Source organism: Eumetopias jubatus, unplaced genomic scaffold (genome assembly GCF_037043125.1).
Source record: "Eumetopias jubatus isolate StellerSeaLion01/CBP00866 unplaced genomic scaffold, mEumJub1_p1.0 scaffold_7, whole genome shotgun sequence".
Classification (NCBI taxonomy): Eukaryota; Metazoa; Chordata; class Mammalia; order Carnivora; family Otariidae; genus Eumetopias; species Eumetopias jubatus.
Window position 1 is genome coordinate 93,161,201 of NW_028274813.1, and position 564,387 is coordinate 93,725,587.

Sequence of the window (564,387 nt, forward strand, 5' to 3'; positions counted from 1 at the left end):
GTCAGTTGAGTGTTTGACTCTTGGTTTTGGCTCAGGTCATGATCTTGAGATCGTAAGATCAAGCCCCAAGTCAGGCTCTGCAATCAGCACAGAGTCTGCTTGGGGTTCTCTCTCCCTCTCCATCTGTCCTCCCCCTACCCCACCACTGCTTGCTCGCTTGCTCTCTCTCTAACAAATCTTTTTTTTTTTTTTTTTTTTTTTAAGTGAAGGGTTGAAAAATCATTTATCAAGCAAATGGAAGTGAAAAGAAAGCTGGGGTAGGAATACTTACATCAGACAAATAGATTTTATTTATTTTTTTAAAGATTTTATTTATTTATTTGAGAGAGAGATTGAGAGAGAGAGAGCACATGAGAGGGGATAGGGTCAGAGGGAGAAGCAGACTCCCTGCCGAGCAGGGAGCCCAATGCGGGACTCGATCCCGGGACTCCAGGATCATGACCTGAGCCGAAGGCAGTCGCTTAACCAACTGAGCCACCCAGGCACCCAGACAAATAGATTTTAAAACAAAGACTGTAACAAGAGACAAAGAAGGACATTACAAAATCATAAAGGGAATAATCCAACAAGACAAAACAATTGTAAATATGTATGCACCCAACATGGAAGCACCCAAATACATAAACCAGCTATTAACAAACATAAAGGAAGTAATTAAAAGTAGCACAATAATAGTAGGGCACTTTAACATCCCATTTACATCAATGGTTAGATCATCTAAACAGAAAAATAACAAGAAAATAGCTTTTCATGACACAAGGAGCAGATGGATCTAACATATATTCAGAACATTCCATCCTAAAACAGCAGAATACACATGCTTTTCGAGTGCACATAAAACATTCACCAGAGTACATCACATGTTAGGCCACAAAACAAGTCTCAACAAATTCAAAAAGATGAAGTCGTATCATTCATCTTTTCCAAGCACAGTGGTATTTAACTAGAAATCAACCACCGGAAAAAAATCTAGAAAGAACACAAATATATGGAAGTTAGATAACATGCTACTAAAGAATGAATGGGTCAACAAAGAAATTGAATAAAAAAATATATGGAGACAAATGAAAATAAAAACGATAACCCAAAGGGTGCCTGGGTAGCTCAGTTGTTAAGCGTCTGCCTTCGGCTCAGGTCATGATCGCAGGGTCCTGGGCTCAAGTCCCACACCGGGCTCCCTGTTCAGCGGGAAGCCTGCTTCTCCCTCTCCCACTCCCCCTGCTTGTGTTCCTGCTCTTGCTATCTCCCTCTCTTTCAAATTAAATAAAATCTTAAAAAAAAAAAAAACCCAAAATCTTTTGGATGCAGCAAAAGCTATTCTAAGAGGGAAGTTTATAGCAATACAGGCCTACTTCAAGAAGAAAATTCTCAAATCAACAACCTAACCTTACCAAAAGTAGAAAAAGAACAAACAAAACCCCAAACCAGTAGAAGAATAAAGATTAGAGCAGAAATAAATGAAATAGAAACTTAAAAAAAAAAAAAAATCAATGAAACCAGGAGCTGGTTCTCTGAGAAGATTAACAAAAAGCCAGACTCTTTAGGGGAGAGAGGGGGGAGGGGTAATGAGCGCACAGTCAAAATCAGAAATTAAAGAGGAGAAATAACACCACAGAATATGAGATAAGAGAATATTATGAGAAATTATATGCCAACACATTGGACTACCTAGAAGAAATGGACAAATTCCTAGAAACATATAAACTCCCAAAATTGCATTAGGAAGAATTAGAAAATTTAAGTAGACAGATTACTAGTGATGAAACTGAATCACAAATCAAAGAACTGTCAATAAACAGAAGTCCAGGACCAGATGGGTTCACAGGTGAATTCTAACAAACATTTAAAGAAGAAGTTAATACCTATTCTTCTCAAACTATTCCAAAAGATAGAAAGGAAGGAAAATTTCCAAATTCATTCTACAAGGCCACTATCACCCAGACACCAAAACCAGATAAAGACACTACAAAAGAAGAGAACCACAGGCCAATATCTCTAATATACATGCAAAAATCCTCAACAAAATATTAGCAAACCGAATCCAATACATTAAAAAAAATCATTCACCACAATCAAGTGGGATTTATTCCTGGGATGCAAGGGTGGTTCAATATCTGCAAATCAATCAATGTGATACTTCACAACAAGAATAAAAACCATATGATCACTTCAAGGGATGCAGGAAAAGCATTTGACCAAGTACAACATCCATCTATGATAAAACCCTCAACAAAATAGGTTTAGGAGAACATAATAAAGGTCATATATGAAAAACCCACAGCTAACAGCACACTCAATGGTGAAAAACTGAGAGCTTTACCTCTAAGCTCAGGAACAAGACAAGGATGTTCACTCTCACCACTTTTATTCAATGTAACTGAAAGTCCTAGCCACAGCAATCAGACAAGAGATAAAAGGCCTCCAAATTGGTAAAGAAGGAGTATAACTCTGACTATTTGCAGATGACATGATACTATATATAGAAAATCCTAAAGACTCCACCAAAAAACCACTAGAACTAATAAATGAATTCAGTAAAGTTGCAGGATACAAAATCGATACACAGAAATGTATTGCATTTCTACTGGTTAATAATGAAGTAGTAGAAAGAAAAATTAAGACAACAGTCCATTTACAATTGCACCAAAAATACCTAGAAATAAACTAAGGAGGTAAAGGACCTATACTCTGAAAACTATAAAACACTGATGAAAGAAACTGAAGATGACACAAACACATGGAAAGATATTCCATGCTCATGGATTGGAAGAATAAATATTACAAAAATGCCCATACTACCTAAAGAAATCTACAGATTTAATGTAATCCCTATCCAAACACCAACAGCATTTTCCACAAAAATATAACAATTCTAAAATTTGTGTGGAACCATGAAGATAGGCAAAGCAATCTTGAGAAAGAACAAAATTGGAGCTATCACAATCTCAGATTTCAAAATATACTATAAAGCTTAGTAACCAAAACAGTATGGTACTGGCACAAAAAACAGACACATAGACCAACAGAACAGAATAAAGAGCCCAGAAATAAACCCATGACTATATGGTCAATTAATTTATGACAAAGGAGTTAGGAATATGCAATGGGAAAAAGACAGGCTCTTCAATAAATTGTGTTGGAAAAACTGGACAGCTGCATGCAAAGAATGAAACTGGACTACTTTCTTATAAACAAAAATAAACTCAAAATGGACTGAAGACCTAAGTGTGAGACCTCAAACCATAAAAATCCTAGAAGAGGGGCACCTGGGTGGCTCAGCTGGTTAAGTGTCCAACTCTTGGTTTTGGCTCAGGTCATGATCTCAGGGTCATGAGATGGAACCCCTTATTGGGCACTGTGCTCAGCGGGGAGTCTGCTTGGGATTCTCCTTTTCTCTCTCCCTTTGCGCCTCCCCCCCATGCACATGCACACTCTCTAAAATAAATAAATCTTAAAAAAAAAAATCCTAAAGGAGAGCACAGGCAGGCAGAGCACAGCCTCTGACACTGGCTGTACCAACTTTTTCTAGATATTTCTCCTGAGGCAAAGGAAACAAAACAAAAACTGTTGGGACTACATCAAAATAAAAAGCTTCTGCACCACAAAGGAAACAAAACAAAGACAACCTACTGAATGGGAGAAGATATTTGCAAATGATATATCCAATAATGGTTTAGTATCCAAAATATTAAAGAACTTATGCAACTCAACACCAAAAAAACCAAATAAGCCAATTTAAAAAATAGGCAGAAGACACGGACATTTCTCCAAAGAAATCCAGATGGCCAACAGACTTGTGAAAAGATGCTCAGCATCCCTAATCATCAAGGAAATGCAAATGTAAACCACAGTGAGCTATCACCTCACACCTGTCAGGATGGTTAAAATAAAAAAACAAGAGGGGTGCCTCGGTGGTGCAGCTGGTTGAGTGTCTGACTCTTGGTTTCAGCTCAGGTCATGATCTCAGGGTTATGAGATCGAGCCCTGCGTTGGGGATCCTGTGCTCAGCATGGAGTCCGCTTAAGACTCTCCCTCTCCCTCTGCCCCTCCCCCCATCCATGCACCTGCAAGTGCACTCTCTCTCTCTCTCAGATAAATCTTAAAAACGAAAACAAGAAACAACAGTGTTGGTGAGGATCTGGAGAAAAAGGATCCCTCTTGCAATGTTGGTGGGAACGCAAACTGGTTCAGCCACTGTGGAAGGTAGTATGGAGGTTCCCGAAAAAATTAAAAACAGAACTACCATATGATCTAATAATTCTACTATTGGGTACTTACCCAAAGAATACAAAAACAGTAATTTGAAAGATACATGCACCCCTATATCCATTTGCAATACTCAAGATATGGAAGCCACCCAAGTGTTCATCAATATATACCACATCTTTATTCATTATCATATACCCACATGTACATACACACAATTAGCCATAAAAAAGAATTAAAATTTGCCATTTGCAATGACATGGATGGATCTAGAAAGTACAATGTTAAATGCAATAAGTCAGTCAGAGAAAGATACCATATGATTTCACTCACAGGTAATTTAAAAAACACAACAGATGAACAAAGAAAAAAAGACAAAAGACAGACTCTTTAATACAGACTCTTAAATACAGAGAACAATCTGATGTTATCAGAAGGGACGTGAGTGGGGAGTGGGTGAAATAGGTGATGGGGTGTATTAAGAATACACTTATCATGATGAGCACTGAGTAATGTATACAGCTGTTGAATCCCTATGTTGTACATCTGAAACTAACACTGTATGTTAATTATGCTGGAATTAATAAAATAATTCAAAAAAACCTAAAACTCAAAAAAGAAAAAAAAATACAAAGAATACATTCTGGAAGTAATAGATGTGTGGGTTGGGAAAACCAGGCAGGAAGATGATGAGGGTGAATAGGGTCCTAAAAGACTTCAAGTTTACAGGGAAGGTACAATTGGAATAAAACTGAGTTTGAAGCAAACATTTACCCATAAGTGCCCACCTAGATTCTAAAAATGCGGGGAAACCTGAGAGAAGATACTAACGAACATATTACTCTTCCAAGTAGACAACTGATCAGGCAAAAATTTGAGGGAACCACTGTTTTACAGGCTGATTGGTAATATTCTCACTTGGAAATGCACTTCAACCCAGCATCCCAAGAATGCCCTGAATGGTCCCATTCATCAGTAGCACATCATGCTAATCATCTTCCTCTTAGGAGTCCAGACTACTTAGTTTATGGAACAACCATCCACATGCTAAAAACAATGAGAAGACTATTTCTTTGTCTTGTGGCTAGATCTTATAGTCACAAACACTCCCTCAAACTGAAATCCCTCATCACTCAGGACTGTCAGTGCTGCTCACCTTTAGGATATTTCTTCTTACCACAGATGATTAACACATGTGTCTAATCCTTCATTTACTCACCTTAGGTTAAATTATGGTTTGAGCAATGGCTGCACAACTCCAGCCTCCTAAAATGCTAGTGGAAAAAAGTGCTGGAAGAAAAGAAGGCTGTCTACTGAAATCAAGGGAATTTTCCAGTACATGGAAAACAACTATCATACCCATTCACTAACCTATACAATTAGCCAAGAAAAGAAAGAGATCAATATTAGGAAAGAAACATTAGTTAGAACTAGTGAGTGTTCAAGATAGCCAGAATTTATAATCTACATTAAATTTCTCTTCAGGATAGCCGTAACCAAATAATAAATATAACAGGGAAAACTGATCCTTTGACTCAGGAATGAATTGAGTTGCACTGGTAACATAAGTCAGTTTAAGCAGAAAAGGGAATGTATGGAGTCCCAAGTAGTTTTAGGCACAGTCACATTGTGAGACATCAGCAATGTCACCAGAACTGTTTCTGCGTGTTCTATCCTAACCCAAATCTCTTGACCTCTGTCCTTCTGTGAGGTCTTCTCTTCCAGTCAGGCTCTCTCCATGCACTGGACACCTCAGCTGAGAAAGAGTCTCCTCAGATAGTATCTGCAGAAATCCTGAAATTAAGTCCGGCTAACTTCACTGAGGAATGGACTCTGTTAGGCCAGGTCTGGGTCATTTTCCCGAACTTGAGGCAGGGTCAAATGGGGAGGAGTCAATCCCACCAGAACCACATGGCCTAAGAACAAAGGAGGGGTAGTCCACCCGCTAAGAAAACTGCGGGTGTCAGGAGAAATGGGGGAGACAAATTATCCTCTCTAGATTCCATTCCCAATAGCAGTAGAACTCAAAGTGTTGGAATACATCTAAGAACATAGGATCTATACGAAGGAAATCATGAGACTTAAAAAACATGAAAGAGTTCACGTTCTTAGACAAGTTCTTCACAATAATGTAAAGATACTGATTTCCAAATTGATCTATGATTTAATCCCATTCTAACAAAAATCCTAAGCAATGTCTTAATGGATTCCTTATAAACGATTTTTCGGAATTTACGTTAAATAATTCACAAAAATAGCCAAGGATTTGTTTTTTTCTTTTCAAAGAACAGCATTGGGGAAACTAGATTTAGACCACTAGGTATTCAGGCATACATTAACATATAGTACTTCAGACAGAGTGCTATTAGCAGGGGAAAAGGCAAGTCAACAAAATAGAGAATACTTTCAAATCAGTAGAGGGAAAAATGGACTATCTGCAATGCTGAAATATCTATCCCAACTCTTAGAAGAAGTAAATCCTATTTTATACTAAAAGAATTACAGACTGGATCAGTGACCCAGAACACAGAAGATTTCCTTTATAATCTTCAGACAAGGGTGACCTTCCTAAAAAAGACTCAAACTCTAAAAGCCAAAAAGGTAAAATTTTAGGATGATTTAATACTGGCAAGAGTGTGAAGAGCTAAGCATTCCCTACCCTGGTGTAAGTTTGGATTGGTAGACTCTATTTTGAATGATAATTTGGTAGTAGCCAAGTTTTAATACACATAAACTGATTCAGAATCTCTTTCTAGGATTCTCTCCTACAGACATAGTCATGCATGGTTATGCACACACAAAAAATTGTGAGATGTTGTTTCTCATAGCCCTTAAGAAACATGCTAACATACAGAGCAATGAAAAGCTACATCAGCTTGATCCCACGACCCTGAGACCATGACCCCAGCCGAAATCAAGAGTCAGATGCCTAACTGAGTGAGCCACCCAGATGTCCCTTGACTAGTCTTATGAACCCTTTCTCTTCAGAACATATAGCTCTGCCTTGCCGTTCCATCCTAGTGCATTCTGCATTATTGCAGAAGTTGATGTAACCTTTCATTGTGCTGGGTGTAGAGGCTGCTTGGGATTCTCTCTCTCCCTCTGGCCCACACCCCTGCCCCCCCACTGCTCACACTCTCTCCCTCCCCTTTCCCTCCCCCTCTTCCCATCGCCCTCTCAAAAAAAAAAAAAAAAAAAAAAAAAAGACATCAAAAGAGCAGGTCCAGTTTTTATAAAGGCCTGAAAGGCCTGGAGGGATACCATACTATTTTTTGAAACCAAGTATTAGTATTTTCATTAAAAGGGTGCAAATACCGTTTCTAGCAAGTGCCAAATGGAAGACCAAGCCCTGGAGTTCAAAAAGGAAACAATCTTCTGAACAAGGAGCACCAAGGCAGTCTTCTACTCCAGCCACACTACCCATGGCCATGACGATGCCAGAGAGCCAGTGTCAGATTACTGAGCGTTTACCACATGAGCAATGTGCACAATGTTCTAGACAGTTTCGGTTGCTAGAATAAGTGCACTGACTGAAATCAACAAAGGCTGGACACCTGTTCTTCCAAAATAATTGGAAATTATTATTATTATTAATTCAGACATTAATGCCTATAGTTTTTCTCCTTGGGCATGTCAGTTTCTTGCTTCTGTTACTGCAGAAATGGGATTCAGGCCAGCAGTTTCAGCTAGTGTGCACAGAAGGACTTCCATTACATCTGCATTAGAACACAGTGGAATTCCAGACCACTCAATGTTCATGAATATTCAGTTAACCATAGAGCCAACTTTAGTTCTGGAGCACCACCTCCCACAAGAAGAGCTCTTGCTTCACTCAACCACAAGTAACACACAGGGCATCATGAATGGAGCACTCTGCTTCTTCAATCACCAATTTATTAGAACCATGCACAACTGTAACTTTTTTCCAGTCCTCTTGAGCAGTTTGCCAGAACCACTTAAATTGACCCGCTCAGCTAGCTCAGCCAAATCCAGCATGTCACCAGTGAATTGGTCAACATGAGCAACTGGCTTGGTTCCAGTTGTCTTACAGAGGACTTCAGTGTCTTCTCTTCCAATATCCCTAGCCACCATAATCTTCATTTTGTTCAGGGAATTTTAATGCAAGATCTCTAAGAGCAGCTCTTAAGAATAGACTTCTGTATGAGAACATTATATCTGGTTTAAAAAATTTGCCTCCCTAAATTTAGGATATAGGCTTCTTCCTTAGCACTGGGTCCATCTGGGCATATCGGAAACTACTATGTGATTATCCCTATCTGTTCTGGAAGCAGATAAGGAAAACCCCGTAAGCCCCATCTTAGCCTTTTCGACTCTGGTTAGATCATCTTATGGGTGAGAACCAGCCCTTCTACCAACTTGTAGTCATCATTTGTCCCACCCAGTTTTGTTATATATATATATATATACACACACACATATATATAAGCTATATATAGTTTATATATAAACTATACATACATACATCATAATTATAAACATTTATTTAAACTAGAACAAAACAGGGGAGGCTGGCTGACTCAGAGCATGAGACTCTTGATCTCGGGGTCATGAGTTCGAGCCCCACATTGTGGGTAGAGATTACTTACATAAACTTGGGGTGCCTAGGTGACTCTGTTGGTTTCAGCTCAGCTCATTTTAGGATGAGATCGAGCCCCCATTTGGGCTCCACGCTCAGCAGGGAGTCTGCTCAGTGGGGAATCTGCTTGAGATTCTCCCTCTGCCCCCTCCCATCCCCTCTCTCCCACATAAATCTTTAAAAAAAAATAAACTTAAAAAGTAAAAATAAACTAGAACAAAAGTTCGCCCATTCCCTGACCCTGGCAACTAACAATATGGCATCAGTGAGGTTGGTTTTTTAAATTTTTTGATTTAATTTTATTTACTCTTTCTAGATTCTACCTGGGAGAGAGATCATCAGTATTTGTGTTTCTCCATCTGATTTACTTCACTTGGCATAATGCCCCTGAGGTTTCTTAACTACTTTGGTATCTCGAAGATCTACACCAGTAGCTGTGGCACAATCACTTCCCTCACTGCATTTCCATTTACTGGAGAAAGCAGACTTTGAACACGAAGAAAACTCTGAGTTCAATGAAGCGCTTCCATTATCGAACAGTTTCTTGGTCACTCAGTTCCACAGGTCAAGAGGAGTTAAGATTTCAATACCCTTTTCCAAATCCTTCTGGAAGGACAATGGAAATGATGGCTGGATGAATCTCTTTCTGAAAAAGCTGCAGACAGGAATCTAAGAGAACAAGCAGCGATGATCATCAATGTGGTACCACCTCCTGCTTCTTCATCTGGGGTCTTGGACAGCTCCACCTGCATTCTGGCTGCTGGATGGAACACTTGCATTTGTTTCAAAATAGTGGCACCATGGTTTGTAATGGCCACATCCTTTCCCATCTTCACTTATTTTTATCCTTTTGGTCCCAGGCTTGTTCTAATAGCACCAGCAAGAGTTGGCCCATGGAGAGACTGCTGAGCAGATTTGGGCTGGCATGCTGGGGTCCTCATGGCGCCTTTCCAGTGGCTGCTGGCAGCGCTGTGGAGCACCCGCTCCAGAGCACCAGTGCTTGGACATGGCAAGCCTGGAGGGTCTGGGTGGGCTCAGAAAGGACAGATGGATGTGGAGTCCAGCTGGCTGCAGAATAATGGCATGCACCATTCACCACTGAAGTGGATTAGAACAGGTCACTCCAAAATATGAAACTTTGGCATATTATTTTGAGCTTAAGGCAACTGAGAAATAGCACACACAGGAAGGGCTCTCTGCCCTCTACTTTTCTGCCTAAGAGCAGGACATAAATTTCCTATGAGAAAGGTTCTTTTTTGTTTGTTTTTTTAAAGAGTGAGCATGTGTGAGCACACGTGGGTTGGGGAGGGGCAGAAGGAAAGGGAGAGAGAGAATCTTAAGCAGGCTCCACACCCAGTGCAGAGCCCGACGCAGGGCTTGATCTCACCAGCCCGAGATCACGACCTGAGCCAAAACCAAGAGTCGGGTGCTTAACTGACTGAGTCACCCAGGCAAACCCCCCCCCCCTTTTTTTTTAGTTTCAGAGGTAGAATTTAGTGATTCATCAGTTGCATATAACACCCAGGGCTCATTACACCAAGTGTCCTCCTTAATGTCCCCACCCACCTCCCCTCCAGCGGCCCTCAGTTCATTTCCTCACCTTTTGATCTGCCCCCCCCCTTTTAAGTCTCTTATGGTTTGCCTCCCTTTCAATCTTCATTTTATTTTTCCTTCCCCTAGGTTCATCTACTTTGTTTCTTGAATTCCACATTTAAGTGAAGTCAACTGTATTTGTCTTTCCCTGACTTACTTCACTTAGCATAATACCCTCTTTTCCATCCACATTGTTGCAAATGGCAAAATTTCATGCTTTTTGATGGCTGAGTAGTATTCCATCGTGTATATATACCACATCTTCTTTATCCATTCATCTGTTGATAGACATCTGGGCTCTTTCCTTATTTTGGCTATTATGGATATTGTTGTTATAAGCATCCCTCCTCTTTAAAGAATTTTTAAAAGTAATCTCTATCCCTAGCATGGGGCTCAAACTCACAACTCCGAGATTAAGAGTCACACGTTCCACCAACTGAGCCAGCCAGATGCATCGAGAAAGGTGCCCATTTATACCAGGAAGGAGAGAACACTCATCACTGGAGATGGAAATCAACACCAAGAAGACTGTACAGACTGGATTAAAATAACCCTCATCTTCCATTAGTTTCCCCCATCTATTTCCTAGTCCTTTCCCCAGAATATACTACCCCTACCAGTCTAATCCCTTTCCTTTGTCTACTCCACGATGTATCCCTTGTTGTTAAAGTATATAAACCCCGAATCTACACATTTCCTTGAAGTTTTCACTCTTCTATAAAGTCTCCTGTAAAAACATCAAGATCCATGTTTTTCACCTGTTAATCTGTCTGCTAAATTCACAGGCATCAGGTAGAGAGCCTAAGAGCTTAGAGTTAAAGTTTTCCTCCCTATCACCTTGCAGGTGATGGGTTGACTGCAAAACGGAAGGTGGAAGTGAAGGACTTTTTATGAGTTTGTGTATTGATTAAATGTTTAAAATAAAGAATTGTATGTATTGTATTTAAAGAAATAAAAAAGGAAATTTTCTTCAATTCAAGTTACTCCTAAGAATAGTCTTATTGGGTGCCTGGGTGGCTCAGTTGTTAAGCGACTGCCTTCAGCTCAGGTCATGATCCTGGAGTCCCGGGATCGAGTCCCACATCGGGCTCCCTGCTCAGTGGGGAGTCTGCTTCTCCCTCTGACCCTCTTCCCTCTTGTGCTGTCTCTCATTCTCTCTCTCTCAAATAAATAAATAAAATCTTAAAAAAAAGAATAAAGTCTTATTAAATCCCAAGGAAAACCAACAATTTTTTAAAAAGATACATACGTTTATTAAAAATTCAAAGATATTTAACAATTTATTGAAGTCAAAAATATAAATTCTTTATAAAATCTAGAAAGGTAGAATTAGGAATTCGATTTCAAAGGATTTAGAATTCCTTATAAAAGTTTTTAATATTACATTCCTTGTCAAACTGGGACTTGGAGGGCTTTTGGCATTCCACCACTGACTGACTGCCTTGAGAAATGAGTCAGCAGTAGCACATGAAACTGGATAGATGAGAGATGCATATTCACTCTTATCCAAAGGTAGCAAAAAGCACCATGTTTCCCACTTAACTAGAATGTAGCTTCTACTGCAATTCTTTAGAGAAGTGAACCTTTAGAATCCATTTTCCCCAATCAAAGAAGAGCCATTTGTGCCTTTGTCCTAATACCTCTGAGTACTTGCCAGGAGTTAAAACTCTGGCTGAACCATCACCACAGGACTCCTTAGATGAAGGCAGGTAAAAATGTCTCAGAAGGTGGTTTACTCTGTTCTATTCTTTCACATCTCAAATTCAGTTGGCTGGTCACAGTTAGGCAGGTAGAAATGCGTTAAAAATTTCAGAACTCACAATAACCTTTTCCAGAAGTAGATTAAGATCACTGCTGTAAAGCATGACAGAAGAGCCTGGACCAGCATTCTTTTCCAAGATGGCAGCATGGGTGTGAAGAAGAGACAAAAGCCATCCTATAAGGGGGAGGGAGAAGGGAATTAGACCGTTTCAGAATGCCCCACGCCTGGACTCAATGAAACACACTGGCACTTCTGGATTAAACAGCAAGGTAACTCCTGGATTTAAAGAATAGAAAAAGTAAATACTGACCAAGAGGCAACCTGTACTTAGGAAGCTGAGTTAGGATTTGTAACGAATCCAACACAGGGGAAAAGGAGAACATAGGAGACAACTTTGTCACAGCAAGAATACTCACTTTTTGATCTGCCCCCCCCTGCCTTTTTAAGAGGACACCAAGCCCCACTACACACCAAATAATCTGATTAAAAATGGGGAGAGGACCTGAATGGACCTTTCTCCAAAGAAGACCTACAAATGGCCAACAGACACATGAAAAGATGCTCAGCATCACTCATCAGGGAAATGCAAATCAAAACCACAATGAGAGGTCACCTCACACCAGTCAGAATGTCTAGTATCAAAGAAACAAGAAATAAGAGTAGGCGAAGATGTGGAAAAAAGGGAACTGTTGGTGGGAATATAAATTGGTGCAGCCACTATAGAGAACAGTATGGCAGTTCCTCAAAAAAATTCAAAATAGAAATGTCATACGACCCAGTAATTCCATTTCTGGGTATTTACCTGAAGAAAACGAAAACATTAATTTGAAAAGATATATGCACCCCTGTGCTCATTACTGCAGTATTTACAATAGCCAAACTATGGAACAACTCAAGCATCCATCGATAAATGAATGGATAAAGATGTGGTATATTTATACAATAGAAAATTACTTAGCCATAAAGATGAATGAGATCTTGCCATTTGCAACATCATGGATGGACCTAGAGGACATTATGCTAAGTGAAATAAGTCAGAAAGACACAAAAAACATGATTTCAGGAGCACCTGGGTGGCTCAGTCATTAAGTGCCAGCCTTCGGCTCACGTCATGGTCCCAGGGTCCTGTGATCAAGCCCCGCATCGGGCTCCCTGCTCAGCGGAGAGCCTGCTTCTCCCTTTCCCACTCCCCCTGCTTGTGTTCCTGCTCTCGCTCTCTCTGTCAAATAAACAAATAAAATCTTAAAAAAAGAAAACATGATTTCATTTATATGCAGACTCTAAAAAAAAGCTGAACAAACAAAACAGAAACAGGCTTATAAATACAGAAAACTAGAGGGGAGGTGGGTGGGGAGATAGGCAAAATAAAAAACATGAAGCATTTCAGATTTATTTTTATTTATTTGAGAGAGAGCGGGGTGGGGGGGGGAGAGAAGGGGAGCGGGAGAAGAAGCAGACTACTCCCATGCTGAGCAAGGAGCCTGAGGCAGGGCTCTATCCCAGGACCCCAGGATCCTGGGATCATGACCAGAGACTAAGGCAGACGCTTAACCAAGTGAGCCACCCACTATATTGTACACCTGAAATTAGTAACACTGCCAATTATATCAAATTTTAAGTTAATAAAAATTTAAAACTTGCAAAGAAAAAAGAAACCTAAGAGGAACGTAGACTACTTTATCACATTCTTTCCTGAGCCAAGGGCAGATGCCATTTGGGAAACTGGCAAATCACTAGGTTGAAAACAATCATCTAAGACAATAAAGCAAGCAGCTCCATTCAGATAAACGGAGAAGAAAGGAATGGAAGTACAGATAGGGGCTTTTTTTTTTTTTTTTTTTAAAGAGTTGGGGAGAGAGAGGAGTGTAGAGGGGGAGAAAGAATCTTCAGCAGGCTCCCACTGAGCCCGAGGGGCTAGATCTCACAATCCTGAGATCAGGACCTGAGCCAAAAATCAAGAGTCTGAGACACTTAACTGACTGGGCCCCCCAGGCACCCTGAGGTAGTGGCATTTTAACTGTAGCTAGGAAGAGGTGCGGGCATGTCCCCTTTACGTAATTGGGGGAATCTGGGCCTCTTGATGTTAAAAGATTATTCCTTAGTCAATGTTAATTAGCCAAAATAACAAAAACAATGACCTCCTCCCAATTAATTTCCTCTTTAACTGCAAAGGACCCTCAGGGGCCAAATGCCTTCTTAAGACAGGGCTCAGGTCCGGTTCTTAGAGTTCACAGGCCTGAAGAACAGCACACAGACCAAGAAGAATACGGGTTAATGCTAACACCTCGAACTCTTCATATAAGGTCAGGGTTCCGATTCAGGTACTACCTCTCCTCCATAAATGGGGCCGATTTCGTCACCACAGGTGATGCCAACCGCCAACAAGAGCTAAATTTCCTGCGGTGTCTTCCTTAGTTCCTTTTTTAACTTGAGGAAGAGAGGAAAGGAACAGGAAGGAGTCTAGCTCAGAAACCAAGAGGCATGCTCTCTTCTTACTGAAGAATGGTGGTGGGCTTTCCTTGATCATTAAACCGGTTTAAGAGCTGCAGGGCAATGGCCTGCCCCTCTAGCCTAGACCACAGAAATCAATGACCTACAGCTGAAAGCCATAGCAGCTGGTTATCACCCAAAGAAGGACTGGGTGCAGAGGATTAGAAGTAAGGAACTGTGAGTCAATACCACCAGTGGGTGCCTGCGCACACTCTCCAACACCTCTGGCCGCGGCTCTTCCCGAGGGGTGTTGGGGGCTGGGCAAGGGGATGCCTTTCCCACTTAACGTTTTAGGCTGGTGCTCTCCACCCTGCAGCGCAGTGGCCTCTGTCTCTCCAAAGGTTGCTTAATAAGCAGAGGAGAAAGAATCCACCTGGCCCAGGGCCGCCCCACTGCTGATTTCACCAGTCTATGAGCAAAGCATCCCGACCCTAACGTAGGCGCATCCTAAAACCCCTAAAACCGGCAAGGCTAAGGCCACAGTGGGCCAACCAGGTCGTGCGCATGGGCTTCAGAATGGGTTAGTAAGAGAGCCGTCTAGCAAGGGCGGTTTCTGCCAGTGTGACTCCGTCAGGAGAGGAGGAAACCAGACTTAACACCGAAAGTCCTCGTCTTGCTGAAAGGAACGCCTCACCAAGTTGAAACCGCTAGGGCCCTCCCGGTGGTGGCCGCGTGGGCGCGTCCCCGGCTGCCCGTCCCCCCGCTTCCCGAGTCCTCCCCGCGCTCACCCAGCCGTCGTGCGCCTCCAGCCAGGCGCGATGCTGTCCTGTGAGCCGATTGCAGAGGAAGTCCACCAGGCGCTCGCAGTCCTGGCGAACGGTGGCCTCCCAGTCCCCCAACTCCTGTTCCTGGTCGATCCCCGACGGCGATCCCTCCAGCAGTGTTCCCGCGAAGGTCAAGAGCGCCACCACGCGGCCCCAGCTTAGGGGCTGGGGGTGGGCGAGTATCTCCCGCTCCACCTGAGCCACCAGCTCGACGCGGTTGCCGCGGTAGCCGCGGTAATGAGACAAGAAGCGCTCGTGACGCTGCAGTATCTGGGCGGCCACCGAGCGCAACACCGCGGCCTCGGGCGTAGACGGCGCCCGCGCGGGGGTGCCGGGCTCCCGGGCGCAGTACTCTAGGTAGTCGGTTAGCAGCCGCGCGGTGCGCTCCTTCAGCGCGTCCGCCATGGCCTGACCTCTCCCCGCACGGCCCCGAGCCGACCCGACCCGGTTTTCTAGGCCTGGCTGCGCCTCCGCCCAGGGAGGGGCCGCCTCGCCCCGCCCCGGTTCCGCGCGCGTGGCAGTTGTTTTCCTAGGTCGGGAGAGGAGCCTTTCGTGGGAATCCCATTTGCACCTGTTCCGGCCCCAAAGGCCAGGCCCGGTGGTGTGCACGCGTTCACACAGCGATCAGAAACAGAATGAGACTTTTGGGGGGATTATTGTTCAGCTCTGGGCCTGGGGACTAAGAACCCAGAGGGGAGAGTCTGGGAAGTTGAGCTAGACTCTTGCCTCCTCTTAAGAAGAGGTTGACAGGGGCGCCTGGGTGGCTCAATCGTTAAGCGTCTGCCTTCGGCTCAGATCATGATCCCAGGGTCCTGGCATCAAGCCCCGCATTGGGGTCCCTGTTCGGCGGGAAGCCTGCTTCTCCCTCTCCCACTCCCCCTGCTTGTGTTCCCTCTCTCGCTCTTGATGTCTCCCTTTCAAATAAATAAATAAATAAAATATTAAAAAAAAGAAGAAGAGGTTGACAAAGGCTACCCGCAGCCCTCCACTGACGACTCCCTTGCAAGCATTATTAGCACCTCTCCGCTGGACAGAAGCAGCCAGGTGTGGGCTGGATCTGGCACATGTGGCAGGAAATAGGATCCTTCTCTTGCAGGCTGTGGGAGTGCCAATACTAGCTGTATTCATTCATTCGCTCATATTTATTCAGAGCCTGTTAGCACTGAAACGTAATGGAGAACAAGGCATGTGGCCCCTGCTCTCAAGAACCCTACAGTCTAGTGCTGAAACAAAGAAACAGCCCCCACAGTAGAGTTTAATTATCACTATAGTAGGAATAGGTGAGTACTCAGCTCCAGGATATGCTTCCGGTAGCTACCATTCCTATATTGCTTAGAATTCTCTTTACTTTTTACTGGCCAATTCCTTATTACTCCAAGCCTCTGTTATAGTTAATATTTCTTACATTAACCTTTCCTTTCTCTGTTCATGATACTCTATGGCTTCTTTCTCCTGATTGGACCTAGACTGACACAGAATTGGTATTAGCAGTGAAAATTCTGGGGCTGCAGTAGTCTGGATTATGTTGAAATATCACACTTCAGGGTGAAAGAGGAGTTGGTGCCCCTTGTATCACCTACAAGAAAAAAGAGGCAAGACATTTGGGAGGTCCTTTTGGATTTTGGAGGCAACATACACCACATATGAGTGTGTGAATTGGACCCATCTACAGGCTGGTAGATTGGGAGGAAGAAGAGAAGGTTCTGTAGCACATTTAGGCTATAGTATGAGCTGCTCTACCACCTAGGTCTTATGCTCCAACAGATCAAATGATATGTGTTGTGTCAAATAGGGATCCTGTATGGACACTCCAGTAAATACCAATAGGAGGATTATAGCACAGACCTCTAGGTTTTCAAAGAAAATCTGTGTCCTCTTCCGCAGATAGCTATTCTCCTTTCAAGAAGCATGTTCTGACTTGCTACTGGACCTTGGCAGAGCCTGAATGACTAACCATGCGATATCAGGTGACCATGTAGCTTGAGCTCTCAACACGTGGATGTTGTCTGACCTACCTAGGCATAAGGTTGGGCATGCACAGCAGCAATGTGTCATCAAGTGGAAGTACATAGATAGATAGATAGATGATAGATAGATTATATATAACTGAACTCAGGCAGATCCATTAGGTACAAGTAAATTGCATGAGTAGGTGGTTCAGGGTCCTGCAACACCAATTCTTACTGCTTTGCCTCCTCCCTCATTCCATACCTATGACCTCCAAGGGATTGCTTATGATCAGTTGACTGAGGGAGAAAAACTCAAGCCTGGATTACAGATGGGTCCGCAAGTGGACAGCTGGAGCGTTACAGCCCCACTCAGGGGTGACTGTGAGGACATTGGTAAAGGAAAATTCTCCCAGTGGGCAGGGATTCAACCCAGGTATTTGACTGTCTGCTATGTCTGGAGGAAGAGATGGCCAGAGTACATATTTACACTGATTCTTGGGCAGTTGCTGATGGTTTGGCTGGATGGTCAGGGCCTTGAAAAGACTAGGATTGGAAGATTGGTGACAAGGAAATCTGGAAGGAGGTATGTGGCTGGATCCCTCTGATTGGGTACAGACTGCAGATATTCAGGTCCCATGTGAATATTAGGAGCAGACTCTTAATAATCAGATAGACAAACTTCTGTGCTTTGTGGAGTCAGAGAGCTTCTTTACCCAGCCAGCATGGTGCTTGTTCTGTGGGCCTGCAAACAAAGAGGTGATGGCAGCAGGGAGAGCATATGGCAACAGTGGAATTCTCCCTACAAAGGTTGAGTTGGCCACTGGTACTGGTGGGTGCCTGGTCTATCAACATCAGTGATTCGTTTATAGTGAGCCATATGAATTTCATCAGAAGGGAGTATAAATCTCTGTGTATTGAGCTCCCGCCTGAACTGTTTTTGACATCTTATGGGTTCCCTTGTGGAGGTCAATATTTTGAGATATGTTCATATTTTGTCAGAGAGTAATGTTTTCCTTTGTGAACACTACATTTTAGCAACAAGCACAGTTTTTTCTTAGATTTGGAGTAGTTTGGTGGTGAGTGGTAAATCCTCTGGCCCTGACATTGGCTAACTCCTCATAATTATCAGTTGAACCAAACAGCAAGTGAACAAATTAACCTCTACACAGAATTTCTGATCCACATGATGCAAGGAGGCGGTTTGCTGTCAGACTTGGTTAAAATCCTGGCTCTGCCACTTAGAAACTGTGCAACCACGAGCAAGTTGTTCAACTCTCCTAGCCTCAATTTCCCTACCTAAAAAATGGAGGTAATAAACTGCACCATCCCACTGTTACAAGGATTATGTTACTTGGTGTATGCAAGGTGCTTAGCACAGTGCTTGGCACATAGGAAAAGTTCTTTACAGAGAAATTTTTATTATAAGTATGACCTAACCAGGGTTACTATGCTCACTTGTGCCACTTTTAACCGAAAGTCAAAACATAGGGGCGCTTAGGTGGCTCAGATGGTTAAACGTCTGCCTTCGGCTCAAGTCATGATCTCCAGGTCCTGGGATCGAGCCCCGCTCCCAGCTCAGCAGGGAGTCTGCTTCTCCCTCTCCCTCTGCCTCTCCCCCTGCTATGCTCTCTCTATCTCTCTGTCTCAAATGGATAAATAAAATCTTAAAAAAAAAAAAAGAAAAGAAAAATGTAACATTTTGGTGAGCCTTACCTATCTGGTTTCTTTGTTTTGTTTTTTAAATACTGAAAATACCTATAGACTACCTACTATTTTTCCATGTATATATATTTAGCAGCTTTATTGTGATAAATAAATGTGCAGCGATCACCACTATCTAATTCCATGACCTCAAAGGAAATCCTATACCCATTGGCAGCCCCTCCCTGTTCATCCCACCCCGAGCCCCAAGTAACCACCAAACTCCTTTCTGTCTCTGTGGATTTGCCTGGTCTGAATATTTCATATAAACAGAATCATACACTGTGTAGTCCTTTGTGTCTGGCTTTTTTCACTCAGCACAATTTTTTCAAGGTTCATCCATGTTGTGGCATGAATCAGTACTTCCTTACTTCCTTTTTTTATTGCCAAGTGATATTGCATTGTATGGCTCTACCACAATTTGTTCATCTGTTCAGCAGGTGAACATTTGAGATGTTCCACTTTGGGCAGCTACGCACATTTGTGTTCAAGTTTCTGTGTGGGCATGTTTTCATTTTTCTTGGGTTACAGACTGAGGGGTGTGAAGCCACCTATTATTGGGGAGCACAGATAGGCTGACCTCTGCTTTATGGTTCCTGGTTTACAATAAGGACAAGTGTTCACCAGTGATGTATTGGTTAGATAACCTTAGGTTCAAAAGAGGCAATTCTGTTGTCACAATCTTTGTGTAAATGCTCATACCATACTTCCATTTAGCTATTTATGTGGTTCAATTAGCCAGAGCATCATTCCTGATCCCATTTCCTCACTAGAGGGTCAGCATCTTTTTTACAAGGACATAAGCATACTCATTTCATTTCTTTCACCAGAAATGGCCATGAGTCAGCCCACTGTGGAGATGGACCAGTCCTGAAGGCCAGCCTAGCTCCAGCCACCTCTCATCTAGAGAACGAGGGGTCTATGCTATGCCTTGAAGAGTGATGCGATTCTCTCCTATCACAGGTGAGAGGGTGAGTGGTTTAGCAAAGGATCCAGAGAGACAAAAAGATTCACTGAGCGCTTTCCCCCAACTTGCCTCCTCAGAATTCCTGACCCACCTCAGTCCGGCCCAGTCCAGATCTCCAGGAACTGTATCTGTATTTTTAGGACCTGTACTTTTTTTTTTTTTTGAAAGATTATTAGAGAGAGAGAGAACGAGCCGGGGGAGGGGCAGAGAGAGGGAGACAAGCAGACTCCCTGCTGAGCAGGAAGCCTGATGCAATGCCGGGAGCTCAATCCCAGGACCCTGAGATCACAACCTGAGCTGAAACCAAGCATCAGTCGCTTAACCAACTGAGCCACCCAGGTGCCCCCAGGGCCTGTATTTTTAACCTGCTGTTGACCTGAGTGGTTTTCTCAGCAGGCAAGTTTGGGAGATGCAGATCTACAAATCCCTGCTCAACCAGCTCTCCAGGGCTTGGGAGGAAGCTAGCTGGCAGCAATAGGGCCCCAACTCCAAGCCCAGTTAATCTAACCTATCTGCTGGGCTTAACCCCGGATCCCAAGTGCCTTCCTCTGAAAAGCTTTTCAGCAGTCCACAGGTCCCAGGTGGTCTCGAGCCTTTCCCAGTGCCTCTCTGTGCCTCCTTGGGACCTCCTCTGAGGGCCTCTCCTCCAGCCCCCCCTCCTCAGTGACCCTCATCCCCACCCCGCCTTTTTTCCAAGCTCCTGTAAGGGCCTTAATGCCCTCAGCGAGTTCTCACACAGTGGGCTCGAGAAGGGCTCATTAGCCCCTCAACTGTTTTCAAAGTAGAGTCCTTAGATCTTGGGAGTCCCCCAAGATCAAAACTATTTTAAATACATAATAATACTGACTCTTTCTTTGTATGTGTGTCTTTTAAGACTCTCATTCTCTGGGGAGTTATCCAGAGGCTCCTGATATGTGGGGAAAGCATTACCAACGGGATGTGTGCTTCTGTATTCTTGTGTTTTACAATTTTCCTCAGCTTTAATTTCTAATAAAAATATTGATAGATATAACCCACATAACCAAAAAGCTCAAGAATTTTTAAGAGCGTAGAGGGATCATTAAGACGGAACACCTTGAGAACCACTGGCCCAGATGAATTTCTAACTGATGACAATGACTAATTGGATACATGAGTGGGGGCTGCTCAAGGAGGGGGAGGCATTGGGAGGAGGGCTGCGGGGAAGAAGGAACAAGGGAAGGGGAACAGGGAGGATGGGAGAAGATGGGGGTAGGGATGGGAGAAAGAGGGAGAGAAGGAAGGAGGGAATCGGATGGGGAGGGATGGTGGACAGACAGAGGAAGCAGGGAGCTAACCCTTGCTGAAGATGAGCCAAAGGCTTCACGTATCTCAGTGCTGTCCCTCCACACGCGAGGGAGCGGAGGCTGAGAGTCAGGTATCACGCATGCTATAAGTGGCACAGCTGGGTCTGAACCTAGGTGCACGCTGTTTGTCACCATGCTGTCCCCCTCTAACTTACAGCCGCGTCCTGGTACTCAGTGGTGCCACCGGCTCGCTGGCTGGCCAAGAAGCCATGAGAGTCCGGGATACAAACACCTTTATGACCTTTCGCTGCCTTTAAGCTGTTTATAATCTAGGGATGTGTAGAGGAGGTCAAGGGGTGGAAAAGGGAAGTGGATAGGGAGTGCCTGCCTCTGGCTCATTCCAGAGTAGGGCTGGCAGCTGGGCCCCACTCCTGCGAGGCTGCCCACTCCAAAGCAGCTGCCTTGACTTCGGTTCACAGGTATTTTCCGTAAATGCCCATCACGGCAGCCCTCCTTACCTGACCCCCCTTCTCTTCTCGGACTATGCACACCTGAGGGTGCGTCCGTGTGGACCCTTCACCACAATTGGTTTGGTAGGTTTGCCCCCAAGGCCTCTAAGAAAAACTGATTACAAAACTCCACTCAGCGTTATTTTCAATATGCAAAATACAATTTATTACCTGGAGTTTACCCTTGGAGTCCCGACAGGGTGTAGCATATTCCAAACCAAGTGTTACATCGATAAATACTAAACAACACCCACTATGAAATCAAATACGTCGGGGGGGGGGGGTGCTTCCTGCCAGTGGGGATAAGTGAGTGTTCTAGGGAATACTTCCCGGGTTTTTGTTTTGATTGGAGAGTTATGGACCGTTTTTGCACATGTACTGAAGATGCTCTCTGCCTCTCCAGATATCTAACCTTGAATTTGCTTCCCTTCAGTCTAGGTGGCTTTTCCTTTGTCCTGTCTTCCTTCACTTCTGGGAGGTCCAGGTCAGAGGGCAGAGACACTAAAGGGTCTGTAGGAGAGAAGCAAGGGTACCATAAGGAGGAGACCAGGAGCAGCTCTGGCACATGCTGGGCGAGGAGCTGGGGAATCCCGTGAGATGCACTCAGGGGCCTGACTCCTTCAGCAGCTGTGCCCATTTCCCCGCGCCCCTGCCAGCCTGGAATCCCCTGGGCTCCTTGGAGTCCAGCAGGGGCCTTTTCCATTTCTCTCTCTACCCCCTACAGGGTGTGCTGTGTAGTAAAACCCTCAGTAAAATGTTTGCTTGGCAAATGACTGAATCTAACCACCATATTTACTTTAAAAGAATTGATGGAAAAGCTAGCCTGGCTTGTTTTGGATTGACTGGCCCATAAGGATACAAATCGTTCTGAGGGTGGGCCTGGCACACGTCCTGATGTTTGCAGGAGGCCAGTCACGTCTAGACCTGTCTGCTGGCCGTGCCCTGCTGCAGCTCTGGAGGGCCTCTCTGAGCAGCAGGGCCTGGGGCTGGGCCCAGAGGGCCAGAACCACGACTAGGAGAGGGGTCAGGCTGGAGCAGGGCCCAGAGAGGAGACGGGACAATCCAGGGCACTCGGGCACCATGGGACCCCCAGACCACTCACAGGGCAGGCCTCAACTGGGAATGATTTTTGGTGTGTGAGGTGACCTTCTATTTCTCTAAGTAATGCATGCCATCTTAATGAACAAGGAATTTTAAAAAACAAAGAATAAGCCTCAACACCTTAAAAACAAGGAAAAGAAGAGATCTTACAACAAAAACACTTGGTGTCTTCCAGAAGGAAATGCTGAATTTCAAAGACAAGTATTTTGTGTATTTTTTTCTCAATATAAGAGAGGCAAAGACATTATCACTTGGGACCTATCAACTAATTTGTGTATGTAATTACATTTTCAATGCAATAAATATGAATATACTTCATATGGATATGATCTCCTATGATACTTTTAGTATCCTGAGTGGATACTACTAGTAGGTTTTTAAGTAAGTTTACTGTCTTGTGTTCCCACACAGAAAGGTTTTGGTTGCTCTGAGAAGCCTTTGTGTCACAAACAGCATTCAGCTTTTCCCTCAAATGACAGGAAATACCCTGTCTGAGGGATCCATCACATCATCACAGAATTCATAAATCAAACATCCTGTCCACTTTATGCACATCTTTCTTCCATTGATGACAGTTCACACAGAGGGAAATGTTTGATCTGAAAAAAGACAATGCGAGACTGAAAAAGAAACTTTTACAATAAAAACATTTTTTTAAAAAAGGGATTTTGTCCAATTACGTTTGGAATTGGAATTTTCTTCTATCACAGACCAATCAACATGGCCGGCCTCGTGCAGCCCGCCGTTAAGTCAGCACTTCTAGAGGAAAGTTCCACAAGACACAGTGCACACTGAGAAGAATCAGATTTTAAAGTGCTCTGAAAACAAATTTGATTTAAGGAAGTACTAGGGGATTTATTAAATGCTGACTCCTATTGGTAATATATGTGGAGACGGTATAATTAGAATAATCTTAAAAATGGATACATTTTTAAAAAGTATTCAAAATGCAAAACACTGTACTTGAAGGTGTTCTAGGGCTGAAGGCCCACACTGGGGTCTTTCTAGGGGTGGTCATTTTAATAGTAATATCAGGGATGCTGAGTGAACTTGCAGCCGCGGAGTCACTCCTTTAAGCTACGTTGCAATAACCCTCAGATCCTCTAGACGAAAGATCTATTTACATATGACGGTTTCAAATTCTACCCTCAGGTGCCCATGTGTGCATCGTCAGGAGATGATTAAGCCCAGACCTGCAAAGCCACAAACAGATAATTGTTAGTCCCCGAGTAGTTAATGACTTGTGAAACTTGAGTTTAAAGAGATAAAAGCAGGTCAGTTACACACACACACCATCCAAAATGAAGCACGCACAGGTCTTGGATGGTAACACCTAACTCCTGGCAACTCAAAGGTGCTTCTTGAGACCTGTCTCTTCCCCTAGCTCTGCTCAATCATCTGTAGGGCATCTGTGGCCTTCTTACTAGGGGCTGGTAATGCTTAGGCTGAGTGCCATCTGTACCCACACACCCTCCTGGGTATATTAATGTGACTTTATTGATTTAGGAAACTCTTGCCCCAGAAGATGAACTCACAGATAACTTTGTTGTTTGTTTCAGGAACTTCCAAAAATCCTTGATTTATCCTAAGAGTAGACCACTCAACTACTCTCTTTAGAAAAGATACTTACTTCTCAGGCCTACACAGAGCATCACAAATGATGGTTACTTTTCAAGACTGTCTTCAAAATCCTCTCCCTCCCCCAACTATGTGTCCAGCAATCTTAAAACTATTGTGCCACAAATTTGTCTAATCCTAATTAAATCCCTCCATCTGGCCTTAAACCAGAACCCCCTCCCCACACCATATAAATATCTTTGTTCTCCCCTTCTGAGCTGCCACGAAGACCGTCAAGTTTGTGCTCCATCCCCACTGAGGTAAGAAATACACTTAGCTTTGCTTTATGAACAGGCTATTTTGGAGGTATTTCTGGTGAGCCAACATACAGCAAGGTCGTTGAGCTCTTTGAGAAACTAATGAAAGCCATGAGGACACTTTCCCCGGAAAAATGGACACATGAAATGTGACCTTTAATTTCAGGGGCTTCACGGGTTCCCTAAAACCTCTCTGTGGGTCTCACAAAGGCGTGTGAATGCCCCACTACTGGGAGGGGAGCCTGGCACCTGTGGTTTGCCAAAGGCTAGAATCAGAAGAACCCTACTTTCAGGATCAAAAGGGGCTGTGTGGATCACCTGGCTCCATTCTTCCCTCAATTACACGCTGATACACAGCTGTTTAAACTATGCTCCAACACCTGCATTGATGGGAGACTCACGACCTCTCCGGGGCAATGCATTCCTTCTGTGGCCATGGACAGAGCTGAAATTAGAGCTGTGTCTGGCGAACATCACCCAGGCTTATTCTGAGCCTCTGCTTTAAAGAGGGCCAACCACTCCTCTCACACACACAGTAAAATAAAAGAACTTCTCTCTTACTCTGAGGGTATGATCCCATGATCCTGAGCAAAAAGCAGTTCCATCAGGGGAAACTCGGAGAGTACTAACACGGTTTTCATGTCCAAACAGGATGGAGACTCGGGACCCCTTCAGAACATCCCAGACATTGATGGTATAATCATTGTATCCAGCGAAGAGCAGGCGCCCTCAAAACAGGAGGATATGATGGTTACTGAACCAGTTCCACCCTGTTTTTCTTTTCATGACTCACTCACACAGTCATGCAGTCGCTTGCTCATTCATTCATTCCACAGTGATTTAGGGCCACTATGTGCCAGGCACTGTGCTTTGCCCTGGGGGTTCAGAGAGCACCGTCGCTGCCCCTCGTGGAGGGTGCTGGTGGGCAGGCAGGCAGACACGTGAATGGACACATGGTAGCACATGGAATAAGGGTGTCCCTTTTCAGGGATGAAGGGGAGACTGGCAGGCTGAGGAGGAAATGCCTAATGAAGGGCACTGCAGATGGGAAGCCGCATGCATCGCTGTCTTGAAGAAGAGCGGCACAGCCTTCATTTCCCGTAAAAGGAAGGGGGTGGGGAGGCTGCTTCAGGTGGGGTGAAGTGGGGTGGGGCGTCGTGGAGGAAAACCGGGGCAAATGCAGACTGCTTAGCCCACTGGCTCACCCGAAGTTCAGCTGAGGGAAAGCTTGATCGAGAGCGGGGTTGCCTTTAGCTCCCGACTTACAGTCCCCAGAAAGTTTCTGAAAGAAAATCTTACCACTGAGGGAGAAGTCCACACTGGATGCTCCAAATATGATACTCTCTTTGGAATAGATGGCGACCTCCCTGTCTGCCCGGAGGTCGTAGAGGCGACACTGGCGTGACAAATGTGACAAAGAAGCACTTATTTCTGGCTCCGGGTGGGAAGAGAGGACCACAGGGCTATCAGCAGGCACTGCTGGCTTGTGTAGTTTGGGGGATGAGGGAAATACCTCTAGTTGTCTCCCCTAGCATTTTCTACCTTAATCCCAATTCCTATTAATCTGCAGGGATCAGTGGAGATTCAAGGAAACAGCAAATACAGAAGATTTGGGGGGAGGCGTACAAAAACAAAAATGAAACCCCTCTTTTTTTCTGATAAAGGATATTCATTGTAGAAAATACAGGAAAACTCCTAAAGAAGGAAACAAAAATCACCCCAAATCCTAGAGGTATTTACTAACATCTAGGCTACTTCCTTCATTCTTATTTCCGTTTTATGTGGGTCTTTAAATGGAGTGGATATTTCATGATGACTTCTATTAACATCAGGTTATGAGCATTTTTCTCGTATCATTAAATAATCATTAAAAACACATGACTAACATGGTTGTTGAATATTCCTTATGTGGATATATTAAATCTGTTTAGCCGTACCGTGTTGAGAGTTTTGATTGTGTCTAATTTTTCTCCTTTATAAATGAAATTTTGATGACCATTCTTACATAAAAATCCTTATACATATCTCTGATGTTTTCCTTAGAAGAGTTAAGGAACAGAATCCTCAGAATAAAATTGTTTCAAGAAATAGTATGACCAGATCAAAGGGGAGGGATATTTCAAAAGCTCTTGGCTTATATGGCAAGACTGTTTTCCAGAAGCGTGGAACCAACGGGCCTAAATCTAGGCTCTTTAACCATATTACGTCCACAATGTAGCATTTCATTGCTAATCCAAATGAGCTCTGATCACTTAAGCTTGCATTTATTGGATTACAGGTAGTCTGAAAATGTTTTTAGGTGTTTATTTGCCATTTTGGATTTCCTACTTTGTAAACAGTCTACATTTTATCAAACTCTTTAAAAATTGGGGTGTTTATCTTATTGATGATGCAACCCCATTCATATCTAAAGGATTTCAATTTGGTCTGTCATACAGATGGCAAGAACTTTTCATAGATGTATGCCCTTGTATTTTGTTATACATTTTTTGGCACACGGAAGTTTTACATTTTCATTTTCATTTTTTAAAAAGATCTTATTATTTGGTATTTGTCTTCCCTCTGGCAAACCCTGAACCAACCACTTTCCCCAGGCTGCCTGGGGAGGTATAGGAAAAGGAACATATAGGGCAGATGAGACATGGGAGAAATAATATGTACCAAAAATATTTACTTATAGTAGTATTTCTTAAAGGGAAAACAAAACCTTGAACCTAAATGTCCAAAAATTGACTAGTCAAGTACACAATGGCATGTCCATAACATGGAATACTATTCAATTACTAAGAAAATATAATGTAGATTGGCTCCACTGGCATGGGAAATGTTCACAATCTATTGCTAAGTGAAAAAAGCAAATTATAAAGCATTTTGTTTCAAAATAAAAAAGACAGAAAGGAATTCACCCAACTGTGACTTGGGTTGGGAGAATAAGATATTTTAACCCCCTTCCCAAGGTTTCTTCAATGAATTCACTTTACTACGGTAATCAGAAAAAAACACTAATTTTGAAAAATAAATCACTGTATCTCTCTTTCAAATAGGAAAAGCTCTCATAACTTAGAAACATACCGTAGCATCATCTGATCCTGAAGCAAAGGCATCTCCACTCGGGTAGTACCTGCAGAGAGAAAGTTTGGATAGAAAGCATTTATTCAGAGTGGTGATTCTCAATCCTGGATGCCCGTCAGAATCATCTGGAAATCACCTGAGAAAGTTGTCCCATCTGGGCCCATGGAATCGGAATCAGAATCTCCACTGCTGGGGACATAAGGACCGCTCTTTATAGAGGCCAGAAGGGGAGGCTCATCTGCGTGGCCCACTGGCCTCTAGTTTTTTTCCCTGTAAGTAGGGGACAGTAACAATGGCCTTGCAGAGTGTTGGTGAGGAGTAACTGAGATAACGTGTGTATTCGCACCAGGCACTGAACACAGAGCAGGCCGCCGGTAACCGTGGTTTCCATTGATCACACACCTCATTCCTGGGACTTGGCTCAGCTCCAGGGTAAGAAAGTGATTATCTGCAGACACTGGAATGGCACATACAAACCCTCGTGCAGATCTCCGCACTGACCATTGCCTCCCTGGGATACCTCTGGCAAGGGACTTTACCTTGCCCAGCCTCAGTTTCCTCATTTGAAAAGTGAGGATGATAATGTACTTTCCTGTTGTAAAGACTGAATACAGGCAAAGAACTTGGCATAGTGCCAAGTGAAAAGCATTCAATAAATGATGCTTATTACTGTTACGTCCATTCTCTTCTCGGTAATCAGGCTTCCTGGGGAGAGGGGAGTCTACACTGAGACCTAATGGATGTTAGAGGAAGAGGGGTCAGGGTAGGGGGAGCAGCACGGGTGAGAGAATGTGCATTTTAAAGATATATAGGGGTTTAATTTATCTTTGTGGCTTTATATTCTATCCTGCATCTTACCAACTTCACTATCTGTATTAATTTCCTTTGATTTTCTAGGTAATTACAGCACATTTGCCAAAAGCAATAGTCTCTTCCCTTTTTCTCTATCCTACAGTTGAGGGCAAGGACCTAGAAATTCTTACTAACACTTCTATTGCTAACGTAAATAAGCACTGTTATCTTGTTCTTCCTTTTAAGGGGAACAAGTCTAGTGTCTTTTCCATTAAGTATAATGAGGATTCTTAGAAGGAAGAGTCTTCACAGTGCCATCTTCCAAATTTACATGTCAAGTCCCTGCCTCTCGGGAACCAGTTCATAGATCCTGCTACCTACTCAACAGCTCCACTTGGGTGTATAATAGGCATCTCAAATGTAACTATCCCAAAACAGAGCTCCAGAATCCATGTGTGACGACTGCTTCCTACCCGTACTTCCTCCAGTCTTCCCTGTCTTAGTAAATAGATCACTGCTCATGCCCCTTATAAAAGGTTTGGGTTCCCAAGTTCAGGGTTCTTCTCCTGTAATGCAATCCCTGGCCTGTGCAGGTGTCTTGGGCCCTCTCCATTTCACCCTGTGGGACTGGGGCTCAGGTAACCAGCACAAAAATGCTGATACCCTGGCTAGTGCCATTGCTAGAAGTAATAAACTGTCCTTCATCTCAAACCCAGGAGTCTCGTGTCTTCTACCAGCATCCATGAAACTGTGGCAGCCTAGCTTGATATCGTGTAGCTAGGGTAAAATCTCAGAATCAGCACAACTCTGAACATTTCTGTCTCTACAATGTCTTCCTTAGTTCCAGCCACTGTCACCTCCTTCTTGAACTCACACAACTTTCTAATTGGCCATCACACTTCCATTCTTGCTTCCCTACAATCTCTTCTCCAAACAACAGCCAGAGTGACCTCTCAAAGGCAAAACAGAGACCATGTCAGCCACCCCCCAAACTGGCCTTTGGTTAGGTCCCTCCACATCTCGTCTTAACCCAGCTCTCTGCAAGCCTGGCTCTTTGAAACACTGCTTTCTCAGAGAGGCCTTCCCTGACCATCCTAAGCAATAACCCATCGCACTTATCACCATCTTAAATTAAATTGTACATTTACTCATTTGTGCTTTGTCTTATCTCCTGCAAGAAAGTAGAGACCTTGTCTATCTTGTTCACAAGTTCCTGGAACAATGTCTAGCATATAAGTCTCAATAAATATTTGCTGAATAAATGAATGAGAAATACTGACTCTATTTAGGGAGGATAATAACAATTACTCTGAGTGCCACTAAATTAAATATCTCCAAGAGATCTGGGGTGCTGTTCAGTGCCACCACAAATCAGCCTTTCTTGCTGGGGAGACCTCTTTCAGCCAAGTAAAATGAGCCTGGAGGTGGTTCCTGGCCTGAGCATTACCCCACGCCAGGGATCACCAGCAGAACAGAGAAGTTACATGAACATTCTACTCACTGACCGGACACTGTTGATGTCAGATTCGTGTGTTTCAAAGGCCTGCACGCACTGGCCGGAGCGCATGTCCCACACCATGGCTTTCTTGTCACATCCCTACAATTGCAAAGTTACCCAGAGTTATGGCCACTGCAAGGCCTGTCTACAGTCAGGCATGAGTTCTCATTATGTAACACAGCCGTTTACTTCCTATTGGTAAATGGCTGACAACATGCTTTTCTGAGACTAGCCTCACCTAAGGCTGCTTTCCTCAACCAGTAAGCCCTGAGGAGGTGAGACTATGTCTTGGGGTGTAGGGGAGCAAGGGAAGGCACCCAGCTTTCCCCTTCAGCATGTCTTCTTCTTTTGCACCTTTCCAAGTGTGGGTGCAAACCCTCCAGAGCCTCCTCGATTTCCCCCTGGGCATTTCTCTCTTTTCTGTCCTTCCCTTCCTCCCTCCTCTTCATCTCTGCCTCCCTAAGCCCGGGAGGGAAGGGCAGGCATAGAGTGGGTGCACGGTGAGCCCACCCCGCTTTGTCTCAGGTGTACAGGACAGCGTGAGCAAAGGGAGAGCACCGGGTGCCACTGGGCCATCTGCACCTCTGCAGCATGCCGGCTGGGAGTCATGACCTCGCCAGCACTTAGCTGCGGGTCTCTAGCAAGTCACCGTCCTGGGCTTCCGCCTCACTACCCATAAACCCTCTCTCTGGGTTGTGAACATGACCCAGAGTCATAAACATGAGGTTTTCACATTATGCTATCCTGGTTCTAGGGGCATTTGCCACATTTCTGCAGAGCAATGCTATTATCAAGCTTGGGTAGTATAATGTGGACTCTCAATAGTCAAATAGAAGACATAATGGCTTAAAATCGGTGTTCAAGTTGCTGGTTTGAACTTCAGGGAAAAGAGTGGGGTGAATACCATAACTGATATCTCAGAACTGTGGGGGTTCAGCATTTTGAGGAGGGACAAAGACAGTTATTCAAAGGCACAGAAATGAAACATACACAGACAGGGCCAAACACCCAAGAAGAAAATGGGGTTCCTGCCGATTACAGGCCACACAGCCCTTGCCTCATGCCCAGCACCAAGACGCAGGCAGCTCAGAGCAGAGGTCCCTTACGTCCTTCAGCTGCAGATGCCATGCGATGGTGTGTCCAGCACGTCCTCTCCCACCTCTCTCCTGACTAAAGCGAGACAGGACCTGAGCCAGGTCACCCTGCTTAGTTCCCCATTCTTATTCCTGGCTGTCCACAGAAATACTCACCCCTGACATCTGCATAACCCATTGTCAACTCTTCCACCTAATATATTCCACATCATATCCTGGGGGAGTGTTTGCATTATGCCCAATTTACAGACAAGGAAATTTAGTCAAATAGCAAAGCCGGGACCCCGGCATCTTAGCCGAGAGCTCCTCTGTGCCACCGTGGCCTTGTGTGCCTGACCCTGAGCCTTCAAATGCTCTGTTCCCTGTGCCCTAGGTTGGGAGGGTGATGGCGACTGGCAGGGGTGGGGCAGGAGAGTGCTCACAAGCCCCAAGCCCTGATCACACCACGCTGCCTCACCTCAGCAGCCATCTGACCAGCTTGGTACCTTATGGCTCATCTCCAGTGCTCTCAGATGCTAACTCTGCTGTTTATTTGAGGAATAACATTTTCAAATGCGGCAGATATGCACCTCAGGTCACAGCATTCACATGAGGAGAACATTCCAGACACCTCTGCAGACTGAATGTCAGCAGCAGAACAGAAGACCCTCGCGACCCACCACGCACTGCCACTGCTGTGGGAGCCGGGGGTGTGACAGTGAGCTGAGGACAATTCCTTCTTGAGAAATGTCTGATCTACTCCCTGAAAATGACAAGAATTGCCAACATAATTCTCCCACAGAGACGAAGGACCCCTAGGGATTTTGCTTGGGTCTTTACCCCAGATACGAAGGTGTTGCCCGTCTCCGAGGGGGCCAGGTCCAGGCAGAGCACATCAGCCCCGTGCCCGTGGAAGCTCTGCAGCAGCTGCCCGCTCTCCACGTCCCACAGGGCACATGTCCCGTCGCCGCTCGCTGTCAGGATCTGTCCACAGAGAAGGGCAGCAAAAGCATTGTCATTATGACCTCTGTTGGGGGAAAGTCACTCTGATGCTTAGAGCTGAACATGTGAGCTCTTGGAACACACACACACAGACTCGTGCCTCGCTATATCTGGATTCAAGCACAGGAGTATTTCCCCTGTGCTAAGAAGAAAAGTTCCTTTGCGACACCCTCACTGTCCTTGCGATGCGGGTTTATGTGCCTGTCCCCTCCGGAGCAGGAAATGGAACAGGAAATGGAGCAGGCCTCCGTGCTTTATCTGCAGAGCTCTGTGCTTGCCGGGCGTCCCAGAGGAAGTGCTCTGTGAACGTTTGTGGAACAGAACTTGCGTGGCCCCCACGAGCAGGCCAAACACTTCGAGTGCTTCTCAGATCTTAACATGCTCCCTAGCCACCGGGCTGCTTGCTAATATTGCATCTGGGGTAGGGGCCCGAGGCCCCAGCATTCTCATAAACCCTCAGCTGGTAGCAGCGCTGAGCAGTGCGCTCTGTCAGACACGTGTGCCCGTGGCTGCTTCCCCCCAGAGCGGGGCAGGGTGCTAGACGGTCCTAGGGCCCCTGAGAGGGCCACATGCAAGCCCTCACAGATTCAGCAAGCACGTGCTGGGTGCTGACGACATCCAGGTGCTCTGCTAATAGGCATTAATTAGGGTTCGAACAGAGATTGTGTCTCGGTCCTGCTCTCCCGGAGGGCCGTTGAACAGAACCGGCAGTAAGATCCGACACCAACCGAATTCCCTGCCCCTGTGTTAAACAATTCCGAGCCCAGGCACACTTTCCTGGAGCTCTGTGAGGCAATACCGAGACCAAGTGAAAACAATCTAACGGCCTGCTGCAGGACATACCTGCTCCTGCAAGGTAAGACTGTGAACCAACAAAACAACTTACTCACCAAAACTAACGGCTTGCTCACCCAGACTCACGGCAAGACCCTTACCTTGCGGGGCTCACCAATCCAAAGCTAGTAATGTCATAGCCAGTTTCCTGTCTTGAGAGACCCACCTTAAAATCACCCAGCTTGGCCCCCCCCCCAAGTCCTCCAAGTACCCTTCCCTGATTTTCTCATTTTGAGATGCTATGGAGAGTTTGCCGAGTTGGGGTTCTCCCTTGCCACAGGAGGTCTAAGAAAGTTGGCACTTCTGGAGAGCAAGTTTTTCCGAGGATCTCGGCAGACAAGACAGTGATGACTCACGATAAGAGTGAGAAGTGCTTAGATCCAAGCAGGCCCAAGGGACAGACAGCAAACCCATTCTGGCAACATCTGAGCTGCTCCAAGGATGAGTGAGAGCTGGCCAGGTGAAGGCCTACCTCTGCACAAAATGAGAGTGTGAGGACTTCAGCCTGTAGGCAAGACGGAGCTGTGGGAAGCTTCCAAGTGAGATGGTAAGATCAAAGGCAGATTTTAGGAAACTGTGTCTAAGGTCCTTGCAATCACCTCTCAAGCCGCTTCTGTAAACTTACAAGTACAAAGGCCACCCATACGGTGAGAGGAACACTGCGGTGCCTGGGTGGACTTAAGGGTCACAGCCCGAGCTGTGGGTGTGCGTGTGCGCACGCGTGCCCATGGCTTGGGCTCAGGCTAAACACAGCTTCGTGGGGCTGGGAGAAAGGCAGCGGAGATGCAGGGCTCATGGCCTCTGGGACCCAGCTGATAGCCTGTCCTGGGCAGCCATGGGCTGGGGGATCCACAAGGGCTAAGCCCTGGATGTCACAGCCTCCCTGCACCCCACCTTCCTGCCGCTCACAGGGCCTGGATGAGGTGATAAGACAGTGCAGGAAGTGGCTCTTGCAGCGTCACTGCCACACAGAAGGCCCTCGATGGGTGGAGCTTACTGAGAAAGGAAATGAGTGGCAGCATTAAGGACTGTTAGCCTCCCGTGCCCCACTGACCGCCCTGCACCTCCAAATTCCTCCTGCTGTGGGTTTTCTCTTCTCCTCTCCTTCTTTCCTGTTCTCTTCCCTTCTCTCTTACACGCTGGGCCTAGCACTCGCAAAGAATCTCCTTTTCTCTGCAGGAGAGATACACATTACAAGGAGGGGACTCTACTCCCACCCTGGCCTGGTGCCCGGCTGGCTGCCCCAACTTGGAGCGCGTTTCCTGCCAGGCAGTCTGGGGAGACCTAGACTCTCCTTGCAGCCAGGAGAAGCCGCTTTGGAGCTCCTCCCTGGAGCAAGAGCTGGGTGAGTTCCAGAGAGCTCAGGCTTCTTGGGCGTGGCCCCCAAGGCCCGCCTCAAAGCTCCCCCTCAGGGGCAGCTCTCAAATGTGGGGAATCTCCAAGACTGCAAAGCTTCTGCCTCTGTTTGTGGGACTCCCTGCATCCTTGGCCTCCTTCAAGTAGCCTGGTACACCCAACAAGATGACCTAGGCTGGTAAAAGTTAGCTTATGAATGCACAAGACTTGGACTGGGTCTTAATTTGGGTACTTATATTTTATAATATGCTGTAATTCTGTTCAATGTCTCCTGGCCCACATCCATTCCTGTCCTAACACTTGCAAAGGACCAATAATCTCCCATCTTTTTTGGGACACCCAATCTGCTTTAAACGATTACCTCAGTCTAGCTCTTTAATTTGCGAATTTTCCATACCATATTCTTCAACCAAAGAGATGAATAGTTTTTTAAAAGTTACAAGTAAATTCTTAATAGTAAAAAATATTTTAGAAAAATACTTTTAATAATTTTGTGATCTTCATTATAAGTAAAAATTGAATTTAAAAACCAAACACTCATCACGATAAATGCACGAAACAGAGCCTCTAACTCACTGTCAGTCATTTCTTTTGGAAGTAGGGAATTTGTAGGTTTAACACTAGTCGTCTGCCAGCCGGCCCAGGCCACAGCGCCCCCTACTGTACAGGTCTGTGAGAATCCTGGTCGCAAACGACAGGGGCAAACACTGCACTCCAAGTCTGAACACCCCTCTGCTCAGCAATTAAACAGTTATCCAGTCACCTGGTCTCCCTGCTGCCAGCCTCGCCTCCCCTTCTGACCCCAGTCAGCTGAAACCAGAGTGGGCCATGGAAAGCTTTAATCTGACCCAGATGCTCTCCTCCTTAAAAGAAACCCAAATCTGACGTGGCACTTGCACGGCTCCTTGCCCATCTGTGGCGTCAGGCCAGACTCAGGGGCCCTGTGATCTGGCCCTGCCCACCTCGCAGGCTGCCTGCTCCCTCTGGGCTGCCCTCACACTTGCCTGGCCACACCCTCGCCCACCAAGGCTGGCTCAGGCAGCCCTTTGCAGCAAGTTTGCGATCACCCCTCCCGTTCTGAGCTCTCAGCTTCCCCCGCTGTTCAGTCACAGATGGTTTCCATGAAGGTTCTGAGAACAGAGCCTGAGTGTGAGCGAGTCCACCCCATAACCGGTGGTATGTGGCAATGTGGGTGGTGGGCACCTATGAAGATTTGCTAAATAGATATGAATGAATAAACTGAGAATCCTTTTATGACTTGTTATAAGAAACTTAAGAGTGTTGAAGTTGTATTGTTTTCACCTTGTAGTTTATTCAAAGTAGGGAATAGATTTACTATTGAAAGCTTTTTCTTTTGGTATTTGTTAAAACACAAGTATAAAGTAGGTACAGTGAGGTGTATAAAATGCGCAACTCTGAAGCTCAGCAGCTCATTAAAGTTTTACACATGTAAACACATTGGAACCACCACTCAGACTGCCAGATAGGAATTTCCACCCCCTCAGAAGGTTCTCTGTTCCGCTCCCACGACCACCAAGTCAGTTAGGGGATGTTTAATATAGCTCTGTCATTAATTAATAGCCCCAACTTTCCCCATTTTTGATTTATTAAAAATAATAATGATAACCAATGAAAAACAACAGGTTCCTCTTTAGAGCCAGCTGCTAGAGCATACCTCTCCTGTTAAGACACCAGAATAGCAATAATTACATTGCACAAAAGACTTTAAGACAAAGACTATAACAAGAGACAAAGAAGGGCACTACATAATCGCAAAGGGAAAAATCCAACAAGAAGATAGAATGATTGTAAATATCTATGCACCTAACATAGGAGCACCTAAATACATAAAGCAACTATTAACAGACAAGGGAAGAAACTGTGTAGAAATATATAGAAATATAATAATAATATGGGACTTTAACACTCCACTTACATCAATGGATAGATCATCCAGACAGAAAATGAACAAGGAGACAGAGGTTTTGAATGATACATTGGACCAGATGAACCTAACATATATTTGGAATATTCCATCCAAAAACAGTGGAATACACATTGTTTTCAAGTGCACAAAGAACATTCTCCAGATAGATCACACGTTAGGCCACAAAACAAATCTCAATAAATTTAAAAAGACTGAAATATCATTCATCTTTTCTAAGCGCAACAGTTGAGCACAATAAATCACAAAAAATATCTGGAAAGAACACAACTACATGGAGGGTAAGTAACTTGCTAATAAATCATGGATGGGTCAACTAAGAAATTAAAGAGACAAATGAAAATAAAAACCCAACTGTCCAAAATCATTAGGATGCAGCAAAAGCTGTCTTAAGAGGGAAAATTATAGCAATATAGGTGTACCTCAAGAAGCAAGAAATATCTTGAATAAACAACCTAAACTTACACCTAAAGGAGCTAGAAGAAGAACAAAGGCCAAAGCCAGTAGAAGGAAGAAAATAATAAAGATCAGAGAAGAAATATATGACATAGAGACTATAAAAACAATAGAACACATTGATGAAACCAGGAGATGGTTCTTTGAAAAGGTCAATGAAATCGACAAACCTTTAGCCAGACTCATCAAAAAAGAAGAGAGAGAACTCAAATAAATAATATCAGAAAGGAAGGAGAAGGAGGAAAAAATAAAAGCTGACACTAGAGAAACACAAAGGATTATAAAAGGATATTATGAAAAATTATATGCCAACAAATTGGATAATCTAAAAGAAATGGATAAATTCCTAGAAACACATAAGCTCCCAAAACATAATCAAGTAGAAATAGAAAATTTGAACAGATGGATTACTAGCAATGAAATTAAATCAGTAATTAAAAAAAACAAAACAAAACAAAAAACTCCTGAAAAACAAAAGTCCAGGACCAGATGGCTTCACAGGTTTATTTTACCAAACATTTAAAGAAGAGCTAATACCTATTCAATCAAACTGTTCCAAAAAATAGAAGAGAAAGGAAAGCTCCCAAGCATTTACCCTAATACTAAAACCAGACAAAGACACTACAAAAAAAGAGTACTAAAGGCCAATATCTCTGATGAACATAGATGCAAAAATCCTCAACAAAATCTAAGCAAACTGAATCCAACAATACATTAAAAAATCATGATCAAATAGGATTTATTCCAGAGATACAGGGTGGTTCAATATTCACAAACCAATCAACATGATACATCACATTAACAAGAGAAAGCATAAAAACCATATGATCATCTCAGTAGATGCAGAAAAAGCATTTGACAAGATTCAACATCTATTCATGATAAAAACTCTCAATGAAGTAGGTTTAGAGAGAACATACCTCAACATAATAAAGGCCTTCAATGAAAACCCACAGCTAACATCATACTCAATGGGGACAAACTGAGAGCCTTCCCTCTAAGATCAGGAACAAGACAAAGATGTCTACTCCCACCACTTTTACGCAACATAATACTGGAAGTCCTAGCCACAGCAATCAGACAAGAAAAAGAAAGAAAAGGCATCCAAATTGGTAAGGAAGAAGTTAAATTGTTACTACTTACAGATAACATGAGAGTATATAGAAAACCCTAAAGATTCCAGCAAAGAAACTACTAGAACTGATAAATGAATTCTGTAAAGTTGCAGGATACAAAATTGATACACAGAAATATGTTGCATTTCTATACACTAATAATGAAGCAGCATAAAGAGAAATTAAGAAAATAATCCCATTTACAATTGTACCCAAGAGAACAAAATACCTAGGAATAAACTGAACCAAGGAGGTGAAAGACCTGTACTCTGAAAACTATAAAACATCAATGAAAGAAACTGAAGACAACACAAATGGGAAGATATTCCATGCTCTAAAACCAATATTGTTAAAATGTCCATACTACCCAAAGCACTCTACAGATTTAATACAAACCCTATTAAAATACCAACATTTTTCACAGAACTAGAACAATCCTAAAACTTGTATGGAACCACAAAAGACCCCAAATAGCCAAAGCAATCTTGAGAAAGAAGAACGAATATGAAGGTATCACAATCCCTGACTTGAAGATATACTACAAAGCTGTAGTAATCAAAGCATTATGGTACGAGTACAAAAAGAGACACACAGATAAATGGAACAGAATAGAGGGCTCAGAAATAAATCCAAGCTTTTATGGTCAATTAATAGATAGGAAAGGAGGCAAGAATATCTAATGGGAAGAAGACAGTGTCTACAACAAATGGTGTTGGAAAAACTGGACAGCTACATGGAAAAGAATGAAACTGGACCGCTTTCTTAGACCAGACACAAAAAGTAAACTCAAAATGGATTAAAGACCTATACATGAGAACTGAAACCATAAAATTCCTAGAAGAAAACATAGGCGGTCATTTCTTTAACATTGGCCATATAAACATTTTTCTAAATATATCTTTTCTGATAAGGGAAACAAAACCAAAATTAAACTGTTGGGATTATACCAAAATAAAAGACTTTTGCACAGTGAAGGAAACAATCAACAAAACAGAAAGATAACCTGCTGAATGGGAGAAGATATTTGCAAATGACATATCTGATAAGGGGTTAATATCCAAAATACAGAAAGAACTTATACAACTCAACACCAAAAAAAACCACATAATCCAAGTTAAAAATGGTAGAGGACTTGAATAGACATTTCTCCAAAGAAGACATACAGGTGGCCAAAAGACACATGAAAAGATGCTCAACCTTACTCATCATCAGGGAAATGCAAATGAAAACGACAATAGATATCACCTCACACCTGTGAGAATGGCTAGTATCAAAAACACAAGAAATAACAAGTGCTGGCCAGGATGTGAAGAAAAAGGACCCTCTTCTACTCTTGGTGGGAATGCGAATTGGTAAGGCTGCAAATTGGTGCAGCCACAGCAGAAAAAAGTGTGGAGGTTCCTCAAAAAGTTAAAAATAGAAATACCCTATGATCCAGTAATTCCACTGCTAGGTTATTTTACTCCACTAATTAAGAAAGATGCATGCCCCCCAATGTTTATTGCAACATTATTTATCACAGCCAAATTGTGGAAGCAGCCCAGGTGTCCGTCCATAGGTGAATGGATAAAGAAGAGGTGTTGTGTAGATACAGATTTAGATATAGATAAACACACACACACAGTGGACTATAACTCAGCCATAAAAAAGAAAGAGATCTTGCCATTTGCAAAAACATGCATGGAGCTAGAAATTATAAAGCTAAGTGAAATAAGTCCAAGAAAGACAAATACCATACGATTTCACTCACATGAGGAATTTAAGAAACAAAACAAAGGAAAAAAGAGACAAGCCAAAAGAGAGACTCTTAATACAGAGAACAAATTGGTGGTTGCCAGAGAGGAGGGATGGGTGAAATAAAGGGGATTAAGAGCACATTTATCATGATGAGCAGTGAGAAACGCACAGAATTATTTAATCATTATATTGTGCATCTGAAACTAATATAACACTGTATGTTAACTATACTTGAATAAGATGATAATAATAATAATAGAGGGGACACTGGAACGCTTCCTCTCCTTGCCACCCCTCCTTGGTCCTCTGTCACTTCCCGTGCTCCCCGACAGGCTGACCCACCACACAGCCACTTCCTCACCTGCATGTCTGAATTGGTGAAGCTGCAGGCCGACAGGTAGTTGGTGTGCATAGCAACAGACTTCTTTTTGGCAGCCATGTTTTCATTTTTGTCAAACGTCAGTGGATACACAGAACACTTATTATCCAAACCGCTAGCATGGAAAGAAAGAAGTGACAGATGCTAATATAAGGCAACAGAATACACCTATACATTCTCCTTCACGCAAACTTTTCAAAATGTTTTCCTTTGGCAGCATGATGTATTGTAAACTTTCCCCCCAACTTTGAAGATTTTCAAATGTACCATAAAACTGAAAGAAAAATAGTACAATGAGCACCCAGATCCCTTCACCTACATTCACTAACTTAGCCTTTTGTCATATTTGTGGGAGCAAATTCTGAACCCATTTGAAGGTAAATGCAGACATGACATGTTATATCTACACACTTCAATTTGCAAATTTTACATCTTCTAAAAAAAACAGAACAGTCTCCTAGGTAGCCACTAGATCATTATCACATCTGAGAAAACTAACACAAATTCCATAACACGGTGTAATCAGCCAACCATATTCAATCTTCCGCAGTTGTCCCCAGGATCCAGGGCCCAATCAAGGTTCACACATGGCATTCAGTTTTTATAGCTTTTTAAGACCATTCAATTTAGAACAGACCCTCCACCTCTGTTTTTGTTGTTCATGACAAGAGATCTTAGGCCAATGGTCTTGTAGAATGTCACATACTCTGGACTTGTCACATTGCTTCTTAATGGTCATATTCAAGTATAACATTTTTGGTAATACTAGTATACAGGTAATACTGTGTACCTCTTTCTCTTTCTCGCTGCTTCACTCCAGGAGATCTGTGAGGACTACTGTCTCAAGATTGGTGATGCCGACTTTGATCACTTGGTCAGAGTGGGGAGCACTAGATCACTGCATGGTAAATATGACTTGCTTTTAATTAGTAATTAGGGTTTGACACTTCGAGACCATGTGAATATCCTGCTTCCCAACAACCTTTCATGCAATGGCTTTAGCATGATTACCATTGTTTGAATCAAATATTATTTTAGGAGTACAAAATAGTGACCTTCTGATTTGATCATTCCTTCTGCATTTGTTAGCTGATATTTTTCTGTAAAGAAAAACTTCCCCCTCCCCTCAGTATCACTGTACACCCATGGTTTTTTTTTCTCTTCAAGTCTGTTATGAGCCATTACTATCACTATCCCATGTGATGCTCACATTGTCCCACATTTGGACAGTGGAGGGCCCCTTGAAGCAGCTCGTTTCTGTTGGATATGACCCCATTGGTCCTTGAATGTTTCCTTGCTTTCTGGAACAAGAAAATATCCTTTTCCGGCCCCAGACCGACGGTCAGCCTTACTCCGAGGAGCCCTGCTTCTTCTTCATGGGCAATGACATTTAGGAGGATGACACTCTTCTGATGCCCTGGGGATGCTAGGGACCCCCTTAGCCTTTCCAACTGCTCAAGGGGGCAGGTGTGGACTTGGGAAGTCTCTTACCAGTAATTCATAAGCTTGTGGGTGAGAATGATTGGCAGTTAGACTGTGACACTGAACCAGTATGCTGTGGACTATGGGCTTCCTTGGACCCTTGAGGTGGTAGGCGTTCTCCTGTGCTGAAGCTTCAGAGTAATTTCTGTAGCTCTCCTGGGATACCCATTACTTAGGGTTATTTACATCTGGTGTTGAATCTCAGCTTTAGTATCTAACTCATTTTGTGATCTTGGTTATGTTTTTTTAGGTTCTCTGAGCCTCAGTTTCCTCGACTATAAAATGGAGTGGATCCCACGATCACAGGGGGCTGTTGGGAAGATTCTATAAAGAGTTCAGAATGGCCCTTGACATACAATAGAGTCTCAGTAAGTGGTCATTATTGTCATTTTTATATTCCACTTGCTTGGAGGCAGGCACTATGTCCTATTCATCTTTAAATTCCCCAGGACACCTGGTCCATTGCCTTGTGAACTGTTGTTCATATCAAGTATACAATACCTGAGTGAAGTCTTCTTTCAGATATGGCTTTCAAATAAAAAAATACTTATATATAAATAAAGGCAATTAACACATTTTTTTGAGAAGGGGATTGTGTCAATACTGTTGGATTTCAGCTTTCAAGTTTGGAACCAACTAAGAAATAGACTCACTAGTCAGACAGATGGAGATAAATATATCCCTGTTCTCCCCTTAAAAAAAAATGGAGAGAATGTGGTGGAGGTGTGGATTTGTGTGATCACGGAGTTACAGGGCTGTCACAAAGCCATGGTTGAGAAACACCACATTAGATCATCACTAGATAACTAGGCAAGTTAATGGCAGTGGCTCTTGGCAGTTCTAGGGAAGGTCTGAGCAGGTGCTTTTGTCTAAGATGGGGATTCAGTTTTGCTCAGTTTAGATTTTAACGATTTTATTTGAGAGAAAGAGAGAGAGAGAGAGAGAGAGAGAGAGAGAGAACAAGTGGGGGAGGGGCAGAGCAGGAGGGAGAGGGAGAGAGACAATCTCTCAAGCAGACTCAGAGCCCGACGCTGGGCTCGATCCCATAACCCCGAGATCATGACTCCAGCCAAAACCAAGAGTCGGATGCTCAACTGACTGAGCCACCCAGGCGCCCCTGCTCAGTTTAGTTTCTGATGCTCTTTCCTCATCCACTGGACCCCATATTTTAAATATTTGTTAATATTACACCAATATTCACAGCTTGAACTCCCTCTGCTTGTGAGGCAGGCAGTGCAGGCACTGAGTATCTATCACAGGGCAGGGCCGGGAGACAGATATGATGGACAAGACACCAGCCATTCCTCCTGTCTGAGGAGGCTGTCACCACAAACCTGTCTACCTGGGCCTTGTAAAATTATTCCCTTTCCCGCTTGCCCCCCCTGCCTCATGGAAATTTTCCCACTGGGTTCAAATAAGAAATAGCTGACAGAACCATTTTCCAAACTACTGTTAAAGACATTGTTCATGGGGTGCCTGGGGCAGCTCAGTTGGTTAAGTGGCCGACTCTTGATTTTGGCTCAGGTCATGATCTCAGGGTCAGGAGATGGAGCCCTGCATTGGGTTCTGCGCTCAGCAGGGAGTCTGCTTGAGATTCTCTCCCTCTGCCCCTCCCCCCACTTGCCTGCTCTGTCTAAAAAAATACATTGTTCACTACGTTATTATATCCATTGCATACTGCAGAAGGATCTACCCAATATATTCTTTTTGTAACACAGAACCAGATAGCAGATATCTCAGTATAAAATATTGAGAAATGATGTAACTCCTTCAACTCTATGCATCTGCTAACATTAATGCCCAGTTAGAAACATATTACCCTGGAGTTTTTAAAAATGTAGACTATTTATTAGTCCTAATGAGTAAGAACTGGTCTTACATAATGAGAGGTCAGCTTTGGCCCTTGGCTGCTGGGAGGTCATCTTTGAGCCCCTGGAATGGGCCTAAGGGAGAACAGCTTTGGTTCACAGATAGTCTCACAGTATGATTTAGGGCACGCACTGTGAGTTCTGACCTCCTCACAGGAACCAGAAACTAAAGGCATTAGCCTAAACCTCGAGGACACACTGGAGACTGAGGGTCAGCCATATGGGCCGTATGTGATTGAGCCCCAGGAAAATCCGTGGACACCAAAGACTCAGGCGAGTTTCCCTGGTTGTTAATGTTCTATCTATCATCACGCATGGTGGCCAGGAGGCCAGCAGGAGGTAACGCCGTCCGTGATGCCACAGGGATGGGACAACTGGAAGCTACAGGTTTAGACCCCGCCTGGACTCTGCCCTGGGCACTTCTTCCTTTGGTTGGTTCTAATTTGTATCCTTTCACTGTGAGAAAACTGTGAGCTTAAGTATAGCACTTTCCTGAGTTCTGTGGTTGTTCCAGCAAATTATCAAACCTGAGGGTGGTTTGCGACTGATATCTGAAGTGACAGAAGTTTTGTGGGAACAGCGCTTTCTAACTATACAGCTGGCTGAACTCCTTTACGCTTATCTTAGTGTGTGTGTGTATGTATACACACATATGTAAATAAATGTATTATGTACATAGCATATACATAAATACATATATACCTATATACATCATGTGTATATGTGTGTCTTTTACTGTGCTTACCTCATATCCTTTCAAGAAGGAAATGGGATGAATTTTATATAAATAATACCATTCAGTAATAAAATGGAAATATAACCTACTTTTGAATTATTTAAAAAATTAGAAAATATGAAATACATGTGTGTGAACATGGGTTCCAAAGGCACACAGGGTCTTGGCAAGTGGAGAGTGAATGGAAAGATGCCCCCAAACAGCCACTCAAAGGGAGGGATGTTGAGGACAACCATTGGTGTGACTGTGGCTGGAGAAGGCTCCAAACTTTTTGCTTGGAGGCCAAGTGTTTTCATTTTTGAATTAAAACTCCTTTCTCCTGATTATAAAACAAGATACGCTTATTTTTAAAAACGGAAAATTATTAAAAAAGAGAAAATTATAAAAAAGAGAAAACCCCATAGTCCCATCATCCACAAGGAACTACTATTGGATTTTTTGGTATAGTTCATCACAGACTTAATGCCTTTTTGCTAAACATGGCTGGGATCCTATGGTAGAGATATTTTCCAGAATTGTTTAACACAGGGACAGGGAATTATGTTGGTTGCAGTTCTCACTGCCAACTCTGTTAAACTGAGCTCCAGGAGAATAGGAAATAAAACACCATCTTCCTAGCAACCTGGATGTTCTTTTCATTTACTGTAATTAAGAAGTTTCCTTTTTAATGGTTGTATAAAATAGTCCCTTCAACTCATGTCCCACAATTCACTTAATAATTTCCTTTGATGGACATATGATTCCTCCCTACCCTGCCTTTTTTTGCTTTATTTTAAATAATGCTACAATAAATATTATTGCTCATATGGCTTTTCTATATTTTGGATCATTCCTTTCAAACAAGTTCTTAGATATGGAATCTCTAGATCAAAGGTTATAAATTTTTCAAGGCTTCTGTTCTGATACACATTACTAACATGTTTTCCAAAACGTTTGCACCAATTTATAGTCCCCACCAACAGCATTTGAGAGTAGAGGAGGCAGGTTTGAAACTTAAGCTACTGTCAGTCTATAATGAAAATAAGTATGAAAGAGATTTGTGTAGTTTCTTTTTTGATGAAGTTCAGGGAGGAACTGAACACCTCACTTAACCGGCCAACAACAAACAACAACAAAAACAGTAAGTTCGAGTTCGTTTGCTTGTTTTTGCCCATCAAATGGTATTTTGTGGCTAATCAAAGATCTGAAAAGCTGCTTGGCCCCTACTTACCCACATGCAATGGCGCATCCCGACGGGGCATACGCACAGGCCATCACCCACGTGCAGGGCATGGTGACTGCATGCTCCTGAAACACAGTACGCAAGCTTCATAGAAGGAACGAGCAGCACTTCTACACAAATGTATTAATGTTTAGTTTTTGCAAAATCAAATGACTGGAGTTCCTGCTAAATCCCATTACCATTTCAAAGGGCAGTGGTGTGGGGTGAAGATCAGCTTGAGACTGACAGGAGACTCAGCTCCCCCAGAATCAACAAAAGCGAATGTCGTATATTCCAAATGCTAAAAATCTCAGCCAACAAAACAATATCCTTACCGTTTTACCTCTCTCTCTTTTTTAAAGATTTATTTGAGAGAGAGAGAGAGCACACAAGCAGGGGAAGGGGCAGAGAGAGAGAATCCTCACGCAGACTCCCTGCTGAGTGTGGAGCCCAACGTGGGGCTCAATCTCACGACTCATGAGATCATGACCTGAGCCGAAACCAAGAGTCAGATGCTCAACTGATAGAGCCACCCAGGTGCCTCTACTTATTTCTTAATGTTATACTCCCCTTGTTCTTCTGAATGAATATTGGGGCTCATTTTCTTTGAAAGGTCTGTCTGAATTTCACTTCAGTTACATGCTATACTTTATTTACTCAGATTCCCCCTTAAAAATCTATTCTTAAATGATTCTACATGTATGTTGTGTTTGCTGCCCTGTGAATATACAAGAGACTCTGTCCCCTGTGGGTCCTGAAACCATTCTTGGGAAGGTCTGAGTGGAGGCGGGGGAGGGCAGGGTGATCTTGAGTTTTGCTCACAGACGACAGAGACCCCATAACATGGAAGCAATGAGAACTACGCGTAGCAGTTTCTGCTCCTGGCTGGTGGTCGGGGCACCCACATTCTCCTGCATGCCAATAGGCAACAAAGCCACAGCTCAAAACCTTCTGCATCTGTGGTCTTACTTCCATGAGAGACATGGGCCCTGGTTCCTAGTTCCAACACCAGCAAGATGTGCAGCCCCATGCAGGCCATTGGTGAAGGGAAAGGATGGGATTAGATGATTCTAGGCTGGTTCTTTCCTACTATGATTCATGTTATGCTCATGGAAATTCTGTCACTCACAATCTACAGCCTTTCAGATGCCTAGAATAACCCACTGCAGCAAATGGCCACTCTCAGCACAAGGCGCCCCAGGCTCCCTTCCTTACAAGAAAAAACTATGTTCCCTGCCAGGGCCACAGTGGCAACACCACGGCTCCCCAGAAATCAGGCAGTGTGTGCTCTAGGACATGCTAAGGCTTAAACAGAAGCAAAAAAACCCCACATGCTCCTGAAGATGCTAAGGTGCGCTGGGAGAAGCAGAGGCTCCCATGGGCAGAGGTCCTGGAGGGGAAAGACCCTTGTAAACCGTTAAGTTGCCATTTTTACTATTCCCCAGGGGCCTGACCATTAGGCACTCTGCTCCAAAAGATGGTTCTGTCCCCCCTCCCCCGATCAGGTTGTGTAGCACCTGCCTACCACAACACTTACTAAACACATTCAAATAATGCAGAATATGGATGCTGTTCAGTTTGAGGCAGATATAGGTCTCTTTGTCTTATATAGTGAAGAAGAGAAGACCTTCTTTATATAAATAACAGAACCAGGACTGAATATACAATAGTGGTTACCATAAATGGCACACAATGCAGGCTTGTAAGCACACCTCCACAGAGACTGGCTTTTCTCTTTAGTTAAGAGTCTAAATGTAGGTTAAATTTGGAGCCGAGCTCGCCCAGGCCCGACCTGCAGGATATCACTGGATAGTCAGTTCAACCCCCAGCAACCTCAGCTTCTCCCCCGCTGTCTGCTCATGTCCATGGTGCTACAGAGTCCGGTCAAAGACACAGACACAGAGGGCAGAGAAAGCGGGGGCTTCAGGAACCTCTCACCACCCCTCAAAGAAAAATAATACGTGCGTGCGTGCGTGAGTGTGACGAGTTTTCTAGGCCAGGCCCTTTCCGGTTTTAAGTGTTAGCACCCTCTCTGCTGGCTCTGCATGCTCCTGCTGGGAGGAGCGGTTTCAGCTCTCGAGGGGAACAGACCTGCCACGGGCTGCCGAGCTGTCTGAACACAGATGGGCTTTCCTGGGGTTTCCATCCCCAGGCAGGCACCCGGGAAGCCCGATGACCATGAGACTGGGGGTGTCTGGAAGCGAAGAGGACAGGGCCGGGGTTCTGGGGTGCTGCTCCATGCACCAGGGACAACTTCTTACCTTGTTGGTAGTGAAGGAATCCCACACGATCACCTTCCCGTCCTGGAGAGAAAAGAGTAAACAGCTTAAGGAGCCGTCAGTCAGCGCTCACAGGCGACTGCGAGAACGCTCCAAAGAGCTGTGTCCAGCTGGGCAGCACGCAAGAGGCACCAGAGTAAGTACCTGGGTGGTCAAGGACCTCCAACCTACCTTTGAACAAGGGGGAGAGAACAGGGGGCTGAACTGTTCTGCCTGATTAAAGGCTCAGTTCTCAACATGATACTCCTTGTAGAGCTACAGAGCGGTGCTCAGAGACTTCTTCCAACCATTCAGAAACCAAGCACTCACTGTTGGTGCCCTGTCGTCGCCCCCCACGCCCTGTCAAGAAGCTATACAGGGATGAGACAAACCTGAAATTACCTCGAGGTACTTTCCAGGTAACTAATGGTCTCTTTCGTTCTCCCTGGCCACCCCCACCAGCCCTCCTGGCTACTGTGCCCCACGCACACTGCGTCAGAGCCCCCCTCCCCATTCCTGGCCCACTTCTCTGGGCTCCGCGGGCCTGACAGCAGTGTAACTTGCCCACCCAGACAGTTCACACCTAAGCTGGGAACAACGTGAGACTCCTGTCTGTCACCTGTCTGTCACGGTGGGGATGCCATAGGGGGCTGGGCTCGGGGCTGGCAATGCCACCTTCTCTGTACCCGCTGCTGCAGCCCGCACGGGGGCTATGGGGAGTCACCACGACGTCGTGGGTGTGTAATACAAACCCACACGAGCCCTGGTCCCTACAGTGCAGCCACCTGCCCGGTACGCGGTGTGCGGGTCCTCTGGGCCCCCAGGCTCTGCTTGAGAGGAAGAAGATGGCTGAGTCGGCAGCCTCCGTGGCAGGCTTGGTTTTTGTAATCACAGAAGCCATTTGGAACCAAACCTGAACGACAAGGTGAGGGTGGGGGAAGAGGTGCCACTGAGGGGCACAAGCAAGGTCTGATTATCCAAAGTGACATGGTTGCTTTCTTTGCATGATCCACTGGACGATTTCCTATTCCCACTACGTGTGGCTGAAGGGCCCAGGAACAAAGTCAAAGTGGGCAATCTGGGGCCTTTCAAAACTCCTAAGCACACTGGTTCTTCTAGTCCAATTTCTCTGACTAAACACCCAAACACAACAGAGGGGGTAGATTAGGTAACAGGGCCGAGAAGAGGGAAGGAGCTCCAGGCCTGTACCTTGGGGCCCTCCACACCTGGAGCCCGGCTCGCTGTGCCGGGGAACGGACTCGTGCCTTGCCCGAGCTGGCGTTCCCTCTGGCAGCTTCTTCCACCACGCCGCCTGCCTGCCTGTCCCCACTGCCCACCCACTCTGTGCTCTGGACAGAAGAAGGCACCCAAGACGCTAAAATCAGCCATAAAACCAAATGTGGGCCTCTCTACCAGCACAGATTTATACGCCAGGGCGTCATGTTCCTGGAGAGACCGCCTCCACCCCAAACCCTACCCCACATAGTGAGGCTGATTCATCACCTGCCTTCAAGGGCGGAGGACTGCTCTGAGTCACCCCGTCTGCTCCAGAGTGTTCCTGCTGTTGCCAGCTCCCTCCCACACCCACCCCACTTCTAGTTTTCTCTGCGTTAGAGGGAGATGGATGGGGTGTTCCTCCTCTCTAATAAGAACAGTGTATACGTGACAGAAAATCCAACATACATTGTACTCTTAAAGACAAAAAAAAGTCAAAAAGTCTAGGTAGCAACATGTATATCTTGATAACCACTTTGTAAAAAAAAAAAAGTCTGTTAAGGAATGCTCTAAAATAGTAATAATGGTTGGGACAGGGTGGTGGGAGTAAAAACATTTCTTTGTTCTCTTTTTCAGTGTCTCTTTAATGTGGTAAAATACCTGAGAGAAATGTTTTATGTTCTGTGGTAAAATACCTGAGAGAAATGTTTTATGAACATAAAAGAAAGCAAATTAACAACGTGACATATTAGATCTATAGGTAATTTAGGAGACTAAGACCACCTGTTCTTATCAAACACAATCTGACATGGATGTTAGAGTGTGTGGATTATTTAGATTATGTACAGTTTTTATATTTAAAAGGAATTTTGTCTTTTGGATATTGTCTTTTGGAAAAGCGGGGCTGAAGGTACGGATGGTTGTGGGGGGAGCCCAAACTGGCCATAAAAATATAGGACTTCAGTTTATAATTTTATATTCAATGCATGTTACATCAAAATAGACATAAAAAGTACCGAGCAGTGATAACCAGCCTCCTGATAGTCACACTTTTGTAGAGGCCCCTCCCTCATAATGTCAGGGCTGGAATACAGCAGGAGAGATGGAATGTAACTTCTGATGGCATGGCTTCGGCTTCCATCTCCCTCTCTTGCTCTGGGGAAGGCCAGCTACTATCTTATAAGCAGCCCTATGGAAACGTCCACATGGTGAAGGACTAGGGCCTCCAGACAATGAGCCATTTTGGAAGCGAGTTTCTGCCCTACTCGAGCTATGTCATGACCCTGCGGTCATGGGGTTATAGTCAACATCTTGGCTATAACCCCATGAGAGACTCTGAGCCAGAACTACCCAGATAAGCCGCTCCAGAGTCCTGGCTCTCAGAAACCATGTGAAATAATAAATATTTGTTATTTTAAGTTGTTGAATTTGGAGGCAATTTGTTATGCAGCCACAGATAACAGTAATGTAAGATGTAAAATAAACTATGTTAATGAGATAAAATGAACGAAAAATTATACTTTATAAAATATGTGTCTTAAATTTGCTCTTTAAGGCGTAAAAAGAGTCCAGCAACTCTTAAACTGAAAGATGCCACAACCACTTATGTCCTCAATTTGAGGGGAGGGGGCCCCACTATCTAAAAAATGGTTTCATTCACAAATTCAGCCCTGAAGTATGCTCAGGAAGAAATAATTTTGAATGGCTTCTCAAATATAGTTCACGTTTCAGTTATTACCATAACTCCAAATCTACCCAAATTAGTGACGTTCTACAGTATGCAAGAGAATTCTTCACTATGCTAACTCATGTCCTGCGGAGAATAAGCAGAGTCATAAAGAGCAGGCAGGGTTTTTTGAAAAGGAAAGCTCTCTTTCTTCTTTAGCTATCAAGTCAGACACTTGCTCACCCTCACAGAGCAGATTTCACATACCTGGGATGAGCTCACGACCCTTCTCTTATCTTTGCACCAGTCCATGCAGAGAACCTTGTTCCCGTGGCCTTTGAGGGTCCTCCTGGTCTTCATGACAAACTGCCCCAGAGCTTCCACCCGCTCAGCCACCTGGTGCACTAGAAGGACAGGCTACAATCAGTTCCGTCACCAATGACCAGATTCTGAGCCATATGCTGGCAAAGGGATGACGCTGGTCTTTCTCTGATTCTCCTGTTTTTGTGTTTTCTGTTTTGTTTTGTTTTTTACTATTATGCCTTCATAATGCTCTCTCTTTTAAACTCAGAAGAGGGTAGAGACAACACTGTCATTCTGTCTTTGTGTTTAATACCCCACATCTTTCAAAGCATTTCCATCTCTGTGTGCTGAGGGATCAACAACGACGCTACCTCATATATATATGGCTGTCTTCCACCATACAGAATTCTCCCACTGAAGGGCTGCGGCTCTGCGAGATGGGCAGGGTGAGCAGCAGAGCGAGACTGAGGCTCACCCGGGTTCTTTGGCTAAAACAAGTTCATACAACCAACTGGGAGTGAAGCTGGGGCTTCCGGTTCTTCTACCTACCTTTCCAATCACAAGGAAAAGTGACTTTACAAAAACTGTCCCATGGTGGCAGAATGCGCACCCATGCTGCTTGAGAGCAGGCACTGTGACCCCTAGCTGATGCCCTGTACCTAGCACAGGCCTGGGACATGTCGGGGCTCCTTTCACGTGCTGCAGACAAGAACGGACGAGGGAGCCACCACATGGTACACCAGTGGATTTACTGAAAACTTCCGCTATCAGTGGAGATCAATATTCTAAAAGTCTAAACACATGACCTACGGGAGAAACCCACACCAGGGAGGAGCTCCAAAAAGGAATCTTGCAGGGGCTGGGCCCACGGCCTCTTTCCTGAGCCTGTCACTGAGGAGTCCCAGAAGGAGCCACGTTCCAGTGAAGGGACCGTCACGTCCCGGCCCCGCATCCAGAGGTGAGGAACTGAGGCTGGGGGACCCCACGGCTTCACCCCTTCGTGCAGTGCCACTGCCCTTCTAGTTAGAGGCTGTGCCAGAAGGAAAAACTGGGGCTCCTAACCGCCCCCCCTCCACTTCTTCTACCTCCAAACCTCCCAGCTGGGCCTTTCCCCCAGGCAGGTGAGAAAGAGGGAAAGGGGCATCCGAGGCAAAGGGCAGGCCCAGGGAAGGTTTGGTGTCTCGGCAGAGCAGCGCAGCATGGGAGGCGTGAGGCAAGGCAGCTGGCCCTCTTCCTTCCCAGGAGCCACTGCCCCTTGCTGGGGAGTGCCACCTCCCTCACGAAAATGGGGCAGGGAGGGCCGGACTGGACTGCGGCTCAAGCCCATGACAACAGCGCCCCTTCTCAGAAATCCTCCCTCCCTCCCTCCCCTCTGTCTCTCTAAACACTGCATTGTGTATCTCCTAAAAACAAGGAACTCTTACATAGCCACAGTATATTATCAAAGTCAGAAAATTAACACTGAAACAATGCCATGTCCAATCTACAGCCCTTATTGAGATACTCTCCATCGTCCCAATACCACCTTTATAGCAAAAGAAAACCCAAGACCACGTGGTGCCCTCAATTGTCATGTTTCTTTAGTTTCCAGATATTGAGTTTCCCAGTGTGGGCTTGTCTGCCGCTTCCTCAAGATCAGATGCAGGTGATGCGTGTTTGGCAGGAACGCCACAGACGGACGCTGAGTCCCCGCCAGGTCGCCCCGTCAGGAGGCACATGTCGTCTATTGGGCCCATCACTGGCACTGTGCACGCTGACCATTCAGTTGAGGTGGTGTCTGCCGGGTTTCTTCACTGGAGAGTTACCATTCTGCTTTTTGTAATGAAAAAGTATCCTGTGGGGATGTACTCTGAGACTCCACAAATACCCCGTCACTCATCAAACTCCAATACCCTCTTTTTAACATCTGTTCATGATTCTTGCCTGAATGGGTGATGATGATGGTTGGCAAGTGATTCTCCTAATTCCATCATTCCTTCTGCATTTTTAGGTGGCTTTTTTTTTTTTTGAGGAGTTCGTATCAAATTTTTTTTTATCATGTATTGGACAGGTCCTTTTTTAATTACAAAATATTTCAGACATACAAAAAATTACCAAGAACAATAAAAGTCACACACTCATCACGGTAATTATCAAACATTAGCATTTTGCCATATTTGATTCATATCTCTTGTTTTTTTAAATTTTTTATTGTTATGTTAATCACCATACATCATTAGTTTTTGATGTAGTGTTCCATGATTCATTGTTTGTGCATAACATCCAGTGCTCCACGCAGAACGTGCCCTCTTTAATACCCATCACCAGGCTAACCCATCCCCCCACCCCCTCCCCTCTAGAAACCTCAGTTTGTTTTTCAGAGTCCATCGTCTCTCATGGTTCATCTCCCCCTCTGACTTACTCCCCTTCATTCTTCCCCTCCTGCTATCTTCGTCTTCTTTTTTTTTTCTTAACATATAGTGCATTATTTGTTTCAGAAGTACTGATCTGTGATTCAACAGTCTTGCACAATTCACAGCGCTCACCGTAGTTTAGGTGGCTTTTTAATAGAAGGAGCTTCCCTTCTTCAGTGTATTTGTCCATTTATATTAGATGGACTCATGGATTCTTACCTTATTCAAGGGGTTATAATCCTTTAGTATTATTATTTATTTTTATGCTCAACTAGTCGCTGATTTGCTCAGTGGGAGCCCCGTCAAGCAAGCCCCCAGACCTTCTGATGTGACCCTATATCGTTCTCTAAGCATTTCTTATTCCAGGCTCATGTTCTTTCCCTGCTCTGGCCCTAGAATCAGCCACTTCTCCAAGAAGACTTGGTTTTGTTTAGTTGCCCCATCCCTTTGTGATAAAAGAACAAGAGTGTGAACAAGTTAAAAGTCTCTGTGAAAACCCAACTATAAAAAATCCTTGCTGAACTATAAAGTACTACGTGAGGGGCGCATGGCTGGCTCAGTCGGTGGAGTGTGCAACTCTAAAGCCCCATGTTGTGTGTAGAGATTACTTAAAAATAAAATCTTAAAAAGAAAAAAGTACTACATGAATGTGCAATTATTATGCTATCATTCTGCTAAAACATTGCATTCTTTATTGCCACAAATGGCACACTAGTTTTTTACAGATACATTCTTAAAAATATACTGAATATAGTTTAAAGATGGCAAATTTTCTAAATTCTTATAGGCTGTTTACACAAGTCTGTACCAGCTCAGAGCTGTGAGCGTATTTTGTTTAGTGTTTTGTTTTGAAACTTCACGTCAATATTATTGCAGCTTTCCCCAATTCAGCATTCGGACAACCATAGCTATTTTATGTCCCTCTCATGAAAATAAAAAAAAATTAATGAATTAAAAAGATGACTCACCCAACTGATATGGGGTCCTCCTTATATAATGTGAATCTGACCACATCCCAGCTACTAATTATTTTTTTCTCACTGCATTTTCCTTTCCCATATATAGGTTTACTCCCAACCCACTCCATCCCATTTCTATCTGGCCAATGTCACAACTGCTAAATTGAAGAGTTACAGCTTGAATGATATCTCTAGAACCCCAAGTATGTGCCAAGTACTGTGCCGGATGCTTGGGTACAGAAAAGGGTAAGACGGTCCCTGCTCTTCCTGAGCTCATGGTCTGCAGGGGGCAGACCGCAGCTGCAGTGCGGGGACAGAGGTAACCCGGCTGACTGCTGGCAGGTGTGCCATCAGGAGACGTCACAGGTACCTGGCTTTGAAGGATCCATTGGAACTGGAGTAAGGAAAGGGGAGGTTGAATCACCTTCCAAATTTTGCACCAATATACAGTCTTTGATGGCCACCATTTGGTAGAAGATCTAAGGAATGGAGGATGAAAAATTATCCAAAGCTAATTCTAAAAAATTCATTTTGCAACCTAAGTGTCCATTGATAGATGAATGGACAAAGAAGATGTGATACACACACACACACACACACACATATATATATATACACACACGCAACACATACAATGGCATACTTCTTATAAAAAAGAATGAGATCTTACTATTTGCAACAACATGGATAGACCCAGAGGGTACTATGCTAAGTGAAATAAGTCAGAAAGAGAAAGACAAATACCATATGATTTCACTTATATGTGGAATCTAAAAAACAAAACAAACAAAAAGCAGAAGCAGACCCATAAATACTGAGAACAGACTGATGGTTGCCAGAGGGGAGGGGGGGATGGGCAAAATGGGTGAAGAGGAGAGGGAGGTACCAGCTTCCAGTTGTGGAATGAATAAGTCACGGGGAGGGTGGGGCGATGGGGTAACTGGGTGATGGGCATTAAGGAGGGCACACGTGATGTGAGGAGCACTGGGTGTTATATGCAACTGATGAATTATTGAACACTACATTGGAAATTAATGATGTACTGTATGTTGGCTAATTGATTTAAATTATAAAAAAGAAAAAAAGTAAGTCACGGGGATAAAACAGGATAACAGCATAGGGAACACAGTCAATGATATTGTCTAGTGGTGTCTGACGACAGATGGTAGCTACATTTGTGGTGAGCAGAGCATAGAGTTATCGAATCACTGTTGTACACCTGAAACTAATGTAACTTTGTGTGTCAACTATACCTCAATTTTAAAAACTACAAATAAAAAAATTAAAAAAAATGGATCCTGTCTAATTCTACCTCTGGATTGAATGGAGTGGTTATAAACAAAACCCTCAAACACTTGGATGGAAGGAAAACATCTGCAATCACATTACCTCATTTGTGTTTGAGATTTTGGAATTGCTCCAAAACATACATTAGCTACACACACAGAAAACCTCCCCAGAATTCCCTAATTAAAAGCTGGATAGGCTAAGCAATGGTACAGTCTTTCAGATGGAGTACTATATGGCTCCATTACAACAATTTCAAAATATTGACATTAAAAAGAATGGCAAAATGACACAGGGAACTATTTAATTCATTGCATTAAATTGAAATTAGGCTCAAACTCTAAATCTAGTACAATCCCAAGTACGCTCACAAATAATATGCACAAACATAAAATCATAAACTATGAAATACATCAAAATATTAAAATTGGCTACCCCTGGGTGGTGGGGTTATGAATGGCTTGTTTTTGTCTAGATTTCTAAATTTGTTATAGGGGGGCCTTAGTTTATTATGATGGTACCCTAGATTCACTTGTGTGAGCTAGATTGTATGCAATTATGAATGCAGAGCCAAAGCAAGGGGAGAGGAGATGAAAGGCAGGTTTGCTCTCTGTTCCCTCTCATGACTGCAGGCAGCATGTGGGACAGCAGCAGGGAGAGGATTAGTTTGTAGGGAAACATGTCTAGCCTCAGGCCATGTGGCCTATTTCCTTAGAACGCAGAAAAAGTCAACATATTGGCTTCAGACTAATCCAGAAATTCGGTTTTCCTCGATTTCTCCATACACCATAAAATCAGAATAGTCCAAGGCTCCAGTCATAATACAGTCTTTGAGAATAAAACCTTTCACAAAGTTACATTTAGAACAGATAGAAAAGTGAATAGCATCTGATGATAGGTCCTGCGAACTTGCCTAAATTTCAGCTGGATTTGTACTTAGAGAAATTACATAAATCTTCTTTGAGTGGCTTTGTTCCTATACTAGATTAGAATCTGCCCCCAAAGAGGCTGGGAATCTGGAAGAAGCCCCCCATAGCCCCGCAAGGCTGCCATATGTGTTGGCTGAAATAAACACAGTGTGCCTCCTGACCTGCTTTCAGCCTGTTTTCTGGATCATTCTTCAGCATTCTTCAGTTTAATTTCAAGTTAAGGACTCTTTAAAGTTGAATTCTCTTCTTTGTTCTTGATCTTGACTCCCATTCCAGTACTCATTTCTTATTATAAAAGCAGGAAATGCACAGATGGGTATAAATCGAAAAGTACCTCCGCCTCCCCTCACTCCCCTGGGCCCTCTCTAGAGATAACAAGTTTCTCCCGTATCCTGTCACAAACTAAATGCATATTTGTTCAAGCTTGTTCACGCTAATGAGATCATGTTATATATACTGCTTGGGACTTTTTAAATTTAATGTTGAGACCTTTTCATATACACACATGGATTTTTTTTTTCCTTCTTAATGGAAATCTCAACCGCCTGAGAGATGGCCTAGCAGGGTGAGGAGAGCTAATACTAGGAGCCTGAACCCTGGTGTCTACTCCCCATTCTCCCTTAGAGTAGCTGCAGAACCTTAGGGCATTCCCTTTACCCTTCCCTGGATCTCAACAGTCTCCTCATCCATAAGGGTTATGCGGAGCAGAAGGAAAGCTTTTGTGCCTGAGGACTGAGGCTGAAGCAGGTGACCATTCTAGTTTTGAGAGTCTGTGATAGGACCTCCGAAGATGTCCATGCCCTAATCCTTGGAACCTGTGAATATGTTACCTTACATGGCAAAAGGGGCTTTGCGGATGTGATTACGTTAAGGATCTTGAGCTGGGATGATTACCCTGCTTTATACAGGTGGGTCCACTGTAATCACAAGGGTCCTTATGAGAGGGAGGCAGGGAGATCAGAGTCAAAGAAGGTGAGGTGATGACAGAAAGGTCAGACGATGTGGGGCCACAAGCCGAGGATTGCAGGCAGCTTCTAGAAGCTGGAAAAGGCAAGGAAGGGACTTTCCCCTAAAGCTTCCGGAAGGAATGAAGCCCTGCTGACCCACTATAGACTTCTGACGTCCAGAACTGTAAAAGAATAAATTTATGTTGCTTTAAGCTCCTATGTTTATGGAAATTTGTACAACAACAATAGGAAACTAATACAAGCTATAACCTCATGATTCTAAAATGTCCTACAATCAAGCAAGGGAACACTTACCTATGGTAGAAGGTAAGCAGAAGGCAATAAGGGGAAACATCTAGGGAGGAGGAAGCTCTGGAGGAGTAAGGCGAAAGGCAGGGGTATGGGGCCTGGGGCTATGGAGTTTGATGTAGGCTGCCTTCCCCTTGGGCCACCCATATAAGCCACTTCCTCTATTTAATGTTGGTCAAGGGTCTGACTTGGGGATGAGGGCCCAACGGTATGGATGTTGGTCTGAGGGTCAAAGGGATGGGAGCTGGAGACGTGAGGGTCTGGAGTTGGGTAAAGTGCTTTTCCTCCAAGTTCAGGCTATTTTGTTGTGTTTTAGGCAAGAATTTGGGCAAGTCAGAGCTAACAGAAGGCTGTTCAACCCAGTTTGCCCAGGACTAACGGGTTTTCCAGAATGCAGCACTTTCCATTTTAAAACTGAGAGTCCCAGGCAAACCGGATGCCTTGGTCATCTTAGCTTGTGGCCTGAAAATGTTCCCTAGCTAGGGTAGGGGGTTACAGGACCATCCATATAACAACACCAAAATGCAAAAATGCCAGGCTCAGTAAGAGGCTGAGAGACTGGTAGAGAGAAGAGTCCAGTGATCATGGATCATGGAGCTCTCTGGAGGAGAGGGTGTGGTCAGAAGAGAAAGAGCAGCGCTGAGAGCTAACGAGATCCAGGAGGCTGTGATGGAGCGAGAGGCCAGCGTGTTACGAGGGTCATATTTGTGAACCCTGAAGGCACCGGGGACGGGGCAGGGCTTAGGTCAAAAGGAAGGCTCACGTTAGGTGCCAAAGTCCGTAAGAAATGAGGCAGCCTGGCTGGGGAGGTCAGGAGCCAGCAGCACGGAGGAGGGGAAAACAGAAGGTCACCTGAACGACAGGAGCCTCAAAGGAGCAAAGGTATTACACGGGTGTAAAGGAAAAGTGCTGGGGGGAATACAGCTGCAGGGGAAATAAAGGGGAACATGGCCATATGACTTCTGGTCTCTTCAACTCCAAAATTCTGACTTCTATGCAGGTGGGGATAGATCTTTCCACTGTGGGTCCCTGGCTTCTGAGGAGCCTGCATCCTTGGCAGGACGGGGGCTCCCCGGTGAAAAGCTCTACCTTGACTATCTCTCTGCCTTAAGGCCATTTCCCAAGTCACAGAAAAGGCTGAGAGTTTCCCAGCGGGGGCCGTCTGCTCTGCTGATGAAGAGAGTTTCTGGAGAACCTCCTCTGCACAGAGCCCAAAGGGGTTGGGCACAGAGTTGAAGTGAGGCTGGGCTGGAATCCTGGTCCCACCACTCACTGGCTGCAGTCCTCTGGCAAGTCCTTTCACACCGAGGTGCCTCAGTTTCCTCATCTGTAACATGCAGAAGTCAGACGACCTACCTCAGAGGCACCCACACCACACTTACAGCATCATCCATAGCATCTGCACAATGTAGGAATTTGCAGAGTGAAATGAGACAGAATTTTTTGTCCGGTGCCTCCCAATTTCTGTTCCCTACCACTTGCTGATAACAGAAACCCAACTTTATTTGGGGATGATAATGTGTCCAGCTCACTTCTCCCTTTCCCAGCCTCCCTTGCAGTAGCTATGTGACCTACTTCTGGCCAATAAAGTACAAAATCTGTTGGGAGAAAGGAGGCTTTGGGGAAAACTTCTGCTTTCCTGATAAGAAGGAGAACCAGAAGCTGGTGCCCACATTCCCCCTTCTTCTTGCCCTGGATACAGAGGTTATGTTTGGAGCTGTGGTGGTCATATTATAATCATGGGGCTAATGCCAGTGGAGCCTGGGTCCCTAATGGCACACTGGGCAGCTGAGCCAAAGCTGGTGATCACCGACATTCTTCCTGTTATATAAGGAAAATCACTCCCAATTTGCTTAGCTACTTTATTTGGGGTTTATAGTTAATTGTAGCTGGACACATCCCTAAATGATATAGGGGTTTAGTGTGTCTCCGGAGGCCCCTAGGAAAGCACAGCGCACTCTAGATTCAGGTCATCTGCTTCTATCAAGTGATTTTCAAAGAAAGGCATCAGGTGCTAAATGACCTAGCATGAACCCCACGTTTTGTCTCCAAATAGATTTTAAAAGGGGTGGCACCAGATAGGAATGGTATAGGGGTGCCCGAGGGTACCATGAGGGAGGCTGTGCTCAGCAAAGGGGAGCTGCAACCCTCAGAGCAGGAAAATAAGCAGATAAAGCCATTTCCCCAAGCCTGGCCCTGAGCCCAAACTCTGCTGAAGACAAACCATCTGAAGGGTAAAGGGAAGCGGATCCCACCGAGAGTCATTTAAACTGGCTATTTAATTGCTCCCTCATAAAAATCACGGAGCCGTTTCTGAATTATGGTGGTGGTCAATAAGTAAGTTTATTTAAGATTGCTGTTGCTCTTTTATGCCAATCGCACCGCATCCATTCAAAGGCTTCTTAAACGGCCTTAAATGAACGAAATGATTGGATTTGGTAAGCTCCTCTGTTTTCCCCCCATCCGGTTCTCCACCCCAAGGACAGGGGGCAGACTGGAAAAATGAGGTTTTAACTCAGAGTCTGCTTCCTTGTAAAAGTAAAACTGAGAAAAGACACAACAGTGATGGAGAAAGCTAAATGATGTAAAAACAAAACAGTTTACCCTAGGCCGCGCCCACAAGGGCTCAACGCGCCGGCTACCGCCGACACCCCCCTCCACCCGGCTCGGGCAGAAATGCGATCAGTTCGCATCTTCCAAGCAGGTGATGGAGGGAACTGTCCCAAGATCCTTGGGAGGTGAAGTGGGAGTGGGGGTGGGGGTGGGGAAGAACAGAGGCCAGAGGCGGAACGGCCTCAGCTAGCGGGCTGGGGCTCTGCAAGGTGTCCGGCGCCTCCGAGGGCCGCCAGGCTCGGGCGCCACAGCCACGCAACCCGGGGCTCGGGGCCGCAACCCACGCCTCACCTGGCGCCCGGGAACCGGGGGCTCATTCTCCGCGCGGGCGCAGGCCTGGCTCCCGCCCCCCAACCGCGCTCCCTCGGGGGCCGGTCTGGTTTCCTCGGCCCGCCTCCCAGCGCGCAGCCCCCGCCCCGGCCCGCACTCACGCTCCACGTCGTGCAGCTTGGCCCGCTCTTCCTCCAGTTTGCCCTTGAGGCTCTCGGCCTCGCTCTTCAGCGACGCCAGCGTCTGGTTCTCGTGCAGCCCGTCGGTTGCCATCTTCGCGCCGGGACGCGGCGGAGAGGGAAGCGGAGAGCGGGGATGCGGGTGAGCGGGTGACAGAGGCCTGGCCGGCGAGCGGGCGGGAGCGGCCCGCGGCGCAGCTCCAGCCGCCTTCTCCCCGAGCGCGGCCCCGCCCTCCGGCGCTGACGCGGGCAGCTGCGAGCCGGGCCCACTCCCCCCCTCTCCGCCCGCCGCGCCCGCGGACACCCGCGCCCCCTCCGCCCCGGCACCTGCCGCGCGCGCCTGCCGCTGTGCCCAGGGCGATTCCCTCGGTGGCGCTGCTGCGCACCCCACCCCGGAGAAGCAGGGAGTGTCCTGCCCATTTTACCGGTGGGAAAACCGAGGCTCAGATGGTAACTTGACTTGCCGGAGGACGCTCACGTAGTGAAGCACCAAATTGGGATTCCAGCCCGGGACTGCCCGGCTTCTGGGAGTCGGTGAAGCCCCACTGACACGCCCTTACTACCCGCCCTTTCCCCCGGCACCGATCGCCCCTCTGTGGGACTTGATAGGCTGCCCAGTGGCGGCTACCGGCCGAGTAGATGAGCGAGGAGTGGGCAACGAGGCCCAGCCGGCACCACTGATACCGGTCTGGTCCTGGGTAGCTCTGGTGCTCCCCCCACAACGAACTTAAATATTCTTAAATATACAAAAATAAAACGAAACCTGGCTTCTGGGAAGCTGTCAAGGCTTCGCGGCATTAGGAAGCGCACTCCTGGGTTTGCTTTCCTTCTCTGCACACAGCGCGTTAAGTCCCTGGCCTGGGGTTAGCAAAGGAGGTGCTGACAGAGTTGGAATTAGTACCCCGGGGTGTTTGAGCCCACACGCAGTGATCCCAGATGTGTCACTTCTGAGGCAGCTTCCTCCACCTTAGAATGAAAGTTTGCTAGGGATCATCAAGGACGCAAATTTAGTAACTTCATGGCAGGCTTAAGCATCTCTTTTCCCCGGGTACCCTGCAGTGCCAGGCACTGTTCCAAGCACTTCACATTACTAAATCGCAACAGTCACCCTGAATGGATACCATTATCCCCATTTTACAAACGAGGACGCCGAGGCCCAGGTTAAATGATTTGCTTGAGTCACACTCCCAGAAAGAGGCAAAGGCAGGATTTGGACCTAGGCAGTGTGGCTTCATTTGGCTACATGCCTCTGGACTTCAGTGTGGAGGACCCAACATGTGGCTTCTCCCTTTCCCCCCATCCATGACCTGGAGTGTATGTGCGTGTGTGCAAAATGGGAAGGCGGATTAAGGTGACAAATTTCAGAGCAAACATTCCCAAGCAGGATTTTGGGGGCTGCTCTCACCCCCCACTCCCTGAGGAATCCAGCCTCTACTTGCTGTCCTGGGCAGCTCTTTATCAAAGAAAAGTTGGAAGTAATCTATATTCATCTAGACATGGTAGTCTAGGAGGTTAGATTCTGAGCTCCTCAGTTTCCTTATCTGGAAAATCTACTTCATAGGGCTGTGTTGCGAGAATTAAGTAAGATACTGTGAGCGAACCTCTTAGCAGACTTCTCCATCACAGCAGATGCGTATTAACTACCAGCTAGCTCCCCTTTCCCTTTCCATCAATATAGGTTTATTCATCATTTATCCTCAGAATTTAGCATAATAACTGGTATATGGTAGGTATTCAGTTAATGTTAGTTTATTAAGTGAATGTATAAAACAGAATATATAAAATATATAATTAAAATAAATATATAAAATATCAATATATAAATATAAATGCTTTAGATTCAGGCAACTATTTATGAAAGCGAAAATATGACATCTGCTTCAGAGTTCGTAGAGCAAAAGTTTAAGAGCACAGGTTCCATCTATGTCATACTGCCTGAGGATAAATCTTGGCTGTGTTGTGTGGCCTCTGGTAATTTACTTAATTTCTCTGTGTCTCGGGCTCTTTATCTGTAAATGGATAATGCCTCCTCAGAAAGGCCTCACCAGGGCTGACCACGCAGAGCATTCAGAGCTGAGCGTGACACAAACTATTTGCTCATTAAGGCTCCCTGATACACTCGAGTGATTCACATGAAGTAATTTAAATGAGACACTAGGTCATGGGAGACACTTCTCACCAGGGTCACCTCAGAAGGCCTAGCCAAACAGCATCCTCTCATCACTTCCTCAGTGATGCCTTGTGGCCCATCATGAGATATGTGCCTGCTCGAGGTCTGCCTGTGTGTGATCTGGGGTGAGTGGAGCTTCACCCTGGGGTGTGCCCTTCTCTGGACGTTCTCTCTGTAAACAAATCCCAAACGTCCTCCATTCTAGAGGCTCTACCATCTAGCGATAAGGCCATGTGACTTCTTAACAGGTGGGAAAGTTTCCAAAGTGCATTTCTGTACTTTGGGTTTAACTCCTTTTTCTAAGTGAGGAAGCCGGAGATCAGAAAAGTTGAGGTCTGCTACATTTCGGCGGGGGTGGAGTCACAGCGTTGCCCCTGTTCATGGAAAGGGTCCACGGGGGCGGGGGGGGGTGGGGGGAGGCTTACATAATCGCAAACACCCAGGTGAAAATTAGCTGTCAGTCATTTGGATGTCTCCTCAGCCACAGGAGGGTGTCTGAATATTTGGGAACCCCCAAGTGCTTGTGGAGATGGCCTGTGACAGTTTCCTGAAAAAACTCTCCAAGCAGAGCCTCTGCCCTGGGGGAGAATCTATGATGCTACAGGATGTGACCACAGGGACCCTGGGCTCCCAGTATCCACAGAAGAAGTTGTTTAAAAAATAGAAGAGCTAAGATTAATAAATAGCACTGCTGCAGGATGGTAGGGCCACTGGAAAGCAGGCTTATTTTAAGAACTGAATGTCGTCAGTTTGATGATGTGCAGAGCCATGTTTAGAACACAGTGCGCTGCAGGTAGAAGCCCATTACACTAAGCTTGAATCTTGTGACATCGGGATTATTGCGCTGTCCCAAAGCCTATGTGTCTCTCTGGGCTGTTTACTTGCAATTTGCTTTACGAGAATAATTTTTTAAATGTAATTACTGTCAGGGGTTACAGTGGAACCAAGAGGCTGAATACTGCCTTTTCCTCTTTAGTTGCATAAAATGTAAAAACCACCTTTCCTCTCTTTGGTAGATGGTTTTAAATGTGTTGATAATCGGGAGTTTCCAATTGGGATTTTGGAGGAGAGTACTTTACCACTTTTGAACAGGTGGGGGCTCTGCTGAGCCGTATTACTGAGCGTGGCTTTGCAAATCCTCTCAGGGCTTCCGCCATGCTATGGGCATTTTGCTACAAAGATCTGAAAAGACCTGTGCATAGCCACCTCTACTGAGGACTGATCTGTGTTCTTTGAAAAATGTAAGGATTTATACTCAGTCCCTAGCCCTCACTGAAATCTTAGGCCTAAGGAGCACGTTTCCTTGAACTTAATTTTGCTTACTACTGAGGCCCTGTAGGGTCCAGTCTTCAACAGAGCTGTTCCTAGGGAAAGCCAGACCACGGCCTTGGGAGAGGCACTTCCAGGCTGTTTGTTTGCCAGAGTCCCTTTCAGCTGGGTTGCTTGCCAAGCAGACAGAAAGCAGAAGAAAAAAACATTAGCCCTAAAAATGTAGTAATAGTTAAAACATGCATTGAGCACGGCCTGCGCTGGGTACTGTTTTAAATGCTTTATCAAATGAACTCATTGAATTCTCACAAAACCCTATGAGATAGATGCTATTATTCCCATTTTACATATGGGAAAACTGACCTCCTAAGTCGATTGAGATCTGTTGGCACCACCACCAAGGAACATAACTAGGATTTGAACCCAGGAGGTCGGAGAGTCCACACCATAAACCCCCATGCATACTGCCTCACTCAGTCCAAGTGTGCAGAAAATACCTGTGTGTGTAAAGTGATTCTATGGTAACTCATCTGTCACAGGTCCCTGACATTAGACATCATTTTAAAACAAGATAACCACTTTAATTTTTTTAAAGTGGCACTTACAATTTCTGCACACATTGAACAGTAGCTGAGCTGTTGAGATTTCTTGAAAACCGGTCTCAGAGCCCGTTGTTTGAAACATTTGTCACAGGAGCCAAATACATTAACGAGAAAGGTCTGATCACACATTTTTTATCCAAAATGAAGCTGAAAAAGAGAGAGAAAGGGAAGTTTGTGCATGAGAAAAGCCAACAGAAATAGCTTTTTAAAACTTCATCTTCCTTTGATCATGATGGTTTCTCAGACTTCTACATGTGGGATAAAGTATACGCAGTTAATTTATAACCTTTGATTTATTACAACATGCTGGGTCAACACCAGCTCGTTTATTTAATCAGTAAGAAAGCATCAGACAATAGGTTTTCTGGGGTTACCATTTAACTGGCTGTTTTGGCAGCTTACAGACATGGACACAATTGATCTTTGCAGCACAGTATTAATCCTGTGGGGCTCCACGGTGGAAAGCATCTTTGTAATGGATGCTATAATTTAAAACTTAAAAAAAAAATTCCCCCTCTAAGGGTAAACTTTTGGAGTAAAGACAAGAGTCAGAAAATGGTAGAGCCTGATCTCAACCAATACCGTAAGGCTGAGTAAACATAGTATTGATTCTCTGCAAGGGACACATCCCATTTCTTAAACATTTGACAGCCACAGACCCAGGGTCCCTGTCTGTCCATCCAGAAGTCAACAGAGAGGCCCAGGCCACTGAAGGGAGGGCAAACTTAGACAAGCAAAACCATCTGGTGGCTAAGGGTGCTGGCTCTGGCTGACCAGATCCTGGCCCCACTACTTAAGCAGGTTACTTGAGCTTCTCTGAATCTTTGCTAATCAATCACAATGCAGAGTACTAACCACTATACGATCACGGCCCTTTGCTAATCAATCAAATGGGGATCTTAACATCTACTGTCCCAGGATCATCAGGGGAATTATGAAAGACAGTGCATAAAGCCTGACTCAGGGATGGAATACAGTGAGTGCTCCACAGACAGCAGCAGCAGTGGGAAGGAGGGGGTGGGGGATGAGGCTGGAGATGTGGAAAAAGCAGAAGCGAGCCTATGGCCACACTTCAGGCAGAATGCGATGAAGGCCTCACATAAAGCAATGGTGTAGGATGGATTTGGACCATGCTCACGAAGAAGGAGCTAGACTTGGTGACATGTGGGGACAAGGAGGGAGAGAGGTCTGTAAGGCCGCCTGGGTTTCTGTTTGGGAGGCTAGGCATTGGGTGTCACTGTTGGAGATGAGGACAAGGAGGTTAAAGGGGGCAGGGGGCAGCCATCATAGCCGAGTGGGCCACATCAAGGTTCAAAGAAATGACCCCCTGAGTATGAAGAGATTTGGGGGCAGTGGTCTGAACATTTCAACAGAGCCAAATTTGAGAGGAACGTATTTGTAGGGCTGGTGGCGGGGGCGGGGGGAGCACCTCAAAGGGGGAATGTCTACCATGCAGAGGTCACCATGGGACCGGAGAACGAATGGGGAGAATGAATTGGATTGAACTCTTACAACATAGGAGCAGTTGATAGTAATTCTTGAGAGCTCTAAGTGACAGAGAAGTAGAGGACAGTCGCTTAAAGATGAGAGATCAGAAGGGAACCAGCTACTGACCACCACAGAGTGCTTGGCCCTGACTGCTCACAGCCATCCCAGAAAGGAAGCAGATATCGGTGTTACAGCTGAGGAGATACCTCAGGATTAAATAAGTTCAAGGTCAGCAGTGGAGCCCGAATTTGTATGTAGTGGGACTCCACAACCCTTCTGGTGAAGCTAGCACAATCAGGCTTCTCTGCCTTTTCATAAAACACGAGTTAAAGAAAGCAAAAGGGCCTACCCCTCGGAGCCTAGCCTTTGGCGAGGACCCGGTAATGTTGTCCCCCACTGCGCATGCCTGCCAGTCACACGGTCATGCCGAGGGCTCCAAGTAATAGCATTAGGAAGGCGAGCCATGGGTTTTTCAGCAAGGGAGCAACGTCATTCAAGTGGATTACTCCAGCATTTGCGCTTCTAGAAGTAGGTCAGAGAGAGAATGTACAGCAGGAAAATCAACTAGGGTAAGAGATTGTTATCATGTTCTGGGGAAGAGGAAACGAGCTCTGGACAGAGGGACAGCCGGGGGAATGGAAGGTGAAAGGAACCGCGGGGACCGAGTGGAGATACCAGGATGGCCAGGAGTTGCGGGAGAGAAAGGAAAAGGGAATATTCCAAAGGCCAATATTCTCTCCAAATCTGGAGAGAGACACTGTTCTTCCCAGACTGAATTTTAAACTTTTTCAAATGATAAGGCTGTACATGTTTATTATAACTGGAAACAGAAGGACATGAAGAAGGAAAATTAATCACCTACATGCCCTATAATAACAGTGATTGCTGTTAACATTTTATGTTTTCTTCTAGTGTTTTCATAAGCATATGTTTATACTTTTCCTAAAAAATCAGAATTGTAGGCAATATATAATTTTGAACTTTAGTTTTTTGCTTACTAGTGTTTTTGTCTACACGTGCCATTGCATATTCTTAGAAAACATCATTTTCTAATGGAGACCACAAGTTTTGAGACATAACAACCTTAAATTGCTTCACATGGCTAGTATTTTAGATCTCATTGGTTAAGCATGGGTAAGCTACAAACTAAACTGAAATTTTACAGTATTTAAAACTAGAAATATTATACATAGGCATTTTAGAGTCTGGAAAAATCAAAAAGGCATAAGGAAGAAAATAATCACCTATAACCCCACTGCCCAGAGAGACTCCTGGTCCACATTTTGGCATATGCAAGAGTAGATTTTATATTTTTTTATATACTGATGTTTTTCATTAAGCATTTATAACATGGCCAAATTTAATTGTAGTGCATTCTAATATCCTTATTGTCAATAATCCTTTTTATGATGAGGGAACTTTTAATAGCTAGGAAAAATGCTTCAGTGAGCATTTTGACAAGATAAAAATGTCCCATTTTAACAAGCCTCGACATGAAGTTTTCTGAGTAGTCCATAGAATTTCTCAGACCTTCCCCTACCCCAAGCCAAGCACAGAATTTCTTTGCAGTGTTTCACCTAAATATATAAATTAAAAATTACCAAAAAACCCACCACTCCATATTTATTTTTAAAAGTACAGACCAAAGATAAAAAGTCAAAAGTGTAAGTCCCTGCTACTTGCTCTGCATTCTCTCCTCATATTTAGATTTGATGCATATTCTTCCAGACTTTTCTGACACCATAGATGCTTGTGAGTTACACAAATAAGGCTGTTAGCTATTTGCTTTATTTCACCTAATTTGAATCTGTTAGTACTTACAGATCTGTTTTTTGGTAATAGTTTTAGTATCACTCTATACCATGCAGTATCATGATTTTATTAAACCAACCTCTTATTATTGGATATATAGGGTATCTCCAGTTTTTATTTTTAGAATAATGCTCCATTGACCCAATTGAAAATGGGCAAACAACCCCAAATGCTTTGCTGCTAGGAATGTAAAATGGTGCAGCTGATGTGGAAAACTGTTTGGCAGTTTCTTAAAAAGTTGAAGAGAGTTGTCACTGTATGACCCAGAAAATCCACTCCTAGGTATATATGCCCATGATAACTGAAAATACATGCTCACATGAAAATTAATACATGAATGTTTGTAGCAGCATTTAAGCCCAAAGTGGAAACAACTCAAATCCATCAACTGATAAATGGATAAACAAAATGCGGTATATCCATATAGTAGAATGTTATTTGGCGATAAAAAAGAATGAAATTCTGATCCATGCTACAACATGGATGAGCCTTGAACACATTATGCTAAGTGAAATAAGCTAGACACAAAAGGCCAGTAATTGTGACTCCATTTATATACAAATCCGTACAGACGGAAGGTAGATTAGAGGTTTGCCAGTAAGCAAGAGGAGGGGAGAATGGAGAGTGATTGCTTAATGTGTATGGGGTTTCTTGTCCGGGGTGATGGAAATGCTGTAGAATTAGATAATGCACATCATTGTGTATACACTAAACACCACTGAAATGTATGCTTTAAAATGCTGAGTTTTGGGGCAACCGGGTGGCTTAGTCAGTTAAGCATCTGACTCTTGATTTTAGCTCAGGTCATGATGTCAGGGTCATGGGATCGAGCCCCACATCAGCCTCCGTGCTCAGTGGGGAGTCTGTTGAGACTCTCTCTGTCCCTCTCCTTCTGACCTTCCCCACTGTGTGCTCTCTCTCTCTCTCTAAAATAAATAAATAAAATGCTGAGTTTTATGTTATGTGCATCTCATTAAAAATTATTTTTTAAATACAAGACTTTGAACAGACACTTCACAAATGCAGACATTCATATGCTCAATAAACATATAATGCTCAGTATCATTAGTCATCAAAGAAATGCAAATGAGAACCATGCTGCGATACCACTGCTTATCCACGGGAATACCTAAAATTTAAAAGACTGACAATTTGAAGTGTGGGCAAGGTGTGGAGAACTGGACCCCTTTCCTTGTTTGTGGGAGTATAAATTGGTATGACCACTTTGGAAAGCTGGTTGATAGGACCTACTAAAGCTAAACATATATATAACCTGTGAGCTGGTAGCTCTATTCTTGGATATATACTCATCAGAAACAAATACTTATATCCTCAAAAAAAGAAAAAAAAAAAGAATTTCATAGCAGCTTTATTCATAATAGCTCCAAACTGGAAAAATCCAAATGTTCATCAACAGACTAGATAACTTGTGATGTACAATAAAAAAGAATAAACTTTTGATACACACAACAATGTGGGTATATCTCACAGACTCATGACTATATAATGTTTATATCAAAACCTCTTCCTATTCCAGGAGCACCTGGGTGGCTCAGTCAGTTACTCAACCAACTCTTGATTTTGGCTTGGGACATGGTCTCAGGGTCCTGGGATCCAACCCCATGAAGGACTCCAAGCTCAGCATGGGGGACGTGGAGGGGTGGGTCTGCTTGGGATTCTCTCTCTCTCTTCTGTTCCACCCGCGCCCCTCCCCGTGGCTCATGTGCACAGGTGTGCTCTTTCTCTAAAATGAATAAATATTTTTAAAAGATTTTTTTAAAGATTTTATTTATTTATTTGACAGAAAGAGAGAGAGAGCACAAGCAGTGGGAGTGGTAGGCAGAGGGAGAGGGTGAGCAGAGAGCCCGATGCGGAACTTGATCCCAGGACCCCAAGATCATGACCCAAGCTAAAGGCAGACGCTTAACCAACTGAGCCACCCAGGAGCCCTAAAATGAATAAACCTCTAAAAAAAAACCCCTCTTCTTATTCCATAAGCTGCATTCTGAGGCTTATGTTGACATGTAAAGTGTTACCTGGATCAATTTTTTAAAACTGATTATATGACTTTACAGATGCCTAATTTTTTCCCCCTGATGCCAACACTAAATATATTTTTAAAACAAAACACCTTCCTATTATTTCAAAAGAAACACATGTGGGTTGTAGAACAGTTAGAGCGTGCAGCTTAACCACCACCACCTCCCTTCACCTGTGCTCCCTCCTCAAAGAATGCCCAGTTAACACCTTGGTGTGTGCACGTAGAACACTTACCTGAGCATGCAGGAAAACCTGAGTATGCTAATATACTGTTAGCACATACATACCTTCCAGAGAGTCAACACTTGGAGAGACCAGCTGAGAAGTCAGAGCTGCAGCTCCAAGGTGAAGGTGCGAAAGCAGAAGCTGCACCTCTAATCTCCTTATCTGGGCATCACGGCTCAGAGGCTTTGTCCCTTCCCACGGGCACTCACTGCTGACAGCGGCCTTTTGCCCATCCACAGCAGATGCCCTCGGAACTTCTGTTGACCTGTTTCTTGAGCTCATTTCTCTGTTCTCTGCAGGAGGCAGCCTTGGCAGGCTGAACCCTCATGAATCCATGCTCTGCTCCACTGAGCAAACCTGACGTTCACCCCTGTTATCAGCAACTTCAGCCTGCTCAGTCCTCGTCCCACCAGCATCTCTTCATTTTGGCCATTCTTCTCACCTTCAGCTTTGTGATTTTTTTTTTTTTTTGAGATTTTATTTATTTGACAGAGAGAGACATAGCGAGAGAGGGAACACAAGCGGGGGAGTGGGAGAGGGAGAAGCAGGCCTCCCGGCTGAGCAAGGAGCCTGATGCGGGGCTCCATCCCAGGACCCTGGGACCATGACCTGAGCCAAAGGCAGACGCTTAATGACTGAGCCACCCAGGCGCCCCTCACCTTCAGCTTTGTGGGATGGATCGAGATGTGGGAGGCGTGCTCCTCCCCCTTCTCCATGTATACATTTCTCAGCCTCTGCAGTCCCCCTTGTCTTGTTCCCAGACAAGATCTGCTCCTTCCCAAGGCTGACCAACCCCCACACCCCCAATCCTGCTGCCTCTAATAGGACCTTGCTCCTGCAGCTCTGTCCAATCTCGCCAACATCAAGATGAGCACGGGGATGAATGAGGACCTGCTCTCCAAGAGTTCACAGGGTGGCAAAGGAGATGGGTGATGTTACTAGCTGATAGCCCAGGGTGAGTGGTGTAAAACAGGCATGAACCCTGACATATGGGACCCAGAAAGGAAGGGTGATGGGAAACAAAGAAAGGGCACAGAGAAGGCCACGGATGCCGATCAGAAACCCAGCCAAGTCTCTGTCAGTGGCCCCTCATTCTCTCACCATCTAGGAGCCCATGGAGACACAGCCTGAGCCAGGACTTAGGGCATATTCACTTCCCCTCTAAAAATGTTTATATATATTTTAAGAGATATTATGGATCTATAAAGATTCCAGCATCTTTAAGTAGACAATCCTTAAAGAAAGGCATAAACCTTGTGCACTTAAGAAAAATGTAGTCTCCTAGCAATTAAAAGAACCTGACCCGGGGTGCCTGGGTGGCTCAGTCACTTAAATGTTCAACCCTTGATCTCAGCTCAGGTCTTGATCTCAGGGTTGTGAATTCAGACCACATGCTGGGTGTGGAGCCTACAAAAAGAAAGAAAGGAAGGAAAGAAAGGAAGAAAGAAAGAGAGGGAGGGAGGGAGGGGGAGAGAGAGAGAGAGAGAAAGGAAAGAAAGAAAGAAAAAGAAAGAAAAAGAAAGAAAGAAAGAAAGAAAGAAAGAAAGAAAGAAAAGAAAGAGAGAAAGAAAGAAAAAGAAAGAAAGAAAAAGAAAGAAAGAAAAGAAAAAAAGAAAGAAAGAAACTGACCCAATTCATTTGGTAATTTATTTTATTGATTAAAATATTTAAAAGTTCTACATTTCATTTTTTCCTATATAATGTATCTAAGTGAACTAAATCATTTATAATATGAAAAGACACCATTACATATTAGTAGGGTGACATTGCTTCATCCTCATGTATTATTTCCACTCCTAAGATGCATGTCTGTTTTACAGAGTCACAGCTACTGCCCGTGAGTCTGTCAGAAGCAGAGGGCCGGCCGGCTGGGATTCTGGGAATGGTGCAGAGAAGCCCTGGGGCCTCTGGCCATAGGCTAGCAGGGCTGGTCAAATGACACTGTGTGCTCTGAAAGGAAAGAAAGAGGTTTGGGGGAAGGGGGGTGGACAAGGGAGAGTCCATTTCCATAAAACTTGGGAAACACTGGTTTCTCAAAAGGAGGAACTGATATAATTCCCCAGGTATTTTTATGGGAAAATTTAAGAACGTATTTGAATGCTAAAAAGATAGAGAAAAAAATTTAAATTGCCTTTTAAACTTAGTTTTTAAAGACATTGTTGTATGAACAATGAAAAATATGGCAAGTGTGTTGGTTGATAAAATTTAAAGAAATGTTCTTTCAGAAGAGATGACAATTTGGCAATTTGGCATGGCAATTGATTTTAATAACATATTCGTTTTAGAATATATGTACATAAAATAGTTCATATAATTCATTTCAGATTGAAGATTCTCTTAAAAAGTAGAGGGGTCTGAAATTATAAATATTTTTTCATGCAGGAGCATTTTTAGTAAAAAGTCAGTGAACCCTAGCCCACCCACCTGGGGCAGGAGGCATGGGGTCAGAGGACTTTTGACACAACCTTGTGGCCAAACGGGATTATTTCCTGGAAGACTCAACCCTGAAACATACTGGTGGCTTCATAAATGTACCTGGGCTTCACAAACACGTTAGAAAACTTAGGAGACACTGTGTTCCCAGATCCTGCTCCCTCTGGGGGGAGCCCTGTCACAAGACAGATCTAGATAAGAGGCACCTGGAGGAAAATATGGGCCTTCCAGGAATCCCAGTAAAAGCTGGCTGTGATTCTGAAGGTAGACATGGCCCTTCCAATCCCAGCTAGTGTGTGTTAACTCTTACAAAATGACAGTGGCAACATGTGGCCCATCTTGGAGGATTCTTATGTTCTTCCTTACATCATGTCCCAAAGCATTTCCAGTTCCAATGAATAAAGAACATCCCTCGTATTTGATCTTCATTTAGCTTCTGAGGGAAAAGTACACTTACTCTTATTTTCTCCTGCTATAATCTATTGAGAAAGCCTAGCTTGAAACTGCTGGGGATCTGAATCATTTCCAGAGCATGTGGAGAGGGGGTAAAAGGGAAGGTAACTTGAAAGAGATATTTTGTATCCAACATCAGCTGTGATGAATCTTCCCGGCTATTTAGGAGAGCCTGAAATTAAAACCAGAGAAAAATGAATAAGGAAACCAGTGCATTCTGCTTTATGACTAACTAGAAGTCTAGAGTAAGGAAAACACAACTCCACCTTCACTGAAAAGCTCCTTTCAAAATCATGTAAGAGAATGCACAAAAGAGCCCTTTAACAACACAATCCCGTGGTGAAATGGTCTCTGCAGGATTTCCAATCAGCTCTCATGAATATTTACTTACATGCTCTGTTTCACCTCAGAAGTTAATTTCCCACAGGATGGACTGACTGTAAATGGATCTGTTTTCTATTCTTATCCATTCTTGTAGCATAATTCTAAGCCCAAATATGAGTGGATCTGAAGTATTAAATCTTTTTAGCTGTTCTCCTTTTTAGTTCAGTAGTTTGTTAACTTTTTTTCCTTAAGACCCCTTTATACTCTTTAAAAATTATTGAAGACCCCAAAGAGCTTTTGTGTTTGTGGGTATAACTACTGATATTTACCATATTAGTAATTAAAACAATAATTTAAAATATTAATTTATTAAAATAACAAGAACAAACCCAATGCATGTAAACATTTATTGAAAAATAACTATTTTTGAAAACAAAAAAATATTGGTAGGAAATGGTATTGTTTTATATTTTTGTAAATCTTTTTAATGTCTGACTTAGTATGACCAGTGGAATCTCATATCCACTTCTGCATTCAACCTATGGTGATATGTTATTTTGGTTGAAGTATAGGAAGAAAAGTCTGCTTCACACATACATATTTGGAAAAAGGAAGACTTTGCAGACCCCCTGAAAGGGTCTCAAGGACCCACAGGATCCTTGAACCAAACTTTGAGAATTGATGCCTTAGTTGATTGGGGAAGAAACTTTTGGGATTAAAATAAGAAAAATGGGTACACATTTTCCCATTCCGCCTCTGCTCCCTTGCACAATACTGATACGAAGACTGATAATAAGACATGCTGAAGGAACACAGCAGGTGAATCACAGTTTTGGTGTTTTCATTCCCTTCCCACCGAGGCTAAAATGGGTTCTGGGGGCCTCTGGGTGGTTCAGTTGGTTAAGCGTCTGCCTTCGGCTCAGGTCATGATCTCAGGGTCCTGGGACTGAGCCCTGCATCGGGTTCCCTGCTCAGTGGGGACTCTGCTTCTCCTTCTCCCTCTGCTGCCCCCCCCCCGCTTGTGCTCTCTGTTTCTCTCAAATAAATAAATAAAATCTTTTAAAATAAAATTTAAAAAATTAAAAAAATAAAATGGGTACTCGACAGGGAAAATTCCTGCTGCTTTTGCTAAGTGCCTTTCATTTGCATGTTTAGTAAATGTGCTTTAATCTTAGATTTCCTAACATTAATTCAATATTCAGTATTCAATCATTCAATTATTCAAGCATTTATTCATTCATTCATTCCAAGTAGGCTCCACGCCCAGTGTGGAACCCAACATGGGCTGAACTCATAACCCTGAGATCAAGAGTCTGATACTTAACTGACTGAGCCACTCAGGGGTCCCCACAATTCCTTATACTGAAAATTGAAAGGTACATCCTTAAGGATCTTACCTGTACTTTGCGAACGAAGGATGGAGTCACTCTTTTCTCAAAGTCATCTATAGGTGTGTATGAATTAAGGATCTTTATGATCTGCAAACAGCACATAAGATGGTGTTAGACCATGAAAAATGACAAGTCTGTCCATGAAATAACGAATCTGATGGTTTGGGAACTATTGGGAACCACATGTAGTTCTCTGATACTGTAATGGGGCTCTAGGAACCATGTGCTCTGGCCTCCTTCCTCACGACCTCCCCTCCCCCCATACATACACATCTGTGAGTTCAGTGGGCAGGGAATGTATCATACGCACTTTTGTGTTAAGTCCTAAGTTAGTATTAAATAAATGCTTATTAGCTAAGAGGGTGGTCCTTGGGAGATATGTGTGCACCCCAAAGAGCACACAGAGATTCAGATACACCCTATGGCTGACTAAGCCAGAAAGGGCGACACCAGTGACATGATCTGTTGGTGAAGATCAGGGACACACGCAGCAAGCCTTATCACCTGCACAGCAGACAGTGAAGTACAGCGTTCATAGATCTCCTTGGCATCACTGTCTGTGGTCTTCTTGACCTGAAGCAACCAGGCTGCCTGAGAGAGAGGTTCCAAAGTTTCCTTGGCCAAGCTGTTCTGCAAATTCTTATCTTTAAGCCATTCTTCTAAGTAGCTGATGTTGCACCTGGAGTAAAAGCCAAAGAAACAGAGAACAGTGGGTGATCCATTGAGAACACTTCAGGGGAGGGTGCTGAATCCCTCAGTGTGTCTGAGAGGGTACCCGAGTCCACTGAGAGCCTTAGGACCATGGTCCAGCAGTTTCTTCATTTGTAACATGAGTGGGTTGGACCAAATGATCAGCTCTCATGATCCAGGGTTCTAAGGATCTTGATGGTCTGGGGTGAGGGGCCATATCAGCTATAAACTTTGGGGAAAATCTGAGTAAAAAGCAGTGACTGCAATAATTTATAAAGTGACCTATTAAAATACCCTTAATAATGGATTTGAAAATCTACTAGAGGAAAAAATCATAGTGATATTTGAAGACCTTACATTGGTATAAAAAACTGGTATCTTTCCCTAAATTGACAGAAAATTTTCAATTGGTAGAAGGGTTTCATTCAGTCCACTGGGGTTTTTATTCTTGTTTCTGTCATTAATTATCATAACTTTATAACGTAAGAGGCATGGGTTGTAGTCCCACCAATCCATTGTGTGAGCTTGGAAAGTTACTCAACCTCTCTGGGTAAATGAGAGTGTTGAGAACTCTCATATATTGCTAGTGGGAATCTAAAATGGTAGAGCAGCTAAGGAAAACAGGTTGCTGGTTCCTCAAAGTGTTAAACATAGAACTGCCATATGACCCAGCAATTCCACTTTTAGATATATACTCAAGAGAACTTAAAACATGTCCACATAAAAAACTGTGCACGAGTGTTCACAGCATTACTCATAATAGCCAAAAAATGAAAACCCAAAATGTCCACCAACTAATGGATACACAAATTGTGATATGTCTATACAGTGGGATATTATTCAGCAACAAAAAGGAAGGAGGTACTGATACATGCTACCACATGGATGAATTGTGAAAACATGATGTTAAGTGAAAGAAGCCAGTCACAAAAGGCAACACATTTTATGATTCCATTTATAAAAGTATCCGGAACAGGCAAACCTATAGAGAAAGAAAATATATTTGTGGTTGCCTAGCCTAAGGAAGAGGGGACTATGAAGTTAGGATGTGGTAGCGGATAAGAATGCTGCTGCTGGGGCGCCTGGGTGGCTCAGTCGTTAAGCAGCTGCCTTCAGCTCAGGTCATGATCCCAGGGTCCTGGGATCAAGCCCCGCATCACGCTCCCTGCTCAGTAGGGAACCTGCTTCTCCCTCCCCCACTCCCCCTGTTTGTGTTCCCTCTCTTGCTGTGTCTCTCTCTGTCAAATAAATAAATAAAATCTTAAAAAAAAAAAGAATGCTGCTGCTAATGGGTATAAGATTTCTTTTCGGAGTGATGGAAATGTTTTAAAATTACATTATGGTGATGTTTGCACAACTCTACAACTATACCAAAACCCTTTGAACTATACGGATATAGTTTACAGAATGGATAAACTTTACAGCATGTAAATTATCTATCAATGAAGCTGTTTTTAAAAATTGAGTGTTGGGGGCACCTGGCTGGCTCAGTTGGAGAAGCATGCAACTCTTGATCTTGGGGTCATATAATCCAGCAATTCCACTACCAGGTTTTACCCAAAGACAATGAAAGCACTAATTCAAAAAGATATATGCACCCCTATGTTTATTGTAGCATTATTTGTAAGTCTCATAGTATAATATTAGAAGTGTCCAGGATACAATTCAAAATTACTTGGCATATGAAGAACCAGGAAAATCTCAATTTTTATCAAACAAGAAAATCAACAGATGTCAACTCTGAGATGACATAGAGACTTTAAAGAAACTATCATAAAAATGCTCCCCAAAAAGTAAAGACAAACTATCTTGAAATAAATGAAAAGATAGAAAGTTTCAGAAAAGAAAAAGACAATACAAAGAAAAACGAAACAAAAACTTTAGAACTGAAAAATATAATAACAAAAATAAAAGAATTATTTTAATGGGCTCAACAGCAGAATAGAGATGCCAGAGGAAACAGTCAGCCAAGAGAGATGATTCAATCTAAAGAATACAGAGGGGAAAATAAACTAAAATAAACAGAACTTTATGGACCCATGGAACCATAATGAAAGGTTTAGTATTTGTGTTACTGAAGTTCCAGAGGAAAGGAGAAATTATGATGCAGACAAAATATTTGTAGAAATCACTGAAAAGTTCCCAGATTTAGTGAGATGTACAAGCTTACAGATTCAAAAAGCTCAGGGAATCTCAAAGCGGTTAAACTCAAAGAAATCCACACCAAGACACATCCTAAATAAACTGTGGAAAATCAAAGGCAAAAATAAAATCTTGAATGCAATCTGAGAAAAACTATGCATTACTTGTGGGGAAACAATAATTCAAATAACCTTGCATTTCTTATTGAAAACCATGGAAAAATGTTTTACATTTTTAAAGTGATGAAAAAATGGAATGTCAACCCAAATTCTATATCCCACAAAAATATACTTCAGGAATGAAAGTGAAATGAAGACATTTTCAGGTGAAAGAAAACTAAGTATTTCCAGTAAACCTGCTGTACAAGGACTACTGAAAGCATTTCTTCAGGCAGAAAGGAAATGATATCAAAATGAGATTTGGGGGAAAAAAACAAGAGTTGGAACATTAGGAATGAAGGAGTAACAGAAATGGGGTAAATATGTGGGTAAATGTAATAGACGATTCTTCTACTGAGTTTCTTAAAATATGTTAGATGATTTAAAATGAAAATTATAACATTATCTGGCAGAGTTTTTGATGTCTGTAGATATCATACATAAGACAACTATAATGTAAAGGGGAAAGGGGCCTACATGATGGTAAGCTTCTTACATTCCACTTGACATGGTTAAGATAATGATTCTAAATAGACTAAAAGGGGCACCCAGGTGGCTCAGTCAGTTAAGTGTCCGACTCTTGATTTCAGCTCAGGTCTTGATCTCAGGGTGGTGAGTTCAAGCCCCATGTTGGGCATAGAGCCTACTTAAAAATAACTAACTAAATAGACTGAAAAGTTAAGTATATATTCTATAATCCCTAGAAAAACCACTAAAAAGATATATACAAAGATGAATAGTAAAAACACAGTAGATAAAAATTTTTAGGAGGGGAGGGGCAAAGGGAGAGGGAGAAAGAGATACTCTCCTTGCTCAGCACAGAGCCTGTCACAGGGCTCGATCTCACAACCCTGAGATCATGAGCTGAGCTGAAATCAAGAGCTGGACATTGACCTGACTGAGCCACCCAGGTGCCCTCACAGTAGATAAATTTAAAAGGGGTACCAAAAAATGTTCAAAGAACCCAAAAGAAGGCAGAGAAAGGAGATCAGAGAAATAAAAACCAGAAGGAACAAATAAAAAAGAGTGAAATGGTAGACTTAAATCTAAACATATCAATAATTATGTTAATTAAAATGGTCTAAACACCCCAATTAAGAAGCACAGATTGTCAGACTGGTTTAAAAAAACAAAAAACAAAAAACCAAAGCAAGACCAAAATTTCTGTTGCCTCTAAGAAAGGCACTTCATACATGACACAGGTAGGTTAAAAGTAAAAGGATGAAAAAAGATACACTATGAAAACATTAATCCAAAGAAAAAGTAGGCTTTCAGACAAAGTAGATTTCAGAGCAGAGAAGATTACCATTACAGGGATAAAGAAGGACCCCACATAATGTTAGGATGGTCAACTCACCAAGAAGACATAACAATTCTTCAGGTATACGCACCTAACAACAGAGCTTCAAAATACACAAAGCAAAAACTGACAGACTAAAAGAACATACAGGGTCTAATTGACATGGGACATTCCACCCAATGGCAGCAGAATATACATTTCAACTGCATGTGGAACATTCACAAGAACAGACCATATTCTGGGTCATAAAAGCAAATCTTTTTAAATTTAAAAAGAACTGAGATTATACAAAGTTTTTCTCAATGTAAAAATATTTAGAAGTTTTTATTTAACAAATAAACCTGGGGTAAAGTGGGATGGTTGGTGACTCTGGTGTCTTAATCTCAGGTAAAGTGGGATGGTTGGTGACTCTGGTGTCTTAATCTATGGTATATTAATCTATGATATTTTTCAACCTGCACCTTGAGATTGTTTTTTTATTATGATAAAAGACACATATAACATTTACCATCTTAACCTTTTTTAAGTGTACAGTACAAGAGATAACTGTACGCACCACGTTATGTAACAAATCCCTAGAACTCTTTCATCTTGAAGACCTGAAACTCTGTATCTGTTGAACAACACTTCCCCCTTCCCCTCTCTCCTCAGCCCTGGGCAACAACCATTCTATCTTCTGTTTCCAAGAGTGTGACTGAAAGAATACATTCTTTGATCAGATGGAATTAAACTAAAAGTCACGGAAAGGTAGCAAGAAAGTCTCTGAATACTTGGAAATGAAACCACATACTTCTTTTTTTTTTTTAAAGATTTTATTTATTTGAGAGAGAGAGAGTGCACGAATGGTGGGGACGAGCAAAGGGAGAAGGAGAAGCAGACTCCCTGCTGAGCAGGGAGCCCAACTCGGGGTTTGATCACAGGACCTCGGAGATAATGACCTGAGCTGAAGGCAGATGCTTAACCGACTGAGCCACCCACATGCCCCTGAAACAACATACTTCTAAATAATCCACGGGTCAAAGAGTAAGACTCCAAGGAAATTAGATACTATTTTCAATTCAACAAAAACGAAAATAAAACATCTCGAAATTTGTGGGATAAAGTTAGTGCTTGGAGAGAAGTTTATAGCATTAAATGCTTTAGGAAACAGAGGTCTGCTTCTCCCTCTGACCCTCTTCCCTCTCGTGCTATCTCTCATTCTCTCTCTCAAATAAATAAAATCTTTAAAAAAAAAGAAAACAGAGGTCTCAAAGTCAATAACCAATGCTTCTACCTTAAGAAACTAGAAAAAGAAGAGCAAAATAAATCCAAAGCAAGCAGAAGGAATAACATAATAAAGATAGAAACAATTACTAGTTACTAATCTTTAACCACCAAAGGAAGGCCCTGGATTGGGTGCCAAGCTAGCCTGGTGCACAATGATGGAGCAGGGCGGGGGGGGGGGGGGAGCGATCCAACCGTAGACATCCCCAAGTTTCCAAAGTCCTCTTGCACAACCCCCACCTGAGCAGTGCAGCTCATGCAGTGGGGGCAGCAGGGTGTGGCCCCAGACATTCCCAGCTGCCTCTGGGTGTAAGCGGAGGTTTATGGGTTTTACCTGATCTGCATCCCTTTTCTGCAGGAGCACATGTCTTTGCGCAGGAAGAGGCTGTTCAGGGTGACAGCCCCGATCAAGAAGAAGAGCTGCTTCACGACCTGCTTCACCAGCTCAGGGTCCAGGCCGTTCTGGCACATGGTGCTGTAGAAGTAGCTTAGCTGCTGCAGGACGGAGGTCATCGTGTAGGCATCCGTATCATCTATGCTAGATGACCGCTTCCGGAAGCCTGTGGGCTTCAGGCCAGAAATGCCTTGTAGGCTCTCGTACTCCAGCATGCCCGGCACTAGAGAGGAAAACACAAGCATTTCTTGCACACGCAGGGGGCGACAACCAGAGAACATTTTCCATTGCTCTCCTGGGTCTGTTCAAGGAAGTGGGATGTTTTCTGCAGGAGTTAGCAGTGGACACAGCTGTGATAGGGGAAGCGAGAGGATCGAGGATTGGGGAGCCCCAGATGGAGGGGGTGGACGGAGTGCATGGCTGTTTACAACAGCTTGGAGTCCCTCTTTCAACTTCACAGGAGAGGGAGCAGGTTACCGTGATAACTCATGGTCTGGAACCATTAAAAGCCTGAAGTATTTAAATTTCGGAAAATTGTAGAAACTATAGTGGGACTTTAAGATTTCAAAAACGCTTAGTTATGACCTAGGATTAGCTACGTAAGTAGTAGCAGGTCTCCCTAGGCTTTCCCTTCAGGGTGAATCACGCTTATGGGTAGGAAACTCTGAACCATGCACTTTTATATAGGTCATCATTTCAAGCAATTAAAAAGAATTAAAAAGTAGACATTTACACAATTAAACTTTTCTGGTTTTAAAATTATATTCTTTGTAATCACATGCCTTATACTGGATTTATTTTTTTAAGGTCTCAGGGTGACCATAAATATTTTTTGGTCATCAATTCTTTTCTTACCTATTATTGGTTGAATGTTATTTTCCATAACAACAATGAACTGATGGTATATTCGTATAGCCACATCACTAAGAATCTGTCTGTATTCTGAAAGGTCAAAATTGTTCAAGCAATTCTTATTCTGATGTGGACTATTGAGCTTCATGAATTCCTGAAAGTAATGTGAGCATATAAGTATTAGAATGATATAGACATGTAGGAAATTAAAACACTATCTCTATTAGGGACATTCCAATGAGCTCCTATACTTTAAAGCCTAGTGTCTGATTTGTATGAAATGAGCTCGCACATTTGTGGTACTGTTTATTCTCTATAACCAACTGTAGCCGTCCTGCCTCCTCACCCTCTAAATATGTGCCCCCAGCACCTACAGAATACAGTGCAAAACAACTCCCATGGAAGCTCACCGAAAAAGCCTACAAAGCACCAAAGGAAACAAACAGCTATAAGAGGTCAGTAGATGCAATACATGAGATTCATGACTTCATGATTATAGAGCATAGATCAATCTGAAATATTTAAAAATGTGTGCTATGGGCTAAATGTTTGTGATGCTCCCAAAGTCATATGTTGGAGCCCTCTCTCCTCCAGCGTGGCTGTATTGGTCTGTGATCAGGTAACTCAGATCAAATGAGGTCCTAGTGTGAGGTCCTAATTTGATAGGGTTAGTGTCCCTTTAATAAGAGACACTAGGAAGCTCAATCCGTCACCCTTGCACCAAGGAAAGGCTGTGGGTGGGCACAGCGAGAAGGCAGCCATCCGCAAGCCAGGAAGAGAGCTCTCAGCAGGAACCAGCCATGCTGGCACCCTGGTGTCAGACTTCGGGCCCCTAGAACTGCGAGAAAATACATTTCTGTGGTTTAAAAGCCTTCTAGTCTGCAGTATTTTGTGATTAGCCCAACCAGACTAATAAAATATATTCAATGTGTTCAAAGAGATAAAACAAAAAGAAAGCATTAAGGAGAGGATATAATAAGAGGCAGATGTGAAAAAGAACCATTGAAATAGAAGTGAAAATATAGTAATTAAAAAAACATGCAGACAGGGAAAAGAACGCTCTATACATGGCTGAGGGGTCAAAGAAAGGGTAAAAAAGTAAATGGTGTTGAATAATACCCTCTTCCATTAATGTCACACATATGCGAGTCTGACTCACATGGACTGGGCTGTACCCCCTGCTCCTTTTGGTATTCCTTTTAGTCAGAGGTTGGATTTTCTTTACTTATTTCTCTTTTTGTTCTATAGTACTAGTAGAGTTACTTTTATATTTTACTTTTCCCTCATTGGGACAATTGGCTATCCACATGGAAGAAGATATGAGATCATTATCTCACACATCATGGGATAAATAATTACACTAATTCTGGATAGATAAAAGCATAATTGTGAGCTCTAAATTTGAATTACAGAAGTTCAGAAGTAAGTAAGAGAATAAGTTCATGATCTCAGAGCAGGGAGAATTTCCTGAAGATACTAAAACATACATCATAAAAGAATAGGATTGATATACCAAAATTCAGAAATTGTGTTCAACAGACTCCATAAAGAAAATTACAAGACAAGCCATGGTTTATCCATGATACGTAAAGATCTCCTACAAATCAATAAGAAAAAAAAAATTGCCTCTAAAAAAAATGGAAAACTGATGTCAGTAGGTAATTGGAACAGAAACCCAAATAACCAGTAAGCATGTGGAGTGATTCCTTTTTTTTTTTTAAGACTTATTTTATTTATTTTAGAGGAAGAAAGAGAGAGAGAGAGAGAACACCAGAGCAGGGGGAAGGGCAGAGGGAGAGGGAGAGAGTGAGAATTTCCAACAGAATCCCCATTGAGCATAGAGCCCTACCTGGGCTCAATCTCTTGACCCTGAGATCATGACCTGAGTGGAAGCCACGAGTCAAACACTCAACAGACTGAGCCACCCAGGCACCCCTACATTGAGTGATTCCTCATCTCATTAGCGATCAAGCAATGCAATTTAAGTCAACAAGGTATCATTTTATACCAATGAGATTGGTAAATAATTAAAATGTCTGTCAATATCAAGTGTTGGTGAAGGTATGATACTGGAAACTTCATACACTGCTGGTGGGACCATTAACAGTACAAACATTTGAGAGAGCAGTGAAAACCCTAAAAACTGCTTTGTTATTTTAGGTCAATGACATTCTGCTCCGTGAGTACTTGAAGGTGATTTCCTTTATGATGTTAGCCCCTTGGGAGCAGAGCTGGAATGGCAAAGGACATAGATTGTGGAGGAATGATCAGAATCCTGCAGAGAGAAGAGTCATGTTGATCTAAAGGTTGGGTTTTAGAGTCATAATACTAAAAACTTCAGAATTTCACAACAGAAACAAACTTAAAAATCATCTAATCTACCTCACTGAGGTAGATTATTTTAAAATTATTTTATTATTATTATTTTTAAGATTTTATTTATTTGAGGGGGGGTGGAGGGGCAGAGGGAGAGGGAGAAGCAGACTCCCCGATGAGCAGGACTCATTCCCAGGACCACAGGATGATGACCCAAGCCGAAGGCAGACGCTTAACTAACTGAGCCACCCAGGCGCCCCAACCTCAATGATTTAAAACTCAAGGAAAACTGAGGCCTAGTATCATGCCCAAGGTCCCAGCCTCTTTCTAAGTCTTCTGACTATGACTTCTGTCCAACCAGTAATGTGAAGTTGGCCTCCTGGCTGAGAAGGAGACCAGGAAGCTGTTTGGAGCAGAGGCTGCTCCTGGAGCTGAGGATGTCCCCAATCCCTGTGGTGAGCGCTGGCTCACGAGGAAGTTATAGACCAGTAGTCCGCACAGAACACAGAACAGGCAAGTGTCCCTACCTCTTCTCCACTGTACTGCTTCAGGCAGTTGAGGAAATGACACGTATTCGAGAGCCAAAAAGACAGCATCTCAAAGTCGTCTACATGTTCCTTAAAACAAAACAAAAAACCAAGGAAGACAAAGTTGGATTTGGTGACTACTGTTGCCTCTGAGCCAAGAACAGATGTATCTTACCAGTTTGGTCAGCCGGTGGCTTTTGATCAGAATGAATTCTTCTTTTATTCACCAAAGACTTTATTAAACTTACACTGTAGCGATAAGCTCTTAGTTTATTTAGCAGGTTCTGGTTTGCAAAGTATTTCTGTCTAGGTTATGTGACTTATGATGAAACTTGAAGCAGGCACTGCAGGATGCCTGGTAAAGGTAAGTCTGGGTCCCTGCTTTCCAGAGTTCACATTCTGACCGGGAAGAATGTCACTTGTAACATAACATACATAGGACACAACCAAATGGGTGGCTGAGCTCTTGCACAATGCACATAGACTAGGCTGCAAACGCTCAGAGGATGGAAGGATGCTGGTGAAAGATGGCAGCTGAGAAAGTCTGCTGAAATGGGGGAGAACGCTGTCCTTGAAGGAAAGGGCTGGAGGGACAAGAGCTCAGAATTGAGGACTCTGCTGGGGAGAACAGCCCAGCTTGTGGGGCAGCAGGAAGGGGCACAGAGAAGGAAGAGAGGTACTGTGGTCAGAGGTAAGAGGAAAACTGGGGAAGTCTTGGGATGTGAAGGACAAAGTGGGAGTGTTTCCGAGAGGTGGGCCTAATGCTTCCGTCCATGAGAGGAGGATAAAAAATTAAGGGAAAACCATTGGATTTAGCAAGAGGAATCACTGGTCATCTTATTGTGGAGTGACAGGAGCAGAAGCCGGATTGCAGAAACTGGTGGAGGCTGCTAGTGTAAGCACCTTGGCAGTCGGCGGGGGCGGTGTGTGTGTGGAAGGAAAGGTGTAGAGACTATGGGGTATGTGGGCCAAGGAGGGCTGCTTTAATGTGCTGTGTGCTGGAGCGGGGAGGGCCAGGTCCTGGCCACCCACAAAGGCAGAGACGAGGGAGTCACCGGGGAAGCCGAAACGGGAAATGCTGGTGGGAAAGGATTTATACTTATCATGCCGTGCATCTTTCAGTTTCTAAACATTTAAACATTCCAGAGCAGCAAGATGAGGCAAATACTGTATGCCTATGGCCTGGGACACAATGCACATGTGCCCTAAGAAAACTCATCTTATGAAATTATGGACAGGGAAAACATCAATTTCTGGGGGCCCCTTCCAAGAGCACTCTGGTGGCTCTCGTGAATATAGGGACCAGAAAGCACTGAACACCAGACAAATGTTGATTCTCTACTCCTAACCTCTGATGAATAATGCATCCTCACAGCTGGGCATCTCACCCCCTGAGGGGGTAGAGGTGGTGGGGGTGGTGGCTACCAGGGTGTAGACTTGGAGGTAAGGCTTTGAGGTCTATTTGCAGATCGTTAGCCTTGGGGATCCCTGACCGAACTTGTCTTTTCCAAACAGCTTGGCTTTCTTTCCCTGAGTGGGCCTCAGACTAGTCTGAGGAATCCTGTGGTTCACCAAAGACCCGAGGTGAAGGATGGGCCAAGGCTGAATCCTTACGGTGTTCTTAAAGTAACCAAAATCCCAAGGGTCAATATCAAAGGCAGTTCCTACCTTAACCACCTGCTTAATGCCATTGATGGTGCTGCTCATGAGGGACTTGAGCCTGTTGGCATCATTTAGAGAGTCTGCATAGCGTACACACATGAACAGGATGTGAGCCGGCAGCCCTGGGATCATGTTCACCACCACGCCACGAGGCTTCAAGTCTGGAACAGAAAGAGCTGATGAGGACTACGCTAATAGTCAGCTTTCCCCATAAGGAGCCTCTGACTACAGGACAGGGGGTATTTGCTTTTCTGTACTTGATATAGTGCCTGAATGCATAGGGATAGCTTTTCTCTTTGAGGAATTCAGTCTGGCTCTTCCTGGCAAAAATATACAGGTCCCACCGGTTCCAGGTACTTCTCATTTGCAAAGTACTTTCTCTTTTTTAAAAGGCTGAAATCCAGGGGCACCTGGGTGGCTCAGTCCGTTAAGTGCCAGCCTCTGGCTCAGGTCATGATCCCAGGGTCCTGGGATCGAGCCCCGCGTCGGACTCCCTGCTCAGTGAGAAGCCTGCTTCTCCCTCTCCCTCTGCCTGCCGCTCCCCCTGCTTGTGCTCCTGCGCTGTGTCAAATAAATAAATAATAAATAAATAAATAATAAATAAATAAAATCTTAATAAAATTAAGGGCTGAAATTTAGACAGAATTTGTACTTCTTGGCATGGAGACCCTGGATTTCAGACCTCTGATGTAAGGGAGGAACCCCATGTCCATGCACCTAACTCCAGCTTCTTACGATGAGGACGGGATATGATCTCAGTGATCACATGCACCTGCCTTGAATAAGGAAAATAGACACACAATAGTTCTGCAGAGGAGGCCTCGCCAGCCTTGAGGAGAAGAGAAGCGGCGGCGGGGGGGGGGGGGGGGGGGAAGGTAAAGGGAAGAGAGAGACTTTATAGAACTAAGGTAAGCAAACAAAGACCTCCCCCATGGCTGCATTAAGACAGGGGAATGAAGAGACCCCACAGCTGTGCACCCATGAGGGTAGAAAGGAAAGGATACAGGTGCTCACATGTGGGGGTGGGGAGTCACTTAGAAGAAGAGGAAGTTAGGCTGCACATCAGTTTTCTGCTTTAAGATCTTGAGAGCAGCTTTTCTCCCTCCCACCGGAAAACCATGTGATTTTCATGGTGAAGACAGCCTAGTGAGATTGGTTCTAAGACCACCAAGCCTTGAGTGTGTATGCTGGAACATTCCTGTAACTGAGGTGTGGCTAGGAAGCCCCCATCACATTGCCTGCAAATAGAATTCTCAGCAGAAGTCAGATGGAACAAGGAGCCACAGTTACTTCCACGATAGCTCCTGTGCTAAGACGCAAAAATGAGAGGCTGTGTCTTCTATCTGGATCCTTGGATGATTAGACTTTGCAAGGGGTTAGGGCAGCACTTCTTAACTGAGGACAATTCTGGCTCCCTGGGGATGTTTTGCAATGTCTGCAGATGTTTTTATTGTCATGACTAGAGGCTGTTACTGGTTTCTAGAGGGCAGAAGTCAAAGATGCTACTTAATATCCTACAGTGCACAGCCCCCCACAACAACCAATTATCTGGTCTCCAATGGGGAGGTTGAGAAACTCTGGGCTAGGAGAAGCAGCAGTGGAGGAAGAGAAGCGAGGCCCCCACCCAGGACAGCAGCATTGAGTGACAGAGCAAACATTCAGAGTTCCACGTCTCACTACCAAGAATGAGGTTTTGGATGAGCTTATCCTCATCTTCTGTCTTGTATTCCAGCATTCCAAGGTACTCCTTGGGTCCTGAGGACGAGTGCGCATCATTGCCTGTAGGCAGAGGCAAATAATCAGCTAAATTCACAGAAGCAAATTCCACAGTCTTTATAACAAGACTGTTCTGTCTCTCTCCACCCCATTCTGGCTGGCTGGCACATGAACGCTTGTGGCTTTCAGATAAATGGAAACTTGATTAATCCTGAAGAACTCCTCTGGTAGTGATTCGTATCTGCGAGTCTATCAATGCGTATCGCTGCTGCTGAAAAGGTGGAGTTATCCTTGAAGGGATCCTCATGAGAGCCAGCATGAATCCAGCACCATGTGGATAAGAAAACAAACCAAGATATTGCTTCTGTCTTCAAGATGCTGATGCCACAGTCAGGAAAACAAGATTTGTGGAACAGTTGGTGAGCAAAGTACCAAACTGCATGATCCCAAGGGGGCTGTATTAGTTTCCTATGTGCTGTAACAACTTACCACAAATTTAGTGGCTTAAAACACCACAAATTTTCCCAGAAGACTGAAATGGACCTCACATGTAGGACTGAAATCAAAGTGTCAGCAGAGCTGAGTTCTGGAAGCTCTAGGGGAGAAGCCGTTTCTTGCCTTTTCCAGCTTCTGGAGGCTGCCCACACCCCCCGGCTTTGGCCACATCACTCTGACCTTGGCATCCGTCACCACGTCCCTCTCTCTCTCTCTCTCTCTCTCTCTCTCTGCTTCTGTTGCCACATCACCTTCTTTCACTCTGGCATTCCTCTGCTGCCTTCTTATAAGGTCTCTTGTGATTGTACTGGGTCCACCTAGATAACCCAGGGTAATCTCCCCATCGCAAGATCCTTAATTTAATCACATTGGCAAAATCCTCTTTGCCATGTAAGTAACATAGTCACAGGTTCTGGGGATTGGGATGTAGACATCTTTGGGTGGGCCAGAGTCTGCCCTCTGGTCACCAAAGATTCATGTCCATTCTGAGAGGAGACGTGATGACAGAAACAGAGGTTAGAGAGTCAGAAAGATTTTGAAGATACTATGCTATTGAATTTGAAGATGGAGGAAGAGACCCATAAGCTAAGAAATGTGGGTGGCCTCTAGAAGCTGGAAAGGCAGGGGAAAAGATTCTCCCCTAAAGCCTACAGAAGGAACATAGCCCTGCTGACATATTGATTTTAACTCTGTGAAAACCATTTTGGACTTCTGACCTCCAAAACCTTAAGATAATAAATTTGTGTTGTGTTAAGCCACTAATTTTATGCTGATTTGTTACAGCAGCTATAGGAAATTCATACAGAGGCCATAAGAATCCACATAGAAGTGGCTGGAACCCTTAACAAATGAAGGGGGCAGCACAGTAGTTGAGCCAAGAAGGGTGAGGAGGGTCTGGTGGGTGAAAAAGGTGGTGCAGGTAACAAGTTAACAGAACTTTCTTATTACTGTATGAGAATTTCTTCTGCTAATATACCAGCTCTGTTCCCTTGGAGACTAATAAAGGTAGAATGTCAACTCTGTTACTATGCACTACTGTTTATGGTAAAAATGGCGTCTGATTGGTGCCCTGCATCTGGACCTGGAAGAACAAGAAAGGAAGCAGAAATATCTGATAAGGACATTATACTTCGGGTATTCTTGAGTGTGGTGACTTGTATCTGGGCATGTTCCTTGCAGGGACTCTGGAAGCAAATGGCACCTAGGAGCGTTCAGAAGATGTTGACTTCCTGCCAAGAGTCATGTGGCCGAGCCCGGAAGCAGATTTTGCAGCCTGTTAAGCTCTCAGATGACTGAGTCCCTGCTGACGATGTGAAGGCCCTCAGAGCCAGAGCCCCATAGCTAAGTTGCTCCTGCATTCTTAACTCTCAGAAACTCTCTGTTGCTACATGTGCGTTGTTTAAAGTTGCTAAATTTGGGGATAGTTTGTTATATGACAATAGATAATATAGGAAGGGAAGCTGATGTACTCCACTTTAGCCATGTGGAGTTGGAGGAGGTAGTTAAAAGGCAAAGGAGGCAGTCTTGGAGGTGAAGAGGGGCCGGCCGGGACTCAGGAACAGAAGTGAGGAGTGGGAGGTGGATTTTGGAAATCCTTGTGTTGAGATGGTAGTTCATTCATTCTTTCCAACAGGGACACAATGGGGGCTTGGGAAGGGCAGACATGGTCCCTGCCCTCATGGGACAGACTAACACTTATCATTAATGATTGAAGGAGAAAAATCCTCATGTTGGTGGCAGGCACTTGGAGAGTGAGGTGAGAGTGGGATAAAGAACAAGAAAGGAGCTCTTCAAAGAAACGAATACAGAAAAAGGAACAGACAGTTGGAGATATAGCCTTAGTGATCCAGGTTGGGAGGGAAAGGAAGCAATACAGAACAAGAATCAAGAGCATAGAAGAGAGAAGTCAGAAAAGTTCAGCAACTCAGAAGCAGACGTGGCAAGGAAAGGCACAGGGTCCTTTTCACAGGAGCTCACGAGGGCATTCAAAGTGTGAAGTTCAGTCCATGTTCAGGACTCCTGTCTAGCTTCTTTGTTCTCTACTTCTTTCTTCTAACAGAAATGGAGATATTGATGCTATGTAACTGGGAGAGGAAGATAATTTCAAAGCAGTTACATTGGAAACTTGTTCACAGTTTCATTTTTACAAGGGGAGAGTCAATAGCAGAAGAGGTTAAAAGTATTCGTTACGGGCTGTCCCTTACAATTACATGAGTGCATCTGGAATTATCTGAGAGCTGATGAGCTATCATCTGGTCCAAGGGATCTTTCCATCAGCCCATCACTGAGCCCCAACCTGCTCCCCCACCCCCCACCCCAGTTGAGAATCATTCCTTTGAGTTTCAAAGACTCTGGATCACATCAGGAAATAAACAATACGTGTTGACCTTAGCTGACAGTTCAAAAGGTAGGAAAGGGAGTATTATTTTTCCTACCCTTTTCAATCGTCTTGGTTAGAGTCTTGACTTGATCTTGTAGCTTTTTAATCACTCTGTCCTTCATGTCTAACTCTTCTTCAAGATCCTACAGAAATCAAGAGAAACAAAGACATTAGCTTAGAGGCATCTTAATCTATGCTTTGGTAACAGCTTTATTAAGCTGTAATTCACATTCCACGCAATTCACTTCGAAGTACACATCCAGTGGTTTTCTAAAGTCAGCTATACAACCATCACCATCATCTAATTCTGGAACATTTTTGTCACACTAGAAAGAAACCTGTAACTTGTTCCCCATGTCCCTTCCAGTCCTTGGTAATCACTAATCTACTTTCTGATTCCTTATTATTTGCCTCTTCTGGACGGTAAACATAATTGGAATCCATACAATATGTGGCCTTTTGTGTCTGGCTTCTTTCACTTAGCATAATGTGTTCAAGGTTCATCAGTTTCAAGTATGTATCAGCACTTCATTCCTTTTTGTGGCTGAATAATATCCTATTGTATCGATATGCCGTATTTATCTTGATCTATTTTTCCCTTAATGAAATAACACCCATCATAGAGAACTGAAAAATACAAATGTGTGAAAACAGTTTCTCTGGATAGCAGAAGCTGGAGGCAGAGAAACTTCTGAGATTTGGGTCCTGGCTTTGCGTTTCCTTCCTGATAAGGGGAAGGAAGGATTTGGCTCAAGAACCAGCAGAGTCCTGGATACCTATAAATATTTCTTAGAAAAGGCAGAGTGTTTAGGTTCTTCCTGAATTCCGAGGGCTTTGACTCAAAAAGGATTCAGGCTTCTCAGATCCAGCAGTGCCCACCATGCTGTCACTATAGCCATGGGCCCTCTGGGGACTCTCGGCACCAAGGGAAACTGTGCTGTTTCTGTGCTGTGGTCACCTAGGTCTCCCCTGCTATGGTTCTGGGTCTCTGGCTAAACATGTTAGGAACTTTATCTGGCCTTACAAGTAGGAGTGTGGGTACAATTTCCTCCCTCCTGTCTCAGTCCATCCTAAGATACGTCTAATAATAACAGTCACCAGTCGATGGGAACCGGGAAGAAACCACTGTTCACATTTTGATTTATTTCATTCCTTTCTTTTTTCTAATATGGCACATACACATTTTATAGAATTGGGGTCATACTGCAGATAAAGTTTTAAATTCTGTATTTTTCTCTCATTATATTGAAGATGCTTTCCCATGACATTGATAACATATGTGAACCGTCATTTTAATACCTAAGTCATATGATACACAACAATTTATTCTACCCACTATTGCTGGACATGCATTTTTTTTTTGCTACAATTAGTTAACACTATGATGGACACTCTGAACAAAAATCTTTGTTCACATATCTAATTACCCAGGGTAGTAAGATATTAAAAGTTGCATGACTGAATAAAAAAGGTGGTGATTCCAAAGGTTCAGGATATTTGCCTCCAAATCACCCCTGAGAAAGTTGACGCCAATTTGACCTTTCTATTCCTGGAAACCATGTGTGACGGTCCCTACCGCAAGGTGTTTTCAGCAGCACCATAAGATCTCTATTACTTGAGGGGCAACAATAACATCTAGTTTTATTTATTTGAGAGAAAGAATGAGAGAGAGAGAGAGAGCACATGAGAGGGGGGAGAGTCAGAGGGAGAAGCAGGCTCCCCGCTGAGCAGGGAGCCTGACACGAGACTCGATCCTGGGAATCCAGGATCATGACCTGAGCTGAAGGCAGTCGCTTAACCAACTGAGCCACCCAGGTGTCCCAATAATATCTAGTTTTAATTCTGAATTTCTTTGATAAATAGTGAGATGATCACTAAAAGTTTCCCCCCCTCTTTTTAATAGGGATTTTTCTTTGACTCAAAAGTCATGTAGTGGGTCAAATAGTGTCTCCTCAAAAATTCATGTCTACTTAGAACCCCAGAATATGACCTTATTTAGAAACAAAGTCTTTACAGTTGACATTAAACTAAGGATCAATATGAGATCATACTGGATTAGGGTGGGTCCTAAATCCAGTGAGATTCTCCTTCTAATAGAAAAGGACACAGAGAGATACAGCCCATATGAAGACACAGGCAGAGGTCGGAGTTACGCTGCCACAAACCAAGGAATGCTGGGAGCCACCAGCAGCAGGAAGAAGCAAAGCAGGATTGTCTCCTAGAGATTTTGGAGGACTGTAGCCCTGCTGTCACCTTGAATTTGGACTTCTGGCCTTCACAACTGTGAGAGAACAAATTTTTGGTGTTTTAAGCCACCCAATTTGTGGTAATCTATTATGGTAGCTCTAGGAAACTAATACGGTGAAGTCTCATTTGTGGGCAAAATCCCCCCCCCAATATACAGAAATTATATTCTTTTGTTGTCTATTATTCCATTCATTTACAACACCAGGGTTACTCACTGGCTCGGGAATACACTGTTGGAGTGAACATGTAGCTATGAGTGTTGCCCGGCTTGGTGCACTGTGGGAGGAGCAGTGTGGCCTGGCCCCACCTGGGAACAGAGCCACACACACACAGAGGGGCCCCTGAGGAGGGGCACTGAGTGGGACTTCACCACACCCTCTTCTGATGCTGGAGCATCAGAAACAAACTCATACAAATCCCACACAACTCAGGGATTGACAAAACCTAGAGCTGCGTGCTCACAGTGAGGGAGTGAACGTTCACGTGGGGCAAGACGCGCAACATACACGACCCACCCGCTGCCCTCTTCTTTACCACAGGCTCCAGCTGAGGCCCCAGGGACGCACACACAGGCACCGGTGCGGAAGGCAGGACCACCTCTCACAAAAGCTCAGCAGTTGCTTATCTAGTGTGACCTAAGGAGGCTACTCTCTGAGAAAGTTTTATCCCCCTCAGATAAAGATGGTCATCATCTAGGTGCCCCTGACTGGAATTTGTTACTTTCTATCAAATGGTATGCTCTTTGGATTCCTTTGGATATAATTACTCATCAAAGTTAGATGCTGATCCTGCAAAATATGATTTTATCCTATCACGGTTTTCCTGTGAGATAAAAAATGGGGGGCCCTGACAACAGGGTGCAGGGCCTGTGGGCTTGTCCAGACTGCCGACTCCTGCCCTGGTGAGCCCTTCCCTGGTCATAGTCTTGGAGGCTGCCAGCCCAGGAAGGGGCCTGAGCATGTCTGACTCCAGGAAAGTGCCCCATCTGCCACTATGGTGCTTCCCAGTCCTGTGGGTTTCACACATTAGTCAAATTTTCCAAAGAACTGCTGGGGACTGACTTAGAGTTGCCTAAATTCATTTTGGCCGGGGCACTTACAATTTGATGAAGATTTAATAATTTAAAACATTTGCCATCTACCATCGTGATCATTTCATAGAGGAACATTTTGACCTAAAAAATTGTAGGAAGGGCATACCCCCAAAGTGCATGGTCCTTTAATGGGAAAAGGTTTGCTGTAGACCAGAACATCGTCATCTCAGATGGCTGCTATCCATGGGACAGCGCTCATCTCTCCTCTTGTTGTACTTTTACTTTATGGGACACTTCCCTGGTGTGGCCCGTGAAAGTCCCCAAGGCTCCCCGGCAGAAGGCTGCAACCTCAGAGACCACCTGTCTGCTGAGATAAGGACACAGATTGCTCTGACGGAAGTAGCTTTTGGTCTGGAGTCGTTCGTCATATGCTTTAGGTGGCATGTCCCCCCTTTTGATGACATCTGCACAGAGTCATTTATCAACAAGTTGGAAAACTTCTCACCCTGTTTTCCATAGTTAGGCGAGATGCTTCCTGCCGGAAAGTACTCTTAACTTCATTTTCAGTTTCAAATTGTTTCTTCAAGTGCTCACTGGCCTCCTGCATTTCTTGAATCTTACTGATCAGCTTCTCTTTCTCTTTGGTGTGTATTTCATTTTGGGCCTCTATGGTCCTGAGAAAAAAATTAAGGAAATTTTGGCATCAGTTTGACCATCTTGGAGAAGTCACTCATTGTCATAGCAAACAATGATTATTTCCAAAGACAGAAAAATACTTTGACCAACTTATGTGTAAAGTGAATAGTACCTCAAAAGCAATGTCCTTGAAATGGGGGTGGGGGTGAAGATCAGGCCTGGATGGGTATAAAATTGCCACAACTGCCCCAGTCTCCTTAGCCTGATAAGAGATTCTTGCTTCCACTCTGCCAAAGGATGTTGACTGCTTCTCCGGGACATTCACACCCACTCACACCCTTATGACCAAAAGCCCAATGATTATCTCCTTTGTGAACAGCCTGGGGACCAGACTCTCAAAAAGCCACAGATCTGAGAGAAGAGAAGTAGTAGCCCATCAAAAGAGATCCAAGACTGTGTCTCACCACTTTTCTACTATTTGGGGCCCTCATTTCATCCCCATCCTGCCTATAAAGTCACATGACTAAAAATGTTCTCTAGGACATAGGGTGTCCACGTATGGCTCTGAAAATTAAGTATGTCAACGTGCTGGCGGCAAAACATTTTCGTTGCAAAGCTCGGCCACAGCACCAGGCCCTCTGCTGGTCAAGATGCAAATCTGGGGGGATTATCAGCGAAGATTCTCTGTCACATGGATTTCAAGCCTTACCCGAAATGGTCTGCTCTGAGAAAATCTGTTCTGTCACATACACTCTTACTTCAGCAGTTTTTTGAATCCATGTTCTAAGGGTATAAAAGGTGAAAAATATGTCCCCTCCCTGGAACAAGCAATGTTTTGATTCTTGTATGTTCTCCCAGGGGTGTGTGTGTGTGTGTGTGTAGGTGTGTACATACATGTTTCTTTCCTTCACATGTGAATGGTAATATATCATATACCTTAATTAGCACCTTGCTTTTTTGGTTTAACATATCTTGGTATCTCCCACAATTTCAGAAAAGAAAAGCATTACATGAGCATGAACTTGAAGAACATACACATTAACACTTACTTTCTTTGTGTTCCTTCCTCTTCTTGATTGCGGTTGAACTGATTAGATAATTCTTCCAGTTTTCCTGTAGTGAAGAGAACTGTCTTTACTTTGGGGTCCATATCGCATTTTGATTTGCATTTGGTCATGTTTTGAAACAGTCCTAAACTGTTTCCTGCTTGAAATTAGGTTTTGTTTGGTCTGAACAATGTTTAAAAATTTTCAAAGCCATTATCCCAAAATTGTGATATTTCACATAAAAATCTGGATTTCTGGCTTTTCTTTAAAGATAGGAATATCAAGCAACACTGGGGTCAATATTCCCACTTGGCAACAACCAACGGAGCTTGGAGGCCACTGCACCTCTAAATGCCATGCACCTTACTGTCCCCTCCACTCAGCCCACTTATGTCACCTGGCTGGGCCCCTGGAGAACCAGAGTTCAAGATCCCTGGGTACAATGACTTCTCTGTTATTTCCTGGACATGGGAATCCATTTTCTAGAAGCAGTTTCATGACAGTTTCAGTTACCTTTCATGCTTTCCGTCTGTTCATTCAGGCGGATTTCCAGATCTTGCTTCTGCTTCTCCAGTTCTGAAATCTGCTGTTTAAAGTCTGGGATCATCTTTAGAGAAGAATTAGAAATATTTGAATACAAAACACTTTTGTCTGTGAACTTCAAAATCTCAGAGCTACTCAGAAGCAAACTAGACCATCCGAGTGTTTAACCCCAGGGAGCGTACGTCTGGTATAGCTGTGGAGGAGAGCCAGTCAAGGCATTAGACTGGTTTGGCATTATGGTTTTTTACCTCAAGATCGATAGAGTCACAAGCAATACCAGCACGTTTGGAGGGAGTGGCTCTCACACAGCTACAACCATGATATCACCAGGGTCTCCTGGGGGAGAAGGAAGTCACTGTCTGGGACGCCCTGTGGAAGCTCTGCTGAGGTGAGCCAGCCTCTTTGGCCCAGGCCCAGAGATGTCATCTCCTCATCTAGGTACACGAAAATCATCTCAAAGAGGTGCCCCGACGCCCTGTGAATTCCAGGCAGTGCACGGCTCTGTTAGTGGAGGTCTGGAATGATCCAGTATGTTTCACAGTCCTCTGTCCTTGTCTGTCTGCACCTTTCTTTCCCTTTCCCCTTTTCTTTCTTTTCTTTCTTTCTTTCTGTCTCTCTCTCTCTCTCTGTCTGTCTGCACCTTTCTTTCCCTTTCCTTTCTTTTCTTTCTTTCTCTCTCTCTCTCTCTCTCTCTCTCTCTCTCTCTGTCAGAGAGAGAGCACAAGCAGGAGGACTGGCAGACAGAGGGAGAAGCAGGCTCCCCACTGAGCAGGGAGCCCGATGCAGGACTCGATCCTAGGACCCCAGGATCATGACCTGAGCCAAAGGCAGCTACTTAACCAACTGAGCCACTCAGGCATCCTTGTCTGCATATTTCTTTAAATGTCCCTCACCTCCACCCTCAGGCAGGTAAATAGTTTTTCTCTCGTCCAAGTGTATAAAAACAATCTGTGCCTCTGAAGTGCACATGAAGGATACTTGTTTGTGCATTTGGATGCATGTTCTGCATTTTTCCTCAGTAAAGTTTTGTCCAAAGAATAAACAAAGACATGAAGGTCCTTAACCACTGCTCCACATGTCCGCTGTGCCCAGGGTCACATCTCCTCACCCGGGGCACAGCCCGGAGAGTTCCTAATACTCTCAGGTTAGGCAGAGGAGAGGAAATGGTAAGAAAGCTGAGAAGGCGTAGCCAGTGAGATGGGTTCTTAGGAAAGCATGGTATCCTGGAAGGCAGCAGAACAAATAGCAGGGAGGAAGAGGCAGTGATTAACGTCACCAAATGTGGCTGAGAGACAAGATGGGGGTGAAAAGGAGCACTCTGGGCTCAGCCGTGTGCAGGCAGCGCTGGTCAGTGGTTGGGGCTTATGAAAGAATGGCATGGCTGTGCGGGAATTGGGAGGTGAGTGCAGAAATCCGTTAGGTGGCCACTGAGAAGCCTGGCCAGCTACCCCAGAGAAATGGGGTGGTGGCTACAGGTGATTTGGGGTTAAGAAAGGGATGTTCTTTTTTTTTAAAAAAAAAAGATTGTATTTATTTATTTGACAGAGAGAGACACAGTGAGAGAGGGAACACAAGCAGGGGAGTGGGAGAGGAAGAAGCAGGCCCCCCTGCTGAGCAGGGAGCCCGATGCGGGGATCGATCCCAGAACCCTGGGATCATGACCTGAGCCAAAGGCAGACGCTTAATGACTGAGCCACCCAGGTGCCCCAGAAAGGGATGTTCTTTGAGTCAGGAGATTCCTCCAGCATTTCTCCAGGGCTGAGGCTTGAGTTAGAAGAAAGGATGAGAAAAACTCTGGGAGGAAGAACTGGCATCACAGAAGAGAGAAGTCCTTGAGAAAACGAGATGAGAAGCACAGAGGGACAGACCTGAACACATGCCCCACTCCAGAGTCATCCTTCTACCTTAGTGTTTTTGGTCACTTTCCAAGGGGTTAGAGCTGGACTTAAAATACACAGATTTAAAAATACACGTGCACATCACAGAATTTGGACCCATCCTATGGTGAATAAACCCACTCTCAAACCAAAGTGCTCTCCAGCCTAGGGTAATTTTATAGTTTATTTTCTGACCCAGTTATTTCACTCCAGAAAACATAATTCTGATCCATCGTTTACTGCCAAGAAACTGAATTTTATTCCACTAACAAAGTACATCTCTAGAATAATGGCCACCCCAGGGCCCCACGGCTAAGATCATACCACGTTCTCCGACGTTAGCCTGGTAACTTCATGACGGATACTTTCATTGATGTCAGTCTCTTCTCTAAATAATTTCTGCAGGTGGTTGATCTCTTGACTTAGATGCACCACTTTGAAGTTCAAAGCTTCGATCTCCTTTTCATAGCAGTCCTTCTGGGACTGGAAATGGCTCTCCAAAACGCTGTCAGAGGAGAGGCCAAGAAACGAGCCACATGGTCTTTGTTCCGCTGTGCTGACCATGAGCGTGCACATGCCCAGCAGTTACGAAAATTCACAATGAGAACCATGCTAAGGACACAAAGTTTACATATATACACAGGGTGACAGGCTACGGAATTTGGTAGGTGGAATTATAAAATCCTTCTAGCCAGTTAGGAAGCATTATGTGGCATTAATATGCAGTTAACAGTAAAAAATTTTAGGCATTATTAAAGTTACACATTAATGGTTTAAGAATATGTTCTGTATGCAACAAGCGTAAATATACATTCATTATGCATCTGTTAAACTCAGAGAATGTACAACACCAATAGTGAACCCTGAAGTCAACTACTGATTCTGGATGATAATGACAGATAAATGTAGGTTCATCAATTTTAACAAATGTACTACTACTCTGATGGGGAAAGCAATACTGGTTGTGTGGGGTGAGGGCAGGGAAATCTCTCAGAAATCTCTGTATTTTATGCTAAATTTTGCCGTGGACCTGAAATTGTTCTAAAAGATAAAGTTTTTAAGTAAAAGATTACAGCAAACTCCTTAAATCTAAACATAGCTATATCTCTATAGTAACACTGGCTAACTTATTTCATATAATCAGTTTTCCCTGTACAGATTACAGGTTTTATGACTCAGAAGTTTATCCTATAAAAAGATTGTTTTTCATTATTAAGCTCATTACTTAATTCTTGAAATATTTCCAGCAATTATTAGATCAACCCACTATAAGGAATTTCCTTTGTGTCAAATCTGTGGAAGATAAACTTTTGACTTTCCAATATTTATTATCTCTGAAAATCAAAAAGAACTCTGGGAAATTTCTCACTGTGTTGCTTTCTTTAGTCCTTCATAAGCAAACCAAAGTTCTCCATCCTCATTTAAATGTTCCAAATCTTCCAACGAGAGCCTGGAAAATAAGGGGAGTAAGAAAATCCATCATCTCACTCATGTGTTATATGTTTCTAAAGGTTTGGTAACACAAAAATGATTACCTGCTTCTAACATCTTCAATGTCATAGCTTTCAAGAAGTTGTTTGGTGATCTCAGACATCTTTTCTGAGGGGAAAATGCAGAGCTGGTATAAATGACATTTCTGCATGATTTCTCTTCTCGCATTCCCTTTTTTGGTCCCACCTTTCTAGATTTCACAGAGTGTCCAGCTAACCATACCATCAGCTAACTTACCAGCTATTCAACCAATCAGCTAACCAACCTACCAGCTATGAAGCCAACCAGCTATTCAACCTGCCACATGTCCAACCAACCAGCAAACTAACCGGGCTCATACCAAAGGATACATTTCCTTAGCAGTGACGCCCGTGATAAACTCAGTCTGCCCCCATGGGCTCAGTGACTCGTATTTTTCTTACCTCTCATTTCCCGTTTCTGTGACTGCACGTGTTTCTCCACGTCTATCTTCTGTGTCTGAAGAAGCTCTATCTCCTTTTCAAACTCAGAGATTGTCTGTATCACAGCAATGACCGTACCGGGTGAAGAAAAAGTAGCTATTACAGCTTATGCCAGACAAAGAGAATACTATTACAGTATTGTGAATCTACCCAAGAGTTCCTCACCCAGTTAGGATCTTGTTAAATCATCACTGCCCACACAGTGTGGCCCTGAAGCATGTTTAACTGCTCAAAATATTGTTAACTTATTCTCATAGTTGGTTGTAACAATAGAATTAGTTTCCTCACTACATAAAGGGAAAATAGCTCCTTACTACAAGGTTGGGCTGGACTGCAGAGGAAGGGGGCTCAAAAGAAGTAAAATCTAAGGGGCTAAATTCTCTTTCACTGTATGATGAACTCTTGGATGCAGGGATGTGAGCAAGCCACCACTATCATAACTGTGGGTTTGAGCTCCTGCCAGGTGTAAATGTGCCAGAGCAGCTGAGCCAGGGGTACCCAGGAGGCTGGGAGTTGGCTGTGGGGGTGCAACCAGGGTGCACTGAGAAGGGAGCACAGGTTGTGGGGAAGAGGCGGTATGCTGCCTTTATTACCTCGAGAGGGCAGCCTAAGTAAGGATCACGGGTGTGAGGTTTTATAGCTCTGGGAGATATGCAGCAGGAATAACCTCTCCATGATCTTTTCTCAGTTAGTCTAAGTGTTTAAGGGCTACAGCTCCAGTTTCTTCAGTGGGTGTAGAGGGAGATCCAACTGACATTTACCGATCACATTACATACACAACCTCATCCTTATAACAGGCCACACAGAGATGGAGTAATAATTTATAGATGAGAAAACTGGGGCTACAGAAGGTGAGATGGCATGCTCAGGGCCACACAGGAAGGCTGATGGGGCCCCAGGACTGTCCAATCCAAAAGCCCTGCTCTTGGTAATGTTTCAGCAAATGTTCCAAGTCACAGATGTATTTACTTACAGACTGTTTGTTTATTTTCTGTGAAAATCAGATGAATCTTAATATACCACATCAGAGGGTTTGGACCAAGTTTTAGTTAGCAAAGAGGAAGCGAGTGACAAATAGTGGGGCCTCACTCCAAGAGCAGCGATATGATGTCCCAAGATGCAGACTAGTCAGAGGACACGACTCCCATGGATTGATGTGAGCCTCGTGTGACTCTGAAGAGTGAAGCAGTCAGAGCAATACATGGTCCTCCCTGATCCCACAGTCCAAACTCCTCCTTTTCAACAATAGGAAACCGGGGCCCAGAGAATGTGGACAGCTCTCCTGTGAAGTCAAGAGGTGACCCAGAGGGGATTCCTAAAGTTCTTCTAGGCCATGCGTGGCTATTCCACGACCGTTACAGAGAACATTTGCATAATCTTAACAATATTCTACTAACATGCATTTCATTAGTGGAAGCTTAAAAGCTTTCCAAACTTACACTGAAATGTTTTGCATTGAAGAACATAGGGACACTCGGGTTTGTGTTTTCTGGTAGGGAAGGAATTCAGTTAAGCCTCGGTTGTCCAAGCATGGATCATTGCTTTTGTGGATTTTCTGATAACTATTTAAAATAAAAGATTCTGATAATAAGGTAATGTAATTTTAACACAGGTATTTATAGAACTATAACAACATGATGGAATGTATAAGAAGGGTTCAGATCAATTTGTCATTTAATTTGAAAATATTCTCTAGGTCAGCATATTTGAATAAATTTATATAATTTTGAAAGAGTTAGAAAGCTGACTTTTAAAAAATGAAAACCAGTTATTGGTGAGTCAAAGGCAACTTGGGGGTTCATCCTTAGAAAAACTGGAGAAATCAGGGTCCTTCTGACTTTGGCCCTTATGCAGATGCTCTCAGCTATCTGACCCCGTGGGAGTGTGAGACTGCCCCTCCATGCCGCTCAGATAACGTAGCCCAAGAGCTCATCTGCAAGCGAGAAGCGCCTTCTACCTTTGCCTGCTTTCTCAGCTGGGCCACCTCCCCCTTTAAGCTGTCAGAGCTGAGGCGTTCTTCCTCTAGTTGGTGCCGCAGGCGCATTTTCTCATCCCTGAGAGCTTGAAGGTCTTCTTTCAAAGAGCAGATCTGCTTCTCATAGTCTTGTGTTTTCAGTTCAAAGCTTTTTTCAAGAAGTCTAGACGCAAAAGAAATAATTAATTCAAGATTTCTCTAAAGTCTTTACCATGAATTAGAACAATACATCATTTTGAAAATAATAAGAAGAGACTCGGAAAGGAGACGAGTTAATTAGGATCCACTGTGACAGTTCCAATAGACAACGGCCTTATTTTTAGCTGCCAGTTTCCTGTCCCCTTAGGTTAGGGAAACTTCTTATACCTTCTGATCTGAGAAATGTGGCTCTGCTATGGTCACACAGAGGAAACACAGGGTAGGAAGGCTGAACTCAAAGACTCGGCGGTGGGGGCAATACTCCATTCCTGAAGCCACCCTAGTTCCGTGGGCTTCCCTGTGGTCTCTTGGAGGGGCCCCTTCCCTCTGAAAAGACCTTGGCACATTCTGCCAAGTTCCACGGATCCTAGAAGGGTTTGGCTAGGTCCTAAATAAGTTAATATAGCCATTTAACATGTCAGAGGGGCCAGCCCTTCAAACATTCTACGATAAACTGCAGCAAATCCAGGTGCCCCAAAGTCCATGGAAACCCAATTCCTTGTGAGACAGTTGCTCAATTAAATATGGGATGACTGACCAAGAAAATAACATGAGAGAGATACGACCTAGACCAGCCCACCCCGGAGGGACCAGTCAGAACAGAAGCAGTCCCAGGGGCTCCAGGACTTTATTAAATCATCGCTCTACTTGCTAGGCTCTCATCTCAGTTCATTTTATGACTGGCTTCCGTAGCACAAAGGGGGAAGGCCCAGGAAGAGAGTCACACTCCCAGTAGGTTTGTGTTTCATTTCCTTTTATAGATGTTAACAAACTTCTTTAACTTTGTTTTCAGGTGTTTCAAAAAACCACAGTGCTCCGAAGAGGGCAGTAAAACACCTTCAGAGAAGCAAACTGCAGCCAGCAGTCTATGCTGAAAGAATCGCAGACTTGTACCTATGCTGGTCAGGAGTCACCCACAGGCTGTGGGCATCTGGACACTCCTCAAGGGTTGTGACAGGGGCTAAAACGTCCCCAGTCAGCTGACCAGGGACCAGACCAAGCTACAGGTGAGTGCTGATGAGGACTGCAAAGAACTTAAAGGGTCCTGGCCTCAGCCTGCCTCTCCAAACCCCTTCTTGAAGTAATTGCTCCCAAGTGGCCCTAGTACACAGTGAGAGGCCAAGAACTGAGACCCTCTCCTAGAGTTGAGAGTTCATTGAAAAATAAAATTTTCTTTTTATTTTTTTTTTAATTTAAAAAAGATTTTATTTATTTGCTGATAGAGAGAGACACAGCGAGAGAGGGAACATAAGCTGGGGGTGGGTGGGAGAGGGAGAAGCAGGCTTCCTGCCGAGCAGGGAGCCCGATGCGGGACTCGATCCCAGGACCCTGGGATCATGACCTGAGACAAAGGCAGATGCTGAAAGACTGAGTCACCCAGGCACCCCGAAAAATAAAATTTTCAAGGTGAAGAACCCAATCTCCCTATTTTAAAACTCACATGGGGCTCCTGGGTGGCTCAGTCGTTAAGCATCTGCCTTTGACTCAGGTCATGATCTCAGGGTCCTGGGATTGAGCCCCACATCGGGCTCCCTGCTTAGTGGGGAGCCTTCTCCCTCTCCCTCTACTACTACCCCTGCTTGTGTTCTCTCACTCTCGCTCTCAAATAAATAAAATGGTTTTAAAAAATAATAAAAATAAAACTCACATAGGATCGTGAAACACGTATCTGTAACTCTTGGAGCTCTTCGGTGACATGCCCGCCACTAACGTTTTGGCATCCTGTTCCTTACTAAGACTCAGGCTCTTCTGCCAATGAGGTGGGGAAGTTGTATATCCTACCACCCCAGCTCTGAGCCTTCCAGCCCCCAACAGAAACATGCCAAGAATATTTTGTCTTTCCCCAACACCCTGCCACGCATCCCTCCTTTGAGATCTAAAACCTTTGAGTTGACTCTATAAGAGAAGGGAGTGTAGACTGCAGTCTTTACAGATTAGCAAAGCATTTGGTACTGAGACAGGAAAGGTGGGGCTGGTAGAGTACAAGATCATGGGGACCTGTCTTAACTATTGTGAGGTGGGTTCCATCCCTTATTGCCCCCTAGAGTCAAGTTAACAGACACAACAGACATGGGAGGGAGACAGGCTTATTTCCTAGGCAATAGTTTTACTTCTTGGACCTGAGGGAAGCTGAAAGGGATGGCAGTGTCTGAACTTCTGTCTTAGCAATGAAGGGAAAGTGAGAAATTCCTGGGGGCCTACTGCCAGGCCTGAAAGGTACACCCTGGGGGACTCGGCTCTCACATGCCTGAGTCTCTTGCTTCCTACAAATATATTCACCCCCCCCCCGCCGCCCCGCTTTCCTGTATCTGTGACCTGCTATCTGCAAGCTGAGAAGCAAAATATAAAACAGGAGAGAGAGAAGGAAGCCATAGCTTTAAGGCAAACTAGATTTCGTACATTCTCTGTTCTTCTTCTTTTTGCACATCATCAAAGAGCTGCTTGGTGAGGTTGTCCATTTTTTCTGTGAAGAGAGAATGCTCTTTGAAATATGTCTGCAAATCAATGCCTCGATGGTTTCATGTCACATGTAAAAAAGCGTAGGTCTGAGAACAATCATGAGTAAGACTTAAGATGGGAGGGTAACTGTCACTTTTATAATTTAGGAATTAGAAATACAGACAAGAAGGGGAAATAATAATTCTCACAAATTGGTCATGCTAGAAATGTGTGAATAGTTTCATTTATAGTACTTTTTTTTTGGTCTGAGTATTATTTGTTTAAAAAGGCATATTGGCTTTGAGATAATATATATTACTATTAAAAGTACACAGAGACCCTATGGGAAGAAAAACCGTCAGTTTATGATGGGGTTTGAAAGTTTTCAGGCACTTTTTAGGAGGAAATATAAAATTATGGACCCAAATATGTCAGTGCTGTCAAATATGTAATTGTAAGGACACACTTACAGGAATTTAAATGTTCTTGTGGGAAAAAACCCACTTAAAATTAGAAGAAAGAGCAAGTACACCCAGGAGCAGTATATTGTCATAAAAAAGGTAGAGGTGGGCAAGCCCTGCCTTAATTCAGGTCTGAGGTTTACTCTGACCTCATGAGCTCATCGGCGCCCACACCATCGGTCCTCAGAGACTGGGTGGAGGATGCGCCTTATCTGTAGCAGGAGGTCACTCCCGTGCTTGCCATCCTCTGAACAGCCTTTTCTGCTCTGCCGGCCAGCACTCGGGATGTTTATTTCCTCCTACTGACATGTCTTTCTCCCACACTCTGACCCGAACCCCCAGGGCTCCTCTGCTCCTCTGGATGCTGGCGTATCCACTCCCTGCTGGGCCTCCGGTGTGTGCTAGATCCCCAGGCCTGAACTCCCATGCCCTTGCTGCCCCATCAGAGCTTGTAGGAAAGAGCCCTGGACAGGACAGATGATCAGGTGTGGACATTTAAACCATCTGGTCAGGAACCGTCAGGTTCCCGTTCCTATTGGGACTGAGCAAGTGCTTGCAATTAGCACCTGCGTCGGACAGAGCTAGGCTAAGGGTGGCTGCTCACACCCCTGAATGAAAGTGGTACCACTGGATACAAGGGTCTGCATCTGACAGCCCGGGGGTGCTATGGCTCAAGGGCTCAGCAGGGCCTGCACTCAGAGCCAGGGCAGGAGGAGAGGAGGGGGTACCACTTACACCAAGTCATTTGGACAGATCTGAAATTTGACTACAGATCCTTGGCCAGCAGCAACATTACTCCAGCATTACCCTGCCTGTGCATCAGGATCACCACAAAGTTTTTTAAAAACACAGATGTCTGAACCACCCTGGCTGTACCATACACAGACACCATCTCCTGATGCAAGAGTTCCAGGCCAATGGCCCAAACATCTGTATTTAGCAAACGGCCCAGGCAATTCTGAGACAGGGATTGCTGTGCTGTCTAACAAAAGATGGAAATAAAACGGAAGAGTCTGCAGGGTAATGTTACCACAAGTTAAATACAGTTGTTCCCTGCCAGGCAAGAAACGTTCTCATCTCACTGGGAATACATCGCAGATTCTTGATTCTGCCTAAAACTCAGTTCACACTAGTTATTTCTCAAATGCCTGGACAGGTGAGCACATGAAAGCACGCCTTGGGCCACCTTGGGCTCTACCTTTCAGCTCTTCAGTCTTCTCTTGGAGCTGTAGTTCTATTTGCTCTTTTTGTATTTCCAGTTCTGAATTATGCTTCTGAAGCTTTGCCAATTTCTAGTGAGAGGAAGAAAAAAAAGCTTTTTAAAAACCTCACTTGAAGTTTTGTCAGTACAGCCTTTCTTGGTGAAAGGCTGCATTTTTATCCATCCATCCATCCATCCATCCATCCTTGCATCTATGCATCCACGCATCTATCTGTCTCAGCTCCTCTCCATGGCTAACAGCCAGCGCCAGCCCACTGCAAGATGCTGCATTCCACCTCATGCACAAGGGCTCCATGTGACTTCAAGCAGACACTAGTTCTCAACCTGGCCCGGCAATGGCCGAAGTCAAGGAGAAACAACTAAATCCAAGGTCTCCTCGTAGCCAAGGAAATGCCTCTGTCCTTTTCTGGAAGCTTCTCAATAGCCAAGGTATTTATATATTTAATATGATATAAATAATTTATGATATAAAGTGGATCCATCAGGAAGGATGTGATCAGGACAGAAGCTCTATTATTTTAGCTTCTCCTAGTAAAGTATCTGCTGAGCTGGCAGCTAGGGCCACTTGGTGCTGACAGTTGGTGACCGGCAGTACCTGCAACGCGGAGGGTGCCCTGAGGCTCCAGGCTGCCACAAACCTGGGCACTCCAGGACTTTGGAAAGTACAGAATAGAGGGTAATAAATACTACCTCTTCAGAAAACTGCAGCTCACACTTGTGCAGGGCTCTGTGGTAGGCACTTGGCTAAATGATTTCATCTGACAATTTTATTCTCACAATGACCCTGTCAGTCCTTTTTGTTATTCCCATTTTACATCAGAGAAGGGAAGGGACTTGCCAAGGTTGCCCAACCAGACGGCAGCAAAGATGAGATTTGAGCCAGGGGCATCTGATCTCTGCCTACTGCTCAGTTTACTACAACATGGAGATGAAAACCTGCCCCAAGCTTTGCACTGCTGTTCTGGGGAAGATGCTTCAGGGCACACACCAGAAGGACAAGTGACCGGGGACCAAGATCATCCTGGAAGAGAGGAAAGCATCCAGCCAGGGCTCCTTCTCTTTAAAAGGGCTTTCATCAGTTCATGATGGTTGAAAAAAGAGGAAACCTTATGCTGTATGTCTTGAAGCATGAGCCTCCTCCTCCTCCCCCAGATTCTAGGCCTCTGACCTCCCCTCCCCTGAAAGGTAGGCTTCCTTTTTTGATAGAAGCCAACAGCAAAAATTGATGTGTTCTGCAGAAATCTGCTTTGTGGGAAAATGCTGTGCCATGACCTCTTGCATGGATTTCCATAATCACAACCAGCACAGACCTCTTCCATGGCAGTCTTGTATTTCTTCCCCTTCTCCTCATAATTGTGCCTGTGGGCAGCTGCTCTGTCCAGCTCGGATTCCAGTTTCTGAATCTTCTCCATGTCACTGGCCTGAAGAGCCGCCAGGCTGGTCAGCTTCTCCACCAGCCCATGGTTCTCTTTGTTCTAGAGGAAAAAACAGCAGATGTTTAGGGGTTTATCCAAAATAAAGAAGCTGTTCCATTTGCTTCTCACAACCTTTGACATGGCATCTAAATCTATCAGAGCTTTATCTACAATGATCCCACTTATCATTACGATGGCATGTATGAGCATCTTCATCCCAGTGCAAATAGCAAGGCAGATCTGGTCAAACTTCCTGAGCTGATGGCACTTTTAGTGTGGGACCAGCCCAATCTCGGAGCTCTAAGACAACCCTAGTGCTATGGGATACACTGTGTCCCCTGCTGCCCCCCAAATTCACATGTTACAGTCCTAATGCTCAACACTTCAGAAAATGACTATATTTAGAGATAGGGTCTTTAAAGACAAAATTAAGGTAAAATGAGGTGATATTGGCAGGTCCTAATCCAGTATGACTGGTGCCCTTATAAGAAGAGATTAGGACACAGACACTGAGGGAAGATGGTGTGAAGAAATGGGGAGGAGACTGCCATCGGCAAGTCAAGAAGAGACAACTCAGTAGAAACCAGCTCTGCCAACACCTTGATCTTGGCCTTCTAGCCTCCAGAAGTGTGACAAAAGAAATGGCTGTTGTGTAGGCCACGTAGGCTGTGGCCGTTTGTTACAGCAGCCCTAACAAAGGAATATACCTCGCATGGAGCCCTGGCAGTATCAGGACTCCAAGGGCCCCGCTCCCAGCTGTCATGGCAGCTCTTTGGTGCTGATCTGCACAAGCCACATAACATGAGGTCTGCTGCACAAGAGCACAATGAGGAGAAGATGCATCAAAACCTCAAGGGTTTTTTTGCACATTCATCCCTTCACTAAGGACTCCTATGGCATCATTCATGGCTAAGTTTCAAGTTTACCCTAGGAGAAGCTCAGTGTTATTTGGGACAGGCCCAGGAGTGAGTTTTATAGATCTGGATACTGCGTATGTCACAGCCCTTCCCCACTGGCTAAGAGCATGGGAATTTTGTTTCCTACCAGTGGAAATGGTATGAGGAGTCTCCCCAAAATAGGCAGGGCTGCAGTAAGACCATATAGACTTCTGGGCAAATTAGAAAGGAGCAACTCCTCTGAGCCAACACAGTCCTGAGGGAGCACGGCTTGGCATGTTGACATCTTTGTGCTGGTGAGAAAAAGGCACCCCTGCCTCAAGGCAGCCCAGCTTTGTACCAAGACACAGAGGTTGGCAAAAGCAAAGCCAGCCTGGATTTCAGCCCCACTTGCACTCTTGGGCAGCTGTCCTTGTGCAGTGTACAACCTACACAACTGCACGGAGCAGCCTTTTACAGTGTACTTCTGTTTTCTAGATCAGGTGGTCCACATAAATTATTGGAACCTCCTAACACATGGGCATAAATCTTAACAGCATTAGCTAAGGAATTGGCCCAAGACAAAATAAATCGGTTAGGAAAAGTACATATGAAAGATACATTATGAACACCTACCTGATCTTCTAGCTTTTTCTGCAAACGCTGGACCCTGTAAGTAAGCTGAATGTTGAGCACGAATCGCCGGATACTCTGGAATCTGCGTCTGGCCAGCCACGCCCGTGCATATTTCTGAAGGATCACAGCCTTGTGTTCCTCCAGCATCTTTAAAACAAGATTTTATGAAATGCAGATTGGCTCTCTACTGTTTCTCCCATCAACTCCTCCAGCGTTGAGAGATGCAACTATCAAAATATTCTCGCAGTGTAAAATACAAATTTCTTGTAATCAACCTACAGAGTCCTATTACGCCTAGATCTTTGAAACGATGACCAAACCGACCTGTAGTGGACATGTATGAACAGACACTCAGATACCAGGACTCCCTGCTCTCTATGAAGGTCTTCATGCAGGAAAAAAAAAACATCTATGACTGGTGAAAAATAACCTGAGCCCCGGGGAACCCGTGTCCTAAGAAAGCACGGGGTCTCGGCCATACCTTTCGATACCTCCTCCTTGCCAGGAGCCCTCGGGTGTAGGCCTGGATGGTGATAGTGGCCACGCGAATCAGCTGGTACAAATTACGGACGAGATACCCACGACAGTACTTCTGAATGATGATGGCTGCCCATGCTTCTTTCAAGGCTGTTGCCGTAACAGCTTTCCTTGGTTAGAAAGAATGCAGAGTGAACCTGTTATCCACAGAGCACTGACTTCTATGGGACAGTGACAAGATGGCACAGCATTGTTTTTTTTTCCCCACTGAGGAATAGTCAAATGTTTTGCAAATCTACCCATTAAACTCTAGAACTCATTGACTCTAACACCCGCTGGAAGTCAGTCTCATCACCTCTCCTTTCACCCTGATCTGAATGTGGACCTGCTCCAGGCCAGGGGAATGACATGGCAACTTGCACACTCTTCATATTCAGGTCGATCAATCCACCGTCACTCACATATGTGAAAACAACTGGGCTCTGGCATTTCACCTGCTCATTCAGCCTCGTGGGAAACCATGCTAGAAGCTCTAGATCAGGGATTGGCAAACTACAGCCTGGGGACCAATTCTGCAGCCTTCCGCCTGTTATTGTCCAGTGTTATGGGAATGCGGCCACACCTATTATCTGTGTATTATCCGTGGCTAATAACAGCAAAGTTGAAAAGTTGTGAGAATCTGCATGGCCCCCAAAGCCCAAATAATTGGCTCTTACAGAAAAAGCTTGTCAACTCCTGTCTAAAGGACTGGAAGCAAAGACAAGGTTCTTTTTTTTTTCTTTAAATTTTTTTATTATTATGTTAATCACCATATATTACATCATTAGTTTTTGATGTAGTGTTCTAAAAGACAAGGTTCTTACCTTCAGAGTTTACAACCCCATGTAGCAGACAGATTTATAAATGGCCAGGTGGGATAAAAGGAAAACTAAAGTAACTACCAATAGATCTGTAAGAGAAATTCTGCCTGTGAGCCAGGCCTTGATGGAAACATAGGATTTCTGGAGAAAATGAAGGTTGGAAAAGGCATTTCAGGCTAAGGACCAGTGAACACACGGGCACCTAAGCAATGACCTGAAATATTCAGAAAAAGAATTTGTCTGGAACTGTCAGAATATAAGATACATGAAACAAATTAGTCAGTGAGGTTAGAAAAATAGAGACCATTTGTTATTTACAAAATACAGTTATTGAATATCCACGATGGTGTATGAAAGCAGGGTCCCGGATCTCCCAGAGCTTCCATTCTTGTGAATGCATCTAGGCCATGGGGGGCCTTGAAAGCCTTGTCATGACTGAGTGTAGGAAATAGGGGTCACTGGAGGCATTAAGGGCAAGAGGAGGGCAGTGGCTCCCACAGACCCTGCTTCAGGAAGACAGGCAGCAGGGGGAGGCTGTGCTGTGGGACCAGGAGGCAAGCGGCGGTGGAGGCCTCATGCCGGACAGGGGCATGGGAGTGGAATGAAGGGACAGACATGAGAGGTAAGCCGGGATAAAACTGTCAGGCCACGGCGATTCCCAAACAAAAAGGGGGCCTGAGTTGGGGAAGAAAATAACCCTGGCTTTTCCTGCCCTGGAGATGGTTGCTATCACCTGACCCAGGGGCACGGGAGGGCAAGCCCAGCTGTGTATATGTGTCAGACAGTCATCTGGGGTATATTTGCCAAACTGGCAAAGCCCAGTTTGGAGCACGCAGAGATGAAGGCTGTGGTGTGCCAGTCACGTCTAGAAGCCCAGATGCTGCTGGAGGTCAGGCCTCCAGCTCAGGAAGAGGTCGGGTTCTGTGACACAGCCTGACCCTTAAACAGCTGCCTTCTCAACTCTCCTCACAGCACGACAAGGACAGAGGCAGCGTGGACGCACACTAGCACACCCTGCTGTCCAGAAGGACGCCATCTCACTGGCCAGCCCAGCCCGGCTTCTGGGGAGCACTCAGTGAGGGGTAAGATTGGCGGAATTGCCCTCCACTCAGCCATCCCCTTGGTGGGCACTCTGTGTTTGCTGGCAGAGCCTTGCCATGGACCCCTCGGGTACGGTCGGCCCCCCACTATCTGCGGGTAGGCTGGTCAGTGGCTACTCACGGCATTTAGGCAGGGGCTGCCCCAGGACCCTGATTGCCTTTGGCATTTTCACTTCCACGGGAAAAGGGCCCAGTCCCTCCTCTACCTGGTCTCACTTCAAAACCCTGATCAGAGCTTCGGGGTCCTAGGGGTCACCTCTGCCATGGGAACGGTAGGCAGGGTCAGCACTACCTGCCCTGAGGACATGACCTTCTCATCTCCAGGCTCACAGCCAGCTGCAGGAGGGCACCCACACATATCTGCACCCCCCAGGAGAAAGGCCGTTCCTCCTTCACAGGCCCCTCCCCACAAGGTGAGCAGTCACCTGAGCCACACCACACCCCCCGCTTCCTTGGCTCCAGGATACCTCACAGTTTGCTGACCCCGGAAGTACTGCTGGATTGTCAGGGCAGCTTGTCTTTCTCGGAGGAACTTTTTTCTCTGGAGCCAGCCACGGATGTGCTTTTGTATCACAACACAACTCTGCCTGAGCTTATCCAGTCGGAGTTTCTCTAAATAGGCCACTTGTCCTGCTCTGAAGAAAATTTTGGTTTTACCAAACTGGTACTGATTAGAATCCTGGAAGAGAAAAATGATAGAATCAGAAATAAAATCTTTCAGAGTTTCTATAATATTTGGAAAAGATGTTTAGAGATTCAAAGATGCCAAACATTGTTATTTTGACACATATGTTCCTTGACATAAAGCAGAAAAATTCTGATCATGACCTCGAAATTTATTTTTTTGAGATGTCTGTTTAAAGCCACTGGGGGAAGAAATGGACTTGAGGTTCAGGGGTCCGTCGGTGGTGTAATAGGGGTGTGTGCATGCTTGGTGATTCTCAGTTGGGCCATCGGGAAGCTTCAGCTTCCTGTGTGTGGTTTCTACAGGAGAGCAGAGCCTGGAGAGGTCTGGTTTGTCTTCACCACCCCCTTTCCTGGCCATGGTACCTCTGTCCCTACTTCCTTCCCATCACAACTCACTGCTGCAGCAATGACCCAAATCCACACGGAGTGGCCTGTCTGGGGCCCTCCTGGGGTAGAGAGAGCTCAGTTGACCATGTGATATAAGCCAGGCCCATCGAAGCTCCTTAGATTGTGGGAGGACAACATAGGGTAGGAGGACTCTGAAGGGAGGCCAGGGTTCGAGTCTGAGTCCCTAATGGTGACTCCTGCCCTCAAGAGATGATGTTCCCGTGAGCGTGTCTGCTCTGACCCAGCACACAAATGCTCGGGGCATATTTTCTTCTTTGGCATTCATGACAATACAGTCCTGAGACAGGTGGGTAGGGACGGGGAGAGCTGGTCATTCCAGGAGCTGAGCAAGACTGACCTGGATGAGCCTATGTAAAACCACTTTGCACACCTCCTTTTTATCGCTGAAGGAAAGCTCCTGTTTGGTCATGAGCACACCGTAGCGACTGTAGAATTCGATGTATGTCCACCTGCAAAGTCAAAAGGGATCTAAGGAGGCATGGCAGAAGGAGGCATGGCATGTCCGGTGATCCCACTGCTGATGGGGTGGCGGTGGGGGGGTGGAGTCAGTTCTGGGATGATGGCACTGACCTTTGACCTCACGCTGAGCACACCTGCATGCCCCCCATACCGTATTTCTGCTAACACTCGGCCCCAACAATTGTGCTCTGCTCGCCCTTCGGCTCCCTCTCCCAGGAGCAGTGGGGAGGCAGCGGGCGGTTTCACTAGCCGTGGGAACGGGTGATGGGGTGGTGGCGGCCCGTCCCACACATCGCCTGTCAGTGGCCCTCCTCTGGTCTCCTCAAAGCACAGTGGGAAAAATCTTGGGGGCATCTTATGCAAGTATCTGACAAAAAGCCTGGAAGCTACTCCCTTGGTTCTCAGCAGACCTGAAGTTGGGCATTTTCCCCCCAAAACAAGGAGTAACAACGAACCTGGAAGGGTAGCTCTGCGCACTAATGCGAATTGTCTCTAAAACGCCGCAGGCTCGCAGCTGCTGAACAATCCTTTTGGAGTCAAACCTGAAAGAAGACGTGTGTTAGGAGATGGGTTTAGCCGTCGTGACCGACAAACATGCCCAAGAGCAGCGCGGCAGAGCCGCCTGGACGGTGCGCCCTGGGGAGCAGGGTCTGCCTCTGCGATCCCACACCAATCCCCATGCCAGGCACCCAGCAGCTACTCCACGGATCCCTGTCGGAGGGGAAATGAAAACAGCAGCTCCGCGAGACTTCTGGAAGCTGACTGAGGTCGCGGAGAAAGGGGCGAAGGATTCTGATGGGGGAAACAGGGAGAAGGCCTCCTAAGGAAAGGGCCTTTGGTTCAGTTTTGCATGACAACCGGAGTAGAGGAAACGTTCCCGCCCACCTCGTCCAGGTGCCCATGTGATGCTAGAATTCCCCTCACGGGTCACCCTCCGGCTGAGGTCTGAGCATCTGCGGGCCCACGGACACACTCGCCACCTCCACGGCTGGTCACGCCTCTCGGACACCTCTCAGCTCTAGTCAGCTCAAAGACACTCTGCAACGTCCGCTCCTGAGCCTGGGGGGGGTCCCCGGGGCACCAGAGAGCAACTCTCACGTCTCATGCTGTGTTTGAGGGCGAAACCTCTGTTCCTCTACCACCTTTCTTTCAAAAAACAAATTTTCATTTTTACTGAGGTATAAATGACAGGCAGCATCACAGGAGCTTGAGGTGTATAACATAGGGACTCCGTATTTGTATATATTGTGAAATGGTCACAGTAAGTCTAGATCACACCCATCTCCATACAGAGTTACAGCAGTTTCTTTCTGTGACGAGGACTTTTAAGATCTACTCTCTTTATTTTTTTTCAAAGATTTTATTTATCTGAGAGAGAGTTTGAGAGAGAGAGAGAGAGCGCGTGTGAGCACAAGCAGGGAGAGCGGCAGGCAGAGGGAGAGGGAGAAGCAGGCTTCCCGCAGAGCAGGGAGCCCGATGTGGGGCTCGATCCCAGGACCCTGGGATCATGACCTGAGCCGAAGGCAGACGCTTAACGACTGAGCCACCCAGGTGCCCTAAGATCTACTCTCTTGGCAACTTTCAAACACACAATATAGTATTATTAACTCTAGTCACCATGCTGTACACAAATTCTTCTTATAACCAAGGAAACGCTCTGGCTTTCTCAGTTGCATAAACTTTAGTTGTAGACTATTCTTTCAAAGCTAGCCCCTTAGCTTCATCCTGGAGGTAAGGTGGTTTACCCCTCCCTAGAGGGGTTGTGCTGGCTAACAGTATATGGAAAGGACAGAGTTGTTCTGAATCATTAAAAAAACCCAGAGACAGTAAAGTTCAAGAGAATTATAAGCAAATTCTCCAACATCGTGACAGACATGACCTCCTCAGTGTTTTCCCTCTGCCGCATAGGAACACTTACTCGAAGGGTAATTTTTCATCATTGGGCTTGATGCACCGGACATAGTGGGGTGTGGTCGCATTGAGGGTTTCCATGAGCAAGTGCAGAGAACTGCGGAACTAGGAAACAAGGTCAGAGAGTAAAGGTCACACTGAAATTTGATGCTTAAATCAAGGCCAAAAAAAAAAAAAAAAAAGGCCTAACCTTGGTAAATAAAGAAGGAGAAAAGTTAACTTCACGCATAAACATCTACTATGAAAGCTTTCAAACCATGACTGTGATTATTAGCATGTCCTATGTTCTGGACGGAATGCTACTCTATCCAATTCTCCCAAATAGCAGGGAACTTAATAAATCATGTTATTGTGTGAACACGTGGTTGGCTCAGGTGTGTGCAGCCTTGGAGGCTGAGGTATGATGATGATGAACTGTGGCTTTTCTTTGCACTTACATGTATACTAGATGTGAAGCAGCTCAGTGCCCGTGCCCAGGCCTGGAATGTGGGCCCTACCACTGCCTGGCTCCCTGTGGGGCCTGGCCCCCTCGCCCTCAGATATTTTCTGGGTACCTTGTTCCCCACTGTGGTCCGGAATTGCTTGTTGTTTGGCTTGATGACTGGCTTTGCAGATTTAACGGTGATCGCTGAACTGAAAGGGGAAGGAGGAACCGGATTTTCTTGAAAAAAGTTGGCACAGAGTTGAAACTGGAAGGAACAGAGAGGATTTCAATGTCCAAAGGTGTTCACTCTCAGTCGTCACCTGATACAAACCACATAAATGGTCACAACAAGCCTATGTAAAGTGAGGTTAGCAGTCTTGACTGATCTCTACAGCCAAATCTGAATCCCACAAGAGGACTGTCCTCTCTTGAGATGATGCATGGCTTCTTTCCAGGAATATGAGCAGAGAGGAAATCCGTGTGAATGTCTATGTGGGTATGTAGGTCTGTATGCTGTTTCTACACCTGGAATCTCCTCCCTCCTACCTCACATTCTCATCCCTGCACATCCAAACTCTAACCATTATTCAAGGTTCTGTTAAAATATTTTCTAGCTCTATCCCCTTCACTTGCTTAGATTAAGGTTAAAAAAGAAAGGTTAAAAAAATTTGTGCCCTAACTCAAATTAATTCCAATTTCTTCTAAATAAGGTCATCTTCTTCTAAGATACTTACTACTTTCCACCATGCTTCAATTACTTTTTCAAGTGTCTTTTCTTCTTAGAGTGAAACTCATTTTTTTTCTTTTAAATTAGACATTGACAACCTCCTTTGGAGGAGAATCCCTGCCTGACGAATCCTTATATGCCCCTGCTGTGAAAGCAGTGGGTCTGAACTCCCCACACCTCTGAGAGCCTTTGTGCCGAGCACAGAGACCCATCTGTGCTTTCACGTGATCTGCATACATCTTCTAGAATGGACCCCGGGGTACACTTGGGGGCAAGTAAGCAATTGGTGAATTAAATCAACTAATTTTTACACAAGATGCAGGCCATTTCCACACTGAATTCTCTAACATGAATCAGTTTCAATAACTGAAGTTGTCATGCCTGTGACTAATTTATGATGGTTAAGGGAAGGGCCCATGCTCATTTGGGAAATTGTCAAAATACCTGAATATCAACAAAGGATTGGGGATCTTTTAAAAGAAGAAAAATAGGGCGGGAGGACGGGTTAGCCTGGTGATGGGTATTAAAGAGGGCACGTTCTGCGTGGAGCACTGGGTGTTATGCAGAAACAATGAATCATGGAACACTACATCCAAAACTAATGATGTAATGTATGGTGATTAACGTAACAATAAACAATTAAAAAAATAAATATGATCTAACCAAATACTCACAAATGAAGGCTTGTGTATAGAATATTCTCATTCTCAAATGTTAATATGGAAATACTCGAAGAGGAAAAGAAAAATCCAGAAGTCATTCCTTTGGTGACACTACTCCTCATACGGAACTGTGGATTCGAGCAGCTTGCACATTGGAGCCAGCACCCCTTTCCCCAGGTCACCCTCTCTCTGTCTTGCCCTGGTTTCCTTTGGACACTTAGCACTACCTGCCATTGCTACTTATGTGGTTAGGGTATGTCTCTCCCTTTAGAATGTGAGCTCCACAAGGTCAGGAACCCTGACTGCCTAGGCCACTGCTGTATCTGGAATCTGGGACCAGTGCTTGGCACGTGGTAGGTGCTAAATAAATCTTTGTGAGTGAATGAGTCAAATGTAAACTGTGGTCCTTTAACTGGTTATATATTAGCTATCCTTCTTCTCTGGCATCTGCACATTTGATTTCTGATTTTGTATCTAGTGGATATTTATTTGGATGCTTTCAGAAGCTTGATACATATTTTAGTCCCAATTCCAAAACAGTTATTTTTTCTATGTTTGAGCTACAGTTTGCCACTGCCAGACAGTACACACACCCACATATTTCTTATTCTTTCCTGATACACATCTAGTCCATGTCAAGTTACATAACAAATAACATTAATTACCCTCTTAGGACCTTACAAACCTTGCCCGCTCTCATGATTTCAACCAGCATGTCATAGACAGTATCTCTGTTCTTCTCAAGGAAACCTTCACATTTATATTCTACCTATGCAGAGAAAGGATTTAATTATTTCCAAAGAAACAAAAGCAGACAGCATCTAAGTACCACAGAATTTGTCTCTTTTTCTTTTTTAACAATGATTAATGAAGGGGCTAAAAAGGCAATCTTCTAAAAAGAGATTCAGTTTCTGTTTATCACAGCAAGCCATTTAAATAAAACTTTGGAAGCTGGGAATATGTCATTTGATGGAAAGAACCAGGTTCTCCCACTGCCTGGATTTCTCACTAGTCACTGATCATGCTGTAGTCACCTGTCGGTTCCCTCTAGCTACAGGTGACCAGTCATTCCCTGCAATGTGTGCAGTTAATACACACAGAGGTCTAAAGAAGAACTGGCTTGAGGTTCACTCTACCTTTGAAGCCATCAGGAGGAGGAAAAAAGCTGTGTTGTCCTTTGGGTTCAAACAGAAATATTTTCCTAAAGCAGCATTAACATGGTAGAAAGGAAAGAAAAACTTAACCATTTGACCACAAAGTTTTCAAGGGCCACTGAAACCCTCAAAGTCAGGTTAGAGTGGGTACATGTCTGCATTGCTTCAGTTTGGCTTAGAGAAACTCCATGTGGCCCTTTCTGATCCAAAGGGTCTCTTTAATCCCTCAAACCCCAGGGTGGTTGCTTAAACATTCAAACCCCAATAGTTTATGCCTCTGGGTTACATAGTTTATTATGTGATATATATTTTTCACAAATTAGAAAATATGTTTAAAATAAAATTTAATAACTGTTCAGAAACAGGCTTTGGGGAATGCTGGAATCTGGGGGCAGAGAGGGTGTTCACGGGCCCCTGAGCAAGTACTGTGGTTTGTCCCCCTAAATGAGGAAGCATCCTTGCTGGGCAGAGTTTGGGTTAAGAACCAGGAACACCGACTATGTGCAAACACTCCCTTGTGAATGAAGACCTTGGGTTGCTGCATAAATTCTTCCAGGCTGGTAGTGTGAGCCACTGGCTTAAACGGACAAAGGTATAACAATGTAATAAGACCATCTGTGGGGACAGTGTCACAGCCTCTGTTGGGAGCTCTGGGGACCTTGGGAAGATGCGCTGGCTTGCTGCATCTAAGCACAGCCATCTCATTTTCCCAAAATGATTGTATTTCCCTGGCTAACTAAACTGAGAACCTAAGCTAACCTTACAACGTGTGTGGTTTCTTCCCAGCAACTTGCAATCCACCCAAAATGCTGCTTTTAAGAGGGACTTCTTGGAAGGGCCAGGGGTGAGAGGATTAAATGTGCAGAAACCAAGTGCGATGAAGAGGGTCTCGAAGTAAATCCCATATATCTGATACCTTTTTGCCCCCGCCTTTCCCCCATGGGATCCCAGCTGTGGAATTGCAAAAGACAACCACTAGAAAATATAACCTGAGACATTATCCTTCATTTCACACGCATCTCTTCAGGAATCAAAACTGCTAGCAGGTTTTTACAGTGCTCCTCTAGCCCACAAAGTCATTACGACTTTCCGGCTCATTATCCCTTGCCCTGCCCTCCCAGTCACAATGAGCACACTGTGACCCCCAGCACTAGCACTGGTCCCACGATCCCCAGGCATTGGCCAGGCCCTAGGAGTAACAGCCAACTGGCAAATGCTCTGAGGGCAAGAGTTTCCTTCGGGAAGGAAAACAAGATGAGAACATACGTTTATGGCAAGTTATGGTGATTTTTCTTTTTTTATCCTATTTTCTAAGCATTCTGTAATGTAATTTTTAAGTAACTTTTCCTTTTTATTAAAGTAATATGTTTCATAAAAAATAGATCTATAAAGAAGAAAATGAAGATCGTCTAGAAAATGCAACATCCTGAGCCAGCCTATGTTACCACTGTAATAAGTATATTACAACTTAATAAAAAAGAAAAACCTCAAAAAAAGATACAGCTTTCATTATAGAAAACAATTATACTGTCTTGATTATAACAATTTCATAGAGGCAATAAACTGATAAGAGATTAATGAATTCCCAGGAAATCCAAAATCAGAAATGAGATCCACTAGCCACATGTTTATCTTTAAAGCACTATAGCTGAAACTCGTATTTTGCGACAAGAAACAAATTAAAAATTGTTAAACACAATTTTGTGATGAAGGAGACAAGCACACGTCTCCTTCATCACAGCAATGCACCAAGTGTGACTTGAATCCGGCCAGCCCCCGGCCTGCCCGCTGCATCTAGGAAACCCCTCCGGCTCCAAAGCAGACAGCATCACCCGAGACTCTCATTGTACCTTGTCAGCAAAGTGCTGGATGATGAAGGATATATTTGACATTCTGGGTTTTTCAAACGAAGAGTTCTTGTTGACAAAATTATTATACAGCTTTTGAAGCCAGTTTTCATCAGTTCCATGTGGTAACTGCAAGGGAAAAGCAAACCAAATAGTAAGTAAGAAAACTAGAGCTGAGAGATGAATAGGGGCACAGAAAAGTACTAATTCTGACAAACCAAGGTGAGCGGACGTCTCAGAATGAGCTCCTTACATCTGTGGCTCCTTTTTATAAAGCAGCTCTAGGCACACATCTGTCCTTGATCCTAACAACCTTTACAGTGCCATTTATATGGACCAATAATGCACTTTTAGAAAAAAAAATGTTATAAACGAGAAGTAAAGGGACATAGCATATAACTCAAGAATGAAGAAATTTATTTTTGCAGAATTGGCAGTATTCCTATTATTTCTTCCCAAAGAAGTCTAAAGGTTCAGGAAAAAAATAGCCTAGATTTCATTACATGAATGTGACTTTTATTCTCGGTTGAATGGGAAAGACTGGCACCTAAATGTAATCCTCCCCACTTCATCCCCACCTCAGAAAAATAGCTTTTCTTTTCATTTTACAGCCTATTTAATAACCACTTCCTCAAACAAAACTAGTTGCAAAACTTGTTCTTGATACTGGTGATATAGAAGCGATCAGTGATATTCCGCCCAAACTCATCGAATTTAGTCTCCTCTTGTGTCCAAACGACTCCTGCATGCTTCTTTGTGACACTGGTTGTGTAGCAAATGTCTATGTAGAGTAGGTACAAATATTTCCTAGAGGCTGCCTTGGCCTGGGCACCCTGCCCTCTCTAGATCATTCCAGAATGCTTAGCCCTGCTGCCAGCCCTTTAATCTTGTATTACTGGAGGGGCTGAAACCCAGGTGGTACCAGAGAGGAGAATCTGTGAGAAAAAGCGTGGAATTGAGAATTCCAGGGAGAAAAGGCCAGTTAGTCTTCAACACTATATATATATTTTTTTTGAAATAAATCTCTGGAAACTAAATCTATGCTTAAACATCATAATACGATCTTTATTCTTTAATTAATTATTTTATTTTAAGCCACTAAGTTTTGGAATGATTTTCTTAATTTTTTTTAAATTTAAATTTTAGTTAGTAAACATACAGTGCAATATTGGTTTCTGGAGTAGAATTCAGTGATTCATCACTTACATACAACACCCCACAATATAATCTTTAAACCAAAAAACGAGTACTGTCCTGGGGATTATTTGTCCCTGTGGCCCCATGAGGGACACTGCTAGGTTGGCTCACTGTAAAGGTGCTCTTCCTAGAGGGAAATAATAACAAGAGAACTAGAGACCTCTTCTCTTGAATTGTATGATGTTGACTTTTCAGCTATACCCCCCCAATGGATGACTCACAAGAATGAGGAAATAAAAGAAAACTCAATTCTTATCATTAACAAGTGGTGTGAGGTCACCTGCTATTTTCACATCCATTCTAAATACACCTAGGGACAGCCTCAAAGGGCTCCTCCTTGCTGGACATGACCTGAGAGGTTGTGCATGGTACCCAATGGTGGGCTACGCATGATGAGGGTAGGAGGCTCAGCTGGCCCTCTGGCATTCCTGCTATGGACTGCCGTCCCAGCATCAACACCCAACCAATTGGGTAACACTTCAGGAATTTACATGTACACCAAAAAAAAAAATCCAGTTTGTAATACTCTTATCTGTTACTACACAGAAGTTGAACAAAAAAAAATTTTAAGTTACCAAGCATTCTTCATCCAGTAACTCCAAAATACCCATTTTTGCTTCAATCAGGTCAATAACTGGTTGGTTGTCATAAAAATCTATCAGAGTCCAAGGAATATCTTCCTTCATATATTCTTCTTGTTCAAGTTTAAAGACATGCTGAAAGTCCAGAAGTTAGTAGAGAAAATAAAACAGAAGATTAAAGTGTGCTTCCAAAGTCCAGGACGTAAGCACTTGACAAACGCAGATACCTGACTGGTTTGCAATGTTTAGGGAAGACCCTGAGGTGCAGGCAACCGTCCTTACCCATGATGGATGCTGCCGAGCTCCTAATGTGATCCTCCCACCTGGTCTGAGTGGGGTCCCACGTCCTGTTGCCTCCAACACCGAGCGTACTCAGGGGGGTCCTGCAACCCCTCCCTGCTCACAGCACCGCCGCTAGCCAAGACAGATGCAGCCTCTCTGGCTGGCGGGGAGCCAGCCTGCCTGAGAATGCTAGCCGTGGGGCCCATGTGAGAAGCCAACAACAGGGAGAGCTCCGTTCACTACTTGTTCAGGCCATAAGGGTATCAGGGAGGCTTCCCTGAGGACTGGCTCAGGCTCGTCCCGGCTGCAGGTGGGGGGAGGGGAGGGGCAGCGAGGAGAAAGCCTCCCACGGAAGAATCCCCATGCCGGCACGGAAGCCCAATAGGAGGTTGAGAAACATGGCTCTCATAGAGGCCAGAGAGAGCACAGTATTGATGGGTGCTGCAGGGGAATGCAAGGGACGGCAGGGTGACTTCAGGTGAGTGACGCAGCGTATCTACCGGGAATAAACTTTACTTGTAGTTATTAAATGCTGAACTTCCAAGGAATCTTTGAGAATGCTAACAAAACATACATTTGCAATGGGATGAAATTTAATGTTATACATGGATTAATTCCAAAGTGAGGAAAAAGAAAGAAAAGAAACATTTACTGAGTGTGATTCAGTGTTAGGTCTACTCCTCACAACAATATTAGGAAGGCAGTGACCCATTTTTTCCCAAAGAGGAAACTGAGACTCTGAACCTAAGGTCCCAGAGGAAGAAGGTGGGAGAGCAGAGTGTCAAACCCAGTTCACTTTGAGCAAAAGTCCATGCTCTGCATGATGTCACACTATTTTTTCTTCAGGACTTGTTTGGGAGAAGCTGAATTTCAAAAGACAAGCAAGAATTTGCCAGGTGAAGAAGAAGGGATGGGAAAGGACAGGAGCTGGTGGGTTACGGCACAGAGGCTTGCAAGGCCGTGGGGCCTTCAGGAAACTCAATCATTTGGTTTCATTCGGCTGCATAGAGGGTCTGTGACCAAGCAGGGCAGGTGATGGACTGTAGCCGAACAGCGGGCCAGGGGACTAGAATAGGATGAAATAGGCTGGGAAGGTGTGATTTCAAGATAGGGCCACAAAGTGGTGCCGTGAGCCAGCGTGGGGCCCCGCACTACGCCAGGATTTGAGGAGAGGCCTGTTGGCACACACACTGGACTGAGAACTAGCTTCCAGAAGGCAGAAAAGTCACCTACCAGGTTAAACTGCTGTTGCAGCTTCTCATTAGCGTAATTGATGCAAAACTGTTCAAAGCTGTTCACATCAAAGGTTTCAAAACTGAAATATGGTTTAAACAAGTTAAAACACACTTGTTTATAGATAAGCAATTTTTCAAACTTCACAGTTTAAAAGTTTGCTGTTTTCAGCAAGTTTTAAATATGCCCCCAAACCTTCTGGTTTTGATATCCCAGCAGTTGATAAGTCATCTTTTTCCAGGCTGCCTGGGGAAGGAATCTGGTGTGTACAAAACACCTACCCGGAGGTAGGCTGGTCTGGTTAAGCTGAATATCATTTGCTTCATATAACAGCACCCAGACTTGATTACCCTCTTTGTCGGTGAGGAAATAAGGCTCTGAGAGGTTAAGAAGTGTGCCTGAGGTCACACAGCTAGTGTCAGACTCAGCTGTGGGCCTGCCTGACTAGGACACCTATGCTCTGGGGGGCTGTTTCCTGTCCTTCCACTATGTGGGAGAGGCAGCACAGTTCTGCCTCCCCAAGGCCTGGTTTCCGAGTTCTTGGAGGACAAGGGCAAGGTCATTTAAGAGCCCGCAACCCAGCAGACCCCACCAGGTCTATTTTCAGACTTTGAACCCTTGTCTCCCTGGGAGGAAGTGGGCGGGGACAGAAACCGGCAGCGGGCTGGAGGCAACATTGCAGGGAGCCCTGCCCCCAAGACTCAGCTGCATCCAGGCCCGATGTGGTCAGCACACGGGTCTGAATGGGAGACCACCCGATTCGCAAGAGGAGCTGGAAATCTGGACTCGTATGTGAATTCTCTCACTCTAGAAGACATGGTGTGGGCTGAACAGAACACAGCACGCCTTCTGCCCCCCAGCCTGGCGAACGCTCCTGCCAGTGGGGAAGCTGAGCGCTGCAGGTCTTAGGGTGGACGTTCACGACCTCACTTAACCCTAACACCACCCTAGGTGCAGGACCAGCAGGACCACCACCCCCACCCCATCACACCTGAGGGCGGAGGCCAACAGCAAGTCGTGCCAGATGTGAAATTTGACGCCAGCTCTCGGGGCCTCCAATGCCTTGGCTCTTAAACGCTCTAATTCTGAGTGGTTCCCACCGGCTCCAACCACAGGTTCCCTGAGAGTTGCACTTGACTGAGCCAGGTTGGCTCAGGTTATAATTCCAGGGCAGGGTAAGGGCCTGGATTGTGCTCTAGATAGCTCCAGGGAGACTCAAAGCAGGAGCAGAACCCACACAGCTCAGGCCAGGGGAGAGTCCAAAGGGCCTCGCTGTGCTCCACAGCCCACAGGCAGAGCCAAAGGCGAGGTTCCCTAGAGCGGAGGTAGAATATCAAATATCAATGATTATCTTCCCATCGTTTTACACACTGCCTCTCCCAAAAATGGGCCCTCAGATCTAAAGTTCAAAACCCATAGAAAGACCTCAATCTATGACCTAAAATACCAGAAGCACATTAGCAACGACAGCACTTCCTACGTGAGTGATGCTTATGGTTCTCAAGATGCCTCCACAATTTCTTCCATTTGACCTTCCTAATAACCCTGAGAGAGAGGCCCCAGCTTACAGAGACAGAAACCGAAGTTTGGAGAGGTCTTGTGACTTTCTCAGGGCCACACCACTGGTGCCGCCGTGCTCCCTCCCAGGGTCCTGACCCCCAGCCCTGGGCCTTGCCCACTCCGGGTCCAGAGCACGTAGATGCCTGACTGGCTGGGGAACCACAAGTCTTCGGGGACCATGAATTCACGGATGGCAGCAAGCATGCTACTTTTATTATCTCTGTAGTGGATTTTAATGTTAAAATTTTAATTTAAGATATACTTTAACAAGTTCTTATATATTTACAGTTACTGTCTCAGGTTTGTTCACGTCACCAAAAGCTCAAATTCCGTATTGCGGTGGTCTGCAGGCCTCGTGCATCTGACTCCTGCCTGCCTACCATTCTCCTTGCTCCCTGCTGCTTGTACTCAACTGCCTCTTCTCTCCCCCAGCCCCCGCTAACCTCCAGCCCACCCATCCGCTTATTTGCTTATTCCCATCACACAATAAAAGAGATCACTGTTAAACAAGACTATTTCTTTTTAAAAGTCTACTGAGATTCTTACTGGCTGCTCAAATCCTCTTTTTAGCACAAGACAAGGTAAATCATTTACTAGACTATCCCCATAATGTATCAGTATTTTAGAACTGTTGACATTCGCCATTAATTGGGAGTCACATGCATTAACTCAGAATCTAAATTAAACAAAGTACCTCCCTTGAGGCACTGCCTCGCCTTATCCAGCTATGGGAAAGCTGATTCTCTGTACCTGGGTAAAAATTCAGCAGCAGCATCATGGCCCATCTGCTCCCTCTGTCCCCCCAGCAGGCCGGGGTGGGGGTGCCCAGAGCCGGCTCTCCCCTCTGTATGGGGAGGAGAGGTCGGGTTGCTGCTCGCGGGATGTGAGGGAACACTCCCCAAGCCAGGGGAGACACTCTGTGATGCCTTGAATGGAATGAGCTGCCCTCTCCCCCACTGAGAAACCAGGACCAGTCCTGGGAGGGGCCTAGTGTTGGGCATTTGAGGCCAGGTGTTGACAAGCAAAAGCCTGAGCACCAACAACCCTCATAGCCTGCCTCCACGTCAGCCTGGCCTCACTCACTCACACTCTGAGGAGTCTACAAGCACCTTGGGCACGCGTTTGGCCTTGGATTTAGAAAAGGAGGACCGGGCAAAGAGGTGGAGGAGCACCTCCAGTGTGCTGGGAACTTCACCCCCAATGGTATTAGAACAGCTGGAGAAGGGCAGGGATCCGAGAATGGAAGAAGATTCCAGGGTGTGCAAGGCTGGCTGCTCAGAGGCCTGGCTTTGAGTCTACCTCTGACCCTGTGAGCGTGGGCAAGGTGCAGGACCTCTGGGACTGTCATTTTGCCCCTTTGCAATGGGAAAGGTGTGTCGGGGCTCCAAACCTCACGGGGCCTCCGCAGGAAACAGCCATGGGCTCTCCCACCAGCAGAGCAACCACGGACACATTTCTACATGAAAACCTTGGTTGTCTCCCCTCTGTCTGAGAAGTTGGTGAGCAAGTGCGTGCAGACCAGCCAGCACGGTAGCCAGCATGTGGTGAGCTCTGGGTGCCGGCCACTATTAATTCAGCATTTATATAATATGCTCTAAATAAAACACACCATAGCCCAGGGGGCCGTACTTAACATCCACACATGCAAACATAGAGAACACCATCCTTCTGATCATGTGAAACACAAAAAAGAAACCAGAACAAAATGATCTAAAAATAATGGGCATTTGACATTTAAATGAGGAAAGACAGGCTCACAGAAGAGAATCTTACCCATAAATGTCCAAAACACCAATAAAAGTGTGCTGCTTGCCTGAAAACTGCAACGCTTGGTTAATTCTCTCCACAATGAAGTCGAACAGGTGAGCGTAGATCTTTTTGGCCAGTGCGTCCCTGGCGTTGACCGCCTGGGGCCTGGTCATGGGTTTCACCACTGTCTCGGAAGTTGTGACGATTTTGCGATTGCACAGCCACTGAGCAACTTTGCCCCTCTCCAGGCCCAGGAGCTCACAGAACACCTTCAGGTGCCTGTCGTCCTCCTTCAAACACAAGCACAAGCCCCATCAGGGCCGTCTGGCCATTGAAACCAGCACCAGCCCACCCAGCCGGGGCCCTGGGGCCTTCACCTGGGCCTGTGCCAGGGACAAGGATGTGCTGGCATGAGAACGCCCGGGCCTAACAAGACAGAGGCAGGCCTGCGAGGAAAGCAGGAGGGCCACAGCGGCACGGAGTCCGCATCAAGGCACTGCGATGATGCCAGGCAGTCCTGGGCCGAGTCCCACCCGGGTTTTCATTCTGGCCAAAGAATGTCCGCAGTGAATAAGGCCAGGGAAGCAATCCTCCCCTTCCGGTGCATGCAGACATGGCCTCAAAGCCCCTCCCTTCCATTTGCAACATGCCCAGACCACCTGTCCCCACCTGTGTGGTCAGTGTTTGCGTGGGGGGTCTAGGTCCGAGGTACCTAGATCTCATTGTCAGAGAACCTGACAATGGGGCTCCTTTAACAGAGCTGGCTTCCCAGCTGACAGGAGGAACGTGTGCAAGACTTTTCGTGGACACACAAAGTGAATCTTGCTTCTCTCGCAGCTGGGGCATGAGAGCTGCCCCACTGGTCAGAGACAAGGAAAGGTCTGTTCCCGTTGGTCTTCAGCCAGCATGGACAAGGAGTCCTTGACACCTGGCAAGGAGATGTGACCCTTGTGACTAAGCACTATCATTCCCCTTAGGCAAGGGAACATCTCCCCGTGCTAATCTGTAGAGGTCAACACAGCCAATGGGAATACCACGTGGCTGCACTTAAAAAGCGCAGATTACAGTGGAGCCAACAATCTAGGAAGTCCTGCCACGTCCTTGCTGTCCACCCACACTCCTTCTGACCAACATCTCAATAACACAAAGCTTGTATTCACCTGCCTGACCTCCCTGGAGAGCAGACTGGCAGAGCCATGGGCTTTCTTCCTTCTAAGAAGGAACTAAACCATCGGAGTCAAAAACATTCAGCTACAGATGCTGCTGCAGGTGGAAAGGAAAGGGGCAGGAATTCTTAAAAAGATGACTTCCTCCAGATTGGGTCTGCCCAACATTTCAAGTTTCTGATGCAAATGAATGGTATGTATGTTCCAAAGATAGGACTGCTAATTATAGAACTGGTAATTTGCTATGAAGATTCTACAACTTTTTCAGAGACTTTGTGTCCTCAGATTGATAGACAAAGGATTTTTGGTCTATCAATTTTAACTCCTCCTCCAAAATACTACCTTCATAACAAACTTCATGGGACAGAGATCAACACAAGGGCATTTGTTGGGTGGATATCACACTTTCAGTCTATGGGGTTTGAGAAGAAGAAGAGCAGAAGCCCATTTCTCAGAGGCAAACGAGAAAGCACAGAGAGAGAACCACCACCACATGCATACCAGGCTCCTACGCAGGCCTACCATCCCCTCTCCCAGAACCTGCCAGTCCCGTGCCGACTGACTAACTTGGTGAGGGCTGGACACAGGGGGAATGGGAGGGGTGCTTACTGTGAGAGGTCGAGGAGAGGGAGAATTACTTCCTGGTCATAGGACAACAGGACTGAAGCACTGAGCCAAAAATCACACATTCCCATCCACTGTTTGGCTCTCTCTCCCCTAAACGGCAGGTACCAGAGAGCTGAGAAATGACCAGTGTACCAAATTATCAACTGTTCCCATGAGTTTTTTGGGGGACAGGAAAATAGACATTGTTATATTATGAACTGAACACTTCCTTCCAAAATTTATATGTTGAAGCCCTAGCCTCCAATGTGATGCTATTTGGGGTGGGGCCTTTGGGAGGTGATTAGCTTTAGATGAGGTCATAAGGGTGGGGCCCTCACGATGGGATTAGTGCCCTTGTAAGAAGAGGAAGAGACCAGAGCTCTCTGGGTCCCTCTCTGCCTTGAGGACCCAGCAAGCAAGGGGCTGTCTGCAAGCCAGGAAGAGAGCCCTCACCAAGGGCTCAACCATGCTGCACCCTGACTTGGACTTCTGGCTGCCAGGACTGTGAGAAGACAAACTTCTGTTGTTGAAGTCACCCAGCCTATGGTATTTTGTTATGGCCGCGGGAGTTGACAAGACAGATATATGTACACAAAGCTTTAAAGGTCAGGCAACCTTGCAGTTCATAGAAGCATTTTTTACTATGTGTTATTTTCTTCTTTATGTGGATATTCATGAGAAGAACCAAACACACGACCCTACTAAGGATCACTTTTCATAAGTTTGTCAGAGAAATACACACATAAACTTACCCTGTGTTCGTTAAAAAAAGAAATCTGTCACAGAACTGACAACGGATTTCCACAGGGAAAGTCAGCACTACTGGGGCTTGATGTGGGCAAGTGTCAGGAGGTGGGAGATGTCCTTTCTGCTCCAAATATCCAGTGCACTGAGAGCCCTACACAACCTGCACCCTCTCCCCACTCCCCCCCATTTTCTGGCCTCATCTACCACCCCTTCTTTCACTCACTCCTCTTTGGATATACTTTTTTTTTTCATGATTTGTCAAATAACAGCTCCTGCCTGAGGGCCTCTGCACTTGCTGTCCACTCTACCTTGAATGTTCTTTCCCCCAATATAGGCAGAAGTCACTTTGTCATCTTCAGGCCTCTGCCCACTGCCACCGTACCAGCAAGGCTTTGTCTGAATGCTCTACACAAGAGGCACAGCCCCTCTGCACCCTGGACTCTGCTTCCTTTTCCTTGCTCATGGCCATCACCAGCCGCCAGAGCCTGTAATTGGGTTGTGTCTCCTCCACTTCCTACCCCCAGATCATAAGCCCCGCGAAGGGTGTCTTGTTTGGTATGGGCCACTGTTGTTTCTCCAGAGCCTGCAACAGGGCTTGGCACATAGCAGGTACTTAGTAAAAATTTACTGAATTAAAGAAAAATACATAGAGAAGGCATTTTCCCCTCCTCTACTGTTGTAAGGGGAAGAAGTTTTACTCTTTAAAAGCTATCCTTGGAAACCCTTGCTTCCTTGCTCTGACAACAGGTCTCTCCAGCAGGCCAAATGCACCTGGTGCTAAAATGCAGAAGCAGAGTAACCACGAGACGCTCTACTGGTGACCCTCTGAACACGGGAAGGGGAAACAAAGCAGCATCTTACACTGACTGAGGACTTCTCCTGGCCCAGCGCTGTAATCTGCACATTGCCCAGATGTAGGATGGCTGCTAGGATCTTAAAAACATCCATCTGAAAATCATCCATGAAACCTGAAAAAACAAATTTCCAAATTAGGATTATTGCATTTCTTCCTTGACTTAATCACTAGTAAGATAAGCACCTGAATTCTTTCAAGAGACTCTAGTACCATCATCAGTGCCAAGAGCTGGGACAGGAACGGGCAACGGCCCCCAGAGAGCACGTGGTTCGCCATTCTTGCTGGTCTGACATGCAAGGACACAAGATGTGAATGCGACAGCCCAACAGGTTTCCCCTTTTGCCATCACTGCTACGAGTGCAGCACAAAAATTCATATCCAAAGAACCATTTCGTGTTAGGTTCCCAAGCAAAGCAGCTCTCATTTATTCTATGTGATGTGCTTCCTTTATTTTTACTGTGGGTTTTTTCTTCTTTTTAAAGAATTTATTTATTTATTTATTTATTTATTTGAGAGACACAGCGAGAGAGGGAACACAAGCAGGGGGAGTGGGAGAGGGAGAAGCAGGCTTCCTGCCGAGCAGGAAGCCCGATGTGGGACTCGATCCCAGGACCCTGGGATCATGACCTGAGCTAAAGGCAGATGCTTAACCGACTGCGCCACCCAGGCACCCCAATATCCTTGAATTCTTCTTGTGGTGGGGTGCTGGGTGGATTCCATTTGCCCCTGCAGCTCTGTGGGCTGCTCTCTGCCCCAGGGGGCTGAACTATCCGCATCAAGGCCATGGGCTCTCGTGCCCTCTGGCCTTTGGTTGGGTGTGACCAGTAAGGACCCTGGCAGGAGATCAGAGATCGGGAGGGAAGAAGTACTGGAGGGGTCATCCCCGTTTCTGTCCCTGCAAAGTTGCCTCAGCTTGTCAGTGTTGCCAGTTGACGGGTCACTGCTCCTGGTCGGCTGCTGACTTTCCCCAGCCCTCCTTTCTGACTCCAGTGATACCCCTCCACCCAAACAGGAAAGAGCAGCAAACAGGTCTGCTGCTGACCCCAGCCCCCTACTGCCCCCTATCGCTCCCCCAGACCTGCCCCCATCTCTGTAGTTGGTCCCTTCATAGATTAACCCTCCTCCTTCTACCCTAACTTAAATGGGCCCTGTATTTCCCTTTGGGACCCTGACTGCTGGAGGTAGCATATAAATTATGAATATATAACATATTTAGCCACCATGGGGCATTGGCACATTTCCTGGAGCCAAAAATAAACTAAACCAGCTACGAGGAAGGACCCTGTGTCTGACACCAGCAAATCACAACGGAGAACCTGTGGGTCGTGAGCAGGGCATTGCCAGGTCAGGACCGCAGAGCGGCAGTGTGGTGGGTAGGGGTAGGCACTGACTGGCACCATGACGCTGCAGGGCATCGAGGAGCAGGGAGACACACCCGGAGGGTGGGCCAGGCTCATTTGTGCCGATGTCCACGCTCCCCGGTCTGCCTGGGAAGGGCAGCTGTCATGGACACCTATGATGCGCCCCTGTCCCCCCCCAAGCAAAGAGCAGCAGGCCCTAAATACTGAATAATAGCTACCGCAGCTGCCCTCTGCTTCTCACCTGGGGACACCTGGATTCTTCCAGTAGCAGCTAGGGTATGTTCTTAAATAATTTCAGAACCTAGAGAGTCTTCTCTCCTTCAAAGATTTAAACAAAATCAAAGTTGCAAAAGATTTCAAACCAAAAATATACTGAAGACTCCAGCTCAGCCGAGTCCAGGCATTTGCTGCCTTCCCCTTTGAAGCTAACACCTCCATTTGAAGGACAGATGCCTCTAACAGAAATCACCCCCCCCCTGCCTCCCCCGCTTTCCCAGGCCATCAGCATGATAACCAGCCGGTAAGTGAGGAGGAAAAGCAACCGAAAACATGCCATTTGGGAATCTTCAGCTCGGCATCATTCCTACTCACCGCGTGACCCTCCTAGAGCTAAATCACTTAACAACGCCATATGAAAGTGAAGTAATTCCAAAGCAATGACGTGAAAGAGACAACTTAAGATGTTAGTAGAGTAATTCTCTTTAGTGAGACAAGGTCGTGCAAAAGCACTGCTGGCCCGAGTTCGATTTCATTGAGAAGCACAATGGTCAAGTACCTTGAGCCTGAGGTGCAGGCTAGGTAAGACTTCTTCCAGGGTGTTCTTCCTGTGAGAGATTAAATGGCCAGGCAAGGATCAAAGGGCGAATTAAATGAGAGTCAGCGGAACAAAGGAAAGGAGCTTTTGGTCAAAATACATCCCCTTCTGCTTCCTAAGGGATAACTCTAGCTAAGGTGCCTCAGGAGCAGAACCGGAAGGGAAAGCAAATGGACCTCTGTGCCAGACCCTGTCCCTAGTACTCTCCATGTATCATCTCATCTAATGCTTATGACAACCATATGAAGTGCCATTATGGTTCCCTTTTTATGAAGGGAGAAACTAAGGCATAGAAGGGTTAGGTCATCCTGGACATGTCATATCTAAGCAGTTTAATACAATATGTGAAAAAAACCCGTGGAGTTCATGAAGTCATCCTAGCTTCACCCCACTGTGTGCAAACATGGAGGCCCCCTGAAAACCCCATGCCAAGCAAAGAAATTAGAGCAGACTCCAGAGGTCCATTTACTGGGGGTGTGGGGAAATGGATTTGCATACTGAGCTAGATGACCTTGCCACTAATTTCCCCATACTAGCTCCATAACAAACCACAGCAATGGGCAAATCAACCAAATACTTATTTGGCAATTACATTTTTAAAAAGGGTGGTCTGCCCTAATATGCTAGAAGCCTACATACAATTCAAGTTAGGTGGTTTCCCCTTGAGATCTCCATCTAAGAAGAGAACACTGAGGGGCGCCTGGGTGGCTTAGTCATTGGACATCTGCCTTTGGCTCAGGTCATGATCTCTGGGATCAAGCTCCACATCAGGCTCCCTGGGATCGAACCCAAGTTGGCCTCCCTGCTCATTGGGGAGTCTGTTCCCTCTCCTTCTGCCCTCCACCCCCGCCCCCGCTTGTGTGCTCTCTCTCTTAAATAAATAAAATCTTAAAAAAATAAGAAAAAGAGAGCACTGAGACACAAACAAGAGAACATGGCCAGAAGGACAAGCAGTATACCACATTCTCACACTGTTAGGAGAAACATGATTGTTTAGAACTTCCCGAGGCGATGGAAATGTTCTGTATTTGTGCTGTCCAACAGGGTGGCTATTTGCCATATGTGCTTATGAGCACTTGAAACATGCCTTATGCAACTGAGAAACTGAATTTAAAGCTTATTTCAAAATGAAATGCAAACAGTCACTTGTGGCTGGTGGCTACTGTGCTGGATGGACAAGTTTAAAGACCATGACATCACACATAGTATGAGGTCATTGGTTATGGGGGGGTCACAGGATGATGGCAATCTCAAAGTCACAGTGAGGTCACCCTGGTTCCTCTCCACAACAGTAAATGGACCTCTGCAGTCTGCTCAAATTTCTTTGCCTGGCATGCATCATTGGGGGACTTCCATGGGGAGACACACAGGGCCGAAGCTAAGATGGCTTCATGAAGTCCATCCATGAATCTTCACATATTGTAAGAAAATTCTAAGGAACCATCAGCTATGTTCACTCTATCATCTAAGACAAAGGGCAGCAAATGTTTTCTTGTTAGGCTTTGTAGGCTGTATAGTCTACATCACAATTACTCAACTCTGCCACTGCAGCATGAAAACAGCCATAGACCATACTTAAACAAATGAGTGTGTCTATGTTCCAATAAAACTTTATTTACAAAAAAAGGCAGCAATCTGCTGACCTCTGGTCTAGGACATTTTTTAGTGATTCATGCAGTGAAGTCATGCTTTCATTAAATATATACTGATTTCTCATATTGATATAGCATGCCATAGCTCATAAACTACTTTATTTTTTAAAGATTTATTTGAGGAGATAGCATGTGCACACATGAGCAGGGAGAGGGGCAGAAGGAGAGGGAGAGAGAATCCTCAAGCAGACTCCCTGCTGAGCACAGAGCCTGACACGGGGCTCAATCCTAGGACCCTGAGACCATGACCTGAACAGAAATCAAGAGTTGGCTGCTCAACGGACTGAGCCACCCAGGTGCCCCCATAAACTGCTTTAGACATTATCTTTTAATCCTCACCACATCCCTAATAGCTACGGAGCAGGGCTCCTCTCCAAAGATGGCCCCCAGTGCACCACCCTCCCAGGGTTCCTGCCCTGTGCAGTTCCCTTACCATGAGTTATGTATGAGTCTAAGCTTTTGACCATTAGCACATGGCAGTAGTGATACTGCCTTACTTCTGAGGCTGGTTCATAAAAAGTCTTACAGATTCCACTGAAGCCTACTGTAACTGGCTCTGGGAGAAGGTAGCCACCACATGGCCCAGTCCATTTACCCTGAGATCAGTGTGCTGTGAGGAAGTCCATGTGGAGAGAGAGATGCCTGCCCAGCCCCCAGTACTTCTAACCATACCACCCCTATGAGAAAGAAGCCTTCAGAGGATGGGGCCCCTACCACCATCACAGAATAGTCCCCCAGTGAGAAGTATCCAGCTGAGCCCAGTCACCCCAGAACCACCAAAAATAATAATAATTTGTCACTTTAAGCCATTAAGATTTGGGGAAACAGCAATAGATAATTGGAACAACTGAATATTTTCATTACTATCCCGGTAATCAAATGGGGAAACTGATGCCCAGAGAAAACCACTGACCTATGGAAGGCCACAGACCGATCTCATGACACATGGAAAAAAATTGGAGCAAATACATGACAATAGATAACTTACCACTAAATTGTGAGATCTAATGGCCAAGACAGAGGCAATCAGAAGAGAATTCACTGGGCTAGCATCTTTAAGTAACAGGCTTTGCAGAAAGTAAGCAGGGCAGATTCCTTCATATTCCTGGCATTCTCCCCACCAAGGAAAGGAGAGGGGAGGACGGCCCCAACCTCTTTCCACCCCACCCACTTCACACAGCACAGTGGGCAGCCAACATGATTAATAGCCACAAGAGGCAAAAGACTGTTTTACAGTACTTCCCCACAAAACTTTGGGGGACTTTGTCAAAACATCTAGGCCAGGGGTGCAAGGGTGGGCCAGGTGAGGCAAACCAGGTGCCAGGGGCTGACCCTGCATTTGCACCACCCTGAGAGTGAGCACCTGAATGCCTCCTTCAAGTTCATGCCCTAGTTGCCTCTCCCACCTCACCCTAGTCCTGGCCTGGCTGGTGTGGATATTTGTGCAAATAATCTAATTTGTGTGAGACCGTGAAAAAAATTGCTGCTGCTGATCTCTAAAGATTAAGAAAGGGTCCATGGAGAAGGGGATGGTTTTGCTCAAAGGATGGCTAGGGCTTGGACAATAGGGAATAGTGACTGAGGGCAGGCAGTCATACTGAGCAAGCACCTGCTATGTGCTCAGCCTGGTACCAGGGGCTTTCCCATACGTTTCCTTACCAGTTATTACGAGAGCCCTGTGGGTAAGGAATATGGCCATTCTATAGATCAGGAAACTGGGTCTCAGAAAGGGCAACCTCCTTAGAGTCCTGCCAATGAGGTTTTGAATGATGTTTATTTGACCTCAAAGCCTACTCTATTTCTCTTATATCATTTTGGTGTGGAGTGAAATATTATAGAGGTGGGAGGGAGTGTCGGAAGGGTAGAGGTGGGAAGGAGGACAGGGCATGTGGACCAAGGTCCCACCGGGGCCTGCCAGAGTGAGGCTGCCTGATCCCTCCTCATACACGGTATTCCTTCTCAGTAGAGCACATTATAAAAAGATACAATTATGACTTCAACTACTTTAAGAAAATATTAATCAGTACCAAAAGTGTTTATCTCTTTATTATAAACTATTTAAATTGCCTTCTCCTTAAAGTGGTTTGGAAGGGCAGGGGGCACCTGAGTAGCTCAGTCAGTTAAGCATCTGACTCTTGGTCTCGGCTCAGGTCTTGATCTTAGGGTCATGAGTTCAAGGCCCGCCTTGGGCTCCAGACCCAGCATGGAGCCTACTTAAAAAAAAAAAAGAAAGAAAGAAAGAAAGAAAAAAAAAAGCAATTTGGAAGGGAAGGGGCAGAATCAGATGGTAATTCTACTTAGAAAACCAACCAGATTTCATTCTCAATTATCCAAATGTTTCATTCTCGATTATTCAGAAGAGTAATCTTGCCTATTACTCTGATATATTTAACCTTGAATTCTTTGCCTTTTACATTTAAATATAGTCACCCAAACCACAACAATGAAAATAACTTGGTGAAACAATATTTTCTATAAGATGTAAAAACAGTCTGTGGTCTCACACTGATCAGAAGTTTTGACAATTACATGTTAACGTCTACACTAATACACTATGGGGAAGTAGATGATAATTTTTATCAGTGCCATTTGGTAAACACTTCCCAAACATGAGCTCCATGTGGGAAAAGCAAGGTGGAGAAAGACCAAACAATCCAAGGTTTTGTTTTCTGTATAAAAATGTGGTAAGAGGGGCGCCTCGTGCCTCAGTGTGTTAAGCATCTGACTCTTGATTTCAGCTCAGGTCATGATCTCAGGTCATGGGATTGAACCCCATGTTAGGCTCAGGGCTCGGTGGGCAGTCTGCTTGGGATTCTCTCCTTCTTCCTCTGCTCCTCTCTGCCCACCCGCGCCCCAACCACCCATTTGTGCTCTCTTGTGTTTTCCCCCACTCTCTCTCTCTCTCAAAAAAAAAAAAAAAAAGTGAGACTCCTCCATTCCCCTATCATAAAATGAGAGAAATACCAGTGTTTACCTCATAAAGTACTTGTATATTAAGCAAGCTAATACAGGTAATGAAGTGCTTAGAATGATGCCTGGTAGTTCCATGTAAGTGTCTGCTATTTTTATCAGGCCAGGTAGGGTCAACATGACCCTCCTGGTCTGATGCACCAGTCTTCTCCGAAATAAGCCCAGAGGAGGAGCTTGAGAGCACCCACAGGGCTTACAGCCCATGTTGCTCACTGCAAACCAGCGAGCCTGAAGGCAAAGGAGTTAACATCTAGATCTTTTAAGGGAAAAGCACAGTCTTGACCACTTGGCCATCAAATATACTGATTGGCTCATCCTAAGATTAGAATTTATTAGGAGTCTTTAGAATATGCACCTGCTGGGCATCCCTGCCTTTCATTTTTGTTTTTTGTTTTTTAAATAGAAAATGACCACACGTTGCATAGGATATTTCCACTTACCCAGCAGTGTGAAGGTCTTCCGAGTCTCCGCCATGTCTGCTCTGTCATTCACACCCTCAATGACAGTGCTGCCTCCCATTCTTGTGTAGTTAAATTCTTCTGCACTCCCTGAAACCAAAAGATTGCTGTCTGTGACACAGAAATTTGTACACACATGTTTACAAGATAGGAAGCTCACACATAATACACTAGAGTAAGCACTTGACACACATCACTCCATTTATTCCTTAGAATTCTATGTGACAGATGCAAAAGCTGAGGCCCAGAAAAGTGGTGCCACAGCCGACGTGGGACAAGAATTTGAACACGGGCCTGTTTGACTGCAAAGCTCCTGGGTTTTGTTCCCATATCTAACTATTTTAAACAGCTTTACTGAGGATTACCGACCACAGAATAAACTGTACATGGTTAAGATGTAGACTTTGATGAGTTTTGATATATGTATACCCTAATGCAATCATCATCACAATCAAGAGAATAACCATAGGCACACCTAATATTTGAATAGTAGGTGAGTCTTCAGAAAGCTCTTCCAAATTCACTATTCACATTCTGTTCGGCAGACAGGCATGGGTGTTATCTTTATATGAAATCTGATTTAATATAAAGGAAATTTAGATTCTTCACCAGTGCAAGCAACTTCTCCACGATTGGAGTGTGTGCATTCAACTCCAACACACTGGACAATTCTATCTACCAACACAGCACAAGCAACCAAGAGAGGAGAGCTGTGACAGCATGGGAATCAAGCTGTTTGCCCTAAAGGACAAAGAGTTCTGCTGTCCCTACAGTATGATTAGTTGGAACTATAAATAATAATGACCTTGAGTCATCAAGGAAGCTCAAATGATGATAGAGACACTCTGTCTCAGAAGACAGGGAAATATGTCATACATACTGGAAAACAGCCATATAAGGAAGTTCAGATAAAGAAAAGTTTAGGGATTTGACAGCACCAAGTCCCAGGGGCCAGGAGGCCTTATTCAGGTGGTTCTAGCTACATGACCATCATCACCCATGAGCTTTGAAAAAACCCCTGGAGTTGAAGGGTCTCCTCTCCTGGAGCCACCCTGCCCCTCAATCTATCCCCTTAGTTAGATGCATCAGTTCTACCCCCAAAACCCAAGGATCTGTCCTTGGACAGAATATTTTTTAAGTGATATTACTATAAGAAGAAATCAACCTAGGGGCACCTGGGTGGCTTAGTCGGTTAAGTGTCTGCCTTTGGCTCAGGTCTTGATCCCGGGTCCTGGGTTCAAGCCCCAAGTCAGGCTCCCTGCTCTGCAAGGAACCTGCTTCTCTTTCTCTCTCTGCTCTTCCCCACCCCCTCGCTCATGCTCTCTCTCTCTCTCTTTCGCTCTGCTCTCTCTTTCTCAAATAAATAAAATCTTAAAAAAAAAAAAAAGAAGAAGAAATCAACCTGGAATTTAAGCCCCTACATAAAAGAGAGACACTTCCATGCATTATCCACCACATACCCAATTTAAGATGTTTAAATTCCAACTGCTGGGCAGATGCACAAAGCTGATAAAAAATGTGGTAATTTCGTTCATTTTCTGACTGTAAAATAAAGAAAAGTCCTGAAATTATACCAGCCCTTTACAAGTAAAAATATGAGGTTTTTAATGGAGGAGTCTTAGATGGCTAACCTGGATTGACAATTCTGTTCTCATGGATACTGACACTTACCTGGGTTTTTTCTTCTGGTCAATAACACTGTGGCCCAACCTGTTGCCCCTCTGCTGGCTCAAGATCACTTTCCAGATAAGGACCCCAGAGAAAATGTTATTAAATGAAAACATTCTGTGACATGAGAATAATGTAATTTGTACCAGTGAAATTTTTTAAGAAACTCCCTGCAATATAAGGCTTACTGTTACTCTCTTGGGCCAAAACTATGAGAATTTTCTCCACTTTACTGACAGAAAAGCCTTTCTCTTAAACTCCCCCCACTAGCTGTAAGCCCAGTCCCTTCCTGGTAGGGAAGCCAGTCTAACAGCTTTGTCTGTTTCAAGCAGTTTTTGTGTTCTAGAAAGATAAACTTGATTGCTAAACCCTAAGGATCTTTTAAGTATCCAAAATTAAAAATCATAATTTTTCCCTTCAGTGGATTCATATCATTCCACTGATATTGCATCTGTCAATTTTTTGTTTTAAGAAACAAAAAAAAAAAAATAAGCCAAGATGCAAATGAAAGACAGGAAACTCTCTTCTTCAAGTCACAGAGCAATGTAGGTTGTCTAATGAGTATATAAGTGTAAACAGTACCTTAAAAGTTGGGAAAAAGGAAATTTAATTACTATTTTTATTCTTACTTGAAAGACGACTCTGGATTTCTCCAGCAGGTAAGTTCTCATGTTGGCTCCTATAATTTGATTTCTCTCATCAAAACTGATTTCTGTGTATTTCCCAAACCGACTACTGTTGTCGTTGCGGGTGGTCTTGGCATTTCCGACAGCCTACAACACAGGCCTCTCAATAATGTTAAAAAGATCTTTGCACAATACTAGTGGAGCAGTTTTAATAAAATCCAATCCTGTATGCTGGGGAAAGTTCTGACTAGCAGAGGGAGGTTGGCGGGGGGTGGGGGTGGGAAGGAAAGCAGTCCAAAGCTCGCAGGGAGCATGACACACCCTCAACCTGCCATTCAAAGCTCTCCTCCGTCTTGCTGGGAGACCCTGGGCAGGATTAGAAAGAGCACAGGTTCTGATGTTTCATGGCTCCAAGTTCCTTTTCTGCTATCTGTACAATACTAGAAAAGTTATTTTATCTTTCCAAGGCTCCATTTCTTTATCATAATATGGGAATAATATGCATCTTGCAGAGTTGGGAGGATGACCTAAGGTAATATAAAGTGCCTCAACATATCCATGCCCTGAATATTATAGATGCTCACTTAAAAGAACACATCTCTCATCCAAACTTTATTTCAATCCTTCTCTCTTACCACTTCCCTCCTCAGACCTTCCACTCAACCAAAAAACTGCCCTCTACCATCCTTTCCATGCTCTGGCATGATTTTTGCTTTTTTACTTCTACTCTTGAATTCTGTCTCTCCTCTACCCATCCCCCCGCCCCCTTCCTGAGAACTCTCCATCTGGAAGTACCCTTCTCATGCACACAAATTAATCTTCCTGCCTGGGTCATCATGCTTTCTGACGACACATATTTACTGAGTCCCAGCTATAGGCCACATGCTCGGGTGGCAAAGGTGAGCCACGTGGACATGGCCCTGTCTTTCTGGAGCTTACCATCTAGTGGGCGAGACCAACCCTAAACAAATAATCACATAAATTTATCCACTGGGCAGTGCCTCTGGACAACTTTTCTATTGCTATCTTAGATTGTGATCTATGTTTCCATTTAACTTTAAAGTATGTTTATGTTAGAGGAGTCTTAAGACTTGGGAACTGGGACTTACTCTTTTCCATCACTTCCTGTATTACCTGACATAGTGGCTTAAACAAAATAGGTGATCTGATACATATTCATTGATGATTTTGATTTGAGAAAACAGAGAGAGGAGGTCTAGGAATCTAATGGTCTTAATTTTTTGCTGTGCTTCCAAATAAATCTAAGTCAATCCTTCTCCCATTTTGCAAAGCAGCCAGAGTTGGCCTTTGGGCATCCCCTGAGCCTCTCAGATGCCCCTTCTCCCTTGAGGGCTGGCTCCTTACTCCTGAGTGCCATCACGGCTGGCCTTGTCCACACCTCTGACCTGGTTAGTGTTGTGCAGATGGATCAACTCTCAGGGAGGGGAGGAGGAAGAGTCTTGATACGTGGCCCTGGCCAATCTTTAAGGTGTAAATACTCCCACCATGACTGATGTCGAACTGCCAAAGGTTTAACAGTTGGCTTGCAAAAAAAATTCTGAATATTTACCAATCAGCTCGTGAAAGTTGGTGCACTTGCTGGAGAACACCACTGGTCTCAGCGCACCAGTGTTGTCTACGGTTGAGGACATTTCCTTTGGGATAGAAATGCAGACAGGGGACTCCTGAAATCCGATTTCTAGCCCAGCAGATTGAGGAGAGAGCCTTGGCAGCAGCAGTCTCTACCCCAAGCTCCTTCAAATCCCACCAGAGAACACACCTCCTGGCTCTTTCCTGCCCTCACTTCCACGGTCTTTAAAGGGAAAGGACTCAAGTTAGCCAAGACAACACATGCACACACAAACCCACTTCTCCATCATTCCACACTGTCGCCTGTGACCCTGCTCCCCACCCCCGCAGGCTGCATACCTCAGTTATGGGGTTCGACGCCAGAACTTTGTCCTCCACGTGGGTGTTACTGCTGGACTTGCTGACAGTGGCGAAGTACCTCATGGCGTAGCGGGCAGACACGGTCTTTCCAGCACCTGACTCCCCACTTACAATTATTGACTGATTTTTATTGTTTCTGAAGCAAATAAGAGTATTTTTAAAATGCTCATTTCTTCCTATTAAAAAGGCAATATATACTCAGTAAGAAAAATGCAGACAAGCGGAAAGAAAGCAAACTGTTTCATTACTCTAAGGTAACTGTTTTTTAACATTCCAGTGAATTTCCTTCTAGTCTCTTTTTTTCTATGTGATCAAGCTGAACACACAACTCTGCTTCCTGCTCTGTCCCCCATGTTGAGGTTCCCTCAGACCACTCCTAGGTCAGTGATCTGCCAGGAGGACCCACAACACTCAGCACATAGCCATACTCATGGCTAAGATTTATTATAGCAAAAGGATACAAAGTAAATCTGCAAAGGGGAAAAACACAGGGGGACAAATCCAGAGGAAGGCAGGCATAAACACTTCATTCCTCCAGCAATGAGTTATGACAACCCATGGGAAGTGCTGTCAACCAGAGAAGCTCTTCAGAGATTCAGGACCCAGGGTTTTCACCGGGGGCTGATCATGTAGGCATCCTCTGCCGAGCACATACCAAGATTCCAGATGCTCAGAAGGAAAGTAGGTGTTCAGCAAGAACTCCATCATTTACACAAACAATTTAGGTACAGTGCGTCACTCTCATCAATTAAGCACGGTGGGAAACTTCCTAAAATCCAAGTTCCCAAAGGCTAGCCCTGGGCCAACCCTGCAAGCAGGCCTCTGAAGATAGCTGTCTCAGGACCAGGTCAACTCCTCTCTGTGTATCCCCACATAAACATAAAACATCTTAAAGACATTATTTGGAGAGCAATTATTCAAAATATGCTTGGGAACATATGTGCTCAGTAAACCGACATGTTCTACATAATTTAGAGATCTTAAAAAAATGTATTCAACCATACTATAATGCTGTTCTAGGTATCCAGCATTGCTTATATACTAGGTACTCCATGAATACTTTATAAGGATTCTCATTTAAGCCTTGAAAAAAATCCTATGCCACATATACCCATTTTACAGAAGAATACAATAGTGACTCAAAAAGGTAAAGTGACTTGACCTAGTACACAGAGCATGTAGCCTCCCTGTGAACACTGGGAGGACCTCAGAGATAGAGCTCCTATCTAAAAAAGCAAGCCTGTGAGGAGGTGAGTGACAGACACCCCAGTATCCCTTGGCCAGGTAGAACAGAAAGGGGGTTTTAAAACCAGGCTCTTCTGACTCCCAGTTTAGCATCAGCAAGCCCAACATAAAGTTACCTTATGTTCAATACTGTTAGAATTAGACCTCAAGAGAAAACGGGCTCTTCGAGCTTGAACCTGCCTCAGCCCTACGGCTCCAATGAGCTTATATTGCTGACACCCAGGAGCAGACCTGGCCCAACAGGTTGTGAGCCATGAACTTCAATCACAGAGATGCCCACGAGACCGACAGGGAGCCAGGGCAAATCCCAGAACCATGGTTGTTTTATAATTGGAAAGAAACATGCTGTAGCAGAGACCAAAGTAATTGGTCATTAATTGGTAAATCTCTACCCAACATTTATCCTTTTCTTCCTTCTTAGAAACTATGTCCCAATTTTTAATGGGCACACTGCTGCCCATATGAAAGACTATATATCCCAGCCTAGGCCTGGCCATGGGATTAGGTCCTGGCCAATGAGCTGTGAGCAGAGGTGTTTTATGGGGCACACACTTCCCCTCTGACACTCTGTTGCCTAGAATATGGAGGAGATGGATAAGTATTAGCCTGCCCCCAGGAGGAGAGCCTCACTCCGGGGACAGAGGATCTAGAAGGCACTGGGTCCCTGACGACTGATAGAGGTGCCCTGCTAGTCCCAGACTGCCCATCAGCCCATCAGTCTTTTTTGCAGGAGAGAACCATACACAGCTACCTTGTTTATGCCACCATTCTTTTTTCCTGATTATAAGGAGTGAAACATGAATGGGTGCTCTCCGAGTGTCTGGCTCACAGATGAAGACACTAAAGCTGAGGAAGCTCAGATGCTGTGCCCGGGATTATGTGGTAAATGGTTAGCAGGTCCAGGCCCTGTGCCTCGGGTTTGCATTCATGAAATGAGGGCAATGATGGCAGCTCAACGGACTTCACAAGGGTGTCGCAAGACTTAAAGGAGACCACTGTCTGGAAAGTTCTTCTGCAAACCATAAAAGGGTCTACAAAGATAAGATGGTGTTTCTACTCTTCATACTTTACAGATGAGGACATTGAAGCTGAAAGAATATTTATGGGAAAAATAAATTACATGTGGAGTCAAAAACCCTGAGCCCACATCCCAGCTCTGTTTGCTGGGTGGCCTTGGGTGGGTGACCCCCAAATCTCAGCTTACTGCTCAGGCATCTCCATCACAGGCCAGTCTGAGAACACCCACGACAATGTACGGGAACATGTGCACAGTGCCTGGTCCACAGGAGACTTTTAATAAATGTTTGCTGGCAAAACAAGGACTCCACGGGGCCATACAAAACACAAGTGGCAAAATAAAACTCCAGATCTTCTACATCTAAAACCTGTGGTCATCTATCATAAAATTTTGCTGGCCCGGATGGGGGAAAAAGCTTAAGCAGCTCACAGTGGAGAATAAATCAATATTCCTCCAACCAAACACACCGCAAGAGAAGCATCTGCCATTCCCAGATTGGTAGGTTTGACTTTTGACTACCTAGAAGGAAGAAAAACCAGGAAACTTGGTCTAGACAGGTTACACAGGCAGTCATTTGCTACTACGTTATAGGTAGTCCAATCCACCGAAAGTCCCCTCTGGTCTCATGGTCACCTTTAATAAAACCAATGCCAGAGGTTTCCCCTCCACTGTGAGGGCCCAGCACACGCAGGGGTGGGGCGCTGGAAGAGAAAGATGAAGCCCCGCCCAGCAGGAGTCTACCTGGCCATCTGCTTGTATGCCTCTTCTGCCACCGCAAATATATGCGGGTCCATATCGCCCATGTTCTGCCCACTGTAGGCATGGATGATGGCATCTCCATAGATCGGCAACTGCTTGTACGGATTCATGGCCACCAAAATGATTCCTGGGGAAAGATGTCCAATGCAGTGCTGGGGTTCTTACTGTCACCTGTTTCTCCAGGTTCTTTGGAGCAAGCCCAGCTCTGCCAGTTATTAAACCTGCCGTGTGACTTTGGGCAGGTCACCTAATGCTCTGAATCTCAGTTCCCTGTGGATGCCACCCACGTTTCTGGACAACTGTCAGGGTTGGAGGAGATGACAGATGGGAATGCCCTAAAACTGAAAGGTTTTACAGTTCTCAATGTAAATATAATGATAACATCGTTGCCCAAAATAAGTGATAAATGTATCAAATCCAATGAGAAACTCAAACATAAGCTTTATCCAGATATATTTTTCTTGGGAGTCTGATCTTAATTCTTGCAAAAGATTTTCCCCACCTGCAGACACTTCTATTTACAACAGACTCTTGAAGATCAAATGTCTGTGCTTGTTAGACAGAAATCTGGGCAAATGTCTAGGTCTGAGTACACATTTTGGCAGAAGTCAACATTTCTAACATAAACATGATATAAAATGTACTCAGGACACCCCAGACAGCAAGCATGGTATTTCTGGGTCATTCCTGCTCTCTTAGAATCACTCTCCTTACCACTGTAGGTGTAAATGAGTTTGGATTCTGCAAAGCGGATTCTGAGATTGTGGAGCACCGCAGGCTCGTGGAGATAGCTGAGGGCTGTGAGGTCATTCTCACCCACGAGGATGTCAGGGTTCCGAAGCGGAGGCAGAGATTCTGGATCAATGGAATAATCCAGCTCCTGTGGACAAAGATGAAATTAAAGTTCTGTAAGTGAAAGACTCTTGGTGTTTCTGAACTCCCGTCGTCTGTCCTATCTGCCCTCCTTTTGGAGTGATCCCTGACACTCTAAAAACAAACTTACATAAAGCAAAGAGAAAACAATTTCCATGACTGACTCTTGGGAAATGGGAGCCAGGGGACCAGGGTATTAGCTGTGTGCCCTAGGGCAAGTCATTCACCCTTTCTGGGCCCTTCTCTCATCTGTGAAAAGACTGGGTGGAGCTACAGGACCTCAGTGAAGCCTCAAAGAGAGGTGACAGGGAAGCCACATGGGCAGGGACCTGGGCACGCCATCCCCAACCCTACCACAGGGGGTCCACTTGTCCCCCACTTGTATGTAGTTTAGATGCTGAGCGCCATGAATGTTTTGCTTGAAAACAGTGTTCTGCTGGGTGGTAAGGAGTGTCTGAAGGAGCCCGTGTGGGTGACAGTCTCTCTTTGAGAGGACCTGTGTGCTCCTGACTCCTGTCTTTAGCTGAGGGCTGCCTGTTCCCATCATCCTTGGCCCTGGGCTGAGTAACTTGTTGGGGATGGTCTCTCCTCTGCTGGATTTCACCCAGTATTCTGACAGTAGCTGCCTGAGCAGAATGAAGGAGAGGTTAGTAAGCCTTGTGGTGTCCATGCCACAGGTGACCAGGCTCCAAATGTCAGAATATCAGGGGACTTGATGACCACCTGTTCTTACTTTCTTCACTTTCATTTCACAGCCCGGGTAAGTGACTCAAGCCAGAACACCCAGCAAGCTTGTTTCCCTATCACTTTCCTAGGCTGCCCTCCTTTTGATCCCTGGTCCTGAAGTAGTTCTACATGGTGACCCGGCTGCCCCCTCGCAAGTGCCCAATGTGCAGACCCTCTTCCAAGTATTTGCTGCCCCTTAAAACTACCTTCCAAGGAGGGCATGACTACCCTAATTAACAGCTAAGGAGACAGCTTCAGAGAGGTTGAGGTCCTTGTCCAAGCTCACACAGTTTGTACGGATCTGGCTGGCTCTGAAGCCTGTGTCATGATGCCTCCTGTCACCACCGACAGGGTTTTGTTTGTCGGTGACTTGGTTGGTCTGTGTGGCTTAAGGAGAACGGCTCAGGGCAATCCAGGCCAACTGGATTGAATCATAGCTGTCTGCTCTGTTTTCAATGCAAATATATTCGTGGGTCGGCCCTAAGCAGAGTTATTATTTTTCCCTGTTTTACTGAGAAATAATTGACATAGATCACTGTGTAATTTTAAGGGGTACAACACGATGGTGTGATTTACATGTACTGTGAAATGATTAGCACAGTAGGTTCAGCTAAGATCCATCATTTCATATCAATGTAATAAAAAAAGGGGAGAAAAGAAAAAAGAAAAAAATTTTCTCCTTGTGATGAGAATTCTCAGGATTTAATTGAATTTTCCTAGCAATGTAGCCCCAGTCATCATGCCATGCATGACACACCTACGACTTATTAACTGGAGGTTTGTACCTTTTGATCACCTTCCTCCATTCCCCCCTCCCCGGCCCCTGAGTCTGGTAACCAGAAGTCTGATCTTTTTTTCTATGAGTTTTGTTTTTTTATTTATTTATTTATTTTTAGATTCCACATATAAGATCATATAGTGTTTGTCTTTCTCTGACTTATTTCACTTAGAATAATACCTTCTAGTTCCATCTGTGTTGTCACAAATGTTAGGGTTTGTTTCTTATGACTAATATTCCACTGTACGGATGCACATACACGACTTCTTTATCCGTTCATCTGTTGACAGACACTTAAGTGGTTTCCACATCTTGATTACTGTGAATAATGCTGCTATCAACATGGGGGTGCAGATACCTTTTCGAGTTAGTGTTTTTGTTTCCTTTGGATATATTTCTAGAGGAGGAACTGCTGGATCATATGGTAGTTCTATTTTAAAATTTTTGAGGGTTCTCCATTCTGTTTTCCATAGTGGCTGAGCAATTTATAACCCCACCAACAGGGCACAGGGTTCCCTCCCTTTTCTTCATATCCACCCAAGCATTTGTTACTTTTTGTCTTTTTGATGATGGCCATTCTAGTAGGCGTGAGGTGATATAGATGGTGTCTTTGATTTGCATTTCCCCAAAGACTAGTCATGTTGAGCACCTTTTCATGTGTCTGTTGCCATCTGTAGTCTTCTTCAGAAAAATGTCTGTTTAGGTCTTTTGCCCATTTTTTATTTTTTTTTTCTTTCTGAAATTGCGTTTTAAGAATTCTTTTTTTCAGCAGTTGATTTTTATTGATATTTTTTAAAACTTCAAAAAAATTTTTATATTAGTTTCAGAGGTACAATTTAGTGATTCATCAGTTGCATATAATACTCAGTGCTCATTACATCAAGTGCCCTCCTTAACGTCCATCACCCAGTTACCCCATCCCCTACCCACCTCCCCTCCAGCAACCCTCAGTTTGTTTCTTATAGTTAAGAGTCTCTTATGATTTGTCTCCCTCTCAATTTTCATCTTATTTGATTTTCCTTCCCTTCCCCTATGTTCATCTGTTTTGTTTCTTAAATTCCACATATAAGTATATTTTGGATAATACCCCTTATCAGATGTATGGTTTGCAAATACTTTTTCCCCTCCTGTGGGTTGTCTTTTCAGTTTGTAGATAGTTTGTTTTTGTTTTGCTGGGCAGAAGCTTTTTAGTTTGATGTAGTCATACCTGCTTATTTTTTATTTTGTCACTTGTGTTTTAGGTGTCAAATCCAAAAACATCACCAAGACTCATGTCAAGGAGCTTTATTCCTATGTTCTCTTCTAGGAATGTTGTGGTTTCAGGTCTTATATTTAAAACTTTAATTCATGTTGAGTTAATTTTTGTGACTGGTTTAAGATAGGGGTCAAGTTAAGCAGACTATTTTTAATCTACACATTTTCAAGAAAAATGTTGCTCACTTATGGTTTTTCTTTCCTTGAGTCTTTCTGTTATCTATTTTAAATCAATAACCTCCTTTTGGGGCACTGGGTGGCTCAGTTGGTTAAGCAACTGCCTTCGGCTCGGGTCATGATCCTGGAGTCCCAGGATCGAGTCCCACATCAGGCTCCCTGCTCAGCAGGGAGTCTGCTTCTCCCTCTGACCCTCTCCCCTCTCATTCTCTCTCAAATAATACAATCTTTTAAAAAAATTAAAAATAAATAAATCAAAAACCTCCTTTTCCAGTTCAGCCACTGCCTCTGTGTGTGTGTGTGTATGTGTGTGTATGAGAGATGCAGAGAGAGAAAAACAGGAGAGTCCTTGGGGGAAGGGCAGAAAATGTAAAGAATATTAGATGAACAGCTGGAGGCGCAAAACAGGCTTTGTCCTTCATGGAAGAGAAGAAGGGTTAAACTAAGGAGCAGTCTGGCTGTCTGCCCTCTTACCCACCTCTCCTGGGCTTGGGTTCAGAGCCAGGAATGTCGCTACCTGAAGCCCTGCCGATATGACTAAGGCAGCAAGTGGCCACGGCTGCTACAGCTGTGAGATTTTTCTTCCTGGAGCCACGCGCTCCCTAACAAGAACCTGGACCCTGTGCGGGATGTGCTCAACAAGGCTGTAAGGAGCCACTGGTGTGAAAGGGCAGGCTCCATACAAAGCATAGCATCCTCCCTCCGGGTCTCTCTTGAGTCTGCATGTGCGAGTGCGCACAAACACACGGATCATCTCATTTGATCTTCAGCAACCCTGTCACTGCCATGCTGTTATGAACTCCAATTTGCATATGAAGAAATTCAGGGGCTCACGGTTATAGACTTAGCAAGTGGCCACGGCAGGCTTTGAATCCATGGTATGACTCTTGAGGGAGTGCCCTTAACCGCTATGCTCATATGCTCATCTCCCTTCCCAGGATCTCAGGAGACGACTCCCAAATCCAGGACAGTCTGGGTGTAAATATTGTGTCCTGTCTCTACAGAGACCATGTGCATGACTCAAAAATTCCAGCATTTTAATATTCATATGATATTCCCTGCACCAACTCTAAGATCCAGATGAACACAAACCCTTTGTCCAGCTCTGCATCCAGACACTTAACGCTAAAAAGGTCACCCTCGCTATGGATTCAGTGGGATGTCATTACGGCTAAGAGGGCAAAAGACAACTCAATGATAGATACTTAAAGTAATGGTAAAATCTGCTGGAGCTGATAATCAAAAGACATATCTGGCCTTTGGGAGGACCTGCTCACGGGCGTTCTTGAGCACAGGAACCACCACTGATGTGATCCAGCCACACCAGCATGGACAGGCTTCTCACAATGTCACACAAAGCTGGGCATTCTGTTCCTGCCCACCACCCATCACTTCCCCAACCCTGCCACACACACCCTGAGGTCCCAATGCTTGCCTGTTTCTACCACCCATGGACGGACTTTCCCTCCATATGTACTCCTCCCACCCCTTCCTCTCCCTTCCAATTTTCTATTTCCCTCCTCTATTTCTCTTCCTCTTCCCATCTTGAGGTTTCTCTCAACCAGTTTATGCCTTGGGCTCAAACTACCTCCCTCCAAGTTTCTCATCTTTGCCCAGTCTCTATGCTGAGACCAATGAAACCAAAATGGCGGATCATTTCAGCATTTTCCCCACCATGCTGGATCCCTGGGGATGGAGCATAGGACACAGCCCTGTTTCCTGTGTCATGTTTGAGAGAGAGGCCCTGGTGATGCAGGGCACTTGATGCTTTCATTAGGTCAGTGTCAGGCGTGCAGCACAAACAGGAATGGATCTACAGCACCACCTGGCCACTCCCACGGGACCACATGCCACGCTCCACACATGGTGCAGTTATCCCTTTATATGTTGTGGCAGCCACGGCCAGCAAGGACCCTCACCATTCCATCCTCCAGCAAGAGTCGCAGGACTCTGTCACCAACTCTGTAGTCCTTTGCTATTTCAGCAGACTTCCAAACTTCTTCAGGATCAGGAATCCATACCCTGTTGTACTGACCAAAAGAATAAAACAGCCTTAATTTCAGCACTTTGAAAACAAAAACACAGATCATGAGATAATTAGACTCAGGGAGATTTCTTTCTGTCTGCTCAGTCAGTTCCTTCATCAGGAATACTTTTACCTAATTTTTGCTTATGAGGTAATCTTCAGTGTGTCTGTGATGCACCACATCTAGCTGCTTCATTTTATGGGCAATGGAATTTCCAAAAGGAAATCATGAGTCCCCTCATGGGAAGATCTGAGTGCTGTCTACGAGAGTTGGAGCAGAGGGATTTGGTTCACCACTGATGGGCTGTGGGGCTCTGGGCCAGACACTTAACTTCTTGTGCCTCGTTTTTCTCATCCACAAAATAGGTACAATATCTACTTCACAGGTTTGCTGGGAGGTGAAATTAGACTGTGTAGTTGAAAGCACTCTGCCAGATGCTATGGAAGTATTGCTAGAGCAGTGTTATTTCAGTCTTACCACACTGGTCAGTAGCCAAGGATTCCCACTGTGGGAGATGTGGAAGGCCAGATATGGCCGCTGAGCTCAATTCCCAACAGGCAATTGCAACACCTGCCTCAGCACTGGTTTGCAAGTCTTTAGGCAGAACCACATTGCTATGTACTGAATTGTGTCTCTACCAAATTCCTGTGTTGAAACCCTAATCTCCGATGTGACTGAATTTGGAGATAGGGTCTTTAAGCGGTAGTGAAGGTTAAATGAGGGCATAGGGCCCTGATCTGATGGCATTAGTGTCCCCGTATGAAGAGACTCCAGAGAGCTCACAGGCACACTCTCTCTCCCACCTGCATGCATCAAAAAAGGCCATGTGAATACACAGTGAGAAAGCAGCTGTCTGCGCGCTTGGACTTCTCAGCCTCCCTAACTGTGAGAACATAAGCATCTGTGGTTGAAGCACCCAGGCCAGGGACTACTGGTAAGGCAGCCCTAGCCGACTGACCCGCATGTCTAATACGCTCGCACACGGGGAGGGGGTGATCTCACTCCCCAGAACTCACCAGTGGCACCTGAACGCTGCTCAAGAGAGAGACAGGGTGGCTGCCATGTCTGTCATGGGGCCCATGATTAATTCCCCTCCTCCTGTCGGCAGCCCGCACGTACTACTCTTGCACCTCCTCCCAGACCCCACGTCTCACACTGTCCTGCAGGGCTGTCCATTGGTTTGTTCATCCATTCATCCATTCGGTCAGGTCATTCGACAGACACTGGCTAAGCACCTATTATGTGTATGTGCTGCCTCGCCAAGAAGGAAAGGCATTTGTTCTCAGTCATCATGGTCCTCCTGCTAACCCAGCCACCCTCTAACTGGGAGCCGCATGCATATGTGCATGTGCGCATGTGCGTATTCGCACCTCTTTGCTCCTCGGGCCCCTGGTCTACCAGTGCCTTCTGACCCTGAGGAAATACTCCTTTGTGCTGAAAGATTGTACCTTCAGGAGTCTTCAGTTACAAAAAGATTCCTAGCAATAAAATTTTAATTTTCCTTATTATAGTGCTATATATTTTCTACAGTTGCATATATTACTTTTATAATCAGAATAATCTTTAAAGGCAAATGTCAAAGTATACGTCCACAAAAAGACTTGTACATGAATCTTCATAGTAACTTTATTCATAATGGCCAAAAACTGGGAACAGACTAGATGTCCATTAATATGAGAATGAATTAAAAGATAAAACTGTGGTATATTCATATAATGGAATACTACCTACCAATAAAAAGAATCAACTACTGATACAAGCAAGAATGTGAACGAATCTCCAAAACATGAGGCTGAGCCAAAGAAGCATTCCACAAATGAGTACCTTCTGTACAAATCCCTTTAAAGTGCTAAGACAGGTAAAACTAATGTGGGGGGGGTGGGTAGAATCAGAACAATAGTTGCCTCTGCGGGTAGGTGGGGCTGGGGAGTGAGTGGGCAGGCTCTCACAGGAATGTTCGGGGGTAATGGCAACATTCTATACCCTGACGGGGTTTGGGTTACCCAGGTGGTAAGCACTTTTCAAACCTCACAGAACACAGACATAAGACTGGTGTTTCATTGTTTGAAAATTTTACACAAAGAGCTAAACAAATATGAAACTCTTAACAATAGGCATACTAATATATTTAGGAGGGCATGTGTGATGTATGCAGTTTACTCTAAAATGCTTCAAAAAATAAGATGGTCTGAGGGCTGGATAGAAGGATACAAAGATGGATAGACATATAACAAATATGGCAAAATGTTCATGGTAGCATCTAGGTGGTAGGACAGATATGCACTATAAAGTCCTTTCAACTTTACTGTATGCTTAAAATTTTCATATGATGTTGGAGGAAATAAAGAAAAGTATAAAACAAATTTCAGAGTGCCAGTACTAGACTGGGACAAAGTTGATTAAGGAGCACATCTGTTTATCTATTAGTTAATATAAATGGACTTGTTTAAGCAAAGAAATATATACATCTCACTGGCTGGGTATCAGTCATGAGTCCCTAATTTATTTGGGTTGCCTTAATTCTTGACAGCTAGCTGGGAGCGTAAGAGCTTGCTGAAATGAGCCACAGGATGGGTAAGACTTCAGACACAGAGTCAGAGAAAATGGAAGAATGACCTGGAGGGCAATGATACACACTTAGATACACATGTCCACGCAAACAGGTGGACAGAAGCCTCATAAACACATAGGCACACCCACCCTCCCTCCACACATACTTGTTGCCATGGACTACCATTTCCTACCTCAGGTCAGCTATCAAAAACATTGCTAACCTCATAAGTGAAATCATTAATGGAATATCCCAATGTATCTATCCCAACGAATAGAATTTTATTTCATTTCATTTTATTATTTTTTTAAGTAGGCTCCAAGTCAAGTGTGGAGCCCAGTGCAGGGCTCGAACTCACAACCCTGAGATCAAGACCTGAGCTGAGATCAAGAGTCAGACAATCAACCGACTGAGACACCCAGGCACCCCAGCCACTAGAGAATTTTAGAACTGGAAGGGTCCTGGGAGATCATCTACTTCAAGTTGTTTGTCAAAGTTTTTTTTAAAGCCCCAGAAGGCTTACTTCAAATGAAATGGGGGCAGCCTCCTATATGAGACAGGTAAAAATGGAGGGGTTCTGAGGAGGCTCTGAGCTGGGGACTGCAGCTGACATCCCTGGGGTCTTCCCAGGGAAGCCAGGAGTTCTGAGAAGTAATGTTAAAGTCACTGAGCCAATCCAAGCCTTTTGTTTTACTGACCCCAAAACGTAAGCCCAGGGAGGTCAGTAACTCACCAAACACCACACAAAGTCACCAAAGCCAGCACTCGATGGAGCCAGGGCCTGCAAGTCCTACTTTGAATTACTTGTTCATTAAATGAGTCTGCCTTTGAAAATAATCTTGAGGGGCGCCTGGGTGGCTCAGTCAGTTAAGCGGTTAAGCGTCTGCCTTTGGCTCAGGTCATGATCTCAAGGTCCTGGAATCGAGCCCCATGGCAGGCTCCACACTCAGTGGGGAGTCTGCTTCTCCTTCTCCCTCTGCCCTTCCCCCTGCTCATGCTCTCCCTGTCTCTCTCTCAAATAAATAAAGATCTTTAAAAAGAAAAGAATATGGAAGTCTCATCTGCAACTATCTACTTGAGAGTGCACAAGCTGATTTGTTTCACTGGCTTGTTTCAGACAAAAGCGGTATTAAATGGAAGGCAGTATTAGGACATATGGAACCCAAAGTCTGCGTCTCTTGTGGAGGAAACACAGATGGCCTTGGTGGCCCCTGACTCCCCAGGCCGCCCACACCTACCAGGCCTGGTGCCTCTGCCAAGCAATGCTACCAGTCATTGAGGGCCCCACGGCTGAAACCCAGCCTGGTAAGTAAACATGACAAAGTTTACCCAGTTCCATGTCAGTTACACCCATTCCGTCCCTCCCTCCTTCCTCACATTCTTTGACCCACAAAGCAACGCTTCAACTGGGAGGAAGAGCTCACTTTGCAGCGTTTAGACAAACAGCAGTCCGTGCAAACAATGTGACGAGCTCTCATGTGACCTCCCTGGTGTGACTCCTTCCTGAGGAGCAGGAGCCTCCAGACTCAGTCCACCTGCCAAGCCTGACAGGGACAGGCCTGCTGTGGGGCCAGTGGAGCAGAGATGCCTGTCTCCCATGCTTTGTCTGCAAATATTCTCCCATGGAGGGAAACCATGTGTCCCCCAATTTCCAAGGCAAGGGAGGCTTGACAATGAGGCAAACGCTTCAGGAGCATAACCCTTAGGAAGTGACATGTCCTCAGGAATATGCCGAATCCCCCACCCCACATGCTCAGCAGAGGAGAGGGCATCTTCTCTCGTTGCCTGCCTATTGGAAGGCATCTGCGGTTGTCAGCCACAAAAAGGGCTTGAAGACTTCCCATGGAATAGGGAACACCACAAGTTTCCTTCCTAGCAGCTCTCTGGTCCGGAAGGGAATCTCCACATTCTGGGTCCACCAGGCCAGAGCAGCGATACTATGCTCCCTGTCCTCCCCGTTCCTTGTCCCTCCAGGCCCTTCCCAGGCTCCCCAGCATCCCCTCTGTCTCCAGTGTCCTTCCCAGCCCCTCCTCTGACAGGCTTTCTCTAGAGTGTCCTCCATTCCCACAGCTTTGGCAACTGCCCTGGCACCTGTGTACCTGAGACCTCCAACCCAGATCTCTCAACAGGTCTAGACCATATTTCCAATGGTCTCCCAGACACCAGGCCCTAAATGTCCTCGGATGCTCACAAATTCCAAGCTCTAATGACCATTTTGTCCCCCCCAAACCCACTCCTCCTCCTCAGTTCTCTTGACCGTCTAGTCAGAAACTTGGGACTGTGCTGGGTCCCCTTCCCTCCCTCCACTTCCAACAATGAAATGGTCCTCAGGTGCTATAAAGCCTACATCTTAAAAAAGTCTCACCTGTCTGTCCATACCCCCACTGCCATGGCCATCTATCAGCTCCCCCCACCTGCCCCAACCAATCTTCTGACAAACACCATGGTCCACCAAGGGCTTCCTCAACCAGGTGGAGCACCAGGTTTCTGTGGATATTCACCCACACTGGAATCAGAATTTCCACGGGTGGGGTCCAGCAAGATGAAAGCTTTGAGAGCCCCCCTCCCTTATTGATTCTGATGAACAGCCAGGCCTGGGGAGCCATTGTCCTGGCCAGTCTTCCTACTCAGGCTTCCCTCCCTCTTCAGTCCACCCTCTGCCAGCGGCCACCCAATCCACTAGCAGTTTCTAGAACATTCCAAGCCCTTCCTTGGCTCTCTTCCTTCTACCCCCAGTGCCACCCCTTCTCTTGCTGCCAGTGAGCAAACCGCTCTGAGCAGTCAAGATTCAGCTCACAACTCTTCTCCTTGGTGGCACTTTCCCTGTCACCCTCTACCCCAAACAGGATTGACTGTTTCCTGTTTAGAGCTCTTTCTGCCCCTTCCCTAGGTTTCTGGGTAGCTTCCCATCTTCTCCACTGGCACTTGAGCTTCAAGAGTCTTATCTTTGTACCCTGGAACCCAACACAGTGACTTCCCCATAACTAGCACTCCATTAACATCTACTGAACAAAAATTCAAATTCCCAGTTTAGTTGTACCAACTAAAGACTAAGCTTTGGGGGTGCCTGGGTGGCTCAGTCCGTGAAACGTCTGCCTTCAGCTCAGGTCATGATCCCAGGGTCCTGGGATCGAGCCCCGCATCGGGCTCCCTGCTCCGGGGGGAGCCTGCTTCTCCCTCTGCCTGCCACTCCCCCTGCTTATGTGCACGCTCTGTCAAGTAAATAAATAAAATCTTAAAAAAAAAAAAAGACTAAGTTTGGTATTTTAGTCTTTATATCCTTTTTTTTTCTCTTTTGAAGTACCCATATATAGTACAATGGATAAATCTAATTTTCCAGAGTTGTTAATGATACATAAAAGTCAAAGTTTCTTAAAATAGCCTAATGGAAAGTCATTAAACTGAACTTTGGTCTCTTTTTCTCCCCGGCTGCTTGAAGCCTCGCCGCCATCATGAATGACACAGTAACTATCCGGACCAGGAAGTTCATGACTAACCGACTACTTCAGCGGAAACAGATGGTCATAGATGTTCTTCACCCTGGAAAGGCAACGGTACCTAAGACAGAAATTCGGGAAAAACTAGCCAAAATGTACAAGACCACATCAGATGTCATATTTGTGTTTGGATTCAGAACCCATTTTGGTGGTGGCAAGACAACCGGCTTTGGCATGATTTATGATTCTTTGGATTATGCAAAGAAAAATGAACCCAAACACAGACTTGCAAGACATGGCCTGTATGAGAAGAAAAAGACATCAAGAAAACAGCGAAAGGAACGTAAGAACAGAATGAAGAAAGTCAGGGGGACTGCAAAAGCCAACGTTGGTGCTGGCAAAAAGAAGTGAGCTGGAGATTGGACAACAGAAGGAGTAAAGATGCTGCAGTGGCTTTATCTGTGGTGGTTGTGCAGATTTTTCATGAGAGGATCAATAAACTAAGAATGTTAATAAAACAAAAAAACAAAAAAACAAAAAAAAACAACTGAACTTTGACCTTTTTTTAGGGACCTTGAACTGCCTCTCCTGACCTTACACATCTGAGTTCTAGCACAACTTCCCTGAAGATGTCTTGTGAGTTCCTCATACACAAAGAAATAGATGACTGAAGGACAATATAATCTGTGAATCTGTGGCTAAAGCCAGTTATAACCTGAGTCCCGATTAATGAGCCAGAACAATTTAAGAAAGATCTCTAGAGGCATGCCAGAGAGCTCTCTGCCTCACCACGCATTTACCACTCTCACCAATATCTTAGATGAAAAAAAAAAAAATCCACACACGCGTATATCACATACACAGCTATGAAGTGGATGGACTTCCCACGAGTCCTCTGTGTGAATGGGAAGAAGAGGAGGAAGATGGTAAACGTGGCTGAACCACAGTTGTGGTAGTGGAAGGTATTAAGAACACAGGTTTTTAATCCTGACTCCTTCCCCACTTCTATGTAACTTTAGGCAATTTGCTCAATCTGAGCCGTTTGTAAAATTGGGATAACAACATCTACACACAACATTGTTGATTCAGATAAAATGAAAGAAGGCACAGAAAGTTCTGAGGATGGCATCTGGCACGTAAGAAGTGCTCCATGACTGTAAGATAAAAGTAACCATCATCATCTTCTTCATGCCCACAGCTCTTTCTGAAAGCAGAAAAACTCATTCATGCATGCATGCACACATCAAATGTTTACTGAGCCCCCACCATTCCCTGTTCTCTAGAAGCTCTTGGTCAATGGAGGTGACAGAGAGTTAACAAGAGTGCTTACAAGTCAACGTGAAAGGTGCCCAGAGAGCAGAGCTGGTTGTAAAGATTTCTCAGACGAGGCACTCCTCCAAGGTATCTTACAGGTTTTGGTGCAATTGTAAATGGGATTGGCTCCTTAATTTCTCTTTCTTCTGTCTCATTGTTAGTGAATAGAAATGCAACTGATTTTTGTGCATTGATTTTATATCCTGCCTCTTTGCCGAATTCCTGTATGAGTTCTAGCAATTTTGGAGTGGAGTCTTTTGGGTTTTCCACATAGAGTATCATGTCATCTGCAGAGTGAAGTTTGACTTCTTCTTTGCCAATCTGGATGCCTTTTATTTCTCTTTGAATTCTTACCATTTGCAGTGACATGGATGCAACTAGAGGGTATTATGCTAAGCAAAATAAGTCAATCAGAGAAAGACAATTATATGATTTCACTCATAGGTAGAAGTTAAGAAACAAGACAGAGAATCATAGGGGAAGGGAAGGAAGAATAAAATAAGATGAAATCAGAGAGGGAGACAAACCATAAGAGACTCTTAACTATAGGAAACAAAAAACTGAGGGATGGAACTGGAGGTTCTTATGCTAAGTGAAGTAAGTCAAGCAGAGAAAGACAATTATCATATGGTTTCACTCATATGTGGAACTTAAGGAATAGCGTGGAGACCGTAGGGGAAGGGAGGGAAATCTGAATGGGAAGAAATCAGAGAGGGAGACAAACCACGGGAGACTCTGGACTCTGGGAAACAAACTGAGGATTACAGAAGGGGGGGGTGGGGATATGGGGTAATTGGGTGATGGGTATTAAGGAGGGCCCATGTGGTGATGGGCACTCAGGGTCATACGCAACTAATGAATTGTTGAACACTATATCAAAAACTAATGATGTATTATATGTCGGCTAATTGAACATAACAGAAAAAGGAAACAAACTGAGGTTGCTAGAGGGGAGGTGGGGGGATGGGGTAACTGGAGAATGGGCATTAAGGAAGTCACTTGAAGTAATGAGCACTGGATGTTGTATGCAACTGGTGAATCACTAAATTTTACCTCTGAAACTAAAAAAAAAAAAAAAAAAAAAAAAGGAGGCACTGCTCAAATTGAATTTGGAAGGTGAGGCGCTGCTGAGCAAAGCAGTTATTTCAAGCAGAGGGAGCCCTGCAAGCTAAGGCATAGAGTGTTGAACCGGCAGGAATGCACCAATGGCCGGCCAGAAGTTTGCAGAGCAGGAGCTGAGGGAGGAGGGAGCTGAGGGAGAGGTGGGCAGGGAGTGGGGAGATGCAGAGGCGGGACCTTGAGGCTGGTCAGCGAGTCTGAGAGTGACAGGGACTTCCAGAGTGAATGGCCAAACCGGTTTCTCTCAAAGAGATTTCAAATAGACGAGCTGCTGGGTCAAATGCTCTCAACATTTCTAAGGCATGTTGCCAATAGCTTTTGAAAGAGAAGGGTCATTTTACACTTCCTCCGGTAGTAATTGCTGCTCTTACCACACTTCCTCCCAGGAGTCCCCTCTTTCTCAGAACCTCTCTCCCTGGGGTCCCCATACCAGCTCTCCCCCCTCCTCCTTGTCAGGGCTCCATCCCGGGGCCCCTCTGAAGAGTTTTCTTCCCCGGTGAACTGTCTTGGCTCTCTTCCCTCCCTTGGCGAGGCTCTCACTGCCTGGGCTTCAACTTCTACCTTGGGGCAGAAGACTCTGGTGCAACCTCCCTACCAACCTCTAACCACCCTGAACCCAGGGCACTGGCTGGGGAAACCCCTTCACCCCCTCAACCCCTGCAGGGACAAAGTCGGCCTCCTGGCTTCCTAAGATCACCTCTCCCTGATGTGCCTCGGTGTGTCAGCCTCACCCCCTGCTCTCAATCATCCAGACCCTGAACTCCACATCATCCGTGGCTCTTCCTTGTCCCCAGTCCAATCCTATTGTCACCTACCTCCACACGCTCTCTGGATTCTGCCTCTGTCCACCCTGCCCAATACGGCAGCCCTAATTCTCTCCCTGACACTTAGGAAGACCTGAGAATTCAGCCACCTGAGTCCTAAGGGCAGGGCTGGCATACCCCACTTCCTAAAACACAGCCCCGGATCCTGTCTTCCCATGCCCAAAATCTGCACCAGATTATAAAGCTCCGACTTAACTCTTCAGCTGCCATGACCCTCCCTTCTCAGCTCTATCACCCAGCAGGCTCCTCCATCCCTCAGGGCTTCAGCAGAATGAATTATTCCACATTTCTCATTTCTCACTCATCAGAAAACTCCTTGAGAGGCAAGGCTATCGCTCAAAAAAAAAAAAAAAATCTTTCTAACCTCCCCCAAGCACAATGTTTTATATACAGAAAGTGCTAAATAAATGTGTTATGGGAGGTAATATACCTGTCTTCAAGGCATATGCAGGAAGGGAGATTCAACAGGGGGCAGGGCGCTGACAGCAGTGTGAAGTGAGTGAACGGGGTAGCCAGCAGACCATGGGTGGGTATGGCCGTCACCCACAGACAGCCCCCCCCCCCATCGCCCTGCTGCAGCGTCACTATTTGCCCCTGGGTACAGAAATGAGGTTCAGACTGCTTTAAAACGTTGTGTGGCTAAGACTGTGCAGAGAAGCAGCATTTCTGGGGCATAAAGGTGGCCAAGGGTCCCCAGACATGAGCGTTGACTTAGGCCAATGCTGTGTACTGTCCTTCGAGGACAAATGGCTAGATCTGTGGACTTGGCGAGCGCTGGGGGGAGTGCTGGGGAAGCAAGGGAGAGGGCTTAGATTTTGTTTCCGTTTAAGAAAACTCATTAACAAAGCAAGCTCTCTAAAACCTAAACAGGCAACTATACAAACTTCCCACCACTGGAATTGACCACATGGGGACTGACTGACCACCTGGAAAGGAAGAGACAGCCTTGGGACAAAGGTGCCTACTTGGACACAAAGTGGGTAGGGATGGCCATCAAAGCTCCTCCTGGCTCTGGGATTCTCAGATTGTCTGTCCATCCAAGCTCTTCTCTAGAAAACTCTTCCATTACAGTTTTCCTACATTATGCCTGCTACCTAGTTGGTATTTAAAAATATTTGCGGTGTAAGGCACTTGATGACACAGAAGCTTACACCTGTGTTTTTTCCACTTCTGAAAAAAATGTTACCTAAAATAGGTTAATCGTCAACAATTTTCTGTTCTCCAAAGTATCTTCCAAGCATTGCTTTCTGCCAAAATTTTCTTTTACCTCCAGTAAGTTGAAGACTTCAGAAGCCCTGCTGGATATCTGATGGCTCACATGCTCACTGGTAAACTATTCTGGAATAGTGGAGGTTCAACAGTGCCCATGTAGAACTCTAGTTAATGGAAATGTGTTAGAGGACAAATAATGTTTGGATAATTTGTACTTATATTACTAATTCAGCAAAGGAGAAGAAAAAAGTTTGCTTAAACCATTGAAACAATTATTTACAACTATCATTTATATCTACAGCAAAGTGTCTTTTTAAATATAAACCGAGGGCATGTGTCAGGGGGAAATGGATAGATTCTAGTCTCAGCCGTCTGAATATTAGCAACCATAGATTTTACTCCACTGGGGTGTGAGAGGATCCGACTTTATGGCTATTCAAATGAAGTTTTTTTTTCAAAAGGGCCAACATCTTCAAATCATTTTTTATCCACATAATTAGCCATGCTCATCTCAGGAGGTTCTGGGTGCCAGAATGCTGTCTTTCTATGTAAGGGTTGGAGCCCTGGCCCTGGGAAGAGATGGTTTCCAAGAAATGCTCTAGACTGACTCCCAGAATCAGGGTGTATATGAAAGGTGCTTTATAAATTGTAAAGCAATGTATAAGTGTGAGGTGAAGAGCCTGTGACCCCTGGATTCACAGAAGCCCTCAACTTCTACGGGTGAGGCTTGCCTCACAGCCCAGGCAGCTGCAACTTCGGACATCAGATGAACCTAAATGCATGTGCAGGCATTTCTGAAGACCCAGGAATTCTAGAAAGCATCCTGAATACTGTGGTGCTAGGCTTCTTGTTCAAGAGTCTCCGAGGAGGGTCAGCAGGATTATGGATACCATTATTCGCCCGTGTCTGAGATTGCCAGGTCCCCGTGGGCAACTCTGATTCCACCTGTGGCTCAAGAGGAGGGGGCCGAGAGGCGCGGGAGACAGACGCGCGATCCCTGGGCACCGGGAAGCTCGAGTCCGGTAAGGCAGCCCCTCGTACTCGGTCTTCCCATCCCGAGGGGACCCAGGCTCCCGGGGTGGGGGGCGCTTGCCCCGCGGCCAGGGACCAGAGCCCTCGGAGAGCGACTCTCTGGTGCCGCCGGTCCCCAGGCCCTCCGCGGCGCTTCCCTGCGGCGAGCGCGCCAGGTGCACAGGTGCGGCCTGAGCGCCAGGTACAGTCAGCATTAGCGCCGTGCCATCTTCCCTCCCGCGCGCCCGCCTTTAGGTACCTGCGTGTACAGCGCGGCCACCGCCATGGGCGACACAGGCCAGGGCAGCTCGAGGGCCGGGAAGGTGCGAGGCTCGGCGGCTGGGCGTGAGGCTCCGAGGCCCGGGACCAGTGACGGTCAGCGCGGCCGGCGCGTAAATCAGCGCTGGGTCATCTTGCGGGGGAAGTTTTTCAGCGGCCGACTACTCACCTTCCCCCCGGGGTAGCAGCCTCGGGAGGAGAGGAGCCGCGGATTGGTCCTTCCCGGCCAGCCTGGCGGATCCGCGCAGCGATTGGCTGGGGCGGGGGCTGCGGGCTTGGCGCGAGCCTCCTCCCGGCCAGAACTCCGCGGTCAACTGGGTCCACCTGGCGGGGGTGCGGAGCCGACCGCGCAGGCGGGATTCCCTGGCTCTCGGAGGCAGGAAACAGGTGTGTTCTGACACGCTCCCCGTCCAAGTTCTGGCTTCCTTAGTTTGCAGCGTGTTTACTGGAAAGAGCAGAGGATCTGACCATTGCCGTAGAAAGTCCAAGAGAATCAACAAATTATTAGAACTTGTAAGAGAGTTCAGCCAGGTGACCATATTCAAAATCAAATATAAAAATGAGTAATTTTCCTTCATGTGAGCAATAATCATTCAGAAATTACGATAGAATGTAAGATGGAAAATAAGACATTTACAACATCAATGAACATATAAAGTGCCCGGAGATTACGCTAACAAAAATGCACTTGGCCTTTGTGGAGAAAATGTTTAAATTTCTCTACAAGGATATAAAAGGAGGCCTGAATAAATGGGGGGAAATCTCATCTTCACGGATGGGAATATTTGATATTGTACAGGTATCAATTCAACCCGGATTAATAATATAATGTATAAGCCTAATATAATTGGAATAAAAATCCTAGCAGGACTTTTGGAAAATTGTACAATGATTTTATATTTTATATGGAATAAAATTTATGTATAACCAAGACAATCTTCAAAACAAAGACCAAAGAGGTGAGATTTGCCCTACCACATATTAAAAGATATCACAAAGCCATCATCACTAAAACAGTGCAATACTGGCATGGGAATGGATAAATGAACAGCAGGACAGAAGGGAGTCCACCAGCAGGGCCCCATATTATATGGTGGCCTTAAGGGTCAGAGTGGGAAACAAAAGATTATTTAATAAATGGGCGCATGGTGGGTGTGGTGGGGGAAGTAAGGCCATGGCAAACTCTATATCCAAAAATAAACTCCAGATAGCTTCATGATCAAAACTTAAAAGGTAGGGGCGCCTGGGGTGGCTCAGTCGTTAAGCGTCTGCCTTCCACTCAGGTCATGATCCTAGGGTCTTGGGATTGAGCCCCGAATTGGGCTCCCTGCTCAGCCGGAAGCCTGCTTCTCCCTCTCCCACTCCCCCTGCTTGTGTTCCCTCTCTCGCTGTGTCTGTCAAATAAATAAATAAAATCTTAAAAAAAACCCACCAAAACTTAAAGGTAAAACCATAATGTTCTTCTTTTTTAAGATTTTATTTATTGAGAGACAGAGAGTCCATTAGCTGATGGGGCGGGGGGAGGAGCAGAAGCAGAGGGAGAGGGAGAAGCAGACTCCTTGCTGAGCAGGGAGCCGATCATGGGGCTTGATCCCAGGACCCTGAGATCATGACCTGAGCCAAAGGCAAATGCTTAACCTACTGAGCCACCCAGGCACCCCTAAAACCATAATATTCTTTTTTTTTAAATCATTGGGCTTTTCTTTTTTTAAAAAAGATTTTATTTATTTGTCGGGGAGAGAGAGACAGCACAAGTAGGGGGAGCGGCAGGCAGAGGGAGAAGAGCAGGCTCCCTGCTGAGCAAGAAGCCTGATGCAGGACTCGATCCCAACACCCTGAGATCATGACCTGAGCCCAAGGCAGACACTTAACCGACTGAGCCACCCAAAGCATAAAATTCTTAAGAGAAAAAAATGAAATGAAATGAAAACAGCTTTTAAATGTTGGGTTAGGAAAGAATGTCTTAAGATACAAGGTAGCAAAATCATAGGAAGAAAAAATGATGAATTTGAGGTCATCACAAGGAAAGATTTTGGTTCAGTGAAAGACACCATTCTTTTAAGAAAGGCAACAGCCTGGGAAACACATTTGCAACTTAAACAACCAAGAAATGATTAATATCTATAATATTAATCTAAGATACATATGGAACCACTGTAAATTGGTTTTAAAAAAGACAGTAAGTCCAATTTTTTAAATTGACCAAGGAAATTAATAGGTAATTTGTACATGGTAACACTCAAATGACTGGTTAACACATAAAGAGATGTCACCCTTCCCTTATTAGTAACTAGAGAAATACAAATGAAAATAAGGAGATATCACTTTATACTCATCAGATTGGGGAAAATATTTGGGTTGAACAACATCAAATGCTGCTAGGATGTGAGAAAATAACTTTTTGCTCACACAACTGATGGGAACTATTGTGATATGCCATTCTAGACAGCAACTTGAGAATATTTATTGAAAATAGGTTTAGGCAGATAAATTATCACATAGTCACAAACAAGAGAGTTAAATAAATCTTCATCACAACACAGTTATCTATCAAAGGAGATATTCATCAATATCCATCAATAGGAGATGAGTTAATAGTATATACATATGGTATAATACTCTACAGCTGCCGGCAGGAATGGATGCTATCTACTTATATCAACTCAGAGAGATAGAAAAAGCAATGCTGAATGGATGTATAGCAAAAGTCTTTAAGATATTTTTAAACTAGCAAAAAACTGCAATGTTATATATTGTTCATGGGTAAAAGTGTATGTAAATAAAAGTGTGGGCGATAAATTACAAAGCCACCATTAATTATGCAAGAGTGAATATGTATGAGGTTGAGGGAAATGAGATTGACAATAAAGAAAAAGGAGGAACCAAAAAAATTTTAAAGGGCCTGGCACAGACCAACAGTGATAGGTGCCACAGAAAGAGGATTATGATGAATTCAATGTTGTGTACCTCTTGTTCAAAATAATAACATAAAGAAAAAGAAAAGGCATAAAGTTGGTGGGAGAGGGGCACCTGGGTGGCTCAGTCGATTAAGTGTCTGCCTTTGGCTCAGGTAATGATCCCAGGGTCCTAGGATGGAGCCCCGGCACTGGCTTCCCTGCTCAGCGGGGACTCTGTTTCTCCCTCTCCCTCTGCCCCTTCCCCGACCTGTGCCCTCTCTCTGAATCTCAAATAAATAAATAAATAAATAAATAAATAAATAAATAAATAAAATCTTTTAAAAAAATAAAGTGGGTAGGAGCAGTTGCCTGATTGCTCAGAGTTAAGGGTCTAGAGGTCTAGCTGCTTTTTTCTTTAAATAAAAATTTTTTAAAGATTTACTTTATTTTTTAAAGTAATCTCTACAATCCAACGTGGGGTTCAAATTTACAACCCCAAGATCAAGAGTCACATGCTCTACCCACTGAGCCATCTGATGCAATTTTTTAAAACTAGCAAGATCTAGGGGCACCTGGCTGGTTCAGCCGGTAGAGCATGTGACTCTTGATCTCGGGGTTGTGAGTTCGAGCCCCACATTGGGTTGTAGAGATTACTTAAAAATAAAATCTTAAAAAAAAATTAAAAAAATTGCATCAATTTACTTCTACAAGTATGAGTTTCAGGTCGCTTAATATCCTCATCAACACTTGATGTCAGTTTTTAAATTTTAGCCCCTCTGTATGTTGTAATATCCCTCACAATCTCTGCCTTCTGACAGAAGTGTTTAATCTGATAGAAGTGTTTAATGGATTACATTAAATCACATTTAATGTAATTGTTGATATGGTTGGAGTTTTGACTGTCATTTTGTTCTCTATATGGCTCATATCTTTTTTTGCTTCTCATGTTTTTCATGATGGTGGGTTTTTTATTGTTTTCGGTTTTGCTTTTTTGTGTGTGTGTGCACCATTTTAATTCCCACCTTTTAAAAGAAATATATTTCTTTAATTTTTCAGTGGTTCCTCTGGGGATGAAAATATGCGTCGTAATTCATCACAGATACTTGAGATTAATACTGTATTACTTTCCTACAGCTGCTGTAGCAAAGTACCACAGACTGGGTGGCTTAAAACAACAGAGAGGTATTCTCTCACGGTTCTGAGGTTACTAGTGTTACTGCTGGGTGAGGGGTTTTAGGGTTTAGGGTTTTAGTGTTTTAGTTTAGGGTTTTAGTTAGTTTAGGGTTTTAGGGTTTTACTGCTGGGTGAGGGCACTCCATTCCAAATCAAGGGAGCCCCTCCAAAGGCAAAGCTGCTTGTTTTCATAGCTTCTTGACTCTGGTAGAATTACCAGGCTATTTGAGCTGGGTGAGGGGAGCATGATGGGAGCAGCCCCAAGCAAGGTTGTCAGACAAATGCTGTTCTTACTCAGAGGTCAGTGGCTTGTCATGAATAAAAACTACTAATTTGTTGTATGACGTTGGTCAATTTATAGAGCCCTAAAATTGTTTTTGACATTTTTGTCCAGTGTTGTCCTTGCTCTTTTGAGGAGAGAATTTGTTGAGCTTCTCAGTCTGTCATACCAGAAGTCAAAAATTGACTTAAAAAAAAAAAGATTTATTGCGATATAATTCTTATAGCATACACTTCACCCATTTTAAGTATACAACTCAGTGATTATTAGTAGAGTCACAGATTAAACTATCACCACAGTTAATTTTAAAAGTTTCATCATCTCAAAAAGAAATTCCATGCCTCTCGGTTATTGCTCCATCCTGTCAATTCCCAGAACCCAACTCCTCCCAGCCCTAAGCAACCACTCATTTACTGTATGTCATCTCTCTTTTTTCATTAGTTAACCTGGCTAGAGGCTTATCAATTTTATTGCTCTTTTTAAAGAACCAGCTTTTGGTTTCATCGATTTTCTTACTGATTTTCTGTCCTCGATGTCTTTGATTTGATTTTTTTTTTAAGATTTTATTTATTTGACAGAGAGAGACACAGCGAGAGAGGGAACACAAGCAGGGGGAGTGGGAGAGGGAGAAGCAGGCTTCCCCCCGAGCAGGGAGCCCGATGCGGGGCTCGATCCCAGCACCCTGGGATCATGACCTGAGCCGAAGGCAGACGCTTAACGACTGAGCCACCCAGGTGCCCCGATTTCTGCTGATTTTTATTATTTCTTTTCTTCTGCTTACTTTGCATTTAATATTCTCTTCCTTTTTAAGTTTCCTAAAGTGGAAGCTTAGATGATTGATTATAGGTCTTTCTTCTTTTCTAATGCATGCATTCAATGCTATATGCAGTTTTCACTGCACCCAAAAAATTTTGATAAGTTATATTTTCATTTTCATTTACTTCAAATATTTTTAAAATTCTCTTGAGATTTCTTCTTTGATCCATGTGTTAGAAGTGTGTTGCTTAAGGGGTGCCTGGGTGGTTCAGTCAGTTAAGTGTCTGCCTTTGGCCCAGGTCATGATCCCAAGGTCCTGGGATGGAGCCCTGTGTCCAACTCCCTGCTCAGTGGGGAGTCTGCTTCTCCCTCTCCCTCTGCTCCTATGCCCCTCCCTGTCCCTCTCCTCCTACCCCCCCCTCATTCAAGCACGCACACTCGCTCTGTCCCTCTCTCAAATAAATGTAAAAAAAAAATCTTAAAAAGTGTGTTTTTAAGCTCCAAATTTGGGGATTTTCCAGCTATTTTTCTATCATTAATAACCTAGCTTAATTCTATTGTTATCTGAGAGCAGACACTGTCTGATTTCTGTCCTTTTAAATATTAAAGGTGTGTTTTACAGCCCAGAATGTATTCTATGTTGGTTTGTGTCCTGTGTTCCATGTGCTGTGAGTTTATTTATAAGACACTAACAAAAATCCTTCATTCCCATATCTTTATTTGAACAATTTCTGTAATAGCTAGGAGAATACAGCATTAATGACGCACATTTACTAAGGACAACATTAGACAACTACAAATTTAGAGTGTAAATGTCAGTCTGATATTGTTTTGGTTTTCATCTTAGCACTAGATGATAACTAGTGAAAACCCATGTTTCAAAGGCTTTTGTTGATATGATGTGAATTATTAACTTATTTTTTAAAATTCTACGTGAGATATGCTCGGATGGTTTCAGTTTAAAACCAGAGTTAGTTGATAATGCCTTTCACTTCTTAGTATTTCTGCTTCTTTCCTAATGGATGAATATTTTACCTAAGAACTTTTCAATGATTAACTGTGTCATGTTTTTCGATGTAGATCAAAACAGAATTTCTTTTCCAGATCCAACAAGGAAAAATATTTGAAAAACTGCAATGTTCAGTTTCATTGTAGTTAAACAGCATATCCATTTCACAGTAAATTAATAATTCAAATTAACAATTCAAATACAATATGTTAAATGTCATGATGAGCTCATTTCTGTGTAACATTGGTAGAGCAATTTAAATTTTCCAAGGACGCAAAAAATTACTCCAGGAGTCCACAAAAAATACATAACCAGCAATCATAAATTACAACATACATATCCACATTTAAAGGAAAAAGTCACCATTTGTTGGAAAATATTAAATGGCTCAAGTAATTTAGAGAGCCTGAAATGTAGGCTAAAGTTTTATAACATATGATAACAATAAGATATTTGAAACTATTGACTGCAAAATGCATGAAAATGTACTGACCTACCAAGCATTGAATTATACATACCAGTTTCCACTCGAAAAACATGTTTCTTCCAAATATCTCAAGCTGTATCATAATACTAAGGAAACGTTAGTCATTTTCAGTCATTTTAGGAAGCTAATGACACTCATGAAGTTAAGCTAATGAACATTTTCACTAGACCAAATTAGAAAATTAAAAAATGTACAAAAATGCATTTTGGCAGCTATTTTACAAAGTACCTTTCAATTCCTGATCTATTGAGAAATCTGCTGTATGTAACTCGAGGTTGATTTAATTTGGGGTAATGCAATGGATTAGAATTTACAGAACTCTTCTCTGTTTTCATTCAAACTTTTATATATAGTACAGGGTTCCTAAAAAATTTTTTTAAAGCATGTCTATGGAAGGTCTTACAGTTGTACCCTTTACCTGTATTAAGAAAAGATCAGGGGGAAACATGCCATTTAAGCATTACCAAGAAGCTAACTTCTTTCTTCCATATGTTCATTTGCTTCCTTGTGACACAATGCCCCCCCAAACTCAGGACCACTCTTTCCGCCCACATTCACCGGCTCTGAGACTGGTGCTGAGTTCTGATACCTGTTTGCAAATCACAGAAAAGAAAGGAAGGCGAAGTCCCAGGAGGGATAATCATGCAGGAAGGAGAGACAGGAATCCGTGGCTGCAGGCCACGCCCAACCAAAACCCTCTCAAAACCTTGAGAAACAAGGCAAGATACCCTCTCCCGGTAAGTCAGTCCCTTACAGAGGAGAAGTTCCCAGAGAACTTAAGGCAGCTCTCGGAGGGAAGGGAGCAGGGGTTAAGGCGGTCCACACAGCACAGCCTGAGAAGAAATCACACCGCACTTACCCATGAACAGTGGCCCCAGCAATCCCTGGAGCCTCTCTAACACGCATGCACGGAGCATGCCTCCCAGCTCCGGAGGCAACACTGGCAGCATGCACACACTGTAACATTCAGACACACTGACTTGTACGTGGCTGGCCCGGGGACAGGCCTCAGGAGGTACCAGGCGGCTTGGCTGCAGGCTGCTCAGCTCACCTGGCAGCTCTATGTGGCTCTGAGAGGAGTGGGCGTTGAGAGTGACCTACCTAACTTTGGGGAGGCTTGCACGCCTTCCAGCCAGGTTGAGACGCCTGCGTCTAATTAAAGACCTAAATGCAGAGTCTTGCACCCTCCAAGGGAGCTCTGACTCATCATAAAAATCAAACCTAGGTATAGCAGGGAACGGACAAGAAGAAAGCCACCAAGCTCTGGGCACTTCATCTTGTTAGCATGAAGAACCTGGGATGTGGCACTTGCTCAGTTCCTACATGCCAGTTGCCAATTCTGATAAAAGAGAGAGAAAAAAAAAGAATACCTCTTGCTGACCCAAGGCACCCCACAGCTGCCAGGAGAAACGGAAAAACAGAATGTCCCCTGCAGACTTTTCAGTCTCCTGCCTCCACCTGCCCACTGCACCGCCAGGGCAGCAGGCAGGAAAGGGACACCGCGGGAGGGCGGTGTGACCTCAGAGCGTCACTGACCTTCTCTTTCTCAAATTATCATCAGCGAGCTACCCTTTTGACCTTCCAGCGCTGTTGTGAGGATACAATGAGGTAACAGAGGACGTGTGCCTAAGAAAAGCATAGCCAGATGCAAGGTCCTGGTCTGCACTACTCTCAGCAGGAGATTTTAAGGGTCACACACTCGTTTTTGCTTTCTGTTTCATCCCCAACAGTTGAAGTTACCCAGGGGATCCTTGAGGATGCCGCCTGGGGAACTCTACATTCTGGTGACTGTGTGTGTGTGTGTGTGTGTGTGTGTGTGTGTGTGTGTGTGTGTGTGTGAGAGAGAGAGAGAGAGAGAGAGAGAGAGAGAAAGAGAGCTGGAGGGGCTCAGAGAAGGAGAAAAAGAGAAAGAGAGGGGAGGGCAGGTGGATATATGACTATTGTGTGAGGATTTCTCAGGATAGGACAGGTGCCCTTTTACCTAGGGTTAGCCGCCCTCACATGTTACTAAAAGATCTCATCTATATTCTATATGACACATAATTACCCAGAAAGAGCCAACTCAACTCTCAATTACCCACTGAAACAAAGGCAATAAAGCAAATCGTACAAACTGACCGGAATCCCCAAATATCCTTCCGGTAGGCTTTGGAATGTATCTTTTTGTACTTTTGCACTTGGTGATAGAAGTGTCAGATACATGGAGATTTTTCAAAACTTCCAAAGGAATCGCTTTCTGGATCTGACCTTCCCTCTTCTTTATAGTTACTCTCAGGTCAGGTAGACTAAAGCCTTAACCGAAGAAAAGCTACAAGGAAAACTGCTGTTTTCAGCCTTGCGTTCCCAGATGTGAGCGGAGTCTGTATGTAAGGTGAGTGGGGAGACTGTTGAGAAGGAGCTATTAAGACAGAACCCTGTTCTTTCAAGATCTTTTTTTGAATTCCCATTGTGTGTCACAGGGGAGATATGAAAAAGCAAATTAGTGACAATGTTAAGGAATGTACTGCCAAGAAGCGAGAACAACAATATCAAGCCTGAAGGGAGGCCAGGGAGCAACTGAGGACTGACTCCATTCGCTGCCTTGCACACAGTCAGAGTCAGTGAGCAGGCAGGTGATGTGATGCACGGTTGGGCTGTGGGAAGGGAAAGAGTGAAGGGTGGAATGGGCAGGTAGACGGCTGGGGAAGGTAGGTTTCCCAAGCTGGGTGAGAAAGTATGGTTGGAGAGAGGGTAAGCTGTCATCAGAGGGGCTAAAGAAAACCCCTAGTCAGCAGATTATTGTTGCAGCCTCAAGAAAGTAGCACACAGAGTCATTTACCAGGTATTGGGGGTCCCTGGTTGTAAGGTATTCTTGTTATGACTAAAGATCTTTGGGCTGCTAAGAGAAGTTAATTCAGATCCCCATCTGGGGTCCTGGGTAGGCCTCGGAGGAAGCTGGAGCCTGGAATAGTAGAATCTTTGTGTGACCATCACCGAACAGGAGAGATTCTGGCCCAGGTGTGGAATGGAGGCTCCAGCACTTTCCAGCACAAAGGCAGGAGACAAGAGAGAGACGTTTCAGGATACGAGCTGTCTGGGGTACGATAAAGGGCTGCAATGGCAGTAGAAGCTACAGTGTGCTCTTGAAGACCTGACAAGATTCAGGGTGTGCACAGGACATGTTACACAGGGACTAAGCTGGGGAAGGGACTGAGAGGATTTGCCAGTCCAAGGTGGACAGCCTACACCATGGTGGCATTTTTTTTTAGCATCTCCCCTATGCAATGAGTCAGTTCATTGAAAACCACATTGACAACTGGGGAAAAGTAAGAGAACCTGATTCAATCAGTAGTGTTTTGGCTGATTTTGCAAATAAATAAATGTATCTAACCTGAATGCAGCAGTACATGATTCAATAAAAATTACCCAAACTAATTCACGTTCAAAAAGCATGTAAATCATGTACACTTAAGAAGAGTTATAGCTACACCAACTTGTAATTTTACATTTAATTAATCCCCCAGGATTAAGAGGCACCAAACACTGATCTTTCCATTTGAGGGTGAACTTACTGAGTAACTGCATCTAGTTTCTCTATAATCAAAGTGCCAAGAGAAGAGAAATTTTAGATGTGGAAGGGTCCAACCCTCTTATTGTATAAACGAGGAATGTGAGGCCCAAATAAGTTAACAGTGTTTATCTTTTAATAACAATCTTTATCATGATTTGAAACTGACTTCCATTAATATTGCACGTTTTAATAAGATGTCATTTTTCATAGACCATCTAACAGTTAAGTTATATAAATCTATGTTTGTGATTCAGAACCAGAGTTTCTAATGAAAGTTAAGAATTTGCTCTTGCACAATCTGAAAGACCCACTGTCTAGGATTTCCAGGAAAAATTGAGAATATGTTTAATTAGGATTTCAGAATGAAACTTATAGGATCTGGGTCTTATTGAAGCATATCCTCTGTAAAATTTAGCAATCTTCTTATATTTCTTACATAAGTCTTAAAGTATTCCTAATACGATGCTCCTTAAAGTATCTAGTGGTACTGAGAACATTTACAGAAGTTGCAAAGCCTAAAAAAAAAAATGGAACCATAGTATTTATTATACACTTTCTTTTGCATAATTTATAGGATAATCAAGGTTTCAAGACCTGAATCTTCTTTAGACAGTGACTGAGATTAATTCTTAATAAATTAAGAAGAAGAAAGAAAACCTGTCAGGATTGAAAATATGCAGTGCAGGAATCTGGTCTGGGAACTAAAAATAAGTCACTTCACAGAACACTGTACCCTGATGTGATATCCACCCAGGGAAAATGAATGAGCACATCAATGTAATACATTCTGAATAAATAATGACATCAACAGCCACTTTGCCTAATCCTATCCCTAAATGTCAAACATTTTGTCATATTACTACATGACTTCCCAGTGTCTGCTACTTGTGCAGGTGAATCTGTATATATTTGCACATAATCCAGTTAAAACTGATCTGACTGAATTGTAAACAGAGTTGATAAGAGAAGCTTATTGTTGTAGTGCCTAATAGGAATATCATTTATATATTAAAGAACACAGTATGTAGCAGCAATTTAAAATGCTCAGTAAACTACAGTACAAATGGACTTCTATGCTATATGGCAAACCAACATTCTCGTAATATCTCTATATCATAGTGACACATATAAGGAATTTTCTTGACCAAGTACTTTACATACTGCCAGTTTATTTCTTTGATCCAGTTTGACAACATCAACATAACTGATTCCTAAACTGATATAATATGTACTCAATGGCAATTTTTCTTTCAATTCTTCTGGTCCGCGTAGAGGAGGCTCTTTGTAGGTACCTTCCTAACAACAGCTCATTCCTGGAATTTACATTTTTACCATACCATTTAGATGCAGTGCTAAGGATTTAAAATAAATGCGGGCAGCTGGAGACCTTTTTTTCCCTTTTCCTTCTGTAATTCACCTGCATGTACCTCGGGATACCTAACTGGTCCAGGGTGACTGTTGCTGGTAAGGTAACACAAAGAAGCCTATCGTTCTTTCCAAGACAATGAAAGTATTTAGGGAGATTTCCAGTTAATAACCTCTGATTTGAAAGATAATTAGTACTGTCTCTTTAAAAATGTCTTTTCAGTAGTTCACTGGAAATAATGGGTTCTTATTGTCACTGTTTGCCTTGACATCACATCACCTTCAGACCCGTGATATGAATCCCAGGCCCAGGCTGGCTGGAATCTGGATGGTTTCTAGTGCAAGGGAGGATGGGTTAAAAGGAAACGTGACAGGAAAGATGTGTTTCGCATCCATGAGCAGCTGAGGAGAGTCTTTCCTGTCTCGTAAACGCATCTGAGATTAAAAAAACAAAAAACAGAGCATCAGTTCTCCGAACCTATAAAGATTTTTTTCCCCCACCAAAAATCTACCAAAAAGTCCTCAACTAATAATGTTTATATTTGTTTTAAAATCACTTCCTTTTTCTAATAAGCTGTTATCAAAAAGTTAATGCACTGTTAAAATGAGATAATACAATAATAAAATACATTTTTTCTCAATAAACTGCAAAATTTTCATTCAAAAAACTGTGCTTGTGAATCAAAGAAAAAGAAAGCCTGGGAGATCTTACCTGTATAGTACGAATAAATGATACAGAGACTCTTTCTTCAAACTCATTAACTGGAGTATACAAATTCAACACTTTGACAATCTGTGAGAATGAAATGATCAAAGTTTTCAGCATATTATCAAACACACACTGGGTGCTTATAATCTGGAAAAGTAAAAGGATCTATGCAGATAGTTTGTAATTCTACTCAGGGCTGGGTTGGGATAAGGGGAGAGAGAGCTGGTCTAAAGGCATAGTTACCTTTACTATGTGAATTTTTAAAATAAGAATGTATTTATGTAACATTTATACATTTTAAAAAGTAATATAAATTTGGAAAAACAACAAACTACAAAAAGAACACTACATGAAAAGGAAAAGTGTCCCACTCGACCCTCTCAGTCTACCCTAGCGGCTACTGTTAATGATGTCCCTTGTTTCACCCAGCTGCTTTCTATACTTACCCTAGGTAAAATCTAGGTAAGATGTCTATACTACAAGACACATAAAGAACATTAAACAAGCCCAGGAGTCAGCACAGAAATAACTGGCAAAAGAAAAACAGGCCTTGCCTCATGCTGTTGCCACTGTCCTCAAATGCCCTTCCCCTCTTCTCACTTCCTTAAATTCAATGCCCAGCCTAATGGGACCTTCCTTGAACACAGTTATTGCCCCTCGGCACTTCCTTTAGACATCTTACTATAGAATTTGCTTCAACCTCATAGAGTAGAATCAGCTGGGTACATCTGCCTTGCCTACTACTGGAAAATTCCTTTTAGGGAAGGATTGTTTCTTATTTTTTGAAGTATCTCCCCAGCAACAGGTATGGTGCCTTGAGATAGGAGCCCCATGAGTCATTTACTGAAATGAACGAACAAGAATGATCTGTCTTAAAAATAGAGAAGTCTAATATCATTCAATTATCAAATAATATGGAAAATTACTTTTTGGAATACAGGCTGCACAGAATGCAGAGAATGTATACCCCATGAAAGCAAGGGCGTTGTTTTGTTCTTGGTTGTATCTCGGTGCCCACGGCATTATGCAGAACATGTAAACAATAAAGATTTATTGAATGTGGACTGCAGATGACTGTGACTCCCACCAAAACGTATTACTTTCAGGTAAAATCTCCTTTAAGATCTGCATAGATCTGTGTCTTCTCTGACACATGTGAAGACAAGAGCAATGGCCGGGGGGGACTCCTTACTTCCCTAAGCATCACCCTTGCTGAATGCTACAGGGTCTCTCAGCAGGGGGAGGCGCTTCACCTGGGCAGTAGTTAGAGCACTGCACATGGAACAGATAGCTTCTGCATCATCATCTGTCTTCTTTTTCACTTGTAAGAGCTGAGCAGCCTGAATGAGAGGTTCCAGGGTTTCCTTAGCCCCGCTAGTCATCAGATTCTTGTCACGCAGCCATTCTTCCAGTTGACTGACATTGTACCTGCCACAAAGAGAGAGAGAGGGAGAGAATGCAAATTTACTGAATGTCGTCATAGATGTCTTCATTTTTTAGGTATGGCTTTGTCAGGAATCTCAGTTAAAATGACAGGCAGTATTTTTGTTCAATTTTCTTAAATTTTACCAGCTGTGCTTAAAATTTTATTATAGCCATGAGGTTTATAATCATAATTATATAAGAGTAAATGACTGGATGATATAATTAACTTCAATGGAAGGTAGAAATAGAGCCATTACACCCAAAATTATGAAATAAAACCTGCTGAAAGACAAAACAGAATATCCAATATGGCCATGTCCTTATTAAACAGCTGACCAGAAAACGCTTCCCAGTTTGTCTTACAACATCAGAGGAGAGAATCGATAAACTTCAAGTACCCCTTCCTCCTTCAGTCAGACTCCACGGTAGTCACGAGAAACAAGATGCCCCCACACAGACCTTGTGCGGCAGCCCTGTTTAGGGAAGAGCCTGAGTGATGGAGTAGTGGCCTGAGGAAGCCCAGGGATGGAAGGAGAGAAGGTAAGTGGGGGAGGGGGAGCACTGGAAGAGACATGATCCCAAATGTGGAGAGAGATGTAGAAATTACAGATGCTGAGATTTCAAGAAGTGATCAACCAGGAGACAGTGGTTCCCATGCTAAAATGCTAAATGGACACAGGATGAGAACTTTGCAGTCAGGCAAGTAGGAGGCAGTTTGATATTATAACAGTGCTTCACATGTATAGAGAAATACATAAACAAACCTTAAAGAGATAAATTCCACTACCTGAATGAAAGGATTATCTTCTTAATTTAACTACAATGCATGTGTGTCAGAATGGAAAATTTGAAAAGAATGCCAAGGTTTCCTGAGATTAACTAAAGACTTATGTAAGAGAGATTCTTTTTTTCCTCTCTTGGTGAATATTCTGTTTTAAAATAAACGATTTGCTGGGGTGCCTGGGTGGCTCAGTTGGTTAAGCACCTGCCTTTGACTCAGGTCATGATCCCAGGGGGATTGAGCCCTGAGTTGGGCTCCCTGCTCAGTGGGGAATCTGCTTCTCCCTCTCTCCCCTGCTCGTGCTCTCTCTCTCGCTATTTCTCTCTTGCTCTCAAATAATAAATAAAATCTTTTAAAAAAAGAAAATAAATTATTTGCAAAAAAAATGCTGAGGAGTAACTGGGCATAAAAACTGAGTGCACATTTTTGTAAAAGATACAGGGGCATGTTTCCGGTTAGTAAGAGGTCTATTAGACATGTTCTTGTTGCCATGGTACAAAAAGGTGTTTTGTCAAAATAAATTTCTAAGAGAAAGCAAACATTAGAAATCTTCACGATAAAAGAATTCGGTATTTTGTTAGGTACAATTAAAAACACACGCAAAAGGTGAGGAAGCAGCTATCTCAACTCGAAGTATTTTTTATCATCTCTCCATTCCCTCCAACGAATCAGTGTTCCGGGGAAGCAGGGTTCCCAGCTAGTGGAGGGGAGAACCTGTTGAAAGGCACAGTCTGGAGCAGTACCGCATGAAAGTGGAGAGGTCCAGCCAGGCAAGAGAAGACAGCTCCATGCGGGGTCTTCCCCGGCTGGTTGGCTGGTGGCAGCAGACATCAGCTACCCTGACCGCAAACAAGCCATCGGCCCCTGCACCGCGGCCAGCAGTAGGGCCGGGAGCGGACAACAGCGCAGGTGCTCTCTGCTCACCTGATCTGCATGCCTTTACTCCAGGAGCACATGTCCTTGCGCAGGAGGAGGTTGTTCAGGGTGACGGCCCCAACGATGTAGAACATCTGCTTGACCACCTGCTTGATCAGTTCAGGGTCCATGCCGTGCTGACACAGGACCGAGTGGAAGGAGTTGAGCTGCCGAAGGATGGAGTCCAGTGTGTAGGTGCCCTCGTCTGCGATGCTGGACGTTCGCTTTCTGAGCCCTGTGGGCTTCACGCCAGACACACCCTGAATGGTTTCGTGCTCCAGCATGCCAGAGACTGCAGGAGGAGTTCAAGCGTTAGAAGATGCCTATTACACGTGCATACACACTTGCTCACACATGCACACGTGTATTCTCATGCATTCAACTTAGGAAAGTGATCTGAGTATCAAAAGAAAGGGGAAAAGAACTTTCCGGAAAAGGGCTTCCAGATTTTAAACTTTAATGAAGGAATAATTCTTTTTTTTTTAAAGATTTTATTTATTTGACAGAGAGAGACACAGCGAGAGAGGGAACACAAGCAGGAGTGGGAAAGGGAGAAGCAGGCTTCCCACTGAGCAGGGAGCCCAATGCGGGGCTCGGTCCCAGGGCCCTAGGATCATGACCTGAGCCGAAGGCAGACGCTTAACGACTGAGCCACCCAGGCGCCCCAGGAATAATTCTTAAATGCAAAAATTTCCCATGAAATTGAGAAATCTCAATGGTGCATTTTCTAAAATACAAAGCAGCCGCCTTGTACTAGCACAAGCTTGTGATATCTTGAGAGGGTTTTTGAGAAAGATGCACCAGTTAGGGAAAGGAGAAGAGATTCTCCAGGGACATCCGAGCCCCACAGGCAAACCAAGTGGCAAGAACAGCAGGAGACTGGGCAGTGGTCGTGGAGAAGCCTTGGGAGGGGATGGTTATGTGGGGCTGGAAAACCAGGCCCTTCCTTGCCCCGAGCTTCCCACAGTAGCAGGGAGGCCTTGGGTTAGTCTCAGCCTCCCGGAACTCAGTCTTCCCAAATCTGGGGCACTGCTCCCCGCCCCACCCCCCTGCCCACTGCGCCCTCACAGTGTTTGGCTTATGCCTCCTCTAGGATGGTTGTGGGATGACCAGCCCCTGGCCTGGCAGCCCCTTGAGAACAGGGGCCACTCCTGATTCATTTTTATATCTCTTAGTCATTTTATAGCTCACAGGGCTAACCAAAGCTTCCACAGAACCTCACATTGACACAAAACATTGGCGGTTTTATCAAATCACTGGGAGATGGGGGCAGTGATTTAAAGTGGGACATCTCAGCAGTAAGCTTCCTGTTTAGCCAATAAAAATAGGCAAAAGTAGAGGATATATTGGCTGAAGTTGATCTTCTCTGCAACTGTGTCACCTGTTACAAGCTGACCTACACTGCTTTGAATACACACCTGTTAGGGGACAACTGAAGAACTGACCCCTGAAGTCATCCCCTAAGAAAAATCACTGCTGTCTCCCATGGCTTCCTCAGCCTTTTATGTTTCTGGTTGACTAACTGTGGGTCTGCGACAGAAGACAAATACTAAGGGCAATGAAGAAGTTGTGGGAATGTGGAAAACACATGGGTGGGAAAAGAAAGGGTAGCTAGGAGTAGCCTTAAGAAGCTGCTGATAGGGGCGTCTGGGTGGCTCAGTCAGTTAAGCGTTGCCTTCAGCTCAGGTCATGATCCCAGGGTCCTGGGATCAAGCCCCATGTGGGGCTCCCTGCTCTGCGGGAAGCCTGCTTCTCCCTCTCATACTCTCCCTGCTTGTGTTCCCTCTCTCGCGATCTCTCTGTCAAATAAATAAATAAAATTTTTAAAAGAAAAAAAAGAAGCTGCTAATAATTTGCCTGAAGATAACAGTTTGATATCTTAAAACAAATTTAATTCAATCCATTCAAAATTAGCAGCCTGCAATTTGTATATGCCTCCTTCCTACTTCATACATGCTACATATGCCAAGGAATATAGGTAGTGCAGTACATAAATACACACCCAGAGTGAGTACGCGAATATAAAGAGAGGTACGAGACTCACACACCTAGTTGAACACACACATATAGAAACACACACATGCATACCCCAGTCAGTTATCCAATGAGAAACCACTCCTTGCCTTTGACAATTCCATGGGGGCCTTGAGATGTGTAACTCATCATGGAGTGGCCGAGACCTAGTCTTGTTGCCATGGTACCCCCCTCCCCAGCCCTTTGACTGTAACCTAATAGGCAAAGGGCAAACTCTCCCCAGCCTCCTTTGTTTTAGGTGGGCCCCGAGGAGGCCCTGTGTAGCAGTTTCCTAGACCAAAGTTTAAAGTGTTTTTGAAAACTGGACAAGGAATGAGGTATATTGCTGGGTATAAAGCAGAACCCAAATTCAAGGAAGAGGCATCACCCAGTGGGGAGATTCACTAGATACTGCCATTTCAATCATGTGAAAGCAGTGATTTTGATGTATCCCAATTAGTCATGGCTGGGGTTCTGGGATCCCTCAGCTAATTTCAGGACTGAGTCTTACTACTTTATGTTCTTTGTATCAAGACATGCCTCCAAACAAGTGTCGCTGCTGCACACGTGAGGCAGACAGAACTTGACGTCAGCCCAGCCCTCGCCTTACCGATCATTGGCTGCAGGATGTTCTCTAACACCCGCACGAGCTGCTGGTAGATCTGAATAGCCAAGTCACTTAGCACCTGCCGGTACTCAGCCAGGTCGAAATTGGTGAGGCAGTGTTCATTCTGGCGAGATGTGTTGTGTTTCATAAAGCCCTAGAACCAGAAAGCAAAGTTACTGACACCCATGAAATCAAATGTCTCTCCCAACTCCTTTGTTTGATCAGATTCCCCTGCTGTCTTTCCTCTGAAGAGTTTCCATCTGTTCCACTCTTGAATGCCAGACTGTCATTCTCAAACGCTCTGTTGTGTTTGTTTCCATCATAACCCCCTTCCACTTCTTATCAGCTTTTGAATAATATCTCAACTTGGCTAGCTAGCAGTTAAGCCCTTCCAATAGCTATGTCAGTGAAACAAGATGGGTGAACTTAATTTGGGGGGAAAAAAAAAAGGAATGAGCGTTTTCACTTATGACGTCGCACATTTACTGCCAGACACTAAATTATCTCAAGTACTAATCTCCTAACTTCAGTTCTATTAAATAGAGTCCTATTTATAAATACTGCACCTGAAGGGCATACATAATCTTTTTAAAATAGACCAATTTCTACCGAGATCAGTGAATAAATAAAAAATTTCCCTTTATTATATTTCATGGTGACCATACATGATTTTCAATCCAAGCTTAGAACGGAATTTTTTGGTGGTATTAGTTAAAATGGAAAATCACCTGTACAGGCAGGTACTTTTGTCAGACACTGCCTACTTGATGGATTCTACCCAAAGCCAAGCATCGGCCTCCCTACAAACTACCTGACAACATGGTCTAGAAGTGAGGACTGACAGGACAGCTAGTGGCCCCTCAGAGGAATTCTAGTCTGTCTGTCCCATCTTCGCAGGGACTGCACCTTACTCATTTTTATGCCTTCCAACATTTGCCAGGACCGTCCTCTGCCCTAGCCTCTAGGTGCCCAGAAAATGCTACTGGTCAGCTTCTCTGCCTGCCCTCCAGGCAAAAAATGGAAGGCATGGACAGCCGTGGGTAGGGGCACAGGCTGCAGAGGCGGCAGCCCCAGAACCCCAACTCTGCTCCTTCTGACTAAGAGGACCTGGGCAAATTGATGAACATCACCCAACTTCAGTTTTTCGTCTATAAAACTGGGTTGTAATTCCTACCTCACAGAGATGCTGTAAGAATTAAATAACAGAGTGTATAGGAAGTGCTGTCTGATACATACTGAGTAGATCTTAATAAAGAATAATTATTAATATATTACATAGTTTTGAAGTCTGTCAAACACCTGATGAGCTTATCACTGCAAATAAAAGCAGAATAGGTTTTGGGGCCAATCTAAAGAGATATGCCTCAGTTTGATCACCTTTTACGTATTATAGAAAGCCAAAATTGATGAATTTCTTTAAATAGTTCAATATTTCTTATTATCAGCCCCCTGAAAAGCCCACTTCCACCTACTGACAAGAGGTTTCATGGCTTGTAATAATTCACTAACTAATGCCTGTTTTATTTCCGCTATGCTTTCTCATAATACAAACTCTCAGAGGGAAGAAACTATGTTGCTCTCCAATTCACGGTTTCATAAACAATGAACATCAAACAAAGCTATGAGCTTCCAACCCACCTCTGAATTCAGGTTTCTAAATTAACAAATGGGGGCCGCCTGGGTGGCTCAGTCTGTTAACCGTCTGCCTTCGGCTCAGGTCATGATCCCAGGGTCCTGGGACTGAGCCCCACAACAGGCTCCCTGCTCCGCGGGAAGTCTGCTTCTCCCTCTCCCTCTGCCCCTCCCCCCGCTCATGCTCTCTCTCTCTCTCTCTCTCTCTCACTTGCTCTCTTTCTCTTTCTCTCAAATAAATAAAATCTTTAAATTAACAAATTGTTAAATGTTCCATCTTTTTAATCTTTTCCTTAAAGAGGACAGAGAAAGTACATCCTGCTGGTTTTGTGATCAAGGTTTCCTCACCTCCTCGCCACTGTACTGTTTCAAACAGTGCAAAAATCGGCATGTGTTAGAGAGCCAGAAGGACACGGTTTCAAAATCATCACCTCTTTTCTGAAAGAGAGAAAAAGGCTAAATTCACTTTTCCGTAGGGAAATAGCAACCTGAAAGTAACTGAAAGACACCAGAAGGCCCACTTCTTTCAGTTACATTATAATTACAAAAATAAATCACATTGCAATTGTAAAGTCTTACATCATTGCTAGAAAATTTCAACCCTGTGTCGGTTGGTTGGTTGTTACTTTGCCTGGCATCTATTTTCTTGCCATTAGAAAAGGATGCCCAGTCATTCAGGTGATGTGAGCTTAGCAGTGCCTTTTGGCAGAAAAAAATTCATCAAACCACAGCTTACCCCAACTCACTTCCCTCAGGATTACTCAGGGGATCAGAAAGGACTAAAAGCACAAAAGGGAATCACAGACTATGAAGCAATGAAACCCAGCTCAGATGACAAATCTGGTCGATGATAAGATACAACTCCTGGGCAGAGAATCAGAAATGGGATGGAGGGAGTCCTGTGCAGAAGAGGAGAGAGGGAAGCTGAATGGCTCTGCATCGGGACCGGGGCTCCTGTCAAACAACCGGCTGCTAAATCTGAAGAGGGACTCGAGGCAAATACACTTCAATTCAAAACTGGGACTGGAGACAAACTCACATCAATTCTGAATGGCATCAAAAAAAAAAAAATGGCATCAGTATGCTAGTACCCACTCCTTTTTACTTTTTAAACAATTTGGTATAATAATTAGTCAAATTAGATAAATGTCTTCATGCAATTAGGATGAGAGGGAGAAAACATGAGTTGGTTTTGCTGTCTTTGTAGGAGCTGACTTAAAAGTTAGTAAAGCTTGCAGGCTAAATGTACTATAGCATCAATACACCAAAAATGAAATGAGTTATATCAGAAGACATTCATCACTTTTTAAATGTTAAATTTTCAGAAACTCCATGCTTTAGGAACCCCTGTAAAGCTAACTCCATACAGTATCTGCCCCGTAGGGATGGAGAACCCACGTTTGTCAAAGGTTCACTACCAGGGGTTGCAGGGAGGGTGTGTTTCATGAGGACAGAGCTTCAGGTGGGGAAGATGGAAAAGTTCTGGAGGTGGGCAGCGATAATGGCTGCACAGCAATGCGAACGCACTTAATGCCACCGAACTACGCACTGAAAAATGGTTAAGTGGTAAATGTTATGTTTCGTATATTTTACAACAATTAAAACAAAAGAGTGCATGAAAGACACCTTAGATTTGAGAGCGTCCACTGTGCATGTTAACTATCCACTTATCTCTGTCCTAAATGTTCTCATCCAACTTCAGTTAGATAATCAGAAAGCAAAGTACTTGGAGCACATTCTCTTAGTACCTCACAGAAACACGTGAGTTAATGTTCATTGTTTTTCTAGAGAGGCAAGAGGAGGATTATGCAAGGTGAGTCAGTGATTACTGAGTTAGGCAGGGCTTTCTGCTCTATTACATAATTCTGCTGCCTTATCCAAGTCTTTCCTCTCTGCTTAGTATACGTGTGTTGCTTCTCACATGGAACCAGGCATTTCAGGTAACAAGGAAAATTATGTGGTGAGTTGGAGAATAACAGGAAGAAAAGGTGGAAGAAAAATTTTAATGTTTTATCAGACATCTTTACGAACAAGCCATGTTGTACTGAACTTCTTTAATACCTTTTTAGCTAGAGCGTCATATTCCCTATATATATGGACCACATTAAATATTTTTAATTTACTTGTAAGGTCTCAAAACAGACTATTTCTGTTTATGAAGAAACTTAATTTACTCTGCAATTTAATGCAATTATATCATATTAATTTTGATTACTGTTCAACCTGAGCCCCACTGTACAAGAAGGCATATAGACACGTTACAAGAAAGACTGTTTCCTACAGTGGGAGTTTTCAGTGAAGACTGGAAAGTGTTCATATCCGCAACTTAGCCCCGACCTAAGGAAGGAAAAGACCTTGGTGCAGATTCTGTCATCATTTATGTTCACTACGAGAATTTTGTTGAACATGAACTGACCTTTAATACTTTTTTGATGCTGTTAATTGTTGATGTTAGCAACGACCTTACTTTCTGGTCATCATTCAGGTAGTCAGCATGTCGAACACACATGAACAGGATATATGCTGGTAACCCTGGAATCAAATTGACTGCCACCCCACGTGGCTTCAGTTCTGAAAGGAAATGAGGAAAAATAATCTTATATAACATTGAAAATCTTCATGAGGAGTGCTTTGTGAGATAGAAAAGCACAGTTCTCGTAAAAGAATTCAATCATTCAGGGTTAAGAGGTCATATTTAAAAAGCATATTTTAATAGCTCATCAAGTGGAGAAATTAAGGGTGGGGACATGTGAATCTTAGAACTCCCAAATTTATATCTCTTGCCCTGACTTCTCACTTGAACTCCAGTTTCATGTATCAACTGTCTTCTTGACACCTCTGCTTAAGCACGTCAAACTGAGTCCATCCCGAATGAAACCAATGATTCTCTCCTTCCAGGAGTTGTTCCCATCGCAGTAAATAGGCTGTTCCAGACTTCTGGCTTCTCAGGTTATAAGCTTTGCCAATATCTTTGACTCATTTGTTTTCTCACACCACACGTCTAATCCAACAATAAATCCTGTTGGCTCTACCTATAAAACACATCCAGAAACTTACTTACTCTACTAGCTACCCTACAATAGGCCACCATCATCTTCTCTTGGACTGTGGTGATGGCTTCCAGACTAGTCTCCTGATTCATCCCCTGCTCCCCAGTAGTACCTTTTACACACAATGACCAGAGTTATTCTATACACAAATGCCACTCTTGTTCTGAATATCTTCCAAGTAGCTTCTCTTCTGTCATTTATAAAGTCAAAAATCTTCACTATGGTCTGTGTGATCTGGCCCTGTTCCCCTTCCCCAGCTCACTGTGCTTTAGTAACATTTCTCCCTCTCATCCTAACTGCAAGACAGTCATCTAATTTAACTCGACATGAGTCTCCTTGCTGTTGGCTGAACATGTCAGGCATGCTCCCACCCCAGGGCCTATGTACTTACTATTTTCTGCCTCAAATGTTCTTTTCTCAGATATCAGTATGATTTGCTTCCTTACTTCCTTTGATCTCTGTCCAAAGATCTATGAAAGAGAACCTTCCTGACAACCTTATGTAAACTAGTACACTTGTCTTTACTCTTTCTCCTTTGACCCCATTATATGTATATTTTTTCTCTACTCTCCCCAAGCCCCCCAATGTAAGATCTATGAGAACAGGGATCATGAATTACTTTATTCATTACCCCGTACCTAGAAAATGTTTAGCATTTGGTAGGAGCTCACTAAATGTTTATTGATGAATCTTTGTTAACTCTATGCTTAAAAACCACTGGCTTCTTAACATTTTTGCTAAATGAAGATCATGGTGAAACTTAAGTGCCTCTGCACCTATATATAGTACGTGGTTTAATGCCATGAACCCCAAGAACATTAAATCAGGTATAACTGCCAATCACATTGCTGTCAGCCCACACCTGCCAGGAGGAATGCTATGCAAAGGCTGAACAGAGAGGTTTTTCCCTTTTTTAGTTCACAACTTTCAGGATGTGTGTATTCCCAACTCATTTCCCACTCTCCCTAAAGAGCCTTCTTGCAGAACCAATGGGCTTATGCCCCATCTTGACCCTACGCTTCTCTAAAATGCTTCTTCCGTGTCCATTTCATTTGTCCAGTCCTCTCCTTCCACAGCTGGAATCTTTCCCTTAATTCTTTTGTTTTTTCCCTATTACCAAAGTGTTGTTCTTGACATATTTAGTTGTGAAAGGAAGCAAGGAAAAAAATGAAACTCGGGAGGTTAAATGGCCCAGAGCAGTAGTGTTCAACTGTGGATACACTTCAGAATCCTCTGAAAGATTGAAAAAAAATGTCTTCGACGTGGCCAGGCTCTTCCCTCTAGAGACTGTAATGTGATGAGTCTATGGTGGGGACCACACGTCAGTGCTTCTCCAGATGTTCTGGTCTGTAGCCAGAGTTAAGAAGGCCTGGTGGACCCTGGGCGAGTCTCCCTCAGCTCGGTTGATGAGGCAGGACTGGTCAGGACGCTACAGCAGGACAAGGAACGGCGTGCACTGACGACGCAATCAACCAGCGTTGAATAGTCGAAAACTTAGTGACCAGTCTTCCCCACCACTGACACATGTACCAGAAAGACCTTCTACCCCGTGCAGAGAATACTTGCCCAGAATCAGGTTCTTGACAAGCTTCTGTTCATCCTCCTTCTTGTAGTCCAGCATGCCTTGGAAATCCTTTTCCTTCCTGGGAATGTTGACTGGACGGATGGGTTCATCAACGATCTGTCCTGGGGATATGTTCTCCATCTGGCCCACTTCATAAGAAATAAAAAGAAGAAAATTATTTTCCAGGTAGAAAAGATACAAGGGTTCCACACGCCTAGTAATTTTAAATGAACTCTATAACAACGGAAACTTGCTGTATTTGCCACCTAATTATCTCCTCTTGAAATACTCTTTTCTGGGGCACTTGGATGGCTCTGTCGGTTAAATACTCCTTTCTGCTAAAATTACGTGGATAGATGGCAAAATTATATGCTAATGTCACTCCAACAGCCACTAATGCTTGGCTATTATCAACATCAATGAACCTTACTTGATTCAAGAACTTTTTTTTTTTTGGGTAATAAAGTTCACTTTGTAGTGAGATTAAATGTCCGCAAAGTAAGTGGTTTAACTTCTTGGTTAACTAATTGGTACCGTCATAATGGTTAAAGATATTTAGACTTTAAGTAACAGAAGAAAAAAAAAACAGTATTCTAAAAAGAGGCAGCAAGAGTATCAGAGATTTCCGCCTCACATTTAGCTCTATGAATCCAGTCATTAAAGAAAAAGAACATTTACTTTAATTAAATGTATCACTGCAATCAGTTCAAACCACATCAAGATAGCTGGTAGAATAGGATTTCTTACATTAATCACCATACATTCCATCATTAGTTTTGGATGTAGTGTTCCATGATTCATTGTTTGTGCATAACACCCAGTGCTCCACGCAGAACGTGCCCTCTTTAATACCCATCACCAGGCTAACCCATCCCCCCACCCCCTCCCCTCTAGAACCCTCAGTTTGTTTCTCAGAGTCCATCGTCTCTCATGGTTCGTCTCCCCCTCTGATTCCCCCCCTTCATTTTTCTCTTCCTACTATCTTCTTCTTTTTTATTCTTTTTAACATAAAATGTATTATTTGTTTCAGAGGTATTCATCAGAGGAATTCAGAGATTCATCAGTCTCACATGCTTCACAGCGCTCACCATAGCACATACCCTCCCCAATGTCTATCACCCAGCCACTCCATCCCTCCCACCCCCCACCACTAAGCAACCCTCAGTTTGTTTCCTGAGATTAAGAATTCCTCATATCAGTGAGGTCATATGATACATGTCTTTCTCTGATTGACTTATTTCACTCGGCATAATACCCTCTAGTTCCATCCACGTCGTTGCAAATGGCAAGATTTCATTTTTCTGATGGCTGCATAATATTCCATTGTATATACATAACATAATAAAATTAAATAAAAAAAAGAACCTCCAAAATCTGTCCACCATAATAAAAATGTTCTCATACTTATGATAGTGATAATTTTGCAAAACTCTATTAACATATTAAAAACAATTAAATAGTATATGTAGGGTGAACTATATGGAATGTGAATTATATCTCAGTAAAGCTGTCATTAAAAAATAAAGACACCCAGAAATATCAAAAAAAAAAAAGAATAGGATTTCTTTGCACTAGTCCAAATGAACTGTATCATTTTTCACAAAGGCCTCACAAGGCAAAGACCTAGCCTTCTTCTGCTACCCTTCATTCCCAAAGAAATCATGAGCAGATAAAACACTTCTATTTATTATGATTTCCTAGATATTTTCTTTCTTTTTTTTCTTTCTTGTTTGTTTTTAATCAAGTGCTAGAAGTCTTTTTTTTAAAGATTTTATTTATTTATTTGACAGAGAGAGTGAGAGAGGGAATACAAGCAGGGGGAGTGGGAGAGGGAGAAGCAGGCTTCCTGCGGAGCAGGGAGCCCGATGCGGGGCTCGATGCCAGGACCCTGGGATCATGACCTGAGCCAAAGGCACCCGCTTAACCGACTGAGCTACCCAGGCACCCCAAGAGCTAGAAGTCTTACCATGAGGTTGTAACCATTAAAGTACAACCACTGGTTAATGACCCTTTCAGATGTTAAAAACTGTCACTACTGTTAGTGGAAAGTGCTAGAGAAGGGTTATGCTAAGGATTAAAGGAAAGAGGTCTCCAATTTCATCACAAAATTGAGAAGTAAAGGGGAAATGCAAGGGGAGGAAGGGAACACAGAGTTATGATGGTGTTTGTGGAAATATATGCTAATAAGCAGGATTTTTTATTCTTTCATCTGCTGGAGGGGGCAGTTAAGAAATCTATTTGGGGATAGACTGAGTTGAATCTGTTGTCAAACAAACACAAGGCAGATCAAAATCATGAGAACCTTTAATGTTGCTGATTCTCCAACATATCAGTGGTACTTCTTGTCACTCTGGGCGATTTCCTGGGTTAGTTCTGGGAAGCTGGTTCCACAGGACAAGGTTATCAGGGAGAACACCAATACCTGCCAGTGTTCCTGCTTATGTGGCCGAGAGCCAGCCTAGTGACACCCAGTCCACTTCAGGCCTGCGGCATCAGACACTGGGCTTACCAGTGCGGAAAATCACCACCATCCATCAACACTATGGTATCAAAAGAGTGACCATACTGTGACTGGACAAGTCAGGGCTGTGGGCATCTAGTACTTTGCAGACATGGTAAAATGTACGTCTCTATACAGGAGACAGGAAATTTAGGCCATCTAGTTTTACATGGATTACTTTTGGAGTTGGTTTAAACACAACAGCCTGGGGGTCTCAGAATCAGCCCATGGTGGCGTCTGCAGCTTGTGAAGTACAAAAGAGTAAAATCCCCACCATCTGTGGTACTAGTGGCTCTGAGCCACAGAAACAATTCCAAGGGGAACTGGGAGGAAACAGATTCAACATATCATGTTTATCAATAAAGGTACATATTTGGACTCTATCCAACCGCAAGAGAATGTTTCAAGCCCACTGATTTCATCCACTGATGATGAGATCTACCATTATTTTACATAACACTGAAGAAGGAAAAACACTGCCAATTAAACTGCAACCAGTTCATCAACAGTTTTTGAAAGATGCAACCTAATTTGAGATGTTAAAATGTAAAAATTTGAGTACCTCAGAATTTATGAAATATGGCAAATATTTTTACTAGGAGATTTCACGTTTTCAAAGCAAGCTTCATTTCTTTTTGCAAAACCTCTAACCAAGGTATTTTTGGTTCTGTACAAAAATGTCAGAGACAAAATTTGCCATACTTTCATTAAAATTTTCTCCCTGCCTTTGAATTCCCTCAGAGATTTGACTCTTTACAAAAATTCATAGATAAAATATGGATGTCAGATCAATACGACCTTGATTTATGTAACAAGCCATCTACTAATTAAAATAAAATGTCAAGATGGAAAAAATCACCTCAAAAAAAAAGAACAAGAGGCAGTACCGACGACTGTCAGGGACCTAATCAATACAGACATTAGTAAGATGTCAGAACTAGAGTTCAGAATAACGATTTTAAATATACTAGCTGAGCTTGAAGAAAGCATGGAAGATATTAGAAAAACCCTTTCTGGAGAAATAAAAGAACTAAAATCTAACCATGTTGAAATCAAAAAGGCTATTCATGAGGTGCAATCAAAAATGGAGGCTCTAGGGCGCCTGGGTAGCTCAGTTGGTTAAGCGACTGCCTTCGGCTCAGGTCATGATCCTGGAGTCCCGGGATCGGGTCCCGCATTGGGCTCCCTGCTCGGCAGGGAGTCTAATTCTCCCTCTGACCCTCTCCCCTCTCATGCTCTCTCTATCTCATTCTCTCTCTCAAATAAATAAATAAAATCTTAAAAAAAAAAAATGGAGGCTCTAACTGCTAGGATAAATGAGGCAGAAGAGAGAATTAGTGATACAGAAGACCAAATGATGGAAAATAAAGAAGCTGAGAAAAAGAGAGATAAACTACTGGATCACGAGGGCAGAATTCGAGAGATAAGTTATACCATAAGACAAAACAATAGTAGAATAATTGGGATCCCAGAAGAAGAAGAAAGAGAGAGAGGGGCAGAAGGTATATTGGAGCGAATTATAGCAGAGGACTTCCCTAATTTGGGGAAGGAAACAGGCATCAAAATCCAGGAGGCACAGAGAATCCCCACAAAATCAATGAAAATAGGTCAACACCCCAACATCTAATAGTAAAACTTACGAGTCTCAGAGACAAAGAGAAAATCCTGAAAGCAGCTCGGGAAAAGAGATATGTAACCTACAATGCTAGAAACATTAGACTGGCAACAGACCTATCCACAGAGACCTGGCAGGCCAGAAAGGACTGGCATGATATATTCAGAGCACTAAATGAGAAAAATACACAGCCAAGAATATTATATCCAGCTAGGCTGTCATTGAAAATAGAAGGAGAGATACAAAGTTTCCAGGGCAAACAAATACTAAAGGAATTTGCAAACATGAAACCAGCCCTACAAGAAATACTGAAAGGGGTCCTCTAAGCAAAGAGAGAGCCTAAAAGTAACATAGCCCAGAAAGGAAGACAGACAATATACAGTCACAGTCACCTTACAGGCAGTACAATGGCACTAAATTCATATCTTTCAATAGCTACCCTGAATGTAAATGGGCTAAATGCCCCAATCAAAAGACACAGGGTATCAGATTGGATAAAAAAACAAGACCCATCGATATGCTGTCTGCAAAAGACTCATTTTAGACCCAAAGACACCCTCAGATTGAAAGTGAGGGGGTAGAAAACCATTTACCATGCTAATGGACACCAAAAGAAAGCTGGGGTGGCAATGGGGTGGCAATCCTTACATCAGACAAATTAGATTTTATTTTTATTGTTTTCTTAAAAGATCTTTTATTTATTTATTTGACAGAGAGAGACAGCGGGAGAGGGAACACAAGCAGGGGGAGTGGGAGAGGGAAAAGCAGGCTTCCCATGGCGCAGGAAGCCTGATGCAGGGCTCAATCGCAGGGCCCTGGGATCATGACCTGAGCCGAAGGCAGACGCTTAATGACTGAGCCACCCGGATGCCCCAACAAATTAGATTTTAAACCAAAGACTATAATAAGAGATGAAGAAGGACACTATATCATACTTAAAGGGTCTACCCAACAAGAAGATCTAACAATTGTAAATATCTATGCCCCTAACATGGGAGCAGCCAATTATATAAGCCAATTAATAACAAAAGCAAAGAAACACATCGACAACAATACAGTAATAGTGGGGGACTTTAACACCCCCCTCACTGAAATGGACATATCATCTAAGCAAAAGATCAACAAGGAAATAAAGACTTTAAATGACACACTGGAGGGGCGTCTGGGTGGCTCAGTCGGTTATGCGTCGGCCTTCGGCTCGGGTCATGATCCCAGGGTCCTGGGATCGAGCCCCGCATCGGGCTCCCTGCTCTGTGGGAGGCCTGCTTCTCCCTCTCCCACTCTCCCTGTTTGTGTTCCCTCTCTCGCTGTGTCTCTCTCTGTCAAATAAATAAATAAAATCTTAAAAAAAATAAATAAATGACACACTGGACCAAATGGACTTCACAGATATATTCAGAACATACCATCCCAAAGCAACAGAATACACATTCTTCTCTAGTGCACATGGAACATTCTCCAGAATAGATCACATCCTAGGTCACAAATCAGGTCTTAACTGGTACCAAAAGATTGGGATCATTCCCCGCATATTTTCAGACCACAATGCTTTGAAACTAGAACTCAATCACAAGAGAAAAGTCAGAAAGAACTCAAATACATGGAGGCTAAAGAGCATCCTACTAAAGAATGAATGGGTCAACCAGGAAATTAAAGAAGAATTTAAAAAATTCATGGAAACAAATGAAAATGAAAACACAACTGTTCAAAATCTTTGGGATGCAGCAAAGGCAGTTCTAAGAGGAAAGTATAGAGCAAAACAAGTCTTTTTCAAGAAACAAGAAAGGTCTCAAATACACAAGCGAACCCTACACCTAAAGGAGCTGGAGAAAGAACAGCAAATAAAGCCTAAACCCAGCAGGAGAAGAAAAATAATAAAGATCAGAGCAGAAATCAATGAAATAGAAACGAAAAGAACAGTAGAACAGATCAATGAAACTAGGAGCTGGTTCTCTGAAAGATTTAAAAGATTGATAAACCCCTGGCCAGATTTATCAAAAAGAAAAGAGAAATGACCCAAATTAATAAAATCATGAATCAAAGAGGAGAGATCACAACCAATACCAAAGAAATACAAGCAATTATAAGAACATATTATGAGCAACTATATGCCAACAAATTAGATAATCTGGAAGAAATGGATGCATTCCTAGAGATGTATCAACTACCAAAACGGAACCAGGAATAAACAGAAAACCTGAACAGACCTATACCCACTAAGGAAATTGAAGCCGTCATCAAAAATCTCCCAACAAACAAAAGCCCAGAGCCAGATATCTTCCCAGGGGAATTCTACCAAACATTTAAAGAAGAATTAATACCTATTCTTCTGAAACTGTTCCAAAAAATAGAAATGGAAGGAAAGTTTCCAAACTTGTTTTATGAGGCCACCATTACCTTGATCCCCAAACCAAAGATCCCATCAAAAAGGAGAATTACAGACCAATGTCCTTGATGAACATGGATGCAAAAATTCTCACCAAAATACTAGCCAGTAGGATCCAACAGTACATTAAAAGGATTATTCACCACGACCAAGTGCGATTTATCCCTGGGCTGCAGGGCTGGTTCAACATGTGCCAATCAATCAACGTGATACAATACATTAATAAAAGAAAGAACAAGAACCATATGATCTTCTCAATAGATGCAGAAAAAGCATTTGACAAAGTACAGCATCCTTTCTTGATCAAAACTCTTCAGAGTATAGGGATAGAGGGTACATATCTCGATATCATATAAGGCATCTATGAAAAACCCACAGCGAATATCATTCTCAATGGGGAAAAACTGAGAGTTTTCCCCCTAAGGTCAGGAACATGGCAGGGATGTCCACTATCACCACTGCTATTCAACATAGTATTAGAAGTCCTGGCCACAGCAATCAGACAACAAAAAGAAATAAAAGGCATCCAAATCGGCAAAGAAGAAGTCAAACTCTCACTCTTTGCAGATGATATGATACTGTATGTGGAAAACCCAAAAGACTCCACCCCAAAACTGCTACAACTCATACAGGAATTCAGTAAAGTGGCAGGATATAAAATCAATGCACAGAAATCAGTGGCATTCCTATACACCAACAACAAGACAGAAGAAAGAGAAATTAAGGAGTCGATCCCATTTACAACTGCACCCAAAACCGTAAGATACCTAGGAATAAATCTAACCAAAGAGGCAAAGAATCTGTACTCAGAGGACTATAAAACACTCATGAAAGAAACTGAGGAAGACACAAAGAAATGGAAAAACGTTCCATGCTCATGGATTGGAAGAACAAATATTGTGAAGATGTCAATGCTACCTAGAGCAATCTACACATTTAATGCAATCCCTATCAAAATACCATCCACTTTTTTCAAAGAAATGGAACAAATAATCCTAAAATTTGTATGGAACCAGAAAAGACCCTGAATAGCCGGAGGAATATTGAAAAAGAAAAGCAAAGCTAGTGGCATCACAATTCCAGACTTCCAGCTCTACCACAAAGCTGTCATCATCAAGACAGTATGGTACCAGCACAAAAACAGACACATAGATCAATGGAACAGAATAGAGAGCCCAGAAATGGACCCTCAACTCTATGGTCAACTCAACTTTGACAAAGCAGGAAAGAATGTCCAATGGCAAAAAGACAGTCTCTTCAACAAATGGTGTTGGGAAAATTGGACATCCACATGCAGAAGAATGAAACTGGACCATCTCCTTACACCACACACAAAAATAGACTCAAAATGGATGAAAGACCTAAATGTGAGACAGGAATCCATCAAAATCCTAAGGGAGAACACAGGCAGCAACCTCTTCGACCTCAGCCACAGCAACTTCTTCCTAGACACATCGCCAAAGGCAAGGGAAGCAAGGGCAAAAATGAACTGTTGGGACTTCATCAGGATAAAAAGCTTTTGCACAGCAAAGGAAACAGTCAACAAAACCAAAAGACAACCAACAGAATAGAAGATATTTGCAAAGGACATATCAGATAAAGGGCTAGTATCCAAAATCTATAAAGAACTTATCAAACTCAACACCCAAAGAACAAATGATCCAATCAAGAAATGGGCAGAAGACATGAACAGACATTTTTCCAAAGAAGACATCCAAATGGCCAACAGACACATGAAAAAGTGCTCAACATTGCTCGGCATCAGGGAAATCCAAATGAAAACCTCAATGAGATACCACCTCACACCAGTCAGAATGGTTAAAATTAACAAGTCAGGAAATGACAGATGTTGGCGGGGATGCGGAGAAAGGGGAACCCTCCTACACTGTTGGTGGGAATGCAAGCTGGTGTAGCCACTCTGGAAAACAGTATGGAGGTTCCTCAAAAAGTTGAAAATAGAGCTACCATACGACCCAGCAGTTGCACTACTGGGTATTTACCCCAAAGAAACAAATGTAGGGATCCAAAGGGGTATGAGCACCCCGATGTTTATAGCAGCAATGTACACAATAGCTGAAATATGGAAAGAGCCAAGATATCCATCAACACAGGAATGGATAAAGAAGATGTGGTATATATATACAATGGAATATTATGCAGCCATCAAAAGGAATGAAATCTTGCCATTTGCAACCCCATGGATGGAACTGGAGGGTTATTATGCTGAGCGAAATAAGTCAATCAGAGAAAGACATGTATCATATGATTTCACTGATATGAGGAATTCTTAATCTCAGGAAACAAACTGAGGGTTGCTGGAGTGGTGGGGGGGTGGGAGGGATGGGGTGGTTGGGTGATAGACATTGGGGAGGGTATGTGCTATGGTGAGCGCTGTGAATTGTGTGAGACTGATGAATCACACACCTGTACCTCTGAAACAAATAATACATTATATGTCAAAAAAAAAAAAAAAAGAATATAGCAGGAAGGGAATAATGAAGGGTGGGAAATCGGAGGGGGAGACAAACCATGAGAGATTATGGACTCTGAGAAACAAACTGAGGGTTTTAGAGGGGAGGGGCGTGGGGGGATGGGTTAGCCTGGTTATGGGTATTAAAGAGGTCACGTATACTGAAAGGAGCACTGGGTGTTATATGCAAATAATGAATCATGGAACACTACATCAAAAACTAATGGTGTAATGTATGGTGATTAACATAACATAATAAAATAAAATTTTTAAAAAAGAAATAAAAAAAAATAAAATAAAATAAATTGTCAGCATGAGGAAAATATAAGGCCTAAAAGAAAGAAGCCAGGACCACTTCTCAGTTTTCAAAGACTCGTAAGACCCTGGGGGTCATTTGGTCCAATATTCTGTCTAATACAGGCTTTCTTCTAGAAAAGCCTGAAGCAATCCCTATTTTCATTTTCTGCATTCTTTATACGTGAGGGGAAACTATTCCTGAACTTTTTTGTCCTGGAAAAGGAAAGGAAATTGGATAACTTTCTAAAAATTTATTTTTCCTCACTTTGGAACCAGAATGATCTTGACTCCAGGTTTAATATAGTCAAATAAATCCCTATAAGTCGAGAGTTTTCATCGGAAACTATGACAAAAAGGAGAGAAGTCAATGGTCCCTGAAGGCGTGTGCTCTGGTTCCAGTTTGGCTACTCCCTGGCTGAGGCCTGGGCAGTCACTGACGGTTCCTGGGCCTCCATTTTTTACTCCCATGAAATAATTAACTGATTTCTAGAATTCTTCTAGGTCTAAATTCCCTGACTCTGAAAGTCGAGATGCAACACCCACTCCTGGGTTAAAATATAGCACAAAGCGATCAAATTTGAAACACTCTCCATTTCGGCTTTATAATTTCTGCTAAAAATGATGTATGTTGGCGTTTTAAAAAAAGGCTTCACTGGCTCCTAAAAAAGTCTCCTTAATTAAGGGTAGCCCATAGGAGGAGGCAAGAATCTTGCTATTTTAAACCAGAAGAATGTAAGTATGTTATATTTAGAGAAAGATATAAGAAAACTTTTAGTTTTTAAAAGGTGCTTTGTTGTAGAAAGCTCCCTGTATTTTCTGTATAATGGAGGATACAGAAATAGGAAGAGAAAAGTGTTAGAAGAGCTTGTTACCTTTAGTCTCTAATCTGGGGGAGAAGGACTCAGCACGAGCCCAAGTCACATACATCTACCTCATTTTATTCCTTAGATATATATCATTTAACTTGAGATATAACTTTTCTTAAGAATACGATGTCTTTTTGTTTAATCTGTGAAGTGCCTTCTCAAATGCTATTTATGGGTTTGAGAACATAGCCGGCAAGATAGTTTGTTTAACTGATGAGACTGATTTCTGATTGATAATGGCTTAAAATCGCTGACATCTTGAAATATTGTAACCTCTCTCAATTAAAATATACATATTAAAGAAAGCTGAGTAAAAACTTATAAGTAGCTAATAAGCTAATAATAAGTAGCTTTGCTTTTCACCAAATTTTACTAATGTATTGCAAAGAAATCATTAAAGGTTAAAAAAAATCTACTAGTTAATATCCTTAAAATCAGTTCTTTTAGGCACTCTTGTCTAATTATCATCTCATGATATAATTAAAGCAGAGTTAAGTGCAGAGAAGTTCTCTGAATAAAGATTCTTTTAAAGTTTTGTTGATAGACATTATAGTCCATGTGTGTGACTTGGAGATTCAAAATTTTAGTGTAGTATATGAGTCGTGTAATGCTAAAGGTTTATAAATAATGACTGCAAAGTAACCTGTCTGATTTCTAAACAATATTTCAGCATTTGTACATCCAAGAGAGTACTATCCTCTTCAAAGTAAGCAACTTATGTTGCCATTCTAAGTATTTTTGGAACTTACTTATTCATTCAACAAACATTTATGATAGATCAGACACTATGCTAGGTGCTACTGGGTGCTGTGAAAACAAGGGGAAACAAGAGGTGGTCCCTATGCTCAGGAAGCTTATGTCCATTGAGGAAGCCAGTGATTCAAACAGAGAAATTGCTAAAAACATGACAGTGAAAACCACAAAAAATGTGAGCCATTGTGGTACCCAGAGGCCAGAGGCATCAAGCCTGCCTGGGTGATCAGGAGAGGCTACTCTTGAGAATGTGACACATGACTCTGGTCCCAAAGGATGAGCAGGACTTGACCAAGAGAAGTAGGAAGACCAAACAGAAAGGACAGTTATGACAGACCTGGCATGCTGGAAGAATGAAAACCACACAGAGTTAACATGGTAGACTCTTCTGAACATTCCAAACTACGCTGAGTGACATTGAAAGAATAGCTGGGTAGTCAGACTGCACAGTAACATTTTTGGTCAAAACTTCACAGGTTTGAAGGCAATTCCAAAGAGGTTCTCTAAATCTCTTGAACAATGAGAACATTGTTGGAATAAGCTTAAAACTTGGCTTTATCTCCATTCACTGCTACACGCCTGGTACCTAGGTAAATACTCAGTAAAGAAACAAACACACTAATCCAAAAGACAAGATTCATTTGCATATAATAACAATTGACATTTGATCATTTTTTTAAGGTGTTTTCCCCATCATCATATATAAATCATGAAATGTTAAAAAAAATCTTATTTCTTTATAATCATTCATATTTTTTTCCTCCATTAGATTCTTTGAGGACACAGACTTTGTCTTACTCATCATAGTATCCCTAGTACTAACTGTAATTATAATAATAGTTAAGTTGTATATAGCATCGACTATGTGTCAGGAAATACACTAAATACATTACACACATTAATTCATTTCATCCTTACAAACTGTCAGGTAGACACCTTTAACATTGATCACTCCCATCTAACAAGTGGGGAAACTGAGGCATAGAGAGGTTCAATAACTTGCCCAGTATCAGATGACTAATAGAAGAGCTGGGAGTTGAAGCCAAGAAGCTTGGCTCCAGAATCCATGTGCTTAACCTCTATGTTACACTGCCAAGCACAGTGTATAGCACACAGAAGATAGTGATTAGATGTTTGTTGAGCAAATTCTCTCTCTTCGCAAGGAACATTTTTCCCTACTTAGCAATGGAAACTTCCACTCCACAGAGGTCAGGTTTGCTGAAAGTCATTTTTGTTATCATTATAATAACCGCATGCAAACCTGTTAGAACACTGGTGTAGCAATACAAAAATCAGGATTCAGCAACTGTTATAAAAACATGTTGAAATACCTTCTAGTTCACCAATTTTTTTGGCAAATACTTTCAGTTGTTTTTTCAGTTTCCGAACAGTCTTATCTTGTTTTTCAAGTTGTTCCATCAAATCCTAAAGATTAAAATGAGAAATATAATAGAAAGATCAAAATGGGCCTTCTAAAATGCACAGAGAAAAAGCACACACAAAATCACAGGCGCGACACTGTTAGTTTTACATAAAAGCTCCAGAAAAGCTCGCTGGTGGAGCCACCACCTGGCGAAACTTGGCAGGCATGGAAACGCAGCTACAGTAAAAGCCAAATGTTAAAATACACACTGCAGTAAATCCTTTACAGCGTGATGGAGAGCAGGCTCACTGGGGAGTCTTTTCCAGCAGGACTCCATGTGGGTAAAACAATTAAATGCTCGTAAAACGTACTGCTTTTTCAGTGGAATGCTTTCTCTCAAGGGGGGAGAGGCAAAATAAATGTTGACAGATGCTCAAAAAGTTCTGTGGGGACACAATTTTAGGGATGGCTGAACTGAGCTCGGGGCTTCTGACTGACACCCGTGTGTGAGACCCACCCTTCGGAGATGCTAACTTCAGTCCTGTAACTTAAGAAGTTTGGGGAATCTTAAAACGTAACTTGAAAAACTAACCACAGAGAAAGGATAGTGATCTGCTGACCTACGTCCTAATGGCAGGTGGCATAACACACCCATAACATTTCACAGGCGATAAAATTTTGCTTATAGAGGAAAAAGGGGGCAATTCCAAATGCTATATACGCAAAAAAACAACAACAACAACAACAAAAAACCCAGTACATTGAAGGGGACAGGGTAAAAAAGTCTGTGATGACTGGCTATTTAATCAAGAATTCTGAAATCACAGGCAATGTTAAGAGATCAATAAGTAGGGGCGCCTGGATGGCTCAGTCGTTAGGCGTCTGCCTTCGGCTCAGGTCATGGTCCCCGGGTCCTGAGATCGAGCCCTTCATCAGGCTCCCTGCTCGGCAGGAGACCTGCTTCTCCCTCTCCCACTACCCCCGCTTGTGTTCCTGCTCTCACTGTCTCTCTCTCTCTCTCTGTAAAATAAATAAATAAAATCTTTAAAAAAAAAAGATCAATAAGTAAGAAGAAAGTGGGTAACAGCAGGCTCGAAGCTTAGGAGAGAAGTCAGTCAGTGCTATCTATGTGTGGTTTTATTCAGGTTGTGCTGAAGGAAACATATACAAACACAAATAGTCATTCACTTTCCAGTTCAGACAGCGCAGAGTTAGATACTAGGCCACTGATCCAAAGGGAACAAGTGCTAACATTTCCAAGTGTTCAGTTGTGCTTCTGGGATTTTACTTTATCTTTCCAATCACATTTCGCTTCCATCACACTGTAAGCCTAGCGTTAATAACAAACCCAACGTGACAAGGGACGCAGGACACTGAGAGAGATGACACCACTGGCTACAAGACAGCTGTGGGAAGAGATAGGTCTCGTGAAAGTTTCTGAACAGATTCCTGAGGAGGGGCGGGCAGCAGTGTGCTCTTCAGTAACAGAGGCTACAGGTAGCAAGGGAGACAACAGAAAAGCACTCTGAGTTTACATACAATCATCCGTTTGTAAAGTGAAATCCGATATGACTGATACTTCTTAGGGTCATCTGCATATAATTCCTCAAAATACTGAAAAAACAGGCACAACGGATATTTGTTTTTCTCTGTGTCTCTGAGGGGAATGTGACCTCTCAGCAAAATCAATTTAAAAATATTTTACAACACAAATAATAATAGTATATGTACTCAAAAGGCTGATTTGTCACCTGCCACTGCCTTCTAATCTTTCCAGGACAGAGGGTTCTAATTTTATATAGATACACACATACACATAAATGTTCACGTGCTCAGAGGCAACAGGCTGTGGCTCAGGCTCCATCATTCAGCAGGTTAAACAGAGCGGTGGCCCATATTCCTCTGGTATAGAGGTATTTCGCTCCTCAGACCTGCTCACAAGTTGCTGTACTTTTTTTTTTTTCTGCAGTTAGCCACAGTGACAAGGGTGAGAAAGGCAAATAAAATGGAAGTGAAAATCATGGCAATGTTGGCACTCTTGGTGGAAGAAGAAAGCCCATCTTCGTGTTTGTGTGGGGAAGTAGGTGGGTAAGTGGGTTATGCACGGTAGAGTTTCCAAGAACACTAAGCATGGGTCCGTTGGGCTTTACTATTCTGCTCAAGTGTTTCCTAAAGAAATGCACAATTAAGATTGAGAAACTATATAATGGTTTTGAAAAGTGCATTATTCCCTATACTTAAGTTTGAAACCATTCTCCAGATCTAGTAGTCGGTGAGGTACGGGAAGCAGCTGACCTGCAGAGGGTCTTCTAAAACTCAGAGAAACTCATTAACTAGACTCTACCCCATAGAATTTGAGAGCTTAATTTACTTTTGTATAGCTATGAAAAACTGCCAAGAAAATTAATACTGCAGACAAGGTTGCAAAAGAAATGATTAATCGACTTAGTGAAACAATTGGGAATTTGCCATCCAGAAGCATCTCAATTTCAGTTTCGCCTTGTATTTTAAAACAATCATTTATAAGTACAGAATTTATACACTGATCAATTGTTATAATTCAGTATATTTATCAATTCTTAGGCATTGAAGTACTGTTAGTTTAATTTAAGCAATAATATACTTGAGAGTAATAAAAAACATTTCAAAAATATTCCATGATTCAAAACATTTCCCCCCACAAATTAGTGATATTTCAGTCACTTTGGAAAGAGTCCAACACTTGCCCTCACATGCTTCTCCCATTCCCACAAAAGAGCCCCATGTAGCAAGATGCCTTCAGAGGGACAGAGAGTGAAAAAAAAACTTTTGGGTTTTGCATCTAATTAATACAAAAGGTGGTTGAATAGATGACACTAGAAAACTATTTGTAAGTGATCACTAATGGAGTTAATTATAATAATTCAGACTGTTAAATCTTCACAGAAAATCCAAACTATTTTATTAAAGGTCATTAAAACCCTGAATTAAAAAGAAAAAAGACAACTCACTACCAGTTCTAAATAGCTTTTCTCAAAACCAGGCTGACACTACAATATAGATTTTATATAGGTATGTGGAATTACAACTTTTTAATGACCTTTAATTTAATAAATATATTTAACAAACTTAAGTAGATTTACAAATCTGTCATAAAAGTTATTTTGCGACAGAAATATTTCAGAAAATATTTCCTGTAAAAGAAAGAAAGAAAGAAAGAAAGAAAGAAAGAAAAGAAATAGCTTGAACTCCGTGCCAGCATTCAGAATGTGGCAAGGGGAAAAAAATCTCCTCATTCATTGCGCTTTTGTTAGAACCAAAAATGTATAAACTTAACTCCTAATGTCCCTCCACCCTGACCTAGGACCTCTAGCCAATATCAAGCAAGAGCCCCCGTTTGGTTCTGCCAACTACCTTCCCTGAGCATAACTGCAACCCCTGCCTTTCTGCTAGAGATGGAGGCAGGACCAGCCCTGGTGGCCGCCTAGGGACCAAAGGTCAACAAAGCTTGTCCCGAGTCTCCATTGCGACAACCACAGAACAAACCTCCTTGAAATGGCAGAGAATCTGCAGCGAAAAGTGGAGGCAGCAGGTCACCTGAGTTCTCAAGCTTATCAAAAGCCCAGCACATGGTCAGGGGGACGTGCCAGAGCCTTCTGTCAGAAACACAACCTGGGCACGTGCCTTTTCGTTTCTACCCACATAGTCACATCTTCCTCACTCTGTCTCTGCTAGAGAAGAAGGTCAGTATCAAGTGTCGGGCAGGGAGTTTTTCCCAGCCCAAACAGATGTGTTTGATCCAAAAGAAACTAGGACGGTCCTGCAAGGCCAGGCACTGCCTGCAGAGGGATGTTGTGGACCCGGCAGCTCCCCTTACCAAGTTTTCGTTGGTCAGCCTGGTGATCTCATGCTGCAGGCTGGCCTCGATGCGGGCCTCCGGGGGCAGCTGCAGGTTCTGGGCTAGGAGCTGCTGCTGCCGGTTGTTCTCCTCCTTCAGGCTCTGGATCTCCCCACGAAGGGCTTCCGCCTCGTTCTCGTGGCTCCTCTTCTGTGACTGCAGCTGGGATTCCAGGAGCCTGAAGAGAAGCCACATGGGTGGGAAAGGGAGATGACCCCGCGTCGCTGCTTGCTGGCAGTGAGGCTTCAGGCTCACTCGCAAGGGCAGGAAAAGTGGGGAATTTCTAGTGTTTGTGTAACTTCGGACTTCGTTAAAAGTCAAGAAGCTCAAGCAAGGGCCAGCAATGGAAAGAAGTGAAGCGCTCTCACAATTGTCTTTCTGAATTGTGGACCATGCTACAAATATACCATTCTCGAAGGCCCTAAGAGATAGGAAAGTTTAGGCTCTTTTGAAAAGTTTATAAGAAATGATGACTAGGGGGTGTCTGGGTGGCTCAGTCGGTTAAGCGACTGCCTGCAGCTCAGGTCATGATCCTGGAGTCCCCTGATCGAGTCCCGCATCGGGCTCCCTGCTCAGCAGGGAGTCTGCTTCTCCCTCTGACCCTCCTCCCTCTCATGCTCCTGCTCTATCATTCTCTCTCACTCTCAATAAATAAATAAAAATCTTAAAAAAAAAAGAAATGATGACTAGAATAATCAATTAAAAGACATACCTTTAATCTGGCTTACAACGTTTACAAACTAGCATTTAAGTTGGCAAAGACAGTACCTGTGTCACAGAATAACTCTGCACTGTAGAGGGCAAGATTACAAGCTCCCAATCTAATTAAATATGCCTTTAAGAATTTCAGTGTTACTAATTTCAGGCAGAAGATATAACCAGGGTCCCATTTCTACTTTCTACTCTTATCTCTGGAGGACAGAAAGGCTGGAGTGGGACTCTGAAATATATACAGATTTACCCAAATCCAGACAGATCATTCTGAAATTTCACATACATGTACTTTAAATTTGTCATTTTCTCTCTCCCCCATAAACTTCCATATCAATAACAGAATCCTAACACAATGCAGTTTTAGAACATAGATGTTAATAGGACAAACAAAGTGGTTACGGCTTCTCTCAGCAAGCACACAAGTCAGCCGTGCCTGTAAGCAAACCAGGGCACCAGCCATGAGAGTACCAGGGAGAAACGGCATCCTCTCTTCACCATGGATCCCCACTTCTATATTCACCCCCTTTCCAAACACAAAGTTATGGTTAAGAATTAACTAACTTGAAGAAAGGAAAGACGTTCTTTCATCCTAATCCCCTTTGGTATCAACTGCTGGGCAAAAGTTACTGATGCCATTGCAAGCAGTTAACAGCAGACTAAAAATATTTTAGCGATTATAAAATTTCAGGAGTGTGAACCAGTAACGCCACAAAGTTAATGACAATGGCTTGTGATAACAAACAACGCAGAATAAGCAGGAGCTCCTTGAACAAACAGTTAAGTATTTTTAAAATTTAATCACTAACGTGGTATTTTTATGAGATTTTAAAGATACAAATATTCTGAGAGCAGATGAGCGTCTGTGTTAGAAAGCTGTTGCTCTTCCAATTTTATTTGCTTTCCCCTAAACACATTTAACGTGTTGAGTTGTGTAATTATTTTGAACTGCAGCAGTGCAGGAGACCCTCCTGACTTGTGGTTTCACACATTTGGATTTCACAATAATCACACAGAATGCCAAATCAGGCACTCAAGACTGCTGTTAGGCAGCATGGTACTGTATATAAGAATGGAGTCTCACTGCCACAGGTGTTCGTATCCTTCAGATTGGTCATTATTCCAAACAAGAAACCACTAAGTAATAGGTATTAATCTCTCCCACTGTAGTTTGAGCTCTAGTTGAAAGGTTTTTTTTTCCAACTCCTAGTGAGATATTCAGAAATTTTAGTGAGTGAAGGGAAGATCCTTCACTCATAGGCAGCAACTCTTATATTGACTATCAGTCCGTTTCAGCTTTAATTGCATCCCTTGGTGGAGAAAGTTTTTAAAGAAGGTGTTTGGCTGAATGTTCTAAGTTTTACTGAAATTCACCCAGGAAGATAATTAATGCATAAGAAACATAGAAGTTAAAGTCAGAAGGCCACTGTTAGTAAGAAAAACAAATTAATAACATTCCATTTTGAGGATACAAATATAACCTGTTGGCTTGTTTTAACCCTTCATAAACCAGCCACAGCTCTCCATCCTCATTCAACTCATGGCAATCCATAGCAGGTGATCTTCCATGCAAAAGGAACAACAATGCAAAACACAAAGGGACACAGGACGGTCATGAGATGATGATGGTCAAGAGCAGCACACGGTATTTCCAATATTTCATTAAGTCAAGACTGTTTTTATTAATTACAGATGGCTTTAAGATATTATCACAAAAATTACTTTTGTTTAATTTTTTTTAAAAATGGGTAACATGTAACATCACATGTCACTGGGTAGAAAGTAAAACAATTAATTAAGGAGCTAGAGCTACTTTTTCTGCAGAATAAGAAATGACTGAAAAGGTGAGAAAGAGGTTCTGTTTTTTAACATTTTATTCAACTAGCAGAGTGATCTTATGCATCACATATTATATGAGAGACCGATCCCAACCAAGACAGTCACACACATATAGAATGAAAACTTCAGCTATTGTCTTCACGTGGCAACCTTCACGATCCATGTCAAAGTTAAGTTTTAAGTCTTACGTGCTCACTTCGGCAGCACATATACTAAAGTTTTAAGTCTTATGAGTAGAAACTTGTTTTTGCTTAATAAAATCCACTTTCTTATTTTTAAAATTGTCTTAAGAAATTCTTATAGGAGTAACATAATTAAGAATATGTCCAAAGTTCTCAGCTTTTATGATACAACTGTTCAAAAGATTTTTTGCATCGAAAACTAATGTTAAGATCTGGGGAAACTGCTTTTATATATATTTTTTAAGATTATTTATTTATTTGAGAGGGAGAGAGATAGCATGCTAGAGAGAGAGAGCACGAGTGAGGGGGAGGGAGAAGAAGACTCCCCACTGAGCAGGGAGCCCGAAACAGGGCTCGATCCCAGGACCTTGGAATCATGACCTGAGCTGAAGGCAGATGCTTAACCAACTGAGCCACGCAGGCACCCCTGCTTTAATATTAAAGATGTGACACATTTTATTAAAAGTATGAATAGGAGCACCTGGGTGGCTCAGTCGGTTGAGTGCCTGACTCTTGATTTCAGCTCAGGTCATGATCTCAGCATCATGAGATCAAGCCCCGTGTCAGGCTCCATGCTCTGCACTGGGCATGGAGCCTGCTTAAGATTCTCTCTCTCCCTCTGCCCTTCCCCCTACCTGACTCGCTCTCACTCTCCCGTGCATGCTCTCTCTTAAAAAAAAAAAAAAAAAAAGTATGTATAAATAATAAATAATGACAAAGTTGATTACAGGGTTTTTTACCTGGGGTGTAAAAATATTTTTGAGTATCTGCCATCAGACACTGTTCTACAACCTTCCACATGTATTATTTCATTTAGTTCTAGTAACCTACTGTGTGTCATTTGCCACACTGCAGAGGAAGACACAGAGGCTTAGAAATAAGATACTTTAGAGGTTACACACTGGCAAGTAGGAGAGCTCAGGACTATCTGGCTCCAGAGCCCAGGTTTTTACTCTTCCTATTAGACTTTTGTTAATATGATGTGTACAGAAAGCACATTCCAGAGAATGTTCTATTTACCATCCCCCACGGAGAGTTGATCTATTTTTATCGTCTCAATTGTATTATTAAACACTGATGACTTCAAAATTTGTATCTCAGCCCACATTCCTCTCCTATTCCAAATCTAGTTGTTCAACGGCCTAATGGATTTCTCTCCTTGGATGTCTTCCTAGCTCCTCAAATTCATTATTTATAAATCTACCAGTCATCTCCACTCTGTGCTTCCCCACACTGCAGACCCAGGACCATGAAACGGCATCACCACATCCAACCAAGTAGTCAGACACATGAGAGCCACCCTCTATGATTCTCTATCCCCCACCCACACACCCAAGCCACCGGGCTTACTGGTCTCACCTTACGTATCTTATCTATCTTTCAAAGGGTCCCATTTCTCTCAATCTCAACTGCCACCAACCAAGTCAAGTCACTGTAATCATTCAATTACAGTAACAGCTTCCTAACTGCTCTTTATGCCTTCAACCTTGTTCTACTATAATCTATTCTCTAACACAAAAGCCAGGGCTAGCTTTCTAAAATTCCAATATCATATCATTCTCCTACTTAAAACATCTCAACAACTTTGACTGTCACTGGAGTGAAGTCCAAATTGTCTTGGTTGTCTCCCCAACAGTCTACAAATTCTGTGAAAGTAAAAACTGCATTTACCTTCCTTACTGCTATATTCCCAGTGTGTGACATAGGGCTGAGCATGAAAACAGGCATGCGATAGATATCTGGTGATTCATTCAGAGTGGATGGAAGGACCGGGTAATATAGCTCCTTCTACACTAACACACTCTTAGATAGAAGATACGCTTATAATTTATGTCATAAATCAAGATTTAGGTTTAATCAAATGCTTTTTAAGTATTCTCCATTCTCACCCATAAAACAAGATAATAAGTACCTTACATGCTGCATGGCAATATTCTTTAGTTTGTAAAGTATTTCTGTACACCAATCCTGATACTACACATCAGGAGACTTAGACTGCACACGAACAACACAACTTCCCAGAACTGTCCTTCTCTGTGACCATGATTGGCCAAGTTTTCTTAAGCATGTAGCCTGTAAGTTCAGAGCCCAAAGGCATGGAGGATCAGTTGGGAAGTTGGGCGATAGGAAGGCTGAAGGAATTCCAGAGATGAGCCTTCACTTGGTGATAATCTCAGCTATAGGGAAAGTCTTCGATAAAGCTTCATCACTTAGTTGCTGTGCAAATCCTGTACCCTCAGGCAGCCTACCTGAAGCTCTTAGGTGTACAGTGACTGAGCTAAGTGCCATCTGCAACTTCACTTGGGTTTACAGTAAATAGGATAAAACTAGGGTTAGGATTTTCTCAGAACACCTTAGGGATTGAGACAAATACTTGATCCAACAGGGTCCCATCCTAGAAGTCATGGTACCCTTGTAGAATGATATGGCCAACAGTGAGGTGATTCCAGATACTTCATTACTTCTTTCCACACTAAATTTCATTCCTGAAAGCTAAAATTGTCCCTACAAACCGGGATTCACAAATAATCAACTATCCTGAACAAAAAATGAAAGTGACTACCCAAGACAGTCCAACAGTGAGCAACTGTTTTCTTCTCAAGGCTGAGACCCTAAAATATAATCCCCTGATATAAAAAACTAATGTTCTTGACACCTCTCATCAATACCTTATATTAAAAATGAGATTTTAACTGGGAATATATTGGAAACCTTGAATTCCCTCTGAAGGTCAGTTGATATCTGATAAAGCAATACATAAACACTTTGACTTACTGTACAAGAGGCTGCCTTGAAGACTAAAGATATTCAGGATTATGATTGAACTAAAATGAATAAAAAGAGAACGGACTTACCTGTTTGTTTCTTTCAAACCAATGTATGCTTGGGCTATTTCACCTTTATCTTTCATTTTTTGTACATCTTCCAAAAGTATTGTGGAATCTGTCATTGTGTTCTGAAGAGTAAAATGACACATTTCCACATTAACAGTCAATTCAAAAACTCTGGACCACAGAGAACATTTTTCTTTCCTCCAGAACAGGGGGTTTATGTATTCTACCACACTTCTGTCCCACCGGAGCATCAGCCCAGCCTTGTGCAACTACGGGGGAGGGTCGGGCATAGGGAGTTAAGAGAAAGAGACATCTTCAGTCCCTCTCTCAAAAACCCTTACTGCTCCACTACAAGGATGGTGAAGAGTCTAGAGTACCACTGTCCTGTAAATAAAATCACTGATGGGCAGTGTGCGTTTTACATAATATATACATATTCCATTCCATATATATATATATATATTCCATTAAGTAGCTTCTTGGTGTCCTTGCCTGATAATTGCTCTAATGCTCTGTTATAATATATATACTTCAAAGGGTATATATATATTTATATATATATGTATATACACTTTATATATAAAAATATAGATACATTTCCAAGTATGCATAAAGCATTAGAACAATAACCGGGTAAAAACACCAAGCAACTACTGAATGAACAGAGAACAAAAGCTATTCTTTCTACTACTTCCCATCTAGCTATAATAAAACAAATGCCCCAGTAAAACACTGTAAAGTTTGACATAAAGCTCATTTTTTCCCATTAAAAACTCAGTACAAAAAAGATAGATGATATGCTTTAGCAAAATTAGAAGTTTTTTCTCACACATTTAGATATATATAAACAGGAAGGATTTAGCTCCTTGTAAATATCTACCATCTGCTGCTATTCAGTTCTTTCTCCCCCTGTTACATTATAGCATGGTACATAAGTTTCTGGCAGGTCAGCATTACTAATGATTTTGTATAAAAAGCACTTCTCTGCTAACATTTTTACTTCCTTTTTTATTTTTCCTTTTTGGTCTAATCTGTCTGACAACCAATGTAATTTCCAAATCTTGCTTCTACTCAGCCACTCTCGGTCTCTCCTAAACCAGGGCAAGAACAGACTAAGAACTACTGCTCCATAGCCTCTAGAGAATAATACATTTTAGAACCCAAGGGCCCATTCTATTTGTCTCAGTAGTACATGTCTGATCTGTTAATCAATGTTTGCTCCAAAGCCAGGTCTCACAATGAAGTGGACTTAATAAAATACACTTTAAAAAACATGATCTTAGAGACCAGTTCTGAGATAAGTTCAAGACCAGGTCTTGATAAGAAACATACTTTTAAAAAAAAATCCCACTTTTCTCCTTGTGAGCTTATAAATGCATCCTCAGAGAAGACCAAATATAAGCTGATAAGAGCTATTAACAAGAGCTTATATTTTACTGAATTTAAAAAATTTTTCCCATAAACACCACATGGAGCATTTCTTTAGCTATGATTTCTATATATTTTAGTATATCTTTCATAGAAAAATTTTTTCTCTTTCCCTGAAAGACAGAAAATTTTTCTATTCTACAAAGGGCCATACTCAGATTTTTTTTTCATACTCAGATTTTTAACTTTTAAGTAGTAACTCTCAAAGACCCAATCCCTATATTAAATAATGCTGTATGTATTCTCTGATATCTGAAGACCTACATGATGTACTTTTGAACTTGTAGTAAATTAGGTAACTTGATCCTATTAACTAATCTAAAGGGAAGATGAGCTTCTTTATATGCTGCTTTCCTGACAATAAGCAGCCAGTCCTTCCCTCAGATCTGGCCTACCTTAGCTAAGAAGTGGTGGTTGGGCATGGGATCAGACTTGGACCACCAGCGTTAGGAAATTCCTAACTCACTGCTCAAAGTTTGTCTCCCCCAAGCCAGTGACCAGAAGTGTAGAAAGGGTTGCACCATGTAGGAAAATCCTACCCTTCCCAGGAAACGTGTGCTCTACTCCTGAGGCTCCTTCTCGCCGTTGGCCAACAAATCCACAGCTGCTAGACAAGAGCATGGGACAGCCTGTGCTTTTGGGTGTGCTCCAAGTTAAGGGACTCCCATCCTGGGCCCCCACACTTGTGGATGGCCTACCATAACTACTGTAGTGGGTCAGAGAACCGACTCTGAATTAGAAGTCATGGAGACCTCCCTGTGATCCAGACTGGAGCCTGCTACATCCATTATTTTTCCACTGACAAAGAGAGGGCTCAAATAGGAAATTAATTTGTAAATATCAAAATAGACTTGGTGGCCAGAAGCATCGACTGTGTATACTGGGGGAATACTTATAAACTAAAATTTAGAATTAAATAGAAGTACTTACTAAAATTTTTTAAAAAATTTATAATTACCTTGTCATCCTGAAAATCACAAGTCAGCAAGCACAAAAAACAAATGGAGAAAACAATAAACCCTTAGTTCCACAAATAAATCCCATCAATGAGCCCCATTATAACAGAGAAAAGCTAACTGTAAAAACCCAAAAATTAGTATTCACAGAACCAGCATAAGGTGAACATTAATATATATACTTACGTGATAATTCTTAATTTTCAGGAACAAGTGCTTGAAATTCTTTGAGTTGTTTTGGTTTTTCTAATTTGTGAGTATGTGAGAAAATGACCCTCCTGTTAATGTATATGTGTGAAATTCTTATCCTAGGTCTGTGAGAGTTACAGTAAAGCTCTGATAGGATGTCATTTGTCCAAGTGATGCCTTCCAGAATACTCACAGAGGCAGAGCAGATGAACTAGATTGGCTGGGCTGGATTATCACTTACCTCCCTAGGTGTCACGCACTATTGCCCTGCAAAGAAGTTGTGAAATGATGAGTCTCTTGGACTGGAAACTGAGTGGGACAGACAGCCATGTGTTTGAAAGGTCTCAATCAGTGTCATGGGTATTTTTCTTAGCAAAGAGCAAGCTGCTGCCATGTGTAGTCTGAAAGTTGGAGAGCAGGGGCGTTGGTGAGACAGGACCAGCCCATTTTACTGGCTAGAGAGCAGCTGTGAGCTGGGTGATACCATGCTGAGAGCATGTGATACCAGAACTATGTGCTCTTTTAGCTGGATTGTTTTTATGCCCCTTGGTTCATTTTTCTTTTCCTTTCCCTTAACTCAAGTTTCCTGTGAGAATACCACTTTGTCACAAGGGAACCAGAGAAAAGAATCATAATTTTGGACTCTGCTCCACCAGTATGCAGAGAGAGTCTTCTATCTCAAGGCCCAACCACAGCAGTAGTCATGGGAACCAAACAGAGACAGCCTTGGGGAAGGAGAGACATACAGGGCCAGGCCAAAGGAGAGATTCCCGTTCCAGAATCTTCTCTCATTTCAGACTGAATGGGTTTGTGATTTGCTTTAAAATAAGAAAGCCCATTTCTTTATATAACTCTACTTATTCCTGGGATTTTTTTTCCCCTCCCAAGATTAGTTGCCAATATCTTATTTTCACAGAATTTGATATTTTCTGGATCAGTGTTGATCTCAGATATGAGTTGCCATTCTCAAATCCAAATGTTACATGCCAGTTTCAGTACTTTAACCACATGCAGAACTACCATATCTAAAAGAACTAGTCTCAGATCTTCCAGTTCATTAGATATCATAGTCATTTTTTATATGGTATGTCATGCAGCTGGAACACTTGATTGTCTAATTCTTGATAACACTTTGTTTGCTGCATGATCGTGGGCAGGGACACAGGCCAGGTTTTAAGATGATAACCCAGAGTCCCTCTGATGGCAAATAACAAAAAAGCCCATTTTTTACCAACACACGACAGCATCGGGTCTCAAATAACCTGAGGGCAGGAAGGACTTTGGAGGGCCATCTCTACCCTCTGGCATGGGTCCTTTCTATTGAATCACCACACACAGCCCCTCCCCAGTTGGGGCTCCCCCATTAGACAGAACTCCCTGAAGTGAACAGAAATCATCTCCATGGAACGTCTACTCGCTGATCTCATTTCTAACCCTTTTAAGTGTTATCTTTCCAGTTAAATGGGCTATTACCAACAAATAATTTTAAAGTCATATTTAATGCTTTCCCACAGCAAGAAAATTTATGGATTTTTATACTCAACAGAATTTTACTTTTTTTTTAAGTTTATTTATCTGATTTATTCATTTAAGTAATCTACACCCAACGTGGGGCTTGAACTCACGAACCCAAGATCAAGAATCACATGCTCTTCTGACTGAGCCAGCCAGGAGCCCTGAATTTTACTTTTGATGAAAACTTATCATGACCAGATTACCACTTAAAGATTAATTTTAAAAGCTCTTTGCTCCCAAAAACTAATGATGTAATATATGGTGATTAACATAACAATAAAAAAATTAAAAAAACAAAACAAAACAAATAAAAGCTCTTTGCTCATGAGTGAGAAATGACACTTAGAAGATCATTTGGGATTTCATTTATTTTTTGCTCACTTTAATTGGCATTTGAGAGTTTTAAAGCAACGTTGAGATTTTTTTAAAAAATGGTAATATCCTTTGGACTATCCATTTTAGTCTAAATGCTAATTAGACTAAAAATGCTCGTGTTTGCTTCATTATAAATTGCAGGGAAAGGATAGAAAGAAAGAGTCCAGTCCCCAGACACCCACTTTAGTCACTTGCTCGTGCTTACCTTGGGTTGGATGGCCTCCTTCTGGCTCACCAGCTGAGACCTCAAGATGAGGACTTCCTCCTTACGGACATCAAGCTCCTCACTCACAGAGGTCAGCTGCTCCATGAGGACACGATAGGCTGGTGCACCTGGAGCCGTCACTTCTGGGGCACTTTTCTCACTAAGGGCCTTGCGTAGCTCATTTAGCTCATTTTTCAGTTTTTTATTTTCTGATTCCAGCTCTTGACGCTGTATGAAGAGACAAAGAATAGTTCACTGCTGTTATCCTCAACTTTACACTGGAATACTCATGTTCCCCTAAGATGGTAGAGTTCTTCTGGAAAAGATCATGAGAGCTACCCTAGTGAACGGCTTTCCAGGCTGTACTAGGAACTCTGTTCCACAAATTAAGAAAGTTGACATCAAGCGGAGTTGAGCAAGGTGAATGGTAGTTTGCTTCATCAACCCAAATTCCAGAGTCACATTTATTCTGGGCCTGCCTGGGTGTGTTCACAGGCCTGGAGAGATTGCTGAGTCCCAAGGGGCGAGTTTAGCCTAATCCTCAGAAGCCCAGGTTTTGTTTGCAGGTAAATATAGGGGCAAGTATGAGGGTTCAGCTGGTCAGGTGATTTCCAATGAACGGTTCAGATGAGCAGAACCCTGAAATCTCGAGTAGCATCCTCTTATTTCCTTTGTAAAACAGAATGGAAAGAACACTGAAATCTTAGGCTTTTAACTTTGAATTAAAAAATTACCATATCATTTAAACTAATAAAATTCCATTTAGTGTTTTGGTGACAACAAACAGTGTATTTTCCAAATTACTCTGACATGTGTATGACAGGCTTGTGAAGTTGCTGGCAGAAGTCTTCGGAGGTGGGAGGAAAGGATGGGCTCCTTGTGCAATCCAGATGGCCAGATTCATCCTTTACCTCTTCCGTACTTTCATATACTACCAGCCATCCTCCTGTCACCAGTTAGCACTGCCCTCTGCATACTCTGCTCAAACAGTGGCAATGGGAGAGTTCTGACACGAAAATACAAATGTCTCGGGAAACTGGCTGGGAAACAGTAAAGCACCATGCTGCCTTGTTTTTAGCACATTACACAGGCCTTATGAGAGTGGAAGTGAGACATTTCTATGTATAAAAGATAAAATATTTTATTGTTTCTTCCAGAGCAGTCACCTTGGGTTTAGAACACCATATCAGACCTCTTAACAGTTTATAACAGAACTATTTATAGTCTTTTTTTTTTCTAGTATAAGAATATATAATCCTTTCTCCCACCAACTAGTAACTGGTTTCGTATTGCTCATTTCTGCAACAGAAAACATGAATGTCTTTACTCGGACACTAAGCTCCGATGCAGTGTTTCCCAAACTTTTAAGTGCATCAGAATCACCTGGAGGGCAGATTGCGTGGCCCAACCCCCAAGAGTTTCTGATTCAGAAGGCCTGGTATGAGGCCTACAAATGTGCATTTCCAATAAGTTACCAGGTGATGTTGATGCTGCTGGCCCAGGGACCACATTTTGAGAAATACTAAGCTAGTACTCAGCAACTTTGTAATTTGGGCTTCTTTTTTCTTCCTTTTTATCTGCGCTTCATTTTTAACGTACTACAAAGAATGTCTTTATTTGTCCATTTTTGTGTGAGGCAGGCAGATGGAAAAGAGCTGGAGTTGACAGTCCTGCTCTCATTCTGTTGGCCTGTGCCATCCCATCCCATCTGCTGCTTGTCTTGTATGACCCATAGCATGAGTTGGTCCTCTAGACAAAGGGTACTAAAGGAAACAGGGAGTCAGGATAATAGAGACTACTCTTTGCTGACACTCTTTTCTTTCACTGCAAACATAAATACTACCCAAGTAGTACTTTCATTGAAGGAGCAATAGATTTATTCATGTTATAATTCAGAAAGGGTAAAAGGGCTCTTTAGAGTATTTTCAAATAGTACTTTTTTTTTTTTGGTAAAAATAAATTTTCAAACATATGGTGATAGGAACCTAGGGTGTTTAGAAAGTTTCCTTCTGTCTGGAGACCTAGATTCGAGATCAGACTCTACCACCTGATAGTAAATCCCTTAACTGTTCTAAACCTCAGTTTAATAATCTTTAAAAAGGAAATAACTTATCTCAGAAGTTGTGACAATGACTAAATAAGATAAGGTGTAGTTAAAACTTTTCAAACTTTATATAAAGTAAATACGAGGTATTATTAGTCAAGTGTTTATCAAATGTCAGTGGAAGAGTTCTAACTATCTTCAAGGGAAGGGGTTGATAAAGGAACTGTGGGTTGGGCAGGGTGGAGAACAGACATTCTCTATACCAATGCCACACAGCCTCAAAAGGAAGCAATAGGGGTGCCTGGGTGGCTCAGTTGGTTAAGCGACTGCCTTCAGCTCAGGTCATGATGCTAGGGTCGTGGGATCGAGCCCCACATCGGGCTCCCTGCTCTGCGGGGGAGCCTGCTTCTCCTTCTCCCTCTGCCACTCCCCCTGCTTGTACACTCTCTCTCCATCAAATAAATAAAATCCTTATAAATAAATAAATAAATAAATAAAAGGAAGCAGTTATCAGCAGTTCTGGACCATGGGAAATGGCAAATCCACAGGGTCCTATTAATGTAAATTATGTTCCACATCACGCTATTAGGAAATAATTTATCAGAACTAGACTTGAAGTATTAGTACTGAAAAAAAAATAATACAGAAATCCTCATGACAGTTTAGGGAGACCCTAGGAATTCTCAAATACACATAAAGGCTTTATAAAATAATGAGTTTCCTTATGCTATGTTGTGGCTTTTCTAACTCAGCTTTGGTTATAATCATAAACCTCACTATAGTTTTCTAGCTATTCTAGACTACAGTTTGCAAAAGGAGAAAACAGTAAAAAATAAACATAAGCAGAAAATGTCTGAGAAAGATAAATTTAAGACTAATAATTTAATAACCCAGAAAACTTTTAAAGCTGCGGGTGTCTTGATAGCTGACAGCCTGATAGCTCAAACTTCACAGGGCTCAAATGGTTCTGATTCCGGAAAGCAAAGAAAGGAGCCTAGTGAAGAACAACCTACCCTGATTTTATTTTTATTTATATTTTTATTTTTTAAGGTAAACTCTATGCCCACTGTGGGGCTTGAACTTAAGACCCTAAGATCAAGAGTCACATGCTTTACCAACTGAGCCAGCCAGGCGCCCACAACCTACTCTGTATCAAGGAATGGGCTCTTGTTTGTTTTATACCTCAGCTCTTGGGTTACCCAAGACGCTTTGTATTTCAGGAACTCCTGTTCCTTCCTAATCAGAGCCCTTCCCATGTTCGACTGCTCTGGGACCACAGTACCTGCTAGATAGACATTGCCTTCAACCATTAAGGAGACAATTCTCCACCTTCATCTTCCCCTTCCCAACAGTTTCTAAAAAATAAGTTAGAACACATTTCTATTCTAATACCTAGCAAACTAATACCTAGCTATCCTTCTCTATAAGTCCATAGTTTCAGTGGGGTTTGGTAGTTAGAGCACAGACTTTAGAGCCAAAGATACGTATATTCAAATCCTATTCCTGTCATTTTCTAATGGGGTGATCTTAGGAAGTTACTTATATCTCTTAACCTCAATTTCCTTATCTGTAAAATAAGCAGAACCCTGTAAAATGGGAACTAAAATACTTACTTGCAGGATTATTGTAATAATTACAGCTAATATGTAAAGTACAGGCATTTAAAAATGATGAGGATAATGATAGCAGCCAACTATAGGTGGGTACTTACTACGCGCTTGGCACTACCCAACTTTGCTGGGTACTTACTACGTGCTGGGCACTATTCTAAGCAGTTTACATGGATCACTTTATATAATCCTCATGACAGTCCGATAAGATAAATAGTATCATCATCCCCATTTTATAGATGAGAAAACTGGGGCAAAGAAAAGATACATAACTTGCACACAGCCATATGGTGGCAGATCTAGCATTTGAACCCAGGCAGTCTGGTGCTAGAATCAATGTCCTTTACTACTTTCTATCGCCTCAAATGGCAGCTATTACTCCTGTTTCTGCTTAGACTGAACTCTAGCTTATATGAAATAGAATCTATAAAAAGACACAACATGAAGCTAGAAGTAATGCCTGAATAAGGGTGAAGCTAGAACCTTGGGTGCTCTTAAGGATGTTCTCTGAGAAAAAGAGAAACTCAGAGCAGGTTGCTTGCCAAAACAAGATATTCAAAGCCTTGGGCAGAAACTTCCCATTACCTTGAGTGACTCATATTCCAGTTCTGCACCTCTAATTTGTGGTTTTTCTTCTTCCTAGGGAAAATGTAAAGTTAAAAACTTTATAAATAAATAGTTATACTTTAATTTTCACATTTTTACTCAGAATATTTCCTTGCTCTGCAGAAAATAGCAGGGAGAGTTTAGCCCTCACTACGTGAACCAAATGCTGCTCGGATAAAGTACTTCTGGGCTGAGTTTCCATTAAAGAAGAGACTGCAGAATTGCACATAAGTCCCGGGCTCAGTGCTCAGTTTGCGCATGGCCCTGGGGTGCGGTAGCACTGCGTACCTTTGCCTTGCTGCGGAGCATCTGCTCCTCCTTGCGGTCCAGCTCATCCTGCATCACCTGCTTCTCCTGCTCCAGCTCTGTGACCCGCTTCTGGAGCTTGAGGAACAATGACATGTCCAGAGGTACCTTCTTCTCACTTGGCTCCTAAACCCCAGAAATCATAAGACGGTCAAGATGATCCAGAAGATGTAAAACCAATGCAGAAATAATGAGCAGTCCAATAGAGAAACAGGCAAGCTTATAGAAGAAATATAAATGGACAAAGAATGGCATGCCCACCCCAGCTAATGAGTAGAGATGTGCAAATTAAACAACAGTGAGGCACTACTTTTTCCATTAGACTGGCAAAGACTGGAAAGATCAATAATGCCATGTATTAGTAACAGCATCTTATATAATACTGGTGGAAGTATAAGTAGGCCTTTTAAAAGGGCAAGTTAGCTGTATTTATTAAAATTTAAATGTGTATACCCTTTAACCTAACAATATACATTTAAGAATTATCCTACAAAACTTCTTACACAAGTACACAAGAATATATGGAAAAAGATGTTCATAGTAGCATTTTTTGTAACTGGAAAAAACTGGAAAAAAACCCAAATGTTAGTCAATAGAAGAGTTGCTTATAGTATAATCAAACTAAAATATTTCATAGCTGCTAAAAAAATGAAATAGATATACGAGTGGATAAGTATGTCCTAGATAAAAGTATTAAGTGAAATACACAAGTTGCAAGGCAGTATTTATGTTACGATCTTATTTTTGTTAAAAAATTAAATGCACATGACTTTTATTTTTAATTTTTTAAAGATTTACTTATTTATTTATTTATTAATTTATCTATTTATCTATTTTGTTTTTTTAAAGATTTATTTATTTTACAGAAAGAACACAAGTAGGAGGGGCAGAGAGAGAGAATCTCAAGCCAGATGCGAGGCTCAATCGCACGACCCTGAAATCATGACCTGAGCTAAAACCAAGAGTCCGAGTGTTACAGGATTTTTTCTCCATCAGCACCCACGGTTCTTGGTCATGGCACTTCGAAAAATGAAGAGGTAGACCAGAGTGGTGGGTAGCAAAGTAAGGTTTATTGAGCGATAGCAAAGTGACGGTACATAGCTCCCAAGGAGGAAGGGGACCCAAAAGGGTTGCCCTAAAAGATTTTATTTATTTGACAGAGAGTACACAAGCAGGGGGAGCGGCAGGCAGAGGGAGAGGGAGAAGCAGGCTCCCCACTGAGCAGGGAGCCCGACATGGGGCTCAGTCCCAGGATCCTGGGATCATGACCTGAGCTGCAGGCAGATGCTTAACCGACTGAGCCACCCAGGCACCTGGTCAAAGTATAATTCTTACCTGCTTAGTGTGTCTTATATAGACTTTTTTTCAGATATCAAAACAAAATAAGTTTTTTTTTTTTTTAAGAGAGAGGGAAGAGGAGGGGCAGAGGGAGAGAGGGAATCTCAAGCAGGCTCCATACCCGGCATGGAGCCCGATGTGGGGCTTGATCTCACAACCCTCATGTCATGACCTGAGCTGACAACAAGAGTTGGACACTTAAACCGACTGAGCCACCCAGATGCCCCCAAAATAAACTTTTATAGAAAGTTTAGGAACTAAATACAAAGAAGAAAAATAAAGCCATAATCACATCTTCAGAGAAAACCTAGAATTTTTGTCCAGTCTCTTTTCTATAGATTTAAGTAACTGGAATATTTTCATTATAATTTTGTATTGTCTTTTAAATTTAGCATTTTATTACAAATGTTTTCCAAATTCATGATATGATATTTGAAACCATAATTCTTAATAGTTATACTGACATGTGTACCATCATTTGCTTAGCTATTACCTTACTGATGGGCATTGAAGTTGTTTCTAATTTTTTGCTATTGAAATATACTAAAATAGGGGCACCTGGGTGGCTCAGTCATTAAGTGTCTGCCTTTGGCTCAGGTCATGGTCCCAGTGTCCTAGGATTAAGCACCGCATCGGGCTCCCTGCTCAACAGGAAGCCTGCTTCTCCCTCTCTCATGCCCCCTGCTTGTGTTCCCTCTCTCACTGTGTCTCTCTCTGTCAAATAAATATATAAAATCTTTTTTAAAAAAAGAAATATATTAAAATAAACATCCTAGTACATATATATCTAAATATTAATGTTTTTAAGTCTGCTAAATTAGTTTATACTTCCACCAAGCAACCACCACCATGCCTGCAACAACAATGACTGTTATCATTTTTTTAAATGGCTTATTGATAGACCAAAAGTGTATTTAATTGTAGTTTTAATTTACATATCTTTGCCTTTTGTTGAGGTTGAATTCTTTTTATATTTATTATCTATCTTTAGTCTTTTATGAATTCTTAGTAGTATTGAATTCAATATTACTCCAGTTCTAAGAAAAATCTAAGAAGAATCAATTTAAACTAAGAAGTGGGGCATTTATCTGTAGGCTATCAGGGTCATCTACCCACAAACTAGTTAGACCTGGACTTTTTCTTACTGTCCAGTCTTGTAATGTTCACCAGTAAGAAAAAGTTTAGGTATATGATCTTTGCCATAAAGTCTGTCCTGACTGAGAACAGACATGACATCCTGCCTGAATGTGAAATTACTATAGATTTTCATTCATATAAAAAATCATTTCTACACATCCCACAAATACTTGTATTTTAGCTTATTTACAATGTAAACATTCCATTCATGTGTTTTTAATGTTTGTCCATCTATTAATGATGTATGTGTCCCTGAAAATTTTTATTACTTAATCTTTTTTTACACTGTAATAGAAGACTTCACTTCCCAACTTCTTTTATTGTACTTAAAATGTCATCATTTGGGAATCATCCCTCTTAATCTTGAAAGGCATTTTTGTTTAAAAGGAATCTTCTCATTAAAATGGGATGGGGTGGGGTGCCTGGATGGCTCAGTCATTTAAACGTCAAAGTCTTGATTTCGGCTTAGATCATGACCTCAGGGTCATGAGATCCAGCCAGAGTGTCACGCTCCATGCTGGGTGTGGAGCCTGCTTATGATTCTCTCTTTCTCTCTCCCTCTGCCCCCCACCCTGCCCAGGCTGGTGCCTGCTCATTCTCTCTCTAGAAAAAAATTTTTTTTTTAATTTAAAAGTGGGATGGGCTAACTCTTTAGATATTAGCAAATACTGCATAAAGAATGAGTTGATTGCTAGATAAAAGCAAAATTCTATAAATAGGAATATTAAAATAGGAGATGGAAGAATACAAAAAAATAACATCTGACAACCACAAAACTGCCTGAGGCATAAGGACTGGTAATTATTTAAGAGTGCTCCGATGGTGTCCATTCTCATCCCTAATGACATATCTAGTCACAGAGATACCATTTGTCTTCTCCATGCCACACAAGCAAGAAGGGAGATTGGGGGATGCCTGGGTGGCTCAGTTGGTTAAGTGGCTGCCTTCAGCTCAGGTCATGATCCCAGGGTCCTGGGATCAAGTCCTACATTGGGCTCCTTGCTCAGCGGGGAGCCTGCTTCTCCCTCTGCCTGCCTCTCCCCCTGCTGTGCTCTCTCTCTGCCTCTTTCTGAAAAATAAATAAATAAAAAATCATAAAAAAAAAAAAAGAAGAAGAAGGAAGATTGGGCCATCTGGCTCAGAGAAGTTTCTGGGATTTTGCTTTGCTTTCCTTCCTTAGAAAGGACTTTATCATTCAGGGCTTTTCTAAGAGAGTGAAGCTTTGAAACTGACCTAAAAAATCATGGTCTCTCATCTGAGGAGAATCCAGAAGACAAGAGAATTTACTCACAAAATTACCAGCATACGTCTGCAATCATTCTGGAATTACTGCTAAGAACAGCTGAGAAGGTTATGGTGACCCTTTCCCTGGGTTTGACAGGTGTGAGGAAGCTCCAGGGCAGAAGCAGAGCTGGGATAATGAGTCGATGGCTACTAAGAAAGGTGCATGACAGAGTAGGGAGAAGCAAAGGTTCCGAAAGAAGGCAGCCCCAGACCATGGAGATGCTGTGGGTATGGGAGGGCTGCACGGCAGGTGAGTTCTCCAGAGGGAAACAGCCATGCAGGTGCCAGCCTGACTTGTGACCCACAAATTACAGGTTTGGCAAAGCTAGAAAGACGTCAATTCTTTTTTACATCCAATTTTGCTATCATTACATGACTGAGGTTGGAAACAGTCTGAAAAACTCCTATTTTAAATTTAAAAAAAAAATCAACTCATAACCAAGAAGGAGCCCATTATTTTCCTGGCACCAGATTCTGAAAGAGCTACTTGGGAATACTGCACATAGTAGTAAGTGCTCCTTTACTTTGTTAGGGGCAATTTGTAAACCTGGCCATTACAGAAGTAGTTGCAAGGAGAAACACAAACCTGGAAGTCAAAAGTAATCAGAAGTGCAAATTCACAGCCCATAGTCTTAGTCTGATACTTCTCTCCCACCCAACTTCCCTTCTGATAATCAATTTTTCTATTACCAGTTTTACAGATTTCTATCTTTCTGATCCTGACCACACCCAATCAAAATTGTAGGATAGTCACTGGAAACCTGTTTATTAGAACAAAAACATGGATTTATTGAACACTTACTATGTATCAAACACTGCTGCAAATGCTTTATAAGAATTACCTCAATCTTCAAAACATCACTCTAAAGTAAGATAATAATCATAGCATATCACTTCACAGATGAGGAAACTGAAGCAGAGAGAGACTGAGGCTCAGGTTATGGACTCAGTTCCAAGGAGGAGTTATTGTAGTCTGTCTAATGGTCAAGACAGCCCTTCTAACCAGAGCCAGGCACATTTCAGATGCATGCACTTAGTCACAAGGAACAAGATGACCAGTTCAGTGAAAAGCCTTTCCCATTATTGAGAGATTTCCAGGTGCATGACCTACTGCTGATGGTCAGTGCATGTGAAGGACAATACACAATACTCCAGATCTGTCTGTGACTTCTGGAGCACAGTTCATACTTCATTATTCAAAAGAGATGAGCAATATACAAAATCCCACTCTAAACTAACTCTTTTTTTTTTTTTTTTTTTAAAGTAAGTTCCACACCCAGCATGGAGCCCAACTCGGGGCTTGAACTCACTACCCTGAGATCAAGATCTGAGCAGAGATCAAGAGTCAGATGCTTGACCAACTAAGCCACCAGATGCCCCTAAACTAACTCAAGTTGAGAAAAGTTTCAGCAGAAATATGGGTGAGAATTAGAAACAAAAAGGTTAACTCTCCCTTCAAATCTGTAAGAATTTGGACAAAACTTGAGAAGAGTAGAGACAAATACCGTTACTAGTAAAAAGTAGGTAAAGCACAGAAGAGTTTTTGAAGTTAAAAATGTAACGTCCTCAATCAAAACTATCAATAAGAAGCCTCTTTGTCCGAGTTTAATACAAAATAATTTGCAACAAACACACCCTTTCTGTCATGGCTTTCCCCTTCCTTGCAGGAGCTGCTCAAGTTTTATTACACTGAAGCCAACAGTGTATAAACATACTTACTTCCCTCAGACTGCTGCAAGTGAGTACTCCCATGAAGACCAACTGCATGCAATCCTAAAACTTTCATATCCACTAGAGGCTCAGAGGGTGTAATTTTGAAATCTTCAAAGTCTAACTTTGTGATAGTCTCCAAAGATGGTTACCAGTGATTGTTCCCAACACAAATGTCTTTTCTCCCATCAAGAGATGAAGTCCACTCCCCTTCCCCTGAGTCTGGGCTGGCCTTGTAATTTGCTATGACATAGAATGTGGCAGAACTGACAAGGTGCTGGTTCTGGGCATGGCCCCACAAGCACTGGCATCTTTTGCTCTTACACTCTCAGAACCCATTCACCATCCTGCTGAACAGAGAAGTCGCTCGGAGAGGCCCTAGGTCCTCTTCCTTGGGCTGGGATGCAGGGAAGTGCTCCAACCAACCCCATGTGCAGCAGAAAAACTGCCCAGTCAAAATTCAAAGAGTAGTGAACATGAGTAAATTGCTGTGGTTTGAAACCACTGAAATTTGGGATGGTTTGTCACACAGCAGCCAAAAACCTGGAACAACCTCTATCCTGCTATTCAGTGGCCATACTGCTCCATCAGTGGTCTGCAGGCTAACATTAGCTACAGAGAGAAACAGACTGGAGAATTGCAGTATAAAATGCCCGGATGGGAGGAACTAGAGTATGGGGCTCCAAACAGACCAGCGTCAGTTAGAATACTGGTTCAGCCACTTGCACGCTGTGACCTTGGATAAGTTAACTTAGGGTTCTTGTATGTATGATTCCAACTATATGACATTTTTCCTTAAAATAAACAATGAGATGGCAGAAACTTTTCATTCCTGAGTAAAACTAAGACAAGAAAGGAAAGAATCATTCAATTTTCTTTGGCTGTTCTACCAGAAGCAGTCTATTTCTGACTTGGCCATTTTCTCAGAATACGATATAAAAATAGAAGAGTTGTGCCTGAATTACGCATTAGCGAAACTGGTATCATATTTGAAAAGAAGATCTGAGAATTGGTTTGGGAACAATCTAACTTAAAGTCACTGTACTCTTGGAGTTATGGTAATGTGCCATTTTCGTTTCATACCACATAATACAAACACTAAGGCAGATTTATAAGCTACTTTTCTTGCATTTTTGTGGCCAAAAATCACATTGGTAAAAACTGTCATCAGAGGCAGCAGTTTTGCTAACTCTTGGGTACTGGTTATTTATACTATTCAAGGACAAAAGGCTTACTATTAAAAACAATTTACCTCAGTCTGAAATAAATTCATGACAAGCTATGTTTTTTTGTAATAGGGTATGTTAAGATGAAAAAGGGAATTACAAAAAGGAAAATCTGGTCATCAAAATTACATTAAAAATTAAAATGTCTATTAAAAAATATCTATAAGTATGCATGTAGATATAAGAAAATACATGTAATAATTAATAAGCTAATTAAGCACCCATTGGTCATTTATGAAATATGAAGAGTTTGAAACAACTGCTACATTTATGGGCAAATGACGTCTGCTCCGCAATGGAAATGTTCTCTGTTAATAATAGCATGGTCACATCCTACTTGTAGTGATAGGTATCTAAAATGTACCTCTGTCCTCAATGGCATATCTTCAGTTTCTGCAATTTCAGAGCTAAAGGTGTATTCAGACTCATTGCTGCTGTGGGTGGAGTCTGTTCTCTTGTGTCCAGGCTTAGGCACATTCTACAAGGCAGATAAACCAAATATAATTAACACAATATAATTAAACCAGTTATAGTTAAGACAGCATCCACCATAACTTGGTTCTAACCCCCACTCACTAACTTGCTGTTTTCATGTCCAAATAGTCTGTTCCATGTTGTCCTTAACAAACCCTTATGAAAGGGTCACTTTCTGAGCTCCTCAAAGAAAAAGATGCACCATAGGGCATGACAAGAAAAGTCACAAAACCAAATGCTCAAACAAAAATCATCTGTGATTATTAGAAGAATCCCCTTTGGATTTTTTCTTTTCTTTAAGATTTTATTTATTTATTTATTTATTTGAGAGAGAGAAAGACAGAGACAGAGGCAGAGGCAGAGAGCATGAGCAGGGGGAGGGGCAGAAGGAGAGGGAGAAGCAGACTCCCGGCCGAGCAGGGAGCCTGATGCGGGGCTCAATCCCAGGACCTTGAGATCAAGACATGAGCCCAAGTCAGATACTTAACCAACTGAGTCACCTGGGCACCCCCTGACCCCAACTTTGGGTTTTTGAAGTTGTGAGTGGCCAGTCACAATGGGTAAAGTGTAAGTATAATGCCTCAGCAACCAAACATTGACTTCAGCGTTGCAATGAAATAAAACTTAGTAAAAAGTTCATGAGATATGTTTAATGATAGCAAAATCATTTTACTGCACTGTATTTGAGCATAAATGGAAAAAAAGAGAGGGGTTCTACATCAGTGACTATAATTTCTGTCACTCTTGTGCATGAAGTTGAATCCCTGGAGTCAGCAGTGGGAAGGATGAGCTATCTGACGTCCTGGGGTTATTAATTCAGGGAATCCAGGTGACATTTCTATGACATGTGGTATTATGAAACTAACGTTCAGAAAGCTTATGGAAAACAGAGAAGTTAAACAACTGCAGTCTGTTCCTCTCTGCAGGAGAGTGACTTGAAGAAGGAAGGAATAAAAAGGCTGGATTTTGTGCCCCTCATTCCTAGGGTAGCCCCCTGCAGAAAAGATGGAAAGGGTCAGTGGCCTGCATCTCACAGGGTTACTGGCTCTCAGAGCTTCAGAAAGACCTCTGGAAGCTTTTCTGGTCTGTTCAATTTCCTTTACTCCTCCTCCCAGCTGTAAGAAGAGCCAGAAGTCACAAAGAGCTTCTCTGCCTCTTTCCCTCCCATATCCAGCTTACATACAGCAGACCCATCCATATGACCAAAGGAAAGCCAGCATCCAGGGGCAGATGAAAGTCTCCCAGGCTACCCCAACCTGTACTCCAGTGCATAAGGAAGACCCAAGAACACCAGAACTTCTGAAACTATCTAGCAGCTAGGGTACACACTAAAGGAGAGAATCACCCCACATAAAGCAAAGGCACTCAGATTTACTGTTTACGTACACAGGTAACCTCACGTGAAGTTCCTGGCCCCAACCAACAGTTATATGGGAAGGTGTTTATTAATAAATTGGTCCTATCATTAAGAGAAACAAGTAGGTCCACAGAAATACCTGGAAAAGGTTTTTTAATAAGCTTATTAAAGATGAGTGAGACCTCTATTTTCCCTCATGTATGTGTTACTAAACAACAAATACCTTAAGGTATGAATAGAAGCAACACTGTATATTTGCTATTTAATGTAACTTTTGGATACAAGGTAGTGGTTAAACGCTCTGGGTCTGAATTAAGAGAGAGCCGGGTAGGAATTCCAGGTCTGCCACTTACTTGTCCCTTGCCCAACTTCTCCAGGCCTCACTTGGATCATCGGGAAAAGGTGAATAATAATATTATCTACCTAATAGGGATTATGTGAAGATTAAGTAAAATCGTGCAAGTAAAGAGTTAGCATAGTGCTTGGCATATAATAAGAATTCAATTAATGTGAGCGGATGCTGCCATCATTGTCAGGACCCTGCAGTAATATAACAACTCTCCTGTGCATGGCCTTCTGTTCCCCAAGGTTTTAGCTCATATGCTATTCAAACACAAGGACGAACACCCTACGGATCAAATGCCCCTTCAAGATCTGTACCCCGTACCTCCTCTCCCAATCTGTCATGTCTCCAATAATCCCTTCTGTGCTTGAATCTGTTTTATTCCCTTTGTCCAGGTTAATGACCCCATTGTTGACATGCTGGACTCCCTCCTTACTTGGGATGAATCTTTAAACACTTCACAAGCCTGAATTCCATTGCCTCATTATCCTTTCACTGTCTGCTTGAATTTCCTTGGCCCTGGATTTAGTGTTTTCTTCCTTGCCTCTGCTCTACAACTGAATGTTCCTGAAGGAAAATCCTACAACCCTTCTTGGTACCAGGGCCAACAAATCTAGACCCTGGTAATCAGCAGCATGAACTTTGGCCTATGAATTACACAGATTACCAGAAGTCCTGAGGCAGTCTATCAATTCCCCTCCCTAACTAAAGTTCCCTGCCATCCATCTGAGGAGTCTATTTACCACAAGATGCTTCCTAAGCACTGTGGCAGTGAGGGCTCCACCTGTAGAACAGTGTCAATGAAATATTAGCCAAGTACCCATCTGCAGGTGTGAAGTTTGTACCTAAACACTAAAATAAGACATTGCTATTATTTAATTAATCCCATATTATTAAGTCCATTTTTTTTATTCACTGCAATTTTTGGAAAACATCTTCTGCAAAGACTGCAATCTTGACTGCATCTGGAGCTATGAAAGGAGACCTAAGAAGAGCTGAGAAGGAAGCAAGCAGACTCTGATCTTCCTTCCTCTGCTGTTTTCCTTTTCCCTCTGACCATTTTGTTAACTAAGAGGAATGACATGAGTCACAGGCATACAGGGGAGAGGATTATAGGCTGAGAAATCAGAAATCAAGCAGCTGAACTGCCCCCGGAACTTGATTACATTTTTTTCCACCACACTGCTGGGAACAGAATGGCTAGCAGGCAGAGACTTGCCCAGTGGGAAGGAACAGCCCTGCTAAGTTGCTGGAGGACAGCCATTACTGCTGGAGGGTCTTTTCTGGACATGGCTACCTCTCTAAAGAGGAGACCCATTAACCTCACAGATATTTCTGGGAATGTGCTCAGAAAGTGATGTATACATGGCATGGGCTTCTCTCATTCTATTTTCTGAGGCTCACAAGGCACGCAGTATTTTTTTTTTTTAACAAGGCATGCAGTATTAAAGAATCCAAGAAATTCTGTAGGAAAAACAATCTGTTTATCTCTGTTTCACCTAGTGACTCCCACACTTATATGACCCCAGTCATTTCTTTTCCCAGTGCCACTTCTTAATATCCCAAATAACTAGTGGCTTTCGAAACACCTCATGGGACATGAAGCTTAGCTCTAACCATAACCAAAGCATAGATTCACCACAAATGTTGGCCCGGTTATCTAGTAAACGGAATTAAAATACACCCAAGAATGGAACTCTGGGGAACATGATATTCAAAGACAGAGAAAAAGGACTCTAGAGAAAGCTAAGAATGGGAGAATGTGAAGGGGGGAGGATTTCAACAAGGCCAAGTGCCTCAGGGAGATCGAGGAAGACAAGACCTAATGAGGGTCCTTCTGGGTTGTCAGTAGGTGTGATGGTGACCTACTCCTACTTCTAATTTCACTTTGTCACATATAAATCAGGACAGAGTAGCAAGGTTTGAAGTAACAGTCCAACCGTGGCATTTAAATTACCTTTTTAACCTTTTTGAGACTAGGTTTTCTCTCTTCCAGGTGACAAACTGATTTCTTTTGTGTTACATAATTTCCTTTATTTTGACTTTTTAAATGTCACATTTAAAAAAATGTCGTCAAAGGATCCAGATAGAAGCAAAATTCGAAGCAAATATTCTGTGCCACAGATATCAGATGATCTTGTTTTTGTAAGAGATATTGCAGAGCATTTCCAGCCATCTGTACCACCAGGTTACCTTCAAGGCTGATACTTACAGGGAACAAGAGAGCTAGGGAACTCTTTGTTTCCTGACAGTAGGTAGAATAAGGAGAACAGAAAGGCTGTGTAGAACTATTAAAAGTACAAGAGGTATGTTGGTAGATGCAGAAGAGTTCTTGAAATAGACAAGATAATTTGTTACAAACAGAGACTGAATTTTCTTTTTGTAGGAATATATCTTTGAAATCATAACAAAAAACAGTAAAGGAAATACTCAATTTTATAAATATTTGCTTTATATGCAAATTGTACATGAAGTCATTCAATACATATGACAAAGTCTACAGCCCGGTCTTTAAAGTGTTTGACTTTACAAAGTATTCATGAATAAAGTTATATGATTTGTGGGATCTGCTTTACAACAACTCAAACCATTGGATGGGGTGGGAAGGAGGGATAGAGTAGGGGTAGAAATGTGTTGACCGTTTTGGAACTGGGTAATGAGTACATGAAGTACATGGCGAATCATTCCACTATTCTACCTGCTTTTTTATGTGCTTAAATGTTTCCATTTTTAAAAAAGCAAGTGTTTGACTCACCACCATCAGAGTCATCTCTTCCTTGAGGTCATCATAGCGTTCTTCTAAGCGACTGAACTCATTCAGAAGGTTCTGATATCTCAGCCTTTCATCATTAAGATCGAGTTCCAGTTGTTTTGTTTCTTCTACTAACTTCTTCTCCATAGTCTCTGAAAGAAAGAGGGGAAAGCATAACAAAGATGGCTCTACAGAACTCAAGAGGACAAACATGTACACTGACTTCCAGCTTCTCTGCAAAGGGTTTTACTTTTAGCACCATGAACTATGAAGAGCACCTTGGTGAATTCAGGGAAAGCAAATATCATGACAAAAAAAGTAGTTTGTTAACAACAACAATCATCTACTGAGTTCTCCCATGTACTAGGGACACAGTGCCACTAGTCCATTCACCGGTTATAGCACATCCTTGATAAACTCCCACTAGTCATTGTTTAATAACGGAAAGTATTTTCTATTCCAATATTTTGTTTCAGACTATCATAAAATTCTTTTCTATAAATTAGATACTTCTCCAATCTCTGAGGGAGTGGTGACTTCTCAATGAACCCAGCTGTCCTATATCCTAGGTGAAACTCTTCGCTCACCTCAGTCCCCAGGCTGGGATTTTACACTATTGAACAATGCTGAACCACCACGGTCCTATTACTCCATTTCTAACCAGATAAGACCCTGATGCCCGGTCATCTGTGTTGTTACTTCTCTTGTGTGCTGCTGGGGGTACCCTGACCTTTCCATTTCCCACCCCACTCTGCTGTCTCTGTTGTCAGCGGCTTGCATTTGCCTGGGACATCATCTGGAGATGGGAGATGAGCCCCAGACTGCAGATAAAGCAAAGTAAACAGTCTCACATCTCAGCTGTATATTTTACCTAAATGAGTCCACCAGTCACATTTATCAATATTAAGCTTCCTGATATTTATATGGCCCATTTTATTCTCATGTTTCGTGGCTAAATCCTAGGCTGCGCTGCCTGCTTCGATTGCTTCACCATTTCTTTCCCTGGCAGCTCCATAGGGCGAGGGCTGCAAGTGTGTTGTCACAACTGCTTCCCTGATGCCCACCACAGTGTTTCCCTCATGTTGGGCTTCAATGTGTGAATGAATGAATGAAAGAATTTCTTCTCCCTATAACATTCTGTAAATTGTCTTTGATTCTCACCCATTTGCAGAAGCTGCATAAGGCTACCAAGAAATTTTCCCTAGGCAAATCCAATGTTAGTTCTTTGTTCTTCTCATCCAATTTCAAGTATTCTCATCATTCTGGATCTTTCCATCACATTCTGCATCCTAGCAGCCTTCTTTCCATGTCTTCAGTGACTGTTTTTACTATCCTCTAACAATTTTTTTTCTAGTTTCTTTTCTTCACCTTATCCTTTACTTGTGGTCATCCTATAAGGCTTAATTCCAGATTTCTTCCCTTGCCTTTACATTATGCCCTTCAGTTGGGAGGAAGGAGGTAGTGGGGGGCGGGGGGAGTACAAAGGGTTCTCTTATCATCTCAACAAAGCTTTAGTGGGTACCTTAAGGCCTATTTCTTCCTGTCTCTAATCTTTAATCTCAATTTGTTTTCAGGACTCTCTTTTTGGAGGCCCTAGCTGACATCTAAAATTTAATGCTCTAACAACTGATTTCATTAATTTTACTCATAAATAGGTACTTTTCTCCCTCAATTTCCTCATCAGTAATAATACACCATTATTGTTGTAGTACCTCATCTCAAAACTTTATATTGAAATACCACATCAAAAAGGATAACATTCTGGTGGTTCTTTTCATATACTATATCCTCACTCCAATCCATCTCTTTCTCTGTCTCCACCACCAATTACTATAGCTTTAATCTGTATCTTCTTAGCCCACATTTATATATATGTAGACTCCTTGTAAATTATCATCATTCTTATCTATCTTACAAATATCTAATAGAATAAACGTTCACATCTACTTAGTTCTCTATTCAAAAAATTAGAGTTGCCTTTTTTTTATGTGGAAAAGAGTAATTGATCTTGGGAGGATAATATCCATTGGTTTAGCAAAAAATAAATAAATACATGTAGATACATATATATATATATATATATTAGCTCATGATTTCTTCCTAATTCAATGGAATCCTATAAGTCATAACTAATAAATCATACATGCAGAACAAAATTAATTTTTAAAATATTACACAGGATATTGACTATACATGAATTCACATTTGTACATAGAAAGACCAGATTTAGAAGTTCACCAACTAAATCAACCAAAATATTTACGGTGCTTGCCTCTTGGAACTTCATAAATTTACTGATGACAATCTCAACTGTTTAAAACATTTCCGTTTTAAGCAAAGTTGTAACATATAAAACTTTGATCTAAGGCTGGCTGGAGTACGGTAGGTTATACCCACATGAGCCTTACCTGTCATCTCCTTAGCCTGCTCCACGATGAGATGATTGAGGGCCTCTTTTTCCTGCTTCAGCAAAGTATTTTCTTCCTTCAGATTTGATACCAGCTATAAAATAAAACAGTCAACTCAGATGGCTGCAGTAGGCAGAGGACGCCCAGTACTGAATATAAAGACCACACCACAGGCCCTCCTACCTCCACGTCTCTGCACCTCATTTCTTTGCGTAGGTCATGTAGTCATTTTTTTGAACTTGGCTCAAGCATTAGCCCCTCCAGAGAGCCTTCCTGGAAACCCGCCCCGATTAGGTGTCTCTCCTACAGGACCCTGTATGTACCTCGTTATAGCCCTTATAAATGATTTACTTTTACTTCCCTAAATAGACTAGCAATTCCTGGACAACGGACATAATTGCTGTTGTTTTACTTTGTACCTTGAGCATTTAGCAACTGCCTGGCACCTAATAAGCATTTGCTCTTGAAAGAATGAAAATGCCTTCTCACCTCAACAACCTAACACAAAGCTTATGTGTACTCATGATTCAGGTATTAAGAGAGATGAAGGAGGTTAAGAAAGATATGAAGGGCATTTTGGTTCTGGACTTCACTGGATTCCTTCTGAAGCTCCCTGCTGTCTGTCTCGAGAAAAAGAATTTCCCTTTTTGCAAACTAGCTGCAAAACTAGTCCTTTCATTCCATGTGTAAGCACTGGCCTGACAACATTGTGAAAGTACTGAATGTCACAAAACTGTACACTTAAAAATGGTCAAAGTGGTAAATTTTATGTTATGTATATGTATATTTTGCCCCCCCATACACATACACACACGCGCGCGCAAACAAAACACATTGACCTTTCACTTTCTAGTTCCCAGTTGGATGAGGATTCCCAGGAAGCAAAAATCAAAACCAAAGGTAAATTTTGCAAAGTTTATAGTTTACTTAGTTCATTTTTGACATAAATATGTGCTTGTGATGAGTAAAATTTGAATTCCTGTCTCTAAGCATAAATTCAAGGAACTCTTTTTAAATTTTATTTTATTGTTATGTTAATCACCAGACATTACATCATTAGTTTTGGATGTAGTGTTCCATGATTCATTGTTTGTGCATAACACCCAGTGCTCCACGCAGAACGTGCCCTCTTTAATACCCATCACCAGGCTAACCCATCCCCCCACCCCCTCCCCTCTAGAACCCTCAGTTTGTTTTTCAGAGTCCATCGTCTCTCATGGTTCGTCTCCCCTGACAGCTTACTTTTTTTCCTTTCTTCCTTTCTTCCTTCCTTCCTCCCTCTCTCCCTCCCTCCTTCCTCTCTTTTTAAAGTAAGCTCTATGTCTAATGTGGGGCTCCAACTATGACCCCAAGATCAAGAGTCACATGTTAAAGCAATAGCTTTAATAATAAAGAGAAAGTTATCAGGAGTTCAGAAACAGAGAAAGAGGGCTGTGTTAATATTCAGTTGGGTGGTGCACATAGGTTAAGAAAGAGTCTGACTCTCAGTTTGGGCTCAGGTCATGATCTCAGGGTTGTGAGACTGAGCCCCTTGTCAGGCTCCATGCTCAGTGGGGAGTCTGTTTCTCTCTCTCTCTCTCCCTCCCTCTGCCGCTTACCCCATGCATGCATTCTCTCAAATAAATAAAACCTTAAAAAAATATATTCAGAAGTTAGTAGAGAAAAAGCACAGGAAATTGAGAGTGTTGCCAATAGTTACAGACAACAATCAACTTTGTTTTCATTTAAAGATGGTAATACTAGTGGAATTTATGAAAATCTATCACGGTTTTCAAATAAGCTTTATGTTGAGGTGCTTTTATTTTAAACAATACATTGCATTGCTGCTTGAGAACCTTAATGTTTTTTGTATTTAATGAAGTTTTGATAAAAACTTTGATATAAATTTGTAATGTAAAAGCACCAATCTATACGCACTGTTGTTGTTTTTCTATCTGCATAGCAGCCCTTGGCTATAATCAGTGTGCAGACATTTGGATTTTTCCCACTTTGGACTTCTCACACAGCCTTAATGCAGGTTTCCATAAAGATCTCTATTATCAGCTAATGACATTTCACTGCTTGATTGGCTTCTTAATCATGTTAACCCTTTTGAAGAAAAAGGAGTCTACACTTCATCCAGACCTATGTATTTAAAGAAAAAGAATGTAGAGTACGTACTTAGCCATTAATTCTCTTCTTACAATACTACTTTGCCTCTGTTCTTACTAGAGTCCAAAGGTTCTACTAAAAGACCTACAACTACTCATCCATCCTGTGGGAGACATGCTTGGAAAACACTAATAATGAACAATAAACAAACATTGTATTTCACCTTCGACTGAAACCAACCTTGAGCCACATGGGCCAGGTCATGACAACAGCACATTTCCTCTGTGAAAGGAGTAGATGGGGATATGAAAACTAGTTCCTACCTGCTCGGTTTCCTGTTTGTATCTATCTGCACGCTCCTCAATGGATTTTTTCTCTGACTGAGTTTGTTCCAGGTCTTTCCGGAGCTTGGCAATTTCTTCCTGCAGACTGAGGACCCGTCCAGTAGCAATCTTAGCTTCCTCCTCACTTAGCTGGAGACGCTCTAAGTCACTTCGTAGTTTCTCAGTCTCAGAGTTATATATTCCTTCCAGATTGGTCAGTTTCTCCATGAGGCATTTGTAGTCTTTGTTCTTTTAAACACACATACAAGTAACAGTAAGTAAACATATATATATATATATATATATATATATATATCAAGTGTATTTTGAGAAAACCGTATTTATTCATCGTATTCATGCTATATCATCATAGCATTGATGCCGTATCTAACCAAAATACTAACCACAACCTTTACAATCAATACCCTCTTGAAGTGACATAATGAGAGAAGAGAACAGGCAGAATTAATTCTGTTTTACATCATGAGCAACACAGATGTGATTTTCTCATGGTCACAAGGTAAGTTACTACAGTAAATTCTTAATTTCCTGATTCTTAAACCAGAAATAGAAAAATCTATACTTGCTTTTGAAAATAAATCAGTGTTCTACTGAAAGCCATATGCTAGCCAGGTGATTCAGAAAAATGATAAGATGGCCTCAAAATCACAAGTTACTTACAAATCTCTTTATTACCTCAAAACTCTTCCCACTCAGATGAATTCCTCCCTCTTCCTGATGAATCCCCTTTATTCTATTTTCTAGGGGTTTTTTTGTTTTGTTTTGTTTTGTCTTTTTGCCCTCCTCAGTATTTATGTATTACTAATTATTATGATATTGTTTGCATGTGCTAAAATATTACTTAGTAACTATCTCTAGGAAATCAAATTTTATCCCTGCAAATAGACTGTACATTCCTCAGAAGCATGGACATCTTCCTGCCTCTTTTACCATATCTCAATGCTAAACAACTCATCTGTAAAAGGAACCTTATACTTTATGCAAATGAATGATAATGATGAAAGAGATTTATACAGTATAAAGTACAATATGACTCTTGGTCATAAAGGATTGGAGTGCTAGTAAGTCTGGCTATGTTCTCAGAATAATTTCCTCCCTTCATCCTTGCAAGTATAAACTTACCTATGAGCTTGTCACTATTTCCATAATGACATTAATGTCATTATTATTTTACTTGTTTTTGCTATGATTGAAAAGTAAAGTCAAGGGGAGACACTGCTGAAAATAATCCAGTGGAGTTCCTTAGCAGGTCCCACTCCTGGGGCTTCTGAGTAAAACATACCTGCTCATCCACTTTGCGCTGCAGCTGCATGATCTTGTTCTCCATGCCAATGTGGAGCTTCTTGTAGCGCTCCACGGAACGGGCCTCGATCTTGAGCTTCTTCAGCTCGCGCTTGGCCATCATCCGCCGGAAGCAACACTGAAGGTAGATGATGGCATGCATGCTCTTCTTGTAGTGGGTGCGAGCCAGCCAGCCCCGGACCCACTTCTGAATGATAACTGCTTTGTGCTCACGGAGCATCTGCAGAGAAAGGTAAGTAAGTACAGGTAATGTCAGACCCTAGACCAGACTCGAGGTTCCACATTATCAACCCAGGTATGTCAGGCTGAGAATCCATATGCTGCCTAAAGGGAAGGATACAAAAAATTGAACCAACAATGTACTAGATGGATTTTACATATCACAAACCTATGCTTGAAGACATGAGGTATGACCAGTAAGCTGACTGTAGAAGCCAATGCTAGAGGTACTACAAAGTTTATTACTGATTTATTGACTTTTCCCCCCCAGAAACAAAAAAAATGACACTCTTGTTTGCCACATTTGAGGAATACCATTTTAGTGAGGATTTCCCATTGTCATTTCAAATGTAGCAGGAATCCACGTATGAAATTCAAAGATGGTAGGGATGGAGCTTTAAAAGAAAAATAAAAGATGAAATGAACTAATCTTAATTTTGATTTTATATTGTATTTTCTAAAAAAAAGAAAAGAAAAAAAAGAAAAGATATTCCCCCAAACTTACAAACAACTTATAACAAGATTGCCTTATGAGATGAATTTGTCAGTAATGACCATCAAGTAGGGATTATTATAAACAATTTCCAGAAATGATAAAGAAAAAGTTCTTGAATTAAAAAAAAATTCTTGAAATTTATGAAAGGTTAAACTAGCAAAACTTTGAGGTCCTTCTAAGTCTATGATTTTATGGAATAACTACCATGTGATATAACTGATATTTAAATGTATGTACTTGATTAAGTATTAACAATTACTACAAATGGATATAATGTACCTCTTATGGAACTTTTTATATGTAAAAATCTCTAAAACTATTCAAATAGACAGTAGTTTGATAAAATCAGTAGAAGAATAGCTCCTGATTTTAGATTATTTAACAAAGAAAAAATGTAACGTTCTAGAGAATACATTTAATAAGTGGCTAAGTTCTCAATACAAAAAAAATCATAGGTGTTTAGGCGACCTTAACAGTCTCTTTGGCAATTGAAGGCTGCCCTTTCCAGCTGTTCTCCTAATGCTAAGGCAACCTTCAGTCTCCGCTCAGTCAGCCAGTCAGCGTGTATCATGCTGCAGTGAGGCGAGCAGACCGAGGTCTCACTGAGCATCACAATCCTGAGGGAGCCCCTTGTCTGGATGACTAGTGATGAAATGGATAAGACTCAGTGATGGAAACTGAAGGCTTTCAGACTTTAAAACTCAGGACACAGTGGCAAAGCTATTAATGCCAATTTTCCTATGCCATTTCCTTCTCTCCACGTTACTTCGGACACTGGTCCATTTCTGAAATTTCAGTCAAATGGAAACAGTATATAATTAGAGCTTCCACCCTCAATCTCATGTCCATCAATGAGTCAGAGAAATTAAATGACACCTGCTCTCCCTTTAAGATGCCCAATTCCCACGAAGGGAAAGCTTGGACTGGACATAGCTAGGAGCACTGATGGGGTGCTACTGGCCTGTATGTGAGCTAGCCTCTAACCTGCTGCACCCACTGTGTCTAGTCACTGTGGGAGCTGAGCTGGCCAGAGCCTCTGCTAAACCGATGGCCTCACAACCCAGTTCAGATATTCCTGAGGAAAACGGGAGGGTAACCAGTTTGTTGTATCTAAGAGGTCAAATTTAATAAGGCTTTTCCCCTCCCTGAAAGCTCATGCCTGTAGAGAAAGAGCACCAGAAGGCATGGGCAGAGAGAAAGACCTGGAGAAGCTGTCTTCATAAATTTTCTTCAAAACACAGCTATATGTGTTTTACTCATTCAAGCCTCATTAACTTTCCATTTTTCTTTGTTGTCTAAAATTATTTCAAGGGCGCCTGGGTGGTTCAGTCGGTTAAGCTCCTGCCTTCGGCCCAGGTCATGATCCCAGAGTCCTGGGATCGAGTTCCGCATCAGGCTCCCTGCTCAGCAGGGGGCCTGCTTCTCCCTCTGCCTCTCTCTCTGTCTCTTATGAATAAATAAATAAATAAATCTTAAAAAAATAAATAAAATTATTTCAAAATAAGAAAGTAAGATGAACACATAAATAGGACCTGGTCACACTTATGCACTACTTGTGACCAGAGACATGTCCCTCAAATCACTCTACTGATGCTCCTTCTAATGGAGATGCGCACTGAGCTCTAAGATCCAGACTGTATTTCTGGCTTATTGAGAATATACCTTAAAGACAAACTCGAAACCTTGCCAAAACAAGAGAGAGAAAAATCTTCCATCAATTAGATCACATACTGTCAGAGGTAAGGATTAAGATTTATCTGGTGATCCGTTAGTCATGTTGATAATTGCTAGATATAAAGATGATTTGTCAAAAATTTCTGGAGCATCATATGCTAGTCAATACAACTTTTAACCACATTAATGTAATTTAGTTCCTTTTCACCATGTTAAAGTCTTCTAAGATTGTTTCATTCTTGGTATGATCTTCTACCCATCTGTCATATATTCTACCCATTCAAAGCTCATCACAGTCGGCTGAATAAAGGCTCCCAAGGACATCAGGTCCTCATCCCTGGAACCTGTGAAGATTACCTTATTTGGGAAAAGGGTCTTTGCAGATGTGATTAAATTAAGGGTCTTGGGGTGCCTGGGGGGCTCAGTTGGTTGGGTTTCCAACTCTTGATTTCAGCTCAGGTCGTGATCTCAGGGTTGTGGGATCAAGCCCTGCTTTGGGGCTCCATGCTGAGCACAGAGTCTGCTTATCCCTCGCCCTCCCCCTGCTTCTGTGCTCTCTCTCATGCTCTGTCTCTCTCAAATAAATAAAATCTTTCTTAAAAAATTAAGGGTCTTGAGATAAGGGGATTATCGTGGATTATCCAGGTGGGCCTCAAATCCATCACCAGCATTCTCGGAGGAGACAGACAAGAGAAGCAAAGTTAGACACACAGAGAAGATGATGTGAGGATGGAGGCAGAGGTTGGAGTGATGCGGCCACAAACACAAGGGACAGCAACAGCTACCCAGCAGAAACCGGAAGAGGCGAGAGACAGATTCTCTCCTAGAGCTTCTGGAGAGAGTACAGGCCGGCTGACACCTTGATTTTGGTCCAGTGATACTGATTTTAGACTTCTGGTCTCAGAACTCTGAGAGTATAAATTACTGTTGTTTTAAGCCAAGTTGTTGGTAATTTATCACAGCAGCCACAGGAAACTAATATAGTCACTTTTTAAAAAAATTTTAAGACTTTATTTATTTGAGAGAGAGAGACAGTGAGAGAGGGAACACAAACAGGAGGAGTGGGAGAGGGAGAAGCAGGCTTCCCGCTGAGCAGGGAGCCCGATGCGGGGCTCGATCCCAGGACACTGGGATCATGACCTGAGCCAAAGGCAGACGCTTAACAACTGAGCCACCCAGGCGCCCCATAGTCACATTTTTTCAAATTACATAAAGGGGAAAAAGGAAGGTATTTTTCCACTATCCTATTAATATATATATGTACTTTGAAACAGGATGAAATCAGAGAGGGAGACAAAACATAAGAGACTCTTAATCTCAGGAGACAAACTGAGGGTTGCTGGAGTGGTGGGCGGTGGGAAGGATGGGGTGGCTGGGTGATGGACACTGGGGAGGGTATGTGCTATGGTGAGCGCTGTGAATTGTGTAAGACTGATGAATCACAGACCCGTACCCCTGAAACAAATAATACATTATATGTTAATTTAAAAAATTTATAAGTAAATGTACTTATTTAATATTTAAAAATATATTTCAGTTGTTGGTTGTCTCCATTCAGTTCCTATGTCCACAGGAAGCCCTGTGGTATTCTGTACAAATCTGGAATTTGATTAATGTCAATGGAATGAATAAACAAAGTTGGAAATAATGCCTCACCTTGCGATATCTATTTCTGGCCAAATAACCTCGCAAATAAGACTGAAGAACAATAGTGGCCGATCGTCTTATCTTGTATCTCCTGCGGACTATATACATGCGCCAGTACTTCTGAATAATGGTTGCTGCCTTGGTTCTGCGCAGGAACTTAGTATAGCTGGCCAAAGAGAAGAGGGGTGCACAGTCAGTAATCAGACAAACCCAGGACCACATCCTGTAGAGACTTGAAGCACCAATATATGTTGTTATTGTTAGCATAATAAGTAGTACCTCCATTGCTATTATTCTAATATTGTACATGTTAAATCACTTATATTTGTATGGCAATTTATAGTTCCCCTAAACATTTTTGCATTCATTATCTGATTTGAGTCTTCCCTAACCCTGAAAAGTAGGATGTCCCATATTCCCTGATATGGGACAATAAAGAAAGTGAAGCTCAAAAAGTTTCTCTCTTTCTAGGATGGTGCTCATTACCCCAAGCTATGTCCCCTTTATACAGCTGATGGGCTGTCCACAGTAATCCCATACTTACTTACCACCAGCTTTCTTACATCTGGCCATTGCTAACATGTGATGTTTCTCCCTAATCTATCTGTTTGGGCATAAGTTCTTCACCGTCAATTCATCTCTACTGAGAGTTCTAAATTAAAATTATCCTCACATGTAAATCACAATGAAGTCTCATTCTCCTCTAGATCTTCTCAGTTAATTGCTCCTGAAAACTCCTCGGTGGAATCATTATTAATTAGTACATATTCATGACTTTCAATTTACAGATGATTTCTTCAAGACCACATAAAAGTACAAAAAAATAAAAAATACGGAGGACACAAGTAGGCAGTGTTTTGTAATTTTTTTGAAGATGAATCCAAATGATTCATAATAAGGGTGAGTGAAATTTTATTCTATTTAACTGTCTTGGGAGTAAATCTGTTATTCTTTGAAACTAAGAAGAGGTGGGGTGTTGCCTTCTCAAATATTAAGACCACCGAAAACTGTCATCAGTTGGACAAGGAACCAGGTGAGCCGTCTGAGCTCAGGGGCCGTGAGTCAGGCTGGACAGGCCACCAAGAGACCTACCATCGGGCCTGGTAGCCTCGCACGTATCTCTGCACGGTGATGGCCGCCTTCCGCATGCGCAGGTACTTCTTTCGCAGCAGCCACCCTCGGATGGTCTTCTGGATCCGGATGCAGGCAGCCCTCAGCTTGTCTGCCCTCAGTTTCTCTAGATAGGCCACTTGACCAGCACGGAAAAAGATCTTTGTCTTACCAAACTGGTATTTGTCCTTGTCCTATTTTTTGGAAGAAATTGTACACTCAGAAGAAGAAATGATGACCATATAAATGGTCAATCTTTTCTCCAAAAGAGAAAAAAATAAGTCTAAAATCAGAATCAGTAAAGGGATCAATCTATTAGCTAAAACTTGGGCTACATCACAATTAACTAATGGAGCCAGATTTCTTATCCTAGGCAAGTTGAGCAAATAGAAGGGATTTTTAAGGAAAACTGCAGTTTAAGAGTTATTTTCCAGAATCATTCTACCTGGAAATTATTATCTGAGGCCAAAAATTTGGTTGTGGGTTACATGCAGTTATTATTTGCGTGTTTGGATTTTAAATATCTCAAGGAAATGGAGATGATGACACTCTCTCTGACTGACTCAGGCTGTAAGCATTACATCGGGCTGTATGTTCCGTGAAAAAGCTGAAGGGACAAAAACACCAGCATGAAGAATAAGGCAGGAAGCCACGCACACAAAGTAAGAATTAAACAACAAACAACTTGGCGTATTCTGATCAAGAGTTAAATTTGCAACAGTTGTCTGTTGCCTTTAATCAACAGTATCTGAAAATAAACAAACACAACACTATAAATGTATCTAAAATCCTTCTATGAATTTCAAAACTCCTTTTATAAGAACATAATCACTTGTATTGCTCACTTTGTATTACAAGCAGAGTGGAGCAGTAAATACAGGCATGCATGCTATTTTTGGTCTACCACAGTCTTATCCACCTTATCTAGAAGGATGCAGGTTATTAATCATGCTCATGTCAAAAGAAGAGAAGAATTTATTTATAATAATCACTACCATGATCTGAAATTCTAAGGGAAAACAAAGAAAATCACTTTTCAGGGTAAACAGGTATCTCCTATCTTGTATGTGAACCCAGAAAAATCAGAAATCTCCATATATACCTAAAACATCTAAAACTATTTTAATTTAAATCCATAGAGTTTACATAGTCAGCTTAGCTGGAGACACAAGCAGAGCAAGAAGGTGGTTCCTCCGTCCCTCTCCCTGTCCCATCTCAGCTTCCCCACCCCACCCCTGCTCTCCTCTACCATTAGCCTCCTCTATCACACCCACACCCTGCACAGCCCTGAGCCCGGCCTGGCGTGGTCCAGGTGACAACACGGTCTGGGTGAAGGACTGTCCTTACTTTCTGCTCTCCATTCCCATCTGAACCTAGGTTAGAAAGGTGTTGGTCCAAACCCAAAAGCATGATTCTTTTTACACATTACTAAGAAAGTGGCCTTAGTTCTTCCAAAAAAACCCAAAACAAAAACAAGCTATTATTACCAAAGAAGAGAGATCACATTTACTTAATATTTAGTAATTAGGACTAATTACCTCAAAGTAAGGTAATCCATTCAAACCAGTATAAAACAAGTGAAAATATTTTTTAAAAAAACCTTTCATGAATCTTAAATTCTTCATGAACTAGATTACCTGTTCTCAAAATGGAGTCCTCAGACCAGCATCACAATCACTTGGGAACTCATTAGAAATGCATGTTATTGGGCCCATCCCAGACCTACTGAATCAAAAATTCTGTGGCTGGGGCCCAGCAATCTGTATTTTAACAAGCTGTCCAGATGACTCTGATGCATTCTGAAGTTTAAGAACTCCCTAGTTTGGCATACAAGACTTTTCAAACACCAACCTATGTTTCTTAACCAAATCCCTACCGTCCCATACATCAGTCTTATACTGGAAAAAAAAAACAACAAAAGAAAAAAAAACACTTTACTGTTTTCTGAGCAAATTCTATGCTTTCCTACTTCTTCACACCTTGCTCCCTATTAGGATGTCTTACTTTCATACAATCTTACCAATTCTTCAGGGCCTAACTCCAAACATACCTCTTCCATGGAATTGTTCCTCCTTCCCATAGCACATGCGGCTTTGTCTTCCTCTGATTTCTTTAGTATTTGATAGACACTAAGGCATATTATACTTATCTCTAAAATGCATGCATTTCCAAGAGAGACTATGTTACCTTAGGACAAGACTTGTTTTTTCTTAATCACACAGTATATGGCCTGATATCTTCCATAAATAAGCATGAGATGAACTTTTATCGATAATGATCAATCTCTAAAAGGAGTGTGTCTCAAGTCTGGGTCCAGACCTCTCCAGACCTCACCATCCTGTTCCCTGACAGTAGACCATCCCTTCACTAGGTCTAGCATCCTAAGCACAGGGAGCCTTGACCTCTAAGACACTGTGCCCCCCCACCCTCCCAACCCCAAATAATCTAGATTAGTGGTATTTGGATTCTCCAGGGCTTGCTTTGAAATGCTACAATCACAAGGCCTTTGGCCACTATCTGTTCAGATAAAGTTAAATGAAAATCCTTCTTACCAGTATCAGTTTCTCTAACACATTCTTGCACGTTTGCTTTCTGTCACTCAGCACATCCTTTTGCTTCATTAGGACACGGTAGCGGCTGAAAAATTCTTGGTAAGTCCACCTATATTTATAAAAAAACTCACATCAGCTTATTGGAAGAGGTAAGAATCTCTCCCAGAGGATCCCTTCCATAGGAACCCTGCCACGCTCACCGTGAGGGGAAGCCCGCTGCACTGATGCGGATGGTTTCCAGGACACCACATGCTCTCAGCTGCTGCACTGCCCTCTTCTCGTCAAACCTATGTGAACGGCAGTGATACACAAAGAAGCTTGGCAACAGCCACAAATTACTCTCCCCAGTCCAGAGATCAAACTCTTTTGTAAGGAGCCAGATGGAAAAATTAGAAAAGAAAACATTCAAAAGTTGGAGTGGGGATCACAATGGAGAACTGTGTGTGACAGTGGGGAGGAGACAATTAGCAGTAAAAATAAAGAGCAGAGCCATAAACATTATCTGTACTTCACACCACAAACCTGTAACAAATACCACTGGGCATATTTAAAGAAATCTAACACTCCTCAGTACTTTGCCCATACTCATTAAATGGCTTGGTCTGATGAGCTGTTCTCTTAGTTCTTTAGCTCGCCATATATAGCTTCCGTAGAATAAAGAATGGCCAACTCTGGAGATTTCTCTAAGCACAAATTAAATATGCCCCATCCAGTTATTATTTTTTTAAATATTGGTGTTCTAAAAGTTCTATTCAACTTTGTGTGTACATACAAAGGACTTACAGTGTCCACACCGATATCAATTATTTTTATGTTGTACTATATCTTATATACTTTATTTTACTCTAGACAAATGACATCTTAACATTACACCGACACTAAGAGAGGAAGTAGCAAGGCCTGCCCCTTGCTGGATGGTCACTCTTTGTACTCTCCCAGCTAAGCCCTCAGCACTTTATCTGAGGCTTGTACTATATGTGGTCTTCTCGAGTGTTCTGTCGGCTGTGGGAGATGGAGTTGGCTGATGGAAGGTAACGGCCCCTAAGGTTGTCCAGGAGAGTGGCCCAGGCTGTGGCAGCTTTTTCTGCCTCCCATTGCCTCCGGAAAGCGCTTCTCGGCAATCAGGAGGATATAAGTCTTTCAGAACTGCCCTGCATCTAAGGCAGAACCTCAGAGGGCAGCATTGGCAAGGGGTAGGAAAATGAGCACTCGTACCCTATGCAGTGAGAGTGGGACTTACAACCTTTGGTAAGTGTGCCTAATCTGACCCACAAATTCCCCTTCTAGAAATATATTATCCTAAGAAGATACTCAGGCAAATATACAAGAATGTTTGGCAAAATGTATTTATCATAGCATAGTTGGAACGGTCATCATTTAGGGAATAATTTAAATAAATGATGACATATCTATATGATGAGATACTATGTAGTCATTAAAATGATGATGTGGATTTTTATTTACTAATATGTAAAGCATCCACAATTTATTAAGTTAAAAGCAGATACAAAACCACAATTATAGCACAAGCCCCTTTTATTAGTGTCTCTCTCGCTCGCACACACACACACACACACCACAGCAGAGAAGAAAGGGATATTGGTTGGTCAAGAAGGATGTATGTGAGTTAATACCAGTTATCCCTTAGTGTATAATGAATGTTTTTCAATTTTTTATGCTATTTTATATTTTTTAAAACCTGTTTTTACAATGCATGTGCATTACTTTTAAAATTAGCGAAAAACTGCCATTTTGAGGAAAAAAAGAAAAATTTCCCCCTCATACATTGTATTTGATGTAGGGCAAGACATTTGGTAATAGTAGACAGGCTCTGATGATTTCAACAGCTGGAAAGTAGCAGAGAGAACTGTGAACCTTTGCCAAAGCAGCCTTATTCCACCGGGCTCTGGTTTTAACTAATGCCCAAATTAACAAAAGCCCAGAAGGATCTTGAATTAAAGTAAATTCAAAACAGAAAGTAGAACTAGAAATGCTGGGCGCCTGGGTGGCTCAGTCATTAAGCGTCTGCCTTCGGCTCAGGTCATGATCCCAGAGTCCTGGGATCGAGTCCCGCATTGGGCTCCCTGCTCCATGGGAAGCCTGCTTCTCCCTCTCCCACTCCCCCTGCTTGTGTTCCTTCTCTTGCTGTGTCTCTCTCTGTCAAAAAAATAGACTCTTTAAAAAAAAAAAAGAACTAGAAATGCCTGGTTGACCTCAACTTTTAAAATCTTCAAAAGGCCAGCTACGAATTTATTATCACATTCTCCAAAGGAAATGAAAACTTTAAAAAAAAAATCTATTAACTAGTGATTTCCCTCTACAAGACATGAAGATGTACCCGAATATTTTTTTTCCTTCTGTTAGTATGGGAATCCTTATGAGACTCGGATGCTTCTTAATTCAGTAGTTGAGAAATACTTACGTGAATGGGAACTTGAAGTCATTCGGTTTAATGCAGCGCACATAGTGAGGGGTAGTGGCATTGAGGGTCTCCATAAGCAGGTGAAGGGAGTTTCGGAACTGCATGAAAAACAGAAGAGAAAGGGCCATCAAGTTTTATCAAAATCGATGTTGTAAAAACAATTTAAAAATTTTTCCAATGACACTAATGGAGATTTGGAGATGATTCTGCCTCCTGTGAACTTGACCCAGCCTCAGAAGGGGGCTGCTACTAAATAAGCATATAGGGCTTTAGGTTAAAATTTGCTTAAACTCTGCCGTTTATATGCTTATTCTACTAAATATACATTTGTTCTCCTCCCACCACTTTTCCTTGCCACTCTTTTCTACAGACTTATTTTCTTAGAGCTGTTTTAGGTTCACAGCAAAATTAATTGAAGAAGGATTTTCCATACACCCCCTGCCCCATCGCAAGCACCAGCTCCCCAATTATCAGTACCCCCAACAGTGCAGTACACTTGTTAAGACTGATGAACATGCTCTGACAAATCACAGCCACCCAAAGTCCATCACTTACATCAGAGTTCACCCCCTCCTTTAACATAGGCTCCTGTAGCTTTCTGTTGTGAACTCAGAATTTTGACTAAAAATATAATCTTACTTGAAGAATATTAAGTCCATTTATCATGTACACTGGGAATTCTGCCACAAGAGACTGAAAAAGTAGCAGGTGACTTCCAAGAGCGCAAGGAATGAGCAGGAGGGTGGGAGAAAACAGCCACCTTGGGGCTACCAACAGCGACATGAGGTCAAGCCTGGAGGCTCCAAACCTGTGTTGGGCCCTGCTTCCTATTTCACCTGGGCACACGGTCCCACACACGGGAAAGCAAACTGACTCGCCTCCTGTCCAGAGCCCCCAGCCTTGGTCAGGAACTGTGCATGTGTGTAGTATTTCCCACGCCCCACAGAGCCGAGGACATTGAAGAAAAGAGAGTGCTCTGCTCCTGCACTGAGGGAGCTGGTGCTCTGTACAAATACAGAGAGGAAATGGCCAGAGGACAAACCAAAGGCAGCAGTGGTCTGCGAGGGAGGATATGCACTATAAAAAACAAGACCTAGAGAAGATTATTTTGGGACAGGCTTAAGCAGAGTCATGGGTCTAAAGCTGGGTGGAGAGAGCAGGAGGGGATGGTGTTACGTGTTCTCATAGTAAGAGCTCTAGCCTTTCCCCACCTGAGGACCCCACCTGGGGGACTGACAGAGGAAGACCTGAGGCTTCAACTGAGCTTGAGGGGAAGGAGCCCTGCAGTGGCAGCTCCCCAGAACTCACCTGGTGCCCTACTGTTTTCTTGTGCTCTTTGGCCGCCTGGCCTGGTCTGCCTTTGGTGGGCTTTGCAGGAATACGAGTGAGGGGCATTCGCCCTGACGAGGTGGCTGATGTTGGACTGATGGCCTTCTCATCATCTTGAAATAATTCTGGTAGCATCTTAAACTGAGTCAGAAACAATAAAAGATAATTACACTCTAAATAAACTCAAGTGTAAACCTTCACAGAAGACTTGGAATCCACAGGGCTTCCCTTCCTTCAGTAACCCTTTCCAAAGTCTCATTCGAGAAATAATCAATATCTGTGTTAGGAAACAAAGACATGAGAGGAAGGTGACACCAATGCTACAAAAATATAGGAGGAAAAAATGCAGTGATTATATCGCCTTCTTTGTGGGAAACAAAATCAAAACTACTCCCCTAACACTTGAAATCCTAATCTACAGAAAATGGCCACTATCAACATATTACTGGTCTTGAACTATAATTATTTTATAAGCAAAACACTAACGGAAAGTCCTATCTTATTACTTCAGTTCCACAAAATATTTTATCATCATGCTTCATTTGTCTACCTACTAACTCAAATGGTGAGCACCAGCTAAACAAAATCCACTGAAAATCTCAGCAAGAAGGGTGTCACAAACTAATTCTCCAATAAGATTAAAAAATAATCATAAATTAATAATTTTTGGAAAATAACACAGATTTATAAGGAAAAAAATTAAAAACCCTGCTCTTGTCCTGTATCCTTTTATATTTGTTAAGGGATTGATAACTTGATTGCATAATTCCTGCAATCCATTTTGTGTTGTATCAGATTAGCACTATGAAAGATTATTAAAAGATCTGGCATTTAACAAGTGGATAGATGGTATTAGTCAGTATGGAAGGGAGAAATTTTATGGAACGAAAGAGACTTCAAACTAACCTACAGGAACATCTTGACATACGTATATATCTTTTCAACAGTGACACATTCCGCATTAAGTAAATCCTTCAAATTAAATTACAACTACCTATTATTTGTCTAATAATTTCAGAGTATCTTCAGAAGAAATAATTTTCTTAGAACAGTGCTTCCATTAAAAAACAAAATCAGAGAATTTCATTTGCTCTTAATGTGTATTTAATCATAAGGGTAATTTAGGAAATAACTCATGATGTATAAAATAAATTGTTATACAAAACATACCAATAATGGTTGCTTGCTACACAAATGAATGTATCCCTTTTATAGAAAAAATAATATATTCCAGCTTGGTTGGCTATAAAGAGGAAAACATGTTGCACCACTATCTTGTATTACAATGTTAAAGCTGTGTTGCAAAGGGGAAAAATAAGAGTCTCTAATAGACTTGATTTGAAAACCCAAGCTATGTGTATCATGCACCATCCCCCAGCTCCAGCTGCAACAATGCTACAGACTGCAATTACTCCAAATGATTCCTCAGAACCCATAGCTACCTTGTGATAATTAAGGATCCACTAGCCAATAAGAAAGTTAGTCAGAAGAAAGACACGACTGATTACCGGTACCTGGGGAATAAGAACCTGTGAATGTTCCATTTAAGCTAAATTACCTAGGCAGAGTAGTGACACTAGAATTTTATGGTTTTCATCACTATTCATAAATAGAAATAATTTATAATCTAACTGAATAGTACTCCGGGATTGGCACTAGGAGAGAATTTTCTCCTATACATCAGTCCTATAAGCTATAAAGCATTAATGCCCAGTGCTTATGAGTGTAAGTAAAAAACTGACAGACACTTACAGAACTCAGTCATTATTTTTCTGAGGGTTAAAACTGGAACTTAGTCTTGGCCAACAGACACATGAAAAAATGCTCAATATCACTCGGCATCAGGGAAATACAAATCAAAACCATAATGCGATACCACCTCACACCAGTCAAAATGGCTAAAATTAACAAGACAGGAAGTGACAGATGTTGGTGAGGATGTGGAATATTACTCAGACATCAAAAAAAAAAATGAAATAATGCCATTTGCAACGGCATGGAGGGAACTAGAGGGTATTATGCTAAGTGAAATAAGTCAATCAGAGAAAGACAATTATCATATGATCTCACTGATACGTGGAATTTAAGAAACAAAACAGAGGACCATAGGGGAAGAGAGGAAAAAATAAAACAAGATGAAACCAGAGAGGGAGACAAACCATAAGATGCTCTTAACCATAGGAAACAAACTGAGGTTTGCTGGAGGGGAGGGAGGTGGAGGGATGGGGGAAATTAAGGAGGGCATGTGATGTGACGAGCACTGGGTATTACATAAGACTGATGAATCACAGGCCTGTACCTCTGAAACCGATAACACATTATATGTTAATTAATTGAATTTAAATTTAAAAATGTTTATAGAATATTCCCACAGAACTTAAAAAGACTATCTCAGAATAAACTAGGAAAACAAAAGTGCTGGTCAGTAGTCTAGATTCACATGAGTAATTATAGATTTTTAATGAATATCTGAATATTCATTTTGTTAAACTAAGTTTAGTTTCAATTAATTTGAGTGCATAAGGCCATGTTTCCAGTGCATCCGTTTAAAATGATACAGTGGGGCGCCTTGGTGGCTCAGTTGGTTGAGCATCTGATTCTTGATTTCAGCTCAGGTCATGATCTCAGGGTCCTGGGATCGAGCCCCAAGTCATGTGCCCCACTCATTGGGGAGTCTGTTTGTCTCCCTCTCCCTCTGCCCCCCAACCCCGCTAGTGCTCTCTCTGTTTCTCTCTAAAATAAATAAATAATTCTTTAAAAATACATACATACATACATACATAAATAATGCAGCAAAAAACCTGTTTTCTCTCATAGTCTCTCACAAAGGCACAAGAGAGTCTAGAACCACTGTGGAGACAACAATTTCACATAAAACTGAAAGACAACATTGCATAGTGGTTAAGAGCAGACTCTGAGCCAGACAGCTTGTGTTTTAATTTGGCTTGAAAACTTATTAGCTATGAAATCTCTGTGCTTCAGTTCCCTCATCTGTAAAATGGGAGTAATGATTATATCACCTCATTATAAAAATTACATGAGTTAACATTTGTATTTAAAACAATACCTAACACACAGTTATGTATTTGATAAATTAAAAACTAATAGTAAATCTGATTTTGTTAGAAAAATCATTATTGTTAAAAAACTAATGCTTAAAAAAAACAAAAAAACTAATGCATAAGTAATTAACACTTTAATGAATATATCCTGATTACAGAAAGCCTACATTGTTACCTTGCTGGATTTCAGAACTTTGATTTGTTCTTCAAAAACAGTGTCTTTATTCTTTTCCAAAAAACCTTCACACTGGTATTCCACCTGAAAACACATGCAAAAATCTTCTTAACTAACAGACTTTTGAACAAATATTATAATCATTAACAACAAAAATATATTAGGTTCAGGCTATATGACTGGTTCTCAGCAAATTGGTTATGAGTTTTATTCTAAGAAACCAGTACCATTCTTGGGAAGAAGTATGTTAACTCTAGAGTAAGACTCCTCAAATACTGCTTTTCCTAGGGAACAGTGGTAGGGCTAACTAGTGATGGTCTAAAAGATCCCCCCAAGTCATAGGTAAGCAGACTCCTAAGAAGTTGACTGTCTTCTCCCACGCTGACTCAATCAGTCTCTATGCTGACCCCTCCAAGGTTTTCAGCAATCTGATGCATCAACTGTAATCAAACACATTAACATTTCTACACTGAAGTATGCAAATATCCAGCCTAAGTGAGATAAAGACGATACAGAACCTCATATTAGTTCAAGTCAGAGATCAGGTCTAGACATAAAATGAATTATGAAGACTTTTTAGTTTTGAGTTTCTTGGATTTCAGAATTATAGAGGATTGCAGGCTCATATTTATTTCATAATATAATTCCATTTAGGTTAAAGGAAGAGAAAACCAACAAAGCAACACTGAAAAATACTTTTCCTCTAAGACACTAAAGAATGCAAGTTTCAGCAAAGATAAAAATGATATCTCTTGACTATCAATTTTTTCCTCTTTGAACTTAAATATTCAAAAAGAAAAAAGATAATAAACATTCCTTACTTTGTCAGCAAAATGTTGGATGATGAAAGCTTTGTTTGATAGACGGGGCTTTTCAAAGAGTGCACATTTGTTCAAATGTGTGTTGTACAATTTTTGGGCCCAAGTGTCATCTGTGCCCTTAGGCATCTATATTCAAGGGAGAAAAGAAACAACAACAACAACAACAAAATAAGGTGAAAATTGTTATAAGGCTCTTCTGAGGCATCAACCAAAAGACCATTTTTTGGTTTTTCTAACAACTTTTATATGCAATTAGGAGCTCATTCCTCCCACATCACTCTGTTAGATGCCAAAACCTAATTACTAATGAAAAGCAATGACTGTGACCTTCTTATGGATGACTCAGCCCAATCTTTGGGCAACTCAATCTGTCTATACCAGGAATCATCAAATATTCTACCTGCTTTTAAAACAACTTCACAAATAAAAGATGAACTATCATGATTTTATGTGTGTGTGTGTGTGTGTGTGTGTGTTTTTAGGTAAGCTATATGCCCAATGTGGGGCTTGAACTCATGACCCCCTAAGATGAAGAGTCGCATGCTCTAGCGACTAAGCCTGCCAGGTGCTCCATATCAGGTATTTTCTTAAATTTGTTAAATAAAGGTAATATATGCACACAGTGAAATATTTTCATAATTCAGAAAGGTTTAAAATGAAGAAAATATATTTAAAATAAATATAATTATATTTATGGCCACTAGGTTCTTACTCATTTTTGTTATTGTAAAAATGGCCACAATTACTTCTTTTACATATATATCTTGGATACTTTTGCAAGTATATTCATAGGGTGAACTCCAGCAGTTCCACTGTTGGGTCCAAAGGTACATGTGCTTATAATTTTGATGAATATTGTCAAATTTCCTCAAAAATATGCTGTATTCACTCACATCCTACCATAAATGAATGGTATTATCAAATTTAAACTCACCTATCTGGGGCGCCTGGGTGGCTCAGTTGGTTAAACGTCCGACCCTTGATTTCAGCTCAGGTCATGATCCCAGGGTCCTGGGATCGAGCCCCATGTTGGGCTCCAGCCCCGTGTTGGGCTCCCTGCTCAGCGCGGAGTCGGCTTGAGATTCTCTCTATCCCTCTCCCTCTGCCCCTGCCCCAGCTCACATGCATTCTCTCTCTCAAAAAAAATAATAAAATCTTAAAAGAAAAAAAAACTTGCCTGTCTGATAAGTAAAAACCAGTATCCCATTTTTGGTTTGATATGCATTTTATTTAATTTCAAGTGAAACTGAGCATTATACTCATTCTTATTGTTGTAGGAAATCTGGATGCTTAGGAGATCAATCTATGGTATAATTTATGACATATAAACTAAAGAGGAGTTAAGAGAAAGGATAGGTTATTTGTCTAAGATCACTCAGTTAGCAGTAAAGCTGGAGATCCATTATTTTCCCAACGTGTGGGTCTTCAAATATTAAAGCTAACACTCCCTTTCTACCATATATATCAGTGATAAAGAACAAGCAGTCAATTTTAAAATCATGGATATTTAGGACTATTATTTAAAATATCTTTTGTACAATTTCTTGCATTTCTTTAAATATGTCATAACACTGAACAAAAAAGTACCAAATATAACAAAGGTGGCTAACATTGGTAAGCAGTTGGGTGCCTGGGTGGCTCAGCTGGTTAAGCGACTGCCTTCGGCTCAGGTCATGATCCTGGAGTCCCGGGATCGAGTCCCACATCGGGCTCCGTGCTCAGCAGGGAGTCTGCTTCTCCCTCTGACCCTCTTCCTTCTCATGCTCTCTATCTCTCATTCTCTCTCTCTCAAATAAATAAATAAAATCTTTAAAAAAAAAAAAACATTGGTAAGCAGTTGTGTCTAATGTCAATTTTTCACATAACTGAGAAGCGACTGAAAAGAGAAAGGAAATTCTCCAAGTTTCTTTTTTTTTTAGATTTTTAAAAAAGATTTATTTATTTGAGAGAGAGAGAGAGTGCAAGTGGTAGGGGAGGGACGGAGGGAGAGGGAGAGAATCCTCAAGCAGACTCCCTGCTGAGCACGGAGCCTGACGTGGGGTTCAATCCCAGGGCCCCAAGATCATGACCTGAGTTGAAATCAAGAGTCAGCCACTCAACCAACTGAGCCACCCAGGTGCCCCAAAATTCTCCAAGTTTCGACTATATTTAGAACCCTTTGGGTCTAGTGACCTTTCAGAATGCAAGTATGGTGATCTCTCACTCGTGGCCACCGTGACACCTCATGGTATACTAATGAATCTCTGCTTAAACCCACTGACCTCTGACCTTGACATATCTCTTGATAGACTAGGTACGTCAGAAAATCATATTTACCTTGCATTCCTCATCCAGCAAATCTAGAATGCCCAGTTTAGATTCTATAAGATTAATGCAAGGCTGATTATCATAAAAATCTATGAGTGTCCATGGAATTTGTTCCTTCATATATTCTTCCTGTTCTAATTTGAAGACATGCTGAAATGAAAAAGAAAAAAAAAACTGGCATTACTGTATCATTATAAGTAATGTTAGTCAAGAAACAACATTTATAGAAAACACTCTAAGAGGATACCAACATAATATGAGATAGTCCATGGCTTCCAGCAACAATCTTGTGAGAGAAACATGTTTTACACACGGAGAGTGATATAAAAAGCAAATAAAAACCACAGATAGTAAAGCCTCAGCTATATAGGATGCTTGGTAAACAAGTAAATCTAGGTATGTAGATGTGTTAAACAGCTGACAAATGTAGGAATCTTCAATTTTTTTTATATGTATACATCCAATGCTGCACAATATACTTTTTGGCCTCAAATTATTGCACAGTGCTGCTAATAATGCCTTAGCTGGCCTTGGACTATGCAGAGCAGATGCCCCTTAGACTACTGAACCATGCCGGGTGACGCTTACAGCACAGCAAAGTAATTCTCTTAAGGTACAGTGATGTTGAAGTTCACGTGCCTCAGAATTAGATAACAGTGTTTTATGTCTGCCTCTATTATTTTCCACAGTCAGGGGATCTACAGCTCAATTTTCTGAATTCTACATCCAATGCTGCAAGCAGCTGCAACAAGGACCAATCCATTGCTCTTTCTGCTAAATGTTTTAGCCACCATCCTCACCATTGCTTCTAATCCCCATTCGCTCATTTAAACAAAAATATATATCGACCGTCTACTATGTGCCAGTCACTGCACACCATTAACAAAGTAGATGTGGGTTCTGCCCTCAGGGAGTTTAACTAGTGGGAAACACAGACAGAAATCAAATAATCACAAGGAATCACAAACTGTAGTAATTTTACAGAGGAAAATAATGTAAGCTATGAGAGCAAGAATCCAAGAATCCTCATCCAGTTTGGATATAGGGTGGTGAGGAAAGGCTTTCCTCCTATCACTCCTTCCTGTGTGATAGGAGCTCTGCAGATGAATGATTGTTAAGTTAGTCTAGATGGAAGGGCAATCCAATCCCTGATACAGTTCTTGCTTCAGGCTGCCCAACCAATATAGCAATCCACAATTTCTAGTGTCTATAAGATGTTAATGACCTCTACTCTTTGTTCTTGGGGATTTCTGCTTTCCTTTGTTCTTTTGTGTCCCTTCTTCTCTCAGATATTTTGATGCTTTTTCTGGAAAGAAGAGCCCCCTGTGACTTTGACCAAACAACACATATTTTCTAGGACCCGAAGACCCATGAAACTTAGGTGTCACCAAGATTTCTGATACATATTCTCCTTGTGCACTTGGAACTTTCTCACTTTATTCTGTACTTATTATAATGCCCCTCTTGGCTCATTTGCAGCATTTACCAGCTGCAATAAGCTTCAGCAATTTAAAAAAAAAAACAAACAAAATGGTCACCCATATGAATATTTATGTCATGTTGATCAGAAAGCAAATTTCTTCTGCTCTTATGATGAATGAGAAGGCAAAGAGGGCACGTGTCAGCAGGATGCCCTGACTGATGGCACCAATATTTTCCAAAGCAATGAGCCCTGTTCTTTTTTTAATTCAATAATTTATATGCAATCTCCACACTGACAGAAACACTGATCCAGATTTTAAATAGAGTTTGTTTCTTATACACATTTCTATGCCTAGTTTGGAAAAGTCCATGAGGCCTCAGAAATTTTGGATACTCAATTGTCAAAAAGAAAATGTGGGCATGAGCTAGAGATCCTTGGTCAATATGTAATGACTGCGAGCTGTAAAAATGCCGATCATCATGTTTTTCATGCCCACTGCACCACCCACAATCCCTGCCAACGGAGTGGCCCAAAGCAGCCAAGTTCTTTACTGGGAAACCCCATCTTCCTAGTCACAGCTAGTCAAATGCTAGAGATCTGTGATGGAAAAAATGAATGAAGTTAACCAGATTCTCTTTCTCAGGTGTAAGAATTTTTATATGGGTGAGAGGAGAGGGGTGCCTGGGTGGCTCAGTCGGTTAGGCGTCCAACTCTTGATTTCAGCTCAAGTCATGATCCCAGGGTTGTGGGATCAAGCCCCGCATTGGGCTCTGTGCTTGGTGTGGAGCCTGCTTCAGATTTTCTCTCTCTTTCTCTCTCTGCTCCTCCCCTTGCTCTCCCTCTCTCTCCAGGGCCAGGGCAGGGGTGGGGAGAGGATGAGAGGAGCAATCCAACCACTGCTGGGTTCACAGGGAGCCTGAAGTGATTGAGGAAGCAGAAACCTTGAGAAAATATATACAAAATAAAAGGGAAGAATAAGTCATCTGATAGTAAGAGGGAGTGGAGCAGCTATGCAGAGAGAAGCTAAGATGCAGTATAGTGTGTGTGTGTGAGAGAGAGACAGAGAAGGACAAACAGCATTGACAGAGGCAGAGGGAAAGAGAAAGAGAAACAAGAGAGTCAGAAACACACATGCAAAGACATGGGGTCCTTGTCAAACAGACAGATGAGCCAATCCCTAATGAGGGCAGTGTTGGTTCCTCATATTTACAGTCATCTTGTGCCAAAACATACTAGGAAAGAGCCGGGGCTGTGGATGATTAAAGTATTAATCTCAGTAAAACCTTGAAAAAGATGATGCTCAGTTTAGTCTCTGATAGGTTTTTATTAATGTTTCTTATGTAAAGATGAGAAATACACCAATCACATTCTTATGGAAACAGTCATAAGCTTAAGGCTTGAAGATCACCTCTGCATTATTTCACTGTGCTAAGTAGCTTATTAACTTGCTAAATAAAGATGGTCCAAATTTTCATCAGAGTATATGCAATATTTTTTAAAAATCAAACAGTCTGGGGCGCCTGGGTGGCTCAGTTGGTTAAGCGACTGCCTTCGGCTCAGGTCATGATCCTGGAGTCCTAGGATCGAGTCTCACATCGGACTCCCTGCTCAGCAGGGAGTCTGCTTCTCCCTCGGACCCTCTTCTCTCTCATGCTCTCATTCTCTCTCTCTCAAATAAATAAATAAGATCTTTAAAAAAAAAATCAAACAGTCTGAAGGTTTGATGATGACAAGCAACAATCCCTTGTCCCATCCCTCAACCCAGTCTCACTCTCTGGAGGAAGCCATTTTTAACTTCCTTAGTTATTTCTTCTGATATTTACCTCTAAAGAATATGTTTATCCACTATTTTTTTATGTATTCGTTGGAAACATCATCTATTGATTTCTTGAAGAGACAGATGAGGCTAAATTCATATATATCACCTCTCTACTGTGCCCCTCCCCAGCCCTCCCAATATTACTACTTTTAGTTCTTCTGATTTTTACTAATTTTGTAACTTAAAATACCCTTAAATTTCTATTTTTTGTTCATTAACTATAGACCATGCCACTTGTCCTCTCTCTTTATAAAATGAGGATACTAAGGGCTCTTTTCCTGTCCTTCAGCTCTCTTCTCTTCCATCTTCAGCTTCTATGGGTGACTTTTTTGTTTTTTGTTTTGTTTTTTGGGTGACTCATTTTTAAGATTTTATCTAGAGAGAGACACAGCGAGAGAGGGAACACAAGCAGGGGGGAGTGGGAGAGGGAGAAGCAGGCTTCCCACTGAGCAAAGAGCCCGATGCAGGGCTTGATCCCAGGACCCTGGGACCATGACCTGAGCCGAAGACAGATGCTTAACAACTGAGCCACCTAGGTGCCCCTGGGTGACTCATTTTTAATATCCTCTTTCATCACTACTAATAACCATCCCTAATCTTGCACTTAGAACTGTACCTGGCATGTGTTGATAACTTTACATATCCTAACTCATTTAATCTATACAACCATATTGCAGTAGGTACTATCATTATCCCCATTATACAGATGAGGAGACTAGGGCCCAGGAGGGTCAATTAACTTGCCCAAGGTCGCATGAATAATCAATGCAGAATGCAATTCCAACCCAAGCAGTTTACTTTGGAGGTCTATGATCTTCACTATTACAATCTACTGCCCCTCATTTTTAAATATCCTGAAATTCCCCAATACCATGATAATGCTTGATGATATTTGATATTACTACTCCACAAAAGCCATTCTCAAAATATTCCCATTGCCACTGTTGTGGTGAATGTCTTAGACTATTGAAAAGAGAGTATATAAAATAGAATATGTAAAAAAAATACATAGAAAAGAGAGTGCGTTCTGATTTTTCATGCTGGCATCTTGCGTATACAGCAAGTAGGAGTTAAGATAGTCTTCACTCTACAGGAACAACACACTGAAGGATATCCTGGGCTCCAAACTTCAAACTGCCTATGTTACTACCTAACACACTCTCTGCTTCCATCACTCAATTTATTTCAACAAAATTTTTACTATTCCCAGGTTGTAATCTGAAGATCACCTTGAATCCTATCTGGGCCATACACCTTTCTTTAACATTGCACTCATTTATTAATCATAAGTTCCTCAGCAGCTCAGCTGTTCTAAAGCCCACATAATAATTGCAATTTACAACCTCATTTCAGAAACTAGACTTAAAACACAGAGTGGGAATTCAAAAGAATTAACTTATAAGAGAAATTGGTTGAAAAAGAAAATTCTTACCATATTGAATTGTTGTTGTAGTTTTTCATTTGCATAATTTATGCAAAACTGTTCAAAACTATTTATCTCAAATGTTTCAAATCTGTAAAACCAAAAATAATATGTGAAGAAGAGAAAAAGAAACAAACAGCTTTTTAAAATATTCAAAATGTGCCCATTAGAAAGAAAGAAATGGGAAATTTCTCAACATTCTGAAACCTTTTTTCCACATCAGTGAAGATAAAGGTTTATAAATCAGTAACATGGAATCTATACCCAGCAGATAGGCATCAGCCACATAGCAGAGAGATTTTTTTAAAGGCTCCAGCATGCAGAGGTATGTATATATGTATTTATTTATTTTATTACTATTTTTTTAGAGGTATTTAACAGTATGAGTTTTTGAGGGCTAATTCATCCCCAGGTGGGGAACAATCAGAATTATGATAAACCTATTGCTCTTGTCAATTTACAGATTCAGTGTCTAAATATTCACATAAAAGAGAACTGGGAACAGAGATCTCATAGGTTCTTTTGAAAAACTAAACAATAAAAAACATTAGGCATTAAAAAGCAGAAATGTATAGGAAAGGTATTAACAGCTAAAGGAGGGTACCCAGAGGGGCGCCTGGGTGGCTCAGTGGTTAAGCGTCAGCCTTCAACTCAGGTTATGATTCCGGAGCCTCAGGATCGAGGCCTGCATTGGGTTCCCTGCTTATCTGGGAGTCTGCTTCTCCCTCTGGCCCTCCCCCTGCTCATGCTCTCTCTCGCTCTCTCTCTTTCAAATAAATAAATAAAATCTTTAAAGGAGGGTACCCAGAGAAGGCAAACTAGCAAATGAAATAAGATTTTTAGAAATGCTCTTCTAATTTTTTCTCCTTACCAGTAGGAGACAGAATCTAGTACCCACTCAGAATTACTAGATAATCTCTAGAAAGAAATGCTCTGTGGCTGACCATTAAGCCAAATACACTTACCCATATATGTCCAGTACTCCAATAAAAGAGTGTTGTTTGACAGCAGAATGGAGGGCCTGATTGACATGATCTACAATCCAGCTAAAGAGCTTGGCATAAATGTGCTTGGCCAAAGCATCACGGGCATTCGTGGCCTGAAGCTTCGAGATGGGCTTGATATATGTCTCTGTGGCGGTAGCCAGTTTCCGATGGCAGAGCCAGTGACACATCTCTTCATAGTCCACGCCCATAAGGTCAGAGAAGATGCTGAGAGGTTCATGCTTGGGCTGACAAAAGAGAGTGGGTTATTTCCTATGACCAAATCAATCAAATAAGAATTTACTAAAAAAACACTAACAAAGAAGTAACAAATAAAACCCAGCAATTTCTTTGTTATAATGAACACGCAGATCACTTGAAGCTGGTCGGTGATAATAATCACAGTCATCCATTAGACCAGCATCTAGACAGCATTTTATAACCTCTCCTAGGGCTCGTTTCACAAACTACATCTTCTTTTGTCTCTTTGCTGTTATTTGTTTGTATCTGTCTCCAGGCACCTTCATTCAGTCAGTTGATTAGAAGACCTGTCAGCTTGTCAACAAATATTTACTGAGTGCCTACAATATGCCAGTAAATAAAACCAAACATTGCCCCTATCTTCCTAGAACTTACAGTCACTAGGAGAAATGGATATTAGTCAAACAACTGCTCCCTAACATGTAAAATTACTGCAGAGAACAAGGTACTATCCTATGATTCCATATGAAAGGAGTGTGCTCTACTCAGGAGGCAGGCGCCAGTTGCCTTGAGAAACAGAGTTGAAATCTGAAAGATGGGAAAGTATTAACTCGGTGAAAGGGGGAAGAAAGGGTCTTCAAGCTGAGGGCACAGCTGGTATAAAAGTCCTGTGGTGGGAGAAAACTATAGTATGGGGGACTAACGCTGAGTGAGGGAGAAAATATCTGAGATGAAGCCAGAGAGACAGGCAGAGGCTACACCATGGCTGATCTTTATCCTGAGAGCAAAGGGAAGCTGCAGAAGGGTTTGAAATAGATAACTTGAGAGTTATTTGCATGACTTCTTAGACGAGAATGATTAGAATCTCTTTAATGACTTATATATCCCTACCCCCTACAAGGTCTTCCATAGGCCTTGCATTGAGGAGACATTCAATAAAAACTTGTTTAGTTTGATCCACATGAGTGCATTATATTTGTGAACATCTTCACTCACATGTTTCAGTTGACTCTGATGACATTCCTGGGGAAGAGCCAGGATGAACATCCCTATCACTATATGACTGAAATCCAAGAGGACAGCTTGTCAAACATCACACGGCCAGTGTTTGTCAGTGTTGTCATTAGAACCTGGGTGTCCTGGCACCCTCACCTCCTGACCCTTCCCACTGAAGCAGTCCCTTCCTTCCTTCATCTCTCCTTCTCCCAAGTGATCAATTCAGATACAAACTAGCATCATTACCAACAGCATGCTACAGCTCCCTTAAATAAGCAGCTAATTTCATTTGTATAAATATGAACGATTTGACCTCAGTACTCTCTAAACATACTCTATTTGAATGGCATTACCATACTATTAGATCGTGGCTGTAAACTTTTTTGTTCAAATTTTCTTTACTTTACTAATTTTTAGACTTCTTCATTTATCTCTTCTCTTTATCTGAGAGAAGTCAATGATCTCCCACTATGATAGAGCTGTCTATTTCTTCTTTTGGGTTTCTGTTGATTTTTGCTTTATATATCTTAAGTCTATGCCATTAAGTACATGAAAGTTTAGAAGCATTACATCTTCCTGATGAATAAAATCTCTATTATTACATAGTACTCTATTTACCTCTAGTATTGCTTCTGGTCCCAAACTCTATTTTGTCCAATATCGATATAGGCTCTGCCAGGTTTTTTCTAGCAACTATGATGTATCTTTTCTAAACTTTTCATTTTCAAACTTTCTGTACCTTTATGTTTTAGGAATGCTATTTCAAAAGTATATAGATGAATTCCTAAACCAGTTATCCAGTTGTTATCTAGTACTCTAGTTCTATATTTTTAGGGGGAACAGGGGCTGATGATTCTCTTTACTTTTTTTAACTTTTTCTTCTGAACTAATTTTAGACTAAAAGTTACAAGAGCAGTACAAAGAAATCCCTTCACCCAGATTCCCTAAATATTAACATTTTACCACGTTTGCTTGTATCATTCTCTCTCCTTCACATACATGTACATACACATTAATTTTTTAGAACCTTTGAGAGTGGAGTGGGAGGAAAAAAAAAAACAGAAAACCTTTGAGAGAAGTTCCAAGCATGATGCCATTTTAGTCCTAAATATTTCAATGTGCAGTATCACCAAGAGAATTAGAAAACTGGCAATGACACAACTCTATTTAATCTAACCTATAGATCTAATTCAATTTTTTTTCTGGTTGATCTAATCAATCTCTGCACAGGAGTGGGGGGATATTTTTATAGTCCAGGATCGAGTCTAAGTTCATACACTGATTTTAGTTGCCATGTTTCACTAGCCTCCTTTAATCTCAACAGCTTTTCATTCTTTTTTTTTTGTCTTTTGTGACCTTGACATTTTTGACTAGGATGTCCCTCAATGCAGGTATGCATGACGCTGCCTCATGATTAGATTTGGGTCATGCCTTCTCGGCAGGAATACCAGGGAAGTGATGTTGTGCTCTCAGTTCACCATATCAGAAGTTATATAATGTTCAACAGTCATTTCCCCAAAGAAGACATACAGATGGCCAACAGACACATGAAAAGATGCTCAACATCACTCATCACCAGGGAAATGCAAATCAAAACTACAGTGAGAGGGGTGCCTGGGTGGCTCAGTCATTAAGCGTCTGCCTTCGGCTCAGGTCATGATCCCAGGGTCCTGGGATTGAGCCCCACATCGGGTTCCCTGCTCAGTGGGAAGCCTGCTTCTCCCTCTCCCACTCTCCCTGATTGTGTTCCCTCTCTTTCTGTCAAAATAAATAAATAAAATCTTTAAAAAAAAAAAAACAACTACAATGAGATATCACTGTATCACTGCACACCTGTCAGAATAGCTAAGTTCAAAAACACAAGAAACAACAAGTGTTGGCAAGGATATGGAGAAAAAAGAACCCACACGCATTGCTGGTGGGAATGTAAACTCATGCAGCCACTCTGGAAAACAGTATGGAATAAGTTAAAATTAGAGTTTCCAGAAAACACTCTGGAAAAAAGTTAAAAATAGAACTACCCTGTGATCCAGTAATCACACTACTGAGTATTTACCCAAAAAATGCAAAAACACTAATTTGAAGGGATACATGCACCCCGATATTTATTGCAGTATTATTTACAATAGCCCAAGAAACAGACTCTTATTAAGAACAAACTGATGTTACCAAAGTGAAGGTGGGTGGGGGGAAGGGTGAAACAGGTGATGGGGATTAAGGAGGGCACTTGTGATGAGCACTGGGTGTTGTACGGAAGTGCTATACACTATACTGTACACCTGAAACTAATCTAACACTGTATGGTAACTATACTAGAGTTAAAATAAAAACTTAAAAAAAATGTTCACTATAAGCTGCAAAACAGAGAAATAAAGAAATATCTTTAAAGGCTTTTTAAAAGCAAACAACAACAACAAAAGCAACAACAAAAAAAGTTCTATGATGTTGACTGGTCTCGCTACTGGTCCTGTCGATTGCAGTCACCTGATTAAGGGAATGCCTGCCAAGTTTCTCCACTGTAAAGATACCTATCTTTCCCTTTGTACTACTAAGTATTTTGTGGGGAGTTCTGTCTTTTCTAGTCCAATACACTATTCATAATTACTACTGTTTTAATTAATGAAATTTTATCTATATTGGCATGTGCTTTCCTAGTTTATCGATCCACCATTCATTCTCTACTTTTAGATCTATCTTGGGTCACTTTCCTTCTGCCTAAACCATGTCCTTTAATATTTCCATTAGTGAGGGCCTCTTGGTGACAAAATCTCCCAATTTCTATTTGTCTGAAAACACTTCTATTCTTCCCTCATTCTGGAAAGATCTTTTTATGGGATATACAATTCTAAGTTAATAGTTACTTACCCTAGAGCACTGAAGATAGTGTTTTCTGGCTTCTACTGTAGTTGAGAAGTGAGCTAATGGTTTAACTGTTATTTCTTCTAAAGTAGTATGTCTTCTCTTTCTGCCTGTTTTTTAAGATTTTTCTCTCTGCCTTTGCTATCATTATGGTGTGCCTTGGGTGGATTTTTTTTCATTTATTCTAATTAGGATTTTGTGGACTTTCCTAATCTGAGGTTTAGAGTCATTTTCACAATTTCTGAAATTTGTAATTATCTTTTCAAATGTTATGTCTGCCTCATTCTTTTTTTTTTCCTAGGAATTCTCATTGGATTAAAACTAGATTTTATTACTTCATCCCTCCCTCTCCTATGTTTTAAGTGCTCCATCTCTGGGTCCTGTCTTGCATTCTGGATAATTTCTTCACATCTCTTCTAGCTCTTCTCTTCTCTCCTCAGTTGTGTCAAATTTGCTATTAATTTCTTTCAGCATCCTTAATAGGTTTGACTTTTATCTGTTGTTTTGCCTAGCTCCTCCTATTTTGTTTCTTTGTGGAATCTGTGATTTTTGACTGTGAGCCAATATTTCTTGTAACTTTTCTCATGGGACTCTATTGAGACCTGGATCATCCAAAGTAGATTTACATTTGCTTCTGACAGGCATCTAAGGCACCACCAATCCAGGACCAATTTAAGCTAAGTTTTCTGTATTTAGCTTTCTGGGACCATCTAGGAACTACAAAATCAGTCTGGGAGTAACTGTGAGGGTCAGTTCATTGCCGTCAATTTTTAGGAACTGTTTTCTCCTACACTTAGCACCAAGGCTTGCTCAAGCCAGATCAACTTTTCTTTGTACTCTTCGAGTAGGTAGTGGGCAAGTTTACTACTAGTTTTCCGTCTAGGGTCTCAGCTTTAGGAAGGGGTTCCCCTGTTTATATGAGTCCTGGGCTTTGTCTTTTGTCTAAGAAAACTAAAGTTCATAGTCACTGGGTTCAGTAAATGCCCTCAAGGTGAGCCTTAAATCCGGGGCTCTACTTCTTTCTCATAGCTCCTATTTTCACTTAGTTTCTGGCCTCTAAGTAGATTTTTCATATTTATTACTTTTTAAAAAAAATATAAGGGCGCCTGGGTGGCTCAGTTGGTTGGGCGACTGCCTTCGGCTCAGGTCATGATCCTGGAGTCCCGGGATCGAGTCCCGTATCGGGCTCCCTGCTCAGCAGGGAGTCTGCTTCTCCCTCTGACCCTCTTCCCTCTCGTGCTCTCTATCTCTCATTCTCTCTCTCTCTCAAATAAATAAATAAAATCTTTAAAAAAAAATAATTTATCATGGGGCATCTGGCTGGCTCAGTCAGTGGAACATGAGACTCTTAATCTTGGGAGTTGTGAGTTCAAGCCCCAACATTAGGTGTAGAGATTACTTAAAAATAAATCTTGAAAAAAATACACACACACACACACATATATATAAAATTTATCCAGTATGAAGATCAATCACAGAACCTACTCGAAAATTGCTGGAAAAAAATGTCTCATTTTACAGATGAGGAGCGAGAGGTTCAGAGAAGTGTAAGCAACCCACGAAAAAAACACAGCACAATTAAACAGTAAAGTAGGGATTGAATCCAGGCAGAGACACTGAAACATATATTTCAAAACTAACATCTCATTTATACAAATTTAATTCATGAATTAATCTACATGTAGATTTGCTAATATCAACTTGGATATCTGAAGAGTGAAACATAAATCTTAAGATTGTTTCCTATCACAATCTTGAGGAAGCAGGATGGAAAAAGAATTAATTATATTAAAATTTCCTTCATTCTAATAAAGTTAAAAAATACCTAAAACTATTTGTGTATGTGTGTGTATGTGTGTGCGTGTGTTATACTTGATGGTGGTGATCAGCAAATACTGCAAATCATAAATGCCCAGTGGGGACATTCTGAGACCACCAGGTTTTGTTACATTTTAAACAAACATTTCCACATATGGAATTGGGTTTTAATTCTCAGTGTGCAGTTATCACTATGTGTGAAAGAATATGCAAATCCTAGTGAAGACACTCAGCCTCCCAGCCATCTAGTTCCTCTTCTCAGGAGTAACCACTGCTAATAGTTGTTTCAATAACTTTTAAACTATATTACAACTCCACAGCTGAAGACATAAAGTTTTCAATTATTGGTATTTGTGCCATGGGCCAAATGAACCCTTGTCACTAGATGGCCCCAATCCAACTTTCACATCGAATTCTTCCCATCTCTGTTCATATGGACCAGACATGTATCCAAGTTCTCTCCTCTCCCTTACACAGACAATCACTGTGCACCAGGGATTAGCATCCATATTTCCTACTTTCAGTTCCAGATTCTACTTGGATAATTTATCTCTCTGATAATGATAGGAGAGATTTCAAATATACTGCTTCCATAAAGAATCAACAAAACTGAAACACAAATAACCTGCTATCACACTAAGCATATCCTGAACTTACAGGTATTGTGCAGCTGTCTGAATCCCGAGATGTAAATGCAACGTTGCCTAAGTGAAGGATGCCAGCAAGTATTCGGAAAATTCCCATCTGATAAGACTCACTAATTCCTGAAACAGAGGAAATGAACAAGTGATTATAAACCATTACAGCAGCCAATGTTAAGCCTATTTTTAACTCTTGAATATTGCCAGATGTGCAGATGGTAACATGTCATGGTTAACCACACCTTCATCTTTGTTGCTATCAGCATGTAACAGAGTGTAGCATCATGGTTGGGAGCATGGGCGGGATGTGGAGGGAGCGAGAACTGGGCTCAAGGGCTGGCGTTGCTCCTGACCTGCCATCTCACATGGGCACGGAACATCACCCTTCTATGTTTCTGTTTTCTCATTTAGGATACGGGAATAGTAGTGACTATCTCAAAGGGCATCCATGAACATTAAATGAGAAAATGCATGTAGTCATTTAGTATACTTAGCACGCTGTGGGACACATAGTAAATGCTAAACAAATTAACATCATCATCACACCCTGGATTTAAGTATTTTACTAACATTATTACCTTTTCTATTTACTCCAAATGCAAGTGGTAGCCCAATAAGGCTATTTTAAGTCAGATTATGTTAATTACTTCTTCTAACTACAGACCAAGTATAAGCTAAAGAGATCCCGAGATGGGAAGTGTTTGGGCTCATGTTGTACCCAGCTTGATGAGGGAACATCTAAATGCAGCATTAAAGCAGCAACTGATGGATGAGGCAGGGTGAGAAAGCTGGACAGCCTTGACATTTTCTCAGATCCGGTTTCCTTTTTCAGTAAGGTAAGACTTTCCTGAATATTATATATAATTATATAGAAGTAAAAATAGTAAAATTATTTCCAAATATGTAATCATATACAGGGTAACTGAGAGTTGATCTTATAATAAATGTTCTAACTATCTCCTAATTATGGCTTTTACAAACTTGCAATTTTCTATTTACAAATAGATTTAGCCCTAGAAGTATAGCAGTATTTTTCAAACTTTAATGTGCATACGAGTCACCAATGGATCTTGTTAACATGCAGATTCTGAGTCAGTAGGTCTGAGATGGGGCTTGAGTTTCTGAATTTTTGCAAGCTCCACTATGGTCCTGGACCATACTCTGATTAGCAATGCTTTTAAATTAAATTAACTCACCTCATAGTACTCATCAAGATACCAACACATGATGTTATTTATTTATATTTTGAGGGTTTTTTTAAAAATTTTATTTATTTATTTGACAGAGAGAGAGAGCACAAGCAGGGGGAGCGGCAGGCAGAGGGAGAAGCAGGCTCCCTGCTGAGCAAGGAGCCCCATGCAGGGCTCCATCTCAGGACCCTGGGATCATGACCTAAGCTGAAGGCAGATGCTTAACCAACTGAGCCACCCAAATGTCCCTATATTTTGAGGTTTTTAAAATAAATAATTCACCACTAAAAGTTGTACATTGCAGTTCTAAAGATTAATTTACTTGCAGGTAGACTCCATATTTTTTAAATCTCAGAAACAAGACAGTGACATCTGAGCCATTTTTAAAACACTGGAATAATCTATATGCAATACAGCGTTTTGTCACTACACCAGCTCAACCACATTTCCCAACCACAAAAGACCAAAAAAAGGCGAAACAAACAAACAAACAAAAAAACAAAGGCGAAAACCCTATAAAATGTGAGCTTGTTCAGGAACCCATTTCATTTAGCTTTAGGTTTCAGATTTTGTGAAAATTTAAACAAAGAATTAGTTAGTCCCACCTCCCCTAATGCCCTCAATTTGTTCTTTAAACAGCTTTATTGAAGGATAATTTGCATACCATAAAATTCACCTGTTTTAAGTATACAATTCAGTGATTAGTTGTACAACCATTACTACAATCAGATTTTAGAACAGTTCCCATCACCCCAAAAAGAAACCTTGTGCTCATTTGCTGCCCAAAGGTGTTTTATAAGGAATGAATATTAAATCTCCCAACACTCACCACCTAATACAAAGCTAAGCAAATATTCCAAAACAAAAATTGCTTGAATCAGAGAACTATTGCTCCTAAGAGCTCAAAAATAAAACTGTTACCTAGCAGAGTGCAGGCCTGCCTGGTATGTGCCATCTCCTTGGTATCATCAACTCCTTCAATCACAGGACTGCCACCTTGCTTCGTGTAATGAAAGTTATTTGCATTTCCTGCAATTAACGAAAATAAAAGATTTGCAGTGTATGAAAAAGCCTTGACTCCTACCCTCATGTCCACTCTGAAGCAGAGACAGTGATAGCCTGGTTAACTGTATGGAGTCTGGAGTTCGACTGCCTGTGTACTCATCATTCATCTTAAACAGGTATCAATTCAAGGCCAATCCTGCTCCATTTATGCAGCTGTTCACCCTTTCCCCCTCCCCAGGTTATCGTGAAGCCAAATGCAGACTTCTTATCATTTTATTCATAAATATTTTAGTATAAGATAATCCTCTTTTTAATAAGCTTATGAACTCAGGAATTAATGGAAAACAATACCAGAACAATAAATCTAACACCAAATTCATACCTAATCGCAGCATTTTAAATTCAGGTAACTTTGCTGAAGCACAAAGCTGATAGAAGATATGATAGTTTCTCTCCTCTTCTGCCTTTGAAATAAGAAGAGTTTTCAATTATAGCATTTTAACCTAAAACTCAGAAAATTCAATCATAAAATAAACTTAAGATTTTTTTATTATTATTATTCATTTGAGAGAGAGAGACAAAGAGAGCACAAGCAGGGGGAGAGGCAGAGGGAGAAGGAGAAGCAGACTCCCCGCTGAGCTGGGAGCACCCCCCCCACCCCGACACAGGGCTCAATCCCAGGACCTGAAGATCATGACCTGAGCTGAAGAAAGACGCTTAACCATCTGAGCCACCCAGGTGCCCCAAAGTTTTTTAAGATTTATTTATTTGAAAGAGAGAAAGAAAGAGAGTGGGGGGAGGGGCAGAGGGAGAGAATCTCAAGCAGACTCCCCACTGAGCATAGACTAGGGGCTCCATCCCACAACCCAGAGATCATGACCTGAGCTGAAATCAAGGATCAGATACAACCGACTGAGCCACCCAAGCGCCCCCATAAAATAAAATTTTAATATTTAATTATCTCAGTGTAATAAGTTGTCCCTCCCTAAATTTCCTAATATAGGTTTATGATTGTTAAATCTTATGATTTATTAGCTATGTGCATATATGTATGAATGTGTACCTGTTGGTCACATTGAACAAAAATGATCTGATAATGATGTTTTTTGAAGTAAAGAACAGTTTGATATATGCTATTGTCATAAGAGATTATTGCCTTTGGGGAAAACTAAAACCATGTTTTTGAAATATAGGTATCCCCTGCTTTTCTAAAGTTCGCACTACACCACTTCATTTTTGCAGAAGGCCTACATTACCATCTGTTTTGCTAACCAAAAGAAATCCAAAGAGGGTTTTTTACAGAAAAGCAAAAACTAGTGTTTAGCAGTTATTTTGCAGTGAGCCACTGAAGAGGCAGCACACCCCTAGCAGCGACCATGGGACCGCCAAGCTCCTTCCCCGGGAACTACAGCCAGCATCTCAGCGTCAAGCTGCCATAGCTTTGAACTCTGTCTGTGAGCATCTGTGCTTTATCTCGATTTATTTTGTGCATCTGTTAGCAAGATGTGTCCTAAGGTATCAGAAAAGCCTAAGAGAGGTTATTTTTGGGGTCTGGGGATGCTCAGAGATTTTTCCATATAAATTAATGGTAATTTTTTATTCATTTTACACCATTTCAGCTTACAAAAGGTTTCATAGGACCAATCTACTTTTGGAAAAGGGGGTAAACCTGTACTCAGTATTTTCTCATAGTACCTCTCAGGTTCATGGTCTTCCTAACACTTTAAATGAAAAAGGATATTCTAGCTTTGCCCTATGTCAGACCACATCATCTACTGGCTGTTTGTAAGAAATCCACAAATGCACTACATCATCTATATCATTTTAGTTTATACATTTTAACATCAATAAAACATTTTACAAAATGTATAATTTTAATATATGTATATATATTATACATGTATAATTTTAATATAATTTCTTAGTATTTCCTAACAGTCCTTTTTCCACATACATACTTTAAAAATGCAACTGTAATATGACTGTTCATACAAAACTGAATCCTTATACTCTACCATCATACCCTTGAATTCTGCAGTGTATCCAGCTGACTAAAGCATAGTGTGGCCTCAAGGTCTGGTTTGATGCCCAAAAGGGGCTTATGTCTGGTAAAGGAGATTTTTTAACCTTCACTATTCTATCTAAACAATATCATATTCTAAGAGAGGAAAAGGAAGAAAAGAGGGCAAGGAACTAGGTTCAAACTCAAACTCACTGAAAACATAACCCAGTGTCTCCCCTATCGACTAGGAAATATGAGAGTTAAGAGTAAACTAATAACACCTCTTGCGGCGCCTGGGTGGAGCAGTCAGTTAGGCGTCTGACTCTTGGTTTCAGCTTAGGTCATGATATCAGGGTCAGGGGATAGAGCCCCATGTCAGCTTGTGCTCAACACTGAGTCTGCTTGGGATTTTTTCCTCTCCCTCTGACCCTCCCCCTGCTCACATACACACTATCTCTCTGAAAGAAGTAAAAAAATAAAATCTTGAAAAAAAAAAACTAATAGTACCTCTTTTTAACTAAGCTTTTCCTGCAACCATCTGCAGGAAAAAATCAAAACCATTAAACCTAAACCAATGCCCAGTCCCCCAGATTATTAGTCTAATGGGTACTGCCCTGCCTCTGACAGGTACCATTTTACAAATTTCAGCCCAAATGTGGTTTGTAGTAATATTGTCATAATATGCCCAAGAGTATCTGCAAATAAAATGCATACCAGCAAGCATGAGCTCTAGAATTATAGGGCAATCTAACACAAATACATATGTGCACCTGCCCAGCTTACCTGGAATACCACTCTGGATTTCTCTAAAAGATAAGTTCTCATATTGGCACCAATGATTCGATATCTCTTATCAAAACCAATTTCAATATACTTCCCAAAACGGCTGCTATTATCATTCCTGGTTGTCTTAGCATTTCCAATGGACTAAGAAGCAAGGGAAAAAAATAGTATTTTAGAAATACAGTTCATGACATGACATTTACAGAGTCTGTTCGGGGAAAGAAAGGACAGAGTGTAACACAACACTTTAAAACTGATTCTTTTAAGACCTGAACCAACCTTGCCCTTGCAGGCACCAGTGTATGCTTTGCCCAATGCACAACCACACAGATACCAACAAATAGTTTAGATCTGCCTTCTCACTCTCACACAAATTATCTTCAGAAACAGCAAACCTGAGCCCAGTGTCTGGGAGATTTTCACACCATTTGTGGTATCAGAACACACTCATGCAGGTCAACAAAGAAAGAAATGGATGGGGCTGGGGGCTGCCAAAGCACAGGCCCTCTTAGTTACACACTAGGGTTTGCATTTCCTGAAAATTTAGTCTGCTTTATGTAAGTAAGCTGGTTAAGACAAATTAATATTTTTCAAGGAAATATTGCTCTGGTGTTGAGACTCTTTAACTAGAAGTTTCTATCCACTTATCCTGTGACAACAAAGGCCTAGCTGGACTGGTTATTAGCAGAATCTTAGTAATCACCCATTCAATTCAAAGCCATTTTCAGAAACCAGACACAGTAAAATTTGCCCTTGGGTTTTGACAGATGTATCTAACTTGTAAAACATCTGCCGTAGAATTCAGAGAATGTAACTTTCTGCTAAGTTTTTTATATAATTTTAAAAATTAAGACAATGTATGTACTACTTTCTGACTTAGGTAACATGCTTCTAGAAATTTTTCTTCCAAGGCAAAGCAAAAAACATGGTGCAGTTAGAGAAGCAAGTGTTCACATAATGCATGCATTAAATGTTTAATAAAATATTTTATATAAGATTACTATAATTTAGTTGTGCAAAGCCTGAGACGATCAGGATTAGTAGACTGAAACCATAGCAGAAAGAAAGACATGAAAATGCTCTGGAGTGTTAAAAAAGGAATACAAATGTAAGTGATGAAAACAGTAATTACACAGTCACAAAAAAATCAACACATCAGATTCTCTGATCAATCAAAGAAAGCACATTTCACTCTTTTGCTCTGGCAATGAGAACACTGCTATATTTCAGATTAACGTTTTAAATGGAAAGAATGACAGAAAGCTATCTTCCCAGCAAAGTAAGAGTGATCTAGTGTAGCCTAGGACCATTTAACAATGCATTTCCTTAGATATTCCCCTTTTTGATATGACAAAAAGTACAACAAAAAGTCTCCATGTATTCCAATTATTTTTATTTTATTTAGAAAAGGAAACTAATGATAAATGCAGGATTTTCTTTCAACACAGAATATTCCGTCAAAGAGCAGATGAAGAAGATGTAGTAATTGTGGCAGCAGCAGTTTAATAGTCACCGAGTGTTTACCAGGCACCGTCCCAAGCACCTTCCTGCCAGCAACTAAGCAAGCTGGCAAAGGGGGTCCACAGCTTCTCCTCCCTCCCTGACCCCACCCCACCTTCCATATGCCATCTCCCTCCTATCGACTCAGAGTGCGAGTCGGAGTGGCTGAGCTGCCAAAACAACACGACACCCTGTGAGAAGCAGCGGTGAGTAGGCCAGGGTTGAAACAGACGCCTCCCCTCTGCCTTTGAGTAAAAGGTATTTAAACATAGAGCAAAGAATGGTAGAAGGAGTGAATGAAATAGAAGTCTGAAGACCTGGGTATCAGACCAGGCCCTCCTACCAACTTGCCAACATTTACTCCTCTGAGGAACAGTAGTGTCTCCAAGGGTAAACTGACTAGGATAAATGAGCTCTGGGGTCCTTTACAAAACTAGAATTATATGATTACAAGCCTTGAACTTGGTAAGGAAAGAAGGCTCTATACATAAACAATACCTTTTGTCCATTCCACTTAGTTCCTCCCTCTCCCTTATAAGTACTGTATTTACAACAGGCTCCCTTGATGCTATTTTCATTTCAATTAGCAAGAAATTGTTAATGAAAAAAAAGTTTTGTGGTCTTGATTTTACTATTGATTTCAGTGGAGTGTTGAGCAACTTATTCTTCTTTACTAAAAGGAAGATGAAAATCTTTAACTATGGTTATTAATGTTGTAAAAGAACTATTAAGACCCACTATGACCACAAGAATCTTTCCCTGTCCCCCTCTTAGGATGAAAATGTCCTGGAGGAAAACGAGAAAAAGAAAACATGATAAAATGAGCAAAAAAGAATCATTTATCTGTGCATCATTCATATTTTGCAAAAGGAGCCTATGCTGAGGATGAGGAACTAACTTTCTAAAGGATCGTGTGCAAATCCCAATAGCCACTAGGCTGTGATGTTAACTGTAGGATGCTCATTACCCAAGGAGGAGTTTCAGATCATGGAGACCCAGACATGCCATTCTTGACATCACAGTAAAGGGCTCTGATACAGAAACACAGTCTTGAGACAGGTTTAAAGTTACAAACCTTCTAGGCCGCATACTCAGTATTTCATCTATGTCTTCTTCCTATAACTGCAAACCCTTTGTCACCTCTCTTCAGTCCCAGATTCCATTTTGATCTTTCAAACTGGGATGCCCTCATTTGTACTCATCGAAAATTAGTTCTCTCTTTGCCAAATTTTCTTAATCCAAATTCTTATAGAAAAACTACGTAAGAGGGCGCTTGGGTAGCTCAGTTGGTTAAGTGACTGCCTTCGGCTCAGGTCATGATCCTGGAGTCCCAGGATCGAGTCCCACATCGGGCTCCCTGCTCAGCTGGGGGGTCTGCCTCTCCCTCTGACCCTCTTCCCTCTCATGCTCTCTGTCTCTCATTCTCTCTCTAGAATAAACAAATAAATACATAAATCTTTAAAAAAAAAACAACTACATAACAATATATAAGGGAATAGCTAAGCATAACTGATGTCTTTATCTTTTTTTGTTCATCCCAGCAAATAAAGTAAATTCCTTATAACTACATATTAAAAACTAAGATCTATGGGGGCGCCTGGGTGGCTCAGTTTTAAGTGTCTGCCTTCAGCTCAGGTGATGATCCCAGGGTCCTGGGATCGAGCCCCGCATGAGGCTCCCTGCTCCGCGGGGAGTCTGCTTCTCCCTCTCCCACTCCCCCTGCTTGTGTTCCCTCTCTCGCTGTCTCTCTCTCTCTCTCTGTCAAATAAATACATAAAATCTTTAAAAAAAAATAAAAAAACAAACAAACTAGGATCTATGGCCATTTTAACCTCCCCTACTAACACAATGCAAATCTGTATTGTAGAAAAAACAATGTAGCATTTTTTGAATGAGAATATAGAAGGTCATAAAATATTCTAGACATATCCTAGAAGGTTCACTCCAGACTTACATTATTATATGGTCCAGCCTAGAAGAGGTGGGATTCCCTGATGCCATCACAATCTAGACTAACATTAGGGACTAATAATGAACTAAACTACTGCCAAATATATAGAATTTGTTGCTGTGACCAAAAATAGTCAAAACTAATGATAGGAAGCAAAGGAAAGCCCTGTTGTTTTCTGACCCAAAACCAAAAACTGGCTCTACGGATTCTATCTCCCCAATATTAACAATGGCATCCAGCACTGTATCTATAGCTTAAATTCTTTCAAAATCTTAATACTTGCTTAAAATCTTTACTAGTCTTTTTGGCACACACCTCTGTTCCCCCGGCCCCCCATCTGTGCTATTTCAGAAAACTCCTCCAGTTCTCTCTGCACAGTGCATCTGGCCCAGGCAGCCCTGTAACTCCCCCAGCACATGCTGTCCTCTTGGTTCGAGGACAGAGGTCCTCCCGCTCTGGAGGGCAGCCCTGCAGGCCAGGGGGTCAACATTCTGTTCTCAAGCGTCACACACGGCACTGCAAACCAGGCACAATTACCTCTGGACTGATTATTGCAAAAACCACTTGTACCACAGGTGCACCAGGCCAGTTCTAAACTCCATCTGGGTTTGGGTGACAAATAAGGCTTGACAAAGGAAAAAAAAAACAGGAATAAAAAATGCTGACTCAAATTTTTAATAAGAAAGGCTTGTTTCTCCCTGTCCAAAATAATTTCTGTTAGTAATGAGAATTACTTTTTTCCATTTAATGGGACTATTTACAAAAATGTGACTTTCCTAAAATCATTTTAATAGATAATTCTCTAGTTACAAATTCTGAAATACTCAAATTCTCACACAAACAGGTCCACTTTCTTTGACATGAGCATTTCTGCTTTGTATACATATTTTACTTTTGAAAGGACATCCTTTCGTAGTTCTTCCTTTCTCAGGAATTTATAGCTACCGAATTTCTTTCTCTAACCTAAAGCTGTGTGATGTACTTCACAGAAACAAGAAGAAAAGTGTTTACAAGATCATGATTTAAGCCTATAGTTCAAATCTGGAAAAAAAAAAAAAAGAAACTTACAGCTAAACAGGTTGTAAGTATAGAAAATGAAATGTGGGCAAAGGAATGATAAAATTCATCATACTTGGGTATAGTGAATCCCTATGAACTCAGAAATGGGGGGAAATGAGGACCATACTTCTAGTACAAGGAACAATAAATATGAGTCGATTAACTAGGAGAACAGAGATTTAGAAAATGAGGTACCACTGCCAGTTATTTAGAAGCAACAGCTCAATGGTAGGTTAAAAATGCAGGATTATGGAATAAAGTAGATACTTCTCAAAGAGCTTTACTCAAATGGCTACCTTACTAACTTTTTACTTTTCGTACATCTCGTCTTACTAATACGTGCAAAAGTATTTTCTTACTTTTAGCAGCTGGAAAAAGTATTTTCTTACTTTCTGATATGTGCTGTTTCAATAAGTTTTTGAGCAGGATTCTTAAGAGAATATAGTAAGAAGGCCAAGGCGGCTCCTCTCTTACCTCCATGATGGGGTTGGAGGCCAAGACCTTTTCCTCAACATTGGCTTCACTGGCAGAACCACTCACAGTTGCAAAGTATCGCATGGCATACTTAGCTGAGACTGTTTTTCCTGCCCCAGACTCTCCACTTACGATGATGGACTGATTTCGTTCATCTCTGTAAAACAAAGAAGAGTAACTAACAGTGCTGCCCACTCCTGAATGTGACGAACATTATTTCTTCTGTGTTCTCATCAGCGAGCCATGGTGAATTTCTTCTGGTTCATACATGCAGCAATGTGGGAAGGAACATAAGAATGATATTTCCTATAAAAATAACTACTTACAAACTAGCAATGAACAGAGAGGGAGAAGATGATATCAAGCATCAAATTAGACAGCATCACATCTAAGGATGAATCTGTAATAGAGGGTCTCTGAATTTTTTTGTGTACAGATCTCGAACACATCATTTAATTTCTAGATAATAATTCTGGTATATTACAGTGCTGCTGTCAACCACCTCAGAAGAGAAAGTAGCCACAGCAAGGGAATTTAAAAGAAAATCCTATTTAATTAAAATTAGAAATTGTCGGGGCGCCTGGGTGGCACAGTCGTTGGGCATCTGCTTTCGGCTCAGGTCATGATCTCAGGATCCTGGGATCCAGCCAAGCAGTAGGCTCCCTTCTCAGTGGAGAGTCTGCTTCTCCCTCTCCCACTCCCCCTGCTTGTGTTCCCTCTCTCGCTGTGTCTCTCTCTGTCAAATAAATAAATAAAATCTTAAAAAAAGAAAATTAGAAATTGTCTAGAAGTTAACAGTCCGAGAAGTCATGTCTTCCACAAACTTAAAGATACTGAAAGTATCTTCATTAGTGGAGAATAGGTCATTTACTTGTTGGCTGACGTGTTCAAATATGTCAGAACTCAAAGACTTTCTACTATTCCATCTCTAATTCATTCACACAATGACTCAAAAACTCTAAATGATATACTTGTTCACAAGATTATCATTTCTTTGAGGATTAAGACCTAAATCATGTTTATCTTTAATATCCAGCACCTAGTGCAGAGCCTGACACATCACAAATGCTCAATAAATGTGTATTGCTTACAAGTAAATAGAACTTCAATGAGCAACCTAGCCTAAGAATAAATCTGCTTTTTTTATTATTTATTTATTTGAGAGAGAGAGATCACTAGAGAGACAGAGCAAGCACAAGTGGGGGGACAGAGGGAGAGGGAGAAGCAGGCTCCCCATTGAGCAGAGAGCCCGATGCAGAGCTGGACCCCAGGACCCTGGGATCATGACTTGAGCCCAAGGTAGATGCTTAACTGACTGAGCCACCCAGACGCCCCTAAATCTCTCTGCTTTGACTACGATTTCTACTAGGACAGAAGTAGGAAACTGCCACTTCCTGAGATGGTACCAGCAATTAACTTTTCAACAAAATAACTGAACAAGTACATAAAGATGGTATTATTTGTGCCCTTAACTTACAAAGAGACTGGATCAGGATGACTTCAAAGGTTTTTAGTGGAACTATCCTATAAGGCCACAAGATGGGAAAGTTATTCTACTACGGAAGACGATCTTTTTATCTTTTAAAAGAGAGTTATTTATCCAACAATATTTATCAAATACCTACTACATGCCAAACATTGTGCTAAACACTAGGGATACAAATTAAATAAGCTGTGATCTGCGTCCTCAAGTGGCTAATGGTCTAACAGGAAAGAGAGACTAGTAATTTGAGATTGTAATACATGTGATGGGGCAAGGAAAGGAGGAAGAGGTGATCAGGAAAGGCTCCCTGAAGAAGATACCAGAACAAGGTCTGGAAACATAACTAGGAAAAAGTAAGCAAGGGATGCGGAAGTTAGAAAGGAAACATTCCAGGGAAAGGAGATAACATAAATGAAAGCTCAGATGCACGAGAAGTTAGGAAAGAGCATATCATTCAGTTTGGCTGGAACACGGAGTAATGACGGATAAGGTTGTAGAGATGACCAAGAACCTGACCATAAAGTTCTAACGTGAGATGTTAAGGAATCCGAAGTTTACCTAAAGGCAATGGAGCGCCATTCAACAGAAAACAGCACAATCCAACCAGTAAAATCACTCTGGCAGCAATGTGGAGTATGAGTGCCAAGGGTCCAGATGAAAACTTACAGAAGTCTGAACAAAGGTTGTGTCTGTCCTGATTGAGAGAGGTAGAGAGCTTTAAGAGACACCAAAGTGGTAGAATCCACAGTCCTAAGCAATAAATTTCCAAAGTAGAAATTCAGGACTTCTCCAAGGAAAAGTTTCTTTTTCCTTTGAGAAATGAGGGTAACTGTCTTATTTTATAGACCTTGAAAAATACAGTGGGAGTAGAGCAACCTGTTCCTGACACTCTGACTCCCATATTGTGGGGAAAATCAGGAGGACCTAGGTGACACACTAAGGAATGTTTAAATTTTATAGTACAAGCTTGCACGTAATCCGTTTTTATGAAACATCATTGAATCTCATACGCACCATCTCATTTTCTTTTTATTTGAATTTCTAGACAGAACTGGACACACCCATTGCCTCTGTTCATTCATAGCTGACTAAAACATAAATCATCTAATAAAACAGTTCTCATTGTGGTGCCAGTGTCCTTTCTTTTAGTCGTTTAAAACGTCCTCAGAATTCACCTTTTTCTATACATTCATTAATCAAGGTACAGTATCAACAGTTTTTGGGTTGTCTTCTACAATATGATTAGAAAAATGATCTCTTTCCAATTCCTGCATGATCAGTTGTCACCACCCCTTGTGTGACAGCACTCCTTCCAACAGCAGACAAGGTGGGGAGGCTTCTGCTAGTCTGATGAAAATATTAATGGGAACTGCTATTTAAACTGTACTGTATTTGAAAGGCTATTTCAAGTCTTAATAACAAAATGTATCAAAAAGTCTAAAAATTCATATAGCTCTTTCCTATAATATAGGGAAGAATAAAAATATTAAAGGCAGTAAGATCAAGGCTTGTTCAAATGAATCAGAAATTTATACAACTATGTACATATGTACACTGACCTCAAGCACATGCCATATACATTTTCTTTTCCAGGATTTAGGATCCTGGATCCATACGATCAGTCGTTTTTAAGTTTTTTAAAGGACTTTATTATTCTTTTTATATTTCCCTGACTTTCTGGCAGAGTCTTCCCTTTTTTCCCAAGCTTCGTAGACCATTCCAGTATATAAATAAGCACCACTCTTCCATCATATAAAAGTTCCTCTGAATCAAGGCTTTAATCCTAGATCTGTCATTTACCAGCTACACAGCTTTGAGCAATCGCCAAGACCTCTCTGGTTCACAGTTTTCTCATCCTTAAGATTAAGCAGTACCCAGAGTCCTTCTCAAATTCTAAAGTACTATCATCTAAAAGTCTAAGTCTGGAGTTGTTTTTCAGATATTGGATGACTATAACTTGCAATCTAAGCCAGGGTAAACTCTTGGGGCCAAGGACAATTGGGTAAGGATAGGTCTACAGATACTCAGAAGGTCTTGAGTGGCCATATTTAAAATGGGCAACATTTCTTCTCTGGAGGACCCCTCAATTTGAGAGGACCAAAATAACTAAAGGGCTACGAAGAGTAAAAATGTAAAATAACCAATTTACCTGCTTTTAAATTAAACGCAGGAAGTAGAAATCTTTATAAAATAGGTACAATAAAGTCTTTAAAATGTTCTTCAGTTCTATGTGGCTATATAGGAAGAAATGCCAAAAAGAGAGAATAAGAGGAGAGCTAGGTAGAAATGGGAAGCCAAGCAGAGACAGAGACGAGAGAAGGATAAGAGATAATAAAGACACACAAAAGGAAAAATGAGAAGGGTATGACAGCGATGAGGAGAAAACAGACAAAAACATCAGGGATAGAAATTTTATGGTCCACACTTGCTTATCCTGTACACAAAAATAAACCCCAAATGGATTAAAGACCTAAATTTGAGACTGAAACCATAAAATTCCTATTAGAAAACACAGGCAATAATCCCTTTGACATCAGCCGTAAAAACATTTTTCTAGATATGTCTCCTTTGGCAGGGGAAACAAAAGCAAAATTAAACTATTTTTATTTATCAAAATAAAAAGCTTTTGTACAACAAAACAAAAAAGACAACCAACTGAATGAAGTGATCTGCAAATGATATATCCAATAAGGAGTTAATATCGAAACTATTTAAAGAACTTACACAACGCAACACCAAAGAACCCCAAATAATCCAATTTAAAAATGGGCAGAATCCATGAATAGACATTTTTTCAAAGAAGACATTCAGATGGTCAACAGACACATGAAAAGATGCTTACCATCACTCATGATCAGGGAAATGTAAATCAAAACTATAATGAGGCATCATCTCATACCTGTCAGAATGGCTAAAATCAAAACCACAAGAAATAAGTGTTGGTGAGGATGTGGAGGAAAAGAACGCTTGTGTACTGTTGATGTGAATCCAAGCTGGTGCAGCCACTGTGGAAAACAGTATGGAGGTTCCTCAAAAAGTTAAAAATAGAATTACCCTATGATCCAGTAATTCCACTACTGGGTATTTAGCCAAAGAAAATGAAAACACTAATTTGAAGAGAAAGAGAGAGAGAGGGAGAGAGGGAGATTCACTCCTATGTTTACTGTAGCATTATTTACAATAGCCAAGATATGGAAGCAACCCAAATGTCCATCCACAGATGAATGAATAAAGATGTGGTATATATACACAATGGAATGTTACTCAGCCATAAAAAAGAATGAGATCTTGCCATTTGTAACAACACTGATGGACCTAGAAGGCATAATGCTAAGTGAAAGAGGTCAATCAGAGAAAGACAAATACCATGATTTCATTCACAGGTGGCATTTAAGAAACAAAATAAATGAACAAAGGCAAAAGACAAACAGAAAAACAGACTTTTTTTTCCTTAAGATTTTATTTATTTATTTGACAGAGAGAGAGACAGCGAGAGAGGGAACACAAGCAGGGGGAGTGGGAGACGGAGAAGCAGGCTTCCTGCTGAGCAGGGAGCCCGATGTGGGGCTCAATCCCAGGACCCCCGGATCACGACCCGAGCCGAAGGCAGACGCTTAATGACTGAACCACCCAGGCGCCTGGACTTTTAAATACAGAGAACAAACTGGTGGTTACCAAGGCAGAAGTGGGTGGGGGGATGGGTGAAATAAGTGAAGGGGATTAAGAGTACACTTATAGTGATGAGCGATGAGTAATATATAGAATTGTTGAGTCATTATATTGTACACCTAAAACTAATCTAACACTGTATGTTAATTATACTTGAATTAAAAAAATAAAAATTTTTAAAATTTTTATGGTTCAAGGTGAATACCAGAGTCTACCCTCTTCTATTCATTGGAGCTATGAGCTTTATATGGTTACATATATGTAAATAATAATTTATTGTTCTTTGAAATTTTGCTTATATGATCAGCCAGTATTTATAACCTTTCAAGGTTCTTGTCCTTACATTACAAGAGAGTTTTTTCTATTTTGGGGATGTAGATATCACTTCAAAAGCCTGATCAAACCACATTAAAGAACAGAAATTCTCCACTCTTCATCAAGGACAGATCAATCTGGACAGTCTTAAGGATGCATGAAACAGATTTATGATTTCTGGTTTGGCCAATTCTCTCAAGGACCTCTACAGTAATCCTAAATACCTGGGTACTGGGTGCCTTTGGAGGTAAGCTCTTCTGACCTGTTTTATCAATGTTGATTCCAGAGGCTCTAATGTGAACTAAAAGCCCCACCTAAAAATACTGCTTCGTTCATTTATTCAACAAACATGTAATGAGCAGTCACAATGTGCCAATCATTTTATGAAGATAAAAGACTCTGGGGTCTTAGCCTATTGAGAGAGATTCCAAGTACAGTTAAAATGGAGTGAAGTAATTGCTTCACTCCATTTTAAAAAGGAGGTCTACCCAGGATACTACCCAGGATGGAATTGGTGGGAGACGTGAGGAGGGGATGTCAGGAAATGCTTTCTTGAAAAGGTGATTATTTCACTGACTTTTACATGATGATTAGGTGAAAACTAGGATGTATGGGAAGAATGCAATGGGAATGAAACTATGTAGAGGTGCCTGAAACCTCAGGAAAAGGTTTCAAGAACAGAATATTCAAGAACAGAATATCCACTCTGGGTTGATGAAAGACAGGAGTTACACTTTAGTCCATTTTCCTTCTTTGGTCCTCAGTACTTCTATCTATTCAGTCTATCTGTATCTATTTGGTCTGTCCAGCCCTTTATTCTATCTACTCAGTTTTCATTTTGCATCAGGTATATTCTTTTATAGATTTTCCTTCTGAACTGTACCCTTTAAAAAATGTAATCTCGGGACACCCGGGTGGCTCAGTCAGTGAAGCGCCTGCCTTTAGCTCAGGTCATGATCCCAGGGTCCTGGGATCGAGCCCTTCGTCGGGCTCCCTGCTTCTCCCTCTGCCGCTCCCCCTGCTCATGCTCTCTCTCGCTTTCTGTCAAATAAATAAATAAAATCTTAAAAAATAAAAAATAAAAAATGTAATCTCTCTAGTTCATCATGGTCATACTGAATACTATTCATATCTTCTAAGACCATCAACTTATTCTCTGCAAATTTAATGAGCATACTTTTCATTCACATCCTGATCATTCATGACTAAACTAATGCCAACCTCGGACCTGACTTCATGTGGAACACAATTTAATCTTTCCACCCGTGTTGATATTGACTCTCTGATAACCACTGGGTGTTGCCGTTTACCTTGGTTAAGTGTACAAGCACCTACATCTAATTTTTAGCTTATAAGTGAACATGTTTACATGAAATAAAATCTAGAGTTTTACTCTTTTGCAGGCAATCAACCTAATTGTTTCTCCCTTGTTCAAAAGAGAAAATATTAAGTTCATGTGTTATAAGGCTTTCTTCCAGAGCCTTGTTTTTACTGTGATGACTTAAAGATGTGGCTCCACTTGAGACTCTAATCCCTATCTCTCTTGTTAAGACGTGTTAAGTTTTTCTACACCATTACCGCTCATCAAAATCAGCTGCTATGCTCTGTGTTTTCATGATTTCTGCTTTTGATCAAGCTCAAGATTTTTTTTTTAGTTTTTATTTTCAGTTAGTTAACAGTGTTATATTAGTTTCAGCTGTACAATATAGTGATTCAACAATTCCATACATCACCTGGTGCTCATCACAAGTGCCCTCCTTCATCCCTAGCACCTATTTCACCCAAACCCCCCCACCCACCTCCCTCTGGTAACCATCCGTTTGTTCTCTATAGTTAAAGAGTCTGTTTCTTGCTTTGTCTGTCTGTCTCTCTCTTATTTTTTTCCCTTTACCTGTTTGTTTTGTTTCTTAAATTCCACATATGAGTGAAAGCATATGGCAATTGTCTTTCTCTGGTTTATTTCGCTTAGCATTAGACTCTCTAGCTCCTTCCATTCAAGAAGAAAAGATTTAAATTCTAAAGCTGACATTAGACAATGAGTTCACAATGACAATATTTAGTATTATTTTTGAAGTTGAATTATTTCCCATTAAAAAATGTGCAGGCAGACTGGTGAAAGCTGTGCTTTAGAGAGGCAGAGAGACTATTCAGGAAATGAAAAGAAGTGTTCCCTAGAGATACATGCTAAGGTCATTCAGTTCCTACTGAGGAACCATTCACATGACTATAAGATTCTCTCAGGTTAAACTGACTTCTCTGTTCATTAATATAAAGATGCCATAACAGAAATACCCAGTTACATATGTTTATAACTTTAATAGACTTATATTTACTGTATTTTATTCCTCCTACAACCTTATGGGGCAGCTAGTACCCACTAAGTGTCAAATTCGTATTTAAAGAATCCTGAAGAGCAATCATATACCAGGCACTGAGGTAGTCTCAAAGAAAAACCTGGGTGGGATCATGGAAAATAAATAAAACTCAGGCAGATAAAGGAGCACAGAGAAGGATATTCTAGACTGAATAAAACGTGCACAAGTAAGTCTCTATGTTATGCTATTCAGAGTGCTTTTATGTTTATCTATCTAGTATAATTTTTACCTTTGAAGTAAGCATGACAGGTATTATTTCCTTGTTAGGGAAAATAGTAATACAGAGAGGTTAGATGGCTTATCCAAGGTTAGAGCAGAGCTCTATGAATGACGTCACATACCACATCTCCTGGTTTCTAAGAAGTCTACACCATGTTCATTCTGCTTTGCTACACAGCTCCTTACCATAGTCTGCTCTCCACTAGGAAGAGCAACATGCTTATTAATTAGTCTTCATGAAACAGAAAGGTAACAGATGCATACCACAGAACACCACAAGTGTCAAGGTAAACCATCCAGTGAAACTGTTCCATTTTATAGGTAATAAAACTGAGACCAAGGCAGACAAGGAGATTTAAACATATAGTTATTTACTGATGCAGCTGTGATTAGTACAGATATCTTTTTTATTATACCAAGGTTATACATATAAGTATCTAATTTATTTCAAGAAAACCCATAAATGAAACTTAGTCAAAAAAATTTATTTACCGGTCACAATGGGGAAAAAATATACCAAATTAAAGTAATCAATATTACCTGGTTTTAAGGAAACAAAAGAAAAAAAGCTTGTTTTAAGGAAAACGATGCTGTCATTTAGTTGTCAAAGAGCAGTCAGTTCAGCCTGAGAAAAGACTGGCATAAATGGGACACAGGAGCATGAGAAGAAAAACAGACACAGCAGCGCACCGACATTTTCTCTTGTGTAAGTCAACAGCACTATTAAAAGTAAGAGGCCTGACTATGAAGGTGTTCCATGAGGGCACTGTTCTCTGTAAGGGACATGCTTAGGAAGGAGTCCTGAGTCAAGGATCCTGGTTATGGCTACTGTCATTGGACATATGCCTCCTGGGGAAGGATCACTTCTGTCAGCTTTGCTTGGAGGACAGATATCTAAAATGAAACTCCAACCCTTCCTCCTGCCACTCTCCCACCCCACAAATACAACCTGCTCTTCTTTCAATGTCCTTCACCTCACTAAATGGCAACCCCCACCTTTCAGGTGCTTGGACCAAACACCTTGCCACCATCCCTGACTCCTCTTTCTCTCTCATACCCTCACATAAGCAAGGTTTTGTCCATTCTTTCTTAAAATACATCCAGAATCCATCCATTTACCTTCTTTTTTTACCTTCTCCGTTAATATCTTATTTAACTAGATTATCATTATTTCTTGCTTAGATCAATACAAAAACCTCCTAACTTGTCTTCTGGATTCTACCCTTGTCTCACTAACAACTGTTCTTTTAATTTTTGCTTTTGTTTTTTGTTTTTTTTTTCCAAATCAGTATAGCTTTTTAAAATCTTTAAAATATCACAAATAAGTCTGAAAAATCATCCGGCATCTTGCTGTTTCTGTAGATGGACAACTCAGATCTTATTTATCAGCCTGCTGAACTGTTCCTTTTTCAGAAACATAGATACCATCCAAAAATTTTCTGATATCTTTGTTTTTTAACAGTTGTGGCTTGCTGAATCAAAGCAGCTGAGTTCGATACAAGTTCAATGTCATTTCCTTCAAGAATTAACTCATCTTTTTGGGCTTGAGATATAGAACAAGCAACACCTGGCCGCATCCGAACCCTGCAGATGTATTTCTCACCCAAGAAATTTCGGATTTCAACAAGAGAACCATTCTCTTGAATAACAACGTTGATGGGGAAGTGAGCATACACAGACCTCATCTTGTAACGGAAGCCCAGTGTAACGCCCTTGATCATGCCCTGCACATGACTACAGATAGTGCGAACAGTTGCCAGCTCTTTTCTATTTCCCCACAATTTGTCAACTCGGAGCCTCTTCTTTTTCTTTCCAAAAAGACCGAGTTCTACATTGATGTGACTGAAGTCCCTTCGCAGGGTTCCTCTGGGTCCCTTCACAATAACTGTGTGTCCCTTCAGAGCGATGTCAACATTTTCTGGAACGTCAACAGTCTTGATTGCTGAGAACGGTCTTCATTCTCGAAGGAGATGCAGCAAAGAAGCTTTGTTTTTGTTTTCTAACTAGTTTTGATATTATTTCAAACTTATGGAAAACTGCAAAACTAGTAAAATGAACTCCCATATATGCTTTACTCAGATTCACCAATTGTTTATAGGTTTTGCCTGTTTATTTTACTAACTTCTCTGTTTCTCTTATTTTAATATTTTCTGAAATATTTAAGAGTGGGTTACAGACATGATGCCTCCTATATAATTTAGAGTACTATATTTCCTCAGAACAGTGACATGCTTTTACATATCTACAATAATCAAAATCATGAAATGTAACATTGATATATTAGTATTATTTAGTCCACAGTTATATTCCAATTTTATCAACCATCCAGCAATGTTCCCTACATAGTTACCTTCCCTCCCCGTCATCAAGGACTCAATTCAGAATATGCATTGACTGGGCGCCTGGGTGGCTCAGTTGGTTAAGCGACCGCCTTCGGCTCAGGTCATGATCCTGGAGTCCCGGGATCGAGTCCCGCATCGGGCTTCCCGCTCGGTGGGAGTCTGCTTCTCCCTCTGACCCTCCTCCCTCTCGTGCTTTCTATCTCTCATTCTCTCTCTCTCTCAAATAAATAAATAAAATCTTAAAAAAAAAAAAAAGAATATGCATTGACTTAACTGGCATATATCGTTCATCTCCTTTAATCATAAACAAATACTCAACCTTTGACTTTTTTGATCGTCATAATTTGGAAGAGTATATATATTTGTAGAATGCCCCTCATTTTCAGTTTTGATGGTGTTTCCTCCTGATTAGATTCAGGATATGCATTTTTGGCAGCAATCTATGGTCGATTTTTATCACAGCTGCAAGATCAGGCCATTCCTCTGCTCAAAACTCACACCCAGAGAAGAAGTCAAATTTGCTACGATACCCTACATGGCCTTGTACGGTCCTTGCAGGTGATGATCTCTCTGCCTGGAATATTCTTCCCCAGATGTGAATGACTTGCTTTATCCTACCTTCATGTAATTACTCAAAAGACAGCTTTATTTTTTATGGAGATTTTATGCCAAAGTCTGTATGGAAAAACAAATATCTAAGGAAAGCCAAGAAAATAATGAAAAGGACAAACTATGAGAGGGTTTAATGATACCAAACATTTAAAAATATTATAAAGGGGTGCCTGGGTGGCTCAGTCGATTAAGTGTCTGATTCTTGATCTCAGCTCAGGTCTTAATCTCAGGGTCATGAGTTCAAGCCCCACATTGGGCTCCACACTGGGCATGGAGCCTACTTTAAAAAAAAATACTATAAAGCCACTATATTTAAAATAATGTGGTACTAGGACATGAATAGACAAAGGGAGGTGAAAAGAACAGAGACAAGAAGTTAATCCAAAAACATGAGAAAACGGGGTGCCTGGGTGGCTCAGTCGTTACGCAGCTGCCTTCAGCTCAGGTCATGGTCCCAGGGTCCTGGGATCGAGCCCCGCATCAGTCTCCCTGCTCCACAGGAAGCCTGCTTCTCCCTCTCCCACTCCCCCTGCTTGTGTTCCCTCTCTTGCTGTGTCTCTCTCTGTCAAATAAATAATATCTTTAAAAAAAAATGAGAAAACCTAGGATATGCTAAATGGCATCTGAAAGAACTGGGGCAAAATGGGTTTCTTAATAAGTGATGCTGGGATAATGAGGTAGCCATTTGGAAAAAAGATAAATTTAGATCCATATCTCATATCATACAAAAGAATAAACTTCAATGGAATCAGGTATCTAAAAGTATATTATAAAACAATACAAAGACTAGAAGAAAACATGGATGAATTTCTCTTTTATCCTGGTATACGGAAAGGTTTTTAACAATGACTCAAAATTCAGAGCAATTAAAAAAAAGACTGATGATTTTGCAGGGAAAAAAACACTATAAACAAAATCAAAACAAAATTTACAAATGGGGGGAGGGATATTTGCTTATATACCACAGGCAAAGGGCCAATATCCCTAACATATTTTTTAAAACTCTTAAGGGGCGCCTGGGTGGCTCAGTCGTCCAGCGTCTGCCTTCGGCTCAGGTCATGATCCCAGGGTCCTGGGATCGAGCCCCGCATCGGGCTCCCTGCTCGGCAGGAAGCCTGCTTCTCCCTCTCCCCCTCCCCCTGCTTGTGTTCCCTCTCTCGCTGTGTCTCTCTCTCTGAAATAAATAAAATCTTTAAAAAAAAAAAAAGAAAGAAACTTAAAAAATATAAATTAAAAAAACTCTTAAAATTGAGGATCAAAGGACTGAAAACACAATAGAAAAATTGAAACAGACATGAGTGGACAGTTTACCACATAAACAAAGAAACTAACGCATTAATAAAATGGCTCTAAAACACATGAAAAGATGTTCAAACTCACACATATTTAAAGAAATACAAATGAAAACAACATTGAGATATCATTGGATAGTGAAAAACTAAAAAGAAAGACTACACATTTTTTTGTTGATGAGGCTATGGGGAAGCAAGGACTCTTGAACATTTTTGGCAGAAATACAAACCAGTACAACTCTTCTAGAAGGAATATGGCAATACCTACAAAACTACATTTACACCTACCTTTTGACCTAGCAATGCCACTTTTAGCAACTTATCTGAAGCTACATTTCTTAAAATACAGAAATACATATATACAAAGTTATTCATTACAGCATTGTTTATAACTGCAGAATGATGAAAACAATCTGAAGGACCATATATGGGAAAGTGGTTGAATAAACTAATAAAGTGGGTAAGACAAGAACTAACCTAAGTAACTTTGGAAATCAGAACTTTAACTATATTCTATGAGGCTATAGAGAAAATGAATTGGACACAAATATTGTACTTGAGTGGTAAATCTGCTTTTCACAGGGTTGCGGGTTAATATTTCTTAAACTACTTTTTGAGTATTCTAGGATTCAGCAAAGAAGTAAATATATTGTGGATAATAAGAGCCAAGTTTCTCAAGACCAAAGAAAGAAGTAAAAGAAGGAAAAAGAGAAAACAAAAATTAAATCTGTGGTGTTGAATTGGAATTGGATTTATCGATATGAACCCATGTTTTTTAAAATATATAGAGATACACATTAAAATAGACATAGATGTGTGTGTGTGTGTGTGTGTGTGTGTGCATGGAAAGATATTTGTGTGTATGCAACTGTCTCATATTTAGAGAAAGGCAAATCAAAACAAAACCGGGATACCATTTCTCACCTGTCAGTGTGGTGAAATTTTGAAAGTATGACAACACATTCTGTTGGTGAGGCTATGGGGAAACATGTATTTCCTAGCCCTGTGTACTGGGCTTAGAGATGATGCCCCAGTCGTAGTGAGCACGCCTAGCAGACAGATCTTGGTTTCTAAGTATACATTCCCCCCAAAAAGGAACCAGGGCTCCTTGAAGAAATGGCTAATTCCAGAATGGGCAAGGAAATTAGAAAATAAGCCAGATGGTGCTAGAAAGTAAGGAAATGATCAAAAAACAATGGAGGACTGTTGAAAGGACACTTGAAAGGGCTCCCAAGGGCCAACTCTGAGAGAGTTTGAAAAAAATAAATAATGATAGTAATGGAGAATAATCCACAGAATAAAATAAATACCCATGAGTCCATATTGATACAAATAAAAATAAGTAAACACTAAATAAATGGGGGGAAAGGAATAGCTCTTCCTTAAGAGTAGAATTCCTATTCATACCTGGAGAAGGAATGATGGAAATAGCAAATGACCATTTGACAAACACCACATAATAAACTGTTGCAGGCAAGAATCATCAATGGATGTTAAAATTAGTAAAGTGAAAGTATGATGAGAAACAGGATATTTGCACAATCTCAAAGTATTTTCCCATAATATACTTACTAATTTCAAAGTTTAAAATAGTAATTATAGTAGAGAAATCTGGTAGATACCGCCATAACCAAGTGATCAAACTTAACATCGCCAGTAATTGGAATCTTGTGTTTCCTCTCTATGATGAAGGGCACGATACTTCTGTGAGGTTCCTGCCCCAAGCGCACTGCTAGCCTCAATCTAATTAGGAGAAAACCTTAAACTTTCAGGAGGGGAAGGATTTTTGCAGTCTGTTTTGCCTAATTTTTCTACTGCTGTGCCCTCAAGGCCTACAAGATAGCTGGCTAATATTCTTCCAAAGTGTCAAAGCCATGAAAAGAAAGAGGATTAATGGATGGTCCTAGATTGAAGGAGCCTAAGGAGACAGAACTAAATGCAATGTATGATTCTAGATTGGATCCTAGACCAGAAAAAGGACATCAGAGGGGAAATGATGAATGTGAACAAGATTTTTAGATTACTTACTAGTATTATATCAATGTGAATTTCCTGGTTTCAATTATTTACTATGGCTATGTAACATGTTAACATTTGGGGAAACTGGATGTAGGGTGTATGGTACCTCTGTGTACTACTTTTCCAACCTTTTTGTAAGTTTAAGATTTTTTTTTTTTGAAGTTTGGAAAAAAAGGTGGAGGGAGGCAGCTTTACAATGAGGCTTTCCCTTAGCCTAGTACATATGCCCTCTGGCCCACCTAGCATTCCTTATCTACTTTTCTAACTTTATTTTCCAGGATAGCACTTATTAATATGTGACAAACTGTGTATCTTATTTACTTCTGTTTATCATGCCTCACTTCATGAGGGTAAGAATTTTTGTCTATTTTGTCACACTTGTTTGCTGTTAGTGTCCCCCATGCCCAGGACAGTGTGTGGATGGTGTGCAGTAAAGGTCTACTGAACAAGTGACTATATATTCCCTGAAGATGTAAGGGGCCTCTAGGAGTACCAGCAATGTGAAACTCTAGGTTTCACATCTGGTAAATACGGCACATCTCCACTCGGCAAGGAAAAGATGATAAGAAAGGATCCTGCAATATCTATCTCCAACCTTATGCCTAAGAGACATGGTCTATTTAGCTATTGCAGCACATTTTATGTGTACAGATTTACTCATATAAATGGTGAACTTACCATAACTGATTGAAGTGTATTTTAAAACTGCCTAAAAAACAAAACTGAGAGGAGGGAAAAGAAACAAGCGACCCTGCAGTAATCACATTGACTGAGTCACAGGGGAATAATGGGGGGCAGGGGGATGTTAGGAAACCAGAGTAAATCCAGGGCTGAAAAGCCAGAAACAGTGATATAAATCTAACACTCTTCTTGGATTTCCTGTCACAAAAAATGCTAAGAACCAAACTTTCATATTTAAGATTAGTATTTTCAAAGAAGTCATATCATTCTCTAGGAGCAGTATAACATTTTTCAGAGACAGTTTTTAGGTCCTGACACGCCACACAATTCCCTCTCTGCCTGGTAGTTCTCTGGCTGTACTTGTGTGGTGCTAACATTGTACCAAATGCTCCAGTACTATACAAGTCAAATATTGGGCTTTTCTCATTTTAGGGAAAAAATTATACTGATAGATGGAATTTAAAAGCTTAAAAAAGTAATATTTCTGGGGCATCAGGGTGGCTCAGTCAGTTGAGCGGCCAACTCTAGGTTTGGCTCAGGTCATGATCTCATGGGTTGTGGGACTCAGCACCCCCCCCCAATTCCCCTCCCTATGGAGCTCCACGCTCAGCGGAGGTTCTGCTTCAAGATTCTCTCCCTCTGCCCCTCCCCGTCACTCACATGTGTGCACTCTCTCTCTCAAATAAATAAATCCTTAAAAAAAGTAACCTTTCTTATACTTTTGACACTCATTCCCATTTTATAACAGAATCTGCTATAATACAGCATGTAATGCAGTACATAACTATATTTAGTCATTTTATATTTAATATAATATTTCATAGTGTTAGACTAATGCAATTTGAAAGCTAGTCTTCCTAGTTATGTGGCCTTAGGAAAGTTAAATAACTTCTCAGTGCTTAAGTTGTCTCATTTGTAAAATGAAGATTAATAATAATACCAACCTCTGCCTGACTGGCTCAGTTGGTGGAGAGTGCTACTCTTGATCTCAGGGTTGTGAGTTGGAGCCCCAAATTGGATGTAGAGATTACTTAAAAATAAAATCTTTAAAACAAACAAACAAATAAAAAAAAAAATAATAATAATACCAACCTCAGAAGGTTGCTGTGAGGATAAAATTACTTAACAAAATGGAAGGCAATTAAACAGTGCCTTGCACAGAGTACTTAATAATTGTTAATGATCATTAGAAGTAATATTTTATTAATAAAAGGGCATAATGATTTCTATGAATTCTGTCAATAAAATAATTCTAAATTTCTGTCACATGCTGGCCCAATTATGTACAAACACTCTCCCTGGTTGGAAAGGAGAAAATAAAACCTCTGCAGTATTACTTTTCTTTCCACTTCATAAATTGCTTGAGGGATTCCCACATCGTATTTATAATATGCTGGTTCTTAACTGAAGACTGGAGAAATGAGTTAAATGTATACTATTCTATACATCCATAGTTTTGATTTACATTATACTACATTATTAAGAGTGTAATCTAGTCTTGAAAGTAGCTTTTTTTCTCTGGTTTTCTACTCTCAAAATGTTAGGCTTCCATGGTTAATATCAAAGACATTTTACTGATGCTGTTCAGGATCACTGGTCTCTAGAACATAAGAGTAACATTAAATTCACAATTTCCTTGATATTTAATTCTCTAAGATACAGACAGATTCTTCTTGCTCTTAGGCCTTTTATTTCTAGTCTGTCATTCATTAGCTGAAGGACAGTGGGCGCATCACTTAAAACCACCAACCCTTGATCCTCTCATCTGTAAACATAACATCTCTCCTTGCACAGTCACAGGATCAGGAGGAGATTCCAAAGGCAGTTTTTAAAAACTATATGTCCTTTTATAAATATGAGGTTATTTTAATAATAATGCAGGCCATCTGAAATAGTAAAGGCTGTTTATTTAATAATAATTTGCCAGTTGCTCTTCACTGTGTTTTAAAATATCTGTGACTCAGCAAAAAAGAAACGATCACAACTAGTAAGAGTCATGAAAAAATAAATAGAGCTTTCACCAACCTGGCCATTTGCTTGTAAGCTTCTTCAGCTACTGCAAAGATATGTGGATCCATATCACCCATATTCTGACCACTATATGCATTAATAATATCTTCTCCATAAATAGGCAGCTGTTCATAAGGATTTATAGCTACTAGGACTATACCTGGGGGAGGGGTAAAAAAAGTAAAAGAAGAAATTAATGATATACTAATGGACATATCAAACTTGGTGAAGTGAGAATCAGAGTTAACACAAATTTTGATTTCCATTAATCTTGAACTAACAAATTGTTAAAGATCAAAATATATCACAGCCTTTGTCTCTGAGCCTATTACACCTAGACCTAACTAAAACACCATTTAAAAACTGGCCTAAGCTATTAAAAATAAAAACTATGGCAATGTTAAAAGAACTTTAAATATTTTCATAATATTTAAATAAAAAATTCACTTCTAGAAATTTATCCAAATGAAATAACCAGACATTCAAGCAAAGGTTTTTTTCATAAAGATGTTTGTCATAATATTATTCACAAGAGTGAAAAGTAGAATCAAACAAAATATATCATAAAGGAAGAGTAACCAAATATTTTGTTACATCTATATGACAGACTATTATACTACCACCACAAATTATGTTTTTAAAGAATATTAAATGCCATAGGAAAAGATGACACAAAATTATATACAGACTAATTCCAATTTCGTATCTATTTATACTTTCTCACATACACACACATATAGGATATGTCAACATAATACTGGTTATTTTTCAGTAGTGAATTACATGTAATTACTTTTCCTTTTTTATATTTTTCTTTGTATTTCCTTAAATTTTATAGTAGGTGTATATTAACTTAATGAACTCCTTCATTCAACAATTATTAATTCAGCTCCAAGTATGCCTCAAGTCTTTGCTGAGTGCTCGGTTTATAACAGTAAACAAAAAAAGACAAATCTTTATTCTCATAGTCCTTATATTCTAGTGGGAAATTTAGACAATTAACAAGATAAGAAAAAATAAATATCACAGGTTAGATACTAGAAAGAAAAAGGAGAAAAATTAAACAGAGAAAGAAGACGGAAACTGGGGTGCCTGGGTGGCTCAGTCATTAAGCGTCTGCCTTTGGCTCAGGTCATGATCCCAGGGTCCTGGGATCGAGCCCCGCATCGGGCTCCCTGCTCGGTGAGAAGCCTGCTTCTCCCTCTCCCACTCCCCCTGCTTGTGTTCCCTCTCTCGCTGTGTCTCTCTTTGTTAAATAAATAAATAAAATCTTTAAAAAAAAAAAAAAAAAAGACGGAAACTAAGGAGGGGAGTAGGGGTTTATGATTTAGATAAGGCAGGCAAGGGAGGCTTCACCAAGAAGGTAATATATGTGCAAGAAAAAGATAAGTGGAAAAATGAAAATTGAGAAACAGAAATATGTGGTTCATAGACAAGGAAGAAAAAGAGTTAGTATCAAGGATACAAGAGGTACAAATTCCTTTAAGAAGAGAAGATAGCTGTCTCTGTCCAAAGCAGGGGAGTAAGGAAGAAATGGTGAGTGCTGAGTTGGTCACCCAAGCAAACAGACTTAGAAGAAAATGAATGAAATCCCAGACCTGAGCTCAGAGGAGAGTAATCAGGGAAAGAAAGATAAGTCAGTAGAGGAAAGAGCCAGGGACAAGGGAGAAAATAAGGTTAAGAAAAAAAAGAGAGAGAGAGACAAAAGAAGGAAAAGGGGAAAAAACCCAAAAGCACATGGTGCTTAATTTCTAAGAGAAAGAAAAAGAATCCCGAGCTGGGTCACTGGCAGCTAATACCGCAACAAGCATGTGTCCAGGCCAGTACATCAAGCAAGAACAGTTACTGTGAGTCGTCAGTCCTGCACTGAGAACAAGAGAACACTAAACTTCCTGAACCTGCACCAAAGATAAATCTTTGTACATCTACTCTTTAGGTAGCAGTTCTTGTACGAGTTGTACGAGATGAAAGTAACTGGCAAACTGTCACTGAATTTGTCAAATGACTTCTCTGGGAGGAAGAAACTCTAAAAGATGGGCCCAGTTGGGTTTTGTTTTTTTTTTTTCTGAGCAAAATTATGTAAGTTCACAAAAGAGCTTATTCAGCACAAAATGCAACTAGCTAATGAACATGGTAAATCTTTTCTTTTTTTTTTTTTTTTTAAAGATTTTATTTATTTATTTGAGAGAGAGAATGAGAGATAGAGAGCACGAGAGGGAAGAGGGTCAGAGGGAGAAGCAGACTCCCTGCTGAGCAGGGAGCCCGATGCGGGACTCGATCCCGGGACTCCAGGACCATGACCTGAGCCGAAGGCAGTCGCTTAACCAACTGAGCCACCCAGGCGCCCCATGGTAAATCTTTTCTGATAACTCTTTAGTGATTGTCTCTCTAGGAGAAAATCCAACTGCAGCCTTCTTTCCCCGGGCACAATAATTCCGTGGCTATATCCATTAGAGGACAGAGTTCATGGTCCACTCAGACAGCAAGGCACACTTACCACAATATGTATAAATAAGTTTGGAGTCAATAAAGCGGACTCTGAGATTGTGGAGCACAGCAGGCTCATGAAGATAGCTGAGGGCTGTGAGGTCATTTTCACCCACAAGTATGTCAGGGTTTCTCAAGTGAGGCAGCTCCTTCGTCTTTGGATCTAGACGATATTCCAAATCCTGAAAATGCATAAGATACAGCATCTGGATAAATCATGGCAATAAAATTAAAACAGCCTTATACATTTTGCTTATTTTCTATTCCTGATATGCTTCTCAGTTATTAAATGCATTCTTTTCCTGGCACCTTCCAAAGCCACAGAACTGGTGGAAATGGAAGTCTTCTTTTTCACTAGATGTATTGACTTGTATTAAGAATTTTTGCTAATATAGTTTGAGAAGTTTAGACTTTTTTAATATTTTATTTTTTATTTTTCCATTTTTAATGTAAATTCAATCAATTAACATATAATGTATCATCGGTTTCAGAGGGAAGTTTAGACTTTTTTAACCCAGTTACTGAATCAGAAGTTTTAGGTTTTAATTTTTTTTTTAAGTAGGTTCCAGGCTGGGCTTGAACTCATGACTCTGAGATTAAGAGTTTAAGAAGCACTACTCACTTTAAAGCCAAGGAAATAACGGCTTTATGGAAAAGCCAAGCATGCAAATTGTCACTCAACCATGCACTAAGGGCAAATAACATATGACAAGTAAAAAAGGGAAAAAAATGAAATTTAATTGTAGAGAAGGACTAGCTGGTTTTGTAAAAAGCCACTTTTCTTAATATTGCAGAGATATACAGAGGTCAAATATTCAAAATAGGTTGGAATGAACTATGCTAGATGGAGAGGAATTTACCATCTGCCCCTCGACCTCTACCTGCCTGTTTATTATGGATATAATGTCCTTCCCCAAACTGACTGGTCCTTGCACTGATCCCTGCAATACACAAAAGCCACTTCTGGCTATGCAACCTCTGGCAGAACTACTTAATGTCTCTGAGACTTGGCTTCCTTATTTGGAAAATAGTTATAATATTACCTACCAATCTACGGGGCTGTTCTGAGAATTAACCTAAGAAAATATAGCTCACAGTGCCAAATGTTGTGCCTAACACAGAGCAGTTGAATAAATTAATTTGGCATTCAAGGCCCTCCCCTAATTCTTCCCTGCCTTCTGCCTTCTTCCCAACTAATCTTGCCTCTGTTTTGCTCTCCTGAAATTCATCCTCCACGCGGCCACCAATGAGTCCTCTCTAAAACACAAATCCAGCATCCTTCCTGTTTTAGAAACACTACAATCACTCCCCATCACATATCACTTGAAGTCCCAGAGTTTTAGGATGATCACCAGGCCCTCTTCCATGTGGTTCCCAGCCCCCATCCTCTCGCCAGTCCTGCACTCTTACTTCACATCCTAACAACATGGAACTTGTGTAGTTCCCCAAACACACATTATTGTGCATACCTCCCTGCCTTTGCAGATGCTTTTCTGGATCCCTGAAATGCACTTCCCCTCGTCTATTCATTCTTCAGACGATGCCTCCCTGATTTTACTTATTATATCATAAGCCATACTATTCATAAATATATCTATTTGTCTTACCTAACACTGATGTCAGAGAGCACCTTTTGCCACTTCTGAACATGCTTTATAGCAGATACTTTAATATGTGAGCCCGGAACTAGAACACACATCTTTCTAAATCTCTGCTCCACTCAGCCTGTTACATTCACTATCTCCAAAATACATTCCAATTCTCATAGGGTCTACCCCCTTTCTCCTTGTCGATCCAAACTCTCTCTACCTTTAAAATTCAGTCAAAATCCTTCTTCCTTCTTGATGCCTTCCTTGACAAAGCAGCCCATAATGAAATTTCCCTCTTAGGCATCCTAAAGTCATTACTATCTTTACAAGATAGCAGAGTGATTATGAGCAGAAATCATGAAGACAAATTTTCTGGCTTAAAATCCCAGCTTCATTCCTTAATACCTGTATAATCTTGAGCAATCCCTCTGAGCCCTAATTTCTTTACCCATAAAGTGGTAATAACAGCCCCACTTCATAGGATTGTTGTGAGGATTAAATGGGTTATAGCAAGTAAAACACTTAGAACTATGCCTGGTACATAGTGTTTATTACACGCTAACTCTCAAGGTAGTATTACTCATTTGGCAATAGTTCATCATAACCTTTGGACATCTTTAATATTGTGGTGTTGAACTACTCTTTTTTTTTAAAGATTTTATTTATTTATTTGAAAGAGAGATAATGAAAGAGAGAGAGAGAACACGAGACAGGGGAGGGTCAGAGGGAGAAGTAGACTCCCTGCTGAGCAGGGAGCCCATGCGGGACTCGATCCCAGGACTCCAGGATTATGACCTGAGCCGAAGGCAGTTGCCCAACCAACTGAGCCACCCAGGTGCTCCTGTGGTGCTGAACTACTCTTTAGACCCTATGTTTTATGTAACTTTTCATGTATTTGTAGCTACTTTCCCTGGCTAGACTAGAAGTTGTTAAAGGAAAATTAATGTCACAAAGGTTTTTAAGAAAACAGTGTGACAGGCCTTGTCAAATATTGTGGAGAGGTCAAAAGGTAGAACTAAGATGTGTCTACCCATGCAGTGAATGCAGACAGGAAAGTATAGAGACGCAATTGGTTTTATATTTTTCTGGTTGCTGGCAAACTGCTTTATACATAGCGGCGCCTGGGTGGCTCAGTCATTAAGCGTCTGCCTTCGGCTCAGGTCATGATCCCAGAGTCCTGGGATCAGGCCCCGCATCAGGCTCCCTGCTCCACGGGAAGCCTGCTTCTCCCTCTCCCACTCCCCCTGCTTGTGTTCCCTCTCTCGCTGTGTCTCTCTCTGTCAAATAAATAAATAAAATCTTTAAAAAAAAAAAAAACTGCTTTATACATGACAGTTTGTCAGTAAATATTTTTCAAATGATTAGGTCCAGCAAATATCAAATCTCACACTGGCTCCTTAAGCAATATTTTCTTAGTTACTATGAAATTAATGCTAGCCTAAGCAAAATAAACAGGCACATCTTTGGGAGGATTAGAAGTGAATCTAAACCTAATCACAATAAATTGACAGACCAAAATACCATATTTTTAAAGTTCTGCCATTTTCATTAACCCATTGGGAAAGAAAATTGAGTTTGCTATTTTTTTTAATTCAGTAAGTGAAAACATTAGATTAATTCAAAATTTAATTTCCAACTGAAGTCAGGTATATCACAACAAACTCACACTTTTGAATTCACTTCATTTTATGCCAATGACAACAAATAAAAGCAACATTTTTACCTTTCCTTCCTCAAGGCGAAGCAGGAGGACTTTATCTCCTGGTTTATAATCTTTGAGCAGCTCTGCTGACTTCCAAACTTCCTCAGGATCAGGTATCCAAACTCTGGCAAACTAGAAGACAAACAGGAAAAAAAAAATTAAACTAGCAAACCAATTACTTTATAATAATATATAAACACATCATTTATTTATAATGAAACAACTTACAAAAGAACAAATCTTGGACAATATGAAATTTAATTTTTAAATTAGTAGTTGAAAAGTACTTCAGTCCCAGTAGTACCACCATGCCCACATTATATGAAAAGTATGCTCTCTATTGTGGTAATAATTTCATAATACATATAAGTCAAATCATTCTGTTGTATACCTTAAACTTCTACAGTGCTATATGTCTATTATATCTCAGTAAAATTGGAGGAGAAAAGTATGCTCTGAATAAACAACTACAATTAAAGTTTGAATTTGCTTTATATAATAAATGCTACCTGAAAATGTAATTTTAGGTAAAAATATAAATATAAATCTATTTTTCACTGAATGTAGACTTTAAAAAAAATCTCAAAACATGATTGTGAAGCTTGATACGGTGGCTCTGCCAGCTTCAATAATACAGCTATTTTTTTTAAAAGATTTTATTTATTTATTTGACAGAGAGAGAGACAGCACGCACAAGCAGGCAGAGAGACAGGCAGAGGGAGAAGGAGAAGCAGGTTCCCCACTGAGCAAGGAGCCCGATGCGGGGCTCAATCCCAGGACCCTGGAATCATGACCTGAGCCGAAGGCAGACGCTTAATGACTGAGCCACCCAGGCACCCCTACAGCTATCTTTTTATGACAGGATTTACAATTTGAATTTTTGATTGTGGTTTTCATCCTGTGTTCTGCAAAGACTTAGTGACTTCTCAACTATTCCTCAGAGGCCATTAAGGTGTGGAAAAGAGAACAGTAAGCTTGTGGCTTGAAGCCACAGCTGTTTTATAGACTGCGCATCTGGAATTTTCTTTGAAGAAAGTTCTGCTGCTAATTTAAAAAAAAAATTTAAGAAAGTATTGTTGTCTAGTGTTTTGCCTTTGTTATTACATAAAGATGAGTGAAAATGGTATATCTGACCAACAATAAGTTTGGCTCTCATAGCCTCAATATCATGAAATGTCTGGTAATCAATCATCAGGGGTTCCTGAAGCAGCAAATCTTTAGCCTCAACCAGACACTGTCTGGACTTAAGCCAATTTTGGACTTTAGGTCAATTTTGAAGAAAAAGAAAAATACATGTTAACATGAATGAGTCCTCCAAACACCACCCTGAAGAAATTTTATGATTGCTTGGATTCATCAGGAAGGAATCTCCCTTTATGTACATTAAAACTTGATGTTCATTTTCAGGAATATATCACACTGAAAAATAACACCACCACCAGCCTTTCTCTATTTTCTTCAAGCTCTTATTACTACCGCCACTTACTTACTGTTAAAATGAGTTAACATAAAACTCCCTTTATGTACATTAAAACTTGATGTTCATTTTCAGGAATATATCACACAGAAAAATAACACCACCACCAGCCTTTCTCTATTTTCTTTTAAAACTCTTATTACTGTTAAAACACTTATTACTACTGCCACTTACTTACTTGTTTACTTATTTATTATTTCTCCTCCTCCCTTAGAACAAGCTCCCTATCTGCCTTGTTCAACACTGTATCAAGTGCCTGTGTACATAGCTGGTTCATAGCTGGGCACTTAGTATTTAATGAAAGAATCTCAGAATAAAGGGCATCTTCAATTGAATAAAAGTAGTATGGTTAAAAAAAAAAAACTTGCCACTGCTTTACTTTTCTCTTATTATTACAGATTCATGAAAACTTTTTGTCTGAACAGTTTGCAAAAGAAAGAGTACTAAACTAGGTTATGAGTTCTAATCTCAGCACTACCATACTAGCATCTTAGCCTTTATTTCAGGCATCTGTAAAATGGGGATGACAGCAGTACTCATTTAAATCATCCTAAGGGCTTTCATACATAGAAATCTTGTGAAAAGCAATATGTAGGTACATAAACCAATATGTAAGTACAGGTTGAGATTGTTACCAAGTGCGTATTCCATAAGAAATGACTGCTAATGTTATTTGTAAATATGTTACTGAAATTTGTTTTACAACTTTCTTCCCAGTTACACAGTCCATAAACTGATTAATAGCTGTTACTAAATTTACTAGAGGTTACTAAAATGTTACTCATTCAATAAACATTTCTGTGTACCAACTGCTCCCACTCTGAAGCTCACTTTAGAAAGCAGTATTTCTACAACTTTCTCTGGAAGGATTTACTGGTTCCAGAAGAGATACGTGATATGCGAGATTCAGAGTCATGAAATGACCTACTACCCTGACTGATGAAAGCACAAAAAAGCAAAATGGGTCTAAGTGAGTTTGTAGAAGCATAACTGACCTGCTCTAAATAGGAGATTTTTAACTAAATCTAGAAAGATGCACCTTCCTGTGATTTGTCAATAGCAAGTTCCAGCTCAGATTTCCACAAGTGTTTTGGAAACACTTGGGTGCAGACTTGGCCAAAGGCTAGATTTCCAAGAGCTAGGAGTTAACAACACTTACAAATAGTACAGGGAGGCTACGGCCCTTACTCTCACCACAGGCAAGGTATTTGAACACCAAACATCATCCTGATAACCAAATTCCCCATTATCCTATCTCTACCTCTTGGGAAAGGATCCAAGGAGAAATAGGTCGGAACTCAGTCTATTATTACCATTGTCTTTTTATGGTTCTTTTCCATCTTAACCGATGAGAATGGTGACTCTGCAAAAACAACTATACCAGAACTGGGTCAGTCTGGGAAGTGTGTGTGTATCTATATCTATTTTAGTTGCTGAAACCGAGAGAAATTCCAACCTGACAATGCCCCTTCCTATTGCCTCGGTCACCTCCAACCCTACTTTCTCCTTCTGCCCTAGGCCCCCAATGAGAATACACACACAGCAGCCCTGAGAAAGAGGACTGAACTTGTCCAGCCACATGCAGTGGCGAGACGGCAGGAAGACTGCAGAGGGAGGACAAGGCCCCGAGATCATATGAGGAGCCTGGAAATGGAAGACAGCAGCAAGAGACAGGCGGGCATCAGAAACAGGGGTGGACACACACACCCACTAAGTCTGCTCAGGATTTCCTGGGAAAACAGAAGCAGTTAGCAAAAGATAACCCTAGCCAAAGTGGATCAGACTGGACACAGCTCCCAGCAAGATAAGGGAGGGTCCAATGTCGTGCAACTCTGCTGGGTCATAACTAGCTAGTAGAGGGTGAGACTTTTCTGCAGTGCTCCTCATTCCTTTCTCCTACTCACGCTACTCTAAATTTTGTCTCTCGAATATCTCATTTATGATATCTCAGACCTTATTTTAGTTATTTACGGATCTATCTACCTCCCACATCAGACAGTATACGCCTTAAAGCCATCCTGGAATCCCGTCTAAGGCTGGCCAACTCCCTCACCCACAGCTGGTGAGCAGCACATCTGTGTTGATGTCATTTAAGACAGAGGTAGGACAAGGTATGGAAAAAACGTGGGAGAACTGGGGAGAGGCGGCAAAGGAAAACTTCACAGGCCTACCTCAGGATTTTTCCTGAGGCCACAAAGCACAGTTGAGATGGGGTAGGAGTTGGAGACTAAGAGAGAGATCTGTGAAGTGGTAGGCAGGGTAAACATTGCTGTAGGAAGTGGCAGGAGAAGGGAAAGCAAGGATTTGGAATCTGAGGGACTGTGACTAAAGCCAAAAAACTGTAGGAGATGAAGGAAAGATAAAGAGGCTTAAAATAGATAACATTAAAATGTAAACACATCAAAGAAGATTTATGATAATTCAAAGGAACGCCTGATTAGAAAGGAGAGTTAAGGACAAAATGGAGACAGGCTAAATGTTACGATAAGAGGCAAAATCTGAGTAAATAATGCTAGCACTGATTTAAGTTGCGTAATAGCTTACAAGGAAAATAAAAACCATCTGTCTTTCTACAGGACAGTTGAATAAGGCCTGCCTGGCAATGATGAAGTAATACTGACAGAGTCTAATGGAAGAGCACTGGAAAGGTGGGTTTTGGGGACATGCTTGCACTGGTACTTCCAGAGACCGGCGCAAACAGAGCTGGCTCGGCCTAGCATGGCCCTCTTACCTTCTGAGGGATGACGCCCACCCCTGTACACGTAAGGAGGCACCAGTCATCCTTCTTTTTGTACCCTTTCACAACGACAACACTCAAGAGGTTTTTGATTAATGCAGATGACTCTCTAGAAATTTCGATAACTTGCGCTTTGTCAGTCAAGGAACCCCGAGGTGTGGGCACCAAGAGCAGTTTTTCTGAAGCCTCAGTCACTTTGGGAATAAGACTGACAGCACTGAGTAAATGACCAATCCCTGAATACCAAAAATCTGACCCATGTGATTCTCTCCCTTCCCCCCAAACTCCCACATACATGACTCACTTTTCATACAGCACATGTGCACATCTTTCCTAGCTCCCCTATTAAATCATAAGCAGCTTGGCAACATAGAATCTGCCTTGGTTCCTGAATGTTTGCAAAGACGAATGTTTTATGTGACAATTCAAACAAAGTTATGATAAATAAGTGTCCTAGGATATGAACTGAAGCAGGAGAAAAATCCTGAATTATCAACGCCTCCTCTGAATCCTGATACTAACATTGATACTCTATATGGTTACTAAGTAATTCATATAACTCTTATAACATGTTTTGGTATAAAAAAAAAAATCAGGAACTACTACCCTAAAGCACATAATGCACATATATACATATGTATACATATATACACACATGTATATTATATATGTATATGTGTGTGTGTATATATATATGTATATGTATATAGATTGTGTTCCAGATCAAGGAAATATATGTATACATCTGGAACACAATCCCTCCCTTTTTCTGCCAGCAGACTCCTATTTATCCTTCATATCTGTGTTAAAGTACCACCTCCTCTTAGAAGCCTTTCCTCATCATTCGGCACTCCACTCTCAATGTCCCCATGACCTCATACAATCTTCACTAGAATTCTCATCACACTAAATGAAAACTTTGTGTGCCTAATATCCCTACCCTCATGGGGTCTATCTTCTTTATCCTTGTCTCTTCAGCACTTAACACAGGGCCTGCCTATAATAATTTGTGAATGAACCTTTGTTACGTGAATGTTCTTGGCCTCAGACGTTATACTCTAAAGAGGGTAGACTAAAAGAAGTAGTGGCAAGGGGCTCTCAGAATCTTCTGGAAGGGCCTATAATTTCCAGAAATAGAGAAAGACGCAAGCAACATTAGATGGTTGAGTTACATAGGAAATCATGGTGTGAAAGAAGGAAAAAGAGACAGACATGTAGGGAGTAGAGAAGTAATGAAATATTCTTTCCTCTCCCCCAAAACACAAACCCATGTCTCCATCCCTTCATAATTCATATTTTTTTAAGATTTTATTTGTCTGTCAGAGAGAGCGAGAGAGAGAGCACAAGCAGGGAGAGGAACAGAGGGAGAGGGAGAAGCAGGCCCTCCACTGAGCAGGGAGCCTGATGTGGGACTCAGTCCCAGGACCCTGGGAACATGACCTGAGCCGAAGGCAGACGCTTAACCAACTGAGCCACCCAGGTGTCCCCATAATTCATATGTTTAAAGTGGAAGCTACTCCTCACTTCTAGAACAGACAGCCACACTCCCAGCCCTACCACAGATTCCTCAATCAGAAGGTGAAGAAGTAATGTGACTTCCTCCAGCCATCTGCTGGAGCAGCAAAGTGGGGGAACAGATGGGAAGAAAGGTAAGCCAGAGCATTAGGGTAGGATAAGGGGTCACACTAAAATGGGAGGAAAGAGCAAAGGTGGGCTGCAGGTGAACACATGGTGCATTCTGGTAGGGGTAGAAGTGAAGAGCATAAGTGCCCTGTGCCCCCGCCGCAGCCCTTATAGGACGCAGCTGCTGATGAGTAAGATGACAAACACCATCCCGACTTTGTGGGACTCGTCAAAGATCGTGAGGAATGAGAGCTAACATTTATTGAGCACTTTCTCTGTGTCGAGGGAGGGTTCAAATCTTTTGTCTATTCTATTTTTTTTAAAGATTTTATTTATTTATTCATGAGAGAGAGAGAGAGAGAGAGAGAGAGAGGCAGAGGGAGAAGCAGGCTCCCAAGGAGCAGGGAGCCTGATGCAGGACTCGATCCCAGGACCCTGGGATCATGACCTGAGCCAAAGGCAGACACTTAACCATCTGAGCCACCCAGGCGCCCTCTTTGTCTACTCTAAAAGCCAAATATTCTTTCCACTTTACCATGCTTCTCCCTTGCTAAAACAGTAGATCTTATTAATAAGAAACTCCCCTCCCCAATCCAAAATTGTCCCTCTTGGTATCGTACCGGGAACAGCGATTAAACTGGTCCATGTCGTCAGGTGAGACTTAATGTCTCATCTAAGATAATGTGTCAAAGCCACAGCCATCAGCCTGGCACCCATTCTGCAGTATTCCAATTGGCTCTGACCATAGAATGAGGCTCTGCCAAAAATGCGTTTAGGAAAATAATAGCAAAAACTCTTTTTAGAATTTTTTTTAGCATCTGAGGATGCTAAAAGACCGAACTTTTTTTTTTTTTAAAGATTTTATTTACTTATTTGAGAGAGAGAATGAGAGAGAGAGAGAGAAAGCATGAGGGGGGGAGGGTCAGAGGGAGAAGCAGACTCCCTGCCGAGCAGGGAGCCCGATGCGGGACTCGATCCCGGGATTCCAGGATCATGGCCTGAGCCGAAGGCAGTCGCTCAACCAACTGAGCCACCCAGGCGCCCCTAAAAGACCGAACTTTTAATAGGTGAATGATTGCAGCCTCGCTGCAATGCTTCTCCCTCTCCCACTCCTCCTGCTTGTGTTCCCTCTTCCACTGTCTGTCTCTCTGTCAAATAAATAAATAAAATCTTTAAAAATAAATAAATAAATAAATAAAAGTAAATTTAATTTGTCAGCTTCTAGTAGGCACTGAAATTATTTTAAACTTCTGAAGAAAATAAGACCTCTTCAAATTATTGGATATGTTTTGTTACCATCAAGAGCAAAAGTTAAATAATCTTAATTCTCTAGAATTTTATATGAGATGGCAGAGCTTTGGAATGAATATTTTTAGACACTGCAGTTCTTTAACATTTCTGTACAGACTATTTTTGGAACTAGGTCTCCCTTTACAAGCACAATCTTAATATGCACATCAAGAAAAATTACTACTTCCATCTATAATTAGCTAGTGGTACTTGAGGATAAATTACAAAATTTTAAAAATAAGTAAAATAATCAAAGGTAAACATAATCACCAACAAAGAAAGGAACCATATTGATCATCTTCATCACAAGGCCTTCATTTCGCTAGGCTTTGTTTCACTTTCCTGTCTTTTACTTAATTCTTGCAATATTCTTTATAATCATTATTATTAAAGAGGTTCCTCATTCAACAAACAGCCTGAGAGAGGTTAAATAACTGGCCCCAAAGTCACTCAGCTAACAAATGACAGAAGAGAGACAGGATTCAAACTCAGGATGACCCTGAACTTCAAGATGCTTAGGATGTATAAGGAAGAATAAGACCAAATAAACAATCCAAATAAACGTAATCCAAATAAATCGCTTTCTCCTGATTGTGACCAAAGTTGCCCAATTAAGCAAAACTCACACCTTCCCACCATTTTTAACACTTGCTCCCAATTTAGAGAACAGGATACAGGGTCATGTTAATATATAGACATCTATCTATATACAGGCCTCTGTATATAGATAGATGTCTTCCTCCCACATAGAGTATCTATCATTCTGATAAGTGATTTGGTGCTGGAAGAAGTCATGGGTAATTTTTAAATCTCAAATAAAAGGTCTCAACATGGTAAGTTTTGAAGGAATCAGGCAACATCTACACTATAGGAGACAATACAGACAAGCAGACACAAGCATGTAGTTCTCTCCCACTTATAACATGTGCCTCCCTTTGTTTTGCTCCCAGCTTTGGGGACAGACACTTCTGGCTAAGATCCTGGTCTGGTGCTAAGTTGGGACACATTACAGGTCTTTCATGATCTGGCCCCTGTCAACTTCTCCAGCTTCATCTCTCACTGTTCCTGCCTTGTCCTTCACCCTCTAACAACTGCAAACACCAGGTGGCTCTTCCATATCTACTTCTTTTACTCCCATTACCCCCAAGTCTGGGAAACCCCTCCCCCATCCTCATCACCCATTTAATGCCTATGTGTCCTTTAAGTGCCCCCCTTTCAGCACCTTTTGACACTGACCTTGGTGCCTACCTGGAACATTTTTTTGCCTGGTTTGTGAGACAGCCCATCCTCATGGTTCCCTCAAATCACTCTCTACCACTCCTTTTCAGTTTCTTGTGCCAGATCCACCTTCTCTGTCCTACCTCTAAATGTTGGAATTGCCCAGATCCCTGAGCTGGGTCTGTTCTCTCTTCTAATACAGTATTAAGGGTTCAGGCTTTAGGACCAGACTGTTTGGGTTTTGTTGTTTACTAGCTCTGAGGCTTTCTTGTGCCTCATCGACAATGAGAGTAATAATAATGCCTACTAAATGGAGGTATCATAAGGATTAAATCTGTTAATATATTTATTCAGTACAGTGCTTAGCACATAGAAGGCAGTAAATAAGTATCAGGTATTTTCATTAATATTATTATTAGAAATCACTACTGTTATTTTTATATTTACACTGTATTCCACCCCCCCTCATGAGTTTAAATACTAATTTTTTCCCAAATTTCTATCTCTAGTCCAGATCTTTCCATTGAACTCCAGATCCACAGACCCACATAACTACCTAAGATTTCTATTTGGATGTCTCATAGGGATCTTAAATTTAACAAGCCCGAAATAGAGGTCTTTGTTTCCACATGCCTTTACATCTGTCCTTCCTGCAGTATCCCCATTTCAGTAACAGACAGGCATCTCCATCCAGCTAGTTAGCTGCTCTTGGGAGAAAACTGATACTCTCCTACACTCTTATATCAAATTCATCATTAAGTCCTACCTCTAACATACAGCTATCTTCATTCCATCTCTCTTCACCTCCACTGCCAACACCCAAGTCCTAACACCATCATTTTTTACCCTGATGCTGGAAATAGCTCTCTATCAAGCTCTCTCCCAAATTCCCAATTCAACAGCCAGAGTGGTCGTTTTGAAATGGAAAAATCTGATGTCTCACCCTTGCTTAAAATCCTTAATAACTCAGGATAAAGCATTCATATAACCCTCTAGGGTTTTGCATTACTGGGCAGCTGTAATTTTTGGAAAACCACCCTCATCTCAGGAGAGTCCCCACTACTGCACTGCTTAGCCCCTCTCTCCACTCCACCAAGGACCATCTGCACTGGTTTTTCTTCAACTCCTTGAGCAATCCATGCGGCCTCAAGCCTCAAGACCTTCCTTCATGCTTTCTCTTGGCTTGGAACCCTTAGCCTAACTGGTTGTATGACTGATTCTTACTTACCTTTCACATCTCAGCTTGAATATCTGTTATTTGGGAAGACCCTCCCTGACCTTTCTATCTAAATAAAGCCCCTCTGCTATGCTTTCTCATATAATCCTGTACTTCTTCTTCACTATAAAGACTATGAGGACAGGGACTGTGTTATTTTGCTCAAAACTGGAACCCAAAGCTAAATATAGTGTCTGATCTGTAACAGATGCCCAACAACTATCTATTGAATAAATGAAGGTCCTATTTCATCAAATCTAAGACCCCACCAATGATAAGATGCATTCCTAATGTAAAAAAAACAATGTGCATGTCAAAATTGAGTAAATACATTAGATCATCATTATATACATTGTTCTTACCCATACCTCTGACTTCTTTTTAATGTCTCTGCATTTTCCCCTCTTCTTCTAATTACTAACCCTTTGTCAAAAAGAAACTTTTATAGCCTTTCTTGAATAAGGCAGAACTTTAAAAATACAACAACCCATTTTAAAAACTCAGTTTCAGTGTTATAACCTCCAGGAAGCCTTCCTTGACCACCATGTTAAGGCAGGGGCTCCTGCTTGGACCGACAACAATAACTGGTTTTTCTATCTATGCACTTGCCATATTCCATTATTATTATCTTTTCACATGCCCATCTCTTTAACTAGATTGTGACCCCCTTGAGAACAAGATCTGTGATTTCTCCACTGGCATCACCTCCATACCTGGCCCAGTGGTTAGCAGATAGATGCTCAAGAGATGTCTGTTGAGTGAATAAATAAATGAAGAGATGAGTCTTTAGGAGCCACAGAGCTTCCACAGATTTGAAATGTGAAGGAATGTTATACAGAAAACCAGTCAAGACAGAAGCCACAGAAGAGATTTGAAAATAATTTAATTAGCTACAAACTATAAGCATGAGTGGACCAAGGTAACCCAGTCATCCACTCTTCAAAATACAAGCTGGTTTGCCCAAACAAAACAGCATTTCTCAGTAAGAGGTTACTTTATTTTTTTTTAAAGATTTTATTTATTTGAGAGAGAGTGAGCACAAGAAAGGGGAGGAGCAGAGGGAGAGGGAGGAGCAGGCTCCCTGCTAAGCAGGGCGCCCAATGCGGGGCTCAATCCCAGGACCCTGAGATCGTGACCTAAGCCAAAGGCAGATGCTTAACCGACTGAGCCACCCAGGCGCCCCAAAGCAAAGTTTACTGAGCAATAGTTAAGTTTATTGAATGATAAGAGTACAAAGCTCCCAAAGAGGGAGGGGACCTGAGAGGGTTGCCCTATAAGAGGTTACTTTAAAAATGAAGGACAGAACTTGCACATTTGTATCTTATGTGCTACCTACCCCTCCAGCCTATAGCTTGAGTAAGACTTTTGATCAACAGAATGCCATAAAAACATTCAAACAAAACCTACAATTTCCACTTTGTAGCATTAATATTTTTAAATGCAAATACAACAGGTTAGGCTAATATATAAAGCTGCAGTGTTCATTTGACATATAGAAAGCACAACGGATGCTAAACGGATGCTAAATGCCAAGGAGACAGGTGGCCCCCGAGTTACCCTGGAAGAAAAGGAAAGCTGCAGAAGTGATGCTGGACCCAAGGAGCTGCTGGCTATGGTTGTACCTTCAGCCTGGGAGACAAGTACTAGAGAGCCAAGAAGCAGAAACACTTAGATACTGAGGTTATGAAGCACTGACTCAACAATTCCCAAATTTCTGGAGAGACCAATAGTACACTCTTTTCCCTCAAGTGTGACAGCCCTCAGGTGGAAAACGGTATGACTGAATTATTAAAGAAAATCATCTCAACTGACTGGTTGTGGGTTCTCAACAGGACGGAGAGGAACTGGTAAGACAAAAGGAATAACAAAAAGATCAAAATCAACTGTCGCTCAATTTTAGGTAGAAAACTCTCACAGTTCATGAAATAAAGGACATTTGGGTTTTTTTGTGTTTTTTTTTAAGATTTATTTATTTATTTTGAGAGAGTGAGAATGAGAGAGAGAGAGAGTACATGAGAGGGGAGAGAGTCAGAGGGAGAAGCAACTCCCTGTCAAGCAGGCAGCCTGATGCGGGACTCGATCCTGGGACTCCAGGATCATGACCTGAGCCGAAGGCAGTCGCTTAACCGACTGAGCCACCCAGGCGCCCCAGGACATTTGTTTTTAAGCAAAAGTTACTTCAACTGTATATGCTGAGAGAGTATCTTGAAAGACAAATGCAGCACAAGCAAGCCGAGGTTCCAAAAGAACTTGTCCCTCAGCCTTTTCCTCAGATGTCAAGCTGGTGTCCTAGCACTGACTTGACCACACCCTTCTAGAAGACCCACATGAATCTCCCTGGAAATAAGAATTTCATTCTGTCTGTGATGAGTGAGGAAGGATATTATTTCCTTCTCCCCCTCTATAACCATTGCTTCTCATTAAAAAAAAAAAATCCGTGAGTTTAATACATAAAAAAACTAAAATTTTTAAATATTGCAAAATTATCACACCTAAAATTGCTTTCATTTTTATTATCATACAGAGTTAATTTCCCCTTTCTAATTTTTTCCAGTATTCTTAGATATTTAAGTTTCTGTTACAGAAAATTTCATTGGTATTTTAGTATTCTTCATACAAAGGAGGTTCTGTTTGGCTAACTCACAGCACAGCCTTCTTAAAAGCTACTCTAAATTTACTTTATTTTCAATCTATATCTCGATAATCAGCTTCTTCTATTACTGCCCACTGTGTAAAAGTACTTCCCTTTATTTGACCTGTAACTACTTCTTTGAGCTTCAAAAGATGCCTCTGAGTTATCTATATAAGACCATGTTGCCCTCTTCACATGCTTCATAGGCTTCTGAGATTCCACCACATAAAAAGTTCATTCTTTATCCTTCCAGATTGAAAGGTCCAATCTTTTTTTGAACAGTGCTTCACATCATCCTACTCACTCTAACTTATTTTCATCTCTTTGAATTTCAATTTTCTCACTTACAAAGCAAAGCAATTAGACAGTGTAGAATCCAGAGTCAAGATTAAGAGCATGGGCTTTGGAGTCAGACAGACCCAGTGGTTCCAATACTTTCCAACGGTGTGACCTTGAGAAAATTATCCAACTTCCTTTCTCAGGATCCTTATTCATGAAACTGGTTATTAATAATAACATATGTCAACAGTCAATGGTACTGTAATTGTGCTGTATAGTGACAGATGGTAGCTACAGTTGTGGTGAGCGTGGCATAACGTGTAGACTTGTGGAATCACCACGTTGTACACCTGAAACCAATAATGTAACACTGTGTTTCAACTATGCTTCAATAAAAATAATATGTACATCAGAGAGTTGTTACACAGATAAATGAGATAAAGTTTAAAGACCATTACATTGTATTGTCACTGCCCCTACCACATGTTTCTAATAGTCTAGTTCTAATTGGCAGTTCTTTAAACATAATCAAAAGCACATCTTGTACAACTTCTGCTTGTGATTAGTTCTTCTCCCCTCCCCCAATTATGCATATACTACCATCATTCACATTTTGTCTGAAGACAGGATTTATCTAAGATACATATAACTGCTTCCAAAATGTCATTCATATTAGACAGGGAGGTTGCATTGGAGGGACTGGGAGTCAATTTTCCCTAAGAGCAGGGGCTGGGAGGGCAGTTCAGCTGGCATTGCCTCATGAATGATGGGAGCTACAGGGGAGATTCCTGCCCTGGAAATAAGAGCCTTGGGAGTGAGGAGCGGGAGAGGGTAGGAGAAAGGAGATGGGTGGACCCTGTAGGGAGCCAACCCTGAGAGGGCAAATGAGCAGGACACACTGCAGGCTGGCTGAGTCACCTAAGGAAAAAGGACACGGTTGGCCTGCTTCCTGCTTCCGAAAGAAAGTGTTTACTTGGGGGCTCCAGGCTGCCTCCTCATCCCATCAGCCCCCCCCCTTTTTTTTAAAGTATCCTTTTAGCTGACTTTTAGCTGGAAAAAGCAGCTATAAAAGGTGACCGAGGCCCTATATTTGGAAGAAAGGCTAGCCCAAAAGATGTTTACAGAAAATTTAAAAACTTCTGGGTGGCAAAATACATCATAAACAAAGTCAAAATACAAACTGGCCAAAAATAAATAAATAAATAAAATCTGTAACAAACTAATTCCCTTAATGTATAAAGAACTCCTACAAATTAACTCAGAAAAAGATAACAACCCAGTAGCAAAACAGGCAAAAGAAAAAAAATAGGTAAATCACCAAAGCACCACTAAAAAAAATTAAACATAAGAAAAGATGTCTAATCTCATTAATACTTTAAAAAAATACAAATTTAAAACACAATTTAAAATTTCACGTATTGAATTTGAAAAGACTGAAAGGGTTGATAATAATATGGGTTGGGAAGAAAGTAGACAATCAGGTGTTTTCATATATTGGTGATAAGATAAATAGGCACAATGTTTTTAGACAGAAATTTGATAATTTCTTTTACAATGTGAAATATATATTTCAGGGATGCATACCAAACTAGGAGGAAGGCAGACTTTTGATCTTGTACTTTGTACAAGATCTCTATATTTTACTTTTATGAGTACTACTTTTTCTATAAAACCACAAGTTTAAAAAATATTCATATCCATGACTCAGAAAATCTGTATCTAGAAATTTTTCCCATGAGATTCTAAAAAATACAAATAATTCTTTCCAAAGTTGTTCTGCAGCATTGTTTGTAAAAGTGAAAATTTAGAAATGACACAAAGGTTAGCATACACCTATATTAATAAAAAGATTAAGAAAACTATAGTAATATATAATTAACAGATTAAGGTACACCTTTACAATGGCAATACTAAAAAGAATAAAGTAGGTCTATATGTACTGACATGGAAAGATTCTGTTAATTGAAAAAAGGCAAGTTACAAAACAGCATCATTTTGTGATTCTATTTGTCCAATATATATTCACATATCCATATAATAGAGCAGCCTGACAGTCACTGATGTGCATTTAGGGTTTACACTCTTCGTGAACAATGCTGAAAGTCTACAGCATCGGAGCAATGATCTTTCTGCCCAGTCATGAATGCGTGACAGCCTTTGTGGAGACCTCTCTGGAGAAGGGAGACCAGAGCTGGACTGCGGGCCTGGGCCTGCCCTGGACTCTATCCCCGTGTGCCTCTGCTTTTCCCCATTAGCCTGTGTGCGCCCTCCTGAAGAGATATAAAAACTTTCTTTGCGGGAGAAAAGCCACCTGTTTGCACCTGTGATGGAAGTGAAGCTTACGCAGAGGTCTCTGAAAGAGACTGTTCTAACCATACACTGTGTCTCCTCTAGCCTGGTCCCCACAGCCCCACCCAGCCTTGCTCTACAGAGGCATAGCCCCAGCCCTCCACTCCCCCCACACTCCCTCCTGGCTTTTTTGTGCTCCAGCTCCATGGGCCTTTTTCAGTTCTTTAAAGATGCCAGACTCTCTCTACCACAAGACTTCTCACAATCTGTGCCCTCTGCTTGGAACTCTCCTCCCCTCCCCTCATTAACAACTAGGCTTCTTTCAAACCTCAACTTGGCTTTTTTCTGAAAAGTGTCCCTGATTGATCAGCTCCCACTGCTCTGTGTGCCTTTACAGCACTGAGAACCTCCCCTTCCAGTGCTCGGCACAGTTAGGACATGACATTTTTCTCTCTCCTCCCAGTGAGCTCCATCCTGTCTATTTCTGTGTATTGTTTCATCTCTATCATCCAGAACAGCCTGGCATATGAATGAATGGTATGTGCATGTCTGTATGGATAATTATGGATAATACATTAAGCACACTATATAAAAAGCTACCACCAGCAAAAAACAAGTGGAATTTGAAATTATAAATGCAAAACCATTTACTTAAAAAAAAAACCCAAAATGAAATACTGAGGTATAAATGTAACAAAACATGCACAAGATTGTGAATAAAATCAAAGAAGAACTAAATAGGTAGAGAGGTATTCCATGTTCATGATTAGGAAGACTCAATATTGTCAGGATGCCAGTTCTTCCCAACTTGATCTACAGATTTAACGCAATTCCAATCAAAAGCCCAGCAAATTATTTTATGGATATCGACAAACTGATTCTAAAGTTTATATGGAGAGGCAAAAGACCCACGACAGCCAACACAGTCTTGAAGAACAAAGTTGGAGGACTGACACTATCTGACTTCAAGACTTAATATAAAGCTATAGTTATCAAGACAGTGTGATACTGGTAAAAGAATAAACAAATAGATCAGTGGGACAGAACAGAGAATCCAGAAATAGATCCACATAAATACACTCAACTCATCGTTGACAAAGAACAAGACAGTGGTAATACAACAGAGCCCCAAAATAGTCTTTTCAATAAACGGTACTAGAATAACTGGACATCCACATGCAAAAAAAACAAACAAAACCCCCCAAAAACCAGAATCCAGACACAGACCTTACACCTCCAGAATAACAAACTCAAATGGATCACAGATCTAAAATGTAAAGCACAAAACTATAAAACTCCTGGAAGATAACACAGAAGAAAATCTAGATGACTTTGGGTATGGTGATATCTTTTTAGATACAATACCAAAGGCATGACCCATGAAATAAATAATTGATAAGTTGGACTTCATTAGAATTAGAAACTTCTGCTTTGTGAAAGACAATGTCAACAGAATAAGAAGACAAGTCAGACTGGGAGAAAATATTTGCAAAATACACATCTGATAAAGGATTATTATCCACACCAGACAAAGAATTCTTAAAACTCAACAATAAGAAACAACCAACCTGATTAAAAAATGGACCAAAGATTTTAAAAGACACCTCACCAAAGAAAATATACAAATGGCAAATAAGTATATGAAAAGATGCTCCACATCACATGCATCATCAGGAAAATGCAAATTAATATATCAAAGAGAGATTACTATATACCTATTAGAATGGCCAAAATTCAGAACATAGTCAAGGAATAGAAGCAGCAGAAATTCTCACTCATTGCTTGTGGAAATGCAAAATGTACAGTCATTTTGGAAGTCAATCTGGTGGTTTCTTACAAAACCAAACATATTCTTACCATATGATCCAGCAATCACAAACCTTGGTATTTACACAAAGGAGTTGAAAACTTAGGTCTACACAAAAACACAGATGTTTAGGGTAGCTTTATTCATAATTGCCAAAACTTGGAAGCAACCAGGATGTCCTTCAGTAGGTGAATGAATAAATAAACTGTGGTACATCCAGACTATGGAGTATTATTCAGTGCTAAACAGAAATGAGCTATCAAGACATGAAAACACATGGAGCAATCTGAAAAGGTTACATACTGTATGATTCCAACTATATAACATCCTGGAAAAGGCAAAAGTATGGACAGAGACAATAAAAATATCAGTGATTGCTGGGGTGGGGGTGAGGAAAAGATGAACAGGCAGAACACAGGTGACTTTTAGGGCAGTGAAAAAACGGTGTGATATGACCATGGCTACATGTCATACACATTTGTCCACACCTACAGAATGTACACCACCAAGAGGCAACTGCATTGTAAACTATGGGCTTTGGATAATTATGATGTGTCAATGTAGGTACTTCAGTTGCACTGTGGTGGGGAATGTCGATAATGGGGGAGGCTATATGTGTGGGGGGGCTGGGAGTATATGAGTAATCTCTCTATATCTCCCTCAATTTTGCTGTGAACCCTAAACTGCTTTTTTTTTTAAGATTTTATTTATTTATTTGACAGAGAGAGACACAGCAAGAGAGGGAACACAAGCAGGGGGAGTGGGAGAGGGAGAAGCAGGCTTCCCACTGAGCAAGGAGCTGGACCTGGGGCTCGATCCCAGGACCCTGGGATCATGACTTGAGCCTAAAGCAGACCCTTAACGACTGAGCCACCCAGGCGCCCCCCTAAACTGCTCTTAAAAAAATAAAGTATTTTCAGGTGCCTGGGTGACTCAGTCATTAAGCATCCACCTTTGGCTCAGATCATAATCCCAGGGTCCTGGGATCAAGTTCCCCATCAGGCTCCCTGCTCACCGGGGAGTCTGCTTTTTCCTCAACCCCCCACCCCGCTCGTGATCTCTCTCTCACGCTCTCCCTCTCAAATAAATAAATAAAAATCTTCAAAAAAAAAATAGTCTTTTCAAAAAGTTAGGTACTTTGTTGAAATTTGTCATTTTATTTATTTATTTTTTAAATTTAAGTAATCTCGGGGTGCCCGAGTGGTTCAGTCGTTAAGCATCTGACTTCGGCTCAGGTCATGATCCTGCGGTCCTGGAATCAAGCCCCACAATGGAATCCCTGCTCTGCGGGAAGCCTGCTTCTCCCTCTCCCACTCCCCTTGCTTGCGTTCCCTCTCTCGCTGTGTCTCTCTTCCGTCAAATAAATAAATAAAATCTTTATTAAAAAAATAAAAAAATAAATTTAATCTCTACACCCAACATGGGGCTCAAACTCATGACCCTTAGATCAAGAGTCACAGGCTCTCCAACTGAGCCAGCCAGGTACCCCCGAAATTTGTCATTTTATATAAATGAGGCCTGTCTCCATATCAATCAGAGTTCATTCTAGGAATTGATAGTGATTATGGAAAAGAAATGGGTTCTTTTAATATTTTATTGCATGTTTCTTTTGTTTTCCATGTGTGAAGGAAGAAATAAGAACCAAACACTAATAACCATGGAAACTTGATTGTCAAACTGCAGAGTCTTTAAGCTAAAACTCAAAAGAACCTCAACTACATCATCCTCAATTTGATCTATTTATATTCAGCTTTTAACTCACCCAGGAAACACCTGCAGAATTCAGGAAAACCCCTAGCTATTTCAAACCACAAAGAAAGCGTGAAATTTTAGAACTAGAAGAGAAGTTAAAGATTATTTGGTCCAAACATCTCATTCGTAAGCACACTTAAAGCTCCAAGGGCAATACATCTAGACTGCAAAGCTGGCTCAGACCAGACCCAGCAGCAGACCCAGAATGCCCTGAGCCTCAAATTCTGAGATTCTCTTCGGTTCCTCTGGCTCCGCCTCTCTCTGCTTCTCTGTCTCTCAGTGTCTCTCTCTCTCTCTCTCACTCACTCTCTTCCAACCTCCCTCTCTGCCCCCTACCCCCTCCCTCTGGCTCTCCTTCTCACTGAATCTCTCTCTCTCTCTCTGAGTCAGACCTAATAGATCTGTAAGAAATTGTACAGCCGCAAAAATGGCATAAGGAAAGCAAAATCAAGACTCAAATCAAGACTTCATTACTGCACGGCTCAGTTTCCCACACGTTTCCCCTAGCAGACAGAATAAAGACTGGAGACTGGTACAAGGAGGCCCACAGGAAAACTTTTTCCTTAGCATCATCTCCCCTTAGCTGTGCCTCTAGCACAATCAAATCCACAGAGCTACAAAGTGCCAAACCATAGTTTCCTTTACATATAACTAAATACACTTATCCAAATGTTTCATTCATTCAGCAAGTATTTGCTGAGTAGCAATTCTATACTAGGCATAGGTCTAGGCCCTGGGATATGGCATCTGCATGGACATATGGGCTTAGGCTTAGTTTCCCTTATGCCCATCCACTTGGAGAACCGGAGGGTCTGTGAGAGCCCTGGCATTTGATTGTGGACTGGACCACAGCACAGATACTGACTATGTCAAGTCTTTATAATCATGTCCATTGACTGACTTCAGAAGTTGGTACAGCACTAGATCCAAGTCCATTTCTTCTCCACATTGCCAGAATCCTGGTCAGCCCTTGTACAGTAAAAAATCAGGTCGTGTTCCTGTGACTTATGATTGACACATTCTTGCAATAGAGGCTAGGGTCATCCTTGTTGGAGACTTGGGTAAATGGTCTGTAGCAATAAAAAACAATGCTTAATGTAACCATGGATTGCCTAGAGATGCTACAATATTTTCTGACATTATGCCATGACTGATTGTATGTGGTTCCACAAGTGTTTATTATACCTATATTCTATACCATACACTGTTCTAAGAACGGCAGAAACAAAAATGAGAAGGTTTTTTGTCCCTCCCCTCAAGGGCACAAACAGATATCGTCACTATGATATGGTAAGTGAAGGTATACATAAGGTGGCACCAGAGCCCAATGGAGGCAAACATCACCCCAGCTTGGGCAAAGAAACAGGGCACAGAGTGGTTTCCCTAAGGAGGGGGTACATAAATAGGTAAGAGGAATAGGAGTCAGCCAGGCAAATGCGGAAATCATGTTCTAGACAGAGACAACATGAGTGAATGAAGATATAAAAGATAATGGAATATTTGTGAGGAATACAAGCAGTTTAGAATCACTGTAGCAAGAAAGGAGAAGAAACCAGAGAGATACCTAGAGCTCAGATCATGAAAGACCTGGCACATAGTAGGTATTCAAGAAGTACTTGACGAAGGAATTGTTTAGAACTTTCATCAAGAAAAAGGTATGAGTATGCAATTATGCATGTTGGGCATATCTTGTATATTCATTTTGTTAGCAGAAATAGAATATAATACATCAGTAGAATTATAAGGACATGACACAGTCAGCAAAAATATGGCTCACTCAGCATGATACTTGGAGATGCAGGCATCATAAAAAGGAAGTGGCTGGACAGTTTTGATATTCTTGTGACCACAAGAGAGGGAAGATCCAGGGTGTGTCTGCACAGAAGACACAGCCAAAGATCATATGGAGAAAGCTAAAAGGGGGATGCTCAGAATCTGTAACCTTCTTGAATATAGCAACCATCTCTTTCTTCTCCCACTGGCCTAGACACAACCAACATAAATAAGCCAAGTATCTGTGACTCCACCTGCCTTTCCTCAGGGCATCACGTGGAGGAAACTGAACTGGGAAAGAGTAGAACTCATTTTCCTAATGGGTGTTTTTTGTGAGTGAGCTTGAGTCCCTCACTATCGCTGAAAAGGAAAGAGGAGCTTTCCTCCCCCCCAGAGCTGAGGGAAAAGGAAGTCAACACGATCCATACCCTAACAATTCCATACTGAAACACACAGGAACTCTAAGTCAGGGTAGAGCTCCAATAAATACAAGAATATAGAAGCAGTGAAGTTAATAAGGGAGGCAGAATAATAAAAAACCTTTCAGTACACTAACACCCAAAACAACTCAACAAGGTGAAATTCATCTTTGATATTTTTTTTGTTCATAGTATATTTTTTAAATAAAGAGGCTGTGTATAAGGGATGCCTGGGTGGCTCAGTCAGTTAAGCGTCTGCCTTTGGCTCAGGTCATGATCCCAGGGTCCTGGGATCGAGCCCCACATTTGGCTCCCTGCTCAGCGGGGAGCCTGCTTCTCCCTCTCCCACTCCCCCTGCTTGTGCTCTCTCTGTCTCAAATAAAATAAAAACTTTAAAAAAAAAGGCTGTGTTTGTATGGGGTCAAGGATATATGGGAACTCTGTACTTTCTACTCAAATCTACTGTGAAGCTAAAAATGCTCTAAAATATAAAATCTGGGTTTTTGTTTTGTTTTTTAATGAAATTTGTCCAAAAAACCCCCAAACTTGTCTATTAGTATAGAAGTTGAAGCAGCACACAACTGGGAGCCTGAGTCCCAGGTTGCTAATCCCCTACTCCTGAGTTGTGACTCTGATCCATGATGCCCCTATATCACCCACCATTTTTTACTTCTTTAGGCATCGAAGGGCCTATGATTACAAGGGGCTGAGAGTCACTTAAGCTCATTCAAGTGAAGGATAGGAAGAGCATATATTAAGAACACAGTGGAAACAAAAGAATAAGGAACCAGAGAAGGGGTGAGTTTCACAGAGGCCAGTACTGAAGCACAGTTGATTCCAAGGCAGGCCCAGGAAGCTCAACAACAGGGATCTGCAGCATTTTTAAAAATATACTTTATTTATTTATTTGATAGAGCGTGCATAAGCAGTGGAAGGGGCGGAGGGAGCGTGAGAGAGAGAAGCAGACTACCTGCTGAGCATGGAGCCCGATGTGGGGCTCAATCCCAGGACCCGGAGATCATGACCTGAGCTGAAGTCAGATGCTTAACCAACTGAGCCACCCAGGCGCCCCGGGATCTGCAGCATTTCTGATGGACCACTGCAATACATCGCTTATTGCACACGTGTCTATACCACTCTTCTCTGGTTTATCTTTTCTATCCTTCCCAGTTGCAATTCCCAAAACAGAATATCTGAATGGCTCAGTTAAATACTACTGCCTCTGTTTAGACTGAACTTTTGAGACTAGACAACATCATAAGACCCTGGCCAGCCTCTGAGTGAGCTAGCCTTGGGTCAGGGCCTCCCCTGATCCAGTCAGCTTGGCCAGAGGGCTGGATCATGTGGTTCTCAGCAGGAGTCCAGAGTGTTGGCGTGGGGTGGAGGGTTAAAGCTACCCTTTGAAGAGACTGTGGGTATAGCAAGCACTGTTAATTCATTCATGATACAATGATGATGGCAATGCCCTGGCAGAAGTCTCAGGAGTAGGAGATGGAAAAAGTGACATGTGGGTGGCATTAGAGACTTAGTAATATAAAAAGCAATGTATGTGAGGCCTTTAGCAGTCAAGAAACACCTAGACGATCCTGAAAAATCCATCCTCAGCACCCAGCATTTCTTCCCACTTATTCTAATACCATAACTTAGAAAAACATCTGCCCCCAACCCCAATATCCTAGGTTCTGAAGGCATTTTAATTGAGCAAATGACCTTGAAAGACATAGTGGCGGAGCACCTGGGTGGCTCATATGGTTAAGCGTCTGCCTTTGGCTCAGGTCATGATCTCCAGGTCCTGAGGTCGAGCCCCACGTCAGGCTCCCAGCTCAGCTGGGAGTCCACTTTTTCCTCTCACTCTGCCTCTCCCCCTGCTTGTGCTCTCTCTGTCTCTCTCTCTCAAGTGAATAAAATCTTAAAAAGAAGAAGGAAAAAAAAAGACAGTGGCAAGGATTTGAAGGTCCATTCCCAGACCCGATGAACCTTTTCCTTAGCTTATGGCTGTGTCCACATCCTCATCGTAACCCTAACTGTGGTTCTCCAACTTTTAGCATCACAAGACAGTAATCTGGAAAAATGACTAATGTCACACTATAGAAATGAGCAGTTCTGACCAAAAGCCTTGCTTCTGGTGGTGTTAATCCCTTCTGAAAGCAATGGTAGGCAGCCCTCTCCCAAACAGGAAAAGCATGGGGTTGCTAAAGCACTGGAAGCCTCCCTAGGAAGTCAGTCAGAACTAGAGACTACTTTTTAAACCTCTCTTCAAAGATTTGTTAGTATACAATGGGACTGTTGAGCTCTGACACACAGACAAAGTGAGCTAGGGGAACAGGTCGCTAACCCTTGACACTCCATTTTAATAAAAATTAAATTGATTAGATTCATTCACTAAATGACTAACTATACAAGCAGAATCAAAAGTATTCAACAATTATAAGACATTGAACACTTTATATGTGTGCTTCCTTTTTACACATTCTCCTCAAAAGTATAGTTGAGGGGCGCGCCTGGGTGGCTCAGTCATTAAGCATCTGCCTTTAGCTCAGGTCATGATCCCGGGGTCCTGGAATCGAGCCCCACATCAGGCTCCCTGCTCGGCAGGAAGCCTGCTTCTCCCTCTCCCACTCCCCCTGCTTGTGTTCCTTCTCTCACTGTGTCTCTCTGTCAAATAAATAAAATATTTTTAAAAGGCGGGGGGGGCGCCTGGGTGGCTCAGTTGGTTGAGCGACTGCCTTCGGCTCAGGTCATGATCCTGGAGTCCTGGGATCGAGTCCCGCATCAGGCTCCCTGCTCAGCAGGCAGTCTGCTTCTCCCTCTGACCCTCTCCCCTCTCATGCTCTCTCTCTATCTCATTCTCTCTCTCAAATAAATAAATAAAAAATCTTTAAAAAAAAAAAGTATAGTTGAATTAGAATTCAAAGAACTGGAACACAAGAGGTCCTGGGTAGTTGTGTAGCTACAGTAGAATGAACACACACACACACACACACACACACACACACACACACACACACTCTCTCTCTCTCTCTCTCTCTCACACACACACACACACACACACACACACACACTCTCTCTCTCTCTCTCTCTCTCTCTCACACACACACACACACACACACACACACACACTCTCACACCCCTGTTTCCATAGGTGGGGACAGAAGAGGTGAATATTCAGGGGAAAAGCATTGCACCCTCCTAGCTCTTTTTATTACCAGAGAAAGATGGGCAGGAGGTAAGCTTTACCCTGACCACTGTTTCAATTTTCACAGACTTTTGCAGATTTAAATATTCCAAAATGGTCATTATAAGAGATGCCATAGAATAGAGTGCATTTTTACGTTCCTAAATTAATAAAACAACTTTGTAGCTAGAACCAAATATTGCAGTTATATCCTTGTTTCCCCAAATACTCTCTAATAGTCTTTTTTAATTGAATAAACTATCTGTTCTTCTGAGTGATCATAATAAAGAGACTGAGTTGAATAAATACAGAACTCTTCTCAGCTAAAAAATACCCGTCACTAGGGGCGCCTGGGTGGCTCAGTCGTTAAGCGTCTGCCTTCAGCTTGGGTCATGATCCCAGGGTCCTGGGATCAAGCCCTGCATCAGGCTCCCTACTCCGCGGGAGGCCTGCTTCTCCCTCTCCCACTCCCCCTGCTTGTGTTCCCTCTCTCGTTGTGTCTCTCTCTGTCAAAAAATAAATAAAAATCTTATTTTAAAAAAAATACCCTACACTAAAAGTGATCTTTATTTCTAATCAGTCTTCAACTGATACAGAGGTTCCTAATACTTTAAATTACTCCTCCTCTACTAATGATCTGTAATGATAGAACACTGATCTTTAAATAAGAATAAAACAGAGTTGGCTATGTGTACAAAGATTGTCAGGTGACGAATCATTTCAATGCCAAAAAATGATTTGGGTATTGAATTTGAACACAGTAGAGCAGATTTTTTTATTATGTTCAGTTAGCTAACATATACTACATCATTAGTTTTTGATGTAGAGCATATTTTCAAATACTATTGGAATTAAGGGGACTCCCAGAGAGTTCAAGTTTTTTCACATGAGTTAAGTAGCTAGTTTCTAAAAGAAATTAAGTTGATCTCTAGGGGCAGCTGGATGGTTCAGTCAGTTAAGCATCCAACTCCTGATTTTGGCTCAGGTCATGATCTCACGGTCATGAGATATAATCCCGCATCAGGCTCTGCAGTGAGCATGAAGCCTGGTTGGGATTCTCTCTCCTTCTCCCTCTGCCACATGAAACCTCTGATCAGATCATGAGATGCTGAATTCCTGAATAACAAGGTGCCTTTTTAGAAATTTTTACCCTAGGTAGCACTGACCAATATACCGAAATGAAATAAAAAGAAAAAATAAATCAGCATAATATTTACACTTTTTCTCTTTTTAGATTTATCAAGAAACCACTTCCATGGGTACTAACTATACGTGTTTCTACTATATGAATGTAATTTTATACACCACAGCCAGGAAGTGGAACGGTGAAATAAACAGACAAAAAAATAATAAAAATTCTTAGTAGAAAAAGGCCCACAACTTTAACACAGAATAAAGATTGCTGTCCCGTTTTTTTAGCAAGATAATAGTATTTAAATTTCTTAAATATTATCCATAACAAGAAGCAAATCTATTTGTCAGCTCTGAATGTTGTTCTTTTGAAAACAATATGGAAAATCCTTTGGGCTGAACCTTAGAAATGATTTCAAGAGCCTGGCATTAAGTAGCTATATAAAATTATTTTTAAATTGATAACTGTCATCATAAACAGACAAGAGGAGGGGCGCCGGGCTGGCTCAGTCAGTTGAGAGGCTTCCTCTGGCTCAGGTCATGATCACAAGGTTCCTGGGATCGAGCCCTGCTTCTCCTTCTCCTCCCTGCTTATGCTCTCTCTCGTATCTCTCTCTCTCAAATAAATTTTTATAAATAAATTTTAAAAATGTTTTAAATAAACAGACAAGAGGATATAATCCTACCAACACTTCTATAGTAAGTTGTTTTTCATTTTTATGAATTGCCAAAATCACATTCTTCTGTATTCTTCCTATTCATTTTCAAATGAAATTTTAATTCTATATGTATTCATTGAGTCCCTCTGTGAATAAGGTTTTGTGTTAAATTGGGGGTGGGGGTAAGGGAGGGAGTGGAAAAAGGAGGCCACGGCACGGTCTGTTCCTTGCATGGGCCAGGCCTCTCTTCCTGATCAAAGTCAAAGGAGGTCAAAGAACCAAGGTCCGTTTTGCCCTATCGTTGGGCATTGTCACCCCTGTCTTACAGATGGAAAAACTGAGGTCGGGTGAGGTAAGGTAGCTTGGTCCAGCTGACATGGCTAGTAAGTGGAGGAGCCAGTACCTGACCCAAGAATGTCTAGCCCCAACTTTAGTTCTCTCTCCATTACACAGTGCTGTTAATAGCTTTCTTTCTTTTTTTTTTTTAAGAATTTATTTATTCATGAGAGGCAGAGGGAGAAGCAGGCTCCCCACTGAGCAGGCAGCCTGAGGCGGGACTCCATCCATCCCAGGACCCTGGGATCATGACCTGAGCCGAAGGCAGGCGCTTAACCATCTGAGCCACCCAAGCGCTCTGTTAGTAGCTTTCTTATCCAATCTCAGCTCAAATGTCACCTTCTGAGAGGCATCCTCTCTTTATAGTTTCATTTTCTTCACATTTTTAAAGAGATCAGACCCGGGGCGCCTGGGTGGCTCAGATGGTTAAGCATCTGTCTTCAGCTCAGGTCATGATTTCCAGGTCCTGGGATCAAGCCCCACGTCTGGCTCCCAGCTCAGCAGGGAGTCCGCTTCTCCCCCTCTCTCTCTCTCCGCCTCTCCCCTTGCTTGTGCTCTCCTCTGTCTGTCTCTCTCTCTCAAATGAATAAATAAAATCTTTAAAAATAAATAAATAAATAAATAATAAAATAAAAATAAAGAGATCGGACCCATTTATAAATCGTGAGAGTCTTTTCCAGCTGAAAACAAACAAAAGCCCTTCGCAGATTTTTTTCAAATAGTAACTTAGCTAAAATTCTCCAAAAACAAGAGAAAAAAGGAAATGATACACAGCACAGACAAAAATAAGGATGATGTTAAAGAAAAACAGAATTACACTTTCTCCCTTGTTGCTTTAGTAAAAGGCGAAGAGGAGTGGGGGCTGATTCTAAAGGCCAAGTGTGCACACCTGACTGCCATCATGCCCATGGAGTCATCAGATGCCCACAACCGAGACTCCATGGAAGATTACCAACAAAGATACACCCCTCTAAGCATGTGGGTGAAGTAGAAGATGTTCAGAATTTGAAATGTCAGCATGGGGAATGTGGGGTTTCTTAAGAAAGTATTATGTCAGTATTTGTGTTATGTATGAATGCTTCTTATATACCTTTAAAGAAGACTGTGATGGGAGTTTTTACCTCAATATTAAAAATTTCGGGGCTTGGGCGCCTGGGTGGCTCAGTTGGTTGGGCGACTGCCTTTGGCTCAGGTCATGATCCTGTTTCTGCCTTCTTAACTTCCACATCGTGTTTCCTCTATGTTAAAAAATTCCCCACTTTACTGAACTTTATTAAATTCTCCAGTTTGAAAAAAAAAAAAGCAAAGAGTTGAAAGAATAATGTTACATAATATCCACTAGGACTCAAAACACTGAGGAAGAAACTAAAAAATAAGAAGCATATTTCTGTTATCTTTCCAGTGAGCTCTCATTATAGCAGTTAATAAATATATGTGGTTGATATCTGTAAATAATGAGTTCTTGGAAACCACATTCTAACATGCAGAACTGTAAAGGCAGTTTTTCCAAAAGAGCAATGCCATAACTAAAGTTTGGGTTCCTGAGACTTTGGCAGCATATTATTGCAATTATGATCAAAGAAATGCCATAGAGTAAATATGCAAAATTATAAAACTCTAAAGCAATTTCAAATACCAACATTATACTGCTGATCCTAGTCCAAGGGCTTAAAACAATATGAACTGATTACACGTTTGACCCTTGAACACAGATTTGAACTGCAAAGGGTCACTTATACATCGATTTTTGTCAATAAATACAGTACTGTAAATATATTTTCTCTTCAAAAAAATGTATATTTCTCTTCCTTATGATTTTCTTAAGAGTATTTTCTTTTCTCCGGGTTATTTTATTGTAAGAATACATTATATAATACATAAAACATATAGAATATGTGTTAATCGACTGTTTACATTATTGTTAAGGCTTCTCGTCAACAGTAGGCTATTAGTAGCTAAGTTTTGGGGGAAACAAAAGTTATACTTGGATTTTTGACTGTGTGGAGTATCAGTCACACTAACCCCCACTTTGCTCAAAGGTCAACTGCGCAAGTATCCTATTATAAAGTATAGGAAAAGCACATTTTAACAAAATACATATTTGATCAAAAATCGGTATGTTTACATTAAGCGTATTAAAGAAATGAAATGATAAAATCATTGGGGTTCACCTTAAAATACTCCAGAAAAAAAAACAGCTGGGAAAGGCAATAAATAAAGCAAAATGTGCAAAATGCCGACATTTGTTGAGACCTGTACTTGGGAATTTGTTTTACTATTCTCTTTTCTTTGTTTATGTTTTAAAACTTTTAATAATAAAAAGTTTAAGAATCTAACTAAAAATTATAAATAATTACAATTTAATAGATAATAAGTATTACTTAACAATTTATCTTACTTTCTTAAAACTCAGAAAGACTCTTTGGGGGGATGCCTGGGTGGCTCAGTTGGTTGGGCGTCTGCCTTCGGCTCAGGTCATGATCCCAGGATCCTGGGATCCAGTCCCACATCGGGCTCCCTGCTCAGTGGAGAGCCTGCTTCTCCCTCTCCCTCTGCCTGCTGCTTCCCCTACTTGTGTTCACTCCCTATCAAATAAATAAATAAGATCTTAAAAAAAAAAAAAAAAGACTCTTTGGGGAAAAATGAGACAGGTCAGTAACACTACCCATAGGAGGGGGCATTAAGGCAAGTTTCCCACAGCAAGCAGTTGTCAATAGTGTAACTACCTTGAGAGCCCTCCCCCCACCTTCAAGATAATGTGCTCATGCATCATTAAACCAAAGTGCAAAAGTGTAACTGCAGGGAGCGAAGTCAGTCTCCAACCTTACACCACATCTAAAAATTAACTCAAAATGAATCAAAGATCTAAATGTAATAGCTAAAACTATAAAAATTTTAGGAGACAACATAGGAGAAAAGATTCCTGACACTGAATTTGGCAATGATTCCCTGGATCTGACACCAAAAGCACAGGCAACAAAAGAAAAAATAAATAAATTAGACTACAACAAAATGAAAAACTTCTGTGCATCAAAGTACACGATCAAGAGTGAAAAGGCAACCTAGAGAATGGGAGAAAATGTTTGCAAATCATATATCCAATAAGAGGTTAACACCCAGAATATATAAAGAACTCCTACAATTCAACAGCAACAAAAATAAACAATGTGACTAAAAATGGGCAAAGGACTTGAATAGACATTTCTCCAAAGCAGATATACAAATGGTCAACAAGCACATGAGAAGATACTGAACATCATGAATCATTAGGGAAATGCAAATCAAAATCACAATGAGATACTACTTCACAAAACCATAAAACAACAAGTGTTGGAGAAGATGTGGAGAAACTGGAATGCCCATGCACTGTTGGTGGGAATGTAAAATTTCCAGCTGCGATGGAAAACAGTATGGACTTTCTTTTAAAAAATTAAAGACAGAATTACTATCCAATCCAGCAATAATATATACCCAAAAGAATTGAAAGCAGGGTCTCATAAGAGATATTTGTACACTCATGTTCATAGCAACATTATCTGTAATATCCCAAAGGTGGTGTATACATGCAGAATATTATTAAACCTTGAAAAGGAAGAAAATGCTAAAACATGCTACAACATGGATGAACCTTGAGGGTATTATGCTAAATGAAGTAAGTCAAAGAGACAAATGCTGTTATGATTCCACTTACATGAGGTACTTAGAGTCGCCAAATTCATAGACATAAAATAGAAAAGTGGGTTGCCGGACTCAGGAGGGAGGAGAACACAGGGGGTTGTTGTTTAATGGGTAGAGAGTTTCAGTTTTGCAAGACGAAGAGCTCCAGGGACTGGCTGCACAATATGAATGTACTTAACATTAGTGAACTATACAGTTAAGATGGGACATTTTATGTTGTGTATTTTATTAATAATAAAAATTTTTTAAAGTGTACATCTGTATTCTAAATATTTATTAAATGCCCAAACACACAGTCATTTCAAAAAGGCATATCTCCAAAGGTGATAATTACATTGGACCCTTGCTGTCAGATTATTCCTATAGAGTTGGAGTAAGAAGAACTTAATAATTCATTAATTAGAACTTGGTTAATAAGATACTAAAGGATTCTGTTGCATAGCAAATTACTACATTTAGAGTTTACAGATTTTAGTAGGGTTCTGATGTTTGTTTGTTTAAGATTTTATTTATTTGTCAGAAAGAGAGCACAAGCAGGGGGTTAGGCAGGCCCAGGGAGAAGCAGTCTCCCTGCTGAGCAAGAAGGCCAGTGTAGGACTTGATCCCAGGACCCGGGATCATCCCAGGATCATGAGCTGAGCTGAAGGCAGATGCCTAACCAACTGAACCACCCAGGCGTCCCGGGTTCTGATGTTTTCTATTTTAAGTTTTAGAACCCTAAAAAAATAGTAAGATACACTTTTTAAAACTACATTTCCACCTACACATAATATCTGGTCAGCATAGAATTGTACCAGCCCTAGATAATTAAAGTCAGCTTTAGCTCAGGGAACTCTGCCAGGTTTAATACCTGAAAGACAGGTAAAGAACACTAAGCTATATACCTTTGATTGGATTCTCTAAAGACAGTGAGTCAGGCTCCAAGTGTCAAAAGATCTAGTCTCATGCTTAACGAAAACAAAGATATTTTCTGTTAGAACTCTTTTTATCCAAGTACCTCAAAGTACTTGGCAAACATTAATCAAATGGAAATTAAGGCATAGCCTCAGGACACATGAAGGCGTTGGCGGTCAAAAACTCACACAAAAAAGCCTCTAGATCCAACTACCAATTTATAGAAGAACACATTAAACTACACCATGGCAATATAATCAGCAAAAACCAGACTGGGAAATTCCATAGGGCAAATGACCCAGTTTCTTCAACAAATGAAAGGGAAAAAGAAGAGATGGAGAGGGAGCCTACAGATTGAGATGTAGAGAAACACCAGCCAACTGCAATATCTGAACCTTGATTCAAACAAACTAAAAAGATTATGAAATTTATGATACAACTAGAAATGCAAACTGACTTGAATGTGATGATATTAAGGAATTATTATGGACATTTTTATGTATAAAATGGTACTGTGGATATTTTATTTTAAGTGCTTGTGTTAGAGATATTGTTTCAAAGATCTCCATGACCACTCCCAAGTTCAGTGATTTCCTAGAGAAGTTTCTCAGAACTCAATATATACTGTACTCATGGCTAGGATTCATTATAGCAAAAGGACACAAAGCAAAATTAGCAAGGGGAAAAGGTAGATAGGGTGAAGTCTAGAGGAAACCAGGTGCAAGCTTCCAAGAGTCTTCTCCCAGTGGAGTCACACAGGATGTGCTTAATTCCCTCAACAATGAGTTCTGAAATGTCATCTACCAGAGATACTCACTAAGAGTCTCAGTGCCCAACATTTTACTGGGGGCTGGTTACACAAGCCCTCTCTGCTTAGCATGTACCAAGATTACAGACTCCCAGAAGGAAAGCAGGTGTTCAGCATGAACCATATTGTTTGTACACAAAACATAGGCACAACGAGCTGCTAATAATTAAGGTGGTGAGAGAACCCTCCTGAAATCTAAGTTCCTAGATGCCAGCCAAAGACCAAACTGGTAAGCAAACCTTTCAAAGGACAGCAGTTAGGCCTGATACGATCACTCTTCCCTGCATAGATACACACTGAAATATATGGGATGAAATGACAAAATGTACAGGATTTCCTTCAGAATAATATAGGAGGGCAGAACTGGGCATGGAGAGATTAGCCATGAACTGAATTGCTGAAGCTGGAGGATGGGCATGTGGGAACTTATTGTACTGTTTTTCCTACTTTAGTATATGTTTTAGGTTTTTCCATAAGAAAACACTGAATTTCTTTTTAATCATAGAGGAAAACTCAGAACTAATGCTTAGGCTCTGAATCAAGAAAATGTGATGGGATGAGAACAGGAGCTTGTAGAACCTTTGGGCTGCTACCAAGACAGGTTAACCCAGGTCACATGTGAATAGGCTTTGTAACCCTGACACTCAAGAGTTAGTTAACGTGTTTTGGGGGAAAGGGACAAAAAGGGTTGCCTCTTGTCCAACGCAAACTATATATCAGAGCGAAAATTTTGAGGGTGATTTAATTGTAGCTACTGATTAAGTGGCTGGCAAATGATCGCCAACAATCTATAGGATTTGCAAATCAGATTTCTTATACTTTTGTCATTAATTAACGAGCCATAAAATGAATATGCAGCCACTCTTTCCCACAACACATCAGCAAAGAATGGAGAATGTTTCTTCCATTTCAAAAATGTGTTCTTTAGCAGTTAAACATGCTACTTACTCACATATTATGCTCTGGAAAACATTATGCTCCTCGGAGTGACTAAAACCTTGGCAACAATTCCACAGAGATATTGAGCATTCTGACTCACCGCTACACAGCCTCTACAGACATCCTTAAATTTTGGTTTACTTAGGTGGGGTATGCAGGAGGTGGGGGGAAATATGGGTAAAAATATATCCTTTACACTAAAACTATAAATAATCTGTATTTAATAATAAATTGCTTATAACACAAATATAATGACACTGTGCTTTAGCTTGCATTATGTAAGGCTAGAAAAAGTAAGCAGAAGCCCAATGGTGAACTACCAGCATAACAAGTTTCACTGACTGGCCCCTCGCTCCAACACCCACAATATGACAGCTCAACCTGTCATAGACAGAAAAGAATGAGGCAGGGAGGACCAGCCTGAATCAGCAATACAGACTCATATATCTTCCCTCTCTCATATGAAGAAAACATGCATTCATCACTAAGTGGTTCCATCCCTAGTTTCTAAACAAAAGACATTTTGACTCATCATCAATGACTCATCATCAATAAAACATTCCCTATTAGTAGGAATGGCTTTCCACTAATCCATCCAAACTATAATCCAAATGCTAGTACTACCAAAAACATAAAATGAAACCTCTGGGCTGGGGATCAGAACAAAGCCTACAGGGGCACCTGGCTGGCTCAGTCAAAAGAGCATGCAACTCTTGATCTCTAAGGTCATGAGTTCCAGCCCCATGCTGGGTATAGAGATTACTTAAATAAATACACTTAAAAAAAAAAAAAGAATAAAACCTACAGATGAACAAGGAAAGGGCCAAGGGTATCCCTGATTCTGTACTAAAACCCTCAAAGCTTTCCTGCCAATGGAAAAGCATATCAACTCTATAAAGCACACCACCTAGCACGGAGTTACAAATATACTGCAGTATTTAGTCAGTGTTCCTTCCAGATAACTGTTATCAAGACAAAACTTATTCTGATTAAATAAAAGATAGAATGTTACTTCTTGTAATGTTACCCAGGTGCCAAGCTCTGGGCAAGTATCAACAATTCTGCTGAACTTAACTACCTAAGTATTTCAATACCTAGAAAACCAACTATTGCAGAGACTTTTAAATAAATGTTGACAATTACAAAGCTCTCCGTAATATCCAATTGGCAAATCAGTATTCCTTATGCTATTTACAAAAGCCAATGTTAGCCAATAAACCCTCTTGAGATCTATGTATAAAAAATATATTTCTGGGGGCACCTGGGTGGCTCAGTTGTTTAGTGTCTGCCCTCGGCTCAGGTCATGATCCCAGGGTCCTGGGATTGAGCCCCGCATCGGGCTCCCTGCTCAGCAGAAAGCCTGCTTCTCCCTCCCCCACTCGCCCTGCTTGTGTTCCCTCTCTCGCTGTGTCTGTCAAATAAATAAATAAAAATCTTTAAAAATATATATACACACACATATATTTCTGCCTAAAGTACTAAAAAACTTAAAATGACTTACAAAGTGGCTAAAATTCAACTATCCAGAACACTATCCAGAATAAAAGGCAAAAATAGCCTCCGAGTGTTCAAAAGAGAAGAACCCTTTGCATGCCCTAAAGCTTTACTTGAAGGAGAATCCCTTAAATTTTCATTCAGACTCTACTTGTAGTATTTTACAACTTTATCCGTTCCAAGTTTAAAGACAGAAAAAGTAATGTTGTCCTAAGTAACAAACTAATCTGAGTTAACTTAGGCAGGTAAGGAGGATTTTAAGGATATGGAGTTCTTCATAAAGCCTAAGGACAGGAATAAGGCTTCAGAAAGAACCGGAAGCAGGGCTCAGAAAGCTAATCAATCCCTCTCAGTTTCTCATCTCTGCTCCTATGTTCACATCTGCAACCTCTACTTTCTGGGCCGCATGACTGATGAAAGATGCCCACCACACAGCTCCCAAGCTTTGAGTCTATAGGCCTAACCATAGTGAGTGAGCTGCCCTCCTCTGGGAAAGTCCCAGGAAATGGACATGGAATGGCCAGGGTAGGAGATGTTGCCACCCCTGGTCTTGCTGCATGTGGCTGAGGCGAGAGAGGATATCAAGTTATACAAAATGGCTGGGGATTAAAGAAGGTTCCCCACAATCTAGGGAAGACCCTCCAAAGAGTATCCACTGCAGAAGAAAAGAAGCTGCAAAAATTCTGGGAACTAGAGAGTAGCAAAAAATAAGATTTTATAGTCTCATAATGAACAATGCAGGCCCTCTAAAACTTTTGACTTGAGGTAATATGTATTAGCATATGGGCAAATATCCTACACACCTTAGTAGACTATGAGAGCTTCAAAGTACTATTTGCCCTATTAGTCACATTTATTATGATGACCTATTATTCATACAAGTTTAAGTTATATTCAATATCATCTCTTTGGAAAGGAGAGATAATACCTATACTAATGGGACATTTGAGAAAGGACACTGATATACTGCTGATGGGAGTATAAACTGGTACAGCCTTTCTGGAAAGCAATTTAGCATTATATACAAAGTACCTTAAAAATATTCAGCAACTCGGGCACCTGGGTGGCTCAGTTGGTTAAGCGGCTGCCTTTGGCTCGGGTCATGATCCTGGAGTCCCGGGACTGAGTCCCGCATAGGGCTCCCTGCTCAGCAGGGAGTCTGCTTCTCCCTCTGACCCTCCCCCCCTCATGCTGTCTCTCTCTCATTTTCTCTCTCAAATAAACAAATAAATAAAATCTTTTAAAAAAATATTCAGCAACTCTATCTTTAGGAAATGATTCTATGAAAATAGTCCAAAACACATACAAAAATGTGTTTAACAAATATTCAAAACATTATTTATAATACTCAAACTGTGAAAATAAATGTCCAGTGATAAAGCAAAGGTTAAATAAACTCTGTCTAATCTATATTATAATCTGAAAAATAAACAATTTTAAATAACAAGAAAAAATATTCATGTCATAAATAGTGAAAAGGACTGCACAGATACATGAGAAATGCATATATATAAAATAATCTTGACTATATAAAAAATATGAATGGAAAAAGCTAGAAAAGGACTGTCACTGTTTGAGTTCCCCAGAAAGTACACTCTGAGATGGAGATCAGTACACAGGCAGTTTATCAGGAGTGCTCTTAGGATCTAAAGCTATAGGAGGAAGGGAAGAAAACATGGTTGGGCACAGGGAGAAGATGAACTACAATGCAGACCTAATAAAAACCTCAGTGAATTTCACACAGAGCTACAAAACTGAAATGGCACAATGAGGCTGGGTCTTCATACCCTGCATCAACTAGTCATTGGACACAGGCTGCCCTAAAAGAGAGTATTGGGCAAATGGCTCATTTAAGCTGAGGAAACTCCCAACAACCTTGCAGTAGCAAGAAAGATCTGGGCAGTATAACACAGTATCTACAACAGAAACTACATCCAAAAGTTACCATTTGTTGTCTTTGGAGAATAGTTCATTTATTTACTTTAAATTCCTTACTAGGGTCTTCTATATTTTCCAAATAAAAAATAAGTTATACTCAGTTCTTTAAGTTTTTATTTATTTAAGTAATCTCTACAACCCAATATGGGGCTCAAATTCATGACCCTGAGATCAAGAGTCCCTACTCCTCTGACTGAGCCAACCAGGTGCCCCAGTTAGAACCCTTTTTCTTATTGTTAAGATGTTATTTATTGGGGTGCCTGGGTGGCTCAGTTGGTTAAGCGACTGCCTTCGGCTCAGGTCATGATCCCAGGGTCCTGGGATCAAGCCCCGCATCGGGCTCCTGAGCAGGGAGCCCGCTTCTCCCTCTCCCTCTGCCGCCCCCACTGCTTGTGCTCTCCTGATCTCTCTCTGTCAAATAAATAAATAACATCTTTAAAAAAAAAGATGTTATTTATTTGAAAGAGAGAATGCACGCACAAGCAGGGGGAGGGGCAGAAGTAGAGGGAGAAGCAGGCTCCCTGCTGAGCAGGGAGCCCAAGGAGGGGCTTAATCCTGAGACCCTGCTATCACCACCTGAGCTGAAGGCAGACGCTTAACTGACTGAGCCATTCAGGTGCCCCAGCACTATTTTTAATAATAGATTTTAGAAAGATTTATATCCAATATACTTATAATATAAAAATAAATTTGCTTAATGGAAGTGACTTAGTATATAGAAAATTTAGGGGCACCTGGGTGGCTCAGATGGTTGAGCGTCTGCCTTCGGTTCTGGTCATGATCTCAGGGTCCTGGGACCGGGTTCCGCATCGGGCCCCCTGCTCAGCAGGCAGTCTGCTTCTCCCTCTCCCTCTGTGATCTCTCTAGTTCTCACTCTCTCTCTCAAATAAATAAATAAATAATCTTTGAAGAAAAAAAATTTATAGAAATATATATATGTTAGGTAAGGTTTGGTTAGTTTTAAAATTTAAGCAAATTCAAATTTATCTCTAAGACACATTGTTATTTAAAAAAAGCAAAAAACTTTTTCACAAACTGATTACTAGCCAAAATTAGTTTCCATCTTGCATGCCATACAACCAATAAAAATGTGAAAATTCTTGGGCGCCTGGGTGGCTCAGATGGTTAAGCGTCTGCCTTCAGCTCGGGTCATGATCCCAGGGTCCTGGGATCGAGTCCCGCATCGGGCTCCCTGCTCCTTGGGAGCCTGCTTCTCCCTCTGCCTCTCTCTCTCTCTCTCTCTCTCTCTCTCTGTCTCTCATGAATAAATAAATAAAATCTTTAAAAAAATCCATTAAAAAATGTGAAAATTCCAAAAATATTAGAAAAAAAGGAGTCCATCTTAAAAATGGAAAACGTTTTTTAGGGTTTACTTTACAACCACACACACATCTGCTGGGTTATACATCTTTGGAATGATTGATAAGATACCTGAAATAAAGTTTTTATAAATTATTATTTTACCTACCAGATGGTTCTTTTAAATGATTTAAAAGAAAGTTTATCTTAAGCCATCTGAAAAATTCCTGCATCTACATTAGATAAGTACTTATAAAATAGCTTACCAAATGAGTTCTGGTCCTAAATAAGATGAAGTAACTTGCATCAGAATAACATTCTCACTGAGAACAAGAAAGTTGGATAAGATGCAGACTAAAAGGGGCACCTGGGTGGCTCAGTCTGTTGAGCATCTGTCTTCGGCTCAAGTTGTGATCCCAGGGTCCCGGGATGGAGTCCCACAATGGGCTCCCTGCTCAGGGGCAGCCTGCTTCTCCCTCTGCCTACCACTCCCTGTGCTTATGCTCTGTCAAATAAATAAATAAAATCTTTTTAAAAACTTAAAAAATTTTTAAAATGCAGACTAAAGGTGTTGGAGAGCAACCAAAGAATCATGATTTGAGGGGCCAAGATCCCAGAGAAAAGGGAAATGCACCTAGATGAACCCTACATTTGCTACTACTCCTTTTCCCTCAGGCATTTGCCAATTCAACCTCTGGGGTGTGGAGGCTGAGCTCTGTGTGTTGACCCAGAACTTGTGGCAGTCTCACAAGTCTAAAAAGACAAAACTTGGCTGTACCAGAGTAGCCTTGAAACTCCAAGATTAGAGGGGGCCAGAATCTTGGAGAAAAAGAAGTAGTTGCTCACAATTTCCCTTTGGAGCATTTTGTCAGTTTCTAAATTGTAGATGTGCAGGAAAAGTGTGTGAGAAACCAAACAGAAAGCAACCAATAAGAAGCTAAACAGCTAATAGAAATTAAGGCACCACAAGTGGTAAGGAAACAAAAACTGGAGTTCGGGGCTAGGAGGGTAAAAAGGTTTGGGGAATATATATCACAGCTTTCATGTGATATCCTTAAAACATTATATGCTAAGATTAAAGACAAGCTGGAAACTGATTACCCTTACAAAGCCTGAAACAGTGAAACATTTTTTTTTAAGATTTTATTTATTTATTTGAGAGAGAGAGAATGAGAGATAGAGAGCACGAGAGGGAAGAGGCTCCGAGGGAGAAGCAGACTCCCTGATCAGCAGGGAGCCCGATGCGGGACTCGATCCCAGGACTCCAGGATCATGACCTGGGCCGAAGGCAGTCGCTTAACCAACTGAGCCACCCAGGCACCCAACAGTGAAACATCTTAATCCCGAACTGGACAAGGCCATCAGTCTGGCTGCCAGAAGAAAATTAAATCATTTCTTCAAGAAGATATCACCCAGAGCCTCTATAGTTTTTCATATAGAATATGCTTCACTACAAAATTAGTAGGCATACCAGGAAAAAAAAGACGAAATGACCAAAGACCAAGAGAATAGACAATAGGAAAGGATCCACCAGGGACCCAGATATTGCAGTGATCAAACAGAAACTTTAAGAGAACTCTGAAAACCAAGCTCATGGGGTGCCTGGATGGCTCATTCGTTAAGCATCCACCTTCAGCTCAGGTCATGATGCCGGGGTCCTGGGATCGAGCCCCCCATCAGGCTCCCTGCTCCACGGGAAGCCTGCTTCTCCCTCTCCCACTCTCCCTGCTTGTGTTCCCTCTCTCGCTGTGTCTCTCTCTCTATCAAATAAATAAATAAATAAATAAATAAATAAATAAATAAATAAAATCTTTAAAAAAAAAAGAAAAGAAAACCAAGCTCATAAATACAGAGAACAGACTGGTGATTGCCTCAGGGGAGGGAGGAATGATATGGGTGAATGGGATCAAAAGGTACAAGCTCACAGTTACAAAATAAATAAGTCATGGGGATGTAATGTACAGCACAGTGATTATAGTTAATAATATTATATTGCATATTTGAAAGTTGCTGAGAGTAGATCTTAAAAGTCCTCATCACAAGTAACAAATTGTAATTGTGCATGGTGATAGATGTTAACCACACTTACTGTGGTGATCATTTCCCAATATATACAAATACTGAATCATTATGTTGTACACATGAAACTAAATGTTATATGTCAATTATACCTCAACAAAAAAATGGGAACTATGTTTAATATATTTAAAGATGTGCAAATAGTTGATTATTTTTCCAAAGAACTTAAATATCTTTTAAAAAGGCAAGAACTTTTATTTTTTTTTAAAGATTTTATTTATTTATTTGAGAGAGACAGCAAGAGAGGGAACACAAGCAGGGGGAGTGGGAGAGGGAGAAGCAGACTCCCTGCTGGGCAAGGAGCCCGATGCGGGACTCGATCCCAGGACCCCGGGATCATGACCTGAGCCAAAAGCAGGCACTTAACAACTGAGCCACCCAGGTGCCCCAGCAAGCAGAACTTTTAGAACTGAACAATACAATAACTAAAGTTAAGAATTCAGTAGATGGACTAGAGGACTGACACAGCAGAAGAGAGGATTTGTGAAGTGAAAGGTCAACAGAAAATAACCATATTGAGCCAAAAACGGAAAAAGCAATAGAGAAAAGAGAATCAGAGACATATGGAATAAAGTGAAATGGTCTAACTTATATGTAGCTGAGTCCCAGAAAGACAGAGAGAATAGGACAGAACTAGTATCTGAGGAGATACGAGTTTCTAAATACTAGTTTCCAACAAAACAGATGAAAAACATTAAGCTAGAGCTAGAAGCTCTAAGGACCCATAAAAGACTAAATGAAAAGAAAACCATGTGTGGCTACGTCACAGTAAGTCCAAACAAACATAGAAAACTAAAAACAGAGAAACGCCGTAAAAGTATCCAGTGGCAGGTACAATGGGAGGATGACATGGCAAGTCTCAACAAATTTCAAAGAATGTACACAGATGTCATTTATAGCATTTAGTTTTGTTGTTGCTGCAGTGAAGTTTAAATTGTTTATATTCTTTTTCCTTTAAGGTTTGTCTTTCATTTGATGTTTAAGAAATACCAGCCGTAGACTAAGATTTATAAAGAATCACCTGTATTAAAATTAAACCCTAACGAAAAAGCATGTATAAAGATTTGATGAATCTCTACAATGTCTTGCTGGCTCAGGTACGTAGTCTGAAATTCGATAAAGCTTTTCACAGGTCAAATATCATCTAAGATTCATAAAAACAGTGGAGACACTATTGGATCTGAGACTCTGTGGGGCTGAGCCAGGAAAAGGCAAAACTGTAATGTAACTGAAATTGTTGTTAGGGGCCTGAAGTATTTCTTCCTTTATTTGCCCTTTTCAATACTAAAGCAGATTTTCCTTATCCCTAGCTCCAGATGTATCCCCTACCTACCTGTCTCATTCTCACTGAAGAAAGGACTGACACTTGTTCACCATAGACATTAAATATATTTATGCTCTCAAAATAACAATTTGCAAAAAATGCATCAGAATAGCTTTAGAAGAGACAATTCTGAGGCATTAAGGGGTTTTCTTTTTGTACCATTATTTTTAATTGTGGTAAAGTATACGTAACATAAAATTTACCACCTTCACCATTTTTAAAGTTGTATCTCAGTAGTATTAAGTACATTCACGTTGTTACACTATCATCACCATCACGCAGTCACAGAACTTTTTCATCTTCCAAAATCGAAACTCTGTGCCCATTAAACAAGAACTCTCCCTTTTCTCCCTCCCCTAAGCTGCCAACCACCATTTTACTTTCTGTCTCTATGAATTTGACTACTCTAGGTACCTTATGGAAGTGGAATCATATAGTATATATCATTTTGTGACTGGCTTAACTCATTTAGCATAATGTCCTCAACATTCAGCCATGTTGTAGCTTATGTTAAAATTTACTTCCTTTTTAAGGCTGAATAATATTCCATTGTGTGTGTGTGTGTGTGTGTGTGTGTGTGTGTGTGTGTGTGTGTACACATATATATATGTATCATGCATCTGTTAGTGGACACTGAGTAACTTACATCTTTTGGCTTTTATGAATAATGCTGCTATGAACATGGGTGTACAAATATCTCTCTGAGATCCTATTTTCAATTCCCTCGGTTATGTATCAAGTGGAATTAGTAGACTGTATGGTAATTCTACGTTTAATTTTTTTGAGGAGCTATCATACAGTTTTCCATAGCAGCCACACTAATTTACATTCTCATCAAGAGTGTATAAGGGTCCCAATTTCTTCACATCCTCTCCAACAACACTTGCTATTTCCTGGGTTTTTTTTTTCCTTCTTCTTCTTCTTTTTTTTTTTTTTTTTGACAGAGAGAGAGACACAAGCGAGAGAGGAAACACAGCACGGGGAGTGGGAGAGGGAGAAGCAGGCTTCCTGCCAAGGAGAGAGCCTGATGTGGGGCTTGATCCCAGGACTCTGGGATCATGACCTGAGCCAAAGGCAGATGTTTAACGACTGAGCCACCCAGGTGCCCCTGTTTTTGTTTTGATAATAAAGATCCTAATGGATGTGAGGTATTATATTAGTGTGGTTTTGATTTGCATTTCCATAATGATTAATAATGTTGAATTTTTTTTATGTGCTTACTGGTCATTTGTATATCTTTTTTGGAGAAATGTCTATTCAAATCCTTGCCTATTTTTTAATCAAATTGTTTGTTAGTTTATTGAGATGGGAGAGCTCTTTGTGGATTTTCTTTTATTTGTAGATCCTGTCAGCACCCTCCAAATCACACTGTATAGGCGGCCTTCCTCTTTCTCTCCCCACACCTGGAAAATGTGCTTAACTCAAAACTAACCTAAGATGCTAATTCCAACACTAAAAAAGGATCGGGAATGAGACCTCTCAGTTCTGAAAGCAGAGAACAATGCTTAGATAAATTATTTTAATACGTTATATATATTATATATACATATACACCATCAGACACCTTCTCTTAACTTGAAAAATGTTTCTTTGAAATATTTTCGTTTACATTACTTTTTTTTAAAGATTTTATTTATTTATTTGAGAGAGTGAGAATGAGAGAGAGAGAGAGAGAGAGAGAGAGAGCACATGAGAGGGGTAAGGGTCAGAGGGAGAAGCAGACTCCCTGCTGAGCAGGGAGCCCGATGTGGGACTCGATCCCGGGACTACAGGATCATGACCCGAGCCGAAGGCAGTCGCTTAACGACTGAGCCACCCAGGTGCCCTTTCGTTTACACTACTTAAAAAAAGAAAGAAAATATCTGTTTTCTCTAATTACAAAAGAAACATATACTGAATATAAAAATCTAAATATTATAGATATGGATAAATTAGAAAGTGAAAGTCTCCCATAATTACACCTCTAGAAATAACTGTTTTCAATAATCTACATAGTCTAGGATAAACTCTTCCAGAACACAGGCATATACACACACATCCATGCACATATACTGCATTTGCTATTTTTTACTTAACACTATATCCGGCACATCTATTCATGTCAATATGAAATGCTGTTATCTTTCCTTTTTTTAAGATTTAATTTATTTATTTCACAGAGAGACACAGCGCGAGAGGGAACACAAGCAGGGGGAGTGGGAGAGGGAGAAGCAGGGAGCCCTATGCGGGGCTCGATCCCAGGACCCTGGGACCATGACCCGAGCCGAAGGCAGACGCTTAACAACTGAGCCACCCAGGCACACCTGAAATGCTGTTATCTTTTATAATAGCAGTCAAGAAAGTATTTATGTATGTAAACTAAAACTGAATTTTTTTTTTTTAATTCACAGAACAGCATGGATTCTAGCAAGATCAAAAGCACGGAGTCTAATGCTGAACAAGAGAATGAGGGCGGAGTGGGAAGCCGAGCCTGTGGTTACTCTGTATCTCCTGTACATGAGGTCTAAATCTAACAGTACAGTGGCTCTGCCCACAGTGCTTGTACAAACTCTTTCTCACTCTGTACCAGAAATAACATCCTCTGGCCATGCTGCATCTACAGAAATGTGTGATCAATAAGGCCAGCCATTTCCAAACATCTAGTGAGAGAACAATGAAGCCACCAAGCTTGCTGGTCAATGTAAAAGACAGAAAAACGTGTATAAGAGGTTGCATGTGTCAGCCTCCATTTAAAGCATAATTCTCTCATTGTGCCACTGGTAGACAATATTTTGGCTCATTTATTTCCTCAGTTACACAAAGAGTTAGTGTTTTCTTTTATGATTAGCTTTAAAAAGATGCAAAAGAGGCACTGACTTGGGAGTCTCAGCAAATGATAAAAGCTCAGTGGAAAATGTCACTATCATGTTCATCTCATCGTATTTCTTAATCTTATCTTAATCTTAATCTCATCAAATTTTCTTAATCTTCTAATTACTTTTTTCCGCAGTTCTCTGTAGTTTCTCACATATATTTCCTTCCTTGCCTACCTCTACTTTAAGTGTTCACACCAAAAATCTTAACGCCACTAGATGATCTAAAATTTAGTAAAGCTGGGTGAAGCATCTCGTCGGTGTGGATTTACCATAAACTGCATGTAAAAGTTGAGAGACCAAATAGAACTGAACCCCAAAGATGAAGGGGCTTCTCATTTTTCTAGGCCTTCAGTGGCATTTTCTAGGCCTCAGCAGTGGCTACTGCTAGGGCTTCTCCTTTGTCTTTGAACGTCTTGTTCTCTTCTTACCCCCATTGAAATTCATGAATGCTGAACCTCAAGACACCTGAGGAACAAGCCAGGCTGGAAGACTGGTGTGGTCTCTACACACTCATCTTTTAATTGAAATCTCCCACCCACTCACCTTCACTCACACCCAGTTTTTACCTTCTTATTCAAACTTCAGTCCTTGCCTCTGTCATGTTCAGGATTCTAAGCCTGAGGAAAGCAAGACTTTGAAAAGCCATAGAAAATGTGGGAAAGGACTCAGGAGGTAGCCAGACAACCTAGAAATTATGACTAGGACTAGGTTATTTGATATTACCACCCATGTTTTGCAATGCCAGAAGATGTTTCACCTCTTGGATTCTTTCCCATGTTACCTGCATTTATTTTGTGTATAAATAACCCTGTACAGATTAGACAAATGTCTCCCAAATTTATGTTGACTTCATTCACATTATAAAAGCTATTACAACTTGTTTAAGTTGGGAAAGCTTTCAGCTACAAGGAACAGAAAAGTCTGAACTAGTAGCTTAAACTGGTAGGACTTTAATAATGTATGAAACAAGAAAGTCCAGAGAAGGTTTTCTCAGGGCTGTTCTGACAACTCGATAATATCATTAAGAACCCAGACTCTTCATCTTTCTGCTCTACCATCTCAGCTTGTTAAGTTCATTCTTAGGGATGTTGCCTCATGATTGCAACTTTGCTGCCACAACTCCATACCATAGTCTACATTTCAGAATGGAATAAAGAAAAGGATATGCATCCAAACTGTTCTCTTGCTTGTTCCTTCTACCAGAAAAGCAACTTTTTCCTTGTAGAGGCCCTCCAAAAGATTTCTGGTTATAACACATTAGCCAGAACTGAATTACACAGCTAGCTCTAACTTCCAACAAAAGTAAGAAAAAAAATTGGGTGGCTCAGTCGTTAAGCGTCTGCCTTCAGCTAAGGTCATGATCTCAGGGTCTTGGGATCAAGCCCCACATCTGGCTCCCTGCTCAGCGGGGAGCCTCCTTCTCCTTCTCCTCCCTGCTTGTGTTCTCTCTCGCTCTTTCTCTCTCTCAAATAAGTAAAATCTTAAAAAAAAAAAAAAGGTGAGAAAAGGGAATGTTTGTCTTGTAAACCTCTATATGGGCAAAAGAAAAGGGATTGGGACTGGCTTTTGAGATTCAACCAATAGTTTATGACATGTTTATATTATGCATAAAGTGCTAGTTACCCAGTTAATTACAACAGGGTGGAGGACCTTTAAGAGCCCTTATTTAGAATAAGTTTCTCTTTCCGGAAGAAAAAAAAGGTTGAGAATACTGATGGAGAAATTTAGAAGGGACTGGGATGAAAGCTACAGCCATGGCAGATGATGCTGACAATGTGGAGTTAGAGACAGGCTGTATGTGAAAGAGAATCGCTAGCCAAATCCTATTAGAATAAAGTGAAAATTGTAATAGTGTTCATAACTCATGTCTTGAAACCCTCCAAAATCATTAAGCGTATGAGGTGTAAGAGAGATGTATTAGGACTATTTTTTTTTTAAGCAAGTGAATTTTTACAAATCATTTAAAATAGACAAGTCAATAGGGGCACCTGTGTGGCTCACTCAGTTAAGCATCAGACTCTTGATTTCAGCTCAGATCATGATCTCAGGGTCGTGGGATGGAGCCCCACATCAGGCTCTGCACTGAGCATAGAACCTGGTTGGGATCCTCTCTCTCCTTCTCCCTCTGCCCCCCCCCACTCATGCTTTCAAAAAAGACAAGCCAATAATACCAGCTAAGAGTTAATATTCACAGACTCCATTATGATGTGCCAAGTAGTAAGCTAAGTGCTTTACACATATATGTGTGTGATTTACAAACCTCTCAGATGCCCTATGAGGTGAGTACATTCATTAATTTGCCAGGTCACACAGGAAGAAGCCCAGCCTAAAACAGGAGATCATGCTTTTAACCATGTCACATTATTATTTACCACTTTTTATTTGTTCTCAAGTATTTCCCATTCATTTTATGTACCTGTTATTTAATCATTCAGATTCATAAAGTTTAATTCTTTTTTTTTAGATCAAAACATTTATTTTTTTATGTTACAAAAACAAAAATAAATCCAAGCAGGTAATGAAATAACCATATTGTTTTAAGTGTCCCATCAGTTCAAGTGTAGGTTGCTTCGACTCTTCTTCTGGATGCTAAGCCGTCTCCACCTTGTAACCATGTTTCTCTAGTTCAGCTCATAACTGACTAGAGAAGTCATCCTTTATGTTGTCATCACCCCAATTATCCTCCCAGACATGTGCATCTTCATCTTCATCTAAACCAGCCCAGTCTTCCTCAGGGAACTCCTTGAACTCGTCGTCCTCCTCTAAGAGACCCAAGTCTACCCAACCTGCTTTTTCCCTAACATGGTGACCCTTGGCGCCAAAAACCTCTCAGGCCAAGATGAAAATTGAACTCTCACTTTTCTTCACTGAAGCCACCAACCCCACTGCCGCCTCTGAGCATAAAGTTTAACTCTTGTTTACACGATGTAAATAGTTTTTTCTCTATTTTCTTTTCATAGATCTGGTTCACACAAATCCCTGCATGGCAAAGTTGTTTCAATCACATTTTTCAAAAAACCTAAAAAATCAGGTATTCCAAGCAGATTTTGTAGCTAGTTTCAGAAATCTTAGATAAAAATTACAACTAACTTGAGAGAACAACCAACCAAAATAGACATCACAACACAAAGTACAAAGGACTAAAGCAGAAACATAACCATACATCTATATGCGAAGTGTTTGTTCTAATGCCTCCTCTGTTTCATCTACTCTGAGTTTCCTACCTCTACAGCACAATGGCCAATATTATTTGTAGATAAGTCATTGGTTCCCTGAGTTATAGGGCTGTTTCCCTTCCTAGGACAGAACCCTGTTTGCCCCACACATACACGGTAATACACATTCAGGTAATCATACCCAAATCTCCCAATCTCAAACCACCCTTTTTTTAGCCTTTCTTTTTCTTTTTCCTTTTTTTTTTTTACATTTTTGTTCCCTTTTTCTTTACATCTTTATTATTATGCTTCCAGAAACTGAGCTCCTAAACATGCATAAGATCCTGAGTATATTTTCAACACAAAATAAAATCCAGACCTTTTTATTTGTGAAAAAAAAAAAACATACATCATATGTTATATGTTAATTTCCTCTTATTCCCTTTTTACCTACTAAAATTATACGTAGATTAAACTTCCTAGTTTGCTTGAAGGCAGTGGCCTTGAAGGTTAGGTCATAAGACGAAAGCTTCCAATGTTGGGCTGGAAAACAAAGACAATCACAATATGGGAAAGGATCTTCCCACTTACCTCCTGACCTGTTTTCCCTAACTCTAGCTATCCCTGACCATTAATCCCTCTTTCCTTAACTATTTGGAAGATAAACAAACAAACAAATAAACAAAAAATCAAACCCCATAATGGCAAGATCAACTGAAGAAAACAGTGACGGGAGAACAAACATAGCCTCTTCTTCCTTACAATAACCCAGCAGGCAAGCTGACCTGGTATTTACCACCCTACTTGTACACAAAAATTTTTACTTGCTAGGTCAACTGTATTTAAACTAAAATATGACAACTATAAATAAAATAATAAAATGGAGACCATTCTTAGATTCTGACTAAGCCAAAGTTCATGGGGTTGCTCTCTTGAAAACTGTTACTGAAGTCAGAGAGCCTCAAGAGAAAATAAGAAAAAAATCACTACATGGCCTGAATGATTCATATTGAAATCAGAAACATCAGATGAGGACTATAAGATGCATCAATAGCTTAAAATGATCTCGCGTGAACAATTTGTGCCATTCTCCTTCTCTAGTCCTTGGAAAGAAAAAAAAAGCTCTAAAGTCTTTTAAAGAGACTGTTATTCCACTAATTATTTGAGACAGTTTCTGTTTCACTGGAATTAATTAACATGACCCTTCTTCTTTAAGCTCTAGCTGCATCAGATGTCACTGTGCCATGGCAGGAAGAATGAAAACCAAAAGAATGGAGTTGACTAAAGTGAAAAGCATGCACAAAAGCATCCGGTGCTCTGCTTGAGACTGTGTTGGTCTATATATTGACCACATTCTGAATAAACTCAATCTATGTAATTTCATAGTTATAAAACCTTAACTGCTACCCAAAAGAAGACATTTTCAAGTTGGAATAATAAAGAGTGGTACTAATCCATCTATTTCACACACATATTTTAAAATAATTTTGCCTCTACTCATTCAGATTTATTAAATTTCACCATAGTCCATGACAATTACCTTACCTTTTTTCAGGAAAAAACAACCAATAGACAAGCAAGCCAAATAAGAATACAGGAGATGACTAACCTTATGAACATAATTATTTTAAGAATCTAGAATTTAATTTAAGAATTTAAGAATCCATATACAGAATGGTACAGATCACAACCAAGTCTTACAGATTTGTTAAACTGCTACTGACTTAAATGTTCCCATCACTTAGATTTTCATCAACTCAGATTACACATCCCAGTTCTTACTCTAACCAGTTAAGCTGCACACTACAGGTTTTGTCCAGATCCTTCTTAAACACACCACATTGGAGGCTCAGAAAGAGCCTCTAGCTCCAAAGACAAAACAGATCTCAAACTCCAGTGGGCAGTGATAGAAGAAGAAAGTCTGCATGGTCCACAGATTATTCTAAGACTAAGGCACTGCTACTGACACAGACTTAGAAAACCCTTGGGCCCCACAACATGCCACCTCTGCCCCAGGGGACTGGATTATCTCAAGAACTGGGCCCCTAAGGATCCTTAGCTAATATCCCAAACATTTAAGGTAGAAGCTCATTATAAGAAACATTTTATTACAGTATTTGTAAACCAAGGGGGCTTAACTGAAATACATTATCCAAAAGACTCCTTTTCAGAGCTTTAAAGAGATCAATCTAAAGTCTCAGAGATTATTTCCCACATTACTTCTCTTGATTTAGTAAATGTGTTTTTTCTTGAATAAAAACCTCTGCTTTATTTCTTCTCCCTTAGCCTAAGTCAACATTATCATTTCTACAGCCAGTTTCTGAGTAACCAGGCTATCCTGCTATTAAATATGGATGTAGAGGCTTGACAAATCCTGAGTGGCTTTTAGTAGTCAGGGATAGTCTCCTTGATTAGCAAGAAAAAGCAAGTATATTAATGTGTAGATTACACTACAATTCATCCCACCTAGATATGGCTTCCAAAATACTGGCAGAGAAAGGGATCCACTGTCCTCTCACGCTGGAGCTAACCTACAGCTTGATTCACCTGGTCCACTAGTTAATAACCTTGATCTGTCTACGTCTATAGTCTAGAGAATTTCCTTCTAGTGGGCTGTTGTGGTTGGCACACTCCGAGATTTCAAACATTTAAGAATTTATTCCTGGGGCGCCTGGGTGGCTCAGTCATTAAGCGTCTGCCTTCGGCTCAGGTCGTGATCCCAGAGTCCTGGGATCTAGCCCCGCATCCGGCTCCCTGCTCGGCGGGAAGCCTGCTTCTCCCTCTCCCTCTCATCCTGTTTGTGTTCCCTCTCTCGCTGTGTCTCTGTCAAATAAATAAATAAAATCTTAAACAAAAAAAAATTTATTCCTGAGTGCTTTGATATTCCTGTGGGTTTTGTTTTGTTTTTTAGTCCTTTTAAACTCTTATAATAAGAATAATCCTCTTGGGCGCCTGGGTGGCTCAGCTGGTTAAGCGACTGCCTTCGGCTCAGGTCATGATCCTGAAGTCCTGGGATTGAGTCCCACTTCGGGCTCCCTGCTCAGCAGGGGGTCTGCTTCTCCCTCTGACCCTCTTCCCTCTCGTGCTCTCTACCTCTCATTCTCTCTCCCTCAAATAAATAAATAAAATCTTTTAAAAAAAAAGAATAATCCTCTTAACATTGATATGATAATCACCAAGTTTTTATACCAATATTGTTATGTAGAAAAATGGGATGTTCTGTTAATTATAGTCAAATTCATTAACTACTAAAATTGATTTCTTTTTAAAGGAACACACAAAGGCTTTTGGTTCTCTTCAATTTAAATGTAAACTGTCAAAAAGTTGGAACTTACCATAGTGGACTGGTTGACTAACATACGACTGACTCATGCAATATAACACTCTGAATCCATTAAAAAGATACTGTAAAAAAATATGTATTGGCATGGGAAAACGTTCATAATATACTACTTAGAGAAAAAAATCTTGCTACAAAATAGTATGCACAAAATAAACCATTCTGTTGGAGAAAATATACATAGGAAAAAAAGTAGAAGGACATACATCCAAATACTAAGAATATGTGAGGACAGTGAGATTACATGCAATTCTTTCTTTTGTATTTATGAATTTTCCAAGGATCTGCACTGAATATTTATTATTTTTGTAGTTTTTTTAAAAGACTTTTTGAAAAGGAAAATAGTTCCCACAGTAATTTTGCAAGTCATTTCTTACACTATTTCACATCTATTATTAGTAAAGGTAATGGAACATCTTTCACCATAGAAGATTCTCAATTTAGTTTTAATGTAAGAGAGGCAGTTTTTCCAGTTGCCTTTAAAAATAGCAAAAAGATTTACTGGGTCACTTCCATATGCTAGGTTTTCTCACATATTCTATTAAAAGTGAAACATTAAGGATAGCCAGGGGGAAAATGGCCCACAATGTATCTACAGTAATATAGTCTTATAATTTTAAAAAGACTCACCACCACCACCACCACCACTGAACAAATAGTTTAAATCAGCTAACTTTTACTGTGCATTTATTAGGTGGGGGATTCTGGTAAGAGGGAAATATGGTAGACAAAGTCCAAAGTCAGGCAAAGCTCAAATATTGGCTCAAGCAGCAAGGTTGGTTCTATGTTCCAGAATGGAATTCCACAGACCACCTGCATCAAAATCCTTTAGGGCATTGGTTAAAAAATGCAGATTCCTGGGACTTCCAAACCTACTGACTCAGTCTCTGAAAGCAAACTCAGTAATTTTTTTTTTTCTTAAAGATTTCTTATTGGGGCGGGGGGAGCAGAGGGTATGAGAGAGAGAGAAACTCAAGCAGACTCCCTGCTGAGCATGGAGCCCAACTCAGGGCTCCATCCCACAACCCTGAGATCATGACCTGAGCAGAAATCAAGAGTCTGATGCTTAACTGACTGAGCCACCCAGGCGCCCCTCAGAAATTTACATTTTAAAAAGCATTCCAGATGATTGCTACATATAAAGTCTGGGAAACCCATGTTGTGAAAGATCAAGCCAAGAGACTAGGGTTAGAAAAAGATCAAGGGGTGCCTGGGTGGCTCAGTTGTTAAGTGTCTGCCTTTGGCTCAGGTCATGATCCCAGGGTCCTGGGATTGAGCCCCACATTGGGCTCCCTGCTCAGCGGGAAACCTGCTTCTCCCTCTCCCACTCTCCCTGCTTGTATTCCCTCTCTCGCTGTGTCTCTCTCTGTCAAATAAATAAATAAGATCTTTAAAAAAGAAAAAGATCAAGAGTCTTAAATGTGAAGATAAGGAATGAGTTGATTCTACAGTAGATAAATAGGGCAGGGGAGGAGGGGCTGGGGACCAGCCAGAGTTTTTTAAGCTGGAGAGCAGCATGTTAAGAGCTGTGTTTTCCAATGGTACTTTAACGCCGAGTTCATTCATTCATTCAATCATGGAGGTGTTACTTACTATGTACTAAATACTAGTCTAGATGCTAGGTCAAAAAACATGAAAACCACTGAATCACACACTTTAAATGAATGAATTGTAATGTATGTGAATGATATCTCAATGAAGTTGTTACTAAAACAAAACAAATGTGATATTTCCCCTGTCCTCAGGAGATAAACATCTGCAATGCAGTGTTGTGTCAGGACAGATGTAGACAGAGCGTTCTTATAAGAACACTCAGGAACATCTTAGACAGACTAGGATCTGAAAGACATAATTCATGAACAAACAGTGGAGAAATCCAGCCAAGGGGAATGCTGCAAAGCAGGAAGAAGGCAACCTGGAGAGCTCTTGACTTAAAGTGAAGACCTGAATGCCAGGAGGGAAAATGAGACAGGAGGCAGGCCCAGGGTGAAGGCAGATCAGGAAAAGCCCAGTGTATCATGGCCTCACTACTCAAGGTGTGGTCCTCAATCTAGCAGCACTGGTTTCACATGGAAGTTGTTAGAAAGTCTTGGGGCCCCATCACAGACCTACATCAGAACCTCCATTTTAACAAGATTCCTAGGTGATTTCAGATGGACACCAAAGTTTGGAAAGCACTACATTAACATATTTATTCTCAAGACAATATCCTATAGGGAATCACTGAGGAATTTCAAGTCAGAGAGTGGCATGATCAGGTATGTTCCTTACATGAAGATCACTCTGGTAACAGAACAAAAAACAGATTACAGGAGGTAAGACCCAAAATTGCTCTGGATGCTGTTACAGGATCCAAGAAAGAAGGCTCCAAACAAAGTAAGGACGGTACCAGGAAATGGTAAGTGATTGGGGGGCAGGGGCAGTTGGCTAAAGGGGGCGTAAATCAAGACAATTTCTAACTTTCTGTTTGGGTACATGGATGGATGTTGATGCCATTCACCAGACAGGGAATACAAATAGTAACAATTATAGTGGCTAACTTTTCTCAAATGTGAACCAGGCATTATTCTAAGTGCTATGCATGAACTATATCACTTAATCCTCTTAACTCTATTAAGTTGCTATTACTATTATACCATCCTATAGATGAGGAAAATAAGACACAAAGAAGTAAAGTGGAATGAAGAGGAAGGGAGGAGACGACAGGTTCAATGTTGAATATGCTAGGTTTGAGGTGCCTGTAAAGATATCCATAGGCAGGGGGCGCCTGGGTGGCTCAGTCAGTCGTTAAGCGTCTGCCTTCCGCTCAGGTCATGATCCCAGGGTCCTGGGATCTAACCCCGCATCAGGCTCCCTGCTCAGTGGGAAGCCTGCTTCTCCCTCTCCCTCTCCCACTCCCCCTGCTTGTGTTCCCTCTCTCGCTGTTTCTCTCTCTCTCTGTCAAATAAATAAATAAAATCTTAAAAAAAAAAAAAAAAAAAGACGTCCATAGGCAGCTGTTGCAGGGATTTAGGTGTAAGAACAAGTAGGCTGGAAACAGAGATTTGGAAGTCATCAGCACAGGTTCATACCTAACTTTTCAGGAGCAGATCAGGCCACAGTGGGAAGGAATGTAGGTTAAGGACAGAACCTAGGAGCACCAATATCCAGGAGGTTATAAGACGTAGCTGAGTTTATGAAGAAGACAAAGTGGCCCTAGAGAAAGAACAATAGCTACAACCAAACAGCAACAATAAAAAGAGGCAACAGTTAAGTCTGCATTATGCATCAGTTGCCATTCTAAGCATTTTTATATATATTAAAAAATTTAGTCATCATTAAAACCACATGAGGTAGGTATTATTATCCCCATTAAAAAAATGAGGAAATTGAGGGACGCCTGGGTGGCTCTGCTGGTTAAGTAGCTGCCTTTGGCTCAGGTCATGATCTCTGGGTCCTGGGATCGAGTCCCGCATCCGGCTCCCTGCTCAGCAGGGAACCTGCTTCTCCCTCTGCCTGCCACTCCCCCTGCTTGTGCTCTCTCTCTCTGACAAATAAATAAATAAAATCTTAAAAAAAAAAAAAAAAAAAGAGGAAATTGAGGCACAGGAAAGTTAAGTAGCTTGGTTAAGGTCACACGGAAAGTGAAGAGTGAATCCAGGATTCAAACCAGAATTCAAATGCTAACTATAGAGTCCATGCTTGACTGCTGTGATACATTGCCTCTCTCTCAGGCACTGGGAGAGGTGGAAGCCAAGGAAGCAAACAGTTGTAACCAAGTTCTCAGAATAGCATCTGGTCCACAGTGAGACCTCGGTAAATACTAACCGTTATTATTTGATCATCATATGCCTTGCATTTATGCAAGCCATGGTTTTTAGAAGAAAACAAATGACAACTAAAGAAGGTAAAAATCAAGGTTTTCGTGGAGGAAGAAAGCAAAGAAACTTCCAACTTCTACTGGGTTTCCTAAAGCTTCAATACCTAAGTTTCCACACCATCAACTTTCAGCCACATTTGTGGCTACCAGTCCTTAAGCACAGCTGCTATACACAGCAATGACCCAGAGGCCTCCCAAACCCACAAATACCTTCTGAGTGCTATAAAGATTCCATTCAGGGTGCTATCTTTAACACTGGGTGTATTTTGCTCCATTCTACTTGTTTGACAGCAGGTAGGTCTCTCAGGTTCTTGACTATCCACTGAAAACAAGTTCATTCTCTGACCACTCGCGACAAATAGTAATTTGTTCTAGTTAGAACAAATAGTAATTTGTTCTAGTAAGTTGTCTACAATAAAATGATAACATATTTTCAGGTTAAAATTATACCTTGTTTATACTCTTAAGACAATAGCTTCATGGTTTGTTTGTTTGTTTAATTCTTTCTAATTCAATAATTCTGTCTGGCCCAGATTCCCCCCAAATCAAGGAGAAACAATGAATAAGAGCAACAATGAGGAAAATGGTCAGGAAAAGGAAATAGTTTAGATTTCTAAAAGGTTAGGTTTTTGAAATAAATTTATATATTTCTATCTAAGAGGATTTCTCAAAACACAATAAAGGCACTGGATGGCAGAAAGCATCTCACATAAGTGGGACATCTGGTCATCCTAGCCCTGAAGCAATGTACATAAAAAATGCTATTTTTAAAAGGAAATAAATGTGAATACCCTACCCTGCATAAATGTAAATGTCAACACTTGTCAGAGAGACTTGGAATACGAAATTGACTAAAACCGACTAATTCAAAGATTTATGTACAAAGATGCTCACCATAGTACCTATCTTATAATAGTGAAAATGCCCAGCAGTAAATAAATTATGGTACATCCAGGTGACAGAATATTATCCAGCCACTAAAAACATTCTCAATGAATATTTAATGATATAAAAATTCTCACAATATATATTAAGTTTAAAAAATCATAAAAAGTACCATATGAATACAGATGAAAGACTTAGGGAAGTAAATTAATAATTAACAATTATTATCTCTAGGTGGTATTAATTTTTAATTTTCTTCTTTTATATGTTTCTGTATTTTCCAAATTATGAGATGTATGATTTCTATAAGCAGAAAAAAAATTACTGAAAAGTTATTTTTTAAAAGTTTTTTCCAATAAATTTCTCCTTCTATTTTTAACTCTTTTTCTTACCCTAGTCTAAGCCTTAAGGTCTAGGACAGAGGTTCTCAAGTGTGGCAGAGGGGAGCGGGATTTGCTCCCCGCCCCGCCCCCAGGGGATATTTGGCAATGTCTGTAGAAAATATGAATTGGTTTTTACAACTGGGGGTAAGGGATGTTACTGGATCTAGCAGATAAAGGTTAGGGATTTGACTAAAAATCCTACAATACACAGGACAAGCCCACAGAAAGGAAGGATTATCTAGCCTACTACGGCAATAGTGCAGAGGTTGAGAAATCTTGGTTTAAGATGAAAAAAATTAGTATGAACAGGAAGAGTGAGTTAAAATACAATATTAACTCTAGTGAGTTTAACTTTTCACTTCTATAATAAGATATATAGAGAGAGCGCGAGCTATCTATCTATATATATTCTGAATTGATAAACATTTAATCCAGGTTTTGACCCAAATTCCTTATTAAAAATGTCCTGATTTTATGAAAAACATCTCCAGGACTTCTGCTCCCAGCGTGAGCATGATGCTTGTCAAATTAGAAGTAAGATTTTTCTCAGCTTGAGCATGTAGAGACCAATTCTGGATAAAAGTTTTTTTAAGGACTGCTACAAAAATATTTTTTAAAGTGAGATGGTATCCTTAAAGAAATAGCTGGTCACCTTAATTGTATATATTCCAGTATGGTAAAATGAAAAACTAAGTTCTAACTAGTCTAGACTAAAGGGAGTTTAACACAAAAATGTTTAATAGTTTAAAACATATAGATACTCCCATACACAGAAAATAATTTATGTAAACTCATCAGAAATTACTCCCTATTGTGATGTCGGATTCAGGGAGTGGTAACAAAGCAAAAGTACAACAACAGATGGGGCGCCTGGGTGGCTCAGTCGGTTAAGCGGCTGCCTTCGGCTCAGGTCATGATCCCAGGAGGGTCCTGGGATCAAGTCCCACATCCAGCTCCCCGCTCAGCGGAGAGCCTGCTTCTCCCTCTCCCTCTGCCTACTTGTGCTCTCTATCTATCTGTCAAATAAATAAATAAAATCTAAAAAAAAAAAAAAAGCACAACAGAGCTTTAGGGTGAGTAGATTAAATAAAGGAGTAGGGATGTCTAGGAGCATACGACAGGGTAGAAGGCAAGAGAGCAGAAAAAGAACACTGGAAGTGAATCAAACGGGAATAACAAATTTTACAACTTATCTGTTGATGAAAATGGGGGAAGAGAATAATGTATTCAAGCAAAAATATGAAGGAAATGAGGGGAAATAAAACACTGAGGAAATATGGCAGAAAAAGTTCAGAAGGAAAGGTGACATAGGGTTCATAAGCTCCTGATTAAGACTAAATGAAAAATACTTTTCAAATCTTCCATCTCTGATATGATTTCAGTAACATTTGCTTATATGGATTCTCCATGACTTTTTTTTTTAATTCAAAATGATTCTATCAGGGAAAGCTATCCAATGTCCTTCTGGTCATGCAAAATCCTCCCATTCTTCTGCTTAAAGATCAGAAGAGGAGGGGCAGAATTCAATCGCTTTGTATTTTGGGTAACTTATTCATAGTGGATATTAACTATTCTTTCTGATGCGCAACAGCTTTCAGCCACCCCACCAGGTCTGAGTGGAGCTATCAATCATGACGTCCTGTCCTCCACCTGGTCTTTGAGATGAGCATGACTTGACTATGCATATAGTATTCTCCCCCACCCCCTCCCCCACCCCACCTACACAGAACAGTGAAAGGAGAGGGCACATGACTCCTAGCAAGGGCAACCAGAATTCTTTTACCAGACTTCCTCCAGACCCAGAACTAGAAGGTCATGTGGTCTGCAGGTGCCACTGATCATCTTTTTCACCATGAAAAGAGCTGTCATGTGGATGAAACCAACGGCAGACAGCACAATTTGACATTAGAGCCGGTGACAGAGAGCCTCAGAGACCAGGTTCTAGCCTTGAATCCATGGACCTGGGCGTTCAGGTCATAGAAGCAAATAAAATCCTTTTTAGCTTTGAGTTGTGTTTCTGTTACTTCCAACTAAAACAGCTCTGGCTGGTAAACTGTGTAACACTGTCAAAGAGATGTCTGTTAAGTTGTTATCTCAGAACTATGATGTATGAATTATCCAGACCCTCTTTATTTATCTACTACATCTTAGCTGTCATAACTTGAGATAATAAGTTTCATAAATATAAACTTAATGTTTAAAGAAGAAATTCATTTTAAATGACACATTTATTTCAAGATCTAACAAGTATCCCTACAGAGATTTGATGTTACAAATTTCTCTTAGTCTTGACGTTAAATACTTCATCGATTTCCACCTTCATCTTTCTAAATTAAAGAACTCTGCCTTTCTAATCTACCTTCTTTACTGCCACAGTCATTTTATTTTTCCCATTCTGAAATTCCTCTAGTTTCAGTGTGTTTTTATTAAGAGGTAGAAACCCCAACCACCCACACAGGATTTCTGGCCAGGAAAATGCAAAGGTGTTTTTGTTTTGTTTTCTGTTTTGTCTGTTTTGTTTTTAAAGGAGATAGTTTGGGATGCCTGGGTGGCTCAGTCGGTTAAGCGTCTGCCTTCGGGTCCGGTCATGATCCCAGGGTCCTGGGATCAAGTCCCACATCGGGCTCCCTGCTCGGCGGGGAGCCTGCTTCTCCCTCTGCCTGCTCTGCCTGCCCCTTCCCCTGTTTCTGCACACGCTCTCTCTCTCTCTCTGACAAATAAATAAATAAAAATCTTTAAAAATAAATAAATAAATAAAGGAGATAGTTTATTGACCCCATTGCAAAAAGGGAGCGGAAGGCAGGATAGCAAAGGAGAGGCTGTCTGCCGGAAAATGCCAGTTTCTGTATGAGTGACTAAGGAAAGACAAAACTTGTCTTATTAGTGTCCGGCCTCCCTCCAGTTCAGCAATGTGCTCATGTTTTTGGCCATAGCAGCATATCGGGCCAAAGGACGTAGAGAGGTGGTCCTCATGAACACTTAGAAATGGATAATGTACTTCTCTCTTGATTTCAGCCAAGTCTGGAGCCATTATTTTGAAACCAAAACATAATCACACCATCCCTAAGTTCCACAACTGGCAAAAAGCCTCTATTGTACAAGGAAATGTTTAACGCTAACAATTGCTGGTTTAGGGGACTTCCAGCTGAGGAGGGCTTAGAAGAGAAATGGAGAAGGTCCGAGGCATGAAGAAGCCAGGGATAAGTTTCTGCAGTATAAAAATCCGTTATCACCACAAACCAAGACTGACATTACAACCAAGGTAGATGGAACAGGACAACCATTAAAAGGCAAAATTGACCAAAGGGCATTTTAGCACACTAAGGACCTAAGGACCCAAGGCATCAAAGACAGACACCATCGATAAAGGTAAAGGGGTAAGTGTGTGAAGTAAAGATTAAATATACCACCTAAGCTCCTCTGCCATCCACTCCCACCTCCCACTGAGTGACACCCCAGCTCAGTCCTCTATATTAAGTATCTCTAGTGGTTGGACTAAGGTGAAACCATAATATATATTTTTTTTTAATATTTTATTTATTTATTTGAGAGAGAGAGAATGAGAGATAGAGAGCATGAGAGGGAAGAAGGTCAGAGGGAGAAGCAGACTCCCCGCTGAGCAGGGAGCCCAACACGAGACTCGATCCCAGGACTCCAGGACCATGACCCGAGCTGAAGGCAGTCGCCCAACCAACTGAGCCACCCAGGCATCCCCATAATATATATTTTGAAAACACACAAACAACTCTTCCTGATGTCCCAGTGGGCAAGTACAACTCTAGTAAACTGGAGTTTATTTTAAAAATTATCATTTTAGCTATACAAAGAATAAACCGAGGAAGAGAAGAAGCTTAGCACAAGGAACTCCTGAGGATGATGAAAATGTTCTATACCTTGCTTATGGTAGTGGTTACATGACAGAATGTATTTGTCAAAACTCACTAAACTATACAATTAAAATGAGTGAATTTTATCACATATAAATTATACCTCACTACGTTGATGAGAGAGAGACAGAGCTGGAAGGAAAGGAGAAGACAAACTCCCCAGGGAGACAAATGCAAAAGGTCTGGGAAGACACTGTGGGAAGAAGACATGCCATTCCGGGATGGAATGGGAGGAGTAGGGTTGCCCACATGATGTTTTACCTGGGGCCAGGCCTTATTCCATAGATCAGCCAGGAGTTTCTACTTCCGAGAATACCTTATACTTCATTAGGAATTGCGTAAAGTAGAGACAAAAAAATCAAAGTCTATCCTCCTCCCAGTGGAGGAGAAATCCATTATAAAGTTAAAAACAAAGAAGCTAAATTACCTTCTGAGACAAGAGGTAAGAGGGTTTGTCTCTCCTCTCCCACACTTTCCTACAGTGCACCCCCACCCTGCGCCAACCCTTCAGACGTTGTAGTTAAATCCCAGAAACCCCATTCATAGACCCTCCTCCAGAGTTCCCCTACTTTGAACAGTTAAAATCACCAGGAAGATTGGGTGCCTGGTGGCTCAGTTGTTTAAGTGACTGCCTTCAGCTCAGGTCATGATCCTGAAATCCCGGGATGGAGTCCCCCATCGGGCTCCCTGCTTCTCCCTCTGACTCTCCCTCCTCTCATGCTCTCTATCATTATCTCTCTCAATAAATAAATAAAAATCTTAAAAAAAAAAAAAAAAAAAACACCAGGAAGATTTAAAATGCTTATCTGGCAATAGCCACTCTCATTAAAATTAAAACCTCTTTGTACTCTTTTAGACACTGGGCAATACACCAGACATTCACACTTCAAGAGACAGTAACAAATTTCAAGAGGAAGTCATGAGCTTTCTGCTTTGCTCAAGAAGTCTGAAGTATTGGGACGCCTGGGTGGCACAGTTGGTTAAGCACCCGCCTTTGGCTCAGGTCATGATCCCAGGGTCCTGGGATGGAGTCCCACATTGGGCTCCCTGCTCAGCGGGGAGGCTGCGTCTCCCTCTGCCTGCCGCTCTCCCTGCTTGTGCTCTCTCTCTCTCTCTCTGACAAATAAGTAAGTTTCAAAAAAGTCTGAAGTATTTCTGAGTAGCTTACAAGTTCCACAAAGTCTGCAAAAATTCATGATATAATGGGAATTAACTTCCAGTTTCCAAAGCTAGAGCTACTGGTGTTAACTTACACTGTTCCCTCTCCTTCCCACCCTATATCTAATCCATCACAGAGACCTGTCTCCCAAGTTTGTCCCCTTCTTTCCCACATCATCTGCCTGTGCCTCAAACTACCAGACCATCATTTCCTATTTTGTTTCCTGCAACAGTTTCTTTGGTTTCCCTTGGCTCCCAGCTCTCCTCTCTATTACTCATCCTGTTCAACATGCCTGAAAATGTGCTTACTTGTTTAACCACTTCTTTATACCCTGCTTCATTCCTACAAGTAGACTAGTCATCCCAAGCCATTATTTACAGGAGACAGACTGTTAGGGACATCAGGAAGAAATATAGATGGAAGAGGCATAACAGGATACTTGAGGAAATCGAATGTACTTGCTAAACCCCAAATCTGGCACATGATCAGAGATGAGGTTTCTGTCCTGCTTTCAGATGTTGAAAGTAGTCTGAAAAATGTAATTTCAACACCAAATATGTTGGAATTTCCATGATTGATGGTAAAGGGGAAGAGGCATAGAACAAAAAACAGGAACTATCCCAGAAAAAATCTAGGCCATGTGGCTTAAGTAGGTATGAAGGACTATGGTAGGAAAGGAAAATTACAGATATACAATCTCTTGGCCTAAATTGCTGTCTCATCTAGGAAAGTTTACATGGCTTCCTCGAGCAGGGGTTTTAGAAATTTTTATACTGTTACAAAACTCAGCATCCTGATACACAATGGGACTCCTAATTAAACAACTTCAGGTAATCTTGGCCATTCTATAGCATTTATGGTGTTATCCATGTCTGGGAAGTTCATGTTAGGAGGACTACCATGCCACTGTATTGCTGCAGGTGATCCATGTAAGCCTAGGTAATAAACTCTGCTCCAGGGGCGCCTGGGTGGCTCAGTCATTAAGCGTCTGCCTTCGGCTCAGGTCATGATCCCGGGGTCCTGGGATTGAGCCCCCATCGGGCTCCCTGCTAAGCGGGAAGCCTGCTTCTTCCTCTCCCACTCCCCCTGCTTGTGTTCCCTCTCTTGTTGTGTCTCTCTCTCTGTCAAATAAATAAAATCTTTAAAAAATAAAAAATAAACTCTGCTCCACAAATGCTGAATCCTTTGAAGTTTGCTGAAAGCATCTATGGGTGACATTATGATTCAGATATCCACTGGCAAGTCAAGACTTGCAAATATTTTCAAAATCAGAAGCAATGAGATATCTTAGCCACCTTTAATTCTTTTGGGAACAAGCCAGGTGGATCTAAAAACAAAATGACCCACAACTCTGTGAATATACTAAAAACCACTGAATTGTAAACTTTAAATTGGAAATGGTATGGTATGTAAATTACATCTCAATAAAGCCTTTATTTTAAAAACCAACAAACATATTTTAACCAAAATGTTAGTTTCCAGAAATGTTATATCCTAGGAACCTAGTTATTGCCCTTAAATGTTTACACTGCCGGAAAAGTTTACAAAACGGAAGCCCTGATAAATTACTGTGACAAAACCATTATCATTTTAGCTATAAAGAATAAACTGAATGGTCTCTTTCCTTTCACCATAATGGGAGCTGATCTGTATCACACATCAAAATCTGCCTTTAAGCTCTGAATGACATTTTTTAAAAGGGCACTTTTCAGATTTAACCACTATGTTGAATACCATAATTATGACATGTCACTAATATATCTTTCTTTGCAATCTACTCCAGAACTTCCTTCCCTATAATCCTCTGTGAGGAAAAAAATCCTTGTGTTTATCCACTGACTTAACTTCTAATGATTTCCCTCTTCTAATAATCACTACCCAAGCTTTTATCTCTACAATCACTCCAACCTTCCCCATGTCCCGACCCATTCCGTAATTTCTACTTATAAATACCACACCAGCTGTCTGCCTGCTGTGGAGGTAACAACAGGTTATTTATGCTCCCAGATATTCAAAGTAGGTCAAAAATAATAAGAAACAGACTATGAGTCCTTTGAGGAAAAGGGCTGTGTCTTGTTCACTGTTAGAACCTCTCAATATTGGGCGCCTGGGTGGCTCAGTTGGTTAAGCGACTGCCTCCGGCCCAGGTCATGATCCCAGAGTCCCAGGATCGAGTCCCACATCGGGCTCCCTGCTCGGCAGGGAGTCGGCTTCTCCCTCTGACCCTCTTCCTCTCGTGCTCTCTACCTCTCATTCTCTTTCTCTCAAATAAACAAATAAAATCTTAAAAAAAAAAAAAAGAACCTCTCAATATTAAGCAGAGTACCTGGCACCCGGGAAGTGCTCAAGTAATATTTTGACCCACCATTAAGCTACAGCCCATTCACAGAAAGAATTAGTCAACAAATAGCCAAGAGATTAGAATATACTTAGACATAAATGTATTTAGAAGGCAATTTAAGCTCAACTCACTCTTGATGTCGAAACCAGTCTGTCTTTACAATGACTAGACGGTGAATTTTAAGAGTGTGTGATGAAGCAATGAACAAAAGCCAAAACCTTGAGATTTAAAAATCACAGTATTTAAAAAATTTTTTTCTTCTCAAAAATTATCTTGGGAGAAAAATGGCTGATCCAAGACCAAGAGCAATTTATTATCCAATCAGTCTCTAGTTAAGCAGCCTACAATTAGGCAGCTCAGGGATGGACTCCTCACTGTGCACAGTGAAGAATGGAGGGCTATACAAAGTAACTAGGGAATGTTTACAGACCTATATCTCTTCAAGGGAAAATGCATCCGATATTTCTCAGTACCTACCTCATACTTTCATTATGAGGATTAAATGAGTTAATATTTGTAAAGCACTTATAGTACCTGGCACATAGTTAGCACTGTATCAATGTTTATTAATAAAGTAACCAAATCAGTTTTCAATTACATTCATTCATACATTAGAGATTTACAATGCCTAAGAAAATTACCAGATTTAAAGAGAAGTTCCAACTGTGCACTCTTTTAAGTCTGTGGCTGGAAAGAAAGGGGTCCTAGAGAATGTTTTATGCAAACTCCTCATCTCATGGTTGAATTAATCCTATACCAATTTCTTGAGAAATTCACAGGTTACAAAAGCTTTCCCATCTAATTCCCAGGTTTGATCCTCACAAGAGCCTTGAAAGAGATGCAGAGCAGGTATAATTAACTCCACTTACAGATATGAGACAACTGAACAAAAGAAGTGACTTGTCCAAGGTCACACAGTAAGTGAAAAGGCCTGGGCTAGAATCCAGATCTCTCTCTTTTTTTTTAACATTTTATTTATTTATTTGCCAGAGAGATACACAGCGAGAGGGAACACAGGCAGGGGGAGTGGGAGAGGGAGAAGCAGGCTTCCCGCGGAGCAGGGAGCCCGAGGCGGGGCTCGAGGCGGGGCTCGAGGCGGGGCTCGAGGCGGGGCTCGATCCCAGCACCCTGGGATCATGACCTGAGCCGAAGGCAGACGCTTAACCATCTGAGCCACCCAGGCACCCCTAGAATCCAGGTCTCTTGACTTCAGGTCCAGACTTCTAACAACATGCTGCAACTTGGGTCCTGGGCTTACTTGGGTCACGTTTGCAAACAATGATTCTAAGATCCTAAATGGAGATTCTGCTGCCAACACAAACTTGGAAAGTGAAGCCCATTCTGTTAACTGGAACTAAAGGTAATTAAATCGTTGGCAAAACACCTACGTACAGTAGAGTTATAGTATAAAATGCCATGACGACACACATTCACCAAGCACCACACATTCACCAAACACCACACACTGCCCAAGACAAATTTTCAGAAGCCTTCAAAGGGACAGTTCTCCAAAATATGCCACTCAGAGATTAGCAGACCCAGAAAATACTGATGTCGGTATAAGAAAGAAAAGGCTGCCGCTTTCCTTAAACTAAACCCTGAAGGAAAAGGCTCGCCCCGGCGATGGTGAAGACATGGAGCATAACAAGGCTCTAAGGGATTACACGTAGGTAGCAAACTCCCAGGGACGAATGAGAACCGACCATCCCAGCCCGTGAATCATCTCGCATTTATCCGGCTGCATCTTCCTCAGGGGCTCACCACCCCACGGAAGCCATCTGAAACCCGGCAGCTAAAGGTGAGAATCGACTGGTGACCGTTTGCAGGATTCCAAATAATCTCACAGAAAGGTTGGCCGGTGGTAGAAGTGGCACCGCATACCAACACAAGACGTTATTTTAAGCGCCTGTCCCCACGGGAGGGACCATCTGATCTAGCCGATCAAGCATCTCCCGCGCAGCCAGGATTTTTCCAAAACCAAGCCGGCGGCCAGGGCAATCCTGACACAGGCCCCCTTCCCAATCCGAAACCCGCTGAGCACGCAGCCCGGGGAGCGTGGCAGGGGCCACAGAGACCGCCGAGAGAGGCCGCCCTCCGCCACCTTCCCCAAAAGAGGAAGGCGCCTCTGCGGCAGGCGGGCCCGGCTAGGGATTTTGAAATGCTGGGGAAGAGGGTGGTGCAGCCGCCGGGCCCTCGCGCCCCCGCCCCACGCCAGCCTGACAGCCGGCAGCGGCCCGCCGCGCGGCCCCGTCCCCACTGCGCGGCCCGCGGGCCGCCTTACCTTTGTGTAGAGCTCGGACGCGGCCATGGCGGGGCCCCACGGCGCCGACGCCCCCCCGCCCGAGCGGAGGCCGCACCTCGCCTGGGCGGCCGCCCGCGCCGACTAGGAAGCGCCCAGGCAGCCGCCGGCAGGGAGCGGGGCAGAGCCGGGTGGGGCGGGCCGCGCCAGGCTGGGCGGGGCGGGGCGGGGCGCCTCAGGCGCTGGAGGCCCGCGGGGGCCTGGCCATCACTCCCGGGCTCGCCGCGAGCAGGCGCGAGCGCTCCGCGTGCCCGGGGTCCTCGGGGTCGCCGCCGCAGCCCCTTCGGCGGCGGGTGCTGCTGCTGCCGCTGCTGCCGCCGCCGCCGCCCTGTGCATTGTGGGAGCGGGAGGAGGCTGCGCTTCGGCGCTACCACCGCGGCTGCTCCGGGCTCTCTCCGGCTCACGCTGCCTCCCCTCGGCCGCCGGCCCCGAGCATCATCGGCCTGCCAGCCTGCGCGGCCGCCGCGTCCTCCCGCGCCGCCGAGGCCCACAGAAGCCCACCCCCGACCACTCTTCCGCGGCACACCTGCCTGAGGGCGCCTCACACACAGAACGCCCCTCTCCCCCAAGCGAGCCCTGGACCGTGCAGAATGGCCCAGCCACCGAGAGGGGTGGCGATTGCTGGTGTCACTGCGTGTGTCCAGGTAAAGGACTGGGAGTCTCCAGCTGCTTTTCCTATCCTTCCAAGCATTTCTAGGGAAAGGATTTGGGAGGAGGCTTCTTCGAAGTCAATAGAACAACCTAGAACTCCAGAAGAATCCTGTTAGGAGCAGTGGTCTGGGAGCTAGGCAGTGAGAACCAGTTATCTGAGATAGAGGATCACCAAGGTCACCTTAAACACCTAGGCATCTGCCTGGGTATCGGTTCTTGAAACAAGAAGGCCCCAGGAGGCAGCCCAGGCGCCTACCTCTCCTAGGCCTATGTGTTTGCAGAGGTATACCACTACCCTTCTGCCCCAGTCCCCTGCCTCCTCCTGTTCCCCCTAGTGATTAGCGATTCCATGGTGCCGCCAGAAGCTATCCAGATGCCACCTGAAAATTGCAGGGGGCTTTTGTGGAAAGTCCATACTGCAAATGAATTCTGTATCAAAAGGTCAAAAGATGGGGCGCCCAGGTGTCTCAGTCGGTTAAGCCTTAGGCTCAGGTCATGATCTCAGGGTCCTGGGATCCAGCCAAGCAGTGGGCTCCCTTCTCAGTGGGGAGTCTGCTTCTCCCTCTTCTTCTGCCCCTCCCCCTCATACCTGTCCCCCATGTTCATGCTCTCTAATAAATAAATAAAATCTTAAAAAAAGAAAAGGTCAAAGGAGTCTCAAGAGTGGCATTCAAGGGGCACCTGGATGGCTCAGTCGTTAAGCGTCTGCCTTCGGCTCAGGTCGGGATAGGGATCGAGCCCCACATCGGGCTTCCTGCTCAGCGGGAAGCCTGCTTCTCCCTCTCCCACTCCCTCTGCTTGTGTTCCCTCTCTCGCTGGGTATCTGTCAAATAAATAAAATTAAAAAAAAAAAAAAAAGAGTGGCATTCAGTCTGCTCACCCTTACCCTCGCACATCAAGAACAAGAATGTGGTCTTTCCACCCCTGTGCCCATACGGTCTTCACCTTCTACCTGCTCTGCACTCACCACACTTTCACTCCTGGTTGACTAATCTCCATATTTTTTTCAACCTAGCCTCTTATTTCTTTAAACTTTTATGCACCCGTCCTGGCAATCTGGGATGGTTTCTACCAAGACCACGTCTCAAGGCTGGCCCCTTGGTTGTGTGTGTATCCTGCATGTATGTGAAGGAAGACCATTGCCATGGGGAGTGGGGACACTTGGGACCAGTCCTCATTCCCTGGAATTCAAGCCTGTCCTTTCCTTGCTCACTGCCCACAATCCCCTCACAGATGCCATAGGTATTGGCTACAGAGTCCAAAGACCCAAAGAATTCTCTCTGTTCCCTCCAATTCTAGAATCACATCTCTTTCATGTTTTGGGGTCCTACCCTTTCTTTGTCCAGACATAAAAAGGGAAAATGTGCCACTATGACCGTACAACAAGGACACTGGATTGAGATTTAGGAGGCTTGAATTCTACCCCTTATCATTTCTTCATGCCTTGTGTAAGGTGGTAACCACTGCTTTCTCACCCTCAGATAATTCTTACCTCTCAGGACTGTTGGGAAATGCTGATGAAGGAGCTCAGGGCATACACCCCAGAGTATGCTGCTTTGGCATAGTTTGGAGGATTTGAAAAACAGCAAATACAAGAAAAAAAACATTCTGACTTTCCTTCTTTTTCTTAAAAGCAGGAAATGAAATTCCATTATGAAAGATGTCCTCCCTATACCAGAAGGAAAGTAACATTCTTATCATCAAGGAGAAGCTGAGACCAAGAGAATTCTGCACCAACAGACCTTTGTTAAAATAATTCTTATCGTCCCTTCACCTGCCCACATAGTTTAGTCACTTTTCCACAATTGCCTCTTTGTTTGACCCAATGCAAAAGCAAGCAGGTTTTGTCATTTCTTTGGGTCTTCATTATGAATGCTCCTGTATCACATAAAATAATATAAATATATATGTTCCTTCTCCTTTTAATCTATCTTTATCAGTTTAATTTTCAGACCCAGCCAGGGATCTTAAGAGGGTTGAGGAAAACTTTTTCTTCCCCTATATTGACAAAAAACTAAAAAACTAAGAAACTAAAAAAAGGGTCTTATAGATATGAATCTGTTTTTTTTTTTTTTTTGGGCAGGTAGAAAAAGAAACTAGAATTATTGTCTTCTAATTCCTGAACACATGCATTCAACCACTCAAATTTTGGGGGCCACAGGAGAAAGGTAGTGGGTATGAGGAAGGGGAGAAGGAGCCTCTACCCTTGACGTGACTTTACCTCATTCAGAAAAAGAATAGACTTAAAAGCCAAAAAAAAGCAACAAGGAACCCTAATGGCTGGCCTCCCTTGCTTAACCATGTATATTCACAGTCCCAAGCACTTTGTCATTAATGAAGTATGGAAACCAGCAATAGTTACAACTTTCCAGGATTTAGGATTCCCCCCTCCCAAAGAGTAGCCAAATGTCATTGTATATTTTAAGTCAATAAAGTTCTCAATTGTCACTTTATAATTGGGAGCATTTTCATGTAGTTTGTCTTCAAATAAAAACAATGCCCAAATTAATGTGAAAAATCCCTCTCCTCCAAAACATTCCTGAGTATTACTTTTTGCAACAAATAATTGAGAGCTACCATGTGCGAGAAACTGTTCTGCATACTGAAGATTTATGAATGCACAACACAAATAAAATCTCTGACCTCATGGAGCTTACATTCTAATCAGGGAGACAATTACAAAGGTAGAAGGTAAGGTGGCAAGTATTCATTTGCTGGGGCTGCCGTAATAAGGTACCACACACTATGACTTTAAACTGTAATGGGCTGTATGGTCTGGAGGCTAGCAGTCTCAGATCAAAGTGTTGCAGTGTTGGTTCCTTCTCGAAGCTGGGAGGGAGACTCTGTTCCAGGTCTCTCTCCTGCATCCTAGTTGTTTGCTAACAATCTTTGGCATTCATTGGATTCTGCTGCCCGCTCCAGTCTCAGGCTTCATCTTCCCTAGCATTCTCCCTCTGTGCATGTGTGTCTGTGTCTACATTTCACCTTTTTATAAGGATACAGTCATGCTGGACTAGGGTCCACCTTAATGACCTCATCCTAACATGATCATCTACAAAGACCTTATTTCCAGTTAAGGTTTCATTCACAGGCACTGGGGGTAGGAAGGACTTAAGCATCTTTTAGGGATGAAGAGGGGGGACACAATTCAACCCGTAACTGTGGGCAATGGAGAAAAACTAAATAGGGAAGACAGCAATGTCAGCAATAGTAGGGTGGTCCTTGCTTTATTAAAATTGAAAAAATAACTTTATGGAGGGCCTAATTTATGTCAGCACTTAAGATAATAAAGATAGAAATGAATGAAATATGGTCCTTGACCTGGGAGAGCTCACTGTAACGAGTAGCTGCAGGAGTAGGGGAAGGGACAGTCCATGCTGCATGGCCATTAGTAATTCTAATTCTGTAAGATTAGCCCAATTCTAGAGGCAGAGGCAAAGCACTGTTCCTGGTTAATTAGTTGGCATTTACATATCCTAATATTTAGTATTTCAGAGGATTAGACACTGGGCAAGAGTAACATTTGAGTGGGTGGGGAAGAACCCTAAATAGTTCACTGAAAGATCTAAATAATGTTATTTATGGGAGGCGATTTATTATCAAAAGATATATAAAGGAACAGCATGAGGGAACAATGCTATGAAGCAGAAAAGCCAAAGTTAAGAACAGAGTAAGACTGGTGCTCCTGGGGTGGCTCAGTCCAGTAAGCAACTGACTCTTGGTTTGGGCTCAGGTCAGGATCTCAGGGTTGTGAGTCAAGGTCCACACTGGGCTCTGTGCTGAGCTTCTCTCTCCCTCTCCCACTGCCCATCCCAGCCTCTCTCTCTCTCAAATATATAAATCCATCTTAAAAAAAAAGGATAGAGTAAGTCTGACCTAAAAGACTGCCAGTTTACCTAGCACCTCCTACCTCTGAGTTTAGGTATAGCCACACTTTAAGGCTCCTAGGGCAAGAATTAAAAGTATAGTCCTTAACTCAAAAGGGTACAATTATTTTTATTTCCAGTACCTATTACTCTAATTCTAGATTCTAATCTTGTGTGTCCTAAAATATCTGTGTGATCTCTGGCCCTTTGTTCCGTCTTCTGCCTGTGTCCTAACTACCAGCTATTTGACCGGTCTCCGCATCTCTATGCCTGGTTGTTTGGTATCTGATTCCCCCATCAGTTGATGTTCTGGATCATGAAATGCTTTCTGCCCATATCCATAGCACTCACCTGCTTTATATTGCTCAGATCTTCCTGAATTACTTGAGTTTAAGTACTTACTAGCCAGTCTCATCCTGTACCTTCAACAACCAGACACACAGAACTTCCATGTGGTAGTTGGTGGAAGGTTCTCACTAATGAAATGACTTAGATTCAAATGACCTTGATTCTAGTCCTAGTTCTAACGGGACTAAGCTACCTAGCCCATGTGAGTTTTCTTTTGTTTTGTTCTTTTTTTTTTTTTAATAAACTTTTAAAATTTTACAAGTTTTAGATTTATAGAAAAAATTGCAAAGATAATACAGCATTCACATATACCTTGGTCAGTGGACTGAATATTTATGCCCCTGCCACCCTCCCATCCCCAGCCCCACTCCCCCACCCTTGCCTAATTCATATGTTGAAATCCTAACCCCCAAAGTGATGGTATTAGAGGTGGGGCCTTTGGAAGGTGATTAGGTCATGAGGGTGGAGCCCTCATGAATGGCATTAGTGCTTTTATGAAAGAGACCCCAGAGAGATCCCTCACCCCTTCCATCATGTGACAATAGAGTGAGAAGACAGACATCTGTGAGGAAGAGGGCTCTCACCAGACACCAAATGTGCCAGCACCTTGATCTTGGGCTTCTCGGCCTCCAGAATTGTGAGAAATTTCTGTTGTTGATAAGCCATCCAATCTATGGTATTTTGTTATAGTAGCTTGAACAGGTTAAGATACCCTGTAACCATTTTAATATAGTATAGTACATTTGTTATAACTAATGAACTAATGCTGACATATTATCATTAACTAAAGTCCATACTTTATTCAGATTTCCTTAGTTTTTACCTCATTTCCTTTTCTGTTCGAGGATCCTGTATTTCATTTAATCATCTCATTTGGATCTTCTTGGCTGACAGTTCTTCTCTTTTCTTGTTTTTGATGACAGTTTTGAATAGTGCAGGTTAAGCACTTTGTAGAATATCCCTCAGTTGGGATTTGTCTTGATTAGACTGGGGTTTTTTATGAGGTAAAGTGCCATTTTCATCATATCAGATCAAGGGCCATACTATCAACATGACATCACTATTGTTATTGACCTGGATCATCTGTCTCAGGCAGTGTTTGCCATGTGTTTCCATTGTAAAGTTACTCTTTTCCCTATTACAGGCTGAATCGTATCTCCTCAAAATTCTTATGCTGAGCTCTAACCCTCAGTAACTCAGGATGTAACTGTATCTTGAGAGTGTCTTTAAAAAGGTAATGAAGTTAAAATGTGGTCATTTGGGCCTTAATCCAATGACTGGTGTCTTTAGAAGAGGAGATTAGAGTGCAAACATGTGCAGAGAGACCATGTGAAGACACAGGGAGACACACAACTGCAAGCCTAAGAGAGTGAGTTTCTCAGAAGAAACCACACTTGCCAATACTTTGATCTTGGACTTCTAGCCTCCAGAACTGTGAAAAAAATAAACAAATAAACATCTGTTCTTTGGGCCACGGAGTCTGTGGTACTTGATTATGGCCGCCCTAGCAAACTAACACACAGACCCCTTTCCATACTCTTGAATGAAGTCACTCTCTAGAGCCCACACTTGAGGAATGGGGAGTTATGCGTCACCTTCTTGAGGTCAGAGTACTTACATAAATTTGGAATTCTTTTGCATGGGCAATTTGTCTCATCTTCCCCACTTATTCGTTCAATCATTTATATCAGTATGGACTCATGGATGCTTACCTTATACTCTGGGTTATAATCTAATAATATTTAACTTTGTTGCTCCAATTGTTCAAGCTTTGGCCACTGGGAGCTCTTCCAGTTGGTTCCTGTGTCCCTTTGACACACACCTCCATAATTGTGTGTGGGGTTTTTTTTTTTTTTTTTTGCTTTGTTTTTCAAAGCACTTCCTTACTTCCTGGCACACGATGCTACTGATTCATCTTACATATATTTCCTCTCCAGTCCCAGAATTAGCCATTTTTCTGAGAAACTCTGGTTCCTTTCATTGGAGAATGGTATTAGAAACTAATGTCTGAGCCTCATTGTTACTGGGGTATTGTTGCTTCTAGGACCTGTCAGCCACAGAGCAAGGACATGGTGTATACTGACCCGTGTATGTAGACCTATCCAGACTCATTTCTGTATGTTTCCACCTATGTTTAGTAAGCTGAGTATGAATTCATACTGATCTCTCCAACTCTAAACTGTTATTACATAAGTCATTCTGGCCTCCTCCCCTAGCTTATCCATAAACTCTTCAATAGTGAGGAATCTGAGTCTGCCTTCTTTTAATCAGCACTTTATATGTGTATTATTGAAGGATTCAAATGAGATAAATGAGAAAGTGTACTGGAAACTGGACTGTGCCATACAATTTTAAGAGATCATTAGTTAAATTTTCAGTCCGCTCTCCCCCCACATATTCACTCCCTGCCTCGGACTGCCTGGGCCTATTGTGCTGTAGGGTTCAATGGAAGCGCAATCAAGAATTGAGTGACTTCTGGAAGGGTAGCAAAATGAAAAGAGGGAACAGCCAGAAAGGATGAATAACTCAAAGATTAGAACTGCAGAAATATACTGACTTATTTGGCTATAGCACCTGGCTGTACAGTTTAAGGCTCTTTCCATGTGAGGCATGTCAAATCAAAATGAGTATGGGAAAACTGAATTTCCTGAAGTTTTCACACATGAAGGTAGACAACCAGGCAGTGTTGTACTGAAGAGGCATCTAGGAAGGTAAAATGGCTTCTGTCCCAGTTGTTTGCCTGTCATCTTTACTGTATTTTGTGGAAATTTCTACAGGAGTCTTGCCTCCTGATAGAAAAACCAGAACACCTCTCTCTCTCTTGCAGCTCAGATGTAGTCATATGACCTGTCTACAACATCAGATCCATCTGCACAAGACTTAGGATGTGAGAGGGAGCAAATGTGAGGAAATAGGCTCTGTCCATAACTTCCACTTGCCAATGAAGGTAGTGGCAGAAGTGGCCCAGTTCTGGAGACAACAGTGGTTACATCCAGGTTAGACTCCTGACTTTCAGTGTTTGGTGGTGACAGCAGTGGCAGCACGTTGCCTATCAGGTCATTGCTGTAGCATGTTTCTGGAGTTTCTGCAAGATTTACATCAAGACTTTCTCTAGCCTTTCCAACAATTTCATAAGTGATCAGATATTTTTTGATAAATCCCTTTTCTGCTTAAAGGAGACAGTTAAGAATTTGTGATTGAGAACGCTGACCAGCATAGATTGGAATAGCAGCAGTTAATGGGAATGGTTAAAATTCAAGGGTATAATTTCTTTCAGAAAATGTTTATTGGGCACTTAACTAAGGCTGGGCTAAATAAGTGCTAGAACAAACTAGTAAGATACTTTTTGTGGAAAGGAGAATAACTGACTGAAGGCAATTAGAATGCACTATGATTAAGTGCTAAAACAGTGTTATGTGGAAATGGTTATTGTGTCTCAGAGGACAGAACAATTAACATGATGTGGGGGAGGTGAGCATTCAGTTTTCACAAAGGTATGTTTGAATTAAGTTTTGAAATACAGCTAGGAGTGTATCAACAGATATCACCAACTAAGATAAGATAAGCTACAGACTGGAGAAAGATATTTATGATGCATATACTATCCACAAAATTTTTTAAAAATAAAGAACTTCCATTTCTTCTAGGGAACCTGACCTAAGACAAAGGCAAAAAGCAATGGTTGCCATATATAGAATCTAGAATATAATGGATTCAGTTCAGGAGAGCAGCTAAGTCCCAAGATGACAGCAGTGTCTAAGGATAAGAAAGCAACAAGTTCAGACTGAAGCAAAGAAGTATTTCCTGGAGCAAAAGGAAGACTTAGAGAATACTTGATATGATGAAAGACAGTAAAATAATTGTGGTTATGATAGTGGCCAAAAGGACGGGGAGGGGGAGAATTAAAAACACCAAGAAATTGGGGTGCCTGGGTGGCTCAGTTGTTAAGCGTCTGCCTTCTGCTCAGGTCATGATCCCAGGGTCCTGGGATCGAGCCCCCCATCGGGCTCCCTGCTCAGCGGGAAGCCTGCTTCTCCCTCTCCTGCTCCCCCTGCTTGTCTCTCTCTCTTGCTGTGTCTCTCTGTCAAATAAATAAATAAAATCTTTAAAAAAAAAGACACCAAGAAAAACAAAATACTATGTAAGGAAATGTGATCTGCATTGAACTTTATCAACTGATAAAGCTAACTATTAACAAGTTATAAAATAGAATGTAAATGTAATCAACTTTGACAATGTAACTGTAAGAATGAACACAGATGACAAAAGATGGAGGGTGGAGGGAGAGTCAAAAGGAAAGATGGGGCATTAATATTGTCATCTTACCCACCAGAGAGACAAGAATTACTGTTGACAGCCAATATAAGAAATAAAGGTCGGGGCACCTGGGTGGCTCAGTCAGGTAAAGTCTGTCTTCGGCTCAGGTCATCATCCCAGGGTCCTGGGATTCAGTCCCACATCAGGCTCCCTGCTTGGCGGGGAGCCAGCTTCTTCTGTGCCCCCCTGCTCTCTCTCTGTGTCAAATAAATAAATCTTAAAAAGAAAGGTGAAAAAATATTACTAGACATTGTAAAGGAAGCCTACAAAGGAATCAAGAGTAGTGATATTATAATCCTCAGAGGGTGGGAAGCGTAAACTAAATCCTCATGTCTTTAAAACCATTAATTTATGTCTAAAATTAAGAAATCAAGAAACAGTGATATAAATATACTATTGAGGGGTATGGAGGAAACTGTCAGAAAAATCACAGATCTGAGTGTTTCAAATAGTTCTCCCTCTGGGGAGCTAAACTTGCTGGTAGAGCATATTGTGATTCCTAGCTTTTCATGATGTCCTTTCTATAGTACTTGACTTCAGAATCACATACAAGTATAACTCTAATTTTAAAAAAACAAACCAGAGTGTGTGCTCTTGGGCCTACCCGACACCCTCTCCTGTGTCCCCAGGTCTGACTCTCTTCTTTCTTTTCCTCCACCTCAGGTGGAACTGCCACCAAGATGTAGATTTTCTTGAAAACCCTTACTGGGGAAGACCATCGCTATTGAAGTTGAACCCTCAGATACAACAGAAATTGTAAAGGCGAAGATTCAGGTTAAGGAGGGAATTCCTCCTGATCTTTGCTGGCAAACAACTGGAAAGGGACGTACTTTATCTGACTATATATAACATTCAAAAGGGGTCCACTCTTACTCTGAGAAACAAACTGAGGGTTTTGGAGGGGAGGGGGTTGGGGGGATGGGTTAGCCTGGTGATGGGTATTAAGGAGGGCACGTTCTGCATGGAGCACTGGGTGTATATGCAAACAATAAATTATGGAACACTACATCAAAAACTAATGATGAACTGTATGGTGATTAATATAACATAAAAAAGGGGGGGTCCACCCTTCATCTTGTGTTGAGACTTCGTGGTGGTGCTAAGAAAAGGAAGTCTTATACTGCTCCTAAGAAGAGTAAGCATAAGCGAAAGAAGGTTAAATGGGCTGTCCTGAAATACTATAAGGTGGATGAGAATGGCAAAATCAGTTGCCTTTGTTGGGAGTGCCCTTCAGATGAATGTGGTGCTGGAGTTTTTATGGCTAGCCACTTTTACGGATGTTACTGTGGCAAAGGTTGTCCGACCTATTGCTTCAACAAACCGGAAGACAAATAATTGTATATAGGTTAATAAAAGACATGAACTAAAAAATAAATAAAATTAAAAAACAAATAAAAATAAACTTAATTTTTAAAAAAAGGAACAGAAAGAGAAATCTAATAACAATTTAGAACCAAGTTTTGCTTCTATCATTCTTTTCCATATTTTTATCCCATGATTGATGCCCTGTTTGATAGCATTTGCTCTATTTGGTTCTCTTAAAAAAGTTACAAATTTAAGCAATGATCCCAATGAAACCATTTTTAAATTTCTAGATCCTGTGTAGATCTGTTATTAATATACATACATGCTTTTATGAAGTTGTAAAGACCCTTCTGGGTCTCAAACTTCCATCCTCTTCTCTCATACCCCCCAGAAAAAAAGACCTCACCACCTCTCATGAATGGGACTAAGGTCATTTGGTGAACCCTCTTCTCTAGTGTCCCTTTCCCCACCTGAACTCGAGTCATTCATCCTCTGACTGAGACATGCCAAGGCTGATGTTCTCCATCCTTTTTTGCTTTTGCCTTTTTGCCTCCTCTTGCCTTTTTGCCTCCTCTACATCTTTGGTTTTTCTTCTCTACTTTTTGTTTTGCCTGTGACCAAACTCAAATCTTTCCTACGCTTAAAAGCAAATCCAGGGGCGCCCGGGTGGCTCAGTCGTTAAGTGTCTGCCCTCGGCTCAGGTCATGATCCCGGGGTCCTGGGATCGAGCCCCGCATTGGGCTCCCTGCTCCGCGGGAAGCCTGCTTCTCCCTCTCCCACTCCCCCTGCTTGTGTTCCCTCTCTCGCTGTGCCTCTCTCTGTCAAATAAATAAAATATTTAAAAAAATAAAAATAAAAAAATAAAAGCAAATCCAAAAACCGTACCTCCACGTGCCTCACAATCTCTCAAAAGAACCACACCCTTACTACTAACTCATCTTTAGTTGTTTATCATTGCTCTTCTGTTCCTCAGCCCCATGCGGATACATACCTTCTCTACTGAAACTGTTAAAGTGACCAAGGATACAAATCTCCATTATCTACCAGCATTTCCTCAGGTCCCGCTCTTCTCATTGCTCTGCTATACTCCACACTTTTATCTTCCTTTTATTAAAACTTTTTCCTCTTTGCTTCTGACACTTACAGATCAGATCGTCCATGTGAATGTGAATTACTGCAATCAGCTGGCAATGTTGTAACAAAATATAGAGAAGTTACAAGACATGAAACAAGTACAATGAATAGTTCTTTAAAGTTTACACATAAGGAGACCTGGGTCTGCCTTTGACTCAGGTCATGATCCCAGGGTCCCGGGATTGAGCCCCACATCAGGTTCCCTGCTCAGCGGGAAGCCTGCTTCTCCCTCTCCCTTTGCCCCTCCCCTCTGCACGTGTGCACTTTCTCTCTCGCTATCTCAAATAAATAAAAACTCTTAAAAAAAAGTTTACATATAAACCTAACATATGAGAAAATAAACTTGTCAGGAATACTACTATATATGACCATCTTAAATTACCCCAACTGGCAAACACTTGAACCACAGACCTAATTTACATACAGGTATTCAAGACAGATGTTTTACAAAACAGATGTAGTAATTGTCTGCCAACTAAAAAAAGAAAAAGCTATTATTTTTTAGTCTTTTTTTAGCAAGTACATTCATAGTAATTGGGGCTTCTCATAATTGATATTAAAGTGGTTGAGAAATAACTGAAAAGATGAAAGGTTTTTTTTAGATTTTACTTATTTGAGAGAAAGTGGGAGAGTGGGGGTTGGGGCAGGGGATAAAGAGAGAGAATCTCAAGCAGGCTCTATGCCCAGTGCAGAGCCTGATGGGGTGGGGGTGGGGGGTTCAATCCCAGGACCCTGAAGTCACGACCCGAGCCGAAGTCAGATGCTTAGCTGACTTAGCCACCCAGGTGCCCCTTGTGTATCTATAACTTAACAAACACAGCCTGGCAGAAAGCTGCCCATTGGTGTGTCTGCTTTTTTTTAAATGATTTTTTTTTAAAGATTTTATTTATTTATTTGAGAGAGAGAGAATGAGAGATAGAGAGCACGAGAGGGAGAGGGTCAGAGGGAGAAGCAGACTCCCTGCCGAGCAGGGAGCCCGATGCGGGACTCGATCCCGGGACTCCAGGATCATGACCTGAGCAGAAGACAGTCGCTTAACCAACTGAGCCACCCAGGCGCCATGGTGTTTCTGCTTTTGATCTTTATCCTTGAATTAAAATATGGCTGCTCTACAGTGATCATTTCTGCAGTAACCCTTACCCTTGAACACAGGTTTTTTTGTTTTTAAGATTTATTTGTCAGAGGGAAAGAGAGCACACAAGCAGGGAGAGCAGCGGCAGCTGCAGGCAGAGGGAGATCAGACTCCCCGCTGAGCAAGGAGCCCAATGCGGGGTTCGATCCCTGGACCCCAGGATCATGACTGGACCCGAAGGCAGATGCTTAACCGAATGAGCCACCCAGGCGTCCCATAAATAAATCTTTAAAAAAAAAAGTAGTTATTAGTAGTTACATTTTGGAGTCAAAAGTTTATTTGTGGATTTTCTACTATGCAGGGTGTTGGGCACCTTAACCCCTGCATTGTTCAAGGGTCAATTTTACATCTGTAGACAAAGATGTTTCATTAGAAACATTAGCTTGTATGTGAGTTTACAATAACAAGAGTCTACAATACACTAATCAGCCTGTTATTGGTAATAAGGCAGTAAAGAGCCTTGGATGTCACATGGAGAATGCTTGCAAGGTTATGATCACAAGCAAGAGCAAAGCAGTGAACACCTAATCCATCCTTGCTATGAAAAATCAGGTATACCAATTTCAGTGATGTGAGGTTTATGACAGCAAAGTTCTCTGACACTTTCTCATTTAGAGAATAAAAGTATAAAGACCAACCTCAATGAAAGAAAGGCTAGGCAGAGCTGAGACTGTTTTTTCCCTGCAACCATATCCTTAATCTGGTTTACCAATTACAGGTCCAACCCAATATTCCATTTCATTTTATTCATTCCATAAGCATTTGAGTGTATGTATATGCTAGGGATACAATAATGAATTACATCTCCCTCTAAGGAAGTTAAAAGTTGAGCCGAGATTAGAATGAGTTACTGTCAACCAAGCCATGAAACAGGGGAAATGTCTAATGGAAAAGAAATATATCGAATACAGGCAGAAATAAGGTTGGAACATTTTTAAGTGCTTATAAGAATGGGAGCAGGACAAAGCAGGGGGATGGATGGGAGCACAAAGTGATGTGTTAGGAACCACAGCCAAGTGTCCAGCTAAGAAATATTAGCGGCTTGGGGTGTGGGGCCAGCAATGGAGAGAGATCAACAAATTCAGTATATTTTGGTGGCTCTTGGTCACCGCCTTTAAGGAATCAAGTATGACTCCAAGGTTGGTTTGAGTACCTGAGTGGGTAAATGCATGGTGGTATCATTTACTGAATTGAAGACTGGAAGAAAGGGCAAGGTTAAGGAGAAAATACAAGAATTCCTTCCTTCACATGCTACATTCTCCAACCAAACTTCATCGGTCCACATTTTTCCAAGTCCTTGCCTATTTGAAAATAACAATCCCTCTACTAAAATGCTCTTCCATCTCCCTTGCCTCCTACCCATGCCTGCAGCAACCCACCTCTCAAAAGTCTGTCCTCGGGGCGCCTGGGCGTCTCAGCCGTTAAGCGTCTGCCTTCAGCTCGGGTCATGACCCCAGGGTCCTGGGATCGAGCCCCAAGTCGGGCTCCCCGCTCGGCGGGAAGCCTGCTTCTCCCTCTCCCGCTCCCCCTGCTTGTGTTCCCTCTCTCGCTGTCTCTGTCTCTGTCCAATAAATAAATAAAATCTTAAATATATATATATATTAAAAAAAAAGTCTGTCCTCTACCACTCATCCCATTTACCCCCTAAATTGAATAACTCATTCCTCTAGACTTCCCAGAACTTTATTTCTACCTCTCCTAAGGAATGTTAACACCTTCTACCTTGCATTAAATATCATATAATTTCTCAGAACGTAAGCTTGTCTCATCCATGTCTGACATATGGTACTACAGTGCTTTATACATGAGATGAAGACTCAAAATACGCAAACATTTAAAGTTAATCACAAAGCCTTTACAAATAGAAGATAGCTAGGATCTCATTATCATACATTATTTAAATTAAAACAAAAAAGACTAAGAAAATTCTTTATGCATATAGTAGTAACTGAAATCTAAAGGTATCAACTTTAGAAAATATTCTGAAAAATGTAACATTTAAATAAGACAAAAACTGCAAATAAAATGAATAGAAATTAAGTAGATCAATTTATTTTTTTTTGTATTTTCACAAGTGTAATTTTGGAAGGGCTATTTGACAAATTTCAGCATTAACTGCCAACTCTATAGACATGTTCAACAAAAAAGGCATTCTCCTCGCCCTTTTAATACAGGCAAAGTGTCCTATTGCATCACAAATGAGAGATGCAGTAACTGAGGGCTTATTAATTAGGTGTTTTTTCCAAACGCTATTTGGTTGATAATAACATAATACAAACATACATGAATGGTTTCATAACCACTAGCAATTTGCAGAATAAAACCCGTAAGTCTACCTACTTTAAAGGCCAAAACTAGTAAAACAGTATTAAAATTGGTGTTTTTAAATCCTTAGATTAACAATCCCAGGATGACATTTCTTTGATCCTAGTTTTATAAAGTGTGGTAGGGAGTCAGGGGGAGAAAGAATATGGGGGAGGGGGAGACTGGCAGTGTATGCTGAGTTGCAGAGTTGGGACAGCGGCTCAAATTAGTCATCCAGATTAGGATAGTGTTTTAGAAAATTAAAAATGTGTCCTAAATGTGGCTTATTGGGAAGGATATTCAAGGTTGATAATTCATTAGCCCTAAACACCATTTAACGAATGCCATCTGGAGGCTTAAGAAGTAAAGATGGGGGGGTGAAATAAAATGAGGTGAAAAAGGAAAAGGAAAAGTACAAGAAATGTGTTTGAATGCTGGGGAGTGTGAAAAGGCCACCAGAGAAACTTACTTTAGTTGCCACTCAGGTGTGCTCTTCCTATAGGCTACCTGCCCCTGGATCACCAACCACCACATTTACAGCACAATTTAAGTAGAGATTGTATTTCAGCTTTGATAAAACGTCACTAATATGAATTGAGAAAGAATACATGGCTGATTTAGTAAGAAGTATCAATAAATATCCAGAGGTATGGTTTTGTTACATCAAGTAAAAAGAGCAACTAATTCCAACTTTTCAAGAACAAGTAGAGAGAGGCCTCACCCGGCCTGCCTTGATGAATAGTTAACTTATTTTTAGGTCAGCAGCGCGTGAGTACTGAATAACTTGTAAATAGACTGCAAACATGCTACCGCCAGTTCATCAAAACAATCCAACAATTCTTACTATCTCAACATGCCAAAAACTATAATTGTTTGTCAGACGTAGCCTTCAAAAATGAAATGTTTCTCAAAATGCACTACCAAAGTGGGAGCAACTGGACATGAAACAGGTAATTCATTTCAGACTTTAGCCAACTTTCATGAAATATTTGTTACCCTGAACTTCAGTTGACTCCAACATTCATTTACAATAAATAAGAAAATTAAAATTAGCCATTTTTCAAACCACAACTCTCAAATCAGAGAAATGGGGAATTAAGCTCAACTAGTCAACATCTTCATTCAAGCAATGGTGGAACAGTCTGCAAGTATGTCTTCAGTAAACTGAGACTTGAGGCAGAACAAAAAAATAGAAAAATTAAAAACCTCTGTATCCCAAGCACCAATAATGGAGGCTAAGCGATTATACCTAACAATTCTTACTGACAGGTCTTTCCCTAATGGAAAATCCTGAGATTTTAAGCACTGTGACTTTACAGAAGGCAGGTTGGTTTAATGAGGAAACTTACTTTCAATAAAAAGACAATCAACAGTATTTTATTTTGGGCACTTACTCAGTATTTCACAGATCCTCAACAAGTTTTGAGGTAGGTTAAATATCAGCATTGTATTTTACAAATAAAACTTAGACAGAGGTTATATCACTTGTTGCAAACCACAGCAGGAGTCTTATCATGGTCAAGAATAACATGGTCTCTGTGATCTTTCAGATTAATCATCTCTAATGTGTAAATTTAATGTTGACAGCTTGCAAATATCATCCAAAAAAAAAAAGACTAGACACTACACAAATTCTACTTTGGGGTATTTCCTAATTCTTAAATGGATCCTACAATGATTATACATATTGTGGAATAATCTACTTGCTCCCAACACAAATATATTTATATATAACTGATCCTTAAAATTACACACTAGAACATTACTGACTTCATTGCTTTTCTGCCTTTTGGGGTGGGTGGAACAGGAAGATAATCAGCAAGCCTTACTCAGAGTGCTAGGCAGCCTTTAAGTGCAGGTGCTATGCTCAAGGCACCATTTACAATGATTTGTTTGGAGTCACAGGAAAGCAAGTATACAGATGGAGCCAAGATCTAGAAAAAATGCCTGGATCTGAAAAGAGGGGAGGCCCCGTGCAAGTCAAAGACAAAGAAAAAAATATTATCATCTCAGGCTACTGATCTTCACTGTCATGCTATAGCATTATATCACCTATAGGAAGAGCTCTTAAAAGAGTAGTAAATGTATCCTGATAAAGTCTGTTAATTAAAATTCTTACTAACTAGATAAATCACAAGTAAAATTAAATTGATTATTTTATTAAAGTGACATCTATAGAAGTAAAATATCTAAATATTTTAATATGAGTATGTTTCACCTACCACATAAATGACTCTAAGTGTCACAAGTGTAAGTCACTTAGCTTACTTAAAATTATTTACCAGAATTCAGCTCATCCTGACATAGGTTCCTGGGCCAGTCTTCTCAAGTATTTGTTTCAGTAAAAAGTTCCTTTTATTTAAACAAGTGTCAAATATTAGTAATAATACAGGATTAAGAGTGGTTAATTAACAACTGAGAAATTATAAGAAAAACATCATTCCGTTATAAAATATAGCATTCAGCAGAGCAAATTTCAAGAGTGAAGATACACACCTATGCTTCTGAATAGACTAAACAGCACAGCTGAACACGACTTGAGTCAAAGAAGCAAGAAAAAAAGGAGGAAGGGGCCACAGGAGGCAGAGTATCGAAGCCTTTTATTCTCGTGTCCCCCAAACTGACTGTGGAAGTAAAAAGTTTCTACATTAAAAAAGTTTATATAAATTACATGAATTGCAATTTTCATAAAAGTCAAAATGAAAATGTTCTGCATAGGACAAAAGATATGCCTAAGCAACATATCATATCTGCACAAGGCCACTGGATGTCATGGATATTAGTAACAAACGAAAAAGCTTAGGTCTATGACAGACTAAGCAAAGATTTGTTTGGTATTCTATAAGCCCAAGATTGTAAACTACTCTTACTATACAAAAGCTCTAATGACATACAGAGTTTTGTGTAGGAACTCTTGTGCTTCTGGTTGGCACATCATCTACTTTTTAGTATGTGAAATTAATACAGACATTTATGAGAGGTTGTGCAAAACTACTGTATTTACAAAAATGGCACAAAAGTGAATTCAACAGTCGATGCACATGCACACTTCATTCACATCTTCAACAAAAGATATTCTAACACTACAGAACGGAATAAGAATACTAGCTTCAACGGCAGCTGTTAAGCACTAGTCACATAAGTTACACCAGAATGGGCAAATATTGCCCAAGTAAAATTCTATTGTTAAAGCTGAAACAGGTTTAAGGCCATTCAAGTTCAAGCACAGAGAAACAAATCTTTCAGAGCCCCATCTATTTTTGTTTGAAGAGTGTGATCTTCCTTCCAACTTGTGGTCTTAAACTTGTTTTACAAAATCCAAAAGGAAAATACAGAAGAAATCAATACAATAGAGGTTATATTAAATAAGAGTAACATACAAAGCTATAATTAAGATGAATTAAAGAAAGCCAAAATACTACAATTGTAAAACTTGCTTGTTACTTGTTGAATCAGTCCTACACTAGAAGTTAGGTAATATATACAATTATTTTCAAGTAGATTATGTTGCTCTAACATGTTCTCTTTATCAGTGCACTGTTAAAACTAATCAAAACTCTACACACGTATATTCCCTTACAATAGCAGCACACACTACCGCTACCTGCAAAGCTGTCATTCTCAAATGACTTAGTGAATGAAAGGAAATAAAAAGCAGAGAAGTAACATATTAAGGAGAAATAATGGGAATTAGAAGATTCATGCAGTTCAGCTCTTTTAATCAGCCAGCCAGCTTGCTAGCAACAAGGGATGGTTTCCGTTGAGGAAGATCCTGTGGAGTGGGAATGTGATCACCAGTGACCTCTGTCTTATCCGGAGCTGCAGTAGGAAGCTGCTTGTTCTTCATTTTGGCTTTAGCCATGTTGTAATCCCCAGAATCAAAATATTTTTGCTACGAGAAAAAAAAAATTGAGACTGGAATTTAAAACTCTGATATGCAATCATACTGATTAACATGTAGATAAAATAAGTTAATCTAAAAAAATTTAAACAACATTAATATAGGTGAAATAGCAAAGCTTTCATGTACTAACAGAAAAACCAGACTAAAATTCTTGCTTAAATTATTTTGAAAATAAGAACAATCCATCAACTTGCATTTAGGATGTGCCACACACTTTCAATTAACCTTGTATTATTATAGTTCCTGATATCTAGGATGAACATTTCTGCAAGGATTTAAAATCATTTATTTGAATTAGAGCAGTTCACTAAAATCGAAATTAAGGTTAAAATATAAATGCTAGGGTAACAGAAGAAATAAAGTCATTAGAAATTATCACTTAAAATGCACATCCCTATCCTACACCTCTTGTTTTTCACTTAAGACACTGCCTAAGTACAACTATCACTCTTTTAAGGTGGAGGGATGAATAAGGTAATAATGATACCCTTTTATCGCTAAAATTGAAATTTTAAGGAGAGCTAAAGATCAACCTTAATATAGCTAATCTACATGAATTATCTGTTTCAGAGTAAAAACAGACAAATTTGCCTGGTTTCTGACTTCCACCTATCGTGTTTAACCTACCTTCACTGAGTGCCTGTTAAGGCACGTGAGAGTCCTGGATAGAGAGAGAAAGAAGCACAACAGTCAAATACTCCAACCATTATACTGTTTTTAGTACATGAGGTGCTATGAGTGCTCAAAGGAGGGTAACCTAACCTTTCTAGGTAAAGAGGGAATAATCCAGAAATGAGATGAGTGCCTCATGGACAAAAGGTGAAGGAAGAAAAAAAAAATTCTCTTTGAGACTTCAGGGGTTATCTCGTGCGGTAAATAAAGCAGATGAGAATTCAGAGCTTAGTCTAAGATTGTTGAGTGGCCTGGGAAAAGGTCTCAGTGGCTGCCTCCCTCAAGGGACTATTCTTTGATAAGCCAGATCAGGCCTAAAGCCAAAGGGCCTAAAGCCAGAAAACTGCTTTTTATGTGTCACTATACATGTAACACACTGAGCAGTAACAAGGGAATGTGGACCAGGTCCTTTTTAAGGCTTGCTGCAGCTTTATTTCTGCATGGTTTTTTTGTTTTGTTTTTAAGATTTTATTTGTCAGAGAGAGAGAGCATGCACACAAGCAGGGAGCGCTGCAGGCAGAGGGAGAAGCAGGCTCCCTGCTGAGCAAGAAGCCCGATGTGGGACTTGGGATCAAGACCGGAGCCAAAGGCAGATGCTTAACTGACTGAGCCACGTAGGCGTCCCTATTTCTGTATGTTTTAAAATGAGTATAGTGAAAAGACATCTCAGAACTTCTGAATGTCATATTAGAAAGTTACTTCTGAAATTTAGTAGCTTCTAGGGGAGAACAAAGCAGACTGCCCAATTCTTCACTGAGTCAAAAGCACAAAATGAGAAAGTTAACACACAGTACAAAATTTAGGAGTATTTTCCCCAAAGTAATAAAGTTAGTTGCTAATGATACCTATTTTATAGTAAGCAAAAGTTCATCACAAGGGGTTCTCACTTACTTGTTAGGCTACTCTGCATGGGGAAAAGGAATTAAATTTATTTAATGTGGCCAGAGACAAAACTAAAATCAGTGTTTAACAATTATTATAACTGCTCTAGAGAGAAGAGTGAACTAAATCGACGTCTCTCACCATAGGATAGACATAGCCTAACAAGGCAATATTAGTTGTCTTCAACAATGTAAAAATTTTGCATTTTAAGTGATAATCTTTAAAACTTAAAACATTCTGGATCGTCTGGGTGACAAACTTATAAAAGCCTCCTCCCACCCAAATTTAGGAGCCACACTTACATCAGTATTTATAATTGCATTGACACTAAGTGATCACCTAAAGTGACAAACTTTTAAGGCCATGTTTCTTAAAACTGAATCCTTGGGGCGCCTGGGTGGCTCAGTGGGTTAGGCATCGGACTCTGAATTCTGGCTCAGGCCACGATCTAGGGTCATGAGATGGAACCCCGCATCAGGCTCTGTGCTCAGTGCAGTCTGCTTAGCCTTCTCCCTCTGTCCCCCACCCCCACGCGTGCTTTCTCCTTCAAATAAATAAAATCTTAACAAAAACTGAATGCTCAGTTTTTCTGGGGCTTCACGAATTCCACAAATATGAAAAAATATGGGCCAGACTGCTTCTTGATATCCCTCCCAGCTTTAACAGTCTGTGTGTTACAATATACAAGCTACACTGTGAAAAGCCTAAAACAGATGTAATAACATTAAACATTAACGAGTACAGTAAAACAGAAAGGGACTAAATATAAGTTATCTAATCGACCCTCCCAAATGAAGAAGAAACTGTTTAAAGATACTAAGGTAACTTAAAGACCAAAACCCAAGACCCTCCCTGTGATCCAGACATCTAAAAAATAAATCAAAACCCTTTTAAAATAGTAAGAAATGATATAGCTGAATGTAAGACTTCATTTCCCTAATATAAAAGTGCTTATTCACTGACATTTTGGTATAATGCAAAATCATCCAAGAGTTCCCTTCTCAAATTCTATATAATTATTTCTTGATTCAAGCACCATTTTCTCTTTCCCAACTATTTACAGTACCAACTCCAAGATACAATGTTTATAAATTCTGACTTAAAGAAATTTAAAAAGCCATAGTGAAGCTAGAGGAAAATTACAAAGACAACAGCCCAAATGTTGGAAGAAAGCTTGTTAGCATAAATAATGCTAGAGATTAGCAAAGGAAAAAAGTTTCCTAAACACTTAATAATCAAATCCAACTAATAATTTAATAGAGATGATTACATAATTTATTTCATAACTAAAACCACACCATGGGACCATTTCAAAATTAGACTAGATATAAATACATTCTACATAGCTATATTGGTAATGAACATGTTTCTCATTCTGCTTTTCTATTTACTCCCTCATTACATTATCTTTGTAATAATGCTTTTATTTTTTTTTAAGATTTTATTTATTTATTTGAGAAAGAGAGAGAGAGATAGCAACAGAGATAGTGAGAGAGCACACGAGCAGGGAAGAGAGGGAGAAGCAGCAGGCTCCCGGCTGAGCAGGGAGCCAGACATGGGGCTCGATGCCAGGACCCCAGGATCATGACCTGAGCCGAAGGCAGTCACTTAACCAACTGAGCCACCCAGGTGCCCCTTAGAGGTTTTGTCTTTATATACCTGGTGTAATTCCTACCTGCCATCCTAGTATTTCAAAGCTGTGAACATTATTCTTTCATATAAAACAAAAAAATTCTGTAGTTTACCACTTTTAAAAATAAGTTTTTATCTATTTATTTTTAATTCTGTTAGAATTTTTATTAGGTGAGCTTTATTTATTTTTTTTAAAGTAACCTCTACCCCCAACATGGGGCTCGAACTCACGTCCTGGAGATCAAGAGTCACATGTTCTACCGACTGAGCCAGCCAGGTGCCATGTTACTATACTCTCTTGGTATAAAGAAAAAGAGTGTATGATTTCACTTACATGTAGAATCTAAAAACAGTGAACTCATAGAAATGGCAGAATGTGGTTGCCAGGGGCTGTGGGATGGGGGAAATAGGGAGATACTGGTCAGAAGGCATAAACTTTCAATTGTAAGATGAATAAGTTCCACGGATCTAATGTACAGTAAGTTAACAATATTGAATTGTATAGTTGACAGTTGCTATGAGAGTAAAGCTTCAATGTTTTCACTATAACAACAAAACGGTAATTATGTGAGGTAAGGGATGTGTTAACTAACCTTACTGGTAAGCATTTCACAACATGTATGCGTATCAGATCATCAGTGTACACCTTAAACTTACACAATGTTATGTCAATAGTATCTCAATAAAGCTGGAAAAAAACTATCCTTTTGCAATTTGATTTGAGAAAATAATCCATATATTAACTATAGCCAATACCTATACATATAAACATACATGTACATACGGACATGTGTTTGTTAACCAAACAGCAGATACCAGTATGTTCAAGGTATTTATTCAAGGAAAAACATGATTTGGCATCTGATTCATTTAACAGTTCTCTTCATCTTTCCCTGTTCCCTGTGTGGTAAATCATTTAAATGTACTTTAACCAAAGATGGAGTCCTTTAATTTTTTTCCAAAGGGGTTAGAAAAGAAAACCTAAGGAACGAACAAGTAGCATTATCTCAACTCAGATCTCATTATTAAGCAATGGTTTCCACCTCACAAAGAATTGGTAAGATTTTGAAAAAATGTTTTCAGTAATATGAACTATTAAAATTACCATGCATAAATTGTATTAGAGTAACTCTGTAAAATATATTATGTAAAGGAGATAATAAGCTCTGCTTTTATAAGTGACCATTTCATCCAAATAAAAAATATTTCTGGTCTTTGCACGGAAATCATCTTTAAAACAGGTAAAGGTTAAAAAAAAAATATGGGCAGAAGGATATATACCAGCTTCTGGATAATCGCTGCTTTCGAAAAGAAGGGTGGAAGGATATATATACACACACACATCTGGTAGGTTTCAACTATATCTACAACATTTTCCTTCTTACAAAGATAAAACTGAAGTAAATATGGCAAAATATTAACATACTAAATCTGGGTGGTGGGTACATGGGTTCTGCTCTATTATTATCTGTACTTTCTACATGTACTTTCTGACAGTTTAAAGTGATGAGCTGCTCATTCTTATCATACATATTTATACAATAACCAGTATAAAATATTGGAAAAATTATATATATCTCTATATATATCTATATCTGGTAAGGTACACAGTTATATATAAACAGACACCCATTTCATAACTGCAATCACACTGAGTTCATAGGGTTTAAGCATTTGAAGATTACACATGAGAACTTACCCCCTTCTGTAATCGTTTCCTTAAGAAATCTGAACCTCCAGGCTTTTGTCCCAGATGAGGATACCTTGCTTTTAATTTTGCTTCTTCAGCTTTCTCTGGACTAGTCACTTTATCTTCCATTTCCTGAAATAATTTAAAATAAATTACTTGTCTATTCCAATTCACTTTTATTTAAAATAATTAGCCTTTTAATATCTGGATCCTGACTTTAGTTGTCGAGTGCCAAATAATGCAGCATCTGACTAAGAAATCAAGCACAGAAGCTTTTAAAACATCTCTGTCTTGTTTTTCAAATGATCCATGTGATAGTTCTATTATAGCTGTGATGCATGTGTACACCCCACACACTGGATAAAAATATCAAGATAACTCAGCTCTGAAATCTTGCTTGCCATTACTTTCCAGTCATGTATAATACATTTATAGTTAGTCACCTTCCATGGAATTCATCAGCTCTTTGCCTATATTTAGAGAACCATCTTAATACTGTTAAAATACAAAAAAAGATCTGATCTCCTGTTAATGCAAATTCATGTATGACTGGACTCTCTGAGATTCTTTAATAGGAATTAACAACAGCTTATTTACCAGCAGGTTTTCCCTAACTCAATAAAGAAGACCTTGGTTATTTTTATTTTATTTTTTTTAAAAGAATTTATTTCTCTTACCTCTACACCTAACATGGGGCTCAAGCTCACAACTCCAAGATCAAAAGTCGCATGCTCCACCGACTGAGTCAGCGAGGCACCCAGCCTCAGTATTTTTTTTTTTTAAGATTTTATTTATTTATTTGAGAGAGAGAACATGAGATAGAGAGAGAGAGCATATGAGGTGGGAGGGTCAGAGGGAGAAGCAGACTCCCCGCCGAGCAGGGAGCCCAACGCAGGACTCGATCCTGGGACTCCAGGATCATGACCTGAGCCGAAGGCAGTAGCTTAACCAACTAAGCCACTCAGGTGCCCCCAGCCTCGGTATTTTTAAAGAAAAACATCTTTGTCAACCTTCATATCAGTGTATATTATTCCCTAATTTCTCCCCATATTTAATAACACTGCTCATGCCAAAGGTCCCATTCTGTAACGTATCAAAATGTGTTTTCTGACCAAATGACTGTCAATATTTTAAGATTAACTTTTTTCTTTTAAAAGATTTTATTTATTTGAGAGAGCGAGCGAGCAGGAGCTGGGAGAGGGGCAGAGGGACAAGCAGACTCCCTGCTGAGCACAGAGCTTGACACGGGGCTCAATGCTAGGACCCTGAGATCATGACCTGAGCCGAAGTCAGATGCTTAACCAACTGAGCCACCCAGATGCCTTTTTTTTTTTTTTTTTTTTTAGTAAGCTCTACACCAACATGGGGCTTAAACTCATGACCCCAAGATCAAGAGTTGCAGGCTCTTCCAACTGAACCAGCCAGCTGCGCCTAGGCCTATTCATTTTTTTTTAAAAAACATAAATTTACCTAATACAAATTTTATGTCATATAGGAGGCTTCATAAGGATGAAGACCAAAGATGGTTAAACCTGATTTTTATACTAGCTTTAATCAAAAGTAGAGAGAAAATGAAAAAAATACGATAGGGCAAAAAGGGAATATGAGATGAAAGTGGTAAATAGAGGAAAAAAGCAAGGCCTATTTCTTCAGTCTTCTCAGTGTTCCTCTATCTCCGATTATAGGGAAGGCACCTCTCATTTGAGGATCTAATGACCTGCTTCAGGGGAAGGTCAAAAAGTCCTTCCTGCACATACCATTTCTCAAATTCCTTCAGCTTAAAGATCCAAAATCCCAAGGTACCATATTTTGGGGCAGCATGTCCTAAACTCCATCATTCCCCCATTTGAAACTTTCCCAAGAAGTTTCATGGTCCAAAAACTGAGTTGGCAGATTATCCCATAACCCACTGAATCAGTCTCAGTCCTGGGAATAGGTCAGTCCTTTCGAATAATTATGTCTCATTTCAGGACATGGTGGTATACCCCCTACATTAGGTGTCTATACAGTATAACTGCTCATACCACTGGCATCTAAGAAGGGACATTTTTCTTGCATTGACTTTTTTCAGTTTTCCCAAGATCCCATCTACAGACTCTGTGGAGTGATTGCGGTGTCCTAGCCATCCCTTCATGGTCAACAGAAACTATCTGTCAAGCTGAAAGAGGTCCTGTCTCTTCTCCTTATTCTTTCTCCTCTTCTCAACTCCTCTTCATTCCCCCTTTCATGTGTATATGGTCCCCGCCTGCAGGTTGGGGCTGCAGGGCCGAGAGGCAAGAGTCCACTCAAGCCTACTCACTTTTAACACCAGTTTTGATTTGGTCCACTTTCTTCCCAAGAGCCATATTTTATAGGGGAGCAGTGTTTATCACTTTAAGGTAAGTACTGAAGAATGAATGAATCAAGAAAAACAAAGTTTCCCTGATAGGCAATGCTGAAGTGCACCTTCCAGCTAATGGACTCATTGCCACATACCAGCTAGGCAAAATCACATACCTCTCCATATCTCAGTTCTTCCAAGTTATTTAGGGATGTCAAAAATGAATGAATATCCATAAATGCCAAGCCTTCTGTTCCTGTACAGCAAGCAAATCATTTATGCCCAAAATGACTTAGGATTTTTGCATGCATTTTCTTCAAAGTTATATTCATACATGCTTTATAATCAGCTCTGTTCGGCTTATACGTCGTCAATGTTTCCTTCATCTTGACCAGCTTCCTCATGTGTTAGAACGTCTTCTCATTTTTAGTCTTGGAGTATTTTGAGATTAAAGCTGCTGCTGCTGTCAAATACACTTTTTCTATGGGGCTTCCTTTTTATGTATGCTCCCTTCTGCTTTAAGTGTTCTACCTTCCTTTTATGCTACCGTTCCATGCATCTATCTAGATTTTCAGTCTCTTTAAGTGGTCACATCACTCACTTGATATACACAAAATTCAACTAAGTATGCTCTGCCAGAGATAGAGACTCTAAATAGTATCAGTGATTCTGCCAGTCATTCCATTCAAGAAGAGTATGCCCCAGAGAGAGCTCAAGTGTGAGGTGTGTGATGCAAACCTGCTAATCCCATGATGACCTCAATCCTGGGTCTCTTTCAGAATTTAAGTGTATCAATGTTTTGTTTATCATTCTAGTATTAAAAAACTCAGCCACTACAAGTCTACCACCTCAGCTGTCAATCAACTGAAGAATCAGCCCAGACATCTGTTCAACCATTAGATTAAAAAAGTGACTATTTTTCCTTTTGAGAATTGATGGGACTGTCTCCACTATGATTATGACTTCATTGGGGTTTTTCAAGAGTGATTTTAATTATATGCAATTCCTGCCTTACTGACTTTAGAATCTAACCCCTATGTAATATGTAAGGTAGGACTATACTGTATTCACCACAAAAGCTAAAGAAATAATATAAATTTAAGGTTACCAGTTTAGTGCAGGAAGGCAGGCTGGAGTTTCTCTTCAGTGGCTCAGCTTTCACTGTAGTTAGCTGCTATAGGTCCAGCTGTATTGACAGTGGTGCTACTTAGGGGAACTGGGAGAAGGAACCTATTCTTGGGTCCCCCTATACAGTTGTTTTATAAATTGGTTAACATTAAATTTGGATGTTAGTTGAAAAGGACTGTAACTTGATTACAGCCTTTGAGTCCTCCCACATTCAAATTAAAGGATGTTAGCAGAGTCCTACATTTCCACTAAAACCATCCAGCTTTTTTGGGCCTGGGAAATAAAGGCTCTCCACTTCCTTTGTTTGAGTTGATTTATCGGTTCTCTATTTGTAAGAGAAATTCCTTAAAGTTTCTGGTATAAGGGTCGCAACTTTCCCTAATTTCCAGTGTTTCTGCAGGTTTCCCTCATTTAAGAGAAGGAAAGAAAGTTGTACACAATATACCACTGTACCTGGCATTCCCTTATTTTCTAAATAAGGAATATATTCATGTTTATGTTTACATATAATGTTAAGCATGTTCAATTAAATCAAAATAGTTTACTATAAAAAGTGTTTTGGGCAACAGCATCTACAGAAGAAAATATCATTTAGGTTTAGAATGGATTTATAATATGTCCTAGAAAAACAAATTAATCCTTGAACTTTCTTGCCAAATACACAGCACAAGAGCAAGTGTCTGCTAGCTCCAACTTTGTAGCTGGATTCCTAATTTCAGCTGCATTTAACACCAAAAGGGGGAAAAATATGACCAAAGCTACATTTTTAAAACACAGTACATACCATCAAGACACCTAGGATACTTTTCATGGATCACACAGAAACATTCTTAACTTTTTGCAAATGTACAGTTATAAGACCTTACTGATAAGGAAGTTGAAATGCTTGGACCTTGTAGAGTGAAGTATAAATAACATGTCAGGTGGCAGACTGTGTCCATTGGCATTCAGCCCACACTTATCCTTCTTTAAAACACTCCCCTAGGGCGCCTGGGTGGCTCAGTTGTTAAGCGTCTGCCTCCGGCTCAGGTCATCATCCCAGGGTCCTGGGATCGAGCCCCGCATTGGGCTCCGTGCTCCACAGGAAGGCTGCTTCTCCCTCTCCCACTCCCTCTGCTTGTGTTCCCTCTCTCGCTGTGTCTCTCTCTATCAAATAAAACAAAACAAAACAAAACAAAACAAAACACTCCCCTAAATCACTATAGTTAGAAGCCTGAAGCTACATTTCCCAGACTGAATTCCTATTAGGTTCTGCCCATGACACCTACAACCGATTAAGAGATGGGAGAAAGAATCCACACTCCTGGTGAGGAGCCACCAACAATGTGAAGATGAGCAGTAGCCCAGGAGCTCCTGCAGAGGGGCATCAAGCAGATAATCAGGGGCTACTGCAGCTGCCACATGAGAGTATGCAGAGAGGATGCTGAGCTCAGAATAGTGCTCACTTGCGCAGAGTCAACAGCTTTCTGCAATCCTCACCTCCAGAAACAATATTATCTTCCCCCTTTATTCCTTCATCCTTCTTCTAATAATTTGTATTCTAATTCCCTAAATCACATCCCTTTCTGTTTAAAATACGCAAAGTGGTTTCTACTCTCCAGACAGGACACTAGTTGATAAAATCAGGTAAAATAAGCAATTCATCCCTATGGTCATGTTAAAAAAAGCAAAAGGGCACACAGAATTTGGTGTGATTCCATGTTTCTGGACATCCTATAAAGTAATTGCTAAACATTTATTTCAGCTAGAATGAAAATAAATCTTGAAAAAGGCTTGAGATTGGGCGCCTGGGTGGCTCAGTTGGTTAGGCGACTGCCTTTGGCTCGGGTCATGATCCTGGAGTCCCGGGATCGAGTCCCATATCGGGCTCCCTGCTCGGCGGGGAGTCTGCTTCTCCCTCTGACCCTCTTCCCTCTCGTGCTATCTCTCATTCTCTCTCTCAAATAAATAAATAAAATCTTTAAAAAAAAAAAAAGAAAGAAAAAGGCTTGAGATTTAGGAAGTAATAGCAAAGAAATTGGCATACATTAATGTATACTGACAAGTCACTTTAATAATTTCCCCCCAACTTCGCTGAGATTGACACATTAGCTTTTCAAATTTTAATGTCTTAATATATGAGATTAAAAACAAAACAAAAGGGGAGCCTGGCTGGCTCAGTTGGTACATGTGACTCCTGATCTCAGGGTTATGGGTTTAAGCCCCATGCTGGGTGTAGAGATTACTTAAAAATAAAATCTTAAAAAAAAAAAGAGCCTCAAAATATTTAAAGCAAAAATTGACAGAATTATAGTGTCTATCAGCATAGGAGATTTCAACACAGCTTCCTCAGTAACTGATAAGTGAAAAAGAAAAAGTAGTCAAGATACCAGATTTTATTTCTGTACCCAATAGCTGGGAAATACGTATTCTTCTCGAGCACAAATGGAAAAATTGATGAAGTACTAAGCTATAAAGCAAGTCTTAACCATTTTCATCCAGATCACCATCTATGACTATAATTCATAAGATTAAAAGTCAATAGGGGCCCCTGGGTGGCTCAGATGGTTAAGCGTCTGCCTTCGGCTAAGGTCGTGATCCCAGGGTCCTGGGATCGAGCCTCACATCTGGCTCCTGGCTCAGCAAGGTGCCTGCTTCTCCCTCTGCCTCTCCCCCTGCTCATGCTCTCTCTCTCTCAAATGAATAAATCTTAAAAAAAAAAAGACAATAAATAAAAATATTTATATATCCCTACTATTTGGAAATTAAAATACATTACTAAAATAGCTTAACTCATTAAAACTGCAATGTGTATAAACCTAAAAAACTACATTACTGAAATAATTAATGGTTAAAAAAAATGGGAATAAAAAAAAACACATGGAACTCACTGATAATAAAAACTTTAGGCGCCTGGGTGGCTTAGATGGTTAAGCGTCTGCCTTCGGCTCAGGTCGTGATCCCAGGGTACTGGGATCGGGTCCCACATCGGGCTCCCTGCTAGATGGGAGCCTGCTTCTCTCCCTCCGCTTCTCTCTCTCTCTCATGAATAAATAAATAAAATCTTAAAAAAAAAAAACAAAACTCTATACTAACCAAACTTGTAGGATACAACAAAGGTCCCCAAAAGGGCTTATATTTAAAAAAGAAAACGATGGGGCGCCTGGGTGGCTCAGTCGTTAGGCATCTGCCTTGGGCTTGGGTCATGATCCCAGGGTCCTGGGATGGAGCCCCACATCAGGCTCCCTGCTCAGCAGAGAGCCTGCTTCTCCCTTGCCCACTCCCCCTGCTTGTGTTCCCTCTCTCACTCGCTCTGTCAAAAAATAAATAAAATCTTTAAAAAAAAAAGAGAGAGAAAACGAAAACTCAATGAGCTATGTATCCAACTTTAGTAAACAAAGAAGGGAACCCAAACAGAATAGGAGAAAATAAAAAGAAGTTAATGAAATAAAAAACAGATACAACAGAAAGGATCAAAAAACTAGGGGAATGATAAGCTTAACCAGGAAGTATTTTTAAAAATTCAAATCTGGGGGCGCCTGGGTGGCTCAGTCGTTAAGCGTCTGCCTTCGGCTCAGGTCATGATCTCAGGGTCCTGGGATCGAGCCCCACATCGGGCTCCCTGCTCGGCGGGAAGCCTGCTTCTCCCTCTTCCACTCCCCCTGCTTGTGTTTCCTCTCTCGCTCTCTCTCTGTCATATAAATAAATAAAATCTTAAAAAAAAAAAAAATTTCATTCCTCTTTATAAAAAATAAATAAATAAAAAATAAAAATTCAAATCTGTTTTCAAAATTTTATCCTCCAAGAAACTTTTATGTTATACAGCAATTCTACTACTTCGTTGAGTAGATGCTAGAATGTGAGTGGATTCAATCACCTAAGTGGTTCCTATGCTGATAACACCTTTGGTGGGGAGAAGTGTAGAAGGGCCATTAGAATTCTGGAACATTTACTGTGGCTACAAACTGGGAAACCAGAAACCCAGGATTACCATGACAAAGATATATGCATATCATGTACAAAAAAAAATTCCTAAAAACATTATTTTAAATGAGGGTTATCCTCAACAAGTACATAAATTTATCTTTTGTATACTCTACACCTAGCACACAGCCTAATATTGTTAGGCACTTGAATTTTTGTGAACTAGTCTATTGAAATACATTAGATATCCTTTTTGTAAGTAGGTGGGGCATAAATAAAAACATACAGAAAAAAGAACATTCAAAAAATTAGGGATTATGTAGTCTGTCATGGACTGCTAATAAATCTGAATGATTGATACCACTTTTCAGACTTCAGCAGAGAAGTTACACAGCAACATCAGCAATAAAAATCTGATCACTCTAAGCAAATTCTCCTCTACCTGCTCAGCAATATGTTCACTGAGGCACTGACTGATGAATAAATAGAAAAGATTAATGAAAGCCAACAAATCCTTTGGGATATTGCCAGGAAAGTATCAGTACTGTTATCATCCTCTAAGGGAAAAGTACTGTGGTCCAATTAAATCCTTGCTACTTGCACAGTGCCTGGCATTTAACAGGTGTTCAGTAAAAGCCTAATGAATGAACACAGTGTACTCCAATTGTTTCAATAGCTAAGAAACTTTCTAAACACCTGACAGTTTCACCCTCAGTTCATCTTTGAAATATTTCATGTTATAGTAGCACAGGTTCAGGAATAAAAGTCTAACAGAGGCAAGCCTAAAACAGTTATATAGCACACTTGTTAAGATAACAAAGAGAAACATTTTAAAACTTTTCTGAGGTTTATCTCTAGATTAATAAGAATCAATGGTTGCACACAAAGCAGACCAGCAGGTTGTGGTTTAAAAATTAAAATTAAAAACACCCTTGAGCTTTTTAGTTACCAAAGGCAGTGTTAAGATAGCCCCAGAAAATGCCAGTATTAACAGCAATTCCTTAAAAACTAGGAAAATAGGAAAGCAATTTGTATCCACTCTTTAATGATGATAAATGGAAGTAATTTACACAATATTTCTCTTCCTTTTCTACTACTTGAAAAAGCACCAAGCATCATCTTTTATTTTTTTTTAAAGATTTTATTTATTGTCAGAGAGAGAACGAGAGAGAGCATAAACAGGGGGAGCGGCAGGCAGAGGGAAAAGCAGGCTCCCCACTAAGCAAGGATGTGGGACTTGATCCAAGGACCCTGGTATCATGACCTGAGCCAAAGGCAGGCGCTTAACCAACTGAGCCACCCAGGTGCCCCAACCAAGCATTATCTTTTAAACTGACAAAAATATTTTAGTTGAGAGCCCTACTTGAGTTAGTTTCTTTTAAGACATCTTACTAATTTAATCAATCTTGTAATTAAATCTCTAGAAAACCTATTGAGATTTTTAAAAAACTTAAAAACCATTGTATATATGAAAAAATATATATATATGCATTCCTCTACTTTCATGCAGATTTTTTTTTTAAGATTTTATTTATTTATTTGACAGAGAGAGAGCGAGAGCAGGAACACAAGCAGAGGGAGTGGCAGAGGGAGAAGCAGGCTTCCCGCTGAGCAGGGAGCCTGATGTGGGACTCGATCCCAGGACCCTGGGATCATGACCTGAGCGGAAGTCAGACGCTTAACGAATGAGCCACCCAGGAGCCCTCATTCAGATTTCTTAAGTGGGTCTAATCAAAGGTTTTTATATGACTATAGTCTATCCCTCTTCTTTATAAACTGCAGTACAAGCATTGTCATCTGTATTGAAATAGTACTTCAGAAATGGTTTCAACTGAAAATTTCTGAGAAAAATTCATTCAACCAACATTTTCCGAACAATGAAATGAATGGAATGAATCAGGTAAGATAGATCCTATGGGAAAATAAATAAATAAAGGAGGGTCCCTGAGCTTAAGATGCTCACAATGAACATAGAATTATGTGTTTTAAGTCTCCACATGCCTCCTCTCACCCCAGGACAAGACCGTACACCAGTCCGACTAAACTTAGTGTTATTCAAAGTGGAATTCACAGATGACAGATCCAAGAGGTCTCTAATTTTTAACGTTTTGTTTTCACTTCAGTGATAATCTAGAAGAAAAAAATATAACCACACACTAGCACATCTGAATTCCCATCTCTAATAAGTGCTACATGAATTCCATCTGAGCTTTCATTTATGATGACAGAGACTAAGCAGTACTCTGTCCAAGATAATAAAAGAACAGAGCTGAATTTAAAATGTAATGATGTATTTTTGACCTTAGAGTTAAATGATCACACAGATTACTCTTTAAAAAGGAGAACTGAGTCACCATTCGACCAGGGAGAGCATTAACTTGCTATACTCAAAGAGTTCCTGCACTTTAACTTAACAATTGCTACCACATTCTCAATACTTTGGAAATTTACTTTCAGCAAAATACCATGCCACAATGAATTAATAATTTACACTAATTTTGTATTTAATTGTTTTAATTAAAAAAAATTTAAAGTAATCTCTACGTCCAGTGTGGGGCTCAAACTCACGACCCCAGGATCAAAAGTTACATGTTCCACCAACTGAGCCTTCCACGTGCCCATTTTAATTTTAAAGCAGTATTAAAGAGATAGATGTTTATATATTTTCATGTTTGTACATATTTAATTAATATCCCAATAAAAAACAGTGGTATCTACGGTTTTCTTCTCTTATCAAGGGGCACTCAAGAGAAACGGTGACTTAGCTTTTACTCCATGCAGGCTTATCTCTTTACCTTAATTTTTCAGAGGCAATAGGCTAGCGTACCATAAAACTACAAAAGTATTTTAGCTGGGGGCACCTGGGTGGCTCAGATGGTTAAGCGTCTGTTTTCGACTCGGGTCTTGATCCCAGGGTCCTGGGATCGAGCCCCACATCAGGCTCCTGGCTCTGCGGGGAGCCTGCTTCTCCCTCTCCCCCTGCTCATGCTCTATCTCTGTGTCTCAAATGAATAAATAAAATCTTTAAAAAAAAAGTATTTTAGCTGAATACTTTGACTTTAATTGAAAGGTCAACTGGGTACACAGAGAATAATCCAATTTTTAGGTCATCTAACTATTCTTCCAAATAGAAGAAACAGGTGATTTGGCCCACAGGAACACAGAAGTGACTCTGCACATTCTCCTCATGTTTAGGGATGGTATCCATGCTACGGGCACATAACACCTACAGCCAATCCCTAATTCAAGAAGGGACATTATATTACCCACACACTTTGGTATTAATGACAGTAGCCCTAAAAATCAAAGGACTTGAATTAACTTTTTAATGTAGACATTCATGAAGAGAAAACATTCAAGACATGTTAATAGTGTTAGGGACAGAATATTAGGCAGTTCCAAGTAAAAAGTATTTACACTGTAGAAATCAACACTTTACACTCTGGCACCACACTAACAAATCTCATAAAAGAAAATTACATAGCACACTATTGTACATGAGAAGTCAAAACTGAGATTGATTTCCATGTTAAGGACAAGACAGCACAGACACAGTTTGTATTTTTTTTCTGGATTCTTAAATCCCAAGCAATTACAAACACCATATGCATGCCTTGAAAGTCCATGTTTTTGTTAAGTGTAAAAATTATCCAACATAATTTTCACTGGAATATTCCCGAATAATATCATAACTTGGCCTATTATTTATGTTACTGTTTTCTTGTTAAAAAATACTTACAATATAACAAAACCATCCAACTAAAGGAAGGTTACCACGGTTAAGAACATATGGAATGGGTTTAGAACACTAATACACTAAGCAAATTTCCAACCTGATTAGGAGCATGGGTAGAACATTAAGCAGAAGCCCTTAACAAAGTCCAAGCATTAGGCCAAATCTATCTATGATAATGCCCTCTGGTTTTTCAAGAAAAAGTGCTGGTAACTTTCCATCAACAATTTAAGAAACAAGATATCATGGGCCTTTGCAGGCCAGCCACAAGTACCTTGGAGGGTAGGGCAGCAGAAATAATAATGGTGGAAGGGGTATAAAGAACTTAGCATCGATAAAAGAGAAAGTCTTAATATTCATAATTTGAATTATACTGATTTGTGGCACATTTTCCTTCAATATTACAAGTGAGTTTAAGAAATATTCCTATTGGGCGCCTGGGTGGCTCAGTTGGTTAAGCGACTGCCTTCGGCTCAGGTCATGATCCTGGAGTCCCGGGATCGAGTCCCGCATCGGGCTCCCTGCTCAGCAGGGAGTCTGCCTCTCCCTCTGACCCTCTTCCCTCTCGTGCTCTCTCTCATTCTCTCTCAAATAAAATCTTTAAAAAAAATTAAAAAATAAAAAAATAAAATATTCCTATTTACTACGAAAATCCAGACCAATTAAGTTGGTAAAAAAAATTTAAATTCCAAGCTTTTGATTTTCAGTCAAGTACCATATGCAGATCTCAGTGGCTCACATTTCTGCGCAGAGACGGCGCTAAATATTGTAAGTTACCTACCTCATTTAAGCCTCACAACAACCTTATGAAGTATTATTATTATTTTACAGATGAGGAGACTGAAAACTAAGGAGCTGAGCAACTGGTCAAGGTTACACAGCAAACAAAGACTGGAACTGAAATGCCAACCCAGGTCTATCTCACCGCGCAAACACGAGCTTGCGGACAATACCAGTAGTTGGAGAGTTAGTTCTCCAAGGGAGAAATAAAACTTCCTACGCAAGTGAAGCTCACGGTAAAACTTAGGTTCCACGCACAGAAACTGCTCCTATGTATAGTCGAGTGTAAGGGAAAACGCGACACACCAAGGCGCTAGAAAAGGCAAGCCTCGGCGAAGACGTGGACAATGTTCAAACTCCCACCACGTTGGCGCTAGGCACCAGAGTTCCAGCAGGCAGCAGACGTGGGAGAGAGCTCGGCCGGGAGGGCCGAGGTGCACTGGCTTCCCCCGCTCTCTGCACCAGGCGCCCGGGGCCGACTCCCGGCGCGCCCCTCCGCACGCGGCTGGAGCAGGCCGCCCGGCAGGCCCGGCCCCCGGCAGCCTCTCCTCTGGGCCTTCCGAGTCCCCGGGGCCGCTCCCCGTGCACACTCACCTTCTGCTCCTCCGCGGAGGCTGCCTCAGGGACTTCCGCGGACATACTGCTCCCTCTGAAACGAGACGCCGGGAGAAGATGCGATTACCGGGTGGCCGAGGCCGCCCGGCCGCCGCACCGCCTCAGGCCCGCCCGCCCTCGCTCTCTGAGCGCCCGCTCGGGCCGCCTCCGCCCGCGAAAATGGCCGCCGCCTTATGACGACACGGAGCCTCGCCGCGCTCGGCAGCAGGCGACTGCGACCCGCCGCGGCCCGGCCGCCCCTCCCGCACCGCGCCCCTACCTACCTTACCCTGCTTCTCTGGCTCTGCGACGCCGAAGCACTTCCTTTCTTTCTTCAAAGGTCGCGGCTCGCGCCTCACCTCACATCCGTCTGCCAGATGCTTCCTGGGAATTGTAGTTTATAAGTGGAGCCACCTCTCCCCGCCCTTTTCTGCCTGTTCCAGGAGCTTTACTCTTTGTACTTTCCCGGACTCGCCTGGTCCGATTCTCTTACTCGCTCTCCGCAGTGTAGCCATGCATATTTTCTTTTGGGCGCTCCAAAGCTCTGTGCTGCTTTCCTCCACAAGTCTCTCCCCGCTCCGCTTTGCCTACTTAACCGTATTCATTCACATCTCCCATTCTGCGTCATCGCCTCAGGCTTTTCTCGAGCCCCTACCCTAGGTCAGGTCACATCTCTGTATAGCTCCCCAGCAACACTGTATCATTAAACATTAATTGTTTTGATTACTCTATTAATGTCACCTTTCCAGCTCAGATAAGCCACATCAGGGCAGGGACCTCGTCCATATTTTGCTTATATTTCTTTCGCAGAGCCCAGCATATCCTAGATGTTCAATAAATATTTGACGAAGGAATTAAAATTCCATTCATTTGCTTACTTCCGGGGGTCCACTCCTACAACTTTACTGAAACCCCTGGCACCAAACTCATCCAATGACTTTCTTAATTACCATATCTGTTGACTTTACATTTAATCCTCATTCTAATTGACATCTGAATAGCTACTGGCAATGAAGTGTCTCTCAAGAAACTTGGAAATAAGATTGCCCTCTAAGAGTTAAACTAATAAACAGCAACAGATAATGAATGCAATTCTGGGAGAATTTGGAAACCATCAAAACATTCAACCAGAGTTTCCTTGGAAGAATCTCAGACAGGAAGAACTGCATTGGGATTGCAACTTGAAAAACAAAGAAAACTGCACTCCTTTCATAGAAAAGAAGGAAGAGGTTTGTCAGGCAAGCAAGTACTTAGAATACAAGAGCTCAAGAGGCCAACTCCTTGAGGAAGATACCCGTTGAGAGTGCTCTAAGCTGAGCCGGCTGAGAAATATAAGATCAACTATTTGTTCTCATTCCACAATCACGAAGTAACTTACTGAAAATTTGCCATCCCTTCATACAGAACTATAGGGAGAAAGGAGACTGCACTAGTTAGGCTAACTGAAGCTCTAACAGTTGTACTTCTATTAATAAATTGACATTCTGGTATAAATCTTGTATCAATGTATTTGTGAGCTTGACTTAAAATCTGAGACCACGTATATAAAAAAAATCAGTATATGTGATCTTGGATAAAAAGATTCTGTTCCTGAAAGATAGTGACACTCACATGAAGGCAAGTTTGAATTTCTGGGAGGCTGACTTTGGTCAATGGGGAATTTACAAAGGTCAGTGACACATTGTGGGGACCTGAGAAGCCATCCTTCCACAGGTAACAGTCCTCTGCATCATTAACCATGTACCTTAATGTTTAAAATTTCACGCTGATCACCAACATCCTGTTTTTCAAAACTGAGTTCTCTTGACCTCTAGGATACTGCTCTATTATTCTCTCCTACTTCTCTGGCCATTCCTTCTTAATCTCCTTTGTTGAGTCTTTACCTTCTTCTTAATGGGAGGATTCTAACAATTCTGCCCTTGGATCCCCTTCTTTTTCAAGTTTTACACTCTCTAGATCACTTCCACCTCATAGCTTCAAGTGCCATCTATATATTCAGATCAGTGCTGATCAATAGAAATTTCTATGATCATGGAAATATTCTGTATCTGTGCTAGCTATCCAATACAATTGTCACGAGTCAGGAGCACCTGGGTGGCTCAGTCCACTGAGCCTCCAACTCTTGATCTCAGCTCACTCAGGTCTTGATCTCAGGGTCGTGAGTTCAAGCCATGTTGGGCTCCATGCTGGTCATGGAGCCGACATTAAAAAAAAAAAAAAAAACCAGGGGCGCCTGGGTGGCTCAGTCGGTAAGCGGCTCAGGTCATGGTCCCAGGGTCCCGGGATCGAGCCCCGCATCGGGCTCCCTGCTAGGTGGGAGGCCTGCTTCTCCCTCACCCACTCCTCCTGCTTGTGTTCCTTCTCTTGCTGTGTCTCTCTCTGTCAAATAAATAAAAAAACAAACAAACAAACATGAAACAGGATCACCTGGGTGGCTTAGGCGGTTAATTGTCCAACTTTTTTTTTTTTTTAAGATTTTATTTATTTACTTGAGAGAGAGAGCACGAGCAGGGTGAGGGGCAGAAGGGGAAGCTGACTTCCCACTGAGCAGGGAGCCCAACGCTGAGCTCTATCTTGGGCCTCAATCCCTGGACTCCATCCCGGGACTCCGGGATCATGACCTGAGCTGAAGGCAAACGCTTAATTGCCTAAGCCACCCAGGTGCCCTAAAGTGTCTGATTCTTGATTTCTGCTCTGGTCAAGATGCCTGCTTAATACTCCCTCCCTCTGCCCCTCCCCACCCTAAAAAATACAAAAAACAAAAAACAATTGTCTCTAATTTGACTCTCAAGCATTTGAGATGTGACTAGTGCAACTGAGAAACTGAATTTTAAATTTTATCTAATTTTAATTAAATTAGCCACAAGGATTAGAATCACTGAGAAACCCTATTAACAGAGATCCTCATTAGGTATGGGGCAAAGTTCAAGTATTTATGTTTAACCAAAGCTCCCCCTGGTGATTCTGATCCACACATGCACAAAATTTTTCAGGCTTGGAACTTGGTAGGTGTAAAAAAAAGATCAGTGGTATTTTAGAGGTGTAGGTGCCCTAGCTCGAGTTTGTAGGAGCAAAGGAGATAATGTCCCACCCCATCCATTCCTCAAGCATCTGAGAGAGGAAATCCACCTGCATCGTTGCTGATATTGTGGCAAGTATCAAGAACAGAATTCATTTTTCTCCCCTGGGGTGGCTTTTAGCATTGTGGGAAAATGTAGGCCCCCTCCCCTGGGGAGGGGGCCTACTCCATGTCACCGGAGGTGCTCACAGATTCTTCAACCATTCCAAACTGGAGACGTGGGCATGTCGGGCATGTCCCCATCATCTCGGAGGGGCACTGGATAGTTGTAGGGTGTGGCCTGGTTGATCATGGTGGTGTATTTGGTGAAGGGGCTGAGGGTGGGCAGAATTGTAGTGTGGCCTCCCAATGGTGAAGGACAAGACCAGCACTGGCTCCTTAGCCCGAGCATTCTTGAGGAAGGCTGAGTCTCCTGGCCATCTTGGTTGCAGTGGCAGCGGCACCAGCTCATTCTTTTAAAAGATTTTAAAGTAATCTCTAAACCCAATGTGGGGCTCAAACTCACAACCCCAATATCAGGAGTTGCACACTCCACCAACTGAGCCAGCCAGGCACCCCAAGAACAGAATACATTTATGAAAGGAAGATACAGGAAGAGCCTGAAAGATCAACCTCAGGAAGCCAAGTGAGATATGGAATGCCCAAAACCCTGAATATAAATGGTGACTTTGTGAGCTAAGCCTAGGGAACAAACATTACCTGAATAAGGTCAGTTAACTGTAAAAGAGAGAGCAGTTTCAAAAACTTCAGTGTTGGAAATGGAACCTAGAAATTGGAGGATGCTACTTCTCTAGGGACTTAGTGAGATGAGATCTTTATATGAACTGAAAGTACAAACAGGAAAATTTTGAATGAGTTAAAAAGAATGATGAACAGTGGGGTCTGGAAGAGACTCCACAAACTTTAAAACTTTAAAATTTCTTAAAATGAGGTGCCTGGGTGGCTCAGTTGGTTGGGCACGTGACTCCTGATTTTGGTTCAGGTTGTGATCTTGGGGTCATGGGATTGAGCCCCACATCGGGCTCTGCACTGCTCACTTGGGTGTGGAAGCTGCTTGAGATTCTCTCTCTCCCTCTCCCTCTACTCCTCCAACCCCCCAACCCACTCTCTCTCAAAATTAAAATCTCTTGAAATATTTACCACAATGTGTTTCTAAAATTTCCCTGAACTTTATTTGCATGCTTCCTGACCGTATACTAAGTTGAATGGCCTCTGAGTGGCTTTAGAACGTTTCTTCCTAAAGCCTTTTTTTTCTCCAAGTCTTTTTTTATCCCTAATGATTAATAGATTAATAGGTATTGCCTTATATGTCTCACTTATCACACACAACTTATAAACTTTATTGCCAAGAATATTGATGAAAGTATACTTTATGCTAGACCATAATTACTAGTGGAAAAAGAATAAAAAAAGAGGCAAAATTCCAGTGTAGTGGAGTGGAAAAGACTTAAGCTTTAACTCAGATTTGAATCCTGAGCCTTCCGACAATGAGACCTTGGGCAAGCTTTTCAAGCTTCCTTTTCTTTCATTATAGAATAGATTCATACTCTCCGCAGTATGGCTTTAAGTATTAAATAACATATAAGTTGTTTATACTGTGTGGCACATTCATATTAGGCATTCATATGTTCTCTTCCTCCTCCCAGGGTCCAAGTTTAAAACACGTATCTCACCAACTATACTTCCACAATAAAAATTTTTAGAAACGACATCTTTCTCATAATGATCCATGATGGAGTAGCATGGGCCGATTCCAATGCATATATAATTTTAGGAATTGAAAAAGAATTCCTACCGTGATGAAAAAGCCTTCTTCGCATCTAGACTGACACTGTATTCCTAGGTCTTGTAGACCATATAGAGTGTCAAATACCGAAATTTCAACAGTGACCACCTCTGTAAAGTGATAGCTCAAAGGATGAACAGAGAAAGGGACTTTCATATTGACTTTACATCATTAAGTAGTGTGAAAAAAATCTGATAATGGACATGTATTGCATGAATCTTTTAAGTTTGAAAAAGAATCACTGCTTCATTCACAAAACTAATTAGGGAAGGGTGGGAATCCTTAGAATGAAGCCTTGAAAGAGAAATGTTTTCCTTTCTTTCATTCTGGGAATGACAAAGACCTGGTGGGGGAAAATGGCAGGAGGGAGTCTTTTTTTTTTTTTTTTTTAATTTTTATTTGAGAGAGAGCAGGTGTGGGGGTGGGGTGGGAAAGTAGGAGAGGAGGAGGGAGAAGCAGGCTCCCCGCTGAGCAGGGAGCCTGACATGGGGCTCGATCCCAGGACCCTGGGATCATGACCTTGGAAGGCAGATGCTTAACCGACTGAGCCACCCAGGGGCCCCAGGAAGCAGTCTTCTTTTGGATGCCTTCTATTCAGTCCCCATTTCATCACTTACTCTCATCTGATAAGAAAATTTCCAAAGACTTTCTGCAGGTTGGTTGTGACCTGGAGTTTTTAAATTTTTTTAAAAAGATTTATCTATCTTGTGGGTCACCTGAGTGGCTCAGTCGGTTAAACTCTACCTGCAGCCCCGGTAATGATACCACAGTGCCCCTCTCCCTCTATCCCTCCCTGCCTGTGCGTGCGCGCACACACACACACATTCTCTCAAATAAAATCTTACAAAAAAAAATTAAATACCCAGAAACATGGAAAGCCATGTACTAGAAATAATTCTAGAAAGTTTACAGTGAGGTATCCACATAAAAAGACACCCGCATGCAACATACATCACTAATTTTTGGGTTACTGGAGAGGTCAAAGAAACAATAACATTTAATTTTTAAAAAGGCATTTTGAGGGGTGCCTGGGTGGCTCAGTCGTTAAGCGTCTGCCTTTGGCTCAGGTCATGATCCCAAGGTCCTGGGATCGAGTCCCGCATCGGGCTCCCTGCTCAGCGGGGAGCCTGCTTCTCCCTCTCCCACTCCCCCTGCTTGTGTTCCCTCTCTCACTGTGTCTCTCTCTCTGTCGAATAAATAAATAAAAATTTTAAAAAAAGGCATTTTGATGATTTAAAGGCTTGGCGTTTTCCAAGTTTTCTATAAAATTATCAATATTTACTTTGGTCAAATGTCTAAGAAACCAAGATACACATATTGGGGGGCGCCTGGGTGGCTCAGTCGTTAAGCGTCTGCCTTCGGCTCAGGTCATGATCCCAGGGTCCTGGGATCGAGCCCCCATCGGGCTCCCTGCTCAGCGGGAAGCCTGCTTCTCCCTCTCCCACTCCGCCTGCTTGTTTCTCTCTCTCACTGTGTCTCTCTCTGTCAAATAAATAAAATCTTTAAAGGGAAAAAAAAAGATACACATATTGGGATACTTATTCCAAGAATCAGATGACAGAATTTAAGCAGGCATATTATCAATACTCTCACCCCATTTTCTCAATCACACAGACCCAGAAAGTTTAGAGAATTCCTGGAGTCAGTCCTATCAGATACTATTAGAGCTAGGACTACAGTCTCAAATATCCTGGGTCGTAATTCCACGATGTTTCCATGGCATGAAAATTAAGAATAAATCCTCATAAATTTGTTCCATTGACAACTTTTTTTTTTTTTAGCTTTATGGAATATTAAGAGCCTTTTCTCTTTTAGCTGGTATTTTAAAGATTTGAGAGAGAGCAAACACATGTGTACAAGCGGGGGGAGGAGCAGAGGGAGAGAATCTTCAAGCTGAGCACGGAGCCTGATGAGGGGCTCAATTTCACCACCCATGAGATCCTGACCTGAGCCACATGGTATCATGAACTGAGCCAAAACCAAGAGTCAGTTGCTTAACCGACTGAGCCGCCCAGGTGCCCCGTCCGTATTTTAAAAGAAATTTATAAGAGTCTTCTTGTTGGCCACCCCACAACCACCTACTCATCACTGGTCTGATTTCCCTTGAATAGTCATCCATTAGCTGGGTTCCAAAATAAAGACTTTCCAGTCTCCCAAATTCCAGAGCACGCACCTGGTCCTTGACTCCCAAGTCTCCTGGTGTGGCCTGAGTGGTACGTATTCTCTAACCTGTACTTGCGAATTTGTACCCGCATGCCCAGTATCTGTGCCTTATTATCTGATCTGTTGTCCACTGTCCCTGCACAAACATCTAAAACCACTCTTCTAAGGGGGATGGATGGAGGGCTTTTGATGTATTCAGTCAAGTTCCCTTCCTTAAGTAGGCTTTCCTAGCTGCCAAATGCCTTCCTTCCATTGTGACTCTGAGCAAGAAAGTGATAAATTTTGGGGCGCCTGGGTGGCTCAGTTGGTTAAGCGTCTGCCTTTGGCTCAGGTCATGATCTCTGGGCCCTGGGACCAAGCACTCGGCTCTTTGCTCAGCAGGGAGTCTGCCTCTCTCTCTCTCTCTTTCCCTCTCCCCCTCCTCCCTGCTTGTTCTCTCCCTCCCAAATAAATAAATAAATAATAAAATCTTAAAAAAAAAAAAGTGATAAATTTCTTTGGGGAAGAGGCTCAAGGCATCTTCCCTCTCTTCTTGTCTGCTGTAAAGCTAGAATGGAAACTGTCTGATGGCTACCAGAAATCAATCACATGAATATCTCATCTAAAAATAAAAGCCAAATACACATTTTTTGCTTTTTTTGCATATATTTACAATATAAATACTAATTTGTTTTCAAAGTACATATTCTTTTTAACAATTTGCAAAAGTTATCTAGCATGGGACAGCAATTTAATGTAAAGCCTCTGTAGTAGTAATTAAGGAAAAATAGAACTGTTTTGGGGATAAGGAGTTCTAGAAGGAGTATGAATGGGCATAATGATTTGAACTTGCAAAGGGAATGTGAAGCTGCTTAGTCCACATTGCACTGCCAAAACAGCATGTTAAAGGACTAGTATGTGAAACAGCAACCTGGATGGGGTAAAAACTAGAGCTGGGAGATATAAAAAGTACACATGCTTGCATAGTGCGTTAATCTTAAAGAAGCTCCACATTTCATTCTCATTTTCAATAAATTAAATGAATAGTACTTAAAACACATCACACAAAATTAAAGACTTGTGCATATATTTTGGATTTCAACATTAATGTCAAAAATACATAGTATGATTTTACATAGGATTTGTGCTACATTAGAACACTAGAGACAAACATCACTTGAGTATTAAGGAAAACATTAAATATTAAATAACTGAGAAATAAATGTGTAAACACTAATCTAACTGGGGGGAGGGAGGGGGGGTTTGCTATTGCAACACGTCCAATGAAGTGGTTTCAACAGTACAAAAAGGATTATTAGGACATGAGTGTTTCCAGTCTACTTGGAATATGTGGATCTCATTCCAGGAATCCTTTAATAAAAACTGGTCCAAGATAACAGGAGAGGATCCACTCTCCTGGTTGTTAATTGGTACACTCCGTTCTACGCTAATTTTTACTTTCAAACTTGGGTACTGAGCAAATACTTTAAATAGTCACTCCTTATCAACATCTTGGTGAAAACTGAGGGTTTGTTGGCGATTCAGTGTAAGATTTGAGTTCATATGCAGCACCGCTATCAACTTCCATTGACTTTCTTGAGAACAGGAGCCGTACATCTCTATGGAGGTAGATCTTTCCAGATTTAGAGCTCTGGAACCTACACAAACAAGCAAACAGAAAGATGCAACGTTTCAGGGATTGAGTCTTTAAAACAAACAAACCTGAATAATTTAATTTTGAAAGCAGGAAGAATTAGTCTTGCTACAATATTAAGAGTGACTCTTTAAAAAGATATTTTAGTTTTCTATTGCCAAAGTATGTGCTGCTAGTTAAGTGCTTCTCCCTTATTATTCCCTAAACAATCCATATCCCCTTTCCTTCTTATAATATCAGAGATGTTTCTTTCTATAAGGCTTGTTTCACATACCATCCTACTTTTCATCCCTGACACCATAACACATGTACCTTCCCTCAACTACAGTGTCAAATTTCAGTTCACATCAGTCAATCATACTGCATTTGGGCTTTGCAGTCCTAGCATCTTCTAGTCACATCCATTTCACATACCTTGCCCTCTCCCAATTTTTTTTTTTTTTTTAAGATTTTATTTATTTATTTGGCAGAAAGAGTCACAGCAAGAGAGGGAACACAAGCAGGGGGAGCGGGAGAGGGAGAAGCAGGCTTCCCGCTGAGCAGGGAGCCCGATGCGGGGCTCGATCCCAGGATCCTGGGATCATGACCTGAGCCGAAGGCAGACGCCTAACGACTGAGCCACCCAGGCACCCCTCCCTCTCCCAATTTTGAGTACATTAAAATGGATTCCAAACTTGAAAAGTCACCCCAGAAAATAATACAGTACTGAGGAATTACTACTATCATCAGCAATGGCTAGCTAAATAAAGCCTAACCATCATTAAAAGACCAAAGTTTGCAGTGAAATGAAAATGGTTATCAAAACTGTGTGTGGAGGGCGCCTGGGTGGCTCAGTCATAAAGTGTCTGCCTTCAGCTCAGGTCATGATCCCAGGGTCCTGGGATCGAGCCCCGCCATCGGGCTCCCTGCTCCGCAGGAAGCCTGCTTCTCCCTCTCCCACCCCCCCTGCTTGTGATCCCTCTCTCGCTGTGTTTGTCTCTGTCAAATAAATAAATAAAATCTTAAAAAACAAAAACAAAAACTGTGTGTGGAACTGTGTTTATTTGGAGTCTTCTGTCATACAAATTATCTGGAAGATAGTCAAACATACAAATATACTCTTTAGTGCTAATCTCTCTGGTTTTCCCTATGCATAGCAGAAATACTCTTTGGGTTTATGAATTTTACTCCTAAATTAGCTGAAAAATCTGGCGGTCGGATGTATGTGAGCTGAATGTCAGCTCACTGTTTCATTCTGTCTGAAGTTTTTTCACCTTCTTAATCTGAAGGAGAAAACTGAGACCTTTAACAAGTATAATATACTCATACATATATGGTATACTTCCCAAAGACGTTTCTTTACAGCATTTAAAGTATCTAATCACTATGTGGGGATTATAAAGGCTGGGGTAGTTGATGTTTACTTTAGTGAATGTTGGTTATGTATGGCTATGGTGGTGAAACTTCAAGAGGAATGGTATCAAATGGAAGTTTAGAGAGAGTTCAATCTTATCCTAGATTGGCCTGGGAGCTATCTTATAGTCACTATTTCATTTCATTTCTCTTTTTAAAAGTCTTCCAAGTCTGTTTTCAGATTTTCACTCCACAGTCTGTATAACATTTCCCATTAGGCTCATGACAGGTAGTGTAGAGTTGGGTTTAAAAACACTGAGCCAGTTCAACATGTCCTTAGGATTCAGAACACTAGGCAGAAAACCCCAAGGTAAGAATACCAATTAAGAAGTACTAGACTTTTTCTTTCTTTCTTTTTTTTAAGAAAAGGGTTGGATTTTTTTTTTAAGATTTTATTTATTTATTTGATAGAGAGAGAGAGCACAAGTAAGCAGAGTGGCAGGCAGAGGGAGAGGGAGAAGCAGGCTCCTCACTGAGCAGAGAGTCCAACATGGGGCTGGATCCCAGGACCCTGGGATCATGACCTGAGCCAAAGGCAGACGGTTAACCAACTGAGCCACCAAGGCACCCCTGTATTAGACTTTTTCAAGTATGGGACTTGAGTGGCCAGCTCACTCTTTATTCACTCCAGACCACCACAAGGCAGATCTATTAAACGATAGCTGGTGGTCACCATCAGTAGCAGATTAAAGGGGTCTTCTGCCTGAGCCCTGGATGAGAGGTGCCTCCTTCTCATGAACAGCGACTTTTGGAGGAAGCAGTTAGGCTAAAATGAGTAACTCTCACTGATGTGACTGAGAATTTACTATGAACAGCATCAGAAAATTACAAAGAACAAAGTTATAAGCAAAAGGTTATTCAGGGGTGCCTGGGTGGCTCAGTTGGTTAAGTGTCTGCCTTTGGCTCAGGTCATGAGGCCAGGGTCCTAGGATCGAGCCCCATGTCGGGCTCTCTGCTCAGCAGAGAGACTGTTTCTCCCTCTCCCTCTGCTTGCTGCTCCCCCTGCTTGTGCTGTCCCTCTCTCTGTCAAATAATAAATAAAATCTTTATTAAAAAAAAAAAGGCTATTCAGCTCTCTCTTAACCAACTGATTTGCTCATTGCCCGAGAGCTACTGTAGGATTTAAGGGCAGAAAACCTAGCTCTAGAGTACTGGCAACTTGGACCTCGAGGGCAAACACTTTCTCACAACCTAGCGCTGTGATCCGGGTAGCAAAAGTTATAGGAAAAGGTATTTCTGATGGAATTACTAGATTTAAACTCTTTAAGAACAGAGATTTTCACACTGTTGTTTCCAGAAGCATACCCAACACATAAATATTTGTTAAATGAATGATTTATTCATTCATATGTTAAAAACTTCCCTGCCCAATACAGTAGCTACTAGCCACGTGTGGCTATTGAGCACTTGAAATGTGGCTAGTTCAAATTGAGTTGTGCTGTTCCTGTAAATCTATACTTAATTTCAAATATTTAGTACAATAAAAGAATGTAAAATATCTCATTCATAATTTTTATGTAGATTATATATTCAAACATTTGGGTATGTTGGGTTAAATAAAATATATTAATCTTTCCTGTTTCTTATTACTTTTTTTAATGTGGCTACTAGAAAATACAGAACCACTTACGTGGTTCATATTGTAATTCTACTGGTTTCAAACATGTGTTTCACTGCCCCAGATATGTCAGTATGTGATATAAACAATTTTACATTACATCACTATAAATGAAAACTAATTTGGGGCGCCTGGGTGGCTCAGTCGGTTAAGCATCTGCCTTCGGCTCAGGTCATGATCCTAGGGTCCTGGGATTGAGCCGCGCATCAGGCTCCCTGCTCAGTAGAAAGCCTGTTTCTCCCTCTCCCTCTGCTGCACCCCTGCTTGTGTTCTCTGTCAAATAAATAAATAAAATCTTAAAAAAAAGAAAGAAAAAAAACTCTAATTCAACAAGTAACAATGACCGCAGTAAGATATGTCATGTATTTTCAGCATCTTGGCATATGAAAAGTTTCCAAATTAAGCAAATTCCAAAGGACACTGGTCTAGTTAGAGTAACGTGTTAAACTAAAACTTTGAAGTTGTTTTTCCGAAGTAACATTTTCATATTTATTTGAAACATTACCTCAGATGTATGAGGTAGCGTAATAACCGTTCTTCTGAATGTCGGATGTTCTCTTTATTAACACTTCTCTTCATTTCTTGTTTAACAGGTACAGAAAAAGTTCTTTGTCGTAGGAATGTCTGATGATTGGCTGGCATATCTCGTAAGTCATATATCACAACAAACATCTTCACCACAGTCTTATTAGGATTAAATAAGGTCTGAAGAAACAACATAAAAATTATTCTTTAAAAAGTGATCTGTTGATTTGATGCAAAATGATTGTGCCAATAATAAAATAGGTTGTTTTTTTTTAAATAATAAGTTAATCCCAGTGGATATAATTCAGTTTTGGGAACTAAAGTTAATAACATTTTAAAAGTTTATGAAGTGATATTCAGTATTTTTTTTAAAAAAATGGTTCAACTTTTTATTTCCCAATAATATAAAATCCTGTAACAAATCAAAATTTTTAGTCACAAATTTCATATTAGACAATACATAGCTTTTACTCTTTCTTCAGATTTTAAGAAATGCTTCCACTAAAGTAAGCAAAATACACCCTTACTGGATTAAAACATTCCAGTTAACTTATTTCCAACATTAGCTTTATTAAATTGTGTCAACTGCAAAACACTGAGAATGTTAATTTTCCTTACATTTTAATAGTGAATAAATAGAAAATTTTAAAAATAAAATAGCTAGGTAAAACTATACTTTTTAGTATATATAGTTACATAAAATTAAAAATATGTTCTCAAAAAAGAGAAATTTCCTTATTTGGGAATTTTTCCAAGTTTAGAAAATAAAGTTCATTATTATTAGTTACAAAGTAGGCTGAATAATACTTCATGCTCCCACAGTTGGATTCTTGCAAAAACTGTAGTGACACGAAACTTTTAAAAAATCATCAATATCATAATAGACCAAAATATGTATCCTTAGTGAAGACTGAATTAAATTCAATTGATACTTGGCTATTAATAATTGGAGGAATATTATTTTTTAAATTTTTAAACAAGATCCCAAGCTGCTGATCTGACTTTAACCAAATTACCAACACATCAATAGGTAACTTGGTGCCCATGCTTTCAGAAGCTCATCCGTGGCACTGGACATCACTCACTGAATCAAAATGAGAAATATATCAATATTATGATCCAACTTTTTAAATCTAGTGAGTCTTAAGATTAAGGCTAATATATTCAACAACCACAACATCTAGCAAGCCGGGAGTTCAAACCATGTTTATACATAATTAAACTAATGAAACACATACCTAAATTTCAGATTCAAAATTAATCATTTTTAAAGTTGGCAGTCCTCAAACAAGAGGTATGAATATGCTGCCCCTTGGTTTATGCCTCATTATTATGACAATTGATAGCTAGCTTTCCAGTGACCCACTCTGTCACATGAACTACATAGCCAGAGGCAAGAGAACAAGAAGATTATCACTCGTTTTAGTTCAAGAAATCCATTTAACATAAAAGTCTTACTTTAATATGCAGTAATTCTTCCTTGGTAAAATTTATATACATATATATACTGCACTATATGCACACATATGTATTGCATAGTACTATGTTTCATCCCTGTGTGATAGGAAATAAATGTACAGACTCCTTGCTGTATTCGAACACTGGTGATGAGTAAAAGTGGTCTGGTGAAACACTGATCACATTGAGGCCAAAAGTTATAAGAAGGCTTATTGAATTAGAACAGATCCTGAGTGTTAAGGAACTTAGCTAGACTTCTTTCTTTTTTTAAATTTCGGCTTTACTGAGATATAACCAACAAATTTCAATTAGATACTTTTTAGTCTGCAAGAGCCAGCTTTGTAATAGACTTCTGGGCCTGCAGGATTATCCTGGGTCTGACTTGGAGATGAACTCAATCGCAAACTGGTCTTGATATCAAATTACTCTTCTGAGAACACAAGACCAATGATGAATGATTGCTCTGGGCTAGAATTCTCCTGAGCCAAAACTAGATCAATACCTAGACCAAAAGAAAAGGACGCCTTCTCTGCCCTCATATCTGTCAGACTACACTTCTACTTTGTGTAACCATCTTAGTAGACTAACTTAGAAATTATTACACTAGGGATAATAATGTAATTTTGTTTTACAAGTTTTCCTGCCAAAGCAATACTAATATTTGAGGTCTCCTTTTAAATAGGTCAATCTCAGTCTGGCTATTATATTAAATAGAAGGAACTAGTAATGTTAAGTTCTAATTACACTGAAAATAGCTCTATTTAAGTTATGTAAACTGTCATATACTATTTTTCTAAAGCATTCACCTTCATTAGATTATTTATGCTTTCCTTTTATGAAGGTCCCCACATGGCCATTCCTGGGGCAGAGCAGGGAAACTCCAAAAAAGCTTCAGCCCCACTGTTACTTACCAAAGTTGTTGCAGCAGCAGTAGCAGGAGAAAGGGCTAAGTTCTATATGTATGTGAGAGAATGATTATTGCAATTGTAGGCTATAAAACACATACCACTTGTATTGTTCCTGAAGGAGGTACTCGATAACCCCTTTTACCAAGGGACTCTAAAGTAATCACACCCTTGAAATAAAAGAAGACAAATTGAGTACAAACTGATGCACATGTATATAAAAGACTGAAAATAATAAACCATGTAATTACTAACATTTTAGAATTTTACATGTATGCAAAAATATTCCCATCAATAGATACATTCTGAGTATGGAACAGTGAGGGTCCCACCCAAAGGAAACAATTTACTGTTCTTCCTGGAGATGTTGCAATAAATAATATGTAAAATTACACTGCTTGAAATTTCTATTAAGATATACAATATAGAAGTAAGAAGCTCCTTAACTGAAAAGGAAATAAAGGGAGAAGATAGGACGATTCCCTTGTATCACACGGGAGGAGGGAAAAGAGGAAGCAACCAATTTATTGTTCTTTGGACATACAAAAAGTCAGGAATGCAGAAAGGTCTAAGTCTTAGCCAACAGTGAAGTTAAATCTTCAGCCAGTGAGTTAAATTAATATATGGATTTCTGACTAGAGACAGACCAGCATCATCAGAATCACCTGTAAACAACTTAGAAATGCACAATTTCTGGTTCTCTCTAGACCTACCAAATCAAAGCTGTATTTTAAGATCCCCCAGATGATATCATATGTACATTAAAGTTTGAAAAGTACCACTCTACTATATAAAGTAGTTTTCTGAGAAGGGTGTTCTAATCACTACAGAAGTCCAAACAATGGCAAACAAGCATAAATTAAAACAAGGAAAGCTAGAATTGAGTATGTGAAAGTTTCTAGATAAGCAAGATGACCAAATGACTACAGGTGGTAATTGTGATATTTAATTCTTAGATAGCTTTAAGAAAGGAAGGCTGATTCATTTTACTGGGGTAACAGTTTTCAGTAGTTAAGTAGAATAATTGCATGCTCTACATTTCATATTCCATCATTTTATATGGTACATTCCAAAACATGTCAACCTTCAGTAAAAGTAAATATGAAACAGGACTGTCCCATCAGACATCTCTGTTATTTGTAAGAAAGATCAAGATTGGAGGGTAAAAAAAAAAAAGCGCACAAAGGTAAAAGGAGGGCCAGACTCTGCTACATGAGTCAAGCGCCATCCTCAGACTCTTAAATTAACACATTAATATTAGGAAATATTCATGGAAATGGTCACTGAAAGGGCATAGTTGTTCTTGTCTAATCTGATTTACCACACGGTCATTTAAAGCATGAAAAAAAGTGTATCAATAAACTGCATTCCTAACCAATGCAGTAATGAAGCTTTAACAATTTCTCTCTTACAATCTGCTTTATGTGAAAAAAAGCTATGGTATATAATACCCCTCTTCTTCCTAGTTCCAGAAAGAGAAAGTAAAATATATCCAAATAATAGCTACCTTTATAATCACATTGCTATAGGCAATACATTACTATTTTCCTTGCTACCTTCCCCTAAATACATTTAAGAAGGGGCGCCTGGGTGGCTCAGTCATTAAGCGTCTGCCTTCGGCTCAGGTCATGATCCCAGGGTCCTGGGATCGAGCCCCGCATCGGGCTCCCTGCTCGTTGGGAAGTCTGCTTCTCCCTCTCCCACTCCCCCTGCTTGTGTTCCCTCTCTCGCTGTGTCTTTCTCTGTCAAATAAATAAATAAAATCTTAAAAAAAAAAATACATATAAGAAAACTGGTGGGGCAAAAACTATGAAGCCTATACTTATTTCCTTTAATACATAGAATTTTAATAGTTTTCAGAACATGGTAACAGTAACTAAATCAATTTATAAAGACAGTATGTATATTTTTAAAACCTTATAGTTTATGCCAACACTTTACAACCATTTCTAAGCAATGTAAGATCAGTAGGGGCATTAGAAAATTAGGAATTTTAGATACAAATTGGGAAGTTATGTGGAATTTCATTGATATTATTAAATTTATTATTTGTTATATTTTAATAATTTCGTTATTTTAGTTGGTCAGCATATTAATTTATCTACCTATAAAAATTTTATTGTATTTAAAATAAGAAAAATACATTTTCTTCTAGCATTTGAGGATGGAATAGAAAGGTTAAGATAAACTAAGTTGGGTCAAAATCTCACAAAAACTCAAATTATTCTGCAATAGAGAATATGCAATAAATAAAATTAAAAGAAGCTTATCTTAATTTGGTGAATTACAAATACAAAAAATAATATATGGTCCTGTTAATATGATGATAATTGAAGTCATACCTTGAATTTACCACTGGCATACATTTTTTAGACCATTTTACCTGGTCCCACCCATTCAATAGTTTCTAAACAGTGAAATATTGTTATGTAGCAGTTGGAGAACATTTTTACCACTGATACCCAAATTGGAGAGAGAGATTATGTGGTTCTGGGTTAATCTTTAAGGAATTATTTAATGAAAAGTCTTGTACAATTTCTATACCAGAAAGAATTTTCTGTGCAAAATTTTACCTTTATGAGTCATTTGTGTTATTTGTGATGAGAGATCCCAAGGTAAAAAGTAGGAATTTGGTATCTCAGTTCTGCTGGTCTGTGATATATACTATCTTATCAAAATGTGATCAATCCTTTGAAAATACACTAAACTACCAAAATGTAAATAAGATTCCCTGAAAAAACAAGATTAATTTTATTATAGTAGGAAAGATTTGTGGTCTAAGATTTGAACTAGGTCATTTACAAAAGGAACCCATTTCTAACGAATAAATTAACCTAGAAAAAATTTAATTACATGATGGAAAGTTTACTGAAGAATATTATGAGAGAAAAGTTAAGTCAGGGATTCTTAAAGCACAGATTCCGCAAACTCAACCTGATTCATACCCTTTTCAATATCAAAAGCTATAATCATTTGTGTGTACTTTCTGGAGACAAAGAGACAAAACCCTTTATCTCTTAATCCTATGTGTTTTAGATGTCAACCAAAGTCAAAGATTAATGCTGGTCTGCTTTTTAAAAGCGAAGTTCAAATTCTCTCTTGCTTGTAAATTTCAATCAAATATATTTACTTGACCTCTTTTATCTTGTTTCTAAGTCATTGGGAACTTTGTACATTATGACAGATTACAATACTGTAGACCTTACATTTCCATTCTGTAATTACTAAGTGCCAATAGAATATGTGAAACAGATGAGACTTGTTATATCCTAGTAAAGCAAAATGGATACCCTCTATAGTTCTATTTTAATATTGTTAAGTACTCCAGAATGACACATTTATTCTGATATTGAACTTACATCAGTTGTACTTTCCATGTTACTAGTTATCCAATATTAGCAGTTATTTTTTCCAAATTATATTGGAAAAGTAGATAAATCTTTCCATGGTAAATGAATAACAGGTGGCTTTGTGATAACTGGACAGGTTTGTGAAGGAGTGGGTCTTTTAGATAATAATGTTGTATATCTTTATGACTATGATCCACAAGTGTAAATATTATTGGGGAAAGAACACTTGAGTAAATGAGCAGACTCCACTATGTGGTTTTTGTTTTTGTTTTTAATCAAAGTATGAACCAATGATCAGGCTCTTAAAATTTTCAGGGACACCTGGGTGGCCTAGTCAGTTGAGCATCTGCCTTAGGCTCAGGTCGTGGTCCCAGAGTCCTGGGATGAACTCAGTGTTGGGCTCCCTGCTCAGTATGGAGACTGCTTCTCTCTCTTCCTCTGCCCCTCCCTCTGCTCAGGCTCTCTCTCTTTCACTTGTTCTCTCTCAAATAAATAAAATCTTAAAAAAAAGAATTTCACCCTCAGAATGGAGTAAGGCTAAAATAACTTTTCTTGAGCAAAGTGGGCCAATAATGAATAGGCTATATTTAGGTCCCCCAAAATGTATAATTTCCTTTCCTCTGTTGTTTCTCAATTGCATAGAATTCCCTTTTCACAACTTTTAGTCCTTGAAAATCTAGAAGGTCGGGGAGAGGGATATTAGGAGAGTAATCAATAGGGCCATGTGGTAAGCTAAGAAATTCAAGCAGCAAGGCCAGAGCTGTATATTTCTGTAACTATAGCATTCTGTACTTCTCAAAGTAAGACCTAACATGAAAACACAAATCTAACTCCATATTTGATACCACCACTGTAAACTTCTTACAGACTTGCACTGTTAGCCTCTTCTCCATCTTTGTCTTTTGTAAAGGGCTAATACTAAACATACATTAGGACCCAGTATCATTTTTGCAGTTGAAGGCTTATTTTATCCTCAAGTGATCAAAATTTTAAAAACGGGAAAGATGAAGTCATAGGATCATAAGGCTCAAAACTGCTCTAAATTACCCCTGGCTATCTTACTCTACCCATTAGAACATACATATGGAAACAGAAATAGCTAGGATTAGAAAACAACTCCAGGATTAGGAAAAAAATGGTCAGGAGAAAGGGGCTGAAAGGGTCTCACAGAAGACTTAATTCACCAAATCTTTACCTAAATCTTCCTGAGATGAGGATCACATGTGAAGGCAACACTTGTGGGACCAGGGTGCACAGTAAGCACTTGAGAATTTGTGTGAATTCAGCAAGACATGAAATTACAGTGTCACTAATCAAAGTTTTGTCATCTTTTCAAATGAAATAGAAACAAGTAAATTTTCAGCAGATCCTCAAATGCAAAAGAGGAAATTCGTTGTTAGAGCTAGCTGGAAAAGAAGTTGTGAGGTAACATGCTGGTATTTTAGTCTGTATTCATTCTTTAGTTTTCTCTTAGGAAATGCTTTGTTTTCAAGCATTGACAGAAAGCAGTCTTAAATCTCCTTAAAGACATTTGTCATTAAATTGGTTGATTTTAGCAAAGACAATTTTTAAAATACTTGCCATATAAGGAGAGGGAGCATTATCATCTGAAACACTGTAGAATGACACTTCAACCGGAAGAGTCAAATGTGTGGGGCAGAAAACACCGCTTGCCCCTACCTCAGCAGTAAAACCATCAACAATGCCAAGAGGATCTAACCGATAGTTTAAGACAGATTCCTGGAAGACAAAATAATTTTCAAGAAATAAATTTTAGAAGTTGACACACATTCTTTTTTTTTTTTTTTCCCCATTTAAAGAAATACATTACTATGCTTTCTGGCACTAGAAAAATGGTTGCTATTCAAACAGAATCCAACAATACATTAAAAAAAAATCATTCACCACAATCAAGTGGATTTATTCCGGGGATGCAAGGGTAGTTCAATGTTTGCAAATCAATTAATGTGATACATAACTTCTATAAGAGAAAAGATAAAAATCATATGATCATTTCAATAGACACAGAAAAACATCCATTCATGATAAAAGCCCTCAACAAAGTAGGATTAGAGGGAACATACCTCAACATAATAAAGGCTATCTATGAAAACCCCACAGTGAACACCATACTTAATGGGAAAAACTGAGAGTTTTTTCCCCCAAGGTCAGGAGCAAGACAAGGATGTCCACTTTCACACTTTTATTCAACATAGTACTGGAAGTCCTAGTCACGACAATTAGACAACAACAGGCATCTACATTGGTAAGAAGAGGAAAACTCTCTTTGCAGATAACTTACTATATATAGAAAACCCTAAAGACTCTACCAAAAAACTACTAGAACTGATAAATGAATTCAGTGAAATCTCAGCATACAAAATCAGTGTGCAGAAATCTGTTGCATTTCTATACACTAATAACAAAGCAGTAGAAAGAGAAATTATTTACAATTAAATCAAAAATAGTAAGATACCTAGGAATAAGCCTAACCAAAGAGGTAAAAAAGACCTATACACCGAAACCTATAAAATACTGATGAAACTGAAGATGATACAAGAAAATGGAAAGACATTCCATGCTCATGGATTAGAAGAATATTTTTTTTAAAGATTTATTTATTTATTTTGAGAGAGTGAGAATGAGAGAGAGGAGAGTACATGAGAGGGGAGAGGGTTAGAGGGAGAAGCAGGGTCCTCGCCGAGCAGGGAGCCTGATGCAGGACTCGATCCCGGGACTCCAGGATCATGACCTGAGCCGAAGGCAGTCGCTTCACCGACTGAGCCACCCAGGCGCCCCTAGAAGAATATTGTTAAAATGTCTATACTACCCAAAGCAATCTACACATTTAATGCAATCCCTATGAAAATACCAACAGCATTTTTCACCAGAACTAGAAAAAAAAAACCCTAAAATTTATATGGAACCTCAAAAGACCCTGAATAACCAAAGCAATTTTAAAAAAGAAAAGCAAAGTTGGAGGTATCACAATTCCGGACTTCAAATTATATTGCAAAGCTATAGTAATCAAAATAGTATGGTACTGGTACAAAAACAGACACAATAGATCCATGGAACAGAATAGAAAACCCAGAAATGAACCACAACTATATGGTCCATTAATCTTCAACAAAGCAGGAAAGACTATCCAATGGGAAAAAGACAGTCTTTTCAACAAATGGTGTTGGGAAAATAAGGCAGCCACATGCAAAAGAATGAAACTGGACCACTTTCTTACATCACATACAAAAATAAATTCAAAGTGGATTAAAGACTTAAACGTGAGACCTGAAGCCATAAAAATTCTAGAAGAGAGCACAGGCAGTAATATCTCGGACATCAGCCATGGCAACATTTTTCTAGATATGTCTCCTGAGGCAAGGGCACTAAAAGGAAAAATAAACTATTGAAACTACCTCAAAATAAAAAAGTTTCTGCACAACAAAGAAAAGAATCAACAAAACCAAAAGGCAACCTACGGAATGGGAGAAGATATTTGCAAATGACACATCAAATAAAGGGCTTGTATCCAAGATCTATAAAGAACTGATACAACCCAACACCCCCAAAAAACCAAATAATCCAATCAAGAAATGGGCAAAAGACATGAACAGACATTTCTCCAAAGAAGACATATAGATGGCCAACACACACATGAAAAAATGCTCAACATCACTCATCATCAGGGAAATGCAAATCAAAATTACAATAAGAGATAACCTCACACCTGTCAGAATGGCTAAAATCAAAAACATAAGCAACAACAAGTGTTGGCAAAAATGTGGAGTAAAAGGAACCCTCATGCACTAATGGTGAGAACGCAAACTGGTGAAGCCACTGGGGAAAACAGTATGGAGGTTCCTCAAAAACTTAAAAATAGAACTGCCCTATGATCCAGTAATCACACTACTGGGTATTTACACAAAAAATAAAAAACAAAACAAAACACTAATTCAAAGGAATATATACACCCCTATGATTACAGCAGCATTATTTACAATAGCTAAATTATGGAACCAGCCCAAGTGTCCATCAATAGATGAATGGATAAAGATGTTGGGCGTGAGGTGCGCCTAGGTGGCATAGTCATTTAAGTGTCTGCCTTCGGCTCAGGTCATGATCCAGGGGTCCTGGGATTGAGCCCCACATTGGGCTCCCTGCTCAGTGGGGAGCCTGCTTCTCCCTCTCCCTCTCTCCTATCCCATTTATGTGCTCACTAATAAATAAATCTTGAAAATAAAAAAAACGTCAGGGTGTGTGTATACAATGGAGTATTATTCAGCCAAATAAAAGACTGAAATTTTGCCATTTGCAAGATGGAGCTAAAGAATATAATGCTAAGCAAAATCAGAGAAAGAGAAATACCATATGATTTCACTCAAATGTGGAATTCAAGAAAGAAACCAAGCAAAGGAAAGAGAGAGACAAACTAAGAAACAGACTCTCAACTATAGAGTACAAAGTGATGGTTACCAGAGGGGTGGTGGTTGGGGGGTGGGTGAGATAGGTGATAGGGATTAAGGAGTAGGAGTGCACTTGTCGTTAATGAGCACAGGATGATGTATGGAATTGTTTAATCATTATATTATATACCTGAAACTAATATAAAGCTGTATGTTTACTACACTGGAATTAAAATCAAATTAAACAGGGGCACCTGGGGGGCTCAGTCTATTAAACATCTGACTCTTGAGCTCAGCTCAGGTCTTGATCTCAGGGTCATGGGTTCAAGCCCTGCATTGGGCTCCATGCTGGGCGTGAAACCTATTTTTAAGATTTTATTTTTATTTATTTGAGAGAGAGAGACAGAGAGAGAGCACATGAGCAGGAGGAGGGGCAGAGAGAGAGAAGCAGGCTCCCCGCTGAGCAGAGAGCCCAACGCAGGGCTCTGTCCCAGGACCCTGAGATCATGACCTAAGCCGAAGGCAGCTGCTTAACCGACTGAGCCACCCAGGTGCCCCTGAAACCTAATAATGACAGGTAAAACCTTAAAAAAATAAATAAATAAATAAATAAGGTTGCTACCATTTCCATGTCCTTATTTCAGATGTTTATCTGACCTGCCATCAACCTGTCCCCCATCAATCTTCTACCATTGTATGAAGTTTGGCCCTACTCTCACTATTCCAACTCACGCTTAACTATCCTTAAATTTCACTGTTAGTTAAACCTAATTGTTTAATATGTTATTCTCATCTCTGTAAATAAAAATATGTTCTACCAGAGAAAGTATAATATCAGAAATTTTCTTACTCTTCACAAAGCCTATCTAGAAGGTACAAGCCACAGAGAAGCACTTTAAACCTTGTTAACAGGTCATAAGCAAAGAGAAAGCCAAGCACCTAAAACTTCAAATGAAAAATAATTCCTTCTTTAAAAAATGTTATATGTGACATATGTTTTATAGTTTATTTTTTATTGTATTTTTTAAAGATTTTATTTATTTGCGAAAGAGTGAGAGAGAGCATGAGAGGGGAGAGGGTCAGAGGGAGAAGCAGACCCCCCACTGAGCAGGGAGCCTGATGCAGGACTCGATCCCGGGACTCCAGGATCATGACCTGAGCCGAAGGTAGTCGCTTAACCAACTGAGCCACCCAGGCGCCCAGTTTAATTTTTTTTTTTAATAATGGAGAAAAACTTAAACGGGTGTCTTGGTGGTGCACTTAGTTAAGCTTCCAACTCTTAGTTCCAGCTCAGGTTATTATCTCACGGTCATGAGATCGAGCCCCACGTCAAATCTGCTTGAGATTTTCTATCCCTCCATTCATGCCCTCTCTCTCAAATAAATCTTTTTTTTTTTTTAAAGCACAGAAATACAAATAGTAGAGAAGCTCCTTATTCATTTCTTTCAAGCTCACTTGCTGAAAATCACTTTTAACAATTTAGTGCTATCTTGCTAGGTATGAAAAACATTTTAAACTTTTCACAGCTCTCTTTTATATACACATACCATATGTATATACATCTATCATGAAATGTGAGTACCATTTCTTTGATTCACTAGTTGTCTGAAAACGAACACTGGAAGCCATAACGAGCCTAATAGTCTATATACTGTAAAATTCAAACTCTGACATTAGCAATTCTGAAATTCCCAATTAAAAAGCCAAGAACAAAAGACCTGTTATAACCAACCTTCTAATCTCCCTCCTGCCCTGCAATCAATCCAATGCATATTCTCTTGATCTGACCACTCAGTCTCATGGTCCCAACACTCTCCCCCACCACCATTAACCTAGCCCAGACCCTCACAACCTCTCCTCTGAACAAATACATCCCCTAATTAAGTCCTTCCGGCTCTAGTGTATCCTCTATGTTACCGGCAGAGTTGTTTTTCTTAAAAAAGAAAAAAAAAAAGTATTATATCACCCACCAGACAAGAAACTTTATGCTTCCTGCTATTAGATAAAGTCAAATCTTCCTAACATGGCAGATAAGTCCCACCCTAAGTTTCTTGACTCATCTCTCCCTACTTGCACAGAGTCTCATGCCCCAAGTGTAGCTGATGCTTCCCAACATCATCATGTTCTTTTACTACTTTCACAAATGTAGTTCCCTGTCTAGAATCCCTTCCCACTCTTCATACAAATTTACTTGACAAATTCCTACTCATCTTTTGGAACTAAGCTCAAGAGACAGTTCCTCAGTAAAGCTTTCCTCAGTTCCTTTAACACAGAATGGATATAGGAGGATTGAGGTAATTTCTTTTACAATGATAATTACTTGAGTTTATACGTTACTTACATATTCTACTGACTGTATTATCTATAAGGCAGGAACCTTATCATCTAGCTTTGTATTCCTAGCATACAGCATAACACATGGTAGGTACTCAAGAATGTTTCCTAAATAAAATAAATCTAAAGATGGATAACATTTTCATAGGAAAACACATAAAAAATTCTTATGGATAAGGCCAATGACCTATATTAGTTTCTGACGTTATTCAGCTTTTTATGACTTTAATATATTAGCATGCATGCTAGGCCCTCCTCAGTGCAAAACAAGAAAAGGAACTAAAGGTATGGATTTTAAAGTAAGAAATAAAACTGACCCAATTTGAAGAAGATATGACTGTCTATGTAAAAAAAACCCAAAGAACAACAACAAAATCAAAAATAAGGAAAGTGAGCAAGGTCATAGGCAATTACACACACACACACACACACACACACACACACACACACACACAATCACTTGTATTTTAATATACAGCAATGAAGGACTGAAAACTAAAAACCTTTTTTTACATTTTTTTTTAAAGATTTTACTTATTTATTTGACAGGGAGAGAGAGAGAGACAGAGACAGAGAGACACTGAGAGAGGGAACACAAACAGGGGGAGTGGGAGAGGGAGAAGCAGGCTTCCCGCAGAGCAGGGAGCCAGAAGTGGGACTCGATCCCAGGACCCTGGGATCATAACCTGAACCATAGGCAGATGCTTAAAGACTGAGCCACCCAGGCACCCCTAAAAACATCTAAAATTTTTTTTTTTAGAGAGAGGGAAAGAGAGCATGCACCAGGGGGAGGTCAGGGGGAGAAGAGAATCTTAAGCAGGCTATGTGCGGAGTGTGGAGCCCAACATGGGTCCTCAATCCCACGACCCTCCAGACCACAACCCGAGCTGAAATCAAGAGTTAGACAATCAACTGACTGCCACCATCCAGGTACCATGAAAATTATGAACCTTTTAAGTACAATTTATAATATCACCTGAAAACACAGATTAGATATAAATCTACAAAAATGTTTAAGATATGCATGCTGAAAACTACAAAACATCGATGAAAAAAATAAAAGAACAGCTAAATGAATGCAGAGATATACTATATTCAGATATCAAAAGATTAATGTTCTAGGGCACCTGGCTGGCTTAGTTGGTAGAACATGTGACTCTTGACCTCAGCATTGTAAGTTTGAGCCCCACGTTGGGTGTAGAGGTTACTTAAAAAAAAAAGATTTAATATTCTTAAGATAACAATTTTCCACATATTGATCTATATCAATGCAATCCAAACAAAATCTCGGTATTCTGTTTTGTAGAAATAGATAAGCTAACTCTAATAGGATGTTCATTTCATTAAAATGAAACACTTGACTATAAACTTCATACCATATATAAATATTAACTCAAAATGTATCACAGAACTAAATGCAAGAGCTAAAACAATAAAATGCCTAGAAAAAAAGTTTCACGACTTTGGATTAGGCAAGTAGTTCTCAACCAGGGACATGTATCAATGTTTAGAGAAATTTTTTTACTGCTACAACTGGAGGGAGGGACAGACAGTGGTACTGGACTCTAATGGTTAGAGGCCAAAGATTCTGCTAAATATCCTACAATGCATGAAACAGATCTCCTAACAAAGAATTATCTGGTTCACATATCAATAGTGCCAACTGAGAAGCCTTGGGTTAGGAAAAGATTTTTCAGATACAACATCAAAATCAAGATCCATAAAAGAAAATAATAAATTGGACATAATCGGGGCGCCCGGGTGGCTTAGTCGGTTAAGCATCTGCCTTCAGCTCAGGTCATGATATCCACAGCAGCTTTATTTTTTAATCTTTATTTTATTTTATTTTTTTAGAGAGAGAGTGCACCAGTGGGCGGGGGGGGGGAGGGGGGCAGAGGAAAAGGGCGAGAGAGAATCTTTTATTTTATTTTTTATTATTTTTTTAAAGATTTTATTTTTTTGACAGAGAGAGACAAAGCGAGACAGGGAACACGAGCAGGGGGAGTGGGAGAGGGAGAAGCAGCCTTCCCGCGGAGCAGGGAGCCCGACGTGGGGCTCGATCCCAGGACGCTGGGATCCTGACCTGAGCCGAAGGCAGACGCTTAATGACTGAGCCACCCAGGCGTCCCAGAAAAGGGTGAGAGAGAATCTTAAGCAGGATCCATGCGGGGCTCAATCTCATGACCCTGAGATCATGATCTGAGCTGAAATCAAGAATCAGATGATTAGGGGCGCCTGGGTGGTTCAGTCGTTAAGCGTCTGCCTTCGGCTCAGGTCATGATCCCAGGGTCCTGGGATCGAGCCCCGCATCGGAGCCTGCTTCTCCCTCTCCCGCTCCCCCTGCTTGTGCTTCCTCTCTCGCTGTGTCTCTGTCAAACAAATAAATAAAATCTTTAAAAAGAAAAAAAAAGAATCAGATGCTTAACCAACTGAGCCACCCAGGCACCCCTCACAGCGGCTGCATTTGTAATAGCCCCAAACTGGAAACAACCCAAAGGTCTAGAATCAGATGAATGAATAAACAAATTGTGCTATATCCATATCGTGGCAATAAAAAGGAATAAACTCTTGATACCCAGGACAGCTATAAATTAAAAAGGACCTAGAAGAACTTCTCTGTATTTTTCAAACCGAAGTCAAGTGAAAGTGTGTGCATATCTGCACAAATACATTCCAGTGTACTGATCATTTAACCATCTTCCCTTTCCTAAGATTTTCACATATCACATGCTTTTATCCCCCTCACAAATTTTCTTGTAATACAAAGGCTGCAGAACATCTGACACTCACAGTGGCCTTATGCAATTTTAAAATAATGACAGAGAATAGAGAGTTCAGCATCTTTGAAATGATACCTTGAAAGCGACATAGAAATCAATTTATCATAAGTCTTTTCATTTTAAAACTTTGAAAGATAGCCTAAAAATTAAAATTTGGTTTTAAAGACAGCATACTGTTAACATATTAAACCACCACAATTCCAATGAAGCTATTTAAATTAAAACTACAAATTTTAAATTATTTTCCCATAAAAAAACTCACCAATTAAAATCACTTTTAAAACCCATTTACAGGTTCTTCATGTTTAAGGTTGTTTTTCTTTTTTTACTGATGTGTAGTTGGCGTACAGTATTATATTATCAGGTGCACAAACAGTGATTCAATGTTCAAGGTTGTTTTCTAATTAAGGATAACTAATCCCATAATACACTTGATCCCAGGCAGAAATATTCTTATTAAATAAAATAGCACATTACTGGAGACCTTTACCCATTCAATTTTTTAAAAAATAATCTTATTTTATAATAGATTTAGATTTATAACAAAGTTGCAAATAGAGTTCAAAGAACCATTTGATTTTGAAAATCAACCTCCTTGATCATGAATGGGCTGCTATCAGCTCACCTCCTCCGTCCTGGGTCTCAGGGCCAGTACTACCATGTAAGGTGTAGTTAAGTCTGTTTTTTGGCTAGATTAATGGGCTCCTCACTGCACTTTACCTAAGTCCTCCATCTTCCCTACAAAGTACCCAGTTCTAGGATGTCACTACCAACAACTCTAACTTCACTTCTTACAAAAAGGAAGAGGAAAAGGAAAAAAGAAAATGGTGATTTCAGGAAAAAAGAAAAAGAAAGTGATTTCAAGGATTTGAAAAATACAATCCATTTATTTATTTCCTTTTCACAAATGACATAAATAACACCCTAGATCTAGGTTAAGAAATGTCAGCTCTGAAAATAATTTTTTCTTAAGATTTTATTTATTTGACAAAGAGAGAGACAGCGAGAGAGGGAACACAAGCAGGGGGAGTGGGAGAGGGAGAAGCAGGCTCCCCACCAAGCAGGGAGCCCGGTGTGGGGCTCGATCCCAGGATCCTGGGATCATGACCTGAGCTGAAGGCAGATGTTTAACGACTGAGCCACCCGGGCACCCCTCATAATTTTTAAAAACATTACCTCAAAATTTCCTAAGAGACTAAGACTTGTTATAGGTGGAGCACTAGAACTCAGAAATGGTCTTTCATGAATATCTGGATCATCTTCAATGTTTAAACACGGTCGAGGACTATTAAAAAGAAAATCAGCAAATGAACACATTAAGCACAATATTTTCTAATTTACTTTTTGTACAAAATTAAATCAGGGGAATTTGATTCATTTTAATTTTACTTAAACTATAAGATAAAAAATTAATCCTAATAAACTTTAAGATAGGAAATATCTAGTTTAAAATCCTGATTCGATTTTATGGTCCTTGCTATAATATTTGACAAAAAAATAAAAGTAATATCCTAGAAAGTTTCAAGATAGAACCTAATATATCACATAGTGGCATCTACGAAAAATATGTAATGCAGCCTTATCAGTCTTAATTTTCAGTTAAAAATGAGAATACAAAGGCAAAATTATGTGACTAAAGAAAATAATGAAAGTATTACTTGTCAACATGGAATACATTTCTAAGGCTTTCTTGCAAAGAAGTGTAAGGCAAAGGAGGAGGTGAATGACCAGAAATATTCAAACTTACTTAAGTGTTTAAAACCAATGTGTTTATTATGATGACCAATATATAGTAGCTACTCAAGCTACTCATTGTCTTACTTTCTCCTTTCTTCATCATTAATAACTGTGTGTGAAATATTTAAAATAAACAACTAGAAAATAATACTCCTGTTAAAATTGTAACTTTTAAAGTAAACATTTATTGCACAAGACTAGAAATTAGTGTAATATTATTTCACATACACAAATGAATTTTAAAATAAATACCTTCTAGATGATAAGCTTTTCAGATGGAGTAATGAAGAATCCAAATCAAAGCAACCTGATTGTGTCTTTCTTTGAGGAACCTAAGATCAAAATAATCATTTGTGATATTTAAAAACACTATAATTTTTTTCTTGAATTGATGGAACACTTTTCAAATGAAAGCTAAGCATATACGGCAAATAATAAAACTTCTCCCGAAACAGCTTACTTACAATAATGCTCTTTATTACATACTGTTCTTATGTTCTCATTTTATTAACTGGTAGGAAAAAACAGATAATTAATAAAAGCACTTTTACTAGGTTTTGACTTTTTAAGAAGCAGAATTTGTTTTCTAAAACCAAATCTTACATGGAATCCTAATATATAAAAAGATTTTACCTTTTTACTTTATTATATATAGTTGACCCTTGAACAACACAAGGATTATGGGGCACTGACCCCCCCAACCCTCTGCAGTTGAAAATTCACATATAAGTTTTGGTTCCCCCAAAACTTAACTACAAATAGCCTACTATTGACTGGAAGCCTTACCATTAACATAAATAGCTGATTAACACATATTTTGTATGTTATATGTGTTATATACTGTATTATATTCTTAAAGTAAAGCTAAAGAACATGTTATTAAGAAAATCATAAGGAAGATGGGGCGGCTGGGTGGCTCAGTTGTTGGGCATCTGCCTTCAGCTCAGGTCATGATCCCAGGGTCCTGGGATCGAGCCCCACATCGGGCTCTCTGCTCAGCGGGAAGCCTGCTTCTCCCTCTCCCACTCCCCCTGCTTGTGTTCCCTCTCTTGCTGTCTCTCTCTCTGTTGAAAAATAAATAAAATCTCAAAATAAAAAAAATCATAAGGAAGAGAAAATACATTTCCAGTAAAAAAAACAAAAAAAAAAACAAAAAAAAAAACAACCCACATGTAAGTGGACCCAGGCAGTTCAAACCAGTGTTGCTCAAGGGTCAACTGTACTTCAGTATTTTCTGGGGGTAATAAAAGATTGATAGCTTTAAAATAAAAAGAAGCAAAAAAGAAATAGTGATGGGAGCCTGGGGTCCTGCCAGGTCTGCAGCTCCTTAGTCCATCCCCACCCCACTGTACGATTCCAAGAACCCTGGAGCTTCACAGAGAGCAGGATTGAAAAATACTGCTCTGCATGTTCAATCACCATTGTATACCACATTATATTTAAGACACCAATCAAACCAGCAAGATAAAAATATCCTAAAAATGAAAGAGCCAGGTGTAAAATAAAGGTAAAATCACATATAACATGCAAATTAGGAAGACTTGTTTCTAGACTATTAAATATCTATGCCTATTAAATATTTTTTTTAAAGATTTTACTTGTTTATTTGACAGAGAGACAGCGAGAGAGGGAACACAAGCAGGGGGAGTGGGAGAGGGAGAAGCAGGCTTCCCACCAAGCAGGGAGCTGGATGTGGGGCTCAATCCCAGGACCCTGGGATCATGACCTGAGCCGAAGGCAGACGCCTAATGACTGAGCCACCCAGGTGCCCCATACCTATTAAATATGATACTGAAAGTCTAAATAGTCTCAATATTTTTGAGAGTTTACAAGTGTACCATGCTATTTTTTGTAGTCAGAACTTAATGTGAAGTTTTCTATCTAATCTCTTATGTCTTTAATTCTGAAAAGTTCTTTACTTTATTTCTTCTGATACTGCATTTTCGTGGTTCCATCTAGTCCTACTTTTCAGAATTTGTACTAGACTTACACTGAACATCTCATTTTATCCTCTGTGGCTCTTTCACATTTTACCATCTCTCTTCCTTTCTGTACTTCATTTGAAGTGCTTTCTTAATATCTGTCTCTCCATTCACTCAATTGCTATTCAACTGATTCTAGTCCACTGTTAATTCATCTGTATCTTTATGAACACGTGTGTGTGTACACAGCAATTAAAATATTTTTCATATTTAAAATTTCGATTTGTTTTTGAAGTACACATGTTCTTGCATCTCGACCTCTTGTCTGTACCTGTCCCACCAGAGGCATTAAACCCTAGCATTATATTAGGTTCAGATATCCTAGATGGCCATAATTTGCCCCAAATTTGGAGATTTATCTTTCTTTCTCTTACATTATATTATGTATTTAAGGGTTATACTATGTATTATTTTGTATTAAAGGTTATATTCTATCAGGATTCCTGTGTTTGAGGAGGAAGGGTCTGCCTTTATCAACTCAGTCCACCATACTAAAGAGAAATCTACACTGCCTTTTATATTGGTATGATGCTGACCAATTTTTTTTCCTGATCACTTGGGCCTTTTATTTTTTATTTATTTATTTTTAAAAGATTTTATTTATTTATTTATTTGACAGAGAGAGACAAGAGCAAGAGAGGGAACACAAGCAGGGGGAGTGGGAGAGGGAGAAGCAGGCTTCCCACAGAGCAGGGAGCCCGATGCGGGGCTCGATCCCAGGACCCCAGGATCATGACCCGACCCGAAGGCAGATGCTTAATAACTGAGCCACCCAGGTGCCCCTCACTCGGGCCTCTTAAAAGTACCCCATAGGTAGGTTATATATTTGGGGTTATTTTAAATTGTTTGGAATTTAACTTCTCCAAAATAAACATCTATGGTCCAAATTATAAATTTAAATTCTAGATTTCTCAATGATTTTTTGAACATAGGCCAGATACTGTATCCTTTCAGTTTGCTTAACACAGATAAAGCAACAAAAATTATCTTCTGTCAGTAGCAAAACATACATGTTTTTATTCTGCTATGATATTGATCACCCGCCTCAGGTTTAACTGAAATGGCAGGTATAGCAACTAACTCCTGATTGCTTACTATGTGTTAGGAATGATACTAATCATCCTCACAACACTAAAAGAGTATCACCTCCTTTTTAATGATGAAGAAACTGAGGCTCAGATTACTGAACTAATGTCACAAACGTCACACAGCTAGGGTGAAGTCAGTGTGACTCCAAAGCAACACTCTTAACCATTGCACTCAGATCTACAAATCTATTTGTAAATGTAGAGTGGGGAAATTTATATGTCTCAAAATAAGATATGGCAAGGCTTCCAGGTCAAAGACAACCACAAATTTGATTCCCAAATGACTAAGCTGGTGGTGTCAACCAGCTTTGGTGCTAAGATACAAATTTATAAAAACCCACTTGACACTAAATATTTTCTTTATATTTAGTAACAATTAAAATATTAGACAAAAGAATTTCAGAGAAATTTTATAATCCTATATTTTTATTCATGCTTTTAGCCTTTCCCCATATTAACACATAACTATTAAATATATCAAAAAATAAAATGCTTTCTAACTGGAAATTTCTGTTAAAGGTATTTAAATTCTTTTCAATTACAATTTGGATAAAATGATTTGTAAACATTTTAGACGTTTCCAACTTTAAATATGAAATAAGAGGAAAAAACCTTACAGGACTTGAAAGAAGAGGCAATCCAGTTCGAGGATGAAAGGCTCTGGTTGAAGTTCCATCTAAGGAATGAAAATTATGTTTCCGCCAGACACTTGAATGTTTTAGTGGTATAGTCTTCTGCTAGGAAAATAATTAGATTTTATGGTAATATTTAAGTAATTTTTGGTTTTATTCTTATTCCTAATATGTACTGAGGTATTACATCCTTGGTGGTGAAGTTGATGATCTATAGATCTAATGTACACACACACACTCTTACTTTAATCAGAAAACAATGTCTAAGTTTTTTCTAGGATACTGAATAAACTCAAATATTCTAAAGAAACTAGGTCCAAATCTAATTGCCTAATCAACATATGGTCATATTTATAAATACTCAGAGTCTAAAATATGGTAAACTAACATTTGATATTTTTAATTTGTAAAAAAAAACCAAAAACTACTCACAGGTAGGAAAAATGGAATATTCTAAAATATAAAACTATGTTACTACTAAGAGACATTCTCAGAGCATATAATCTGGTGGAACATGATATAGAAATACAATAAATGTGAATTAAAAATATATATATAATGCAGTTACAGTACCATGTTTTTGAAGTGATACAGGAAACAGGCTAATTCTTCAGATTTAGGCAAGTTTAAACCCGAACACCAGAAATTCATAGTAACACATGAAAATCAGAAAAGACTAATTTGGGTCCTGGCTCTGCCATCTGCTAGCTTTGTGACCCTGGGCAAGATACTTAAACTCTCTAAGCTGAGGATTCTCATTTATAAACTGGAATTAGTAGTAACACCTAACTTCATATTTTAGTGGAAGGATTAAGTATGCCAACATGTGTAAAATATTCAGAAAAAGGCCTGGGCACTTAGTAAATGCTGTATGATTATATTTAAAACAAGAACATGAAAAAATAAATCTTGTACCTTGAAAAATACTACAGCCAAATTAAGCCACTCTATCAGGTACCAGAAAGGATCATGAAAAGCTAATTGTTTTGTGACAATTATAATTTTAGGAAATTAGAAACTACCATTTGATTAAGTCCCTATGTTAGAGAACTAATCTATAGTTAGATTATGATAAAGATGAATTAAGGTCATTCAGATTTGGATCAAGGTAGTTAAGAAGTATTCCATAATTGAGATTTAAATTTGTGATAATACTTGGAGAATAAGGGAAATTAAAGTATAAAAATAATTTTCTAAACTTAAAAAATGGTTTGTATAAAGTCAAATAAAATGGAAATAATTGAAGTATCTTCTTTACATAGTGCATGGAAGGTTTACAAAATATTTCAAAATCTGTTATTTGATTGCTGTTATTTGATTGTCACAAGTGGGATAGGCACAAGAGACTGATCATTCTCTGAGGAGACTGAGACTGAGGGTTTTAAAAGTTACGTGACTTATTCAGTGTGACTTAACGACCAAATTGTGAAGTCAGGACGGGAACCCACATATTCTGACCAAAACCTAGTGATTTCACTATAGATATTCCTAAAATCCTTAGCTGAGTGGTAGTGTAACACAACAGGCACACAATATTAGGTCAGAACTGCTAACAAACAATACATTAAGCGATTGAGTTTCATTTCTATTTACCCTCCAGCACTTGTCCACAGTATTGAAATAACTAAAAAAGGGGGTGGGCATGAAGAATTTATTTAACATTTGCTCTTAAGTGGGTTATTTAGAAAGGATGTTAATACTACTTTTACTGCAGGTTTACTGTAACAGACTGTGTACTATAATTAATGGGCACCTTGGGCCTTTATAACTAGAGTTCCTGTAAACAAAATTCAAACCATAATGATTGTTTGAGAAATATATTTGAAATATTAGATGTTACCTACCAACACCTCTGTACTTTTCAGTCGTTCACATGTAGACAAACAGTTTTTGATATTCTTTCTCTGAGAACAGTTTTGCGATTTTTCAATTGTCTCTTCTTTCTTAGCCTGTTCATTTTTCAATTGGTCTGGCTTTTTGCATTTGAAAACTTCATTATCATTGAGATAATTTTCTATACTATTAAGTTGAGTGTTTTGCTCACATGTCTTGGGCCTTTTTGAGTCTTTATTTGAGCACTTGTTTTCATGTTTGTTCAAATATCCAGACATTTCCAACACAGTTTTTATTTTTGAGTCATTTTTCTTGGAATTCTCAAATTGATGACTGTTAAAAGACACTGGATTACAATTTTCATTTTTTATTATTTTTTCCTTATACTTATTTGTGCAAATCTGTTTGTCAGTACTGTTGGAATTTGAATACTGTTTATCGATTTCATTGCTAATTTCTTGCTCCTTAAATTGACACTCAGAAAGTGTATTTTCCAATCTAACTGTCAAATCTAAGTTATTTTTTTTGCAGTGAGACATATTTGAGGGAGTCAAAAAGCCAGTAGCTTTGTTCTGTGTCTCTTGAAATGTATTCTGGATGCTTTCACTAGGATTGTCCTGATACAAATTTCTTATTTGAGGTTTCAAAGAGGACTTGACTTTGCTATTGCATTTAAAAGAACTCAATGAATTACTGAGTATTAAGTTTTCCCCTTCACTGCTGTCTTCTAATAAGGAAAATTTTGTATTAGAAATGGAAACGGAGGTGTCATCCTTGTTTTTCTTCAACAAATTTTTGTCTTCATACAAACTCCTAAACACTTTAGAAGGAACCGAATTGGAGTCATGCACGTTGAATGACTGCCGGGATATATGTGATGCTGTTGGATCAATATGCTCCAAGTGTTGTGCAATCCTTGCGATAACATCTTGCCGCTCCTGGAGTAAAGAGCCTATCAGAGGATTAGTCTCACCAACAGACTGACGAGAATAAAGACTATCAGAAATGCCAGTTGCACTTCGAGGAGTTTCTGGTTTTACTTGAATTTTTCCCTCACTGGTGTCTTCTGAGGAGCTCAACTCTGGACTACCAAAAGAAATGGAGAATGTTTCTTTACATTTTCTCACATTTTCATTTTCTTGTGAAACTCGGCAAAGTTTTGAATTAAGCGAACTAGACTGCTGCATATTAAATGGATGTCCAGAAACATGCGAAGTGCTTGGATCACAATGAATCAAATGCTGAGCAATTCTTGCAATAACTTCTTGTCGTTCCTGAATTAAAGAGCCTATTAAAGGATTAGTCTCACCAACTGATTGCCAGGGACTCTGGCGGCTAGAGACATTGGAATCAATCATTGAAAATGATTTTAAAGTTCTGACTGGTGTTTCATGTGACTTTTTATCTCCTCTACCACTGAAACCCAGAATATTGGCTTGACACGTTCCACAGTCAGATTTACTGCCAGTGCCTGGATACAGTTTGACATTTTTGACAGCTGCAGTATATTCTGGAGTTGTGCCATTTTTTGGATGCAATACGCTTTCAGGTGCCATGGTCCAAGACTGTTTGCTACACAGACGCTGTGAATTATTTGTACTACATTGTTCCGCTTCATTAGAATTGCGGCGCTGATGGGCTTTAAGTTCATGTTCTTGAATTCTTTTCTCATAAAGGCCAATATTAGTGTGAATACTACAGGTCAACACTGGGTAATTAGACTGTCTGGGCAAGGACTGAACGCTGACTTTCAAGGCCACATTGTGAGAAACATTGGGAACAGGAAACACATGTTCAATCGGAGTCTGTGAAAAATTCCACTGCAGGTCTACATCAGCAGCACTGATTCTAGAATCATACAGAAAAATAGGGACTCAACAGATTATAAAACTTATAACATTATTGTATATTATGAAAAATTTCAAATCATCATATACTTATCTTTGTTTACGTTAATTACTGTTAAAGGGAAGTAAAAAGGCTTTACTTTCAGCTACTTTACCATGCATGTCATTCTGATAAAACCAATATAAGAAGTATAATAGTTTATGCTTAGAATAGGGATGATCTTTTTAAGAACACTAGACTACTTAAGCATTAAAGCTCAAGAATATTATAAGTGAGAGTTATTTGTCAAAACAGAAAAAAACGGACTTTGTATTTACTACTAAATAAATGGATTCAGCTAATTCTGTTGTACAAGGTGATTATGAGATACTAGTTATCTCATGGCCACCTGCCTACAGAGACAATTAGATAGCTGTTCAGCATCCTGTAAATTTTTAGTTTTTAAGATACAAAATTAAGTAAGTCTACCATTATGGAAATTCAGCAGCCCAGAAAGTTTTTCTACTACATTTATAATGGTAGCATTAAGTCCATCGTTGGTTCTTGAAAGATAAAAAAATGCTCTGAAAACTATTCTATGCCAGATTTAACCCAAAAAGCAAAGTTCATACTGATTCCCATTTAAATTTCTCTAACTTGTTTTGAGAAAAACTTCAGTAAATTTTATCTACTTACATTTAGAAATGAAGGAAATTAACTGTTTAAAAGGTAAAATATGATTCCATAGCTAACCCATATAATTGAATGCACACTATTCTTATTTTGCCCTAGACATACCTGTAAAGAATATTTCGTGGAATAGCACCATGAGAAACACTCAGCCAAGCACTTAATTGAGAAAAAAAGACAAATGAGCGGACAGCCAATAGAAGAGTCTTCTCTTCAATAAATCGATCTCCACTCCTAAGGGAAGTAAAAAGTATCATTTAAATGTCAGCAAGTATGAAATGACTGAATTGTAGAAAGACAGAAGCTAAAATAAACATTCAGGATTTGTGCTTTCAAGAGCATAGAAGTGCATTTACTAGTATCACTTCAAGTCACCTAAGTACTAAATGTCTAAATTTTACTGCGTAAAAGTAAATAGTAAATAGAAGTAAATAGAAGGATTCAAAGACATGACATATTACTAAAATAATTTATAGAAAGCAATGGAAAACCTGATTTACCAACAACTTCAAACAGTACAACAACTCACTGTCGAGGAACTGGCTCCAATACCCATCTTTCTAATAATAATGCATCTTGCTTAATTGCAGGATCATGGAGATCAATTCCTTCTGTGGTGGGCCCATCATCACTGTAGCAGCAGTCTGGTAGTAGCATCACTTCCACCATGATTGGAAGGCTATTCTTCCACAACAACGAGACCTCAGACCTAGTTCTTCTGGCTTGGCGACACTTAAGGGAAAATGAATATAAGCAAAATGTCTCAGTAGCCCAAGGAATTTTTTATTTAAATTTTAAAATTATAATTGAAAAACAGACTTCTAACTGAGAAATGAGTCATCAATGGGAGACCTTTGCTTAGGTTTGTCTATTTAGATTTCATCATTAAGTAATGGATTAACACTACTGAGTTCTAGAGTGCAAGGATTAGTACTAAACATGTATGATGCAAATTTCCTTGGGGGTTATTTTTGTTCTATTTTGTGGAAAAATAACTGCCATAACATAGTATCTGACAGGCCTTGAGGTGGCCGAGCCTAGTTTGTTAATTATATCATCATTACCGAAGAAAGATTCATTCCAAGTGAAAACCAAAGTATTAAAAATTCATTTTCATTAAATGCTCAAAAGACAAGATTTTAAAAGTGTAAATTTAGACTAAGAAAGGAACTGTTGAGAAAAATCCTTGTACACTACCTACCAAACTAAGTATTTTTAAACATTAATATGATAGCAAAAAGGATCCTCCCATGGTGGGGGAAGGAAGGAATATCAGAGGGACACTGACTAATGCGAGGAAAATAATCATGAAGATAATGCTACTAAATAAACACAAAGTCAATAGTAATAATAATCTTAAATCTGGCATGTGAGAAGGCAGGTATGAAATTGGCTGTCAACCTGTATGCTGATTTGCAAAGGTACTTACTGTGCTTTCAAGAGCATTTAGAGTCAAGGTTATTAGCTATGGTCCAGGATTAGGATTGTTTTCATTATAGTTTTAACCGATTTTATATTTATTTATTTATTTATTTATTTTTAAAGATTTTATTTTTATTTATTCATGAGAGACAGAGAGAGAGAGAAGCAGAGGGAGAAGCAGGCTCCCCGCAGGGAGCCCGATGTGGGACTCGATCCCAGGACCCCGGGACCATGACCTGAGCCGAAGGCAGATGCCCAACCATCTGAGCCACCCAGGCGTCCAAACCGATTTTATATTTAAACGTGAACACTGTAATTATCATTTAACACAGATGATGACAGAATTTAAACTAGTTTATATAAATATAAATAAAAACTACTCAACACACAATTCTCACCTGAGCCAGCTTGTCACTGCATTCATGTTTGGTAGTTACTGGGTAACAGGACTGTGCTGGAGGGCAATGGAAACTCTCTGCGCGACCTTTTACAGAACATTCAGGTGTCCGACCTTCTGTTATTAACAAGGCCAAAGAGACCAAGAACTCCTCTGCATCATATTCAAAATACTCATCTAGTGTATCTGGTATTAAAAAAAGAAAGAAAGAAGAGTCTCCAAATTAATGTATTCTTGATAAGAACTCACCTTTTACACCTAAAATACCTAATGTCACAATCCACATTCAAGCATATTCACTAAAAGAGTGAAAGGGGAATAAAATGAGGCAATTAAAATACAGTAAACCCTTGGTTCAAAGTTATACAGGGTAAGAAGAGGATGGATAATTCCAAATTCCAGTTAAGACAAAGATGGTTAAAATTATGGCATAAAATTATTTTTACGTAAACTTCAATTAAAACATCTAAGATTCAGGTATACATTTGTAATTCTATAGATATTTAGATTTTTGGATGTCAAGTGCAACAGTTTTTGCACACAAAATTTCACCAATAACCAAAAGGTTGAAAAGTCTTGTGTCATATATTTTTAGGCAAATGCTTTAATATTATTAAATATTAGAGAGAAGATGCAAATTCAAATGCATGTTTCTCCCCTCTTTCCCTTGCCCCTTTCTTATCTAATTCCTTGTTCTCACAACCCTAATTCTGTGCTGTGGACATTCAGAGCTATGGAGCCCTTCTCTGCCTATGCTATACAGCAGTATTAGTTTCAAAGGAGAAATGCTGTAATTATCCAGTAGGCAATGTAGGCCCAAATTGCTACATATAAAGTGTGTTACTTTTTGGTTACTACTCAGTTCCAAAAAATCTAATCTGCAGGTGTTTTCACTTATTTGTAGTAATTTTTAAATTTCTCTTAAGTGCTCCAAGTTTGTGAAACACAGTTAAATTTCAAAAGTGTTAATCTACTACATAGGTTGAACATGTGTACAAATATACATACACAAAATTCAGTTTGTTGTGCAATCCAATTAAACAACACATACTTTAAGTACTTACTACACTGTATTAGGTGACAGGGGATACAGAGTTCTACTGCACATAGCTCCTGGTCGCAAAGGGTTTATGATTCAGAAATGACTTTAAAAGCAAATAGAACACTACAGCATTTGATAAATGTGTAACAGTGGTAAAATTTTGCAAAAGAGGTAGGCATTGAAATAAACAAAAAAGCAGAATCAGACCTATATATACAGAGAACAAACTGATGGTTGTCAGAGGGAAAGGGGTTAGGGATTGGGTAAAATGGGTGAAGGGGAGGGGGAGATACAAGTTTCCAGATACGGAGTAAGTCACAGGAATAAAAGGCTCAACACAGGGAACACAGTCAATGATACTGTAAGAGCATTGTAGGTGACAGATGGTAGCTACACTTGTGGTGAGCCTAGCATAGAGAAACTGAACCTCTATGTTGTACACATGAAAGTAATGTAACATTGTGTGTCAACTATACTGAAATAAATTAAAAAAAAAAAAAAAGGCAGGCATTGAGCAGAACCAGGAGAGAAGAAACATAACTTTTGAGTAGAGAATTTGTATAAAGCATGGAAAAGAAAGAATTGGAGTCAGATCATGAATAGTCTTGAAGCGTATGATGAAGAATGCCTATTTTTAGCCTTAGGAAGCCTTATCAGAAAAAGAAGCAGCCTTAAAAGCCAAAATTTACTGAGCTGGTATTTTAAGACCATTCAGAAAAATTTCCCTAAAATGACCATGTGCAACACATAAAATAACAGCCAACACTTAGTAACATTGTCAGGCATTGCCAGTTCTAAGTACTTTTTTTAAATTTTTTATTGTTATGTTAATCACCATACATTACATCATTAGTTTTTGATGTAGTGTTCCATGATTCATTGTTTGTACATAACACCCAGTGCTCCACGCAGACCGTGCCCTCCTTAATACCCATCACCAGGCTTACCCATCCCCCCACTCCCCTCCCCTCTAGAAACCCGTTTGTTTTTCAGAGTCCATCCTCTCTCATGGTTCGTCTCCCCCTCCGACTTACTCCCCTTCATTCTTCCCCTCCTGGTATCTTCTTCTTCTTTTTTTAACATATATTGCATTATTTGTTTCAGAAGTACAGATCTGTGATTCAACAGTCTTGCACAATTCACAGTGCTCACCATAGCACATACCCTCCCCAATGTCTATCACCCAGCCACCCCATCCCTCCCACCCCCCACCACTCCAGCAACCCTCAGTTTGTTTCCTGAGGTTAAAAATTCCTCATATCAGCGAGGTCATATGAAACATGTGTTTCTCTGATTGACTTATTTCACTCAGCATAACACCCTCCAGTTTCATCCATGTCGTTGCAAATGGCAAGATCTCATTCCTTTTGATGGCTGCATAATATTCCATTGTGTATATATACCACATCTTCTTTACCCATTTCTAAGTACTTTTTACACATTAACTCATTTAATCCTCAGAACAGCTCTAAAAGGTGAGAACTGTTACCACCATTTTACAGATAACTGAAGCATAGAGAAGTAACTTGCCTAAGATCACCCAGCTAATTCCACCAAAGCTGGAATTTGAATCTACACAGTGTGGCTCCAGAATCTAGGTCCTTAACCTAGATTAACCACCCCATACCTGCATTCTTTCATTGCAGCTAAAAATATTATTATGATATACTTATTTATGTTTGTAAAAATAACATATATGCAATATATAATTTAATAATACATTTTGGGGGGCGCCTGGGTGGCTCAGTCACTAAGCGTCTGCCCTCAGCTCGGGTCATGATCCCAGGGTCCTGGGATTGAGCTGCGCACTGGGCTCCCTGCTCTGCAGGAAGCCTGCTTCTCCCTCTCCCACTCTCCCTGCTTGTGTTCCCTCTCTGGCTGTGTCTCTCTGTCAAATAAATAAATAAAATCTTCTAAAAAAATAATACATTTTGGAACATTTATTATATAGAATTACAGACAATCCCTGATCAACTTAGGATTTTTTGACTTGACAATGGTGTGAAAGTGGTATGTATTCAGTAGAAGCCTTACTTTGAATTTTGATCTTTTCTCAGGCTGGCAGTATGGTAGGAGACTCTCATAACACTGGGCAGCTGTAGCGAGCTACAGCTCCTGGTCAGCCACATGATGGAGAAGGTAAACAACCAATACACTTATGACCATTCTATACTCATACAACCATTCTATTTCTCACTTTCAGTACAGTATCCAATAAATTATAGAACATAGTCAACACTTTATTATAAAATAGGCTTTGTGTTAGATGATTTTGCCCAGCCATAGAATAATGTTAGTGTTCTGGGCACATTCAAGGCAGGCTAGGCTAAGCTCTGATGTTTGCTAGGTTAGAAGGGTAGATGCTTTTTTCACTTAAGATATTTTCAAATTACAATGGGTTTATCAGGACATAACCCCATTTTAAGTCAAGGAAGATCTGTAGTTTCCAGGAATAGAATCCCAATTTTTAATAATGTGCCAAGAAGAAAAGTAAGGGAATAGTCTCAGCTTTCAACTTTCCTCTAGGAACCAATTAGATTTAAAATTCAAGGGTCTCCTTTAGTCTCCTGGGACCCACTGAGTTTCCTGGTGTCCCTCAAAGGAAAGCAAAAGATGTAAAAGATTCCACTCAATCCCTCTCTCTGGTGGTTCTGTGGGTTTTCAGGGTTACTTCAGGCTTGCCATGGGCTACGTGGCATGATTTTAGCTCCTGAGAGATTTCTCTGGGCTTATCCTGTTCCTTCCCGAGTTTGTCAGGTAATCAATCCTGGAAAACTAAGAACTGTGGCAGAGCAGTCGCTCTTAATCTATAGGATGGTGAGTGATGCCAAGATGTCAGCTACAAGTCTCATATTTATGTGCTACTACTTTAAAAAAAAAAAAATCTGTAGTTAAGAAAAAACCTACCGGGGGGAAGGGCACACAAGATAGGGAGTATAAGAGTGTTATCCTTATGCCTGCAAAACCATAATTAATTTCTAAAGCCCTAGCACAGAATGGTTTACACACTAGGAATCATCAAGTTTAAAGTGATAAAAATTAAACTGTTATGTAAAGCACTTTTGAATAATACAGCATTTGCTAAAATTTAGTTCATTTAGTCATAATGTCCTGAGATAGTAAGATAAAAAAAAAACTCCAGGGGAGTGTGGCTGGCTCAATTGGTAGAGCATGCAACTCTTCATCTCGGGGTCATGAGTTCAAGCCCCACATTGGGTGTAGAGCTTATTTAAAAAACAAACAAACAGGGGCGCCTGGGTGGCTCAGTCACTAAGCGTCTGCCTTCGGCTCAGGGCATGATCCCAGGGTCCTGGGATTGAGCCCCGCATCGGGCTCCCTGCTCCACGGGAAGCCTGCTTCTCCCTCTCCCACTCCCCTGCTTGTGTTCCCTCTTTCCCTGTCTCTCTGTCAAATAAATAAATAAAATCTTTAAAAAATAAAAAAATAAAAATAAAAAACAAACAAACAAAAACCTTCTCAAACCATGACTGGAGTCTACAATCCTTTGGATGACTTGTTGAATTAGCCAGAGTATTAAATATTTAAATGAAAAATTTGAAACAAATATTAGAGATGACAGTAGTTATCTATTAGTTATCTATGTAAACATTAAATAAGAATCACAGGAATAGCATGAATTATTACAGTGATACTATGAAAACTAAAATACTACCGTATTTTAGTAGTGCATGTGACTATGTGATGACAAACTTTAAGAAGCTGCCAGGTGTTTCAATTTTAAGAAATGAGAATACTAAATCACAGTAGCCATTAGGAAAGTTGCATAGCTAAAATTTTGATAATGTCAACCTCTAAAACAAGACAGCAGAGTTTACCACAAGGAACATGAATAGTAAATGAGAAAATGTCATGCTAAAGAAAATTCAATAGAGAGGCTCCTGGGTGGCTCAGTTGGTTAAGCGGCTGCCTTCAGCTCAGGTCATGATCTCAGAGTCCTGGGATCGAGCCCCGCATCTGGCTTCCTGCTCAGCAGGGAGAGTCTGCTTCTCTCTCTCTTTGTGCCTCCCCCACTGCTTGTTCTCTCTCTGTCTCAAATAAAATAAAATCTTTTAAAAAAAGGAAAGAAAATTCAATAGATATAACTTGATATTTTGATCACACAGCTTATTCCAAAAATAAATTATGATTTTAGGGCTTCTGAAAACAATTTTCTTTTACAAATATAAAAACTGTTTCATAGCTAGACAAATACAGACTGTTAGGCTTACCTAATAATTACATATTTTAGAAGAAATAATTTATTTGATATAAAGCATAACATTAAGAAAACAGAAAGGATGTCACAAATTTTCACAGGTTATGAAGGACAGATCTTTGGCGACTGGGGATTAATGAATCAAAAAATAGCTCTAGAGTCCCTCTACCTCCAAGACTGTAATGAGGATTCTGTTGCTGCTTCTGTAGTGCCCTGCAGCACTTTAGGCTCTGGAGTTCCCCATCTGTTCTGTTTAACAAAAGAGGTGAACAATTTGGCCCCTAGGAAAACTCTGATCAGAGTGATCCATAAATAAAACGGACTAACTCTCAAGAGAAGTAAATTCTTTATCACCAGGGGTATTCAAGGACAGACTGATAGACACATGCCAGGGGTATGGTTGGAGGGATTTAGATATCAAGTGGTAGCTCAGATTTGCAAGAGTTCTTTCAACCCTGACAGTCTGTGAATCTCTGTTCTTCAGAAGTAGCTCAGAAAAACACCCATGAGAGAGGCCAGAACCATTACGTCTTTCTCAAGAGACCCTAACTAGAAGCCCCTCTGAACCACTACTCATCATGTAGTCACTTAGAACAAAAACCCAGGATAGCTCAGAGCTACTTCAAAGCTCTGTCTAGACAGAAAGGAAGAAAAGTATCTTACCCATCACTGGGCTGCTGTATATGCTGTTCAGTTTACTTCTAAAGCCTGGCAAAGTAGTAGAAAGATTCCATGCTTGTCATGACATGAAATACAATGACAAGAGAAGCAGAACAACCTGGGCGTTGCTAATAAAAAAAGTTTCTTTAAAAATAATGTTCTTATTTTTACTTCATGGAGGACAATCTGGTAACATCAATCAAAATTCTCCTTCCACAAATTTATCAAGGAAATAACACGTACACCAAGCTGAATATTAAAGGATATTTATTAAAATGTCTATACCAGTTTTTTAAAATGGAATAAACCAGGGCGCCTGGGTGGCTCAGTTGGTTAAGCGTCTGCCCTCTGCTCAGGTCATAATCCCAGGGTCCTGGGATCCTTCCCTGCTCAGCGGAGAGTCTGCTTCTCCCTCTCCCTCTGTTTCTCCAACTGCTCACTCTCTCCCCCCGGCCCTCTCTCTCTCTAAAATAAATAAATAAAAATGTTTTTTAAAAATGGAATAAACCTAAATGTCCAACTATATAGGACTGGTTAATATACTGTGGTACAGTTAAATATCTCCAAAATTATCTTCAAAGTGAAAACACAATGTTTCAAAAGAGAGAATGTTATGATCATGTGTTTGTGGGATCACATGTTCCACATGCATAGAAAGACACATACAACAAAATATTATCAGCCCTATAAAGTGAACATAAAAACACAAAAGCTAAATTTTAAATAAACTATATTTTCGGGTTGGTATTAGATAAATGATAAGGCCTATTAACTGAAAAGTAACATGTAAATAAAAGCATTACTTAGTGTCACGTTTTATTTAGTTGTTGCATTGTAGAATTCCTACTTAGTAGGTCATAGTTTACTTAATGCAGGAATTTGTGAAGACAAACATAGGTAACAGCATACTGGTTGAAATATTGGAACTGAGCAGTTTAAAATGTCTTTTCTTTTTGCTTTTTAAAAATAAATTTAAAAAATTAAGATCTAGAGTCTCATACTGGTAATATGAGAAACATATATGGGGGGAATTGAGAATGGGTGTTAAGAATTAGTGGAAGAGGTTATGCTCAAAGAACTGGATTCTATTGACAAAACCAGTATGTAGGTATTAAGACTTCATATATTCAACAATTATTTATTATATACCTGCTGTGTGCCAGGCACTTTCCTAAACACTGGGACTTGGAGCTTGTGGTGGCAAAGAAAAACAAGAACAGATTAATAAGAAAAATATCAGATGGTGCTAAGTGCTATGCTGTAAGTGTAAAAAGAGTGATGTGCGAGTGATTATGTGAATGTTTTCATATTGCATGTTCAGGGAAGGCTTTTCTGAGCAGGCAACATTTAAGCTGAGGCCGGAACAAGGAGCTAGCTATTCAAAAAATGAGGGGAAAGAGTATTTTTTAAAGGATTTATTTATGAGAGAGAGAGAGAAAAAACAAGCATTAGAGGGAGAAGGAGAGAGAACACCAAGCAGACTCAGTGCTGAGTGTGGAGCCCAATGCTGGGCTCAATCTCACAACACTGAGAGCAAGACCTGAGCCAAAACCAAGAGTAAACTGAGTCTGACGCTCAACCAACTGCACCACCCACGTGCCCTGGGGAAAGAGCATTCTAACCAGAGGGTCCAAGGTGAGAATGAATGGGTATGTGCTGGAGGAGTGAGGCTGGAATGGCAGCAGGAGGGAGAGAAATTGGTACAAGATGAAGTTTACAATGGTGGTCAGGGACCAGATTATACAGGATTCTGAAGCTAGAGCAAGGAGTTTAAATTTCGTCATAAATTCAATGTGAAGTCATTGCATGGCTTTAAGGAAATGACATGATCTGATTTACATTTTAAAATGATCACCCTGGCTGCTATGTTGCTAATAGGAAAAAGAACCAAAGTGGGTATACTAGTTAGGAGGTTACTATAGCTGTCCAGGCTTGGGGATATAGTTTAGGGAATCATTGGCATTTGGAGAATATTTAGAATCAAGAGTTACCTAGAAGAATATGTTGGGAACTCATGACAGAGCTCTGGGGCATTCCACTAAGTAGTGATCTAAGAGAGGATGATGAACAAACAAAAGGAGCTGTCAAGTATGGTATCATGGAAGTATAAGAAAAAAAAAATCAAGGAGGGCATGGCCAGTGGTTTCAAACACTGGTGTGGTTTAATAAAATGTAAACAAAGAAGTGACCACTGGATTTGACAATAAGGAAGTCACTGGTGACCTTGACAACAGTGATCTCAGTAGACAGTGATGATGAAAGATTGGGCAGTTGTGACATACATTGTCAATTATTCTCAAGAGTATAGATGATAAATACAAAAGCCTACTTTCCTAGTCCTCCTTGAGCACAATGGCCATTCATGCATCACAACAGCCCTTTCTATAAAAACAAGTATTAAATAGACAATATCATCAAACAAAATTGTCCCCAAATCTCAAAACAAGAATAAAAGAAGTTCCCTTCTAAGTCTATGGGACAAGGGTAGGAAATTCTCCCTCTTTATGATCCTGAAAATCAGCCACTAATCTTACTAATTTGTTCTTTTCAATTTTTCTTGGATTTGGGGCACCTGGGTGGCACAGTTGGTTAAGCATCTGACTTCAGCTCAGGTCATAATCTCAGGATCCTGGGATTGAGTCTTGTGTCATTGGGCTTACTGCTCATCAGGGAGTCGGCTTCTCCCTCTCCCTCTGCCCCTCAACCTGCTCTCTCTCTCTCAGATAAGTAAATAAATAATAATAATTTTTTCTCGGATTTAAAACTCTTCCTTTTTAACCTCAAGACAGTTACCTAAGTTAGGCTCTTATTTTATACCTGAATTACTACAATAGTCTCCTAGCTATGGTGTAGGACTCTAAGCCCCTTCTTACTCACTTTGCACCCTAGTGCAATTAATCTTCCTGAAAAGCCATTCTATCACATTCCTTTCAGCTCAAAGCTTTCTCTATTTGTTTTACTGGCTCCCTAACTGCTGTTGATTCCCATGTAAACTCTTAAGCCTGACCTTAGAGCCAGGACCACCATACCAGGCTGCGCCCTGCCAGATTCTGCTGTGAATGCTGACTCTTGGTTATACACACTGAGGTGACCCTGCCTCAGACTCCACTCATATCATAGAGTCTTAACCGTCTCCACCGTTGCTTCTTCGTCTCTTTCACTGCTCCCTACATAGTCTTTCTGTGCCAGCCAAACTGTTCCCTATACCAGCTCTACTTGTTTCCTTCCTTGTACCACTGTTTGTTCTTTTCTACCTACTAAACATGGCTTCTTCTTCTTTCTAACAATTCTGAGATTTCAGAAGTTTCCTGAGTCCCTATTTTTTTTCCACAAAAGAGCCCTTTCCTAACTCACTTCCACACTGATCTTTCACTGACTTTATACTCTTCCCCAGAATTTATGTAATCTAGCTAGGCTATGAATGGTTACTTCAGAGTGCTGGCGCACAGTCCTAGGGTCATGAATTTCACCTCCACATGGGTAAGTTTCACTGTGTTCCATGAACAGACTGTACTGCTAACTTCAGCCAACCTTTGCCCAGACATGAGCCACTTACCACAAATGAGGCCATGAAAGGGGAGAGGATAGATCAGTGCAAATCAACACTTCAGGAAAAACTCAGCATTATATTCAGAGTTCCACAGGTAACCCGACCCATCCATTTCTTTATAATATTTTAAATATTTCATGGATGGAAACAATGGATTAAATTCTACATACATTGAAAAGGTTTTGGTTTCTCATCTATATGTTCCAATCTCAAAGGTATGCGTTGTACGGTTCTGTTTTAAGTGATAATTGTAAAGGTTCTTAGAAATCATGCAGCCTAATCTACCTTACTTCCAGATGAAGAAAGTAAGGCAAAAAGGCTCCAGCTTTCTTGTTCAGAGTTGTACGCTATTGCAAAGTAGAATCCACTTTTCTTCATTTCAAGTACAGCTTGATTTACATACCATGAGAAGTCTTTAAGCAGAGAATAAAAGGCAAAGTTGACTTCAGTGACAAGTGCAAAAAATAGTGGCTGTGGCTGTGAACAAGAGCCATTTCACATGTGGACTATTGTTTTATTAATATTAGTGACACAAGTATTTTCACTTATAGATTCTTCATATACAAAAATACTTTTGTTGTTGAGCAACAACAAAACATAAACAATTTTTAAAAAATCCTCAGTACTCTGTTATGAAAAAGGCAAGTGATCTATAAACAAACTTATCATGGAATTACCTTTTTTTTAAATTTTTTTTTGTTTTTTTTGGTTTTTTTTTTTAAGATTCTATTTATTTGAGAGAGAAAGCAAGAGAGAGCAGGAGTGACAGGGAGAAGCAGACTCCCTGCTGAGCTGGGAGGCCAATGTGGGGCTCAATCCCAGGGTTCTGAGATCATGACCTGAACTGAAGGCAGACATTTAACAGACTGAGCCACCCAGATGTCCCCATGGGCTTACTTTTTTTTTTTTTAAGATTTTATTTATTTATTTGACAGAGAGAGACACAGCGAGAGAGGGAACACAAGCAGGGGGAGAGGGAGAGGGAGAGGCAGGCTTCCCCCGGAGCAGGGAGCCCGAAGTGGGGCTCGATCTCAGGACCCTGGGATCATGACCTGAGCCGAAGGCAGACGCTTAACGATTGAGCCACGCAGGCGCCCCGCCATGGGCTTACTTTTAAAAGCAACTTTCTGGACTTGCGTGTGGTTTGAATTCAACCAAGTATCTTTGCTGTACATCTACATAATAAAATAACCACCGAAGTACAAATTATAATGAAAGCATTGCAATATTCTGAGGTGTCATCTGGAACACTAAGTCACATGTATGCTTTTATAATAACCTACCCTTTCAAAAACTGGCCAAAAATTTTAATTGTCACATAATCCAAACATCCAATTAAACAAAGATGATCATGCTCATCTTGAGCTGTGAAGTATTTTATCAAGTGCTTCTTCTTTTTAATTCTTATGATAAAGCATTGACTAATAGTTGAGAGCATGAACTCTGAGGTCAGGCAACCAGTTCTACTACTTGCTAGTTGTTTGGCTTTGACAAGTTATACAACCTCTCTTTGCCTCAGTTTTTATATCTTTTAAATGGGGATAATAATAGTATCAACCTTCAGAAAGTAGTTAGAAGAATTAAATGATTATATAAATTTTTAGAATATTATATGACACATAGTGATCACTATGGAAGTGTTTGTTAAATTTAAGATAAATATAAATACAATGACACAGGTCTTCCTCTTGTTTTAAAGATGTGAAAACTAATTCTGTAAAGTCATTTGCCCAAAATCACATACATATTATCAGTAAGCAGAGAATTAGCTCTAAAAACCTGCTTACCACTACCAATAAATAGTTCTTAATTCTCAATTACAGAAGCTCATACTTATTTTTCATTTCACACAAAAATGACTCAGACCTAACCTACCAACTCAGACAAACTATCTTCAAGGATTCCTGGTACTAAATGAATTTGGACAACTAATCCTTCCTTGCCTTATGTCTTCCCTGTTTAAAGTTCTTTCAATTTAGATATTATGGAAAGGTCTAGATTATGCACTTCCAGAAAGAGCAAGAGGATGTCCCACCTAGAAACATTATTCTTATAATGCTTGGCAAAACTGTACAATTACATCTGCTTATAAATAAATTGTTTCAATGGTCTCTTTTGTGCATTTAAAAACACCTAAGAGTTAATTAAAACCAAGCATGGTCCCTTTATCATCAAAGAAAAATAAGCAGCTTCTGTGGGCAAAATGACAAGGGGTAAGTTTGTTTTTTTTTTAATAAAATAAAATTTAAAAAGCCAAGTTTTGGCTTTTGTATAACGTCACAAATTAAGGATGCCTGGGTGGCTCAGTCAGTTAAGTGTCTGCATTTGGCTCAAGTTACAGTCTTGGCGTCCTGGGACTGAGGCTGGCTGGCATTAGGCTTCTCCCTTTCCCTTTGCCCCTCCCCCTGCTCATTCTCTCTCTCTCTCTCTCTCTAATAAAATCTTAAAAAAAAAGCCACAAATTGAAGAACTCAAAAGAACCATCAAGAGCATGAATTTTCATTCATTTGTACCTTAGAAAATTGGGCTTTAGAGAGTTAAAGAAACTGCTCAGACACACATGGCAATATAATAATGGCAAAGTGAGGATTAAACATCTCCTGTATATGTATAATGTTACAAATTTGAGGATTTAGAAAGAAGTCTCATCCAGTGTGCCTACCTAAATTCTACTACCCTATTAGTCCAATTCCAATTCTGGGTCAGGGAAGAATCATGAATGGAAACTCAGCCTTAGGTATTTGTTGGCTTAGTACCCAGGTCATTTTTGTTGTTCATACTATACCAGCTATCCAACCCCTGAATATTGATTTTTTTTTTTTTTAAGATTATTTATTTATTTATTTATTTGAGAGAGAGAGACACAGTGAGAGAGGAAACACAAGTAGGGGGAGTGGGAGAGGGAGAAGCAGGCTTCCTGCCGAGGAAGGAGCCTGATGTGGGGCTTGATCCCAGGACCCTGGCTGGGATCATGACCTGGGCCGAAGGCAGATGCTAACAACTCAGCCACCCAGGCACCCCTCTGAATATTGATTCTGATCCTTTACTATAAAACAACTATAAAATCCCCAATCCCTGTTTTCCTGTGAATTCTAACTGGACTTTCCAGTTTACATGGCTACTATGAATGGTCTGTTTCTTTGCCCATGCAAACACTCTGAATCCTACTTTTTACCACTGAGACATAAGGCGCTTCAACCCAGGTGTGTTTCCTCAATATCTATTATATGATATGAATTGCTGTATGCCATGGCCACCCAAACTAAACCTGACCCTTTGAAAGTTGCAACACAAGAGTTGTGAATGAGTTAGAAAACACCAAAGAGGGAAGAGAAGTAGGAATTAAAAGGCTTAACAAAAGAACACTGTTACAAACAGTATATTCTCCAATGGAGAAGTTGAAAACCTGCCAACTTCTTTCTAGTCCCTGATTTCAGTTAAATTTCAAGTGGGAAGCAGATGCAGAAAAAAACCCTCTCATAAGCTTCATGTGTTCCCACTGCAATTCTCACACTACTGTAATGGTCGTATGTCTCTAATTAGACCATAAGCTCTATGCAAGTAGGAGCCAGGTATAAAATAGTCATCATTCTATTATCAGTGCTTAGGACAATGCCTGGCATATAGGAGGTGCTCAATGAATTCATAAGCAAAATTTAAAAAGTATTTAAGTGTAGTTATTTAGCTAAATAAAAGACTTAAGCATTTGTAGATCAACTTAAGATCTATGTTGAAGTATGACCAGCTCTGACAAATTCAGTTATTACAGGGCAGGTAAACTCAAATGATGAGCCCTACAACAAATGGTCAGGATATCAAACAAGTTCTTTTAATTTCTATTTTACATTCTATTTATGTTCTTTAAAAATCTAACTTATTCACACTAAAATTCTAATAAAAAGTTGTTAACTGCCCCTCCCACCACTAAAATTATTATACTCATGTATGTTCCTGGGCCTTAATAATCAGTTTTTCAGGAGAATTCTCAATTCCAACTTGATAGCCATTTCTACCATCTGATAGTGTCTTCTCTAAAATACTGAGAATAGGTAATCATGAGGGGCAGGTCTCACAGACTTCATCACACTAAATCTCACAGAAACCAAAGGAAAGGCCTTGGCTAATTCTCTAATTACTAATTCTCTATAGTTAATAATTAGCACAACCAGTATAACCAATGGAAAAGAACAAAAGGCAGGTTTAGTGATTTGACATGTGGAAATCAGGGTATTTTAATTATTTTCAGGGCTATAAAATATTTCTCAAATTTTTCTAATGCTGCTGTTCATGTTTGTAGACATTGTGACTTACAGGAACTATTATTTTACAAATTTTATGTACATACAAAAGCTTAAGATAATAGTGAACAAAACCAACATAGGATATTCACTCAACCATTCTTAGATATTTTATGGTTTTTTTTTAAGATATTATTTATTTATTTGACAGAGAGAGACACAGAGAGAGAGGGAACACAAGCAGAGGGAGTGGGAGAGGGAGAAGCAGGCTTCCCGCCGAGCAGGGAGCCTGATGCGATGCAGGGTTTGGTCCGAGGACCCCGGGATCATGACCTGAGCTGAAGGCAGATGCTTAATGACTGAGCCACCCAGGTGCCCCTATTTTACGCTTAATAGTATTTTATAAAGCACTTTGAACTTCTTGAAACAGGATCTAAGTATGTTAAATGCTGAATATTTCTAGTTTTAAGACTAAAAATTACCTTTAAAAATTCTGAAAGCATAAAAGGTGTGATGTGAGATATGACAGGCCTTGTGTACTCAGTACTCAGGCCACACTGAGTTTCTATGTTCTTTAAGTTACTTAAAATAAACAGTAACTCTTTTTCCACCTTTGCAAATGTTGACTATAAAGAAGCAATTACTTACCAATTTGAATTTACCATAAAATCATTTCCATTAAAATAATTTTACCTAAAAATGCTACAAAGGCAAAACACAAAATAAACATCTTTTTATAGTAGTAAAACAATCCGTGAGTTCATAAAAAAAATTTCAGTCTCATTTGTGCAACTTATTATTGTTGGATTTGTTCCTCCCCAACTGTTAATAATTTTCTAGGCCACAAAAGAATAAGGAAGGTAAAATTTGTACACCACACAACTCTGAAAGGCAATTCTCTTCCCAGAGGACCAGGTGTGGCGGTCCTAACAGACATGTCCTTTTTATCTTCAATTCAAATTTCCAATTACGCAAAGCCTCTAGCCTCTAAGTGCCATCCATATTCCCCTCCTGGCTCCTTACCAATTCAACTGTAGTCATTTGTGTGGGGATAAGGGTATTTTTTTTAAAGAAAACTACCAGAAAAGAATAAAATAATTAAGATTTGGAATCAAAATACAGAGAAAAAAATGTGAAGAGGAGAAACAAAATGAATGAAGAGGGAACAACAAACAGCAGGAAAATAAGAAGGGAGAAAATATAAAAATATAAGGAAAACAGAGTAAAAGTAGAGCTAGAAGAAACTGAACAAATAAAGAGGGAAAAAATTTCTAAGGAAAGCCAACACTTTGTTTCTAACTGTTCCTCGGACTTTTTCCCAAACTCCCATCTTTCAAACATTCCAAAGTAGGCTTTTTTGTTTCCTCACACATGCTCTACTAGCAACTCTATAAAAGAAGCCCCAACTTCTAAAAGAATTGTTTTATACTATCTTTTCCAAGCGGGTTGCTGAGCAGAACAGTTGTCTTTATTAATAGCAGGCTATAAAAACTTCTTGTGGAAAGAGAGCAAAGTGCTACACCAAAGGCACCAGAGACTGAAAAGAAGGCCAACACAGGAAGCTAAAATCTGCAAATGAAATAACCAACAAAAGATGAACATCCAGAATAGTTTACCTAAGAATCCTGAGAAGCTAATGAACATATGATGCTGAACATCCCTAATCATCATAAAATACAAACTAAATCCACAATGACAAACCATTTCAAAATCACCAGATCTAGGGGGGAAAATTAGTCTGAACAAATAAGTGTCAGTAAATGTGTAGGGCAACTGAAATACTCAAATACTGATAGTAAAAGTAAACACAGGTACGATCACTTTGAAAAATAATGGCATTATCTAGCCAAGAAGTGTATGCCCTACAACTCAATAATTACTCTGCTCAGCAAATAAACCGAAGAAAATCTTGTACCCATTCACTAGGAGACGAATATAGGAATATTCAAAGAAGGAACATCTGTAATAACAAAAATCCTGGAAATTAGAACAAATTCTATCATCTATAAAGTGGATAAATTGTGGGATATCATATAACAGGACACAATACAACAGTGGACATAAATACAAGAACAAGTGATAGCTACGCACAGGTTACAGAAGACTGTAACTAGGATGATTCTATTTACGTAAAAGCTTAAAACACAAGCAAAATTAAACAAGATACTTAATGATCGCAGACATATGTGGTAAAAGTATAAAGTACAAGGGAATAATTAATATAAAATTCAAAAGAGTGGATATTTCAAGTATGACTGGTAGACCTCTAATTGAGGCAAGGCACACAGGAATCATTACACAAGAGACTGATAATGTTCTTGGATAGTCACTGTATGAGAAATTATAATGCACATACTCTTTGTGTGTATGATGTACTCCATAACTTAAAAAAAACAATTTAATATATTCTCTTATTTATGTGACAAAAATAAACTTTTAAAAATTTCATCACACAGAAGGAAAACTGACATCTGCTCAGTGGGGAGCCTGCTTCTCCCTCTCCCTCTGCCTGCGGCTCCCCCTGCTTGTGTTCTTTCTCTCTGTCAAATAAATAAATAAATAAAAATCTTTTAAAAAAAGGAAAAGAAAAAAACTGTCAACCTAGAATTCTTTGAAAAATCAAGCAGAATGCTTCTTTAGACACACACAAAAAAAGGTGAAAAAAATTAATAACAACAGACCTACACTGCCAAAAATGTTTCCCTCTATCAGAGGGAAAATGATACCATTTAAAAATGTGGGGTCGGGGCGCCTGGGTGGCTCAGTCGGTTAAGCGACTGCCTTCAGCTCAGGTCATGATCCTGGAGTCCCAGGATCGAGTCCCACATCAGGCTCCCTGCTCAACAGGGAGTCTGCTTCTCTTCTTCCTCTGACCCTCCTCCCTCATGTGCTCTCTCTCATTCTCTCTCTCTCAAATAAATAAAATCTTAAAAAAAGTAAATAAAAATGTGGGTCTACACAAACAGCACTGGAAATCATAAATATGTAAATATAAAATATAGAATGGTTTTCAAACCATTTTAAAATAGAATTCACTATTTAAAGGAAAATTAATAGCAATATACTGTATGACTCATAACAATGTAAAATGCACCATAACAATAGTATAAAGGCCAGAAGAGGGTGAAATGGAATTATATCATTATAAGGCTCTTATACTATACACAAAGTGGTATACTGTGCTTGAAGGTAAACTGTGACAAATCAAAGATGATAATCACATGCATTAAAGTAACCAGTAAAAAAAACAAAATCAAAGAACAAAAAAAGAATCAAAATCAAAACCAAAGAATACCACAAACCTAATTATAATAAGTTAACAAAAAGAGATAAACTGGACTTTAAAAAAAAATCCAATAAAAGGACAAAAAAAACAATGAAAACAGGAACAAAGACCACAGGGGACAAATAGAAGTAAATAATAAGATGGTAGATTTAATCCCATTCATATCAACAATAATCCTAAATGCAAATGGTCTAATTAAAAAGCACAGATTGGCAGACTGGATAAAAAAGCAAGACACAACTACATATTACCTATAAGAAACCCAGTTTGAATATAAAGATACAAATAAACTAAAAGTTGAAGATTAGAAAAAGATACACCATGCTAACATTATTCAAAAGAAAGCTGGAGAGGCTATATTAATATCAGATAATATAGATTCCAGAACAAATGACATTGCAAGTGATAATGATGACTATTTCATAATGATTATGAGGCCAATCCATCAAGAAAGCATAATAGCCCTAAACATTTATGTACCTACTAAAATAGCTTCAAAATGTTTAAAGTAAAAACTGATAGAACTACATAAGGAGAAACAGACACTCAATTATATTTGGAGGTTTCAACACCCCCCTTTTACAATAATCAATAGGATAAATAACAGAAAATCAGTAAGAATATAAAAAACTTGAATAATACCATCAACTTGACCTAATTGGCATTTACAGAACACTCCACTCAACAAAAGCAGAATACACGTTCGTACTCGGTACTCAAAATATTTACCAAAATAAACTGACCATATTCTGGGCCATAAAACAAATCTCAATAAATTTAAAAGGATTTAATCACCTACAGTGTATTCTCCAACCACAATGGAACTAAATTAGAAACCAGTAAGAGAAAGTTATCTGGAAAATCTCTAAATATTTGAAAAGCAAATGACTGGTATGATTTTAATAGTCAATGGACCACCCCTGAAGTGAGGTTACCAAGTGCTATGGGCTGAATTGTGTCCCCTTAACACTCATATGTTGAAGCCCTAACCCTCAATGTGACTGTATTTGGAGACAGCACTTTGAGGAGATGATTAAGGTTAAATGAAGTCATTAGGGTAAGATCCTAATTCAATAGGAATGGAGGCCTTAATAGAAAGAATAACAGTTATCTCTCTTTCTCCAGGCACATGCAACCAGGAAAGCCCATGTGGGCACACAATGAGAAGACATCTGTCTGAAAGTCAGGAAACGCTTACCAAAAACCAAATCAGCCGGCACCTTGATCTTGGACTCCTCAACCTCCATAACAGTGAGAAAATGGATTTCCTGTTGATTAAGCTACCTAGTCTATGCCATTTTGTTTTAGCAGCCTAAGCTAATACACAAAGACTAAAAGCCAGGAATCGTATTTTTTGTCCCTTCCTGAAACTCAGAGGAGGTAGTGTTGCCCTTAGCTCTAGATTCCTGGAGAAGGCATGCTAGAGCCTGCCCCCTAGAGCCTGTATGTTCCCTATTAATAAAAGAGGGAGTGAAATTACCAGGCGTAAGTGGGTTTCCAGAAGCCTTGCACTTGGGGTATTATAGGACGCATGCCCAGTTTAATAAATTGATACTTTCTTGTTCTACTATTATGTGCACATACTCCTAGTTGGAATTCAGAGGGAGAAAGGTGGGTAGTACCATAACTCCCTAGCAATTATGGTAACTATCCTAGCACCTTACACAATTGTTGTGATGAACAGAAGTGTGGTATGTCAAAGAACTATTTAAGGAAATCAAGGTGCGGGCAAGTGGAGAAAACTGAGACAGAAGAGTGAGGAGTAAAGGGGAAATGAAAATAAAAATAATGAGGGCGCCTGGGTGGCTCAGTCGTTAAGCGTCTGCCTTGGGCTCAGGTCATGGTCCCAGGGTCCTGGGATCGAGCCCGGCATTGGGCTCCCTGCTCGGAAGGAAGCCTGCTTCTCCTTCTCTCTCTCCCTGCTTGTATTCCCTCTCACTGTATCTCTCTCTGTCAAATAAATAAAAAAATCTTAAAAAAAAATAATGATATATTGGAATTCACTACGTCCAATATTATATCCTACTCCTCCCTAACACCCATGCTCCTCCAATGCCAAATCTGCTCTTCCCTCTTGAGTTCTCCATATAATCTAACATTATCCATGCTCAACTGCCCAAGCAAAAAACTTGGTAATTGAATCCTATAAATAGCTCTAGCCACTTTCTTCCTCCCTCTATGACCTTTGTCAAAACGACTAAGGCCATAATCTCTTGCATGGATAATTACAACAGCTCCATGATTGATCTCCCTGCATCTAGTCTCTTACCCTTCCCATCCAGCCCCACCTCCCTTGTTAGACTTCTAAGTAAAATATAAATGTAATTATGTTGGCCTAAAACTCCATAATGGTTCCATTATTTACAATTTAAAGCCCAAACTCTTATTATGGAAAAACCAGTTTAAAAATCACATAACAGAGGGCGCCTGGGTGGCTCAGTTGGTTGAGCGACTGCCTTCGGCTCAGGTCATGATCCTGGAGTCCCGGGATCGAGTCCCACATCGGGCTCCCTGCTCAGCGGGGAGTCTGCTTCTCCCTCTGACCCTCTTCCCTCTCATGCACTCTGTCTCTCATTCTCTCTCTCAAATAAATAAACAAAATCTTAAAAAAAAAAAATCACATAACAGAGGGCACAGGTGAAACCTCCCTACTTCCTCAGGCAGATATTTCTTCTGATATGTATTGGTATTAAAGCTACTAACCAGTGAGAGTCTTGAAGATAGAGCTTAGGTCATTCATTTCTATATCCTTTATATTAGGATTTTCTATATAAACAATTATGTTACTGCAAATAGAACTTTGCTTATTTCTTTCCAGTCTTTATGTTAATTTCTTTTTCTTACCGTATGGCAACGGCTAGGTATACAATGTGGTGTAGAAGTGAGGGGCTCCCAGGTGGCTCAGTCATTTGAGCATCTGATTCTTGATTCTGGCTCAGGTCATGATCTCAGGGTCGTGAGATGGAGCCACACTTTGGGCTCTGTGCTCAGTGGGGACTCTGCTTGAAATTCTCTCCCTCCCTCACCTTCTGACCCTCCCCATCCCATGTGTGTGCTCTCTCTCTCTCTCAAATAAATAAATCTTTTTTTTAAATAAAAGAAGTAGCAGGGTGCCTGGTGGCTCAGTCATTAAGCATCTGCCTTCGGCTCGAGTCATGGTCCCAGGGTCCTGGGATCGAGCACCGCATCAGGCTCCCTGCTCCACAGAAAGCCTGCTTCTCCCTCTCTCACTCCCCCTGCTTGTGTTCCCTCTCTATGTCTCTGTCAAATAAATAAATTCTTTAAAAAATAAATAAATAAAAGAAGTAGCTAGATAGCATACCTTCTTTCTGATCTTAACAAAAAAGTATTCAATATTTTACCACTAAGTGGATATTAGGTATAGATTTTTCATAGATGTCCTTTAACAGGTTGAGAAGGGTTATAATAAAGTCATTTTTTTTAAAGATTTTGTTTATTTATTTGACAGAGAGAGACAAAGTGAGAGAGGGAACACAAGTAGGGGGAGTGGGAGAGGGAGAAGCAGGCTTCCTGCCAAGCAGGGAGCCCGATGTGGGGCTTGATCCCAGGACCCTGGGGTCATGCCCTGAGCCGAAGGCAGACACTTAATGACTGAGCCACCCAGGCACCCCAATAAAGTCATTTTTACTTGATAAATAAGCATGTAAAATAAATCCCTCAAAGAAATGCCATCTTTTTACTTAATTTAGAATGCCCCATGACTGCAAAGGAAAATTTTTAGAAAAGCTAAAAAACTGTACAAGAATTGCCAAAAAAAATTACCATTTTTGAATGTATATTACTTAAAATCCAAAATAAAATTAACCATATGTTAAAAAATATTTACCTCCGGGGCGCCTGGGTGGCTCAGTCGGTTAAGCGACTGCCTTCGGCTCGGGTCATGATCCTGGAGTCTCGGGATCGAGTCCCACATTGGGCTCCCTGCTCAGCAGGGAGTCCGCTTCTCCCTCTGACCCTTCCCCCTTTCATGTCATGTGCTCTCTCTCTCTCTCTCTCATTCTTGCTCTCTCAAATAAATAAATAGACTTAAAAGGAAGAAATAAAATATCCAATATTAAAAAAAAATATTTACCTCCTATAAAATGCCACAAAACATATATATTCTTATTCACCAAGAGTGAACTGAACTCTAATGTAAACTATGGACTTTGGGTGATGATGATATGTCAACATAGGTTCATCAATTATAATAAATGTACCACTGTGGCATAGGATATGGACAGTGGGGGAGCTTGTGCATCTGTGGGGACAGGGCATACATGGGAATTCTATACTTTGTGCTCTACTGTGAAACTAAAACTATTCTAAAGAAATAAAGTTTAGGGGTGCCTGGGTGGCCCACTCAGTTGGGTGTCTGCCTTCAGCTTGGGTCATGATCCCAGGGTCCTGGGATCGAGCCCCGCATGGGGTTCCCTGCTTGGCGGGGAGCCTGCTTCTCCCTCTCCCTCTACCTGCCGCTCTGCCTGCTTGTACACTCTCTGTGTCAAATAAATAAATAAAATCTTCAAAAAAAAAGAAAGTTTATTTAAAAAAATTTACCTATTATAAAATGCCAGAAAGATACTATTTTTTACTTTTTGCATTAAAAAATAAAAACCAGGGGTGCCTGGGTGGCTCAGTCATTAAGCATCTGCCTTCGGCTCAGGTCATGATTCCGGGGTCCTGGGATCGAGCCCCTCATTGGGCTCCCTGCTCCACGGAAAGCCTGCTTCTCCCTCTCCCACTCCCCCTGCTTGTGTCCCTCTCTCGCTGTGTCTCTGTCAAAAAAAAAAAAAAATCAATAACGAAAATAATGTATTCACTTATCCTAAAACTGTACTTAAGATGTCTCACTCAGGAAGCATGAATTATGAAGAAATAAACAAAAATTATAGGGGGCAACTACACAAGCAAAAAAGAAAAGTATCAAAGCTCAGATGAGTCTTTACTGTCCTAGGACTACAACAACATCAACAAAATAGCCTTCTACACAAACTTAAATTAACAGAGTTTATGTTTACAATAAGCATTTGAATGCCTGTTAAGTATGAGAATACTGAGAAGTCTTCAGGGCCTGGAAAAAACAGGTTACTGGAAGAAGGGAGAAATGTTGCCTCTGTAACATTATTTGTTATTGGATTTGCATCACAAGTAAAAAATTGTTATGTGACTGAAGGAAGCACAGTTTTATAATAACTGACATTCTCAAAGTCTACTGACAACAACCTTGTTTCTCATGTAACTTCTGGCGCTATGTTTCTTGGACAAAATTTCCCTGCATTAGACTATTTAGTATCTGTATTAAATTCTGTATTTTGAGAATATGCTGGAATAAAAGTCCCTAAGGAGCAGTACAATATGTTGTACAATGATGACTTTCAGCATTCTGTAAACACAGCAGTCTGGGAAATACGAATTTAATGCCAGTTGGATTTCTGTTTAAAAGGACTTATCTATAGAAAATAGATGGAAAACAGATTATTTCATTTATACTGCAGTAAAGACTGTTGGACACTGCTCCCTAGTCTGTGGTTGTGGATCATTATGCAGTTTTTAAGATTTTATTTATTTATTTGACAGAGAGAGACACAGCGAGAGAGGGAACACAAGCAGGGGAGTGGGAGAGGGAGAAGCAGGCTTCCCTTGGAGCAGGGAGCCCGCTGCAGGGCTCGATCCTAGGATTCTGGGATCCTGACCTGAGCCGAAGGCAGACGCTGAATGACTGAGCCACCCAGGTGCCCCTCATTATGCAGTTTTAACACTAACAGTTATAATTACAGCTGATACTTCTTAAGCTCGGCGCTCAGCGAGGAGCCTGACATGGGGCTTGATCACAGGACCCTGAGATCATGACCTGAGCCAAAATCAAGAGCAGATGCTTAACCAACTGAGCCATCCAGGCACCACCATGCTTATATATTTTTAATCAAAGTAAAAATACTTCCATCAAAGTATGTGTTTAATAATGATTGGTTGAGGTAAATCTATAGTGTAATAATAGGGTGAAAAGAATGGATATTTAGTTTTTATTTTTTTAAAGATTTTATTTATTTATTTGACAGAGAGAGGGAACACAAGTGGGGAAGAGGGGGTGGGAGAGGGAGAAGCAGGCTTCGCCTGATACGGGGCTCGATCCCAGGACCTGGGATCATGACCTGAGCGGAAGGCTAGACGTTTAACGACTGAGCCACCCAGGCGCCCCTACAATTTTATGGTTAATAGACAATTTGAGTCCTGGTTCTCCTGCTAATAACTATGTGGCCACGGAAACCTATTTAGTCTCTGTAAACTTCACTATCCTGAAAAATGGAGGTAATAGCTATCTCATAGTATCACCAATTTCCTGAGGTAACAGTATGTTGTATTGAATACAGTGTCGGGCATACAATAAACACCATTATGCAATACATAATTCTACTGATCCTTAATAAGCCAAAGTGCCTTAGAAATTTTCAGCAGCCTAGAATCTTGTGGTTTTGAATCCTAGCTGCACATTGAACTAACTGGAGAGCTTTAAAAATAAACAACAACAGCAACAATAATAAAACAGAAACAAAACTCATGTACCCATCCAATACTAGGTATTAAAACATTCTTTTAAAAGCTCCCTAGGCAATTCTAATGTGCAACCAGGGTTGAGAACTACTGCTCTAGTTGGAAGCTTAATACCACACAAAAGGAGAGAATGAAGATATTAGGCAAGGGGGCCCATATAAAGAAAGCAGTGGTAATATTAGCAAAGCAGAGATACACTTTAACATATGTACACTGAAGCTGTGTTTTCAGTTATAACCATGAATTTGCATATACCCATTCATAATATGTAACTGAGGTTGAGGTGGTTCTCATATGGGGGTCTGTGGACACTCTGGGGACCTGACAGCTCCCTCTCCAAATTTAACATGTGATTTATTTTCAATGAAAATCTACAAAAATGAGCACAAACCTACTCTGAATCACCGGGGTGGCTAATAATAATCAAGGATTGCCTTATAATTTCAGTTTCATATTCATATTTACAATTATAATTTACATTTACAGTTTTGCTAGTCTTTAAATATCATGACTAATAGCTCTGGACTCATTTATAATAGTAAAAACAGATGACACTTTTCTGTTGTGTGCACAATGTCTCTGTGGCCTATGGTACCAACAAAAGTTGACAGAGGGTTATACAACAAGCAAATACCAAGAGGCATGCTCAACTCAAAAAGATTTGGCCTATAATACCAACTACTATATTCACATTTTGACTTAACTTTATAACATATCATAATCATTTAAAATTTACTGGTTCTACAGTTTTATTTGCATTTAGTTTTTAAAACTATTTTGGTTTTATAGTTGTATTAGAGCTATAAGAATAAGGAAATAGCACCAAGTTCATTTTCTATATTGTAATAAAAAATGACATGTTGGCTGATTCAAAAAAATTTTTCCTTAAACATTTGTGGGGAGTCTTGGAAGAGAAACCATATGTATCCAAATCTCAACTCCGTTATGTAATGGGGAGGCTTTAAACTTTTTATAATAAATCTTTAACATCTCTCTCTCTGATACTATCTTCAAGTTAGCAAAAAGTCATACTTGATCTTTCTAAACATATGAGATCCTAAAATTGAGACAAGTTCCATCATTAAAGTGATTTTTTCTTTCACCTGCATCTTAAAATCCATCTCAATGTCAAGTTTATGCAGATTTTAATATTGTAAGTCTAGTTTTTTTAGAATCAATCATTTTAATTGCACTGAAGTCAATACAGCACATTTTGTTTATACTGTAATTTTTCTGAGTCATAAATGCTTTCATGTAGCTCACCTCAATTATTTTGACAAATTCTGATGAAACATTAAAGCATTAAGTCTACACAGATTATGTGCCAGTAGCAAAAATATACAGAAAATCTCCAGAAATAACATATCTTAGTCCTACTTCAGTACTTATTTCCCTAGTGTTCATGCACTGCCTCTACTGAGTGAAACGCAGATATTACCAATTTTTCTTCAACTCTTTTTGGTTAACAATTGAAACAAAGTTGTCCTAAGTAAGGTCCCTGTGATGCCTTAAAGATCTAGAAATGGGTTAAACCTAAATGTCATTATTATATTTGATTATAATTTGAAACCATTAAAAATATTGTAGTATATTTTTTAAAAGTCTACTTTTCCACAATTTTACTACTTTTTAATAAAAAATTTTAAGTGATTGGGGTGCGTGGGTGGCTCAGTCGTTAAGTGTCTGCCTTCGGCTCAGGTCATGATCTCAGGGTCCTGGGATCAAGCCCCGTATCGGGCTCCCTGCTTGGCGGGAAGCTTGCTTCTTCCTCTCCCACTCCCCCTGCTTGTGTTCCCTCTCTGGCTGTTTCTGTCAAATAAATAAATAAAATCTTTTAAAAAAAATTTAAGTGATTATATTACTAAATGTGGTAGTTAAACTTTTAAATATTGCTGATATGAACAAGAGAAGCTATCAAGTAAAAAAAAAGTTGTAGAATACTGCTATATAAAAATGCATAACACTGGTACAGTTATACAGCTGATCTTAATTATCTACAGGAAAAAACCCCAAACACATACCAAACTGCTCTTTATAGTTAACTCTAGGGCTGTGAGACAGAATTATGCGGAGTCATTTACTTTCTATGATTATGGTTGTTCAATTTAGCAAATAAAAATACAGGATGCTGGTTAAATTTGAATTTCAGTATAGAACATACTTACACTAAAAAATTACTCTTTATCTGAAATTCAAATTTAACTGGGCATCCTATATTTTGTTAGAAATGCAGCTGAATAAACCTATGTAAGAGATGTCTACCATCTGAATTTAGATGTTTATAATGCTGCAGGAGGTCAGAAAGGAGATCTACACTGCTAGCTCTGAAAATGGAGGAAGGGACCATGAGCCAAGGAATATGGGAGGCCTCTAGAACTTGAAAAGTCAGGGAGACAGATTTTCCCCTAGGAAACACAGTCCTTTCGACCAATTTTAAACTTCTGAACTACAGAACTGTGAAACTAGAAATTTGTGTTGTTTTAAGCCATAAAGGTGTGGTAATTTCCTCTAGCAGCAATATGATCCTAATACAAGTATAATCTTATATGTATATTTCCAGGTCCTATTCCCAGAGATTCTGACTCAGGTACCTTGCATATTTTTTTTTTAATATTTTTATTTATTTATTGAGAGAGAGAGAGAATGGTAGAGAGAGAACATGAGAGGGAAGAAGGTCAGAGGGAGAGGCAGACTCCCTGCTGAGCAAGGAGCCCGATGCGGGACTCGATCCTGGGACTCCAAGATCATGACCTGAGCCGAAGGCAGTCGCTTAATCAACTGAGCCACCCAGGCACCCGGTACCTTGCCTATTTAACAAGAAAGCTCTATATGCCTCTGACGCAAGTGATCTCAGAAACACACTTTGAGAAACAGCACATTAGATCATAGATCAAAATAAATACCTTGTAAAAAGAGTCACATGTAAAATATCCAGGCATACCTCAGAGATATCGCAGGTTCACTTCCAGACTACCACAATAAAGCAAATCGCAGGTTCACTTCCAGACTATCGCAATAAAGTAAGTCAGATAAACTTTTGGGCTTCTCAGAGGTTATGTTTACACCATACTGTAGTCTGTTAAGTATGCAACAGTTTTGTCTAAAAAAAGCAATGTATACACCTTAATTTAAAAAATACTTTATTGCTAAAAAAATGCTAACCATCACGGGAGCTTTTAGGGAGTTAATCTTTTTGATGCTGGAGGGTCTTGCCTCAATGTTGGTGACTACTGACTGACTGGGGTGGTGGTTGAAGTTGCGGTGCTGTGGCAATTCGTTAAAAAATAAGACAATGAACTTTGCCACATCAATTGACTCGTTCCTTCATGAAAGATTACTCTGTAGCACATGATTCTGTCTGATAACATTTTACCCACAGTAGTACTTCCTTCTAAATGGGAGTCAATCCTTTCTAACCCTGCTGCTGCTTTACTAAGTTAATGTTGTAGTCCAAATCCTCTTTTGTCATTTCAACAATCTTCACCAAGAACAGATTCCATCTCAAGAAACTACTTTCTTGGGGCACCTGGGTGGCTCAGTCATTAGGCGTCTGCCTTTGGCTTGGGTCATGATCCCAGGGTCCTGGGATTGAGACCTGCATCGGGCTCCCTGCTCAGCAGGGAGTCTGCTTCTCCCTCTGACCCTCCTCCCTCTCATGCTCTCTCTCTATCATTCTCTCTCTCTCTCAATAAATAAATAAAAATCTTTAAAAAAAAAAAAAGACATCCATCCAAATGGCCAACAGACACATGAAAAAGTGCTCAACATCACTCGGCATCAGGGAAATCCAAATCAAAACCTCAATGAGATACCACCTCACACCAGTCAGAATGGCTAAAATTAACAAGTCAGGAAAAGACAGATGTTGGCGGGGATGCAGAGAAAGGGGAACCCTCCTACACTGTTGGTGGGAATGCAAGCTGGGGCAACCACTCTGGAAAACAGTGTGGAGGTTCCTCAAAAAGTTGAAAATAGAGCTACCGTATGATCCAGCAATTGCACGACTAGGTATTTACCACAAAGATACAAATGTGGGGATCAGAAGGGGTACATGCACCCCAATGTTTATAGCAGCAATGTCCACAATAGCCAAACTGTGGAAAAGAGCCAAGATGAATGGATAAAGAAGATGTGGTATATATACGCAATGGAATATTATGCAGCCATCAAAAGGAATGAGATCTTGCCATTTGCAACGACGTGGATGGAACTGGAGGGTGTTATGCTGAGTGAAATAAGTCAATCAGAGAAAGACATGTATCATATGACCTCACTGATATGAGGAATTCTTAATCTCAGGAAACAAACAGAGGGTTGCTGGAGTGGTGGGGGGAGTGGGAGGGATGGGGTGGCTGGCTGATAGACATTGGGGAGGGTATGTGCTATGGTGAGTGCTGTGCAAGACTGCTGAATCACAGATCTGTACCTCTGAAACGAATAATGCGATATATGTTAAGAAAAAAAAAAGATAGCAGGAGAGGAAGAATGAAGGGGAGTAAATCGGAGGGGGAGACGAACTATGAGAGACAATGGACTCTGAAAAACAAACTGAGGGTTCCAGAGGGGAGGGGGTGGGGGGATGGGTTAGCCTGGTGATGGGTAGTAAAGAGGGCACATTCTGCATGGAGTACTGGGTGTTATGCACAAACAGTGAATCATGGAACACTACATCAAAAACGAATGATGTAATGTATGGTGATTAACATAACAATAAAAAATTTAGAGAAAAAAATAATAATGTAAAAAAAATGGTTAACTCTGCCAAAGGCACTATTCTTTGATAAAGATAATGATCAAGCTGTAGGATTTAATGTTAATGTAATGCTTTTAATTAATGTTTTATTGGATGACTCTGTGGTCATTACCACCTTCAGTCAGGCAAGTATAGAATATTTCCTAGAACCAGATTAAACTGGTTTTAGTTCAGCCAATTCACACACAATTAGAACTATAGTCAACTGAACACAGCTATTATGATCAAGCAATTATTTGTTGTTGTATTTTTCCAAAATCATCTGTTTAGAAAATAAACTTACTAATCTTCTTTCACTCCACATTTACCTCAGATCTTTTCCCTAAATTGTGATATCTAAATAATAGACCTTAATAACATTTATACTTGTAAAAGATCTTGAAATTCACAGATCTCTCAGTAAAAGAAAAATCTAATGAAAAAAATGTTACAGCAACTTGAAAAAAGTATGAAAAATCCATGTACTAGAAGCCAGAAGACCTGGATTCTAATTTCAGCTTTATAATAAACTAGCCCCAGGACCTTGGGAAAGGTCAATTAAACTCTGTGACTCTCAGCAAACTGACTTGTAAGATGAAGGTATGTGAAACTAGATGTCCCCTTCCAATTTAAACGGTACCTCACTCTACTTGTGCCAATTTTTGGAGTTATAACATACTATCCCATTTACTGTTAGTCTTACTTTGGCCACAAGCACTGATCCTGGTACATCTGCTACTCAGTCACAAACTAAAAACAGTCATGGCGCTGCTAGTGAGAATACAAAACTCGTCCCAAGCTCGGCTATTTTTGCATTTTGTGACTTGGAATCTTAAGAATAATTTATGCCTCCCCCCTTTTCCCTTGCTCCCAATAAGCCATCAGTGATAAGGTTTGACTTCTATTAACAACCGCCTATACCTGATCCCTCACCATTCCTAGTTTAGCTGGTACATCGGATGCATAGAAGAGAAAAACGAGAGATGAGGTGAAAAAGAACCCTATCTGTTCACTTCTCTCATTTCTGCCTTTATACATCCAATGCTCTGACCAAACTGACCTACTCACTCTCGCCTAGAGCCACCTCAAGATATCCCATTCTCTGTATTCCAATGAATCACTTAGAATTCCTTCTGTTTCCAACACTCCTCTCCTGGAAGGCCTCAGAGCCCTACCTCAATTGTTTTAATCCTTCAGCTCAGCAACGCCAATATTCTTAAAGCCACACCACAGAAAAACCTTGCAGTAAAGAGGTAACGAATCTGTGCATCAGGAGAGCACTCCAACTCTCCTAACATTCCTACCGCTTTTCTGGTCTTTAGATACCTCACGAATTATCAATAATTCTCCCAAATTATAACTGGTGACTCAAAAATTACTTCAACTTCTTGAAAACTGCATAAATCTCACCATTTATGTAAGCCTTTTAAAATATTATTTGGCAGACTTTTTAAATTTTCTTCATAAAGGTCCTAAATATTTCTACTGTGTTCATCATGATCAGATTTGTTTGTTGCTCTTGGGCTTGGGATTTTTCTCATTATATTACCTCTCTTTTTTTCCCCCTCATTACATTTTCTACATAATTTCTACTCGTATGGGGTTAAAAATTAAACTTTACACTTGATCAAAGTTCTACAGATTAGAGGTGCCTAGCTGGCTCAGGTGGCAGAGCACGCAAGTCAGGGTCGTAAATTCAAGCCCCACTTAAAAAAAAAGTTATACAGATAAAAATTTAGGCCACAGGGTGGGGGGGAATGGGTGAAACAGGTGAAGGGCTTATTGTGATGAGCACTGAGTAATGTACAGAGTTGTTGAATCACCATATTGTACACTTGAAACACAGAACACTGTATGTTAATTATATTGCAATAATAAAGAAAGAAAAAAAAAGAGGGGCAAATGAGTGGCTCAACTGATTTAAGAATGTGACTCTTGATTTCAGCTCAGGTCATGATCTCAGGGCCCTGGGATCAAGCCACAGGTCAGGCTCAGTGCTCAGCAGGGAGTCGGCCTGAAGATTCTCTCCTCCTCCCTCTGCCCCTCCCACCCCCCCAAAATAAATAAATAAATCTTTAAATAATAAATAAGGCATAAAATAATGAGATTATCTCTGTTTCAGTTTAAACACATAATTCATCATTGGGGCTTATCCATCTCATTTGATCCCATTACACCCTTCTAGGGCTTTTTATTTTTTTTGTACGAGTTCATTGCACCTTATGCTTTCCCTTCCTAAAACTTAACACAAATAAAATTAAATCATTATTTGCACCTCTCCTCTAACCCATTAGGCTGCACAAGAACAAGCTGGTCCTGTTGCCCAGCCTACCTGCTTGGCATGAACAAGCACTAGAACACTTGCTGAAATAATGAATGGTCAATGTTCTATTATATCTTGTTTTCTTCTTATTTCAGCTTATTTCTGATTAAAGTGATAAAAGCTTACTCTGACCCTTTTCAGATAATTATTTTATTCTTCTCTTGGGTTTAATATTTTAACTGCCAACTGGTTTTCTATTTTTTCTAAATTTGAAAAGTCGAAGTTGGAAATAAAATTCTTCAAATGTATCACCTGAAACACTGCCCTAAACCTAATTAGAATCTCAACTTTCTTTGCTTCCTAAAGCAGGTCTTAATTTAGTCAACAGGGACCTAGTCTCTGCCCCCTCTTTTGTACTGAAAAAGTTTTGTTGTTTTTAATGCCCTTTATCAATATAATTCTTTTTAAACTTTTTTAAAGTAAAATTTTTTAAGTAAACTCTAGGCCCAACACGGGGCTCGAACTCATGACGCTGAGATCAAGAGTTACTCTACCTACTGAGTTAGCCAGGTGCCCCAATATAATTCTCTTAAATGAACAAGGAAACATTTGTTTTTAAAATAATGAAAGTGGGTTAGGTAATCACCAAATCTCTAGCCTAGGGCAAAAACATTTAAACTGTCAAAAATAAGAGACAGAGAGTACTTTGAGTTCTAATTTCCCTCTTGATTACTGGAAATCTGCCTTTTTTCAGGGATTTACCGAGCAAATTCATCATAACAATATACTGGCTGCTTATATGATAAGTTGGAGGCAGCTTAAACTCTAGAAAAGAGGGGCGCCTGGGTGGCTCAGATGGTTGGGCGTCTGCCTTCAGCTCGGGTCATGATCCCAGGGTCCTGGGATCGAGTCCCGCATCGGGCTCCCTGCTCCTTGGGAGCCTGCTTCTCCCTCTGCCTCTCTGTCTCTCTGTCTCTCTCTGTCTCTCATGAATAAATAAATAAAATCTTTAAAAAATAAATAAATAAACTCTACAAAAGAGTGCTAAATTTTAAGTAATTTTAAAGACTGCCTAGAAGGTAAGAGTTGAAAAAGAGAAGTATCTACTTTTCAAAAACGTCAGTGAAATCTAGTTCTTCTCCCAAAGGCAATGGGGAGCTCAAGCTGCAGTGCTGCCTCCAAGTGGAGGACAGTCTGATGGAGATACTACAGATATATCTAATTCACGGTGATGTGATAAATGATAACAGAGGTAGATTAGGGTATGCTTATGAAGAAACTCAATCTTGGAAATCAGAGAAAGCTCCCAGAGGACTTGATATTTAAAATGTAAGAATTAAAACTAGTCAATGTTATTGAGGAAATTTCCATTTGTCATGCTTCCTTCAAGTCCAGGCTGCCAGAACTGTGCTTTAAACCATACCATCATGGATGCATGGGCACAGACTTAGAGCTACACAGATTTTATGCATTTGTTCTTACTTGCACTAACCCTATTGAATTTAAATTTTCTGTGTTCTGCATAAACCATTAGACCTAATTCATCACTGTTTTAGGGCCTCAAAAATCCTCAAGTAGGAAGTATTGTCCTCTTCATTGTCATTTGTGAGAATATTCCTGATCCTATGGTATTATCACCCCATACCTCAGAAAGAACCACGGGGGAAAAAAACTGAGAAAACGGTGTCAGAGAAGGAAACAAAGTACTGTCTCTCAAAACCACAAATTCTTCTGTACATTCAGAAGATGACCCTGTGCCAAAAACAAAAAAATAAACAATTTTTAAAAATTAATGCTTTTATTCTATGTCTAAAACCAAGATATGGCCAATAAATTTCTTAACCTAAGAGAATTTATGAACCTCTGGATATTTTCCACAAAATCAAGTGTGTATATACATAGATGTGGGGTTTTTCTCCTAGCAGAGACTGACAGTTTTCAGCAGATTTTCAAAAGGGTCAGTACTGCAAATTGAGAAATACTGGCATAGAGCAATCTCTCTCTCGTTCTTTTTCTGTGTGGATTTTTTTTTTTGAGAAAAGTGATTTAAGGTAAGTATGTTTTTTCCCCCTTCTACCCACCCCCCACACCAAGGACACAATGCAATGCAATTAGGTTAAACCAGAATACTTATTTCTAAAACGGTTTTCCTATCCTTTTTGTCAGTTGCAAAATAGTCTCTGGACCCAAAGCAGAAGCTAGCTAGTTGGGTAGTACTCAGAACATATTAACAGTGATAAAATGGAATACACTTGGAAAAGATGATCTTTCCTTCACATTTGTTTATTCTCTAATTCTCAATAAGCTAAACTGTATCATCAGCAAGTTGGAGAGCTAAACAATATTAGTTTACGTAGGAATCACAAAATCTTAGCACTTGATGAAAATATGGAAACCAGGATGGGAACTCAAGATTATACCTCTCTCCTAAAAGAATGTTATGACCACTCAAAGCAATGAAAAGTCTACAGTCAGTTGAAATTTTGTGTACATATTAAAATGACTAAAGAGCATTTTCTGAACATTTTGGCTTGGAAGTTTGCGTTTTCAAAATTTAGTCCTACACCAACAGCTTTTTCTCTAGAAGTTTTTACATTTCAACACAGTTACATTCATCATGTATGTGATATTTAATTTTTGGCTCTCAGGTAGCTGACTTGTCCCTTATCATTAATGTGGGTGTCAAATACAAGGTCACCCTTACACTAATCCTAGCTGAGGGATTCAAAAGAAAAATCAGAAAAAGTTACTTCCCAGGAAACAAATACTTAGTGGATTTAGCAGCTCTAATCAGTCAGCTCAGCATTTGTGGATATCTGTGTGTGCATGCATATGCATGCACACACATACCACCAAGATAACACTACATCAAACAGAGTATTTTTTTCTGCCTTCCCTCCTTTATTTACCTTTCTAGTTTACCCATTATTTCCTTACCCTTCTTGACTATTATCTTTCTCCAGAAACTTAGTTATGTACTTCTCTATGAACTCTGTGTCCTTTCTTCTGCCCAAATCCCATTATTTCCATGACTCTCTAGATCATGAAGTATTAGAAAACGGAGAAAACTAAAATTATATCAACATATGTGAAGCTCAGGGGGAAAGTCTAAAAAAAACTACACTTAAAATCCTCAGAACTCAAAAATAATTTCAAAGAGTTTATTATAAAATCTCACATTTTATTGAGTGTTAACTCAGTGCCACTAACCTGAGTAGTTTTCTTACACTGTTTCATTTAAATTCCACAATTACCCTAAGATCTCCTTATATTGACTGGGAAACTACTGCTCAAAGAGGTGAAACTGTGCCCAATACTGCTAAAAAATAAAAAATCAGGGATGCCTGGGTGGCTCAGTTCGTTAAATGTCTGACTTGATTTTGGCTCGGGTCACGATCTCGGGGTTGTGGGAGAGAGCACCGGGCTCTGCACTCAGTGTGGTCTTCCTGTCCTTCTCCCTCTGCTCCTTGCCCTGTGCCCTCTCCCTCAAATAAATAAAATCTTTTTTTTTTTAAAGATTTTATTTATTCACTTGAGAGAGAGAGAACAAGCAGGGGGAGAGGCAGAGGCAGAGGGAGAAGCAGACTCCCTGCTGAGCAAGGAGCCCGATGCGGGACTCGATCCCAGGACCCTGGGATCATGACCTGAGCTGAAGGCAGACGCTTAACCATCTGAGCCACCCAGGCGCCCTCAAATAAATAAAATCTTAAAAAAAAAAATCATACAGAATAGATAAGCTACCCCAAATGTGACCACCCCCCAAAAATCTCAAAATATTAAGGAAACAGAAATCAACTTAGATTTTTAATGGCCAATATTTAGCAATAACATGTTAAATAACAGAGACATATACAACTGATTGGCAGTTTTCCTTTCATATTCAGGATGACAAGAAGCTTAGAGCACAATCTGAGGACCAACTATGTGTGAGCCTATATTTCCTAATCCATCTCAACAACTTCCTATAATTTATAATGTCCCTGTGTTTATCATAAAGCTTCTAATTCAAATCCTTTGATGTTTAGAAGTCTTTGAATGAATAAAATTGAGAAGACCAGCAAAGAAACAAGAAGAAGATATTTCTAGTTTCTCAATTAATGGCCATCATGCTACCACTTTTAACTTAGCCTCATCACAAAGGATTATATAATCAGATTCAAGCAATACTGCATTGACTACATTTTTAAAACCTGGGTCTTTGATTTTAGATATAGCAACATCTGAAGATTAAAAAAAATAAGATTTACTATAGTCTTCCAAAGCAATACAGTATATGCCTCTTCTCTGGAAGTTTTTGGCATGCTGCTAAATGAAAATGCCTGACATAAAGTTGTCAAGACTAAACTTCCCTGCTCAGCTATGACAATCAAATCTTTTTGGAATTCAGAATATGAGTAAGTAACAGAATTTCTTCAAGGAAGGGGGGGGGAAACAAAAACTAACAGGAAAAAAACAATAACAAAACTGTATCATATAGCACTTATGCACACATATAGGAAACAAACATTTGGAATAATATTTGAAGTAGAGTTGATTAAAAAAAAGATTTCGTAGGAGACCTGGAAAAAAAAGAAAAACTCAGACTGTCACCCGTTCCTGAGGTTTTAAGTTACAGAATTTTTTGAACTGTATATGAAACACTACATATTATTGCCTGGTGATTTCAAAACAAAGAGAAACAACTTTATTTAAAATAAAAAGTTATATCAATCATTGCATCTGATAAATATTAGTAAGTGGCCAAGGCAAAAAAAAGAAACCACTATTTTCGAGAACTGAACTATTTTTCTACAAGTACATAAAAGTATAGCCAATTTGGGGCACCTGGGTGGCTCAGTTGGTTAAGCAACTGCCTTCGGCTCAGGTCATGATCCTGGAGTCCTGGGATCGAGTCCCGCATCGGGCTCCCTGCTGAGCAGGGAGTCTGCTTCTCCCTCTGACCCTCCCCCCTCTCATGCTCTCTATCTCATTCTCTCTCTCAAATAAATAAATAAAATCTTTAAAAAAAAAAGTATAGCCAATTTAAAGATTTGACATAGAATGAGACAATAAAAATTGTATTGTCAGGGGCACTTGGGTGGCTCAGTTGGTTAGGCGACTGCCTTTGGTTCAGATCATGATCCCGGAGTCCCGGGATCAAGTCCCGCATCAGGCTCCCTGTTCGGTGGGGAGTCTGCTTCTCCCTCTGACTCTATCCCCTCTTGTGCTCTCTCTCTCTCTCTCTCTCAAATAAATAAAATCTTTAAAAAAACTGTATTGTCAAATAACAGATGAATTCAAAAAGTTGAACTATGCTAGCAATGTTACTACATTTGACCAGACTATAAACATCAATTATTAGCCTCAGGTTTTGACACTGGACAAACACTTTCAGATGTTCCAGTATAAAAAACATCTTTGGGTACTGAGCCCACGAATAATCTGAGATTCTGCCAAGACTATTCCTCCTGCCTCACAAAGTCAAAGCTTTTGTGTAACACAGCAGTAGACGCCACTTTCTTGCCAATATCACGTTCCTTTATCTTTTGCAGCATATGAATGAGACCAGCCTGCTCCTGGGAAGTCAATTAATTCTCAAGAAATGAAACAAGAGGAAAAAGTAGCAAATCAATTCAAGCAAAACTCGGTTTTTGTGGTTCTACATTAAAAAATAAAATTAGTGATTGATGAGAATGATAGCTCGAGAAAATGGAAATGACTAGAATAGCTTCTATGTGGTTAGAGTTATATTTCATGAACTTGGGTCCTCCTATCATCCTATGTCTCCTGGCCCCTCACAGATCTTCTTTTGCATATGAGTGCTTTACATTGGATGATATCAAGTCCAAAGAATATAATAGCTTTCTTATTTTGCTATAATTCTTCTTGAGTTTTAATTCTCCCTGCTCAGCAGGGAGCCTGATGTGGGACTCGACCCCCCCCCCAATGTGGGGCTCAAACTCACGACCCTGAGATCAAAAGTTGCATGCTCTTCCAACTGAGGCAGCCAGGTGCCCCTATTATGCTATAATTTTTATGATAACTCCTATCAAGTTTTGGGGTACACCCAACAAACAAAAATACTAAGAAATGTAACATGCAGGTTCATGTTAAACATTTTAATGTTTATGGACAATTTATTTTATAAATTTGCATCTATTTTTTGAAGTCTTTAACTTAACACAAACATATGTATCATAAAAAATGATCAGTGATGGGCACCAAAGCATGAGATATATTTTGAGTTCTTTCCAAAGAAAAGAAATACCTCTCCTCACTTATCAAATTATGCTAACATTGACTGCTAAATCTACTTAATGACAGGTATTTCTTGAAAAAAACAACAACAAAACAAATCCCTATAGAGATGAGAAATAAAGCTCTAATATCAACTTTAAATTTATATTATACTCATTTTATTCATCAGACATAAATCACTAAGTGAATTAAAAAGGAGCCAGTTACACAACCAGGTGAAAATGAATAAGCCAAAGAAAATTGTTCATAAATGGGCAATATGCTGTTAGTCTTCTGTTCTGCTTTAATTAATTTAAAACAATCATTAGCTAAACCAACTATGTCAACTCTATATGAGAATCTGTAAAAAACTTTTAAGATATTTTAAAACTTTCGCATAATCAATGAGTTGAATAAACTGGTTTTTCCAGGTCCCGTAAAACAAAATCGTAATCCATATTCTGTTCAATTATTACAAATATTTAATTAGTGAGGTTTAATTTAATGAGATTTTACTATATTTGCAGGATTAAGTAAGATAGATACAGAATTATTACATTTTAGAGGATTACTCTAATTTTATAATACTATCTTAACCATTTGTGGTATGCTGTTTTTAACATCCTTTATTTTTCCACTTTCCATTTGGACATTTAACAGAACAGAACACGACACTGACTTTGCGGTTGGATTATACTACCATCCTTTATCTGAACTGCACAGAACTAGCCAATGGATCAAATTAATTACAAGATTGTACAATTTGCGATAGTATCTTCAGAAATTCTTTATAAAAAGATAGCACATCAATTTCCTAAACGATGCCAAAATTCTCACTAAGCTAAATTATGACAATCTGTCAAATACAGAAACAATGAATTCAGTTAAAAATAGGTAACTTCTTTTAAATACATTCTCCTTAACAGCTTTTATTTTCAAAAAACACCTCCGGCTCCCAAATACAGTTCATGCTTCTGGCTAACCCCAATTCTCTTCCCTGTATTCTCATTTTTATCACATTTTCCCTCCATTAAAGTGAGCACATTGTATTTTGGTTTCTTTTCTTCCTACTCATTGTTCAGATCAGCATTTTAATAATCTTTTAAGCAAGGCCGTTCAAAGAAAATATGAAGCTAAAGAAAAATTCCCTAAGTTCAAGGTTTTTCAAAGTGAGATCATTTTTCTAGACCTATTTATTAAAAATCTAGGCAAAGCAAACACCACAACTGGTAAACAGCTACAGAAAATTGGAAGTTCCAAAATAAAGCCGTTAAAAACACTTCATTACACACCTTCTCTGTGAAGCCCTTTGTTTCCACTGAAAACCATACTGGAATCCTTGTATAAAAGAAGTTGCCTTCTGGCTGTCAATAGCTACACGGTCAGTGACTGAGGGACCCAGATGTCTGCAGTGGTTAAAACAAATGTTCGGCAGTGGGTGCTGATTCCGCTTCCCTCTGTGTAAGGTTTTCCACAAAGGCAGCAGAGTACGAGCGCACATAGCAACAGCACTCACAGCTGATTGGATGGAGGGTGTGCTCAGCCGCCCCTGCTTGCTAGGTCCACTACAGCTTCCTGTCTACTTGGCAGCACTATCATGTTGTCTTTGCTCCTCTTACCAACTCAGCTGTGTTTAGGCAACTTGAAAGAACAGTAGAAGGATAACGACAAAAGTATTCTAGCATGAGCCCCTAAAAAGTGTGCCTCTGGATGTTTTTCAAAGAGAGAAATTCATAAGGCAAACATTTATTTCAGTATTTCATAGGAAACAGGACAAAGGGAGTGGTGGAAGGAATCAGCTTATTATTTCACATTTCAAGTAAATCAGGTTCTACCAAGAGAAACCCTCTGAAAACATATAGAAATCTAAGAATTTAAAGCAATTAGAATAAAACATCAACCTCCATCTACCTAGAACAAAGAATTACTTTACAACAAACTTCACAAATTCCAAGAAAAGCACAACCTGTTCGTTAAAATGGGATAGGGCATAAAACAGGCCCCCTCAAATTTATGCAGTGCCTTTTAAGGGGTAAGAAAAATTGATGTTAACAGATTAGAAAAAGACCAAAAGGGGGGAAAGAGTTTCTTAGCAAACTCTTACAACAATAAAGATTTAGCTAGGCATTTGCATTAAAATGTCTCTTTTTACATAAAACATTTAGTCTGAATTCATCTATTTTCTTTATCATAAAATCATCTGCAGCTATTGAAGGCATGGGAGATTTTCTTCAGGTTTCAAGTCCTGGGCTTCAATGTACCAGTCTACACTATCTCCTAAGCCTTAAGAAAAACAAAAATCCTTCCCCAACTTATAAAGATGTTTTGGGGGAGTTAATGCTGGCGGTGAGATACACAGATATGAAGGTTCAGAAAAACTCCCTTTTAGGAAATATTTCCCCTGAACATCACATAAACTAGGATAGTGTTTTTTAAACTTTTAAGGCAATTAAGCTCTTTTTATTTACATTTTTTCCAATAAAATGCATCATTAGTGTGGCTTTAGGATTTCTATACAACTGAGGTTTGTGGGAGTAGGCAGAGGCTAGAGGAGCAGCACATTGTTTATTACTCAGATCTTTGTTTATCTGGAGTGTCTTGGGGGTAGGGAGCAGAGACTGATGGAAATGTTGGCTCCATTAAGGCACCCCATGAGCAACATGAGGCTATTTTTAAATGAGAGGCCACAAACAACACTGCAGTTTCAAATCAGCCCCAGAGTGCACAAGATTCCTGTCCCTGAAAAAGCTTCTAGGATCCCTGGAGTTTTACAGTATACAAGTAAGTGTACAAAGTACAGAACCTGTAAGAGTTAAATGTCATTATTACATTAGTGTAAAGAAAGAATCTGATCATTGGCCCCACAGTTAACCAGAGGGAGAGCTGCTAAGCCCTCTGAGAAATAACAAGAGGGAAGAAGTATTTGGGAGCACAAGAAGCCTGTGGGGAAAGTGACTCAGAGAAAGAAGGGCATAGTAGAGAGAACATTTAGTTTGGAGTTAGGCCAACAACCTGGGTTCAAAACCTAAAATTGCCATTTACAAACAATGAGACCCTATACAATTTACTAAACTACTCTGAGCTTCTGTTTTCTCATCTGTAAAATGGAGTCAACTCACAGGGCTATTGTGAAGGCTGTAAGGTGCTGTCAGTCAGCCAGACTGGACTTTTGGTTACTAAGGATCCAAAGCTTCTTCGAACTGGAGTTTTTGAAAATACTATTTATACCTCTTCTAGTAGGAGTGGTCTCCCACAACGCCTTCAGTTGATAAGTTTCAACTTAAATTTCTCTTCCCCAGGGCAGCTTTCCCTGATCCAAGACTAGTCTTAGGCTCCCTATGCCTCCTGCTTAGTACTTAATTCATAGAAGGTTAAATAATTATTTGCAAAATGGCTGGTTGAATGACATTCTCCTCCACCACTTGTAAGTGCTTTAAAGAGAAGCACTATGTTTGTCTACATTATTGCTAACCTAGCACCATGCCTGATTTATGTCCTAAATAATAGTTGATTTGATTTCACATTCATGGGAGGTAAACAGAACAAGTATCATTATCTGCACTGTTCAAATAAGAAAATCAGCTCTAAAAGTTTATTTACTCAAGTCATACAACTAGAAGTCAAAGGAAATAAATTTTTTAAAATTTTTTGATGAATAAGTTTATAATTCAAAATTAATCTCTTTCACTCTCAAAAAAAGGAAAAATAAGGGTGCCTGGGTGGCTCAGTTGGTTAAGCGACTGCCTTCGGCTCAGGTCATGATCCTGGAGTCCCGGAATCGAGTCCCACAGCCGGCTTCCTGCTCAGCAGGGAGTCTGCTTCTTCCTCTGACCCTCTTCCCTCTCGTGCTTTCTATCTGTCATTCTCTCTCTCTCAAATAAATAAAATCTTTAAAAAAAGAAAAAAGGAAAAATAATATACAATCCCTAAATTATTTTGGAATATTTCCTTTCAGTTATAATCCTTAAACTTTTAAATTAAAAGCTAATGATAGCCTCTATCTATAATCTGATTAACATACAAAGAGAACTTATAAAAATTAAATTTAGTCAGGCGTGCCTGGGTGGCTCAGCCAGGAAGCGACTGAATATTGATTTCAGCTCAGGTCATGATCTCAGGTCATGAGACTGAGCCCCTCATCAGGCTCTGTGTTGAGCGTGGAACGTGCTTAAGATTCTTTCCCTCTCCCTCTGTCCTCCCTTAAAAAATTTAGTCAGAAACATGTAATTATAAATGAATAAAATGTACATGAGACATGCCACCTTAAAAAGTAAAATCCAACAAAGAGATTTAGTGAAATGTTTCTTCTGTGCTGCCAGTTTTCCAAAAATTTCATAATGGCACTTTACTTAATTCTGAAGAATGCTTGCTTTTCCCTGCTTTTGTTTATCTTGGTACGCAAAGCTATAAATGGGTATGCTATAAAAGAATGGCATGTTATCTACTTTGTAGGTCTCAACAGTCTACAAGTTAAAAACCTGAATAATATGAAATGCTGTACTAAATGTTAGTCCCAGGTTCTTAATTCTCAACTCCCAACCATGAAATGCCCCCCTTTCCCCCTGCAACTCACATAGCATGGTCAAAACTGTGCTCTCCAAATGGACAGCTGAAGAAATATAAATTACTTATATTATCCTCATATAAGGAAATAAAAAGAAGACCTTCCATGAGTTTTTTTAAACTACATATTCTAAATATAAAATGGAAAAGTCTCAAATATCAACTGTTTCAGATCATCTGTCCCTCCATTAGCAGAAATAATTGGGAACTATCTACTTTTAAGATTTTAGAGATAATCATGCTAGCTTGGATACTTTCTAAACAAAAAGATACACCGCTACTGAAAAAGAAAAAAAAAAAAAAGAACCCTTTACAGGTAATGATTTAATAGCTTCTATGTAGATAGGCCCATGGCCCAGGCCCGGCGTTAAGTCTCTTTATATACCTATCTCCTCTGACCCAGTTACTATCCCCGAAGATGAGGAAACTGGCTTATTACTTGACCAAAAACAGTAGAATCAAATGGGAAAAGCCAGGATTCAAGTTTTGGTCTTTCTAAATCTAACATGCATCCTCTTAACCAATGCTATCCTTCCCTTAACAACTCCTTTCTTAAATACATTTCCATAAGGCAAAATATGGCATCATACAAGAATAAAGTTTAATTACAGAAATCTCAGCATTTTCCACTTATTACTTATTCAATAAGCACTATTACAGCCCCATTACACCTCAAATCTGTCACTGATACACTAATCATAGTACAGGAAAACAGGATTTGACTGCTAAACAGGGAGCCAGGCCATAGTTATAAAGTGTGATCACTGCATGAAGACACAAAAGATTCAATCTGTAAAACTTCACTATTTCATATTCATAGATCACATACATAATCCGGAGAAAGTAAAAGAAGTAGAAAAGAACAATGACCAGGAACCACAGATCTGGGTTCTACTTTAAACTCCACCTTTAATTAGCTTTATAATCTTAAGTACTTCTCTGAAATTGCTCATTTCTGAGTCAGGAATCCTTTTTTCTTTTCTTTTTTGCCTGCAACGTTGGTTTGTTGTTAGGATCAAATAGGATAGGGTAAAATTATTTTGGAAAACAGCAATGTTCTACACAAATAGAATATCATCATCTCCAGTGGTCTTCTTGGGGATAGCAGTGTAAACGTGTCTGCACAAAACTCAACCTCATTACTGGAATGATCCTTTAAAGCAGCAACACAAAACAGAGGAGAGCCAGAGTCTAGGAGTTTAAGATCTTTCTACTAAACAAGCTGTGCTATCAAATTATTTAACCTAAGTCTATTTTTTTTTAAAGATTTTATTTATTTATTTGACAGAGAGAGACACAGTGAGAGAGGGAACACAAGCAGGGGGAGTGCGAGAGGGAGAAGCAGACTTCCCGCAGAGCAGGGAGCCCGAAGCGGGGCTCGATCCCAGGACTCTGGGATCGTGACCTGAGCCGAAGGCAGCCGCTTAACGACTGAGCCACCCAGGCGCCCCCTGAGTCTATTTCTTTACCTGTAAAGTGGGAGTAATAATTCCTCTACGAGTTATAAATCACCTAGCCCAGGACGCGGCTCTCAAGCAATTGAAGTCTCCTCTTTTCCTTTGCAAACATCAGGTCTACAGGATGTTGGTAAAGGGCAAATGTGCATACACACACACACACGGGGCAATTACTATTAATGAATAGTATACTATATTAATAACAAAGATAAAATTTGAATCTTCACTTCTAAAGATTTATGACACATATTTTTAAAGTTTCTTAAATAATGTCACCTTTAACAACACATTTCACAGTTCAGTAACAAATTTGCAATAAAGACTAAATAATAGCTAAAATTTAACACTGTTAACAGTTTTGGAAATTAGGAAATTTATGGTTTTTCTCATTAGATCACTTTTTATTAAAAAACAAAATGTTATACTCTTAGGTCAGTACTGGGATAAATTAAGCCGTAATAAGTTACACTAATTTCCACACACACAGAGATTTCTAGCCATCATTGTTGCTGAAATGATTACCCAGTGATTTGTATTCATTATGAAATGGTACAAATAAGCTAAGTGGCCAAACAGCAATCCAAAACTACTGTGTTTTTAAGAGCTAAAACATTTCTTAAAATTAAAATATTAAAAAGTAACTAAGAGACTTAATTGGGTTTCTCATCCTTCAAAAGATTTTGGGTTATGATGACCTAGATTAGCTCCAGGAGCAGAGCCTTGTTTACAAAATCTCAGATCTTGGAGAGAAGAAAATGTTCTAGCCTGTTTTTGGCATCATTCATACTACATTGTTTAAAATGAGCTAGAACAGGGGTTATTTATAATCTAAGCTACTGGACAAACACTTTGTCTAATAATATCTTGTACACACACTAGTACTTACTAAGTATCAAGATCAGGTATGTAAGAATTCATTTTAATATCCTATAGTACTCTTTATAAATTAATATCATCATTATTACATAAAACATGTGCCAAGATGCACTGGGTTGCTCTTTACCTATACCCATACTTCTTTGAAGACAAGTTCTAGGATGTTGTTAATCTCCTATAATATTATAAAGAATGGTATGTTTGATCCAGTCTTAAAATCTAGAGCCATCATGAATTTTTTTATTCTGCTAAAAAACGATGTTTTACTAAAAGTATTTCCATGGAAATTAATGTATCTTTCTTGCACTTATTTGTCCCTTTGACAATCTAACTTTGTGAAATAAGATATTTTGTAGATAAAGACATTGAACCATAAAGATTAAGGTAGGTGATAGATTACCTAGCTGAATCACCTAACCCAGGTTTAATTCCAAATCCCATGTTCTTCTTTCCCCACAACTACCTATCACCGGTACATGTCTTTACCTCTACTAATTATGCCAATAGTCATACAAATGACAGATTCTGCATTTTAAATTTTGGAGAATGTTAGCAGAAAGCTGGTAAAGTGAAACAGCTATAACAGAATTAAATAAACCTCATTTACCTTTAGGAAAGACTCAACTGTTAAGTCCCCAAAGCTCTAATACTCTATTTGCTTGGATTTTTAAAAATTCACTAACTTCAGACTATTTCATATAGTCTTGTTTCCAAAAAATATGTCTAAACTCTCTGGCTACCTGTAACACCTCAAATGCTAACATAACTGAAACTGAACTAATTATCCTCTGAATAGGATTCACCATTATTATCGCTCCCAATTCCCTAAGCTTACAAAATTTGGAGACAACCAAAATAGCCATTAATTATGCGCTTTTTAAGTGCCTGGCACAACCACTTTATTCAGGTGGTTGTGCCATCATAACAAAATCAGATTATGTCATTATAACAAACCTATGAAATGAATATTTTTATTACCTCCATCTCAACCAATGAGGAAAATGAAGCTCAGAGAAGTTAGGTAATTTGGTCAAGGTTACTCAGAGCAGGTGACAAAACGAGAACTTGAACCCAGGCCCTTCTAATTCTTCTAGATGCTAAAACAATCTCTAGATTAAATGTGCTGTCAAGTTAATTTAAGGGGTTGGAATTATGACTTTAGTTTTAAATAAAATAGGAAAAAAGACAAGATCAGCTACCACTGCAGAGCAAGACTAAGTAATGACTTTTGTTTGGGGGGACCGAGTGTTGGGATGGAGCAACATCAACTGTCTTTGTAATTGTGGGCTGACAAATTTTAAAGCCATTGCTCTATGTGATACTGTCTTTCAATTACCACCATTCCCTGCCATGTCCCCAAATAGATATTTGGTTCAACCTTATCACATTCAACCAACATGGACTTTGAAAGCACAGATTAAAGGATGATATTAAGTTTTATTTTACTAAATAGTTTAAAAAAGCAGCTGCTAGAGATTTACAACCAAAATTCACACACCTCACATGCTGCCACAACTCAGTTCCATGAACCCTTCTTTACCAGGGGTGACACTACACTACTAGAGACACAAATGTTTAGTGAACTTTAAAGATACAGAATGTACAAATTCTGTAACTTATTGCATATACCTTTTTGTAGAGGGAGACAGTTGTTTTCTTTATCCTCATTTAAATGCTACAATTGGTCAAAACTGTTCATTTTCAACATTATTTTAGTTTATACAGTGATGCCACCCAGAAAGCTGGTGGAAAATACTTATCATTGACTACCCTCAATAGTTTCTAACCTTTTAGACCAGGAAGTAAATTTTAGCTGCATTGCCCAGAGGGCAAAATCAGTAAGGCCTCACGAACTGAGCACCTCAACTGAAACTTGCAATTACTGAGAAATAAATTCTCATTCCCCAAAACAGAATATCCAAAACACATACACACACACACCTTATATTCAAACCAAAAATATCTGGGATTACTACAAATAGAAGAGGGTAGGAGAATGCAGGAGTTCTACAGATCTGTGCAGGCCATCTGATATGCTTTCCTCTGGGCCACTTCTACTCCCCACCTGAGCCTCTTTCAACACAGCACAGGGTAACCCTCCAGTCTTGATTTGTCTGTTGACTCAGGAAAAACGTCAGAAAAGACCACAAGTTCCAGAGGCCACATTAGTTCTTGCTCATCATTGCATTTCCAGCACAGCACATTATGAAGATTTGTTTCAGAGAAAAGAGGGAAAGGGATCCAAATGTCTAAAATTTTACTACATTTACCAGTAAATTCTAAAAGTGGTTATTTTACCAATATATTATGTAATCACTAATATAATATCGCAGAAGGCATTGTTCTTAAGATTTCAGATGACTTTGAACAAAAAGAACATTTTGTCAAAATAGGTGCATTTTGGTAAAAACATCTTAGAATCAAGCATTTCTGAAACAAATTCCAAGTGTTTTGTACTAAATCAAAGCAAGCATTCCATGTTGTCAATCCCTTTACTTATATAAGAGTCCACATAAATTATAAAATATTATATGCAATATCCTACAGAACACAGCTGGGGCCAATTGTCGACCTGAAGCTATACTTAAGCTATTTTAATACAGAATGAAATATGAATTATAGAGTGTGCTAGTTGGACAGCAAAATGGCTAATAATTAGGGTGACCATAAAATTCTTTGTCTAAACAATGAAACAGAGTGAAAGACAACCATGAAATAGGATTGGACAGAAGTAACAGACATAAACCAGGACGATCCCAGGTAGCATTTCCATCCCATCCCAAGAAAATCTGAACTTCATGGTACAGTTAAATAGAGATAGAAAATGGTTAACTCAAATTACTTTAATTTTTTAATTTTCTTTAAGATTTTATTTATTTATTTGACAGAGAGAGACACAGCGAGAGAGGGAACACAAGCGGGGGAGTGGGAGAGGGAGAAGCAGGCTTCCCGCGGAGCAGGGAGCCCGATGCGGAACTCAATCCCAAGACCCTGGGATCACGACCCGAGCCAAAGGCAGACGCTTAACGACTGAGCCACTCAGGTGCCCCACTTTCATTTTTTTAAAGGAGAATTTTCTTATTCCATGTAACTCACTAATGTAAGTCAAAATATAAAATTTATATATTTGAAATAATTTAAATTGTGTATCAGCTTTTCAAATGCTCTTTAAAAAAAGTTAACCATGTACAATTCACTAAATCCTAGGATACTTTTGTCTGAAAGGAGAAAGATCAAGTCTTCATCCACAAGGCACTGTTGGTGATTAAGCATGCATAGGCAATTAAATGTTTTTTCAAGTGTCTAATAAATGCCAACTCCATACCAAACAGTGTCACAGGAGTGAGAGACATAGTAAGATGTGTCCCAGCCCTTGGAGAACAAATATTCTAGGGAAGGAGATAATCTAATGTGAGCAAATGAAGGAAACACAAATTATGCTATATGTTCTGTTCTTTTAGATCCTAAAGCATGCCAGGTTCTTTCTAAATTCAAGACCCTTGCACATACTATTCCCTTGGCCCGGAATGTTCTTCCCCTCAATACTTACATAGTTGGCTCCTTCACATCCTTGCCTCACTTTCTCAGAGACGCCTTACCTAATCATCCTAACCAAAGGGGCTTTTCCCTGCCCTCGGTTAGTCACTCTCTTAGCCTTTGTAGGTTCTCTTCAGAACACTTACAAGATGTACCTATTGGGGTGCTTGGGTGGTTCAGTGGGCTAACCAACCAACTTGGTTTTGGCTCAGGTCATGATCTCAGGGTCATGAGATGGAGCCCCGTGTTGAGCTCTGCACTCAGTGTGGAGTCTGCTTGATGATTATCTCTCCCTCTGCCCCTACCCACCACCAACCCCTCTCTCAAATAAATAAATATATCGTTTAAAAAAGAAAATGAATATGTACATATCCTACTTGAAGAAATGTTAATATATTAATAGGTAACATTTTATTATTTCTTCAGAATCAAACACTATTCTAAGCACTTTACATGGAGTACCTCGTTTAATCATTATGATAGCCCTTTTAGTACTATAGCTAGCCCTGTTTTTCATATGACAAAATTAAAGACAGATTTTTCTCTGTATTTCTAAATAATGAGCTTATACTGCTAACTGATTTTTAAATTTCACATTATCTCTAATTTCATTTATTTTATTTTTTTCTTTTTAGCATCCTGTTTCAAGGATGAAATATGCCTTTCACTTCGAGTCTATTACCATTTGACTTTCTTCTGAAAGTAGGTATATTTTATTTGGAGAATAATGTTAAAATAAAATCATTTAGTCAATGTTTCTTCCAAGTTCCTTGAGGAAGGCTGATTGATCGTTAGGTCATTACTGGTGCAGAAACTAGAGGCAGCTGTGTTCTCGCTAGAGATAGAAGTATAGACACACTAGACTGGTTAGCAGGAAATCTGAGTTTTACTTTCATCGCTGGACAGATTACTTCTTTTTCTCTGGGTCTTGTTTTCCTAACTATAAATATAAAAGAAACTCACTATTTCTAATGACCTTTCCAACTCCGATTTCTAGCAATAGCATGATTTTCAAAGTAATTTCAGAATAACAAAAGGATTTTAGTGTCCTGAGCTCTTGGTGATGGAATTTAATCTGTACCACTAAGTAACCTGAGGATTTTTTTTTTCATTGTTAGCTATTCAGAGTTCCCTGGCAGATACCTGAACCCTGCAACATAAGCTACAAGAAAAAGCACAGGTCAGGGTTGTTATATGCTGGACTGTAGAAATCTGCCTCCAGGACCAGCATTTAATGGACACAATTACTAAGATTTGAACACACTTCCTCAAAGGCATAGGTATATTCCTTATCCCAACTTCTGAATGAGTATTCCAACTTAACACACATTTCAGACAAACAATTTTTAAGGAGTTATGAATGATGGGATCTAAGATTTCCTGCTTTGTGCTCTTTCTACAATACACTGAACAAATCCCTCCTAGGGACAAAAAAAAATTTTTTTGAAGCTTTGGTGTAAAAATGTTTATTTGGTTGGGTGGCGGGGAGGAGACATGTCCATTCCCTCCTTAACACAGGCAGGAAAGCTTATTCAGTATTTGGGGGGGGGGCCTCCCTACTCCCATAGTTCACATGTGGTTGGAAGATACAAAGGCCTCTAATCCCAGAGTTTATGACGTTTCTGCCAGCAAATGTCTGAAATGAGAGAAACATTTCCAATTTTATCCTGTTTTTCTATTTGTTATAACACACAGCTGCTTTAACAGTGCAGTTTAACTATTCTGACAAAAGAGTATCTAGCCAATAGCTATGGCATTGCCAGTATTGTATACATGTTAATATTCCCAAGAATTTTCATAGAAGGGAACGAGAATCCCTCATACATTACAAAGAATGGTGGCAAAGGGGGAAAAAATGGAGAAGAAAAAAAGATTAGCCAACAGTAGAGATGAGTGCCAGGTAATTTTTATAATATCAGGTCATAATGTAATATTGAGAGCTAAAAAATGATTTTAAGACTGCCAGGTATTCAATAATAATTCTTTGCTGGTTTATAATGAAATTAAATAATAGAATATACTGTCAAGGGTGCCTGGCTGGCTCAGAGCAGCGCATGACTCTTGATCTCAGGGTTGTGATTTTAAGCCCCACATGGGGTGTAGAGATTAAATAAATAAAACTATAAAAAAAGAAAAGAGATATAATGCCACATTATTCTTCCAAAAAGTTCTCTTTAATCAGACCAAACTACTTAATGATGTCCACTATCAAGTGAATGAAGCTCAAACCCATTAAGTGTGATGATATTCAAAACCCTAATTTTCCTCATTCGTAACTCCTACAATTTATGTTAGTCTACCTGCTATTCCTTGAACATCTTAATTGCTCAAATTGTCCTCTCTTTCAGTCCTCCCTGTCTCAAACTCTGTAAACTTCTACCTATCCCAAACATGCCTGGCTTTTAAGTCTCAATTCAGCTGTTGTCTTGGACAAAGAGCCTTTGCCATGAAATCAATCACTGCAGCTGATATTATTTCCTACAAACTCTGATGGTAGACATTTTTACCATTTATTCCATTATCAAATGCCTTATGTTTGTGTAGTTATTTCATCTGATCCTCTAATAACTTTGAGAAGTGGGCATAAATATTTCCATTTAGAAACAAAACTGATACTGGAGAGTTAATTCTTAGGGTTATAAAACTAATAAATCACAGGGAAAAAAAGGCATAAAATTTTCCAGTAATAATGAGTTTTATGGTATATCACAAAGATACTAAAATTCATGCATTCATTTAATAATAAATATTTATTGAGCAGCTCCTAAATGTCAGGCATCAGTCCACACATCAGGAAACAGCAGCGAACAAACATCACTAAGTCCCTGCCCTCATGAAGCTTACATCCCTACTGGGGAGAAAAACAAAAAAGTAAATAAATATAGAACATAAGATCAAGCAGTGACAAGGACTACAAAGAGGAGTAATGCAGTGTAAAGAGAAAATAAAAGAGCTGTACTTTTCCTAGGATGGTCAGGAAGGCTTCTTTGAGGAGGTGACAACTGAGCACAAAGTCAAATGAAGGACAGGGTCACGAGATATGTATTCCAGAAGGGGATAGAAAATGCTATAAGGCCCCATGATGTCAATGTGCTTGTGACTGAAGAACAACGAGATCAATGTGCCAAGAGAGCAGAGATCTTAGAGTACTAAAAAATGGGTAGAGAGGCAGCCTGAGGCTTTAGGATTAAAAGCGTAATTCCTCCCAATTCAAATATAATTCTTTTTTCTTTTTTAAGATTTTATTTATTTATTTGACAGAGAGAGACATGGTGAGAGAGGGAACACAAGCAGCCAGTAGTGGGAGAGGGAGAAGCAGGCCTCCTGCCGAGCAGGGAGCCCGACGCGTGGCTCGATCCCAGGACCCTGGGATCATGACCTGAGCCGAAGGCAGACATTCAACGACTGAGCCACCCAGGCGCCCCCAAATATAATTCTTTTCAATCAAAAAAAAACCTTGGAATTTCATCAGTACTCATTATTCTCTTAAATCTATTTTGTCCAAGTATTTTTTAAGCTAAATAAGGAAAAATCTGCAAATATCTTAATTGTCCTATATTCATGACCTAATTTTTTTCCCCAAACATCAATACTTTTACTCACTTCTACCTTTACATATGCTTACAGTATAATCTAAAACCTTTCTAAATGTTGTTCAATATCAGGGTCTAACTCCTTTTCTGTAACAGGAAGCAATTTACTTCCTTAAAAGGCAACATGACTAAAGACAATATTGGGACAACTTGGGAAATGTGAATATAAACTATATGTTAGATGTTAGCATTGTGGCAGTGTTTGATTCCTTGAGTATGATAAATGCATTGCAGGTATATAGGAGAATGTTCTTACTTTTAGGAGGTACATGCAGTGATGTGATAGTAAATGTCTCACACCTGGTTCTGGAGGGAAAAAACCTGGTTTTTGACATTGCCAATTTCTATGTTGTAAATGGCCACTATAGAGGATTACAAGCAACTAACTTGAAACAGAAATGGAAAGAAATGTACACAATCAGCTTTCATTTACTGATACTAGTCGGTTTAAGCTGAAGTACTCAGGGTTGAAGTGTCATGTTTACAACTTACTCTCAAATTATGAAAACAAAAAATAAAAATGAAAACCCCCGTGTCTACTTAATTTACCCACCTACCTATTGAGAGAGAAAACGAAAGTGGTAAGATGTTCACAATTAACCAATGAAAAGGTATTTGATTAACGGTATGATTCAACTTGTCTGTGGGTTTAAATTTTTTAAAAATTAGATATAAATTATAGAGCAAGCAACGTAGGAAGTTTAAAGAACTCCTTTAGCCAATTCTTTTGTAAAATGATTAAATCAGAATTTTGTGCATTAGTATTCTTTGATCAAGTACACCAAATATGGTAAGAGTTTTAACCTAAAGTTATTTTTTAAGAACACCATCTCTTAAGGAGGGCACTTGTCATGATGAGCACTGGGTGTTATACTGTAAGTGATGAATCACTAAATTCTACTCCTGAAACCACTATTATACTATGTTAACCAACTAGAATTTAAATAAAAATTTGGGCGGAAAAAAGCAATTTTCCAATATTAAGTGATAAAATTACATATTCTTTTACTATTATAAATTTAGATAGAAATAACCCACGAGAGGTGCACCTAGGTGGCTCAGTTGGTTAAGTGTCTGATTCTTAATTTCGGCTCAGGTCATAATCTCTCTCTCTCCCTCTGCACTCCACCCCCGCTCATGCTGTCTCTCTCTCTCAAAAAAAAAAAAGGAAAAGAAAAAGAAATATGGTAACACTTCACAAAAGAAAATTGTTAATTTGGTTAAAAAATGGAAAAGAATTTTCTAGATGTGAGGATAAGCTTTATAAATGGCCTGATTTCAGATACTGATAACAAATTTTAATTCCATTCAAGAACATGTAAGTTCGGTAAGCAGGAAAATAAAAAATGGAAACTTCATATTAATTTAAAACATTAATCCCCAATGAAAAATCAGTTGTGCTCCCAAAGGGTAAGTTGTATTTTAAGATTTATTTATCTAGGGGCGCCTGGGTGGCTTAGTCGTTAAGCCTCTGCCTTTCATTCAGATTATGATCCCAGGGTCCTGGGATCGAGCCCCGCATCGGGCTCCTTGCTCAGCGGGAAGCCTGCTTCTCCCTCTCCCACTCCCCCTGCTTGTATTCCTGCTCTCACTATCTTTCTGTCAAATAAATAAATAAAAACGTAAAAGAAAAGATTTATTTATCTTAGAGAGAGAGCACACGAGTGGGGCGAGGGTTAGAAGGAGAGGAAGACAAGCAGACTCCCTACTAAGCAGGGAGCCCAATGTGGGGCTCAATCCCAGGACCCTGAGATCATGAGTTGGGCCGAAATCAAGAGTTGGACACCTAACTGAGTCACCCAAGTGCCCCTCAAAGGGATAACTTTAAGTCCAAATAATGGTCATACTTGGAATAAATATTATTACTTATTAATAGTGTGAATTATGACTAGATTCCCAGGCTAGCCTACCAAAGGTTTTTTTAACCTACAATGACCATTACTTCCAGCATCATGGAAGAAGTCTGAATTCAAAGTAGAAGGGCCACGCTCCAAACGCTAAAATCAATCCTGGGTAATATTCTGTAATGAAGAAAAAAGCAATCCGGGGCACCATCTCACCACTTAAATATTTTCAACCTCCCTCCAGTGTCCACCTCTGCTTCAATCTCTCTACCCTAACGCTGCTCTAAATGTTCACTGTGGTGTATTATCACCCAGAAATAGTTGGTGTGTTCCAATTACCTACTTTTCCTCTCGCTGCATGCACATTACAGATGTGTAGTTCAATGCTAGTTTTGAGTTCTTCTAGTAGTATATTGCAGAATACAAGTTTCAGAGTAACAATAATGATTTGCTGATCTCTTATGCCTGTAATGACTAGTCCTCACAACAGAACATGAAAACACTCATTTCCTCGGTGCCGCTGATTCAAGCTGTGTATCCCTGGAAGTAAAACACTTAGCAATCCCTATCCTGTGCCAGGCATACACTAGGTGTGAACCATAGATTCTCAGTTCATCTCTCCCACAGTCCTTAAGGTTGATGGTGTTAGGACAAAAAGACCTTAAGTTGAGACAGGCTATGCAATTTGCTCAAGGTCATTTGGCTGGTTAAGTGCTGAAGTTAGAATTTCTATCTGTCTGACCCTAAAGCCTTAGAATTTTAACTCTTCCTGCTTTATAGCATGCTGCTAAAAAGGACTCAGTGAGCCAATTTTATACCAAAATATGGCCATCATTTTAATATTCGTTAAAAATGTTTAATTAAATACACACTTATTAATCTAAGTGAATCTCTAGTTGGTATAATTTTAGTCAGGAGACAGACAACTTTGAAAATAGTAAAAATCAGCCACAATGTGAATGGATGTTTAGCTGAGTGTCCCCAACTAAGATGCAGTTAGCTGTGCTTAGCAGCAGCTGGTCCTTTGCTCATCTACACAAATAATTATTCCCACTGGGTAAACTAGTCAACATACATAGCACTTCATAGCTTATAAAGTTCTTTGACACATCTCACCTGAAGCTCAGATGCAACACTTTGTGAGTCCTGCAACATTTTACAGAAGAGAAAACAGGTCTGGGACTTGACCCCAGTCATAGAACTAAGTGATAGAATGGATCCTGAATTTAAACTCTAAATCCTTCGAGTCTTTTTCCTATTAACCTAAGCCTACCTCTTGTACTCATAAACCTGAAGTTCTTCAACCAATTTAACCTCTCTCCCTAGAGAAATAGCCAACAGGAACAAATTCTGCATGGTGGATGGATGGCAGAGAGTTTCCAGCAAATGTTTGTGGGTGGGTCATTTGTTAATCAGATGTGTACAAACAGGGACTACCTATACCAAATAGCTTTTGCCTACCCCTTTGTTATTTTACAACACAGTATTCTAAATTCAATGAGATTTAATCAATTTAAAAATATAACCTTCTTTAAGTTATGGGCAAATGTATTTAAAATCTATTTTTTAATTGTGCATAAAGTTGTGATAATAGCCTAATAGTCAATAATTCAAACAAATCCCTAAACTGGCAGAATTTCAGTAGGTGTGAGTACAACAGTGATTGCTGACCTCTGCTTCTACTCCTATTTGCTCCACAAACATTGAGAAACACTAGTCATTCATTCGTTCAACGAATATATATTAAGCACCTCCCATGCACCTACACTGAATCTACCATATATAAGGATATCTGCTAGGTGATGGGAATACAGCTTAATAAGAGACAAGGTTCTTGGCCTCAAGGAACTTAAAATCTGGTTGTGGAGACAAACAACAAAAAATTACAAAATGTGGTCAATTCTATGAAGGAAACAAGACTGCTGAGACAGAACAACAAAGGACATCTAATTTAATAAATATAACATCAGCTAACATTAATTGCACACTCAAGACAGGGTAGTCAGAGAAAGCCTCTAAGAAAAATACATTTAAGCCAAGATCAAAAGGAGCCATCCAGGGCGCCTGGGTGGCTCAGTTGGTTGGGCGACTGCCTTCGGCTCAGGTCGTGATCCCGGAGTCCTGGGATAGAGTCCCACATCGGGCTCCCCCTTCTCTGTGGGGAACCTGCTTCTCCCTCTGCCTCTGCCTGCCACTCCCCCTGCTTGTGCTCACTTTGTCTCTCTCTCTATGTCAAATAAATAAAATCTTTAAAAAAAAAAAAGGAGCCATCCATTTCATGTCTGGAGAGAAAGGCTTTTTAGGCAGAGGCAATAGGCCATACAAGGCCCTGAATGATTGTCAAAAACCCACAAGGTATCCAGCAGGGATGGGCAGGGTGAACAAGGAGAAAAAAATGCAAAAGGCCTTCTTACTGGATGAATATCTTTCATATAAAAGGAAAATATGAGAAAACTCAACTCAGATTATTGCTAAGTATCGTGAGTATTACACATCGATTGCTGTCTAATATTTTGACTTGGTACTGGCGTTGTTACCCAGTCTATCCTGTTTCAGCTTAATACAAACGTCTGATATAATGAAGGAACTATTCTGATTTTTCATACATTTGAGCAAGGACAGAACTACTGACAAATTGACTTTGGTTTACATACTGAAAAAGAAGTACTGTTTCCAGGTACTACAATTTGCTTTTTTCACTACAAAAAAAAAAAATCAATATTAAAATTCTAAGTTTGATATTACCTTAGTTTTTTTTTATATTACCTCAGTTTTTTAATATCCTCAGTCTCAAATGGGAGGAAAACATTCCCATAACTAGATACAAAGTTGAAAAGACAAAAAAGTAAATAAAATTTCCTTCATTTAATTTTTTTCTATACTTGCTCACAATGTAGAATGCTCAGGTTCCATGGGTTTCTTCACTTTTTGAAAAGGAAATCACCTTTGAAATCATGCTCCCTATATACACATTAGCCTCTGAAGTCTACCTTCCAATTATATTTTTTTCTCATGCTTCAAAGAAATGACAGTGTTCCATCCACTGAATCATTTCCTTCTTACTAGATGACTGGCAAAAACAGACAGGGAATGTCTATGTCAATCCCATTAGTGTCTAATTTCAGAAGTTATATCAAGTTATTTAACAGCTACTGATGTGTCAAGACCCATCAGTGTCAATGGATGATAGACCAACAGTTACTTTTGACTTGAGATCACAGTGCGTATACAAAATATGTACAGTTGATTTAGCCCTTTTGTCTTCCCCATCTTTCTCTAAATAACTGACTTCTTAAGAGTATGTCTAACAAAAGCAGTTCAGATTTGAATGTTTACTATGTGCCAGCCATAGTTCTCAGCACCTTAAATACATTTATTTAATCCTGAAAATAACCCAAAGCAAGGTACTATTACTCCCCACACTGTAAAGATAAAAGTGAGGCAGAGAAAAGTTTTCCAAGATCACGATACCTACCAGATCTATTTTTTTTCCACAAGCTAGTTTGGTCCCAATATCTTGTAATATTTTAACACAACTCATTGCTATCCATGAGAGGATTAAGAATATATACCTGAGCCTGCTTCACATCAGGGCGAGCCCTCATGTTAGCTGTGTGACTTTGGGTAACTTGCCAAATCTCTCTGTGACTCATTTTCATTGATCTATAAAATGGAGCTCACAAAAGCATCTACTTCCTTGAGCAACTGTGAAGGCTACATGAATTATCCATGCAAACTACTGGGAACAGTGCCTGGCACATAGTATGCCCAAGAGTTAGCTGTTATTATTAATATTACCACTATCACCTCCACCTGGGAATTTAATAAAAGGCTGGTCTACTTAATCTAGTCAACATTTTTCTTTTCCTCAAACATGTCATTTCTATTGTTTGATTTACATTGGCTAACAATGAACTATTTTAAGTAAATAAGCAAGGCAACTAATTCCCTTACTATTCTTTTTTCTAGGTCTTACCAGTTCTTTCCTATTTCAGTTGCCTAGGAAGGAACTGCTTGAGGCTAACAGGGTTGCAGTATACCTGAGGTAAGTTCTTAAACTGCTGTAATACTAAGGCTAGGGGCACCTGGATGGCTCAGTCATTGGGCATCTGCCTTCCGCTCAGGTCATGATCCGGGGGTCCTGGGATGGAGTCCCACATCGGGCTCCCTGCTCAGCAGGAGGCCTGCCTCTCCCCTCTCCCCCTGCTTGTGTTCCCTCTCTCACTGTCTCTCTCGCTGTCAAATAAATAAATAAAGTCTTAAAAAAAAAATACTGGGCACCTGGGTGGCTCAGTCGTCAAGCGTCAGCCCTCGGCTCAGGTCATGATCCCAGAGTCCTGGGATCGAGTCCCACATCAGGCTCCCTACTCTGTGGGAAGCCTGGTTCTCCCTCTCCCACTACCCCCTGCTTGTGTTCCCTCTCTCGCTGTGTCTCTCTCTGTCCAATAAAGAAATAAAATCCTTAAAAAAAAATAAAATACTAAGGCTAAAGCCTAAACTTGTATTATAATAAAAAAGATGAGGGGGGAGTCTTAGTTCATTACGCTGCTGTAACAAAATACCATAAACTAAGTGGCTTATAAACAACAGAAACTTATTTCTCATAGTTCCAGAGCCTGGGAGATCCACAATCAAGGCACCAGCAGATTCAGTCTGGTGAGAGGTGGCTTCCTCATAGATGACTGTCTTTTCACCGTAACTTGAGATGATGGAAGGGCTTTCTTGGGCCACTTTTATAAGGGCACTAATGCCATTCATGAGGTCTCCAGCCTCATGACCTAATCACCTCTCAAAGTCTCCACCTCCTATCACCATCACTTTGTGGGGTTAGGATTTCAACACATGAATTTGGTAGAGAAGGGGGAGGAGACACAAACATTCAATCTATAACAGGGGGAAAAATTAAGACTACTCCTCTCAGTTTTAACTTCAGAAAACATCTAATTGGTATTTTGTTTGTGGAACAGGTTTTACACTAATAGTATTTAAGAATGATAAATGGCCTATAATATGCATTCAAATATGAATTGAAACAGTATGTTTAAATTATTAATTTATTGATGATTTACTAGATTTTATAGGTTTGTCTTTTGTAATTGTTGATAAGCTCAGATAACCTTCTTAGAATTGTCTAGTGAAAAAACTTTCTAACGAAGGCATAAAGCATAGCAAGCGAACATTTTTTAATTAAAAAGATTTTTTATTCTACTTAGATTTTCATACAATACCAAAAATTTAGGACTTCAGGAATACCACACATACATAACACAAATAATTATTAAAGGTTAAAACATAAAATATTTTCATTGTTTCTATGCAAAAGCCACGCTCTAGACTTCTAATACTGGGTATTCAATATCTATCTAGGACTAGGTCTAAACTTTGCATCCTTGGGTATAAGGTAGAGTAACATTGTTGACCGCCCAGCTGCCCAGCTCTGGTCAGCAGTTAATGCATTTAATATATTTAAAAATCTATTCCCAGGAAGCTTAGTCCACCCATTCCACCCCTTACATTTTAAGCTATAATTACAATAACAAATGAAGTATAAAGAAATTATACATATATGTGAAGCATCCTTTCATAGCTTTTATGTTTTCTCAGATGACTACATATTAAAAGCCGATTAAATCAGCTTGAGCCTTAGCAGACTGAACACTATGAATACTAAACAGAACAAAATATGAGGTTATTGCACATTTGATTATTTTTCCTCTGTTGAACATTATTTTGTAACTGGCCAACCATTAAGCATCTAAAATGTCTTAACATGATAAAAGGTACCATTTATTTGAAACCTACTATGTGCTAACCATGGTCATATTTCATTCTAACAACTATAAGAAGTTAGGCTTATTCCCATTGTATACAGAACCTGAGACTCTCAGGGATTAAGTAAATAGATGAAGATTACCTAGCTAGCAACTAATGGAACAAGGAACAAACGTAGGTCTGATGTGCTAATGATAACATCAAAGACTCATCTTTGGCTGCACTGCCCAAGTAATGTTATGTAACTACTTAAAAATCTAAAAAAAAATTTTTTAGGGGAGCCTCGGTGGCTCAGTTGGTTAAACATCCGATTCTTGATTTTGGCTCTGGTCATGATCTCAGGGCTGTGAGATCCAGCCCCTAGTGGGGCTTGGTGCTGTGCATGGAGTCTGTTTCTGTTTTGTTTTTTTTTTTTTTTTTTAAGATTTTATTCATTTATTTGAGAGAGAGAGAATGAGAGACAGAGAGCATGAGAGGGAGGAGAGTCAGAGGGAGAAGCAGACTCCCTGCTGAGCAGGGAGCCCGATGCGGGACTCGATCCCGGGACTCCAGGATCATGACCTGAGCCGAAGGCAGTCGCCCAACCAACTGAGCCACCCAGGCGCCCTTGGAGTGTGTCTCTGTTTAAGATTCTCTCTCCCTCTCTCTCTTCCCCTCCCCCCAATTTTTTTTTTTTTTACCTCAGACTATGGTAAAATACTATAACTACTGTGAAATGTAGCTATTATCCTATAAAGTAACATCTTAGTTATCTGAAAGTACAGTAGGAGCTCTCCTAAGTGACTTTCCCTTAATCAGTTACCAAGATCCACCAATGCTTTCCATAGCCTCCATAAAGCAAACTGGCAGACAATAGCAGCGAAGAGGTCACTTTCCAGTTGTCTGCACATTTCTATTTCTTCTAGTTGAGTTGTATGCTTAACTAGAATTTGGTGTTTGTTCTCAAAAGTTGTTTATGACACTCTATTTATAATAACTAATTTATTTAAATATTATATAAACCAATGAAATGAGTGCAAAAAAGTTATTTCTGTGAAAACTGCTGAATGCTTTGGAAAGAACATATTTGATGAATATATATTCCTTCTTCCTCCAAAACAATTTCCTGTTGACTTCTGTGTACACAAGACACATATAAGAGTATGTGAAACATTAATAATTTTAAAATGGTTTTAAATGTTAAAGATACATCCTCAGCTTGCTCTGCAAAGTCTTATTCTACTTTTAAGAAATCAAAACTAGAAATCTCAGGGGAAGGTGTGGGGGGGACTAGAAATCTTAGGTGTATATTATTGGTGTGATTTATACAAGAAAGATCATATGTAACTTCGAGAAACAGACCCCATTTTACCCCCCAAAAGAACCTTGAGCATAGAAAAACAGATGGGTGAAATAATTAAAGCTGTTATTTTTATGGTTCCTCACTTAAACCGACTTTTTAAACTAGTCAAGCAACTACTTATTTAGAAACTTTCTGAAGTGCAGCTGTATCCCGCTAAGCAAATATCTGTCTCTCTCTACACTGGAATTCATACACTTTACTCAGATTCTGAAAGAGATATGAAGGGTTCTCCTATTTACTCTTATTTTATAGAGAATTCAGTGTTAAGTATGGTTACTGAGTTCTCTAACCCAGAGACTAAAAGCAGTGAAATTAAAAGGAGGCAAGAATAAACATTTTAACAACAAAGACTTTTGATAGCATGAGAATTTAAAAATCAGATCTTACAAAAAAAAAAAAAAGCAGGCTGAAGTGATTTAAGCTAGAGGCAAAACAACAACAACAACAACAACGAACTCTCAAATTTAAATAGCTCTATTGGGCATTTCTAGCCCTATTTTAGAGGTCTGTCCACAATTGAAAATATATTTTTGGCATTTAAAGAGTAAAGTTTTAATTATTCAGAAAACTCAGTTTCTTAGACACCAATGTAGAAAAAAGTGAAATATTACTGTCATCTAGCTAAGTATTGCCCATCATTATGCCTTTCCAACTGCAGGTCAAGAAATCAATTCAGTGGGTTGTGACAGCAAATTTTAAAAATAGAAAGTAGAACAGAAAATACAAGACCACACTCACATAGTAAGGGTAAGTACGTTTTATGAAAAGCTTATTTCTGTTTATGTATACTATTTTGCAAAATAAAAGATACTACTTTAAGGCCATGGGCCTGAAGACCCATATTATTATTATGAAATATAGTCTCAATACTAAAGTTGCAATTCTTTACATCATAATGCTAAGGAAAGCTACAATTTTAAAGAGAAAAAAGTCACTTCTTTGAGTCTTAATAAATGTATTTATTTTTCCTAGTAATCAGTATGTACGTGTGTATATATACTATATACCATAGTGTGTGTGTATATACACACAGATATATATAGATATGTTATATATGTTATATATACATAAAACATTTTATTGTGTTTGGTACTAGTTTGGGCTAAAATAGAGATGTGTGCAAATATTATTTTTTAAGCTGTTTACAACCTTAAAGCAAATTTTAACAAAAAATCCAAAACAAATAGCAACTTTGATTTTATTTGCTTGTTTATTCTGACATGCAATTACTGATCTTGGGGCCATTTATCCAAAGTCAGAACTTTCCAAAAGTCTCAACTTCTCATTCTACACAAGCAACCTCCTTAGTAACAATACACTTGATAGTATTTCATGCATACATAGCTGATTTTAAGAAACAGCCAAACACTTAAAACTAATTTAAACCACTAACGTAAGTATGGCTTTCTCCACTTCTTTCTAGTGTGTTTAAAAGACACTATTACCAAAGACATATTTTAACCAGAAAAGAAAATTTGTCTTTTAATACACTTTGAAAAAAGTATGGACATAACAACCAGTTTATTACATATCTTTTTTAAAATGAGCATTTAATTCATAGGAGGCTAAATTAACATTTCTAATCTTAAAGGCTTAACTCTTGTCATTTAGTCCAGCTCCCTACCAAATACAATAATCCTCTTCCAACAATGTTGCTTAGAATCAAACCCCCATCTGACCAAAAAGCCTTCACTCCTAACTACTACTATATTAATAATCTTCTCAACTTGGTCCTTGCCATTAATCAAAAGAAAATTGATAGTTTTTAATTCCTTTGAAGTCCTTGAAAAACACAAAGTATACATCATTCTCATAAATCCAGAAAATACAGGTTTAGAAAGGAAATGACCCATTTACTTATACTGATATTTAATTAAGCCCCTGGAGTACTTTGCAAACTTTTAGAGTTTGCCTAAAGCACAAAAATCAGCTAATAAAAGCAATAATCATAATAAAATACTTGTCAACTCAATCTTAAATTTTCTCAATTTATCAGGTTCAAATTCTCAAGGTGAAAACGTTTTTAAACTTTAAAGCTGAAGTTAGATTGACTTTACCTAAAAATGAGTATTGTAAATCCAAAATGATGCCAACTACTGTGGCAAGATACAAATGCCGTTCCTGATGATCTCATTTTGAGTTAACACTAGAGTTATCTCTTGAAACTACTACTTTACACTTCTGAAGAATATATCCCCCATCTAGATCCTAAATTTCCTTCCACATGCCCTTCTCTATCTCACCAGCTGGAACCTGTAACAGAAACAAGTAGTCATATGTCATAGACAAATAACTGATCCTGGTACAAAATTAGGTTAACACATATAAAATGGGGCACAGGAAAAAAAAAATCCTACTTAAGTAAGTCATTTACCTCGGTCTGGCTTCATTTTCACATCCAGTTTCCACCCAGCGTGCTGTAAAGTACACTTGGGGGCTCCTTCAACAGGCTTGCCGCGGATTCTGCGGGTAATGCTCGGTTTTCAAAATGCTAAAAGGGACCAAAATAAAATTAATCTAGTCCTGCTCCGACACCCGGACCTTGCAAGAAACCTCCTGTTAACAGGCCTCTTCCCGGCACTAACTACGGTGACAGCACCATCGGCAGCTCTGAAAAAAGCAAAACTCTGTGCACCGCCTCCCCCATCTCCTCGGGCCCCAGCACCCCTCTTCCCCGCCCGTGTGCTCTCCAGGCCAAAGTGTCCTTCCTTGACACAGCGTCTCTGAACCAAAGAAAGATCTATTTATAACCTGGAGATACAGGCAAGGAAAAAAAAAAGGTTCAAGCAACACAAGCTAACTAACCCCTTCGTAAAAAACGCCGCTGGGAACAGTGGCACCTCCGCAGGGGCTGGTAGAGAAATTCTCCGTCCTGGTGCCTGGGCGCAGGAAACTCTCCAAGACCCCTAGCGCCGCGCCAGAAGCTCCGCCCGCCCCGCAGGGCCTCACCTGTGTAATTACCCTCTGGCTAGCCTTCCTGTGGCAACCGCGGCCAAGTTTACACAATAAAAGGGTCAAAAGAAACCCGAGTCCTCTCCTCGAGCCCAGCCCCCCAGCCCCAAACGAACTCTACTGGGCTGTCCCGGGTCGCCCCCCGACCAAGCCCCCAGCCCTGCGTGGCCAGGCCTGAGGTCGGCCCCAGGACGGGTGTTTACCGCTGGGCGCTCGCCCCTGCTCTGCGCAGCCTGCCTTCTGCGGGCCCCTTCCCTCCCTCCACGGCCCCGGATTTCCTTCAGCCCCGGCGCACCGAGCGCAGCGCCTGCCCCTCTCCCCGCCGGAGAGTTGTTTTCATGGCTCCCTCCACCGACCTCTGCTGACTAACTCGCTCTCCTCTCCCGTCCCAAACCCTCCTTCTGTTGGCACTTCTCTCCGCCGCTCGCCCAGCAGCTCACATCACACTCCCACCTCAGACCTGAGGCTCCGAGAGGCGCAGGGCGGGCGAGAGCGGAGTGTGGCGCGCAGCGGCCCCCCGGGCTGCGTTAGAGGACCATGGGGGCCCGAGACCACAAGCCCGACGCGGCTCCCCGGCGCCCCTGTGGCCATCCACCCCCGCCTCAGCCGCCGCCTCGCTCCGCTCCCAGCGCTCAGCCCGTCCCCCTGCCCGACTCGCACCCGAGCCCCGCGGCCCCCGGGCTTCGCCCGCCCGTCGCCCCGGCCGGCCCGCTTGCCCCGCGCCTCTGCCAGCTCCTCGCCCGCCCGCTGTCTCTAGCTCTGGCGCCCCAGCTCCCGATCCCCCTCGCTCGCCCAGTTCTTTCTCTGCTGTTTGCCCTGTCAAAACACTGCCCGGGTCACGTGTCCCAACAACAGCCAACCCACCGCTCGTCACTTCCTCCCCGGCGGCCTCCGCGGCGGGCGCCCGGTTGTTATGGTAACACTCCGCACGCCCCGGGGCGCTAGCCCCGGGGCCTGGGTTTCGGTGCAGGTGCCCCGCGGCTGCAAGGGCGGGAATGGGGGCGGGAATAGCAACTGCGAGGGGCCGGCGGAGGCCGGGAGGCTGGAGAGGCTGCGGGGCCCTGCCCGCGCTGAGAGCCGGCTGCGGCGCGTCTGGGACCGGGAGTCGGAGCTGCGCTATTAGAGCACGGGGTAACCGGGGAGATGTCATCCAGGGCCTGCCCCAGACGTGAAGGATAATTATAGTCTCCTCCTCCTCCACTTGGGATGTTGGCTCTGGGTTGTGACCGAGCCCGAGTGGATTGCAGCACATGGTGGAACCCGAGTCTAATGTGGGAGGGACAGGAGAGTAGGCAGCCATGCGCGTCAAGAAGTGAGGAGTTAAAGAGCAAGAAGCCCCTCTCAGCCTAGATTTCCCAAATCACTAGAGAGTTTTAGTAGGATTCAGAACCCAAGCTCCTGAGATACCCCCTGTGCTAAAAATAACTTTTACAACATCTAAAACACTGACTCATGGCAGGAGGACACTTTTGACACCGTGTTATTGTTGAGGAGCTGTAATTTTGTTGTCCTATAACAATGTGACATGATGACATTTCGTGCTGTGATGTCGTGTCATCACTTAAACACAGATGACAAGCATCTGCTGTAATTAAAAAAAGCAGTCCTAACAAGGCTGAAGCTATTAGCTACTCAGTTTATAGACAAAGTACATATTTGCAATGCTCTTTGGTTTCATCTGAAAAAGTTTTGTTTTTTTTTAGAAATAATTTTGCATACAAGAATCAAAACAGGAAAGTATTAGGGTAAGTCTGAAGGTGATTTGCGTTAGTCTTTGTACTCTTCTGTGGTTTCCAAAGCCCTACAGTATGACTGTATGACTGTAGGGCTTTGGAAAGGTTTTTTGTAAAGTACAACATTGGAAATTGCATTTTTTTTGCCATCTATCAGACATAAGAAATTTTAATTATGAAAAATACTAATTTTCTAGAGGTTTTGATATGTACAGTAAAATTACATCGACAACTGCAGTGATTAAATTTAAGACTGTATCTAACCCAAACAGGGCAGAACATTCAGGAGGGTAACATTTCATTTTCAGGGAAATGTCCTGGTATCATGAAGATGAAACTTCTGACAAACGGCAACAGTTCCATAATCTATGTAATTGCTACAAATGTTAACTTCCCATGGATCTGACTTTGATATTATTGAATACTGTATTATGTAGTTTCCTTTATGAAATTTTACTTGTTGTACAATCACTTCTCAATTAACCTTGGTAATGGGAGACAGAAAGAACACTTCCAGATAATCCAAAATCCTAAATTTAGCACAACAGCTGGGACCAGATAACAGCTATTATAAAAGGTTTAGTGGGTGAACAGATCTGGGAGCTAGATCTGTCATTTAGCTCCTCTTCCTCTGCCTAAATGGCAAAAAGTGTAAAGACCAGAAAAATGTTGAGAGCAGAAGTTGAGAATATTGGATAATATGGAACACAAATTAAAGAATAGTCATTTTAAATAATTAAGTTTTAATAACACATGGATAAATGATGATGCCTGAACATTTGTTAGACTAGCTTTTTATTAAGAATCTTAAATCTGTTTAATAATTGGAGATCTTTATGGCAAAGGAAAGAGTACTTAAAAGAGGTATTTTTTACCCATTCATTATTCCAGTTGTTTCATTCACTTAGCACACACTTACTGAGCGCTCACTATTTGGTAGGCATACGCTAGTCTCAGAATACAAGATGATGAGAAACAGGGTCACTTCTCTTACAGAGCTCGAAGTCCTGACTACTGTAGTTGCATAGCTTTGGTCAAGTCACATTCTCTAGCCTTCTTTCACCTATAAAAATGAAGTGTTTTGACTCTCACAAAAGCTAATTCCTTTCCTTTCTAATTCTAAAACAATTCTATAATTGCATAAAACATATCCACAGTGGGTTGGAAATAAGGACCTTCCCATAATGGCAACTCTAAGTGTTGGTGATAAATGTGTTTGCACTTTGGGGCACCCAAGCAAAACAAACATCACTGTTTCCTACTTGGTGAGGGGTTAAGGGTCGGTGAAGCAAGGAAGTCAAAATAGCTGACAGGAACCTTAGCCTTTTTCCATCTGCTTTGCTGTCCATTTTGCTTCCCCCTAGTTTTCCACAGACTTATAATTAACTTCAAAAAAGTTAATTCATCTTCAGCAAGGACATAATCCCCTCACCTTTTACAGGTTTTGCTGAAATAGGCTGTATATAACAAAACTGTGTTATTTAATGGAGGTCTCTCTAAGTTCTTTTACTGGCTGAGGTGTTGAGGATAACTGGTTTGCTCACTTTATTAACACAAGGCTGTTACTGTTACCAAGGTCATGGAACCAGACCAGGCTACCGGACTTAGCTCCAACGAAGTAGAGATGGGTACCCTTTTCTTCTTCTATCTCTAGCACCAAGCACAGAGTAGGAGTTCAATAAATGTCAAACTTTATATTGACAATAAAGTTTTCTTGTACATATCCATAAACTGTACCCCTAATACTGATTGGCATTTTCTCCCTAGTGGGTTAAAGCTAGAGAGTTGGGAAATCAGTGGGTGGCAAAAACTTCATATGTGAAGGATACATTTTCACTGTCCTTGTGGTATTGCCTCATAATAGTAGGAACATGTTGTGGGTTGAACTGTGCCCCCCAAAATATTATGTTGAATTCCTAATCCCTGTACTTGTGAATGTGACCTTATTTGGAAATAGGGTCTTTGCAGATGTAATCAAGTTAAGATGAAGTCATATTGGATTGAGGTGGGCCCCTAAATCCAACTAGTTTCCTTATAAAGTGAGAACGATTTGAAGACAGAGGAGACACAGGGAAGACAGTCATGTGACAAACAGAGGCTGGAACGATGCAGCTGCAAGCTGAGAGAATGCAAAAGATTGCCAGGAGCCACCAGAATCTAGGAAGAGGCAAGGAAGGATTTTTCCCAGAGACTTCATGGGGGGCATAGCCCTGCCAATACCTTGATTTCACCCTTTTCACTTTCAGAACTGTGAGAGAATAAATTTCATTTGTTTTAAGCCACTCAAGTTTGTTGTATTTTGTTACTGTAGGCTTAGGAAACTAATATAGTACTCTAGCAAAGAATATTGCCATAATTTTCCTTGGCCTCTAAGTTGTATTGCTGATATTGCAAATCTTCTGAAGTTCCAGGCCCTGAATGATCACCTAAACGTGGAGATCTTTAATTCTGTAAAAACTAACAGTAAATCAATTGCAAATGTGAAGGAAATTGCTCAAGTATCATGAAAGAACAACTTTGTGACCTACAGCTAAAGTACGATGATGAATGTGTGGTTGAGAATCATCACATGAAATAACACTATTTTAAATATGGTGCTTGGTAAATCTGTTTCATCATAAAGTTTCGTGGAAATAAAGAACAGTAGAATTAATTAAAATGTGTTGATAAAGCTAGTCTTGGGCGCCTGGGTGGCTCAGTTGGTTAAGCGACTGCCTTCGGCTCAGGTCATGATCCTGGAGTCCCGGGATGGAGTCCCGCATCGGGCTCCCTGCTCGGCGGGGAGTCTGCTTCTCCCTCTGACCCTCCTCCCTCTCATGCTCTCTATCTCTCATTGTCTCTGTCTCAAATAAATGAATAAAATCTTTAAAAAAAAAAAACCACTCTTAAAAAAAAAAAGCTAGTCTTGCATATGGAGTAAAAAAAATATGAATTTGTGTACTTTTAGTTCTTGAAGCAGCAAGAAGAAAGGCAGGCTATCTTTTCCAAGCCTAACTTGTTTCCAGTGGTTCATTAAATTCATTGCAGTTCATTTGTTTCTAAGGGAGAAAGATTGTGGAGTTGTTGCTAAGGTACTGTTTACTAGAAACAATCCTCTACCCTCCCTTAAACTGGTTGGCTGGTCTTTTTTTTTTTTTTTTTTTTTTCCTGAGGCTCCTGTTTGTCTACCTTCTATATAACCACAGGTATAAGGAAATGAAAAGTGATTCTTTCTGGTTCCTGTCTTCAGAAGTGACTACAGTACTTACAAATACAAAAGCCTCTAGGGCGCCTGGGTGGCTCAGTTGGTTAAGCGACTGCCTTCGGCTCAGGTCATGATCCTGGAGTCCCGGGATCGAGTCCCGCATCGGGCTCCCTGCTCAGCAGGGAGTCTGCTTCTCCCTCTGACCCTCTTCCCTCTCGTGCTCTCTCTCTATCTCATTCTCTCTCTCAAATAAATAAATAAAATCTATAAAAAAAATTAAAAAAAAAAACAACAAATACAAAAGCCTCTAAACGTCAAGTCATGGAAGCCCTTAATCAGATTTGCTGAGTTGCTAGAGGTCTCTGAGTCATCAAGATTTAAGATCTTTTCAAAAGTTAATAATTGTTCATGTTTGTGACAGTAACTGTGCTGAGCACTTCATATATATTATATATTTGATCCGGATACCACTTTCTTATCTTGTGGATTAGGAAATTGAGGCTTAGAGGGATAACTTTCCCAAGGCTATAGTTAATAAGTGGAAGGAGTCTGCTTCCTTGATGGCCTCATTTAATGTCTGTAATACTATGAATAGGTTAAATTATTCCAAAATTTTCAAGTGGAGAAAACTAAGGCTCAGAAACATTGAAAATGGTTGCACATTTCATTTTATTTTTTTGGTTGCACATTTTAGACTGTAAATTGGTTTATATAGACTTGGGCTTATTGCTTTGAGATACAAGTTCCAAATAGAATGCCTAAGATAATCATTTGGATTCTATTTCCTTTAAATGGATAGTATGGTGATTTGTATTCATAGACTTCATAATTGTTGAAGCAGTTCTGTAATCCCACAATAAACTCTCTTAGTGATGATGTAATATTTCTTTACTACCATAATCGTGCTAATACTGAATGTATTGGGGATTTTTGCCTCTATGTTCATAAACGTGATTTGTTTCTTATGGGTTTTTTGGTGGGGGCAGTATTTTCCATTTTAGTTAGCAGGATTATGTTGGTCTCAGAATGAAATGGGAAGCTTTTTATCTTTATCTTTATGGTTTTGTTTTGTTTTGCTCTGGGCAGTTTGTATAACAAAGAAATGCTCTGTTCTTTGATGGTCTGGTAGAATTCTCATGTAAACTTGTGATGTCTTCTGGGCCTGGTATCTCTTTGGGAGTAGATCTTTGGCTATTTCTTAGATTAGTCTGGAGCTTTGTTCTTGACTCCATTTTATGGTTTATATTTTCCATAAGGTTATCCATTTCAGAGATGCCTGGGTGGCTCAGTTGGTTAAGCAACTGCCTTTGGCTCAGGTCATGATCCTGGAGTTCCTGGATCGAGTCCCGCATCGGGCTCCCTGCTCAGCAGGGAGTCTGCTGCTCCCTCGGACCCTCCCCCCTCTCATACTCTATCTCATTCTCTCTCTCAAATAAATAAATAAAATCTTAAAAAATAAATACTTTTAAAAAAAGATTATCCATTTCATATTTTCAAATTTCTATAAAATCACATAAAATTTTGTGGTAATTAAATTATCTCCTATAGCTATAGTTAGGTCCTCTTTCTAATTTCTAATGTTGCTTAAAGCTGCAGACATTTTTTTTTAAGATTTTATTTATTTATTCATGAGACACAGAGAGAGAGAAGCAGAGGGAGAAGCAGGCTCCCCGCTGAGCAGGGAGCCCGCTGAGCTGGGAGCCCGCTGAGCTGGGAGCCCGATGCGGGACTCGATCTCAGGACCCTGGGATCATGACCTGAGCCGAAGGCAGACACTTAACCATCTGAGCCACCCAGGGACCCCAAGAGCTGCAGACATTTAAACTGCAACATATTGAACTGAAGACAAGAGACAATTTCTATAACAGTACTATAGCAATCAGACTATCTCATACAGCAATTAGAAATTCAGGTGCGTAGGGATTTGGAAATCTTGGAAGGAAAGCCTGAAAAAAATTTGAATGGTAGAATATAAACAAGAGCATTAGTCCCTTGATGCTCCAAGTAAAACAATAGCTAGAGAGTCTGAGAAACTTTGAAGAGTTTAACAGTGTTCCCGAAATTCTCTCTTCTCACTGGACCATTTTATCTTCACTGGAAATACATTCACTCTTAATTTTAGTTGATCTAAGAAATATAGCATTAAAAATTTTTGCTTGACTACTGAGTTAGCAGCAGGATGCATCAATGAATTCCTTGACATTTCAATTTTACCAAGCACCAGATTCCATCTTCTCCATTTTTCTTCAGTCTGGCTTAATGAATCACTTATATCTTTATTTTCAGCCTTGTTGTCTTGGGCAATCCATGCCATTAATTTTCAGGTTATCTTTTCCTGAGGACAAAGAAAAATGGCCTTTTTTACGTCAGGCCTCACTTTCATTTGTAGGTGGCAGATTACCACTGTTGCAAAATGCTGGCATATAAATGTCATCACTTTATTTTTTTCTGTTGACTTCTGCAAGCCTCTTCTTGTTACTATGCTTCTGGCTCTACTCAGCGACCATGTTCTACTTAATAGTTTATAGTTCTGTTAACCCTGTTTTCTCTCATTTGCTTTGTTTCCAGATATAGTAAATCTTAGAAAGCTCTGACCTAAACTTTATTCTAATATAAATGTAGGTGTCCCTAGATCAGAGTGTTAACACATGCCATACCCTTATCAATGCAATATATTTGGAAATCCATGAATATTTAAAACAAACTGTAGATCACAAGCTTCTGAGACATACTAAGTTAAGGTTTGTCCCTATAGTACATATTAAGACCCAAGTGGTCTAGTATTCCAGGCTAGACCAAAGCACCTCCAAGCAGGAGTCATGTCACTCTTATTAACTCCTAAATTCTTTTTTTTTTAAGATTTTATTTATTTATTTGACAGAGAGAGAGCAAGCACAAGCAGAGGGAGCAGCAGAGGGAGAGGGAGAAGCAGGCTCCTCGCTGAGCAGGGAGCCTGATGCGCCCGATGCGGGGCTCGATCCCAGGACCCTGGGATCATGACCTGAGCTGAAGGCAGATGCTTAACCAACTGAGCCACCCAGGCGCCCCTTAACTCCTAAATTCTTAATGCTAGTACATGTCTGGCACGTAGCAGGTAATCAGTACACATTGTTGATTGAATAATGAATGACATCTGTAGGGAATCTAATTCATTAATGCATCTCGACATTTTCACTCATGATTTGAAAGTAATATAAAATTTCGTTAGATGCTTTTAAGTTTCAACTATCAGAGATGTTTAGGGTGCCTTTGTTATAGAGGTTTATTGGAAGGATTCATGGAACCATGAAAAACAACAACAAAGAATCTCAGAAAAGCCTCAAAAAAGTCTTCACAGAAAAATGGACCATTATTCCCATGATTGGGGACTGGCAACACCTGTTGTTGTAGCAGCCTACTTGAAGTTCTTGGGTTAAGAGCACTTAACACTCATTCAGAATTGGGCATCTGTTACTCATTTTTCCCATTGCTCACTGATAGGGAGGCCTCTGTGTCTGCTCCATCAGCGACTCTGTATGTGTGAAGTACATGGCTCACTACCCTTCTACCACCAGAGTATGATTAGCTAGTCACTAACCAATATGGTGAATTCCTTCTGGGTTGAGTTCTCTAGTGCCGAGCAACTTCACAAGGCCACTTGCCAGCCTAGAGAGAGTTGCCCTCAGGTCAGATGTTGATCCTTGATTCAATCACCTGTGGCCAGGGGAGTAGGGACGCATGGAAAAAAAAGAGGGCCACAAAAGAGATAGGTACCCTGAGTCACCTTGCATGGCCTAGTACTGCCTTACTATTAAAAGCAAAAACCGGGGTCTGGGGCACCTGGGTGGCTCAGTCGTGAAGCGTCTGCCTTCGGCTCAGGTCATGATCCCAGGGTCCTGGGATCGAGCCCCGCATCGGGCTCCCTTCTCAGTGGAGAGTCTGCTTCTCCCTCTCCCTCTCCCTCTGCCCTTCCTGCCCACTCCTGCTCTCGCTCTCTCTCACTCTCTCTCAAATAAAATCTTTAAAAGAGAAAGAAAGGAAGAGGAAAAGAAAAGAAAAAAGAAAAGACCGTTTCAGACTAAGGGAAGAGTCAGTGCAGAGGCCCAAGGCAGGAACATTCCCTTGTATGCTTGAGCAGAGCACCTGGCTGTAACCTAGTAGATAGGGGAGGCAGGGGCTTAGGAGGGGTGAGGGTAGTAAGCAATGGGGAGAGAGAGGATGGAGGGCCAGGTCACATGGAGCCTTAAGGACTATTGGAAGGACTTTGACCATTGCATGGCTTTGAGCAGAGTTATCATGTAATCTCATTTATCTTTAAAAAGTTCACTGACTGCTCTGTTGAAATTAGACCTTAGTGAGGCAAGAACAGACCCTACTATCTAGTTAGTAGGTTATTACGACAATCCAGCTAAGAGCTAGTATAGCTTGGAATGCCATCATGTCTCTTACCCAAGCTGGAAACCTGAGGGAGTTCCTCCTAGGCATTCCCCTTTCCCACATCCCAAATCGTCTCCCTACCTGCTCCTAACACGTGCACCTGGATTCTATTTCCAAATACCAGACATTGCCCTCCACCCGTTACCACAGTTTCCATTCGGGCTTATCTGGGTCACTGAAATGGTGTCGTAACAGGCCTGCCTTTGGCTTACCCCTTCTTTTAGTCCATCAAGCCAGGGTATCCTTCTAGTCACAGGGAATCTTAGTCTGGGATGCATACATAGACTTCACTGGGTCTGTGACACTGAGAAAAGCACATTTTCTATTTTCACTAACACCTAACTGAAATTTAGCATTTCCTGATTATGAATGTAAGAAACAAACCATAGTATTAGGAGAACCCATAACGGTCAACAATAGAAATTAGATATTTTCCTATCACATTACAGTAGAAACATGTATCTCATCATCTATAATCATTACTTTGAAATTATGGTAATTATTAGATCTACCACTAGATCTTTTAAAAAATATGCTAATAAAACAAATGTCATAATTAAGAAATATTTGTATTTCAACATGATTGGATTCCTTTTAATTCCTATGTATTTTAATTTATACATTTAAAATGATTATTTTTAGGAATTTATAGGTTTTTTTCTTTAAAGATTTTATTTATTTATTTGACAGAGAGAGACAGCGAGAGAGGGAACACAAGCAGGGGGAGTGGGAGAGGGAGAAGCAGGCTTCCCGCCGAGCAGGGAGCCCGATGTGGGGCTCGATCCCAGGACCCTGGGATCATGACCTGAGCCGAAGGCAGACGCTCAACGAATGAGCCACCCAGGCACCCCGTAGGTTTTTTTTTTTTATTTATAGACTTCCAAAGGGGTTCAAGGCCAGAAAAGATTAAAACTGCTGTTCTAATTATATCTAATCTATTTAGACCTGATCTTACTACTTCCACACTTTCAAAATCCTCAGGTGGCTTGCCAGCACACAGGATAAAGTCTCAAACTCTAACAGTGCTACAAACTTCTCCACACACCCTCACTCAGCTAACTTTTCCTGCTGTCGGACAAGTCCTTCCTCCTCTCCCACAGTCTGCATTCTGACCATCCGGACCCCTGCTCCTTCTGGCACTTGGCCCTTTCACTTCTCTGGGCATTTGCTCCTTATGTCCCCTTTTCCTTTTTTTTTTTAAGTAGGCTCCATGCCCAACATGGGGCTTGAACTCACAACCCTGAGATCAAGACTCACATGCTCTACTGACTGAGCCAGCAAGGTGCCCTTATTCCCTTTTCCTGCAAGGCCTACCCAACCATGGAAAACTCCTGCCCCGTCTTCAAAACTCACCCTTTTCCAGTATTGCCTCCTCTCAGGCCATATTAGTTTTCCCTTCATTCACACTTCCACTGCACATCATACATGTCTTTTCACATCCCATGGCACTCTTGGTTGACTTGCTTGCCTTTGTTGCTCAACAGTAACACCTCGTGGAAGGAGACCATCTTAATTACCTTGGAATCTCTAGAAGGCTTTAACAGATGCTTCATAAACGGCTAGTTGAATTGAACTAAATACTTTTTAAGAGAATTGATCTGAGATTATGAGTTACTTCTTTAATTTATAAGAACATGATGAAATAAGCCTCAAGAATTTTTCCCTCAGGGGCGCCTGGGTGGCTCAGTCGTTAGGCGTCTGCCTTCGGCTCAGGTCGTGATCCCGGGGTCCTGGGATCGAGCCCCACATCCGGCTCCTGGCTCAGCAGGGAGCCTGCTTCTCCCTCTGCCTCTCCCTCTGCTCGTGCTCTCTCTCTCTCTCTCTCTCTCTCTGTATCTCTGTGTCTCGAATAAATAAATAAAAAATCTTTTAAAAAAATTAAAAAAAGAATTTTTCCCTCAGTCTTCTAATCTTTAGGTTAAGAACATGAAGTATTTGCTTATAGATAAATTTGCTTGCAAGTCACAGACTAGAAGATATTTGTAATACATATATCTGACAAAGGATTCAGAACCACCATTTATTTATTTATTTTTTTAAATATTTTATTTATTTATTTGACATAGAGAGAGAGAGAGACAGAGTGAGCACAAGCAGGGGGAATGGCAGGCAGAGGCAGAGGGAGAAGCAGGCTCCCCACAGAGAAGGGGGAGTCCGATGCGGGACTCGATCCCGGGACTCCGGGATCATGACCTGAGCCAAAGGCAGTGGCTTAACCAACTGAGCCACCCAGGCGCCCCAGAACCACCATTTAAAAAAGACTCCTACAAATCAATAAGAAAAAGACAACTAGGGCACCTGGGTGATTCAGTCGGTTAAGCATCTGCCTTCAGCTCAGGTCAGGATCCTGGGGTGTTGGGATGGAGCCCTGCATCGGACTCCCTGCTCAATGGGGAACCCACTTCTCCCTCTGCCGCTCCCCCTACTTGTGCTCTCTGTCAAATAAATAAATAAAATCTAAAAAAAAAAGAAAAAAAAGGACAACCAATCCAGTAAAAAATTGGGCAAATGACTCGAACAGCAACTTGGAAAAGGAGGATATCAACATGGACAATAAACATAGGAGACAAACTTCAACAGGGCCTTATGAGACTCATCAGGGATATGCAAATTAGGATCACAACAGGAGACTATTATTCTCACCCAAGAAAGACTAAGATTTAGAAGACTGAAAATATCAAGTGTTTTTGGTTGTTTTTTTTTTTAAGATTTTATTTATTTATTTGAGAGAGAGAGAGCACAAGAGGGGGGAGGGTCAGAGGGAGAAGCAGACTCCCCACTGATGGAGCCTGATGTGGGGTCTCTGGGATCATGACCTGAGTGGAAGGCAGATGCTTGACTGACTGAGCCACACAGGCGTCCCAATATCAAATGTTTTTAAGGATGTAGATCCCCTATATTGCTGATGGGGGGGGGGACGCAAAATGACATAACCTCTTTGGAAAATCATTTGTTAGTTTTTTACTAGGGTTAAATATGCATTTGCTTATGATATAGCAACTCTATTTTTTATCTCTAACAGAAATGAATGCAAATATTGTACCGTTTGTACATTACATTCATAGCAGTTTTATTCGTAATATCCACAAGATGAAACAACCCACATGTTTATCAACAAATAAACTGTGACACATTTATATAATGGAATACTACCCATCAATTAAAAAAAATAATTGGCTCCAGCAACAAGATGGAGAAATGTCAGGTATTATGTTGCATGAAAGCCCGACACAAAGTTGTATTATATATTATAATATATATTCCATTTATATAAGGTTTAAGAGCAAGTAAAAGTAAAGATGTTTATGAAAATCAAAATAGCAATTAATGCTTCAGGGACTAGAAGGAGAAGCACATTAAGAGAATCTCATGGGGTATAGGAAAATAATCCTATAGTTTTATCTAGTTTTATCTCAATGGCGGTTATCCATACATACATATACATAAAAATTCAAACTATATACTTAAGATTAGTGCATTTTATGCACTTTATGTAGTATTACTAAGTATAATAAAGAAACTTGGTCGGATCTGCAGAAGAGGTAGTATTTTGGGAAACTCAAACCATGGCACAAACCATTTAGAAAATGGTTTTAATATGGTCCAAAACAGTTGACCCGGTGGAAAGAATAAAGTTATTGTGGAGGAGTAAAAGGGAGAATTAAAATTAAAATATTTTGAAAGTAAAAGCACACTGCACAAACACTATACCCCATGTTAGCACAAGCATGTCCAGTCTTGGAACAATGAGCACTTGAAGTAAGCCAATGAGTCCTTCGGGAATCAGTGAACACAGTCATAATGTTGGCCTAACCATCAGTACATTTTTTTTAAAGTCTATTTTTATCCAGATATTGTAACACCATGTAAGTTTAAGGTGTGCAACATGTTGATTTGATATACTTATATGTTGCAATATGATTACCACCTGAGCACTCGCTAACACCTCTGTCATGTCTATTTCCTATGTTCTCTCCTCTTTTTTGCATGTGTCTTCACACTGGCAGCACTTGGGATGAACATTTTATTCCTTTCTGCAGGATGTGGAAAAATATCTTTGAGAGAGATCATTTGGCAAAGGAGAAAGGGACTCCCAGGGTGCCATCTCCAACACCTGCCGGTCCCACATCCCTGTGAGTGTACCTCGTCATCCCAGATGCGTTCTCCCAATGCAATCCCTAAATCCCCACCTCCACCTGCCACTGCCTTGCAAGGCCCTCAGTGTTGCTCTGATACAGTCTCCCAATTCGTCTTCTTGCTTTAGATACTCCACGCTGATTCCACTCTCCAGCAGCCAGAATGGTCTACCCATAAAGCAGCTCCCACCAGGTCATTCCACTGAAGTGCTTCCCTTTGTCTCGGAATAAAATCCAAACTGGCAGTAAACAGCCTTATCTCGCCAGCAGGCGTCCTGTACAAGTCCTCAGAATGTGATAGCGAGTGGAAACGTCCCCAGGTTAGCCTTCACAGGGTCAGCTGGCCCAGAATTCCAGGAGTGTCTTACTCTTGTCCCCTACTGTGGCATTTGAATTTTGTGTTTATGAGAATCTGAAGGATACTAGCGATGTCAGCAGCAATTCTGTCATTTTCCTCCTTGTCTTTGTATCCTTGAATTGTCAGTTCTGCAAACCTGAAAGACATTAAACATGGGGCTTCCCCAAACACAGCTCCCTCTTCTGTAATGTTCAGGATATGTATGGGTTTGGCATCAAGTACTTTATTCTCAACGTAGAAATCCTTCAGAATCTAAAGTTTAGATCTTTAGCATGAAATTAGATTAACTACCAAGGGAAGAAGGTAGATACCTATTCTCTTTTCTCCAACTTTCATAGGTACACCACTAGGATCTTCTTGGAGGGGGTATGCATGCCAAATTAAAATGTGCTCAGAATCAAATTATGGGGCACCTAGGTGGCTCAGTTGGTTAAGGATCTGCCTTCAGCTCAGGATCCCAGGGTCCTGGCATCGAGTCCCACACTGGCTCCCTGCTTGTCAGGGAGTCTGCTTCTCCCTCTCCCTCTGCCCCTCCTCCCTGCTCGTGCACTCTCTCGCGTGCTCTCTCTCTCTCAAATAAATAAAATCTTTAAAAAAATTTATCAAAATAAAAAATTTTTAAAAAAAGGACCAAATTATGTTAAACTAAAAATCCCTCAGAAGAAATAGGGAAGCATGAATAATATGTATTAAAGTCAGTGTGTAAAGTGCCCAAACTTGGATATTGCCTATGCAGCTGGAGGTTTGTAAGCCTATAATACATAATCCACAGTGTGGAGATTCAAAACTAGCATTCAAGACTTGGCTTCATATGAAAAATGTAAGTTCATGTTATTTTGGGAGAAAGGGAGTCTATAGCTTTTAGATTCTCAAAGGGATCCAGGACCTCTTCAAAAACAAACAAACAAACAAAAAAGTCTTGGAGTGATTAGGCTTATTATTTATACCCAGTAGCAACTACCCTTCATATTCACCCAGAGCACATGCAAAGAAGTGCTATCTAGCTGACTGGAGTGCTATAGACCAAGATGCTTACAAGTCCTGAACACAAAAATAATTGATAATATTCTTGTTTTAGAATTGCTTCTTTCCTTTAGCAGAAAGAAAGCAAGACAAACTTTTTGCCCTTTTTTTTTTTTTAACCTGTCTCATGGAAGTCATCTCTGGTTCAGTTTTTTAATATACTTACCTCAAATATGTATTTCTTTAACAAAAGAAAACTTTAACAAAAGGAGAGATTTTCCTTGCTTGTAGTTAGAATGTCTAATTGTCATCATGGTATCAGTTCTTCCTAAGTTAACTTATAAATTTAACGTAATCCCAATAAAATTACTAACAAGCTTCCCCCGCCAGAGCTAGACAAGTTACTACCAGAATTCATGCAGGGAAATAAACAGACAACAATAGCTAGACGGCCTGAAGAGGAAGATCTGTGGTGGGGGAAGGGACTAGTCCTATTAGATAAGTAAAATACACAAAAAGCCTCTATTCTTAAAACCATGTGCCACTGGAAGAGGAATTAGAGTGACCAATGAAATGGAAAATCCAGAATAGTCCCAAGTACGTAGAGAAATAGAGTCTATGATAAAGGTGATTTTTCAAATCACGAGGTTAAAAAAAATGGTATCACAATACAACTGGATAGCCATTTAGAAAAAGATAAATTAGGTCCTTTCTTCACATAACACACAAGAATAAAGTTTTAAATGGATCAGGAATCGAAATGCAAAAACGTCGGGGCACCTGGGTGGCTCAGTCGTTAAGCGTCTACCTTCGGCTCAGGTCATGATCCCGGGGTCCTGGGATCGAGCCCCACATCGGGCTCCCTGCTCGGCAGGAAGCCTGCTTCTCCCTCTCCCACTCCCCCTGCTTGTGTTCCTTCTCTCGCTGTGTCTCTCTCTATCAAATAAATAAATAAAATCTTTAAAAAAAAAGTCAAGCTATAGTAATACTAGAAGAAAACATGGGTAAATTTCTAACATGGGTATAGGAAAAAGATTTCTTTTTTTTTTTTAAAGATTTTATTTATTCATTTGAGACACAGAGATACAGAGAGCCAGAGCATGAGCAGGGAGAGAGGCAGAGGGAGAAGGAGAAGCAGGCTTCCTGCTGAGCCAGGAGCCCGATGTGGGATTCAATCATGGGATCATGACCTGAGCCGAAGGCAGACGCTTAACCATCTGAGCCACCCAGGCGCCCCTAGGAAAAAGATTTCTAACTGTATTTCAAAATTGTGTTTCAAGATGCAATTAAAGAAAAGGCAAATACATTTGACTAATAAACATTTTAAATTTTACAGAAAAATATCTTAAAAATATACAAATGACAAGTCAGAAGAGAATATTTGTAACATATATAAAAGAAATGTCTAATATTCATAATTTTGCAAAATAAAAGACCAAAACCTTGTAAAAAAAATAGGCAAGAGACATGAATGGACAATCACAATATATACAAAAATAGCATCGAAAAGAGACTCAATTTCACTCACAAGCCATTTTTCTTCCAGGTGTTTACCCAACAGAAACAAAAATGTCTCTACAAGGGCTTATATGCAAATGTTCATAGCAACTTTAACTGCACTAGTTCCAAACCGTAAAAACCCAAGTGTCCATTATCATGTGAATATTTAAACAGTTTTCCTTTTGTTATTTATTTCTAACTTCTGAGATTTGGGGTAGAATGTTCTGTGTGTTTCTGTTAGATCTCGTTAGTGCATTGTCTTGAGTACTCTATTTCCTTGAGGAGAGGGGGTAGTAATGGATGAAGAACCGGAGATGCAGGAGAGACAGAAGGAATAGGAGTAGCGGTGAGGACGGATAGGGGGAGCATGACTGGAGAGGTGGAGGGTTTGAAGAAAAGCAAGCAACCTCATGGCTTGTTGGGATTCATTTTTTATTTGGTGTGGTTACTACTGCTAAGCACAATTATTAATAATAACAATGCAGTTAGTGCAAGCCTGGTCCATAGTAGAAACCTGATATACAATCTTTAGTATTTTCTTTTAAACTGATGTGATGATTTCTCTACACAGTGCATGTGCTCATTCACTGGTTCATCATCCATTTGTCACAACATGCTGGGTGATGCTGAGGACACGGTAGTGACCAGGACAGTCCAGGTCCCTTCTTCATGGGATTAACCACCCAGTAAACAGAACCTCCCTGACAGACCTGTCCCCAGACAGTCGATGACCCAGAGTTGACAGGGCTGGGATCGGGGAGCATAGTAGGGTGGAACAGAAAAAAACAGGAACAAGAAACCATACATGAAAATAGAATGGCACAGTGGACACTCATCTACCAATCAGCCCTAGATTCAGGACTTGCTAGATTTTGCTACCCATGCTTCATCCAACGGGGCAGTACTTACCATCTTTACCTAACATCACATACAAAAATTAACACAAAATGGATCAAGGACCTGAATGTAAGACTCTGTGTCATAAAACTCTTGGGAGAAAAACAGACAAAACTTCACGATACTGGATTCAACGGTGATTTCTCAGGACATTAGAGGCACAGGTAGCAAAAGAAAAAAATAAATTGGGCTTCATGAAAATAAAGATATTTTGTGCAACAAAAGACACTATTTCACACAGTAAAAAGACAACCCACAGAATGGGAGAAAATATTTGCAAATCATATATGTCGTAAGAGATTAATATCCAAAATATAGAAAGAACTCCTAAATTTCAACAAGAAGAAACCAAACAACCCAATTCAAAAATGGGCAAAGAACATGAATGGACATTTCTCCAAAGATATATGCATGGCCAATAAGCACATGAAAAGATGCTCAGCATCACTAATCATTAGGAAAATGCACATCAAAACCCATTTCACACCCATTAGGATGGCTACTATCAAAAAAAGAGAAAACAGGGCGCCTGGGTGGCTCAGTTGGTTAAGCGACTGCCTTCGGCTCAGGTCATGATCCTGGAGTCCCGGGATCGAGTCCCACATCGGGCTCCCTGCTCGGCAGGGAGTCTGCCTCTCCCTCTGACCCTCTTCCCTCTCGTGCTCTCTATCGCTCTCATTCTCTCTCTCTCAAATAAATAAATAAATCTTTAAAAAAAAAAAAAGAGAGAAAACAGGAAGTGTTGGTCAGGATGTGGAGAAACTGCAACCCTTGTGCCCTCTTGGTGGGAACGTAAAACAGCAAAGCTGCTGTGCAGAACAGTATAGCGGCTCCTCAAAACATTAAAAATAGAGCTACCGTAGGATCCAGCAATTCCACATCAGGGTATATGGTCAAAGGAATTGAAAGCAGGGTCTTGGAGAGATATTTGTACACACATGTTCTTAGCTCTATTCATAATAGCTGACATGTGCAAGCAACCCAAGTGTGATTCAATAGATGAATAAACAGAATGTGGTGTATCCATACAATGGAATATTATTTTGCCTTAAAAAGGAAGGAAATTCTGCAATATACTACAACATGGATGAACCTTGAGGACATCATGCTGAATGAAAGAAGCCAGTCACAAAAAGACAAATACTGTATGATTCCACTGAGGTACTTAGAGTTGTCATCACCACAGAGACAGAGAGTATAGTGGGGGTTGCCAGGGACTGGCTGCCCGGGAGGAAGGGAGATAAAGTGTTATTGTTTAATGGGTTTAGAGTCTCAGTTTTACAAGATGAAAGAGTTGTAAAAAATGGATGATGGTGATGGTTGCAGTGTGAATATATCTAATACCACTTAGCTGTATACTTAAAAATGGCTAAGATGGCAAACTTCACATTATGTGTATTTTACCATAATGAAAAGAGAAAAAACCCACTGAATTGTACATTTTGAAAGAGTAATTATATGGTATGTGAATTGTAGCACTAAAGCTGTAAATACACATAAAATGGCCTAGAAGGGAAGAAGGGAAGCAGTGGTAGTAAAATTAGAAAACGACCATTTTGCAGCCAACATGGAAAAGACTGGTTTGAACAATCTTATATATATATATATATTTTTTTTTTTAAGATTTATTTATTTATTTATTTGACAGAGAGAGAGAGACAGCAAGAGAGGGAACACAAGCAGGGGGAGTGGGAGAGGGAGAAGCAGGCTTCCCACCAAGCAGGGAGCCTGATGCGGGGCCCAGTCCCAGGACCCTGGGATCACGACCTGAGCTGAAGGCAGACACTTAACGACTGAGCCACCCAGGCGCCCCGGTTTGAACAATCTTAGATGAACAAGAATGCATGCTAAATTTGGGAGAGAAAGCTTGATGAGGAGCAGGTTATTTGTACGAACTCATTGTCTTTCCAAAGACTTTTTACTGATTTCAAGTGTACAAGTAATAAATATACAGAGAAGAAATAAACAATGACTGGGTGGTTACAATTACCACCTAGTAGATGCAGACAAATACCATGACTCCAGATGTGATAGCCTGGAAAGAACACAAAATCACCAATGTAATAATCCAGCCAGAGCTGCATAATCTGAATCTAATTATGAGGAAACACCAGATGAACCAATTGAAGAACATATAAAATAAATCCTCTACATTCTTCAAAAACGTCAAAGTCATGAAAGACAAAGAGTAAGGAACTATTCCAGATTAAAGAAGACTAAAGAGACAGGATACAATTTTTTAGGGAGAGTAGAATATTATTTGGACGACTGACAAAATGAGAATCAGACTGCAGATTAGATTAGCAAGATTAAATTTCTGGAATTTGTTAGTTATAGTGTGGTTATGTAAAAGAATATCCTTGTTCTTAGGAAATATACACTGAAAACATGATACTTGCTATCTACTCTCAAATGATCCAGAAAAAAATAAAATAGTGGGGAGGGGTGTGAGGGAGAATGATAAAGCAAATGTGGCAAATGTTGAAAAACGGGTGAATCTGGGTACAGGGTATACAGAAGTTCTCTGTACTATTATTCCTACAGTGTTTCAGTAAATAAAAGTTTAGTAACAGAATGTTTGTAAGAAGTGCTCATTAAAGACACAAAACGGCATTGTTATATTCATTTGCTTTTCGTCTGTGAGCCCCTGAGAGCAGTTCAGTTTAGGATAGCCAGGAAAATCTTAGTCCCAAATCCACATGATCTCTGTGCCACAGAAATCTTGTCACCAGAAGGTGGAAACACAGGAGGCCTAAAGATGTTTTCTGGGACTTCAAGAAAGGAGTGGAGTTACCCTGGGAAAATCGTAGTGGCTATCAAATTAGAAGAATTGTAAATAGGACAAATGAAAAATGAACAAACAACAGGATGCCTGGGTGGCTCAGTCGGTTAAGCAACTGCCTTCAGCACAGGTCATAGTCCCAGGATCCTGGGATCAAGTCCCGCATCAGGCTCCCTGCTAAGTGGGGAGCGTGCTTTTTCCCTCTGCCTTCCGCTCCCCGTGCGCGTGCGCGCGCGCGCGCGCGCGCTCTCTCTCTCAGATAAATAAAATCTTAAAAAAAAAAAAAGAACAAATGAAGGGTAGACTAATCCCTCTGAGTGAAGCTGAGGTCAATCCTGCTTTCCACAGCTTGGGGGACTGTGACTCTACTCCTTCCCAAACCTTCACCTTTCACTGACAGGAGAGGGAATTCCAAGACCCTCTTCCTTAACAGAAAAGGGGTGGGGAGAAGGGAGGAGAAGGACTTCCTGGGATGGAAGACATTCCTGGGATGTAAAGACAGGGAAGAAAGCGGAAGGGAGAGGTTCTTGATGACCTTTATCATTTGCTAGAAAGGTAAACCTCAGATTCCTGGTGAACCAAAGCATTTGAGGGGATCTTGTTTTAACCAGCAGGACACGCCTATTTGCAATGCAGGATGTGTGATGTTAGATTATCATACTAATTACATAACAGAGCTCAGGGCTCAGAGGATTTTTCTGAATCAAGGTGTGGGCGTCAAAATTGCCTCCGTTTTTCAATCTGTAAGATGGGAATAGTTATATTTGTATAATCTACCCCATAGAATTGTTGGGATTGAAGAGACAGTTTCTGTCAAACTCTTTTAGGAAACAAAGAATGTAGCATCAATTTAAAATGCTATGTTTTTTTCTATTCCAGTGGTCTAAGCAAATTCTGTTTGAGCCTTTCACTTTAAACCTTAGGTCACTCACCCCAGTATTATCCAATTGTTTGCAGAGAGGTAACTTTTTTTTTTTATTAACATATCATAGAGGAGTTGTCTCCCTTTCTCCCTGGCAAAATAAGGTTTTTAAATTCACCAGTGGTTACAACCTCAACTTCTCTGGGGCCCAACCATGTAACACAATTCCATGGAGCTGGCTGATGGCAGGTGAGTGTTAGGGAGTGGTGAGGACTGGGTCAGTGGAGATAGCATGTCCTGTCTATTGGCCTTCATGATACAAAACATGTCTAGGCAAGTGGGTCAGTTTTGTTTCCTCTAGATTAGAGGATGTCTAAATTCCCTTTGAGCTCCCAACCCCTGTGACTGATTATTTTGAAATTTCACGTCTGGCATGGTAACTCTCTTGGAGCTCCTTTTCCAGTATTTATTAACCTGCATGGCTCTTGCTGGTCATCTATCATTGCAAAATCATTGGACTTTACATAGTAAAGTGGTTACTACTGAATTGAAAAGTTCACATAACATATTTCACGTATTTGCAGAACTTTGCCCCAAAGCTCAAATTCTGCCATCTCTCTTAAAGCATCAAGCTATTGGTTACAAAATGACAAGTTATAGATTATTTTTCACATTGATCTTTTAACATAACAATGTATACAGGCCTGGTTCACCTCTCCCAAGGTTGCACCTGATTTCTGCATTATCTCCCTTGAATATTCCAGAGAACTCTCTTACCTCATCCATTACAAAGGTATTTGAGCCCTTCGTCCTGACTAATCTCTTCAACCTCTTCACCCCACCACGTGCCCCCATACACCCTCATCCCCCTTCCACTCCCCGTTTCCTCCAGACACATACCTACCAAGTCCATTCCACCGGGGCCAGAAGCATACTCTGCCACGGAAGATAAAACGAGGGTTTGGGTCTGGAGACAGCAGTGAGGCCTGCCTGGGTTGCTGCTTCTGGTGTAAATAGGCAGAGGGCGGAGTCTGTGGGAGGAGTAGCCCAGAGGGAAGTCCTTAAAGGGGGAGGCCTGGGGCCTGGCTTGCTGGAGGAGGGGACCCTGGGACTGTCACAGCCTGGCCAACCCCAAATAGTTTTGTTGTTAAGGCCGGGTTCCTGATACTGCAGTCTGATTCATTCAGCGTAACTTAAAGCAGCTGGGGCTGTGTTTTATTGTGATAATGATAATGATAATGATGTTGAATCAGGGTGATATCTAGTGAGTGGCCCACCAGTCCCTGGTGTGCTATACTGCTGGTAGCTGATCCCAAAGAAAGGCTACAGTGAGGTCAGGTGTCTTCAAGTTCAGAGTCCTGGGCTGAGAGTAGCACCTGTAAGATTGCAGCTGTGGCTAGTGAGGTTCCTGTTCCTGATGTCGGTGTATTTACATGTTCTTTTAGGTCTAGGGACAGGCTCCTTTCGCTCTTGTTACAGCTTGCCGCTCTGCACCCCCTGGAATCCCTCTCTGTCGTGGCTTCCAAGGCCTTCCCAGCTCGGCTCCTGCCAGCATCTCAACTTTATCCCTTACCATGTCGCCTTCTTCCACTATGGTCCAGCTACACTGTGTTCTCAATGTGTCATATCCTTTAAATAAGCCAAGCAAGTTCTGCCCCAGGACTTTTGCACTGGTTATATCTGCTAGTGGAACACTAATCCCACTATTACTGCTCTTCCCTTACATAAATATCTGGCTCCCCCTCATCCATGAGTCAGCTTACTGATAAGAGTCTTTCTAAGGGGGGGTGCCAGGGTGGCTCAGTCCATTGGGTGTCTGTTTTCAGCTCAGGTCATGATCTCCAGGTCCTGGGATAGAGCCCCACATTGAGCTTCCTGCTCAGCGGGGAGTCTGCTTCTCTCTCTCTCATCCCCTGCCCCTCCCCACTGCTCATTCTCTCTCTCAAATAAATAAATAAATTAATAAATAAATAAGTCTTCCTAAGGGATAGCCCTGACTTTACCCTCAATCACCACTGTTTTATTTTCTTCATAGCTATTAGCACTACCTGAAATTATTTTTTTTTAAAGATTTTATTTATTTATTTGAGAGAGAGAGAATGGGAGACAGCACGAGAGGGAAGAGGGTCAGAGGGAGAAGCAGACTCCCCGCCAAGCAGGGAGCCCGATGCGGGACCCGATCCCGGGACTCCAGGATCATGACCTGAGCCGAAGGCAGTCGCTTAACCGACTGAGCCACCCAGGCGCCCTACCTGAAATTATTGAGTTTATTTGTTTACTTGGGTATTTCTCCAGTCCCCTCCCCTCACTGAACTGTAATTGCCCCAAGGCAGAGTTGGGCCTGTATTGCTCATAACATTATCCCCACGTCCAAAATTAATACCTGACACATAGTAGGTGTTTACTGTATGTGCATGGATTAAATGAATGGGATACAGTTCATTCATTGACCAAGTATTATTGTGTAGCTTATGTGTGCCAGGCACTGTGCTGAATGCAGGAGATATGACAAATAAGACAGGCAAAGCTTCCCCCAAGGAGGCTTCCAGTCTAGAAGGGAACACAATCATTAAAATAATAATCAATTGAATGAAAGTGCATCTTAAAAAAAATAAACAAATAAATTGTTTTTTCACAGTTTGCTATGAATGTACATTTCAGAAGTGTTGGTGGGGGAGATAAACTGTCAGTCACAGAGCCCAGAATTCTCAGGAATCCAAGCCTTGTTTATAAATTGATAAAAGGATTTGTTCCTAGAAACTTGATGGGATCCCATGGAGCAAATGACCCATTTCTAGTTCTCAGACTAATTTTTCTGCTGAGGAGTCTAATCAAGACTGCCCTGTGGCACTAGCATATTTATCAGGCTCAGTGAGTTTAATTTGAGAATGACCTTTGAATCCATGTTTCCACATCAAAAGAATTCAGATTCTGGTGATGTCCCAGGGCTCTAAGTGTCCTTTAGAGCTTGTAAAAGAGACCTGGCATAAGGCAAGGATTGCAATAGGCCAATAGGGCTTCCTCAAAAGTTTCAGAAGGGAAGTTGGGACCAGGTCTCTTTCCTGTAGAAATCACAAATTACACCACAGTAATTTGGTTGGAACCCTCCTGTTTTCCCCGGGCCAAGTCACTACTTGGCTCATTTCTTTTACTTATTAGGCCCCTGAAGGCATTTGATTTCATGAGCCCTGCTTCCAGACATTGGGTTGCCCATGCTGACAGTTTTAGGATTCTAACATCCCTGGACATTTTGGTTAAACAAATAAATTATGATTTGGCAAAATTCAAATGCTAAAATGCTGGTGATTTGGGTACCAAATCCAAACATCTCTAATACAAAGAGGTCCAAGAGGCAAGGATGATAAATCTCAAATTCTAAAGATTCATGAAATAAAACTTTTTTGACACATTCTTTAAAATTTCCTCAGCAGGAACACATTTTACCCTTTGGTGGTTTTTTTTTTTTAAGATATTTATTTATTGAGAGAGAGAGAATGGTAGAGAGAGACCATGAGAGGGAGGAAGGTCAGAGGGAGAAGCAGACTCCCTGCTGAGCAGGGAGCCCGATGCGGGACTCGATCCCGGGGCTCCAGGATCATGACCTGAGCCGAAGGCAGCCGCCCAACCAACTGAGCCACCCAGGCACCCCTTTTGGTGGTTCTTTAGTTACTATGACTGCCTAACAAACCACCCTGAAACTTAAGGACATAAAATAACCATTTTATCATGCTCATGGATTCTGTGTTCGTGAAATTCTGACTGGGCAGAGAGGGGGCAGGTTGTCTCTACTCTGTGATTCTAGGTTTGCTGCTGGGAAGAAGGGTGGAGTGATTCAACGGTTGAAGGCTGGAATCCAATGGAGACATCTTCATTCATAGGTCTGGCTGATGATGTGGGTAATTGACTAGGCACACCTACACGTGATCTTTCAGTGTGGTCTCTCTGCACATGCTTGTCTGGATTTCCACACAGCAAGGTAGCTGGATTCCAAGAATGAGGGTCACAAGAGAGCAACACACACAAGAGTGCATGACATCTTTATAATCTGGCTCAAGGTCTCACTGTAAGAAGAGTATGTGGGGGCGCCTGGGTGGCTCAGTTGGTTAAGTGACTGCCTTCAGCTCAGGTCATGATCCTGGAGTCCCGGGATCGAGTCCCACATCGGGCTCCCTGCTCAGCAGGGAGTCTGCTTCTCCCTCTGACCCTCTTCCCTCTTGTGCTCTCTATCTCAAATAAATAAATAAAATCTTAAAAAAAAAAGAAGAGTATGTGGGATGGAATTATTGCAGGCATCTTCAGAAAATACAATCTGCCACAGGGATACATTTGACTTTCAAAAATAGCTAGAAGTCATTAGGAGTTAAGTTTGATGAAAAATGTAAATGGGGAGCGCCTGGCTGGCTCAGTCAGTAAAGCGTAAGACTCTTGATTTCAGGGTTGTGAGTTCAAGCCCCATGTTTGGCGTGGAGCCTACTTTAAAAAAAAATGTAAATGAGGGCCCCTTGGGTGGCTCAGTTGGTTAAGCGGCTGCCTTGGGCCCAGGTCGTAATCCCAGGGCCCTGGGTTGGAGCCCTGCATCAGCTCCTTGCTCAGCAGGAGCCTGCTTCTCCCTCTCCCTCTGCCTGCCGCTCCCCCTGCTTGTGCTCTCTCTCTCCCTCTGTCAAAAAAATAAATAAAATCTTAAAAAAAAAGTAAATGAGTAAAGCTGGTTTAGATTCAAAAGATGAGGAGCAAATAATAAGAACATTAAATAATAAGAACCCTTCCTTCTGTGGATCACATCCAGTTCAGAATTCAATTTCAACAGACCTCTTGTGGAACTTTTAAAACAACTAGCATCATTCTCCCCAATTACCATGACAGATCTGATTAGGCATTGCATTAAGTATATCATCTCCTAGGGGGGTATTTAAAGAACTGACATGTAGGCAAGTAAATTCTTGCATTTGGGTTTATTAGGGAACAAACAAATAACCTCATCATCTTATATCTCATTTAGCCATCACCAAAAGCTACATTTTGCTTTGGGTATGTATAAATTCTGAGGTGCTAGCAACAATCAGCAGATCCCAAATATGTTCCCCCAGATGTCTTCTAAAGCTAAGTTCTAAGCATTAGTTTTTGGAGGCGAGAAATCTTCCTCCTGGAGATTAATAATTAATAATCCCTGTGAATATTAATGGGTCTCTACAAAGTAAACCTGTTTGATATCATTTAGCCAAGCGACAAAAAAATTCCCTTTTCAAGGAGATCCTATTAATATCCCTTGGAACAGGCATCCTATGGAAAACATTGCCTGTGGTCTCGCCCCTAAAAATGTTTGGGAATAGCAACAAAAAAGGTTACGATTGATTTGCCATTTTGTCGCCAGTGTTCATGTTTAACTTCTGATTAAACCGGTGCCACTGGATCCGATGACCCTGGGAGGAGGGGGACAGCTGGGGCCGTTTGATAAAGACTCATTAATATAACACAGTGGCACTGCCCAGGTCCAAGGGCTGCCTTCACAAACGTGGAATACAATCTGGGGTACAGACGCTAAAAGAACCACGGAGCTGAAATAAGCCCTAGAGATCATCTACATTAACACTTGTATCTTAAAAGATGGAAACTGAGGCCTATCTCTATTGGGCGACTTCCCCAAGAAACATCCGTCAGTGCCAAACCAGAGCTGGAAGCCAAATGCACTTTCCTAGAGTCGTTTTTGCAAGTGTAAAAAGCACATCTATATGACCAAAAACTAATGATGTAATATATGGTGATTAACATAACAATAAAAAAATTAAAAAAAAAAGCACATCTATATGTCGTAGAGTAACTCTGGATTCTTTACTCTTTAGAAGCAAAAATGTGGAGTCAGGCCTTGGGATACCCTGCCATTTATTAGCTGTCTAATTTTATTTTATTTATTTTTTTATTTTTTATTTTTTTTAAGATTTTATTTATTTATTTGAGAGAGAGAATGAGAGATAGAGAGCACGAGAGGGAAGAGGGCCAGAGGGAGAAGCAGACTCCCCGCTGAGCAGGGAGCCCGATGTGGGACTCGATCCCGGGACTCCAGGATCATGACCTGAGCAGAAGGCAGTCGCTTAAACCAACTGAGCCACCCAGGCACCCTAGCTGTCTAATTTTAGGCAATTTACTAACTCTCCTTCTCCGAGCATGTTATCTTATCTATAAATGTGAATGATATTGTACCTAGCTGCCTCACCAGGGGAGCTGTAAGGGTCAAATGAGGTCATGTACAGTGGGAGGCTTATGCAAATATCAGTGGCAGATTGGTTTGCTTGCTCTCTGCTAGGATGCAGTTCTCTGCGTTTCTAGAAATGTGACTCTGGACTCCACATAATTTGATTGGTTTAAGATGTTGATAGACTCACCCATACAGTTAGTCATTTAAACTAGCTGCTCTCTTTTTTACCTCTTTGCAAATGACACAAAATGAATAATTGAGGGCAGAACCTGGAAGCACATTTCCAAAGAGTCTGAGAGATAAAGCCCAAGATACCATGGAATCTCCCCACTCTGCTTTAGGAGCTCTCATGTTCCTCTTGAAAACTCTGGGCATAGGGAAGCCAGTTAGACAGGCCTTTTGCTAATGCTAATAGGGCTCAGGAAAGAGTAAAAACAGAGGCCCATACACCCCATGTCCCTCAGCTCTACAGCATCCTCGCTTTGTGGAGAAGGGCGCAGCCAGAAGAGGGCCAGGGCAGGCCACCCTGTTGCCTGGGTCTAACAAAACTGCGGTTAGAAGTCTCTTACAAGAATCCCAGGGAAGGAAGACAAGGTTGTGACCAAAGGAATGAAAAGGAAACAGCAGGGCACCTGGGTGGCTCAGTTGGTTGAACGACTGCCTTCGGCTCAGGTCATGATCCTGGAGTCCCGGGATCGAGTCCCACATCGGGCTCCCTGCTCAGCGGGGAGTCTGCTTCTCCCTCTAACCCTCTTTCCTCTTGTGCTCTCTCTCTCTCTCTCATTCTCTCTCTCTCAAATAAATAAAGAAAATCTTTAAAAAAAATCAACTCTTTAAAAAAAAAGAAAAAAGAAAAGGAGACAGCAACTGGGAAGGTCACGTAGGGAAGATTTTGTGGTCCTTAGAAACTACCAAGGTAGGGAAGAACAAAAAAGAAAGGAGGCAACAGAAGATGCCAAATTTTTCAGTCCTGTGTTATTGGTGGGGCCAGGAGGGAAACTTCTGATATAGTTAATCTCAGATTTCTGTTAGCATGTATGATTTTTCATGACTGAGCAACACTTTTTCTCAAATATTTTCAGAAAGAATTGTCACCCATTCATATATATTCGGAATAATGCGGGTACTTAAGCATTTGCTCTAAGCATCAGACATAAGAATATGTTTGCTTAGAAATGTTAACAATAATATCTTATAGCAACATAGCTTAGAAAAATGGGTAATTTCTATTTAAATATTATGTTACCTCAAGTTGGCAAATAAACGTCATTCTGTAGCCTTTATGGTAGAGAATTTGTTCAGCTGCAAAATAGGGCTATTAAGATTGTTTTATCATTAATTTTTATTTATTTGTTTGTTTTTATTTTTATTTATTTTTATTTTTTTAAAGATTTTATTTATTTATTTGACAGAGAGAGAGAGATCATGAGAGCAGGAACACAAGCAGGGGGAGTGGGAGAGGGAGAAGCAGGTTTCCCACTGAGCAGGGAGCCCGACACGGGGCTCGATCCCAGGACCCTGGGATCATGACCCGAGCCAAAGGCAGACGCCCAATGACTGAGCCACCCAGGCGCCCTATTTATTTGTTTTTAAAGATTTTATTTATTTATTTGACAGAGAGAGACACGACGAGAGAGGGAACACAAGCAGGGGGAGTGGGAGAGGGAGAAGCAGGCTCCCCGCTGAGCAGGGAGCCCGATGTGGGGCTCAATCCCAGGACCCTGGGATCATGACCTGAGCCAAAGGCAGACGCTTAATGACTGAGCCACCCAGGCGCCCCTATCATTAATTTCTAAGATACACTTCTGGAGTCGAATGGGGTGGGATTTTACTAAGTCTGAGACCTCAACAATCTGAGACATGACTTTTCCTATTACAGCTCAGTCCAGCTGAATCATAGGTAGAAATATATAGATGGAATATGATTATTCTAATTGGAATATGGCCATGACACCAGCCAGCCAATATTCCAATCATAAAAACAATGGCTATTTTTTCATCTCATTGCTTTTTATGAGACATTGCAATAATGGTTTGTGCCAGATAACTCTGACAATGTAATTGAATTCTAGAGTTACTGTTCTAAACTTGTAACATAAGAAACACTTGTAATATAAGAATATGCCTTTCTTCAAAGGTAATCCATCAAATGTTTGCTTGAAAGATAAAAATATTAACTCTTATGAAAGGTCCTATTGATAAATAATAAATTATAGCATTCCCACAGTGGTTTCTTCCTACAGAAGCGTGAATAGTAAATGGTAAATTTTTAAAATGGCCCACTCTTTCTTAATATTGATAACTATGCAGAGAAACCACGTAGACTTAAATGTATCTTGGGCCCTTTAGAGCACAGCAAATTCCCTGGTAATCCACAGTGCACCCCAAATCAGAGCCTGAGGAACAGGGAGCAGAACAGGATGTAATTGGAGGGTGACTGGGTCCTCATCACCAACACCAAATGTGTTCTCCAGCCCACCGAACACATTTGACAAACCCCAGGTCTCAAATGGGGATGGGGTAGGTGAAGACTAGCATAAAGGTAAAGGTGGGGGCTAGGTCTCTAAGAAGACATATCAGGGGCGCCTGGGTGGCTCAGTCGGTTAAGCATCTTTCTTTGGCTCAGGTCATGATCGCAGAGTCCTGGGATCGAGTCCTGCATCGGGCTCCCTGCTCAGTGGAGAGCCTGCTTCTCCCTCTCCCTCTGCAGCTCTGCCTACTTGTGCTCTCTCTCTCTCTCTCTCTGTCAAATAAATAAAATCTTAAAAAAAAAAAAGATATATCAGAATAGGTTCTTGCTCTTCAGAGAGCACTGAGAAGCAAGGGGGTAGAAGGCTTTGCTAAGCAATTCTCCCTAAAACACCACTGAAATCTTAGGGGCCCGATCAATCATGTGCTTCCTCCCCTCTCGTTTTAAATCAGTTGAGAAATAGGCATACCAAACTAGTGGGAATAAAACCACGTTTTTATTTTTATTTTTTAAAGATTTTTATTTATTTATTTCAGAGAGAGAGAGAGCACAAGCAGGGGGAGCAGGAGAAGGAGAAGCAGGCTCCCCACTGAGCTGGGAGCCCGATGCGGGGCTCGATCCCAGGACCCTGGGATCAGGACCTGAGCCAAAGGCAGATGCTTAACCGACTGAGCCACCCAGGTGCCCCTAAAACCACGTTTTGAAATTAATGGTAAAGCTGGATTAGGGAACCCCACTTATACCTGGGCCCAGGTAGGCCTTCAGCTCTACCTGTGGGTAGGGAAAGCTGTTCTGCAGAGCGTATTTGACCTGCTTCCACAGGAAAGGGAGTTTCCACCCTCACTCCCTATCAGACCAGAGGGGAGGTCTAGAGAGACATCGGCTCACATCCAGATCCACTTGCTTCACAGGAATAAAATCAGAGAGAAGAAGGTGCAGGCAGGTCTGAGCCAGAGAGAGTGAGCAAGCAAGGTGACCTTTACCCTTCTCCCCGGTCATATCAGTCACTCCTCCCCAAAAGGCAGAGCTGGGAACTGCTTTCTCACTTTCCTGGAGAGGACGAAGTGTGGGCAGAAGTTACTATTTTATTGGGGGTCAATGATGGAACATGAGAAGAAGGAGAGAAGTGTTCTCTCAGCTGTCATGTGATTCCGTCTTATCCTAGGCAGAAGAACATTCTAGAACAGGTGGGTCCTGGAAGTTAGATTTTTACATGAACCCAAGTTTTAATCAGGGCAGAGCTAGGTAACATTCAGTCCCTGTGGCTCCTGGGTGGGTGATTTCGGGAAGGCAGATGTAATTTGCAGTTAAGCATTTGCAACTGAAACTCTGAGATCAGTCCTGAAAAGGAGCCAAGGATTGCCTTCTGAGAACCCTGCGGACTTGTTTGGAGGGAAGAAAATAATGTATATTTATTCTTATTTAAAGCTGCTCTGGGGAATGAAAGGTGTCTCCCTTGTGGGGCTGTCAGTGAGGGGAAGAAAAGTCTGGGTGGGCGCCTGGGTGGCTCAGTCATAAAGTGTCTGCCTTCAGCTCAGGTCATGATCCCAGGGTCCTGGGATCGAGTCCCACATCGGGCTCCCTGCTCAGCGGGAAGCCTGCTTCTCCCTCTCCCACTCCCCCTGCTTGTGTTCCTGCTCTCGCTGTGTCTCTCTGTCAAATAAATAAACAAATAAATAAATAAATCTTAAAAAAAAAAAGTCTGGGGTGGGTGTGAGGGGCAGGAGGGGGACCCTAGATATGTCTACATGGGTAAGGTTGAGTTTTGGGAAAAGTCTGAAAATTAGGTTCATCTCTGGTATCCTCATTCTGCTTTTCATTTGGCCAAAGCCCTCCTGCACGATTCCCTCATCTTCCAGACGACCTTTCCTTCCACCTAAACTCGTCGTGCAAGCATTCCTTCATTCCTTCAGTGCAGCTTGAAGGGAGATGGTAGGAGAAAAATTAATTAATTAAAATCATTAACAATGAAGTGTGAGTTTCAGCCCTCCTTAGCCACCTTGGATGTATTTGTATTTTGAAAGAAAAGACTGGGGGCGCCTCGGTGGCTCAGTCATTAAGCGTCCGCCTTCGGCTCAGGTCATGATCCCAGGGTCCTGGGATCGAGCCCCACATCGGGCTCCTTGCTCAGCAGGAAGCCTGCTTCTCCCTCTCCCACTCCCCCTGCTTGTGTTCCCTCTCTCACTGTGTCTCTCTCTCTGTCGAATAAATAAAATCTTAAAAAAAAAAAGAAAGAAAAGACTGGTTTACAGGTATAAATATCTCAGTGGTTGAAATTTCAGGCAGAATTCTGAAGCTATTTGCCTGGGAATCAGGGATGGAATTGTTCCCAGCGCCGGGTGGACAATACAGCCTTCTGTGGAAATGTGGCATGAGTAAGGACCAGGCACAGATTCAGCGGAGGGCAAGAAGGATGAAGACAAACGACCATTGGTTGGCATAGAATGAGGTCATTGGTAGCAGAAAGAGATTGGGGAGCAGTGGTAGCAGTGATGATGGACAATTCAGCCAGGAGTGTCTAGAAAAAAACATTTAATTCTCTGGACACCTGCCCCAGTAAGTAGACTTTGCTTTTTCGAAGCAAACCACGAGTCTTTCTTTTCCAAACCACTAGTCTTGAACAAAGGAAATGCCAATGTATCCCTTTTCTAGCTGTGGGACTCATGCTTGTTGGTGAGGGCTGCCTTGGATCAGCCCCCTCATCCACCCAAGTATGTATCCTATTTGTACCCTAAGCAGTCCTATGCTCCGCCAAACGGGCACCTGACTGATGCCTCATATCCTTCACAATTCTCTCCTTGCCTCAGTGACACTGTATCCACCCTCCCCCACCACCCTGCCAAGCCTGTTTGCACCCCTTCTGAATTCTGCTCATCCTTCAGAGCCAGCTAGGGTTTTCAGACACTTTCTTCTCTGGGAAGGTTTCCCCGGGTACCGGGATCCCTTCCGCTTTCTGAACTTCAAGTCTTCTATGAATAATCATAATGGCAATAATTACAGTAATAATAATGATGTCCTACATTTGAATACTAGGAATTTTTTTAAGTGCTGACACAGTCTTTGTTACATGTGTGCATCACAGAATCATTCAACAGATAGTAAGGGATTAATATCATTCCTAATTATTTCTACCTAAAAACAAAACAAAAATCAATAAAGAAATTGATGTCAGAGACAGTAACTGCTTCTTCCAAGGCCACATATCCCAGGATGCATTGTATCTGCCATTTTGGTCTAATTTAAGTTACAATTTCTGATTAAATGTCATCTTGCGTTGTTTTCAAATTGTTTCCTGTTGCTAGTCTTGGCTCTGTAATAAGATTATACTTTTCTTCAGGGCAGGAGAAATCTCTTATGCAGTTTGGTAATTCCTCAGTACCCAGAATTATATTGAGTACACAATTTTGGCTTAGAAAATGCTGCATTGGGGTGCCTGGGTGGCTCAGTTAGTTAAGCGTCTGCCTTCGGCTCAGGTCATGATCCCAGGGTCCTGGGATCGAGCCCCACATCGGGCTCCCTGCTCAGCAGGGAGTCTGCTTCTCCCTCTGACCCTCCCCTCTCTCATGTACTCTCTCTCTCTCTCATTCTCACTCTCAAAATAAATAATAAATAAATCTTTAAAAAAAAACATGTAACACCTACTTCATCTCTAAGTGATGATATCAAATGTTCCAGGGAACTTGACCTTCTCCAGAGGGAAATCAATCAAACTATGACAATATGGGGGGCACCTCGGTGGCTCAGTCATTAAGCGTCTGCCTTCAGCTTAGGTCATGATCCCAGGGTCCTGGGATCAAGCCCCACATTGGGCTCCCTGCTCAGCAGGGAGTCTGCTTCTCCCTCTCCCTCTGCCTGCCACTCCCCCTGCTTGTGCTCTCTCCTTTTCTTTCTCAAATAAATAAATAAAATCTTAAAAAAAACCTATGACAATATAATAAATACCTTGAAACAAAAATAAGAGCAAGGGAAATTTTAAAAAGTATTTATTATGCTAAGAATTATTTCCTTTCCCAGAATTTTGACCCTCTGATTTATCAGACAGAGAAGTCCTAGAATTGGCTGTGAAATAAAAACAAAGAGTAGTTTTAAAATTCTGAGTAAGGAAACATTTATTTTACACATATTAAAGTATAAAATTTTATTAGAGAGCCAAGACTAGCAACAGGAAATAATTGGAAAACAGTGCAGGGTCATATTTAATCAGAGGCAAACTTAAAAATCAAGAGACCAAAGTGGCAGATACATTACATGGATGGGGGCACGTAGCTGGAGTTTAACTCATGATTGAAAGTAAAATAGCAAATATTCATGTAGTGGTAATTATACGCCAGGCACTGTTTAAGTGATTTAATTATATTAACTGATTCAATTCTCATAACCTACCAATGGGATAAGGTTTCTTTGAATTCATTTTACAGATGAGAAAACTGTGGCACAGATCAGTTAGGTAATTTGCCCAAAGTCACACAGCCAGTAAGTGACAGTGCTGAGGATATGACCTCAGGCAGTCCAGTTCCAAGGTCTGTGATCTTAAGCTCATAATAAGTCATACCTCTGCTCCTAGTAGTAGTAATAATAACAACTTTTAAATTCTTATTTTCTATGTTATGCCTGAAGTAAAGCTTCAGGTGTTAAGTGAAATACATACATGCAGTCGCTGGTCTTAGTTTCATAATAAGCCACATCCAGAATATCCCATCTTCCTGTCTCCCACTATAATGGACAGACTATATCAGCAGTGGACTCATTACCCATCTCATGTATGCGATACCTCAGCTGGTTTGTAGGTCCACAGCCTATTTGTAGGTCCACCGCTGCTTCCTCAGAAACCTAGGTTGCATAAGTGGCTTTAATTTGTGCCATGGAGACATGAACCCACCACCCCAGGCAAACACCTGCTCGAAGGCAGCCATCTGAAGGCTGGCCAGTGACCTGTGATCGGCCTCACCTGAGACCTTTGGCAAACACTGTGGTGACTGGAACCAGTCAGACTCTCTCCCATTGAGACTTGAACTGTGAGGCAGAGAGGAGATGCTGAATGAGTGAATTTTGAATGAGAGAGAGAAATGGAGAAAATAGCAAAGAGGAGTCATGAAGCAGTAAAAAGTACGAGGAAGCATGAACTGTGAGGTGGCCAGGGAAAGTAGGGGGTCAGTCCACTATGGATGGGTGGGAAAGACCAAGAGACAGCAGGCTCTGGGGAACTGAGTCACAAACTTGGCCACTGAGGAGGACTGCAGTGGAGCCCTGAGATGGTCCTGGATTACCAGAGCCACATTTGAACCGTCATGAGTGACATTTTCATGAGGCCAGCAATGCAGTTACAGAGCTGGTTCCTAGTCCCCATTAGGTTTCCATGTATCCTTATAATCTAATCCCATTCATGGAGATATTTTGATTATTTTCTTGCATTTTGCAACCTGAAAGAATCTCACTAATCCAGGGATTTATAATCCCAGACTTCTTCTCTTTGTTCCCTCTCCTTCCATATGCCATTACCAAATCCTGTCAAATTTGTTCTCAGATCCGTTTTCCCATACCTACCTCTTGACTGGAGGACCTTAACTCTCCTACCCGCATGGCTGCAGGGGCCTCCTGGTACAACCTTCTTAAAAACTCAGAAACATAATTTTCTAATTTGTTTAAATATTGTTCTGATGAAGAATTTCAATGGGGTTTGCACTCATTTGTTAAAACAAAAACACAACAACAAGAACCCTGTAAATCAGGCCCTTCTGATTAGTATGTTATCACCACTGATTGAAATCAGAGAACATGGAAATTTCCTAGCTGAATTTCAATAAAAATGCTTGTATAATGTGTGTGGGATTGAAGAAATAATAATTATCATGATTTATAAGCACACTTCTTCCTTAGTCTGCTTTACATTGGTGAGGTATCTTTTATCAGCCATGACAGCCACTAAAACTCCAAGGTCAAAATATACCTATCTTGTGCAAGTCAAGCTTATTGCTCCCATAAATTATTGTTTTTAAGAACAAATATTAAAAACTTTTTTTTAGAGATTTTATTTATTTATTTGAGATAGAGAGAATGAGAGATAGAGAGCATGAGAGGGAAGAGGGTCAAAGGGAGAAGCAGACTCCCCGCTGAGCAGGGAGCCCGATGCGGGACTCGATCCCGGCACTCCAGGATCATGACCCGAGCCGAAGGCAGTCGCTTAACCAACTGAGCCACCCAGGCGCCCATTAAAAACTATTTTTAAGGCATATTTAACTCATCTAGATCAATGTCATCTAGCTCATTAGAAATTCCTTTTGAGTATATGTTTTATAATGTATGAATATTATATACACTGTACACAAGCTCAAACATATTAATGGATGATGTGTGTGATGAAAAAAACCAGGGACCCCTGTCCTAAGGATAGAACGTTAGGTCTTCAAGGTTTTTCTCCAGTCACCCTCCCCTTGCCTTACCTCTCCAGCCATTCTCTACCGTAGCTCCTCCACCGCCAGCAAGCCGGCCAGTTCTGGAAGCTCATGCTCTTCCAAGCTTTTACCCCAGCTGCTCTTCCACCAGGTCACCTCAGGTAACATACCTTTATCCTCCTCCCACCAAGACAATTGGCTAAACTGTATTCTTTTAAGGAACTTATGGTTCCTAACTTTTAATTTCTTCCCCATAATAGAGAGGCCGACTCTAAAGTATACCAGTAGCCACTATTTCAGTCATGTTCTGTTTTGTCTTGTGTTGGACTACAACATAGATACTAACATTCTCATTTTACATTAACAGCGTTTGTTTAGATGTATCTACATGGTCGCTAGTCTATTGATTCATTACTCTTCACACCTTCCCCTTGCACAGTCGTTGTGCAGTTTTCCTGCAGTACGTGGGTAGTAGGCTTTGCCAGGGGTCCTTCCATATGCCCTCAGCACTCAACCATCTCCAAGCTCAGCCAGTACTGCTTCCACCTCTTAGCATCGCAGGTCTGCCCGCTTCACCCCCTTTGCTCCTGCCAGGAGAAGGCAAGAATGTGGAGGAGTAATGCCTCCTGGGAGCAGCACACTGTTCTGAAGGGAGTGGTGGGTATCCCTGCTCTCCTGCCCTTTGGGTAGGTGAACTTGGACTCCATCCTGCCCTGGCCCCAGGGTTCCTCAGTGGGAGGAAGCTTCAGTTGCTCATGGTGGTGACTTGCTTGACAATGCACGTTTTCTGGCTTCCTTTACTTTCTGTCTCCCTTCCCTACTTGTCTGCAAGTATTTCCTGGGATCACCTCTCAAATAAATTTTCATTTAATCAGATTTACTTTGGGGGGAATCCCAGAGAAGACAAGATCATTTTGAAATTCCCTTATTGCAGGTTTAGTGATGGCAAATTCAGTTTTTGTTGATCTGAAAACATCTTTATTGCATTCTTATTCTTGGAAAATGATTTTGATGGATCCACAGTCCTAAGCTGTCAGCTGTTTTGTCTCAAACTTTGAAAGTGCTATTCCAATGTCTACTGCCATTCTAATTACTGTTCCTTTGTAGGTGATCTGCCCTTTCTCTCTGAGAAAAATTTTTTTCTTTGTCTCTGGTGTTCTGCAGACTTCACTATGATATAACTAGGTTTAGATATTTCAAAAATTATCCTCCTCGGCATAGATCGCTTTTACTGTATCTTTAAATTCTTGTCTTTCACCATTCTGGAAAATCCTCAGCGATGATCTCTTTAAATATTGCCTCTCTTGGGCGCCTGGGTGGCTCAGTTGGTTAAGCGACTGCCTTCGGCTCAGGTCATGATCCTGGAGTCCCGGGATCGAGTCCCGCATCGGGCTCCCTGCTCGGCAGGGAGTCTGCTTCTCCCTCTGACCCTCTTCCCTCTCGTGCTCTCTATCTCTCATTCTCTCTCTCTCAAATAAATAAATAAAATCTTTAAAAAAAAATATTGCCTCTCTTGCATTCTCTCAGATCTCTCCTTTTGAGACTCTAATTAGACGTATGCTAAACATTTTCCTTTTTTCTATCTTTTCTCTGTGTGCTACATTCTGGTTAATTTCTGAAGCTCTCACTTTCAGTTAGCCAATTTTTGCTTCAGTTGTTTCTAATCTGCTATTTAATCTCTTTATTGAGTTTTTAAAACCAATTTCTGTATTTATATTTTTTTATTTTTAAAAGTTCTATGTGTATCTTCTTCCAGTCAGCTCCGTCATTTTTTATTGTGGGTTTTTTTTCTAGTCTTGTGATTCCAACTTTTACTTATTTTATATATTTTTTATTTCTTAAAGATTTTATTTATTTATTTGACAGAGAGAGACACAGCGAGAGAGGGAACACAAGCAGGCGCCGGTGGGAGAGGGATAAGCAGGCTTCCCGCTGAGCAGGGAACCTGATGCGGGGCTTGATCCCAGGGATCATGACCTGAGCCCGAAGGCAGACGCTTAACCACTGAACCACCCAGGACCTTCCTATACTGTTGCTTTTTATCACTCAATATATTAACTTTGCTTTGCTGCCCATCACTCTTTGGTCTACCTCTTCATTCTTCGGAGTCATGTGACCAAGAAGGAAAAGAAATCCTGCAACACTTAAGCGTTTCGTATATTATTATTTTATAATCTTTATTTGGTAATTCTAGTATTTAACATTTGGAGGGTCCTCACTCTCTATAAGCCATGTCTTACGATGAATGTTTTTGCTGATGCTCACTCACGGTGACTTTTTTCCTTACTGATCTTTGGTAATGAGTGTATATTTCTTTGATCTTAACCTGTAGAAACCCTCAGGGTCTCAACTGAAGTTGCTTTTTTTCAGAGGAAACTTTCATTTATATCTGCAGGCAGGGGCCACTGCCTTCAGGGACCACTGGGCCCCTTCCAGGGCCCTTGGCTTAATCTAGAGTCTAAGGTTCATCTTTGTGACCCACGGTGTAGGCTCTGTTGTGGGCTGAATTGTCTCCCCAAAATTCATGTGTTGAAATCCCAATCCCCAGTACCTCAGAACATAACCGTATTTAGGGCTAAGCTCATTAAAGAGGTGATAGGGTTAAAATGAGGCGGGGTCCCTAATCCAATTAGGGTCAGTCCCTCATCCAGTGACCGACCGGTTTCCTTCCAAGGGAGGCAAGAACACAGAGGTGAACATGTGGAGAGGCAGTGAGATGGTGACAATCTTCAGGCCAAGGAGAGAGGCCTCAGAGGAGTCCAACCCTGGTGGCCCCTTGATCGTGGACTTCCAGGCTTCAGAATTGTGAGAAGACGAATTTCTGTTGTTTCAGCCAACCAGTGTGTGGTATTTCGTGATGGCAGCCTAGTCAACTACAGGCTCCGCAGGGCAGTTCATTAAGATTTGCCCTCAGGCTAACTGCAACTCCTGTGTGCTTATTATTCACCACCTTGGTTTCAGCTTGAACTTTAATCTCTGCCCCTGGGAAATTTCCCCCACTTCCTACAAGTTCACTGATGCAAAGAAAATATGTTTCACTGCAGATCGAGCTGTTTTGTGGAGGTATCTAGGCAGAGTCTCTGGTCTGCCAAGCTGCTGAAGTGCTACAAATTCTACTGCTTTCTTAAGTACCACTTTAACTCCTCTTTCGTTAAGATAGTGTTCTCAGTGACCTTGTCCTATGGCAATCCTTTCCCTCCTTAAGATCTGAGGATTACCCAGGTATCATTTACTGCCATTCAGGCTACCTTAGAATTAGTCATTGACCATTTCCTTGAAAACAGAGGCCAAATCTTACACCGTCTCTCACACAGCTCACAAGGCACCCCAAAGCACTGTAGGCCTGTATTTCATGTTTATGAAACGAGGGAGTATAAAATGAAAAACAAAGGACCAAAACTCTGTTTGCTGTCCATATGACACCGAACAGACTGCATGAACCATAGAGTTGAGTGTGGCTATTAAGTGATCCAAATGTTTTTTTTTTTTTAATATTTTTATTAGACAGAGAGAGGTACAGGCAGGGGGAGCAGCAGAGGGAGAAGGAGAAGCGATGTGGGGTTCGATCCTAGGACCACAGGATCATGACCTGAACCGAAGGCAGACGCTTAACCATCTGAGCCACTCAGGCACCCGTGATCCAAATGTTTTAACTACAAAAACATCACATCTAAGGCCAGATTCATAGAAAGCCTTTGAAGACCTTCCATTATTGTTCAGAAAGCACCCCCAAGTGAATCAGATCAGCCATCCTAATTTACTTTGCAAGTCCTGCTCTTCCTGAGAAACAAAAATAATAGAAACTAAATTTATCTTGTACTGTCCCACACCAGAAAGGAAAATACAGTCACCTGTTGTGACTCATGCAGCCTGTTTGGCAATGATTTCCAGATTCCTCTTCCAATTAAGAAGCAAGACAGAAGATCTAAAATTGTTTAGTAAAGTCTGTGCGGCTATAGATATTAGACCATAACCACATGGAGGCACTTACAATATGGGGATGTAGTCTGTAAATGAATTCTGGTCTTTAAAGATTGTATTTATTTATTTTTGTGTGAGAGAAAGAGAGCAAGCGCACAAGCGGGGGATGGGTGAGGGGTAGTGGGCAGGGGCTGAGGGAGAAGCAGGCTCCCCCCCAGTAGGGAGCCCCATGCAGGACTCGATCTCAGGACTCTGGGATCATGACCTGAGCTGAAGGCAGACGCTTAACAACTGAGCCACCCAGGTGCCCTGAGCATGTGACTCTTGATCTTGGAGTTGTAAATTCGAGCCCCATGTTGGGTGTAGAGATTACTAAAAAAATAAAGAAAAAAATGTGCCATGTCAAAGAAATAGAAGGAATTAAGTGGAAAATAAAGATTTCATCGCTATATAACCATGTGTTCAGAAATACTTTGTTTTTTTAAAGCTTGATTTTTATTTATTTTTTTAAAGTAATCTCTACACCCAACATGGGGCTCAAACTCACAACCCTGAGATCCAGAGTCGCATGCCCTACCAACTGAGCCAGCCAGGCGCCCTAAGGCTTGATTTTTATTTTTTTATTATTATTATTATTTTTAAAGATTTTATTTATTTATTTGACAGAGAGACACAGCGAGAGACGGAACACAAGCAGGGGGAGTGGGAGAGGGAGAAGCAGGCTTCCCGCTGAGATTGGAGCCCGATGTGGGGCTCGATCCCAGGACCCCGGGATCATGACCTGAGCTGAAGGCAGATGCTTAACGACTGAGCCACCCAGGTGCCCCCTAAGGCTTGATTTTTAAAAAAGCTAAGAAAGACACAAAGGGAGAAAAGGGAGGAGCAGCTGGGAAGGAGAATGGGGTGTGAGATGGAGGGACACCACGGCTCACAGGAGTAAGGAACCAAGGCCACCTTTCGGGGTGACTCAAGAATCTGGAAGTGGCTTTCCTCCCTTCCAGCTCTGAGGGGCTCCTGGAGAGGTTCCAAACAGGCACTTGGAATCTGCAACAAGACAGTCGGCTGTAAACTGTGTTACCCGTCCTGCCCTGTGACTGGGGGTATTTCTGTCAGTGGTACGGAAGTGGCCAGGTCTTAGTTAGCTATGATCTGAGACAATAATTCTGGGAGCAAGCTTATTCTTAGTGCGAACCCCCAAAACCTGGATTAATTTGATTTAGATTCTTCAATGGGCTCTATTTTCTGAAAGGCCACAAAATTAAAAGATCACTAAGCCTTGTAATCAGAATGTTGATGGTCTCTAAAGACTTCTCTTTCTATTGTGTATGCGGATGTTTATTTATTTTTTTAAGATTTATTTATTTATTTATTTATTTATTTACTTGACAGAGATAGCGTGAGAGCAGGAACACAAGCAGGGGGAGTGCGAGAGGGAGAACCAGGCTGCCCGCTGAGCAGGGAGCCCGATCCCAGGACCCCGGGATCATGACCTGAGCTGAAGGCAGACGCTTAAGGACTGAGCCACCCAGGGTGGCTGTGTGTGTGTGTGTTTAAAACAAACTCACAGCCTGCTTACATTTACCTTCCTTTCTCTCTTTTTTTAATTTTTTATTGTTATGTTAATCACCATACATTACATCATTAGTTTTTGATGTAGTGTTCCATGATTCATTGTTTGTGCATAACACCCAGTGCTCCACGCAGAATGTGCCCTCTTTAATACCCATCACCAGGCTAACCCATCCCCCCACCCCCCTCCCCTCTAGAACCCTCTGTTTTTCAGAGTCCGTCAGGTCTCATGGTTCGTCTCCCGCTCCAATTTCCCCCTTCATTCTTCCTCTCCTGCTATCTTCTTCTTTTTCTTTTTTCTTAACATATGTTGCATTATTTGTTTCAGAGGTACAGGTCTGTGATTCAACAGTCTTGCACAATTCACAGCGCTCACCATAGCACATACCCTCCCCAATGCCTATCACCCAGCCACCCCATCCCTCCCACCCCACCCCCACTCCAGCAACCTTCAGTTTGTTTCCTGAGATTAAGAATTCCTCATATCGGGCGCCTGGGTGGCTCAGTTGGTTAAGCGACTGCCTTTGGCTCAGGTCGTGATCCTGGAGTCCCGGGATCGAGTCCCACGTCGGGCTCCCTGCTCAGCAGGGAGTCCGCTTCTCCCTCTGACCCTCCCCCCTCTCATGTGCTCTCTCTCTCTCATTCTTTCTCTCAAATAAATAAATAAAATCTTTAAAAAAAAAAAGAATTCCTCATATCAGTGAGGTCATGTGATACATGTACCTTCCTTTCTCTTAAGGGAAGGGACAGGTGCCCACAAATGGGCCCAGACTAGTTGCTTTCTAGCTCAGCACTTGCATAGCTGGTGGCTTGGAGGGATATATATTTACTTAAGTGATATGTCTGTATCCTTCTTTTGTTAATCTGTAATCGATATCCCTTCATACTCATTGCATGAAAAAAAAAAACACCCTGAATTTCCTACAAATCTTTTTTTTGTGTGTGTACCACACATATTTCAACTTCTGTCTTCATCTCATGAAAACATTATCAATTTCCTGTTGACTTGATTTGTCTCATGGATGTGCTATTAGATCTTATGACTAATGCACGCCACCTTCTGAAGAGGACCTAAATAAGCTACCTGTAATTCTAGTTCTTTTGTAATGGACCCACGTCTGGTTTCTCTTCCTGGTCTAGTTAAGGCAGGTGATGTGGAGGTAATTTTTCTATCCCCTTCCCCACGGGGGTGGGATGGGGTTAGCTGCCCATCCCCCGCACTGCACTTCTGTGTCAGAAACAAAAGAAATATGATATCCAAAGGGTTTCTGGGGAACCGTAATAAATAGTTTTCACTTATTACAGCTTTTATAGTTCAATTCTCCAAGGTGCATAAAACCAGCACATTGAGGTAGGGCAAATGAGTCTAAGCGTCGGATCTCAGCTTTCTTGTCTCATAGTATGGCCCAGAAAATACCTGAACCTCTGTGTAAGCCAACACCAAGGTTAAAAATACCTCTGTCTGCTCTGGCTGGGGGAAAGCGGGGCTGCACCTTGGAGAGGAGCGGTTAAGGCCACAGGTGCCGCTGCCTGACCAGGGCATTCTGCTTCTGAGAGCTGCCCAAACACAAGGGGAGCCCATCACACACTTCCCCTAGAAGCATAGTGGACACGGTCTTGAGCTGTCATAGAAATTTCAGAAGAATTGAGAAAGGCTTTCTCCTGGGCAAAATACCTTCACTAGTCTAACAGCCCCCTAAAGTTCTGATGGATGCCTGTAGCTGTAGACATGTGAAAATCCTCCCAAGAATGGTAACATATATCAATGTGTGAAACAAACAAACAAACAACAGGGCGCCTGGGTGGCTCAGTCAGTTAAATGTCTGCTTTCGGCTCAGGTCATGATCCCGGGGTCGTAGGAAGGAGCCCCGCATCGGGCTCTCTGCTCAGTGGGGAGCCCGCTTCTCCCTCTCCCTCTGCCTGCCACTCCCCCTGCTTGTGCATGCATTCTCTCTCTGTCAAATAAATCAGTAAAATCTTAAAAAAAAAGAGAAAGAAACAACAACAAAAAACCCTGTAGTTGTTGAAAAAGTCATAGGTGCACATGCTAAAAAAAAACAAAACATTCTGATAGTACAAAAGGCTATACATTAAAATTAGTCTTCTTCCCACTTCATAGCCTCAGTCTCTGCAGTCACACTCACTAGAATCGGGCAGATGTAAGATAGGTGTCCCCCTAGAGCATCTCCCTTTGTTTCTTACCTACGTTGTGCCTCATTGTATTCCCCCCAATCCCCAGCTTTTTTTTTTTTTTTTTGCCTCCTTGCTTTCTTTAATGGACTGATTTATTCTGAGGGTAACTTAGCACTTGGAGATGTAGCATATCCTTCCCAGGTGCTGCTCAGTGTTCCATGATCCTAATAACAGGCCAAAGCTAACCTGTCTTTTTTTTTTTTTAAAGACTTTATTTATTTATTTGACAGAGAGAGACACAGTGAGAGAGGGAACACAAGCAGGGGGAGTGGGAGAGGGAGAAGCAGGCTTCCCGTGGAGCAGGGACCCCGATGTGGGGCTCGATCCCAGGACCCTGGGATCACGACCTGAGCCGAAGGCAGACACGTAATGACTGAGCCACCCAGGTACCCCCAAAGCTAACCTGTCTTAAAATGATCTGGAGGCTGGGGCACCTGGCTGGCTCATCTAGAAGAACACGTGACTCTTGACCTCAGGATCGTGAGGTCAAGCACCACAACGGGCACAGAGATTATTTAAATAAATAAAACTTAGGGGGGAAAAAAGATGATTCAGAGGTTCCACATTTCTTTGAACAGAAGAAATAGCTGAGATCACTTTAAGGTGGCTTGTTTGAGTAGGACACATGTTCATAGAACAAATTCTTTATTCCACAAAGCATGGTAAAATATTTAGAATTTGGGGTAAATTAAGTTTTGAAACTAGGGGCTCTTGTAAACTTTGACAACGAGGTAAAACTTCAAAAGTCCCATCTTCTTCTACTTGGATTTGCTGTTGCTACTCTTGATTTGTCACTTATGGGGTTAGGGCCAAGGGAAGGACCAGGCAGAGCGGGTGCGAAGTAGACAGACTGGGATTGGAACCAGCAGTGGGGGCAGGGTAGCGCTGAGTTTCATAAGGTAGAAACAGACCTACCCCCCCAAGGAAAAAAACAGAGGTGTTTCCCACAAAAAATTTAAATATCCTAATTTCTTTTATGGGGATTTCTTCCAAGCCATGTCAGAGCACATATTTGTGTCTTATGAGATTCCAAAGGTAGAATTATAAGTAAACTCCGGTCCATATAATGAATAAGTGAGGAGGTTTTGGGTTTCGTGAGACTAAGATAAATGTGGTCTAATTGAGCAGTATCAGTTGATACATGTGCAATACTGTATGCCATTGTCATTTATGTCATTCAGCCTTTCTGTGAGACACTTTTTCCGTTTTATAAGACATACGGAGAATTCTGGCACTTTAAAAATGTTTAACCCGAATCTCTGTTTTTTAAAATTATTTATTTTTAAAGATTTTATTTATTCATTTGAGACACAGAGATACAGAGAGAGAAATCATGAGCAGGGAGAGAGGCAGAGGGAGAAGCAGGCTCCTCGCTGAGCCAGGAGCCTGATGTGGGGCTCGATGTGGGGCTCGATCCCACGACCCTGGGATCATGACCTGAGCCAAAGGCAGATGCTCAACGGTCTGAGCCACCCAGGCACCCCCCAAATGTCTGTTTTAGATCTAACATGCCGGTTATAGTAAACTTAAGGAATAGAGAAACAAGGTAAGCCCCGTCTGGAAGAATGCACTCAGGAGGCAGGTATTCTACTAATCAACTGATCCCTAGTCTCCAAGGAGTCCGTAGCATGAGAAAAGGGAATGTTGTAGATTAAGAGCGTAGGGACATAAAAAACAGGTGTGATGCGTGGTCCTGCTATTGGAACCTGGTTTACTTATTTATTTTTTTAAAAGAGATTTTAAAGTAATCTTTACACCCAACATGCGCCTCGAACTCAAACCCCGAGAGCAAGGGTCGCATGCTCTACTGAGTGAGCCAACCGGGTGCCCCTGGGGTCCACTTTGACGAACAACTATAAAGAACATTTTTGACAATTTGAGAAATTTGAATTCTAACTGGGAATTGTAATTAGGGCATATAATTATGTAATTTAATTTGGTTCAATGAGAAAATGTTATTTTGACTATAAAAAAATGTTCTTATTTTAAAAAGATGTAGCCCGAAGTTAAAAAACAAACTGTGTCGTCACCCACCCCTGCCAAACTTTGAGTTCTTAAAATGAAGGTTACCAGATCAGGGTAGGGTACGGGGCTGTGCTACATTTTTATTTTCCTTCTGGTCAAAACCAAGTGCCATCATTGACAATGGTGGGGGGGGAGGGGAAGGTGTGTGGGGAGGAAATAACAGCAAATCAAATTGTTTACAGCCATGCACATCTTTCTCAAGTTGCTTCTTTGTGGGCAATGAGTTCTTGTATGAAGTTTTGCACCGTCAGCCGAGAGGTGCCTGTGTTATGTAAAGCCCCGGGTTCTTGCATCACAGTACTTAAGCCTTCTTACCCACATCCTGTCACATTCAGCTGCAGATGTGGGAAGCGGCTCCAAGCCACACGAAAGGCCTACCCTGGTATACTGTGCGTCAAGACGAATGGCAAAGACTCTGGGCTGGGAGCTAAGACAGATGTAAATCCAGTGGGTCCCTGGGCTGGCTGGTTTGGATTGGCCTTGTGGCTCCCACAGTTATAGGTGCCTGTAGTGCCCCCCTCCCCCAAACTGGGCCTCTGCCAGAAACTCAGGAACAGCTCCCGTTGGGGCTCTTTAAGCTCATCTCTGTCAGTCCTGCTATCACCCAAGCCTGGCACCAGGGAGCCCTGCTGGGTCTGGCTGATTCTGAAGGCCATGTCCTTCTACACATCCGATCTGCTGCTTTGCTGAATGGGCTAGGAGGGCAGGAGGGGAAGGGATGTCTGAGGGTGCCAGGCCATGAGTGTTAACTGAGTATTTTAATGTTGCTGGGGAGCTCTCTGAGCAGACACCACAATGCCCATCTGTCCATTAGCAGTAGGCTATGGATTAGAAGTGGTAGAAAGGATATCTTTAAATAGATTTCTTTTTTTGTTTGTTTGGTTTCAGGCCTAGTGATTGAGGTCACTCTGGGAGAAGCTTCAGAAGTACCAGGAAGCTCTGGTTAGAGGCTTTGGATTTTACATTTCACAACCATTATCCTCCCTCCCACTTTAATGGAGGAAAGAAAAGTTAGGTGGGTCGGGTAGTGGAACGAGGAACAAAAATCCTCAGTCTAGGAAACTCAAAATAGAAAACATTACAATACACATTTTATACGCCTGAACTCTTGGGGGTAGGGTTCGGCTGAGCACAGCTCACCTTCATCAGGGAATCCTTGGTGCGCATCACGCCAGAAATCATCCCGGATCCCAGTTACCTTTGAACCCACTCACTTGCAGATAAAAAAAAAAAAAAAAAAAAGGCAGGAGCTCAGACATGGTTTCTGTTCCGTGGAAGGACTGGCCTTATCCAAAGTCTTGGCTTTATGTCCTAGCTCTGGCACTTGCTGGCTGTGGTGTTTTAAACATTTCTCCCTGGGGCTCAGCAACTTGCAAAGATGGCTGAGATCAGGGCATCGGACCTCAGACTTTGATGGGAGCAGCTCTGGGGTGAGAAGACAAGAGGAAAGGAGAGAGAGAGAGAACCATGTGGAGTTTCTTCCAGGTCTACAATTCCTCCCCTCCCCCCCAGATTGCTGATAGTCACATTTAAAAATTAATAAACTTCTTATAATATTGATAATTTATTGCTTCTTTGTAATTCATTCTTTAAAAGTTAAAAAATTTGCAAGTCATCCTTTGTTATTCTGTCAACAATGTGGCATTAGCACCCAGTGGAAGCAGAGCCCAGGGCTCCTCCTTGATGCCCCAGGCTGGGGCTGGGGGCAGGGTGGGGATAGGGCGGGGTGGGTAATTTTGCCTCCCAGCCTTACATCACTGTTTACCAATTCTTTCCTCCCTGCCTCATCACTTAAGTGCCCATAAAAATGGCATCTCCCTATAGTGACGGTACATCGATCGAGTAATGACATTGTTACCTTCAGCTCCCGGGTTGGGGAGGTGTCATTGTTTTACCTCTCTTTGCAATCTCAGGCTTCTTCCGGAGTTTGGCGGAAAAGAACCTGGTTAAGTCCTGCCACCTGCTGGCCAAAGTGTATATAACTAAGGAGCTGTGACAAGGAAAATGTTAAAACCTGAGGGTTGCAGGGCAATGCGCTGTGATGTCACGGGGTTGCTGCTTTTCATAGTATTCTATTAGCAACCTTTAAGGCAAAGAAGGAATCCACAACTGACCTTCAGAGAAAAATAACTTTAGAAATAGCTGTTTAAATCAAAGTTTTTAAGTTTTTTATGTTGAAATAATTTGAGATTTACAGAAAAGTTGTAAAATAGTACAGAAATTTCCATTCACCCTTTACCCAGCCTCTCTTAATTTTAACAGCCTACATAACCATAGTGCCATTATTGAAACTAGAGAATTAACATCAATGTGATACTTTTAGCTACATTACAGAACTAATTTGATTTTGAACATTTTCGTTCGAAAGTTTTTTCTTTCTTTTTTTAAAATTTATTTATTTGACAGAGACACAGCGAGAGAGGGAACACAAGCAGGGGCAGTGGGAGAGGGAGAAGCACACTACCCGCCGAGCAAGGAGCCCGATGTACGGATGGATCCCAGGACCCTGCGATCATGACCTGAGCGGAAGGCAGACGCCCAATGACTGAGCCACCCAGGCGCCCCTTGAATGTTCTTTTTCTTGTCCAGGATCCAATTCAGGAGCTCCTGTTGTCACATCTCTCTCTCTCTCTCTCTCTCTCTCTCTTTTTATTGTTATGTTAATCACCATACATTACATCATTAGTTTTTGATGTAGTGTTCCATGATTCATTGTTTGTGCATAACACCCAGTGCTCCATGCAGAACGTGCCCTCTTTAATACCCATCACCAGGCTAACCCATCCCCCCACCCCCTCCCCTCTAGAACCCTCAGTTTGTTTTTCAGAGTCCATCCTCTCTCATGGTTCGTCTCCCCCTCCGATTTACCCCCCTTCATTCTTCCCCTCCTGCTATCTTCTTCTTTTTTTCTTTTTTTTTTTAAAGATTTTATTTATTTATTTGACAGAGAGAGACACAGCGAGAGAGGGAACACAAGCAGGGGGAGTGGGAGAGGGAGAAGCAGGCTTCCCGCGGAGCGGGGAGCCTGATGTGGGGCTCGATCCCAGGACCCTGGGACCATGACCTGAGCCGAAGGCAGACGCTTAACGACTGAGCCACCCAGGTGCCCCTTCTTTTTTTTTTCTTAACATATATTGCATTATTTGTTTCAGAGGTACAGATCTGTGATTCATCAGTCTTGTGCAATTCACAGCGCTCACCATAGCACATACCCTCCCCAATGTCTATCACCCAGCCACCCCATCCCTCCCACCCCACCCCTACTCCAGCAACCCTCAGTTTGTTTCCTGAGATTAAGAATTCCTCATATCAGTGAGGTCATATGATACATGTCTTTCTCTGATTGACTTATTTCACTCAGCATAACACCCTCCAGTTCCATCCATGTTGTGGCAAATGGCAAGATCTCATTCCTTTTGATGGCTGCATAATATTCCATTGGTTGTCACATCTCTTTAGATTCCTCCGGTAGTGACAGGTCCCCTTGACCTTAACACTTTTGAAGAGTACTGGGCAGTTATGTTGTATAATGTCCCTCAGTTTGTCTGACACTTTCTTATGATTAGGTTGAAGAAATGTTTTTGTCAGCCCATCATATAAGGGAGATACATGATGTTGATATGACTTATGAACAGTGATGCTAACTTTTTTTTTCAAAGAAGTACAAACTTTTTTTTTTTTTTTAAAGTAATCTCTACACCCAACTTGGGGCTCAAGCTCATGATCCCAAGATCAAGAGTCACATGTTCTGGGGCGCCTGGGTGGCTCAGTTGGTTAAGCGCCTGTCTTCGGCATGGGTCATGATCCCACAGTCTTGGGACCGAGCCCCGCATCAGGCTCCCTGCTCAGTGGGGAGCCTGCTTCTCCCTCTCCCTCTGCCTGCCGCTCCCCTTGCTCGTGCTCTCTCTCTCTTTCTGACAAATAAATAAATAAATAAAATCTTAAAAAAAAAAAGAGTCATATGTTCTGCTGCTTGAGTCAGCCAACCCCCACCCCGTCCTGTGATACCAACTTTGACTTCTTACTATAGGAAGGGTCTGTCAGCTTTCTCTGATGTATAGTTATTACTTTCCTTTTTTCAGTTGATGGGTATCTTGTGGCAAAATACTTTGAGATTTTGCACATGTCCTCTTTACCATACTTTCACCTACTGATATTAGCTTTCATCAATGGTTGTCACATGCAGCGATTATTACTGTAATGTTTGTCTAGTGGGGACTATTTCCATCATTCCTACATTTTGAAATTGGAATTCTACTGTAAGGAAGGGCTGTCCCTCCCTCCCTTCTTTCCTCCTCCCCTCTCTCTTTCTTTCTGCCTATTGGTATGTACTCATGGATATTTATTTTATCCTATGGGTTAGAATCCAATGCTCTCATTTTTTATTTTCTTGTTCATATGGTCCAAGCTTAGGCCTTTGGGAGCATTTTTAAGTCTGCTCTGGTGCTCTTCGACATGTACCATCAGTTTTTAAATAACAACATTATTGAGATATAATTCACCTGCCATAAAATTTATGTTTTTAAAGTGTACAATCCCATGGTTTTTAGTTTATTCATAAGATTGTGCAACCATCACCACTATCTAACCCTAGAACATATCCATCACTCCCAAAAGGAATGTCATACCTATTAGCAGTCACTCCCCATTTCTCTTTCCCTCAGCTCCTGGCAACACTAATACCTACTTTTCTTTTTTCTATGGACTTGCCTATTCTGGACATTTTATATAGATGGAATTGAAGGGGAGAAGACACCCGAAAATGTATCACTTTGGCATTTGGATTATTTGATTATTTTGAGCTGAAGTCAATCAAGACACTGCAGACTCAAGAAAACTTTTACCTCTCCCTTAACTACTGAAGAGAATTTAGATCAGGGGCCTGACCCAGAAAGGGAGTTATTACCACAGATAACTTTTTATCTGAAAGACTTATCCATTTGGCAGGTAAACATCTGATTACTGACCATCTGCTCTGTGAATTACCCTCCTCCCCTTGGAAGCCCCAGGTCCATATCCCTTTCCTTTGCTCATACTGGCATACAAGCCTCCACTACCCCACTTGCCCTTGAGTCTCCTACCTTTGGGGCTCCCTTACATATGAAATTAAATTTGCTTTTCTCCTGTTAATCTGTTTTATGTCAGTTTATTTATTTATTATTTTTTTAAAGATCCCCTTTATTTATTTGACAGAGAAAGACACAGCGAGAGAGGGAACACAAGTTGGGGAGAGGGAGAAGCAGACTTCCTGCCAAGCAGGGAGCCCGATGCAGGTCTCAATCCCGGGACGCTGGGATCATGACCCGAGCCAAAGGCAGACGCTTTTTTTTTTTTTAAGATTTTATTTATTTATTTGAGAGAGAGAGAGAGAGAGAGAGAGGGCATGAGAGGGGGGAGGGTCAGAGGGAGAAGCAGACTCCCCGCTGAGCAGGGAGCCCGATGCGGGACTCGATCCAGGGACTCCAGGATCATGACCTGAGCCGAAGGCAGTCGCTTAACCGACTGAGCCATCCAGGTGCCCAAGGCAGATGCTTAATGATTGAGCCCCCCAGGTGCCCCTGTTCTATGTCAGTTTAATCATTAGACCAGTCAAAGAACTTAGAAGAGGAGAAGGGATACATTTTCTGCCCCTACAGAATCATACAGTATGTGGCCTTTTGTGTTTGTCTTTTTTCACTTAGCGTCATGTTTTTGAGGTTCCTCCAACTTGTAGCAGGTATCAGTTCCTCATTCCTTTTTATAGTTGAATAACAGTGCATTCTATAGACATACCTCATTTTGTTTGTCCAATGAACACTTAGCTTGTTTCCATTTGTTGGCTATTATGACTAATGCTGCTATGAACATTTGTGTATAGGTTTTTGTGTGAACACGTTTTCAGTTCTTTTGGTTATGTACCTACAGGTGGAATTGTTACATCAAATGGTAACTCTATGACTTTTTGAGGAACTACCAAATTGTTTTCTAAAGTGGCTGCACCTGTTTCCATTCCCACTAGTGACATGTGAGGGGTCCAATTTCTCTATAACCTCACCAGTACTTGTTATTGTCGTTATCATAGCCATCCGAGTGGGTATAAAGGAATATTTCCTTGTGCTTTTGATTCTCATTTCCCTAATGACTAATGATGTTGAGCATCTTTTCACGTAGCCCATGCCTTGGTCTGATTGAAGGAGACTTTATGTAAAGAAATAGCCTCTCCAGCCACCTCCTTCTGGTGGGCATAGCTGTATATGGCAGCCCTAGATGCTATGGAACTGAGAACAGATGGGGCAATCCTTGAGTCAGGCATAAACTGAGGAGGCAATCAAATGTTTGTATAGAAGGCACCTGGCATATAAGGTAGAATTGCAGTTAAGGAAACAAAAAATCCTTTCTTATGATTGGATGGCTCCCAGGTTGGTCTTAGCTCTTCTTAGAGGATGATAATGTACTGATAACCAAGTTTTCTGGGTGCCTCTAATGTTCTGGGCATATGGCAGGATATCCTCTGAGCCAGCTGGTTGACTGGGCTTAGCTGGGTTATTACTAGGTGGACCAAGGACACACTTAAGGTACCAGCAGTGCAGGGGCACCCAAAACGTGAGAGTAAATTTTGGAAAGATTATGATGTTTGATCTATTAAGAAAAGCATTAAAGTAGTTATCATGGGAAAAATAGAGAATTTGTCTAACTTCCATGTACTTTAGGTTTAATATTGTCTTGAGTTTGAATCCTACATCGGGGGTATTGTGGGGAGGAGGTGGGTGAAAGGAGGTACATCATAATCTTTTCAGTGCTTAGTGCCTCTAAAGATCCAGCCCTATCTGTGGGTTTATCAGAATGTGTTCTAGTGGGAAGAGCCTCTGAGTCTTAATCCCTGATTTTACAAAAGAGGAAGCTGAAGCTCAGAGAAGTTAAATCCTTGCTGTATAGAGTATGGTCTGTGGACCAGCATCACAGCATTGCCTGGAATCTCAGGTCTCACCTTAGACTTACTGAATCTAAATATGTGTTTTAACAAGAACTCTAAGCGATCTGTGTATAAGGTAGTCTGAGAAGCACTGGGTTGAGAGACTTATTGAGAGTCATAGAGACAGCAAAGCCAAAAGTGGGACCTGTCTTTTACCTACTGTGTATTTATGTTTTTGATGTCACAATTTACTTCTTTTTATATTGTGTATTCATTAATAAATTATTGTAGCTATACTTATTTTTAATACATTTGCCCTTTAACATTTATACTAGAGTTAAGTGATTAACACACCACTGTATGGCACTATTAACACATTCTGAATTTGAATGTGTACTTACCTTCACCAGTGTGCTGTATATTTTCATGTTTTCATGTCACTAATTAGTGCCCTTTCATTCCAGCTTCAAGAACTCCTTTCAGCACTTCTTGTAAGGCAGGTCTAGTGATGATCTCCCTCAGATTTTGTTTGTCTGGGAAAGTTTTTATCTCTCATTTCTGAAAGACAACTTTGCTGGACAGAGTATTCTTGTTGGCAGATTTTTTCTTTTTTTTTCTTTTTAAGATTTTGTTTATTTATTTGACACACAGAGAGACACAGAGAGAGAGGGAACACAAGCAGGGGGAGTGGGAGAGGGAGAGGCAGGCTCCCCACCAAGCAGGGAGCCCGACGCGGGGCTCCATCCCAGGACCCTGGGATCATGACCTGAGCCAAAGGCAGACGCTTAACGACTGAGCCGCCCAGGCGCCCTGGCAGATTTTTTTCTTTCAGCACTTTGAATATAACATCTCACTCTAGTCTGAACTGTAAGGTCTCTGCTGAGAAATCTGCTGATAGCTTATGGAGTTTTCCTTTGTATGTTACTTCTTTTCTCTTGCTGCTTTTAAGTTTCTCTCTTTGTCTTTGATTTTTGGTAGTTTTTATTTTATTGTGTCTTGGAGATCTCTTTAAGCTGAGTTCATTTGGGGATCTTTTTTTTTTTAAAGATTTTATTTATTTATTTGAGAGAGAGAGTGAGAGAGAGAGAGCACATGAGAGGGGGGAGGGTCAAAGGGAGAAGCAGACCCCCTACTGAGCAGGGAGCCCGATGCGGGACTCGATCCAGGGACTCCAGGATCATGACCTGAGCCGAAGGTAGTCGCTTAATCAACTGAGCCACCCAGGCGCCCTCATTTGGGGATCTATGAGCTTCATCAACTTGGATGTCTAAATCTCTTTCCAGATTTGGGAAATTCTCAGCCATTTTTTTCTTTAAATAAGCTTTCTGCCCCCTTCTTCCTCTCTTCTCCTGGAACTCCAATAATTTCCAGATTGTTTCTTTTTTTCTTTTTTTTTTTAAGATTTTATTTATTTATTTGACACAGAGAGAGAGAGAGCACAAGCAGGGGGAGTGGCAGGCAGAGGGAGAGGAAGAAGCAGACTCCCCACTGAACAGGGGGAGCCCGATATGGGGCTCGATCCCAGGACCCTGGGAGCAAGACCTGAGCTGAAGGCAGTTGCTTAACCGACTGAGCCACCCAGGTGCCCCAGATTGTTTCTTTTGATGGTATCCTACAGATCACATTATCTTTCCTCATTCTTTTTTCTTTGTTTTCACTGGATAATTTCAAAAGTTTCTGTCTTCTAACACACAGAATTTTTTCTTCTGTCTGATCCATTCTGCTGTTGATGGTCTCTATTGCATTTTTCATTTCATTCATTATATTCAACTTCAGAATTTCTATGTGGTTCTTTTTTTTAGGGTTTCCATTTCTTTGTTAAACTTCTCATTTTGTTCATGTATTATTTTCCTGATTACACTGAATTGTAATGTTTTCTTATAGCTTCCTAAAAACAGCTATTTAAAATTCTTGCTTGGGTAAATTGCAGATCTCCACGTCTTTGGAGTAGGTTACTGGAGGATTATTGTGATCCTTTGATGATCTCATGTTTCCTTGAATTTTCTTCTCCCTTTAAGTCTTGTATTGTTGTCTTCAGATTTGAAGTTGCAGTACCCCCTCTAGTCTTTACTGAATAACTGTGGGAGAGAAAAACCTTCCCTAAGCCCTGCTAGGGATTCTGAGGTTTTCTCAGACCTTCTATGGATATACCTGCTCCATGCTTCTTGCTTCCTCATATGACGTAATCCTTAGGGTCTATGCCCTCTCTTGATCCATCAGCATACCAGGCTGAGTGCTGACAGCCTCCCTTTTGCTTTTCCAAGGGTGGTGCTAAAGCTCAAATTTGTGGTCTCTCCCTGAACCAGAGATTTGGGCTGGTGCAGGCCTTCTGTGAGGGCTCACTAGCCATCTGCCAAAGCTCTCTCTCACCTCTACTGGGGGCACACATAGGAAACTGGCCATAGGGTGTGTGTGCGAGTGGGGGTGGGTGAGACTTGAGGGGTGCTGGGGGTGCCTGTGGCCAGTTTTGAGGGGTCTGTGGGTGAGGCATTCCCCAGTAGATCATGGGTAAGCTTCTTGATGGAGTCCATGACATAGTTATTAGGATCTGTGTCTCTTTAGTGCCCTCTGAGAGTCCTATCTGTCCCTATGCCAGCCACTTCCTGTCCCCCAGTTGTGAGTGCACAATTCACTACTCTAGATGGGGTAAGAAAGAAATGGGCTTCTTTGTCACTGTTATGCACAGCTACAGAAGCTGGGTGCTCACTTACATGCTTTCACTTTCCACTGTGGGAGAAATCATGGGCTAAGAGGGTCTCTCATGGGGGAAGGGTAATGTAGGTAAAGTCAAACTGTTCCTCTTACCCTCTCCGATGCATCCAAATTCATATATATATATATTTTGCTCCAATGGTGTTCTGGAACCTCTGCTGGACTCCTGAACTTTCACGGGAGATTTCTCGTTCATGGGTAATTGTTTAAGATAGTGTTCTCCAGGGGCTCCTGGACCCTGGGCAAGAGGTGCTGAAGTCAGTTCCTGGTCCATTGCAGGGTCCACAGCTGGAACTGAGGTCTGTATGCTTAGTATCCTGTATGGGTTGGCAAGACTTCTCCTGAGTCCCTTGACATATGGTGCTTGATCCCATACATAGCTCCTAGGAAGGCATTTGTGATCTTGGATGGATATCAAATTGTTGTTGATGGGGGGATATGAGCAAGGAACATCTTATTTGGCCAATTTACTGATGTCAATCCCTGGGTGTCAGTTTTCAACAGCTGTTTTCTTAGACTGCCATATCCTATGACTGAAATTCTTGTTGTTTTGGAGAGTTTTGGCTTTTGAGACCTAACCATCTTCCCCTCAAAATGAAAAATCTTAAAGAAGAAGTCAAAGGCAAAAATACTCTGGCTTAATGTTTTCTAAGGAATTGGCTGATGTAAAAAACACTGTGTGGTCTTGACCATGGCAACTTAACTAAAATTCAAGCAGAGGGACGTCAGTGACCTTGTTGTGGAGACTTCTAGTGGTAATACATTAGGGGGTTTGTGGTGGGAGTAAAGTTTTAAACACCCGAAGGGAGGGTAAGGTGAATTCTCTCCCATCACCTCCTTCATGCTCATGAACACCCCTACTGAGTACATCATGTTTCTATGAATGTAGTCCCTGAAAGTGAGGACCCTACCTAGTAGGGTGGAAACACAAAAAACTTTGGAAGGAATTGAAACCAATTACATTTTATAGATATTTATTTGCCACCTGCACTCAGTATGTATGCTATTTTCAACACTTTAATGAAATAAAAGAGAAATACTGACCCCATCTGGAAGGCTTCCAGTTTCCTTCTGGCTTCCCTTCCCCTGGGCTTCATTTACAAGGTCTTCTGTAGGTACTCTTAGTCCCTCTAGGTTCTCCCTGTGGAGCTTTCCAAATCTACCCAAACTAGCTCCACTCTGCCAAAGACTCTTAATAGTTGAAGGCTTCAGGAGACAGTATTTGGGATGTCTCTAAGGAGTCTCTTCCTTTTTGTCAGGGTCAAAGCCCACTTGCCATTCAAAAACTTCTTCTAGACAGGTAGTTTTTTTGTTTTTTGTTTTTTGTTTTTTGTTTTCCTTTCTGGTGTCCTGGTACTTAGACATTAAAGTGGATATCTCTTCAGGGTCAACCCACTGGACCACTTGGCAAAGCCCTATTCATATTTTATTCTACATCTTTGTTGCTTAGCTCCTACCTTTAGAGAACATAAAGTAATTGCGAGAATATGCCAAGAAAACAGTCCTGCTCTTATACTGAAAAAATGGAAAAACTAACTTAGAAATTAGGTTTTTTAACTAGAAAAATCTGCATTTTAAGATGTTCGCCAATGATAAGAATAACTAAGATTTATTAAGGATTTGACATATGCCAGACACTATACTAAACTTTACTTATTTCTAATTTCTAATCCTCACAGCAACCCTGTAATGTAGATACTTATCCCCATTTTACAGATGATGAAACTGAGATTTAGGAAAGTTAAATCATTAAAGTTTAAGAATGTGCCCAACGTCATAAGTCTAGTAATCAGCACATCAGAAATTCCAAAACTAGTTTCCCTTTTCCCTGAACCAGGCCTCTTGATCAATCACTACACTCTATTAAAGAAAAGAAGATCCTAACTTCTAAGTCCTCCCCTAGCTCCTGAGTGACACACACGCACACACACACACACACACACACACATTTTACTGGTGAGGACTTTTAAAGGCCATTCTTTCTAATAACAATTTTTATTTCTTCTGAAAGTCAATCAGGTTAATATAAATGGCTAATATCTACAAATAGAATGTCCCACTTTCATTTAAAAACAGCCTCTTGGGGCACCTAGCTGGCTTAATCAGTGGAGCATGTGACTCTTGATCTTGGGGTTGTAAGTTTGGGCCCCACATTGGGTGTAGAGATTACTTAAAAATAAAATCTTTTAAAAAAAATAGCCTCCTGTTCCACTGGAGAATACCATTTTCTTTTTTTTCTCTTGTAATGAATCCTTCTTTAAACAATGACACTGGCTTGAGTTCTCAAACATGTCACCCTCTCAGCTTCATCCTTCCTCCAAAGAAAATCCATGAGCTATTTGCTGAGAACTGCAGAGAATAAAAACAAAAGAAGGCAAGAATTGTCTAAATTTAAAGTGCTGGAAAATCCAACATTTTATTTTACTACATTTTGGTGACTACATAAATGCTGAAACATTTTAACACTGAAAAGCATGATGGCATCATCACTTGCTTTTTTTTCTTTTTTTCTTTTTTGCTTAGCAAACACAGCAGATGATATTGCACGGCATAAAGTGAGAACAGTAGCGAAGCTTAAAAAAAAATGAAAGAAACCTTAATGCAGTACAGGAGATACTCATAAACAAACCAGAATAATGCCTAATGCATTACACTTTTTGTTGCTACACACAAAAATACAGAAGAAGCATTGGACAGAGAGAAAGAGAGAGAGACAAAATATTAGCGAACAACCATAACTGGGTACAATAATCATTTAGTCTGAAATGTAGATGCAACGTAGAAACTACCACTGCTTTCTAATTGACAAAGAAAATGACAGCAACATTTGTCTTTTATCAAAAATCTTCTAAGCCCCTCATGGTTAGGTTTTTAAATTAATTAATTATTTAATTATGTATTTACTTTTTTTTTTCTTTTTCATTGCTAAGGAAGAACTCCCTCTGCTCTTGGAAGATTTTCTACTCTACTGATCTTTTTAAAATTTAATTTTTAATTTTTTTTTTACCTGATGATTGTCTTAGGCACCCTCCTTACATAATAAACCATCAAGCTAACTTGAACAGGGAAACTGAGTCACACTCAAACAATAGCTAAGGTCAAAGGTATACTGAAAATAGAAGGGGGGAAGGGACAGGTCTAAGTGAGTGACAGATGGGCCACCTTCTGAAGGGACAAGAAACACAGGGAGATATGAAGACAACTACCGAAGCAAGTGGAAGACATTGTTTTAAATTTTATTTTGTTAAAAAATACTTGTCACTTGGTTCAGATGGCAAATCTAAAATGAGCCCACAATGATTATGTAATAAATGCAGAACATACTACACACACAAAAAATCAAAACTAACACAGAAACAGAAAATATGACCTTGTGAATACAACTCTGTTCAGCGTTTCATTGCTGATGGTAAAAGTCTACTTCCTCAACCATTTTCCTGGGCTTTCTGTAACTCACTGCTCAGCATTTGAATTAAAAACAAATAATTAGTCAATGCTTACCAATGATCCTGCAACTCAGAGGAGATTTATTGCCCTATTAACATACATAAGGAGTATAAAAATGTTTCTAAGAAAATGGAACATTTGACCCAAAGTCTAAGCCCTCCCTTTCTTTCCCCACCCCTAAGACCCCTGCAGAAGAAAATAAGATAAAATTTTTGTATTGAGAGGGAAAATATTTACATCTATGGATTTATGCCATGGAGTTGAAGCAACTTATTTCAGCAACATAAAACAAAGCAGTGGGCACCGGCGCTTCTGAGAATGCCACTAGTTGGCTAAGAATTGTGTGTGTGTGTTGACCTAAAGCAGGTCAAGTATCTGAATAGCCTCGATTATGGGGGCCTGGGGCGGGGCCCATCTCTGGTGTGGACAAGAAAAGTAGTGGGAAGACGAAGAGTGATAAGAGACCAACTCCAGTAGGGCTGGGGACATTCACTTGAGACTCTGACATTTGTGGAGAGCTCTTGCCATTTTGGTGGGCGGGGGGCGTGGGGGTAGGGGGAGGGGGTGGAATTGTAGGTAGCAGATTACAAGAAACAGATGTGGAGAGGAAAATGTACCTGTGAAGCATTTTCCGTGATAACTGGAGCCAAGCCATCAAGTGTTGCTTCTTCTGTGGGTTGGCCAGCCAGGCAGGAGCTGGGTCAGCTGCCTCTCAGGCTTGACTTTCTGTTAGGGCATGAAGCCATTACACTTCCCTCAGCTCTGCAAGAGGAACGGCCCCTTTGCCCTGCCCCTTGCCTTGAAGCAGTTCAGAAACTTGGTGAAACTTAAGAGGATTTCCAAATTCAAGTTAGCTTGCCTCTTTGAGTTTTTTTTTTTTTTTTACACTCTTTACTTCTCATACCCGTGTGAATGGTTTAAAAAAAAGTAGTAAAGTATCTCACAAATGCCGGTGCTTTGAAACATGAAACAACTCTTAAATTCTTTGGAATTTCAGGTCTAACCTGCAAAATAATCTTTTCTAAAAAAAAAAAAATAAATTAAAGGAAGAACACAAATAAATGCCTTTCTCCTTTCTAAGTGACAAAAAGGACTACCTCGAAACACTCATTTTGGCATGTACAAGTTCTTTGAGGGGGGAACCTGGCAGTGTTCACAACACACATTGAAGTGCCTGCTAAGAAAAAGCTAAAGATACACCCTGCAGTTAAGAGAAGCTCTTGCCTTCAGCTTATCTTAGCATCAAGAACAAAAAGATTGTAACATAAAGCTTTGGCCATTTCAATTCTACTATATACACTGTAAAAACTACACAGTCATAAATTAAAGCAGTGATTAAATAAGCTCATATAAAATGTAATTAAATTAAAAAAATCACAGCACATTATAGAGAAAAATAGGAACCAGTTTCACAAAAAAGAGATTATATATATATATATATATATATATTTTTTTTTTTTACCCTGTGGAAACAAATTTACTACGAAACACAAAAACTTCATAAGTAACCATCAATATGAGAATCATTTCTTATTCCATTCTTGCATTTTTACACAACCCTTAACCCACCTGGGGAACATTTCTGGAAATTAAGTCTTCCTTGAGCAACAGAGCAGTTCTGCCAAGAAAATAAACCCCAAACCGAAGGGGGGGGTGGGGGACATCCCAAACATACAAACTACAAAATAAATAAGAATTATAAAGTTTTTTTTAAAAGTAACCTTAACAATTATCAAACTAGTAAGTTCTGCCTTATCACATAGACTCTCTATACAACATAACCCTAAAACTTTATTACTATGAGGTATTTGGAGGAATTGGTAAAAGTGATGCACGGCCTGCCTGGTGAAGGGACTCGGTGAAGTGGGAGAACCTCGAGAGGGAATGAGGAGGAGGAGCTTTGGTTTATCAGCAAGAAATTGGGGGGAAGAAGTCATCCTTTGGTATCAAAGAAAGTTTCATTGCATGGTTGCACGGAAAAAGCACCACGGTGAATAATTATTCCTTTTTTTTTTTCATTAGTGGCCTTTCTAAGAGGCTGAGGTATTCAAAGAGTATAAGGTGAGAGGTCAACAGCGGTTTAACACTTTGGTTCAAGCAAGGCACTCGTCCTAGGAGTTTACAAAGTTTGCAACATGTTTGCCTAGAGATTTACAAGTAGAACTAGCAGTAGTAAGAGTAGTATTTCCTAATGTTGTTATCATTTCGTATCATTATTATTAAGAATGAAGACAAGTTTACACACTGAGTGAAGAGTCGGGGGGGGGGGGAGGTGGGGGAGGGAAAAGGGTGGAGTTCCCTCTGCAGACCAAGGCCGTGCATGAAAATATCTTTGGTATTCTTTGGTATCATCAATGTGATTAAAATCACCAATGGAAATCGAGTGAGGTAGCGTCTTTGGTTCACACTATAAATAGTAGATTTTTACACTTTTTTTCCTTTTTTTTTCTTTTTTTTCTTTTTTTTCTTTTTTTTCTTTTTTAACACATGGAAGTAGCTATTTCTTACCTTCTGCTTCTTTGTCCTTACTATTTAGGAAATAGTTACCAAATGTACTGTAAAGCTAACCACACCACAAGAATAATCCAGAAGGCCAATCGCATCTCAAAATGGCCTCTGGTGTTTGAATGCACCCTAAACAACTAGATAGGAAAGGGAGAAGTGCTTTCTCTTTGTTTGCTAAATGCATAGTTTTCATCCTTTATGTACAAAGAAGGGAGGACCTTTCTTAGGGAAAATGCCTTTATAGCTCATGTGAAAATGTCCTAGGACTCTTTGGTATAGCAAAGTTTGCATTTAACCTGCAAAGACGGATCATTCACCTGGGGTAGCAATGGGAGTGGCATGAGTCCAAAAGTAGCATAGTACTTTTACTTTTTTGTCCTGGAAAAGTAATTATGCTTTTTTGGGAGCAGAGTGAGTGACATGTTCAGTTGGAATGTCTGAATTTCTCCACATTCTCTTTGGGTTTGGGGATCTAGGCCAGCTGCATCCAGGGACTGGATACTTAGTTGCTGACATCCAGAATTCATGTACCTGAACACTTACTGAAATCTGGGCTTTTGGATTGTCCAGACTTCCCATCTCCCACTCTCTCTCTTTGCCCCCTTTCAGTGAAGCTTATAGTCACGAGAGGACCTGAATGATTTATGGTCAAAAACGGTCTAACTTCCATTCTACCAAACCCCCCCCAAAACATGTTATGTGAAGTGCAGTGTTGGAATAAACAAACATACAAATGAAAGAGTGAGATATCTTTTTAGGTGAATTTTGCAAAAGGATTGAGAAATAATGGGTGAGCAACTGGCACGTGATCTGCTCCCCTGAATGTGGTAGGTTAAGAAACCTGAGCCATAAACTAATGCTACATGCCACGTTAGAAGCAATAATCAGTCATATATGACGTAACGAGTGTATTGCTCGTGAGAAGCTGAGTTTGTCCATTATGACTTCTAAAAAGCAAAGGTTGTGAGTATGCTTGAATAGTCTAGTAAAAAAATTGCTTTTCAGGCTCTGATTTGTGCATCTGTTTATGAGAAAATATATCTCTAGGCCCTGAAATTGTGTAATGGGTGCAAATTCAATGCTGGTATGAAATTTATCTTTGGTGTTAGCAAACAGGATCACTGGATTATTTTTCAAAAAACCATTATGATGGGAATATTAGAAATGTAGTAATTTTCTTTGAGACTGTGTCTACACAGTACCAAAATAATTGGTCAAAAATGTAAAATGCAATTGGATTAATCTGAAGGAGTAATATAGCAAAAACAAAGCAAAAAACCATGGTGTTCGAATTTAACTTTTGTTTTCCCTGGGGTGCTGAATTTGGTAAGACTGTGTGTAGACACAGCTTGAGTTTCCCTGCATTTAAAATTCTCATGTTTTAAATAAATAAGGCTTTCCTCCCTCCTAAATTATAAATATATAGCTGTACCTCCTGGCCCCCTCCATTCTGGAGAGAGAAAAAGTTAATCCATTTTTTTTCCTTTTGGTTTATGTCATCGACAAGATTATATGTTAAGCAAATCTCTAGGGGTGGCCATTGAAATGGTCTCTTTTAATAGTTGACTTGTAATTGTGCCATGTTTGGAAGGGAAAATTTTAAGCTGGAATTTGGTGTGAGATTAAAAAAAAATATACCAAGACAAAATGTGTCAAGGCAAATGCGCTATTTCATTAAAGGAGAAGCATGTGTTGGTTTGCTTTTCTCATTCTACAGCAGATATGAAGGAGACCCAGATGGCTTGTTGGTTTAGCTTCATCTCTCCAGGTGCCTGTCTCTTCTAGACCTAGACAAGACGCTCAGACCTTAGGGAGTTAGGTTTTTGTGTCAAGATAGTTCAAATTTTTTTTCTTTAGCATTTTAATGACTCTCAATCAACAACTTATTGTAGGTATAACATTTCATTTTATATTTCTAATTAGGGGTGGTAATTAACCAAGAGCACCCAATTCTTTACCTAATAGTACAAAAGGTATTCACTTTTATGAGTTACAATTCAATGGAATTCAGAGAGAATTTTTCTGGGAAGCAAGTGACTCACTTGGGTACTACTAGCACAACTGTGTTAGCTTTTTTCTTCCCCCTTGATATCTCCAGCTGTGGTTAAGTGATTTGGAAAAATAGAGATTGAAAATTTTGTCTTTGGAAGCTCAGGTCTAGGGTTTTCTCTGTCCCTGTCAGAGAGTGGACTCTATGTCATAAAATTTCCAGCTTAATGCGGTAGCAAGAAAGAATGTAGTACACTTTGGAGGCTGTGCTTAGTGAAATAAATAGCTTCATGCCTACAGAATCCAAAGTCTTGTCTTCGACTAGAACTCTGGTGTTTTCTATACTATTCCACCATTTCTCAGTTGCATCTGCTATTTCTATTGATATTCAAGTCATACAATATCTGAGATTGGCAATAAAGTCAATTTGACTATAAATACTGGATAGTTCATTTTAATAATAATGTTGGTCTGCTCACTTTGTGTGTTTGCAAAGTATTTTTAAAAAGGTATTTGGTGTCAAATGCATAAAGCAACTTTAAGTCAAATTAACCTAAGTATAATATCCTTTATTCAGTGGTCTTTCACTAAAAAAGCATTACTTAGAACAAATTTTCTAATTTAATTACTTGCTCTGTTAAACTTAGTTTTCTAATTTACAAATGGGGTCCTACTTTGGAAGAATCCCCAGGTTTTCTCAGCTATGAACAGATCATGTCCATATGTCTACTTAAGTATCATTTATGGATCCCGAAAGGGAGTGTGCCATCTGGATGCACATGTCCACTACACTGACCTCTCTGTTATGATATTAATTGCTTCCCTGAAGCTACATTCTTTCTTGCCAGTTCTGAAAACTAATATTTCAAATGCATCAAGAGTCATAAATAATAGTCATGATTCTATGTGGCATGTGTATTACAGCTAGATCAGTTCATACGTATAACTTTACATAGTATCTTGTGTAAAAATAGCTTTGGTTATTAAAATCATTGCAATAAAATACCTGCACTATAATATTAAGTGTGTTCTTTGGTACCTAGGTGAT

The 564,387-nt window shown here is 41.0% G+C and overlaps 7 protein-coding genes, 1 long non-coding RNA gene and 3 pseudogenes across 16 annotated transcripts; 1 reads left to right on the plus strand and 10 right to left on the minus strand.

Annotated features, from left to right (window-relative positions):
- Nucleotides 1-7,662: 7,662 nt before the first annotated feature.
- Nucleotides 7,663-9,744, minus strand: LOC114206344 (T-complex protein 1 subunit delta pseudogene; annotated as a pseudogene).
- Nucleotides 9,745-12,212: 2,468 nt separating this feature from the next.
- On the minus strand, nt 12,213-15,838 carry BCL2L10 (BCL2 like 10). The gene is made up of 2 exons (XM_028100007.2): nt 15,377-15,838; nt 12,213-12,332 (listed from the first exon to the last, which is right to left on the minus strand). The coding sequence occupies exons 1-2, from the start codon at nt 15,815-15,817 to the stop codon at nt 12,213-12,215; spliced, it is 561 nt and encodes a 186-aa protein (XP_027955808.2). The 5' UTR covers nt 15,818-15,838.
- Nucleotides 15,839-21,942: 6,104 nt separating this feature from the next.
- GNB5 (G protein subunit beta 5) lies at nt 21,943-61,142 on the minus strand. 2 transcript variants are annotated; one of them, XM_028100363.2, is made up of 12 exons: nt 61,078-61,142; nt 60,635-60,746; nt 50,731-50,867; nt 47,586-47,627; nt 45,334-45,410; nt 40,020-40,152; nt 32,054-32,197; nt 30,148-30,239; nt 27,851-27,899; nt 26,078-26,174; nt 25,340-25,506; nt 21,943-24,097 (listed from the first exon to the last, which is right to left on the minus strand). In XM_028100363.2, exons 2-12 carry the CDS (start codon nt 60,744-60,746, stop codon nt 24,086-24,088), a joined length of 1,062 nt encoding a protein of 353 aa, XP_027956164.1. In that variant the 5' UTR covers nt 61,078-61,142; the 3' UTR covers nt 21,943-24,085. The 2 variants fall into 2 exon arrangements, with proteins under 2 accessions (XP_027956164.1, XP_027956163.1); XM_028100362.2 differs by lacking the exon at nt 61,078-61,142 and having other exon boundaries at nt 60,635-60,876.
- Nucleotides 61,143-71,976: 10,834 nt separating this feature from the next.
- MYO5C (myosin VC) lies at nt 71,977-162,113 on the minus strand. The gene is made up of 42 exons (XM_028100006.2): nt 162,087-162,113; nt 161,707-162,018; nt 150,252-150,362; nt 145,239-145,404; nt 144,507-144,651; nt 141,482-141,638; nt 139,556-139,699; nt 138,719-138,800; nt 137,241-137,348; nt 130,009-130,115; nt 126,653-126,918; nt 123,320-123,401; nt 121,799-121,939; nt 120,030-120,155; nt 117,711-117,794; nt 115,767-115,901; nt 115,220-115,317; nt 113,757-113,843; nt 113,180-113,291; nt 112,215-112,426; nt 109,792-109,957; nt 109,311-109,457; nt 107,695-107,859; nt 106,361-106,454; nt 104,663-104,726; nt 102,047-102,227; nt 100,050-100,143; nt 99,672-99,735; nt 99,506-99,586; nt 98,461-98,641; nt 96,230-96,323; nt 95,720-95,783; nt 94,540-94,708; nt 90,810-90,897; nt 87,844-87,942; nt 86,170-86,324; nt 84,502-84,591; nt 81,662-81,812; nt 80,747-81,029; nt 75,364-75,538; nt 74,866-74,946; nt 71,977-73,316 (listed from the first exon to the last, which is right to left on the minus strand). The coding sequence occupies exons 1-42, from the start codon at nt 162,111-162,113 to the stop codon at nt 73,164-73,166; spliced, it is 5,541 nt and encodes a 1,846-aa protein (XP_027955807.2). The 3' UTR covers nt 71,977-73,163.
- An 11,294-nt stretch (nt 162,114-173,407) lies between these two features.
- On the minus strand, nt 173,408-362,249 carry MYO5A (myosin VA). Of its 4 annotated transcripts, XM_028099982.1 has the most exons (41): nt 362,160-362,249; nt 297,770-297,880; nt 294,468-294,639; nt 291,986-292,130; nt 274,954-275,110; nt 269,970-270,113; nt 267,567-267,648; nt 267,101-267,208; nt 265,006-265,112; nt 258,457-258,722; nt 257,501-257,582; nt 252,836-252,976; nt 250,520-250,645; nt 249,699-249,782; nt 246,441-246,602; nt 245,133-245,230; nt 242,911-242,997; nt 242,711-242,819; nt 240,141-240,352; nt 239,058-239,214; nt 234,993-235,232; nt 233,690-233,938; nt 231,276-231,369; nt 228,871-229,019; nt 224,306-224,419; nt 217,229-217,372; nt 216,920-216,973; nt 212,681-212,908; nt 208,034-208,134; nt 204,639-204,719; nt 202,426-202,624; nt 200,109-200,183; nt 198,538-198,631; nt 186,322-186,468; nt 184,122-184,276; nt 182,054-182,143; nt 180,077-180,227; nt 177,463-177,745; nt 175,586-175,760; nt 174,336-174,416; nt 173,408-174,058 (listed from the first exon to the last, which is right to left on the minus strand). In XM_028099982.1, the coding sequence occupies exons 1-41, from the start codon at nt 362,184-362,186 to the stop codon at nt 173,906-173,908; spliced, it is 5,634 nt and encodes a 1,877-aa protein (XP_027955783.1). In that variant the 5' UTR covers nt 362,187-362,249; the 3' UTR covers nt 173,408-173,905. The 4 variants fall into 4 exon arrangements, with proteins under 4 accessions (XP_027955783.1, XP_087880923.1, XP_027955786.1 ...); XM_088024797.1 differs by lacking the exon at nt 204,639-204,719; XM_028099985.1 differs by lacking the exon at nt 200,109-200,183.
- LOC114206327 (large ribosomal subunit protein uL6 pseudogene) lies at nt 284,393-284,973 on the minus strand (annotated as a pseudogene).
- LOC114206295 (26S proteasome complex subunit SEM1 pseudogene) lies at nt 343,459-359,466 on the minus strand (annotated as a pseudogene).
- A 9,790-nt stretch (nt 362,250-372,039) lies between the features above and the next one.
- LOC148163949 (ubiquitin-ribosomal protein eS31 fusion protein-like) lies at nt 372,040-372,694 on the plus strand. Its single transcript, XM_088025125.1, is given in 3 exon segments — nt 372,040-372,066; nt 372,068-372,199; nt 372,401-372,694. Coding segments are annotated over 3 exon segments (453 nt in total).
- Nucleotides 372,695-376,956: 4,262 nt separating this feature from the next.
- ARPP19 (cAMP regulated phosphoprotein 19) lies at nt 376,957-398,805 on the minus strand. 2 transcript variants are annotated; one of them, XM_028100298.2, is made up of 4 exons: nt 398,757-398,805; nt 398,473-398,527; nt 386,024-386,146; nt 376,957-381,126 (listed from the first exon to the last, which is right to left on the minus strand). In XM_028100298.2, exons 2-4 carry the CDS (start codon nt 398,515-398,517, stop codon nt 380,956-380,958), a joined length of 339 nt encoding a protein of 112 aa, XP_027956099.1. In that variant the 5' UTR covers nt 398,518-398,527; nt 398,757-398,805; the 3' UTR covers nt 376,957-380,955. The 2 variants fall into 2 exon arrangements, with proteins under 2 accessions (XP_027956099.1, XP_027956100.1); XM_028100299.2 differs by having other exon boundaries at nt 398,762-398,780.
- Nucleotides 398,806-406,160: 7,355 nt separating this feature from the next.
- Nucleotides 406,161-501,008, minus strand: ATOSA (atos homolog A). 4 transcript variants are annotated; one of them, XM_028100019.2, is made up of 13 exons: nt 500,861-501,008; nt 499,623-499,739; nt 437,508-437,692; nt 436,217-436,419; nt 435,796-435,921; nt 433,182-435,018; nt 431,323-431,442; nt 427,888-427,967; nt 427,075-427,183; nt 417,963-418,121; nt 413,133-413,201; nt 410,649-410,848; nt 406,161-407,137 (listed from the first exon to the last, which is right to left on the minus strand). In XM_028100019.2, the coding sequence occupies exons 2-13, from the start codon at nt 499,636-499,638 to the stop codon at nt 406,984-406,986; spliced, it is 3,258 nt and encodes a 1,085-aa protein (XP_027955820.1). In that variant the 5' UTR covers nt 499,639-499,739; nt 500,861-501,008; the 3' UTR covers nt 406,161-406,983. The 4 variants fall into 4 exon arrangements, 3 of the variants coding, with proteins under 3 accessions (XP_027955820.1, XP_027955821.1, XP_027955819.1); XM_028100020.2 differs by lacking the exon at nt 500,861-501,008 and adding an exon at nt 500,054-500,817 and having other exon boundaries at nt 431,323-431,439; XM_028100018.2 differs by lacking the exon at nt 500,861-501,008 and adding an exon at nt 500,054-500,817.
- Nucleotides 501,009-512,578: 11,570 nt separating this feature from the next.
- Nucleotides 512,579-522,026, minus strand: LOC114206576 (uncharacterized). The gene is made up of 2 exons (XR_003608673.2): nt 521,932-522,026; nt 512,579-514,163 (listed from the first exon to the last, which is right to left on the minus strand). It is a non-coding gene; the product is annotated as an uncharacterized LOC114206576 (long non-coding RNA).
- Nucleotides 522,027-564,387: the final 42,361 nt, after the last annotated feature.

Excerpts from the sequence above, each read along its gene's own strand:
- BCL2L10 (XM_028100007.2), bottom strand. The coding sequence starts at position 15,817 with ATGGCGGACGCGCTGAAGGAGCGCACCGCGCGGCTGCTAACCGACTAC. Across the intron at positions 12,333-15,376 it reads TGGAGGCGCACGACGGCTGG|GATGGCTTTTGTCTCTTCTT; the intron begins GTGAGCGCGGGG and ends TCCCCCTTATAG.
- GNB5 (XM_028100363.2), bottom strand. The coding sequence starts at position 60,746 with ATGGCAACCGACGGGCTGCACGAGAACCAGACGCTGGCGTCGCTGAAG. Across the intron at positions 47,628-50,730 it reads GGGTCGTGAGCTCATCCCAG|GACGGGAAGGTGATCGTGTG; the intron begins GTATGTGAAATC and ends TTTTCTCTCCAG. Across the intron at positions 32,198-40,019 it reads TCACCAATTCAGACATGCAG|ATCCTGACAGCGAGCGGCGA; the intron begins GTGAGGAAGTGG and ends CTCTGTGGACAG.
- MYO5C (XM_028100006.2), bottom strand. The coding sequence starts at position 162,113 with ATGGCGGTGGCCGCGCTGTACACGCAG. Across the intron at positions 115,902-117,710 it reads AAATCATGAGAGCGGGCAAG|TTTCAACTCTGTGCCAACTT; the intron begins GTTTGTAAGGTC and ends TGTTCCTTCCAG. Across the intron at positions 102,228-104,662 it reads AAAGAAGAAGAACAGAGAAT|ACTTCTTGAAAAAAGCTTTG; the intron begins GTACGAAATCTA and ends TTTTGCGTCTAG.
- MYO5A (XM_028099982.1), bottom strand. The coding sequence starts at position 362,186 with ATGGCCGCGTCCGAGCTCTACACAAAG. Across the intron at positions 208,135-212,680 it reads AGGAGGCCATCCAACCCAAG|AACACAATGACAGATTCCAC; the intron begins GTAAGCACGAGC and ends TTTACTCTTCAG. Across the intron at positions 177,746-180,076 it reads CATCCTGCAGCCAATGATCG|TCTCTGGCATGCTGGAGCAC; the intron begins GTAAGGCGAGGG and ends CTCCTCCTGCAG.
- ARPP19 (XM_028100298.2), bottom strand. The coding sequence starts at position 398,517 with ATGTCCGCGGAAGTCCCTGAGGCAGCCTCCGCGGAGGAGCAGAAG. Across the intron at positions 386,147-398,472 it reads CCTCCGCGGAGGAGCAGAAG|GAAATGGAAGATAAAGTGAC; the intron begins GTGAGTGTGCAC and ends AAATTATTTCAG. Across the intron at positions 381,127-386,023 it reads GGAAACGATTACAGAAGGGG|CAAAAATATTTTGATTCTGG; the intron begins GTAAGTTCTCAT and ends TTTTTCTCGTAG.
- ATOSA (XM_028100019.2), bottom strand. Across the intron at positions 418,122-427,074 it reads GTCTCTTAGGAAATTTTGAG|GAATCTGTCTTAAACTATCG; the intron begins GTAATGTTTTTA and ends TTTGTCTTCCAG. Across the intron at positions 413,202-417,962 it reads ATGCTCCCTCTCCTTATATG|GGTGTGATTACTTTAGAGTC; the intron begins GCAAGTATTTTA and ends TTTTATTTCAAG.